The sequence below is a fragment of the Typopeltis vanoorti genome, chromosome 17 (assembly GCF_054136105.1).
Source record: "Typopeltis vanoorti isolate ZY-2024b chromosome 17, IOZ_Tvanoo_1.0, whole genome shotgun sequence".
Taxonomy (NCBI): domain Eukaryota; kingdom Metazoa; phylum Arthropoda; class Arachnida; order Uropygi; family Thelyphonidae; genus Typopeltis; species Typopeltis vanoorti.
In genome coordinates, this window is record NC_143565.1 from 16183342 (window position 1) to 16625620 (window position 442279).

At 35.7% G+C, this 442279-nt stretch overlaps 2 protein-coding genes and 2 non-coding genes across 5 annotated transcripts; 2 read left to right on the plus strand and 2 right to left on the minus strand.

Annotated features, from left to right (window-relative positions):
• Window positions 1–7379: 7379 nt before the first annotated feature.
• Window positions 7380–7463, plus strand: TRNAL-UAA (transfer RNA leucine (anticodon UAA)). The gene has a single exon. It is a non-coding gene; the product is annotated as a tRNA-Leu (tRNA).
• A 13327-nt stretch (window positions 7464–20790) lies between these two features.
• On the minus strand, window positions 20791–20909 carry LOC150097184 (5S ribosomal RNA). Its single transcript, XR_016549754.1, has one exon. It is a non-coding gene; the product is annotated as a 5S ribosomal RNA (ribosomal RNA).
• Window positions 20910–107900: 86991 nt separating this feature from the next.
• Window positions 107901–349838, minus strand: Pect (phosphoethanolamine cytidylyltransferase). Of its 2 annotated transcripts, XM_090407731.1 has the most exons (17): window positions 349618–349838; window positions 331648–331690; window positions 315165–315210; window positions 312848–312933; window positions 295791–295866; window positions 291639–291705; window positions 261764–261811; window positions 253173–253257; window positions 243559–243621; window positions 228368–228460; window positions 211487–211532; window positions 208440–208516; window positions 191365–191442; window positions 174354–174419; window positions 157142–157207; window positions 134114–134202; window positions 107901–116294 (listed from the first exon to the last, which is right to left on the minus strand). In XM_090407731.1, the coding sequence occupies exons 1-17, from the start codon at window positions 349731–349733 to the stop codon at window positions 116195–116197; spliced, it is 1245 nt and encodes a 414-aa protein (XP_090263857.1). In that variant the 5' UTR covers window positions 349734–349838; the 3' UTR covers window positions 107901–116194. The 2 variants fall into 2 exon arrangements, with proteins under 2 accessions (XP_090263857.1, XP_090263858.1); XM_090407732.1 differs by lacking the exon at window positions 243559–243621.
• A 2956-nt stretch (window positions 349839–352794) lies between these two features.
• On the plus strand, window positions 352795–353481 carry LOC150097186 (zinc finger MYM-type protein 1-like). The gene has a single exon (XM_090407605.1). The coding sequence runs from the start codon at window positions 352795–352797 to the stop codon at window positions 353479–353481; it is 687 nt and encodes a 228-aa protein (XP_090263731.1).
• The last annotated feature ends 88798 nt before the right edge of the window (window positions 353482–442279 follow it).

The window sequence follows — 442279 nt, forward strand, 5'->3', positions numbered from 1 at the left end:
ATATGCAGAAGGAAAACGGATTGCTACACATAAACATGTAACTGTGAAAGGCCCTTTTTTGGAACCCATTTCTAGAATCTGCAATTACAAAATCTATCCTATTTTCAGTATCACCTCTAACTCTGCTATACATGTATTTTGTCTGTGCATGAAAATGCTTTCTAATCATTGCAAACCATTACTATAAAAGTTAAACTATAATGTAATTATTATTCAGATGTCTGCTTCTTTTCATTAAGCCACAACATATATTATAATCAGTAATACATGCTACGAACATTTACTTTGTACTAAATAATTTATTTTATTTTTAATTTTACTCTGATAGAAGTCAGAAATATATATAAGAAAAGGTTAATGTCCTGCTAAAGTTCTCTCCAAATGGATTCCATCTGTGACTTTTTAGACTGTTGAAAGCATGTTCTTTTCATATCTGGGATCACTGGTTTCCACAACTTCCTGCCATTATGGTCCATTTACTATAGATTATTATGTAATTTACTGGTTACCTTAACATCTAAGTTTTTCATTGTACAGATAAAAATGGTTCTAGAATGTTCCGTATTGAAGTTATCTTTCAAGTATAATATTGTTTGCTCATCAGCTCTCCTATCTGTAATTGTCTTTATCAGGAGTGAATGCTAGTCTTGAAATTCACGCATGCTCTTGTGAGTGAGAGGTGTGATTGAAGTCTGATTAGCGGAATAATGAATTACTGGCCATTTAAAACTATATATTTAGAAATTTATGTACATTTAATCATACAAATACAACATTTATTTTACAAATGATATTCTATATTTTTCAATTTAGCTACTTGAATACAAATTCTACCCTGAGGTTCTTCTTTATGAACTGGTCGATAACATCGCCATAAAAAGTTGGTTGTAACTTCATTTTCCCAAGCAACACGCACACTTGGAAAGGCTGGCTGAAGCTCACTGGCTAGAGCTACTTTCATTGCATATGGTCTGTGTTTAAGACGACGTGAAGGGAGCGGAAATGGCTATGCGCATGCAAGAAATCACAGTGCTGTAGCGAGGATCCAGAAGCTCACACAACCGAATAAGCCAAGGTAGCTTTGACTAAACGAGCAAGCATCGGCCTTCGATACAATTATTGCCGTGCAAGCTTAAGACGTCTTCTGTCTACAAAAATAAAAGCCTAAATGGAATGCTTATAAATTCATGCATTTATTAACAAATAAATATTACTTTTTTTCTCAAGTAATGAGCTTGCGCAGCAAGCATGGAGAATTCGCCCCTGGTCTTTATTTTCCTACAGTTACAGTATGTTTTGAGAAGTACACCATCTATACAAAAATAATCTTTGAGCAACTAATTAGTGATACGTAAGATGTTATGCATCACTGTGTACCACTTAACATCTCCCTTCCTTAGTATTTTAAGAGATATATTCTAAGGCAGTGTTTTTCAAACATTTCTGGCTACAATCTGCAATAAAAAATACATTTTACATCATGACCCATTACATGCACACACACATCCAAAAATTATACAGTATACGCTAAATGAAACACATGTTTGCGGAACAATCATGCCATTACTATATATATATATATATATATATATAACAAGTTAAAACAAAAACCTAGCAGAGTTAATATGAAATATGATTTTTATTAATATTTATATACAACATAGGAAAAAAAACTCAAATTTGTATAAATAAAATAATTGCTAATATAATTACGAAATATTTTATGTAACGCAATAGGTGTACATTGTCATGAAACTTAAGGTTCATTTTTATTCGCCGAATACCTTGAAGAGGGGGGGGCATATACAGTGGCATACTAGTAGGGGGGAAAAATTCTTGTTTTAAATCTAAAAACTAATCAGTTTTAAAAATCCTTTAAATCTTCCATTAGATACAAACTCAAAACTTTTGACGTGTTTCAAAGACAGTAGGAAACAAACTGTGTCTGCGCGAGTGCAATGCACGTTTCGTGAAAAAAAAACCTTGTAAATAAACTAATCAGGCTCAGTCTAAAATAATACGTCCGTTCACATCAAAAGCCCGTCACCACTACCAATCTTAACCATCGTAATCTCCTTATAAAAAGGTGTAAATGTAAACATATAAAGATTATGAGGATATCTAAAGAAATAAATGGTGTGGGATTTAGTGATATTGCACAGTAGTTGGACTACGCTCTGGAGCAGTGATTTGCTAGAAGAAAAATAAAATATAATAAATTTGTTTTGTTTTTTTTTCATTTTCCTGAGGAAACTTCCCAGATGCGCGCTCATCTTTACTCATACGCGCTATTTTTGGAGCAATCTTTTTTATTTACAAATAGACTTTAGTTAGGATTGGATGAATGATTAAATAGAGGTATTTAATTAGGATCTGACACTCTCGCCACGTCATAAACTACCCATTTAACTAGTTAATGGTGGTCTGTTGCATGTTCTCCAGCTATTTTATTCTTATTATTTATTTATTATAATTTATTTTTGTTCTTTCAAACCACGCGAATTTTATTTTCATAACTAGGTGTGCTTATTTAAATATCATAATTCATGAAATATTTTCCACTCTCACGATATTTCTCATTTTAATAGAAAAAAAAAAAAAAATCATCTTACGTTTTCCCCCTTGAACATGACGTCATTCGTAGAACAGATAGTTTTAGTTTTAGAATTACATGGATATACGCGCCAGAAATCCTTTTGTGTCGCTTGATATCCGGAACAGATAAACATGACACTGCTACACGAACCTCGCTTAACGCGATTTCATTACTTGTAGAAATCTTAAAAGTTCAAAATGCATCATCTTGATGTTTTTTTTTCCCCAAGTTATCCAATATACGAGAAGTTGAAGAACCTACAGCATATCATTGCCTTACAAGTAACGAAGAAGAAAGAAGTTAGAAAGAAGAACTGTATTGACAATTATTGGAAATAATTGTCAATACAGAACAATATTGGCAATACTCATGACTTATTTTTCACGGTATTAACAACACCACAAACATTTTTATCAACAAAGATGTTTTATTAACGCTAATATTTCGCTGATTTTCAACTCAGCACCATCAGAGCACAACGCACATGTAAACGCGACAGTGAGTGAGTGAAACAATATAATTGCAAAAGACAAAAGATCTAAAGTCCTATTTTTGGCGCCCTCTAACGAAAAAAAAAAAAAAAAGAAACAGCAGTTATCCGGGAGTTTTTCTTAGGATAACCGTCTCCCAAATTTTTGGCAAATTAATGCAACCATATTTATTAAGGTTGGGAGAATTCTTCAAAGCCATTGCTGACTCAAAAAATAATCTTTCAGATCCTTAACGACTCCTAAATAGCAAATTCGTTTTCCTCCATCTAATCCTGTGTGAAGGAGTGTCCAAAGCGTGGTCTGCCAGTCCCGACTTGCCATAGTAATAGTAGCGAATGTATCTTTCATGTTCTTCCAGGCGGATGTTCACTGATCTTCCTGTTTGCCCATAATAGGCCAAGTCACAGTCACATGGAACTTCATACACTCCTGGGTGTGCTAAAGGGTGAACATATAAACTGGCCCGGCATTTAGCTAAGTCGCTTGCCCCTCTTACTGGCAACTCCTCTGCTTTTGTAAAAAATTCAATCCATTTCGAAACACTGGTTAAAAATCTAATCCTAAAAAATTCAGACATAATGGTTAGTTTCGATGTCACCTCCCTATTTACCAATGTACCACTTATAGACACTCTTGATTTAATCAAGTCTAAATTTCCCCCAGATATTTTTGAATTATTTCAATTTACCATGAATGCAGGTTACTTTACATGGGGGGGGATTCTACAAACAGATTAATGGTACTGCTATGGGTTCCCCCTCTCTCCCCCGTTAGCAAATTTTTACATGGAACACTTTGAAAACAAAGTACTTACCACAGCTACATACAAGCCACAAGTGTGGTTGCGCTATGTAGATGATGTGTTTGCCATCTGGCCCCATGGACAAGACACTTTGGATGCTTTTATCACCTACCTAAACAGCCAACACCCCAAAATTCACTTCACAGTAGAAAACGAATCAAATAACTGTTTACCATTTCTTGACACATTAGTCACCCGCCTTTCAGATGGATCACTATCTTTTTCTGTTTACAGAAAGCCTACACACACAGGAAGATACCTACATAAACAATCACATCCAGTCCAACAGTACGGCATTTTAAAAACACTTGCACACAGAGCCAGAGCCATTTGTTCTAACGATAGAGCTCTGACCACTGAACTCCAGTACCTGTGCCATACGTTCTTAGCCAACGGCTACAATCCCTACAACATAGATAAAATACTACATAGGCCCATTACTCTGCCCTCTCCTAATACACAAGAATACATGACCATTTCTATTCCCTATATCAGAGGTACATCGGAAAAGATAGCCAAAGTATTGTTGAAACATGGCCTTTGCACCACCTTCAAACCGCATGTCAAGCTGGCAACTCTGATCCGCTCGCCAAAGGATAAACTTCACCCTTTAGCACACCCAGGAGTGTATGAAGTTCCATGTGACTGTGACTTGGCCTATTATGGGCAAACAGGAAGATCAGTGAACATCTGCCTGGAAGAACATGAAAGATACATTCGCTACTATTACTATGGCAAGTCGGGACTGGCAGACCATGCTTTGGACACTCCTTCACACAGGATTAGATGGAGGAAAACGAATTTGCTATTTAGGAGTCGTTATAGATCTGAAAGATTATTTTTTGAGTCAGCAATGGCTTTGAAGAATTCTCCCAATTTGCCAAAAATTTGGGAGACGGTTATCCTAAGAAAAACTCCCAGATAACTGCTGTTTTTTTTTTCGTTAGAGGGCGCCAAAAATAGGACTTTAGATCTTTTGTCTTTTGCAATTATATTGTTTCACTCACTCACTGTCGCGTTTACATGTGTGTTGTGCTCTGATGATGCTGAGTTGAAAATCAGCGAAATATTAGCGTTAATAAAACATCTTTGTTGGTAAAAGTGTTTGTGGTGTTGTTAATACCGTGAAAAATAAGTCATGAATAACCATCAACGCCTAAGCTTATCTGTTAGAATATTGGCAATAATAATTAAATTCAGTCATCTTTGATATTTAGCCAACTTTCAATCATACAGAAACCAAAGCTTTGCACACTTACACATATTTTGCGATTTTTGTCGTTCTTCTACTTCTTTAACCTTCAGGTTCTGTCCACTTCTGGACGAAGGTTCACCCCATGATTTTCCAGACCACTCGGTTTTCTGCCTCTCCCAACCATCTCACTCCTGCAATTTCTTCCAATTCATCCCTCCACCTTCTTCTCGGTCTTCCTCTTTTTATCGTTATGAAGGTATATTTTTCAATGTAGGAGGAGAGAACTTAATTACGCTTTCACACCTCTCTCTCTCATCCTGATGCCACGACTGTTACTTCACCCAAAGATAAGGCTGACTTCCTAGCATTTTAAAACTCCTCCATAGAACCAAGGGAAACCACCTCCAACCATACAGGAATCAAATCACCGTATGCCTCTTGTAGTTTTTCAACAACAAGACATTAAAAAATTACTAAATAACTTGAATAAGAAAACGTCTTCTGGTCCTGATGGTATCTCTCCAATCGTTCTCAAACATTGTGTTCTAGAGCTAAAACCATCTTGCATCGTCTCAACAACCAATTATGTATATCTGGTACTTATCCCAATGCATGAAAGCAATCTCAGCCATCCTATTTCAATCCATCCTTTTGATTTTGTGTGGCCTGCTCAACAAATTGCCATCCTTTGGTCTCTCTACCATCCTCTGTAATTGGGTAGTCAGCTTTCTCTCTGTTCGTTCTCTTCGCGTCATGGGAGATGGCTCCATCACTTCAAGCTTCACCATCAATGTTGGAGGGCCTCAAGCCTATTATCTCCCACGTACCCTCTTTCTCCTGTTCATAAATGATCTACTGTCAATCACCATTAATCCTATCCCCAACTTTGCAGATGATAGTACTCTCTATTCAACCTACTCATTTGACAACCCATGTGGTACTCTGACATCCTAAGCTACCATGTCATCTACAACCAATGCCTTAAACATTAATCTGCTTACTGTCCTTCAACCGGGCGAGGATCACCTTGCCATGTTCAATGCCACCAAAACAGACTTAGCTTTTCTCTCACAAAAGAGATCCCAGCTGACCTGCCTGCTCCTGCTAATACACAAATCACAAGACAAAATTAAATGTCTCTGCTTTGACTAATGTTTACCTTCAATCTCTCCTGGCATAAACACATCGCATCGATAGCCTCCTTAGCATCCAAGAAACTTGGCATTCTTGTTCGTTCAAGAGGCTATTTTGTATCCAACCAACTTTTAACTATATAATGTATAAATCCCAAATTCCAAGGAGGGGAGCATTTAGGCTCATCGATGATCCCTCTCTTTCTTCTATCTTACAAGTGTCGTGTTTCAGCACTCAGGTTCTACAGGTACTTTCAGGGTCACTTGCACATCATCATCATTTCTTCACTTTCTGTTGCACTTGGCAATACAAGAGCTGTAACTGCCTAGCAACCCTTTACTGTACAACTGCAAACGCACCAAACCTCCTTCTCCTCTTCCTTTTTTGTTGTTTATTCCGTCCAGCTCTGTCCTCTGGAACAACTTTCCTCACCTACAACCTAAACCTCACCTAAAACACCTACAACCTTCAAAAATAATAATAAATAAATCAATAAAAATCATCCATAAACTTGTCTATCTTAATCTTTAACTACACCCCACAGATGGCACTGATGTGATGCAGATCTCTCGACCTCTCATGGGACCGATATAAAAAATGGTAAGTCGACCTCCCTTTGTACTCTTTCTCCATGCCCCACACTGTCAGGAGAGGGTTCCTTTTCAAGCATCTGTTAATATCTCTTGAAATAATCATGAAGTAGTATTCTTTCTTCCAGAAGTTCGTACTGAATATTTCGCAAAAAACAAGAAAGGGAAAAAACTCTTTTTGTTCAAAAATGGAATTGCCTAACATGTGCACATTCCATTTTTAATATGTGCTGTAATACAACACTGAATTGTGTACATATTTGTATCTTTTCTTGGGTATATTATTATTACTGAAACCCCTCCACGTTTTCGTTTGAACATTGAGAAAATGGCTTGACTGTTTTAATAATGGGATCGATAAACCTTATTTATGAGTTGTGTCTCCATTTGTCTCCACTGCTTCAATACCGAGATAAGTAAACCATAATTACTTTACATTAATCAAATATTGGAGCAGTGTTTTACTCTTTCAGGAATCAATTCGTACATAAAATTGTAGATTGGTATTAAAAGTACGTTTTCTTACAGAAATTATTCACTTGAGATTCATCACACAAAAATAAAACAACGAGTCAGGGTGGCCGAGTGGTCTAAGGCGCCAGACTTAAGATCTGGTCCTCAAAGGAGGGCGTGGGTTCGAATCCCGCTCCTGACAAAACGTGTTTTTTTTAGCGGCTTCGTGAAGTGTCAATTGCCCTTAACTTTCATATGCTGAAAATAAAATATAATGAATAAAACCGAATTTTAGATTTATTTATTATAAATTCCAGGTATAAATTATATGAATTTATGAAATATATGCGCGCAAACAATACAAATTAATATATAATATATTAAGTTTTTATTCTTGATATTATAAAAAAGATAGTAAAAATCACTCCAACACCTTTTTTAAATCAGAATAAATGTATAGATAATGACAAAAACAAGTTTAGATTTGAACTTGGAGATGCAGTGATTAATATACCCTTGGAGGGTAATGCTGTAGCCAATGAAGTTCTAACTGAGGCTCGGCTATTGCTATTACCCTCCTGCCATTATCAGAGCTTTAATAGCAATAACACCTTATCCCTACACTGTCCTTTACAGATACAGATAACGGGGAATATGAAAAGCATTCTCGCTTCGTCCCTTTTAGCCAGTCCTTATAAGAACTATAAGGACTAATAGATTTGAACTTAGGTGAGATGCTTGCTGAACTCAGACAAACCAACCCAACTCAAGAAGCCAAGGATATGATCTTAAGGCACACACAATCACCCCTTGTGGAAATTCTTAATGGATAAGTCTAAAAGAAAACCAAAATCGCTACAAATTGTTTTATGGAATGCTAATGGTTTATCTATCAAATTGCAGGAGTTTGCAGCAGAAACCCAAGCAGACATCATCCTCATAAATGAATCGTCCAAGTGACAAAATCAGAATTATGGTAGCACTTACCGTACAGACAGATGCTTTGACAGAGGTGGAGGCACTGCCATCTTTGTGAAAAGAAACATAAAATATTTAATTATGTTTTATGTAACCCCAAACAGAACACATGGAAACTGCAGGAATAGAAATACATATGGAAAACACAAGCAGCATTACGATATATGCAGCCTACAACTCCCCAAATAAAAAAACTCCTTGAATCTGACTTAGATGTGATACTAAATACAGGCAGAGCAGTGATTATAGCCGGAGATTTTAATGCCAAACATTCAGTCTGGAACAGCAGAAACTCAAATATTAACGGAAGAATACTCAACTATTACACCACTTCAAGAAATATAACAGTAATAGGACCTACTGAACCCACACATTAAGGAGCAACCGGACGTCCTGATGTACTATATATAGTATTAAAAAACATAGCGCACAGCTATCAGATACAAGCAATCAACGACTTAAGTTCTGATCATAACCCCATCATATTACAACTAGGCACCATACAAGATTTAACGGAAAACACCACCACATTTATAAATTGGGAAAAACTTTACTCAGCCTTCCAGGAAAATCTTGGTCCAATACCGCATATAACATCTGCCGAAGATATAGAAAAAGCTGTGAAAACTCTTGAAAAACAACTGCTGACAGCTATAATACAGGTAACAAATATAACCAAATGTGAACCATCAAATAAACTCCCAGAGGATATAAAACGTCTTATCCAAGAGAAAAACAGATTAAGAAGACAATATCAGAGAACTAAATTCACCAATTAAACACAGAGGATCAGTCAATATGGAAAATGAAGAAATCACTCCGTTCAAAGCGTTTTACACTTCCTCCAATCCAAGGTGAATCTGGTGTTGTCTACAACGAAGAGGAAAAAGCTGAAGCATTTGCTGACAGTTTAGAAAAACAATGCAGCCCCAATTGTATCAATACAGATATAAATTTCACAAGTAAAATCCACACCCAAGAGCGTAAAATAACTCAAAATGCCTCACACCAATCCAACAACAAATCCGTGTCACCAACAAAAATATATGAGATTTTAAGAAAACTAAATAACAAAAAGGCTCCGGGACCAGATGGAATAACAAACAAGGTGCCCAAGCTACTTCCCAGCAAATGGGTTATGCATCTGGTAGCCATTAACCATTTAACCGAAGAATGGCATCATTAATGCCATCCTTTGGTTAAATTATTTCCCAGAGCGATGGAAAATTTCCGATGTCTTCCTAATTCCTAAACCTGGAAAAAGTACACAGTTTCCTGAAAATTACAGACCAATCAGCCTTCTTTCATGCATAGGTAAGATAACCGAACGTGCTATTCTCATACGGGTTCAAGAGGCAACAGATATCAACCATGTCATTCAAGATGAACATGTTTGGCTTTAGGAAATATCACTCCACAACGCTACAAATTTACCGAGTTATCGAATATATAACCCAAGGGTATGAATGGCACCAACACTCTGGCGCAGTTTTCCTGGACATCACTCAGCATTTTATAGTGTGTGGCATCACGGACTAATTTTTAAACTACACGAAGCTGGTATTCCATTACCACCAGTTCTACTTATCAAATCATATCTAAATAACAGAAAATTTTAAATAAAACTCAACGGGATCAGATCCACAGAGAGGAGAATCACGGCCGGAGTCCCTCAAGGCTCTCTGCTACCTCCCCTACTCTTCTCCATATACATAGCAGATCTCCCCAAGTTGACCCCATCCATCACCGCTCTGTATGCCGACGACACAATCATTATAGCCAAATCCCTCCGTCCACACCTGGCCACAATCAAGATGCAGAGAGCAGTCAATGAATTGGAGGATTGGTACACCAAGTGGCATATCGCAATCAATGCAAACAAAAGCTCTGCAGTACTTTTCACCAGACGTAAAGCAGAACCGAATACAAGCATACAAATCTTTGGTAAAATTATCCCTTGGCACAATTCTACCAAATATCTTGGAGTTCATCTTGATAGGCGTCTAAACTTCAAGTCTCATATGGATAGTGTCGCCACTAAGGCAAGTCAGACAATAGCACAGCTATATCCACTTTTAAATAGGAACAGCTTCCTAAGCATAAGCAACAAAATCCTCCTTTACAAATCAATAATCAGACCGAAACTAACTTACGCCTCTCCAACCTGGGATCACACAACTAAAAGCAACATCAACAGACTTCATATAATACAGAATATATGCCTAAGAATGGCATTTAATGCCTCGTGGTTCATCAGAAACATCCAGTTACATCAAGAAGCCAATCTTCCAGATATTAAGACCTACATGACAGGCATTGCGGAGAAATTCTTCACAATCACGGATAATCCCCCAAATCAACTAGTTCGACAGACAGGGGACCACAAGCCCTCAGATCATTTCAAACATAAAAATCCGAAATCCTCCATCGCAAGAGAAAGCTGATACAGCCTCAATGCTCACAATGAGCGGGTAAATTACCCACAATAATCTCATCACCCACAAACTAAAATCCAGATGAAGGGATAAAGAGTCAAGGACTCACTCCATCAACCAATTAAGTTCTAAGTTCTAAGGTTTGATAGGGGAGAGTGAAAAGATGGCGGTATCGATCGAGTTTGGATTTTGATAGTTGATATAAAATGTGATTTAAGGAATTTTGATTAGTCAATTAACTAGTAGTAAATAGGTGTACTACTATAATCAATCGGTTTGTTTCTTAAAGAGGTCTTTTATATAGACCAAAGAAATCAGCTACGTAGGTAAGTCAACAAATTTCTAAACAAGGGAGTTACGCTAGGGCTACTGCCATCAGTATCGCCATTGCTTCTTTCACTTCATTAGAAACTGTCTACTTATTATTGTGGAAAGGAAAAGACATGTCCTGCTCTACAGAACAAGGCTTGGGTCTAACCATGGATGCACTTAATTTTAAACAGCTTCTGGCAATATTTAAACATGTAGGAAATCTGCTTCACACAAAATAGCCAGGAAAAGTTGTAGTTCATGAAATAAAAGAAGATGACACATATGACGCTCAACTCTTAGAACTTCTTCAAGACAACGCCAGCGAAATAGCAACAACTGCTGAGGATAATCCCCTTACGGACCATATCGATTATCAGTAGGGTCGCGCTTTCAAAAAACGCAAAACTGCAGCCTCTGGACCACCAAATGTGGATGAAATGGAAGACGATGGCCCTGTCCCGGACTCTCCTACCTCCTCAAAGGAAAAAATACCCCCGATTATTCTGCGTGAAAAGAATAAATGGATGTCGCTAAGGACTACGATGTACAACTTACAGATCTCATACAGCCAAGCGAAGAATGTCAGAGACGGCATTAAAATCCAACCCAGGACAGTGATGAATTATCGACGGTTAACCGCTGAATTGAATACCAGAGGTATTCAGTACCACACTTTTTCACTAAGATCAGAAATAAACCGCAAGTTAGTGATTAGAGTTGTATCTGAAGATGTTTCCACAGAAGAAATCACTGCAGATCTACACCAGCAAGATTTACCACCCATAAAGGTCGGCACAATGACCAGGAGATACAGGACTCTAATGCCACTGGTATTAGTAGAGATTAGTCACACCTGCAAGCACGTATATGATCTGACGTCCATCTGTGGACTGAAAATCACTATAGAACCAAGAAAAAGGGCTTCAACAGGGCAATGCCACAGATGTCAGAAGTTTGGTTACGCCCAGAAAATGTGCAAGGCTGAATTTAAATGCTTAAAATGTGGGGTCAGCCACCCAATAAATAAATGCTCTAAGCCAAAATCCACCTCGGCTAAATGTGCCAACTGTGGCGGGCCTCAGACTGCCAACTATAGAGGAGGCGTGCACAATCAAAGAAATAGAAAATCAGAAGAAGGAATGTACTCTTCCTCTCTTAGAACACCAACGTCAGAGACTATTTCTCAGCCTCCTGAAAATCAACATAAAGGGTCAGAAGCCCATCTGCTAAAGTCAGAGGCCCCTAAAAGAAAAATTCAGAAACAACAGTCTAGGACATATGTGGATGTAATTCGCCCTAAACAGACATCCCTGGAACAGCCAACGTCACATCCAAATTTGACAGCTATCGTTACCTCTTCCTTGGCAAATATGCTGCTGGACTTTAGTAGATCTAACCCCTCGCCTTCTTCTACCAAAAGCTTCCTAAAGGATACCCAAACCATCATCTCTGCACCGACTAATGAACAGTAACAAATTAAAACCAGAATCTCTAGAGATCATTGCGTGTAACGAGTACGGCCTGCGGAGTAAGATTTTAGAACTTCAAAATCTCATTCAAAGACATCAGCCAGATATCCTTTTACTAAACGAGACGCACCAAAGACCTTCAGACAACCCCAAAATTTGTGGATACCATCTGTATACAGCCGATAGACTGTCCCACAGAGGAGGAAGCACGGCCATTTTCATTAAAAATTTCATCTCTCATCACTCATAAACATCCCTCCTACCACCAACCGTGAGGTCACCGGAATTGAGATTCTCGCGATTTCTGCCGGCAAATTAAAAATCTTTGCAGCATATCATCCTCCACAAAAAATATTCTTGTTCTCGGCTGTGAACGCCTTATTCGATACCGGAGAGCCTATCATTGTGGCAGGTGATTTAAATGCCAAGCATTCACCTGGAATAGCCGTTCCACCAACAAAAATGGACAGATAGTACAAAACTATGCTGGTTTCAACAATCTTCTTGTGATAGGTCCCACTGATCCCACCCATCCCAATACTTATGGTCGAGCTGATGTGTTGGACATAGCCATAGTGCAGCACATCAGACTCCAATACAATTTAATGACAATTAATGATCTATCATCACACCACAACCCTATTCCGTTAAAATTGGGAAAGCTCGAAAAATTATTCCTCCCCCTCGCTCGTTCATTCCTTGGGAAAGGCTTTCCAAAGCACTTCCAAAATATATTCTTCCTGTTCCCATCATAAAATCAAAAGGAAAATTGAAACAGCCATTAAAAATCTAACAGAACAGATTAAAGCAGCCTGTGCAGCAGTTACTGCCCCTGCAACTACCTGCAAATCCAAGGACTTGCCAGAAGATATTATGAATGATTAGAGAAAAAAACAAGGCAAGAAAAAGATACCACAACCAGGGTGCCGCAAGACAAACGGATCTTGAACAGGTTCAACTCTGCAGTGAGAAATGCCCTTACAGCCCATAGAACTCAACTCTGGGAAGAAAAACTGACCTCCATCTCTTCTGATGACCACTCCATATGGAATCTCATCCGAAAGATTAAAAACAGAAATAAACCTCTTCCCCCCCACCCCTCCAAACTAATTCAGGTCTCATTCACACTGATGCTGATAATGCTGAAGCAATAGCAAATCATCTTGAAAAACAATGTAAACTTGCACACATCACCTCGATTTTAACCATATATACAAGATCCACTGTAACGTCAGATATTCACTCAATTCTGCTGTCACATATTTCACTCAAATTGCACCCACCTCACCTGCTGAAATCAGGTGAGGTGGGATCCTTACTTATCTTAATATGATATTATTAAGAACTTTAAGAACAAAAAGGCTCCTGGACCCGATGGTGTCTCTAACAAAGTAATAAAGCTTCTACCACGTAGAGCTATTGTCCATCTGACAAATATAATTAACTTCATACTTCACTACAAACATTTCCCTTCCTACTGGAAACTGGCGGACATAATACCAATCAATAAACCTGGAAAAGATCCCAGATTGCCTGAAAATTACAGACCAATCAGCCTGATCTCAAATCTTGGCAAAATTGCCGAGAAGGTAATTCTTACTAGACTCCAAGATTCAGTATTCCGACTAAACATCCTGCCTGAGGAGCAGTTTGGCTTCCGACAATCTCATAGCAACACGCATCAAATACACAGATTAGTGCAACACATCATCACGGACTTTAACTGGCGTCAATGCACTGGGGATGTTTTCCTTGATATAGCCAGTGCATTTGACAAGGTTTGGCATTATGGTTTGCTATACAAACTGATATCATATGGTGTACCAATGGGAATCATTCATCTTATAAAGGCATACCTCTACGATAGGCGTATGCAAGTCAGGATGTGTGGAGTAGTTTCAACACAAAAGCGCATCTTGGCTGGAGTTCCACAAGGATCCTTACTAGCACCAATCCTATTTTCATTATATTTGTATGATATATCGCACAACCCATTATCTTAAATTAAAGCTCTATATGCAGATGATACAGCGATACTGGCCAGATCTTTAAAGCCGCACCTAGCCATCAAGAAACTGCCAGAAAACTTACTGCTAATCGAACAATATTTCACCAAATAGCGAGTCCAAGTGAATCCCCTGAGGAGCATAGTCGTCCTATTCTCTTGAGGATCTTTGCTTCCTAAAGCAGATATCCTCCTTTTCAACAAAAAAATCCCATGGAAAACTGAGATCAAATATCTTGGAGTAATATTAGACAGAAAACTGACTTTCACCTCCCATATCAAGACTCTCTGTGCAAACATATCAAAAACCATAGCCCGGCTCTACCTGCTAATTAACAGAAACAGTAAGCTGAGCACCAGAATCAAACTTCTCATATATGGTTCGTCCAATACTCACCTAAGCTTCACCGGCCTGGAGTCAGTGCAAATACTAATATTCTGAAATTACAACGTATCCAGAATAAATGTCTCAGAATGATCCTAGGTGCCCCGTGGTTCATCCGAACTATCCAGCTACATCGGGACACAGATGTCCCCTATATTTACACTTTCATGCAGAATAAATGTCTCAGAATGATCCTAGGTGCCCCGTGGTTCATCTGAACTATCCAGCTACATCGGGACACAGATGTCCCCTATATTTACACTTTCATGCAGACTATAGCAATCAAATTCTTCTCAAAGCAGCTGTGCACCCTAACAAACTGATCCAACTGGCTGCAGATTATGACGGAATGGATTATTTCAAACATAAAAGACCTAAAGCTATCCTAAACTTCAACACTGAGGACTAATCTCCTAGCCCACTCAGGGCGAGCATCTAGCTCATAAACGTTTTCCACTCACAGTTTCTCTCAAGATAGCGAGGAATATGAAAAGCTTTTGCTTCACCCCTTATGTTAGTAAAGTGAGATCAAAGGCTGCTGATTTGAAAGGATTTTGGTTGAGTTTTCAAGAATGAAGATTGAGATTTTTGGTGAATTTGAGTAGTCGACTGAAGATCGATTATACTCAAAGATTGACTGGGTTCTATTATGGATTTTCAGATAAGCCTAATTTTTGCTTCCTTTACATATCGTCGTTAGAATCGCCATTATTGGCTTAAATAACAGATTGTAGTGCCATAATCACCATGAGGAAGGAGGAAGATGCCACTTATATTGAATCGCTCAACAAACTGCGGGCGTTCAGCATTCGCAAGAAGATAGTAAGAAAATTCGAACTCGAGTGGCCCGACATCGTTAATTTCTACTCCTTACCAGGACAAGTTGAGGAGGGCGAAGAAACTACCCAGATGGAGGAGAAGCTGGATTTGGTGATTTCCACTCCCCAGACTGAAGAAGTACGTGCGCGCGGTACAACAGCCACAGAGCCACCCATGGACAACGGAATGGATGAGGACGGCACCAACGCGGATTCCTCTGCTTCTCTCAAAGAGAAAGTACCCCCGATCATTCTCCGTGAAAAGCGGAGATGGACGTCCATAAGGTCAACCATGTCCAACTTGCAAATATCATACAAAACAGCCAAAAATGTGGATGATGGCATAAAGATCCAGCCCGTCAGAGTAATGGACTACAGAAGGTTGACCAGAGAGTTAGACTCAAATGGTGCACAATATCACACCTTCTCCCTCAGCTCGGAGAAAAACCTCAAGGTGGTTCTTCGAGGTGTTTCTGAGAACACATCTACAGATGAAATCGCTGCTGATCTCTGCTATTAAGACCTACCACCCTCCAAGGACCACAGCTGAACAAGACCGCAATGCCTTTGGCCTTGGTCGAAATCAATCAGGCCTTCAAAAACATCTATGACTTGACATCGATCTGTGGACTTAAGGTCCTGAACCTCTTAGGAAAAGGGCTTCAACAGGACAGTGCACGGATGCCAGAAATTTGCCCATGCTCAGAAACTGTGCCGAGCAGAGATCAGATGTCTTAAGTGCGGGAAAACCATCCCACCAACACCTTCACCGAGCCGAAAACCACCTCAGCTAAATGTGACAACTGCAGTGGCCCTCACCCAGCCAATTATAACATAAATAGTCAAAACCCGAAGACAAGGTTGGACACAATCAAACAGTCTTCCTCCTCTACTACACGAATACCAGAGGCCCCTGCGCCACAGCCAGAGGCTCAGAGGCCTTCAAGAAGAGAATACCAAAGGCAGACAAGAAGTTATGCAGATCTCGCTCATTCAAACGTCAACACCAGAACAGAATCAGCCAACAGCACCTAAAAACTTGACCGCTGTTATTATTGCCTCGCTAGCAAACATGCTACAAGATTTCAGCCTGTCAAACCCTTTAGCAACATCCACTAAAAGATTGTTACGCGAAACACAGGCCATCCTCACAGCACTTATGGATGAATAGAATCAAACTAATTCCAGTCTCCCTTCAGATCATTGCATGGAATGCAAATGGCTTCAGAAACCAAATTTTAGAGCTCCAAGACTTCACTCATCGACATCAGCCAGATGTTATTCTAATAAGCGAGACACATCTAAGACCCTCGGACAGCCTCAAAATAAGGGGATATCTCATATAGAGAACCGACAGGCTAAACTATAGAGGCGGTGGCACTGCCATTTACATTAAAAATTATATCAAACACCATTCTGTAAACAACCCTCCAACCACTAACCTTGAGGTCACAGGCGTGGAAGTATTCACTAGCTCGGCTGGCAGACTGAAAATCTATTCAGCTTACAACCCACTCTTAGAAACTCTACTGCACGCTGATCTAAATGCCATCTCAGGCGTTAGAGAGTCCATCATTATTACCGGAGACTTAAACTCCAATCACACTGCCTGGAATTGTAGAACCACCAACAAGAATGGCTGCATCCTTTCTAACTACATAAGATCAACTATGCTGTTGTGGCAGGCCTAACTCAACCGAACCAACTCCTCTTAATACGTTTGGCAATGCTAACATCCTGTATATAGCTATCCTGCAAGATATTAAACTTCAGTACAGCCTAAAATCATTGAACGAGTTGTCATCTGATCATAACCCAACTGTGCTACAGCCGGGAAAACAAGAATACCTGTCTCCTCCCTCTCACTCGTTTATATAGTGGGAAAGATTGTCAAAAGTACTCCGCGATTACATTGGACCTGTTCCTCATATAAGTTTAAAAGAAGATGTCGAAACCGCAGTCATAAACCTCACCCAACACATTAACTCCGTTATAATGGCAGCCACTTCCTACAAATCTGTCCCCAAGCCTGGTCATCTGCCCGAAGACATTATGAACTTGATCAGAGAAAAACCAGAGCAAAGAAAAGATTTCACAATACCACAAGACAAAACAGCTCTTAACAGAATAATTGGGGCAGTGAGAGATACACTCAAAGCTTACAGAGATCAACTATGGGAAGAAAAGTTAGCTTTTATCTTACCTACTGATCACTATATCTGGTGTCGACTGAGGAGTATCAGAAACAAAGGCAGATCCCTTCCCCCTATACTTTCTGACCAGGGCCTTATTCACACAGACGTAGAAAAGGCAGAAGCCATAACAAAATATTTAGAAGAGCAGTGCAAACTTTCATATGAAAACTTAGATTTCAATCACTTGTATAAAAATCACAGACAGGTTAGACACCACTCATTAAAACTCCCTAATACTGGTGCTGACCATATTGCACCCACATCACCTGCTGAAATATATGATATAAAAAAATTTAAAGAACAAAAAAGCTCCTGGTCCAGATGGCACACGAATAAGTGATCAAGCTGCCACCCCAAAAGCTGTAGTGCACCTGACCATAATCATAAATGCAATCTTGAGGTTTTACTATTTTCCTACCATTTGGAAACTGATTGATGTAATCTTTATACATAAGCCAGGCAAGGACCCACACCTGCTTCAAAATTATTGTCCAATCACCTTCATCTCCAACCTGCATAAGGTTCCAGAGAAAGTCATTCTCTCACGATTTCAAGCTTCAGTAAATTAACTAAACATCTTTCCTAAAGAACAATTTGGTTTTCGGCAATACCACAGTACTACCCAACAAATCCTGAGAATCGTTGAATATATTACCACCAGCTACGACTGGTCAATACACTGGAGCTGTTTTTCTTGATTTATTCAAAGCATTTGACAAAATATGGCACTTCGGATTGCTACATAAACTTATCTCATCCGGTATCTCACTGAAAATGATAAACCTAGTTAGATCATATCTACAGAATAGAAGCGTGCAAGTCAAAATAAATACTACTTCATCCCAGCGCCATATCTTGGCCGGAGTACCATAGGGATCGCTACTGGCTCCATTACTGTTCTGAATATACATGTCAGACATTCTGCACAACCCAATGTCATCCATCATGGCCCTATATGCGGACGATACAGTATTATTAGCCAGATCTCTTCGGCACAGCTTGTTACTGAAAAGTTTCAAGAAAACTTTCTAAAGTTAGAGAAATGTTTCACCAAATGGAGACTACAAGTTAATCCCCCAATAGAGCTCAGCCATTCTCATCATGAAAAGATCGACATCTCCAGCAGGAGACGTCTTACTATTCAATACTAAAACCCCTTGGCAGACAGAAACAAAATACCTTGGTGTCGTGCTCGACAAAAAATTAACTTTTAACCAGAACATCAAGACTGTGTGTGTGCAAAGGCATCTAAAGCCATTGCCGAGATCGATCCTCTAATCAACAGGAACAGCAAGCTAAACATCAGAATCAAATTTCTTTTATACCAGCTGACAATTCATCCCATAGTCATTTATGTTTCTCCTTCCTGCCTGGAGCCATATCTCCAACACTAATATCCTCAAACTGCATGTATACAAAATAAGTGCTTACGAATGATTTTAAACGCTCCATGGTTCGTCAGAACTAAGCAACTTCATCGAGATACAAATATGCCATATATTTTCTCTTTCCTACAATCTTTAGCAACAAAGTTTTTCCTAAAAACGTTGTTGCTAAAGACTGTAGCAACAACGATCTAGTTTAGCAAGCTGTAGACTACGATGCAAAGGATATATTTAAACATAAAGATCAAAAGCCATTTCAATTTCCTGTAGCGATGCATAATCTCCATGCCCATTCAGGACGAGCAAACTGCCTACAAAATTTTTTCATATCCCCTTTCATATAGGGAATATGAAAAGCATCTTGCTTTACCCCTAAAGCCATTAATATCAAATATCAAATGTCAGATTTTTCTGTAGATTAAAGATGAGATTTTTACTTTTTTTGTAATATTTTATTTATATAATGTAAAGTCCTAAACATTGGAAAGTACGTCTTAAATTCTTATTATATTTATCATGTTTAAAAAATTAAACATGGTATAATTCAAAATTACTTAAAAATAAAATATATTCTTCTTGTTTTGTTACATGAAAAAATATTATTTATTATTGATAAAATTATACAGTTTAGTATAATTCAAAATTATTTAAAAATAAAATCCATTATCATAACCCCAATAATGTTCTAAAATGTTATGTCTTTAATTGTAATGTCCAAATATTTAAAGAGACGGAGTAAACACGATAAACACTACGGACACTGTACTACTGGCACAAACTGCATATAAACAACAGTGGAACTGCGCGATGGACAGTGCCGCATTACGTTAATAGCTCGCATCTCATTATGATGTGCATATGCTTGCGCGCGTAACAATATGCCACTGTGGTAAACACAGTGCTGCTAGCGCCCTCCTAAGTGCTACAAGATGGATTTTTATTATTTTTTATACAAAATAAGAGAATTGTATAGGATTGTTGATGATAAAATTAAATATTACAAGCAAATATAAATAAATTAATAAATATATATTTATATATCAAGAAAAATTATGAGTGCTGCAGTTCCGCAGTGCCCATGCACGAGCCCCCCCCCCGGTTCTAAGTTCGACTCTAATTGCCGACTGGAGGAACACACACATCGAGGAGGAAGAACCCTGGAAATAATTCATGCGTTTGTTTTTGAATGTAGATTTCAAAGGGAGGGCGAAAGCTTCCATTGCGCAGACGCGAGGACGTCGTGGCATTTGATTTTCACTCGGACGCCTTCACGAGGTTCGTTATAACGATTTTGCAATTAATCTACTTTTCTGAAATCATACTGTGAGGACAGATGAGATTTATTGAAGCATACTTTAAACGAGTCTGTTAAATATAATAATCTTAATACAATCTGCATAGAGGTTTTTAAATCATTAGTCGGTATGTGTACAATATGATTTAACATCAGAAAACTAAGTATTTTCAGAGTTTTTCGTACTCTAATGGTGTGTTATGGAAAGAAAAATTAAGGCAAATTAAACAAGAACGGGAAAACAAAAATGAGAAGCCAGCAGCACCCGGTGTTCCCAGGTGGTCACCCTCCCAAGTACTGACCGAGCCCAACGTTGCTTAACTTCGGTGATCAGACGAGAACCGGTGTATTCATCGTAGTTTGGCCGCTGGCTTGTTTTTCAAATGCTGTTAAACGGATATATAAGCAGAATTAACATTATGATTCATTTACAGTTTCATTTTTATTTATTTGAATATGAAATTCAAATAAAAATAAATATTATTGATGAGATTTTAAGAGTCCTTTTACGATATTATGACCTTTAAGTATTTATATACAAATAATTCTTTCCATCTAAAGTGCAATTCAATAGAATATGTACAAAGGGAAGAGCAGCTGCAAAATGACATCTATAGCGTTTGTTGTGTAGGTAACTGTCAGGCAGGTATGTCAAAATAAAAAACACTTCTAACGTTATTTCTTTCAGATAAAAAAAAAAAAAAGAAACAGAAATTTTAGAGTTTTAAAATGTTGAGAAAATAAAAATCTGATGCATATTTGAGCAGACACATGTGTTATTTTTTTCTTTTTTTTTTTTTAAGAAAACGCCTAAACTATATGTATAAAAATGTTAATCCTTTTTACCTACTGTATTTTAAATTTAGCCTACAAATGACATGGATACATTACTAATTAAATTTTGTTATTAAACATAAAAAGCATACCTGAAAATTTATGCAGAAGACGATCAGCAATTTGATGCACTTTCAAAACTGTAATTTATACTTTCTTTTTTTTTAACTCTACCCGATAGCTTGTTATGAGTTGACCGTTAGCTCCCACTGCGTGCAACGTAAACAACAATATGGCGACATAATAAAATACTACAGTTACATACTGTATATTTTTAGAAACTACATGTCGATTTTATTTTAATTAAAAAAAGTGTTTATCTAATGTCATACTTAATTCGCAGTCATTCAAATTTGCTATTAAAGATTTATAATATAAAATGCAGACATTTTATATTATAAATGACCTTTTAATCATTATCATCGGTGTTCACAGCGTTGCTTCGCACTTCGATGCATGGAATTCAATTCGCGAGACTTAGGGTGGATACGCGACATCGAAAGGGATCAAAGTGATCTTTTTACTTGGATCTCCAAATCACCTCTTTGCAAGAACAAATAATTGAAGAAAACAAAAAATTCCAGGATGTGGTGCAGTCCACGTTGGACACCTACCGAAACTTGTCCCTGAAAGCCGTTGCCATGCTGAAGTGAGTCAGCATCTTCTGTCCTCAAGTACGTCATAATATGACACCTGTGTCATAACATTCATTTTCAAAATGACAGCAGTTTGGTATAATTGAAAATTACTTAAAAATAAAATATATTCTTGTTTTGTTTCATGAAAAAATATTGTTCATTATCGATAAAATTATACGATTTAGTATAATTCAAAATTACTTAAAAATAAAATCCACTATCATAACCCCAATAATGTTCTAAAATAAAAACTATAACAAATGTTGTCTTTAATTGTAATGTCCAAATATTTAAAGAGACGGAGTAAACACGATAAACACTACGGACACTCTACTACTGGCGCAAACTACATATAAACAACAGTGGAACTGCGCGACTGACAGTGCCGCATTATGCTAATAGTTCGTATCTCACTATGACGTGCATATGCTTGCGTGCGTAGCAATATGACACTGTGGTAAACAGAGTGCTGCTAGCGTCCTTTGTCCTCGTAAGTGCTACAAGATGGATTTTTATTATTTTTATACAAAATAAGAGAATTGTATAGGATTGTTGATGATAAAATTAAATATTACAAGCAAATATAAATAAATTAATAAATATATTTATATATCGAAAAAAATTGGGAATGCTGCAGTTCCACAGTGCCTATGCACGAGCCGCTCTGGTACCGAGAGATGCCCTTAAAGCACATTGAAGTCAACTTTCGGAAGAAAGATTGACTTCTATCTCTCCTGACAATCAGAAAGATCAAAAACAAAAACAAATTTCTTTCCCCTCTCCAAACAGCTCTAGGTTTCATCCACACTGATGCAGATAAAGCCGAAGCAATAGCAGAAAACTTAGAGAAGTAATCCAAACCCTCATATGAATATCTAGACTTCAATCACATCTACAAGATCCATCGATATGTCAGATGTTCATTAAAATCTTCTGTAACCTGTTTCAATCAAATTGCACCCACATCACCAGCATTAATATATGATATAATCAAGAAAATAAAAAACCAAAAGCTCCTGGACCTGATGGCATCACCAACAATGTGATAAAGCTTCTGCATCGTATAGCTATTGTACATCTGACCACCATAATTAATTCCATCCTCCGTTTGAAACATTTTCCCTCCTGTTGGAAGGTGGCGGATATAATTCCAATCCATAAGACCAGAAAAGACACGCTCCTGCCTTCAATTATCGGACAATCAGCCTCATCTCAAATTTGGGTAGAATTGCGGAGGAAGTTATTCTTACCAGACTCCAAGTCTCCGTACACAAGTTCCGTCAATTCCATAGTACCACACAACAGATACATAGACTAGTCGAATATATCTCAATTGGATACAATTAGCATCAATGCACTGGGGCCGTTTTCCTTGACATGGCCATGCATTTGATAAAATTTCGGATTACTGAATAAACTGATCTCAACTGGAAAATCATTGGAAATGGTTCACCTAATTAAATCATACCTTTTTTTTTTTTTTTTGAAAGGCGCATGCAAATCAAGTTCAATGGTGCAGTTTCAACACAGAAACGTATCTTGCTGGAGTCCGACAAGGATCCTTACTAGCACCGATTCTGTTTTCCATATACATGCGTGATATCCCTCACAATCCATTGTCATCTATCATGGTCCTCTACGCGGATGATACAGCAATATTAGCCAGATCTCAACAGTGGCATCTTGCCATCAAAAAACTACAAGAACATCTACTACTGATTGAAAAATGGTTCTCCAAATGGAGACGCAAGTGAGTCCCCAGAAAAGCGTAGCCACGCTATTCACCAGAAGACCGATGCTTCCTAAAGGGGCATCTTCCTCCTGCTTAACACAAAAATCCCGTGGCAAACAGAAGTCAAATACTTTAGTGTACTACTGGACAGAAGACTAACTTTCTGCTACCATATCAAGGCTCTCTGTGTAAAGGCATCAAAAACCATTGCCCAACTCTATCCTGTAATCAACAGGAACAGTAAGCTGAACACCAGAATCAAACTACTTATCTCCAAACTGATGGTTGGTCCTATACTCACTTACGCTTCTCTGGCTTGGAGCCATACCGCTGATACTGATATTCTCAAGTTACAACGAGTGCAAAATAAATGTCTACGTATGATCTTAAACGCTCCACGGTTCATAAGAAATGTGCAACTCCATCGAGACACAGATGTCCCCTATATTTACACTTTCCAGCATCTGTACACCCCACAAATTAGTTCATCTAGTTGCAAATTACGAAGCAACGGATTACTTCAAACATAAAAGACCAAAAGCCATCTTAAACTTCAATTCTGATGTCTAATCTTCAAGCCCGCTCAGGGCGACCAATTGGCTCATAAATGTTTCCACTCACTGTTTCCCTATCAGATAGCGGGGAGTATGAAAAGCATTTTACTTCACCCTTAATGGCAAAAATGTTAATCGTTAATCGCAATCCAACAACCAGGCGTTAATTGCCCTGTTATATCATCACTGGTCTCGGCAAATAGCAATTATGCTAATAAACATATGTGCTTTGTTCAGTGCAGTTATTTTTGTAGCAATTGCCGCTAATTGGTACGTCATTGCTTTATTAAAAGCAATAAATTTATATTTAATCTCCATTAACTTTGTAAACACGCCAATGTCTCTTGCCAGGTACGCTACTTTATTAATATTAGTCGAAGACTCGTGTATTTATTTACAAAATTTTTTAGACAGATTTTGAAGACAAGGCAAAGCGAAAGAATGCATGCAAAACCCCAAAATAACTGTAGAAAATTTTAAATCACTCGACAATGTTTATTCGTATGCTTACAATACCTTTTGAGTCAGTGGAGCTTACAAAGCATAAAATATCCGCTGTGTGTCTCTGTGCGTCTTTTTTAGTGCTGTTCATCATTCTTTGAGATTTTATTGCATTTTCCAATGTCCGATTACTGCCTACAGAGACGTTAAACGATCTCAGCTGTTCGTGCAGTGCCGTCTCGATCTCAGTAAGCGGTGCTATCATTAAGTGTAATTATAATGGATGGGCTGACTTGCATCGGACGCTTAGTTGAAAGGAGGTGTGTTTTATTCGAGCCACTTAAGGGGAAACAGTTCTTTAAGGGGTATAATGAATTAACTCTCGGAGGATTGCTTTTTTTGGTTTGTTCATTAAATCTCGCAATTAAAATTAATGTCTTCAGTAAATCGGCCATCACTGGCTTGAAACACAAACACTGTTACCTTAAAGAAATATACATTCTCTCTCTCTCTCTCTCTCATCTATTTTTATCAAAGTTTTGTCTCGGATTGTAGTTTCTTATTTTAATGTATTTTGTTGATTTACTGGTTAGTTTTCTTTTTCCATTTCCATCACATTTTCTTTCTTTTTATCTGTCTGTCTCTCTCTCTCTCTCTCTTTAAAGTAAATCTTGGTAACCCTAATATATATATATATATATGTGTGTGTGTGTGTGTGTGTGTGTGTGACAGAATGATCATTGACTCGGTTATTTATTTATTTAATATTTATATTAAATAAATATTAAATTTAAAAAATTAAATAAAATAAAATAAATATTATATTAATTTTTTTTTTCATTAAAAAAAAAATATATATATATATATATATTAGGGTTACCAAGTAATTTTATAAGCTTGGTTATTTAACTCCTAATTCCAAGTATGCAAACAATTAAGTTTGCGCCTGAAACAAAGTTCAAGTCTAAAGATGGTACAACACCAATATGTACAATGAGTTGTACCATCTTTAGACTTGAACTTTGTTTCAGGTGCAAACGTAATTGTTTGCATACTTGGGATTAGGAGTTAAATAACCAAGCTTATAAAATTACTTGGTAACCCTAATATACAGTATCCCCAAGTTAAAAAATTAAGTGGTTATTCATTTTTACTCGGTAGAAAATATTATAAATTATTTTAAATGACTGATACCGAGAAATAAAGAGATGGCATAGTTTATTTAAAAAGATACTACTAGTTTACTAGTTTCGTTGAATGAATCAACTTCTTCAGGTATCACAATCAAAGAAATATACAAAAATAACAGACTTTAAAATTGCATTAACAGTACTAGTCAAAAAAAAAAAAAAAAAAAAACAGTAGTACATTTTGAAAACAGCAATGCGAGCTTGAGTTCCAAATAAAAGTTGACTACGTGCTGTCACGAGTGCGCCAGAATTGAACAGAGGCAATGTGTGCGTCAGAAAGATTGAAACTTAGGGAGTTATTTATATGGGAAGAGTCTAAGGCAATCCTAAGTTTCAATCTTTCTGACGCACACATTGCCTCTGTTCAATTCTGGCGCACTCGTGACAGCACGTAGTCAACTTTTATTTGGAACTCAAGCTCGCATTGCTGTTTTCAAAATGTACTACTGTTTTTTTTTGTTTTTTTTTGACTAGTACTGTTAATGCAATTTTAAAGTCTCTGTTATTTTTGTATATTTCTTTGATTGTGATACCTCAAGAAGTTGATTTGTTCAACGAAACTAGTAAACTAGTAGTGTCTTTTTTAATAAACTATGTCATCTCTTTATCTCTCGGTATCAGTCATTTAAAATAATTTATAATATTTTCTACCGAGTAAAAATGAATAATCACAATATATATATATATATATATATATATATATATATATATATATATATATATATATATATATATATATATATATATATATATATATATATATATATATATATATATATATATATATTGTGATTATTCATGAAAATTAATTATTTATGAAAAATAATAATATATATATATATATATATATATATATATATAATTAATTTCTTAACTTGGGGATATTGTATATTAGGATAACCAAGTTATTTTATAAACTTGGTTATTTCAACTCCTAATCCCAAGTATGCAAACAATTAAGTTTGCGCCTGAAACATAGTTCAAGTCTAAAGATGGTACAACACCAGAGCAACTCATTGTAAAGGTGGGTAAAGCTCTTATCACTATTCTTAGTATTTACCGTTAATGCAAAGCACATCTCCTTGAGGAGATGTATGTTGCTATGCATTAAAGGCAAGGGGGCCACTACCCAGACCGGTTTCGACCTTTATTGAGGTCTCGTCAGTGGGAGCCAGGCTAAGAAATACTAAGTTTTAAGTAATACAGAGCTTATAAGTATTTTACCAAAACAAGTTGCCATAAGGTGCTTTGACCTTATTAAATAAAAATCTCAGGATGAGAGATAGATGTAGAAAGTTTGGTATCTTTAACATATATTATACCCAAGGTAAAAAACTTTCTACACACACACACACATATATATACACATATATACACACAGATACACACAGAGAATTTTTAACTTGGTGTATTATATGTTAAAGATAGATAGATAGATAGATACATTTTTTTAAATTAAACTTGATAAAATATACATCGGAAGATAGACAACGAAAATGGACTATTTATATATATATATACCAAGATGAAAAGCCAAAAGGCTATTTTTTTCTGGAGGTTGATAAGTTAAGGGGGATAAAAATCCCTTATTGTTTTTCAGCCAGTAAGCGAAACTAAGATCGAAAACTACGATCTGAACGTTTCATGCCGACGAACTGTCGGCGGATCCAAGCGTAAGTGACCACTTGGTAGTGCCACACCAGGGCAACTCGTTGCAAAGGTGGAGCAAGATCCCTCACTATTCTTAATATTTTCTCATAATGTAAAAACACACAGCTCCTAGGAGATGTAGTACTGTTTTACATTATGAGGAGAGGTCACTACCCAAAGCAGTTTCAAACCTTTTTTGAGGTCTCATCAGTGAGTAGCTAGACCTAGAATATCAGAGTTTAAGTGAAAAGAACTTACATACTTTCGCTATAGGATTGCCAGACAGGTGTGCCACTATATTATATTATAACATATTATAACTAAGATGAAAAGCCAAACGGCTATTTTTTTCTGGCGAGAGAAAAAAGGATTTTCTTTTTAGATATACAATTGAAATGAGGGGGGAAAGATACATTAGTGATAAAAAGGATTTATCTTTTCACTAAGAGTCAATATTACAGTTGAATATCACTTTTGGTTATTTTTCATCTGAAGTGTATTGTCGTCTTCGCTTTATTGTAGTCCGAAGCTTGTTTGATCAGAGGGTTTGGATGATTACTTGCCTTGATGAAGAACTTTTCTGCTAGATCGTGAAGAAAGGAGGAAATATAAAGAATGTTGACCTTCTTTGTGAATCTGGGAGTTTCTTATGAACCACGGGGCATCCAGAATCATACTCAAACATTTGTTCTATATTGTCTGCAGTTTTTGAATGTTTGTATTCGAGGTATGGCTCCAAGCAGGAGATGCGTAAGTGACGACCGGGCGTATTACCATCTTATATATAAGCAGTTTGTTACGTACATCCAGCTTGCTTCCTCTGTCGATGAAGGGGTAGAGTTGCGCGTTTGCTTTAGATGTCTAAAGCAAACGCGTACACATCTAAAACAAACAGGTAGACAAAAGGCGCTTGATCTTATTAATAAAAATCTCTGGATGAGAGAAAGATGTAGAATGTTTTTTACCTCTGGTTAATTATACGTTAAAGATACCACGAAATTTTATACTTGGTTTTAATCCTTTTCCCAAGTAAGTCAAACAAAGTTTTGTGAGTGAAATATATTCACGTCTGAGCTACTTAATAAGGCATGTAATGAGGTCCTAGATTATAAACTATTACACTTTTTTATAATGTTAGTCAAATGGCTTTTAATTTATCGTCCTACATGTCTCATAACAAATAAATCAGGTTCCCGAGATACGCGCATTGTCTCGCACAATACCAAATTTTGTATGAATTAGAACCATCAGTTATAACCTAGTCTGTTACCTTCATATAGCTTACTAGTTTGTATTCCCTGAAGATGCCGATAGAAAAATCGGCGAAACATGTAGGACGATAAATTAAAAGCCACTTGACTAACATTACAAAAAAGTGTAATAGTTTATATACATAATAGTCAAGAAAGAATACCACACACACGAAGTCCTAGATTGTTGTGGGTCAAATCAACTAAAATTCAGTAATCAAGTCCCGAACATTTCTGGTGGTGATATTCTTTCGGAAACGAATCTTCTTTTTCTCTGAAACAGACTAACCAGCCACTGACCACACAATTAACAAACAATACAGTTGCTGCACAATCGTGACATTAATTCTAAAGAAAGAGATCACTTATTTTCAGTGTATTTTTTTTTTTTAAATCCAACACACCACTTTAAAAGATGGTACACGGAATTCGGTAATAAGGGATCAACCATTTTTATTATTTATCACATTGTAGACGTTCTCAGAATAGTTTTACAATGACATTCTTTCTTTCTTTTCTTTTTTTTTTTTTTAATCTCACTACCATGCACGAAAAAGTATAAACCTGGACGGTAGGCAGATATCGAAAGAAAAAAAAAAAAAAAAAAAAACTACCTAATCATCATATATAAGTTTTTTTTTTATTTTATTTTATTTTTGTTTTTTTATTTACATACTGAGTATGCGATGAGAGCAGTTTGACAAGTCCCAGTCCAGTCTTTCGTGTGCAGGTGAATATCTCTGATTATTTAAACAACGTTCAGAAAGATGCAAATAAATATTCTATCTTCCAAAATCCAATAAGGAAATATTATTTTTTATATATATATAGATTTTCTAAACCCTTCCGGAGATACTCAATTTACTCAAGTATTGGTTTTCTCCACCTCGTCTACTTTTCACGACGTTCACTAATAATTCCGCTGATAAAAATGGGCCTTGGTCATTGATTTCTCTTACGACTTCGACTGGCCCAGCTGCGCACTGAGTGATTGTATTTTTTTTTTTTTTTTTTTTTTTTTTAAATAGCTGAATTCTCCACAAATAATTAATGACTATGGAATAAGTTGCTGTCCTACTAGAAATGATTTGTGAAATAAACTTACAAAAATTAAAATTCCGATGTGTTGGAAATTTGCCAAGAATGTTCGCTCCTGGTGAAGGAAACGTCACAGTCCAAGTTTTATCACTTTATCAACGCATGTTTCTTTCAGTAGTTTTTCACAGCGATTTTATAAGCGCCACCTGAAGTTTAAAACATTAAATAACAGGTAAAAAAAAAAAAATCTCACGGATATTTCTTTCTAATAAATAGAGTTTTTTCAAGTATTTTGCTTAGTGGAAGACATTCTTTCCACTAACGTTTGATTTACTTATGAAACTTTTACTAAACTGTGATTTATAAAAATAAAAATATGTTATGTAAAATGAAATATAAAATAAAATAAAATAAAATGTAGAATAAAAATATCAGTTTCAAACAATAGAAGTTAAATATCGACTACTCAATATGGAAATTGCATTGAAAACATCCAGGCTTTCTAGCCAGATTAAAAAAAAAAAAAAGTGATAAAGGCTTAACATGGTCACCCTCTTACTAGTTGTAGTTGACGCCTTGCCGTAGCAAGGCAGCGACACAGTTTTGTACTCCCAACTAATATTAAAAGACTAGCGGGAACAGTAAAAGTTACAGCTCTCGGACGCATGTACTTTCATAAAAGTCATAAAAACAATGAAAGTACAGTACTTGGCTATATCGTAGATGTGTACGATTCTTGGACTTTGCAATATCTTAGCAGGTTGTGCAAGTCGACAAAGCAGAGAGAGAAGTGGAAAGATATAAACGCTGGGAAATTCTATTATACGAGTGGAAGAAAATGCTTCTTGGGTAGTCAATATTTTTGTTCCGTTGCTTTTTTATCTGCGGACTTAAGCAAAGACAGGCAACTTCTATTTATGCATGCAGAAGCCAGACGAACCTGTATTTTATGCACCAGTCAATATTTATGCATCTCTTTTCTCAATAAGTATCGATCGCCTATTTCACTGGATCTACAGTGGCAACTTTAGAACGAAGGATTTATTCTGCATTCCATTGCTCTGTCTCTCTCTCTCTCTCTCTCTCTCTCTCTCTCTCTCTCTCTCTCTCTCTCTCTCTCTCTCTCTCTCTCTCTCTTAGCAATCTTAACGATTCTGTCTCATTTTTTCCCCCTGCTCTCTCTCGTGTGTGTGTCTAAACTACACGCTTTCAAAATATAAAAATGCTGATATTTATATAATAAAATATAATACATTTGAACTCACGATTCTATTTTAATTACATTAGCATATATTTTGTAGGCTGTTCAATAAGTAATAAGACTATTAGACATATGAAGAGCCAAAGGCTTCAATTCTGCGACATATAACTTGTTTAAGTTAAGGGATATATATCCCATATCGTTTCTTAGCCGAATAAGAAACTCAAAGAGTTTCATGCCGAATATAGTAGAAACTATATAAAGTTCGGCGATTCCAAGCGTAAGCAAATACCTGGATACTGCAGCAACTGACCCTTAAGGTAGTGCAAGCTGAGGCAACTGATGTCTAAGGTGGCGTAAGCTCCGATCACTATTCTTGATATTTACCCATAATGTGAACTTAGCTCCTAGGAGCTGTACTTCTGTTCAACATTATGAGAGGAGGTCACTACCCAGACCGGTTTCAACATTTATTGAGGTCTCATCAGTGAGTAGGTCGCCGAATTGAAGCCTTTGTCTCTTCATATGTCAAATAATTTATTAGGACACCTCTCGGCAATATACCCATAGAAGGGTTGTAAGTTCTGTTCGCTACAAACTTGGTATTAACTAGGTCTACCTACTCACTGATGAGACCCCAATGAGTGTGGAAACCGCTGCGGGGAGGATCTGGCTTTGAGAGGCCCCACTTGGAGGTAGGTTTTTGCCTGTCTCTGAGTGGGCCACCGCTGAGATTATGGCTCTGCTTGGTGGAGCCTGCCACTGGGTAGAGCCAATGCTGAGAAGTTCTTCTCGGTGACGGGGAGAGCCTGTCATCGAGTGGAACAACGCTGAGTTGGGCGATATTTCGGGATCGTCTTATTTTTAGAGCCCGCTTCACCTATACATAAGGTTGAAACCGGTCTGGGTAGTGACCTCCTCTCATAATGTTGAACAGTAATACAGCTCCTAGGAGCTAAGTTCACATTATGGGTAAATATCAAGAATAGTGATCGGAGCTTGCTCCACCTTAGACATGAGTTGCCTCAGCTTGCACTACCTTAAGGGTCAGTTGCTGCAGTATCCAGGTATTTGCTTACGCTTGGAATCGCTGAACTTTATATAGTTTCTACTATATTCGGCATGAAACTCTTTGAGTTTCTTATTCGGCTAAGAAACGATATGGGATATAATATCCCTTAACTTAAACAAGTAATAAGACTATATTTATACAGAAAACAGATTACCTTTACTCGTCATAATTTACATGGTCTTTTTCGAAGCAACTACAATGAGACGCGATGCATTTGTCCCAACGTTGCGTCCACTTCTTAAACACATGTGAAAGTCCGTTTTTTGAGAGTTCTTTCAAAACCGCCTCCGCAGCTTTTACACATGCTTTGTTGCTTTCGAAATGGCGGCCTCTTAGTGGTTTCTTGAGCTGAGGAAACAGCAAGAAATCGCACGGTGCGAGATCAGGACTGTATGGAGGGTGTGGTAGGATATCTGTGTTGTTCTTCTGCAAAACGTCCACTACACAACCAGCAATATTTGGCCTTGCATTATCGTGGTGCAATAAGAAGCCATTCTTCAGCAATGGACGCTTCCTTTTGACGTGCTTGATGATAATCGCTGCTGTGTTAATCATTGTCTCTGTGATGGACGTTGAAGGTCTTCCCTCACGTTCGAGATCTTCCACATTTTGCCTTCCTTCCTTAAAAGTTTTATGCCAGCGAAAAACACTTACCCTCGACATTGCTTCATCGTGGAAAGCTTCGCGTATCATGTTAAAAGTGTCCGATGCCGATTTTTGCAAACGCACACAAAATTTAATCGCATAACGCTGTTCCAAGGACGCTTCCATTTCGAAGACTGGTCGCGGTTCGAAGGCGCTCCGAAGCAAGCTTGCGTTTAGTCACGTGACACTCTGGCACATCAGCCCGTATACGCCATCTATCAACCTCTCTTGTTAATACAGACAGCAACATTTCTTTATTCCACAGAAATTAATATTGTGATGAGTGGTTTCGCCACAGTAAAATTAGTCTTATTACTTATTGAACAGCCCACGTATATTTATATAAAATATTCATGAATTCAAATGTATTGATGCATATCCACCCCGTTACGGTTTAAGTTTTTAAAATGCATAACGCATAACATTACTGACTGGATGGGTGAAGCAAATATGCTTTTCGTTTTCCCCTTTGTCTGTTAAAGGAGTAATTTGAGTGGATTGTTTAATGAGCTTTAAGCTCGCCACGTGATGGCTGTGAGTTTAGCTGTGCGTAGGCTTTATCTTTCCTCTTCGTTATATGCTGAAGCTTCCTTGATCAACGGGTTTGGGTGGTTGCTTGTTGTGGTGAAGAGCTTCTCAGCAAGAACTAGGAATAGGAAGGAGATGTAAGGGATGTTAATTTCTCTGTGGATTTGTGAATTTCTGATGTACCAAGGGGCGTCTAAGATCATCCTCAGGCATTCGTTCTGTATTCTCTGTAGTTTTTGGATGTTTGTGTTCGTGGTATGACTCCATGCGGGGGATGCGTATGTGATAACCGGGCGTATTACCATCTTGTAGATGAGAAGCTTGGCTTGTGTGTCCAGTTTGCTTTTCCTGTTGATCATAGGGTAGAGCTGGGCGATTACTTTCGATGTCTTTGAGGCAGTGTGCTTTATGTGATTGCTGAAGTTGTGTTTTTTTATCGAGTATTATTCCGAGATATTTGATGTCATTCTGCCATGGGATCTTATGCCTAAGAGGTGAATGTCTTCCATGTTGTGGATTCTCTTTGTGGAAAACAGTACGGCTGAACTTTTTTCGGGGTTTACTTGAATCTTTCTGTCTGGCAGCCATTTTTCTGTTATGTGAATGCTGCTTTGTAGTTTTCTAATTGCCAGATTTGGGCTCATAGATCTTGCCAGTATTGCAGTATCATCTGCCTATAATGCAGTGGTTATTGTTCTTGGGTTCCGAGGGATGTTCGCTATGCAGATTGAGAACAGGAGAAATGCCACAAGGGAGCCCTGAGGAACGCCTGCCGATACCTTTCGTCTGGATGATAGTGTTTCTTGATTTTCATTTGCATATATCTTTCTTTTAGGTACGAGCGGATGACTTAACTGGCAGGTTAAATTTTATGAATTTGTACAGAAGGCCTTGATGCCAAACTTTGTCGAATGCCTTCGCTGCATCGATGACGATGGCAGCCCTGTGTTGTTTCCAGTTGTAGTCTTTTGTGATGATCTCCACTAGCCAGTGTATTTGTTGGACAATGCTGTGGTCCTTGCGGAAGCCGAACTGCTCATTTGGTACAATTCCCATTTTGTCTGTTTCCGCTTGAAGCCTTGTGAGTATCACTCTCTCGGTCACCTTTCCGAGGCTGGGTAACATGCTGATTGGTCTGTAGCTTTCTGGGTGTTGGCGGTTCTTTCCCGGCTTATTCAGTGATATGATATTTGCGATCTTCCATGCTGTGGGGAAATGCTGGCATCTGAAGATAGCGTTGGTTATGTTGACGAGATGTACTATGGCCTTTCTTGGGAGTAGTTTTATTATTCCGTTAGTTATGCCATCTGGGCCTGGGGCCTTTTTGCTATTTAGATGGGTTATGATGTTTATTATTTCTGCCGGAGTGGCAGGAGTGATGGGTTCAGAGTTATCTTTCTGCTGTTGTAAGGTTTTCTTAACCTGAGGGTGTATCTTGTATATAAGGTTGATGTTTAGGTTTGTATAAGATGGATTGCACTGCGATTCAAATTTATCTGCTAGTGCTTCCGCTTTCTCTTTATCTGTGTGTACCATTCCTTTCTTAGTTTGTATGGGGGTATGATTTGCTTTTTGGTGCGGATGGCTCTTAAAAATGTCCAGACAGAGTGATCTTCAGCATTGATTGGCCCGTTTGTCTTCCCATTTTTGGTTTCTGTGTTTTTGAAGAGCCTCTCGGACCTATCTGTTTCGGTTGTTCAGTGCTCTTTTGTCTTGTGGTGCTCTTGTGTTATGGTATCGCTTTCTGGCTTTATTCTTTGCTCTTAATAGATCCATTATTTCCTCTGGGATGTGGCTGGCTGGATGGTAGACTGTGGTTTGTCTGACTGCTTCCATTGCTTTCTGGATTTGGCTGGTTAAACTGTTTACCGCTGTGTCTATCTCTTCCTTTTTGCAGATGATTGGAACTGGACCGATATGCTCTGGGAGGACCTTTGCTAGCTTGTCCCATGGTATGAATGTACGTGGAGGAGAGAGTGGATCTGATGATCCTGGCTGGAGCACTATGGGATTTTGGTCCGAAGAAAGTTCGTTTATTGTTTTCAGTTGGTATTGGTATTTAATATTTTTAAGAATGGCGATGTCTAGCACATCTGAGCTGCCTGTACGGCTGTAGTGGGAGGGTTCGGTGGGTCCAGCCACAACCATAGATTTGAGCATTGCATAGTTGAATAGCGCGGTGCCTTTGGTGTTGTTTGATGAGCTGAACCAAGATGTGTGTTTTGCATTGAGATCTCCTGCTATGATAATGGAGTCATTGAATTCTAGGATGGAATCCAGATCTGTTGTCAGTATAGGTATGCTTGTTGGGTTATAAGCGGCATAAATATTTAGGATGTGGCGTTGCTGGTATGTACTTCCACTCCGGTTACTTCCAGGTTCGTGGTTTGGGGGTTGGGTATTGTATTGTGATTTAGGTAGCTTTTGATGCATATAGCAGTGCCTCCTCCTCTTGCAGCAAGTCTGTCATTTCTGTATGTAGTGTAGCCACGTATTCTTGGGTTGTTTGCTGGCCTTAAGTGGGTTTCTCCAATTAAGATGATATCAGGACTGTGTCTGGTTGCAAATTCGTGCAGTTCCAGGAATTTTTTTGTCAATCCGTTTGTGTTCCATGCAACTATGTTGAGTGACTTTGGTTGGAATTTTTTGTTCATCGTGTATGGCTGTTATGGTGGTTTGAGTTCCATGTAGGGGTCTCTTTCTGGAAAGTGGTGAGATTCTGGATGATTGTTTTGCTAAGTTCTTGCATCATGTTGTACAGTGAAGCTGTTAAAGCTGTTGTTAAATCTGGGCTTGCTTGCTCATGGGTTGTGGAAATGCGATTTATTGCAGCCTCTGCATAAGTTTTGATCGTGGTTGTGGGTCTCGTGCCATCCTGTGTTGATGTATTTCGGACTGAAAGGTGACCTGTTTCGTTGCATTTGGTGTAATTTCGAAGGAGAGCTGGGTTAATTCTTGCTGATTCTCGATTTTTTGGGTGATAGAGGCATCCTTTGTAATTGGCTGTGTGAGGTCCTCCACAGTTTGCACATCGTGCAGGAGTTGTGTGTGGTCTGGTGTCCCTCGCCACATTTCAGACATCTGTATGCTGCTCTTCACAGTTTTTGTGCATGCCCGAACTTTTGGCATCTGTGGCATTGCCCTGCCGATGCCTTTTTTCTTGGCGGCTCAGTTGTTATTTTGAGCCTGCAGATATGTGTGATTTCATAAATCCTTTTTTGGGTATTGCTTATTTCTACCAGCACAAGTGGCATTGGCTTTTTGTCAGATCTTATCATTCTGCTTACTTTGACTGGTGTTAGGCCTTGATTGATTAGGTCAGCAGTGATCTCATCGATTGCAATGCCCTCAGCAACCACTCTGAGGACCACTTTAAGGTTTTCTCACTTGGCAGTGAGAAGGTGTGGAAGGGAAGCTTGTCGTTGTCCAACATCTTGGTCATTTTGCGATAATCGGTGACCGTGTCTTGCTAAATTTTTACACCATCGTCTGTGTTTCTGGCCGTGGGGAATTTTATGTTTCGTTCGCCTAATGATTTTGAAACTAAGGTCCACTTCTCTTTATCCCAGAGGATGACTGGTGGGATTTTCTGTTTTAACTTCTGTGGTCTGTGGTTTTATGTCTTCTTCCATGTGTTCTTGTTCTGTCTTCCATCTCTTGGGTGCCTGTTCATCTTGGGAGTATATCTGTCTATGGGTCGTGGGTGATGATATGTTTGTAAGTCCGCCCTCTGTTTCCTCTTCTCCTTCTTGATCATTGACATGTTTATAAATGTTTATGAATCCTGGGAATTCCGTGTGAAACCTTTTTAGAATTTTCTTGAAGAGGTCAAAGTAGCTGGTCTTTGCTAAAGGATTGAATTACATCGTCGGGTACCGTCCATATTCGGAAAAATAGTGTCCAGTTAAAGTGCGCGGGGGGGGTGTATTTGTTTCAGGACCTGCCTTGTCCCATCCTTCCACAGAGTGTACACCAGCAGTCGAAATCTCCTTCTGGAGGCAGAAGACTACTGACGGGCACTGGGCGGGGAACAGGAGAGCGCCTGAGCGAGTTGCACGATATCCAAAGGCTTACCTTGCGTTGTACTATTGATCTTGTGAGCTGCTGTTGAACTTTTGATCCACGTTAGCCGATCGAACACAATATCATTCTCCTCCTAGCATTGCTAAACAGATAAAAAATTATACGGGAAGTTTTACGACAAACAGCACTGTCGAAAACCTCATTTGATTGAAAACTACTCACTTTATCACTCACTAAGCGTAATTCAATCCGTAACATCAATCACTATCCTCGCAATTCAATTGTGTGACTCACGATCAAATGGCGGAGAAAGATCAGTTTTTAAAATGCTATAAGTTATATATGTATATATATACATGTACTGGGGGGTTCTTCCCCCCCCCCCCCCCTAGCGCCTACGGCGCCCAACTCCCCGAGTTCCGGGCTGTTGTCACGACAAAAAACGTGACATAAAAACGTTTTAAATTTCGGCTTATCTTTTTATATATAGAGAATAGATATATATACATGGGGGCCGTTCCCCCATGACTTCCCCCAGTTATGACATGCGCGTTATGCTAATTTCAGTAATGAATACTGACACGTACAGTTATTTTGATTGTTTAAAAGCCTACATCCGTTTCAAAGCTGACGTCACATCCGTTTCTAATTTCAGCTTATCTTTTTATATACAGAGTAGATATATATCTTTATTTATATATAAAATAATTATGTATAAAATTATCTTTAGAATACAATAGGATATATGATATATAATTTTAGCTTTGATTATAAAAGTTCTTTGAAAAAAAAAACAATATTGAATGTTTATTAAAGAAAATATATATAAGTTTATTTAAGAAAATATATACTTATATATATATATATATATATATCTATACAAAGTCGTATCGAATTAATGTTAATCTAGTACTAAGGCTCTAAATAGAGGGTACGCCTACACGCGCCATTTTTCTTCTTCTTCTTCTTCTTCTTCTTCTTCTTCTAGTTTTGTAAGTTAAAGCTTGTATAAGTAGCTGTATAACGTTCATAAGCATTCATTTTTCGTGGAATTCGTAAAGAAATGACCACCCGTGTCCTTTATTATTGGTTGTACCGTTATTTAAACAATTCTTGGCAAAATTGAAGTTATTTTTTATTTAACAGTATTAATAATTTCCTATTGCTGTCTTAATTTTCATCGATGGAAACTGAATCCTTTAGAATGCCTGTTTGTACAATTTGGAGCAGAACGACTTCACATTTCGCTATAAAGTCGAAAAAATCAAGAGCTCAAACGAGGTGCCACTCTTGGGCCAACATGGCGGAAAGTAGGCGTATATTCTATTTAGAGCCTTATCTAGTACAAAACAGACGCTGCTTTTCGCATAGCCAACTCTGCTAAATACATTCGATTATTGATTGAATACGAACATTTTAATTTGATTATGATTTCGAAATGAAATGTGGATGTTGATTTTTGATTACCTTACCGAAATAGAAATCAATGTGTTTTGAAATTTTAGAAGTCAAAAACTTCATGCATTCACATATATATATTTTTTATTTCTTTTAAAAATAAGAACGAGGCAAAAATCTTAAACTCTGTGTGGCATTTTATGGAAAGACGAGAAACTATATTCGAAACATCAGTGATATTGGTTATCTTTTATTTGATCACTGTATCTGTTCGTTGTCGAAAACGATACGAAATATTACACATAATTACAAAACATCAAGATTAACCATTTTGCACCAAAACTCAATTTTATTAATAACTATTAAATTAAATAATAAAAATCTAAATAGTAAATGCAAATTAAAGAATAATAAATCCAAATGCATTACCAAACTTCGCAGTTTTTACCAATTTACATATGTATTTATCCATAAAGATTCAAAATCTTATTTACAAATAAATCAATCTATCGTTTCGTTCACCTCCATTTGTATTTCACCAGCACGCGATTTCTTTTGCACGTGCCGCTCGTTGCTATGGTAGCAATCTAAATACGTTGTTTAATGTTAGGAAAAGGGCGCTATTTTGCAACCGCTTATTATCGTGAATTGGTAAAGTATTTCAGAAATAATTGGCTAACGTGAATCCCCTGAACACGCACATACAGTGAGGCAGGGTGGGGGGGGGGGGGGGGAATTCCAGGAGGTTCGGGAAAAACAGAACGTAACTACAGTAAATAAGCAATTGCTATGAATGGATTTTGCCAACTTGAACAAATAAAGAGAAAAGTCTGTTTCCTAACGGTGGTATGCGCAATTAAAATGAAAGCATTATAACCTCGAGAGAAATGCTCTGGAAACAAAATTTAATATACTTAAGTGTTGACATTATGTTTGCTAATTAAAAACCACCCAAACTTTCAATAAAATAAAATAAAATCAAGAAACGTTTAAAAAAAAGGTAATTTAGCATAAAAAATCTTACTAAATACAAAACAAAATATGAAATGAAAATAATCTTTATTTACAGCTTTTTTTTTTTCTAATTCTAAGAAAACTATTAGATGAAGCTTGAAAAAAAAATTAATTCCCTGTCATTTTTGACATTTGAAAAATGTTTCGTATCGATGGCAGTATTCATAGTTTTTCTAATTAAACTTATACTAATTAGGAAGAGTTTTTGGTGCTAAATTTCTTACAAAGATGTAAAAACCTGTTTTTCATAGCACTTAAAATGCTTCGGTTAGTTTCAAGATACTGCCAAAGGGAAGTGATAAAAAAAAAAAAAAGACTCACTAACCTCAGCTTCTTAGATGTTAATAGGAACGAAAGGTGAAAGGCACAAAAGACCCCCACAAAAGGATTTTTTCCCCTTCTCTTTTTTAGTGTGCGTGGCTTCGACAATAGCAAATGTAACGGAAGAACTGTGTTCTGAGAACGTGTTAGAGAAAAAAGGTCGTAAGCGTGGGGCTTCCATAATGGTCTGACCAGAGCACAATACATCAGCCACAATTACTTAATTTTCTTGCAGAAATCGCACAGCTTTCAACTCTATTCCCTGTCAATATTTATTCGATGTTATGTTTTCGTATATTACTGTATTCTTCCCCAAGAAATTATTTCTAAATAAAAATTGAAAACTGACTGAGGCATTCTTCAATTGACGTAGGAGATCAATAATAAAATTCAACTCCGTCGACATTACAAAAAAAAAAAAAAATCATAATTAAATTCCTAATTCGCAAATAAGATTCTGTTGCGTTAACATACACAGTGGAATGGCTCGTGCTTTTCTTCCATAGTGATGACGGAAAATGGACAGAAGAACCAACTCCAGCTACGTAAGTATCAGGTATGGGCACTCAGTATTCCCCTATAGGACACTATAGAATCTTGTCATGGCATTCACCTCAAACAACTGTCCCTAAAAGTCAAGTTTATTACCTTGGTGCATTGATTACGGTACGGATAACAGTACTGATTCAAGGGGTGAAGCTAACCGCTTTTTTACATTCCCCCGTTGTCTGATAGATGGGAAGCAATGGAAGAAAATATTTACGAGCATATAGCTCTCCATGGGAGGGCAGAAGGGTTAAATGGCATCATTGGATATTAAAATGACTTTAGGTCTTTTAGACTTGAAGAGGTCTTTTCCATTGTAATTTGCAGCTCGTAGTACCAGTGGATTAGGGTGTGTAGTCGTTTTCGAAAAGAACTTTGCTGCTAGAGAGAGTACGAATGAGGAGATATGTGTGTCCCGGTGAAGCTGAACATTTCTGACGAACCATGGAGCATTTAGTATCATTCGTAAACATTTGATTTGCACTCAAAGCTGGGGAGGCATAGGTAATTATAGGGCGAATTACCATCTGGTAGCGTAGCAGTGTGTTTCTTGTGTTTAATTTGTTATGTCTATTGATCAAGGGGTAGAGTTAAGCAACAGTTTTAGATACTTTTGATACTTTTTAGATAATTTTTTTGCTATGGTTTCTGCCTTTTCTACATCTGTGTGAACAAGGCCCTGGTCAGAAAGTATAGGGAGAAGGGATCTGCCATTGTTTCTGATATTTCTCAGTACTCCCCAGAGAGAGTGATCAGTAGGTGAGCTAAAAGCTAACTTTTTTCCCATAGTTGATCTCTGTAAGTTTTAGTGCATCTTCCACTGCCCAGTTATTCTGTTAAGAGCTGTTTTGTCTTGTGGTATTGTGAAATCTTTTCTTTGCTCTGGTTTTTCTCTGATCAAGTTCATAATGTCTTCGGGCAGACGACCAGGCTTGGGGACAGATTTGTAGGAGGTGGCTGCCATTATAACGAAGTTAATGTGTTGGGTGAGGTTTATGACTGCGGTTTCGACATCTTCTTTTCAACTTATATGAGGAACAGGTCCAGTGTAATCGCGGAGTACTTTTGACAATCTTTCCCACGAAATAAATGAGTGAGAGGGAGGAGGCAGGTATTCTTGTTTTCCCAGCTTTAGCACAGTTGGGTTGTGATCCGATGACAACTCGTTCAATGATTTTAGGCTGTACTGAAGTTTAATATTTTGCAAGATAGCTATATCCAGGATGTCAGCATTGCCAAACGTACTAAGATGAGTTGGTTCGGTTGAGTTAGGCCTGCCAAACAGTTTGGCAGGCCTAACTCATATATAGTTTGATCCTATGTAGTTGGAAAGGATGCAGCTATTCTTGCTAGTGGTTCTACAATTCCAGGGTGCTTGAAGTTTAAGTCTCCGGCAATAATGATGGCGTTTAGATCAGAATGCATAGAGTTTTTAAGGGCTGGTTGTGAGCTGACTAGATGTTCAGTCTGCCAGCCGATCTAGTGAATACTTCCACGCCTGTCACCTCAAGGTTAGTGGTTGGAGGGTTATTTACAGAATGGTGTTTGATATACTTTTTAATGAAGATCGCAGTGCTGCCGCCGCTATAGTTTCACCTGTCGGTTGTGTATAGGAGATAACCCCTTATTTTAGGGCTGTTCGAGGGTCTTAGATGTGTCTTGCTTATTAGAATAACGTCTGGTTGATATCTATGGATAAAATCTTAGAGCTCCAAAATTTTCTTCCTGAGGCCATTTGCATTCCATGCAACGATCTGAAGAGAGGCTGGAATTAATTTGTTTCTATTCATCTATAAGTGCTGTCAGGATGGCCTGTGTTTCGCGTAGGAATCTTTTAGTGGAGGTTGCCGAAGGGTTTGACAGGCTGAAATCTTGTAGCATGTTTGCTAGAGAGGCCGTAATAACAGCTGTCAGGTTTGTAGATGCCGTTGGCTGATTCTATTCTGGTGTTGACTTGTTTGTACGGGCCACACTGCATAACTTCTTGTTTGCCTTTGGCACCCTCTATCTTTGAAGGCCTCTGAGCCTCCGGCTTTGGTGCAGGGGACCTTTGGCATTCTTGTACTAGAGGAGAAGGACTGTTTAGCTGTCTCCAATCGTCTGTTCTTCGGGTGCTGAGTATAGTTGGCAGGATGAGGGCCACCGCAGTTGGCACATTTAGCCGAGGTGGTTTTCGACTTTGTACAGATATTGTTTGGGTGTCTATCCCCACATTTCAGACATTTAAACTCAGCTTTACATAGTTTCTGGGTGTGGCCAAACTTTTGACACCTGTGGCATTATATAGAAGATGCCCTTTTCCGGAGTAGGTTTGATGTGATGATGAGCCCGCAGATTGATTTTAAGTTTTAAATATTTTTGTGTATGTTGTGGATCTCTACAAGGACTAACGGCATAGGAGTTCTTGTCAGATCTCTGACGTCCATTTCCTTTGTTAATTTTCTGTAATCTGTCACCGTGATGGGTTGTATCTTAATACCCTCATCCACATTTTTGGCCTTTGTGTAATCAATTGGTAAACTGGACATAGTAGATCTTAGAGCTGACCATCAGTGTTTTTCTCTTAGTATGATCCGAGGCACCTTTTCTTTGGGAGAATCAGTGGAGTCCGAAACTGGACCGTCTTGTTCCATTCTTTATCTTTGGATGGTTGTACGGTTGTTTTGGGCTTCTTGCGTGCGCGGACCTCTTCAAAATCTTAGGGAGTAGAGATCACCGATTCCAACTGATCCTCCATTTTATCGGCGTCATCGCCTGTGACACTTGCGGGGGGGGGGGGGTTGACGTATCATAAAGTTTCACCTTTCCCGACCAGTTGTTGTTAAGCAGCTCGCCTACTCTGATGAATTCACGATATACTTCCTGAAATATTGTCTTATCTACTTGTTTTTCCATGTCTATCAATGTGATGTGTGAGAAAATGAGAGAGAGAGAGAGAGAGAGAAAAAAAAAAAAAACCACTTACCGTGCAGTTGTAGCCTAGCTGGCACTTGTGCAAAACACCGAATTTTTTGGATAAAAGCACTGGCATGAAATGGCGAGATCTTCAGAACTCATCTGCAACAAGTATCACTTACAAAAGTCCACAATTCATAATCCGACCACCATCAACCGACTACCAATTCAATTAATTCGCAATTCCTGTTCCTCATATCGGAAACATTTTTGCCATTCACTTGATTTTATAATATGAATATAAACAATTGTTACAATTGTTTATTATAAAAATTCAATAAATATTTTAATTTTACTAATTTATTTTAATTATATCAAATATGTTTAAAAATGCAATAACATATATTAATTATAATATTTATAACGAAAGATATTATTAAAATTTTTGAATATTATTAATATCCGTATTTATAAAATAAATAAAATCATATTTTATTCGTTTTAAAATCATAAATTAAATTCGTTTTAAAATCATATTTATTCGTTCCTAAGGAACGAATAAATATGATACTTTTCATTTTAACTATAAAAAATAAATAAATATCAAAATATCCTCTCTAAATCTTTGTAAGTTTTTTAATTACTTTCTGTTTTTATGCTTGGTCTTATTGGATATTCCTCGAGGATTGTTATGTTTCAGGTACAAAAATAATAAATATCATCATTCTTAGACATTATTTTAATATTTCTAAGGACTGCTTATCTCGGCTATCATAAGGGAATTAGATTGATCGATTTTCATTGGTTTTTACTCTTTGCGATGGTGCGCATGACTACACACTGTTATTTCGAAATCAGTGACGTTTTGCTGACGTTTATTTGCACAACTTAAATGATATTTTCAGAATTATTTACACCAAAATGCCAACATTCTTTCCTGTGGTCTAAAAATATTTATTTATTTTTTTCTATCTGTTTGGTATTTAACTAAGAATTAGAACACACACACACACTATAGGAATAAGAACTACAGGTGAATGTAGTTAACTTTTCAACATATACATAAAACGACATTCGCAAGCTAACAACAACAACGCAGTCAAATATGCCAATACGCAGATGATGTCGCATTACTAACAATCTGCACGTGCATCAACGGTTTCTCTCCAAAGCAAAACTGGAACAAAATGAATTAACAACCTACTTCTACCACGGTTCAGTGGCATTAAATTCAAACGAAACACTAATTGTAAAGAACTCATGTATAGCCATATACGATCAGTACCTTAGTGAAGATGATTCTTGGCTTCTCTACGAGTAGCATTTGATTTACAGCGATGTTTATTAGATAAATATATATCTAAATAAATTTAAGTAGCCTTTAAAGATTACACTAAATGGAATAAACATAAAGAATACTCACATAACTCCTCATCATGCTGAAAAATTCATCCAACAAACAAACAAAAAAAAAAAAAAAAAAAAAAAAACGGGATACCATCATCATGAATTTCCTGATATATAACCCCAAAGGGTTCTCAGACTACTATGACAGCACTACATAATTATGTTTACATTATTGTTAATCTCCTATCAACAATTTTCTTCCAAATTAGTCAATTACTCGTTAACACTCCAATATTGTCGTATCTAACATTTCGCGAAGAAGACCAAGATATAGGTGGGTTGATACAGTAAAAGGTGCCTTAGAAGCACCTTTTAGTGTATCAATCCACCTATATCTTGGTCTTCTTCTTGGTCTTCTTCCTCTGGCCCTTCTTTCTTCGTCCATTGCTACCGTTACTAATTGACCATTGTATAAATGAGAAAACGTGTCTTGAGTCAAATTAGATTTTAGAGTTTTTTGAAATTTTAAATTCAGTAGGAATCCATTGACGTTAATGGGAATCCATTTATTTCAGCAACAGTCGTGCACTACATTTGGTCTTCTGATTTTGGGCTCCTTATTGTCGAATTCTTCCGCTATAACTGCCACATTGATAGGTAAATTCTGAATTTACTTTTTTACTACGGGAAGTAAAAATTTCTGGTAAGAAGACAGTTCACGTCTTTCGAGAAATGAAAAGTGAAAATAATGCCATGATAAAAATTAAAATAAATAATAAAGAGGGTTGGTCGATTAGTAGAGCCTCTGCTATTAATTGCTCACGCAAAAAGTTAAGCAAGTTTGAGCGCGGTTAGTACTTGGAAGGGGTTAATCGTTCGATGCTGTGGGCATATTCTCCCTCGATGAGTCTTTGGACTCCCTGGAGTCCATAATAATAATAATAATACGAAATGATAAGTTACTACCCTAGTTGACACTATTTGTTCTTGGTCAAATCAGGATGACCATGCCAAAATTTGACTCTGTTGGCTAATCATTCTTACAGAAGTAACTGAAAATTGCATAAATCAGGGTCAAACAAATTATTTCAGGAGGTTAAATTTCGAGAACAAATCAGACAAATATGTTTCACCAAAATTTTGTGGTCATAAGTGGAGCAAATTTGAATAGGAGAAGCTATAGTTCCATCTTGGAACAATAACTTTTTTAAATTACCGAACAGGAATTTCAAACATATTTTGGTAGAGGCATTCGTCAATAGCTGTTTTATATTCTCAATTCATTTTTTTATTTTATGCCTTTTAACAGCTGGCAATGGTTTTCTATTGTCACAATATATACGACAATAAAGAAACATTGTCAGCTGTTTCAAATGTTTTTCAAATGCGATGAAATCATTTCAGAACGATGCGTAATTTATTGATGCACCAAAACAAAAAAAAAAAAAAAAAAAAGGAAAAAAATGTGAAAATTATCTTCCTTTTGACTATAGAAATGAACTCAAACCTTTCCCAGCACATGCGCAATGACAAGTTAAAATTATATTAAAACTTCTTGGAATTTCTTTGGGTGATGGACTCCTTGACTTTTCATCCCTTTATCTGAGTTCTTGATTGTGGGTGAGAGGTTTAGTGTGGGTATTTACCCGCTCTTTGTGAGCATTTTGTGCTGTATCAGCTTTCTCTTGAGATGAAGGATTTCGGTTTTCTATGCTTGAAGCGATCTAAGGGTTTGTAGTCAGCTGCCCGTCGAATTAGCTGATTTGGATATTATCTGGGATTGTGAAGAATTTTTCTGCAATGCCCATCATGTGGGTTTTTATATCTGGCAGGTTGGCTTCTCTGTGTAACTGAGGGTTTCTGATGAACCAAGGAACATTAAACGCCGTTCTTAGGCATTTGTTCTGGATCGTATCTAATCTGTGGTTGTTTCTTGTGGTCGTGTGTCCCCAAGCTGGTGAGGCGTAAATTAGTTGAAGTATTATCACTGATTTGTAGAGGAGAATTTTGTTGTTTATGTTTAGAAAGCTGTTCCTATTCAAGGGTGGGTAAAGCTGTACTATAGTCTAATTAGCTTTAGTGGAGACACTATTTATGTGTGTCTTGATGTTTAGGCATTTATCAGGCTGAACTTCTAGATATTTGGCTGAGATGTGACAAGGGATAATTTTTCCAAATATTTGTATGGTTTTGTTCGGTTCTTCTTTTCGTCTGGTGAATAGTACTGCGGAGCTTTTTTCTGGGTTGATTAGATACGCCATTTGCTGTACCAATTCTCTAATTCGTTCATTGCTATCTAAGTTTGTTTATGGCCAGTTGCAGTCTTACGGATCTGGCTATGATGATTATTTCATTAGCATAGAGGACGGTAATGGATGGGGAAAACTTGAGGAGCTCTGCTATGTATAATATGGAGAAGAGTAAAGGAGATAGTACAGAGTCAGTTGGGGGACTCCAGCAACGATTTTTCTTTCAGTGGATCTGATTCCATTGATTTTTATCCTAAATTTTCTGTTGTTCAGATATGAATTGATTACTAGAACTAGTGGTAATGGGATTCCTACTTGGTGTGGCTTGAAATTTAGTCCATAATGCCGAATTCCGTCGAATGCTCCAGGAAGACTGCGCCAGAGTGTTGGTGCCATTCATATCCTTGGGTGATATATTCAATGACTCTGTAGATTTGGAGAGTTGTGGAGTGCTATTCCTAAAGCCAAATTGTTCGTCTTGTATGAGGTGGTTGTGTTCTGCCGCATCTTGAATCCGTGTAAGAATAGTGCGTTCGGCTATCTTGCCTATGCATGATAGTAGGCTGATGTGTCGATAGTTCTGAGAAATTATGTATTTTTTCCAGCTTTTGGAATTAGGAAGACATCTGCAAGTTTCCACCGTTCTGGAAAGAAATTTAGCCGTGGGATGGCCATTAGATGCATAATGCCTTTACGTGGGAGCAGCTTGAGTGTCTTGTTCATGATTACATCCGGACCAGGTGCCTTTTTATTATTATTTTTCTTATGATTTGATATATTTCTACCGGTAATATGGATTTGCCATTGGATTGCGATTTTGCGTTCTGAGTTATATTACGCACTTGGGTGTGAATTTTTCTTATGAAGTTTAAGTCTACTTGATCATAATTGGGGCTGCATTGTCTTTCCAAGCTATCTGCAAATGCTTCTGCTTTTTAGACACACACACACACACACACAGTCACTGTTATTTGAAATCCTTAATGGATCAGACCAAAAGAAAACCCACTTCGCTACAGATCGTCATCTGGAACGCCAATGGACTAACCAACAAAACACAAGAGTTACACGAATTTGCAGAAGAGATCCAAGCAGACATCATTCTCATAAAATCCAAGTGACAAGATAAGAATCAACAACTACACTACATACCGCACGGACAGAACCTACGCAAGACGAGGAGGCACTGCCATCTTTATTAAAAGAAGCATAATACATAACATAATAGCCAAGCCTCGAACAGAACACATGGAAACAACAGGAATAGAAATACATATGGGAAACGCAAGCAGTATCATGATTTCCGCAGCCTACAACCCCCCCCGAATAAAGAAACTCTTAGAGTCAGATCTGGATGAGATAGTGAACACAGGTAGAGCAGTAATCATAGCTAGAGATCTTAATATCAAACATTCAATCTGGAACAGTAGAAACTCAAATATTCTTCCGTTGATATTTGAGTTTCTACTGTTCTCAATTCATATACATATGACCATTTGACCATATTCTGTGGGTCACGCTACGGAGCAACCAGCAGTCCAGATGTACTCGATATAGCAATACTAAAAAAACATAGCGCACGGCTATCAAATACAAGCAATTTACGACTTCAGTTCTGATCAAAACCCCATCATATTGCAACTAGGCACTATACAAGATCTAAGTGAAAACACAACCACTTTATTAACTGGAAACGACTCTTTTTAGCCTTCCAGGAAAACTTTGTCCCAATACCACATATAACAGCCACTGAAGAAATAGAAAAGGCAGTGACAACCTTTGAAAAACAACTATTCAGCAGTATCACATATAACAAATATAATCACAAGTGCACCGCCAAACAGACTCCCAGAGGACCAAAAACAACTTATCCGAGAGGAAAAACAGTTTACAAAGAAAATATCATAGAGGCAATGGTACTACAGATAAACAGGAAGTTAACAGAGCCACGAACCAGATTCGGTATGCACTAAAAGAAACCGAGACCAACTTTGCAACAACAAGATACATCACCTAAACACAGAAGATCAATCATTATGGAAAGTTATGAGATCACTTCGCTCGAAACACAACACACCCACCTCCAATCCAAGGTGAATATGGAATAGCCTATAAAGATATTTAAAACTTCGCAGAATGCAGAACGTTACTAGTTTGGTGGGAAAAGCATTTATGCTTTTCATATTCCCCTTTGTCTGAGAGGGAAGTTCTTTCAGTGGAGAGTTATTGAGCTTTAAGCTCGCCCTGGAAGGGCAGCGATATTAGCTGTGTTCAGCTGAGCATAGAATTGCCTTGGGTCTTTTGTATTTGTAGAATTTTGCTTCATTGGAGTCTGAAGCTTGTTTGATCAGTGGGTTTGGATGATTGCTTGCCTTGATGAAGATCTTTTCTGCTAGATCATAAAGGAGGGATGTGATGTAGGGAATGTTGACTTTTGTGAATCTGGAAGTTTTGTATGAACCATGGGGCATCCAGAATTATTTTTAGGCATTTATTCTATATCCTCTGCAGCATTTGAATGTTTGTATCCGAGGTATAGCTCCATGCAGGGGATGCATAAGTGATGACTGGGTGTATCACCATCCTTTATATGAGTAGTGTGTTCCGAGTATCCAGTTTGCTTCTTCTGTTGATCATGGGATAGAGTTGACGATTACTTTGGAAGTCGTCGAACTTATGTGTTTTTATGACCGTTGAATTGGAGTTTTTTTGTCCAGCATCACGCCGAGATATTTGACTTCAGTCTGCCATGGAATCTTGACTGGTAGCAGCTGTATGTCCTCCTTGGTCTGGACCCTCGTTTTGGAGAACAATATGACTGAACTCTTCTGGGGGTTTGATTGTATCCTCCTGTCCATCATCCACTTCTCCAATGTATGAATACTGCTTTGGAGTCTTCTGATAACCAGTTCGTGGCTGATAAATCTTGCTAATAAAGCAGTATCATCTGCATATAATGCAGTGATTGTTGAACTTGGGTTTTGAGAGATATCAGCTATATAGATAGAAAATAGCTGGTGGGCAGAAGTGAGCCCTGCGGCACACCTGCTAGGATCTTGAGTCTAGTTGATAGAGTTTCATTTACTTTGACCTGCATGTATATGTCTTTGAGGTATGTGTCAATTATTTTTATCAGATTAATTGGTATATTGAATTTGATGAGTTTGTAGAGAAGACCCTGATGCCACACCTTATCAAACGCTTTCGCAGCATCTATCGTGACCGCAACTGTGTGGAGAGTCCAGTTGAAACTTTTCGTGATATATTCGACCGGTCGGTGTATTTGTTGCACAGTGCTATGGTGTTTTCTGATCCGAACTGCTCATTTCGAATAATACCTAATCTATCCGTTGCTGTTTGAATCCTTGTAAGGACTACCATTTCCGCAACCTTTCTAAAGCTGGACAGAAGACTGATAGGTCTGTAGCTTTCGGGAGTTCAGAGTTCTTTCCAATCTTTTTGATTGGCGTGATATCAGCCGTCTTCCAAGTTATGGGGAAATATTTGAATCTGAGGATGTCATTGATTATGTTGACTAGATGCGCAATGGCTTTTCTGGAGAGTAGTTTGGTTATTCTGTTTGTGATTCCATCTAGACCTGGAGCCTTCTTGTTGTTCAAATGGGTTATGATATTTGTAATTTTTGCTGGAGAAGTGGGTGTGATAGGTTCTGAGTTATCCTTTTGTTGTCCTGAGACCTGCTGGACTCGGCAGTCAATCTTGTAGATAAGATTGATGTTCAGATTTTCATAAGAGGGGTTACATTGAGTTTCCAAGCTGTCAATTAGAGCTTTGGTTTTTTTTCTTTATCTGTGTGAGCAATTTCTTGGTCTGTATTGGGGTATATGTTGGCATTTAGTGCGGAGGGTTCTCAATAATTTCCAGATGGAGTTGTCCTCTGGGTTTAGATTAATCAGTTTGGTTTCCCAATCTTGGTTTCGATGTTTTTGCAGAGCTTCGCGGACTTACTATTTAAATTATTCATAGTTCTTCTATCTTGTGGGGGCTCTTCTATTATGTTACCTTTTTCTGACTTTATTTTTTAATCTGATTAGATCCATGATTTCCTCAGGGAACCGACTGCTAGGGTGGAAGACTGTGGTTTGGGTAACTGATGCTATTGCTTTTTTGATTTGGTTGGTAAGGTTGTTTACTGCTATGTCTATTTCTTCTTTGTTGTGGATAATAGGTACTGGTCCGATGTGATTTGAGAGAGTTCTGGAGAGCTTGTTCCAAGATATAAAGAAGTGCGGAGGAGAGAATTGCTCTTGTGCACCGAGCTTAAGCAGAATGGGGTTTTGATCAGAAGATAACTCGGTTAAAGTTTCCAGCCGATATTGGCATCCGATGTTGCTGAAAATCGCGATGTCGAGTACATCTGTGCTTCCAGCTGGGCTGTGATGGGTGGGCTCTGTGGGTCTGGCTATAACAATAGAGTTTCGCGTTGATTGTGGAGCTGAACCAAGCTGTATGCTTGGCATTAAAGTCTCCAGCCATGATGATGATGGCGTCTTTGGAGCTGATAATGGAGTCCAAGTCAGATACCAGTAATGGAATGCTGGGTGGGTTGTATACTGCATAGATTTTGATACTGCCAGCATTGTTTGTATGAACTTCAATAGCTGTTATCTCTAGGTTCGTGGTTTGCGGATTGGTCAGGACGTTGTGGCTTAGATAGTTTTTAATGTATACGGCTCTACCTTCTCCACTGGGTGAGTCTGTCTGTTTTGTACAGTATGTATCTCCCTAATTTAGGGTTATTAGCTGGCCTGAGATGTGTTTCATTTACTAAGATTATATCAGGATTGTATCTCTGAGTGAACTCTTGCAGTTCCGGGATTTTGTTGCTCAGTCCATTTGCGTTACACGCAGTGATGATGAGGGAGTTAGACTTATATTTCCTTTTATTCATGATTGAGGGCTGTCAGAATTGATGGGTACCTTGCAGGAATTTCTTCGTAGATGATGACATAGGATTTGTTTTGCTGCGCTCCTGAAGCACGGTAGCTAATGAGGCAGTTAGTAGTGATGTTAGGTTGGAACTTGCGAGTTCGTTGGAGGGAGTATCCTTGGCTCGTGCAGCCTCGGCGTATAATTTTTTTGGTCCTGGTTTCAGGTTGTTTTCCTTCTTGAGTGGAGGTTGTTTGGACTAGATGGCGATCAGCACGGTTGCCCGAAGTGTCACTGCTGGGCGGTAGATGAGCGGCTTTTGCTGACCCGCGGTTCTTTGGGTGTGCTACACACCCTTTATAGTTGGCAGGATGGGGACCTCCGCAATTTGCGCACTTAGCTGGTGTAGATCTTGGCTTGGTGCATGTGATGGTCTGGTGGCCTTCGCTGCATTTTAAGCACCTGAAAGAAACTTCAAAAGGATAAGATCGCTTATCAAGAAACCTATTCACTTTATATTATGGTGTCTGTCTAGATCTCATAAATTAGAAAGAAATTTTAAAAATACAATTTTATTTTTATGATAGAAAAATAACTTTATGAATTAAATCTTTAAATAAAAAACTCTGAAAAATAATTGATATAATAGTTATGTTATATCAAAAAAATGGCATAAACAACGTGTTTCTGTTATTACTGGAAAAGGGGTTAAAATTATGTTTTATTGTATCATGAATTACTCAATAAATGATACAATAAATTCAGAATTCCTTCAATTTGCTGTTTCGATCTGATTTGTGACTAAAATTTGAGCATTTCTTATTTTATATACGTATATATACTGATTTATATTGACGGATTAAAAAAAAAAAGTAATAATTGACTTTGTTGTGAATTTAGGATCATTTTCTCATGTTATATGGCGCCCTCTATTTCCACAGCATTTCTACACAGACAACAAATGAATTAATTATGACTAAAATAAGAGGCTAAAAGGCTTTTTTTTTTCATAATTGCGAGGTCTGAGTTATTAGGACCTTCTATTAAACAGGATTTTGGGGGGGGGGGGGGAAGGAATTAATTTAATTATAAAAACATTTCTTGGAAATATAAATTATTTAAATACGACAGAGGAGCGATGTTAGTAGCATGGAAAGCAGACTTTATAGAATAAACACATATCTGCTTGTTACGTTTACGCCTTCGGCATTTCTGAGCTTCGTATGCTCGGTATCAGATTATCCAGTTAGCAAAAGTGAATCAATACTGGAATAACATCTTTTTCCCGACACCCTCAAGTCATCATCAGGTCATCTTCGTTACGGAGATAACTCCTTCAATACTTCGATGAAAAGATAGATTCGTGTTGTCTTACGTCGAGTTAATTGATATCACTCTATGGGGTGCATTTCTTAATACAAAACGTCTACAACTAGAATTGTTTCGTGGTTGAAAAATGAAATTCAGTTTACTCCGTAGAATCCGAAGTCAACTTTCGAATTGCGAAACTATTCATCAAATTAATACAGCACAAAGAGAAATAATTAAATAGCGTGTTTAAGCGCTCCGATATTTCGTCTCTGTCACAGAGTCATCTTCAGGAATACAATATTAAAATTGTAACCACACACACACAAAAACAGTAGATTGAATTACTGGCTGCATTTCATCTATTATATAAAAATCCTACGCCTTTCACCACTTTAATCCAGCGTTAGTTTTGAACAATAGTGATATCGTGGTGAGCGTTAATATCACTTCTCTATTTACCCATATCCCTTTTCTTCTTCTTCTTCTTCTTCTTCTTCTTCAACCCTTTGGTTCTGTTCACTGCTGGACGAAGATCTTCCCCATGATTTTTCAGACCACTCGGTTTTCTGCCGCTCTCATCCATCTCACTCCTGCAACTCGTTCCAGTTCATCTCTCCACCTTCTTCTCGGTCTTCCTCTTTATTTTGCTCCATCCATTGGTCTCCATTCTGTTGTTTTTCTAGTCCATCTCCCATCACTGAATCTGGCAATATGGCCAGACCTTCTCCACTTAGCCTTTTTAACGTTTTTTTACAATATCCATGACACCTGTTTGAGTTATCCAGGTATTTGTCTTCCTATCTCTTAATGTTATTTTTAGCGTACTTTCCATACGATGTTGTGTTGTTCTCAGCTTTTTGTTTAGGGCTTCTGTTCAAGTCCATGTTTCTCCTCCACATGTTAGCACAGGAAGTATGCACTGTTCGAAAACTTTCCTTTTTAGACTCATAGGGATGTCACTTCTGAATATAAGCCATCCATCCAAGGTGAATTCTTCTTTCAATCTCTTTTCTTTGGCAATCCTCAAAGGATAACAATTGGCCCAAATATGCATATGAAGTACATATGCCCTTCTCTTGGAAGGACACCTTATTTAAAGACAGTACTTCCATGGACTCTCCTCTCCCCCCCCCCCCCCCCTCATAGGGCCAATTTCTACATGGAGCATTTCGAGAAACATGTTTTTGATACTGCCATTCTCAAATCTTCTATTCTGCTAAGATATGGCCGTAATATGTCTGAGTTATGGGTTCTCTTTATCTGGCCATATCGCTCAGACACATGAGACTCTTTCCTCCACTTCAATAGCTAGCATCCCAGAATTCAGTTCACTATAGAAAAAGAAAATAACAACAGCCTGCCTTTTATTTTTAGATATTCTAATCACACGTCTGCCTAATACCGCCCTTCCTTTTAATTTTACATAAAATCGACTCACACAGTTAGATACATATATAAACTTTCCCATTATTTTCCCTCGTAACAGTATGTTGTCATCACCCCGTTGTCAACGGAACCTCTATCTCTCCAAGCTTCCTCTTACAGCTGAACTTGCCTTTTATTCGCCAGGCCTTCCTGTCCAATGGTTACAACGCGAAAAAGATCTGCAAATTATCTTTAGAAAAAGATAAATCTATATTTCTTTAAAGAAATATAATCTTTGCATTGCTTTCAAGCCTCATTTGAATCTGGTTTACATTCTCCGATCTCCTAAGGATCTACTTCCTCCCCTCTCTGTTTCAGGTGTTTACAAGGTTCCTTTTGCTTGCAACTTATCATGTTATGATCAAACTGGGAGATCTACTAAATACTCGCTTAAAAGAACACAAAAAATACATTCTTAGCCACAACTTTTGTCAGTCAGGTCCAGTTGATCATGCCTTGGATACCTTGCACATAATTAGATTAAAAAAAAAAAAAAAAACTAGTATTCTTCACCACAGCAAATATAAACTGGAAAGAATTTTTTTTAGAATCATCAGCAGATTTTAAAAAAGCCTAATTTAAATAAATATGATTGTGTTAAATCCCAAGATTTGGTAAACTTTAATTCTTAGCTCTCCTCCCCCACCCCCCAACAGCCAAGGCTAGCCAACAGCACCCATAGAGACGCCGCTAATAAGACTTTAGGCGTTTCGTCCTTTACGTGTTATCCCTAATGGCCCGTTACGATTTGAAACCGGAAATCCCACGGAATAGGTCGGTCAATCCTTGTTCCCGGAATGTCTCATGTCTGTAGATGCGTGTGTGTTCACGGGATCGGTTTGCCTGTTCTGAGGGACAAAAACCCAATTTCCGGGTGAAAAAAAAAAAAGTCCACCTCCGTATGAGACCGGCTAATTCACCTTTCGTGGAAAGGTGAATTAGCCGGTCTCATACGTGTGTGTGTGTGTGTGTGTGTGTGTGTGTGTGTGTGTGTGTGTGTGTGTGTGTGTGTGTGTGTGTGTGTGTGTGTGTGTGTGTGTGTGTGTGTGTGTGCTCGCGCGCTATTATGGTTTGTTCATATGATGAATTCGCAGCAGACGATGTAGATTGGAAATCATTCTTCGTCTGCAGGAATTGTGTTGAAATTGCCATGGAAACCGCAGTCTCAGGTACATTTATGAGCAAAACAAACTAAGCAGTAAATAAGCGGAACAGTCACGTTGTTTACAAGGCGAGGGTGGGTCTGTTCACACACACACACACACACACACACACACACACACACACACACACACACACACACACACACACACACACACACACACACACACACACACACACACACACACACACACACACACGTTATATAAACTATTACAAGAACGAAAAATATGCTGCTTTTGTAAAAGAGAGAGCTATGTAATAGGAACTAAAAACCTTGACAAATTCTAGGCAAAATTTAATTGGCATTTTTTCCTCATTTAAATCTCCAAAATTCGTTCTATGTCAAGAAAAAAAAAAATATATATATATATATATATATATATATATTAGAATGGCGAATATGGTGTTGTTAGCGCCAACTTTTAACAGAGTTGAATTATCCATTGCTGCAAGAGGCGATACCTGGTGGGCTAATTTTCTACGACTCATAAATTACGCGTACAATAATAAACAGGGTGCTTTTTTGGGGGGGTGGGGGGGTTTGCAGATTATCAAGTGTTAAAACCAAAATCAAAAGCGGATCTTCATAGATCTGTGTACAATTAAAAGCAACTGAGTAGTGAAAAAAAAAAAACAGCATTCTGTAATATGCCATATTAGTCCACCGAAGTGTTTTGGAAAGAGCAAAACTAAATTTTGTTATTTTACTGTGTCAGAGTCCCGTATTTTATACTCGTACAATAAATAGATGAAAAGCAGGTGACATCGATAATCATTGTCAGTCTGGAGCACGTGCTGAACTTAAATCGCCATGGAAACAGTAGGCTAAGGAACCTTCCACAGCGAGAGAAAACCAAACTAAGCGCATAAAAGAGTGCAAGAATCGTTCTCTGTTAAGTAGATTTTTCAAGCTTAGTACTTTCTCTTTTTTTTTCCTCTTTCTTTTCTTTCTTTTTTTTTTGTTACTTTTTTTTTTCGTATTCTACGTGGAAACGATGTCTTATGTGTGCGGTTCGTGCCTAGAGGGCTTCATTGCAGTTAGAACTCATAAAAGGACGACAAGTCGCCGTATCCACGTCTGACAGGAAGCGACAAATCAGGGATTTTATTTTACGCTGAGCAAAAGTACCGCAGATGTCAATAAATGTTCTGCAAACAGCCGACACACTGCACGGTTTATGACACGTAACTGACTCGATTTGAATTGTTTTTCTTGGTTGTTATTGTTTAATTAAATATGTCATCTGGAGCTTTGCATCAGGGGAAATCGGATTGATTAAACGCAAATTCTTTTAATTGATCTAACAAACCGATGCATGAATTTTTGTTTTTCTTTCGTCTGCTACATTTTATTGTCGATTGTTAGAATTTGCTCAAAAGAAGAATTACATTTATTGTCGTCTGCTTATATTTGCCTGATAATTCTTTCCTGAATTCTTTATTATTATCTAACTAAACTTATAGAACTTAAGGATTATTTCACAGAATAGAAGAATAATTTAATTAGAAGGGAGTTTAATTAGAAGAACGATAATAATAAATATTCTAATATATATATATATATATATATATATATATATATATATATATATATATATTAGTGGACCGCGTGAGTATACAGGATTGCCTAAACAGGCATAACTGAACAAGAGGTATATCTACCAAGGCGCTCTTTATCCCAGTATGGACATCACGGACGATATTGTTCAAGCCTTTAGCAAACAGCAGCTGTTTGACCTGTTCAATAAGATATTAAAAAAGTTTGATACAGAATTCCCGGGATTTATAAACATATACGCAAAGGTTAATGATCAAGAAGGAGAGGATGAGGATACAGAGGTCGAATTCACAACGGACCCATCGCCCAAGAACCCTCGACAGATCGACTTCCAGGGTGCACAGGCAACCAGAAGACGGACCACATCTGAAGATCTTATGGAAGAAGATTTAATACCACAAGTTTCAGAAGACAAAAAGAAAAATGTCACACCAGTGATCCTCCTAGACAAAGAAAAGTGGATATCAGTTTCAAGAACCCTCGGTGAACAAAACATCAACTTCTCCACGGCCAGAAATACAGATGAGGGAGTTAAGATTCATCCCACTAAGATTATCCCGTTAAGATTCATCCCACTAAGATTATCCCGTTAAGATTCATCCCACTAAGATTATCCCGTTAAGATTCATGTCTCAAATTATCGCAAAATGATAAAAATGGTGGACAATTCCAAATCGCCCTTTCACACCATCGCACTAGCAAGCGAGAAAAATCTTAAAATGGCCCTCAGAGGGGTCACCGAGACCATCACAACAGATGAGGTCACTGAAGACCTCTTCAGTCAAGGAATTACCCCAATCAAAGTTAGCAGAATGCTGAGATCTGACCAATGCCTTTAGTACTAGAAGAAATCAGCAACACCCAGAACAGGATATACGAAGTGACAGATATTTACATGCTCAAAATTACTACTGAGCCTCTAAGGAAAAGGGCATCAGCAGGCCAATGCCAAAAGTTTGGGCATGCCCAAAATTTGTACAGAGCAGCCTACAGATGTCTAAAATGTGAAGGCCACCAGAACAGCTCCTGCACCAAGCCAAGAACTACACCAGCCTTTTTCCACCCAAAAAATCGTGGGTCAGTAAGAGTGAACCCTGCTCCTCCGCATAATGACACATAAGGAACCAAGCAGGTTGCCCTTCTGTTCGAAATACCTCACCTTCAGCAGCACAGGAAGGCAAGCGATCTTCATCCATGACCAAAACATACGCAGAGGTGGCACGAACAGATTCCTTCATCTCATGAGCAAGCAAGCTCCAACTTAACATCAGTTCTAACTGCATCTCTTGCCATCATGCTGCAGGAATTCAGCAAATCATGCTCCTCACCATCTTCCAGAAAGGCATTCTATCTAGAAATCCAATCCGTACTGACAGCTCTATACAATGTATAAAAAATTCAAACCAAACCCAATCATGATAATAACATGGAAATTTGGTCTGTTAAACAAATTCCTGGAACTGCAAGAGTTAACTCACAGTTGAAATCTTGATGTAGTCTTATTTAAAGAAACACATCTTAGACCAGCTAATACCCCTAAATTAGGAGGCTTCGTGATGTATAAAAACAGACAGACTTACCTCCGGTGGAGAAGGCACAGCCAGATACATCAAAACCTATTTAAGCCATAACGTCCTGACCAACCCACAAACCAAAAACTTTGAGATAACAGGTGTTGAAGTTCATACTAACAATACAAGCAGCATCAAAATATACACCGCATGCAACCCACCTAGCATCCCACTGTTGGTATCTGATTTGGATTCCATTCTTGGCTCTACTGACTCCATTATTATGGCTGGAGATTTCAATGCCAAACACAGAGCTTGGTTCAGCTCCACAATCAACAATAAAGGTCGTACACTAAACAATTACGCAACCCAAAACTCTACAGTTATAGCCGGACCTACAGAGCCCAGCTGGAAGCTCAGATGTACTTGACATAGTCATCTTCAGAAGCATTAGATACCTATATCTGCTGGAAACACTAAATGAACTTTCTTCCGACCGCAACCCCATCCTGCTTAAGCTCGGTTCGCTCGAGCAACTCGCTCTTCTGCACTCATTTATACCTTGGGACAAAGTTTCTGAATTCTCCCAGAACATATCGGCCCAGCCCCTGTTATTCACAATAAAGAGGAATTAGACTTTGCTGTAAACAACCTAATCAATCAAATCAAAAAAGCAATAAATTCAGTTACCCAAACTACATTCTTTCACCCGATTAATCGGATCCCCGAGGAAATCATGGATCTAATAAGAGCAAAAAACAAAGCTCGAAAAAGATACCACAACACAAGAGCCCCACAAGATAAAACAATACTGAACAGATTACATCGGCAAGTTCGTGAATCTCTTCGAAAGCACCGAAAGTATGATTGGGAAACCAAACTGACTAACCTAAACCCAAAGAACAACTCCATCTGGAAATTCTTGAGATCTGTTCTCACTAAAAGGTAACTTATATCCCCAATACAGACCAAGAAGGCAGTAGCCCACACAGACAAAGAAAAAGCAAAAGCTCTAATAGACAACTTGGAAACACAAAGTAACCCCTCTTATCAGTGGCGAGTTACCCATTAAGGCAATGAGGCACGTGCCTAGGGGCCTCAAGCTTTGGGCACCCCCCCAAGCCAAGACATTTTCCTATAGTGTTTTAAAATAGATTAATGTTTTCAGTAAACATCATAAAAATCTTGATTATTTTAAGCGAAAATTTTTTTCAAAACAATTATTACGTTTTAATACGCTTTTTGAACAGGGTGCACTATCTACATTTTAAATAATGCCGAAATACCAATGTCGGCGCTAGTTGACAAGCTTTGTATTTCGTATTTTTAACAGCGTGCGCTATCTACGCTTTAAATTAAACCGCATTGCCAATGTCAGCGCACGGCACTGTTGACAACTTCGAGGTCACGAAAACTGATTGCATTGCCGAGATAGAAAGTTTCGCCTGGTTGCGTCTTAACTTAATTTGTTATTGAGTCATGTAAGAGAGTGAGGTATTTGTTTCAAAAATAACTTTTAGTGTGACTTTTCGTGTTTTCATTATTTGAGTGTAATGCAAGTAAAAAAAAAACTTTCTAAGATTGTAAAAAAAAACTGATAAAAAATTTAAAAAATAATAAAATAATAATAAAAAGTTTTATTATTTATCATCCTTTAATCCTTTAACAGACAGAAAAATCATCCAGAAGTTCAAAAAATTCAAAAGTACAAAATTTCATTTATTTGCCACCTAACTTTTATTTTTTTTAAAATTGTTTTTTATTATTTTTTTTTGGGCCCCCAATATAATTTGCCTAAGGGCCCCAACTATCCTTAATCCGCCACTGCCTCTTATGAAAATTTAATCATCAACCTTACCTACAAAATTCACTGGTCAAGCAAGTCTTAAGACTACAAAAGGACAATATTGAATCTATCACACCTACTTCTCCAGCAGAAATAACGAATATTACAGCCCATCTGAACAACAAAAAGGCTCCAGGTCCAGATGGCATCACCAACAGAATAATCCAATTACTACCCAGAAAAGCTATAATTCATTTAGTCAACATAAACAACGCTACTCTCTGATTTCAGAACTTTCCCTCGATCTGGAAGACTGCCGACATCATCGCTACCATCACAGGGACCTGTGTTGGTAAGGTCCATGAAACGTTTACTCACAACGCTTCAATCTGAAACGGACAAAGAAATCATAAAGAAGTAAGCTGGATTTAGGTAACAAACTGCTTATATATAAGATGGTAATACGCCCAATCATCATTTACGCATTCCAAACGATCAATTTGCATTCCGTAAAGACCATAATACTGTACAACAGATACACAGACTGGTTGAGCAAATCACAAAAGGCTACGATTGGAACCTCCATACAGCTGCAGTCTTCATAGATGTTACAAAGGCTTTTGACAAGGTGTGGCATCAGGACCTGCTTCATAAACTCATGGAATTCAACCTACCAATTAAGCTAATAAAAATAATAGATGCATACCTCAAAGACAGATTTATGCAAGTCACAATAAATGAAATTGCATCAACTAGACGCAAAATCTTGGTTCCCCTTTTATTTTCACTTTACATAGCTGACATTCCCCCAAACCCTAGTACAACCATCACTGCATTATATGCAGCACTCACTGCTCTACTATCAAGATCACTCAGCCCCCGAATGGCAATCAGTAGACTCAAAAGCAGTATTCATATACCAGAAAAGTGGCTGATGGACTGGAGGATACAAGTAAACCCTCAAAAAATTTTCAGCTGTAATGTTTACCAAAAAGAATGTCCAGAGTAAGATGGACATACGCCATTGTAGATTGAAGTTAAATACCTAGGCGTGATACTTGACAAAAAACTTCAATTCAGCAAGCACATAAAACACATTGCCTCGAAGACATCTAAAGTAATCGCGCAACTCTACCTTATGATCAACAGCAGAAGCAAGCTGGATGTACGTAACAAACTGCTTATATATAAGATGGTAATACGCCCAGTCATCACTTTCGCATTTCCTACTTGGAGCCATACCTCGAATACAAATATTCAAAAACTGCAGACAATACAGAACAAATGCCTGAGGATGATTCTGGATACCACGTGGTTCATTAAAAACTCTCATATTCACGGAGAAGTCAATATTCCTTATATTTCCTCCTTTCTTCACGATCTAGCAGAAAAGTTCTTCATCAAGGCAAGTAATCATCCAAACCCGCTGATCAAACAAGCTTCGGACTACAATGAAGCGGAATACTGCAAATATAAAAGACCCAAATCAATCTTATGCTCAGCTGAATGTAGCTAATCTGAACGCCCTCACAGGGCGAGCCTAAAGCTCAATAACAATCCACTCTAAGAACCTCCCTCTCAGACAAAGGGAAATATGAAAAGCATTAGCGCTTCACCCATCAGACCAGCAATGTTCTGCGTTCATCGAACTTCCTTTATTAAACATACATCAAATATTTGAGCTCTAATTATTTATGGAATTCGACAAGCCTCCACCTGCGAATATAGTTACATGAATTTCTACGGATGTTCTGCTGAATTTCGGGGGGTTAAAATATCAATTTTTTTTTTTTTAGGTACTGGGAAATCCTAAATATCTGCAACAAAGTTCATCCAATATTGAAATAAAATGTATACTTTTTTCTCCATGATTATGTAGCATCATACAAGTTGCCATGATGCTAGTAGGGAGCTGTTTTTTTTATTTTCAATTATGAGTTAAAATTTTAATAAATGTTATTAAATTAAGAACTGTAGTAAATTATATTAATAAAAAAAATAAATCTTAATAAGTATTTTTCAACACCCGCTAAGATTTCATCATCATCCTACTCATTTGTATATAAATATATAAAAAACTCTCCAGATATTATTTGTTAGATATTAAATAATCTAGCAGTATTTAATATCAATTCATGTTTTCAAATAGTAACATTATATTATAAAATAACTTGCTTTCCTAAAAAACGTAAACGCGTTTATACTTATATTTAAATATTTACATATTTATACTGTATTTCAATTTTCATATGTAATGGGAATTGTACTCACTTTAAACATACATTAAATACGTTTACAGATTTACTACTACATAACGTAAAAATAAATTTTATTAATTTCGTCTGCTAATTGACCGATATGTATTAAAACAATTGATTCGCTTTTAGCGCCACCTCTACGATTTCTTCATTTTCTGTTGCCGTATGAAATTCGCAATATGTTTAAAAATAGAAACCAGAAAATCTTATTTTAATTAATCAAAAAGTGATTAATCACTCTTTTTCAAATAGATTAAGTTTAGTAACTAATTTAGCGGTTTTTTTAACATTAACTTAACATTTTGACAACAGTATTCAAATTAGCTAAGCTTAAAATGAACCATTAATGACGTCGCTTCGCCCACGTATCTAAATATAATTACCGTGTTACGACAACCACGTCTTTATCGGAGACAGCATACAATTCTAAGCGTTAGGCATGTCTTACATACGTTATTATCGAAAAGGAAAATGGTTTCTTCCATCATATTGGCCTTCGATATGTTTACTGCGAGTAAATAATGGCTGTGTTGTCTTTGTGATCAATATATTTTGGAAAGTTGCCATTGGTATGGATTACCCGAATGTCTTTCTTAATCTTCTTAATCCTCCAATAGCGTTCTTTTCATAAGCTGTTCAGCAGCCCTTAGAAGGTACAGTGAAAATATTCTTTATTTATTTGTAGCCGATTTTCTTCGAGAACATTTCTACAAAGACGGGTGTTAGAAAATGTCGCATTTCTCTTACTTCTCTGGTAGAAGTGAGGGAAGATTTTTTTTTGTACCAATGTGGACCTTCTTATCTCTGTCTCGCCAAGTTCGGGAATAACTTAGCAGCTCAAAGACTGTATTGTAGTCCATGAAGAAGAATGACACAGGTGTTAAGCTGTCGTGCTCTGGGAAATTGTTGCAGGAAGTAATGGATAAAGTAAGAATACTAAGAAAGTTATTGATCCGATGGAAACTAAGCCCACATTGACATTACGTGCACGACCTACAAATGTAATAGCCGGGGCTGTTTATCGCCGTATCCACGGTTCTTATAATGAGTGTTTGGTGAACACGGTGGACATGCTGTTAGCTTTGTCTTTGCGACTGCAGTCTTTCTAAATCAGGATAAATTGCCGCATGCGCCTGAGGCAACATCCAGAAAACAGAGAAATGCTGTTAGATTGATACCGGAGTTTATGACCTGCAGCATATCCTCAAGGACATGAACAGCTTGCCCTAAACAACTGCCAGCTATAAATGCATACTTTATACCATTTCCTCAAATGTGTAGGTTATTATGAACTCTCCTTGCAGCAATACAGCCTTCTTTCAATGACCATTCTAGACAAATCCAGTTGTTTGACAAAATATGAAACGAAACAGTTTTAGATATCAGAAAGACTTTCCCCTTTCTGTCTTGAAAGGGGAAAGTCTTGAATTCAGTCTTGAAGATTATTTTATTTTATTTTTTCGAATTTTTCTGTAACTGTGTATTTGATCTTACCTTGTCATGTGAAGTTTAGGGATTTTATCGGCATATACAATGCTCAACACGCTTGATGGAGTTTAATTATAATATATAATACCTCCATGAAATCTAAAGTATCGCCGCGGCAAGTCCCACTCTCACACACAGTTCCTCATACTGTGCTTTAACCATGCGGAGGTCGCGGTCGAAAAAATGACAGCTTGGGTCGTGCGTATCTGATAGATACATTCATTACTATTGTGCTAAAATGCGATAAAATTTAGGAAAAAAAAAACACTGCAAATATAATACATGATGGTTTATTTATTTTCAGTTACAATCTAGAAATTATTGAACAAAGAAAAAGAAACTACACCAATACTATCATCGGAGGTCGCGGTATCTCTCAGATACAATTTACTATCAAATATCACTTTTACTTTCGGACTCGAGTAACATTTGCTGAATCTCTTCAACATCTGATGGATTATTCTGTCGACATGTTTTTCCAGCCATTTTCAACGGTAAATAAATAAAAAAAAAACCTAAACCAATACTATACTGACATCGGAGGTCGCGGTATCTCTCAGATACAATTCACTATCAAATATCACAAATCTTTACATAACACGTGTAAACCAAAACTGACTGCATAAACTGTATGGAATATCACTCGTAATATATGAATGCACAGCTACTCATCACCTCCAAGCTATACACTGGATATGTGTAAGAATATTTATATAAACAATTTGCATATATCTGTCAGATCAGCTGCGACCTCCGCAGGGTTAAATACATTTACTGTCTCCGTACTCTCCTGCAAAGCATCCCAATCATCCACCACTCTCCATAAAAAACACCGCTCCTCACCCACCACCCATATATAGCTTTAGGGGATGCTTTCTTTCTCTGTTTCTCCATTAACATTAACCTGCTAATTACTCCTTCCACCCTATATGTCTCAGTCACACCCTCTTATCCATTATCTTTTATATTTACTCATATATATATTATTCTGAATCTTTACTCAGAGCCAACGTTATATCCGGAGACCAAATCCACTCTAGTTCTGTCTAGTCTAAGGAATTTGTAATTATTTAGTTGGCAGAATACCGTGATATGATGTATCCCCAAGGAAAGAAATGATTCTATGCCGATAAAGAATTTTGCTGCTTAAAATCAATCCTTGAAGATTGACAAATCTCTGATTGGTACTATGTACATTCCTTCCATTGTATTTTATTTTGTAATTTAAAACTGGATTTTCAAAACAGATCTCATGACTAGAAAGGTCAGGGTTTGAAGCATGAAACGGACAATTTATTATTATTATTATTATTATTATTATTATTATTATTATTATTATTATTATTATTATTATTATTATTATTACCAGGCCTCCATGGAGTCAAAAGACTCATCGTGAGAGGTCCTTCCTAAGATATAACAGTATCTGAAAACAACTATATTTACAGTATCTGAAAAATTTTAAATTATTTATTTAAAATTTAAAATCATTATTTCAAATTATATTTGAAAATGAATCAAATATCATAAAGAAAAGAACAGAGTTTGACGCAGCAAAAATAAATAAAATAAAAAAGATGCCTTACGTAACTGTCGACTCCATCAAATTAATAAATTCGCGAAGTTTGAAATTATTGTATACAATATTGTATACAATATTTTCAAACTTTGCAAATTTATTAATTTGTTTTATATATTTATTTATATTTATATGGCATGTACAATTTTACATTTATTTATATTTATTTGCAATATACAACATTTAAAAATTGGTTTAATTCAATGTAATTGCTTTAAAAATTAAGTTGGTCATTAAAAGAAAAAAATATTTATTTCTTCTATATATATATATATATATATATATATATTGATTTTTTTTTAATCATTTAACACGAAAGACAAGACGGCGCCAGTGTACAGTTGTGAGTGCAAAAATAAATAAAAAGAGTTCATAGGTTGAATGAATGACAACAATATCTAGAAGAGTATCCGTCCAACAGGCGGCGCTGCACAGAATGTTATTACAAAAAATAACTATAATAAATTTCTCCATTACCTCGTGCTTTTGGCATTTTATCACATGCAAAGAGAACAACGGATGCGTTGTTTGAAAGCGCGCTTTGGAAGATAACAATTTTATTTACTAGGCGATCTAACACTACATGAGTAATTGCGTACAGGTTTAAAGCCCGAAGTTAAATTTACAAATAAATCACCGGCACGTGCAAACTTTGCCATTGCGAGCTCGTTCGAGTTGATTGCTTTAAATTAGATTAATCACTAGGACAGAGGCCCACCCATAGTTATGTCACGTTCTGAGCATGCCATAGATCGAGGAATGCCCACATGGATGGCACTGTAAAATCCATTTTAAGACATCCTAATTATTTATTTGGGATTTACGAACGCCTTCTGATAATCTGAGTGGTAATGAAACTAGACGAACAGCTGTATAAACTGTCACCTATCTCTACGAGTGTGGAATAACAATATTGATGACAGTTTTTCGTTTATGAACCTGAGTATTGATCCGGAAACAGTCGAAACTTATCGAGTGCTATCGTTCTGTAGAAGCAAAACAAAAACGCAACAAGAAATAATTAATACAGCTCCTAGAAGCAGGAAACTAGATTATGTACAACGCGAGACCAGCACACGTCAAATGAGTGGATGTTGTTTTTCTTCTTTCTTAATCCATTCAGTGAATGTATTGGAAAAGGATGCTCATCATCCGGGTCTTCACCTAAATCCGATTAACATGGTTCGTGGTCGGTGATCTAATTAATTGTTTAATATAATGATAACAGTTGGAAAGCTGCGGCAGATCAAAGAATATGCTGAGAACCTCGCTTTGCAATTACGACTCGTATATAAACATAGCAAAGTGAGATCTTATCAGCAGGCCCAACGAATTACATTCGAGCAGTCGTCTGATAAGTACCTTCTTTTGCTGCGTTTTTTTTTTTTTTTTTAAGAAATAAAGATGCCTTGCAGAAGAGATAACGTGAAGTGAGAATTTTATATTTGTATTTGAGCAGCATAGAAATTCTTGTACAGAATAAATCTAATTATAAGTGTTATATTTTCATTATAACTGCTCTGTTTTTTGTTGATAATCATTTCAAAATAAGAAAAGATGTTTGCAAAGAGCCAAAGTGAAAATTCTAATATTGAAATAATAATTGAACCACCAATACTGAAGATAATAGATATATAATGATGACAAGCTATAATACTCCATTGAATAAAACAAAATTAATTTAATAACCTTAATAAATTTAAAGATTTATTGAAATTTAACAATACACCATTTCGGAAATATTTTATTGTTTCTACAATTGACAATAATAATCCTTTAAATTTCATAATGCCTCAAATGTGGACAAAACCACCCCACTGCAACCTGCTCAAAATCCAGAACCTCACCACCCAAATGCGCGAACTGAGGGGGTTCCCATCCAGCAAACCACAGAGGCTGAGTCACTACCCTAAGAACAAAACAGACAACAAAAGGAAACAGCTCTCTCAACCCTTCCCACAGGCACCACAGTCGACGGCTCCCCAGTTGCCTGACACCTAATAAAAGACAACAAAACACCAGCTCTCACAAATGGAAAATACCAACAGTGTGGAAAGCCACCGTCAAAGCAGGACATACGCCGAAGTAGCCCGACCATCCAAAGATATCCAGCAGGACCAAATTCTTCCAAACATGACAACAGTCATCACAGCCTCATTGGTAAACATGCTTCAAGACTTCGGTAAGTCAAACCCTTCACCAAACTCCATAAAAAGATTTCTAAAAGAAACTCAAACCATCTTATCAATGCTTGTTAATGAACAAAACTAGATTACTCCCATACTCACTACAGATCGCCGCTTGGAACGCCAATGGTCTAAAAACAAGACACTAGAGTTTCAAGAATTCTCTCACAGATACAAATCAGAGAACTCTTGAAGCCCGGACATCATCCTAATTAATAAAACTCATCTAAGACTGCAAACAATCCAAAACTGAGAGGCTACACACTGTGTAGAAATGACCGACTGGACCACAGAGGTGGTGGTACAGACATATTTATCAGGAACTGCATCAGGCACAATGGAATACCCAATCCCCCCCCCCCTAATTTCCAACACAGAACTCACCGCTGTCGAAGTCCACACAAACTCCACTGGAAGACTTAAAATTTACGCCGCCTACAACTCCCCTGCTAACACTCTGCTATTTTCTGACTTGGATGTTGTACTGGGCATAAATGAATCCATCATCGTCGGTGGGGACTTAAACTCCAAACGTCCCTCCTGGAATACACAAATAAAAATGGCCATATCCTCTTTAGCTACACAGGATTAAACAATGCTGTCGTAACAGGACCCAACCGAACCAACACACCACAGCCCAACTGGCACAGCCGACATCCTAGACTTCGCCATCCTACACAACATCAAATATCAGTACAGCATTCAAGCACTGAATGAATTATCATCAGATCACAACCCAATCCTACTTCATTTAGGGAACAAAGACCAGTCACCTCCCCCCAAAACCACTATTGTCTGGGAGAAACTTAGGAAAGTGCAACCAGAACAGATTGGTCCGGTTCTCCATATAAAAGCCAATGAAGAAATAGACACGGCAATAAAGAACCTCACCAATCAAATCAATAAAGCAATAACAGCAGCCACACTATCCCCGATTACCCACAAACAAAACTGTCTCCAGGAAGAAATCATGGATTTAATAAGGGAAAAAAACAGACAAAGAAAAATATACCACAATAAACGTGCTCCCCAGGACAAAACAGCCCTTAACAGACTAAACAAATCTGTCCGAAAAGCTCTCCAGAACCACAGGAGTCAACAATGCGACAACAAGCTCACCTTCATCTCCACAGCAGATCATCCCATATGGAAATTCCTAAACAACCTCAGGAACAAGTGCAAATCCCTCCACCCACTCCAAGCAGAGCAGCACCTTGCATACACAAATGCTGACAAAGCTAAAGCCATAGCAAGAAACCTAGAGAAAGAATGCAGTCCTGAATATGAGAACCTAACATCAGCCATGTATACAAGATCCATCGTAAAGTCAGGTTCACAGTAAATCGTCCCGATGACAATCCAAGCCCTATAATGCCTACCTCACCTACCGAAATAACCGGCATCATCAACCACCTCACGATCAAAAAAGCCCCAGGTCCCTACGGTATCATTAACAAAGTCATCAAGGCACTACCACGCAAAGCCATAGCACATCTGGCAAACATCATAAACTCCATCCTCAAATGGCAGCACTTCCCCCAGTCATGGAAAATAGCTGACATCATCCCAATTCACAAACCAGGCAAAAACCCACACCTACCTGAAAATTACCATCCCATCAGTCTGCTATCCAAACTTAGGAAAAATAGCAGAGATAATCATCTTCATCAGACTCCAAGATCATGTCAACCAACTAAATATCATTCCACAAGAACAATTTGGCTTCCGTCAAAATCACAGCACCACCAACAGATCCATAGACTGGTAGAATACATCACTATAGGATTTAATTGGAATCAGCACAGTTGGGCCGTCTTCCTAGACATCTCAAAGGCCTCCTCTACAAAAGTATCATCGCAAACCTTCCACTAAACATGATACACCTGATTATATCATACCTCTCAAACAGGAGGATGAAAATCAAAATCAATGAAACAGTCTCAACCCAACAGAAAATGCTCGCTGGAGTTCCTCAAGGATCACTGCTATCCCTGATCCTGTTCAACATCTACATGGCAAACATCCCTCAAAATCCTCTCACATCCACCATCGACCTTTATGCAGATGACACGGCTATACTAGCCAGATCTCGCCAACCTCATCTCGTAACCAAAAAACTACAAGACACCATCCTGAATCTAGAAAAATGGCTTACAGACTGGCGACTACATTGAACCCCCAGAAAAGCACAACGATGCTCTTCACAAGAAGACGAGCATCTCCCAATGGAGACATCACCCTGTTTAACTCTAAAATTCCCTGGAAAACTGAAACAAAATACCTTGGAATACTTCTCGACAAATGATTATACTTCTACAGTCACATCAAGAGCAACATGCTCCAAAGCTTCAAAAGTTATCGCCCAGCTGTACACCTTGATCATCAAACACAGCAAACTAAGCTCAAGAAACAAACTTCTACTTTACAATACAGTGATCCATTCCACAATTACATACACCTCCCCAGCCTGGAGCCATACCTCCAAGACAAACATCCTCAAACTACAAAGACTGCAAAACAAATGCCTGTGAATGATATTGGAAGCTCCGTGGTTCATCAGGAACGCCCAGATCCACTGGGACGTAAATATCCCCTACATCTCTCCACTACTACGCTCCCTAGCAGAAAAAATCTTTATGAAGACATGTATGCATCCAAACCAACTAATACAACCAGCTGGAAACCATGACGGAAATAACCACTGGAAACATTAAAGACCGAAAGCCATCCTAACACTCAACGACGTGTCACCACTTCTGCCCACTCAGGGCGAGCTAAAATAGCTCACAAATCTCTCCCATCACTGCTCACGAAAGAGACAAAAGGAATACAAAAAGTGTCAAGCTTCACCCTGTGTGCCATATATGTCCTGCGTCCTGCGTCCTTTAATTTCATAAGGGAAAGGGTTAGGATTTTGATGTGAACGGACGTATTATTTTAGACTGAGCCTGATTTTAGTTTGTTTACAAGGTTTTTTACGAAACGCGCATTGCACTGACACAGACACAGTTTGTTTCCTACTGTCTCCCCGTCTGCATGAAACATGGAGGTCTAATGGCCAGCAGGCCCAACCCACAATGAAAACCAGAGGTGGATTTATGGTTGTATTTAGGGAGGTAGGATTTCAATCTGTGGCCAAGTGATTTCGTGACACTCCTTTTCCCTATCATAGGACAGCTAATTGTATTTTATTACTGATAGACACCTAAGAGTGTCTATGGGATTTGTTAGTGAACCCTCAAATGTCCACAGGATTATCTGTAACCTGCTCAGGACACCTGAGCAATCTCTAGTCTTTCTCCATCTGTGTCTTAACACATTTCTAAATTATTGTCATGGCAAAACTTTTGAATGAGGCCAAATTCGAGGGTTTATACATGGAATTCCTCAGACTAGGAAAGCTGCTGAGGGATAATTGGCCAGGAAAAGTCAAACTCTTTGACACATTCCCCTCACAGCAGTCACAGAGGACAATATGGATGACATAAGTGAAGTGCCGATAACTCTGATGCAATCAGATTTTGCACACTCCCCAAGTATAGAATATGTTACATTCCAAGACAGCAGTTATCAGACCTTGGAAACAGATACTGAATTCCAAATGGTCAAAAAGAAGAGGAAAATCTCCACAAATGTGGAAGAACCCAAAATAACAGGGATAGAAGCACTCAATGGTCCTAAAGAAAAGATACCACCAGTCATATTAAGGGATAAGGGAAATGGATCCCTGTCTCATCAGCCCTCAGAGAACAAAATATCTCATTCCCATGGGCCAAAAACTCAGATGAGGGAGTTACAATACAACCCACTGCTGACATGGATTACAGAGAGACGACCAGATTTATGGACAATGCCAATGTCCCATATCACACCATCACTTTACCCAGCGAAAAGAACCTGAAGGTAGTTCTACGTGGGATAGCTGAAAGTATCACTCCTGAAGATGTGAGCACTGATCTTTCCAAACAGGGCCTGTCCCCATTAAAATTGAGCAGAATGCTCAGATCTGATAAACGACCAATGCCTTTAGTGCTGGTGGAAATAAGCAACACACAAAAGCAGATCTATGAACTGAGAGTAGTATGCGGACTCAAGATTTCAACTGAGCCTCTTAGGAAAAGAACATCTGCAGGTCAGTGTCATAGATGCCAAAGGTTTGGACATGCCTAAAATTATGTAAGGTAGCGTTCAGGTGCATGAAGTGCCGCGAGGGACATCAGACCAGCACATGCACCAAGCCATGCACAACTCCAGCATGCTGTGCAAACTGCAGAGGACCTCATCCCACCAACTACAAGGGATGCCTTTCCAATCCAAAAAATCCAGGATCAACAAAAGTCAATATTGTTCCTTCACATAACAACGTTTTCAGCAACCAAAAAGATCGTCCTCCAGTCCGAAACACCTCGCCTTCGACCTCACAGGAAGGAACAACTATGACCAAAACATATGCCGAGGCTTCAAGAACTAAGCCTCCTAGATCTCTCGAGTTACAAAGCTCCAACATAACATCCGTTTTAATAGCCTCACTTGCCACCACTGCAGGAATTCAGCAATACCTACCCCTCACCATCTTCCAGAAAGAGATTCCTGCAAGGCCTTCAAAACATTATAACAGCCACCTGTCATGAGTAATAAATTCAAACCAAAAGCTCTTAAGATGGAATGTAATGCAAATGGATTGATGAACAAGTTTTTGGAACTTCAAGAATTTGCAACTCGTCTCAGTGACCATATCATCTTGATTGGTGAAACACACCTAAGGCCAGCTAATAACCCAAAAATTCGTGGATACACTATGTACCGAAACGACAGAATTAACACAAGAGGTGGAGGCACAGCCATATATATTAAGAGTTATTTGAATCAAAATACAATAGACAAGCCCGGAACAGTAAACCTGGAGGTGACTGGTGTGGGGATACATACCTGCAATGCTGGGACTGTCAAGATCTATGCTGCTTATAACCCTCCAAGCATTCCTCTGCTGACAACAGATCTGGACTCCATACTTGGTCCAAATGATTCCATAATAATAGCAGGAGATCTCAACTCAAAACCCACAGTTTGGTACAGCTCATCAACTACCAAAGGCCACACACGTTTCAGCTTTGCAATGCTCAACTCTGTTGTTGTGGCCGGCCCTACCAAGCCCAACCAATTCAGTTAGCTCGGATGTACTAGACATTGTCATCTTTAAAAATATAAGGTACCAATTCAAATTGGAATCAGTTAACGAATTATCTTCTAACCACAGTCCCATAGTGCATAATCTCGGTTCATCAGATCAATTCTCTCCTCTGCACACATTCATACCATGGGACAAGTTAGCCAAGGTTCTTCCCGATCATATGGGTCCAGTGCCCAATATCAATAAAAAGGAAGAGATTGACACAGCAGTAAATAACTTAACCATAGAAATTTAGAAAGCAATACAATCAGTCAGACAATCCACTGTCTTCCATCCAACCAACCGTTTCCCTGAAGAAATCATGTAGCTAATCAGAGCACAAAATAGAGCCAGAAAGAGACACAATACCAGAGCCCCACAGGACAAAACTCTATTGAACAATCTAAACAGGCAGGTCCGGGAAGCTCTTCAAAAAACACAGAAACCATCAATGGGAAACCAAATTGGTTAACATTAATGCTGAAGATCGTTCTGTGTGGAAATTCGTAAGAACAATCCGCACCAAAAAGCAACGCAAACCCCCTATACAAACCAAGAAAGGGACAGTTCACAAAGATGAAGAGAAAGCAGAAGCACTAGTTGATAACCTAGATTCTCAGTGAACCCATCTTATACAAATTTAAATATCAACCTTGTGTACAAGATTCATCGTCATGTTAGGACAACAATAAGACAGAACACTGTTAACTCTGAATATATCACCCCTACAAATCCGGCAGCAATGATAAATATCATCTCCCATCTAAAAAGTAAAAAAACTCCAGGTCCAGATGGCATAACTAACAAAATAGTAAAACTACTTCCAAGAAAGGCCATAGTTCATCTCGTCAACATTACAAATGCCATCTTTAGATTCCAGAATTTCCCTGCTACAAGGAAAACATCCACCATTATGCCATTGAAGAAGCCAGGAAAAAATCCTCACTTTCCCGAAAGCTACAAACCCATAAGCCTATTGTCCAGCCTCGGAAAGGTGACAGAAAGTCACCTTTCCGAGGTGACTCAAGTCTTCTCAAGACTCCAAGCAGAAACAGATAAGTTAGAAATTTTGCCTAATGAACAGTTCGGCTTCCGTAAGGCCCATAGTACAGCTCAACAAGTGCACCGGCTGGTAGAAATCATTACTAAAGGTTATAGCTGGAAACTCAATACAGCTGCCATCTTCATCGATGCAGAGAAGGCGTTTGACAAAATATGGCATCAAGGCCTTCTTTACAAACTGATAAATTTAATTTGCCAATCAAGTTAATAAAAATAATACATTCTTACCTGAAAGACAGATATATGCAGGTCAGGGTCGGCGAAACGGTTTCGACCAGACGCAGGATCTCGACAGGCGTACCTCAGGGATCTCTTCTCACACCTCTCCTGTTCTCAATCAATGTAGCGGACATCCCTCTGAACCCAAGAACAACATTCACTGCATTATATGCAGATGACACTGCACTGATGTCAAGATCACTGAGCCCAAAACTGGCAACTAAAAGACTCCAAACCAGCATACACATTTTATAAAAGTGGATGGCAGACTGGAGGATCCAAGTTAACCCTCAGAAAAGCTCAGCTATATTGTTTACTAGAAAGAAAATCCATACCATGGAGGACATTTATTTATTGGGAGTAAAGAATCCATGGCAAACTGTAGTTAAATATCTTGGAGTGATTCTTGATAGTAAACTCCTATTCAGCAAACATGTTAGTTACATTTCCTCAAACACATCCAACGTCTTAGCACAGCTCTACCCTATGATCAACAGACAAAGTAAACTGGACATGCAAACAAAATTAACAATTTACAAGATGGTAATTAGACCGGTTATCACTTACGCATCCCCAGCGTGGAGCCACACCGCAAATTCAAACATTCTAAAACTTCAGAGATTACAGAATAAGTGCCTGAAGATGATTCTGGATTCCCCCTGGTTCATAAGAAACACCCAGATCCATAGAGAAGAGTTAATATCCCTTATATCTCTTCCTTTCTCATAAATCTAGCTGAGAAGTTCTTTACCAAGACAAGTAACCATCCAAACCTGTTAATCAAGGAAGCCTCGGAATATAATGAAGCAGAAAGTTACAAATATAAAAGACCAAAGTCTATCTTACGTTCAGCTGAACACAGCTAACTTCACTGTCCTCAATGGGCGAGCATATAGCTCACAAACACTCCATTCAAAGTTCTTCCATTACAAGACAAGGGGGAATATGAAAAGCAATTTTGCTTCAACCATCTAGCCAGAAATGTTAATGTTAATGTTTAATTTCATGTTCTCACTATCAAAAAGACTGGAAAGAACCCCCAACTCCCAGAAAGCTACAGACCTATCCGTCTTCTACCTTGTCTAGGTAAGGACTGAAAATGTTATTCTCACAAGGCTTCAATCTGAAACGGACAATTTAGGAATCATTCCATACGAGCAATTTGCATTCCGTAAAGACCATAATACTGTACAACAGATACATAGACTGATTGAGCATATCACAAAAGACTACAATTGGAACCTCCATACAGCTGCAGTCTTCATAGATGTTGCAAAGGCTTTTGACAAGGTGTGGCATAGGAACCAGTTTTATAAATTCACAGAATTAAACCTACCAATCAAGCTAATAAAAATGATTGATGCATATCTGAAAGACAGATATATGCAAGTCAAAATAAATGAAATTACATCAACTTGATGCAAAATTTTGGCTGGAGTTCCTCTTGGCCCCCTTTTATTTTCTATCTACATAGCTGACATCCTCAAAACCCTAGTACAACAATAACTGCATTATATGCAGATAATACCGCTCTGCTAGCAAGATCTCTCAGCCCCCAACTGGCAATGAGAAGACACCAAAGCAGTATTCATATATATTAGAAAAGTGACTGATGGACTAGAGCAGAGATGTTTAACCTTTTTCATAATATGGCACACCAACACTAATTATTAAAATTTTGCGGCAAACTAAAAATATATTATTTTAATTTTTTTGACGATCTGGCAAAAAATAGGCATACTTTTGATTGGGTTACACACAGATATTAATAATAGTAATTACTTATCCTTTTTGCTCCAAAAAGAAATAAATAAATGCCCAAATTATGACATTATTTCTTTAAATTAATTTGTCTTCACAAATCTGGCAGCACACCTGAAGACCTCTCGTGGCACACCCGTTGAAAATCGCTGGACTAGAGGATTCAAGTAAACTCCCCCAAAAGTTCAGCTATAATGTTTTCCAAAAAGGTCCAGAGCAAGAAGGACATACACCTATTAGGAGTCAAGATTCCATTGAAATTAAATACCTCTGCGTGCTTCTTGACAAAAACTTCAATTCAGCAATCACATAAAACACATTGGCTCGAAGACATCTAAAGCAATCGCACAACTCTACCCCATGATCAACAAATATATCCAGCAGAAGCAAGCTGGATATACATAACAATATATTACCATCTTATATATAAGAAGGTAATACACCCAGTTATCACTTACACATCTCCTGCATGGAGTCATACCTCGAATGCCAATGATAGAGAACATGAGGATGATTCTGGATGCCCATGGTTTATAAGAAATTCCCAGATTTACAGAGAAGTTAACATTTTTTATAGCAGAAAAGTTCATCATCAAGGCAAGTAATCATCCAAACCCGCTGATCAAACAAGCTTCGGACTACAATGAAGCGGAATACTATAAATGTAAAAGACCCAAATCAATCTTATGCTCAGCTGAACGTAGCTAATCTCAATGCCCTCACAGTACGAGCCTAGAGCTCAATAACTCTCGACTCAAAGAATTTCCCTCACAGGGAGAAAAAAAAATATTAGTGCTTCACCCATCAAACAAGTAATGTTTTTCGTTCTGCTTAATTTCATGTTCATTTAATTCTCAAAATATTTTGATATATGGTTGTAAATGCAAATATCAAAACATTTCAAATATATTTTATTCTGCCTTAAATGTACAGAATTATAATTATATATAGTGAAATGTCTTATATCGGAAAGGGCTTTTGGGAAACTGTCGGTGAGTGAGAACCATCGTTAGTCAGTTTTTAAAATTGTAACTGTATGAACCTAGAAATGACGGTAACACATACATATACATTTATCAATCGAGCATGCGCGAGTCAGAGTTGAACTTTAATGAGAGTGTGTTGAACTTTAATGCCTCCTACTTTTTTTTTTTCCTTTTAGAAAATATAATTTATTTAACATGGCTTTTACATGATTTATTCCCCATGTTTTCCAGAATTCTCTTATTTTTTTTTTAACAAAGTCTTCACCATTCTTCGTCCGCGAAATGTATGTGTATCCTTCAGAGGAATAAATAGGAGATAGTCATCATCAAATCTGGGCTACTGGCAAGGGTGAGAAGATCACTCTATCCAAATGCTGCAATTGCATTCACTGTGTGCAAACTGGTGTGATATCTGACGTTGTCATGAGGAAGGTCCTCATTCAGGATTCAGGTGGGTTGACCGTTGTGGTATTTTTTTCCCAATTTTTGTAGGGTCTCCACTTACAGTTTTGAGTGGATCCTGGTGCCTCTCCTCTAAATATCTACAAGCGCAACCCCGTGTTTGTCCTAGAAGATGGTTGCCATGAATTTGCCCACGTCATGGCAACCATCTATCTGAAAAGATGAATCTAATCTGAAAAGTGACTTTCAGATAGTATAAATCTATCTGAAAGTCACTCTGTTCATTGCATGCGTTCTTTTTGCGTTCTTCCTTCCTGTTTTTTTTTTCTTCTTTGCTAGTTTAAATCTTGAGTTTTCAGGAAGAACCCTTCGTCACTCGTGAAATCAACGAATCACTTTCGGCTGGAAATTCCTTATAAACGTTGTTTGTTTCCTGGACGGGACTCGAACCAGCGTGTCGGCGATACCGGAAGTATCTCTCCTTGATAAAGACAAATGTATAGGTATCATGTTACAATATACAATAGACCTGAATTACAAAATAAATAGTTTTTTTTTCCTCAAAAATCATAAAAAGTCCCAGAAATATTCTGTTGAAAGTATTTCGAACTTACGTTCAAATGTTAAAAAAAGAAAGCGCATAGTCGTTTGTGGGAGATTTGGACTCCCAAAAGAGTAACTGCTTTTATTTCTGGAGAAAAGCAGGATTTAACTTCCAACAATGTAGAAATAATACTCCAGTGGACAATAAATTTGGCACTCTGCGCATGAGCACTATGAGGTAAAGCTTCCATCTTTCTTGCCATTCTTGTTTACATGTTTCGATTTGGTCTGCTGCTGGAGTTCATGGCATGACTGATAGGTCCCAGACTATCAAAGAAGAAAAATACATGCTGAAAAGTCTCCAACATCTTATGAACTACATTAGTGTATATTTCATATCTTTCACTTTATTGGGTTTCAATATTAAAGTATACCTGTTGCAAGTTCTGTGCGCGCGAGTGTATATTTGCTAAAATAGCTATCTGCGCTCCTAAAAGAGCAAAAGTGTTCAATATTGCTTAGTGTTATTCAAGTGGTTATTTTGCAATCTGTCAGTTCTAGATTGGAAATCCGTCGAAATATTATGGGAGAGAGAGAGAAAGTGAGCGGAGATATCTTTGCTAACGTCAATAAAACGGTATTATCTTAAAAAAAATACTACTCACTTGTTTTGCTCTTTTCTCAACCTTCCAAGATGCAGATCAAATGCATCTGCGTTTCATTTCTGTAAGATATTCGAAACCTTTAGGTGAATATGTTTTTCAGCCAGGAAGAAGAAGAAGCGGAACAAAAGGAAGAAAAAAAGGTCATCGCATAAGATTGTGCTGTCTTCCACGCTGTGAGATTACAAAGTATGTTATTGGCAGAAACTTCTATTGAGGAGGATAACAAGAGATGCATGCTGTTTCGAAACTAGAAGAAAGCTTTGTGAAAAAAATTTGCTTCCGTGCGGATAAACCCCTATTTAATATGCATTTTCTTCGGAGGGTAGAAATTTAAATAACGTATTGCAAGGCTCATTTCACATCTCAGATTTTTTTTTCTGTTTTTCTCTAAGCAAGAAGGAAATCTTAACAACGTGGAAATGTTGACATTTTAAAAACGTAACTGTCGGAAACAGATCTGTTTTTTTTTTTTTATTTTATTTTAATGGTGGTAGATTTATCCATTTCATGGCAATCACAACTCTTGAAAGGAATTTCTTTTGAGTTAGCTTAATTTTTTGGTAAACTTTGGAACATTTACCAGACGATCATAATCTACCTTTGTTTTTTTTTTTTAAACTAATAGTCTCATGCTCATAATTTGCTATTTATGTAATTTCTTCAAGTTATGTTAATCAATATTTATTTATTTTTTTTATATTTGTTTGGGATGAATTACAGTTATGAAAAGCTGTGTATTAAAATATCATTAATTTTATGAATTTAATTCCTTTAATATAATGTTAGAAACTGTAATATATGTAATTTTCATGTATCCAGAAGATTCTTTGTGGTATCACTTGATTGGTTGCTATGAGAAATTATGTCATTTTTAGTTAGCGCATGTTTACTCTATACTATGCACAAGGCGAAGTTGATGTGAGCTAAACCGGTGAGAACCAGTTTTTGGCGGGAAAAAGGAAGGAGTACATACGAAAACGTAAGTAAAAGCAGAATTGAATAGGGGAGTATAGAGAACGGTAGCTGGAGACTGGAGGGGAATTTTGACATGCTGAAAACGGTATTTAAATAACCGGAAATCGCTTGGTATTTTAACTTACTTTTTTCTGAGTTGGAATTTTAACAAAACTTCCTATCGCTAGAAATAGGTTAATGTATAAGAAAAAGAAGAAATACGTGGATAATTTAAACCAAGTGCATAAAGGTTATATTCTCCCGAGTCTATAAATCAGTCGCGGAAATGGAAGATTCTTTTAAGTTTGTGCTACTACATAGTAAAAGTCAGTAAGGACTTAAAAATTGTTGTCCGATCTACTTATGATGTGTTGAATCTATATCCTGGTAAGATTACTTTTACTATACTTAGCGATACTTAAACTTAAACCGTTCCTAGTTGTAGTATTCAGTGAACCAAAATTTAATATGTGATGTGCTAAGACTTTTCCCTCTTCAAATGATAAATGCTGTGTTATTGAATTACGTGTTCATTAACTGAATGAGAATACTGTGAAGCCTATTCGTTGCCATTTAGGAATCTCGAACTTCCATGAACTAAAATTGATTAACTGAGCCTAGAAAATTACAAATTGAATGTTCATGAGTTGTATTCTTCTGAATATCTTGAACTGATTTGATATTTAAAATTGTTCTGAAATGTAACCTTAATCAGAGTAGAGTTATGATATAAACTCTTTGTAATAAGAAGGATAAGATCTGTATAATATAATCTTTAATTATAAAGTTTAAGCTCAGCTGAGTAGTATACTAGTGACTTAACGAGAGCTCTATATTCGTTCAATCATAATGTCCCTGTTGGAATATTATGTTATGATGTAATTTATGTGTCACTGCATTAAATAATTTTGTTTGAATTGAATCTTGAATTTGCTTGATTTTTTCATTGCACCGCTCATTAAAATAATACGAATCTTAGCGGGAACTCTATGTAGTAAGAATAAAACCCTTGGCCTAAAATCAACTTATGATAACCTGATACAGTTGAAGGTTGATTCATCTAAGTTGCTCATGCAATTTCTGAATATGGAGTGGCACAGTATAATATACATTTTTTTTTCATATTCGATTAATATATCAGCCTACAATCAATAAATACCAACGAGAGAGAGTTATAAGACGTGATTGAGAAGAAGTACGATCCAACAATATTATTATTATACATTTATTATAAACCTCTATAAAAGTTTGAACCTTTTAACACAAAAAATTCTTCCTTATCAAAAATAACGTCATGTAAGTTGACGTAACGTTATTTTTACCAATCCAAAGATCACCACAGTTATAATTACTCAAATTAACTAAATAAATCAATGATAACAAATTCGGCACCTCCAGAGAGTTTTCTGTGATTCATCGAGAGGGGGGAAGCACTTCAATGTGTAGTTCGTTGATACCTATCATATCCCTTTTTGTCTAATTTTGATACTCTAGATGTTTGCCCTGCATAAGCAATGGAATATTGTAAACTCCAGGATGTTTGTTGAAAGGGTTGTGGTCTTTAATAGAGTGTAACAGAGTTCGTACAGTCACAATGGATTTGAAGGCCACTCTCGTCACGAGATTTCGGAGATTGACGAGTCTACCAATATAAGGGATGGAAACCAAGGCTCTGTAGCGAATGTCAGCAATCTGTTGTGGAGCAGGAGTAGAGAATTGTGTTCTTTGTACAGTTTTTTAGAACATCCGTTGCTCACCAGCATGTATAATACCTAATTTTTGTGAAATATGGTGCATTGAGCAAAATGTAGATAACGACTTGAATGAGTGGGCTTACAGTATATGCTAAGAGAGATTCCTCCTTTTGCTTTCTTTTTAATTAAGTCACTTACGAAAGGTAATTTTCCTTCATTTTCAAGATCTAAAGTGAATTCAATTTTATGATGGAAGGAGTTAATAAAAGGAATTAATAGAAATTTGTAACTCAGCCACACTGTATTTCCAGATTATAAATATGTCATCTACGTATCCTCACCAAAGTGGCGGTTTAGGATTTGTACATCGCAAGAAATCTTTTTCAATGTTTTCCATAAAGAAATCAACACATGAAGGAGATAGAAGGCTTCCCATTACAAGGCCAGATAGTTGTTCAAACATGTCACAAATGTTTGAATTTGTGACATGAATAAATACGTGTATTTATTATTTGTATAGTCATTATTCTATATGTTAATGCAGTCTAACTATTAATACATTTTCTATAAATATATTACTGATATAAAAGTAGTGATTATCAAAACTCTCTGTATAAATTATACAATTTTGTAATAAGAGAAATGCTGTGTGTGTAGTATAGAAATTATCTAAACAAAAATAAGCAAAAATTATAGCTTTGGTATGCAAATATAGCATGGAGTTTCACAAGATGAGATATAATCACCTGATTTAGGAATTATCTTTACAAAAATGGATATATTTGATATATCCATTTTTGTAAAAATGGATATGTTTGATATTCAGACACAACATGGAGTTCCTTTCAATGCAATTTTATCATCAATCAAATTTAGAAAAATTGCACCGAAGAATTGATTCAACAGCACTTTTGAAGAGCCCTGATGTACTTCACTTAATCAAACCTTGTTAATTACACAGAACGTCCTCAGCATATAAATAAACTGACACTTTATGTAATATTATTTACAAATTACACCATTAACGTTTACTGTAAATGCAACAACAATTACAGTAAACGTTATTATGAGACACATATTATTACATAACCAAGCACTACACCTACTTATGCAGTTGCGCGAGAGCATCTCATACCCATACTGCTCAACAATCTACCACTCAATTTGCAGCCTACAACACAGACAAATAAAGAACACTGCAACACGAATTGTGGCAATTGTAGTAAGTAACACATTTAGTAAAGCAATAGCAGAGTATATCCACACTACACAAAACATAGAAACCACAACAAACACGTTAACATTGTATCTTGGGGAGGTACACAACATAAAATAGGCCATGTTAATCTCACTTCATAAAGGATTATTCTAACTTCGAAATCAGTCGTATTCCATAGTCTTGACATTATTTTATCTTCGTTTATTATTTGTCACTGTAAAAATTGCTAAATGTAGTAGTCAGTGTACTGTGCCACGCGCGCGCCCCCTCACACGATTTCACAGAAATCTTTCCCAAGATCTTGAACCGTTCTGTAAAAAATATTAAAAAAAAAACAAAAAACATTTCGATGTGACTATTTCCTTCCTATCAACACGCCAATTAGGTAAAGTGTTACCAACTTGACCCTAACGAGTTCAAGTCTTTAGCGGCTATTACTTTATTCGAAAAGATAATGTTGATAAAAACGATTTCGTTGTGTGCAACATTATACAATGAAAAAAAAAAAAAAAAGAATTCCTTGCCATCTAGTACAGACTCATTTTCAGAAGAAAGGAAAGAAAATCATGTTTACGAGACAAATAGTTCCGGAAATCTAAGCTATACCATTGGGAATGAGCGAGAGAGAGAGTCTTTCAGATAATAGGAAAACACACATTAGCTTCAGGCTTAATGCAAACGTTGCCACAATTCTCTAACAATAACTTACTTTCATGCATAATTTAAGGCACTCACAATCTTGTGTTCTAACGGGAGCGTCTCGCATGAAAATCATAAGAAAGAGAAGAAAATGGACCATTACACGTAATGCAAAGCACTACCGGATATAAAAAACAAACAGCGAATGCAGCAATTCGCATATGTTAGGCCTAAGCATTGCTCGGCTATGCTAATGACATTCTAAAGCAGCTCGGAAGTTCCAGAGTAATGTTTGGAAGTAAACGTAAACCAAAATCTGTGTTTGACAACTAATTTAACGCAGTAACCGACTTTACTTTGTGCGAATCTAAATTATATTAGTAATTTTAAGGCACGATACTGTAGCATGAGACTCTAGCTAAACAATAAAATACCGCAAGTTCGGTATTTTATTGTTTAGCACAAATCCGAATTTGATAACAAATATATGTAATCATTTATATAAGATTTAGTAATTGAAAATAATTCCAAAATTTTATTGTAAGGTTTGATATTTATTAATTTGTATCCCTTTTATCAAAATGTAATAGCTTTATGTGTAGTTTATATGCGAAAACCTTATTAAGTAATTTTAAATAATATTTGGAATAAAATAAAATGCAAACATTATAATTTATTCAGGTGGCGCTTCTAACAAAACAAAGCTTACAAACATTTCATTCTACAATATCAGAGAAACAAACAGTAAATTTAAAGTAAATTTTTCTATTCCCCACAGAAAACTATTCCAAGTATGCTAAACAAAGTTGTATGCTTTTATTTTAACAAAATTTATATATAGGTTTTTATATTTATTTTCTTTGTTAACTTTATGAAATAATTTTAAATGATTACTTGAAATAAATCGCAAAGTAGAATGCTCTTTTATATTACTGCAAGTTATTCATTTCCTCCTGTATGTCCTAGGTGGCGTTGCTAATAAAAATGCACAATGTTATTTCGTGCTATGGTAGCCAGAAAACATCAAGCTAATAGCAGTCGTTAAAAATATAATTACTTGAATAACTTCATATTTTGCTTTTTTTTTTCTCCGTTAAACGAAGAAAGACTGTAAAATTTTATGTGATGTCATTAAGAATAAATAGCATTCAAAATTATTATGTTAAGCTACTTTTTTATTGCCCTCCAGCAAAGAATAAATATAGCTTGTCACTCGAATTTTATGTGTCTTGAAATGCTGTATTATGTGGCCATGTTGAAGAAAATAAAAAAAGTGATATTTTGTAGAGGTAATGTTTGTAATTTCAAAGTGGCTTTGTTGTAATGAAAAATAATTTGGCAGCTGTGTTTTATTGACATTCCTGTAATAATTAAAATGCAGTGACCTGAAACCTAATATTGCTATAAGAATATGAAGGTTATGTGCTGTAGGATAGATGGCGCAATTTACAGTTTCTGCTAAACAAATCGTAATCGATTGGTCTTGACGTGGAGCACAAAATACAAAATTTTAGATTAAACACAATATTATTAGTTTCTCTAATTATTAACTCCTTCCGCAGTTTTTCTAATTATTAACCTTTTCATTTATTCGATGACTTTGTCATGTTTTTAATGTTTATCATTTCTACACATGAATGGTTTCCAGCCGTATAGCAAATCAATATCGGGCTTTGTGACAGGTGTAGAGAAAACAGATATTTGCATTAAATTGCAAAAAGCCAAATCACAATAAATGTTCGCATTAAATTGGAGTGCAGGTTTCATTAATTCAGACATTTTCATTAAATGCAACATATTAAATTTAGGGACGATATTTTTAGGGTAGTGGTTCCGAACTCTTCTTACCTTATAAATAAATATTTATATTTTATAACTATTTATTTTTTATTTTTATATTCATTTATTCATTCATTTTTGTATTTATTTATTTATTTATTTTTATATTTATATTTAAGAAGTACTGGGGGGGGGGGGGAAGTAACTCCTTCCGTTTCATACGGTCTCTTAGGGAGGTGGAAGGCGTTTTTTTTTAACCAAGTTTAACGTAAACTTTGTTTTTTAAATCCCGCATTTTTGCAAACCGGCCAGGAAGACATCACAATTTCCACACAAAGTATACTTAAAGGCATAAGGCTAACCATCTTCCGGGAATATTGGTTTCGAAATCCCAGGATACCTTGGATGGTTATGGACTTAAGGGTCCGTGAAGAACTGAAGAAGAGATGAAAATAATAGATAACAAATATAGATTACAGCAACCAACGCTAGATTAATAATTCGATAACTTTTATTATTAATAAAAATAATAATAATGATAATTATGTGCTTTATTCGATTTTATTTTTTTTAAAAAAGGTTGCATTGTATTTTGGCAGTAATTAATGATGTGGACGACAACAAAAGAGACAAAGAGAAAGAAGAAGAAAAGAAATCAATAAATAGATTGAATAATGAAAGAAAGAAAGAAAGAAATCGAAAGCACTTTTAGTAAATTTATTGGCTATTTCTCGGCTCCTCGACGAGCGCGTGCACCAGAATTTCAAGAATGTGACCACTCACGGATTAAGACACACGTCTCGAAACCTTCGTATCAGGTTGATTGGTAAATACAGGGGATAATCAAACGTCACTCGAAACACATTCCGCAGGCCGACGGAACACATCAGTTCTCCCCGCCAATGGTCCGTAATTCTCTGTCAACCGAATGACAGCGTCTCGAGAACATTATTACCGATGTTTAGTTGCGCGAGTGTAATTTGCACGGCTTCCACGACGATGCCAATTCTCCTTCCTCGTATACGACGAAATCTGGTTGCTTGCACTACATCGTAAAATCTTCGGTTATGAATTTAAAAAAAAAGAAAAAAAAAAGCAACCGAACAACATCATTGCCTCATTTGTTGTAGCTTTATTTATTTAAGATTTCGTATAAAAGTTAACCCCAACAGCGACCAACAATTCTTTCTTAAAAATTCTAGAAACTTCTCGAATATGGCTTTGTTCTGTTTACGTTTGTTTGTAAAGCGAAAGATCCCTAATTTAATTATTTTCTTGATTAATTGAAACTTTAATCAGTGAAACTGATCCGCTCCTGTATTGAAATCTTTAGTTCTGCCACAATAAAGCTTCCGTATTGATTTTTGTGCTCGCTTCTTCTTTCTGTCTATCACCAGCGACCTTTCAACTAATCTGAAATTCTACCCATCTTATCTCAGCCGTATATGTTGTTGTACTGCCAGTATAGAATGCAATTTTCTTTATTACAGACTTCATCTGTTGGAGTAGTTGTAATGGTACATTTATGACTTGGCATATCGACCCAAGGCTTAACAGACTTTAAATTTTCTCTTACAGTTTGTTATCTGAAGTGCATTTCGTTTCTGCGGTAGCATTTGCGAATAATAGAGCCAGGAATATAGAAACGGTGTTCATTTGAATAAAATCCCCTTTTATTTATTTATTTAGAGAGCATATGGGGTTCGCAATCATGGATTCGGAAAGCCTTTATTTTCCATGCCTTTAGTCGCCAGGAACGTTATATTTATCTGCATAATTTAAACGCAATCTCCATCGTATTAAATCTGGCACTGACAGTCTAACCATGCTGATGAAGGCATATATTCCTTTTAGTTTGTAATTCGGAGTTCGTCCCAATGCAAGCAAAGCAAAAAAAAAAAAAAAAAGACTTTAACTTGACGACAATCCCAGATTAAAATCGTCTGCTGTTTATGTATGATATGATATACTGTTCATTTCACTGACATGCTAGTGGCACCATCTACTGGCTATTGTTTAAAATAACAAATATGTTCTCTTAAATCACTTGATGCATTATGGTGTACAGTACTAGTATTGGACAACAAAGAGACTTTTTTTTTTAATTGAAATATACGGTCATTACAAATATTCAGATTATTTTGGACAGAGTTTTTAGTTGCTCTTAATCACAACTTAAGCGGAAAACAAATAAAATATAATATAAATAATAAATAAATAAAAGGTTGGTCGATTGGTAAAGCCTCTGCTACTAATGGCTGGCAAAAAGTTAAGTAAGTTTGAGCGCGGTTGGAAGGGAATCAATCGTTCGATGCTGCTGGCACACTCTCCCTCGATGAGTCTTTGGACTCCCTGGTGGTGTCACATAATAATAATAATAATAAAATAAAAATAATGAAATAAATACAATATAATAAACATAATAAATAAATAACATAGTAAGAATAATAAAATAAATAAAATATAATAAATAAATAACATAATAAAAATAATAAATAAATAACTAGAATAAAATAAACTAATTTTTAGGTACCTGAGACCTAACATTAATACAAAAATTAGTACAGATATTAATCCCTGAGAAAAGTAAAACCATTTTGTTTTTGTATAAACTGCAAACGATACATCTTCAAACGTTATTATCTGCCTATATAGAAGCTGATAACTTTTAAACCACTACTTCCTAATATAAATTATTATTATTATTATTGCCTTCACACTTCCGTGTAATTCTAGAACTCATCGAGGGAGAATGACGAATCAGTTTACTTTGCCTTTTTTTAGAAGAGTTCTTCCGTATATCGAATTTTTGTTGATGCTTAGGAAAATCAGATCCCTTAGACTCTCCTCATCCGTAGGAACTCCTGCACACGATTTACACCCAAGAGTTCTAACTCCGCTAAAGATGCGCCTTGAAAGTAGGTAGCAGAACGATAAGGTCCCTTCTTTAGAAATTTTTAGTTCTAATTTCTAAGTAATCTTGAACTAAAAGTGATTAATTAGCGTAATGTGTAGGTCGATGGGTCTTCATCCTGGAAACCAAGCTTTTTTTTTTTCCTTTGAAAGAGATACTTGGTTGTGGCACTCTCGAAGCCACGTTACGACAAGACACGACTCTCTTTCTATTCTCCTCTTCCTGTTGTTTGTACTCTGTTCCATTATTCTCAAATCACACCTCGAAAAGCACAAGCGATTATACAGTAGCGAATAAATTAATCTGAACCAGCCGTTTGGAACAAAATTTGAACAAAAAAAACTCAAGTTTTTGGTTTTTGTTCCGATTCTGGATTCGGTTTTTAGCTCACTATTTTGGTTGAGTGCTGCTGCTTGAGAAACACTGTCATAGATGAACTCAATGTAAAACCGCTAAATTAACACATGTACGACAAAAATGAAAAAAAAAAGTCAAAACTCACCTCACTGTAGTCGGTCATCTGAGTCCAAGAGCTGCATTTATCAAGCATAATAACAGAAGTCCTAATTGCAGAAGTCTTAGCACGTAACATGTATATTAATTTATCATATAATATTTTGTCTCATTCTAGTGTTTAAAATAATGTAACATTAAATTTTCAGTTATTTAATATGCTATTTACATATATACGGGGTTCCCACTCACAAGAAAAACACTGGAAGTATTTATTCATCATTTTTAGCAGATTTTGCTAAATTAATTAACTCTTCAGAAATTGTAAAATCTGTAGCTGATGAGTGTTTCAATTTTTCTTATGTCAAAAGGAGTCCATTCATCAAGGGAGTTTTTTGAGATTTCATTGAGTGAATCTACAGCCGAAGCATTTTTTATAAGATAGTTACATTAATGCGTCCACACTATTTTCTTAGCAATTTCACTATCAGTGACAATTGTTTTCAATAGAGTTGGAAGAGCATCCATAAACTTCAAAGGCAGATTGTGTTCTTCAACATGTGCACATAATCTTAATTGTGCTTCTTTAATTTGTTTTTCCGACTGGTATTTGGAACTGAATTTAAACGATGACATTATCCTGGTGTGACTCTTTTAGATTCTACATTCTGCTTGTGTTTTGGAGTGTTTGCATGACAAATCGTTAGACTTTTGCTACCATTAATGCTTTTATCACATAATTTACAATAAGAAGTTTATCCTCTACTTTTACCTGAACTAATCCAGGATTAAAGAATGGGATCCTCCAATCATTCGTCTTCGAATTTTTGCTTATATGACTTTTTCGTCTTTTTAGAAGAACCTTGTAAACCTGAATACACTACACTTTTTTTCCCCAGAGATTTACAATCAGATTTAAATTTAGACAGTTTTTTTGCCACTCGTCCATGTTTGAAAGGAAAATCTAAATAATAATTTTTTGATGAAGAACTGAACAAGTTTTTGTTAATAAAATTAAAACCCTTATAAACTTTGTGGCTGGATGGATCTCAATCTCTTGGATTATAATCCCTTCATCTCTATGAAAAATGGCTTAAATTAGTGAGAATTTATCGAGCACCTGGCTCACCCATTTTAGGGCAGTGTAAGAGCATTGAATATCATACGGAGACATTTGTTCTGGATGACCTGTAGTTTTTTGATGTTGCCGGGAGGGGTGTGACTCCAAGCCAGTGATCCATAACTTAATGTAGGTCAAGTGATTGTTTTGTAGATCTGTAGTTTGTTTTCAGTGCTGACACGACTTCTTCGGTTGAGAAGAGAGTAAAGTTGCATAATTGCGGAGTTTGTTTGCCTTGCTGCAGGCATAGTCGATGTGGGAGTTAAAGTTGAGGCAGTTGTCTAGTTGAACACCTAAATATTTGGTGCTGGATTTTCATGGAATAGTTTTGTTGAAAAGTTTGACTTCTCCGTAGTGGGATGCCTTCCGTCTTGTGAAGAGTATGGCAGTACTTTTGTCGGCATTCACAACTATTAATAAAATTAATAAAAACACTGGACTTCTTATAACGGGCGAGAAGTGTGTGAATAGCGAAGAATATAATTTTATTGGATTGCGTGAGTATGGGATCGGGGAGGGGGGGGGAAGGTTAGCGAACAGTGAGAAGGGAGAAGAAAAAAAGAGAAATCCTGCTTGTGTCACTTAATGTGACATATGGGGAGGTGAGAGAAGAGAAAAATATTAAACTTTTATGTCTAATTCGCATGTTGTTATTATTCTTATTATTATTCGAAAGGAAGAAAGTTTTTGTTTTTGAACGTACTAGAACACTAAAAATTTATAAAAAAAAGTACTAGATCTAGTACGAAAGTACTCGTAGTGATCACGCTGATTACAAAACCTTTCTTTAAATATTGCATCCTACAAATTTACTGAAAAACCAATAAAAATGGCGCACGTGAATTCATTGAATCGATTTTATAGTCTCTGCATTTTGTTCATTTCTGGTTCACCAGATGTCAGCACTATACTTCTGACATTTTCCACTTAAGGTGATATGGCGAACGATATATCACAGTATTAATCAAAGGATTTTATGGTTTCGTTTTTATAATCTCAAATCCTTCTTTTTTAAAGCATGTTAATAATGCACCACAATATGAAAATTTTTATGGCATACGGAACATAAATAAAGCCACAACCAGAAATTACAACCCTGCAATTCTTCTTTCTCAATCTATACTTTGAAGGCAAGCGAATAACTTGAGCCACCACTATTCATTTCAATTAAGGAATTCTAAATCGCATTCGAAAGAAAATATCAGAATATTATCAAACTATGGTGAGAAAATTAATGTTTAAAAGATTGGTTGTGACAGTAATTGAAGTCGTAACATTTCAATACTACAAGGTCTCTGGAATATGAACAGGATTTAAAATTAGAAAAGTCATTGAAGTATATATACGAGGACGTGTGTGATTGAGACAACAGAATCCTGGGATACTCTAGCATTGATAAATATCTGATGAGAGGAACCCGTCCATCCACTATGACAAACAATGAACGATGAGTGAAACTGGCAATCCAACCACAAAATAGCAGCGTGATTCGAAGACAACGATACCAAATATGATCAGATGTCTGGGAAATATTAAGGTTGAATAGATGAGTTGCATATCTTCATATGGCTGTCCAAAGGTAGGTAAGGTTGCGGAGAATTATTAATATCAAGATGACTGAGAATTCTGATATCCATTTGGCGAAAGATTAGAAGACGTATGCTGGTGAGCAGTTCATGGTATGTAAGTTAATACGCCTTGATCATCTAAACAAGCCTTGAAGAAAAAGACTAGTATGAAGAGTTCTTCAGGTGATAAGGCATGTTCCCATCAGGATGGGAAAGAAGCGTGAAAAAGAAAGGACAGGAGTTATGCCGAGAAGCCTAAACGAGGGTCCTTTAAGCATAATTGCCATGGTCGGAGTTGTCAAGAGGACACCAAATATATACAGTGTATTTGAAGAGAGAGAAAGAGACAGAGTTAAGAAAAGATCCAGATTGTTGGAAGAATTAATAGGGTTCTCTGGCGAATAATTTAGGTTAGGTCATGTCTAATGGCCAATGATTAGGCTCTCCCCTCTGCCTTGATCTGTGAAGTCAGAGAAGGAAGTTGTTTGAGTTGTAAATATTAAATCCTCCCATGAAGATCGCCTCACCGTTTAGGAAATTAGATTGCATGAAATTAACTTTTTTCAAATAAATATTCAGAGGATAAGGCTTGAGTCAGTAGCGATTATATAGCGATATGATATACGATAGCATTTATAATTAAGCAAGATCTGTTCTCACTCCCAATAATAAAGATGCTAACTCCTTTCTTGCAGCCTTTATCTTCTATCAGTTATAGTTAAGTTCCCATTACATGCTGGCAGGTCTTTGGACCTGCGGGATTTCTAATAGAGCTCATACGCAAATAAATCGATATGAGCGTGCCTGATCTAGATGTAATCACTGATTTGCTCGATAAAGAGATGCTCTTGTGCTTGTTAATAAACTCGAAAAGAAGTTCAAGCTGACATGGCCTACTAGTATGATCGACCCCGACATCATTATCGAGTCACTCGACAAAGGGCTAGCACTCACTTTCATTAAAAAGCTTCTCAAGAAATTTGAACGGGATTGGCCCGGCTACTTAAACTTATATTCTTCACCCGAAGTCAACGTTGAGGAAAATGAAGACTCTCATCAATTGGAGGAAAAAGTCAATCTAGTTGTCTCTACCTCTAATCCTTCTGATCAAGGAGAAATCCACCCTCGTAAGAAGAGAAAAACTCTCGATGCTGAGCCAACAAATGATGTTGGTATGGATGAGGACGTTCCCATTACAGATCCCTCTGCCTCCACCAATGAAAAGGTGCCACCGATTATACAAAGGGAAAAGCAGAGATGGACAACACTCAGAACCATCGTGGCTAACTTACAAATAAGTTATAGATCTGCTCAAAATGTAGACGAGGGCATAAAAATTCAGCCCGCCACGGTGGCTGATTATAGAAATCTTACAAAGGAGCTGTACGCAAGAGGATCACAATATCACACATTTTCACTTGCCTCTGAAAAAAATCTGAAAGTGGTCCTACGAGGAGTCTCCGAGGATATTGACACGGATGAAATAGTTACTGACCTCAACTTACAGGATCTACCTCCCATAAATGTCACTAGAATGTTTAGATCAAATAAGACACCTATGCCTTTATCTTAGTAGAAATTCATAATATTTACAAAGACATATACAATCTAAAATCAATCTGTGGACTCAAAATTACCCCAGAACCATTGAGAAAGAAAGCATCTTCTGGGCGGTGCCACAGATGCCAAACATTTGGTCATGCCCAGAAGCTATGCAAAGCTCATTTCAGATGCCTAAGATGTGGCGAGAATCACCCCACAAATACCTCTACCAAGCCAAAATCCACTCCGGCTAAGTGCGCTAATTGTGGGGGTCCTCACCCTGCTAATTGTAGAGGGTGTATACATCACCCCAAAAACAGATGGAACGATCCAAATAACCAATCTACCTCGTCATCTAGTGCGAGAGTTCCTGAAGCTCAGGCTCCTCAGTCCTCCAAGAGTGAGAACATGACAACAGGTGCTCGCCGATCATTAACTGAGCCCCTTAATAAAATGAATCTTCAATATCAAGCGAGAACATATGCTGATGTGACCCACTCCAAACAGATAGTACAAACCCAGAACCTGACTAATCCACATTCAACTCTATCAGCTATTATCATCTCTTCTCTTGCAAACATGCTGCAGGATTTCAGCAACTCAAATCCATCACTAAGTGTTACAAAAGATTCTTACAGCAAACCCAATCCATATTATTAGCACTCTCTGATGCATAGGAAAAGAATGGCCCCATATTCGCTTACGATTATCGCTTGGAATGCCAACAGTATCAAAAATAAACTGTTAGAAATCCAGGAATTCAATAATAGATACAACCCAGATATATTTCTAATCAATGAAACTCACCTGAGGCCTGCTGACACCCTAAAAATCAAGAGTGTATCAGATTTACAGAAACAACAGACTTGGGTAAAGAGGTGGAGGTACAGTCACCCTTATCAAAAACTATATCAACCATCATTCAATAATCAACCCTACAACCACCAACCTCGAAATCACAGGAATTAATGTTCTCACAAACTCAATTGGAAACCTTAAAATTTTTTCTGCTTACAACCCTCCATTAAAGACATTATTGACCTCAGATCTGGATGCCATCCATGGAGTAAAGGGACCGGTCGTCATCGCTGGAGACTTCAATGCAAAACATCCTGTTTGGAACAGTAAATCTACCAATAAAAATGGTCGCATCCTTTCCAGATACACAGGATCAAACTATGCTGTTGTGGCTGAACCTACCGTGCCAACTCATCTCAGTACGTCTGTCACTGCTGACATCCTGGATATAGCCATTCTGCATGATATTAAACTACAGTACAGCCTTATATCACTAAAAGTCGGATCGCAACCCAATTCTACTGCAATTGGGAGAACAAGAATGCCTGTCTCCTCCCTCCCATTCAGGCGTATTGTGGGAGAAATTGTCTAAAGCACTTAGGGATCAAATTGGACTTGTTCCTCACACATGCACACCAGAAGATGTGGAATCTGCAGTGATTAGCCTCACCCAACAGATTAAGTCTGCTATAACGGTTGCAACCTTCCACAAACCTGTTCCAAAGCCTGGTCGTTTGCCTGAGAATATTATGGACCTGATCAGAGAGAAGAACAGAGCTAGCAAAAGATTTCGTAACACTCGCGCTCCTCAAGACAAAACAGTGCTTAATAGATTGAATGGAGCAGTAAGAAAACTCATAGAAACCAAATTTGGGATAAAAAGTTAGCCTCTATCTCACCTATTGATCACTCTATCGGGGGGTTACTGAGAAACATCAAAAATAAAAACAGATCCATCCTCCCCATAATCTCAAACCAGGGCCTAGTCCACACAGATGCAGATAAGGCAGAAGCCATACTAAAGAATCTAGAGGAGCACTGCAAACCTTATAACAACTTGGATTTCAATCACTTGTACAAAATCCACAGACAGGTCAGGCATGCATTAAATCTCCCAGATACCAGTGCTGACCATATTGCACCTGCATCACCTGTTGAATTATATGATATTATTAAAAAACTTAAGAACAATAAAGCTCCTGGACCAGATGGCATCTCAAACAGGGTGATTAAGCTGTTGCTTCGAAAAGCTGCAGTGCACCTGATCATTATAATAAATGCAATCTTAAGACCACTATTTTCCTTCCACCTGGAAACTGGCTGATGTAATTCCTATACATAAGCCAGGCAAAGACCCACACCTACCGCAAAATTATCGTCCAATCAGTCTCATCTCCAATCTGGGTAAGGTCGCGGAGAAGGTCATCCTCTCACGTCTCCAAACTTCAGTAAATGACCTAACCATCCTCCCTAAAGAACAGTTTGGTTTTCTGCAACACCATAGTACTACCCAGCAAATCCACAGAATTGTCGAATACATCACCACCAGCTACAACTGGTGCCAGTGCACATGAGCTGTTTTCCTAGACCTATCCAAAGCATGTGATAAAATCTGGCATTTTGGACTCCTGCACAAACTTATCTCAGCCGGTAACTTACTAAAAATGGTTCATTTAATCCATTCATATCTTCCGAATAGATCAATACAAGTCAAAATCAACGGTTTTACATCGTCCCAGCACCATATGTTTGGCGGAGTGCCGCAAGGATCACTACAGGCTCCATTGCTGTTTTCTGTATACATGTCAGACATCCCGCACAAACCGATGTCTTCCATTTTGGCCCTGTATGCAGACGATACAGCAATACTAACCAGATCTCTCAGACCCCATTTCATTACCAGAAAGCTTCAAGAAAACCTTCTAAAGCTGGAGGGTTGGTTCTCCAAATGGAGATTGGAAGTCAACCCCCAGAAAAGCTCAGACGTTCTTTTCTCAAAAAGGCCAATGTCTCCTGCAGGAGATGTGTTACTATTCATTACTAAAATTCCCTGGCAGACAGAAACAAATTACCTAGGTGTGAATCTCGACAAAAAGCTATCTTTCAACCAACACATGAAGTCTATGTGTGCAAAGGCATCTAAAGCCATAGCACAGATCTATCCACTAATTAATAGAAATAGCAAGCTCAGCAACAGAATCAAATTGCAGCTATACTAGATGACGATTCGTCCTATAATCACCTATGCCTCTCCAGCCTGGAGCGACACCTCTAATACCAACATTATCAAGATACAACGAGTGTAGAACAAGTGCTTAAGAATGATTCTGAATGCCCCGTGGTATGTTAGAAACAATCAACTTCATAGAGATACGAATATTCCCTATATTTTCTCTTTTCTACAATCCTTAGCATCCGAGTTTTTCCTAGTCTACACACCCCAATGATTTGGTTCAGCAAGCTGCAGCATACGATCCAACGGACATATTCAAATATAGAAGACCAAAAGCTATATTAGCATCCCATCGCGATGCATAATCTCCATGCCCATTCAGGGTGAGCAAACTGCTCATCAAGTTTACCCTCACTGTAACCACAACAGATAGTGGGGAATATGAAAAGCATCTTGCTTCACCCCTAAAGACATAAATGTCAATTGTCTATACTAATTCGAATAATGAGTACGGAAGTTGGATATTTAAAAGGAGTTTTGATGTATAGACTGGCATGATGATTGTTGTTGTTGCGAAGAATGTTTTTGATTTCGGTGGTAATTAGTGAGTTTTAGATTTTTTGAATCTTCTTTGATAGCGGAATACAAGGTAAGACTTTGGCTTTTGATGCAATTTTCCGGCCCGTGCCCATTCTCTTCGTCATTATAAATATTTCTCAGGTCAGCATATTTGAATATTTTTAAACATGAACAGATTAAGTCTCAACGACTTTGTCCAATCTCTGGATAAGAAGCTGGCGCTCGACCTCCTCAAAGAACTGTGGAAGAAATTTGAGGTAGAGTGGCCAGGGTTTCTAAACCTATATTCAGCGACAGACGACTCCATAGAAGGGGACAACTCAACACCAGGGGAAGAAGGGAAGACGAAACCATCATTATTAGTAAGACACTTAAAAACTAAACATCCTGAACATGAACGCAAATCTTTACAATTCTTTGAACGATGTTTGAAGTCGTGTAATTTTCAATCCAACAACTTAAAAAAATTCACTAAAATTAACGATAAATATTTGGAGGCATCTCTTGAAGTTGCATTCTTAATTGCAAAAGAACAAAAGCCACACACCGTTAGGGAAACACTTGTACTCCCAACCGCCATAAAAATGGTAGAAATAATCCATGGAAAACAATATATGCAGATAAACTAAAATGTATTCCCTTATCAGAAAATACTATTGGTAGACGTATAGAAATCATTGCAGATAATTTAAAGAAGCAACTAATAAAACAAATGACTCAGTGTGGGAAATTTGCTTTACAACTTGATGAAAGCACAGATGTTGCCAACATGTCTCAGTTATTGGTATTTACTAAATATTATTTTAATAATGAATTACACGAAGAACTACTTTTTTGTGAGGCACTTCAGGAAAGATGTACAGGGGAAGATATGTTCTCAACAGTATCAAAAAAAAAAAAAAAAAATCAGCTAACGCCTTTTTATTCCCGTATACGGGAAGTAGGCGAGGCCATTCAGCCCTATCTAACTTTTGGAGACTGAGTTGGCAGTTCAATCTCCACTGGTACCAATCAGAGATAGATGGCCCAAGGCTATCACTAATTAAGCGGTACACAGTGAAGAGAGACGGTTCAAATGTGCCGCCATCTCGTGGTCCCTAATCCTAACACAATATATTTAATGTCTGAAATAATGTGGGTTCTACGGTCGATTTTCTTGAATTTACGGGACGAAAAACCAGCTTGCCCGTGCCAGAGATCGCCTAACTCGGGAACCGGTCGAAAAAAGCTTAGAAAAATTTCCTCTACTCGCCGACTAGACTCGAAACCAAGTCTTCCTTCGTGTGGTCGAGCGCCGTGGTGTGCAAACGCCACATCCACTGAGCTACACAGGCTATGTTTTCAACAGTAAATAACTTCTTTGTTAAAAACAATATTTTGTGGAAAAACTGTTCAAGCATAACTAGCGATGGAGCAGCTGCTTTAATTGGTACAAAGAGGGGATTGAAAGGAAAAGTAACCGAAATAGCACCACATGTTCAAATTCATTCATTGTATTATCCACAGGAAAGCTATTGGGGCAAAAAAAAAAAAAAAAAAAAAAAAAATGCAGCCTGATATACACAACATACTGCAGGATGTTATCAATATAGTCAATTTTATAAAAACGAGGCCTTTGAATAGTAAAATATTTACGGTACTATGTCAAGAGATGGCAGTATCCACGAAAATCTTCTATATCACACGGAGGTTCGGTGGTTATCTCGAGGAAAAGTGCTTAAGAGAGTTGTAGAACTAAAAGATGAGTTACGCATTTTCCTACTGGATAAAGATTGACGATAAGTGGTTATTAATACTATGCTACCTAGATATTTTTGAAAAAGCAAACATGCTTAATTTGTCTCTTCAAGGAAAAGGTAACATTTTAACAATGAATGAGAAAAGAACTGCATTTCGAAAGAAAATGGTGCTGTGGAGAGAGAAATTTGAAAAGGTGTGTTTAGAAATGTTTCCATCTTTATCTGATTTCGTTACAGAAAATACTGTCAATGTAAAACAAACAGGTCTAATATCTGCACATTTAAAAAGTTTAGAGACATATTTTTGTAACTTATTCACAGATCTTCCTGGCGAAGAATTTCAATGGATTTTATACCCATTTGCAGAAAATGTAAAAATTTACCACCTACCGATTATTTTTAAAGAGCAATTATTTGACATTAGATACAACACAACTTGGAAAAACGAATTTCAACAGCAATCTTTTTACAATTGGTGGATGGGACTGAAGTCCGAGCATAGCAATTTAGTAAATACAGCAAATGATGCACTCCTACCGTTTAGTTCTACTAATTTATGTGAGGTATCATTTTCTGCAATGACAGGTATTAAAACCAAATATCGAAATAAATTAAACTTGGAACCAGACCCTCGTATCGCAGTATCAGAAGCCATCGAACCAGAATTTCAAGAAATTATGAAAGAAATGCCAGGCTATTGGTCACATTAAACATTGTAATAAATAAATAATAAATATAGTAAGCTGTTAATAATAAAAATAATGCGTAAAAATATCTAGGTTTTTAATTATTATATGATGATATAAGGCATATTTCCTCTTTATAATACTTATTACAATAGATTTTTGCTCAATCAATTGGAGGTACGCGCTATTTATTTTTTATGTCTTGGGGGTACGCGATCAAAAAGGTTTGGAGACCATTGGTCTATAGGATGAAAAACGAAACTTTAGTCACTCAGGCCAGCTGTTTTGTAGAGAATTCTTAGTCATATTTAAAAAAAGAAAAATGAGCAGTCATTTCTGTGTTGGATCAGTGACTGGCTGTCAGATAGGTATCAGAAAATTGTATATGGGGTATCTCGAAAAAGAAAGGTCACCAGTGGTGTGTTGCAGGGGTCAGTTTTGGGGCCATGTTAATGATATTGGGTCGGGTTTAACTAGTGATATCCAGTTGTTTGCGGATGATGCAATACTGGGGAGAGCAATGCACAGTCAGGCTGATGTTAATGCCTTACAAGAGGACTTGAATAGATTGCACGAATGGGCAGGTAAGTGGAACAATCAGTTCAATGTTGCCTAGTGTAAGGTTTTGAGATTTGGTAAGCAACGATGGGATGCCAAGTATACACTTGGTGGGGAAACTTTAACAGAAGTAGAGGAGATGAGAGATCTAGGAGTGATGGTGGACAAGGACCTGAAATTCAGGGGCCAGATTGCACATGTTGTGAAGACATGATAATGTCTTCACAACATGTGCAATGTGGCCGAATAATGGCAATGATGTGGAGAACCCTGACATGCAGAAATAGAGGATATGATTCCATTGTATAAGGCGTTGATCAGGCCTCATATGGATTATTGTGTACAGATTTGGTCGCCGGGTTTTCATGGTAACGAGGATATGTTGGAAAAGGTACGGAGAAGATTCACAAAGGTTGTCAGTGGTCTTTGGAATGTGGAGTATGAGGACAGATTGAGGGAATGTAAGTTCCAGAGCCTCGTGAATAGGAGGAAGAGGGGGGGGACGGAATATGATTGAGACATATAAGCTGGTCAGGGGTTGTTATCAGGTAGACATGGAAGAGATTTTTCATAGAATGAGAGAGGGGAATAAAACAAGAGGCCATTGCTGGAAACTGTATAAGGAGGGTGTGAGGAAAGGAGTGAGAAGTAGGTTCTTTGCATGGAGGGTGGTTGGTGAGTGTGTTGTGGACGTGGATACACTGAATCACTTTAAGATGCAGTTGGATGAGCATTGTAAGTAATAGCGAGTACCTCCCATGACTGAGTCTCTGACACTATGGAAGTTAAATGTCGATAATTATCAATGGACAAATCTGAGAACCATGTCTTTTAGAAAGACTTGGATTCGAATTTAATATGGGACTAGACAGACATCTTAAAAACATTTCAGGTGGGTGAATATGAATTACTTGGTACGTTAAAAAGGTGTCATGTTTTATATTAGTTATTGGTGTGTTTTCTACATAAAGGAGTTTGTGATGAAAACACAGTAGATTGTTTCATATAATCCAGCTGAATAAATACAGGGTGGCCATAAAATAACTTTCCCTTTTTGGAGGTATCTGTAGCTAAAACCAGTAAACGGAATGAGACCAAATTTTATATTGAGACTTTTGAAGGCATGGGGAGATGATTTCCGCGAAAAAAGAATTAGTACCAAAAGTCGCCAATAGGGGAAATTTTTGCGCTGGCGGAGTTAAAAAAAAGCAGATAATTACTTTAAAGGCAGATAAAATGGAATAATAACATTTCGACGGTGTAAGTGATAGCATCATCACTCATTGCAGCTGGATATGCGGTGCGTTACAATGATAATAATAATAATAATAATTAAACTAAAACAACTTGCGAGAGACACAGAAATTAATGTAGTGATTGAACTCCCAGGATAATGAATATTTTATTCATCAGAATCAGGGTCCCCTGGACCACATACACGATTTTCAACGTACTGACCTTTCTTGTGTACAACAAATGGCATCCGGTGTGCGACATGCTCTACAGCTGAGCGTAATGAGTCGGATTGGATGTTCATAACAGCCCGTTTTATGTTCTCTTTCAAGACATGCAAGTTGGGAACGCCACCAACATACACAACGGATTTCAAATACTCCCACAGCCAAAAGTCACATGGAGTGATGTCCGGGAATTGAAGCGGTCATGCTTGGAAAGAACTGATAACCCTCTCATTACTGAAATGCTGGCATAAAAGGCGCTGTACTGAACGTTTAATGTGTGGCCATTCTCCATCGTATCGTGCATAAAAATTATGAAGTCTAAACATTGTCTTTGCATCAATGCAGGAATGACAAAATTTTCCAACATTCGTCGATAAATCTGTGCAGTAATGGAGCAGGTTACAGGACCTGTAGGGGTAATGCGCTCAAAAAAGTATGGTCCTATTATGAAATCGGCTGTGAAGCACACCACACGGTTACTTTTGGAGAATGCAGTGGTAATTGCTGGATCATTTGGGGATGTTCAGATGCCCAAATTCTGCAGTTGAGTGTTGACCGACCCATTCAGATAAAAATGAGCCTCATCACCCCACAATATTCTCTAAGGCCAGTCATTGTTGCCCTCCATTTGGGCAAGAAACGTTAGCGCGAAGGTCATGCGCTTATAATCGGCGGTAGTTAGTGCTTGCACAAGACAACTTATACGGATAGAAGTGAAGCATTTTCCGTAAGATTTTCCAGACTGTACCATAAGCCATACAAGTTTGCAAGCTATGGAATGAGCGCTTGGACCAGTACTGGTTCCTATGTCATCAAACACCGCAGTAGCATTGTCTGTTGCTGTCTCTTCTTGCACTGCTTTCCGTCCTCTGCCAGATCTAACTCCTAGTGATCCAGTTTCTTCAAACTTCTTAATCATAACTCTCAGTGCTACATCTGACATAGAACCTGTACGGAGGTTATGAAGCCTTCTAAATTCCCGAAGGGCCGCTACGGCATTGCACTGTTTAAGGTAAAACAACTTAACAAGTAAAGCATGCTGAGGCAAGGTAGGACACATATTGAGCACAATTCGTCAGTTATTCGAATAACTGTCTGAACGTTCCCAATCCGTTTTTAAGTGGAATTGGTGGCGCTGCTGTCACGTACGCACAGTAAAATTTGCATAATCCTTTTTAACTGCATTTACTGCAAATATAAACTGCTTTCGCTCTGCCAGCGCCAAAATTTCCCCTATCGGCGACTTTTGGTACGAAATCTTTTTTTTTTTTTTTTGTGGAATTCAACTCCCCATGCCTTCGAAAGTCTGGATATAAAATGTGGTCCCATTCCGTGTATTAGTTTTAGCTACATATACCTCCAAAGAGGGAAAGTTAATTTATGATCACCCTGTACAATTTAAATTCATGTTGCTCCCCAAATCGCATTTATTTTAAATTTCAGTAATTTTTGAATATCACAGGTAGCAGAAATAATAAACTAGAACTTTCCAGCTAACACAAATTCATTATCAGTAAAGCAGGTTTTCATTAAACATGTTGAAAACTTCATATTAAACACAAATAATGGCAAACCATTAATTTTTAAAACTTGTTTATTGTTTATCTTATCTTAATATAATTACAGCTATTACATACATGTAGTTTAGTGTAATTCTGATGTTTGGTTAGAAAATTTAAATTGTTCACAAGTAATTTATGCAAAGGGCCGATGTAGCCCTGCTAAAGTTGTGTTTGTACCCAAAGTACTAGACTCCCCAGAAGAAAACCATTCTCAGTTCAAATCTAGTCGCTAATACAGGAACTTTTTCCTAACTTGTTCTCCAACTGGTTCCTGAGTTAGCCGATCTCGGGTAAGAAAGAAACTCGAGCTTTTCGGAGTGGAAACTCAAAATCTACTCTGGAATCCACACTATTTCAGACAAATAATATACAAGTAACGCTCGTATAACGCAGATGTTAGGTTCTACAGAAATGCTGCGTTATGCGAGACTCACCTCACATAGAAAAAGTAGGGTAATATTCCGAAATTTTTATTATTATTTTTTAATTATATATAAACAATAATGACATATTGAACAAAAAATATTTTTAATTCAGGTAAGAAAACATAAACTGTGAAACAAATACATTGTATAAACTTATAAAAATACAAATTGTGTATAAACTTCATTGCACATAATGCATAAATGTTTTAGGCAAAATAAAATAAAGTGCATTAATCGTCATCACTGTCTTCAAAAATAACATTTCGTAGATGTTCTTTATTTACAAGTGGCGGATGTTGTCATCACTTGAAACCTCTTGGACGTGATTTGTATAATTCTCATTGCATCCTTCGGCTGGTTTAGTTATCAAGAAGTCAGTAATAAGACCTTGCTGCAATTTTTTTTTATTAAGTTCATAATATGGAGCTAAATAAATTTTCAATTGTCTCGTGAATTTTCCGGAGCACTTCATTCAGGAATCATTATCCATAAAATAACTTCCTAACTTTCTTGCCAAGTTCAATACTTCCTAATTTCTTTAAACTGAATTCTTTAACGGATTCATCACAATCAGAATCTTCTGCTGAACTTTCCCCATGATTTGGTTCGACGTCATCTATTAATTGTACCAGTTCCTCCTCATTTAAATCTATTTCCCCATCAATTAATTCACTAATTTCACTTTCAACCATATCACCAAAGCCCTCTAAGTGGCCATTACTATAAAAATAAAACTTTTACATAAAAAAAGTATTACATATTGTATGTAACTCACCAGAAAATAGTGTGCTCAGCTTGAGATTAGCACACTTGTGTGCTCAGCTTGAGATTAGCACACTTGTGATTTGTAAAGCAGAAACGAAGACAATTTTTAACAATAAACACTTTTATGATAAGCAATTGACATACATGCATGCTAAAGGTAATTTCCCCTAATATAAATTCGCTACTTGTGCGAATATGGGAAGATGCAAATTTAACGAAGATAAAATTTGATTTTTAAGTCGTGCAGTGAAAAATATATGAAAAGATACTACAATTTGTAGACCATGTTATATCGAAACAGCGTTGTATAAGTACTCCGTTATACTGTACTGTTTTAGGGTTAGGGATCATGAGATGGCAAAACTTGTCTGCCCATCTTCATCGAACTGTTTATAATTAGTGATAGTCATGAGCCAACTATTTCTGCTTGGCTACTGGTGGAGATTGCACCCTCAGTCTTGGAAACTTAAACAGAGCTCAAACAGTCTCTCTTACTCCCTATAGGGAATGAAAGGCGTTAACGAAGCACACAATTTATACATGTTTTAGGACAATTTTTTTGTTGTTCTTTTGGGTGTTTAAAATATGTACTGTGTTTACAACCAGTCTGTAAATACATACTTTAGGATCATTATTCTTTGTTCTATCCACCAGAAAACAATTCATATCATTTATAATTATCTCACACTATTTTGTAGCTTCATGTTTGTTTTGCTATGGCACAGGTTAGAGTTGCTTTTGTTTCTTTGAAAACTTTCCACTTGATGCATGTCTCTGCCTGAAATCTGAGAATTGAAAGGTTTTGAATGCTGTGAGGTTGTAGCAAATGCACAACTTGTTTCTTTGTTTTGACTTTTTCATTTTTTTTTTGTTGTTGATAACCACATGTATTTTCAGGCAAATTAATGGAGAGGGATTTGGTATACAAACTGGATTCCCTTGAACGATTAATAAAACTGATAACAGCAATGAAATTGGTGTTCAAGGCATTGATTGTTAAAGATCGTGAAGCCTGAATCACCTGAGCACTACGATGTTTTGTAAAAGAACAAAAATAGAGTGCTGTCATTAGTACAGCTATGATAGGATTGAATATCAGATGTATGGGAGGAAAAGTGTAGGTAAAAGAACAGTGCTGTGGGTTGCTCCAGCATGGATTGAAAAACCGGATGAAAGAAAGCTATTCACAACGAACTATTGGAAAGGAGCTGACAGTTCACGCATAAACAGGTAGGAGGAATTCCATAAGATGGTATTTGGTAAGAAGGTCTTAATGCTAGACTCGATCAAATGCCTTGGAAATATAGTTACTCACTTGAGTTTCTGATGGGGTTGCTCTTGATTTTATGTTTATTTTCAAACCATTATGAATTTTAGAAAGACCACAATATTCTGAAGAGATTGTGCTGCCATCCAACTTCAATAGTGAGGAAGAAGCTCTACAAGCTTCATTATCAAAGCTGTAATTTGGATTGTGACATTACAAAAGTTTATTAACTCGCAATGGTAATAAACTTAATAAATATACACTGTTTTAAAAAACAAGCTAAACGCATACTATATACTATACGCAAACTTAAAAAGGGCAACTCCTTTGGAAGAGATTCTAGATTTGGATAAGTGCGATTCTATGAAATAGCATTATTAATATACCTATCTATTTAAGAAATGGATATTTCTTAAATTTGTTTAAATTCATCTTGTTTCCTAAATATGATAATAATGATAACTGTTATCATCTTATAAATAATTTAATGATTAACACAAATCATCTAAATATTTTCATTATAAGTTCTTCATCTTCTCTCTTCTATGTATTAGCCCTATTAAACTGTTACAGGGCTAACTTGAGCCCTCCTAAGTCGCATCCACCCCGAGGATAAGGTGACGAGCCCTGTACCTCCCAGTATATCCTGTGACTGTAGCGTGTGTGTTCATGGGGCCAGTTTGCCTACTTGCAGGAGGAAAAACCCTGCTGTCCACCCAAGACCAGCTAACTTGGCTGTCTGAGAAAGATCTTTAAGCTCCTCACATTGGCGATGGGAATCAAACCCAGGATACCCCATTCCCAGGCATATGGTTGTGAAGCGCATAGCCACTAGGCTAACTGCACGGACTTTATTATAAGTGCTACTGCAATTAAATTAATTATTTCTGGCGAATCATGTCCCAAGCTCTCAAAATCCTGTTAAATTTGTATTAATTAACACTTAAATTATTGCAATTTTTTAAATTACATATCAATATTAAAGCAAATAATTTCCACCTTTTGTGATTGGATCTGTAAAGTTGTTTAGGTTTCCTATGGTTGAATATGACGTATGTATTTATTGCAGGTCTGGGGGGGAGGGGGGTAGCGTAATTTCCATGCTTGATCTGTAGAACACAATTTCTGGATTATGCAAAAATAAAATGAGTCAAAAATATTTTTATTATTACTATTCTGTTATCAAGAAAGTTACGAGTAGAGCAAATATTAAAACAATTTTATGGTATGTTGGTTTATTTATTGTCAGTAATTAAGGGGTTATTTTAAATATATATATATTCTCAAACATTTCACTTAACTATCCTGAATTTTTTAGATAATTATTTTGATAAAACATTGATAAAATAAAATAATACATACTTTAGGATCATTATTCTTTGTTCTATCCACCAGAAAACAATTCATATCATTTATAATTATATCAACTTTGGCATTGTCCCTTTTTGTAAGTATGCAAACTGAACTCGCTTGAAATAACAGCATAAGACTATTAAATAATTGAGAAAATATGCGCAAGCACACTGTAATATTGGTGACATTGTATCTTCTTTACAATCTATCTATCCTATTCCCTCAGCCATAAGACTGGTGGAGGTAGTTATATGCTGCCATACTATGACGGTGATTATGAGCAATGGTTTCTTGTTGCCTTCCTTGGTGTAGTATATTTTAAGACCGTAGCCGTGTGTGTTCATGGGACCACTTTGCCTGTTTGAGGGATGAAACACCAGAGTTACTGGGAGAAAAAAACCTCCACCTCCGTATGAGACCGGTTAACTCACCTTTAGTCAAAAGAAATCAAGTAAAGACGAATTATTCACAGCTAACTGGAAAGCCCTCTGCTTATGTTAATATCAAGTTTGGTCCTATGCACCATGTTCTAGCTGGCCTGTGGAAGTGAAAAGTCTGTAGCCCTATAGTGTATTTGGTGTGTTTTTGAAGAGTGTTGTATAGGAAAGGAAGGATGGGAGACAGAAAACAGAGCCCTTCTTCTTGAGACCACTTCAGGCCTCCAATAAAGCAAGATGACTGTTTCACTAAGCAATGAAAGTCATCTGCCATCTTGAAGTATAGCTGGGATTTTTTCCAACTAGAGAAGATATGCCTTGCCTTTGTGATAACAATATATCTGGATTTGAAACAAGTTATACCACAAAGAGATAACAAATTATGAATCATTAGCCCTTTTAGTGTTCAAAGTTGTTCAAATCTGCTGATGGTCATCTGAGATTCTTTCATTTTTAAATCAATGGAACCATGCAATAACCTGTGATGTTGCAAAGCAACAACTCTGTGTACTAATTTTGATAAATTACATTTCACTAAAGTTAAAGTACGTTTTGCCAATTTCAGAACAAAATTCAATAGCAATAGCTTTCTCATGGTAATATCAGAAAGCACCCCTCCTCCCCTATAACACTGATGTAATTTGGCAATGACCAACAACCAATGGCTTAACTTGAACAGATATGTTCTGCCTGGTGGACAGCATTTTATGACATTTATGTAATTTTATAACATACAATCTTTAAAAATATAATCATTAAAGATATAACTATCTAATTTGTCTTCAATGATGTGACATAGTATCGATTTGCAAAGGATCACGGATTCAATCAAATGATCTTTCTAGGTTTGTCATTGCTGTGACTCATTAACACACTCATCCTTGGCTGCATGTCAGACACTAATACAGCATGAAACACATCCCAGCATGAATGTGTTTAAGGAATCAATCTAGAGCAGGGTTTGCAAAATCAGTAAGCAAAACCCAAAACTACTGCCACATTTTTTTTTTTTTTTGCATTTCTTTTTTAACTTTTTCTAAATATCAGCCACAGAGGAAAACAGAAGTTATCAAATTTTGTAGTTCTCAACTGAAGTAAATTTGTGATATTTTAGCAATGTTGGAAAATGTGTAACAAAAAATAAATGCATTTTACAAATCAAGTGAAATTTTATTATTAAAACTTCATTGCATAACAAGGTTTTGATCATTCTGCAACATCCATACATATTTACACTTAAATCACTTTTCAGGATATCGTAGCTAATTCAAAAGGTGATCTGCCAGAAATTTCACCAGAATAAGTACAATGTTAAAATATCATTTTAAAGTTGCAAGAAAGAAACATCTCAATAACACAGTAGGCATGATAATGCCAGTATTTTAAAGAAACTATTTCAAATTTTTTAAGTACTCACAATTCTACATTAAAATGTCGAGTGAAAAATTCATTTTTTTAAAGTCTAAAATGATGTTTATAACAATTCTAGCTTAAGAATAAATCTGCTCAACAATTTTTTTATTATAACAATGGATATCCCTTTTATGCTATCAGTTATTTACAGATGAACAAATCTGGATTTCTACTGAGAACAGGTAAAACAGTGTGTTTCATAGAAGTACTTCATTAGGAGAAAGCTTATTTTAAAATTCAGCTAAGTTTTCCCAATTTAAAATACTTATAAGCATACATACAGCAAAATATTGAAACCAAAATATGTTATTTTCACATAATGTTTTTTAATTTTCTTCAATTAATTCAGTACATATACCTTTATTATCTTAATTTTAAAGCATCTATACAATGCCAAACCTCATAGCATTTGATGTATGAGAGAGAGAGAGAGCAAGACGTGGGAGATGACCTTCCTCTTCTCTCCTCTCTGGAAGAGGATAATCTATTTAAACTCAAACACTTAGTTGTTTTGAAATGCAACATGAACAGCATACATTAAGCAAATTTCTTATGTGACTTTATACGTCATGTTTTGTAATGTACAGTGTGAACATGCCTAATGAATGATGGGGATCATTTCCAACTCCTATGAAATATAAGTCAGTTTTGTAACTCGAGGTTTGATGTTAGGAACCTTGTTTGAACATAAATCATTTATGAATACATTAATCAAGAGTAAAATTTCTCTCTTTTCTTATGATATGAAGCTGTACAAAGTAGTCAACTGTTTAGATTACCCAAGTTATCTACAAGATGATCTTAAAAGATTGGAAGAGTGGACAGGGAAGTGTGGTTTAAAATTTGCTAAGAATAAATGCAAGTATAAGTGATTCAGTGAGAAGATATTAGATGTAAGTTGAATGGGTAGGATTTAGAAAAAGGTAACAAATACAAGGATTTGGGTATTTTCATTCTTAGAGAATTGAAATCCTGGAATCATATTTGTAAGAAAACTAGTAAAGCTCAGCAGATTATAGGCTTACTTAAAGAAGAAAATTATATTGTTATATAAAACTCTAGTCATACCAATACTGGATTATGGCTTCTAACTTTACTCACCAAGGATTTAGGTCAAGAAAGTCCAGGTTATTCAAAGACTAAGCACAGGCAGAGATTGTGGAGACTGTATTAGTTATGCAAATCTGTTGGATAGTTGTAATCTGATGACTGCAACTAACAAGCTAAACCAACTAAAGATATCTAATAGGAGACAAAGAGGAAATTTGAGATTTATAAGTAAGAAGAAGAGAATTGTGCAACAATGGGTTATGAAAGTAGCAACTTTCATAACCCATTGCTGTAAGCAAAGTAGTAAACCATCGAGGACATGTTAAAATTTTGTTTTATAATGACTATCTGATTTGGCAATGTTGAACATATTGGTATTGTTATATGTAATAAATATGTATAAAAAAAAATATATATATACACACACATACACATATATATGTATATGAGAGAACAGGAGAGGAAGAACATAAGCGCAATGAGGGAAAAAAATCATCTTTATTTTTATATGTTCTCTTAACCATTTTGTGCCTTGTGTAAAAGATATTTATCAACATCATATAAATGAAAAACTACTCAGTATCTGTATAAAGATCAACTTTGACACTGTAATAGTGTCTAAATGCCAGAGAATTTAATTAAGTATACCTTACTTTCAATCAATATTTCTTTGTTGCTATATTTCATTACCCTTTTTGTTAACAACCAAAAACAAATATGCAACAAGCCCATCCAATAGGCATACATATACTTATAAAGACTTGCTGGATGTGACTATTGCTAACAAGTATAGTAGCATATTTATAGTAATAAGCAGGGCTTGACAAATCATCCAACACCTTACTCGCAATGCAAAGCATTTACTTGCCCAAGATCTCTTACCCCCTGACTATTTTTTTAATTGTATGTTGAATAAGTCAATGAGAGTTCCAAAAAAAATGATCAATAGTGCTGTACCTTGGTTGGAGAAGTTAATTTTTTATATTACATAAAAATATATGTCCAGTCTACAGCTACTCACCATGGAATGTTTGTTGAGCACCCAGGTAATAAGCTAGTGCACTAATTTTCTTTAGAAATTAATAGTTAAATATTGAAATATTCTTTGCAACTAGCTTTGTATTAAATTTAATTGCTTATGTTCTGCCTGATATTTCAGTGATACACTAAAAAAGTACAGGTACACCACCGATTTTCTAGCACCTTTGGTTCCAGAGCCTTGCTGAATTAGTAATTTTGCCAGGCCAACAGAGGCCATGTAATAATAATTCCTCAGTACAGCTCTGACCCACTCATTATATCTCTTCCTTGTCTCTAAAACACCATGGACTACTAAAAACTTGTATATTTAATGTAAATTAAATGTGAATTAAATAATTAAATAAAATGCATTAGTATAAATGATACAGTGAGATAGATATGGACTTGTACTTACACTTGACACCACAAAGACCACTATGAGCTGGCTCTTGCTTAAAAACCTTGGATAGGGTTAAATACAAGCAAAATAAGCTAAGAATCACTCAAAATCAAGATATTACCATCAAGTACAGATGAAAGTAATTAAGTGAGCATGAGCACATGCAATCTGTGGCAGCCCAGTGAACTAGTCAGGTAGGCCCAAGAATTTCAAGCACTATTGTAATTTTTGTCCAGACTAAAGGAGGTGTTGGATCATCTGTTGCTGGAAAATCAGTGTACTGGTAATGGAATATCCCAGTCAAAGCACACATCATAATGTATGTAAGTATGAACACAATAGAAGATATGAACATGATGTGTATATAATGGGACATCCATATGCACCATGACCAGTTTGAACTAAAATGCATCTGGAGCAGATGTTAATGACTTCAGATATGGACAGATTGTCAAATGACATGTTAGAAGGCTAAGCAGAAGACAGATGTTGGGACATTAAACTTCTCTAGCACAATAATATAGAACATTATATAAAAATGGAGAATGAATAGAAATGACAAAGTGCAACCTAAGCTTCGAGGACTTTTTTTTCCTTTTTTAAACAGAAAGGGATATAAGGACTATAGCACATGTTGCCAAGCAGTCTCTCTTTCATTAAACATACAGACAAAAAAAAAGTAAACTACAAGACAATCACCTCCCAGAAGAAGCAAGCACATACAAGAGTTTGTGCACACCACTGGGCAAACTGCACAAACAGTGTTGTTTATGTAGAATTTAGATTGCATACACCATGAAAGGGATCTATTGATGTTCCTTATTTTGATACTGTTTCTCATAATTCAGAATGTAAAAAATCACACAAACATTAATTTTTTGGCTCAACAAGCTTTTCTATTTTGGAACTTCCAATACAAAGATAAAAGATTAAGCAACAGCAGAACCATATCACAGATTATGAATGATAGAATACAACAAATGAAAATTAAACAGCGAATGTGTAATGAGTATGATATTACTGCGTTTCCGCCACAAAATGTGTATCATAGCCCAGTTCTGTACATGTGAGGTTTTTGATGAACTGTAACCAGGCTTGATGCAGCATGATACACTGGCTTTTGTTGCACAGAGTAGAAATGCATAGCATTTCTAGAGCTTTTCTAAATTTCCTGACATTTCTTTTTTCAGCTAAGGACATGATGGCCTGCCTTCATTGGTTGTGTAATATGCCAAACTGCATGTTTTCTTATTTTACACATCTTTAAAATGTTCTGATATGCATATTTCTCTGGAGCATATGCAGCATGAACAGTGTATCATGTAGACGCCTCATTTCTTAATGAGAGGATGAGATTTTGGGGAATGTAAGAATTCTGAAATTTTGTATAGAGGAATGAATGACACTTTGATCAATTCTGTCCATTATTATGGCTATTAGGAAGACATAGTGACTTTATAATCGTCTTTATTTGAAGGGGGGTTGGGATAGTGGTAAAATCTTGTTAACTTTAAGGAGAAGAGTGTGGGCGAGGGCATGAGATGTTACTGGTTCTGTCCTTTAACATTTTGATTATTCCCGCCATCTGCAAAGAGTGGTAGTGTGAGGTAGCATGGAGGTATCTATCAGCCTTAGTAGGCTTCCTGTATACTAAATAAGTTATTTTTCAGTGGCCTCTAAGGGTACGGCAAGGAATGGTACTGTCCTATTGCTTTCAAATTTCAGAGTGAACTTCATACAAGGATATAGGCTGCTTAAATAATTCTTAAATTCTTCTAGTTGTTTTACCAAACCTGGCCAGATGATGGATATATCTACTTAGTGCAGCCAAATTTTAGGTTTTTGGATAGTAACCTTCTTTGGCTCTCTTTTCAAAAAAATTCTGTGAATAAATTAGCATTGACCAGAGATAGGAGAGCCCAATAGCAAGACCTTGTTTGTTTTCAGCACCTGACTTTGAATTAGAGGAAAGAATTTCTGTGTAGTAGTGCTTATACAGTATAGCATGATGATATCTGGAGGAAAATATTACAAACTAGCTCCATGGTCTCCCTTTGAAAAAATATTCATCCTGGCACCTAAGAACAATTTTTAATACTTTCGATTCAGAATATAGGCTGGATACTCTGAGATCAATCTTAGATAATTCAAATCTGGTCATAGCAATGTATTCTTTGAGAAGGGCTACTTCTGTATGCTTTAGTCACCAATTTTCAACTGGTGTGCCACGAGAGGTCTTCAGGTGTACCATGAGATCAATTAATTAACTGGTTTTAATTAATTAAAATCAATTAAAAGAAAGAAATAATGTTGTAATCTGTGCATTTATTTATTAGTGTCTGGTCTTTCCTCTTCTTGTGTGTGTAAATCAATCAAAATTGTCTATTTTTTGCCAGATCATCAAAAAAATTAAAAGAATATATTTTCAGTGTGCCACAGAATTTTAATAATTAGTCTAGATGTGCCGTATTATGGAAAAGGTTGAAAATCACTGCTTTAGTAGAATGAAATTTGCTTTTAAGACTTAAGAAATTTAGTATCTGCAAATGTTAAAATGCGTTCAGTGTTTAATTTTCACCCATTATATTCGGTCCTTGTAATATGTGATACAATTCTCTGTTTTTTTAACCTTTATTTTATGCAAATGAATCAAGCAAGAACCTAATACAAAAGAAAATTTAAAGAGAGATTTTCATAAAACAACCAAATTTAAACAAGAATGGTGGTCTCAAAACTTCCAAGTTTTGGTCAATGCATGTATAACCCTGACAACAATGCACATCTGCAGATTGCCTAGAGGAGTGTTTCCCAAACTTTCAGTACTCATATACCCCTTGTAAAACTGTAATAACACCATTGTACCTCCCCCATCTCTGGCAAAGGCAATTTGGGAGAAGTTTTATTTCATTCAAACCAGAAATTATAAAAGTATTTATTTTTTAACATTTCTGTTATAATAAATTACAAACATGTGAAACTTTTTTTAATTATTAAATACATTTAAGTTATACGAATCTAATATAAATACAGTAGAAACAAAAAATTATGAAATTTAAATTTTCAAAATAAAAATAAAATAAAATTTTCTAAATAAAAAAAATTAGCAGAATGTAATCATGCAGTTAACCAAATGCAGCTGTAATGAAGGTTAATCCATGCATGCCAAGAAATACATGTTGCTTAAAATTTCATTAGTTTTTTTTTGTAATTGAAAAATCAATTATAGAATAGACCTGGAATTATTTGCAACAATATGGCAACAAAAATATAAAAGTTAAAGGTGATCTTAAAAATAAAAATAAATAAATAAATAAAAAACGCATTGTCATGTACCACTGGGGGTGCCATGTGCATACTGCACTTTGGGAAACATAGTTCTAGAGTATCAAACTACACTTAGCACTATCTCCACAAACAAAAATAATGAAAATTACTTCTGCTGATGGCTACATGAAAGTAGGAGCAACTTCAATAAAGAGTTAACAGAATCAAGTGTTATGTAGGCTACACAGAATAACTGTAGGTCAACTGATGATTTTATACATACATTAATGTAATGTATTAAGACTAACTATGAGGATTAATAACTGATTGTCAAACATAGGAATTTTCTAATTGACTGATGTAATTAATTATCATGTATTTATTATTTATTAATTTTACTTTGACTTCTATTATATTTTTATAACTTTACTTTTTTTTCTTTTTAACCACAAGAGATGAGACCAGATTACTTAATTAGTTTTAGACATTATGTAGCTTACAATGGTGCTAGATGTGTTAAGTGTGTATATAGGTGTAATTCCTGAAGATGACCTTAATTGTAAAAGTCTAAAGATAAAAAAAAAAAAAATTATTAATATTAAAATCCTATCTCAAACAGCAGCTGAATCCATACATCTAATGTAATAATAATAATGGGTAATGCATGTTACCTGTTATGACTGCTCAACTGTTTAGCATACAGAACAGGCATCAATGCTTAGGTGGCAACATCTTCTAAATGTGTGAAGTTTTGCAAGAAGCTAAAGAGGATAAATATTTCTATGCAAAATGTTTTATTAGACATTGTATTCTCTCATCCTGGTCTAGGAATTCTATTTCAATCCAACAGGATATACAGTTTTCAAGAAATGCCTAGTGTGAAGTTGGTTTTAGCTTTGTGGAATTCTGCCCAAATGAATCAATGATGTGCTATATGTTTTGTAACCCTCTGTGTATGGATGGGGGGGGGGGTGAAATATATAAAATGTTTATTTTTTATGCCATTTTATTATAGAAGCTAGTAGTATGTTATCCAAGTTATAGCATTAATCTCAAGGTTACTTTTACTGATTTTAGATAGCTGCCAAAATTTGTATAATGTGAGTGATTTATCCAAATTTATCTAATTAAACTTACATTTACATGTGTTATTTGCAGTTCAATTTATGCATCATTAAATATGCTGAGAGATAAAGCAAATATTCAGAACAAGCAGGGTGGGGGTAGTTTAATTAATTATATCATAATTTGTTGGCAAATAACTTATTTTGTACAATGTAGTTGGATAATAAAGTGTATATATACTGTATATTATTATTATAAACTTTTTTTAGCTACATTAAAGTGAGCTGCGCATTACGAAACATATCACGTTTTTTTTTTCTTCATGCATAACTTTAACAATTAGCTTTTTGTTGTTACATTAAATGAATTATTTTTGTCTATTACTTTGAATATAAACTAAACTTCACATATAATTTAAAAGACAGTATAATGAAAATCAGCAATCATAGTTTTTCCCAATTCTCATTACAGCAGCAGCAGTAACAACAATATACACACAAGTACCATCTCTTTAATTTTTAAACCAGCAATACTACAAAAAAAAATCAACTTTTTAAAGGTAAATACTGAATTAATAAACATATTTATAAATTTGTGCTAATTCAAACACATAGTATAAGTGAATCAAAAAGCAGCTAATACCATGATTAGGAAAAAAATATCTTATTGAGCAAACAAACATTGATATCTATTACTATATAAAGAAAGCTTAGGGCATGTTTTGACTCAAGGACTGCCTTATGAAATTAGGCAAAAGGAGAAAAAATGTAAATATATATAGGTATATAAATCTTATTCATTTACAATAACAGGAACTTCAAATAAACAAAAATGGCTAGCAGCAAAGTCACATGCATTATCAAAATGCTAGGAGAGTAGTGAAATGCACTGCCACTCAAAATGACTGAACGGAATCCGAAATGAATGTATGACTAGACAACTGGTACATAAAATATGGAGTCTGAAACATGCCTTTATTTAAAAACAGAAATGGAAAGATAAATCAACGACGATAAAAGAATTTTTACTTAAAAGATTTATCACTATATAACAGAAATGGCATGAGCATATATATATATATTAAAACTATTTTCGAGGTTGTTAAGATTTACAAACAAGCTGTTCCAGCAGTAAAAATTATAATAGAGTATTCTTTATAAATACAGAGGAAAAAGTTACTAAATCATGAGTGGTTAACTGTACAATGATTAAAAAAAAATATATCTGGTGTTCACGAAGATGTAGTATGACAACTGGTCTGCTTCATTACTGCATTGAAGGCTGCAATTTCTTTTTTCTCTTTCTTTTTATTCCTATCTTCAAATTCTAACCTGAAAATTTTAATTAATAAAACTATGAACTTGTTATCTTGTGTGATAATTATTTCACAATTTATATAACTTGAGTAATCTTTTTGAAGAAATGGTATGCAGTCAATTTTTGCTGTTGCCTGAATGGAAAACTGGATACTAGCTATCATCTAGACAATTGTTATGAAAAAACAGCAAAAGTAATTTCGAAGATAGAGAATCATCTAATCTCACTCTCCTTAGTTTTTTTTTCTCCTTCATTTTCAGGGTGAATAATAATTAGTTTCTTTTGCCACTCACTAACTGGGACCATCAGCAGTCCCATATGTTCTTATTATCTATCAAATGCAATGTTCATGGAATTATTTTCCTATTTTGTGGAAGGCAAATCCTGAGTTACCAGGAAAAAAACCCTTCACCTCTCTGCTTAGAGCAGGCATGGGCAACCTTTCCTAGTTCGGGGGCCAAATTATCATTCTGTCTCCGAGTTAAAGGCCAGACCAAATTATTAAATAAAATAAATCAATATTAAATGAATTAAAACAAGTTGCTACTTCATATTTCATTTATTTATAATATAATGCTTTGGTATAAAGCTCTACATAAATTTTATAATATAATGAACAACATAACAATTTAACGTGAAGATTGGCCTTGTACTTCAACTACGAGACTATCAATATTGACGTTAATATTACTTAAGGATAATCGCATAGCATTTTCGAGGTTTTCGTCCGTTATTTTCGTCTGGATTTTTGATTTATTGTTCATCCTCGAAAAAAATTGTTCGCACATATATGTGCTGCTGAAAAGACAAATGATTTTTCTTGAAAAGGCACGTAAATTTGTATATTTTCCTTCCACCAAATAAAATTTATAAAAATACGTCAAAGCAATGTTGTTAAATTGTGATTTTAGCACTAAATCCGCCTGAAGCTCAATAAGTTCCATCTGTCTTACAGATGGAACTTATTGAGCTTCAGGCGGATTTGCTCAATATTTGTTCATCCGAACACATCGGACAAGCAAATATAGCTAATGTGGAGTCTTTGTTTTTGAAGTCGGCAAACCTTGTATCAAACTGCTCTATTAGTGCCTTCAGTTCATCTCCATAACAATTATAAGGGATATTTTTATGAGTTGCTAGAGTAGGAAAATAACAAATAACAATTTTTAGCTCTTATCTGATTTTCCAATAATCTTAGTTTATTACAAAAAGCTTTGACATGTCCATGAAGTTCATGAACCAATTGTCCTTGTTTTTGCAATTTAAGATTCAGTTCGTTTAGGTATCTGGTGACATCTACAAGGAATGCTAAATCACACACCCACTCATCATCTTTTACTTGGTTAATTGTGTTTACTTTTATGAAGATGTGTCTTTTATAAGACACATCTTCATAATCCGAAAATAGGTCTGCCAAATACTCCTTAAATTGGCAGTGATTAAGTGCACGTGACTTAATAAAGTTAATACTGGCTACTACAACTTCCATAACATTTGTGAATTTAATCGATTTAAATATAAGAACATAACATCAATGCAGGCACCGAACAAAGCACAACACCAAAGCAAGTACCGAACTGACACGTTATAACATGTTCACACATGCAGCTAGTCAAAATGAGAAAGAGACCTTGGTTGGAGAAAACATAGTGTGTTTTGTGCTAGTCATATGACGTCAGCTTAATGTGAGTAGTAGAACACACCATGTTTTCTCCCACCATGAATCAGACAAACTTCGCTGAAATAGATTAGGGCCGGATCTGGCCCGTGGGTTGCCCATATGTGGCTTAGAGGAAAAGAATAAATGGGGGGGGGGACAATAGCTACAAGCATTAGCAGGATTGTATAAGAAACACATGTTCTATCTTCCCTGGTGCAGAGCCAAGTAATTTAGTTTCTTAGAATTCTAATTATACTTATTACACTATGGTTAATCCAGTCTTGCAGGATTTAAAAAAAAAAAAAAAAAAAGAAAGAAAATAATGAATAAGAAAAAATTTAAAAACACCAGTTCTGGAAGGAAAAAACTTGGCTACCTCCAAATAGGATTTATTAACTCACCTTCAGTTGAAAAGACTAGTAAAGGTTCTTCACATTTGAGACAGAATCTGAACCCAGGTATTTCCAACAAAAGGTATATCCACTGAGCTGTGAGGCTCTTAAAAAAGTATAGGACACATATGTTAGGAAATACGTATTTCCCATAAATAGAGCAATTTGTGGCTAATTACTGTATCAGATTATAAAGGTCTAAAGCTGATTAATTCACATTTCTTTTCTTATGGTTAACCATTTTATGCTGTTTACTTCAGAAGATTAAGGAATGTTCTCTATTGAGAATCATATACTGATATTAACCCATCTACTATCATGGACACCTGTGCAATTTTGAAACTACTAAACCCATTTTTGTACTTTACTGGAGGGGCTTGTGATATACTTTAATTAGATGCATGGTTTTCATTACAGAAATGTGCTATTTATGCATATTTGAATACAGATTATCATCTCTTTATAAAGGTGTTTCAAAATGAATTGACCACTTTCAAATATTTATTGTTCAGCAAACAGGTTTCATATGAACATGTAGCCTAAGCCAGTTTATAAAGAATTATCAGTCATTGTTTCTTACAAGAACTCAATATACTACATGTTCATACAAAATCAAGTTATTGTTGAGTAACAAATATTTGAAAGTGTTCGATTCATTTTGAAACTCTAATTTTATGCTGTAATACAACAGAAAATTAATAAATACACAAAAATTAAGGAATGTGTAAAAAGATTGAATATTACAATATGAAACAAAAAAAATACACACACACAATAATGAAATGAATGTTAAGTAAGAAAAAATAATAATAAGATTGAAATAAAGATTTTATTTGTTTATTTTTAGTCCTTGTTTTCCTATATTTATTTCACTTATTTTGAAACTCAAATATTTTATTTTCAAATTTTATCGAGAAAACCAAGTTGAAGGGTGAAGAGAAGTGAGACTTTTATGCCTATCATAAGGGGACATAAGTTAAAACTGAGGAATGCTACTCCTAAATTACTACATGACAAGATTTTCTTGTATTCATAATCATGTGGTACTGTGGTACATGTATATGTTCCTCACACTGATGATGTCTTACACATCATAAGACATCATCAGTGTAAGGAGAACAACAATAAGGAAATTGTAAAAATAAAAGATTTGTAATTGAAAAAATAAAAGAAACAGTCGAGTGCATGCATTACATTGGAATCCTTATACAGGCAGCCCTTGGTTTATGACAGCTCAATTTATGCTGATTTACAATAATGGTGGATGCCTGTACGTGCTTTCTTACTGTAGTGTGATCTGAGAAACGATGCTAGCAGGCACATAAGTGTTTGAGTGTTTACCGAGCTACTATGATGTATATGTATCAAACCTAGTTTTACTGTTGAATCTACCTAATTGTTCTATTTAATTTTTTTTACATACATACGTATTTAAATTGATAAAGTATGTAATTACATACCATGTCTGATAAAAGCAGTGCAGAAATGTTAGCAGAACTTGGTGTTAAGAAGGCACAGAAATCAATCAGACTTGGAAAGAAGATGGAGGTGATTCGAAGAATGGAAGATGGGCAGACATGTGCTAATGTCCGAAGAAGTATGTACTTACCTCCATCAACTGTTACTACAATTATGAAAAATGCAGATAGAATAAAACAGTCAACGGTAGTACCAAATGCAAAACATGAAAGTTTTAGCAGGGGTAAACTTCATGTAAAAATTATTATCATTATGGGTGGATGACTTGAATCAGAAAAATATTCCTCTGATGCAGGCTGTTATAACTGAGAAAGCAAAAACAATTTTTGAGGATCTTAAAAAGACAGATGGAGGCAAAGAAACATTTTAGGAAGCAAAGGTTGGTTCATGAGATATAAGTCTCGAAATAAGTGCCATAGTGTCAAATTATGTGGTGATGCGGCAACAGTTGCTTTTCCTAAAGAATTTCAATACTGTGTAGAACAAGGAAGTTATCCTCCTGATCTCATTTTTAATGTTGATGAGACTGGGCTCGACTGAAAAAAATTGCTGTCACGCACCTTCATTTCCTGTGAAGAAGGTTCCGCTCCAGGTTTTAAAGCTGCAAAAGATAGACTTACGCTTTTGTTGGGTGCAAATGTCTCTGGAATTTTGAAGCTTAAACCAATGTTGATGTACCATTCACAGACACCATGCACCTTCAAGAGTCTAAAAGCCATGCTGCCAGTCTATTGGAAATGGAACAAGAAAGCTTGGGTTAGACAAGATGTTTTTATAGATTGGTACACAAATTATTTTTGTCCTACTGTGCTTCGCTTCTGTAAAGAAAATGATTTGCCAGCCAAGGCATTGCTTCTCTTGGATAATGCCCCTGTACATCCTCAAAACCTTGCTGAAGTAAGGACACCATTGGATGTCAAGGGTGTTTACATGCCCCAAACACATCGCTTTTGCAACCGATGGATCAGGGGATTATATCAATCTTCAAAGCCTATTACCTCCATATAACATTTATGGAAATGGTAAGAGTCTTGAACACTTCAAGAAAAACTATTAAAGTCCATTGGTGATCATTCGATATTTTGAGGGGCATTAACAATATCGAGGCAGCTTGGAACGAAGTGTCAGCAAAGTGTTTAAAAGGAGCATGGTGAAAACTTCTTCCAGCATTTATGCATGACTTAGAGGAAGATGAGAATGTTATTGAAGACATTACCAAGCTTGCGCAAGAGGTGGGATTGGGCGATATCATAGCTGAAGATGTGACAAGTCTTAGAGAGCCATGATAAATCGCTTTCCAATAAAGACTTCAAAGAACTAGCCGAACAATTAAGTCAACATCCAAAGGAGGAGAAAGAAAACGAAGAAGGTCCTCTGAGAGATATAAAAACGGCCAATTTACAGTGTATCCTTGCAAGCATAGAGACATTGACTGATGAACTCTGTGAAATGGACCATGATTGGGAATGGAGTGCGAACTTAAAAAGGAGTGTAATCGTATCTATTCAAGCTTACACTGAACTCCTTAAAGAAAGAAAAAGAAAATCTAAGCAGTTAATAGTGGATACTTTAAAAAAAAAAAATGCAGGTGATCCGAAACCAGGAACTTCAACATAGAAATATGTAATATCTTTCTGAAGTTTCATATTTTTTGTATATAATTTTGTTTTGTTTTCATTATTAATAATTTTATTTTAACAAATATATATGTATGTATATTTAAAGCTTTGATAATGCAATGTATTATCAAAGCTTTAAATATAATAATGTTACACATATTTCGTGTGCATCTTTTTGACTGCGCAGAACAACTTTGTACCGCCCATTAAAATTGGGTCCGTTTTACGTGGATTTTTCAGGAATGGAAGTCAGGTGTTAACCGAGGGCAACCTGTAGTATATGGTGTATGCAAAGTGCCATGTTTGTGCAACTTGTCTTACTACAGACAAACAGGAAAATCTGTCAAAAAATGCATCTCTGAACATCAAGACCACATTTCGATGATCAAACCCCATAAATGTGGCCTAGCACAACACTGGATTGAAAATGCTAGCCACAAGATTGATGGGAAAAGCCCAAACTGTTGCTTTCATGTGATGTCATTGCAAATTTGAATAATTCTCCTATGTCCTTTTGTCCTTTTGAAATTTTTGGTTAAAAATTCTAACATGTCTGTATCTGCTAATTTAATGTCTTTTATTTTTGTATGTCCACTTAGACCTATTATGGATTCTATAAGCAGTCCCATGTATGAAATTCTATGCAATTTTTTTATCGAAGAAACTGAGTAGCTAATGAGGGGGGACAAAGTTAGACAAAAATCTTGATATTTTATACATGGGACTGCTTATAGAATCCATAATAGGTCTAAGTGGACAGTTTCATTTTCAATTCTTCATACAAAATATATCCTACACGTTCTTTTGAAATGTATAGTCTCAGCAATTTCGCGCACTCTGACTTGCTGGTCATCCAATACCATATCATGCACTTGATCAATGATTTCTGGTGTTGTTACACTTTTTGGACGTCCTTCATGTGGATCATCCACATTAAAACTCAGCAGCCCATTTCTTAATTGTCGAAAACGAAGGAGAAGAGTGCCCATAAACTTTACAAAGAATTTTATAACTGCACAATACTGAATTTTACCAATTTCAAGGGATACAGACAACACTTTTGCTTCAGACAACTGTATAAAACAAACTACTTGATAGAATGACTTGCAATTTCACATGGATGCTTATGACAGATGTATCAACTTAAAAAAAAAAAATCTTGCCAATAGTGTTGCCATCAATGGTCAAGGCTGAGAGCTTTTCAGACCACCCTCGTAATCTAAATTAAAGATACCAAGAAATTATACTCTTGGTTGTGCTTCATAATAAAATAGGAGCAGAAACTGATTTTTTAACTAACTTCTCATATTCACCAGCTACATTACTGGAATAAACAGACACTGAATTAGATTTATATTATTCACAAACTTGCTCATGAAAAGTTAGAAACCTATAGCACATAGTGGACCGGGTTAGATAAATAGGGATTCGTGCCATTTTCAAATCCTTTTCAAAGTATTTCAATTTCAAATAAGGAGATGAAACCATCTGATGGCAAACAAAGTGGAGATACCATCTATTTGCCATCCAAGCCAAAAATATTTTGAAAATAATATCAAAATCCATTGTCCAACTCCAAATAATTTATCACTAGTCATTACTTACAGCAGTGAGACCACAACGTATGATTTTTTCCCCCCCTAAGTTGGTACATCTGTCATAAGCATCACAATGTCATGTGAAATTGCAAGTCATTCTATCAAGTAGTTTGTTTTATACAACTGTCTGAAGCAAAAATGTTGTCTGTGTCCCTTGAAATGGATAAAACTGAGTATCATGTGGTTATAAAATTATTTGTAAAAGAAGATTTAACGCCAAAAGAAATTCATTCAAAGTTTATAAAAGTTTATGGGCACTCTTCTCCTTTGTTTTCAACAATTAAGAAATGGTCTGCCGAGTTTAAATGTGGCCATACCAGCCTTGAAGATGATCCACGTGAAGGACGTCCAAAAAAGTGTAACACCACCAGAGATCATTGATCAAGTGCACGATATGGTATTGGATGACTGGTGAGTCAGAGTGCGTGAAATTGCTTTACTATAGGCATTTCAAAAGAACGTAGGATATATTTTGCATGAAGAATTGCAAATGAATAAGCTTTGCACGTTCCGTTAAAGTTGCTCACCATAACTCAGTGATTATGTGCTTGAAGTAATGACGTATATAATAATCAAGCACTTTGGTAAGCAATGCGTGTGCATGCTTACCAAAGTGCATTTCCACCACATTAACTAAATTATGTTTGTTTACTGTAATGGTAACTTTACTAATTGTAATACGAGTATCTGAGTCCTGTAATATGACAGAAAGAACACTGATTTTAATTGGATTTTGATATTATATATGATTATGTCAAATCATCTCTATAAGAGAGAGTATATCTTCCTATTAGTTGCTTGTGTTCTCCAGTTGGATTATAGTTTTGTACAAATAAATCTAGGAAAGACTATCTAGGAAGAAAACCCTGAAACTTCATAACTCAACCTCAGTTGAAAATCTATTGTAAAACATTCCTAGTGCCATAGATGAAACCAGAAATCCAGAATAATCATGTTTGTTGTAATGACTGTCAATTTAAAATAACTTAATATATAATTATGTGGTATTAATATTTTACTGTGCTTTGACACAAATGTATCATGTTATGCATAAGTGTGTGTGCTCCAAACAAGTTTAATTAGTTTACTTCCAGACACGATGCATTCACCTAACGTAGCCTTTCCCCACACATCACATGCAATGAGAAGAACCTTGACCACGTGTGCTTTTTAATCACACCCTTAATCAACATGCAGGGATGACCCAGAGTTCTACCCCACCTACCATAAATTGCAAAATATCATTTCTATCTGTACTGCATGTTTTTCTTACTGACATATCTTTCAATTATCACTCCTCTCATCTATTTATTCCTCAAAATTTGAAAATTACATTCCCGTATGTCCTTATATAAACAATTCCACAGGTAAGTTAACATCTTGATTACCTGCTACTGAATTTTCCAAACATCTCATCCCCTCTGAAGCCAGGTGATAATATCTGTGCATAGTAATCCAGACATGGTCTTATCAAAACCTTGTAAAGTAGGATAATCATTTATTTTTCTTATATGTTAATGTTCTTCTCAATACTGGTCCAATATGATGTCATACCTACCTTAGCAATATGGTCCCAAAACTAATTCTCAATTCACCATAACCCCAAGACTTAGTTTCATTGACTACATGCAAATTCTGATTAATATAATACTCTGATTGCAATGTTACAGTTCAAAATGAATAACCTTGTCCTCAGAAACATCACTCACTCACACGCACACACACTCTCTCTCTCTGACATTTACTGATGGAATCCATCTGTTCAAATTAGCCTGAAGAGATTATTATTATTATTATTTGACACCTCCAAGGAGTCCAAGGACTCATTGAGGGAGGGCACCTACTTTGCAACTCTGTATTCACCATTCAATCACCAACTGACCACAACTACAGCAACAACATCTACCGCTGACCACCACTCGTATTTCCACAGACAATCACAAACATCCACGGCAAGATTCTATATTAATATAACAAATACCTCTTTTCACTCTTCCCAACTCAGCACATCAGCATATAATTGAATATTACTCTCCAGATCATCCCTAACATCATTAATATATTAGGGTTCTATACTTAAGTACAGAAACCTATGGTATCACACTGGTCACCCTTCTCTTGGACTCATTATACACATTACTGTTTTGATATCTGTCAGTCAGCCACTCTCCTATCCATGTCATGGTGCTATGATGCATATCTATTCTGTAAGTTTTCAGAGCAACTGTGCATGTAAAATTCTGTCAAATGCCATGGCAAAATCTAGAAGTGTCATGGTATATCCATTTCCTCTTATCTAGCCCTTTGTTCACATTCTATAACAGTGACCTAAGGTGGGGATAGATAGCACCATCTATACAGAGGACATGAGCGTTATCTATCCATCTTTGGAACCAATTCCTAACCAGATTCTCCAATAGCTTGATGACCACACCAGAGATAATGACTTGCTGGTCTATAATTTGTTGCATCAGTGAGACACAACCTTGTATAATGGAATTATCTTGCTTTCTTTCTATTCATTAAGGATTGGACATGTGTGAAACTCAAATTGAAGAGCCAAGGTCAGGAACACTGCTAACTCTCTTGCACATTCTTTCCACACCCATGTTGACATTCCATCCAATCTCACTGCTGTGTCTGAATCAAGCACTTTTAATAAAATGGGGCTATCGTGCACACATATTCTTTGAGTTTGTAGAGCAACTGTGCATGTGATATTCTGTCAAATGCCATCCAGTTCCCATTGACATCCACAGAGCTATTAGATCTGCCTGGAAAGTGAACATATAAAACTCAGTTACCACCAGTTCATCCTGACACTTTCTTACCATTTGGATTGACTACGGTTATTCTTCCTTTTACTTGATGCATAGTGATAAAATTCTCTGATTTCCCTGGCATGTTTGGTTAACTTCTTTATCTTACCATCACTCACTCACTCACTCACACACACACACACACACACACACACACACACACACACACTCTCTCTCTCTCTCTCTCTGAGCCTCCCTTCATACTCTTCCTGAGCCTCATCATTACTTTTCTCATGAATGATATGGGATCTACAACTCCAGCAATAAAGTGTTATTCATCCATTTCACTGATGTGCAATTTATTCTCCTAATATGCAGTTTTTCACACATCAAGGCACTGTCTCAAGCTCTTCTCATTTTATTATAACCAACTGCCTTATATATATATATATATATTCCTTCTTAGTCACAAACAAATCAAGTCAAAACTTCATGTCACTCAAATTCTCACAACAGACAGATTCTGGACAAGTTCTTAGATGTTATTACTAGATCCAATGTTTTTGCACCAAGAGTCCCTTCCATCACATGGTTGTTATCTTCAGTAATTCTATAGATTCGCTTTCTCTCATCTTGCTTTCTCTTCTCTCCTATTTATATTCTTATGATTGAAATCATACATAATGATAGTCCTCCTTGTATCCATAAGATTTATTTATAATTGCAGTTCACAGGGTTCTTCAGGTGATCCTGTAGGAGCATCGAATAGTGTATTTTGTCCTATTAACCTCTATCTCACACCAAACAGCCTCGAAATCATTGCCTGTATTAATCAGACTATTGCCACCATCAAAGATTTCTACTCTGGTTGAATTTATTTCTTTGAAATCATTAGCAATAAATAGTAGCCCCCCCCGCCCTCCCAAACATCCTCTTTATCTTCCTTGAACATACTGAATCCAACATATTCTATTTCTGCATATCCTCTACTGTTAGCCAGGTCTCACTAATGCCAGTACTTTTCAAGTCAGTCCCACTACACCTACCAATGATAAGAATTTCCTGCATTTATTGCTAATGCTTTTAGCATTAGAGAATAGGCATGACAACCAACTACCAGACTAATAAGTATTCAGGCTATTCTTAAAACCTGACCAGTTTAAACAGGAAGCTGAAGTTGATTCCTCAATGAAATCTCTCAGATTATTTCCCCAGTTTTCACTTTTCTTCCAAACTCATATTATTATAAGAGTTTAACCCAATTAATATTGCAAGCCTGGTTTCAGATCAACTTTTTTTTTTTTCCCTAAAACTTTTATTTATTATCTCCCATTCAAACCATGATGTAGTTATGCCACATCATACCAGTCCCAAGCCTGAATAAATAGGTTAGGGTGAGCAAAGGGCTCAACGTCATTAAAAAAAGTACTTTGCTAAGGAAACCAGGATCAGAAAAATCAGTCGAGGCTCTATGCTCCCAATGCATTGAAGAGGAATAAGAAAGTAAATTTATCTCCCATTCTGCTTAGGTGACTATGTCAGATTAGATTAACTTTTTACGCATTCTTGAACATTAATAATGTTACGTTCTTTTCTGATATCTTTATTTTAATATGGTTTTACTACTAATACTGTTCACTCATCTCATTTTCCATATAAATGCCTCCCAGAAATACCCTCAGGGAAGCCTGGAACCTCTAGAGGGCACATCCCTGGATGGCAGATAGAGGGAATGCCTCTCAGATATGAGTGGTGTGTGTGTGTGGGGGGGATGCAAAGTGGGTAGCCACAAAGAGGATCTGTTCCCCCCATGTTTAGGGCAGTTGAAAGAACCATTAAGGTTGGCCAGAATGAATTTTGATACAATGACTGTAAAAACAAAATAATTGAAATCTGGCACAATATGGAAGTGCAAAGGAAAAGTACAACATGCCAGCTTGGACATCACCCAGATAAACAAGGTCGCCCAACTGAGGGATCAGAGTTGAATCAACAAATCAATACTGAAAAAAGAAGTGCAAGAAAATTAAAACCAGCAAGAGACAAGCTATCAGTAAGAGCATGGAATGTCTGTACTTTATAGACTCCTGGAAAGCTAGACTTACTTTGCAAGGAGATGGAGTGATACTGACATGACATCCTTGGACTAGTTGAGGTGTGCTGGGCAGAGTCAGGGAAGATGAGAGGTGGAAGACTCATCCATTCTGTCCATAGTATAAAACACAAGGCAGGAGTTGGATTTCTTCTCAGTAAATGGAAGAATAATAATGGCAAGATTTGCAGCAAGACCATTTAACATGACAGCAATTCAAATCTATTCATCCACACCTCAGAAAGTACTGAAGAAGAAATAGTTATTCCATAGCAATTTGGAAATAACCTTGAAATCAATACCAAAGTAAGATATTCTAATTATTGGAGAAGATTGGAAAGGAAAATGAAGGAAGGGAAAGAATCATAGGCAAATATGGATATGGAGAAAGCAATGAAAGAGGAGAAAGAATGCTTGTATTTGCCTTGAAGCATGACATGGTAATTTGCTACACACAATTCCAGCAAAAAGACTTTAGGAGTGGACATGGCAGTCACCAGATGGAAGACCTAAGACCATACTAGACATGATACTTATAAGCAAGAGATGGACCACATCAGTTCAGTAGTATGAAACATTTCAAGGAGCAGACATGGAATCAGATGATAGTTTAGTGATTGCCCATATCAAGTTAAAACTCAAGTCAAGGCACAGTTTCAGAGTCAGAGAGATATGAGGACACTGGACAAGGAAATTACAGGGGAAGCATATAGGAAAGTGCTCTGAAATCCATTACAAAAAAAGAACTGGAGGATGGAAACAACAAACTAGCATCAGCAACAAAATCAGCATCAAAAAAGTAGTGGAACAAATGGTTCCAGAGACAGAAAAGCCACAAAAAAAAAAAAAAAAAGTGGATCTCACAGAAGACATTAAAGATAATTCAAAGGGGAAAAAAAACATTGAAGATTAGGAGAGAAATATCAATAAATACTATGCGTGAATGTAAAATAAGAGAAGTATATAAGAGGATCAGAAACACGAACAAGAAATGAAGTCAAAAAGCAGAGATCCATAAAAATGAAAATGGTGAAATCATGATGAAACACAGAAGAAATGGGAGAGAGATGGACAAGATACTGCCCAGAGTTATATAAGACACAGAGAGAAACAGATATACTGAAAGATGAGGTTGTAAAGTCAGTAAAACGTGAAAAACCATAAAAGCCCTGGGAATGATGAGATCATTGGAAAGATGTTGAAACATGGTGGTGAGGTGATAATTGATGAACTGTGCCAGTTGAGTAACATGGCATGGCATGGGAAGCAAAATGGACTGCAGAACAACAGCTCTAACAAGCCATGTGGGAAAAGTACTTATGATATTAATGGAAAGAATAAGGGAACTAATGGAAGAAAATCTGGAAGATGAACAAGCAGAATTCAGGAGACAGAAGTACTATGCATCAAATATTAATGTTAAGATTAATTGCAGAGAAAGCTCTACTTAAAAATAAAAATGTTTATATCTGTTCTGTTGACTTTTAGAAAGCATTCGACATTATAGATCAGAGAGTGGCATGGACTGTACTCGAATCTTATGTGGTGGACAAGAGCCTGCAGCTTCTGCATTATCACTGATGTTCTGCAAGAGACATATAATGATAATGCAGAAGCTGCTGTGTTATATAAGACAAAACTGTTGAGAAATGGAAAGATGGTTCTGGGCAGAGGCATAGTGAGGCTATGGCCAATGTGGCTCTGGCCATAGGCGCAAAAATTGATATTTTTGCGCAATTTTCTTTCCTGGCCATAGGCGCCAAAATTCCTCACACCGTCTCTGGTTCTGGACAACAAGAGACCCAATATCCCTAAGCATCTTTATGATGCTTTTAGAAAGTACACTGGATCTCATAAAGGATAATATAAGGGGAATTTCAATTGAAGGTATAAAAATAAATAATTTGCATTTTGCAGATGACCATTATTATTGAAGGAGATGAAGAGGAACTAGAAAGAACAGTGCTGAAGTAAAGTAAAGAAGGAAAGAGATATGGGTTGATAATGAGCACTGATAAAACAAAAACAATGATTTCAGAAAGAAGAGGATGAAAATGCAAATAAAGATCAATGAACAAGAGCTGGAAGAGGTTAGGAGCTTTCCATACATACCTGGGGAGCAACATGACGCATGAATTTAGACTGTAAAAAAAAAGAGATAAGATCTCAGATAATTGACTTGGATAAGTGTGTGACTAATGGACAGGTATCAGAAAGGAATGTGGGAGTGTAAATCTGCTAGATTTAAAGTACCAGTAATGTGTCCCAGGGATCAGTCCTTGGACCACTGTTGTTAAATCTATACATTAATGAGTGGAGAAAACCTTATAGAAGATATGGAGGGGGGATGAAAATTTCTGATAAACACCTAGAATAAAAATGACATTAAAGCAACTGATATAACTACAAGAAAGAATATATCTTAAAATCCTTTAACCTCCATGTTTCATCAAATTGTAATAATTTGTTCTTTTTCTTTTAGCACAGCGCTTCCCAAATATTCTGAATAAGTGGATTCCCTTATTCAGGTAATATTCACTAATTTCATGTTATCAGTCTGTGGTGATATTATTTGATCTATTCTACATTAAAAAATTTAACCCTGAGATGGATAAGTGGCTGATAAAAAAAAAAAAAAAAAAATCCCGCAAACAATCAGAAGAAGCAGAAACAGACTCATAAAAAAGGACAGTATTTCATATTTTACCAGAACAGCCTGCATCATCTTCAGAACCAAATGGTAAGAGGCAAAAAATGTAATATTTGCATTTGATTTTTGCAATATTCGCTGTATATGTTTTGTATTGAATATAAATACAATAAATATTATAATAATATATCTCTCTATTACGATGTTTTTTCGAGGGGGGCCATGAAATATTTTAATTTTTGCAAAGGGGGCCCTGACATCCAGAAGTTTGGGAAGCACTGTTTTAGGATATATAGTAGATATGTCAGAGGTTATGAAGACACAGAGGTGCAGGTTGTCATTAAGTTTTTCGTGCTGCAAGAAAAATCCACAACTCAGATTCAGCAGATTTTGTGTGAGACTTTAGGGGACTGTGCCCCAGCATATCCAACAGTTGCCAGATGGGTGGCCAAATTTAAAACTCGGCATCCTGAGACAACAGATGCTCCCAGGACAGGAAGACCTTCCACAGCAATCACACCTAAAAACATCGATGCAGTGTATGCCATGAACCTTAATGATACATAAATACCAGCTAAAAAAATTGCAGACTCTAGGGATATCCAAAAACAAGATGGGATCATTATCTACCAAGATCTGAGCATGCAGAAACTATCAGCGAAGGTCCACAAATGTTTGAATGCTGACCAAAAGAGAGAATGTGTGCTGTCATCTCAAAGGATTTTGGGTCATTTAGAGAAATCAGGTGCAAATGTTTTGGATCATATTGTGACTGTTGATGAAACATGGCTTCATTACTAGATCCAAACAATAGTCAATGGAGTGAAGACACAAAGATTCTTCACAGCCAAAGAAGTTTTCCAAACTAAAAAAGTCAGCAGGGAAGGTTCTTGTCATTGTCTTTTGGGATATGAATGGTGTAATCCCTACCAAGCACCTCAAAAAAATGTGAAACTGTTACAGCAGCAGTTTATTCAACAGCTCTCAAGGAATTGAAGGAGGTACTGAAAGAAAAACACTGTGGGAAACTGAGAAGAGGCATGCTGGTTTTGCACCTGCTCACACTGCGCATAAAATCCAACAGACAATACACAACTTTGGATTTCAATGTCTGTCTCACCTACCCTATTCACCAGAGCTAGCCCCCATCTGACTATTTCCTATTCCTAAATTTAAAGAAACACTTGAAAGGATAAATTTATCATAGATGATAAAGTCATATCTGAAGCTGAGGACTGGTTTGTGCAACAAGGGAAAGACTTTTTTCCTCAGAGGATTGCAAATGATGCAGCAGGATTATAACAAGTGTATAACACTTTGTGGAAAATATGTAAAATAATGTAACAGTTATATGGTTCTACCTCAATTCCTTCATGGTGATTATCACAACTTTTTAACACACCCTCACATTCCATTGTTTGCAGGGAAATCAGGGATGCTGCAGTGCTCACAGAATGATTTAAATAGGCTTAAACTGTGGGCAAATGATAATGGTTGTCAATTCAATGTCAATAAACATAAAGTTAGATACTTTATAATGAGATTTCCAATTACTATATGGGATTATGCTTGGAAAAACTGATGAAGCTAAGGGTCTTGGAATTATGGCATACAGGACGTTGAAGTTCAAAGATGACAGCATAAATAGCAAATATAACTCAGAGGATAATCAGTGCTGAAATGAACAGCAACATGTAAGGATAAGGAAGCCATTTGTCTTTTTATAATATGGCTGCAACAGAAATAACATGCACAGAACTAGACACACTGGTGAACAGGAGAAAGCTAGGTGATATGAAAGAATCCTATAAGATTCTGAAAAAGCAAAGAGAGAATGAGAATATGGAATCAATGGAAATTCAGTCTGTGTGTGGTTAAGAAAGGTGTAAGAGCTACATTTTTCTCAGAGAGCAGTGGATGAGTAGAACAGGTTGCCTGTTGAAAAGATGAGTGCATCTAGTGCAAATGAGTTGAAGAAAAAGGTATGACAGCTGGCATAGGTATGAATATCCTCCATTCTCAATGAGTCCTTTACTTCCTAGAGGTTGCTGATAATAAAAATATTTCAGTAAAAGCCCGTGTAAATAGTAATTGTATCCACAGTTATGTACTTTATTTACAAGGATGATAAATACATTCAGCCCTGCCCATATCAGAAGAAAACTGAAGGTCTGTGCAATTTTTGTAGTCTCAAAATGTCACTACTAGATGTGACATTTTTAAGACTCCATTTGCAGGCAATGTTGATGTCATTTTGAAATGGCATAAATATCAATTTTGGCCCATTCCTTGCTCGTGGACTAAATTCTCAACGATGAATTATATCACGCTATGCTGCAAGATTTGCATATAAAAGAAACATTTACATTTCTTGTATAATGTTGGTCCATGACATTTTTACCCCCCCCCCCCAGCGTGCACGTACAGAGAGAGAGAGAGACTGCTAATCTGGTTAAACAATGCTCCTCAATTCACTGGGGATGGAGAGTGGGAAGGCTATTAGTTCTCTTTATACAAGCACCAACTGATGATAAATGTTCTGTGTGGCATCCTGTGATCAGACCATGACCATTTGTATGGAAATTAATAGGTAGCACATGTTCTGAATGCCAAAACAATCCAGCTAGTGCAGCATTACCATATACTGGAAAATGTTAAAAAGCATAATAACGATTTAGTTTGAAAATTAATGTTTTTCATATTTCAAAATGTTTTCATAACCTTTACAATATGTAAAATAAACCATATTTAAAAAAAAAAAAAAAAAACTAAAAAGCTAAAGAGATTTACCAAATGCATGTGCATATGGGATGAAATATACAAGTAAATTCCTTGTGGTTGGTATCAAGGTCTATTTTGCTGTGATCAAAAGCATTTTACTTTTGAGAAAATAGTTATTATTCAGATATTGGCACTGCATAAGTTTTACCTATAATAAATTTAGTTTAATCCTTTATCCAAGTGTAAGCAAACAAAGTTTGTGCCTGAAGTATCTTCAGGACTGAGGTAACTCGTGGTAAAGGCAGACCAAGCTCTCATCACCTTGTCTTAGTATCTCCCATAATGCAAAGCACATTTCCTTGCAGACATGTATAATGCTATGCATTAAAGGAAGGGCCACTACCCAGACCAGTTTCGACATTTATTGAGGTCTCGTCAGTGGGAGCCAGACCCAGAGGCGGAAGCAATGGATAAGTCATATTTACCTATACGAGTTGCCAAAAGGTGTCTCACCTTATTATTAAATTATTCTGGATTTAGAGAGAGATGTTCGAAGTTTTTTTTCCCACTTGGTTAGACCTATAATAAATTTAGTTTAATCCTTTATCCAAGTGTAAGCAAACAAAGTTTGTGCCTGAAGTAAAGTTTTATCTCTACAGACTAAACATCAACTATATCTGTCAGTTCAAACACTCCACCTAAAAATTAAGTTTTGCAAATATAGCATTCAATACAGAAAAAATTTTAAAACAAAAATGACAAAAAATTATAACTGTATACAACTGATACAAATAATCACAAAGTTTTGTCTACATACTATCTGAAGGGGAAGTTGCTGAATAAAATATAAACAAACAACTCACCTCTGTTTAATTATCATTTCTACTATCTTCTGTGTTGTCATATCACTCCCACTGTCTAAAGATTTAAACCTGTTTCGCCTCTTGGGTTCCTAGAAATTTAACGTGACAATTTAAATTTATTATATATTAAAAAATAACATTAAGAACGTTAGTAATAAATGAGCACTGAACTCTATTACACATCTAAACAGGTAAGAACACATCAGAAGCTTGGTATTCAGGTATCAAAATGTCTAAGTCACACCAGAAATGATGGCAGAATCAGAATTTTAATAGGATTATACAGTGCAACATTAATTAATTCTGATAATGTATCTCATCATCAAATTCCTGTGACTCTTCAATGGAAAATTTGCCACCATAAAATTCATTAATAATATCAGAAGCTACCAAAGCGATCATATCTCCCTAAAAACTTATGAACATTGGAATCAAAAATACAGACTTCACAGATCATCAAATTTACAATATGATGACACTATCAGGAAAGAGATAGGTCTTGATTATCTAAATGTCCACATAAGCAAAGAAACTATTTTCCAAACCTTTACCTTCAAATACTTCCATAAATCTAAACCGTACTGAATGGCATACAAAAAAAGAATCAAAAGAAACGCTCAAAGAAAAAGGCCTAAATACTATCAACCTTCTTTCATCCTTCAAACAGGTTACTTGTTATACCGATGGATTTTCAGACACCAATATGATTAATGGGGATGCTAGTGCTGTCCTTCTATTCCCAAAAGGCGAAAAACTTTCAATAAAAGTTGGAATGGAAGAATTGCTTAAAATTTTACCAGCGAACTATATGCAATAAATAAAGCACTCGAAGCCTACTTAAAATTATCATCATCTCAACAATCAGAGGAAATTATAATTTACAGTGACTCAAGATCAGCTATGGAGGCAATCAAAAATGGCAATACCAAGCTCACCCAAGATATCCATAAAAGGGTTTGGAGAAAAGTTGCATTCTACAATGGATTCCTGCTCATGTAGACATTGATTATAATGAAGAAGTTGATAAATTAGCAAAAGAGGCTGGAGAACTCAACCAAGAAACTGACATGATAACTTTTGCTGATGCTAACACACTAGCAAAATCAAGCAATAGCAATAACACTATCAACATGATATTGAAATTTTTAATATGATACTGCCCTAATACCATCACTAAAATCAGAGATACAACACCAAATTCACAAAACTAATGTTGAAAGAAAGATCTCCACCACGATAGCAAGACTCCAATTTTAGAGGAATAAAGATCAATATGGATGGTATGAGAACACACAGAAACTGCAACTGCCCTAATACTGAACTGACACAAACTCACATTTTTATCTATCCAGCAATTACAGCAGCCTCGCAAGCAATAGACCCAAATCCTGAACAACAACTCTATATGAAAAAAATCATCAACATAGCCAAAGCAGTTCAAAGAGCACATGGAAATATCTAAGACTCCTTAAAGGACAAGAGACAACAACAGCATCAAATTCCTGACATGTATCCTCGGGGGAGGGGGGGGGATTACATGATATTATGATAGTACTATATAAAAAAAGTTACACCATTACTACAGATCTACAATTTTCCTCCAAATTAGCCTGTTATCCTTCAAGACTTCAATATTATCAGAACTTATATTTCTCTCTCTCTCTCCTCCCTATGGTAATTTTTAGTATATCACTCCACCTAGATCTGGTTTATTCGGTCTTTTCCCTTCTGGGTCTTTTGGCAAATAACACTTGTTTTCCTAACCTTTTTCCTCTTGTATTCTGTACAAGTGACTATGCTACTTGAGATTAGCTCTGCTAATACATTCCTAAATGCTAACAATGTCAAGTACTTTTCTAATATACTCATTTTTAATATGATACTGAAATTGATGCCATCTGTTCACTCCCATAAACTTTCTCAGAACTCTCTCTCTCATATATGTGGTTTCCAGTCTTTGATCAAGTGTTTTATTTCTAGCCTAGCTCTCAGATCCATAAAATAAAATTGGTATGAACATCGTCTTGTACACAACTGGTTTAGTATTTTGATTAATTTCCCTCTTATTTCACATAAATTTATTTAGTTGATTTCCTATCATACCAGCATTGCTAATTTTTCTGTCTATTTTCATTTGCCTTCTTCACTAAAAATTGTGCTTAAATAGTTGAAAAGTTTTACTTGTGCTATAAGTTCTCCATTCAGAATGCAGTTGATATTTTCAGTGTCTTTGTATTGATTATTTTCATACCAAATAAATTTGGTATTGTCAAATAAATACCAAAAACCCAGCTGTTATTCAATTTAATCAGGGAATCCTACAGACTTCTACTGGATTTATTCAGAAGTATAACATCATCTGATAAAGTAAGGCACTAAGATTAACATCTCCAATTTTGATATCATACTTAATATCACTTTCTTTCATAATGTGATCCATATAGATGATGAACAACTGTGGAGATAATCTACACCCTTGGCTCACACTTGATTTAACATTAAACCATCTTCATGTTCTTCCTTAGATTCTAACTGCATAAATCTTACCAACTCAGTAGGGAGATTCTTCTGTAGTTTTCATTTCCTTTTTTTATAGATGGTTACTATGCAAGTTCTACTCCAGTCATTCTACTTATATCATCTACTCCAGCTGCCATTCCACATTTCAGGTTTTTGATGGCTTTTTCTACTTCAAGTATTGATATGTATCCCTGATTGCATTCCTATTGAGTGTTTTCTACCATCATGCTGTCATTGATTGTTTCATTTAGCAGTCTTTCAAAATAATTTCTCCAGACATCTAGAATATCTTTTGCTTCAGTTTCCATGTCGCATTTATTATCTCTGATTCCTTTCACAGTATTATTTCCTCCATTTCTAAGCTTTTTTATCAATAACCTCCAGAATATTTTATCACATTCCAGATATTTATTTTCTATGTTCTTACCAAAGTCTTCCCATGACTTTTTGTTTCGCTAACACAATACTTCACCTTCTTACATTATTCTCTGTATTCTGTAAGATCTTGACTTGCCAACTTTTTTGATGCACTTTCTTCTTTTCCTTGATTGTCTCTTTAACTTCCAGTCCACCATGGAGTTTTGAATTTTCTATCCTTGCAAACAACCTCACTACATGCCTCTCTCTGGTTGAATCAAGCAAGGTTTTCTTGAGGGTTTGGCTCGTTTTCAATGTCTTTTTTTATTTTTTCTTGAATAATATTTGTGCATTTGAGTCTACAGTTCATATAGTTGAGCAGCTTTCAAATCTGAAAGCTGCTCAACTTTTGATTTGTTTTAAAACTTCCTTTCACATTCAATTTTATCCTGCTCAAAACTAAATGGTGATCACTTCCAATTCTGTATTCTTTGTATACCCTTGTGTCCTGAACCATTGGAAAAATATTGCTATCAATGATAATGTAATCAGTGAGACTTTTCTTATTTCATGCATCTTCTTTCATGTGCACATTTTTATGTTGAAATATGGTGTTAATAATAACTAGTCCATTTCCTGAATGGAAATCCAACAGGTACTTACCATTGTCATTAGTTTTGCTCATTTCCCCAAATTTTCCAATAACATCTCTATATGTCTGTAATCATTTTCTATTCTGCTGTTTAAATAACCAACAAGGACCAACTTTCCCTTTTTCATTGTGCCAGCTGCCTTCTTTAATGCCTTAAAAATTTTTTCCATTTCTTCCTTAGTTGAACTTTCTGTGGGACCATAGGCATAAATAAGCCTCACTGTCCAGTTCTTCATTCTGATATTTGACCACATCACTCTACTTAATAATGCTTGCCATTCAAGATTATCCCTATATTTAATGTTGAGTACTATAGCTGCTTCTTTTTCCTGATTGTTCTTGCCCGAATATAACATGTTGTATTTGTTGGAAAGATCTACCCTGTTTTTGTCTTCTTTGCCTGCTTGATAATGAATTATTATTATTATCATGGGCAATTCCAAGGAGTCCCTAGGCTCATCGAGGGAGACCCTAAATATCATGTCAAGAACAACTATTCAACATCCACACAGTATCTATCATACTTTGCCTTGAACTCGTTCACAGTCATGGCACCCACAACAGACGCTGGCAACATATTCCACTCATTCACCACTCTCAAAGCAAAAAACTTAGTTCTAACACCCCCTGCTAACCACACCCTTGCCCAGTTTCCATTGATGGCCTCTAGTCCTCTCACCACCAGTCCTGTTCTGAAAAATATCCTCTGAATTAATCTTATGGAAACCGTTCAGTAATTTGAATGTCTCAATCATATCACCCCTTTTCCACCTATCAACCCACAAATCTTCAACCTGTTTTCATAAGGTTCATTCCATAGACCTGCTATCATCTTAGTCACTCGCCTCTGGATCCTCTCCACCTCCTCCCCATCAAGAAGGAACCTAGGTGACCAAATCTGGGCAGAGTAGTCGAGATGATGTCTTATCAAGGCTCGATACAGAGGAACAATAACTTGCTTGTCTCTGCTTGTCAAAGTATTCTTCAGTAACCAAGTGATCTGATAAGCTGATTTAGCTACTTTTGCAATGTGCCCCCTAAACTTCAACTCCCTATCCACCAACACTTCCAAATCCCTGGCCTCGTCAATCTCCTGGAGTACAGTTCCACCAATGTGGTATACTGCTGCTAATCTTTTAACCCCAAAATGCATAACCTTACACTTTGCCACATTAAATTGACATCAATTCTTCTTAGCCCAGTCCTCCAATCTATCCAAATCATCCTGCAAAATTTTGACATCATGTGCATTCACTATTGCTCTACCCAACTTTGTATCATCAGCAAACAAATGAACAGTTCCCCTCAGATCCTTTCCTATATCGTTAACGAACAAATTAAATAGTAGTGGTCCAAGAATAGAACCCTGTAGCACACCACTAGTCACAGGTTGTCTTTTGGACTCTACCCCTGAATAAACTACTCTCTGATATCTCTCCATCAACCACCCTCCTATCCATCTCACCAACCCTATATCCATCCCCATATGCTGCAGTTTACTGATTACAGTTCCATGTGGTATCCTGTCAAAGGCCTTAGCAAGGTCCAGCAGTATCACTGTATACCCATTACCCCTATCCAGTTCAGCTGTCACTGAACTGGATAAGGACCTTCACAAAACCATGCTGTCCCCCATACAGTATCTCATTTTCATTTATCCATTCCTGTATTTTTCTCTTGACTTGAGAATTAAATATCATACAGAATTTCATGATCAAATTAAATGAAAGACTAACATAGCTAGAGTCTATCTCTTCAGCATGACTCTGCTAGATGGTATCAGTGGAGGTAGCAATGGCAAGGAGTCAGAAAGAATGATAGTGAAGAATTATGGGATGGATAAGAGGATTTATGAGAGATATGTGTATTAAGGTGATAGGTTGGATGAAAAAGAGTGTAAGATAATATGGAAGGGATGATCCCCAAAACAGTATTATTATTAGACTAGTCTTATCACTTATCAGAGAGGAGGAAGCAACAGCCGAGGGAAGGGAATTTACATAAGAAATCAACTTGGGTTGCTTATTTGAGTGGATAAGGTTTTATTGCCAGTCTGGTTGGCCAAGTGGTTAGCATATCCACTCTCTAGCCAAAAGGCTGCAGGTTCAAATCCTGTCATGGATATGGATGTTTGTAATTGTCTGTGAAAATACTAGTGGTGGTGGTGGGCAATAGATAGCATTGGTGTAGGTGATGATAGCAGTGGCTGTAGTTGGTGGAGGCAGAGAGTTGTAGAGTGGGTGCCCTCCCTCGATGAGTTTTTTTTGACTCCTTGGAGGTGTCATGTAATAATAATAATAATAGTATTATTATTATTGTGAATATACTGCCCAGAAGTACAAGGACTCATCAAGGGAGGGCTGCATGAGGGCTCCACTTATTATTATTATTCTTACAGGTGACTCCAAGGAGCCCTTAGACTCATCGAAGGAGGCCATAAACATGTTCATCACAACTATTCACACAGTAACTATCATACTTTGCCTTGAACTCATTCACTGCCATAGCACCCACAACAGACTCTGGCAGCTTATTCCTCTCATTCACTACTCTAAAAGTAAAAACCCAGCTCTAACACCCTTACTAACCACACTCTTGCCCAGCTTCCATGGATGACCCCTAGACCTCCCACCACCAGTCCTGTTCTCAAAAATATCCACTGAATTAATCCAATAGAAACCCTTCAGCAATTTGAATGTCTCAATCATATCTCCCCCCCCATCAACCAATTTCTGCAACCCACAAATCTTCAATCTGTTTTCATAAGGTTCATTCCATAGACCTGCTATCATCTTGGTCACTCACCTCTGGATCCTCTCAACCTCCTCCCCATCAAGTAGAAACCTAGGTGACCAGATCTAGACACAGTAGTTGAGATGGAGTCTTATCAAGACTCGATACAGAGGAACAATAACTTGCTTATCTCTGCTCGTCCCGAAGGGACCAGAGAGTAGTTTACTCAGGAGTAGAGTCCAAAAGACGGCCTGTGACTAGCGGTGTGCCGCAGGGTTCTGTCTTGGACCACTGCTGTTTAATTTGTTCATTAACGATATAGGGAAGGAAGTGAGAGGAATGGTTCATTTGTTCACTGATAATAAAAGTTGGGTAGGGCAATAGTGAATGCAGAAGATGTCAAAATTCTGATAAAATTTTGCAAAATTATTCTAATGGATTATACTTAAATACCCATCACATCTCCACTTGAACACATTCACCAAAGACACACTCGCACACCTAACAATGAAAAACACCAACCATGAAAAAACGTCGACCTCACATGCATAACAATATCCCTAACAAAATATTCCATCATGAAAGATAGAAACAGTACTTTCAAGAATTATTGGAAGATGCAGGACATGGAAAAAATAAAACCCTAAGAGCAAGACACACAAGCAAAATAGAAGATCAGAGTGAAGAAATTTGTGCAAATGAACTGTTAGCAGCAATAAATAAAATAAAACTGGGCAAATCAGCAGGCCATGACCAGAAATGGTAAAGAATTTAGGAATGAAAGCAATAAAATTTCTTTTACACCTATTCAATGTTGTATGGAAAAAGAAAATTATTCCCAAAGACTGGGAAGTAGCTATAATAATCTCTATATTTAAGAAAGGAGACAACTGCAAATGTGAAAACCATAGAGGAATTTCGCTTTTAAGCATTCCAGGAAAATTAATATGCCCGTATTTTAGAAGCGAGGCTTAGGAATCTAATAGAGGATACACTGGATGAAATGCAATATGACTTTCGAAAAAACAGAAGCACGCAGGATCTTATCTTCAGTCTTGGACAAATATCAGAGAAAACATTGGGATACGGAAAAGAACTACATTCATGTTTTATAGATTTTGAAAAGGTCTTTGACCAAGTTCCCAAACACTTAATATGGCAAACATTAAAGAAAAACAAGATACAAGATAACTTAATAGCAGCCATACAAAGCCTCTACAAAAGTAACAGAAATTATGTAAGAACCTGTAATAATAGATAAAAAAAATTTGAAACAAATGTAGGAGTGAGGCAAGGCTGTATCCTCAGCCCTCTTCTCTTCATCATAGTAATGGATGAAATTTTAAAAGCATGCCAAACAAAAACAAAAAAGTTCCACCTAGGATACAGGAAACTGAAAGAAACCAGAATTTCACACATGGCTTTTGCAGATGATGTAGTGATTCTAGCAAATACAGCTGAAGATCTGCAGTACAATATCAACATTTGGTATGAAGAAACAAAGAAAAGGAATATGAACATAAATATAAATAAAACTAAAACAACGATCATATCTAGAAACCAACAAAAACACATAATAAAAATAGAGAATCATCAACTGGAACAAGTCCACTCCTTTAAATACTTGGGATCATATATACAAGAAGATGGTTGACTAGACACAGAAATTACCAACAGGATAAGATGGGGAACAAAGCAATTCTATGCAATGAAAGGCCCACTCCTAGATAAGAAAGAAGTCATCCAGAATACCAAAATGGCAGTGTACCGTTCAGTGTTTCTACCAACATTAACATACAGTTGTGAGTCTTGGTGTTTAACAACAGGAAACACAAATAAACTACAAACAATTGAAATGAAATATCTCAGGAATGTGGCACAAAAAACAACACTAGATTGAATAAAAAATCAATCCATAAGAGACAGCCTTCAAGTTGCACCTCTGAATCAATTTATAACACAAGCCCAAATGAGATGGTTTGGACATCTTAATGGAATGGAAGAAGGAAGAATAGCAAAAACTGTATACGAAAGCCAGAAAATAGGAAAAAGAAACATAGGCAGACCCAGGAAAGGTTGGCAAAAGGAAATTAAAGAAAAATTGGAAAAGAAGGGAATTAACTGGAAAGAAGCAAAACAACAAACCTTGGACAGGATGGCATGGAAATCTCTGGCAAAATCTCGACACTTAAAGCATAAGAGATCATAGACGCAGAAGCTTCCAGAAATGACCTCAAGTTCTGCCTCTACCATTTCTGAGCTGCAAAATCTTCTCACAAACTCAGATGTTTCTATCCTCCATTTATTCCTGAAACTATAAAGAAAACATTCCCCCCAATCTGTCCTCATGTGTAAAATTCCACAGTCCAGTTATAATTTCAGTTACTCACTTCTGAATCTTTCCAACTGTCTTCATATATCCTTGGAACACATATGACCATATGTGGTCTTATCAAAGCCTTGTAAAATGGGAGAATAACTTCCTTATTCCCAAACATTAGTCTTAAACAGTACTGTTATCCAATGCAATGACTTAACCACCTTATGGCATGGAAAATGCATGCTCTCTGTATGGGTAACATGTCTAAGAGTATCTCTTCCCACAGTATGTTCTTTGTTCTTTTACTCTTAACTTTGAAATATCAACATGACTGCAAACCTAAATGAAAACCTTACAAAAATTTTTCAAAAAAAAAAATTAAAAAAAACTCACAAATCCTCTAAAATTTTTTTTCCACATTCACTTTAATAATATTTGTAGTAAAAACACAAACTTAAATTATGTGAATCATCACTTGCAGGCAACCAAACAGTCTTCTGTTTCATTAAATCCCAAATCTCTGCCACAACAACCACAGCCTATCTTTACTGTCCAAACTATGTCATGTATGATTATTTGTTCTACCACAAGGGATTGGTGCTTTTCTGTGATATAATATTCCTTGACAAAAGATGCATAATCTTGAATCTTCCCTTTTTCTGAATCGATTTTCTGAAGCTTAATCATTCATCATTATGCACCATTCATCTGCTGTCTCTACAAATTTGCCAAAATTCTAAAGTTTGATTTTGAAACTGCAATCTAAATTCCCTAACAGTGAAGTCATTTTCCTTGGTAACTTGTCTAAAACTCTAACTGGCTTCCTTTCATCAACCTGACTAAACTGTAAGAAAAGCAGAGGTATTTGCTTTAAGCAAACACTTTGGATGTAATTCCTAACCAGCTTCTTCAATAGCTTGATGACCACACCAGAGGTAATGATTAGTCTATAATTTGTTGCATCAATTCGAAATACAACATTGTACAATTATCTTGCTTTTCTTCTATTCATTAAGAACTGTGCATGTGCTGAAACTCAAGTTAAACAACCAAAGTCAGAGGGACTGCTAACTCTCTTGTGCATTCCACCAGCACCAATGCTAACATCCCATCCAATTTCAATGCTGTGTTTCACTTGCAAGTACTTTAATACCTCAAGCACATTAATTTCTCTATCATCCACATTCCAAAATTTGCAGAATAAATGGTTATACTTGTATACCCATTTATTTTGGTATGTATACTTTTACTGAAGTGAACACTTGACAATTCAGCTATTTTTAGTGAATATGTCACTTCACTGTCATCCACATTTACTCAAATTATTTTTCTGTCATCATTCTTTGTACTTCTTACAAAGTAATAAAATTATTTTAGATTTCCTTTAGCCAGTTCAACTAACTTCTTTTCATAATATTGATTTTACATTCCTCACCATGGCCATCACTCTCCTAGCCTACTCTTCATAGCACTCTAGATTCATAACATCACTCTTCTCATAACATCAAATTTGCAATATCCTCAATTTTATGCAGCTCTTTTTATCCATCCATTTAACTTCAATATAATTACTTCTCCTAACTTTGGGGGATGCAGTCAGATATAGCTTCCTATAGGTACCTAGAAAAAAGAAGAAAAAACTTTCCATTTAGCATTTCTTTGAACATTGAAATAGATTGTCTATTTAATAACTACTTTTATTACTATTCACTTGATAAGATTCTTTTCAGAATCTTCTGTTAATATATTCTGACTGTCCAGTGTTTCAAAAACTTTCTAAAACTAAATTCTGTGGTCTGCATTATCAAACCTCCATTCTTTCTTGTTTCTTTTGTTGCCTCAGTACTGAACACTCTCTCTCTCTCTCAGCTGTCAATCTTCCAACAATCTCCTCAGTGAGCTTGTACACTTGTTCCACTAAGTTCCAAGTGAGAAATTAATAATGGCTGACACGTTGTTGTTAGCAAATGGAGAATGTCTTTATGATGAATGACAGATATCACTATACACTTAGCAATTGTGAGTTAGAATAAAGAACCATTGAAATTATTACAATTATCAGATATCCTGCAAGTACAATTTTATCTCAAACATTTTACATTTTTTTGTTAAACAAATATTAATTTCTAATTAAGCACATGGCAAGTAAAGATCATATTTGGTTATGAAACTGAAACTAATAAAAAATAATGTAGAGGAGCAATCGTAAAAAATTCATGGTAAATTATGATTATTTTTATACAGTGAAGCATGGTCTTTCTTGCAGGAAATGAGACAGGAATTTGGTGATATTAAAATTCACCAGGTTATTCTCACCTCACTTGATAATGGGAAGGAGATTAGTGTTTAAGGTATTGGTTATAGAATATCTTGAAGCCTGAATTACCTCACTATGAGGTTTTGTAAATGAAGAAAAGGAATGGAGAATACTGTCATCAGGCAAAGCTACGACTGGATGTTGAGAGAGAGAGAGAGGATTATTGATGTATAGGAGGAAGAGTGCATATCAAAGCACAACACCCTGAGGTGTACTCCAGCCCTGAACTGAAAAATATGTTGAAAGGAAACAAAACTTGCAATGAATGACCAGAAAGGAAGCTGGTGATCCACTAACAAAGGGTAGGAAGAATAAGATCATATGCCTTGGAAATATCAAGAGCAACCACTTGGATTTCTCCAAACTTTACCATGGCTTATATCCAATGGGGGATAAAGTCAGCTGGGAAATTTGCTGTGGAGTGAGAATGGAAGAATCTACATTGGTGATCACTAAATAATTGGCAAGTCTCCAAGTAGTAAAGTAGTGGTTGCTGATGATCTTTCCCATATTTTTGGGAGTATTGAAGTCAGAGTAATAGGTAGATAGTTTGATGGTTGCCTTTTATCTTGCTTTTTGGTAACAGGTCAGATGCATGTCAGATGAGTATAATGGCTGGCAGAGGCAATACAAGATAGGTGTCAGTTCTGGATCACAAGATTTTGGCACTAGACTAAGGTTGAAGGATGCACGTAGAATGACAGAAGACAGAGACAAATGGATGAGAACTAATACATCAGGTCACAAGTCCTCAGACATGGGGAGATTGACTAAATAATCAGTCACAGAGAATGCCAGATGAGGTTTAGTGATGAATAATATATCGGTATTGGATGTTTTAAGCGGTGGTGCATATTACTAACATTAAAAGTAAACCCCAAGATATTGGTAGTCAATCTGAAAGTTTTTTATTTAACAAGGAATTTTGTTGGGTTTTTTGAGTGCATTTTTGGTGTTATTTTTTCAATTTTTAGACATTTTAAATAAATAACTTTTCATACAAGAAGTGCTTAAGGGTCAAAGCTGTATAACTGAGAGGAGACCTCCACATAGCCTTTAAAGGAATGTGGAGAACCGACCAGGGCTTCTGACCTAATGTCCAATCCTCACCTTCTCATGGTGCACCCTGTTGGGTATCTATTTTGATACTGAACGAATGAGGATGGGCTGGCAATTCGGGATTTAGCCGACCAAATTGTATTCTTATTGGTTAAACCAAAATAAAAAATGATGGTACCACATGACAAAATTTCATGCCGGTTGGGGCATCGCCCGGTTAAACAAGGCCCCCATTGTTTTCGCCAGGGAACCAGGGCGAACAGCGAAAAGTCAGCTACTGGAACAAATCTGAAAACAAACCCCAACTCAACATCACCAGAGTTAAAGATCGGTACTATCAACGTAAGAAGCCTGAATGGCAAAGAAATGGAGCTAGCTGAGGAATTAGATAAGTACCAGATCGACATAATAGGGGGTGACTGAAACAAAAAAGAAAAAAATTGGTGAGATCTTTCTGAGCAATAAATACAAAATCTTATATATTCAGGCAATGACAATCAAGGAAAAGAAGGAGTAGCCATAGTATTCAACACAAAATACGAGGCTAATCTTCTTGAATGGCAGTCAGTCTCAAGTAGAGTAATGTGGGCAAATATGAGAATGGGGAACTGGATAATGAGACTTATTTGTGCCTATGGTTGCACAGAAGGTTCTACTAAGGTAGAAGTGGAGGAATTTTTGACGCTTTAGAAAAGCAACTGACACAATGAAAAAGGAAAAGTTGGTCCTTGTTGGGGATCTAAATAGCAGAGTAGGAAATGATTGTGAGACATACAAAAATATTTTGGGAAAATTTGGAGAAAAGAGCAAAGCTAATAATAATGGCAAATATCTGTTGGATTTCTGCTCAGGACATGAACTGGTTATTACTAACACCATGTTCTAACATAAAAATGTGCACAAATTCACATGGAGAGAAGAGGCTAGAAATAAGAAAAGTCTCATTGACTATGTTATTGTTGATAGTGATGTTTTCTCCCTGGCGCAGGACACCAGAGTGTACAGAGGATTTGAAATTGGAAGTGATCACTATTTAGTCTTGAGCAGGATAAAATTGAATTTCATATTGAAAAGAATAACATGTAAGAAAGTTTTAAAGCGAATAAAAGTTGAGCAGCTCTCAGATGTGAACTGTAGACTAAAATACAGAAAGATTATTGAAAATAAAATGAGAGTTTGAGAACAGGAATCAAACCTTGGAGATTCAGTGGCAAACTCTGAAGAAAACATTCACTGATTCTGCCAGAGAGGCATGTGGTGAGGTTGTGTGCAAGGATAGAAAATCAGAACTCCCTGGTGGACACAGGAAGTTAAAGAGACAGTGAAGGAAAAGAAGAAAGCATATCAAAAGTTCCTGGCAAATAAGTCAGCTTTTACTCTTACAGAATACAGAGACAAATGTAAGAATAAACAGTGTGTAAAACTAGCTAAAGAAAAGTCATGGGAGGACTTTGGCAAGAATATAGAAAATAAATATCAAGACGGTGGCAAAATATTCTGGAGGTTATTGAAGAAGCTTAGGAATGGAGGAAAGAGTGCTGTAAAAGGAGTTATAGATGATAAAAGTGACATGAAAACAGGAGAAAAAGATATCCTTGAAGTATGGAGTAATTACTTTGAAAAACCGCTAAATGAAACAAGCCGTGATGACAGCACAGTGATCAAAAACACTGACCAGGCATGCAGTCAGGAATATATATCCATACTTGAAGTAAAAAAAAAAAGCCATCAAAGGCTTGAAATGTGGAAAGGCAGCAGGAGTAGATGATATTCGACCAGAAATGCTGAAGTATGGTGGTATAAAAGTCTTACAGTGGCTGCACTGCATACTTCAGAAAGCCTACAGAGGGATGAATTCCCGATGACTGGAGTAGAGCTCTCATAGTACCCATATATAAAAAGGGAAATAAAACTGCATGTGAGAATTACAGAGGTATTTCCCTACTGAGTGTTCATAGCAAGATCTATGCAAGTATACTTGAGAAACGGTTGAGAAGAATTGTGGAAGAAAAGCTTGGTGAAGAACAAGCTGGATTCAGGCCAAATAGAGGCTGTCAGGATCAGATCTTCACTTTAAGACAAATAGTCGAGAAAGCATGGGAATATAACAAAGATCTGTATTTAAGTATTGTCCATTTGGAAAAGGCATATGACAAGGTGCCAAGAGAGAAGCTATTCAATACGCTGCAGTTACATGGTGTCAATCTGGCATTATATCAAGCAATACTTTGTCTTTATTTGAGTTGTAAGTCGGCAGTTAGAATTGAAGGAAGTACAGGAAGATGGTTTAATGTTAAATCTGGTGTGAGACAAGGATGTACATTATCCCCTCTGTTATTATCTATATGGATTACATTATGAAGGAAAGTGGTATTAAACCTGATATCAAAATTGGAGATGTTAATGTCAGCTCTTTGCTTTATGCAGATGATGTTATACTTCTAAATAAATCTACTATAAGTCTGCACGATTCTTTGAATAAATTCAATTGCTGTTGTAATAGATATGGTATGAAGGTCAGCAATAAAAAGACAAAGACAATGAAAATAGGCAGAAACATTGAAAATGTCAACTGTGTTGTGAATGGAGAACCTGTGGAACAAGTAAAACATTTCAGCTACTTAGGCACGATTTTTACTGAAGATGGTAAATTAAATATAGAAATAGACAACAGAATCAGCAAAGCTGGTATGGTGGGAAGTCAATTGAATAAATTCATATGGAATAAGAGAGAAATTAGTCGGAACACTAAATTAGCTGTATACAAGACAGTGTTCAAACCAGTTTTAACTTATGGATCTGAGAGAGCTTGGTCAGAAGTAAAAACACTTGACCAAAGACAAGAGACCGCAGATATGAGCGTCCTGAGAAAGATTATTGGCATGAACAGATGGCATCAATGGCAATATCATATTAAAAACGAGGATATTAGGAAAGAACTTGACATTGTCAGCATCCAGGAATTCGTTAGCAGAGCTAATCTCAGGTGGTATGGTCACTTAAATAGAATGGGAGAGGAAAGATTAGCAAAACAAGTGTTCTCTGCCAGGTTGGCAGGAAAATGACCCAGAGGAAGACCAAGATATAGATGGATTGATACGGTACAAAGTGCCTTAGACGATAGAAATATAAGATCTGATAATGTTGGAGTCTTGACAAGTAACAGAATGATTTGGAGGAAAATTATAGATAGGAAGTTAATAATGGTGTAATTTTTTCATGTAGTACTGTCATATCCTGTACACCCCTTGAGGGTGCATGGCAGGAGTTTGATGATGATGATGACTTTTCATACAACATTTTATAAATATTTGAGAAATAACTATATAATAAACAATCAGGTACACACAATTAAATACTCAGATTATCACAAAGATTGTGGCAGGTCTATAGAATCCTCTCTATGAGAATAGACTGAAGCTCTGCAGGTTCCAAAAACTAGAGGATAAGCATTAGAGAGAAGATATTATAGAAATATATAAGCTATTAAAGGATTTAAATATAGGATTGACACTGATGCTTTTCAGTACACTGCAGGAGACTAGAGACTGAGGGATTAATTCTGGAAATTTTGTAAGAGTATGATTAATAAGAGTGTTAGGACTAGATTTTTTGCTTGCAGGGTAGTGAATGGGTTGCCAGAGATGGTTGTGAGTGCTTTGTCAGTGAATACATGTAAGGAGATGTATGATAGGTATTGTGTGAACATTTTAACTTAAACGTAGAAGCAAAGCACATGGATTTTTTTTTTAAAAAGTGACATTATGTGGAACCATAAAGAAGGTGATTATCATTAATTGCAAAGGTAGCTTGCAGCTGTGCCATGATATAAGAAAGGTAGAGGAATCAGCAGTGCATGAGAAGTTATCAAGGGATGCCTGAAGGAAACTATAAACTGACTCATTTCCAAGAAATTTGAAATCAGACTGTGAATAGTTAGCTAATTGGGCAAAAGGAAATCAGAATTCTTTTGTTATATGCCAAGTAAAAATAATAATGACCACATAATAACCTGAGTGAATAAATATAGATAGGGTATAAATATAGAAGGAAATTATTAAGTAATCATCCTAGTAAAGTATATCTTCCAGACACACCTATTAATTCTTTGGAAGATGAGGTGGAATTAGACAAAAATATCAAGTTGGAAGGAGCAGAGATATTAAAGATATTGCAATATAAGCAAAGGAACGGGTTGAATGATATATCAACATGAATAATAAAGGAATGTGCAAGAGAAGGCATTGCCTGTAACCTCATTAATAATGATTCCCAATGAGCAGGAGGACAAGATAATTCCATTATAAAAGGGTGTAGCTAAGACTGATGCAGCCAATTATAGACCAATTTGAATCTCTTCTATCTTAATGAGTAGTCATTAAATTACTGAGGAGGACGGTCAGATGCTTCAGCCTGAGGTGAACAGATAGCACTTTGATCCTTTATAAAAAACATTGTTTTTGTTAAAGTATGTCTTGCTTTAGAATTCTGCTCACATTTTATAACAAAATGACAGTAAAGTTGGATATGCCATGATACTTTTGCGTTTTGCTATGGCATATTGATATGATTCCACATAAGAGGTTATTATACAAACTCCATGGAATGGGTATTCAAAAATAGGCTTGTGATACAGATAGAAGAATGGCTGACTGACAGATATAAAAAGGTGTATGGAGGAGCTGAGCCCAAAAAATGAGAGTGGATTGTGGATATTGGAGTACCATAAGGCTTTGTATTAAATGGACCGCTGCCATATTAATGACAATAGCTGGTATGAAAGGAAACATTCAATTATATGGTAATAATCCAAGACTTTTTCAGGTGATAAGTTACATATCTGATACAGAAGACTTCTAAGCAGAGCATTTTGGACTAGACACTAAAGACTGAATGTTATATTAATGAGAAGTTGCTGCAAGTGACTGATGAAGTTAGACTTACGTGTAACAGAAGATAGTGACTTAAAGTTTAGAGGCCATGTTGCTGAAGTGGTTAAGATATCACACTGGATAACTTCTATGTTTAAGAGACTGTGTATTGAGGCTTAAATGCTGTCAGGACATCATGTGGGAGACTTAATGGAATATATACAGCATTTGGAAAGGATTAAAATTGATTTTAATTCTTCCAATATTTCTTATCAGTAACTGAGACATCTTCAGGAATTACAAAAAAAAACTAATGTAACACATACTCAAATACAACACAATACTAAGTGAAATGCATGGGTGACTTTAAAGTCCTATCTACGTGGTGCACCCTCTATGGGTGTTTGTAGGTGGCCTAGGATGTAAGGTGAGATCTCTGATAATTAATGTTTCCCAAATTTTGATAAGTTTTATGCAGCCATATTTATTTAAATTAAGTTGATTACTGAGTGCTGCCACAGATTCTAAAAATAGTCTTTCTTTTTTGAATTTACTATAGTGGAGCATGGTGGTTTTTTCCCAGGAGATCCTGTGGGCTGTATCTAAAACATGGTCTGCAAAGCCAGATTTGTGATTTATGATTTGTGTTCTTCTAGGAGGGTGGGTACTGATCTACCGGTCTGTTCACAGAGTACTTTATAAACTCCAAGCTGAGAGAGGAGGGAGCTGATCTTTGGTACAATGGACATGGGTAGTAAGTTTGAGAGGGGCTGAGTCTTTAGACTCATCCCCTCTCAAACTTTCTATCTGGTTAAGATATGTAGATGATTTGACCTCATGGTCCAGACACATTAGGAATGATCTGAAAGAAATGCATCGGCAAATTAGTACGAGGGCAGGTTAAGTGATTATTATTGGGGACCTCAACTATGGAGATATAGACTGGAAGGAAATGGAATTTATACACCAACAAAGAGATAATTACTTGAGGGAGCATCTGATGGAAGAACATTGGTTATGTTCTTCTGATCCTCTGACCAGATCCTCGGACCTGGTCAGAGGATCAGAAGAACATAGCCAAGGTGGCCAGATTACCTCTCACTGGCAAAAGTGACCATGCCATCTTGACTTGGGAGATTGTAAAACATGAGGAATATTCTGTCAAGAAGGGACATTGTGGAACTACAAGGCAGGTGATTATGACAAACTTAGGAGGAAGCTTGAATTTGTGCCATGGCATTAAAACCCTGCAAGGGAAGGATGTTGGTAGTGAATGGGAGATAGTTAAGGGGACATCTAGAGGAAGCAATATTATATTGTATATCTAAGGTAAGGAGGGTTAATCAGATATGAGTTGATGGATGAGTAATATTATTAATCATGAGCTGCAGAAGAAGAAAATGCTGTGGAGGGTATGTAAACTTATGAATAGTACAAGGCTCAGGCAAGAAAGTTGACTAGCATTGTAAGAAAGGCAAAATTAGATTACAAGAAGAATTTAGCCAAGCAGGCCAAAGGAAATCCCAAAGAATTCTTTCATTATGTGGCAAGTAAGAGGGAAGAATAATTATGGAAGATTAACCTTAATGAGTGCTGATGGTGACAAGGTGAGAGAAGCAGATTAAACAATTGAGTTACTAAATGACCACTTTGCAAGGGTATATCATCCAAGTGAGGTTACTGCTGTGACAGAGACTGATACAGAAACAGAGGTGGATGAATTGGAGGTTATTAGGATATTGCAGAATCTCAATGTACGAGGGTTGTTCGATAAGTCCGTACAAAAATGAAGAAAACAATTTTTTTGGGACAAACATTTTTTATTTTTCAACATAGTTTCCTTTGAGGTCTATGCACTTAGTCCAATGATGCTCGAGTTTTTTGATCCCGTCCATATAGTATGATTTGTCCAACTCTTCAAAATAGGCAGTTGTTTTGGCAATCGCCTCATCGTTTGATGAAAATCTCTTTCCTGCCATGTTTGGAATCAAATAGTAGTCCGAGGGAGCAAAATCTTAGGGGAGATGCGAAAGGACTCCGTAGTGTAAATCAAAGAATTTTGAGGTCACAATTGCAGAAGAGTGAGCGGGTGCATTGTCGTGGTGAAAAAGAATCTCCTTTTTTCACCAAGTGTGGTTGTTTTTCCTTTATTTCATTATTTAGATGATCCAGCAAGGAAGCATCATATACTCCGGTAATTGTTTTGTTCTTTTCCAAGAAGTCTATAAAGATTGTGCAATGAGTATCCAAGAAGATGGTGGCCATAACCTTTCCTGCTGAAGGAACGGTTTTCACTTTCTTTGGTGCAAATTCTCCGCTTGCAACCCATTGTTTTGACTGTTCCTTGGTCTCAGGCTGGTAGTGATGAATCCATGTTTCGTCCACTGTTATAAACGATGCAAAAATTCCTCTGGATTCCTTTAAAACAGCTTCAAGCTTGAATAGTTCACACGTTGATGCTTTTGATCCAGTGTGAGCAAACGAGGCACCCATCCTGTGGATAATTTTCTCATATGCAAATATTCATGCAAAATATTATGTATATGGTCATTTGAGATGCCCACAGCCTTAGCAATCTCACACACCTTCACTCTTCTATCACCCATCACCATATCATGGATTTTTTCAATAATTTCTGGAGTAGTGACCTCAACAGGGCATACAGAATGTTCAGCATCACTTGTGCTCATATGGCCAATTAGAAAGTTACTAAACCACTTATAAACTGTTCTAATCGAAGGTGCAAACTCACCATAATGTTTATCAAGCTTAGTTTTGGTTTCCTAAGCCATTTTGTCTTCCAAAAAAGTAATGTTTAATCACTACACAAAATTCTTTCTCATCCATTTTTCACAAATCAGAGTGCTTGATCGATTCAGAATGCCAAACACAGAGAAATAGATCTATCTGCTGAAACTTAATGTGTGATCCTCAAACAGTTGCCAGCAACTAAATATAACCTTGATATATACTGGTGGCGCCATCTCTTCGAATTTGCACAGACTTATCAAACAGCCCTTGTAAATACAGCTGTGGGATTAGATGGTTTCAGCTTGGGTTTAGCGAGAATGTGCAGGGGAACTGGCAATGCTCCTGACTAGGCTCTTTAATTTAAGTCTCTGCTCTGGTAGAATTCCAGCAGAGGGGAAAGTATGCAAAATAATTCCCTTGCATAAGGAAAGTTCTAAGACTAGTAGCAAATTATAGACCAATCAGTATCTTAGGAGTGGTGGTAAAAGGACTTAAAAATTGGTGAAAGAGAGAATTCAAGAATGGGTGGATAAGAATATGATACTGCATGAGAACAACATGGCTTTGTTAAGGGTCAGTCATGCTTTAATAATTTTTACTAACTTTTTATAATAGCATCTTCTTTTAAAAACACAATACTAAATTTTAAGATAACTTGGTTTTTGATAAAATTTTATGACATCTGTAAATCAGCTATAATACTGATAGGGTTTTTATTAAAATTTAATATTCAGAATAAGAAATTTCATAAATCGAGACTGTTTATAATCTCTGAACCAAAGTTCTTGTGTAGAGGATTAAGTGCTGTGAGGACATTATGTTGGAGGTTTAATAGATTTTTTTACAACACTCAAAAAGAATTAAAATAGAATTTAATACTTCCTATATTTCGTCCTAGTCACTAGGACATCTACGGGGATTACAAAATCAATTAATGTAACATGCACACAAAAACTTACAATACTAAGCTCAACCACATGGGTGACACTAAAGTCCTATCTAGGTGGAGTGCCCTCTAAGGGCAGTAGTAGGTGGCCTGGAATGTAAGGTGGGACCTCTGGTGATGAGTGTTTCCCAAATCTTTGGAAGCTTAATGCAACCGTATTTATTAAGATTTGGTTGGTTTCTGAGAGCTGCTGCTGCTGCTTCAAAGAAAAGTCTCTCTTTCTTGAATTTGCTGTGGTGGAGCATGGTGGTTTTCTTCCATGATACTCTGTGGGTGGTGTCCAAAACACGGTCAGCCAAGCCTGAATGGCCATAGTTGTGTTTAACGATGTACGACTTGTGTTCCTCCAGGCAGATGGATGCTGATCTACCTGTCTGTCCAAAGTACGCAAGCTTACAGGAACAGGGTACTTTGTAAACTCCAGGCAGAGAGAGAGAGAGGAGGGAGCTGATCTTTCGTAGAACGGATAAGGGTAGCAAGTTTGCGGCAGGGATTATACGCTGTGTGTAGGTTATACTTTTTTAGTATCTTGGCTATTTTTTCCAGCGAATACAATCGTAAAATGAACATTATCCTCCGCGATCGTGCTACCTACATCCCGCTAGAACACGACCCCACAAAAACACAAGTTAAGAAATTAAAAATCTCACTTAAAAAAGTAACCTCCTGGCCCCCTGATGTCACAAAAAAACTTAAACCTTTCCGCTCCCCCCCCCCCCCCCCCGAATATACGGTTTACCAAAAATCCACAAACCCAATTCCCCACTCAGACCTATAGTAGATGCCACCAATGCACCTTGTTACAGACTGTCTAAACAGCTGGCCAACTCTCTGTCCCCCCTCACCGGAAATTCCACTTCCTATATAAAAAACTGGACCCACTTTAAAGCCCTCACAGAAAATTTAACCTTGAATAATACAGACATATTAGTAAGCTTTGATATCTCCTCTTTGTTTACCAATATTCCCTTAACTGACACTTTATCTCTCTTAGAAAACGTTTTTCCCTCTGACATCTTAGATCTCTTTTCCTTTGCCATCAACTCTGGGTATTTCTCTTGGAAGAACAAAATCTACAAGCAGATAGAGGGAACCGCCATGGGTTCCCCCCACCTCTCACCCCCCCTTGCCAATTTCTATATGGCAGATTTCGAAAAACGAGCCTTAGACTCAGCCCCACTCAAACCTTCTATCTGGCTAAGATATGTAGATAATGTGTTCTCTATTTGGCCTCATGGCCCAGACACGTCAGACTCCTTCCTCAATCATCTCAATAGCCTACATCCAAGAATCCAGTTTACTATGGAAAAGGAAAAGAACAATTGTTTACCCTTCCTAGACACCTTAGTCACACGCCTGCCTAATGATACACTTGCTTTCACTGTATACAGAAAACCCACACACACAGGCAGATACATTCACAAACTCTTCCACCACCACCCCTCGCAACAATATGGCATTATTAAAACCCTTACCAAGAGAGCCCACAATCTTTGTTCCAGTGGAACTGCCCTCACTACTGAGCTTAACCACATACACAGAACTTTCCTCTCCAATGGCTACAGCGAACACACTATCAAAAAAATAATCAATTCCTCCCCCATTCCCCGTCCCTCTCGTCAACAAGATTTTAAAAATGCCATCACCATACCCTACATCCGTGGTACTTCAGAAAAAAAATAGCCAAGATACTAAAAAAGTATAACCTACACACAGCGTATAAGCCCTACCGCAAACTTGCTACCCTTATCCGTTCTACGAAAGATCAGCTCCCTCCTCTCTCTCTGCCTGGAGTTTACAAAGTTCCTGTAAGCTTGTGTACTTTGGATAGACAGGCAGATCAGCATCCATCCGCCTGGAGGAACACAAGTCGTACATCGTTAAACACAACTATGGCCATTCAGGCTTGGCTGACCATGTTTTGGACACCACCCACAGAGTATCATGGAAGAAAACCACCATGCTCCACCACAGCAAATCCAAGAAAGAGAGACTTTTCTTAGAAGCAGCAGCGGCTCTCAGAAACCAACCAAATCTTAATAAATACGGTTGCATTAAGCTTCCGAAGATTTGGGAAACACTCATCACCAGAGGTCCCACCTTACATTCCAGGCCACCTACTACCGCCCTTAGAGGGTGCTCCACCTAGATAGGACTTTAGTGTCACCCACGTGGTTGGGCTTAGTATTGTAAGTTTTTGTGTGCATGTTACATTAATTGTTTTTGTAATCCCCGTAGATGTCCTAGTGACTAGGACGAAATATAGGAAGTATTAAATTCTATTTTAATTCTTTTTGAGTGTTGTAAAAAAATCCATTGAACCAAAGTTATAAAGAAAAGTCATTTCAGTATTTACTTATAAAATGAAAACCTAAGCAAAAATTAATGACAGTGCACACTATAATTTTTATAACTGGATCAAGAAATGTCTTATAAATGTTAATGTAACAATTATAAGTTTCTCGAACAATCTCTCCCCAATTAAAAATGAAAAATACATACTGCATAAGGATCACTTCCATCAATATCCTCCATTATTGGAGTTCGTCCATGGCACACAATGTTTACCTAGAAATAAGCAACAGATACATTAATCTTCGTATGACATTAATCATCATATTGTTTCAAACAGAAGTCATCTCACATAAATAATTATTATTTCATCTCTCCACAAGGAGACATTGATTTGTCAACAGTATGAACTTGATAGGGAAAACAGTATGAACTTGATAAATCAGTCAATTTTTATTGTGTAGTAGAGTAAGTGGAAATACTATTCATTCATACCATTGGCTGAGTGAATAGTATCTCCACTCTCTAACCTGCAGACTGTGGATTCAAATTCAAATGTAAAATCACCACAACTATTTACTGGATAACTGGGTTTGAATCTGTCTATAACGAGAGGAACCTTTATCAGGTGTTTTCAAACAAATGATGAGTTAGCTGGTCTAGGTGGAGGGCTTTCCTCCTGGAAACTCAGGCCTGAAAAATTACTGTTTGGATTCCAGAATAATAATAATAATAATTATTATTATTCATGATACCTCCAAGGAGTCCGAAGACTCATCGCAGGAGGACATCTACTGTACAACTCTCTGTCTCCACTACTACACAGAACCTCTACTACCAATTACCTACATCAATGCCATCTACTGCCCGCAACAACCACCATAGCTAGTATTTTTTGTCTATAAATTGCATGTGTTCTGAAGGGCCGATTTGTCTGTATGTGGGATATAAAATCCGAGTTTCTGGGAGGAAAAAACTCTGCGACCTCCATATGAGATTGGCTAATTCACCTTCAATTGAAAAAGTCCAGATAAAGATTCCTCCCGTCATGACGAGAATCGAACTTATGCCTTTTCTAATCGAAGAGCGCAAAGTACCATCGTTCTTCCAATTGCGCTACAGAGGTGTTTAACAAGGTAACACACCTAGCTTTGTATTAAATGGGCTATAAATCTCCAATTTATCACTGGCAGGATTGAAATTAAAAGAAGATAAAAAAAATTATTGTAATATTTATATTTTCATTTTCTAAAATTCTTATTTTTATATAATATGCAAAAACATAAGGTTGCCAGTGTAGTTCTGTAGAAATGGCTTTTACTTATATAGCATTATTAAGTAACAAGGAGAAAGTCCAGCTTCTAAGCTCAGTGGTACAGATGAGCCCATTGGTTGGAAAGACCTGGATTCAAATTTGTCTATGACAAGAGGGACCTTCATCAGTTCAAATAAAGGGTGAGTTCACTAGTCTGGGTGGAGGGTTTCCTCTTGGAAACTCGAGTTTTTTGTCCCTCAAAAGAGGCAAAGTAGCCTTACGAACACATATCTACAGGCATAAGATACAAACTGCAAGATGGAAGAGATTAGAGCATCATCATATCTTTCTGCTGCACATTACAGATCTCTAGTAGAGATCCATAACAGTTAAGATGGAGATGACACTTGACAGAACAGGACAGAAGAACCATAAATTTGATTCTAGTCACTGACTATAGGAACATTTTTCTAAACTATTTTTCAGTTGGTTCCTCAGTTACCCATTGTTTGGCACAGATAAATAGGGTTTCCCATCCCTGAAACTTAAGTTTTCAGTCCCACAACTCAATAAAATTAACCATCATAGCAATTACACAATTTCACAATAATATATAGTCAGGGCTTGAAAAATGCACTCGTCTGTTGATCAATGACTAGTTAGAATGTTAAGTTAATTAGTAAAAAGGATTGCCAAATGTGTGGCACATTTTATGCTGTAAATATATTCTACTTACATCTTTTCACAAAAGTGATTTCTGTACCTAATAGGACATGCCATTCATTACACACTTTTTATGTGGATTATGACTGATTTTGCCATAATGGAATATGATTAGACTTACCATAAAATTTTTTTTATCAAACAGGGACATTTTTGATTTTTTCTTTACTTTCTGTTTGCTCAAAACAGGCGTTACTTTCTGTTTGCTCAAAACAGAAAGTAACGCCTTCTATGCTAAGTACTTATGATTCAAAAGGCAAAATAACAGAGTGGTTAACAAAAAACAACATTTCGTAGTAATAATTTTTAATTACTCTTAACTGAACATAACTTATTATTAAAAAGTTATTAATATTTATCACTAGCATGAACTTTCTTTAAAAATTCTTTATTTTTAATTGCGTCGAAAAATTCACTACAATTTAGTTCACTATTAAGTTTGCAGCACAATACAGCTTTTACTGTTGATTCAGCCATTCTACCTCTTTCTTCAGACCATATGTTATTCATCACTGAGAATATCCTTTCAACAGATGAAGATGTATGTGCCTGGCAGGCTGAAAATGTATTCTATAATTTGGACAAGATTGGGCAATGAAATGTTCTTTTCTTTGAAATGACTGAATAGTTGTATCCATTTTTCTTCACAACTTGTATTTTTCAAAATGTCATAGTTAAAAAAAAAAAAAAAAAAAAAAAAACCAACGCCTTTTTATTCCCGTATATACAGGGAGTAGGTTAGGCCGTTTTCAGCCCTATCTAACTTTTTGGAGACTGAGTGGGCAGTTCAATCTCCACTGGTACCCAATCAGAGATAGCTGGCCCAAGACTATCACTAATTAAATGGCACGCAGTGAAGAGAGACGGCTCTACAGGTGCCACCATCTTGTGGTCCCTAACCCTAACACTCGTATTTAATGTCTGAAAATAATGTGGGTTCTATGGTTGATTTTCTTGAGTTTATGGGACAAAAAACCGGAGTTTCCGAAAGAAAAAACCCACTTGCCTGTGCCAGAGATCGACTAACTCGGGAACTGGTCGAAAAAAGGCTTAGAAAAATTTCCTCTAGTCGCCGACTAGACTCGAAACCAAGTCTTCCTTCATGCGGCCAAGCGCCGTGATGTGTAAACGCCACATCCACTGAGCTACACACTGTTTGCCGACCAAAAAGCTTTTGCAATCACCACTTCATCAAACAGTTCATCCATATTTATTGCATTATTTGAAAGAGTTTCATTAATTTTTTCACCTGAAGCTTCAATTTCCGACCAAGTTAATTCATTGTTGTTTATCCAAGTAAAAGATTCTGCTCCACCAAAACCAACATTTCCCAAAGCTCAGTGTAAGAAAGACATCGGTCATAAAATTTTGTAAATTCTTGTAGTATTGTATTAATATTAATACTTCCATTATTTTCCAGAATTCTAAAAAGCTTTTTTTGCTTCTTGAGGTATAAATTTATTATCACACCTTTCCTCAATTTGATTTTTTTTTTTTAATTCATTTGTTTTTAATTTTCTAAGTTCAATGACAATATCTGTTGCACTCGCTTTTGTACTTTCCATAATCAAGATAGATTTGTTAAACAATTTGAGTTGCCGTGCACAAACCACAATTACATTTCACCACAATCATTATCAAAGAACTGTTTTATCATCACTGGACAGTGTTCTTGTGAAATAAAATATGATTTCAGTCCCTCATAGATTTCAAGTATTCTGTCAATAGCTGGAAGTAGCGAAAGAAAACAGGTGTTGCCATGTTGAAGAACCTTTTTATACTCTAGATCTAGAAATTCACAGAATGAATGACTCGAATTGAGTGACTCGAACCGTATAAATGTGGAAATATTTAATTTTTTTGACTACTAAAGCTTCTATTTCAATAGGTAGAACACAGGGCTGCCACTCCTTGGAATTTTTCCCAAGATCTAGGGAATTTTTTCACTCCACTGGCACCTTCCCAGTACTGAGGCTTAAATCAAACAGCTTGGTCTGAGGGGTTGATAATTGCCTTGCATATTCTCATAATACACAGGTAGATACGAAATCTAATCCCATGGCTGTGTTCTCATGGAGATTTTACACTATTCTAAGCTCTCCATTTCTTCAACCTCTATTTTCCCATTAGTCAATGTGGCAGTGCAACAACACCTAGATTTTGCACTTTTGCTAAATGATCACTCAGTAATTCAACTATGTGGTTTGCTTCTGCTACCATCAAAACTTTTTAACGTCATCCTTCCATAGTTATTCGTCCTTTTACTTGCACATACAGAAAAAAGTGATCAGTATGACCATGGGCAGAACAAAGTAGAAGCAAGAAGGATGATATATATGTAAGAGAGGATAAAGCTAATTATGAGAGAAAGTAGCTGATGAATGTTTCTACTGATCATCTAGTTTTGTCTCATAATTAGCAATGGCTTTCCTTACCATATGAGTCACTCTTCTTGCCTGTACTATGTACTGCTCATGGACATGCTAAGCATCTTTTTCTTTATATTCCCTCAAAAACCTTTTCTTTGACTGCAACTTCTGCTTAATGAAGCTATTTATCCATCTAACTCCTACCTGACTTATTCTTCTTACTGGGTGTATACATTCTGATACTGCTTTTTTTTCAAACACACCTTGACCCTCTCCCCTCCATGCACCACCAATCTCTCCGCTCCAATTTCTTATGCCATGGCATTGCTGAAAGCTGACTCCTCGGCTTGTCCTTATCACCTGCTTTGTAATTCCATAGCAGGTGATAAGGTGATAAGGTTCCATAGATACCCTCTCATCTGACAACCTTCCTTACACCTTGTGTTGCTTAGTCCACTAAAGTTAAAAACATGGAGAGCTACATTCAACATCATGTGATCACTCTCTCATTCACTAACCTCTAGGTTGCCTGAATCATGCTCATTTACATCTCCTCTAAACATTCTGGTTTTGCACTTCTGAACTTTCACTGAACAACACTTTCTCAAGCTTACCAACCACAAATCCATTCCAGTGCAAGCCATCTTATATAAATCCTTCCATCAAACTCATGCCACACATAATCCATGAACTCCACACCATTCCTCTTGCAATCCGTGCACTGACTCATTCATGATCACAGCTCCATCTCAGTTCACCTTTATCATACCATGGGAACAGACTCAACTTTTATTTTCTGTTTGTTTTCACTAGCAACATGTACCTGCATACTGCACTTGCACCTGCTAAATCAGTTATACCAGCCAAAATAAACATTTCTCACCTTCACTCTCTGTATCCTTACAGCATCACTAATATACTTAATCTTGGCACCAGGAAAATATGATTTCATCATACTCTCCTTTTATCAATGTTCGATCTTTATTCTCATGCTTTCACTCTTTCATACTCTGCTTTCTCCCTTCTTTTGCTTCTGTGTTTCTCCAGAGAAACACAGAAGCGAAAGTGTTGGTGTTTTGGGAGAAACACCATCTGCAGGTGTTTCTCCAGCCACTTAATCTCACATTTCATTCTGCATAATGTGTGCTATCTTTTCCATTACTATATGGTCATTCTCTTCATTTTCTACCATTTCATTCTTGTGGTCACTCATATTGCTTGCAACATGAACCTCACAAATCGCATTTTCATGCATTTCATCTTTCAACTTACCACTATCATTCTTCTTATTTTCCTCACTCTCCCAGTATTCACTTTCAAAACACTTATGACAAACCTGCTTTCCAGTTTCATTCTCCTTCCATAAATCTCTTTTTTCATGATTCATTCACACATACACACTGCACAAACAAAATCATACACATCGAAATTGCCTGCCTCTGTTTAACATACTGGTGCTATGATATACAATTCACGCTGAAATATAAAAAGGACTGTTCTTACCGGGTTACACCTTTTACACATTGGATTCACTATAGGCACACTTAAAACTGTAGTTAACTATTACTTTGAAGTAACACTATTCAAAAGAAATCTTCGCTATAATACTGAATTTATAGACACAGAGTTATACAAGTCTTGACGCACTCGTTTTAAGTAATCTACTAATTCCTTATTTTCTTCTATGCATTAAATTCAGCTTTGCACTATTCTTCCTCAAAACATTTGGAATTCGTCGTAATATTAGAATTCCATAGAAATATTCCGAATTGCCGAATGGCCCTTTCTTAATCGATTTACGGCATTTCCAAATCCCCTTACTGCCACCAGTTACTTAACTCCTTGCTGTCCTGAATACTTCTTCCCTTTACTTTCGTTTTCCAATCAAATATGCTTATTCTTTCCCACCCAAAATCCGGTTCTAACCAGTTCAGCTTACATCCTACTGGCCTCTCTCCATATACATAGCCGTTCACGTTCTAAGCACGCACTAACTAAAAACAACTCAGTCTCAGTTCTCTGACTGTAACCAATCAAATCACATCAGCAGAATTCTACACATTTACATTTCTTTCAGAAATAACAAATTAAAAAAATAATCCGTAGTTCACATAAAATACATTTAAATATGATAGATACAAATTCTTATAATATATATACATAGCTTCTTATAATATTAACACAGGAATAAATAAAATAAATTGAATGACATTTTAACACAGAATCCTTTCATTACTAATACATATCCCAAAATTATATAATTAAACAGTAATAAACAAACTCAAAGTAATTATATGAATAATAATTTATAAGCAAGAGACTAACAACAAATGATATTTACAAGTCTTGCTTAAGTTATGGCAGATTATGTTAAATGTGAATGAAGTATTATAATTCCCAAATATCTTCATTCACAATTTAACTTATATAACTATATTAGTGCATTTCTGGATTCTGATTGGCTCCAAAATATTGTTGGATAGAGAGGGTAGTGATGTCAATAAGAACATGGCAGCAACTCAAAAATAATAATAAAAAAATATTTAGGCTAGAAATTTTTAATCATGACTCTTAAACAGAAATATTTAGGGAAAGCAAGTTCATTAGTTTATTTTTTACCCAGCATTCCATCACTGGGTAAAAAATAAACTAATTACCTCTTTCCACTGCATATATCTGTTTAAGAGTCATGATTAACTGGTTACCTTGCAGTATAACTGAACACACTCTAAAGACAAATGATACACATGTATTCTATCCTCTTATTGGTAGTATTCCATTATGACAAAAAACATATTTGCAATTATCAGCATTCTCCAAGGTAAGTAAGCATACAAAGAACAATTTATGATATTAATCATAAAACAGAATCTATTACATACATAAAACTGATGATTAAGCAAACTCCTCTTCTGATTTTTTTTTACTCATCAGCTAAAAATTGTCACTCATTATGGATGAGCAGATAAGTGTGTTTTTCAAGCCGTGTGTGTGTGTGCACACATACATACATACATATTTTGCTTTTGTTTTCTATAAATAAGGTGTTTCTTCATTCATTCTCTGTTATGAACAAGTGTAATCACATGGCTAGCCAAGTGGTTAGCATATCTGCTTCCCAACCAACAGGCTGTGGATTCAAATCCTGCCATACGGATGGATATTTGTGATTGTCATTAGGTGGTGGATGAACTTCATCAGTCAGTGTGAGACCACCTCCCTGCTTATTGGTGGCTTGGAAAAGTTCCATGTTTGGTCTCTAGAACAGATTTTCAGGCCTGGTAAAAATGAGTACAAAATACAAAAAAATTAATTTAAAAAAAAAAAATTGGAAAAATTAATTTAAAAAATACAAAAAAAAAAATCCTTAACCCTTCCATAGTACTAATGTATTATAGGTTTACAACCTTTTGTGGGAGGGAGTCACATATAAAAAAAAAAACATTCTGCAACCAAAAATTTGAAGTATGTTGTTAAAGTATTTTATTCAGATACTGTATGTGTCATCACAAAATTTCTACTTTGTTTTGTTTGTGTTGTCTATGCCATATAGTGTCAGTAGAAAAGGAGGTTTTCATAATACAGGGTCATTTTTCCTTCCACTCGTCTCTAATTATAATAATTACTTACTCTATCATAAATTATTTACATGTAAACATAAGAAGTAATATTTATTAAATATTTAATATTACTTCTTCTGTTTACATGTAAATAATTTATGATAAAATTATGGCACCCTCAAAGTTTCCTTCAAAGCTAGAATTACTTACTCTAACGTCAATAAATACAGTACATAGCCTCACAACTTGTCTCTACATATTTCGTGATACAATCAAAACTTTTACTTTGCTTTACTTGTATCTGTGCAGCAGATACAAGTAAAGCAAAGTTTTGCCACTTCCTTGTAAAGTAAAGTTTTGCCACTTCCTTGCTAAAATAAAATTAAGATTACCACCTAAATGGCTACAAATAACAAGAACAGAAAGAAAATTAAAACATTTGTTTATAAAACTATATTATTAAATGACATAAATATACAATGGATATAGAATTAACCAATATTTAGATAAAATAAAACAAACTAAAGAAATAGAAATAGAATGGCTTAATATAAAAATTATGCTAAATACAGGAGAAAATGAAAGCTTATGAAAGACCAAAAAATTCAAAAAACAACTGAAAATATGTGACAATACAATCAAAGAAATAATCAAAATGAAAAAAGAAGCATATCATAAATGGATAAGCAGTAAAAGATTAGAAGATGAAATAGAATATAAAAGAATAAAAGCCATAGCTAAAAGAGAAGTCAGAAAAAGACAGAGAATCATGGAACAAATTTGTTTCTATTTGGAACATGATTTATACAAAATAAGACCCAATGTATGTAAGATTTTGAAACATTTAAGTACAGATACCAAAGAAAGCATAAAATTAAAGAATTTAAATTAAATTTAAATAAGAGTTAAATTAAAGAAATTAGAATAATTTCTAAATTTCTATACAGAATTGTGGACAGATAAATATTTTAAAAAAAGATAACTGGCAAACACTTAATGAAAATGAAAAAGAAATAACTAAAGAATCAGAAATCAGCCTGAAAGAAACAAGAAATGGAAAATCATCTGGAGAAGATAAGTTAGATTCAGAATTATATAAGTATGCAGGAATAAGGTTCAAAGAAAGACTTATTATTTTTAAATAAAATCTATTCAACAAGTAACCCACTAATAGGAAAAAAGCAACAGTGATCCCTATCTTTAAAAAAGGTAGTAGAGATGACCCTAAAAATTATTGAGGTATTCCATTCATGTGTTGTCTCCTATCTAGGAGGTTGACTACCATGATGTGACTAATAGTTAACTATGGGCATAACAACATGTGGTGAGAACCATATCTCTTCCACATATTGTCATAAGTATTCATGACTGTAATCTGTGTGTTCACAGGGCTGGTTTGTCTGTTTTGAGAGACGAAAAATCCGAGTTTCCAGGTGAAAAACCTCTATCCGTATGAGACCAGCTAACTCACCTTTAGTCGAAAGAGACCAGATAAAGTTCCTCACGTCACCGACAGAAATCAAACCCAGGTCTTTCTGACCAAAGGGCTTCATCTAAACTGACTGAGCTATGGAGGCTCTTATAGAGGTATAAATATTCTAAATTCCTATTACAAAATATATAGCAGAATTTTAAATAACAAATTAATAAAATATTCAGAAAGCTATTATTTTTATGGCTATATAGTTTAGGGGTGCCCTTTTTTTACAATGTCATTGGTTTTTTACTCAAATCTTAGCATTACTGATGTATTATCAAAAACCAATATACGAAGAATAATATAGGAGGAAAATTTGGACATACCTTTTAGGATGTTGTTGGCTGTCTCCTTATCCCAGTGATATGCATTCATCTGCTCTAAAGTACAGATGCTGTTAAAAAGAAGGGGGGGGGGGTTTGGGAAAAGTGGGGATAAAGCGATGTGGGGGAATTTTTTGAAAAAACCCGGGTTTTTTTTTATATGTATAAAATTATTATTATTATTAAGGGTGGGTAGAGAGTGCTTTGGCAGAGGGGTTAGAGAAGGATCTGAAAATAGAAACTATTTTTTGGGGAAGAGGAAGGATTGATGAGAGTAACGGGGTGTGAGCCGTTTCGACAGTGCGTCTTCAGAACTCGTGGGGGAAGTCTAGGAATGGACAGCTAACAACATCCAAAAAAGGTATGTCCGAATTTTCCACCTATATTATTCTTCATATATTGGTTTCTATAACACATCAGTAGTGTCCTAAGATTTGAGTAAAAAAGCCAATGACATTGTAAAAAAGGAGCACTCCTAAACAAAACTAGGCTATATAGCCAAAAAAATAATAGTTTACTTAGAGGAATAACATGGGAATTTTCCGAGAAATAATACCTATTCAGAAAACTTTATTTTAGAAGTACAAAATGGGTTTAGAAAAGGATGATCATGTATAGACCCAGCCTTTTGCCTAAAATTAATAATAGAGAAAAGAAGACAATACAATTTAGAAACACATTACATTTATTAATTTCGAGAAACATTTGATAAAGTTAAAAGTATTTTATTTAACATTAAAAAAAAGACAAATGATATTTTAAAAGCTGTCATAAGTATATATGATATGAATATGAAAATCATCAAATACAAATAAGAGTGCATTATGAACTATCACATCCAAGACAGATAAACCAAGGAGTCCAACAGGGATGTCCCCTTTCAGCAACTCTTTTTAATATTTATCTAAATGAAATAATAATAAAATTAATTAAAAATTTATTGCTTTCCATCAAGGTATTAAACTTTCTCCTACTGTGAACTTAAACACTTTCCTTTTTGCTGATGATCAAATAATAATTAGGAATTCTGAAGATAACTTACAGAAAGATATTTTAAATTTAAATGAAACAGCCAAAGATTACAGAATGATAATATCAACAGAAAAATCAAAAACAATAGCCTTTAATTCAATAAGAACTAAAATAGTAATAGATAACAATAATAGATTTTAGAACAGGTTTATTTATTTATTTATTCGTATGGAGTTTCCTCCCTTTTTCTCCCCGTCCCTATTGGTGCGAGTTGAGCCCCCTCATGGGGGGGTTAAATATTTATGGCTGTAGATCCATGTGTGTTCACGGGGCTGGTTTGCCTGCTTGCGGGATGAAAAACGCCAGATAAACTGGCGGAAAAAACCCTACTGCCCATGCCCAAGACCGGCTAACTTGGCTATGGCTGAGGAAGATCCTTAAATTCCTCACGTTTTCGACGGGAATCGAACCTGGGACACTCCTTCCCCAGTCATATGGTCGCGAAGCACACAGCCACTAGGCTAACAGTGCAGACTTAGAACAGGTGAATTCATTTAACTACCTAGGATGTATGATTACATACGAAAATGAAAAAAAAAAAAAAAAAACCTAAAAATTGCAAAATATTTAAAAATAACAGGTGTAATTAACTCTATATTTAAACCTAACCTAGTTCAAAAATAAACTAGATTAAAAGTATACATTAGCCCTACCAGTCCTATTGTATGGAAGTGAAATCTGGACAATAAAATAAAAAGGCAAACAAAGATTAATAACAGCTGAAACGAAGTTTATGAGGAAAAACTGTAAAGTATACTCTATTCAATCACAAAAGATATAAAGAAATTAAGAAAGAATTAAACCAGGAATCAGTAATAGAAAAAATTAAAAAATATAAACATAAATAGATGGAACGCATTGCAAGAAAGAAACCAGAAAGATTACCAAAACAAGCTTTAAATTACAAACCATTATGAAAAAGAAAACTAGGACGTGTTCTAAGAGATTCAACGATGACTTCTAAGGCTGGAACAGGCCACTCAAGGGCTAAATCCTTGAAAAGTATGATGATGGTGTCTATGGGGAAAGATTGGAGGAATGGTTTTCACTATATAGAAACATTTTCATTGCAATCTTTGGAAACAATAGACATAAAGTGAGAAAAATCCATTCATTCCTGTGAATAAAAATGAATCCTATGTTTTACAAGAAAAGGACTGCACCTGGTGATCTCTAACAAATATTAGCATATCCAGAATTAATCAGTATGTAAAAAAAGGGTGTGCACTCATTATAAAAATCATTGCTGAATAAAAAAAAATAGCAAATTACAAAGAAACAGAAATAAATATACACATAACAAGTAAAATAAACTGTACAGGATAATTCACTCACTTAGTGCTTCAATGCACAAAATTTGATCCAGGCCTGATGAATCATCTGATTAACATTATTAATTTAATGGATATACCCCTCCCTATAGATATTTACTAATTGCTTTTTATTTTTAACTGATTATTTATTTATATTTCACAAACAAATTCCTTTCCTTCTCTTCATAATTTTTTTTAAAATTATTCCTGCTATAACTGCGAACATGCATGTCTAAAGATTATCCGACATGTAATTCATTCTGCCCATATCAATTGCTGGACATACACATTATACCATAACCAGTGGTGTATTTAGGTATTTCCTGTCCCTAGGCCAGCAGAAAGTGCCACCCCTCATATTTAATGAACATGTTGATTTACATTTACATGCATAACCTATTTATATTGTTATATATATATATATATATATATATATATATATATATATATATATATATATATATATACGTTCATTACGACTCACCCAAAATGTCCTAGAATATTCTACGTCTTGCTGCTCGCTCGCCGAAGGTATTTATCATGTCCTTGTAGTCCAGTGCCCTTGTAATATCACTCTCAATTCGTAGAACTGCCAAGTTGCTGAGCCTTTCTTCTGTCATAGTTGTTCTATGGTAGTCTTTCAACCTTTTGAGGGTGGAAAACGATCGTTCAGCTGAGCAATTTGTTGCCATCTTACACAGAAAAATCGTAACAGCAGTGTCCAGATTGGGATATATACACTGTAGGGCTTCCTGTCGAATTTTCTGTGAAAGTTGTAGGAATGCATTTATTTCTAGGCCACTTGATTTCAGGTGTGCTCTGAAGTGCAGATATTCGCTTACAAATTCAGATTCAATATCAGTCGAAAAGTGTTCTTGAAGTTTTTTTGCCTATTTTATGACGTCCTTTTCACATCACATGCATTGTTGCGAGAAACTGGAACTCCTTCGAGAGGTTTTCATACGGCACTTTTCTTCGATTCATTTCAAATGAGAGACTGTGCAAAATTGTGTCATAAGTATCAATTTTGAAACTGACTGATGGATTGTACTCGTCTTCATTTTTGTTACTTTCATCTGCGCTGTCGTCAAAAAGCCTAGTGGGCTTTTTCTTCCTCTTTTTCTCTTCCTCATAGTCAACTCCACTAAGTTTCTTGCCCTGTTCTTATAGGATTCATATAGTAATTCTAGTTCTTTGAACTATTCTTCAAGGTACCCGTACAGTTCACACACAGTTCCTATATCAATGTTTACACTTTGTAATTTCTTGCTTGTGGCATTCATTCTTGCGAGAATATCACCCCATAGGCAGGTCATGATCCCAACCTCCAGTGACTGAAGTTGACGTAGAATCCCACTTGCTTCACATCGCGTAACTTTCTTCTGGGTGGTGTCATTTTCAATTTCGGACAAAGTGGAAATTGTTTTCTTCCATCTCTCACGAAGACTCCAACAGGCATCATCATGAGCTGACCAACGAGTAGGCGAAGGATGTTTGATTACTTTTGCAGAAGCTTCCAGGGGCTTTCTTAGAACACTCCACCGATGTGTTGAAGATGTGAAAAATACGTACAGTTTCTGTAGGACATCAAAAAAATGAGGAAGAGTACCGACATGATTCGGCAGCGCAAGTACCAATTAGAGACAGAGAATGTCCAGCGCAAGGTGTGAATTCAGCCAATGAATTTATTTCAAGAATTCTTGCTTGCAGTCCTCTGTACTTGCCTGACATGTTACTAGCATTATCATATGCCTGTCCTCTGCAATTTGTTACATCGATTCCAAGCTCGTTTAGTGAAGTCAAAACCACCTCTTGTAACTATGGAGATTTGTTATTCTAGTGGAAAGGCTTAGACATTGGTTATGCATTATTACTAAATAGTTTAGGGAAATAACAACATAGACTAGGATATTCATTAAAATAACTTTTTCATACAAATCCAATATTTTGGCAACGTCATGTTGCCATTTTCAACAGAAACTTGTGAGCAAGACACGTGCATGCAGGCACAGCAAACAGCTGTGCCTGTGTGCAGTAAATGAGGACGAAGCAGGAAGCTATTCTTTCTCCTAAAATCCTACTGGTGCCCCCTAGCGGGGCGATGTTGGTATTCTTGGGTGATTGGGCTGAAGTCTTCTGATGTAGGTTTCTCAAATTTTAGGCAGCCTCATGCAGCAAAATTTGTTGAGGTTTGGATTGTTTCTTAGGGCTGATTCCATGAAAAGCCTTTCGTACTTGTATTTACTACGGTGAATGATCGTGGCTTTCTTCCACCGTATTCTATGGCGGGTATCCAGAGCATGGTCTGCAAGACCAGAGTGGCTGTATTGGTGGAATCGGATGTAGTCCTTGTGTTCTGTAATTCTGATATTGGCTGTCCTGCCTGTTTGGCCAAAGTAGGACAGCATACAGCTGCAAGGAACCTGGTATACACCAGGTAGGTCTGGGGGGGGGGGGAGGTTGGTCTTTAGTGGAGCGGATAAGGGATGCCGATTTCTTATATGGTCTGTAACAAGAAGTTAAGCTGTGTTTTTTTAGGATTTTTGTAATTTTTTCCGAGGTGCCTCTGATATAGGGTATGGTGATGGATTTAGAGTAATCCTTGTTGTGAGGGGGGGGTTGTGGTTTATTGGTTTCAATATTTTTTGGATTGTTTTGGGAGGGTAGCCATTGGCTGAGAAAGTGTTGAGAATGTGGTTTAGTTCTGTGGTTAAGACATTGTCATTTGAACAGATAAGTTTAGCCCTGTTGTGTAGTGTCTTAATGACACCATATTGTTGCGAGAAAGGGTGGTGGGATTGTTGGTGAATGTATCTGCCTGTATGGGTGGGTTTTCTATAGACTGAGAAAACCAAGGTTCCATCAGGCTGGCGGGTGACTAGTGTGTCTAAGAAAGGAAGGCAGTTGTTTTTTTCTTCTTCCAAGGTGAATTTGATTCTGGGGTGTTGGTTGTTTAAGTGTGTTAGGAAGGAGAGGAGTGCATCGGAGCCTTGTGGCCAAATAGCGAACATATCATCTACATATCGAAGCCAAATGGTTGGTTTTTGTGGGGCAGAGTTTAAGGCTTTCTCTTCAAAAGTCTCCATATAAAAGTTGGCCAAGGGTGGGGAGAGTGGAGAACCCATGGCTTCCCCTCTATTTGTTTGTAGAATTTGGGAAACCTACATCAGAAGACCTCAGCCCAATCGCCCAAGAATACCAACATTGCCTGCTAGGGGGCACCAGTATGACTTTAAGAGAAAGAATAGCTTCCTGCTTCGTCCTCATTTACTGTTTGCTATGCCTGCGTGCACTTGAGATTTGTGACTTACGTTAGGAATGAAATCCAAGAAACGCTCCACAGGAGTTCCATGTTCTTTCACATATCGTACAATGAAGGACAGCTGATCAACATGAGAGAAGTCTGGTGTTGAGTCAATACCAGACTTGTTCTTCCAATCAATAAATATGATTACTTTCTCGCCCATTATTTTAATAAATTCCTCATATGTGGCAAAGGAAAGATAGGAAATGAAACCTTTTCCTTTTTTCCCGCTTTTGGTGGGAAAAAAAGAAAAGGAAATTTGATCTCTTTCATGCTCAGCAAGAAAGGGCATCAAATTCACTAATTAATTCTAGACACATCATTACATTTCCATTATGCACAAAATATGTCATCCTTTCCTCTTAAAGCAAGTCCTCTACTAGCCAATGTTTTTACAACTGCAACTACTAGTTTTAACACCACCTTCCAGTACTTCATTTCTTCTTCCAGTTGCTGAGTTATTTGCAAGTCAATTCTCCCTGCAAGATTTGCTCTTTGTTTCAGAGCTATCAGACAGTTTACATGACTAGTTGCTTTCTCATGCTTCTGCATTTTTCCAGTCATTAAATCCACTGACAAAGTGACTATCATCAGCTCCCCCTCCACCAAAAAGGTGACAAGGCGCACAGAAGATCTTTCCGATAATAGGAGAGTAAACAAGAAAATCTCTTATTTTTTTTGCCATTAATCAGATTCCTCTCAATGAGTTTCTTAGAAACATGTCTTACTTTGTCAGGATAAGCTCTTTGTGATGATTTTGAAAGATCACTGTCTAAATTTTGTGGAAACCCATTAACTACGATATACTCACATGTTACATCATTTAGAATCCACTCAGCTGGGCCTTTACTCACTATCACCAGTGCTGCCAAATTGTTGGGATTTGAAACAGATTCAATTTCCATCTCCTCAACCACTGTTTGTTCTTTTTCAAAATCACAATTACTATTAGCAGATACTGAAACAAAAAAAAACTGTCCAATTTTTTTCTTGTCTTTGATACTACTAAGTTGCTTTCTACCATCACTCATGTTTTAAAATTTAAATAGTAATTTAAAGCATGCAGGAAGTATCAGAATGATTTACACAATTTATAACTTTTTAAAAGCAAAACAATAAAACAGTATTACCTCCACTCTGATGACAAAACATATGACAAGGGCACTGAAAACTCTAAAAATAATTTCAGATTTAGCACATCTTAACTCCACAAAGATATCAGGATACTGAACTAAAGAGTTGAAGAAAGGGCAACGATTAACAATCTTAATTTGAATTCGAAATAATAGAAGGAAAAGTTGTTACAGTTAGTAAGAATAATATAGACACAAAATTAATTAGCATCAATCTCTCCCAACCGCGATCCCTATTGCCTTTGTGTTAAGTTACTGACAACAATACAGTAGCTTTCCGTGCACGTGTCTTGGTCAGTATAGTTATGCAGAATCTGATTACATGCCAATATGCTTGCAGACTAAACTTACGAGGAAAAGAAAAATATTTCTCTACTTGTGAGTAGATGCGGCATATAAGGAACATGTTATAATTACAAAAATGAGTGCCTGGAAATTTCCACCCCCTCAAAATTTACCGCTCTAGGCCTGGACCCATACCTAAATACACCACTGACCATAACTGCAAATTATTAGTAACTTATCTGTGTCTAATGCGGAGTATTTCCATTCACAAGTATTTTTTATTTCCTTTGAATGTACAAATCATTCTCACATAGTTAATGTTGGTTTCCATATTTACATCTTATAGCAATTTAAATATACCAACTAACAAACATGAGATTCCCCTCAATTACTGGTTTCTAATATATCCTAAAGCAACACATTATTTTCCCTAACTCTATGCAGTTTTGGAAGCCTGCACCACAATTTTCACCATGCCCACTGATAAACAAACAGGAGGTGCAAGACAAATTCTTGTGCCATGCTCCAAATACAGAACAAGATAATTCACCTAGCTTGGTGTAAACATGTTAAATGTGTTTATATTTTTAAAATCATGAAGGTTTTTCTTTTTTATTATTAAAGAATATTTATCTAATATTGAATTACCTTGAAGTGATCCATGAGGTCAGCTGTTGCTGCATAAGGAGCACCAATAACTACTTCATTGACATACTGAAACATAAAAAATATTAGGATAAATAAATATCAAATTTCTAAAACATACAAGATAGGGCCACAAGATTCAACCAGGATGCATTTCTTGAAAGGTAGTCAAAGCCTGGAGATTGTTTTATCAATGGGTTACATGTTATAATGGAAAGATGTGTTTTAAACCAACCTAAAAAATATTACTAACGTCTATTTTGTGTTACACAATCAAAAGATAACTTGATCACAGTGTATATCAGATAAATATATTATAATTATATACTTTAAAAAAAAAAAGAACATTAAAAAGTAAATAAACATAGCTCTTAGTTAGAAATAATCCAATGCCAAATGTCTTAGGAAAATATGGAGATCTTTACATGAATAATAATGGTTAAGAACTATTAGACTTCTATATTTTCAATAATTTTCAGAAATACTAACAAAATGGAGAAAGGAAGTAAATAATAAGAATCAACATCAAAATAAAAAATCAAAGATACATTATCACCTTTATCCTTGCTTAGTGTTTATCAAATCAAGAACATCAAGATTATAAAAGATTTTTGGTTTCTGAAGGTTCAGGTCTTGCTTCTCATGCCATCAGACACAGAATTCACTGAAACCATATCAAGATGCTACACTACTACAGTAGTGTCCAAATTTGATAATCTATTTTTTGAATTGTGTGAAGCCCTATACTACTGTCCTAATCTTAATCAGACAGACTGTATGAATATTTCTAAGCTTTGTGAAGTGACTGCTGTTAATTGTTTATAATTTTTTATATTTTTATTTATTATTTTTCAATTAATTAATGATACATAATTCGATCAGGTTTGGCACAGGGACCTACTTAAACTACCATCCTATGGTCTGCCATCCACACTCTACAACTGGATCACCAACTTTCTCCCTGATTGCTCACTACATGTCATGGTAGATGGTTTGCTCTCCTCAGATTTCCTACTCCTGCATTGGTGGGGAAATCTGAGGAGAGGAAACCCCCAGAGTTCTGTTCTTTTACCCACTCTCTACCATGTAGTGGTCAAGCATCAGAATCCTCAAGATCTACCATGACCAGTGACTTGAACTCAGATCTCCTAATTATATCTCAGTTGGACAAGGTAAACCTTATAAACTTCAATGACAACAATACTGCTTCCATATTTGGAAGCAGTATTCTATGGCTGGGTGCACCAAAATCCTCTCTCTCTAAGATTGCTCGATTCTATCCAGAAGAAGGGCAATCAGGCTAATTAATGATACCTCTCTTGCATGCCCACTTCCATCCCTCTCTTACAGACATTCAGTTTCTTTCTTGTGCCTCTTCTATAGATACTTTAATGGACAGTGCTCTGCTGAATTGGCCACTATTATTCCTCCACTCTCCTCCAAAATTATTAAAACAAGAGCCACTACAAACCAACAACCTTTTGCAGTCCATTTTGAAACTTACCGAACCAACTTCACTGTCTCCTCTTTCATTCTATTTCTGTTCTTTGGAACAGTTCCCCCCCCCCCCCCCAAAACACACACACACACACACACACATTCTGTCTACCACAAAGATTACAACTCTCAGCTGTTCAAGCAAAATGTGAACAGATTTCTCCTTTCTTCTATTCCTCTTGCCTACACATGGTGCTAATGTGTGTATAATGTGTGGATCAGATTTAAAAAAAAAAAAAAAAAAATCCCCATGTCTCTTAACTCTAATAGTGTTTCCTCCTACTGGATAGTGCTGCGATCGAGAGAAGTGATATTATATGTATGACTCGTTCTTGTATTCAGAATTTAAATGTTATTACCAGTTTTTGTCTTTTCCCTGAAAGAAATGCATGACATATTGAGCAAAATATATATATTATTATTATTATTATTGTTGTTGTTCCGGGAAACTCCAAGGAGTCGACAGACTCATCGAGGGAGGCCCTAACATCATGTCTGGAACAACTATTCAACATTTACACAGTATCTTTGGCTTGAACTCATTCACGGTCGTAGCACCCACAACAGACTCTGGAAGCTTATTCCACTCATTCACCACTCTCCAAGTAAAAAACCTAGCTCTAACACCCTTGTCAACCACGATCTTGTCCAGCTTCCATGCATGGCCCCTAGTCCTCCCACCACCAGTCATATTTTCAAAAATATCTTCTGGATCAATCTTATAAAAACCCTTCAGTAATTTGAATGTCTCAATCATATCACCCCTCCTTCGCCTATCGTACAATTTCTGCAACCCACAAATCCTCAACCTATTCTCATAAGGTTCATTCCACAGACCTGCTATCATCTTGGTCACTCGTCTCTGGACCCTCTCCACTTCCTCCCCATCACGAAGAAACCCTGGTGCCCATAACTGGGCACAGAAGTCCAGATGGGGTCTTATCCAGGCTCGATACAGAGGAACAACAACTTGCTTCTCTCTGCATGTTAAAGTATTTTTCATAAGCCAAGTGATTTGGTGAGCTGTTTTAGTTACTTTTGCAATGTGCCCCCTAAACTTCAACTCCCTATCCACCAGTACTCCCAAATCCCTGGCCTCATCAATCTCCTGGAGTATGGTTCCACCTATGCGATATACTGCTGCTATTCTTTTCACCCCAAAGTGCATAACCTTACACTTTGCCACATTAAACTGACATCCATTTTTCCTAGCCCAGTCCTCCAAACTATCCAAATCATCCTGTAAAGTTTTGACATCCTGTGCACTAACAATTGCTCTACCCAACTTTGCATCATCAGCAAACAAGTGAACACTTCCTCTCAAATCCTTTCCAATATCATTGATGAACAAATTGAAAAGCAGTGGTCCAAGAACAGAGCCCTGCGGCACTCCACTAGTCACAAGACGTCTTTTTGACTCCACTCCTAAATAAACCACTCTCTGGTATCTCTCCTTCAACCACCCTCCTATCCATCTTACCAACCCTATATCTATCCCCATCTGCTCCAGTTTACTGATTAGGGTTCCATGTGGTATCCTGTCAAAGTCCTTGGCAAGGTCCAGTAGTAAACCCATTACCCCTATCCAGTTCAGCCGTCACTGTGTTATAAAACGTGAGCAAGTGACTGAGGCATGATCTACCCTTCACAAAACCATGTTATGACCCATACAATATCCCATTTTCATTTATCCAATCTTGTATTCTTTTCTTGACTAATTTCTCTAAGACTTTGACAATGATTCCTGATATGCTAATCGGTCGGTAATTTACAACAGCGGTCTTGGAACCACCTTTATGCAGTGGAACTATTTTCCCTTCCTTCCACCCGCTCGGGACTAACCCAGACCTGAGACTCAAATTAAACAAAATGGTCAAGGGTACTGACAATTCTTTAGCTGCTTCTCGTACTACACGAGCTGGTATACCATCCAATCCCACAGATGTATTGACAGTGAGGTTATGCAATAGACTACTCACTTCCACTTCATTCACCACAATTCCCGTATAATCTACTGGTTTATTCGTTTCTGCAATGTCACCACCTGGATGATATATTCTTGCAAAGTGCTCACTCAGTAACTCAGCTATCTCAACTGATTCAGTTACCTCCCTACCATCGGCATTCTTTAAAATCATTCTGCCATGTACATTTTTCCTTTTACTTGCTACATATCTAAAAAACTGTTTAGGATTCTCTTTAGCCTGCATGGCCAATGTTCTTTCGTAATCCTTTTTTGCTTTTCTTACCACACTCGTCACCCTTCTGGCCTGCGCTTTATACCGTTCATGTGCCTGCTGGTCACCTTTCTCCTTAAATTCCCTCCATAGTTGTTTCTTTTTTTGCAGCTCAAGCTTAATGGTGTTATTCATCCATTTAACCCCTACTTGATTTATTATTCGGACTCTAGGTATACAGTCAGCCATTGCTTCATGCAAGCACTTCTTAACTACCTCCCATGCACTATCAACTTCTAGTCCTTGCAGTTGTACGTGCCATGGCACTGAACCAATCAATCTCCTAAGCTTGTCATACTTTCCAGCCCGATAATTCCACATGTACCCTGTCTTAATTGAAAATTCTACACCTTTAGCCACCTCCCAAGTCAAGACCCTATGATCACTCTCACCAATTGGTGGCAATGTGGTCATATTCATTACAGTCAAATCCTCAGATGCAGTTACTAGGTCAAGCACTCTCTGACCCCTAGTGTTTTCCATTACATGCTGTCGCAGATAGTTATCCCTTAATAACCGCATAAAATCCAATTCCTTCCTCCCGTGTGTCCTCTCCTCACTCCAATCAATGCGACCATAGTTGAAATCTCCCATAATAATCACCCTCCTTCCACTCATTTCTTCTATTTGCTTGTGCATATTGTCACCACCATCTTTTCCATCACCTGGTCTATAGCAGCACCCAATTGTATATTTAGTTCTGCTAGCCACAATCTCACACCAAATGGCCTCAAATGTGCTCTTTTCTCTATCCTGTAATTCAACTTCTATTCTCCTTGGCTGTAGCTCATCAGCTATCATCAACAATACTCCTCCCCCCATTTTATTCTCTCTGTCATTCCTGAACACACTATACCCATCACATTCAATCCCACTAGCTATATCATCTACAGTCAGCCATGTTTCACTAATACCAATAACCTGTGGTCTGGAAGTGCCAACCATGGCCAAAAACTCTTCCTTCTTGTTCCTAATACTCCTAGTATTAGTGTACACGAATGTAAGACCTCCATTAGCCCCAACCCTACCTTGATGCCTTATATTAACTATCCCACTCTGGTTTGTTGCCCTTATTTGCTCTAGCATATTACATTCAACTGCCTCCCTAAGGACTGTATATCTACTCCCCCCCCCTAACAAATCTAGTTTCCCTGAATTTGCACATCCACTACATTCAGCAACATTTTCTCAAGTCTTCTTACACCATAACCATTCAAATGCAAGCCATCCATCTTATATAGATCCTTTCGCCCATCAAACTCACTCCACACGTCCACAAATTCCACACCACTCGTCATACATAACCCAGGCATAAAGTCATTCGCAATTATGGCCCTCCTTTTAAACATTTCACTGTCATACCGTGGCAAAAGACTAATCATTCTAACTCTCTCACTCTTTTCTTTTGCTACCTCAAACAATTCATTCAGGTCTTCTATCATTTCCATTTTATCTCCTTTCAAATCATTCGTACCTGCCACAACAATCATTTCTTTCATCCTTTCCTTTTGCTCTCTAATAGACTCAGTTACATCCTTTATGGTCACACCATGTTGGTACGATTTTGTCAAATCCTCTACTAACACACCTCGTACTAACGAGTCTCCATACAGCACTCTATCCTTCATTTTGTTCATGTTCACATTCATACGCTTATTTTTCCTGTCATACCTTTTATTATTGGTTGGTTCATTCAGTCGACTTTTGTTCATGCACTCTAGCTGCTGTTTTGCCCTTTCTATCACACCATTCAACAACGCGATCTCATTCAATGCATCTATCTCATCTTTTTTATTCTCTGAGAAACCATTTATACTATCATTCACACTTTCTACATTCCCACTCTCATATAAAAATAAATTGTATTTAGTTTTCTCTTATGTGTGTGAAGCTGTTATTCAAAAAATATAGTATTACTATTAAAGAAGTAACAATTAAGAAATCAATACTGATATAGAGCTAATACTATTAGAAGAACTAAAGGTATCAAAAAATAGAAAATCAACCAGATTAGGTGGCATAATACAAAGCTTTGGAAATATGTTGGAGAATATTTACATCACAAATTAATAAATAACTGTTAAAGGAAATGTGAGATTCCATCAAACTGGTTAAAAGCTAAAGTTATCTCTATATTTAAGAAGTTGACAGAGATGATTGTGGAAATTACAGAGGAATCAGTCTATAAAATACAGGTTACAAAATTTACAGTAAAATCTTGAATAAAAGATTTAGAAATATTGCGAACCATCTGCTCTCAGAAAAACAAAATGATTTCAGACAAGGAAGATCATGTATAGACAATATTTATGTGTTAAAACTTATTGAAAAAATACAAGAATTTCATTTAACGACCCATCTGGCCTTTATAGATTATGAGAAAGCTTTTGATAAAATACAGAGAGAAAAATTATGGAATATAATGAAAAAACAAGGATATCCATTATGTTTGGTACAAGGTATACAAAGTTTATAAAAAGATACAAAAATACAGTTGCAGTTAAGTAACAAATTAATAGAAGAGATTGAAATTCATCAAGGTGTTAGACAGGGATGTAGATTATCACCAACTCTATTCAATATATATATATATCATCATCATCATCAAATTCCTGCCATGTACCCTCAAGGGGTGTACAGGATATGATAGTACTACATGAAAAAATTACATCATTACTAACTTCCTATCTACAATTTTCCTCCAAATCAGTCTGTTACTTGTCAAGACGCCAACATTATCAGTTCTTATATTTCTATCGTCTAACGCACTTTGTACCGTATCAATCCACCTATATCTTGGTCTTCCTCTGGGTCGTTTTCCTGCCAACCAGGCAGAGAACACTTGTTTTGCTAATCTTTCCTCTCCCATTCTATTTAAGTGACCATACCACATGAGATTAGCTCTGCTAACGCATTCCTGGATGCTGACAATGTCAAGTTCTTTCCTAATATCCTCATTTTTAATATGATATTGCCCATTATTGCCATCTGTTCACGCCTCTAATCTTTCTCAGGACTCTCATATCTGCGGTCTCTAGTCTTTGGTCAAGTGTTTACTTCTGACCAAGCTCTCAGATCCATAAGTTAAAACTGGTTTGAACACTGTCTTGTATACAGCTAATTTAGTGTTCTGACTAATTTCTCTCTTATTCCATATGAATTTATTCAAATGACTTCCCACCATACCAGCTTTTCTGATTCTGTTATCTATTTCTATATTTAATTTACCATCTTCAGTAAAAATCATGCCTAAGTAGGTGAAATGTTTTACTTGTTCCACAGGTTCTCCATTCACAACACAGTTGACATTTTCAATGATTCTGCCTATTTTCATTGTCTTTGTCTTTTTATTGCTGACCTTCATACCATATCTATTACAACAGCAATTGAATTTAGTCAGAGAATCTTGCAGACTTGTAGTAGATTTATTTAGAAGTATAACATCATCCGCATAAAGCAAAGAGCTGACATTAACATCTCCAATTTTGATATCAGGTTTAAAAACACTTTCCTTCATAATGTGATCCATATAGATAATGAATAACACAGTGGATAATGTACATCCTTGTCTCACACCAGATTTAACATTAAACCATCTTCCTGTACTTCCTTCAATTCTAACTGCTGACTTACAACTCAAATAAAGACTAAGTATTGCTTGATATAATGCCCCATTGTCACCATATAACTGCAGCGTATTGAATAGCTTCTCTCTTGGCACCTTGTCATATGCCTTTTTCCAAATCGACAAAACTTAAATACAGATCTTTGTTATGTTCCCATGTTTTCTCGACTATTTGTCATAAAGTGAAGATCTGATCCTGACAGCCTCTATTTGGCCTGAATCGAGCTTGTTCTTCACCAAGCTTTTCTTCCACAATTCTTCTCAACCGTTGCTCAAGTACACTTGCATAGATCTTGCCAGGAACACTCAGTAGGGAAATACCTCTGTAATTCTCACATTCAGTTTTATTTACCTTTTTATATATGGGTACTATGAGAGCTCTACTCCAATCATCGGGAATTCGTCCCTCTGTCCAGGCTTTCTGAACTATGCAGTGCAGCCACTGTAAGACTTATACCACCATACTTCAGCATTTCTGGTCGAATATCATCAACTCCTGCTGCCTTTCCACATTTCAAGCCTTTGATGGCTTTTTCTACTTCAAGTATGGATATGTATTCCTGACTGCATGCCTGGACAGTGTTTTTTATCACTATGCTGTCATCACTGCTTGTTTCATTTAGCGGTTTTTCAAAGTAATTACTCCATACTTCAAGGATATCTTTTTCTCCTGTTTTCATGTCACTTTTATCATCTCTAACTCCTTTTACAGCACTCTTTCCTCCATTCCTAAGCTTCTTCAACAACCTCCAGAATATTTTGCCACCTTCTTGATATTTATTTTCTATATTCTTGCCAAAGTCCTCCCATGACTTTTGTTTAGCTAGTTTTACACACTGTTTAGCTTTCTTACATTTGTCTCTGTATTCTGTAAGAGTAAAAGCTGACCTATTTGCCAGGAACTTTTGATATGCTTTCTTCTTTTCGTTCACTGCCTCTTTAACTTCCTGTGTCCACCAGGGAGTTCTGATTTTTTTTTATCCTTGCACACAACCTCAGAACATGCCTCTCTGGCAGAATCAATCAATGTTTTCTTCAGAGTTTGCCAATGAATCTCCAAGGTTTGATTCCTGTTCTCAAACTCTTTCATTTTCTTTTCAATAATCTTTCTGTATTTTAGTCTACAGTTCACATCTGAGAGCTGCTCAACTTTTATTCGCTTTAAAACTTTCTTACATGTTACCTCGTAAGTTTATAAACTTTTTATAAACTTTTCAGTATGAAATTCAATTTTATCCTGCTCAAGACTAAATAGTGATCACTTCCAATTTCAAATCCTCTGTACACTCTGGTGTCCTGCACCAGGGAGAAAACATCACTATCAACAATAACAGTCAATGAGACTTTTCTTATTCCTAGCCTCTTCTCTCCATGTGAATTTGTGCACATTTTTATGTTGGAACATGGTGTTAGTAATAACCAGTCCATGTCCTGAGCAGAAATCCAACAGATATTTGCCATTAATATTAGCTTTGCTCTTTTCTCCAAATTTTCCCAAAATATTTTTGTATGTCTCACAATCATTTCCTACTCTGCTCTTTAGATTCCCAACAAGGACCAACTTTTCCTTTTTCATTGTGTCAGTTGCTTTTTCTAAAGCGTCAAAAAATTCCTCCACTTCTCCCTTAGTAGAACCTTCTGTGGGGCCATAGGCACAAATAAGTCTCATTGTCCAGTTCCCCATTCTCATATTTGCCCACATTACTCTACTTGAGACTGACTGCCATTCAAGAAGATTAGCCTCGTATTTTGTGTTGAATACTATGGCTACTCCTTCTTTTCCTTGAATGTCATTGCCTGAATATAACATTTTGTATTTATTGCTCAGAAAGATCTCACCAGTTTTGGTCTTTTTTGTTTCAGTCACCCCTATTATGTCGATCTGGCACTTATCTAATTCCTCAGCTAGCTCCATTTCTTTGCCATTCAGGCTTCTTACGTTGATAGTACCGATCTTTAACTCTGGCGATGTTGAGTTGGGGTTTGTTTTGAGATTTGTTCCAGTAGCTGACTCTTCGCTGTTCGCCCTGGTTCCCTGGTGAAAACAACGGGGGGCCTTGTTTAACCGGGCGACGCCCCAGCCGGCATGAAATTTTATCATGTTGTACCATCATTTTTTATTTTGGTTTAACCAATAAGAATACAATTTGGTCTGCTAAATCCCAAATTGCCAGCCCATCCTCGTTCGTTCAGTATCCAAGTAGATACCCAACAGGGTGCACCACGAGAAGGTGAGGATTGGACATTAGGTCAGAAGCCTTGGTCGGTTCTCCGCATTCCTTTAAAGGCTATGTGGAGGTCTCCTCTCAGTTATACAGCTTTGACCCTAAAGCACCCCATATATATATATATATATGTGTAATAAATTTTTTAACTTGGGGATATTGTATATTAGGATAACGAAGTAATTTTATAAACTTGGTTATTTTAACTCCTAATCCCAAGTATGCAAACAATTAAGTTTGCACCTGAAACAAAGTTCAAGTCTAAAGATGTTACTTCACCAGGGCAACTTATTGTAAAGGTGGGTAAAGCTCTGATCACTATTCTTAGTATTTTTCCATAATGTAAATCACATCTCACTAGAAGATGTATACTGCAATGCATTATGGGTGAGGTCACTACCCAGACCGGTTTCAACCTTTTTGAGGTCTCCTCAGTGAGTAGCTAGACCCTAAATACCAAGGTTTTAGTAATACTTTATTTTGCTTGTACAACAGTACAAGCAAAATAGTTACCACTTTAAGAACTAGAATTTTCATAAAAGAAAAGAAAATTTTCTGACATATAATAATAAACACTCATCCCACGAAATGCATTGATTACCCGAATATCGGAATGGTTTCTCCTTCTTTTGACATGCACAGAAATATCGAAGGGTCTCGCATCTGTGGGCTAATACATATTCTTTATATAACCAAAATGTTTTGTTTCCTTGCGTGATTCTTCTACTTATTTCATTATCTTTTTTTTTCCTTCTTAAATGACAAAGGTAAATCTAATCCTCCACAATTTCAATATGATTATATGTTAATTTTAGTTCACTTTGATCTGAATTTGTTATCAGTGTGTTTTTTTAGGTAACCTTTTTCTTCCAATTTTTTTTGTGTCTAAGGTCATTTAATTATTTTCCTGAGCTTCTTTATGTTTTTCTAAAATGAATAATGTCATCTGCAAAACATGAGTGATCACGAATTTTTACCTCCATGGAGTCTGAAGACTTGTTGTGGGAGACCCAATCTATCATTCCTCACCTTGATCCCATTAACAGACGAAACACTCATAACTGACTCTGTCAACCCATTCCACTCATTCACAACTCTCCAAGAAAAAAGTCTAGTTCTCACACCCCTACTAACCACACCTTTATTCAACTTCCAGGGATGACCCCTGTTCTGGTTCTTTTAGCCAAGTACTGAAACGTTTCTCCTGAATCTATCCTATAAAACTCTTGACGCAAATTAAATGTTCCTATCGTATCCCCTCTTTTTCTTCTATCAACCAACTTCTGCAATCCGCACACCTTCAATCTATTCTCATAAGGTAACATTCAACAGGCCACTCACCACCTTCGTCATTTGACTCTGAATCCCCTCCACCACTTCTTCATTCCCAAGAAACCCAGGAGACCAGACTTGAGCACAGTAATCCAGATGTGGGTGTATCAAGGTCTTCTAAAGAGGAATGACAACTTCTTTATCTGTACTTGTTAAGAAGTTTTTCAATAGCCAAGTAATCTTATGGACTACCTTAGCAATATGTCCTCTAAACTTTAACTCTCTGTCTATCACCATCCCTAAATCTCTAGCTTCATCTTTTTCCAGGAGTACAGTGTCATCTATGTGATACATGGCTTGTAATCTATTTATCTCAAAATGCATAACTTTAAGCTTCTCAAAATTAAACTGACACCCATTAACGTTTGTCCATACTGACAGCTTATTTAAATCCTGCAAGTTCTTTACATTGCCTTGAATAAATATTACTTTATCTAATTTTGCATCATCGGCAAACAACTGAATATTTCCTTTCAGGTTATTTCCTATATCATTTATGTACAAATTAAACAGCAATAGTCCCAACACTGAACCTTGGGGCACACTACTAGTTACCTGTTTTCATCTCAATTCCACTCCTCCATATACCAATTTTTGATATCTGTCCAGCAGCCATCCTCTTATTCACTTAACCATTGTCATATCCATCCCTATTTGTTCTAATCTGCAAAAGTTCCATGTGGTAATCTGTCAAATTCCTTTGTAAAATCCAGCAAAATCATCATGTAGCCATTTCCTTTATCCAACTCAGCTGTTACTCTATTATAAAAAGTTAGTAAATTACTAAGGCAATAACCAACCCTTCACAAAGTGTTGACCCTCATACAGTATTATATTTTTATCTACCCATTCTTGAATTCTCTTTTTTATGCCTGAGATACTGATTGGTCTATAATTTGCTACTGTAGTCTTAGAACCTCCATTATGCAAAGGAATAATTTTGCTCTCTTTCCACTCCCTTGGAAGTCTACCTGAGCTGAGACTTAAATTAAACAGCTTAGTCAAAGGCATTGCCAGTTCCCTTGCACATCCTCACAAAACCATAGCTGATACTCCATCTAATCACCAGGCTGTATTTACATTTGAGATTCTGCAATATCATAAGGACCTCCAATTCATCCATCTCAGTTCCCACATTAGTTAGTGTCTGACATAGGTTAAAGCAGTAACCTCACCAGGATGATTTATTCTTGAAAAGTGGTCACTCAGTAACTCTACTATTTTATTGACCACTCATTAAAGTTAATCTTCCATAGTCATTCTTCTTCTTATTTGCCACATAATGAAAGAACTCTTTGGGATTTCCTTTGGCCTGTTTGGCTAGATTCTTCTTCATAATCTGATTTTACCTTCTTTGCCTGAGCCTTGTACTGTTCATGAGTTTGCTGGTCATCTTTTTTTTTTTTTATATACTCTCCACAGCATTTTCTTTTTCTGGCTCGTGCTTAATATTACTCATCCATCTAACTCCTACCTGATTAACCCTCTTTATCCTAGGTATACAATTTAGTACTGCTTCCTCTAGATGACTCTAACTATCTCCCATGCACTACCAACATCCTTCCCTTGCAGGGTTTTATGACATGGTACAGATTTAAGCTTCTTCCTAAGCATGTCATAATCACTGCCTTGTAATTCCACAAATACCCATTCTTGATAGAATATTCCTCATGTTTTGCATGAGGAATAATCCAAGTCAAGACCGAATGGTCACTTATACCAATTGGAGGAAATTTTGTTACCGTGGTTATGGATGGCTCTTCTAATCCTATGACCAGGTTCAATACTCTTCTACCCCTGGTCCACCTCCACCATATACTGCTTTAAGTAATTATCTCTTAGCAGGTGTATAAATTCTATTTCCTTACTGCAATACAATCGTCCTTTCTTCCAGTCTATATCTCCATAGTTGAAGTCTTCTATAATAATCATCCAACCTGTACTCATTGTACTAATTTGGCAACGCATATCTTCCAGATCATCTGTGGAGCTCCCTGACCTATAGCAATATTCAGCTGTGTATTTTGTCTTGCCTAAATCTCACACCAGATTGCTTCAAATGAACAGCCACCCTCTTGCCTGTCTCCTATTCTCTTTGGTTGCACTTCATCTGCTATCATCAGCAGTACTTCTTCCCCCATCTTATCATCTCTAGCTTCCTTGAAAATACTAAACCCTTCACATCCAATCTGTGTAACTACATCATCTGCTGTTAGGCAAGTCTCGCCTATAACTTTTGGCACGGTTGCATTAACCAATACCAAAAACTCCTCCCTCTTGTTCCTGATACTTCTGGCATTAGTATACAGAAACTACAGCATCCCTTTAAGTCCCCCACCCACCTTTACTTTCTGACTACCCTATTCAATATTTTTGCTTGAGAAACTAGATTCTTCACTTGGTTATTCTCACACTCACTCGCTTCATGGGTGCTTTCACACAAACTCATCTGCTTCAACCCAATTGCTTAAGTTTCCCTGAATTTGCACTTCAGCATACTTGGGTGAACAAAAGCTCTCTCCAGGCACCTAATATCAAAACCATTTAGATGTAGTCCATCAGCATTGTAAAAATCGTTCTTTCTGTCAAACAGAGACCACAGATCCACAAATTCTACATCGTTCCTTTTGAACAATCTATGTACAGACTCATTGGCTATCAATGCCCTCCTCCTCAGTTTGCCTCTATCATGGTGTGGTAGGAGACTTACAATCTTCACCTTCTCGCTCTTCGGCTTTGCCTCTTCTAACAACTCCTTTACATCTTCCCTCACAGAATACTTTTCGTCTCTCAAATTATTTGTACCAACCAAGACAATGATTTCCTTCGACTTACCTTTTTGCATCTGGATGGCATGGCTAATATCGTTAATTTTTTCAAACCAGGAAATACAATTTTGTCACTTTCATTAAGTACTCCCCTGATCATTGAGTCTCCAGACATAATTTTCTCCTTAACTTGTTTTTCTTGTTTGTTCAGTCAGTCTTTATTATTCCTTCAGATCACCTGTTTCTTTCTTTTTTCAGCCCTGCTAAACTCTTGCTGCGTCTGCAATTTTTCAATTTTGTGCTTTGTTCTATGAAGGATAACATTTAAAAGCGTAATTTCTTTATTAATATCCAATTCTTTCTCCTCTATTTTCACAGCTGCACATTTGACATTAATAACACAATTTTCCATCTTAACACCGGTATTTGTTGCGTTCTCATCACCTAAAATCCAACATATTCAAATCACTAGACAATGTCTTCTTTGCTGCCATTGTTCGTCGCATTTGAACCATGCCAACAATATCACAATAAAAATGTAATAAAAGCACTAATTTTACAGAAGCGCTAAATTACACAACTACTCACAATACAACTTCGAACCAATAAACAAAAGATATTCTTAAAGACATTAGAAGTCACAGCATACTACATACATATAAATCTAAATTCAACACAGAACGTGTATTAAAGAGGCCTTGATTTTTGAATGCCTTCTGGAGAATTGTGACTCTTGCATTTTACTACACTATATTTGGAAATACACTTTTTTTTTTTTTTACTAGATAGACACTACTAAAGCTAGTCTTAGACCAGACAAATAATGGTTCCAACTTTTAACAAGAAGGGGAAACTTAAGCAAATATGTCATAAAGCATGGCCTCACAAGCCATGTACTATTACAGTGTCCTCAACTAGTTTATTTATCAAAATCTTGCTTATTTTAGACTTAATAATATTTGTGTCAATGAAAACGCCAATATGTCATGGTATTTTAAAGCATAACATTCTTTAACACATCTGCAGTGTGCTAATTGTTGGCAATACTCATCTATAACTCCTCATTCTGACTTTTGTCACAACTTTATGTTTACTTTGACTCAATATTACTACATTTCAGCATTGCTATAGAGGCCTCATGCTGTTGTGAGTCTAAATTCCAACAACTTTTATATCCATGTTTTTTAGTCTGTCTAGCTTTTCTTGTAAAAGATGTTGGAAGTTTTTTCACTTGGTTAGACTATAAATTATATATTTAGTTTAATCCTTTATCCAAGTGTAAGCAAACAAAGTTTGCACCTGAAGTATCTTCAGGACTGGGGCAATTTGTGGTGAAGGTGGTATAAGTTCTCATCACTTGCCTTAGTATCTCCCATAATGCAAAGCACATCTCCTTGCAGACATGTATAATGATATGCACTGATGAGACCTCAATAAAGGCCGAAACCGGTCTGGGTAGTGACCCTTTCCTTAATGCATAGCATTATACATCTCCTCTGCAAGGAGATGTGCTTTGCATTATGGGAGATACTAAGACAAGTGATAAGAACACCATTACCATGAGTTGCCCCAGTCCTGAAGATACTTTAGGCACAAACTTTGTTTGCTTACACTTGGATAAAGGATTAAACTAAATATATAATTTTAAATGGCTAAAGAGTTTTAACATATATACTCATTTCATAATTATTATATTCCAGCAGTTTCACTGACATCACCATTATGCCCATGTTTTCATTAATTTAATTTTTTTTTTTAAACATCAACTTCTACAGGAAAGGTTACAAAAACATACAGCACATTCATGCTATGGGGGGTAGAGGAAGGACAATGAGTAGTTAAGGAGAGACAACAGAAAATTGTAGTCCTTGACAGTTTGAGGAAGACTATTCCAAGGAATAGAGATAAATAGAATGAAAGAAGGGGATGACAAATTGGTTTGGTAGTTTTCAAATTGGATTGTGAATAGATTTTGTCTGATTTAGGTGTTATTATTGATTTTAGAAAGTAAAAGAATGACAGTTCGGTAGAACAACACCCATAAAAATATCTATAGAAGAAGAATATGAAAAAAAAAAAAAAAGAGGATGTTTATCAGACAGTGACTGAGGTGAATATGTGAGTGAGTAAGAAAGTGAGGTCATCAATCAACCACAGGCTATTTCTTGGCAAAATTATTTTGCCAAGAAATAGCCTGTGAAATACATTACTGACATAACCATTTGTTTATCATGCTTTTCTTGTAACAAGACAACTAATTGACAAAACTCTTACATTATATTATATGCCAATATTTCCAATAATATAATACACAATACACAAATACTTTACTTTAGATCACAACTATTCACTAGCAAGCAATGTAATACAGCAAACAGTTGATATAATACATGAAGCAGATGATTCTTCCATGCTCATCCTGTTTGCCCAAAGTATAGGATATCACTTAGGCAATATTATTTCATATGAATCTGGATATTTATATCAAGAATGTGGAAGTTCTGCAAATCCAAAGATATTTGTTTTTATTTGGTTAAAAGAATAAATGCCATTTTTCTACTTCTTAAAATTTTATAACATTTGTAATATCAGGAGAGGTCCTAGAGGAAATGACAAAAATTTTTCTGCGTGCATTTACAACATTTAGTTCTTGTTCTAATTATATTAGATCCTTGACTATCACCATGATTTTTTTTTGTTTTGGAGTTCCAACTTCATTTTAAACCCCAAGATGGTTTAACATTCAGAGATTTCTATGTGTTAACTTCAGAACATTGAGAATATGAAGCATTCGCCATTCTTTATGTTCAAGATGTCTGGAAGTACCTCTGGAATATAGTTAGAAGAATAAAAATATTTCATCCCCCCCTCCCCGAACTGGAAAGAACTGAGTGTAAATCCTGCCTAGGATGTAAAAAAGAATTAGATAGTAGTCACTTCTTTACTGTTTATAATAAACCTAAAATACATACCAGTCAGCTATTTCATACAAAAGATAGCATCAAGGCTCCTGTCTGCAGAACATATTTATAAATTACTAACCTAAAAATTCTATTCCCTGCAGACTGGCTGATAATGTTTCCACAACAAAAGCCTGTATGTCAAAGGAACCTTCAAAAGAAGTGCCAAAATTCAGTGCATATATGTGTGCTAGAGTAATTCCTCAAAGATGTCATCATCTATGTTGCTGAAATGCAGGGTATCTCTTTTATTTTTATCATTATATGAATACTGCAGCTCTTATGTTAAACTGTCATAGAAAAAAAAAAATATATATATTACTGCAGGATATGTAAAATATATCTAAATATAAAACAAGATTTTTCTTACCTTACATGCTAACACACTAAGAACACGTTCATGTAGGTTCATAATTGGATAATTGCTTCCTTTGTAACGATTTACTATCTTAAAAAAAAAAAAAGAAAAAAAAAAGAAAAAAGGAAAGAAAGAAAAATACAATCCCATTAATAATCTTCATAATTATTTAAATATACACTTGAAATATAGCTATTGGATATTAACTCTTTTTTTTTAATGTGAATTCTACTCACAAAAGGCTGTTAATCTACAACAGATCACAGTGCTAATAAGCACTGTGAGTGGGTTAAGAATTAAATAATCTAGAAGCCTTGCTCCAGAGTCTAATAAAGAGGAGTGATGGTCTCAAACTAAACAATGAAATTCATTTACAACCAAAAAATATTTTCAGTTGTAGATGAATCCAGGGGCTCACATTGGTGAGTGCAGGTATAGCAACTGCGAGCTAGACAAGATCTTACTTCCTACTATATAATATACCAAGTATATATACGAGGGTGGTCTGAAAAGTTCTCGGCCTCAACCATAGATGGCAACACTATCGGCAAGATTTTTTTTTTCTAAGTTGGTACATCTATCATAAGCATCCATGTGAAATTGCAAGTCATTCTATCAAGGTAGTTTTTTTTTATACAGCTGTCTGAAGCAAAAGTGTTGTCTTTGTTAAATGGATAAAATTCGGTTATAAAATTCTTTGTAAAAGAAGGTTTAACACCAAAAGAAATTCATCCGAAGTTCATAAACGTTTCTGGGCACTCTTCTACTTCATTTTCGAACATCCAAAAAGTGTAACAATACCAGAAATCATTGATCAAGTGCATGATATGGTATCGGATGACTGGCGAGTCAAAGTGCGCGAAATTGCTGAGACTATAGGTCAAAAGAACGTGTAGGATATATTTTGCATGAAGAATTGCAAATGAAAAGCTTTGTGCAAGATGGGTGCTGCGCTTGTTCACATCAATTTATTACTATGGATGAGACTTGGATTCACCATTACATGCCAGAATCCAACCAGCAGTCAAAACAGTGGACAGAAGCTGGTTGTTTAGCGTCAAAGAAGATAGAGTCGATTCCATCAGGAGGAAACGTCATGGCATTGGTGTTTTGGAATGCTAAAGGTATTTTGTTTATTAATTATCTTGAAAAGGGTAAAACAATAACTAGTGAATATTATTCCGACCTTTTAACTAGACTAGACAAAAAAATTCATGAGAAAAGACCCGGTTTGGAGAAGAAAAAAATCGTCATTCATCAGGACAATGCACCTGCCCACAAAGGTGTTTTGGTAATGGGAAAATTAAAGATCTGCACTATGAATTGTTGGAACATCCACCCTATTCTCCAGATTTGGCTCCCTCTGACTTCTACTTCTCCCCAAAAATAAAACTCTTCCTCGCTGGTCAGTGTTTTTCTTCGAATCAAGAGGTGATTGCAGATGTAGAGGGGTATTTTGCAGATCTTACTGAGAATTACAGGGACAGGATAATGGTGCTAGAGAATCACTGGAATAAATGTATTAGTCTTAAGGGAGATTATGTTGAAAAATAAAATAATTTTGAAATAATAAATTCGTTTTTTCATTGTTAGGCTGAGAACTTTTCAGACCACCCTTGTAGTAGGCTATCTTCTACTTCTACTTTTCTCTACTTTCTTCTAATTTTTATTCTTAAAAGATACACATTGTTTGATACATTACAAAGAATAAATATGGCCAGCATTTTATTACAGGGAATAGTGAATGTATATATACAAAGATAATGAAATAGAAATAAATGAAAAAATGACTGGAAAACAATCTAAAAACTGAAGTGTATAACATAGATGTCTGTCTCCAACACCTTTTAATATTTACATTAATGAAATAATAATACAGCGGAACACTTTAAATAACACAGGTAGAGTAATTTCCCAGAATAATAAAATAAATGTATTATTATTTGCAGATGATCAGATAATAATATCAGATAAGGAAGACAATTTACAAAGAGCCATGTATAATTTAAACATTATAATAGAACAGTTTGAATGAAAATATCTATAGATAAAACTAAAACAATGGTATTGGGAGGGACAAACTCTAGTCAGAAGTAAAACAGATATTAATAATGAAATAAAATAGCAGATAAATTCTTTTAATTATCTATCATTCATCCAGCCATTTATTCATTGGACATCATCAGATGACGTATGGTCACTCAGATACTCAGTGATGCGCTACACCAGTCCTCGCCAGGTGGCCCTGCTGTATGCTTTTCTGGAAGCTTCAACTATCTGAAGATCAGTCACATCACATACACCATCCATCCATCTCATTGATGGTCAACCCCTTCCATCCTTTCAGTGTGTCCAAAATATTTAAACTTTCTTCTGTCAATATCCTCAAGGAGCCTTAAAGTTCTACCGAATCTTTCTAACACCAATCCGTTTGCCTTTCAGTATATGATATCCTCAACAGCATTCTGTAAAACTACATCTTAAAAGCAGCTATCCTTTTCCTATCAGACTCCTTTAGGTTGCAAGTCTCATATCCATGTCACTGTTGGAAAAACAGCTGCATCCAAAATCCTCAACTTTGTTCCTGTGGAGAAAGATCTATCCTTCCAGATTTTAGACAAGTCACTGACTGTTGTTTTAGTTATTCCTAATCTTCTTCCGAGTTCTACTGAACAGTAAATGTTCACCTTAATAATGTATCCCAAGTACTCAAACTGGCTGACTTTCTAAATTCTTTCTCAATTAAGGTACACTTGTTTCTCAGGAGCTTCCTTGTCAGTATTTCCTTTGAGAACCATAATCTTTGTCTTGCTCGGATTGGGCTGAAATCCTCCGTTCCTACTGATCTCATTAACTTCATCAAGGATTTGTCTGGTTCTTCCTTGTCATTACACAGGAGTACTGTATCATCAGGATACTTCAGATTACTGATCAATCTACCACCTATCTTAATTCCTGTCTTAAGTGCATCCACTGCTACATGCATGATGTCCTTCACCTGTTTAATGACTAAACAGGTGAAGAGAAAGTAGGCATCCTTGTCTAACTCCCTTTCCAACTTGAAGCCAATCGGTTAATCCAACGCCTGTTCTTACCATGGCTTCTTGCTCACTGTACAAGTTAGCTATCAACCTGATTGTGTATTGAGAAAAAATCATTATTTTCATTACTTCCCACAGCTTCACACATTCAAAAGCTTCAGGGTAATCTATGAATGTAATCAATGATTTGTCTAAGGCAAAGGATCTAATGTCTGGTACCCTTACCTTTCCTAAAACCTGCTTGTTTCTCAGGTATATCTGCCTCAACTTGGGCCTCAATCCTATTTAGAATTATCTTTAATAAAATCTTGCTTGCATGAGAGATTAAACTAATAGTTCTATAGTTCTTGCAATCATTCATATTTCCCTCCTTATGTAGTATGAAAACTGACTTCTTCCAGTCTCTAGACCATGATCTTGCCTCCCACATCCTTGTAATCAATCTATGAAACACTCTTATCATTCCATCCCCCGTGGCCTTAATTAACTCTACTGGAATTCCATCTGTGCCCAGGAACTTATTGTTGTCAAGATGTTCAACTGCTCTTGCAAACTCATGCCTAAGTGGAGGAAGTTCCAAATTAAAAACTTCAAATATTTTAATAGGTTACAGCCTAATAACCAGAACTGTCAATCTGAATCTTGTACAGAAAGAAACACAATTAAAAATATACAATACTTTAGCAGCAGTGGTGAGCTATAAGTGGCAAGTCCTTTGTTAAATTTTTCTCAAATTTGCGAGCCCCTTGGTCTTGTTTAATAATCTTATAGAACTAGAAAATACCACCGTGGAATGTATACATGCTACTTTTAAATTCATATGGATTTTCTGATAACTATATAAAAAATAATTTCATTGCATTTTGTTCTGATGGAGCTAGTGTAATGTTAGGAAACAAATCAGGTGTTGCAATCAAACTTCTACAAAAATTTCCCAACATTGTGATTTGGCATTGCGCTCATCATTTACACTTAGCATTAGACGCTTCGATAAATAACATTAAAGAAATAAATCATTTTGAAATATTTATTAATATATTATATGCTTTTTATCATCAATCACCAAGAGATCAACGAGAATTAAATACGATTGAAAAAAATACCTTGGTATTGAAATTTTAAAGATCGGCTGTGTGTTTGGACCACGATGGGCAGCTTGCAGTTTACGAACAGCTCTTGCATTGTGGAGAAATTACCAGCTTTATGCAAGCATTTTGCATCAAACGATAAATATGAGGGCTTTTTAAACCGACTTCTCAATTTGGAATTTTTAAAAGATCTAGCATTAATGATTGATTTCCTACAGGAATTATCATATCTGTCAGAAGCTCTATAAAGTCGCAATATAAGTATTATAAGGGCTAAGTTAGGCCTTTTTTGTTTTTTTTTTTTGCTCGATGATGCGAACCCTTTGTTAAAATTTCCATAGCTCACGACTATTTAGCAGTAATTACATTATATGGCAGCATAATCTGGACAATAAATAAACAAGATAAACAAGGAATAAAAACAATACATTCATGAGATCTGCAAAATATATATTAGGCAGAAAATCAAAGATGTTTTAAAAGAACTAAAAATAAAATCAAGGCAATATTGATTTTATTTTTAGACAAAACAAAATCGAATAGAAAACAAACTGAATAACCAACACCCAATATCCTAAACAATTAATAAAACCAACTAACCAAAAAGAGATGGTCAAGTAGACTTTAAAAGAGGCTATTGGATGCTATTAGATTAAAAATGAGACCAGATCATAAGGTATACAGGGGGTCCTCGACCTACGTCGTCCCCAACATGAGTTGTTTCGACTTTATGGCAGTAATCCCATAAATAATTTAAAAAATAAATTTTGACTTGAAGACGTGCGACGTAAAATTCAAATGTCGCAGGCGAAGTTGTTTGTGAGTGCGGTGGAAGAATATGCCGTTACACGCCATTTGTTTGGGAGAGGTGGTGTCACTTGGGTCCCAACATACCTTTGGGTACCGTGTGCTTTGTTTACATCCACTCTCTCACTTTTGTATTTGTTTTTTTGTGACTTTTTACCCTTCAATGTAGCTCTCAAACGTAAGGCAGACTCTTCCGATGGCAGTGTGTCAAAGAAAAGGAAAGCCATTACATTAGAAGTGAAATTAGACATTATTAAAAGGGCAAAAAAGGGAGAAACGCCAACGAACATCGGCCGCGCGTTGAACTTAAGTCGTACCACAGTCGGGACTATTATCAAGGATAAAGTTCGCATCCTTGAACACATGAAAGGATTGGCACCAATGAAATTGACTGTGATTACGAAAAAACATAGTAGGCTCATGATTGGAAAGGCTTCTTGTTCTTTGGCTGGAAGACCAGCATCAACGGCGTATCCCAATCAGCCTCATGTTAATTCAAGAAAAGGCGAAAAGATTGTTTGAGGCACTGAAAAGTGAAAGGGGGTAAACGAGTGCAGGTGAAGAGTTTAATGTTAGTAAAAGTTGGTTTATGGCTCGGGGCAATTTACATAACCTTAAGGTGCAAGGTGAAGCTGCTAGTGGTGTGATGATAAAGCAACTGGTGAGTTTCCTGAGGGGTTGGCTGAGATAATAAGGGGGGGGGGGGCTACAGTGCTCAACAAGTGTTTAATGTGGATGAGACAGGCCTATTTTGGAAACGTATGCCTAATCGTACTTATATAGCCAACAAGGAGAAGGCAGCACCAGGCCATAAAGCTGGTAAGGAGAGACTGACTTTGCTTCTTGGGGCTAATGATGCTGGTGACTTAAAACTGAAGCCCTCCAGATGACAGGCAGTTGACCCTTCCGAATGCCCTTTAGTGCCCTTGGATTTTCAAGGAGGCATGGGTGACACTTCAAATCTTCGAGGACTGGTTTACCAACCATTTTGTGCCAGAAGTTCAGAGGTACTGTACAGCCAAGAGTCTGCCCTTTAACGCATTGTTAGTGCAAAACAATGCCCCTGGTCACTCTGCCCACTTGGATGACTTTCACCCTAATGTTAAGGTGGTTTATCTTCCACCAAACACCACAGCCCTTTTGCAGCCTATGGACCAGGGTGTTATTGCTTCCTTTAAGGCCTACTACCTCCACAGGACATTTGCTATGGCTTTCAGGGCAACTGAAAAAGACAGGAACTTAACCCTCAAAGACTTTTGGAAATCGTATAGCATTCATAATGCCATACATTGAGCATGCTTGGGATGAAGTGAAGTAGACAAATTTGAATGGTGTGTGGAAAAAACTGTGTCCCCAGTTTGTGAATGATTTCTGATATGTACCCTCAAGAGGTATATAGGATACTATGTTTTATGTTTATATAATATGTTTGGTTTATATGTTTATATTCTTAATGACTTCCTATCCATAATTCTTCTCCAAATTAGCATGTTATCTATCAGGACTTCCAACATCATCAGATTTTATATTTCAGTCTTCTATGGAACTTTTAACTGCATCAATCCACCTAGATCTTGGTCTTCTTGTGGTTTTTTTTCCTACCATCCTGCATCAAGCACCTGTTTTGCTAATCTTTTCTCTCCCATTCTGTTTCTAAATGCTAAGGTCAAGCTCCTCTCTGATATCTTCATTTTCAATATGATTCTGCCATCTGTTTATTTTGCTAATTTTTCCCTGAACTCTCATTTCTGTAATCTCTGTTCTTATTTGTTTTATAGCTTTGGTTTTCTTCATTCAGGATGAAGATGTTTTTCTGTTAATCAGCTATTTCCTTAATGCAGACGATATAAAGTAAACAGCTGAGAATAACATCTCCAATTTTGATGTCAGTTTTAATGCCACTTTCTTACATAATGTGATTCATATAGATGGCAAACAGGAGTGAAGACAGAAAGATAGAATGAATCCTTAACTTATACCTCATTTCACATCAAATCATTTTCCTGTACCTCCTTCAAATCTAACTACTGACTTACAGATTAAATATATAAATATGTATTGCTCTGCATAATGTGCCATTTATAACATATAATTGAAGCATTTTGAACAGCTTTTCTCTTGGCAACTTATCATAAGCCTCTTCCACATATACAAAATTGATATTCAGACTTCTGCTATATTCCCATGATTTCTCAAATGTCTATCTTAAAGTCAAAATATAAACCCTATTTGGACTGAACTAAGTTTATTCTTCACCAAGTTTCTCTTCTACAATTTTCCTTAGTCTCAAATATGCTTGCAAAAATCTTACCTGGAACCCTCAGTACAGAAATTTGTTTGTAATGCTCAGTTTTATTTCTCAACCTGGATGATACCCCTTGCAAAACAATCCCTTAGTAACTCACTATTTCTTCTGTTTCTGTCACTTTACCACCATCAGCATTGATTAAAGTTATCATTCTATGATCAAGCTTCCTCTTACTCGCTACATAATGGGAAAAAAGAAAACTCTTAAGGATTTTCTTTGACTAGCTTAACTAATTTCTTCTCATAATCTGATTTAACCCTCTTTACCATAGTAGTCATCCTTCTCACCTACTTTGTATTGCTCAAGAGCATGTTAATTACCTTTTTGTCTATATTCTCTCCATTTAACACCAAATTGGTTTATGCTCCCGAGAGTATGCACAGTCTAATAATGCTTCCCTTGCACAATCCCAGACCACTTCCCATACAATGCTGACATTCTTTTCTTGTAGTTTCTTTTCATGGTACTGGTTCAACTTGCCCTCCAAGTTTATGTCATAATTACCATCTTTATAGTTACACTTTGTAGTTTTGTGACTAAGAATTCCAAACGGTTACTTTCTCTGACTGAAGGCAGGGCTACATTGGTTATGGACATTTCTTCTGATGCCATTAACAGATCCAGCACTTTCATACCCCTTGCTGCTTCCATCACATTTTGGATGCGTATCCCTTAGAAACCGTATAAATTCCATTGTGCTCTCACCCCCATCCACAGCAACAACTAATAATAGATTGTGTATTGTTAGTTTCCATCTAACACCAGACAGCCTCGAATGAACCATCTTCCTCAAATGAATCTAAAAGCTTCCTTAACTTCTGTTTATGTTGGTTGAAGTTCATCATCATCATCAAATTCCTGCCATGTACCCTCAAGGGGGTGTACAGGATATGATAGTACTACATGAAAAAAATTACATCATTACTAACTTCCTATCTACAATTTTCCTCCAAATCAGTCTGTTACTTGTCAAGGCTTCAACATTATCAGATCTTATATTTCTATCATCTAAGGCACTTTGTACCGTATCAATCCACCTATATCTTAGTCTTCCTCTGGGTCGTTTTGTTGCCAACCTGGCAGAGAACACTTGTTTTGCTATTTCGCCCATTCTGTTTAAGTGACCATACCACCTGAGATTAGCTCTGCTAACGCATTCCTGGATGCTGACAATGTCAAGTTCTTTCCTAATATCCTCGTTTTTAATATGATATTGCCATTAATGCCATCTGTTCACGCCTCTAATCTTTCTCAGGACTCTCATATCTGCGGTCTCTAGTCTTTGGTCAAGTGTTTTACTTCTGACCCAGCTCTCAGATCCATAAGTTAAAACTGGTTTGAACACTGTCTTGTATACAGCTAATTTAGTGTTCTGACTAATTTCTCTCTTATTCCATATGAATTTATTCAATTGACTTCCCACCATACCAGCTTTGCTGATTCTGTTGTCTATTTCTATATTTAATTTACCATCTTCACTAAAAATTGTGCCTAAGTAGCTGAAATGTTTCACTTGTTCCACAGGTTCTCCATTCACAACACAGTTGACATTTTCAATGATTCTGCCTATTTTCATTGCCTTTGTCTTTTTATTGCTGACCTTCATACCATATCTATTACAACAGCAATTGAATTTAGTCAGAGAATCTTGCAGACTTGTAGCAGATTTATTTAGAAGTATAACATCATCCACATAAAGCAAAGAGCTGACATTAACATCTCCAATTTTGATATCAGGTTTAATACCACTTTCTTTCATAATGTGATCCATATAGATAATGAATAACAGAGGAGATAATGTACATCCTTGTCTCACACCAGATTTAACATTAAACCATCTTCCTGTACTTCCTTCAATTCTAACTGCTGACTTACAACTCAAATAAAGATTACGTATTGCTTGATATAATGTCCCATTGACACCATATAACTGTAGCATATTGAATAGCTTCTCTCTTGGCACCTTGTCATATGCCTTTTCCAAATTGACAAAACTTAAATACAGATCTTTGTTATGTTCCCATGTTTTCTCGACTATTTGTCATAAAGTGAAGATCTGATCCTGACAGCCTCTATTTGGCCTGAATCCAGCTTGTTCTTCACCAAGCTTTTCTTCCACAATTCTTCTCAACCGTTTCTCAAGTATACTTGCATAGATCTTGCCAGGAACACTCAGTAGGGAAATACCTCTGTAATTCTCACATTCAGTTTTATTTCCCTTTTTATATTGGTTGAAGGTTTTCAGTTATTATCAGCAAAACCTCTCCTCCTGTCCTATTCCCTCTAATCTCTCCAAAATCTAAATATTCCTTATATTCCATTCCTGTAATTATATCATCATCTATCAACCAAGTTTTGTTGATGTTGATAATTATTGGCCAAATCAAAGTGATCAATGCCAAAAACTCCTCTGCTTTATTTCTGATGCTTCTGGCATTTGTATCCATGCACTTTAACATCCCATTAGACCAACAATTATGATTGTGTGATGTAATTATCAAATCATTTAGATTCAAAACTTGTGAAACGGTATTTGTATTTGCATGATCCTCCAGTTTCCCTGATTTTGCATTTCCATTTTGTCACTGAACAACACTTTCTCTAAACATCCAACTCCAAAAATCTTCAAATGCAGGTGATCACACATATACAAATCCTTTTGCACACCAAATTCACTCTATGCATCTATAAACTGCACGCCATTCCTCCTACACAATCTTCTCATCGATTCATTAGCAATCATGGCCCTTCTTTCAAATCAGTGTGGCAGCACACTCACAATCTTTATTTTCAACTTTTCTTTTCTTGCAGCGATTCTTACATACCTTCTCTCATTACATATTTCTACCTTTACTAACATCCAAACTTAAATACCAATTGACAATTTTCCTCAAATTAATCTTTTATCAGTCAAGTCTCTGTTATTATCAAATCTTATATTTCTCTCTCTCTCGTTTCAAGGTATCAATCCACCTTGGTCTTCCTCTAGATCTTTTTCCTGCCATCCTAGCAAAGAACACTTATTTGCCTAACATTTCCTCTCATATTCCATTTAAGTGACCATGCCACCTGAGATTAACTCTGCTAACAATACTGCCACTCATCTGTTCACCCACATACTCTTTTTCAGAACTCTTATATCTGTGATCTCCAGTATCCAATCAAGTGTTTTATTTCTATCCCAGATCTCAGATCCATAAGTTAAAATTGGTTTCAACACTATTTTGTATACAGCATGTTTAGTGTTTTGACTAATTTCTCGTTTATTACATAAAAATTTATTCAGCTGAGTTCCTACCAATACCAACTTTGCCAATTGTGTTGCCGAATCTCGTATTTGCTGTCTTTACTAAAAACCGTGCTTTAAGTAGCTGAAATATTTTACATGTTCTATACTTTTCCATTTAGGATGCAGTTGATGTTTTCAATGTTTCTTGCTTATTTTCATTGTCTGTCTTTTTACTGATGATTTTCATACTGAATTTATTATAGCTGTTATTCAATTTAGTCAGAGAATCCTGCAAACTTGTACTGGATTTATTCAGATTTATTCAGAAGTATAACATCATTTGCATAAAGTAAAAAGCTAAGATTAACATATCCAATTTTGATATCAGGTTTAATACCACTTTCCTTCATAATGTAATCCATACAGATGAAGAATAACAGTGGAAATAATGTACACCCTTGTCTCACATTTGATTTTGTATCAAACCATCTTCTTGTATTTAATTCAATTCCAAATGCTGACTCAAAACTCAAATATAGACTAAGTATTGCTTGATATATTTTCCCATTTACACCATATAACTGTAGTGTTCTGAAGTATTTGTCTTAAGGTGAAAAGCTGATCCTGACAACCTCGATGTAGCATGAATCAAACTGTTCTTCCCCAAGCTTCCCTTAAACACTATTTCTCAAGTATACTTGCATAATAAAGAACAATCGGTAGGGAAATTCTTCTGTAATTCCCATATTCAGTTTTAGTTCCCTTTTTATAGATGGCTATAAGAGTTTTCCTCCAATTATCTGGAATTTGACCCTCTGATCAGGCCTTCTGAATTATACAGTGTTGCCACTGAAAACTTTTATACCCTCATTTTTGAGCACTTTTGGTTGAATATCATCAACTCCAGCTGTCTTCCCACATTTCAAGTTCTTAATGGCTTTTTCTAATTCAAGTACTGTTATGCATTCCTGCTGAGTGTTTTCTACTACCATTCTGTCACTGCTTGTTTCATTTGGCAATCTTTCAAGATAATTATGCTAGACATCTAGAATATCTTCAGGCTTCACATCATCATCATCTGATTCCTTTTACAGTATTCTTTCTTCCATTTCTAAAATTTTTCCAATAGCCTCCAGAATATTTTGCCACCTTCCTGATATATATTTTCTATGTTCTTTATCTAAGTCTTTCCACAACATTTTTTAGCTAGTTTTACACAATGCTTCACCTTCTTACATTATTCTCTGTATTCTCTAAGATCATGACTTACCTGCCAAAAACTTTTGATACATTTTCTTCCTGAGTCCACCACAGAGTTTTTTTATCCTTGCAAGCAACCTCACCATATGCCTCTCTGGTTGAATCAATCAATGTTTTCTTGAGGGTTTGGTTTTTGTTTTCAATCTCTTTCATTTTTTCTTGAATAATGTTTGTGCATTTGAGTCTACAGTTCACTTCTGAAAGCTGGTCAACTGATTTGTTTTAAAACTTCCTTATCAATATCAATAAACATTTTTGTTTTCATATGAAATTCAATTTTATCCTGCTCAATACCAAATGGTGGTCACTTACAATTTCAAATCCTCCATATACTCTTGTGTCCTGAACCAGATGAAAGACATCAGTATCAACAATAATACAGACATGTTAGAAGGCATCTGACATGTTGACTCATGTCAAAAGCCTTCCTCTATGACTCGAAAAACCCCTCCACTTCTTTCTTAGTAGAACCTTCTGTGAGACCACAGGCACAAATTAGTCTCCTTTTCCACCTGCCCATTTTCATATTTGTAAACATCACTCTACCGAAATTGTCTGCTATTCAAGAATAGCATCTTTATGTTTAACGTTGAATAGTATAGCTGCTCCTTTCTTTCCCTGTTCATTATTGCCTGAATATAACATCTTTGTAGTTGCTATTTAGAAGAATTTCACTCATTTCTATCTTTTTAGTAATATCAATATGTCAGCATAGTACTTTCTTCTGCCAGTTCTACTTCTATTCTGTTGATAATTCTTACATTTGAAGAGTGAGAAAGTGAAAATAGTAAGTATATTACCTCGATATGATAAAAATGAATTAAGAAGTTTTATGATAGCAAATGATTTGATGCATAGGCTGTGTAGAAAGAATGGATATGTGGAGTGAGTTTGAGGGAAGATTGGATTTGTATAAGAAGAATGGCCTACACTTGAATGCATTTGGCATCAGGAGTCTTGAAAAATTATTAACTGATATAAGACCTAAAACACAGATTTCCTTGAATTCCTTCCACCAGAATTCAGGGTAACTGAATTCTCGTGGGAGGAATCACAAGGATCTATTTGTAAGAGCAACAATATTAGGTAACTGTGTAAATGATGGGAATGGTTGTTGTTATTATTATGAAGAAAAAACAATTCTGTGTTCAGACCTATCAAATATGTGTAATGATGTCTGCAAGTTGTCGAACTGTGTCATGCAGAACACAGACAAGCATATGCAAAACAGAATGAAGGTAATTTATTATGTCGTACACAAATGCTAGGAGTATCAGAAACAAAAGCGTACAGTTTGTTGCCTTGGTTAATATATTGGGACTTCATATTGTAGGCATTAGTGAGATTTGGCTATCAGAAGCAGGCATACTAACTGGTATCATGTGCAAAGAGTACAGTAATTTTAATAAGGATAGACAGGATAGGAGAGGAGGGGGGTGCTGCTAATGATATCACATGTTTTGAATCCAGTTAGAGTTGAGACCTAGGACTGCAATACTAGTAATATGAAATTTTTCATATGGCAGTGAATTTGAAGCCATCTGGTGTGAGGTGAAGTCTAACAAGATTAAATACGCAGCGGAGTGATTTTTCAACCTGATGGATTGGTTGTTATTGATGAAGAAATGCATCATCAACAAATAAATAAGAGTAATCATAATGGGGGACTTTAATTATCTGAACATTGTTGGGCAGCTATGAAATCATATGAAAAGAATGAAACTGAATTGATTGAGCTATTGGGAGACAACTTCCTCAAACAGCATGTGACAGAAAGAACTCGATGTCAAAGAGTGTTAGATCTGACTATAGTTACGTCTTCATTAATGACATAACTATTCTGCCTCCAGTTAGTGATAGTGATCATGCAGTACTCACTTTGGAAGTGACTAAGTTTATGAATGTTCCATTCAAAAAAGGTTACATGCTGAATTACAAAGCAGGAAATTATGACCAACCAAGGAATATAATGAATTCATCGATATGGTATTGGCTGCTGGATGGGAAGAATATCGACAGTATATGGGAAGCATTTAAAAAATACTTCAATGATGCAATATCAAAATGTGTTCCAAGAGTTCAAAGAATAAATAGAATAGGAATCAAATAGATGTGTAATCTTATTAAGCAAGAGATTCATAAGAAAGATGATGTGGAAGGAATACCGTGAGCATAAGGATGATGTTTGTTGTGAAAATTATAAGCAGCAGGCTAGAAGAGTCACAAGTGTTGTACGGAAAGCTAAGTAAAGAGTATGAAAAGAAACTGGCTCTGCAAGTTACAGACAACCCAAACCCAAAAGAATTCTATCATTATGCTGCAAGTAAATGAAATAATAAATTTGAAAGAATAACTCTACTGAATGCAGATAGTATGTGGGTGCAGAAGTGATTATTCAACTAATGAGCAGCCATTTTGCTGAAAGCTATCAACCTGGTATGTGCAAAATTAAACTCACTGCTACCTCTTCACCTTATGAGGAAACTAATGTGGATGAGGAGGGAGTACTAGAGCTATTGCACAAACTGAATAAGAATTCTGCAATAAGAACTGATGGGATATCGGCATGGAAGATAAAAGAGTGTTCAGCTGAACTGGGTATTCCCCTGATCAGGCAATATGATTTGAGTCACAGAACAGGGAAAATTCCATAGGAGTGGAAAGACTGTATGGTAATTCTATTATACAAGGGTAGTCCAAAGACTGATGTATCCAACTATCGATCAATCAGTATCTCAGGAGTGGTGGTGAAGATTTTGGAAAAGTTGGTAAGGGCTTGCATTCAGAAATGGGTTGAAAGAATGTAAAATCATGCTCTTTGGTGTAATTAAATATCCAATCTCATATTATATTGGTGGGATTATGCTTGAAGAAACTGATGAGGCTAGGGATCTTGGAGTTTTAGCAGACAGGAAGTTGAAGTTCAAGGATCATATAGTAAAAATTGTAAACACAACTCAAAGAATAATTGCAATGATGAAATGAATCTTGACATGTAAAGATAAGGAAGTCATTTTGCTGCTTTACAAGGCCTTGATAAGACCTCACTTGGACTGTTGCAAGAAGGTTTGATCTCCTGGTTTTCCATGGTGATTCTCATACAATGGAGAGAGAGTGCAAGTCAAAAATGATATCAGGATTGTAGAATACAGATTATGAAGATATATTGAGAATTTGTAGGCTGCAGACACTAGCAAACAGGAGAAAGAGGGGGGTTATATGATTGAGACTTAAAACTTTTGAAAGGATTATACAGAATTTAAGTAGATGGAATTTTTCATTTTATGGGAGGTGGAGAAAGGACACGAGGGCATCCATGGAAGTTGAGAATGAATGCTGTCAAGAAGGGGGGGGAAGGGGTTAGGGCTAGATTTTTCTCTCAAAGAGTAGTGCATGAGTGGAATAGATTCACGTTGGATGGTGTGTGTGTGTGTGCAAGTAGCATAAATGAATTCAAGAACAGGTATGACAGCTGGTGTGAACAGTATGACCTCTCTTGATGGGTTCCTGACTCCTTCGAGGTGTCTCTTAATAGTAATAATAATTTATTGTGCCTACTCTCAATTTTGCTGATGGCGAGTTTGAGTTTATTCCAATAGCTAAATTTTCACTGTTCACCCTAGTTCCCTAATAAAAACAGCAGAGGCCTTATTTATCTCAGTGGCACTTCCAGCTGGCATGATCTAAGAAACCATTTCTTACTCATTTCTACATGAAATTATGCAGCAATCAACCTTCAACTTCAAGCCATTCAAAAAATTTCAGCACTTCACAGGCCTCTAATAAATGGGGTGATGGTCTCACATTGGGTAATGAAATTTGTCTTACACTTAAAAACAATCATATGCGTCCATGCCCATGGCAGGATTCACACCCACATCCAGATGGTTAGATAGCAGGCATGCTAACCACTCGGCCAAACAGGCTGGCATGAAGTGAAATAGATGTTGCCAGTGTCAGTGTGCATCATCAGTGAGTGAGTTCAAAGTACTATATGAGTATTATTTAAATTAAAGATGGCAACAAATTATATTCTTGGTTTAATCCTTTATCCAAGCGTAAGCAAAAAAGTTTGCATGTGAAGTCACTTCATGACTGGGCTACTTGTATATAGAGGCTAATGACTTCACATCACTTGCTTTAGTATCCCATAATGCAAAGCACATATCTTTATGGACATGTATAATGCTAAACATTATTGGAAGGGACACTACCCAGGCCGGTTTTGACCTCTATTGGGGTCTCATCAGTGGGAGCCAGACCCAGAAGTGATACCAAAGTTGAAGTAATGCAAACGTCATATTTCCATATACAAGTAATCAAAAAGGCATCACATCTTATTACTAAAATACTCTCGATTAGAGATAAATGTTGAAAGTTATTTCACTTGGTTATACCATAAAGATGCCAAGAAAAAAAACTTTCAATATCTCTAATCATTACTGGATAATGATTAGAGATAGTATCGTTAATCCAGAGTATTTTAGTATTATTATTCATGTGGGGTTCCCCCTTTCTTCCACCATTCCTTAGGACTGGTTGAGCCTTCCAAATGAGGGATTAAGTATGTATTTTATGACTGTAAATCCATGTGTTCACAGGCTGGTTTGCCTGTTCTGAGGACGAAAAAACAGTTCCGGGGTGAAAAAACCCTCTACCTCTGCATGAGACCAGCTAACTCACCTTTAGTTGAAAAAGACCAAATAAAGGTTCTTCAGATCATGGACAGGAATCGAACCCAGGTCTATCCGACCAAAGGACTTCGCCTATACCAACTGAGCTACAGAGGCTCTATAGTATTTTAGTAATAAGGTGCAACACCTTTTGACTACTTGTATATGGAAATATGACTTCTGCATTACTTCAGCCTTGGTATCACTTTTAGATCTGGTTCACACTGATGGCCTAACAATAAAGGCCGAACCCGGTCTGGGTAGGGACCCTTCCCATAATGCATAGTATTATACATGTCCATAAGGATATGTGCTTTGCATTATGGAATAGGCAAGTGATGTGAAGTCATTAGCCTCTATATTCAAGTAGCCTAGTCATGAAGTGACTTTACATGCAAATTTTGTTTGCTTACACTTGGATAAAGGATGAAACCAAGAATATAATTTCTTGGCATGTTTAATTTATAGTATAATCAAGTGAAAAAAACTTTCAATATAAATAATATTTAATATAGACTTCCTGCAATAGGAACAGTAAAAACGCTTGAAGCACGCCATGATAGTGAGATTGTAGTGCAGCAAAATTTAATTGTAACAACAACTTTTTTTAAAATCTTTTTCATCTCATGTTATTAATTCCATATAAAGAAAATAATTTTTTTTTTTTTAAAAGTGACTTACAGGATCCGTGTGGAGGCCTACAATGAGGTAGTCACCTTCGTTTTTGGCTTTCTCAAGAAAATCCAAATGGCCCACATCTAATTTTTTTTTTATCAAGGAAACAAAATCAAGAATTCAAAACAGATTACAATTATGTTAAGTAATTAAAAGTCATGAAGTGATAACAAATAATATAATTTTAAATTAAAAAAACAAACAAACAAAAAGAACCATGAGTTCACACTTTTATTTTTGTATTTTATTACTTTTTTCAAAAAAAGATTACTCCCACATATGAAAGACTGCAGAACCTATCAGTACAATGTGAGCTAGAGTTTGAGAACCTCTAGCTCACATTGATTGTTTGAAGTTTGTGCTTTTCATAAACTTAGAGAAAAGTGGAAGAACAAAGGATACTTAACAGTTTTCATGCAGATATAATTTTATAGACACTACCAATTATGTAGGTCAGTTTTCAGTAACAACTTTACTGCTATTATTATATGACACTTCCATGGAGTCTGAGAATTTATTATGGGAGACCATGCTACCTTATGCAACATGACACAAGCCACCATCTGCATTACACTATCTACCCAAAACGGCTTCAGAAACCCAGTTATCAGAGATAAGTGAATTTTCAGATGTATTCAAAATGTATTATTTTCTTTGCATAATTTATACTTTTTTCTTTGTTTCATTTTAGAACATCTCATCTCATTGATCATTTTATTTTACAGAGAGTTGAAATAAAACTTGATAAATAATGCATGGTGTAATTGTTTATTGGCTGATTTCTCTTGTTTCATATAAATTTATTCAACTATTTTCCTCCCATACCAACCTTACCTTGCTAAATTAAACATGGGAATAAGTAACAGATTATCTTCACTATCATGCATAAATAGCTGAAATATTTTACCTGTTCTACAAGTTTAACATTAAGAATGCAGTAAAGGTTCTTATTTTCAGTTTGAATTTTATTGATGATTTTCACACCAAATTTGTAAAAGCAAATATTTAATTTTAGTACAGATCCTCTAAGTCTTGTAGCAGATTTATTTAAGAGGATAACATCATCTGCATAAAGTAAAGAACTATGCTTAAGATCCCCCATTTAAACAGCAAGTTTAATATAAATTTCCTTAATTAATAATGCTGTCTACATAGATGATAAATAACACTGGAGATATATTTTTTTATTATTATTATTATTATTATTTCACACCTCCAGGGAGTCCAAAGACTCATCGAGGGAGGGCACCTACAACTCTTCGTCTCCACCACTTAACCTCATCATCTACCCCAATGCCATCTACTGTCCACCACCACTAGTATTTTTACAGACAATCACAAACATCCATGCCTACGGCGGGATTCGAACCTGCAGCCTTTTGGCTGGAGAGCAGAAATGCTAACCACTTGGCCAGCCAGGCCGGCATAGAACATACTTTAAACTTATTGCAGTATAGTTTAACTGGAACATTTCTAATATAGAGATGGAAATTAATTAAAAAAACATGTTAAAAAAATGAGTTGAAATTATCAATTTACCCTTAAACAATTGCATACAGCATACAATTTAACATCATATACTACTTCAATTCGAACTGCAACGAATTCTATTATCAAACCTCGGTTAACCAAATTACAAATTTCAGAGCTGCCTATTCTACATTTAGTACTAGAGGTGTGATGTTCCCGATATCAGTTGCAATTCATTAGTTTTGTGTATGAACATTGTTTAAGGGTAAATTGATAATTTCAACTCATTTTTAACATGATTTTTTTTTTTTATTAATTTCCATCCCTATATTAGAAATGTTCCAGTTAAACTATACTGCAATAAGTTTAAAGCCACAAAGACCAATGTGAAATATATTTTTTTTATTTTGTTTATGCTTTTTATGTTAAATGTAATAATATTCAAAGTCAAATCAGATTTTGATTTATAAATGAAAATGGAACATCAACAAATTTTAATGATGCTACTTTTTGTGTATAAATTATGTTCTCATCCTTTGAAAAAAAAACAACCAGTGATGTGAGTTATGTCACACTGGAAATGTGGTTATGCCTTTTAGCTAGCTGTAAAAGAAAATATGTTTATTTAGAGAGGAATGAAATATGATTTTCAGTTGGGTGTTACTTTGTGTGTGTGTGGGGGGGGGGAGGATATGTTGCCTACTGTTCTCTTTCATTATTTATTTACATTATTGATGTAAAGATTTTGATATGAATCTAAATCTTTTATGACATTAAAAAAAAAAAAACTGACAATGCTAGCAAGTGCATATATACCTAAAAGAATAAGGTTTATGTAATAAACATGCACAACATCGTGAATATTTATATAATTTTCAAAAGCATTTTTCATACCGAACGAATATAATTTCATTTCAGTTTTTGGGACTTTTCAATTTGTATTTTCTCTCATTTAGTTTATAAATGCATCTCTTTTGCTATCAAAGCATGATTTCTATGTTCTTTTTTTCTTTTTATTTATTTATTTTTAATTACATTTATTTACTGGAAATAGTTGCAAAAAATCATTCATATGGAACTGAATATATTCCAGAACACATAGGAAGAAAGAATTTTTTTAAAATATATTAATTCATTTGCTTAATTGTACTAGTATTTGTTGAATCTTTATATACTTTTTTTTCAGGCAAAATGTCATAATACCAATAGAGTACTTTGTGTCTATTTTTATTACTCTTTTTTAACAGCACTTTCATTATATATATATATATAATCCAATGGGCCAAACTACTCTAAGCAGATACCCAATAATGTCTTGATAAGCTATGCCAATTTTGCTGGGTTGTGGGCTTACACATATATCAAATGAAACTAATGAGAATTGTCTGTTTTTAAGCATATAAAATTAAAGGAAAAGAATGTTTAACTGCATGTTTTAAAAATATGCTTTCTTGGTAAAGCTTTTTAACTGAGAAATTTTTAAAACAACTGCTATTCAGAGAGTACTTTCAAGAAGCACACAATAGAATTATGGCCATTTTCTTTTTAGGAGTTAGATTTTATGTTAACTGCTTAAAGGATACGAAACAGATCAAAAGCTCCAGCAACATAAACAATACGATCTCCAGGCTGAAAAAAGGAACAGTAAAATATTCAGAGTTTCTCAAATACTGTTCTATTATGTTATATATAAATATAAATTAGTAAATTTAGCATTTTAACATGTCTCCCTCTCTCGTATATTACAAATGAATACAGTAACCCTTAAATTGATGCAAGTCCAGTTTTGTGTATATATGCAAGTTAATGCTTAGGATTCTTTCAAAATATAGGATGTGATTCAAGTTTAAACCATCTTCAGTAAATGTGTAAAATGTGTAAAGCTTCTCAATGTGTGGAAAACTATAATTATTAGACCTCCTTCCCAGAAGGTTGCCTACAAGTGCCCAAAGAAAGGTCTGATTAAATGTCTAGAAGCCAAGCTAATACTATCCCCCCCCCAACACATGCACAATAAACAAACTGGAGTATTGACTGTTGTATCCCAGCACAACAGCCAGAATCCAGCTTGTTTGTGTTCCATGACTGTGCCTGTTCTGCAAGAGGTGAGGCCTGCTGCCACCATATCAGACCGGCTAACTCACCTTAACTTGAAAATGTCCACATAAAGATTTCTCTAGTGATGACAAGAATTGAACCCAGGTTGTATCAAATCAAAGAGCACATGTTCCATCATTCTTCCAAATGTGCTGTGAGGGTGCAATATGTTTTTTTTTTTTTTTTTTATTAAATTAAAGATGCCAAGAAATTATATTCTTGTTTAATCCTTTATCCATGCATGAAGTTGTCAGCCTCTATATACGAGTAGCCTAGTCATGAAGATACTTCACACAAACCGTGTTTAAGTCGAATGGGAGGATATCATGTTGGAGGTTTAATAGAATATTTACAGCACTAGGAAATAAGTAAAAACTAATTTTAATGCTTCCAACATTTCATCTCAGTCACTCAGACGAAATATTGGAAGCATTAAAATGAGTTTTTAATCCTTTCCTAGTGCTGTAAATATTCCATTAAACCTCCAACATGACTTCATGCAAACCTTGTTTTCTTATGCTTGATAAAGGATTAAACAAGAGTATAATTTCTTAGCATCTTTAATTTAATTTATAACCAAGTGAAAAAACTTTCAACAGTTTTTTTTTATATATATAAATTTTTAAAATGAAAATAATCTTATGTACATTTTGCTAGCTAAAATAGTTAATTAGAAATTTATGTTCATTGTTTATTTTTCTATTCTAGCCCATTTTATATACAAAAATTCTATTTTTTACTCCCACACTCTTAAATTTTTCTTAGCATAATGTGCTAGTTACCAAAATAAACTGTAATGATGCCCCTGCTCAGAAGAGATGATTATTTTACTTCCAATGTTAATAGAATAAGTCACATTTTGTTTGAAGGCTCCAAGCAGATGGTCAGTCACCTCTCTCTCTCTCTCAGTGAAGGTGTAATGCTGTCTGTTCTAGAATGCTGGAGGTGAAAGTTGTAAAAGATGTATATTACTACTTTCACAGTAATGAAGGTAACATTTAAAATGTATAATTGTGCACAGACAAGGTTGAAATTTTCTGAGTGCAAACAGTTGCAGAGATTCTGAGATGAATGTATCACTTTGTCTCATTAATAACAAAGTGAATATATCACTCTAAAGCAGGGATCTTCAATGCATGGCCTGGGGCCACCTGTGGCCCTCGCAGCTCTTTGCCTGTGGCCCGTCGGCCATTTTGAAAAAACAACTACTTAACATTAAAATGCAATTAAATAAAAATTAATTTCAATGAAGCCCGAGGGCCACTATGCTATACTGTGGTATTTAGAATTGTAAGATGATTTTCAGATTCACAAGGAATGCTGTGCATTTGATACTTGACATTAAATCCTATAAAAAATAAATATTAAATAGACATGCTTCTTCAGCCATCTACCAACACCAAGGGGTACTTAAGTACTAGTACTAACGTCGTAGGTAGATGGCTGAAGCAGTAATTCGTTCGAGTGCTGCTGTCTAGTGCCTTCCAGATATATCTAGAAGGTTCTCGATACTTCGTTATATCTTGTATTTATATTTTCACATAAATACAAGAGGATCTCATCCACAGTCAGTCAGTCGTGAACAGTGTGATATTTGTGTATAAGCGCACGCAGATTCATCGTGTCAGCCATAGCCTATTGTGGTTTTATATTGCCAGACTTTTTTCATTAGTGTGAGACATATTCAGTGGATAATAACTAACCGTTACAGCCATTTTGGATAATTTTTTGGGTTCAGCGTCTACGAGTAAAAAGCGTAAATCAAGTGATTCTTGTTGGGGTTTTAATGAAAAGTGGACCAATTTGTACTTTTTTGTTGCCAATCGCCGATAAGCCAGTGTGTTTAATTTGTCGTGAGTTAGTGTCAGTATCAAAAGAATACAATATAAAACGACACTATGAGACAAAGCATGCGTCCAATTTCGATCACCTTCAAGGGCAGCTTCGTGTGGACAAAGTGAACCATCTCCAATTTGATTTAAAACGCAAGCAGGGTACATTTAAAAGGCAGAGGAAAGAGAGTGAAGCGTGCATCAAAGAGTTATGTAATAGCTGAAAAAATTGCTAAAAAATCAAAAGCCTTCTTGGATGGTAAGTTTGTGAAAGAGTGTCTCATTGCTACTGGGATATTCTCTGCCCAAATAATAAGGAGGTCTTTAAAAAACTGAGTTTGTCTGGGGTAAGTATAGCACGACGTGTCGAAGAACTTGCCAATGACATTGAAAGAACTTTAAAAAAACGGTCGTCCGAATTTACGTCATATTCACTTGCTTTAGATGAGAGCATAGGTGTGAAGGACAGCACAACTGGCTATCTTTGTCCGTAGCATTGATCAACAATTCAACGTGACAGAAGAACTGATAGCTCTCGTATCTATGAAGGGAATGACAAAAGGCGCTGATATTCTTGAAGTCGCCAAGAAAACGCTCCAGCGTTTTTACCCCAGCTTAACCAACCTCGAGGGTGTGGTAACTGATAGTGCCCCTGCTATGGTGGGAAAGAACGAAGGGTTTGTTGTGCTGCTAAGGAAAGAACCGGAACTAGAAGGAAAAGATTTTGTCCATTACCACTGTTTAATCCACCAGGAGAATTTGTGCACAAAAACTATGAGATTTGAGAATGTCATGAAAGTTATTGTGACTGTCGTCAACATTATTAGGGCAAAAGGATTGAATCATTATCAATTCCAAGAGTTTTTGACCTAAAAGTGCGAAGTGGATCACGGTGATGTGGTTTATTATAGTGATGTGCGTTGGTTGAGCAAGGTTCTTAAAAGAGTCTTTGACTTAAGGAGCGAAATACAGCAGTTCATGCAAACCAAGGTGAATCCGATTGCGGAATTTAATGATCCAAAGTGGATGACAGACTTTGCCTTTGTGACTGACATCTCGTTGTATATGAATGACCTAAATACGCAGCTACAATCCAAAGATCAACTGGTGCACACTCTGTTTGATCACATGAAAGCTTTTGTAGCCAAGCTCAAACTTTGGGAGACACAACTCGCAAAAAAAAGACTTAACTCATTTTCAGCTTCTCGCTCAGTCCAACTGTTTGATGAATACGCTACAAAATTAGCCATGTTGCGAAGTGAGTTCGAAGAGAGATTTAGTGATTTTCGTAACCAACAACCTTCTTTAGATTTATTTTCAATGCCATTCAGTGTCAATGCTGTTGAAATGCCATGCTCAGTACAAATCGAGCTGCTTGAACTCCAAAACAACTCTTCTTGAGAGAAAAATTATTCAATGTGCCTTTGCTTACATTTTACAAAGACTACATTTCTGAGGATGCATTCCCTAATCTTTGCCAGCATGCTTTGATGATGTGAGCTTTGTTAGGAAGCACATACTTATGTGAGCAGTTCTTCTCCAGAATGAAGCATGTGAAGTCCAAGACAAGAACCCAGATTACGGACCAACATCTCGAGAATACTCTGCGCATAGTAACCTCCAACATTGATGCCAACATAGACATGCTGGTCAAGGAAAAACATTGTCAAGTTTCCCATTGACATTGTAAAAAATGAATGTTTTCTTCATTAAATTATCTTTTTCAAGTACTGATTGTATTTACTTATCATGAACCTGACTCTTACCTATGCTCTTAAAGCTGAGTTTGTTTATTTTTATAGGATTTTATATAAAGTATCCAATGCACAGCATTCCTTGTGAATATGGAAAGCATCTTACAATTCTAAATACCGCAGTATAGCTTAGTGGCCAGCAAGCTTCATTGAAATTTTAATGCAGCCTGCACTGTTTGAAAGGTTGAAGACCCCTGCTCTAAAGAAATGTGCTAGATGTTTCTCGTTCAGTCACAGAAGAAGCAATTCTCTGATAAGTCTGGATAAAATTTATCTGGTATGGCAAGAGTAGGGAGAGCACTATGCTACACTCCCCTGTACATTGGCACCAGGCTTAACAGCCTGACTCTGGTAAGGTAGATCCCAGTTAAGGAGTGTTTGCTGAAATGACAAAGGATTTCATGAAGCTGCTTTCTCTGTCTGCTGGATTAGTAATGCCTTATACCTTACATATGTTGAAGGAAGAGTTGAATGCAACTGAGGCATTACAGAATTACAAGAAACATATAGGCATTCTGCTGAAGGTTTGCCTCAGATGTGATTTCTGATATGGTCATCTGAAGTGTAGATATGATAATGCCTTATCTGTTCAGCTTCTCCCAGTCCTTAGCAATCTTGGAATATGAGAACCATCCCCACTGTGCCAACTCCAAGAAGGAAAGATATGCTGTCTGTGGTGGAGCTTCTTATCATATTTATCTTATCTTATCTTACATATCTTATCTTAGATTTTTTGTTTTTATTAAAATTGATAAACATATGCATTTGAATAACTGAAACAAAATGCTATTTAAGCTTTATAAAATACATATTAGAAAAATAAAAAATATAAAAAGCATTATGAAAACATAAAATAGAACATAGGCCAAAGATTCAACTCTCTCAGTTAGAATTTGTGGAGCTTAGCTAGAGTAGGCAAAATGTTGTGCTACACATAGATGACTTCTACTGTATGTTTGTATCTGGTCCAGTAAAGATTCCATTGAAAGCTGAGTGGCAGGTGAAAGTACACAGAGAAGTTGGATGCAAATATGGATGTTTATACAGAAGGTGAGGTTGGGTGTCCTCACCTTCTTAAGTAGTGGTAAGGGTAAGTGGTATTTTTTTAAGAAAAAGTGGCAGAAAGATCTCAGAAAACATAATCTGAAAAGTGGGCTCATGAGAATATTCAGTAGCAATCTTGATTCCTTCAGCAGTAGTTATATTTGGAAAGGATTTTATGATGGCTGTTTGTACCTGCCTGGTACCAAAGTTGTTCCACTTCAGGTTGAGGGTTAGAAAGACACCTATGATTCTTATTTTCCAACTCAGCTCCATGTAGGGAAAAGGTGTTAGCCAGTTGCAGAACTTACATTTCCATTTGAAATCAATGGTTTTGTAAGCACAGAGGCTCTATATATTTTTCAGCATTATGGAACATCTCAATAGAAAGAGTACGGTTTGGAAGATGAAAATACATCAATCATTCATGGTGGGTTCTTTTGGAATACGTTCAAGAGCAGTTGCACATATTTGTTCATCTGAAGAATTTGAGGGAAAAAGGCAAAGATGTGAAGGAAGCAATTTCATTTTCAAGGAAGACTATGCCTGGCTTCATTTGTTGAGTGGTGTAATAATTGTGCTAAATAAGTTGATAAGTTCCTACTCTCCTACAAAAATAGGAAATGTGCAACTGCCTTTTGTTATCCTGGTGGAAGTCTTTGAGGTGTATGTGTGTGTGTGGGGTGGGGATTAGCACTCTGGAAGTATGCAAGAACACACTAGCAGCTATACAGCCATTAAGAGAAGAAATAGTTCATCTGCCTAGCAATGAAATTGTTCTTCAGCTGTATCCAGTTGAGGATATTATAAGTTTTTTTCAGTATTGCCAAGGTGAATGCTTAAATCATTTTGTCCAAACTAGTTACATTTGCAGAGGCAGTTTTTTATTGTCTGTCAATAAGCAAGTGGCTTTTCCAGTATCATTTAATTTCCGACTAGAGGCTTGTGCATATAAATAGATGTGTGGATAAATAAAACAAGTATATGGAGTAATTACTTTAAAAATTGAAGCTAATGAAGTCAAAACAAATCCTAGCAAGTTCTTTCAATATGTAGCCATCAGAAAAAAGAATGATTAAGGTAAGATGGCACTGATTGGAGGAAATGGTATAAGGATAATTGCTGTTGAGATTTATTCAAATAAAGACCAAAAGGCTTCATTTCGGCGATGCAAAATTATATAAATCAAGTAGATATTAAATCCAGCATTATTTCAAATCCGAATACAGAAACTATAAAAGTTTCATACAAAATTTGACCAGAGAGCTTACAGGAATACACTCACCAGCATTTACAAGTTGTTCTAGCCGGACCTTATAAGAGACATGATCACTTTGCCCAAGCATCCATATATTCACCTCCTATTGGTCTGTTTTGATAAGGTTTAATTGGCCTGACAGCTGTTTCAAACTGATTGGTTCTCCTTAGAGACCAGGCAGAAACCTTAACAGAGCAAAAGCTCTCGTTCAGTACTAAGGAACTTGAAGTGTCAAAGAGGTATATTTTTCATAAGCGAACTCTCGGTCGGTGTGTAAAGTATTTACTAAAAATAAAGAACCAAAAGGCTTCAATTTGGTGATGAAAAATTATATAAATCAAGTGGGTATTAAATCCAGCATTATTTCAAAGCCGAATACAGAAACTATAAAAGTTTCGTACAAAATTTGACCAGAGAGCTTACGGAAATACAGAGCCTGTAAGCTCTCTGGTCAAATTTTGTATGAAACTTTTATAGTTTTTGCATTCGCCTTTGAAACAATGCTGGATTTAATACCCACTTGATTTATATAATTTTTCATCATCACATTAATATCCACTTGATTTATATAATATAGTTGAGATATTTAATAAGCAGATCATAAAGGTCTTTCATCCTTGTGAATGTGACAGCATGGAGAGATTGAGAGCAGTGTATGATGAGGAGAGACTGACTATGAGTGAATAAGAGGTAAGTGAAGAATTCAACACTCTTAATGTTAATAAGGCTGTGGGACCTGATCATATATCACCATGTATTTTGAAGGAATGTGCCAGGGAGTTGACATATGCCTTGACATAGTTGTTTAATATGAGTCGTACATTGAATCAAGTTTCAAAGGAGTAGAAGGAAAGCAAGATTGTACTGCTTTATAAAGGAGGTGACAGAACTCAAGCATCAAATTATAGGTCAATCTGCATATCTGATGTTGTGATTAAAGTGTTGGAGAGGCTGATGAGAATCAGGATCCAGAAAGGGATTAAAAACTATGGTATCATCTGCGATGCATAGCATGAATTTGCTAAAGGGAGGTCATGTTTTAGTAATCTACTTACTTATTACAATAAAGTGACAGCAGCATTAGACAAGGGAGATGGATAGAGTAGTATACTTAGACTTTGCAAAGGCTTTGACAGATTACTGCATGATAAGTTGATAGTTAAACTAGTGCATTGGATTGGAGACTGGTTGTCTGACAGGTGTCAGCAAGTTGTGTATAGGGAACAATATCCCAGAGGAGGAAAGTCACCAGGGGTGTGCCTCTGGGGCCTGTTTTAGGGATATTGCTGTTTAACCTGTATGTTAATGATACTGGAGAAGATTTAGATGGGGATATTCAGTTGTTTGCAGATGATACAAAGTTGGGATGTACTATGAGGAGTGGAGCAGATGTTGTGGCCTTAGGACTTGAATAGACTGAGTGAATGGGCACGGGAATGAAAATACCAGTTCAATGATTGCAAAACATAAGACTTTAAAATTTGGAAAACAAAGATGGAATGTAGAATTTACTCTTGGCAGGAATATATTGTTGGTGGTGGAGGAAATAAGAGATCTTTGGATGATGATGGATACGGATCTAAAATTTAGAGGATATATTGCCAAAATTGTAAGGACAACACAATGGATTCTGGAAATGATGCAGAAGACTCTGACTTGTAGATATAAAGAGATTCTGGTTCCATTGTATAAGGTTCTGATTAAGCCACATACACTAGTGTAGATTAGTCACCTGATTTTCAAAAGGATGAAGAGATGTTGGAGAGGGTTCAGAGACAATTAACTAAAACAGTTTTTGATCTCTGTAATGTTGATTATGAGGAAAAGTTGAGACGATGCAATTTGCAGAGTCTAGTGGATAGGAGGAAGAGGGATGATATGATAGAGACGTACAAGTTGGTAAGGTGTTGTTATAGGATTAAAATTGAACAGGTTTTTCATAAAATGGTGAGAAAACCATTGATGGAGAACAAGAAGTTATCCCTGGAAGCTATATAAGGACAGTGTAAGGAAGGGACTAAGAAGCAGATTTATTTTTTTTGCATGGAAAGTTGTGAATAATCGAAATACATTACTTGAGAGCATGGTGTGTTTAAGGCATGATGAGCTGTGTGTATGACAAAAGGGACCTCCTAGATGAATCTGTGACTCCATGTAGTCTTAGGATAATAATAATAATATTATTATTAAATAACAATAAGACAATAGCAAAAAGTTCTCTTAAAGAAAGCAATAAGGAATATTTTTCAATAATGGGAGTACAAAGAACTGTTAAAAATCTGAAATATAGAGCAGTCGCAGGAATACTTAAAAATAAAAAGTACTTAAAATCTTAAGACTGTCACACTGAATAATTCAGAAGGCTTCATCAGAAGGTCAAATCATAGATTACTGAAGAAGAATTTTTATTGTACTTATCTACAAAAAGGAACAAAAGAATTATAGAGGAATTTTCCTACTAAGAGTCTCCTAAGCAAACGTTTATGCAAACATACTTGAAAACATAGTAAGAAAAACTGTCAGAGACAAATTAATGTGAAGAACAAGATTCAGACTGGTTATGGTTGTTTATTATGTCATAAAAACTACACTGGTATCCAAAAGCTAAGGACGAACTACATTTTTACCTGTATATGAAAACATTTTCATGACTACAGCCAAAGGTGTACATAAATTTATAGTCAACATATACTAATAAATTATATTACACAAACAATGTCTTATCAATTTCATACAAATTAAATTGCAATACATTTTTGACAAAAGTTATAAATTTCCTAAGGACGTAGTTAAGGAATTATGTTGTGTCCCCTTTCAATATTATTCCTTGAATCATTATATCAGGCCGCTATAAGTGAGGTGTCTTCTACATGGGTCACGTGGTATCTCTATCACACAAAGAAATAGCCTCAGGGTAGAGCCAAATTTCATTTGTGACAGAGTTCTCAAATCTTACCTCTCTTAAAATCCCAAGTAATTTATATTTTTAGACTGCACCACTTAGAATTATTAGATTAAAGATAATAACTCAATCAAGAAGTAAGTTAGAAGATATACTCATGAGACTTAGGGTTGCAGTCGTGTCCTCAACCTTATTCAATTAAACTCCCACTCAGATCCGTAATCAGTTTCACAAGTGGTGCATTGAATTCTATACAGACTCATATATTTAGTTAAAGCCAAGCAAGGTTTATTTGTTTCTAAATTTATAGTTTAATATACAAGAATATTCATCATTCTAAATAAGACACATTCTAATTAAATCAATTAATTAGCTTTACTTCATCAGATATGATCTCTGAACAAATTTTTCTCAAATAATTCACACAAAAGTAAATGAATCTATATCATCTAGATTACTACTAAATTCCATTATTTAATTTCTACACTAACAACTGGTAACATTAACCAGTCTCCAACATATATAGATTCAAATTGTTAGTAACCATTCACTCATGACCTCCTATAAAGCACACGTGCTATAGTCCTGACCTTAAATTGTATCTGAGTCCTTCACAAATAAATCTTCACATATCAGTACACATTCAGATTGCATTCATATAAATCACAAATTTTACTTATCTCTACTTGATGGTACCTCTATCCAACTGCATCTGCTTTAGTCTGTCTTCTGCTTCGTTAAGACATTTCCTTGGTTCCCTCAATCTACCTCGGGTCAAGACTTTATAGTGATTATCAGCTTAGACTTCAGGATACATGCTTCTGCTGACCTTTCAATGGCATGGTTTGCCGCTACTTTCCAGGAATCTAGGACAGGATTACCCGCTGTAACATCGTCCTAGTCTTTAGGTATCATTCGGCCATCCCCAAACCAGCACCAAGTTAAACCTTCACTACTCGAGGAAATGTGAGAACTTCCACACAACAAAAGACCAAGAGAGCCTTGGGGGAGTTCCTAACCCTTCTATACGTTCACCCTATCGGTAAATACCGCAACTCTGCTGTTCACCCTGCACCTTGATTTACTATGTCATATGACCTCATGATGCCCGTTCTCTCCCTGCTTGTTCACTCCACGCGCCAAGCACGTGACCACCGGGGGCAATCGTCAGTGTGTCCTTGAACCTTGGACTATCTTTCACACAATACATTCTAGTGTTTCTTCTACAAATTATCTTTACATCGAATTTAACATTAACACAAAACCATAACTCTCTTAATTCACACTTTGTCTCTGGCAACTTTCCTTTATACATATTTATCTAATTCCCCTCTATTTTTATTTTACATTAAATTTTTCTATTGAGCTAATTAATTATTTCTTTCTCCTTAAATCAATGTATTCAATATTTTCTAAAGTTTACAATGATACCTACTTAGAAACAAGCATGTTTACTTAATTATTCTACTGGGTTTCTACTTCTTTGCTCGTTAAATCATGATAAGTGGAATTTTAACATTCTTAACTTATCAGGGTATAACAATTAATATCCAGTGCCTACAGAAAATTATGCAGCATGGAATATGTCCACCCCAAACTGTGATGCAGCTCTCACATGTCATACCATGCATAGCCCCAAGGAGTTCTTGACACAAACTGGCCACTCCTCCTTCAGAGCAGCAATGCATCTTCTTACTGTATCTCAAACATGTTCTATGGGGCTGAGATCTGGGGGGAGTGTGCTTGCCACTTGATTTCATTAATATCCTCGGTCTCCAGAAGTATCTCCACTTCTTTGCATACAGCAGCATGGAACAATCAAACATGACATTGAAGAACTTCGTTGCAATGTTGTTCACCAGTCCTAGTCCCTTTTTCCAGCACTTGTAGTTCGGTGCATCCATTACGCATAATGCCTCTCTCCCACATCATGACCTGAGCACTGCAATATCTATCCCTTTCAAGAACATTCTCATGATGGCAAGCAGTAACACTTTCATGCCAGATCAAGTGTCATCTAGAATCTGAGGAAAGACTAAAATGACTCTCATCTGTAAAGAGTACATTAGCCATTGATGTCTTGTCTAATTTTCATGGATACAACACCACTGAAAATGTGCTCTATGATAAGCTGTGAATAAAGGGATGCAGACTACAGTCCTTTGGATGTATAGGCCTGCTTGTCAGAGACATCTTTCCATAGTTTGTTGAGATATCTGCATACCTGTGCTAGAATGGAGCTGATTTGCAAGCTGACCTGTCGTGGTGCATTGATTACATTTTGCTGTTATAACCAAAAATCTGTCTTCATGCTCTGTGGTAGAGTGAGGGTGACTTCTTAGCAAACATCTGGAACACATTCCATTTGTTCTAAATGCTGCCCAGAGCCAGGATACAATGCTATGTGAGATTCCAAACTGGTAGTATCAGTAATTCTGCAATCTTCTTCTTCTTTTTGTGTTTCTTTATTATTTAGTCTTCTTCAAGCTTTCCAATAATTCTTCCCATTGTGAAATCATTTAGATGATGTATTTGAGATATTACAAGACATCCAAGTTGGTAACTTTATTCCTTCATGAAAAGCGTTTCCTTCAAATACAATTCACTTAGCACAGCCTTTTATCATGTTGAGTGCTACCACATGACCCCTTTGCACAGAATTCAAAAATTTGAATGTGTACCCGCTTTCTACTCAAAATCATCAGTTATACGAATTGCCACAAGCTGATTAATTTGCAATTGTAATCTTCAGAAATAATGTCCGTCCTTAGGTTTTGGACAACAGTGTAAAATCCCATGATCTGTATATATTATATCTGTTAGTTGTGCACATTCTCATGTCAGTGGGAGAGGAAAAAATCCCAAATTCTTGAAAGGAAAAGACCCTACTACTACTACTACTACTACTGTCAGTGAAAATCCATCATAAAAGTCCTCAATGTTCAAACAATATTTGAACCTAGGTCTCTCCAATTTAGAACCATTATAAATAAACAGCGAAAACATAACCATGTATAGAGATATATATAGTTTTCTTATATAGTGAAACCTGTGGAGTATCCATAGCTATAGAATAACATGTATACCACATTAAATAACTTTCTATTATGTAAATATTTTGTTTTATGTATCATAAGACATCATCAGTACAATTTTCAAACAACATTAGGAAATGAATTAAAAAACAGTAATGCGCATGCTTAAATTGGAATCCCTCTACATATACAGTTGCATGTTAATGTAAAACTAATGGGCTGAAATTAAAACTAAATTAAATTAATATATAATAGATAAATTTATTTAATACAATTGAGGATAACAATTTTCCAAACCTCACCTTTATCACCTAACCTAGCCAACCTTTTTCTTGAACATCTTGAAGAAAGAATTTTCACTCTTGACCCAAGATCAACAATGTGGCTACAGTACATTGATGACGTTTTTGCAGTTTGGAGCCACACAGAACCGGAACTTTACACATTTCTACAAAAAAATCAATACCCTACATCCTCGTATCAAGTTCACACTGGAAAAAGAATAATCAAACGGTATTTCCTTTCTTGATGTACCCATCCAACATAAGCAAGATGGATCTGTTTTCACTTCTGTCTACCAAAAATCAACTTTTTCAGGTCATTCTATCCACAATACAACAGCTCACCATCCATCTCAAAAATATGGCATCATAAAATCATTAGTATCCAGAGCATGCAAGATTTGTTCTTCAGAAGAATCTCTAAAACAGGAATTGGAAATTGTCAAAGAAACAGCCATACTAAATGGATATAATCCAATAGTAACCCAAAAAATAATCCAGGCAAGAAGAAGCCTGCAGGACTCCTACACCATATATTAAAGCCATCTCTGAATGTGTGGCAAAAATTATGAAAAAATATCAACTCACTGCTGCCTATAAACTCATCAGCCAAATTCAGAACTAGCTACCTTCTCCAAAAGACAAACTCTCACCAATGATGCTACCAGGTGTATACGAAGTACCATTTTTATGTAACTTGTCTTACTATGGACAAACAGGAAGATCTATAAATAAACATATTTCTGAACATCAAGACCACATCCGTCTCATCAAACATCGCAAATCTGGCCTTGCATAACATGGCATTGAAAATGCTAACCACAAGATCCAATGGCAAAATGCTAAGCTACTACACACGGATCCATATATAAACACGAACATCCATATAAAGAAAGTGCTGAAGCTTTAATTCATAGACCTAATCTTAATCAGAATGACTGTCTTGCTATTTCAAAGTTTGGGAAATTGTTATTCTCAATTGTATTAAATAAATTTATCTGTTATATTTTAATTTAATTTAGTTTTAATTTCAGCCCATTAGATTTAATTCATTAACAATCAACTGCATATGTAGAGGGATTCCAATTTAAGCATACGAACTACTGTTTTTTTTAAATTCATTTCTTATTGTTGTTCGATAATTGTACTGATGATGTCTTATGATACATAAGACGAAAAATTCACATAATAAAAAGTTATTTACTGTGGCATATGCAGTGGCATCTTAATAAGTTTGTGCACCCATGGGCTAAAAAAATTTGGTGACTTAATCACATTGGATTGAGTAATAATTAAATAATATATATATGAATCAATGGCACCCCTGGGCTATAGCCCATTTAGCCCAATGGATAAGGAAGCCCTGGGCATATGTGTTATTCTATAGCTAGATACAAAGCTTGTACTTTAATGCAAGTTAACAGATGAATTGAAGAAATGAGGAGGAAGGTGTAAGAATATTATAAAAATATATATCAGATATATATATATATATAATCTTTATGAAGCACATAATTTACCTTTCATAATAAGTATACAAAAAATTAATTATTCACTGAATTTGGATGATGATATTCAAATTGAATAATTGTTCTGAGAAATTTCATATAATGTAAACAACTAAAAGATCAAAAGTGAAAAAACAGAGAAAAAAAAAGAAAAGTGATGATCTGCATTTTCATTTATAAATTCAAAGAACAAATAATGCATTTGGGCTATTTATGTGCAATTTTTAAAAGCAAATTAAATAGGAAAAACCATAATATAATAATATGAAAGCTGATAAAAGTGAGAAACTAGCTGAATAAACTTATAACAAGAAAAGGAATTAGGCAAAACACTTATGGTGTATACAAGAGAAGGTTTAAACCAATTTTAATATGGATTGAAAACTTGGACTAGAAATAAAACTTTTATAATCGATTAAAACCACTAATATGAAAACTATCAATAGTAGATTCATAATCAAAATGAAGATATTAGAGAGTAACTTGACATTACTGATATTCAAGGTATAAGCAGAACTAATCTATGATGGAAGTGGAGTGAAATATTACAGCGTAAGTAAAATTGGCAGGAAAACAGCTTATAAAAAATAAAAAAAATCACATTAGGTCTTTGGTTAACAACAGCAACTAATGCATTCTGGCATGCCTCAGAAGACAGTAATATAACAGCTGACTATATTGGAAAAGACCTAACAAATAATAGCCAAATTGGGTTAGCCTCCATAGTGCAATTGGAAGAACAGCAGAACATTGCGCCCTTCGATTGGAAAAGATTTGACTTCAATTCTCATCGTGATGAGGGGAATCCTTATATGGGCTTTTTCAATTGAAGGTGAGTTAGCCAATCTCATATGGAGGGAGCAGGGTTTTTTCTTCCAGAAATTTGGGTTTTTCATCCCACGTACAAATCAGCCTTCAGAACATGCAATTTACGGGCAAAAAATAGATGGCATTGATGGTAGATTCTCCTACTACATTTATGTTGTAGTAGGAGAATTAAGTAGTAGTGGAGAGGGTGAGATGTATTTAGTGAAGTAGAGTGCCCTCCTGCGATGAATCCTTGGACTCCCTGGAGGCGCCATATAATAATAATAATAATTGAAAGAAAAGTATTAATGAGTTGCAAAGAGTTATCACTTGGTTACAAAGGAAATTATAATAAACAAGAAATTATGGTTGATGCTAATCTTTCATATACCCTTTGATTTTAAAAGTACTATCTTTATATGGTGGTTCTTTTGAGAATTTTTTGATGTTGTTTAATCCCTCCCCCCCAATGAATACCTATGAAACAGGTGAAAATTCTACAAATAATAAGTTTAAACATGACTTTTCCTACATTTATATTTTGCTATTTCTATGCATCTTCTCATGCTGCTACTATCAATAATAGACCTTCATCCCTATCAGAAGGTTATGGTTGGTAATAAATAATTAATTATTTTTTATGTGGCTCTCACCCAAGAAAGGCTTTTAAATAAACCTAATATCTCAATGGAGTAGCGTGTGAATCCATAGTGCTCATCTACCTAAAAAAAAAGAGCACTCTTAAGATCAATTCAAGTACCAACTAGAGGAACTTTTTCTAAGAATTTCTTCAACTGGTTCTCAAGTTAGTTGATTTCTGGCATGGGCAAGAGGAATTTTTTCTCCTGGAATTTCATTTTTTTCATTCTGTAAACTGACAAGTGGTGGTTGACATGTGACACCACGAAATGGTGTCACTTGTCAGCCATCTCTCTCTCTCTCTCTTCACCGGATGCTGTGTATAATTAGTGCTAGTCTTGGGCAAGCTCTCTCTGATTAACTACCGGTGAAAGTGAACTAACCCCCCCCCCCCTCAGTCTCCAAAAGTTAGATAGGGCTAAAACGGCCTAACCTACTTCCTGTTAGGGAATAAAAAGCATTACAGGTCTATAGTACATTTGTGCTAGGATGGACTACAGATTTTTTTAATTAATTTTTTAAATATAATTTTATGTATTTTTACATAGTCCAGAAATCCCGCTCTAGAGACCAAACATGAAATTTTTCAAGCTATTTCAGACATCTAATAAGTGTGATGGTGGTCGTACACTGGGTGCTGAAATTGATCTCTCACCTCAAGACAATCACAAACATCTATGTACAAGGATTCGAACCCATAGCCTGTAAATAGAAAAGTAGATATGCTAACCACTCAGCCAACCAGGCTGGTGAATTCATTCATTCATTTCATATAGTGATTCAACGGCTGTGAGCCCCCTTTACGGGGAGGTATGGCACCACCTCAATCCCCCTATTTTTATCTGGGCTTAATAGACCGGATAAAAATAGGGGGATTGTGTGTGTTCAAGGGGCCAGTTTGCCTGCTTGTGGGATGAAAAACCCTGCTGTCCACGCCCAAGACCGGCTAACTTGGCTATGGCTGAGGAAGATCCTTAAGCTCCTCACGTTGTTGATGGAAATCAAACCTAGGACACTCCTTCCCCAGGCATATGGTTGCGAAGCGCATAGCCACCAGGCTAACCGCACAGATGCTGGTGAATTAAAATGCCTACATAAAGTAGGCATTCTAGTGCAATTCTTTTTCTAGATGTAGAAATTTTGATTTCATCATATACTACTTTGAAAAGGAAGTAGTATTTATTTTTTGAAACCACAAGTGGCACAACATACACTGTAAGCTATACAAATGAGTTATATCTATCTTCTTTGTGAATGAAAAGTGGAGTATAAAGGATTTAAAAATATTAAAAAACATATATTATTCAAACCTTTGGTTCTTTGCCTTCAGCAAACTGTATAATTTTCTGTGTTGTGGGCAAAAATTGAGATATACCCGTCCAGGGACTATGAGCTGAAGAATCCTGTAACAAATTAAAAATGATGTACAGAAGATGTCATATAATAATAAAAAAATGCAATATAAATTATATTATAGGATTATTATTATATAATTATATCTATATTAATTTTCTTCCCAATAAAAGTTTATCTATTTTTAGGATGCGTTTTTATTATGTTGAGCCCATACACGAGAGGTTGGTTAATCAACCTATAATAGTTAACCTGTATGTCACACACACACACACACACAGTTGTCCAAGGGCATATAAATCATAAATCCTGTTGCAAATATTTTTTTTTTTCTAATGGAAAAAATGTTTTTATTTGTTAAGGTGTTAGTTGATTGATTGAATATCAGGAATATCTGTGAATATACTGCCAAAGTGAAAAAAAGACTATGTATAAAATAAAGGTTACTGATTAGTTGATCTTGAGTAATTTTTACTGCATTATGAAAAACAATCTTTTCAAATGGAGGGAGAGGGAAAAATCTCTGTACAGTATCAGCATAAGCTAGCATGCACACAGAGTGAAATATAGCAACCAATTTTTATTTATTGATATAAATTTACACGTTAATTTTAACTTTACATGTTAATATTCTGCTGGTAGTGGTCTTCAATAGCCATAAGTAAATTTCTTCTTTCAGGCAACTGACACCCATATTATTATATGGAAGTGAATTTTATGACTAGAGTACCATCATAAAATTCACTTCCATGTCTAAAGACACCTTTTCCCCCACACAAACTAATTTTACTCTCCTTATGCACCTTTGCTCAATGAAATTATTCTTGCCTAATTTTAAAATTGTGTTTATAACAAAATATTAAAGTGATTTGCACAATCAAGCCATTTCATATACTTTCTAAAATAAATTCAACAGTTTCGGACTTGTGTGAATTTTGAAATGAAATGCATCCACAAAAAGCCTGGTGCTTCATATTCAACTATTATCAGCCAAAACTAATCAATGAAAATGAATTAAAAATAAGCTTTTAATTCATTATAAGTGTCACTTCATTTTTATTAAGTATATTCAGTGAGAACTGAATATAATTAATATATACTATTAGTACATACAAATCTGTAGAATAGCATATCATATTTTCCATTTCACTAACTAATCATATTGTTTTATGCACCAAACAGCCTGACCATAATCTAGAATATGAATCTGTAACCTTAGCACCTCCATAGTGCAGTTGGAGGAATGATGGGACTCTTCAAATGGAAAATTCCTCTCATCGTAACGAGAATCATCATGATATGAGGAATCTTTATTATTATTATTATTATATGACACCTCCAGGGAGTCCAAAGACTCATTGAGGGAGGGCACCTACTCTACAACTTTCTGTCTCCACTAACTACAACGAACCACCAAACACCACCACTAGTATTTTCACAGACAATCACAAACATCCATGCCCATGGCAGGATTAGAACCTGCAGCCTCTTCACTGGAGAGCTGACATGCTAACCACTCGGCCAGTCAAGCTGGCTTTATGTTGACTTTTTCTATTGAAAGTGAATATGCCAATTTCAGATGGAGGTTTCCCCTCCAGAAAACAAGGTTTTTTTTTTTTCACACTGCAAAACATGAAAATTGCCCAAAGAACACTCACAATTAACAGACAAAAATTACTATGCATTGGGAGTGGGGTTATCTGTCAGTTTCTGTTGGGACAATTGTTGATAATGAATAGATAACAGATGGCACAGTTGATGGTGGATTATACATCACAGAGTGGCTTCCTGCAATACCACCGGGATAAATAACATTATCCCAATGGTACTGCAGGGCACTGTAAGAAAAGGACCTAAAATTGAAAAAGCATGTGGTGAAAAGTGTTTGCCACATGCTTTTCAAAGAGTATTGCTACAAATGTGGATGTATAAATTTGTTTCCAATTACTATATTTTTGTTTTACTTCAGTTGCATTCCATGAAAGAAAAGAAATCCAGGTTAAAAATAGGGGATCAGAAGAAGTGTATATAGTAGAGGTTTCTTGCTATCAAAGAAATATTGTTTCTATAAATTGAAAATTTCAAAACTTTTAAAAATAATTCTTTAACATTAATCTTTAAACTCAGTAAAAGTGGTGTGCTTCCCTGAGTTCAAAGTTAAAAATATATTAGTAAATAAATCTATTTTGACATAAGATTGGTTTAGAATTAAAATTTGTCAGACAGAAAACTCAAGAAAAATTATTTAGTATAGTTAACTATATACGAGGTGGTATCAAAACGTTTCGACACTAGCTCTGTTTATGAGAAATTACTTTATTTATCTACGTTTACACACTATCACCTTCAAAATAGTCCCCTTGCATATCAATACAGCGCTCCCAGCGTTCTTGCCACTTCTGGAATGTGTCCTGGAAGTCTTCTTTTCGAAGCATGTCAAGCACCTTCTGCGATTCGTGCTGGATCTCTGCAATGGTGTCAAAACGGTGACCTTTGAGTTGGATCTTCATTTTTGGGAAGAGGGTGAAGTCTGCAGGAGCCAAATCTGGCAAGTAGGGTAGGTTGAGAAGTGAGATCATGTTGTTTCTGGCGAGAAACTCACATGTGAGGAAAGCTCAGTGATAGGGTGCATTGTTGTCGTGGAGCATCCAGTTTTTTGCACGCCACAGATCTGATCGCTTTTGCCGAACATCCTCCCTCAGACGCCTTAAAACCTGTAGAACTCGCTATTGATGTCTGGCCCATGAGGATGAATTCTTAATGCACAATGCTGCGAATGTCGAAAAAGACGATGAGCATGCACTTGGTCGCGCAACGGACCTGCCTCGCCTTTTTCGGTCGTGGAGATGATGGGCTCTTCCACTGTGAAGACTGTTGCTTCGTCTCAGGGTCGTACCCATACACCCAAGTTTCGTCACCAGTAATGATCCTTGAAAAGAGTAAACATGAATTTCACGTTTGCTCTTTGTTCTAACTTGCTGTCCATGATAAAATCGCAGATGTGGTCAGAATAGCATCAGTTGCACATCTCCCGATGTACACAGGACGATGTCTTTTGGCACACTGACTTATGAAGGTAGGTGCTCCCTGTGACTGCAGCTTTGTGCTGCCATCTGTTGGCGTGTTACAAACCTAGTCTCGAAACTTTTTGATACTACCTCGTAACTACAATGAATATTATTTGTACACGTGAGAATGCATTTGTACATATAATGTATCAATATTTTCTGAAGAGAAATTTAATAACAGGAAAAAGTCAACTATCTTCTTCAACAATGTGCTGATATCTGGAGGGGGGGGGGAGCTTCAATATACTTCTTGTAGGTTGATCCCTAATATCCCATTTGAGGCTGGAAAGGCTCAAATTTTTTTGCTACAGACCTGCTATAGTAAATGTTTATTACATTTATATTAATTCATATTCATTTCAAGATATTGCAGATGTTCATGTCAAGAAGAAGAAGTTGAAATTATTGTTAATTCTTGTTCTATGGCAAATAGAACATTTGTTGAGTTGAGCTTGTTGAGATCACCTGGAAATTAACTGAATACGAACTCCCAACCCTATGACAAGCAAGGTTGGAAGTCTATGTTCTCATTCAAATGGTCATATTTGATATGAAAATAAATATAATAGCAGCTGCAATTCCTTATCATGATTAATAACTTAGAAGTGTTTACTATGGAAATGAGATTAATTCCATAAGGTTAAAACCTAAAGTTATCAATAAGTAATAAATTAATATTACCAACTGAAACACTATTTTATCTCCATCATTCATGTTACTTTTGTCTTTTTCATTTATGTATATTTGCCTAATGGTCTGCTATATCCATGTAACTTATTGTTCTGATGGTTTACAACAACATAACAGGTAAAAAAAGTAAGTACTTTATTATTATTTTGTCACCAGTTAGAACAATCATGATGCAATCACAATAAGCACACGAGATAAATGAGTAAGGTATAAAACATTCAATCTATTATGTCTAGTTCCCTGAATGAACCCTTTGAATCTCAAGTGTGCTGAGCATGTAGTTTGATATGCAGATTTTCTGTTTGTATTTCTAACTACAAAGTTTTGGTGGTTCACTCACTGAGTCTAAAGATCCACTAAAAGAAGACCTTTTCTATGCCACTCAGTATCTACATACCTATCAAATCTTGCCTTGACCACATTCACAACATCCAATGGTAGCCCCTTTCCACACTCACCATGAACAAAACCTGGAATTAATTTGCTAATCCTTAATCAACTTCCACAGATAAACCCTGAGTTCTCCATCTACTGCCATGAGTTGAAAAACATTACTTTTATATAAACTGTAAGCTCTCCTAACTAGTTTATAAGTTTTTATTATATTTTTCATCAGTCTTCTCAAACTTTGTAGAATAGTTTCTCTTTAATCTGCCTTTATATGCAAAATTCTACAGAACAGACATCGTTTTGGTCACTCTGCTGAATCTTTGAGTTTCTCCATCTCCATGGAACACAGACAACTATATCTAAACATAATAATCCAGAGCTGTTATCAAAGTCTTGCAAAGTGAAAATTACTTCCTTATTCCTACAAGTCAGTGTTGTCTTAGAGAGCTTTTGGTACATCACTCCAAATGGAAGCAATATTCCATGGTTTGGCAGATTTAGGCTTTATATAGAGTTAGCAGCTGTGAAGGTGTGAAGTAGCGTCTTGTGCAAAAAAGTATATGAAGTTTTTTTGTTGGCTGTAGAAGCTATAGTTGAAATGTGGTTGTGCCAGGAAAAAAGTGGAGGTGCAGGTCAGTGAAAAAAGAGAAATCTGATTGTGTTTGGATATCTCAGTATTACTGAAGGTAAGGGGGAGATGATGCCAGCTCGTTCTTGCGAGAGATCAGACAGAACTGAGTTTTGGTGGCATTGAAGTTTACAAGGTTGTCCTTGTCGCACTGGGATATAGCTAGGAGGGGTCCATGGTCATGGTAGATCTTGAGGATTCTAATACTTGAGCATTACAAGGTTTGTTGAAAGAAAAGGATGAATGGAGTGTACTGTCATCAGCAAAATTATGGACAGGACTGGAAGTCTGTGAGAGCGGGTCATTTATATACAAGAGGAAGAGAGTGGGTGAAAGAACAAAAGCCTGGGGTACTCCTGCACTGGTGGGGAAATCTGAGGAGAGTAAGCGTCAACCATGACATGTAGTAAGCAAGCAGTGAGAAAGTTGCCAATCCAGTTGCAGAGTGGGGAAGGCAGACCATTGGATGACAATTTGTTGAATAGGTCCCTGAGTCAAACCCGATCAAATGCATTTTAAACTGTTGAGGGCAATCATGAGTTTTCGAAATTTCTCCATGGCTGAGTACAAAGATGGGTGGTGAAAGCAAGATCAGCTGTAGATCGCGAATAGTGGAATCCACACTGCGTCACTGATTAGTTGGTATGACTCTAGGTGGTTTAAGAGTTGGTTGTTCATGACCTACATAATTTTGAAGAGAACAGAAGTGAAAACAATTAGATAGTAGTTTGTTGGTTGACTTTTATCACCTTTCTTTGGGATGGGATAGATGTGGACCTGTTTCCATGTTGTTGGGTAGATGCCAGTTGAACAGGATAGAGTGAAGAGGCGATACAGGACAGGTGTTAGTTCTGGGGCATAATTTTTTAATACAATTGGTGGAATACCATCAGGACAAGATACCTTGTTTGTGTTCAGATTATTAAGGATTCTTTGGATTTCTTTTTGTCGGAAGATTATGGGAGGCATGAAGGGGCTGTTCTTGGTGGAGTGGAGGGAACTTCGCCCAGGTCATCAATGCAGGAACTGGAAGAGAAGAGAAGAGTGATGCAAATAAGTTGACTTGGTCTTTAGGTGAGGTAACTACAGTACCATCTAGATGTGCAAATGGTGGAAACATGGGTGGGCAGAAGCTGCACCCAATGACCTTGGAAAGGGACCAGAAGGAGCAACCGCCATTTGGGCAGGAGGCAAGTTTGCAGCATTTGGCGCTTTCGAAGTCTGACTTGGACTTGGTGATGATTCTTTTGCAACTGTTGTGAGCTGCAGTATAGGCAGAGTGGACAGCTGGAGTTTTAGTCATAAGCCATTTGTGGTAAGCAGAGGTAAAAGTTTTTTCTTTTACAGTATTGGCATACTTTTTTGAGAACCAGTGGCTAAGAATTTGGAGTCAAATAAGGGATGAAAGCCTTCATTCCTGTGAGGTTGATTTCTGTTATTCAGTCTGAGCAAGTGTTTGGATCAGAATAACTGAAGCAGTAGTTGGACCATGGGAAGGAGAAATAGAAGTCACAGAGGTTCGTCCAGTTAGCAACCTTGTAGTACCAAAGGACATGAGGCTGTGAACTGGTGGGGGAAGGTTATTTTGTGGCAAAAGAAACTTGTAGGAGGTTGTGTCCGATTACCAAGAGGAGAATCAACAACCGCAGTATACCTGGAAGGAGTTATTCTGGTAGTAATTCCTACCAGAATAACTAAAGGAATAGCCATAAGGCTTCATTTTGGTGATGTAAAATTACAGGAAAAGTGGATACCGGAAACCTTAAGAGAGCAAAAAATCTTGTTTGGTACTAAGGAAATTGAAATGTCAGCAAAATGTATTTTTCATAAGTGAACTCTTGGTCATTACATAAGAGTAATTACTAAAGGAAGAGCCATAAGGTTTCATTTCAGCAATGTAAAATTACGTAGGCAAAGTGGATACTAGACCCAACATTATTTTAAAGCCGAAGGTTTGTAGAAACTATGAAAGTTTGATAAGGTGACCTGAGAGCTTAATTGACCTAGTCTCTGAAGAGAACCAAACAGTTCGAAAGAGCTGTCAGGTCAGTGAAACCTTTATCAAATGCACTAATAAAAGGCAAATATATGGATGCTTAGGCAGCACTCATGTCTTTTAAAGACTGCAAGCTAAAACAACTCGGGGGATGTCGAGGATTGTATTCCCATAAACTCTCAGGTCAACTTACAAAACTTTCATAGTTTCTACAAACATTTGGCTTTGAAATAATGTTGGATCTAGTATCCACTTTGCCTATGTAATTCTGGTAGGAAGATTGATGATCTGAGATAGATCATGGCTGATGGCAAATGTCCCAACATCCCTGCCTACTTGATCGGGGAAACTGGAGAAGGGAAGCTAATATGAGTTGCGTACATTGAATAAGGATGACTCACTATTGGAGTATTTCGACTGCAGAAAATCGAGCTTTAGAGAGAGACAGTTGAAGAGATCAGAGTGGTTCATGGAGTTTGAAGAACAGAGGGGAGCATACGAAACAGGCAAGTTGATTTGATATCAACCTGACATTTTCGTATTTTGAGAAATTTTGAGCGAAAGCAGATCAAACAGTGGAATTCAGTCTATGTCGGTTCTGACAAAGATAGCTGAAAAATGTGAATAAAACCATTAACATACAATGAATTAAGCTTGTTAGACAATTAAGAAAACTGTTCATTTAAAAGAACTGAAAATAAATACAAGGGTGGTCTGAAAAGTTCTCAGCCTCGACCATAGATGGTAACACCATCGGCAAGATTTTTTTTCCCTAAATTGGTACAACTGTCATAAGCATCCATGTGGAATTGAAAGTCATTCTATTAAGTAGTTAATAGAGTGACTTTATACAGTTCTGAAGCAAAAGTGTTGTCTGTATCCCTTGAAATGGATAAAATTGAGTACTGTGCAGTTATAAAATTCTTGGTAAAAGAAGGTTTAACGCCAAAAGAAATTCATAAAAGTTTATGGGCACTCTTCTCCTTTGTTTTTGACAATTAAGAAATGGGCTGCAGAGTTTAAACATGGCCGTACCAGCCTTGAAGATGATCCACATGAAGGACGTCCAAAAAGTGTAACAACACCAGAAATTATTGATCAAGTGCACGATATGGTATTGGATGATTGATGAGTCAAAGTGCGTGAAACTGCTGAGACTATAGGCATTTCAAAAGAATGTGTAGGATATTTTGCATGAAGAATTGCAAATGAAAAAGCTTTGCGCAAGATGGGTGTCGCACTTGCTAACAGCAGATCAAAAAGCACTCATATAAAAATCTCTGAACAGTGCTTGGAGTGTTTTAACAAGAATAAAACTGATTTTGTGCATTGATTTATTACTATGGATGAGACTTGGATTCACAATTATACACCAGAATCCAAACAGTGGACAGAAGCCGGTTGTTCAGTGCCAAAGAAGACAAAGTCGGTTCCATCAGCAGGAAAGGTCATGGCATCAGTTTTAGGATGCTAAATGCATTTCATTTATTAATTATAATTAATTATTAACTTATTAAATATTTTGAAAATAATTATTTTCAAAAAGGATAAAACAATAGCCAGGGAATATTATTCTGATCTTTTAACCAGACTAAACGAAAAAATTTGTGAGAAAAGACCCGGTTTGAAGAACCAAAAAAATCATCTTTCATCAGGACAGAGCACCTGCCTACAAAGGTGTTTTGGCAATGGAAAAATTAAGGGATCTGCACTATGAATTGTTGGAACATCCACCCTATTCCCCATATTTGGCTCCCTCTGACTTCTATCTCTTTACAAAACTAAAACTCTTCCTCGCTGGTCAGCATTTTTCTTCGAATCAAGAGGTGACTGCAACTGTAGAGGGCTATTTTGCAGATCTTACTGAGAATTACTATAGGGACGGGATAATGGTGCTGGAGCATCGCTGGAATAAATGTATTAGTCTTAAGGGAGATTATGTTGAAAAATAAAATAATATTGAAATTATAAATTTGTTTTTTCATTGTTAGGCCGAGAACTTTTCCAACCAACCTCGTAATAAAAGAAACAAAAGAACCTGTTATATATAACAAGTATACTTGGTAAGCCAGCAACATGATGGTGTACTGGCTGTTTCATTTAATGTTGTCAGATGTAGGACAGAGAAAACTACCAGTGTGCTTGCCTACATGGTTTTAATAAACAATGTGTTAAAAGGAACTTGGTTGGTTTTTGAGAGTAGTGAGGTACTAATTCATTTTGTTTAATAGCCACAATGGTCAATGTAGATAGGGTCTTTTTGTGTTTATGGCATATTGGATGATTGTTATCGTGCGATTCAGAGCAACGTAATTTGATTTTGTTTTTTCATGGAAAACGATAATGTGACCTGAATTTCAAGGTGTTTGGAGTATATTTCATGCAACAATATCTTAGTGGAACAACAACAACAACAACAAAAATCCCACTACTATAAGATTTTTGTTGCTGGCATATTGGATGCTTCTTATTGCTAGATATTCAGAGCAATGTAATGTGGTTTTGCTTTTTCACGGAAAACGATAATATGACTTCCATTTCAAAGGTGCGTTTGGATTATATTTCCTGCAATGATATCTCATCGAATATCAACAAAAACAGAAATCCTGCTACTGAGATATCCTTACATGTAATATAATCCAAACACACCTTTGAATTTGAGGTCACCATTATAGATTTTCAAGATAACTGAACCAAAGTACGTTATTCTCTAATGATAAGAACCATCAAATATGCCATAAACACAAAAAAGAACCTCTGTTTTCACTGTCATCGCAATTAAACAAAACAAATTACTCATTACTCTCAAAAAAACCAACAAAGCTTCTCTTACTACACCATTTCATAAAAACCATGTGGCAAGCACACAGGTAGCTTTCTCAGTCCAACATCTGACAACATTAATTGAAAAGGCCATCACATTGCTGGCTTGCCAAGTATAATAACAGTTTTTTTTTTTTTTGTTCCTTTTATTTATTTTCAGTTCTTTTAAATTAACAGTTTGTTCAATTCATTTTTTGTTATTGGTTTTTATTCACATTTTTCTGCACTTTGATAAGTATTTCTGCACTCAGTTATCAATTCTTCATGTTCAACACTTCTAATTATATACTGTCTCAGCTCTGATCAAGTCCTGTACCAAGTGCTATGTCATCTTTACCTTCAAAAAATGCACACAGGTATATCAAATTAATATTTTGATATAAAATAAATCTCATTTAATTAATATCTTTTTTTTAGCCTAGTTGTCATAGAGAGGCTGCTCCATTCAAAAATAGCTTTACTTTTCTAATGTAATATACAATTTTAAAAACAATTTTTGCAAACTTCTTAAGCATAAAAAGTAGAAATGGTTACTCAATCATTCCTCCCTTTTATAAGAGATTTATGGTGGGAAGGTACAAATCATCCTATGTTGTGCTTTCATGCAGTGGAAATAATGAATTCTCTTGTGTATTCTGTTTGTCATGAGTGCAGAATAAATTATCTTGTACTTTCTGTTTGCCTTAGGGAAGATATGTCACAAGCTTTCCATTGAAACCAAAAGAATATTATTATTATTATGTGAGACGTCCAGGGAGTCAAAGACTCATTGAGAGAGGCTGTAAATTACCTAACCCAGCTATCATACCTTCCCCTAAATTCATTTACACTAGATTCACTCACTACCCCTAAGGGTAAATTATTCCACTCACTCACTCATTGCTCTCTGGGAGAAAAACCTAGTTCTTACCCCTTTCTTAACTGAGAACAACCTTAACTTCCATGGATGCCCCTATGTTCTCTTCCCGCCTTCCATATAACGAAAAATTTCATCATTTGAAATGCTATAGCACCCATTCAAAAGTTTATAGACCTTTATCATATCACCCCTCTTTTTTCTGTTAACCAGAGTCTGCAATCCACATACTCGCAATCTGTCCTCATAATCTAAATCCCATAATCTGGATATAATCTTTGTAACACTTCTTTGCACCCTTTCCACAGCTTCTTTATCCCCTTGGAACCTGGGAGACCAAATCTGCGCACAGTAATCCAGCTGTGGTCTTATCAAAGCCTTATAAAGAGGCAAAATTACTTCCTTATCCTTACATGTCAAGGTTCGCTTCACATAGCAATTATCCTCTGAGTTGTATTTGCAACTTTTGCTATGTGACCTTTGAACTTTAAATTCTTATCCACCAATACACCAAGATCCTTTGCCTCTTCAGTTTCTCGTAGCATAACCCTGCTAATATAATATGCTGCTGGAACCTAATCACATCAAAGTGCATAATTTTACACTTACTAACATTAAACTGACAGCCATTTTCATTACATATACAGGAAAAATAATCTTTTGGTTTAAGAATATATAAATAATCAATAATTAAAATAATTTATATGTTTGTATGATTACATTACATTACATTTGAATGAAGTGAATTAATGTGATACTGTAGTATACAAACATGCATTATTGCACATTTATGGAAGTGGAAAAGGAAAGGTATAAAGAGATCTGTTCATAAAAAGAAAAAAACTAATAATTTAAGAGAATTTATATATGTAATTGGTACAACAAATTGCACATTCTCATAATTGATCATCATCATCATTTGAAGGGACAGAGTCCTTGTTGCAATAGCAAGTCCAGTCCATCAGGCCTATCTTCACTTTTTCCCTTTTCCTTAATAAACTTTTAATAAACTGAAAGAAGTTATTTAAAAAAAAAAAAATAAAAAATAAAATATTTTTCCCCTGTTATATTCCCTTCTGCTATATTTACTACCATTTACCTATGTCTCCATATGTCTTTAGGAATTTCATTTTCTTTCATATAATTATTTTCTTCAATACTTGGCTCTTTTATTTCATGCAAGATTTCTTTATTTATTTTTCCTCTTCACTTTACTCCTAGTGTAATACTCGCCAATAGCACATTTCAAATGCTTCAATTTTTTTCCAGTCTTCTGCTGTAACAGTTCAAATCTCACAACCATATAAGAATACACTCCACACAAATAATTTCCTTATATCTGTACTAATCAATGCATACTTTCTTTAATATTTCTTTCTACCATAGCAATTCTTTATATTTCTAACTTACACCTTATATCTTTGGTTCTGATCTTTTCACAATTATTTTGATTTATGCTGCAATTCATACTGAGTCCATATTCAAGTAATACATTTTTCATCCACAGTATTACCTGTTTTCATCCTACTCATTCTCAGCTAATAAAGCTATATCACCAGCAAAATGTATTATACATATAATAATAATATACATAATAAATAAATATACATATCATATGTATATGTACTCAACATACATTTACTCCCTCTTTTTTTTTTTTTTTACTTCCATTCTCTATCTACAGACAAAAACAGAAAGAATGATAAAACAGAAAGAATGATAGTGTACAGCCGTGTTTTAACACCTTCCTTTATTTCTGCAGGTGCTTCATTTTTTTTTGTATTCTTATTTTCATTTTCTGATTGGCATACAATTTATTTATTAGTTTTCTCTACCTACAGTTAATTATATTATTTTTTCAGTAATGAAAAAAGCTTGTTTCATTATATGTTATCAAATGCCTTTTTTCTCCAAAATTATAAAGACAATGTATGTAGATTTATTTACTTCCCTTCCGTCTATTATAGTTCTTAAGGCTAGCACTGCTTCTCAAGTTTTCTTCCAACCCTGAAAGAAGTCAGTTTAGATGGTATCTAAACTGACATTCATCTAAATAACATTCAGTTTTTTATTTGGTTCTATGCTTCACTATATTTAGCATAATCTTTGAATCATGATTGAATAAGATTAGTTTTTAATCATTCTTAAACAGTTTTGCATCCCCCTTTTGGATACACTGTTACTGCCAGATTCTTGTAGAAATCATTCGCTTCCTTCCCTCCTCATTCATAGATGAGTTAAGTGGACAGAGTCTCTATTATCCAACTAATAGGCTATGGTTTAAATTTCAATGTGGCATGATTGTCTGTGAATATTTTTAGGTGGTTGGTCTTTATGGCAGGATTTCCAGGTTATCTAACCCAGTTTACCCATGGTACTTAATGAATAATAGTTTCACATTTCATTTGTGGGATGCACAAATTCTTTTGTAGAATGATTCAGGATTATGGATCATTGAAAATTGTTCTGAGACAATCTTGCATTCCATAATACTTCTATTCCTTTTGTCCAGGAATGAAAGAAGAATCCTTTATTTTGACAGTATTGTTCTAAGAAATCCAAAATTGGTGGGAATTCTAGCCAAGGCAACAAAGACCATGATGCCAGTAATTATGCCTGTTAATTATAATTAACAGTGTATCAATAAACATTTTAAGCATTACAAATAATCTAAGCCAAACATCATGACACTATACTTTGAAAGGAACTTGAACAATATAACTTGTTCATATATTATTTAAAAGCTAGCGACAACATCTAAATTTTTTTTGGTTTCCACAGATAAAGATAAACAACAATAATATCTATTAAGAAATAGAACTGAAGTAAAGATATCAATTTATTTATACAAAAAAAAAAAAAAAAACGTAAAATCTAAATAGATATAAAACTTTATTAGAGGATTATTTGCAAAAGGAAAAAATTAAACAGAAATTGACAGCTGGTCCCCACATTAACAGCATATCCAATTACTGATGCTGTATCATAAAAATGTTAACCAGAAATGTAAATTAAAGATAACATGACTTAGAAGAAAAAGCAAGAGAAAAAGTATTTCATATTTGTACATGTATTTATTTTCAAACTGATGCCACTTGTAAGCAAGGGTTAAGAGAGAAAGAGGCAGATGAAATAAGAGAGAAGTGGAAGGTTACTGTCTTAGAAACAATGGAAGAGGAGAGGGATAAGGGATGACTGATGCCAATTCTGCGGAACAGCAGTACCTGTGCGGAAAAGGCACAAGCAGACCTTCTGTGAGCCTGCGAACAGAGTGATTCACAAGATGGGGATCATTGATTAGCTGAACTACCCTTCTGGATAGCAACAAGGAATTTTTGTACACTACCCCAAATGTGAGAATAACATTCTAAAGTGAATGGATTTGGGATTTGCATAAAACTAGCAGCAACAGGCAGAAACTAAAATGAACAGAAAATGATAGCCTTAGCCTTCCTCAGCCTCCAAAATAACTTTTGGAGGCTGAGGAAGCTAGAGATTTGATGTGTTTGTGACAAGAAATGCTAAAAAACAAAAACTGGTCTTGTTTAGTAAGGTGGGTGTTATCAAATGTTCAATATATTATTATTAAGGGTGGGTAGAGAGTGTTTGGGAGGGGGGGAAGAGAAGGGATTGATGGGAAATCCCTCTCCTGACTTTTTCCCACCAATCCCTCCTCTTCCCCCAAAAAATAATGTCTATTTTCAGATCTATCTCTCACACCCCCTCCCTCCCCCTCCCTCCCAAACACTCTCTACCCACCCTTAATAATAATAATATTATACATAAAATGTATATCGCCAGGATAAGGAGACAGAAAACAACATCCCAAAAAGGTATGTCTGAATTTTCTTCCTATATTATTTTTCATATATTAGTTTTATAACACTTCAGCAATGCCCTAAGATTTGAGTAAAGAGCCAATGACATTGTAAAAAAAAGCGGCACTGCTAAAAGAAAGTTGGCTATATCAGCCATTAAAATAATAGTTAATTTTAGAGGAGTAACATGGGAATTTTCCCAGAAATAATACCTATAAGAACTAAGAATTGTTTTGAAAGAAAAAGAACAAGACTAAGTTTTGGTGGCATAGAAGGTGAATAGATCATTGCCCTGCAGATGGATATTAAATGGAAATTAGTGTTTAGGGCAATGCAAAATATCTTCAAGTTTGGAATGTTTGGGCTCTGTCAGGTTTCTCAAATAAGTAGGAGGAATGGAGTGCAATCATCAGCCAAAAAAGAGAGAATATTATGAAGTGCAATGTTATCACTAGATTCAAGGAAATTCATTCAAGAGAAGATCCAGAATATAATGAACCTTTGTGCTCTAACAGATATTTCTACTAATTAAATGAATACATAAAAAGTAATCCTTTACTATATAAAATTAAATGTGAAGAAAATTGTTTAATTTTTTCTTTAAAGTTTCATTTTGTTACATTTGTAGTGAGAAGTTAAAAATATTTTGTAAAAAAGAATTACACTAAATACTAGAATAGAATTTTACTGCTACAATTCATGTTTCTATAATTTTGGGAGTGCATTTACTAAAATTAAAACAACAAAAGCATCATAAAATTACATATCTTTTTGGCTGAATTTGCTAATTTTCTTATCTCTTTCAAAAAGCTTTGTGGATAAAAGGTTATTGCAGTACTGATGTGTTAGAAAAATAATAGATCAACTAAATAACTTTACTTGGTCAATGTATTGTTTTTTGCTACTTCCATATCCATTTTGAAAGAAGAATGGTTTTGTCAGCTGAAAAGAATAAAAACTAAGCATGAAATAAATGACAATATTCACTAAACCTTAAACACTATTATAAATCGTATGAACAAAACCTCTGGATTTTTTTTTCTTGATAAGAACATAATATAAATTGATTTTCACATATTTTGCATATGAAAATCAGTTTATAATAGTATAGCTGACATAAAAAAAAAAAGTATCTTTCCATGCTGAAGTAATTGTAATATACAACTACTAAGATTATGTTGAATCTGATGGATGTGTACAACAGGCTACAGAAAACACCATCCCACAGTTATCAGCAATATTAGTTATGATGAAGATTTCTAAACCAAAATACCCTGGTACAGTGAGTTCTCACTATAGTGGATTTCCTTTTACTAGCATTGACATATGGCAATATTACCCAAACTTTCAGTACTCACATATCCCTTTTAAGATTTTAGTAATATCAGTGTACCCCTCTTAGATAAAAGCAGTTTGGGAAACATGATAATATTTCATTCAAACATAAATAATTATAAAGTTATTGATTTTTTATTATTTGTGTTATAATAACTTACAAACATGAGAAATATTTTAAATACATTTTTGTTACACAACTTCAATATAAAGTGGAAGCAAAAATTATAAAATTTAAATTTCAATAATAAAATAAAAAGTTTAAGGAAATGAATGAAATTGTTTATGTTGGGAAAAAAGTCAGTTTCGTGAAATCTGGTTTCTATATTTGTTATTTTTAGCTATAGATGAGGGAAGGGAAGGAAAGCACCATGTCAAAAAGGACAGTTTCATTTTTGCTTTTGTTTTGAGGTTCACATGCACAGAAAATGCATGCACAGTAGTGAAACGATCTCTCTCTCTTAGGATTGTTATAATTGAGGTACAAATAGTCCTGAAATTTAGCAGTGAGTTCTGACCATGTGGTTCCAAATAAATGGATAATTTAACATTTTAGTGCAAACAGTTCAAACAATGCTGTTGAAACATGATGGTGTCATCAAGCTAAATCCAGCTTTAACAGAGGTCAGTCAATACATGCCAAGAAATACATTTTGTTTTAAAATTCCTTTAGTTATCAAAAAATTAATTATAGAATTGACCTGCATTTCTTTACAACATGTTGACCATAATATAAAAGAGGAAGAAGTAATCAAAATTAAAAAAAGAATGTGCCCTATATCTCCTAAAGACCTTTTTGCATATCCCCAGGGGTATGTGTACCAAACTTTGAGAAACAGTGACATATGGGATGTTGGCTGGGACTTTGCAGAAGTTTGTTATACTTAGTGAACTGACTGTAATGGTGTTTGCTACAGTCTACTCTTATGATGGCAATAATTATAAATAAACTGATTTATTATAATAAACCAACAAAAAGGAACAATGAAAACTTTAAGAATAATGATCTTCTAAAAGACATTCACTATAAAATAACAAATTAGTCATACAGTCCCTATAGGTTTACTGTAGTGAGAATTGACTGTACAAAGATAATCCACTGTATATACAGTATGTTGTATATACAACATGCATATACATTGTATATACACTGTTGTATATACAATGTTGTATATACACTGTATATACAACATTGTATATAAACTGTATATACAACATTGTATATACAGTGTATAAGCATGTTGTATATACACTGTATATACAACATGCTTTCTTTTATGTCAATCCCACCCATGAAATGTTGCAAATGTATAGACATTTTAATACTATCCATGGGCCCCAAGAGACATACTCAAGCTGCTCTAGAGACCAAATATGATACTTATTTTAAGACACTTCAGGCATCCAGTAAGGAGGATAATGGACTTACACTTGGCATAGAAAATCATCTACCGCCTAAATACATTCACACGTACACCCAGCCTATTTCAAAAAAAAAAAAGGAGATAAAAAGTTTACTGTCAAACGACCAACCAATGGTTATCGCCTCAGTCCTTTCCAAAATAATAGAGAAAGTCATCAATAGTCAACTTCTCCACAATCTACAAGTCCACTACTTAATCAGCAACCACAAATGGCAAAATATAGATTTTACCATTCAAGATCTATGACTGACTCTTAGCATGCATCATCTGCCACTAGATATATGCCATGGAAAGGTCAAGAAATGTGTACTGTCACTCTTGAGATTTTGTTTGCATTTGGCATTCAGGCCTGATAAGCAAATCGCCATCCTTTGGTCTACCTGCTGCCCTCTCTAACTTGGTAGTTAGCCTTCTCCACACTCACTCACCGTGTGTCAATAATGGAATGCTCTGTCTCTTTAAGCTTGGCCAACAATGCAGAAAGTGCCTTATAAATGCAGAAAGTGGTGATAGAATAGAAAGGTCTCTGTTCTATCACCTACCCCCTCTTTCTGCTACACATAAATGACCCACTCTCCACCACCAATCCTATTCACAGCTTTGCTGATGATAAGATTACTTTCATTCTTCTTACATATTTGACAAACCATACAGTGCTCAAACATCTTGCTCAAGCTTCAAGATCATTTTCAATCAGCACCTTAAACATTGATCTTTATGTATCCTTCAATGGGGCAAGAACGATCTGGTCACCTTCAATGCTGCCAAAATACCATTGTGCCTTTTCTCTCACAAAAGTGATCTCAGCTCACTTATCCTTACTCTCAGTAATATACAAATCACCAGCTACTGGCATAAACATCACTTCCTCAGAATCAAAAAAACTTGGCACTCTCTTCCACTTAATATGCTGCAGTAAACTACTATTTATTGACCTTCAAAACAACGATCCTTAAATTAACCAATCTGTGTAAGTCAACTGGCTTAGCTTATGACAGAGCACCATGTAATTGTAATTCACTTATCTGATGCTTCAATTCTTAGAACAGCAAATTACTTTAATAATTTACTTTAACTGCAGTTAGATAAACAGTAGATTATTATATTTTAACCCACCCAGCTACTAACTTCATATAAATCCCAAATCCTCCCTAAAATTCTCAATGTTGTTCAGAGTAAAGCAAGTTTGAGCATCATCTTGAGTAGCAGAGGTAGTAAATGTGTTTTGCTCAGCTATTATTTTTTTAGCAGATATTAGTTAAATCATTATATATATTTGATGGTATTTTGTTTATTTTTGACAGTGTAGTTAAGTCATTTTGTTTAGTTATCTATTATTAAGTAATATTCTTTTCAAAATCATTTTTTGTTATGGCACCAATATGCACAAGAAAAATGGTGATGAAGACATTGGTGTTGGCTGATATCAATGTGAGTGATTTAGTTCAATATATTCGTTGCTAAGAATGAATGGTTTGTGGTATGAAGACAAGAATGGAGAGAATATCTGTTCATAAATGTTTTGTAAATGAATATAAGAAATGCAAGTCATGAAAGAATGAAGTGACTGATAATAAGGATAAAAGGCAGGACTGTAAAGGTGTCGTGCAGAATACAGTAGTGGAAGCAACGAGTGACAGTGCACAAAACATGGTTAAGAGTGTGAATGAAGTGATTGAAAGTTATGTGGATGATGAGATACTAGCACAGAAAGAAATTGCATGCTTACGTGAACTCCTTTACTGGAAAAACAAAATGTGAGCTCAAGCAACTGAAGAAATAACTGGCGAGTAGTATGGAAGGACAGAGCACGAAAGAAAGCGTGAATGGGAAAAGCATAAAAGTGCAAGAAATTGAAAAAAAAAAGAGATAGTATTGTATGGGGATTTGATGATAAGAGGTGTAATTAATGAGAAAGTGACGATAGCATGTTTTCCAGGTGCAAAGATAAAGGATGTTATTGATCAGAAGAAATTCAACTAGCTTGGACACCAACAAATCTTCTGATCCTAATAATGGTATCCCCACAACTGTGTTTAAAACATGTTCTCCAAAATATACAATTTTCATACTTATCCCACCCTCATTTTTCCTATAGCAAGAAAACAAGCCTATATTCAACCTTGCTTCTCCCAAAAGAAGGATACTAAATGTTGGTCCTTACCCTAACCTAACTTCTCTTGAAAATAATGAGACAAGTAGTCGACTTGTTTACCACCTAGAGGCACACCACACCGATTTATCAGGCAACACCAATATAAATTTTGCCACTCTCAATTCACAGAAGATATCCTTGAGAACATCATCCACATCTGGACATAAGCCATGGAAAGGTCCAGAGAAACTTAATGTGGTTTCTCTTGATAATATTTTGAAGGTATTTCATTGGGACTAGCACAAATATCCACTCATTATCACCTGCACCTTGCGATAGGAATGCTAATGTCCCCTACATATCATGATGAAGGGTTTTCTTTTTTCAGATGATGATGATTTAATGGCACAAGGATAGCAAAGGTCATACTGCATCATATCAAAGGTTATAGTAGTACACAAGGTAAGACAATCATAAACATTCATGTCCACTGCAGGATTCGAAGCCGTGACCTATTGACTGAAGAGTGGGTACACTAATCACTCAGCCAACCAAGCTGGCCTTTCTTTTTCAGATCTTCCCACCAATGATAATAGTAGTGCATTCCATGTTCTTAATTTTTCAAACATTGTAATATACTCAAGCATTACCAAGTTTTGGGATCTTCCATAACCAGTGCCTTAAAAAACTCATCTTATTGGCATTCTTTAGTGAGACAAGAGAATATCACACTGGAAACACAAGAAAGATTACACATCACTTCCTCTTATCTTTTATATTACTCAGATCTCTTTGTGTGCTGACTTATACTAGTAACTACTGCTGGCATAAGTCCATCACATCCATAGCCTCCTCTATCTCCAAAAAATTAGGTGTCCTATCTACTCAAGATAATACTTCTCATCTGTACAACTTCTAAGACTGTATAAATCACAAATCCACCCTACATTAGTAGGGTGGATTTGTGATTTATACATCAGAGTAAGACATCCATGAGAACAATATCCACTTCTGGACACAAACCATGGAAAATGAAGAAACTCGTGATTTCTCAGAGACTTACTCCAATCTCTTCTATATATGTTTTCATGGACACTCTTCCACAACTGGCTAGCATCATTCGTTCATTGTGCTTTTAAGCCTGTAAACACACAAGCAATTGCTGGTCAACATTTTGCTGTCTGGCTTCAAACCAACTTCTAGTTCTCATCTTCCATTCCATCTATCTCTGTTCTTTGAAACAGATTTTCTCCTCCCACTTTCCCTAAGACAACCTCCAGCTGTTCAAAAAACATATCAACAGGTTTCTTCTTTCTTCTCAACTAGTTTCCTACACAGAACTGATATATTATATCTTTTGCAGCCTCTCATTTGTATGGGATTCATATATATATATATATATATGGCTGGCAATCCACACACACACACACACACACACACACACACACACACACACACACACACACACACACACAGTCTAGCTGTAAATGCTGTTACAACTTGAACAGCACATAAATATTTAATCTATCAAAAAATCATTTACAGCTTTCAGCACATACAAACAACCACATGTATAATGTGCATATAGCAGAACTAATGTTTAAAATGCCCTTTTGCTTTCATGCATACCAAAGTCTGTGAGGCCAAACACACACATCAATTGTGATATGCACAACATCCAACAGAAATGCTGCCACTGCTCACCTCAAATCCACCTTCAACCGGGCAATTCTGAGGTATAATTTCCTGTAGGCTACTCTCTCAGGTTCTGACCACAATTTGAAGTCCAACAGATTCAGATCGGAACTTCCAGATGGCAATATGTGGTTGGGCACATTTGCCTCCAATCACTGTTGTGTGGTTCTCAACTGCATGTAAAGGGGCTAAGTCTGCTGGTAGATCTACTACCTGCCATCAAACAAGGTGTTATACAGGGACTGTACCACAGGTTCCAGCATGATGTCTTGATACACTTTGATGGAAATTTTGACCCCTTTCTCAGAGAAAGGCAACTTAGATACCCCTGATACATCACCCCACACTAAGCCATCAATAATGCAGGGTGACCTCTCTGAATCCTGGATGCTATGACAAGTGCTGTGCGACCATCTGGAGCATATACCTGATCGTTTTGGCAGTTAAATGACTCTTCAATGGTGAAAATCTTCTCATCCACAAAGAGGATGAGAAGATTTTCACCATTGAATATCGTTGTGTCTGTTGTTCACTTACCACCAGAGAAGTACCTTTGATTTTTATCACTCTCTGCCACATAAATTCTGTTGTTAGGAGGTGTGCAGAACAACAATAGGCTCTCACCCCAGGTCATCATTAGTTAGTACATGTGACACTGTTCTCAGCGAAACGTTTATCTCTCGTGACATTACTTTGTGTTTTCACAGGATTACAGTGGAAGCGTGCTTTCATAGCCCTCACAAGATGTTGCGTCTTGCAGTCTGGTCAACTTGTTCTTTGGCAGTCAGATAAGTCTTCTGTATCGTTATGATGGATAATAGTCCAATACACAAACATCCAACTGATCCCGAATGATTATAGTATGCTGAAAATAACAAGTGGCTGCATTCCAGCCTTGTGAAGTGCTATTACAGCTACATAGTTCTCATAATCTCCCCACTGCATGTTAACCCATACAGCTAGACAACTCTCTCTCTCTACTGATCAACACACAAATGTTGACTGTCCACTAATGGAACTGGGCTCACACAATTCTGAGGCAGCATGGTGTATGCAGAAGTTGTAATAAGTATTTATGGCAAGACTAGGTGTGTATGTGTATATAAATGAAAATAAAATTACAGGTTTAATCATATTCCCCACATTTATTTGTGCTTATGCAAGATTCCCTTCAGAGTGCAAACTGTTTTCTATTAACTGACCACTTGTACTACTGTTGTATAAATTCCATATGCATGTGGTACATATATGTAATTGCTAGTTAGCATTATTATTATTTTTTTTAAACAAGCCATTCAAAAATAGCCCACATCTTCATTTATATAAGTTTTGTTTAGCAAAACTCACATTGTAATGATGAAGTATATAGGGAATCTGCACTCTGTGATCTCATAATCAGCACCAGTCCTAAGTTTTCTGGATGATGGAAGTGTACAATCCTGTATTTCTCCAGTCTTGTACCCAGGGATAGTTTTGACTTCCCGAGTACAATATTATGAAACAGCATAATATTTGCTATTGTTTATATATTAATCCCACACAACAGAGGTTGCAGAATTAATGAGACATCAGTTCTGTGCATGTGGGCCAGCAGTTAAAAAGAGAAGCAGCATACTGATGCTATATGAAAAGTTGTAGGCTATAGTTCTTAGAGAGGAAAAACTCTTTCAAAAAACAATTTAACAAAAGAGGAGGTCGGTTTGGAGTTGGATTGAAAATGGGGTCTGATTAGCAACTTTTCAAGCTTTTAAGACCTAGAGAAAAGCAGAGGAATGATGGAAGCTTGATCAGGATAACAGCAACCTTGAAGGTACCTACAGAAAAGGCAAAGAGCAGAAATAGAAAGTCTGTAAGCAAGACTACTATTCAAAAAGTTTTAGATATTTTTGATGCATCACCTCAAATATGAAAAGTAAGTGAGAGCAAGTATCCTAAATTTGTCGAAATGAGAACAGCTGGGTAAATTTCAGATTTGTTAGCAGTTGCACAAGCTAGAAGTAGTATCTTGAGTGGAAAAGGACACCAAGTACACACACACACATGAATGAATGAGCATGCATAGTTTTTGAGTGAAACTGATATTTGTTTTTATATAACAGTATTGGTACAATTCTTCCAATGTTATGATCATGTAACACATTCACCACATACAATGATGTGGCATAAAAAGACTAAAATTTCTCTGAATTGTTTAGTGGTTCTGTCTAATATTTTATCTGTTTCTCAAGACCAGCATTCCACTATAGCTAATTAAGAATAAGGTGTCCTCATTTTTTTGTTAAATCTAGTTTCTGAAACTTTTTGACTTAAATGATTCAGTTCTTTTCTTTAGCGCAAAAGTGATGCAACTCTGCATGTTAAAAGTTTTTCCACTTGGTTTAATCCTTTATCCAAGTGTAAGCAAACAAAATTTGAGCATGAACTTCTCTAGGTAACTCGTATATAGAGGCTAATGACTCAATTGCCTTAGTATCCCATAATGCAAATCACATATCCTTACAGACATGTAAGACCAGTTTTGACCTTTATTGAGGTCTCATCAGTGGGAGCCAGATCCAGAAGTGATACTGAGGTTGAAGTAATGCAGAAGTCATATTTCCATAAACAAGTAGCCAAAAGGTGTTACATCTTATTACTAAAATACTCTGAATTAGAGATAGATGTTGAAAGTTTTTTCCACTTAAACTATAAATTAAAGATGCCAAGAAATTATATTCTTGGCATCTTTAAATTATAAATATTAAAACCAGTCTTACATGTCTATAAGAATATGTGCTTTACATTACGGGATACTAAGATAAGTAATGTGAAGTCATCAGTCTCTATATATGAGTAGTTGCCCAGTCTTGAAGTTACTTCCCATGAAAACTTTGTTTGCTTACACTTGGATAAAGGATTAAACCAAGAATATAATTTCTTGCCATCTTTAATTTATAACTCTGCATGTTCGTTCCTCCCCAGCTGCACTCCAGGGCCCTCAGTAATTTGTGAAATTAAGGACATCAAGACAGAGTAACAATATTTTTGATTTCCAATTGTACTATATTTAGAATATAAATATTAAAATGGGCCATAATTCTTGTGTTTAGTCTTAAGTTGTCATATTATGACATTTACGTAATTTCTATATCTCTATCTTCTGGATAAGGTGGTCAGGACATTTTCTTCAAATGTTCCACAAACCCAAGTGGCAGAATGAAGCGTGTTCACTTTGTTACCAATCCCACCTTGGCATTAATGTCTGTGAAAGTCTTTGGTTGGTAACAGATCATTTTCATTATCCAGTGTGATGCCACTAACCTACTTATTGGAGGCCTGAAGTTAAGAAATGAAGAGGGAGAATATGGTTGGCTCTAGAGCAGCTTTTTTTTTTTTTTTTTTTTTAATTATTGCAGAATCTGCTCAAGAAAGGTTTCTAACTTTCATTGAGTAGATTGTCATTACAATACAGAACCAGCACTGAGTGACCATGAATGATCATGAAGCATATGTGAAGAAGAAGTACCTGAGTGCAATTATTATATTTTCATGCCAAATGTAACTAGACAAAGGTTTTGATGAAACTTCTACTATCAGTAAAGAAATCCTGAATTGCAAATGCTACACAGTATACAATATTTGGAGAACAATAAGATTACATACCATCGGCATATTGAAAAACAGAACAATAAATAAGCTCAGATGAAATGTAGGGAATATGATTAATCCACAAGGCAATGTACAGTTTAATATACAGTGGTATCCAGAAACTAATATCTTAATACAACAGTACAACAAAAGAACTTACAAGTATATTAGAAAGTGCATTTATTTTGTATGTCATTTAACAGTTGCCTCCTCCCCACACACACCGAACACTACATCCACCATGAAAAATAATAATGAAAAAAAAAAAGAAATAAAACAAATACACAACAGCAGCAATAATCTGTGCATATACTTACTCTTCCAATGTTGCCAGCCTGTTCTCTGTCAATACCATATTCTCTTTCACCTCTGTTATGGTGATGTTTTGTTAACAATAACATTCTGTGAATAAGCAGATTAAAATTTAAAAATTAAATTCTTAACTAATTAAAAATCACTTATTTTAATTAATATTACAAATAAACAATTTACTATTTTAAACACAAGATTTATTGTTGGCAATCAGTTGAGATGAAATAAAAATTTATGTAATAAAAGTACACTGTAAACTGTAGAAATGTGATAAGAAGGCAAGTTTTTTTAAACACACAGTCAACTCTTAAAATTAAACTTACCAAGAAATTATATTCTTGTTTAATTCTTTATCCAAGTGTAAGTAAATAAAGTCTACATGCTAAGTATCTTTATAACCAGGTTACTTTTATATAGAAGCCAATGACTCCCATCAATTGCCTTAGCGTTCCATAATGCAAAGTAAATGTCCTTTCATAGGTGTATATTGCTGTGCATTATGGGAAGAGTCATTACCCAGACTAGTTTTGACCATTATTGAGGTCTCATCAGTGGGAGCTACACCCAGAAGAGATATGAAGGTTGAATTAATACAGAAGTCACGTATAGAAGTGGAAATAAAGGTCAAAGATTGTAATTGATCTGGGTAAGTGAACTTTAATCAGAATAAAAACATACCCAGTGAATGTTGTTATACTCATACAGGTGTAAGCACCCACTACAGATTCAAGTGTAGATGAGGTAGAAGAATTTTACAGCAGCTTGCAACACGTAGTATACAGTACTGATAAAACAGATTTTCGTTTGATATTAGGTGATTGGAATACAAAAGTGGGTGAAAAAGAAGAACGAGGCATCACTAAAATTTCGTTTAGGAGTGAGGAATGAAGCAAAAGAAAGGATGTTGGATGTTGTGCTGAGAACAGTTGCTTTATTGCAAACACTTGCTTCCAACAAAATAAAAGAAGATTGTACACATGGACTTCATCTAATGGAGAATACAGAAATCAGATAGATTATATTGTCACCTGTGGAGGAATGCTATCCAAGAAGCATAAACACTACCTGGTGCAGACTGTGGAACAGATTATGAATTATTGATAGCTGAAGTTAAATTGAAATTAAGGACTAAAGAGGAAAAAATGAACAATATCAGATTTGATCCTATAAAGGAAACATTTAAAGTAGAAGTTGGAAAGAAATTAAAAACTTTAGAGAAGACAGGAAGAAAATTAGAACTGTGGGAAGAAACAAAAAGTACAATCATAGAAGCAGTAAAGAAGACTGTTAATGAATCAACAAGAAGACAGGCTAGGAAAGATAAGGAAAAACATCTAAACAAAAGGTGCAAGGAAATTGAAGAAAGCAATATTATGGGTAGACCAAGAGATCTGTTTAGAAAAATAAATGATGTTACAGGGAAGTTTATCCCTAGATTATGAGTTGTAAAAAGTAATTCAGGTAAATATATTAACGCCTCCGTAGCGCAATTGGAAGAACGACGGTACATTGCGCCCTTCGATTGGAATAGGCCTAAGTTCGATTCTCGTCGCGACGGGAGGAATCTTTATCTGGTCGATTTCAATCGATGGTGAGTTAGCCGATCTCATACGGAGGTAGCAGGGTTTTTTCTCCCGGAAACTCGGGTTTTTCATCCCGCATACATACAAATCGGCCCTTCAGAACACACGCAATTTACAGACAAAAATTACTAGTTGTGGTGGTGTTGGAGGTGGGTGGTAGATGGCGTTGATTCGTAGTAGAGGTAAGGTGTAGAGATAGTTGAAGATGTCCTCCCGCGATGAGTCTTCGGACTCCTTGGAGGTATCAGGAATAATAATAATAATAATAATATCTGATGGAAGAAGCAGCACTGAAAAAAAGATGGAAAGAGCATGTAGAGCATTATACAAGAAAGATAATAATAGTGAAGGAGAATTTGTTGAGAAACCCAAGATAATGAAAAATGAAGTGATATCAGCAATGGAACAGCTGCCAAAAGGAAAAGCTGATGGTGTGTCCGTGGAATTATTGAGGGTAGCTGGGGATGAAGTAGTGAATATATTGATTGAAATTTGTCAATAGGTTTGGAAGAAAATATACTGGCCTAGAGATTGGAGAATTACAGAACCATTGCTTTAATTTCAATGCAAATAAAATTATCCATTATGCTGAAAGTGATCCAACAAAGGTTGGATCACTTTCAGCATAATGCCACAAGAACATGCAGGAGAGGTAGAGGAACTAGAGACCAAATAGCAAATATGAGATGGATTATGGAAAGAATAAGAGAATTTCAGAAGGAAGTATTCATCTGTTTTATTGATTATAAGAAAGCTTTTGATTGTGTGGATCACAACAGACTGTGGATTGTAATGAGATCAATGGGAATACCTAAACATCTAATTCTCTTGATGAGAGAGGTATAACAACCAAGAAGCTTCAGTAAAAACAGTCTTCGGAGAAACAGTGTTTGAGTGGGAAAAGGGGTGCAGCAGGGTTGTACTATTATCCTACCTTTTTAATATTTATAGAGAATATGTTATGACCTTCATATGGCCTTCATATGACAACCTGAACTTCAATCATATTTATAAAATCCACCGCCATGTCAGATATGTACAAAAACAGTGTGATACCTGTACCAGCCAACCCACACCTACTTCTCCAGCTGAAATTTACGACATCATACAAAATTTAAAAAATAAAAAAGCTCCTGGACCTGACGGTATCCCTAATAAAGTTATTAAATTGCTATCCCGTAAGGCCACCATACATCTTACAACAATAATAAATGCCATGCTTAGATTCAAATACTTTCCCTATGCTTGGAAGTTGGCAGATGTGGTCCCTATTTATAAGCCTGGTAAGGACCCACAGCTGCCACAAAGTTATTCCCATCAGTCTGATTTCCAATTTGGTCAAAATCACTGAAAAAGTCATCCTCACCAAAATTCAAGTTTCTGTAAACAAGCTAAATATCCTACCTTTAGAGCGGTTTGGTTTTCGCAAACTCCACAGCACTACTCAACAGATCCATAGACTAGTTGAATATATTACCAACAACTTCAACTGGCATCAATACACCGGAGCAGTCTTTCTTGACTTAGAAAAGGCCTTCAACAAATTATAGCACTTTGGACTCTATACAAGCTGATTTTAGCCAGCATTCCATTGGATCTGATTCACCTCATTAAGTCCTTTCTTTCTGGAAGACGCATGCAAGTTAAACTAAATGGGGCGGTATCTACCTAGCGGCAGATCTTGGCTGGAGTGCCTCAAGGTTCCCTCCTGGTGCCAATACTTTTCCCGATTTACATGGCGAACATCCCATATAACCCGATGTCATCTATCATGCCGACGATACAGCAATACTGGTCAGATATCTTAAACCGCATCTTGTTACAAAGAAACTACAAGATAACCTGCTGAAACTGAAACACTGGTTCTCTATTTGGAGACTGCAAGTAAACCCTCAAAAAAGCAGTGCTCTTCTGCTCACAAAAAATTCAACATCTCCCAAAGAAGACATCTTTCTATTTAACATCAGGATTCCCTGGAAAACAGAAGCCAAATATCTCGGCGTACTGCTAGACAGAAAACTTACTTTCAGCCTGCATACAGAATCCTTATGTGCAAAGGCATCAAAAGACAGCATTACCCTCTTATCAATAAGAACAGCAAACTAGATATTAAAATCAAATTGCTCCTCTATCAGTTGATGATTCATCCCATTATCACTTATGCATCCCCTGCCTGGAGACATGCTTCAAGCTCAAATATCCTTAAACTGCAAAGACTGCAAAACAAATGCTTATGCATGATTTTAAATGCACCATGGTACATCAGAAATGTTCAACTTCATCGAGACACAAATGTCCCTTATATCTACTCTTTCCTGCAATCTTTCGCAGTAAAGTACTTCTCAAAATCGTCCTCACATCCAAATGAATTAGTCCAACAAACAGCAAATTATGATGAATCGAATTATGCAAATATAGACTACCTAAGGCCATTCTAGTTCCCTTTCAAGATCTATAACTTGCCCAACTCGGGTTGAGCATGTAGCTCATAAATTTTTCCCTATACAGTAACCTTATCAGATAGCAGGGATTAAAAGCATTATGCTTCACCCTTATAGACAGTAACGTTCTGCAAATGGCTGATTTAGACAAAGATCCAGCTAGAATTAAGATTGGTGGCAGAAAAATAAAGAATTTAAGATATGCAGTTGATACAACCCTCATATCAGAAACTAAGGAAGATCTGGAGCAGTTGATTCTATTGGTTAAGACAAAAAGTAACCAAGCCAGGCTTAATTTAAACATCAGCAAAACGAAGTGATGGCTTCTGGAAAAAAATTACTTTATAATAGAGGGAGATAAAATAGAAATTGTTCAAAGTTATGATTTACTGGGGACCAGAATCAGAAATGATGGTAAATGAGAAGATGAAATTAAAAGAAGGATAGTCATGGGGAAAAAAGCTACATTAAACCTGGAAAAAAATTATGAAAAACAGAAGTGTGAGCAAGTCCACGAAAATTAGAATTGTCAAAGCAATGGTATTTCCAATAGTGATAATAAATGTGAAAGCTGAATTATTTAAGAAGAAAGATAGAAAGTGAATTGATTCATTTGAATTATGGGTGTGGAGGAGACTATTAAGAATCTAATGGACTAAAAGAACGACCAATAAGAAGGTTTTAGCGAATATAAAGACAATGTTCCTTGGAGGCAATGATCGCTAAACAGAAGTTGATGTTTGGACATTATGCAAGCTGATGAATCATTAAAAAAGGCAGTTATGTTGGGAAAGATTAAGGGAACGAGAAGAAGAGGAAGACCACAAAAAAGTTGGATGGGCAACATAAAAGAACTTACCAACTTGAACTTACAATTACTGAAAGAATTGACAAGAAGCTGAGTGGGATGGAGAGCCTTTTTTCACAGGATCACCAAAAGTCGGAAATGACTGGATGGAACATAACAAACAAGTGAACTTTCCCAAAATCATCCTGGTATCTACAATATCCCTTGCTCCTGCAAAATGACTTATTTTGGACAAACCGAAATGACAGCAAAAATATATCTGGAAGAACACAGAAACTTCATCCAGTATCTGCACTACAGCCTTCTGGAATAACAAACCATACCATGAATACAGATCACTGGATTCAATGAAAAAAAAAAAAAAAAACTCCCTTTATATAAATTCAGATATAAATTCAGGAGATTATTTCTAGAATCTGAAATAGCACTACAACATTCTCCAAATCTTAACAAATTAAGCTGTCTCACATTACCAAAAATCTGGAAGACCATTATTATTGTGATCACCAGCAAAACTCCACCACCACATCCATAGAGTGTGCCAGTTAATACTGTAGGAGCGCATCTTTTACACACACACACCCTGTGCTTCCCTTCCTGTTGGTGTGCCATACCCATGAAGATGCCTTAGTGACTAAGGTGAAATATTGGCATATAATCTAATTCGCTAAATAAATTTAGTTAGTTAATTGATGTCATTTTCTCCATTGAACATGAGAATCTATTATGTAAATTTCATGATCCCAATTAAACAACAAGAATGAAAAGTAAAACATTGTGAGAAAGATTACAAGTAAATAAAGGCAAACTTTCTAAAGTCTTGCAGATTCACTTCACAATTGTGTGGCCTTAGTTTCAACCTCAGTGATACTCATTTCCATCTCCAGTGAAAACCAAACATTTTCTTTTCCTAAGAGAAACTCAAATATCAGCATCAAGCAATACTCTTAGTTTTTCCAATTAAACATTAATTGACTTGTTTTGTCTCAAAGATGGCATTTGTGAATATGCCTACTCTGATATATACCATATCAGAGAGTCAGAGAATCTCCTTTTTTCATCTTCTGTGACCCATTCTATCACCTTCACATGTTGAATTTAATAGAACAGGACACAGATTGATAATGGAACACATTCTGAACTCCTATAATTATCTTCCAACTTTTCTAATCTATCCTATCCTAATTTACACTCACACATACACCTACACATTTTACCATGTAGGTATTCGAAACCGAAATCCTATGGAATAGGTTGGTTACTCCTTATTCCTGGGGATATCCTATGTCTGTAGAAGCATGTGTTCACGTAGCTGGTTTGCCTGTTCTGGGGGACAAAAAAACCCGAGTTTCCAGGTTAAAAAAAAAAAAACCTACCTCAATATGAGATCAGCTAACACTCACCTTTAGTTGAAAGAACCAGATAAAGGTTCCTCACGTCATTGATGGGAATAAAACCCAGGTCTTTCCGGCCAAAGGGCTTCCTTCGTCTATACTGACTGAGCTACAGTGGCTCTGGTCTCCTAATAGAATTCTTTTAGAATTCTCACAGTCAGTTTTATTTCATTTTTTATAGATGGGAATTCCAATCATCTCTTAGGAGCTGGGTTTTACATTATGAGAGAATATTAAAGTTAGTGACGGAGCTTGTTCCACCTTTGCATGGAGTTGCCCTGGTGTTGTACTACCCAAGTGATCATTTACACTTGGGCCCGCCGATAGTTTTTTCGGCATGAAACTCTATGGATTTCAATCTGAGTTTCGGACCCGGCTATAAAATAAAACGGGATTTTACCATCTCCCTTTCAATGCAGTAATTCTTCTTTGCACAGTCATCCTGTTTAACTGAATTTTCTCAACATTTTTAGCTGATTCAGGACAAATTTTTTCAGGGCAATCTTTAACGAAATCTCCGTCTGTAAATGGTCGGCACCTTTTTGCTATAAGGCAAGATATTTCAAAACTTATTTCTGTTGCGATTTTCGAATCTTGAATAGGTTTTGTAAACATCACTTGCTGACCAATTCTCGTTTCAAAAATGAAATCTTTTGTTTACGTAGTTCTTTGGGTAGATTTCAAAATGTAGAATGCAGACTTTCATAGTGTTTCCTTATATTGTATTCTTTTGGTATGGCTACAGCACTTTTGCAAATCAAGCACACAATATTATTAAACGAGTGCACAAAACCATATTTTTCAGTCCAGCTATCTTGAAACTGCCGTTTTTCATCCTGTAGTTTGCATTTCCTACTTGGCCCTGCTTTATCCATTATAGAATTTATTTTTTACCATTTCCTAGGGGTGATAATTAATTGCAGCAACCGCACCTACGAAAATAAAATACTCATATGACAAATAGATGAATTATAAAATTTGTTAACATTATTACTAACTGATTATCGTAAGTAGACAGGCAATCGTGACATCACAGCTACTTTGCTTTGCGCATATACCATTTTTAAAAATTACCTATTGTGTAACTTTTTCAAGTTAAAATAATACACGATGAGGCGGGCTGCCAGCAAATCAACGGAGGGATGCATACAGCCCGCGATCTGTGCATCCCTAGCTTAGAGTATGCATGATTAAATGCTATGTATAGTCTGTACTGCTGTACGGTGCAGAAACTTGGACCTTGAAGACAACATCAATAAAAAGACTTGAAGCCTTTGAGATGTGGTTATGCAGATGAATGTTAAAAATCCCATGGACAGCAAAAATGTCCAATCAGGAAGTACTGGAACAAATGGGGAAATCACATGAACTTTTAAATAGCATAAAAAGAAGGAAAACTGCATATCTTGGTCACCTACTTCGTAATGAAAAATATAAGATATTTCAATTGATTATAAAAGGGAAGATAAATGGAAGAGGACAAGGAAGACAAAGAAAATCTTGGCTGGCAGACATCAGACAGTGGACTGGCATGAACTCTGAGAGACTGCTCAGATTAGCTGAGAATCGCTCAAAATTTGCCAAGGTGGTCGCCGACCTCCGATAGGAGATGGCACTTGAAGAAGAATTTATCTGCTATAAACAAACTGCTTCCAAAGTAATGATGAAAGAAATAAGGTGAAAACTAAAAAAATAAAAATATAATTTACTGAGCAGTAAAAAATAATAATAAATCAGTAAATATAATTTATTTTATTTTCCAAAAGTTTTGCATTTTTTCCATGAATGAAGTCATAAGTAAGCTGCACAAACTATAAGGAAATGTAAACAAATATACAGGGTGATTCAAAAAGATGGGCTCAACCTGAACTATACATAGTATGTGGATGATATACATAACATTTGAAAGAGGAGTCACTAGTTCCATGTTTGATATATAGACTTACAAAATTGAGTCCGTCTTTTTGAATCACCCTGTATATTTTGAACTAAAATATGTATAACTGCTTAATTATACACAGTTCAATTACCACATAAAGGTATAATATGATTAATTATAAAAATACATCTTAGAGTCTCTTTATGGACAAATTTGAGTTAATGACAAAGATTCTGAAATTCCAACTTCAATCCCATTCAATTTTTGCAATTTTTAAATCAATACAGCCACATCTGTAAAGTGTGCATTGTCCCTCTCTCTCTCTCTCTCTGCGAATCATATTTTTGTCAGTTACCTATTGCAGCCTTTATCTTTTCGTTTCCATATCTTTTGATGACATGTAGTTATTGTTATTATTAACAATAAATCTAAAAACATCACTTTTTCTTTTATATTATTTACATGACTACAAATTTTACAACAAATCTTACCTGCCCACTAGATCTGTAGTGGAAACACCTGCAGTTCTTTTACATTCTCTGAAATAATAATAATAATAATAATAAAAAATTACAGTATAAATGAAAATTCAAAATCATCTACACTACAGAAAAAAAATTATTTGGAAAAATTAATGTTAAGTTACGATTTACCATCTGAAAAGAATATATATATATATATATATATAAATATATATATTTTTATTCTTCAATTCATCATCATCAAATTCCTGCCATGTACCCTCAAGTACAAGATATGATAATACTACATGAAAAAAATAACATCATTACTACCTTCCTATCTACAATTTACCTCCAAATCGGTCCGTTACTTGTCAAGATTCCGACATTATCAGATCTTATATTTCTATCATCTAAGGCACTTTGTACCGTATCAATTCACCTATATCTTGGTCTTCCTCTGGGTCGTTTTGCTGCCAACCTGGCAGAGAACACTTGTTTTGCTAATCTTTCTTCATCCATTCTGTTTAAGTGACCATACCACCTGAGATTAGCTCTGCTAACACATTCCTGGATGCTTACAATATCAAGTTTTTTTAATATGATATTACCATCGATGCCATCTGATCATGCCTATAATCTTTCTCAGGACTCTCATATCTACAGTCTCTAGTCTTTGGTCAAGTGTTTTACTTCTGACCCAGCTCTCAGATCCATAAATTAAAACTGGTTTGAACACTATCTTGTATACAACTAATTTAGTGTTCTGACTAATTTCTCTCTTATTCAATATGAATTTATTGAATTGACTTCCCACCATACTAGCTTTGCTGATTCTGTTGTCTATTTCTATATTGAATTTACCATCCTCACTAAAAATCATGCCAAAGTAACTGAAATGTTTTACTTGTTTCACAGGTTCTCCATTCACAACACAGTCGACATTTTCAATGATTCTGCCTATTTTCATTGTCTTTGTCTTTTTATTGCTGACCTTCATACCATATCTATAACAACAGTTATTCAATTTAGTCAGAGAATATTGCAGACTTGTAGCGGCTATATTTAGAAGTATAACATCATCCGCATAAAGCAAAGAACTGACATTAACATCTCCAATTTGATATCATGTTTAATACCACTTTCCTTCATAATGTGATCCATATAGATAATGTACATCCTTGTCTCACACCAGATTTAACATTAAACCATCTTTCTGTACTTCCTTCAATTCTAACTGCTGACTTACAACTCAAATAAAGACTAAGTATTGCTTGATATAATGCCCCATTGACACCATATAACTGTAGCGTATTGAATAGCTTCTCTCTTGGCACCTTGTCATATGCCTTTTCCAAATGAACAAAACTTAAATACAGATCTTTGTTATATTCCCATGCTTTCTCGACTATTTGTAGTAAAGTGAAGATCTGATCCTGACAGCCTCTATTTGGCCTGAATCCAGCTTGTCTTCACCAAGCTTTTCTTCCACAATTCTTCTCAACTGTTTCTCAAGTATATTTGCATAAATCTTACCAGGAACACTCAGTAGAGAAATACCTCTGTAATTCTCACATTCAGTTTTATTTACCTTTTTATATATGGATACTATGAGAGCTCTACTCCAATCATCGGGAATTTGTCCCTCTGTCCAGGCTTTCTGAACCATGCAGTGCAGACACTGTAAGACTCTTATAACACCATACTTCAGCATTTCTGGTCGAATATCATCTGCTCCTGCTGCCTTTCCACATTTCAAGCTTGATGGCTTTATCTACTTCAAGTATGGATATATATTCCTGACTGCATGCCTGGTCAGTGTTTTTGATCACTGTGCTGTCATCACTGCTTGTTTCCTTTAGCAGTTTTTCAAAGTAATTACTCCATACTTCAAGGATATCTTTTTCTCCCATGTTCATCATCTCTCACTCCTTATACAACACTTTCCTCCATTCCTAAGCTTCTTCAACAACCTCCAGAATATTTTGCCACCTTCTTAATATTTATTTTCTATATTCTTGCCAAAGTCCTCCCATGACTTTTGTTTAGCTAGTTTTACTCAGTGTTTAGCATTCTTGCATTTGTCTCTATATTCTCTACAGATTTGTTTTAATGGTGACTTATTTGCCAGGAACTTTTGATATGCTTTCTTCTTTTCCTTCACTGCCTCTTTAACTTCCTGTGTCCACCATAGAGTGCTAATTTTTCTATCTTTGCAGACAACTTCGCCATATGCCTCTCTAGCTGAATCAATCATGGCTTTCTTCAAGGCTTGCCACTGAATCTCCAAGGTTTGAATACTGTTCTCAAACTCTTTCATTTTTTCTTCAATAATCTTTGTGTATTTTAATCTACAGTTCACATCCGAGAGCTGCTCAATTTTTATTCGCTTTAAAACTTTCTTACATGTTCTTACATCTTCAATTCTTTTACATATAAAATTATCAACTCCATTTGCTGAAAACTCCAAATTATAGTGTCAATCTCTTACATTCACCCTATCAGTGTGTATATATATATATTTTTTTTTTAAAAATAGATATTTAATGACTTTAAACTGAAATAAAAAATAAATTTTAATGAAAATGATACAACTAGTTTCAGCCTTTTACAGCCTTCAATAGGTATCCACTAAAGGTAGAACACAATAATAAAAATTGAAGTTACAAAAAACTGAGAATTATAGGCAAAAATGCAATACATAATTGACACAAAAATGTTGTATTTTTCAAGTTGTTCTATCCAACGTTCATTGTTTGTTGCATGCGTGCTTGCAAGATCTCGTGAACGCCAGTATTGAACAACTGCAGCATGGCTATCAGGGATGTTGTAACTCAAATTGCTGTTCAAATGTTCAGGATTAAGGAGGATTTCCGTGGACTCCACAATTTTCCTTTCAAACTCATCACTGCAGCAAAAAATGTTTTCGGATTTATCCCAGCAAACTGACCGACTCTGTAGATCATCATGAGGATTGTTTGAGACAAGAACATGACTGGATAGCACAGATGCATGTGATCTTTTATAGATGTCTCTCTTATGCTCCACTATACGTAGTTCAATAGATTTGTTAGTCTGTTCAAAATAAGGAATATTACAATCGCACCATAACTTGTATACACCTGGATCTCATGTTGGAGCCTTAATGGATTTTTTACAACACTCAAAAAGAATTAAAATAGAATTTAATACTTCCTATATTTCGTCCTAGTCACTAGGACATCTATGGGGATTACAAAAACAATTAATGTAACATATACACAAATAACAAACAATACTAAGCACAACCACGTGGGTGACACTAAAGTCCTATCTAGGTAGAGTGCCCTCTAAGGGCAGTAGTAGGTGGCCTGGAATGTAAGGTGGGAACTCTGGTGATGAGTGTTTCCCAAATCTTCGGAAGCTTAATGCAACCGTATTTATTGCGATTTGGTTGGTTTTTGAGAGCTGATGCTGCTGCTTCTAAGAAAAGTCTCTCTTTCTTGAATTTGCTGTGGTGGAGCATGGTAGTTTTCTTCCATGATACCCTGTGGGTGGTGTCCAAAACATGGTCAGCCAAGCCTGAATGGCCATAGTTGTGTTTGAAGATGTACGACTTGTGTTCCTCTAGACGGATGAATGCTGATCTGCCTGTCTGTCCAAAGTACGCCAGCTTACAGGACCAGGGTACTTTGTAAACTCCAGGCAGAGAGAGAGGAGGGAGCTGATCTTTCGTAGAACGGATAAGGGTAGCAAGTTTGCGGTGGGGCTTATATGCTGTGTGTAGGTTGTACTTTTTTAGTATCTTGGCTATTTCTTAGGATGTGCCACGGATGAATGGTATGTTGATGGCATTTTTAAAATCTTGTTGACGAGAAGGATGGGGAATGGGGGAGGAGTTGATTCTTTTTTTGATACTGTGATCGCTGTAGCCATTGGCGAGGAAAGTGCTGTGTATGTGGTTAAGCTCAGTAATGAGGGCGGTTCCACTGGAACAGAGATTGTGGGCTCTCTTGGTAAGGGTTTTAATAATGCTATATTGTTGAGAGGGGTGGTGGTGGGAGAGTTTGTGAATGTATCTGCCAGTGTGTGTGGGTTTTCTGTATACGGTGAAGGTAAGTGAATTATTAGGCAGGCGTGTGACTAAGGTGTCTAGGAAGGGTAAACAATTGTTCTTTTCCTTTTCCATAGTGAACTGGATTCTTGGATGTAGACTATTGAGATGACTGAGGAAGGAGTCTAATGTGTCTGGGCCATGAGGCCAAATAGAGAACACATCATCTACATATCTTAGCCAGATAGAAGGTTTGAGTGGGGCTGAGTCTATGGCTCATTTTTCGAAATCTTCATATAGAAATTGGCAAGGGGGAGTGAGAGGGGGGAACCCATGGCAGTTCCCTCTATCTGCTTGTAGATTTTGTTGTTCCAAGAGAAATACCCAGAGTTAATGGCAAAGGAAAAGAGATCTAAGATGTCAGAGGGAAAAACGTTTTCTAAGAGAGATAAGGTGTCAATTAAGGGAATATTGGTAAACAAAGAGGAGATATCAAAGCTTACCAATATGACTGTCTTATTCAAGGTTAAATTTTCTGTGAGGGCTTTCAAGTGGGTCGAGTTTTTTATATAGGAAGGGGACCTTCCGGTGAGGGGGATCAGAGAGTTGGCCAGCTGTTTAGATAGTCTATAGCAAGGTGCATTGGTGGCATCTACTATAGGCCTGAGTGGGGAATTGGGTTTGTGGATTTTTGGTAAACCGTAGATTCGGGGGGGGGGGGGGGGGACGGAAGCGGAAAGGTTTAAGTTTTTTTTTGACGTCAGGGAGCCAGGAAGATACTTTTTTGAGTAAGATTTTTAGTTTCTTAGCTTGTGTTTTTGTGGGGTCGTGTTCTAGCGGGATGTAGGTAGCGCGATCGCGGAGGATAATGTTCATTTTACGATTGTATTCTCTGGTATTAAGAACGACTGTGGCATTACCATTATCCGCTCTGGTGATGACGATACTTTTTTTCTTTACGTAGTTTCAGGAGAGCTGTACGTTGGGCATATGATAAATTACTTTTTGGCGGCGAAGAATGCGCGAGGATGTTGGCTACGTCAAATCTGATGTTGTTAGCTATCTCCGACAGTAAGCGACCGATTCCCCGTTCGATGTTCACCATTACGTCAAGCACCGGCACTTCCTTCGGAGCGACGGCAAAATTACGGCCGAGGCAAAGGGCACTGACGGCATCGTCGTTGAGCCTTTTGGAAGAGAGGTTTATTACTGTCTGGAGCGGTTGAATTTGTGGTTGTGGTTTGTTTTTCACAAGGTTGCTATATTTCTTGATGTGTTTATTTTTTATTTTTTGGAATTCTCTCTGTGCGGAAGTTTCCGAAATGGCAGAGAGAATCGACCAAAGTTCAGGGTTAAGAATGGTGGAGAGCTCCGAATGCTCCCAACATGATGTCCTCACAGCACTTAAGCCTCTACACACGTATTCTAATCATAAATGGAGAAGAATTAGCACACAAATCCAAGCAATATGGTAAGTCAAAACTACGACTATCTAGGCAACTAAATAGGCTGGCCTTTTTAAAACGATGTCGGGATACAAGAGTGACACCAAACTGCGTTAAAATGAAGATCAATTTCCATTCCAAAAAAGCACTTCGTATATATAACGCGGAGTAATGCCAGCCGAGCATTACTCCGCGAGCAAATCGCCTCACTACACGTGTTACCCTGGCAGTGATGAACGCCGCCATTGGCTCCTTACATTCGGAGCTCTCCACCGTTCTTAACCCTGAACTTTGGTCGATTCTCTCTGGCATTTCGGAAACTTCCGCACAGAGAGAATTCCAAAAAATAAAAAATAAACACATCAAGAAATATAGCAACCTTGTGAAAAACAAACCACAACCACAAATTCAACCGCTCCAGACAGTAATAAAACCTCTCTTCCAAAAGGCTCAACGACGATGCCGTCAGCGCCCTTTGCCTCGGCCGTAATTTTGCCGTCGCTCCGAAGGAAGTACCGGTGCTTGACGTAATGGTGAACATCGAACGGGGAATCGGTCGCTTACCGTCGGAGATAGCTAACAACATCAGATCAGACGTAGCCAACATCCTCGCGCATTCTTCGCCGCCAAAAAGTAATTTATCATATGCCCAACGTACAGCTCTCCTGAAACTACGTAAAGAAAAAAGTATCGTCATCACCATTGCGGATAATGGTAATGCCACAGTCGTTCTTAATACCAGAGAATACAATCGTAAAATGAACATTATCCTCCGCGATCGCGCTACCTACATCCCGCTAGAACACGACCCCACAAAAACACAAGCTAAGAAACTAAAAATCTTACTCAAAAAAGTATCTTCCTGGCCCCCTGACGTCACGAAAAAACTTAAACCTTTCCGCTTCCGTCCCCCCCCCCCCCCCCCCCGAATCTATGGTTTACCAAAAATCCACAAACTCAATTCCTCACTCAGGCCTATAGTAGATGCCACCAATGCACCTTGCTATAGACTATCTAAACAGCTGGCCAACTCTCTGATCCCCCTCACCGGAAGGTCCCCTTCCTATATAAAAAACTCGACCCACTTTAAAGCCCTCACAGAAAATTTAACCTTGAATAAGACAGTCATATTGGTTAGCTTTGATATCTCCTCTTTGTTTACCAATATTCCCTTAATTGACACCTTATCTCTCTTAGAAAACGTTTTTCCCTCTGACATCTTAGATCTCTTTTCCTTTGCCATTAACTCTGGGTATTTCTCTTGGAACAACAAAATCTACAAGCAGATAGAGGGAACTGCCATGGGTTCCCCCCTCTCACCCCCCCCCTGCCAATTTCTATATGAAGATTTCGAAAAACGAGCCATAGACTCAGCCCCACTCAAACCTTCTATCTGGCTAAGATATGTAGATGATGTGTTCTCTATTTGGCCTCATGGCCCAGACACATTAGACTCCTTCCTCAGTCATCTCAATAGTCTACATCCAAGAATCCAGTTCACTATGGAAAAGGAAAAGAACAATTGTTTACCCTTCCTAGACACCTTGGTCACACGCCTGCCTAATGATACCCTTACCTTCACCATATACAGAAAACCCACACACACTGGCTGATACATTCACAAACTCTCCCACCACCACCCCTCTCAACAATATAGCATTATTAAAACCCTTACCAAGAGAGCCCACAATCTCTGTTCCAGTGGAACCGCCCTCATTACTGAGCTTAACCACATACACAGCACTTTCCTCGCCAATGGCTACAGCGATCACAGTATCAAAAAAATAATCAACTCCTCCCCCATTCCCCGTCCTTCTTGTCAACAAGATTTTAAAAATGCCATCACCATACCCTACATCCGTGGCACATCCGAAAAAATAGCCAAGATACTAAAAAAGTACAACCTACACACAGCATATAAGCCCCACCGCAAACTTGCTACCCTTATCCGTTCTACGAAAGATCAGCTCCCTCCTCTCTCTCTGCCTGGAGTTTACAAAGTACCCTGTTCCTGTAAGCTGGCGTACTTTGGACAGACAGGCAGATCAGCATCCATCCTTCTAGAGTAACACAAGTCGTACATCTGCAAACACAACTATGGCCATTCAGGCTTGGCTGACCATGTTTTGGACACCACCCACAGGGTATCATGGAAGAAAACCACCATGTTCCACCACAGCAAATTCAAGAAAGAGAGACTTTTCTTAGAAGCAGCAGCAGCTGCTCTCAAAAACCAACCAAATCTCAATAAATACGGTTGCATTAAGCTTCCGAAGATTTGGGAAACACTCATCACCAGAGTTCCCACCTTACATTCCAGGCCACCTACTACTGCCCTTAGAGGGCACTCTACCTAGATGGGACTTTAGTGTCACCCACGTGGTTGGGCTTAGTATTGTTTGTTATTTGTGTATATGTTACATTAATTGTTTTTGTAATCCCCGTCCTAGTGACTAGGACGAAATATAGGAAGTATTAAATTCTATTTTAATTCTTTTTGAGTGTTGTAAAAAATCCATTAAGCCTCCAACATGATGTCCTCACAGCACTTGAGCCTCTACACACGTATACACCTGGATATTTCAGGTTGTGATGAATAGGCTTCAGATGGCTTATAGAGAACGGACTTTAGGAAGTGTAGTAAAAAACGTCCTGATGTTGTATTTTTTAAGGACTTTAGCCAATGCTTCCTTTAAAATTAGTAGTTTCCGTAGTACACTGCCTAGGAGGATCCAGAAGAAATTTCTTAATCGTTTTTTCAGAATATCCATTTTGTTTAAAGATAAGAGAAAGGTGATTAATTTCTTTTTGGAGCTCATCTGGTTCATTTAAAATGATGAGTGTGCTCTGTGTCCTAAGGTAGAAATAGTTCTGAGCTTTTGTGGTGGAAAGTAATGAGATTAGTGCAAATATCTGTTAGTATGAGTGGGTTTTCTGTATATAGAGATTTTAAATTTATCTAAGCATTGTGTAAGAATTACATCCAGGAATGGAAGGCAGTTATTTCGTTCTAGTTCAGCAGTGATTTTTATATTAGAATGCTGGTTGTTAAGATGATGAAGAAAATCCATGAGAGATGTGTGACCATGACTCCATATGATAAAAATGTCATCAACATAACGCCTCCAAAGTTGCGGCTTAAGTGAGAAGGACGATATGGATTTCGTTTCTAAATCTTCTAGGAAAATGTTTGCTAGAACCGGGGATAACGGGTTGCCCATTGCTAGGCCTTGGTTTTGTTTGTAAATGGAGTCCCTATATCTGAAGTAGCCAAATTGAATACAATGCTTTAATAAAGCAAATATCTTTTTAGACAATTTGTCCTTTAGTAATGTTAACACCTCCTCAGTAGGGATGTTAGTAAATAATGAGATAATGTCAAAACTTGATATGATATCATTTTTGCTGATGGAAATATTTTTGATATGAGAAACGAAATCTGTGGTGTTTTTGATGAACGATGAAGATTTATTGGAGAAACACTTGAGGTATTCTGCAAGATGTTTTGAAATATATATATATATATATATATATATATATATATATATATATATAATGCTATGGAAAAGCATCTAATATGTTCTACACAAGCTAAGTATACGAAAAAAGTCACTACTACTTAGGAGAAATGTACAATAATCAATCTGAGATTATTTTTTACAAAAATTAATGTTTCAAGAGAAGATGAAAAGATGATAATAGTTCACCAACTTTTCTGAAATTGTTATCCTCGATTATATTCAATAATTTGTCTGCTATGTTTTAATTTAAGTAATTTTAATTTCAGTCCAGTAGTTTTTAATCCATGAAAACGTGACTGCGTATGTAGAGGGATTCCAATTTAAGCATACACACTACTCTTTTTTGAATTCAATTCCTATTGTTGCTTGTTAGTTGTACTGATGATGTCTTAAAGTATTTACATAATAAAATATTATGAAAATATTTACATAATAAAAAAGTTATTTACTGTGGCATACATATTATTCTATAGTTATGGATACCCCACAGGTTTCACTATATAAAAAAGTATCACAGTCAATAACACTTTTCTCATTTCTTTTCTCTCTCCACATGAATGCATGCAGAACTTTATGCTGAAACAGGGTGTTAATAATGAGTACTACACATCTTCATGCCATGCAGATAAGAACTCATCTTATTTTTCATCAGTTAGTATCTTCTCAAGTATATTTGTATAAATCTTACTTGGAACACTCAATGGTAAAATTCCTTTGCAATTTGCATACTGTTTTAGTTCTTTTTTTTTTTTTTTTTTTTTTTTTTTGTGCATGGGTACTACAAGACCCCACTCCAATCACCAGAATTCAGCCTTCTGGATTATGCACTACAGCAGTGTTTCTTAATCTGTGGTCTGCGGACCACAGGTGGCCCACGACGATTGGACAAGTGGTCCTCAGGCAGACTTCAATTAAATTAATAAATATATATTTTTTTAATTATCTGAACAAAACAAATTAAAATTAAATAAGTAAAAATTATTGAAATAAAATGGATACATAAAAAAACAAATATTGGCAGAATGTTTTCATTCCATGAACATTCTGCTGCTGTTTGGTTTAGAACTTAGTTCTAAGTGTCTTAAAACTAGGACCTTTAAAAGAAAAGCTAATGAAACAGGTGATGCTAATCCTAATTTTGATACACGTGTTGTAACAGCAAATAAATCTGATCCTATTAAAGTAGAATAAACAAGTTCAAAGAAAAAATACAGTAGGAAATAAAAGTTCATATTTGGAATTCAGGTTTACTTGGTGTGGAGATGAAAGTGAACAGAAACCTCATTGTGTTTTGTGTTATGAAGTGTTGTTGAACGAGTGCATGAAACCTGCAAAACTCCAACGACATTTAGAAACCAAACATTGTGGTGTGAAAAATAAGTCAATTTAATTTTTTCAGCGAAGCTTAGGGACATTAAATCACGGGAAAGATATAGTTTTGGCCATCGGTTCAATTAATACCAAGGCACTGGAAGCATCCTATCTCTTAAGTTTGTGCACAGAGAAAACAGGGAAACTTGTTTTCCCCTGTTCTTCATAATTGGATTAATTCATAATTAATCCAATGGATTAATTATGTAAAAGACAGACAAAAGATATGATAAAAACTATGTTTGGCAACAAGTTACTAAAAGATGTTGATTTGATTCCTCTTTCAATTGACACTGTTGGTCGCAGAATTAATGATATGGCAGATGACGTAGACCTCAGTTAATCGAAAGAGTTAAGAAGAGCCCTTATTATGCGTTACAAATAGACGAGACTACTGATGTTACAAATGATGCGCAGTTAATATGCTATGTCAGATATGCACAGGATAACAACATTCATGACGATATTCTGTTTTTTAGAACTTTGTCATCCCGAACAACTGGAGAAGAAATATTTCACACTCTCAATAATTACATAATACACAAAGGGATCCAGTGGGAAAAACATATGGCTTCTGTTCGGAAGGAGCACGCAGCCTTACAGGCATAGTGGGTTGTTTCTAAGGTCAAGGAAGTAGTCCGAATATGAATTGGGCATTGTTTCATATATATAGGGAAGTGTTAGCCCCAAAGGAATGCCACTAGAATTTACAAATGTGCTATACAATCTGTAAAGATAGAATTTTATTAAGTCTCAATCGTTAAATAACAGGTTATGTTCATTGCTCTGCGATGAAATGGGCAGTGAATATATACAACTTTTCCTTCATTCCGAAATTCGCTGGCTTTCGGGGCAAAGTACTGACAAGGTTATTTCAATTAAAGCACAAAGTTTTATTATTTGTAAATGAAAGTAATTCTAATTTTGCATCACGTCTTGTTGATGAAGCATGGTTATCAACACTATCCTATCTTTCAGATATTTTTTCAAAATTAAATGAACTAAATCTCTTCCTTCAGGGAAATTCTTTAACTCTTCTTGTTGCCTATGACAAAATAAAGGCATTCGAGAAAAAACTGGTGTTATAGATTAATTATGTAAAAGACAGACAATTTGCACCTTTTCCAACATTGGAATGCTTTTTAGTATTAAATGATATTTTTGTTGATTCTGAGTTTCTAAAAAGGGTTTGTGACTGCCTCAAAATTCAGAAAGAGAATTTAGAAACATTTTACGAATAACTTTTATAAGAAATTTCTGCGAGTTCGCGATCCATTTCAGGCTTACAGCCAAGAGAATGACCTTTCGTTATCGAAAACAGAACATTTAATTGAGCTTCCAAGTGGGCTTAAAATCCAATTTCGAGATTTTGGTTTGGCTCGATTCTGGATCTCGCCTTCAGTGAGAAGTGAATTTCCCGAATTATCTGAAGAAGCATTGAAAATCATCATGCAGTTTTCTACAACTTATCTTTGTGAGAAAGGGTTTTCATTGCTCCTTCAAATAAAAACAAAACACAGAAATTGACTTAGGGTGTGTGTATAGTGAGAAGTGAATTTCCCGAATTATCTGAAGAAGCATTGAAAATCGTCATGCAGTTTTCTACAACTTATCTTTGTGAGAAAGGGTTTTCATTGCTCCTTCAAATAAAAACAAAACACAGAAATTGACTTAGGGTGTGTGTATATGTGTGCCAGTCTTCGACTGAAGTTGACCAATATTGAGCCAGAATCCCAGCAACTCTGTAAGGGTCGAGAAGCTCAATCATCTCATTAAAAGTAGCTAGTAACATAATTATATCACATTATTTATTTGTTTAATAAAAATTAAAAGTTTTTTCAATGATGATACGCTTTTAATCGTCTACTTCCAATTTAATTCTGTTTCCATATGTATTCAAACATGCTTTTAGATTTATTATGTTTATAAATGGCAAACTTTTTCCCAGAAGTTGGTAATCCCTACATAGGCTTTTTTTTAAAAAATTACATAACTTAGTGGTCTGTAGACTTGTTTTAGGCATTTTACTGGTCCTTGGGCTTAGAAAGGTTTGAAACACTGCACTAGAGCCACCATGAAATTTGGAGTCTGGTTAGATGATAATAGTAGAGTGAATGTGTGCAGAAAATGTAAGAAAAATGAGGAATTAAAGTGTGTTTCAGGAGTGATGATATAGCTAGTGGGATTGAATGTGAGGGGTATAGTGTGTTCAGGAGTGACAGGGAGAATAAAATGGGGGGGAGGAGTATTATTGATGATAGCTGATGAGCTGCAGCCAGGAGAATAGAAGTTGAATTGCAGGATAGAGGTGTTCCTCTATCCTGCAATTTATAGAGGTGGCCTCAAATGTGCTCTTTTGAGGCCATTTGGCCTCAAAAGAGCATTTGAGGCCATTTGGTGTGAGATTGAAGCTAACAAAACAAAATATACAATTGGGTGCTGCAATAGACCAGATGATGGAATAGATGGTGGAGATGGTATGCATAAGCAAATAGAAGAAATGAGTGGAAGGAGGGTAATTATTATGGGAGATTTCAACTGTGGTAACATTGATTGGAAGGAGGAGAGGACACGTGGGAGGAAGGAATTGGATTTTATGTGGTTATTAAGGGATAACTATCAGTGACAGCATGTAATGGAAAACACTAGGGGTCAGAGAGTGCTTGACCTAGTAACTGCATCTGAGGATTTGACTGTAATGAATATGACCACATTGCCACCAATTGGTGAGAGTGATCATAGGGTCTTGACTTGGGAGGTGGCTAAAGGTGTGGAATTTATAATTAAGACAGGATACACGTGGAATTATTGGGCTAGTAAGTATGACAAGCTTAGGAGTTTGATTGGTTCAGTGCCATGGCATGTAAAACTGCAAGGGATGGATGTTGATAGTGCATGGGAGGCGGTTAAGAAGTGTTTGCAGGAGGCAATGGCTGACTGTATATCTAGAGTCCAAATAATAATCAAGTTGGGGTTAAATGGATGAATAACACCATTAAGCTTGAGCTGCAAAAAAAGAAACAACTGTGGAGGGAATTTAAGGAGAAAGGTGACCTGCAGGCACATGAACAGTATAAAGCCCAGAAGGGTAACAAGTGTGATAAGAAAAGCGAAAGCAGATTATGAAAGAACTTTAGCCATGCAGGCTAAAGAGAATCCCAAACAGTTTTTTTGATATGTTGCAAGTAAAATAAAAAATGTATACGGCAGATTGATTTTAAAGAATGCCGATGGTAGGGAGGTAACCGAATCAGTTGATATAGTAGAATTACTGAGTGAGCACTTTGCAAGCGTATATCATTCAGGTGGTGACATTGCAGAAATGGAAGAACCAACAGCTTATACGAGAATTGTGGTGAATGAAGTGGAGCTGAATACTCTATTACAAAACCTCAATATCAATTCATCTGCAGGATTGGATGGTATACCAGCTTGTGTCGTACGAGAAGTGGCTAAAGAATTGTCAGTGCCTTTGACCATTTTGTTTAATTTGAGTCTCGGGTCTGAGTTAGTCCCAAGGGGATGGAAAGAGGGGAAAATAGTTCCACTGCATAAAGGAGGTTCCAAGACTGCTGTTGAAAATTACTGGCCGATCAGCATATCAAGAATTGTTGTCAAGGTCTTGGAGAAAATAGTCAAGAGGAAAATACAAGATTGGATAGATGAAAATGGGATACTGTATGGGGGACAGCATAGTTTTGTGAAGGGTAGATCATGCCTCAGTAACTGACCGTGCGGTTAGCCTAGTGGCTTTGCGCTTCGCAACCATATGACTGGGGAAGGAGTGTCCCAAGTTCGATTCCCGTTGTAGACGTGAGGAATTTGAGGATCTTCCTCAGGCATAGCCAAGTTAGCCGGTCTTGGGCGCGGTCAGTAGGGTTTTTTCCGCCAGTTTATCTGGCGTTTTTCATCCCGCAAACAGGCAAACCGGCCCCGTGAACATACACCTCTACAGTCAAAAATATATCCACCCAGCGGCAGACCAGGCGACGGGTCGGTTGGGAGTAGTACTAACAAGTAGTCGCATCTAAGTAACATGCGGACCCTGCATAGGAAGCGGGAATAACGCGAAGAAGAAGAAGAAGATCATGCCTCAGTAACTTGCTCACGTTCTATAACACAGTGACGGCTGAACTGGATAAGGGTAACAGGTTTACAGTGATTCAACTGGACCTTGCTAAAGCCTTTGATAGGATACCACATGGAATTCTAATCAGTAAACTGCAGCATATGAGAATGGATATAGGGATGGTGAGATGGATAGAAGGGTGGTTGATGGAGAGATATCAGAGAGTGGTTTATTCAGGAGTAGAGTCTAAAAGATGGCATGTGACTAGCAGGGTTCTGTTCTTGGACCACTACTGTTTAATTTGTTCATTAATGATATAGGAAAGGATCTGAGAGGAACTGTTCATCTGTTTGCGGATGATGCAAAGTTGGGTAGAGCAATAGTGAATGCTCAGGATGTCAAAATTTTGCAGGATGATTTGGATAGTTTGGAGGACTGGGCTAAGGAGAATGGATGTCAATTTAATGTGGAAAAATGTAAGGTTTTGCATTTTGGGGTGAAAAGATTAGCAGCAGTATATCACATTGGTGGAACTGTACTCCAGGAGATTGACGAGACCAGGGATTTGGGAGTGTCGGTGGATAGGGAGTTGAAGTTTAGCGGACACATCAGCTCACCAAATCACTTGGTTGCTGAAAAACACTTTAACAAGCAAAGACAAACAGGTTATTGTTCCTCTGTATCAAGCCTTGATAAGACCCCATCTGGACTAATTTGTCCAGATATGGGTGCCAGGGTTTCTTCTTGATGGGGAGGTGGGGAGGATTGACCAAGATAACAGCAGGACTATGGAATGAACCTTATGAGAACAGGTTGAAGATTTGTGGGCTGCAGAAATTGGTTGATAGGCGGAAGAGGGATGATATGATTGAGACATTCAAATTACTGAAGGGTTTCTATAAGATTAATTCAAAAGATATTTTTGAGAATAGGACTGGTAGTGGGAGGACTAGGGGCCATCCATGGAAGCTTGGTAAGAGTGTGGTTAGTAAGGATGTTAGAACTAGGTTTTTTACTTGGAGAGTGGTAAACGAGTGGAATAAGCTCCAGAGTCTGTTGTGGGTGCCATGACTGTAAATGAGTTCAAGGTGAAGTATGATAGATACTGTGTGAATGTTGAATAGTTGTTCTTGACATGATATTGGGCCTCCCTCGATGAGTCTAAGGACTCCTCGGAGCTGCCTGTAATAATAATAATAATAAATAAAATTTATACATCTAATTATTCTGTGTAAAAGTCGCTAAATAAAAGTCACAGGAAGACTTTAGTAAGAGTATGGAAAATAAATATTAAGAAGGTGCAAAATGTTCTGGAGGCTATTGAAGACGCTTAGAAATGGAAGGAATCAAAGATGATAAAGGCGACATGAAAACTAAAGATAAGGATATCCTAGATGTCTTGAATAATTACATTGAAAGACTGTTAAATGAACCAAGCAGTGACAGAACCATACTAGAAAATTTTCAAGAGGAATGCAAAGAGGTGCACATATCAATACTTGAGGAAGAAAAAGTCGTTTGAAATGTGGAAAGGCAGCTGGAGTAGATGATATTTGACCTGAAATGCTGAAGTATGGAGATATAAAAGTTATGCAGTGGTTATACAGCATAATTCAGAGGGCCTGGACAGAAATTTCCAATGATTGGAGTAGAGATCGTACGCATCTATAAAAAAAGGGAATAAAGCTGAATGTAAGAATTACAGAGAAATTTCTCTACTGAGTGTTTCGGGTAAGATTTATGCAAGCATGGGTTGAGAAAGATTGTGGAAGAGAAAACTTTGAGAAGAACAAAGGATTCAGGCCAAATAGAGGTTGTCAAAATCAGATTTTCACTTTAAGACAAATAGTTAGAAATCATGGGAATATGACTATTTAAGTTTTGTAGATCTGGAAAAGGCACATGACAAGGTGCCCAGAGAAAAGCTTTTCAAAACACTACAATTATATGGGGAATCAATGAAACATTATACAGAGAAATCCATAGTCTGCATTTAAGTTGTCAGAAGTTAGAATTGAAGGAAAATACAGGAAGATGGTTTGATGTAAAATCAGGGGTAAGACAAGGTTGCACATTATCTCCACTCTTGTTCATCATCTATATGGATCACAATATGAAAGAAAGTGGCATTAGGCTTGATATTAGAATTGGAGATATCAAACATCTCTTTGCTTAATGCAGATGATACATACACTAATTTAATTGAATAACAGCTGTAGCAAATTTAGCATGAAAATTGGCAATAAAAAGACCAAAATTATGAAAATAGGCAGGAACATAGAAAACTTCAGCTGCATTCTGAATGGTGATCCTATATAACAAGTAAAATATTTCAGCTATTTAGGCACAGTTTTTAGTGAAGATGGTAGGTTAAATCTGGAAAGAAACAACAGAATAAGCAAAGTTGGTATGGTGGGTAGCCAGCTGAATAAATTAATAAGATATAGAATAAGAGCGAAATTAGCCAAAACACCAAACTAGCAGTATACAAGACCATGTTCAAACCAGTTTTAATTATGGATCTGAGAGTTGGGTTAGAAATAAAGCACTTGATCAAAGACTAGAGACCACAGATATGAGGGTTCTGAGAAAAATTAGGAGAGTGAACCAATGGCATCAATGCCAGATCATATTAAATATTAGAAAGAAACTTGACATTATTAGAATTCAAGAATGTGTCAGCAGAGCTAATCTAGGGTGGTATGGCCACTTAAATAGAATGGGTGAGGAAAAGTTAGCAAAATAGGTGTTGTTTCCAAGATAGCAGGAAAGAGACCCAGAGGAAGATCAAGGTCTAGGTGGATTGATTCAGTCAGGAGTGACTCAGAAGCACAAAATATTAGATATGTTGGATAAGAGATTGTTGTTCAACTAATGAGTGCCTATTTTTCTAAGAGCTATTAACCTAATGCACACTGCATCAAGCACAATGCTACCTCTTTAATGGGCGAAGAATAAAAAGTATATGAAAAAGGAGGTACTACAGCTGTTGTATAAACTGAATAAGAATTTGGCTGATGGAATATTAGCATATATGCTAAAAGTGTTCAGCTGAACTGAAGTTATAAAGATATAATTATATAATTTAAATCTCAGCATAGAGAAGAATCCCCACAGGAATGGAAAGAATGTATATTAATCCCAATGTGCAAAAGTGGTACAAGCACTGATGTTTAACTATTATCTATCAATATATCTGGAGTGGTGGTGGTGAAGATTTCATAAAAATTGGCAAGAGCTTGCATATAGAAATTCAATGACAGCAAATCCATACTTTGCAAGGAACAGCTTGCTCACTGTAAAGTGAGCTATCAGCTGAAAAAATTTCAGCCTTGCATGCTGTATCCTGTCAAAAGACTTACCAAAGTCACCAAGTATCAAAGTGTATCCATTCCCCTGGTTTAACTCAGCTGTAATTTTATAGATGATAGCCCACCTGACAGTGAGCAGGACTGGAGTTTTAACTATTAGCTTGGATAAGAGGATGGTTGACTGAATGATATCAAAAAATGGTAATGGGGGGGGGGGTCTTCAAGATTTACTTGGCTCAATGTTATTAAATATAGCTGTTTGCTAATGATGTAAAGATGGGCAACATAATCAGAAATTCAACTAACATGTAGCACCTTAAGAAAGTTTTGAATAGGCTGAAATTGTGGGCATGGAAAAATGGTTATCAGCTCAATGCTATGGAGTAAAATTATGCACTTTGGTGTAATGAGATATCCATTGTCATATTATAATAGTGGCTTATACTAGCAGAAACTGATCAGGCTAAAATCTTGGAATTTTAGTAGGTAGGAAGTTGAAATTCAAGGGGACCACATATCAAAGATTGCAAATACAACTCAGAGAATAATTATAATGTTGAAACGAAAACATGCAAAGATAAGGATGTCATTTTGCCTCTGTACAAGGCTTTGAAACGACTTCATCTGGACTACTGATCTAGTCTCTGTTTCTGAGGTGATGCAGAGTGCAAAGGAGAATGTTAAAGATAATAGATATCAGTACTGTGGAGTGTAGATTAGGATTATCAGATGGCAAATTTGTGTTGTGAACTGCAGACACCAGCAAACAGAAAAGAGATGTTATGATAGAGAAACCTATAAACTTCTGAAAGGATCATATAGTAAACCAGTAGATGAAATTTTTAATTTTATAGAGGATGGGGAGTGGACAAGAGGGCATCCATGGACATTGAGAATCAATACAGTCAAGAAAGGGGTCAGAGCTAGATTTTTTCTTTCATAAAATAGTGCATGACTAGAATTGATTACCTTTGGAGGTTGTGAGAGCAGGTAGTGTGAATGAATTCAAGAAGAGGTATGAAAGAGGGTCTGGATGATATAGGCCTCCCTCAATAAGTCCCTGGTAATAATAATATTTGAGCATGCCTGGTCAAATATCATTTCCTCCAGTATGATTTCAACATTTCAGTTTTTTGATTGTTTTTTTATATCTGAAGTATTCATATGTACTCCTGATTGCATTCCTCTTCAATATTTTGAGAGAAAAAGTGACAGAACTGATGTCTTGTACTCCTCTGAAAAACAAGATTTCATTGTAATTATTTCAACACCCACAATATCTTCAGTTTTTGTCACCTTTAAAATAATTTGATTTTACAGTATGCTCTTTCTGCGATATAAACGAACAAATTCACACACCAGTGGCCTAAGGCAAGGACAATACTGATTGCCATCCAAATTCATGTTTGCTTTATTATCCTTGTTTCAATTCTTGAAAAATATAAAAAAAAAAAAAAAAAAAAATCAGCTAACGCCTTTTTATTCCCGTATATACGGGAGTAGGCGAGGCCATTTAGCCCTATCTAACTTTTGGAGACTGAGTGGGCAGTTCAATCTCCACTGGTACCCAATCAGAGACAGATGGCCCAAGGCTATCACTAATTAAGCGGTACGCAGTGAAGAGAGACGGCTCAAATGTGCCGCCATCTCGTGGTCTCTAACCCTAACACAATATATTTAATGTCTGAAATAATGTGGGGTTCTACGGTCGATTTTCTTGAGTTTACAGGACGAAAAACCCGAGTTTCCGGGAGGAAAAACCTGCTTGCCCGTGCCAGAGATCGACTAACTCGGGAACCGGTCGAAAAAAGGCTTAGAAAAATTTCCTCTAGTCGCCGACTAGACTCGAAACCAAGACTTCCTTCGTGCGGCCTAGCGTGGTGGTGTGCAAACGCCACATCCACTGAGCTACACAGGCTCTTTGAAAAATATAACTTACTGAAATTCTGAAGTGACTTTTTCCTTTTCACAATCTGATCATTATTAACCTTTCTTGTATACATCACTTTTTGATGTAATACAAGTGGAAAACAGCTTACCTTTGATTCACTTAAGTTATATGGCGTAAATATTTATATAAAAATATTTGTTGAATATTTTTCCCCATCAAGATGAAAGACAGTATTTATTACAAAATTAAAGCAATATTAATTCCATATATATTTCCCTCATATGACCAAAAAGTAAAAATATAAATGACCAAGTAAAAATATACAATGACCGTTCTAACACAAAGTCCAAGCACATCATCATAATCATCAAATTCCTGCCACGTACCCTTAAGGGTATGATAGTACTACATGAAAAATTTACATCATTACTAACTTCCTATCTACAATTTTCCTCCAAATCAGTCTGTTACTTGTCAAGACTCCAACATTATCAGATCTTATATTTCTATCTTCTAAGACACATTGTACCGTATCAATCCACCTATATCTTGGTCTCCCTCTGGGTCGTTTTCCTGCCAACCTGGCAGAGAACACTTGTTTTGCTAATCTTTCCTCGCCCATTCTTTTAAGTGACCATAACACCTGAGATTAGCTCTGCTAACGAATTCCTGGATGCTGACAATGTCAAGTTCTTTCCTAATATCCTCGTTTTTAACATGATACTGCCACTGATGCCATCTGTTCACACTTCTAATCTTTCTCAGGACTCTCATATCTGCGGTCTCTACTCTTTGGTCAAGTGTTTTACTTCACCCAATGCTCAGATCCATAAGTTAAAACTGGTTTGAACGCTGTCTTGTATACAACTAATTTAGTGTTCCGACTAATTTCTCTCTTATTCCATATGAATTTATTCAACTGACTGCCTACCATACCAGCTTTGTCGATTCTGTTGTCTATTTCCATATTTAATTTACCATCTTCACTAAAAATTGTGCCTAAATAGCTGAAATGTTTTACTTGTTCCACAGGTTCTCCGTTCACAATGCAGTTGACATTTTCAACGATTCTACCTATTTTCATTGTCTTTGTCTTTTTATTGCTGACCTTCATACCATATCTATTATGACAACAGTTATTCAATTTGGTCAGAGAATCTTGCAGACTTGTAGCGGATTTATTTAGAAGTATAACATCTTCTGCATAAAGCAGAGAGCTGACATTAACATCTCCAATTTTGATATCATGTTTAATACCTCTTCATAATGTACATCCTTGTCTCACTCCAGATTTAACATTAAATGATCTTCCTGTACTTCCTTCAATTCTAAACTGCTGACTTACAACTCAAATACAGACTAAGTATTCCTTGATATAATGCCCAATCGACATATAACTGTAGCATAGTTCTAGTGGAAAGGCTTAGACGTTGGTTATGCATTATTACTAAATAGTTTAGGGAAATAACAACATAGACTAGGATATACATTAAAATAACTTTTTAATACAAATCCAATATTTTGGCAACGTCATGTTGCCATTTTCAACAGGAACTTGTGAGCAAGACACTTGCACGCAGGCACAGCAAACAGTAAATGAGGACGAAGCAGGAAGTTATTTTTTCTCCTAAAGTCCTATTGGTGCCCCCTAGCATTTCTTCGGTGATTGGGCTGAGGTCTTCTGATGTAGGTTTCCCAAATTTGAGGCAGTCTCGTGCAGCCAAATTTGTTGAGGTTTGGATTGTTTCTTAGGGCTGAGGCTGATTCCATGAAAAGCCTTTCGTACTTGTATTTACTATGGTGAATGATCGTGGCTACTGAAATGTGGTCTATTTTGCACGACATCTCGTGCATTGCAGCGGAGAAAGAGTTTAAAAAAGTACGAGATCAACACATCAAAAAAATTGAAAATTTAATAAAGAAGAACGCGATCTCGAAACCGCAACTTCCTACCGAAACAGTAATCAACCTTTCGTCGTTTATTGTGAAACCTGAAGCACTCGATGCCCTCTCACGTGGCCACAACTTCGCCATTGCGCCCAGAAGAATACCTGCAGAGGATATTATGATACAAGTTGAATGCGGGATACGACACCTTCCTAACCACGTCGCCAATGATATCAGACTGGATGTGGCTAGTGTTCTGACCAAAGCAAAACCACCTAAAGCCAACATGCCCAATAAAGAAATTAAATCTCTACTGGAATTAAAGAAAAACAAGGAAATAATAATCACCAAAGCGGATAAAGGGAACGCCACAGTATTGTTTAACCAAAAGGATTATACAGGTGAGCTAAAAGCTCTATTGTTAGATCGGGCTACTTACCTCCCTATCGAGTACAATCCCACCAACTCACAAATTAGAAAACTCCACAGGATCCTTAAGAAGGTCACATCTTGGCTTGTGGAAGTCACTAACAAATTAAAACCATTTAACTCCATACCGCCCCCCACTCCTGTATTTATGGACTCCCAAAAATACATAAGGAAAATGTGCCATTACGTCCCATAGTGGATGGCATTGATTCCCCCACATACAAACTAGCTAAACATTTGGCCAAAGCTCTCACACACACTATACTGGCAACACACCTTCATACATAAAAAACTCATTACACTTCAAAGTCAGCATAGAAAACCTTACACTCAAACACACTGATGTAATGGTCAGCTTTGATGTCTCCTCCTTATTCACAAATGTCCCACTCAAAGAATCCTTAGAGCTAATCCAAGCTAAATTTCCTCCTGATATCACAGCCCTATTTCAGTTCACAATCAACTCAGGCTATTTTGTTTGGCAAGGAAAATTCTACAAACAAATAGGGGGAGCAACCATGGGTTCTCCACTCTCCCCACCCTTGGCCAACTTTTATATGGAGACTTTTGAAGAGAAAGCCTTAAACTCTGCCCCACAAAAACCAACCATTTGGCTTTGATATGTAGATGATGTGTTCGCTATTTGGCCACAAGGCTCCGATGCACTCCTCTCCTTCCTAACACACTTAAACAACCAACACCCCAGAATCAAATTCACCTTGGAAGAAGAAAAAAACAACTGCCTTCCTTTCTTAGACACACTAGTCACCTGCCAGCCTGATGGAACCTTGGTTTTCTCAGTCTATAGAAAACCCACCCATACAGGCAGATACATTCACCAACAATCCCACCACCCTTCCTCACAACAATATGGTGTCATTAAGACACTACACAACAGGGCTAAACTTATCTGTTCAAATGACAATGCCCTAACCACAGAACTAAACCACATTCTCAACACTTTCTCAGCCAATGGTTACCCTCCCAAAACAATCCAAAAAAGATTGAAACCAATAAACCACAACCCCCCCTCCCCCCACCTCACAACAAGGATTACTTTAAATCCATCACCATACCCTATATCAGAGGCACCTCTGAAAAAATTACAAAAATCCTAAAAAAACACGGCTTAACTTCTTGTTACAGACCCTATAAGAAATTGGCATCCCATATCTGCTCCACTAAAGACCAACCTCCCCCCCCCCTAGACCTACTTGGTGTATACCAGGTCCCTTGCAGCTGTAAGCTGGCCTACTTTGGCCAAACAGGCAGGACAGCCAATATCAGAATTACAGAACACAAGGACTACTCCACCAATACAGCCACTCTGGTCTTGCAGACCATGCTCTGGATACCCGCCATAGAATACAGTGGAAGAAAGCCACGATCATTCACCGTAGTAAATACAAGTACGAAAGGCTTTTCATGGAATCAGCCTTAGCCCTAAGAAACAATCCAAACCTCAACAAATTTGGCTGCATGAGACTGCCTCAAATTTGGGAAACCTACATCAGAAGACCTCAGCCCAATCGCCCAAGAATACCAACCTTGCCTGCTAGGGGGAAGCAATAGGACTTTAGAAGAAAGAATAGCTTCCTGCTTCGTCCTCATTTACTGTTTGCTGTGCCTGTGTGCAAGTGTCTTGCTCACAAGTTCCTGTTGAAAATGGCAACGTGACATTGCCAAAATATTAGATTTGTATTAAAAAGTTATTTTAATGTATATCCTAGTCTACATTGTTATTTCCCTAAACTATTTGGTAATAAAACTGTAGCATAGTGAATAGCTTCTCTCTTGGCACCTTGTCATATGCCTTTTCCAGATCAACAAAACTTAAATACAGATTTTTGTTATATTCCCGTGATTTCTATACGTCATAAAGTGAAAATCTGATCCTGACAGCCTCTATTTGGCCTGAATCCAGCTTGTTCTTCACTAAGCTTTTCTTCCACAATTCTTCTCAACTATTTCTCAAGTATACTGGCATAAATCTTACCAGGAACACTCAGTAGGGAAATACCTCTGTAATTCTCATTCCGTTTTATTTCCCTTTTTATATATGGGTACTATGAGGCTCTACTCCAATCATCAGGAATTTGTCCCTCTGTCCAAGCCTTCTGAACTATGCAGTGCAGCCACTGTAAGACTTTTATACCACCATACTTCAGCATTTCTGGTCAAATCTCATCTACTCCTGCTGCCTTTCCACATTTAAGCCTTTGATGGCTTTTTCTACTTCAAGTATGGATATGTATTCCTGACTGTATGCCTGTTGAGTGTTTTTTACCACTGTACTCTAACTGCTTGTTTCATTTAGCAATTTTTCGAAGCACATATATATATATTTGTTGAAAACTACAGTATTTTTTGTACGATAAATAACCAAGACTTCTTTATTTTATGTTTATATGATATGTATCTCTGACTTAGAAGGTGTAAACTTCAAAGAAAATTTAAGCCCAATGTCCATAAATTTCATGTACGATATTTTTCTGTGTATAAGATCCCCCATGTATAAGACGAACCCTACTTTTTCGAACCCAAAATTAAGAAATCAATATTTTAAACATCTCCACTGTCTAATCATACACTCAGTGAGAGGAGATTCAAATCTCTCTGATGCTTTATTTCCATATTCTTACCATTTAATTGATGACTTTTAACTTGAATTTTGAAGAATATGACAATCGTTTTTTTATTTTCAGACTTTTCGTGGGCTAGTGCTCAAAATATTGTTGATGCATTAACTTACCCCGCTAATGAGTTGCAGACATATGAATGCTTTCAGAGTTCTGATTGGTTTATTCAAAATCAGCCATTAATGACAATCGACAGAGTTTAACAAAGGCTAGTGATTGGCAGAAGCCTGTTCACGGAGACAAGGTACCAATAGTTTCGCCGCAGCAACTGCAGGTCTCTCAACCAGTTAATCTCCGTGTATAAGACAACCCCCAATTTTTTGTCTAAAATTTCCGAAAAAAGTATCGTCTTATACACAGAAAAATACAGTAATTAGCAAACACATATGCAGCCAACAAATGATCAACATAATCCCTTGTTGTTAATATCAGATTTGATTTTTTTTTCTTTATGATAATCAGATATTGAACTTATCTTACTAGTATTGTAGGTAGGTTAAAGATTAAATAATTCAGAAATTCTGCTTCTTGAACTTTTAAAAGATACTTCCAATAAACAATGACGATATCATATCATGAGATGAAATTTATCTAAAGCCTAAAACCATTACAAACATCTATGTGCCATAGTGGGATTTAAATCCATGGATTACTGATTGGACACCAAAACTATTCACTCAATCAATCTGGTCAACAAATCTGAATACTTGCAGATTTGTGAGGAGATCCAAAGGACAGAAGCAAAAAATGTTACCATGAAAGTTTTAAATTAGTGAACAACTTTCCGGATACCATTCACTTAATTGCTATTGAATTAAAGAATGTAACCCTACACAGAGGGAGTTTTCAGCTGGTGCAAATAAGTTACATGCTTAGTTTTTTTTTAGAAAGGGAGGAGGCAATAAAATAAAATATTAATTAGGCAGAGGGACCAATTTAATTAAATTATTTTTCTAGCTATTCAAGACCATGATTGGCTCTAAGTATGGTCCTAAAAGAAACGTAACGAAGAAAGACTATTATTCATCACTCTGCCAAAGTCAAAAGTCAATGTTAGCAGCATTCTTAGAGAGAAGTACTTTTTTTTCTAACAGATTTTTAGAATATGCTATTTTTCAAGATAGTTTTCGCTTGACAATAAGAAAAAAACCCATTAAAATATCTCCCCCCTGGCCCTGAAGCATAGATTTTTAAGGCAGGAAAGTAGAAGACATGTATGTATTGAAGAAAGCAGAGTAATATAAATTCTCTTTAATTCATTTTAAACAGTAAGTAACTTTCATTTATTTGAAAATAAGGGCTATGTGAAAATTTACAATTCTTAAATTGAACCATAACTAATATTACTGCTATAAAATTTATCACAAACCTACAAACTTCAGTAATTACTTACATTTTTATTCTTCCTATTATTTTCCATATGGTTATAATAAAAATATGTAGCGAATGCATACATACTAGAGGCAGAGGAATAATTTATTACAGTGATCTGATACTGTTACAGCTTTGGTGTTTGATAATTGTTTTGGTGTTTTTGATAATCTGTAATTGAAACTAAGTTCAATACAACAATGTTTACTATATTGAGAATGTACTGTAGACCTGAAACTTCATTTTCAAAATCATGTCAATATAATTTTTAATTATGCTGTTAAAAATGCAGTTTCATGCACATAGCAAAACATTACTAAGTAAATATGTATTACTCTAATTAAGTTGCCAAATGAAAGTAATATTCACAATGATACTAGCATACTTTTAAGAATATGAAATACCGCATCAGAGTGTTTATTTCACAATGGGAAATTCACTAAGATATTATTATTATTACGTGACACCTCCAGGGAGTCCAAAGACTCATCGAGGGAGGGTACTCTACAACTCTCTGTCTCCACGAACTATAACTAACTGCAACTACAACCAACGCCATGTGCTGTCTGTCACCACCACTATTTTCACAGACAATCACAAACATCCATGCCCATGGCGGGATTCAAACCCACAGCTGTTTGGCTGGATAGCAGATACACTAACTGCTTGGCCAATCAGTTCAGCAATATATAGCTAGCAGAGCATGGTTACGATCTATGGGCCCAGCAAGCTTCCACTGCGCAACTCTGCTATAAAAATATAATGAACTTCTAAGCTTACTTTATAATTCAAAACCAGAGTTGACTCACAAAAGTAACTGCTGTTATAACAAACCACCAAAGCACAGAGGTATACTCCCTGGAGTGGTTGGTTCTTTATTCTAAAAGAAATTCTAAGCAAACAACATAAACTGTTCTTCTCGTTCCCTATACTAAAAGTCAACAATACTGTAATGCTGTCTCAACAGATGGATTTAGTATCAGCTTAATTGTCTAGTCTACAAAAAATAGCCTTTGTGTACAGCCCTTCTACACAAGTCTTTACCCTATGAAAACAGGAAGTGAATATCTCGAAATCTACATTTTCTATTCTTTGAAAGGCTAGATAAATTTATTATTAAAATATAAAAGTGTAATTTTTTATTTTGTATTCAAAGTTATCATTGTTTAAGGTCATGTATAACTCATAGTACCAAACATGCTTTCAAAATTTTTTGTAATCAAAAGGTTCTTTTGGAGGGGGGGGAGAATTCAATATTTCTCTTTCTGGTATATTTGCTTAAATATGCCTCTCAGCATTTCATCCCATCCGTCTTAAGTAATAAATTTTATTTAAAAACATGCTGAAATTTAAATTAACATTGAAACAGAGAAAGAGAAAAGAGAGAAAGATATTAATGATATAAGTTTTTGAATGAATGAAATTGCTTCTTGAACCACTATCAGAAAGTCCCACATTGTTTTAAAACCGAATAAGAAACTCAAAGATCGGAATCAAAGAGTTTCATGCCGAATATAGTAACTATAAAAGTATCGGCGACTACTAGCGTAAGCTAAAGCACGTAGTTCAAGTACATAGTACAAACTAGGGCAACTCGCAGCAAAGGTGGAGAAAGTTCTGATCGCTATTCTTAGTATTTCACATAATGTAAAACCCATCTCCTAGGATATGTATGATGTTATACATTATGTTATGGTGGGAGGTCACACACAACCCAGACCGGTTTTGATCTTTACTGAGATCTCATCAGTGAGTAGCTAGACGAAATATAATATATAATACTAAGGGTATAGTGAAAAGAACTTATATACTCTGCTATACGAGTTGTCAAAAAGGTGCACCCATAAATTATTTAAAATAAAGAGCCAATAGGCTTCATTTCGGTGATGTAAACATTATTTAAATTAAGGGGATATTAAATCCCACATTGTTTTAAAACCGAATAAGAAACTCAAAGATCGGAATGAAAGAGTTTCATGCCGAATATAGTAACTATAAAAGTATCGGCAACTACTAGCATAAGCTAAAGCACGTAGTACAAACTAGGGCAACTCACAGAAAAAATGGAGAAAGTTCTGATTGCTATTCTTAGTATTTCGCACATTACATTATGTGAAATACTAAGAATAGTGATCAGAACTTTCTCCACCTTTGCTGCGAGTTGCATACATTGTGTGAAATACTAAGAATAGCGATCAGAACTTTTTTCACCCTTTGCTGCGAGTTGCCCTAGTTTGTACTACGTACTTGAACTACGTGCTTTAGCTTACGCTAGTAGTCGCCAATACTTTTATAGTTACTATATTCGGCATGAAACTCTTTCAATCCGATCTTTGAGTTTTTTATTCGGTTTTAAAACAATGTGGGATTTAATATCCCATTCATTTAAATAATGTTTACATTGCCGAAATGAAGCCTATTGGCTCTTTATTTTAAATAACTATCAGAAAGTTTTGATGTAATGTTGTTGTGAGAGGATTTGAATAGGTTGGTGCTTTGGGCTGAAGAATGGGGATATGACTTCAATGCTAGTAAGTGTCAAGTACACTTTGGCCAGAGAAGATGGAATGAGGTTTATTATACTGAAGGAACTTTGCTTCAGGAAACAGAGGAGGCAAGGAATCTGGGGATCTTGGTAGATAGGCAACTGAAGTTCAGGGGGCATGTTGCAAAAGTTGTAAAAGTCACCCAAAAAGTTGCTGCTATAATGCAGAGAAAACACTTGTCACCTCCTTACAGATAAGGAGGTGATAGTTCCACTGTATAAGGCACTAATCAGGTAACATTTGGATTTTTGTGCAGAGATCTGGTTATATTGATAATAATAAAACATTGAAGTGTGTGTGTGTGCGTGTGCGTGCGTGCGTGCAGAGACAAATAACAAGGACTGTCTCAAGACTGGAATGTTGAGTATGAGGACAGATTGATGGAATGTGGCCTGCAAAATTTAGTAGAAGGAGAGGTGTTATGATTGAGACATAAATTCTGAGAGACCTATCATGCCAGATAACAAGGAAATTGTTGCATAAGGTAATGAATGATAAGAGAACAAGGTCATCCCTGGAAACTTTACAAAAATTATCTAATTGACTACATTGCTATCGGGTTGAAAAATGAAATATTAACTAACAAGTAAACAAAATACAGGCAATCCCCATCTTACACCAATCAGATGTACTTGAATCATCCTGAAAAGGGTATTTTATTTTTATTTATTTTATATGTGCATTATTTTCATACTACCTAACTACCTATGTAAGGAGATGAAAAGGAGATTCTATACATAGCAAGTAGTGAATGACTGGAATACATTGCCAAAGTGGGTGGTGAGTACTCCAACACTGAATGTTTTCAAGGCAAGGCAAGGTACGATTAGTTACTGTGGCCTGTGAGTATTTGAAGTAATACTAATACGAAATGTACACAGTGTAATGTTGGATATGCTTACAGTATTGTTTGAGGTGAAAATAACCGTTTGATATCTAAATTAGCAACGATAAGCATTTTTTAGTATCCTGAAAATACTTTAAAATTTTTCTTATATATGTGTTTACATGTTGAATCCTCAAAGAAATTAATTAACAAAGTAACCACAACTTGAATTGGCATTTTTTAAGGCTAGACCAATGTTTTATTCTCATTATAACAAGACATACTTTTATATAGACTTTTTTTTTTTCAGTCTCCAAGGTGAAAAATTATTAGTTGGTGAATCAGATAGCATAGATAGACAGTGATTTGTGGTGTAGTGTGCTCTCCAGTGATGAGGCCTTGACTCCATGGAGGTGTTGTGTAATAATAATAATAATATCTGAGAAAGAGAATAATAATTATTATAACTGGTAATGTAATTAAGTTAAACAATATTACTTCTTCGACTATATATAGAGATATACTATAATCTGAATAATTTTACATTAAAACAGAAGAAAGCTTACTTGTATCTACCTGCAGCCTTAACATAACGGTAAGTATCTTGTCCATCTGCATCTAGCGTAATGTCATCTAAAATTCATATCAAACTTTAAAATAATTGCATAGTAACTAAGAGTATGTTATATATATCTGTTAATGAAATTCATTTATTTTGGTGCCTTTAAAGAAATCAAAAATTTATCACTGAAAACGATATAAGTATAAACCCAGGACACAAATTTGTAAGAAATCTTCCAACAATATATGTAGGAAACAAAGCTTTCTGGGCTTTTCTAATCCTGCTGATCACAACTTTTATTCAACTTTGCTTCCACTTCTAAATCCAGACAGGTTTACTACAACACTTTCCAAAGTCAAAGCTGACCAACTAGCATCTAACATTTTTCCTTGAACTCTTACAGTGGCAATATATTGAAGATAATCATCATCATTTTCCTAATAATGTTCAAATTACTATGACAGCATGACATGATTAAGTTTACATTATTATTAATCTCCTATCAGCAATTTTCTTCCAAATTATTTTATTACTTATGAGCACACCCAATATTATCATATGTAACATTTTGTTTTTCTAAGTCACTTCTAACTGAATCAATCCAACTAGTTCTTGCTCTTCCTTTTGATCTCTTTCCTGTCATCTTGGCATCAAACACCTGTTTTGCTTTCCTCACCCATTCTATTTAAGTCCATGTCAGCTTAGATTAGCTCTGCTGACACATTCTTGAATGCTAATAATGTCAAGGTTTTTTCTAATATCTTCATTTTTAATATGATTCTGCCATTGATGCCATCAGTTCACTCCCCTAATTTTTCTCAGAACCATAACTTAAAACTGGATTTGAAGATCACCATCACCACTATAACAAGTATTATACTCAATACTTTCAGTAATTTTTAACCAAAAATAAATTAAAAGAATCTGGATCAATCTGAATACCAGAAAAACACTTCTGCTTCTGTCTCAAATTTTCTTCAAACCTCTGCTACAAAATTTTATTTTCTACAAACTTTTCATACTCTCCTACTTCATATTTGTCTGGTAGCTTCGATATTATCAAGAGACCACTTACCTACTAACAACTATCAGTAGACTCTAATGTATTGTCTATGAAGAAATCGTCTAACTTCTACAAATCATGCAATAAGATACTCAGTTAATTGCAACATTTCCAAGATGCTTAATCAGGTTCAGCAAAAAATGTCATCCATATAAACTCCAGTCCAGTAGATCAATAGATTCTGACCTACACAATGTAGGACACTGCATATTTATACAAAACATTAAGAACAGTTATCTCAAAAAAAAAAAAAAAATCAGCTAACGCCTTTTTATTCCCGTATATACGGGAGTAGGCGAGGCCATTTAGCCCTATCTAACTTTTGGAGACTGAGTGGGCAGTTCAATCTCCACTGGTACCCAATCAGAGACAGATGGCCCAAGGCTATCACTAATTAAGCGGTACGCAGTGAAGAGAGACGGCTCAAATGTGCCGCCATCTCGTGGTCTCTAACCCTAACACAATATATTTAATGTCTGAAATAATGTGGGTTCTACGGTCGATTTTCTTGAATTTACAGGACGAAAAACCCGAGTTTCCGGGAGGAAAAACCTGCTTGCCCGTGCCAGAGATCGACTAACTCGGGAACCGGTCGAAAAAAGGCTTAGAAAAATTTCCTCTAGTCGCCGACTAGACTCGAAACTAAGACTTCCTTCGTGCGGCCTAGCGCGGTGGTGTGCAAACGCCACATCCACTGAGCTACACAGGCTCGAACAGTTATCTTCAGTACTTTAATGTCATTCTTTCAGAAGAGACACAAAACAACTAATTTGACTTTAGTTGCATTAAAGCTGAATCCTTATATCGTTCTTCTTTTTTAACTGATACTTCTTCAAAACAACAACAACAACAGATTTTTTTTTCTCTTTTCTCTCTCTTTTTTAATGCTACCTCAGCATATAAAACACTTAAGCCTTCTCAGGAAAGTGTATATGCATATATACATAAATTGTATATGGTTCTTTCCTAAAGAACCACACATATAGTTGATTTTCAAAACAATATACACTACTATATAAAACTCACTCACTAAAATAAACTACCAAAAAAAGTCCTGACAAAAGTCCCATAGGTACAATACTGTTCTAAAGAAAATTCACAATAGCAAATTATATCAAATTAATCCTATTCTTATGAGTATGATCAAGCATATCTGCAGAGTATCTCACCCTCACATTAGTACTCACAGGGAGTACTAATGTGAGAATTACTAAACCTTTAGTACTAATGCACTAAAGGTTTAGTAATTCTTGTGAACAAGATGCTTATTTAAAAAATAAAATAAAAAAAACGCCAGTGTGATATCTGATTATGTTGCACCATCAAATATATATATACATGTACATAGTTCAAGCCAACATGGAATATTATTTGGTTGTAACAAGGCACGTGCATGCACACGCACACACACACACCAAAAAGATAAGATATACATCAGAAGTCCTAGTTGGTTCTCTGCATGCCTTATGTGAAAGTATCTTTCCATTTATCCAACCTCAAACTTTCATTTTTAAATTTAATAATTCAAATAAGAAAGATTATTTGAGATTTCAGATTACTTTCCCAAGAATGACATGAAATGTTTACTTCAAAAATGCAATCATGAAGTAAAGAGCATTGTGATGATGATGTGTGATACTCTTGTTTCTTGATGTTAGTATTTTCTCAGGCATCTCCATGGAATCAAACACTCATTGGGGAGGGGGGGGCTTTCAGTAACTTATTCACACAATACCTATCATACTTCTCCTTGAACAAATTTACAATCAACCAATTCTGGTAACTAATTCACTACCCTCCAAGAAAAAACTAGTCTCACTTGCTAACCACACTCTTACACAATTTCCAGGGATGATCCCTGGAAAATTCTTGTGTCAATCCTATAAAACTCCTTTAGCAACTTAATGTTTTTATCACATACCCTCTTTTCTGTCTATCAACTAGCCTTTGTAATACATGATATCCTCATAAGGGGTCAGAGTCTGGACACAATCTTGGTCACTTTGCTATGGATCCTCTCCATCCTTCAGCCCCAGGGAATCTAAGTGACCAGTGTGAATAGCCCACACATAGCCTTATAAAACTTATAAAGAGGAATAATAATCACCTATACTGCTTATCAGCATGTTCATCAAAATTCAGGTAATCTGCTGAGCTATTTAGGCAACAATTGCAATATGTCCTCTAAACTTAACTCTCTGTTCACAATTCATAATAAAATGTTACAATCTGTAATCACAGAGTATCTTAAATGTACAGGATACAGAGACACAAGAAAAGGAATGTAAAGTTGAGATGGCTGGTCATAACTTTCACCACAATATAAGTTCAACAGTTAGTACAACAAGCCTGCCACTAAATAAAAATTGCAGGTGTTACACATTTTAAAATAAAACTACTTTTCTCGCTATCCCTTGTATATCTTTTTTCTGAATAAATACAGACAGAGTATCACAAAATATTCTTGACTTTGTATCAAAAGTCTTTATTGCATAATCAACTAAATAATGAATCCTATCCTATCCTTCTCATCCGTCTAGGAGGGGGTTGAGTCCCCTCCTAATGAGGGGTTACTGGCGTATTAATGCAGCCGGTTCACCACTCCTCTGCTGCATCCCCCAAAGAGAGATATTCCTGACTGTATCCATGTGTTATGAAAGCAAAAATTTATATGAAGCATTTAATTATAACATTAAAAATATTGTTATTACAGTTTCTGTAAATAACAATATTTTTAATGTTATTTGGGATTATGCCCAAATAATTCTAAAAATTATTTGGGCGTAATCCCAAATAATTTTTAACACTAACCACTTGGCCGGCCGTATCCGCTCTCCAGCCAAAAGACTGCGGGTTCGAATCCTACCGTGGGCATGGATGTTGTGATTGTCTGTGAAAATAGTGGTGGTCAGCAGTAGATGCCGTTGGTGTAGATGAAGGTAGTTGCGGCTAGTGGAGTGGTAGAGATGGAGAGTTGTCAAATAGGTGCCCTCCCTCGATGAGTCTTTCAACTCCCTGGAGGTGTTACATAATAACAATAATAATAATAATAATAATAATAAAATAATAATAATCAACATAAATGAAACTTACCACCATGGACACAAAAGTCACAATTATATCTGTCTAAGGTGTCCACTGTAGTGATGTATGGTGCACCCTCTATTACCTGTTAAAACAATTAAGTCAATAAACAGCAATGAAACATTCCCCAGTAATGAAAGCCATCCATTTCCCACTCATGTAAATACATCAAACGGGAAGTAAAATACATAAATCAATTTATCTCAAGCTGAGTTAGTTTTTGTCAAATATAAAACTGAGACTGAACAAAGACCTAAAGAGTTTCTAATAACAGTTAGAATAAGGGTAAAATTATTCAAATTATGTAAAATTACTCTAACGGATGAGTGTTTTTGTTGAGCCCTGGCTATATCCTTAATCATAGGGTGGTGCGTGATTGGAATGGATTGCCACTGGATGTTATGAGTGTAAGTAGTATGAATGAATTCAAGAATAAGTATGATAGCTGGTGTGTGTGTGTAGTATGTGGCCTCCTCAGACGAGTCTCTCTTAATAATAATAATAATACCCCCCCTAAATAAATAAAATACTAAATGCCCCCATTCTGTAATACACAAGACCACAGCAAAACTGTTACTATTCTCTATATGCAGGGCACATCTGAAAAGATATCTAGAATGCTTAATAAATATAAGCTGCACACCACATTTAAACTATATATATCAAACTAGCAATCCTCATCCATTCACCTAAGAACAGAGTTTTTCCTTTATGACATCAGGAGTATGTGACCTGGCATACTATGGAAAGAAAGGAAGATGTATATTTTAGAATCCAAAAATATATACAGCACAAATTAGAAGTTTAGTTCTTTGTTGTCTATTACAATTAAACTATTCTCACTATTAAATAATTACTGCTGTTTGAATACTGTGACAAACTGTTTTATTATTATTTATTATTTTCCTGACTCCTATGGCATCACAAGACTCATTGCGGTAAGTCAATACTAATGAACACAAAGTCTATCATACCACTCCTTGAAATTATCCACAGCTGCACATTCGTCACCCTCTCAGGCAATGCATTCCATGCTCCTTCTCTTACTACTCTCCTACCAAAAAACTTACCTCTTACCCTTTTACTCACCATCTCCTTTTTGCAACTTCCAGGGATGGCTTCGTGTCCTTGTTCCTTTCCCTTGTTCTACCATATGAAAAATCTCCTTGTTTTAATACAATAACCCTTCAACAGCTTAAATGTCTTGATCATACCCTCCCTCTTTTGCCTTCTATCCACCAAACTATAGCGCAATGGTATTTCTACAATGATAACACTAACAATAATAACATTTATAATTTTTAGTTGTTTTTTTTCAAATTAATCCCATACACAAGAGAAAGAAGAACCTATAGCACATTAGCGGTATGTAGGAGTGCAGGTAAGATTTGAGAAAGAAATCTGCTCACATTTTTCTTGAAAAGCTAGACATTGAAGCTGGAGAAACACTTCATGTGGAAGTGTTCTGCCAACTGGAAGGTTGTTGAGGACAAAGGTAGACAGAATAAATGAGGAAAAAGGAGAAAGACCTTTGGAGTGTTTTCATTTGGATTGAAATGCGATGTTAGGCACTGCTGCTCTTGTTTTTAAAAGTATAGGAATGATGGGTGGCAGCTTAGTGAAGCAGTGACCATAGAAGTACCTCTAAAAAGACAGCTAAAACAGTGCATCTTTGAAATAGTGAATGAAGTGATTCATCTACTGGTGGAACTTTTAGGGATGTCTTGGATGCACCATCCCAGCCATGTAAACAGTATTATAAGGATGGGTAGATTTGGGATTAGTAGAGATTTAGCAGCCAGAGGGGTGAAAAGTAGTATTGTCTTGAGCAAAAAAAGTTTACCTAGCTTTTTAGAGACTGAGGAGGCTCTTTATGCCAGGAGAGGGAGAATATAAATGTCAGTCCAAGGAGTGAGATCTGATTGTATATGGAGCTTTGTGTATTATTGAGATAAGGGTAGGTGAGCTGAGATCCCTTTTGCAAAAAAAGCAAGACTGCAGTACTGAAGAAAGAAAAACAACGATATCATTATGTACACAGGAGAAAGAGTTAACTGAACAGAGACCAGAAAACCTGAAATACTCCTACATTAGTACCATCTGCCATGACACCCAGTAAATAACTAAAGAAAGCTGGTGAGAAAAGCTTGCTAACCAATTACAGAGGATCGTAGGTAAACCCATCATTTTAAGCTGTAAGGAACTGTATGTTAAGGATTGATGTTTTAAATTAAAGATGGCAAGAAATTACATTCTTTGTTTCATTCTTTATCCAAGTGTAAGCAAACAAAGTTTGTATGTGAAGTAACTTCATGGACTGGACTACTTGTATATAGAGGCTAATAACTTCACATCAATTGCCTTAGTATCCCATAATGCAAAGCACATATCCTTACATACATACATTGTAAGATGTCAGTGAGAGCAAGACCCAGAAGTTATACCAAGGTTGAAGTAATGCAGAAGTCATATTTCCATATACAAGTAGTCATATACTGATGAGATCTTAATAAAGCCCAAAACTGGTCTGGATAGTAATACCAAGTCTAACCAAGTGAAAAAATTACTTCTAACATCTTTCTCTAAATCCAGAGTAATTTAATAATAAGGTGGTACAACTTTTGGCAACTCGTATAGGTAAATATGACTTCTCCATTGCTTCTGCCTTAGTATCACTACTCTGGGTATTGCTCCCACTGACGAGACCTCAATAAAGGTCGAAACCGGTCTTGGTAGTGCCTTTCCCTTAATACATAGCATTATACATGTCTGCAAGGAGATGTGCTTTGCATTATGGGAGATACTGAGACAAGGAGTGATGAGTGCTTGGTCCACCTTTACCACGAGTTGCCTCAGTCCTGAAGATACTTCAGGTGCAAACTTTGTTTGCTTACACTTGGATAAAGGATTAAACTAAATTTATTATAGTCTAACCAAGTGAAAAAAATACTTCTATGGGCTGGACAGTGGCCCTTCCCATAATGCATAGAATTATATTTGTCCATAATATGTGCTGCGATGAAACCCAGAATATATTTCTTGGCATCTTTAATTTATAGTATAACCAAGTGAAAAAAAACATTCAAGGATCAATGTTTCCATAACTTTGGGAAGTTTTACAAATCCATGTTTATTCAGATTAGGATAGTTTTTAAGGGCAACTGCAGATTCTGCAATTTCCCTCAAAGTCTTTAACTTCTAAACTTGCTGCCATGGTGCAAAGTAGTTTTTTCCAATTGATTCTATGCATAATATCTAAAGCATGGTCTGTCAGATCTGACTGACCAAAGTAACAACTGCAGATATATTTTTTATGTTCTTTTATGTAGATGTCACTGTTCTTCCTGTTTATCCATAGTATGCCATCTTGCAAGAACAGGAACTATACACATCAGGAACTGAGAGAGAAAGAGTTAGTCCTCAGGGAAATGGCTAAAGGGTAGACAGTTTCAAAGAATGCTTGAAGGCTGTGTAGAAGTTGCATTTTTTTAAAAATTCCAGCTGTTTTTTGGATGTGCCTCAGATACAGGGAATGGTGATATTAAATTTCTTCTGAAGATAAGGTCATAAATTAGGGGAAGATACTTCCAGAAACATTTTCGTTATGGCACCTGTGTATGAGAAAAATTGTGACCAAGACTGATGTTGAATGATATCAACATGCGTCATTTAGTGAGATGAATAACATATGTTTAATGCATTCATTGTCAAGAGAGAATTTGTGGCAGGAGAACAAGAATGAAGTGACTAATTTTATGGATATAAGGCAGGATTGTCAAAGTGTTGAGCATGTAGTGGAAGTAGTGAATATGGAAATGACGTCAACTGGGATTTATTGATCAAATATATTTTGGAAACAAATATGTTATACCAACTAGTTTCACCAACTGAGGCTGTTGGCATCTTCAGAGTACATAACTGATATAAGGCACTTAAAGCTAAAAACTGTTACAAACTATAAATCAACCGACTGCAATTATATTTGACAAAACAGAATGCATACAATACATGCAAAGGGTGTGCATGATCTCACTTATTGTTATTTAGGAATGTTCTATAACTGGCACTATAATTTAGTTCTTGTATGTTTAGAGATCTAATAAGGATCTTTCAGATTTCGGGCAAGATTAATCCTTGGTTCCTGTTAAGGTTTTGTACAGAACAGGCAATTGTTGTGGCTTCTTTAATAATTCGGGAGTGAAAATCCTCCTCTATGTAAGGAATGGAGCTTTATTCCCATTCTATGATATGGTTAGTACTTGAGAAATGAAAAGATAGACCCAGTTTTTCTTCTCTGTTATTGTTCATGTCTCCAACGTGTTCCCTTTGTCTAATCTCAAGGCTTCTTGAAGTCTGGCCGATATAATTTAAACCGCACAAGCAGGGTATGTTGTAAACTCCATCATATTTGAAGAAAGGATGGCTGTCTTTTGGAAATCTTAAGAGTTGCCTAATCATTTCTGTAGGTTTAAAAGTCACTCTTATTCTATGGGGTTTGAGTAGTCTTGCAACCTTATTAGAAACTGTCTCTACATATGGAATGACAATTGTACTAATATACTGTATGTCGTCTCGTTGTCTTTGAGGGGGTCAGAGAAAAATATCTTGTAGACGAGTCTCCGAGGGTAGCCATTCATGGTGAGGTTGTTAGATATCAGTGATAATTCATCTTGGAGATCTTGCTGATCTGTCGTAATGCAGAAGGCTCACTTTTTTAGCATGTGTACAATGCTAAGTTTCTGAGAAATGTGGTGAGAAGAGCTAAAGTGCAAATGACGTCCAGTATTTGTGGGTTTTCGGTAAACTAAGAGGCTTACCGAAAACCACCCACAAATACAGGACGTCATTTGCACTTTAGCTCTTCTCACCACATTTCTCAGAAACTTAGCATTGTACACATGCTAAAAAAGCGAGCCTTCTGCATTACGACAGATCAACAAATCTCCGAGATGAATTATCACTGATATCTAACAACCTCACCATGAATGGCTACCCTCGGAGACTCGTCTACAAGATATTTTTCTCTGACCCCCCCCACAAAGACAACGAGATGACATACAGTATATTAGTACAATCATCATTCCATACGTGGAGACAGTTTCTAATAAGGTTGCAAGACTACTCAAACCCCATAGAATAAGAGTGACTTTTAAACCTACAGAAACGATTAGGCAACTCTTAAGATCTCCAAAAGATAGCCATCCTTTCTTCAAATATGCTGGAGTTTACAACATACCTTGCTCGTACGGTTTAAATTATATCAGCCAGACTTCAAGAAGCCTTGAGATTAGATAAAGGGATTAGACATCGAAGACATCAACAATAACAGAAGAAAAATCGGCTCTATCTTTTCATTTCTCAAGAACTCACCATATCATAGAATGGGAAAAAAGCTCCATTCCTTACATAGAGGAGGATTTCCGCTCCCGGATTATTAAAGAAGCCACAATACTTGCCCGTTCTGTACAAAACCTTAATAGGAACCAAGGATTTATCTTGCCCGAGATCTGGAATACCCTTATTACATCTCTAAACATACAAGAACTAAATTATAGTGCCAATTATAGAACGTTCCTAAATAGCAACAAGTGAGATGATGCACGTGCTTTGCATGTATTGTACGCGTTCTGTTTTGTCAAATATAATTGGAATTGGTTGATTTATAATTTGTAACAATTTTTAGCTTTAAGTGCCTTATATCAGTTATGTACCCTGAAGATGCCAACAGCCTCAGTTGGTGAAACTAGTTGGTATAACATATTTGTTTCCAAAATATACTTGACCAATAAATCCCAATAGAAGTCATTTGCATAGTTTTCGTGGTCAAGAAAATACATTTTAACAGGAAGTAGTAAATGATAGTGCACAAAATATGAATGAGAGTTTGAAGGAAGTGGTTGAAAGTCATAATGTGGATGACGAGATGCTAGCTAAGAAAGAAATTGCACGCTTATGCAAACTTCTTCACAGGATAAAATGTGAACTTGAGAAACTGGAGAAACAATTGGCATGTGGTATGGAAGGATGAAGAATGAAAGAAAGCGTGAATGGGAAAAGCATAAAAGTGAAAGCAAATGGGAGAAAAGAGATAGTATTGTATGGAGATTTAATGATAAGAGGAATGCTTAATGAGGAAGTTATGAAAGCATGTTTTCCAGATGTAAAGATAAAGAATGTTAGTGAATCTTTAAGTTTGCTGAAGAAAGAAGCTAACGGATTAATTGTTTTGGCAGGCACAAATAATTTGAAAGGTGAGAAATATGCAATGAGAGAACATATGAAAGAGTTGTTAGAAGAAGGAAAAATGAAGAGTAAGAAAGGTAAGCTTGTGAGTCTGCTGCCTCAGTATGAGAGGACAGAAATGAAAAGAAGGGGCCATGAATGCCAATGAGAAGATTGTGCAGGAGGAATGATGTGAAGTTTATGTGTGTGTAAAGTGAATTTGATGGACATAAGGGCTTGTATATGCCTGATGGACTGCACTTAAATGGTTTTGGAGTTAGGTGGTTAGAGAAAGTGTTGGTCAGTTAGAGAGTTTGGAAGCGCAAAACCAAGGAAACTAAAACTATTAGGGGAGAAGTAATCAAGCATGGAAAAAAAAAAAAAAAATTAAAGTTGGTGAAACTAGTTGGTATAACATATTTGTTTCCAAAATATACTTGATCAATAAATCCCAATAGAAGTCATTTCCATAGTTTTCGTGGTCAAGCTAAAAAAAATTAAAATTAAAACTTTTACAGGTAAATTGCAGACTCAACTATGTAAACATTACTGAAGACAATTTGCAGCAGTTTGAAAATAAGAACCAAACCTTGGAGTCTCATTGACAAACTCTGAAGAAGAGATTTATTGATTCCGATAGGGAGGTATGTAATGAAGATTTGTCTGTAAGGATAGAAAAATTAAAACACCATGGTGGACAGAAGAAGTTAAAGAAGCAGTCCTGGAAAAGAAGAAAGCATACTAAAAGTTCACAAATAAGTTGGCAGATGCACTAAAAGAATACAGAGAAAAATGTAAGAGAGCTAAGAAATGTGTAAAAGTAGCTAAAGAAAAGTCGCTGGAAGACTTTGGTAAGAGTATGGAAAATAAATATTAAGAAACTGCAAAATGTTCTGGAGGCTATTGAAAAAACTTTAAAATGGAGGAAAGAATACTATAAAAGATGATAAAGCTAACATAAAAACTGAAGATAAGGATATCCTAGATGTCTGGAGTAATTACTTTGAAAGACTGTTAAACAAACCAAGCAGTGACAGAACCATACTAGAAAATTTTCAAGAGGAATGCAAAGAGGAACATATACCAATACTAGAGGTAGAAAAAGCAGTCAAAAAACTTGAAATGTGGAAAGACAGCTGGAGTAGATGATATTCAATCAGAAATGCTTAAGTATAGAGGTATAAATGTTTTGCAGTGGCTACACTGCATAATTCAGAGGGCCTTTAGAGATGGTTGAATGCCCAATGATTGCAGCAAAATTCTCATAGCACCCATCTATAAAAAAGGGAATAAAGCTGAATGTGAGAATTAGGGGAATTTTTCTACTGAGTGTTCAAAGTAAGATTTATGCAGGTATACTTGAAAAGAGGTGAAAAAGATTGTGGAAGAGAAACTTGGAGAAGAACATGTTGGGTTCAGGCCAAATAGAGTTTATCAAAATCTGATTTTCACTTTAAGACAAATAGTTGAGAAATCATGGGAATGTGACAAAGATCTGTACTCAAATTTTGTAAATCTGGAAAAGCATATGACAAGGTGCACAGAGCAAAGCTTTTCGAAATACTACAGTTATATAGGGTAAATGGAACATTACACAGAGCAATACATAGTCTATATTTAAGTTGTCAGTCAGGAGTTTGAATTGAAGGAAATACATGAAGATGGTGTAAAATCAGAGGTTTGATGTAAAATCAGAGGTAAGACAAGGATGCATATTATCTTCATTATTCATCATCTATATGGATCTCATTATGAAAGAAAGTGGCATTAGGCCTCATATTAAAACTTAGCTCTTTGCTAAGTTTTAATATTGCACTAGATGTTGTACTCGTAAACATCTAGTGCAATTCTCCAGGATTTTCTAATTTAATTGAATAACAGCTGTAACAAATTTGGCATGAAAATCAGAAATAAAAAAACAAAACTATGAAAATAGGCAGGAACATAGAAAACTTCAGCTGCATTCTGAATGGAGAACTTATAGAATAAGCAAATTATTTCAGCTATTTAGGCACAGTTTTTTAGTGAAGATGGCAGCTGAATCTGGAAATCGACAATAAGTAAAGCTGTTATGCCAGCCGAATAAATTTATATGGAATAAGAAAGAGATTAGCCAAAACACCAATCTAGCGGTATACAAGACAGTGTTCAAACCAATTTTGTTATGCATCTGAGAGTTGGGTTAGAAATAAAGCATTTGATCAAAGACTAGAGACCACAGATATGAGGGTTCTGAGAAAAATTAGAGGAGTGAACTGATGGCATCAATGCCAGAATCATATTACAAATGAAGATATTAGAAAGAAACTTGACACTATTAGTATTCGACATGTAAGAAGGGCTAATCTAAGTGGTATTGGCCATTTAAATAGAATGGGTGAGGAAAGGTTAGCAAAACAGGTGTTGTTTCCAAGATGGCAGGAAAGAGACCCAGAGGAAGACCAAGGTCTAGGTGGATTGATTCAGTCAGAAGTGCCTTAGAAGCATGAAATGTTAGAAATGACAATACTGGAGTGCTTACAATTAACAGACTAATTTGGAGACAAATTGTTGATAGGAGATTAATAATAATGTAAACTTAATCATGTAGTGCTGTTATAGTAACCTGAACACCTTTTGGGGGTACATATCAGGAAATTGATGATGATGATGCAATGAAGCATGTATCTAGGATAGAAAAGTACAGGAATGATTATGAAGAGCTGAGTGTAGTTTTCCAGGCTTCAAATCATCTGAATGGGTAGATAATGACATTATGTAAAGGTAACTGTAGGTGCAAGGGAATGTTGAAATGCATGTACATGAATACCCAAAGTATCAGAAATAAACCAGAACAGTTTTTAGTATTGTCAGCTCAACTTGGCCAAAAATTATTGGTATCAGCAAGACCTGCTTGTCTGAGAATGACATAGTTACAGAGATGTATTTCAGAGATGATAGAAGAAATAGGGCAGGAGGAGGGGTATTATTAATGATAGCTGAACAACTTCAACTAACAAAAATAGAAGTTAAGGAAAATTGTAGATCTAATGGAAATGGTTCATTTGAGGCTATCTGGTGTGAGATAGAGACCAATAGGCCAAAATATATTGTTGGTTGCTGCTATAGACTTGGGGGGGGGGTGCAGAAAAAAATGTGGATTACATGTATCAGCAGATTAGCAGAATGAATGTAGGCTAAACAATTAACATGGAAGACTTCAACTATGGTGATATAGATTGGATGGAGGAAAGGCACATGGCAATATGGAAATTAAATTTGTAGTTACCATGGGATAATTACCTGAAACAGCATGTGATGGAAGGGACTATGGGTTTGAAAGTGTTGGATCTAGTATAGTATCAGAAGATCTATCTATAACTAAAATAGTATTTCTATCTCTGATCAAGGAAAGTGTGGGAGGTGTCAAGAAAAGTTTTATGCAGAACTACAAAGCTGGCAATTATGACTGAACTTAAGAGGCAATTTGGAGCAGTGCCATGGCATAAGAAACTATACGGATTGAATGTCATCAGTGCATGGGAAAGTGGTCAAGGATTGTTTGAGCGAGATGGTATCAGAGTGCATAAACTGAATAGGGATTAAGTGAATGACTGAGCAATATAAAGCAGGAGATGGAAAAAAAAAAAGCATTGTGAAAGGTATTATTATTATTACATGACACCTTCAGGGAGTCCAAAGACTCATCGAGGAAGAGCACCTACTCTACAGCTCTCTGTCTCCACCACTCAATCCAGCTACACCAACGGCATCTACTACCCACTACTAATACTAGTATTTCCACAGACAACCACAAACATTCATGCTCACAGTGGGATTCAAACCCGCGGCCTTTTGGCAGGAGAGCGGACATGCTAACCATTGGCCGACTAGTCTGGCAAAAATTCCCATGCTGGGAATCGAACCCGGGCCTCCTGGGTAAAAGCCAGGTATCCTAACCACTAGATCATGTTGGATCTGAATATAAGCAACATAATATATAAGCAACTTATATAAGTATATAAGTAACAAAGTGATCAGCATGTCCATGAGTAATATAAAGCACAAGCAAGAAAGGTAACTAGTACGGTAAGGAAGACTAAATCAGATTTCAAGAGAAAATTAACTAAACAGGCCAAAGTAAATCAAAAAAAGGGTTTTTTTCACTATATTGCAAGTAAAAGAAAGAATAATTATGGAAGGATAAAAGGATAACTTCACTCAATGCTGATGGCAGGACAGCAACAGAAGCAGAAGAAATAGTTCAGTTAATAAGTGATCACTTTACAAGGGTATATCATCCAGGTGGAGACTTTGTAGTTAATGAGGTAGCAGAGACTGTTGTGAGCATTGAGATAGATGAACTGGAGGTACTCAGTACATTGAAAATATCAATGTGAATATAGCAGTGGGCCTGCATAGTATGTCAGCTTGTGTGCTACAAGGATGTGCAAGTGAACTGGCAGTGCCTCCAATGGAGTTGTTTAATCTAAGTCTCAGCTCTGGCAAGGTTCCAAAGTAGTGAAAAGAGGATAAGATACTTCCATTACATAAAGATGGCCCTAAGCAAATTACAGACCAGTTAGTAGCAGTGTGGTTAAAGTATTGGAAAAGTTGGTCAAAAGTAAAATTCACAAATGGGTGGATAGGAATATGACACTTTATAGAGCAGCATGGCTTTGTAAAAGGTAGGTCCTGCCTCAGTAATTTATTCACATTTTATAATAAGGTAACAGCAGAACTGGATAAAGGAAATGGATATGCCATGGTACTGCTGGACTTTGCACAGGCATTTGACAGCATACCACATGGAAAACTATTACATAAGCTAGAGCAAATGGGAATGAATATGAGTGCCCCAGGGCTCTGTACTAGGACCACTATTCAATATGCTGATGATACAGCAGAAAATTTGAGGGTGGGGGGGGGTATTCAATTGTTTATTGATGATGCAAACTGGAGAGGACAATAGTTAATAAATGTGATGTAGATATCTTACAAGATTATGTAAATAAATTGGCAGCATGGGCAAAGGACAATATTTATTAATTCGATGTAAAATGTAAGGTAATTTTGAAATGAAAAGATTAACACTTTGTATAAGACTGATGGTACTAGTTTAGAGGAAATTGATGAGGCTTGGGATCTGAGGATGATGGTGGATAGAGAGATTTGAAATTCAGAAGACTTACTGCAAGGGTTGTGCAAAACAGCTCAGAGGATTACTTGGATGTTGAAGAGCACACTGACAAGTAAAGATAGGGAGGTTATTTTCCTTCTTTATAAGGCTAGGATTAGGTCACATGTTGACTACTATGCAAAGATTTGGTCACCTGCATTTCTTGAGGATCGGGAGGCAGTGGATTCAGAGACAAGTGACCAACCTGGTGACAGGTCTAGAATGTTTCCTATGAGGACAGATTGAGAGTATGTGGGTTGCAGAGTTTAGCTGACAGACAGAGGAGAGGGGATGTGATAGAAACTTATAAGTTACTGAAGAGATACTATAAGATTGACACAGAAGAAATTTTTCAATATGGGGAATAGAGGGAAAACAAGGGGTAATACTTGGAAGCTGTCTAAGAGTGTGGTTAGTAAGCTATGTGGACTAGGCTCTTTTCTTGGAGAATGGTGAATGAGTGGAATAGGTTGCCACAGGTAGTTGTGAGCACCCCAACAGTGAACAGGTTTAAGAGGATGTATGATAAGTATTGTGTTAATGAACAGAGTGTGTCTCCTGCAATGAACCTTTTGACTTCATGGGGTGCCCATGTAAATAATAATAATTCTATAAGAATTATAGCCATTAAACAGAAAGGGTGGCATACATAGTTGAGTTCTGCTGCAAGAGAGGCCTCATTAAAACAAAGATTAGAGGCTCTATTAGAGATTTATGATATCATATTGCTGGGGTGGGGGGGGTTGAAAGTTTGTGGATGTAGCTGTCCAAAATCTACTTACATGAGAGAGTACATATCAGGAATTTGTCTATCTAGATATATCATGATTGTCATTAGAAAAAAGTCAGTCAAATATTTTTTAACCTTTTCACTTTAATGTATATTTTCCATTTTTATTCAAATATTCCTTGCAGGTATTTATTTTTTCCATTAATGAAGAACATTTTGCATTCAAAATGTTTTAATTCTCTGGTTTATCTCAACAATTTGCTTTCCAGAGTTTTAATTTTTCAAAGAAACGGAGTTATCTAGTTTTCCTATGATCAAGACAAATCATAAGAGTCCAGTGTATTAGGAAGAATGCAAACCGACAGTAAAGGATGGCTGACTATGAATACGAGGTAATTACTATTATTTTTTGAACTATGAAAAGAAACTATATATATATATATATATATATATATATGTGTGTGTGAAGAAAGGCTTAGGTATTGGCAATTATTCATACTAACTTTTTATGGTACTGACTCACATCATAAGAGCAACAATAAATATAATAAATAAGAGTCTATAAAGAGTCTTGCATTTCCAACTTAGCTGGCTACAAAGACAGGAAATAATGTCAATATCAGTCTTGAAGAACCTAACAAATGCACATGCTACCATCATTTTGGTAGGTCAGGATTAGCAGTCCATCCACTCCTTTACACAGGATTAAATGGAAGTTTCTGCAAACCTCAGACTATTTTTATAATCTTCATCAGCTATAAAGCACTCCTCTAACATCAATATATATATATATGGATGCATTAACAAAAGCTTTGGAAATTATTATTTTATAACTACCTTTAACATAGTGGCTGTAGATTAATTTAAATTCAATCACTGAGGACACAATGACAGGGTATTAGTTCTTTTGCCCATTATAATTTTGAAATGGTTCACAGTTGCTTGATTGCGAGCCTTGAAACCCAGCAAAATATTTGCAGCTTACACATCATTATATTACTGATATGTAGCCTCAGGGGGTGTTCAGCATAATTATGATAATACTATATGAAAAAGTTACACCATTACTAACTTCTGATCAAAAATTTTCCTCCAAATTAATCTGTTATCTGTCAAGATTCCAATATTATCAGATCTTATATTTCTGTTTTTTAAGGCACTTTTTACTGTATCAATCCATCTTGGTCTTCCTGTGGGTCTTTTCCCTGCCATCCTGACAAAGAACACTTGTTTTAATAATCTTTCCTCTTCCATTCTGTTTAATTGACCATACCACCTAAGATTAGCTTTACTAACACATTCCTGAACTAACAATGGCAAGTTCTTTCCTAATATCCTCATTTTTAATATGATACTGCCATTGATGCCATCTGTTCACTTCACTAATCTTATCAGAACTCTCATATCAGTCTCCAGTTTATGATCAAGTGTTTATTCCTAACCCAGCTCTCAGATCAATAAATAAAAACTGGTTTGAACACCGTCTTATATACAGCTCATTTAGTTTGATTAATTTCTTTCTTATTCCATATAAATTTATTCAGCTGACTTCATACCATACCAGCTTTACTAATTCTTTATCTATTTCCATATTTAATTTACCATCTTCAAACAGACATATTAATTTCAATTCTTATAATGTTGTGAGTTATACTATCAAAAGCTAATATGAATGAATTATGAGCATTAGTAACACTAACAACAGCCAATTTAGCTGTTAAATAGCATTAGCTTAGAGAGAACATGAACTGATTACTAATGCTCATAATTCATTCATATTAGCAAGACGATGGGATAGCAACTAGAAGTAAAGAAGAAAATTAATTTCGAGTTTTTGAGGGATAACTACCTCAGGCAATATGGAACAGGTAGCATGCAAGGAATGAGGGTCTTGGATTTGATCACCTCATCACAGGATGTCATTATAAATGTGGTGTTAAATCTCCCTCCAGTTGGTGGGAATGACCATGAAGCAATTATGGGTGACTGCCAGCCATATGAGGACTTCTTCAAAGAAAGGCTATATGTGGAATGACAAGGCTGGTGATTATGAGAAGCTCAAGAGACAGCTTGCAAGTGTAGTAGCATGGAATGAAGTGTTGAGTGGAAAGGAGATCAATGTTTGGGTGCTATTTCAGAACTATCTAGTAGAAGCAATGTCTGAATGTATTCCAAGGGTCAAGAGGTTAAATAAGGTAGGTGTGAAATCAATGAATGAAGAAATTAAGCATGCAATACAGAGACAAAAGGCATTATGGAAACAACATGAAGGGTGGTAATAATCAATTCCATGAGGAATACAAAGAATAGGAAAGAAGGGTGAATAAAATTTAGCTAATGAATCCAAAAAAGCATCCTAGAGAGTTGTTTCGATATATAGCTAGCCAAAAAAAAAAAAAAAAGATTATAGTATGAGGACATTGATTGAATAGAATGGTATAAGAATAACTGCTGGGGAGGATATAGTTAAGATATTCAATAAGCAGTTCATAAAGGGTTTTCACCCTTGTGAATGTGACATCATGGAAAGTTCAGAGCAGTGGATGAGGAGGAGGAAAGACAGCCTGTGAGTGAGCAAGAGATATATGTGGAATTGAGTAAACTAGATATTAATAAGGCTGTGGGACTTAATGATATATCACCACTTATTTTGAAGGAATGTGTCAGGGAGATGACATTTGCCTTTGCATGTTTGCTTAATATGAGTCTTACAATGGATCACGTTTCAGAGGAGTGGAAGAAAAGCAAGATTGTACTGTTTCATAAGGGGAGGTGAACAGAACTCAAGCATCAAATTAGAGGCCAATCTATGTCAAGTGTTGTGGTTAAAGTGCTGGAGAGGCTAGTTAGAACCAGGATCCAAAATTGGGTTGAAAAGAGTGGTGTTATCTTTGATGAACAGCATGGAATTGCTAAAGAGAAGCCATGTTTTAATAATCGACCTTTTTTTCAATAAGGTGACAACTACAATGGATGAGAGAGAGATGGATACACAGCAGTGTACTTAGATTTTGCAAAGACTTTTGATTAAGTTGAACTAGAGTATATGGGATTGAATATTAGATTAGTGCAATGGATTGGAAATTGGCCATTTGATAGATATCAGCAAGTTGTTTATGGGGGAGCAATATCCCAGAAGAGAAAAGTCATTAGTGGGGTGCCTGAGGGGGGGGTCTGTTTTAGGGCCATTGCTGTTTAGCATGTATATTAATGATATTGGATTATACTGTTGGAAAGAACTATGAGGAGTAGACCAAATATTGTGGCCTTACAAGAAGACTTGAATAGACTGAGTGAACAGGCAGAAGAGTGGGGCTACCAGTTTTCAATGTGGCAAACTGTATGGTTTTAAAATTTGGAAAACAAAGATGGGATGTAGAGTTTACACTTAGTGGGTGATGGTGAGTAAGGATCTAAAATTCAGAGGACACAGACTTGTATTAATAAAGAGATTCTGGTTCCATTGTATAAGGTCTTGATTAGGCCACATATGGACCACTGTTTACAGATTTGGCCACACAGTTTTCAAAAGGATAAAGAGATGTTAGAGAGGATCCAGAGGCAACTGATTAAGGTAGTTTCTGTCTCTGGAATGTTGAATATGAGAAATGGTTGAGAAAATGTAATTACAGAGTCTAGTGGATGGGCGGAAGAAGGGTGATATGATAGAGATGTACAAGGTGGTAAGGGGTTGTTATAGGATTATTGTTGAAGAGGGGTTTTTCATAACATAGTGAGAGATGGGGGGTGAGAACAAGAAGTCATCCCTAGAAGCTGTATAAGGAGAGTGTAAGCAAGGGAGAAGCAGGTTTTCTACATGGAGAATTGTGAATGATTGGAATGAATTGTCTAAGAGTGTGGTGTCTGCAGACTATGTATTTAAAGCATGGGATGATGAGTTGTGGATAAGACAAAGGCACCTCCAGCAATGAATCTTTGACTCCATGGTGGTCTTAGGATGATGATAATAATAATAATAACAGTGCTGATCAAATTACCATGATATTAAAAGAAGTAACAAAAGTGATATTGTGTACAGAACCTACTACTTGATATTTCATTTATTTGCCATACTATCTTACATTTTACTATTTTAACTGATAAAATTATTAAATTATGAACAGTTACATATGGTGATAACTCGCAATACCATAAGAACAGAAATAAATTTGTTAGCTTGGTTAGCCAAGTGGTCAACATACCCACTCTCCAACCAACAAGCTATGGGTTCAAATCTCACCATGGGAATGGATGTTTGTGATTGTCTTTCAGGTGGGAGAAGAATTTCATTGACTGGTGTGAGATCACTGAACCTCCACTTGCTGAAGACCTCAAGTGGCTTGAAAACATTCCATGTTTGGTCTCTATGGCAAGATTTTCAGATTATGGAAAACAAAATAATGAAAATAGAAAAAAAATCCTTAGTTCACCCATGCACTAATGAACTATGGGTTTACAATCTTTTTTGGGTAGGAGTCACATAAAAATACAGATAAATAATTTATTAAGTTGCTGATATTTGCTGAATTTTAAGCCACTGTAATCAAATAATTGTGGAAACAATTGAAAAACTGTAATGGAAAAGATTAATTAACTGACTGATTAATTTAGATAGCACAAAAAGAAGAAGTCTTACTAATAACATTTCTGCTAATACAATTAACTCTTACTACAGCAAACTCATAAGGACTTCATAATACTTTGTTATAGTGAACAGTTTGCTACAGTGAATTTCCTTTAGGATAACAATGTGCTTATCAGGCTTTGGTATATACACTTTTTGGTGATCTGTTATAGTGAGACAGTTTGTAATAACAGTGTGTTAACTATAGTGAGTCATTTATATTACCATGATATTAAAATGAGCAACATAAACTATATTATGAATAAAAATGACAACTTGATACTTCATATTCTCCATATGAATTTTACAATTTATATTATCTTAAGTCCTACCTCATCAACCCATTTAATAGCTCGGACCATTTTATATCTATCATTTTCAGTGAAAACAGGAGGGCCTTTATGCTTTGTAATTTCTTCTGAAAATAAAGAAACAAATTTATAAATCAGAAATTATAATCCTAACTTTTCTCCTTATTATAATTTTATAAAGAATGAGAATTTTTATTACATCAAAATGCCCTTTCTACTTCTATTTCTGTTGTATTGGGCAGTAGATACATCACATTTATATTTTCAATCAAATTGCCGATGTGAAGAGGATGTCCTGGAGCATTGTCAAGAAGCAATAGAATTTTAAAAGGAATGTTTTTTCAAGACAGTAGACACGTACTTCTGGAATAAAACAATTTAAGAACCTGTCTTCAAATAAAACAATTGTCATCCAAGCCTTAGGATTACTCCTGTAGTAAACCGGCAATTTATTCCTGTCAATATTTTTCAAAGTCTGGGGTTTTGTGAATGGTAAACAAGAAATAGTTTTAATTTAAAACCAGCAGCATTTCCTCCAAGAAGAAGCATAATCCTATCTTTAAATGCATTAAAATCAGGCAGCGATATAGTTTCTCTGTGAATGTAAGTTCGTTCTGGCGTCCTTTTCCAGAACAGTCCTGTTTCATCTACGTTAAAAATCTGCTCTAGCAAATGGCCTTCATCTTTTATCATCTCTTTCAGATTTTTCTTGAAAATTTCGGCACTTTCAAAATCGGAACTATTAGCTTCTCCCATCATTCATATTGTATCTAAGTTCAAATCGGCTTTTGAATCGATAAAGCCAACCTTTACAAGCATTAAATGTATGCTCGCCGTATTTATCTTCTTCTTGTTTCTTTAAATTGTCAAATAGGCTGCGTGCTTTTGTTTGAATCATAAACAAACTGAGAGGAATATTCTTGTTGATTTGATCATCTATCCATATCACTAAAAGCTTCTCCATTTCATGAATTGGCCCTTCTCATTTTTTCGTTAAAATTGTACATTTCATATTAATTGCCCCTTTAGTTGCCTCCATTATTCTTGATTTATCTTTTATGATCGTCGAAACAGTTGCAATAGTTTCTCATGCTATTTCACCGACTTTCTTTTCTTTGCCATATGCTTTAATGACCTTCATTTTGACATCTAAACTTAAAGCTTTCCTCGCCTTCTTTTTGATGTTGGAATTTTCATCAGTAGTTTTACTTCTCTTACTGGACATGATACGGTTATAGGCTTTGCTTGTCAACTAATGGCGACACTGCAATGCGTATGCAAAAGCATGTGATATATGTATGTATATGCTGGCGGCAAAGTTAAATTAGAGAATTTTTAATAATAATAATTTCGACCGTCATAAGTACGAAGCGTCGTAAGTCAAGGACTATCTGTATACTGAAAACAATTCAAATCGTAACAAAGATTTAACAGAAGATTTAAGTCCTAATTTGGCACCCTCTAAGGTTGTATAGAGGTTTTTATAGTTCTTGGATTAAAGATGATCTTAAAATGAGTCTCCCAAATTTTTGGCAGATTAAAGCATTACTTGTTGAGATTAGGAGAGTGTTTCATAACTACGGCTGACTCTAAAAATTGTTTCTCCAACTTCTATACAGCACACTGGTTTTCTTACATGTAATCCTATGTGAAAGGGCATCCAAAGCATGACCTGCAGTCCTGACTTGCCATAATGATAGCAGCAAATGTATTTTTTGTGTTCTCTGAAGAAGATGTTAAAAAAAGATCTGTCTTTCTATAGCCATGTAACAATCACAGGGTACATCATACACCCAAAGATGTGACAGAGAATGAGCAGATCAAGGTTGCTAATTTGAAGTGTGGTTTGAAAGTATATCTTTTCCATTATATCCATGATATAACAGATAGAAATGGTGCAAGTACTTAGGTTTTGGTACTTAAATTACTTAAACAAGAAGATTCTATACTGTTGGGCTGGATAATAATGTAATTGTTTATGCAAGTATCTTCAAGTGTATTAGCTTTCTATAAATAGAAACAGATAATGAACCACCTGAAAAACAAATGACAAATGCAGTTATTTGATTCAAGAAATGGAAGTTATTTGATTCTTTTTCCATCATGAATTGTGATAAAGCTTTTTTCATGAAAAATACTATTTTATATAAACTGCACTGCACTGTACTTTAAGCATTCATGTCTGAAAATGGACATGTGAATATATCCATCTTTGTATCAGCAGAGATATTTCATTTACATTTCCCAGATATTTATATTTTCAATTCTATAGGTTATGGCATATTATAAATAAATAAATAAATAAATAAATAAATATAAGCTGTACTGATTTACTTACCATCTGTGTGAACACCAACAATTAGATAATCACCCATTGCTTTAGCCTGTAAGGTAACATAGGAAAGTTTTATTACCCTTAGTTTGATCAACAATTCCTGAAATAACACAGACATACATTTCTTATTTACAATAAACTGTTACAAATATTCTTGATTCACTTGTGTGATTTTATTAGTCACATAACCCACATATTATATAAACAATATTAGTTTTAGACCAGAAAGAATATCTAAAAACATAAATTTTTCAAGGCTAATCCTTAGTTCTGTTACCATTTTAAGTCTAAATGGGAGGCATCTCAAGTAGAGATTAACTATTCTGTTAAGTGGGATTATTTTCTAATGATTGCTCTTTGATAAACCAGCCAAATAAAAGAGCTAATGGAGAATCCACTTGTTACATATTTTCTGAAAACAATGTAGTTTAATGCAGCAAAATGTAAGGTCTTGAGGTTTGTGACACATCGATGCATACTCTATGGGAGGAGTTAAACTGGAGGAAGTAGGAGAGACAAGAGATCTGGGTTTGATGATTGATAGAAACCTGAAATTTAGGGGAGATATTGCAAAGGTAGTGAAGGTAACACTGCAATAATGAGAAGGACACTGACCTGCAGAGATAAAATGGTTATCATTCCGTTGTATAAGACTCTGATCAGACCGCGCTTAGACTATTCTTCTCAGATCTGGTCCCCAGGATTTGAAGGGGATAAATTAACTGTGGAAAGGGTACAAAGGTGGATAACAAAGATGGTGTCGGGACTGTACAATGTTAGTTATGAGGATCAGCTGAGGGAGTGTGGACTGCAGAGTTTGGTGGATAGAAGAAGGAGGGGTGATATGATTGAGACTTTTAAACTGTTGAGAGGTGGTTACAGGGTTGACACTGGGGAGTTCTTTCGCTTGGTTGAACAGTGGGAAGAATTCATTACAAGGGGCCATCCCTGGAAGTTACAAAAGGAAACTGTGAGAAAGAGGGTGAGGAGTGGTTTCCTAGGAGGGACCTCCCGCGATGAATCTTGATAGACTTGTGTTTCTTAGAAAGAACCTCCCACGATGAGTCTTTTGACTCCATGGAGGCCTAAATAATAATAATAATGTCATGACAGCTGTCACCCAAGACAGCTTAGTTGACAGCATCGCTATTCTCTAGTCAACAGGACAGGGATTCAAATCCTATTGGGACATAAAGCAAACACTGATATAACAAACTAGCTCACTACAGCAAATTACTGAAAAGTACCACCAAAGATCCACAGGTAATAATGCCATATCATAAAAAAAAAAAAAAATTAGTATAGCAAATGGTCAGCCATATCCACTATTTTCTGTGGTTTTCTATGCTGCTTTATGTATCTATAACCTTTATGTTTAATCATCATCATCATTATTAGCCAATGTCGATCCACTGCTGGATGAAGGCCTTTCCAAGATTACACCAAAACTGTCTGTCCATGGCTCTCCTTTTCCATGTCACTCCTGCAAATCTGATGATATCATCAATCCACCGTGATTTAGGTCGGCGTCATGGCCGTTTTTTCTGTCGTGGAATCCAATCCAGTACTTCTTTTATCCATCGTTGATCATGTCTTCGAGCAACATGCCCAGCCCATTGCCACTTCAGATGTTTCACTCTTCCTATGATGTCAGAGACTTTCGTTTGATTTCTTATCCATGTATTCCTTTTGTGATCCCATCTTGTAATACCAAGCATACTTCTTTCCATACTAAATTGTGTTGTTCTTAATTTTTGAATTTCCTTTGCATTCAGTGTCCATGGTTCACAGCCATATGTCAGTATAGGAAGAATACATTGGTTAAAAACCTTTCTCTTCAGGAAAAATGGTAGTTGGCTTTTGAATAGTGAATGTAATTTTCCAAATGTTTTCCACCCAAGCATCATGTGCCTTTTAATTTCATCCGTAATATTTCATTCCATTGATATCTGTTTCCTAAGTATATATAATGACCTACTTGTTTAATTTCCTCATTATTGATTTTTATTATTTCTGGTTGGACATAGCTATTGAACATAACTTGAGTCTTTAGGCCTGCTGTTTTGCTAGCAATTTGGAGTTCATGAATACGAGTCTGTAATTCATGTGCAGTTGAAGTAAAGATCACTATGTCATCTGCAAAGCGTAAATGGCTTAAATATCTTCCATTTACCTTCAGACCCTTCCCAATCAAGAAGTTTGAATATTTCTTCTAGGCATGCTGTGAATAATTTTGGAGATATTGTGCCACCCTGTCTTATACTTCTCTGTATTCCCACAGTAGAGATATTTCCATTGAAATGAATTGCTGCTGTGACATTGGTGTATGCTGATTTGATGGTCCTGATGTCCTCCACTTGTTGGTTTCGTAATGCTTCAAGTATTGCACAAGTTTTAAGTGAATCAAAGGCGTTCTTATAGTCAATAAAACCAAGACATAGTGGTAATTGATATTCATCACACCGTTCAATAATCTGCTGTACAACTTGAATATGGTCCATTGTACTAAAGCCTCTTCGAAAGTCTGCCTGTTTTTTTGGTTGTGCTAGGTCTAGAGTAGCACAAAGCCTATGAGCTAAGACTTTTGTAAACACTTTGTAAACTACTGATAGTAGACTGACAGGTCAGTAGTTCGTCAAGTCTTCTATTTCACCTTTTTTATGTATCTGAATTAGGGTAGCCTTCTTCCATGTTGTTGATACATAATTTTTCTTCAGGCATAAAGTAAATAGTTTCGCTAAGAGTTTGTAGATGATTTCTCCACCTGTTTTTAGAAGTTCAGCTATAACTCCATCCTTCACCTGCAGCCTGATAGGTATCCATTTTGCAAGCTTTGGATGCTCCACATAACTTCTTCTGGTAGAATCTGTGGTACTTGATATCACATCGTTCAATAATCTGCTGTACAACTTGAATATGGTCCATTGTACTAAAGCCCTTCGAAAGCCTGCCTGTTTTTTTGGTTGTGTTAGGACTAGAGTAGCACAAAGCCTATGAGCTAAGACTTTTGTAAACCAGTAGACTGATAGATCAGTAGTTGTCTTCTTCTTCATTTAATTCATGTTCCTGAAGTATTGAGTAAAATTCTTCAACTCTTTTTGCTATAGCATATCTATCTCTGGTGATGGTCCTGTCCTGTGGTTTGACTGCAACCATCTGTTTGTTGCTGTTCATTAATTATTGTTTGGTTTTTTTGAGACTATGGTTGTTTTCAATTGTTTATTGTATGAATTTACAATTGAATTTTCTTATTTCTTCCGTGATATGTTTTCTGATCATTTTGCACAATTCAGTGTATTCAATTTTATTCTGTAGATTAATTGATAGCTTCATTTTTCTTCATAAGCTGTTTTGTTTCTTCAGAGATTTTGTCATGTTTCTGTTCTGTGGTACCAGCTATTTCAAGTGAGCATAATAAAAGTTTTGGGTAATAATGTTATTACTTTCTGATAGATCAGCATTGTCATCTATAATAAGATGTTTAAATCGTTGGAATATATCTTTTTTTAATGTTGAGTTTATGTGCAGTTGAGTCTATGTTTTGCTTTGATCTCCGAAACATTTTTCTTCTTTCATTTTTGGCAGTTTATTTGGATTTTACTGCATACCATATGATGGTCACTTCCAATGTTGAAAGTATTTATAACAGAGCAGTCTTGAAAGATGTTTTTCTTATTGCTGAGGATAAAGTCAATTTCACTAGTTTTTCCATTTGGACTTTTCCATGTCCACTTTCTATGTTTTTTTTTCTTGAAAAAGGAATTCATGATATACAGGTTTTCTTTTTCTGCAAATTCATTAACCTTGCTTCTCTGTCGTCTCTCATGCCATATCCAAAACTTCCCACTGAGCTTTCATCTGAATGTTGTATAATTTTAGCATTAAAGTCTCCCATTACAATTCTGAAATTATGTTTTCCTTTATTGTAAAGTTGGGATATATCATGATAGAAGGCTTCAATTTCTTTATCAGTATGACTTATTGTTGGTGCATAGACTTGGATGATCTTAAGAGTGTAGCTTTTTGAGATGTGAACAACAATACTTGCTATTCGATTGGATCGGATACACTTCAAATTCTATTAGTTGTTTTTCAGTTTTTGTTGATCAAGAATCCAACTCCACTGATTCTTTCTTTACCTTGGCCTCTATAATAGAGTATGTCTCCATTTTTTAATTGAAGAATTTCTTCGCCATTATGTCTAACTTCGCACAGTCCAAGAATGTCCCATTTTAGTCGCTTCAGCTCTTCAGTTAGCCATGCTTCACTGCTCAGAGTCCTACAGTTTAATGTTCCAAGGTCTAGTTTCCAATGGCAGCATGATCTAGTTAACCGGGGATTCTTAACACCCTCTGCCTTTATGCTTAACTGCCTGCTGCCATAGGTGGTAACAATCCGGCCTCTGGAAATGAGGGCCATTTTATTTCTGTCGGATTCATCTTGGAAGGTTAGGCCACAAATTCACCATGCTGGCCAAGTGCGGGTTGGTGAATTACAATTCACATGGGATCGCCAGTCCCAAAACCACTGGTCCACAGCTCTTTATTCAATATATTCAGAGCTGCCCTGATATACAAAGGATGGTAGTCAGCGTTTCCCCCATCTGCCACCTAGGGGACATGCTTGGTAGCCCTGAGTTATGTTTAATATAGCATATAAATTTATAAGGTCCAAATTTTTTTCAAGCAAAAGACTTAATATAAGATAATTTACACTAAATATTTCAGAATCACTTAAACAAGATTGCTGAATCTGGCTAATCATATTCCTGATATGTATACCCTCGGGGGGGGGGGGGGGGGGGATAGGATACTATAATAGTACCACATGAAAAGTTTATATTATTACTAACTTCTTATCAACAATTTTTCACAAAATTAGTCTTCTCTCTCAGAACTCCATTCCTATCAGTTCTTATATTTTGGTCTTCTAAAGCACTTCTAATCGCACCAGTCCATCTAGTGCAGTGCTCTTCAACCTGGGTAGTACCGCCCACTAGTAGGCGATTTAAGCTTTCAGGTGGGTGGCAGAATAATTACATGTTGTATTAAAAACATCCAAAATATAGAAACTTAATTTCTGAGAAAATGTATGTGAAAAGAAAAAAGTTAAATATCATAATTAATTTGAGTTTATCATCATAATTAAAAATTTTTAAAAATATTTATGAGATATGGCAAATAATATAGTACAAGATTGTTCCAAAACAATTTTGTCATGCCATGATATTGGTTGAATGCTTAGAGTACATACGGCTGTATGGGTATTGAACATACATAAAATAAGAATGTGCCAAAAACATTTTCATTCAATGTACCACGATATTGGTTCACCAGTGTACACAGTCTCTGTGACTCAGTCTGTGTGGTATTGCCATTGATGAGATTTCCGATTTTTTTTTTCATATTATTATTAATATTATATTTATGGCTATTTTGCCTGCTTCTGTTTAAGAGTGCCCCTGTTTAAATGTCATTGGCTTTTTACTCACAGATTCTTAAGGTATTGTAGATGTATATTTACCAATAAATATATGTAGCATAAAGGAAGAGAAATTTACACATACCTTTTTCTGGGTGTTGTGGCTCTTCTTCTTTCTGTGATGTGCAAACTACTGCAGTTAGGGTGTTTTGGAAGGAAGTGTGTGTGTGGGGGGGGGGGGGTATGCAATGTTGGAGAATTGAAATAGAAAATGGAAAAAACCCTTTTTTTTTTTTTTTTTTGTATAATATATATATACACATATATATTATATTATTAGGGATGGGCAGAGTGTTTTTTTGTATAGGATGGGAAAGGGTGACAGGGGTTGAAAACAGCAACTGATTTTTAGAGGGGGGTTGTGGGAAAAGGGGGTTGATGGGGTGCGGTCCGTTTCAACTATGCTTGGTTGTCGTCTGAACACATGGAGGAAGTGGATGCTATGTCCGGTCGGTTAGGTGCTTCTGCTTTTTAAGTTTTTGTGTTATCGTCTATTGATCGGGGTTGTGACCTCAATTTTATGTTGTGAAGCTTCCAAACCTTGGAGATTATGTAGGGCCTGTGGAAGTTGATAGAGTTCACGTCACATTTTATGGCTATTGTTTCCGATATTCTAAGCATTGTTTCATTGTCTTGTCTATCTACTATGATGGCCTTGTCGATCTGTGGGGTATGTTTTTGTTCAAGGGCGTGAACAGCTACTTCCGTTTTTTCCAATTGTGCTTTGTATTCGATTTTTTCTTTTTGATGTTCATTTTTTTAGTGTTTAAATGTTCTGGAATAGGGATGTTACAATCGCAGAAGTGTTCTTGTAGTCTTGTCCATAAAGACCTGATGGTGGAACCTGTGTAGGTGATATTACAGTCTTTTTGGCAGGGAAATTTATAGACTACGTTGTGGTGTTCAAATCTTTCTTTTTGTGTGTGAGATTTAGTGGGTTTTAGGAGATTTGCCAATTTTTGGTTTGTGGTGAATACCAGTTTGTAGTTAGTATGCTTGAAGATGTATTTATAGGCTTTGTATGTGTTTTGGGTGTATGGTAGTTTGATAATTTTTTGTGTTGGGAAGTTTGTTTTGGTACTTGGGTTGTTTTGGCCGTCCTGTTTGCGTGACTTATTAGTTGTGTACGATAGTTGCGATTTTTGAAGATCTGTGTTAGTTTTTTAATTTCTGCATTTAGATTACTATGATTGGTTGAAAATTTGTAAGCATTTATGAATTGTGATAAGATGACCGATTTTTTAACGGAATATGGATGGTATGAGTGGAAATGGAGGTAGTTTCCGATATGCGAGGGTTTGTGGTATATTTTCGTGGCTATTTTGTTGTATGTTCTGATTAATGTCAAGTTTAAGAAATTGATGGATTTGTTCTGTTCGGTTTCGATGGTGAATTTTAGTCTGTTGCTGTAACTGTTTAGGGATGCTTTTAAGGTGGTGATGTGTGTAGGATTTCCAATGCACAGAATATCGTCCACGTATCTGCCATAAAAGGCAATACCGGGAGGGAGGGAAGGGTGGAGTAGGAGTAATTCTATGTGTGCTAGGAATAATTCTGCTAATGTTTTGGCTCATAGGGAGTCCAAAGATTTGAATACACATGTTGTTGTTGAACTTGAAGAAGTTTGCCGAGATTATTAGTTTTATTGAGTTAATAATGTCACTGGGCGTTAGTCTAGTAAGAGAGTGTAGCGTGTGGTCTTCTGTGAGTAGTGTGTGTATGATGTCTAAAGTTCTGGGGATATCCACGTTGGTGTATAAAGAGGCCGCATCCAATGAAGTGAGGATGTCTTCCTGGGATAGGGTTAAGTTTTGTATTTTTTGAAAATGTCGTCCGTGTTTTTTATCATGAAGTCAGACGTTGTAATTAATGGTTTGAGAGATTTCGCTACAAATTTTGATAAAGGTGGTGTGGTGGTGTTTTTGTAGAAGACTAGTGGCCTCATCGGGTACCTGTCTTTGTTGGTTTTTATTTGTCCGAACATACAAGGGGTGCGTGTGGTGCGTTTTTCATTGTGGTTTTGTCTATTTTGGTTTCATTTTTTAGGGTGTGTAGGGTACTGTTGATTTGTTTAATGAGGTCAGCGCGGGATCAATTTGGATTTTTTGGTAGGTGTGTTGGTCGTTTAAGATAGCTGTTATTTTGTTGTGGTAATCAGTTTGGTTTGTGATGACTACTGTATCCCCTTTCTCAGCTTTATTGTTCATAATGTTCAGGTTCCTTTTTAGGGATAATAGGGCTTTTTGTAAGTTGGGGGTGATGTTTGGTTTTATTATTATTTTACTATTTATGATGTTGTTAATTTTGTGGAATATTGTTTCTTTGTTAGGGTCATTCTCTAATTTTGCTTGGATTTCGATAATGATATCTCTGTTTTGTATGTATTTTGGGGATACGCCAAAGTTTAGTCCTTTGCTCAGGATGGTGATTTCATCGGGTGTGAGGTTGTGATGCGATAGACTGATGATGGAATTGTTTTTTGTGGGTTTTAAGGCGGTAATATCCGAAGGGTTGGAAGCAGTGCGATTGTTGTATTCGGTGTTTGTTAGTGTGTACCATTTCTTCGCGTGTCGAGCTTCTATTAATAACGTGTAGTCGTTGATGTGAGATTGGGTATTATCCCAAAAGACTGCCCATTCGTTTGGGGTCAGAAGCATTTTCAATCTGTTTTTGTTTTATGAATGCATGAATATGCTTGTCGCTTCTTTTTAAATCTGTTGTTTATGGCTTGTTTTATGAGAGCACGGGATGCCCGGTAGGAAATTTTTTGTTTCCACGAATTGTGCTGTTGCCGCGTACTCAATTATTAATATTATTGTGTTGTGATCTGAATAATTTGTGCAACAAATAATGAAGCCATGTCTCAAAAAAAAAGAAATATGCTTGTGGCTATTTACTAGAGTATCTGATAATAGGTTTCATTAAATCTATTACAAACAAACAGCTTCCAATGCATTTACTGTGCCACAAGACATTTTCTAACAAAACAATGAAACCAAGTCGATTGTGAGGACATCTTGCTAGAAAGCATCCAAAAAGATAAAGATAACCCCAATGAATATTTTCAAGAACTGTATGAAAGATTTCAAAATCATTCTACAATAACTGCATCATTCAAGAAACAAAATGCAAAGAATGAAGATGAATTAATTGCAGCTTATCATATATCACAATTAATTACAAAAAGTGATAAAAGCAATAACATTGAAAAAACTTTGATAATATCCTCTATCAAAGAATTTATCTCAACAGTAATGCATCAGGATCCAACTGAAGTTATAAAAACATTGCCCCTTAGCAATACAACAGTAAGGCAATGCATTGACAAAATGGATTAATGATGAAAATAAACTCATAGCTATTCTCCAAAGCTCATCATTTTCCATGTAGTAGGATGAGTCTACCATTGTAGATAATAATGCTTTACTGATGGCATATGTACAGTACCTAAATGAAAACAGTACACACACATACATTGGAAGAAGAATGTTATTCATTTTAAATCATATTTTAGATACAAAAGGATTATCAATATTTACTGCTAGGAAATCATACTTTGCAAAAAATAATATACCCTTGAACAATATTGTTGCATGCACTATTGATGGAGCACCATCAATGATAGGTCACTATTTGGTTTTGTTGCTTATTTAAAGGAGGAAGTACCAAACGTTTTGTGCACTCATTGTGTGGTACATAGGCAACGCCTTGTAGGCAAACATTTCAATACAAGCCTTCAATCTTCATTAAGTATAATACTTAGGACTATAAATAAGATAAAAATCGAATGCCAAAAATGATAGAATGTTTTGGCAGCTGTGCCAGGACAATATTGAGAAATTTATTAGGTTAATGTAACACACAGAAGTTCATTGGCTCTCAAAAGGTGCACACTTGACTTGTTTTGTTGAATTATATGAGAGTGTCATACAGTTTTCTGAAAGTGAAAATGAGACATCTCTGTCAACAATTAAAAATAATAAAGCATAATGCGTTTTATTTGGCAGGCATTTTTAAGAAATTTAATGAAATTTTATAGCTTCAAGGAGCCAATATATAATTTATCAATTGCAAAAATGTTGTGTCATTATTTATCAAAAACTTGATATTTTCTGTCATCATAATATTTTGAATATGGAATTTCATCAGTTTCTGGAATTGCCATCAATAAAAGATGATGTAACTCCAGAGGAGATTGAAAGGTTCAGTAGTCATCTCAATGAACTTAAATTGGATATGGAAGAATGATTAAGTGATATTTGAATCATATTTGAATCATTTTAATGCAAATGCTGCTGAGGCTGATATAACATGTCAAGAAGAAGAACTATTAGAACTTAAATATGATGGAGAGAATAAACTGAATTTCAATAGTGGTGAATAGCAAAAACTCTGGCAAAATAAAGAAATGCCTGCCTTATATGCAAATATGTGGAAAATTATATTTAATTTACTGATACCTACCTTTCCCTACCTCATATCTAGTGGAATCAGTCTTTAGTGCTGTGAATCATATTGTCACCAAACACAGAAACTGTCTGAAAATCACTGAAAGAGGAGAACTCTGCTTGTTCTTACAAAAATCGAACCAAATACCTAACATTTAGTTTCTCAGTATCAGGTTCAAGGATCTTAAATTAAAAGTGATTTCAATTAAATTTATTGTCATACGTAAGGTATGTAACTTTTACCCTCATGAAAGTTACAAAAAGGTGCTAAGTATTAAAAGGCTGAAAAGCACTGATCTAGTGCCTAGATCAGTGCTTTTAATATTTTATCTATCCTATGGGGATTATAGCCACTGGCTAAGAAAGTGTGAGCAAGTGAGTGACTTCAGCAATAAGAGCATTGTCTTTGGAACAGATAGCTTTAGCTCTGTGAATTAGTGCTTTTAGGATACCATACTGTTGAGCTGGAAGATGGTTTGACTGTAAACAGTCAAACCATCTTCTATAAACAGACAAAGATATGGAACCATCTGGAAACTGTGTCATTAGTTTATCCAAGAAAGGCAGACAGTCATTAGTTTTCTGTTACATTGTGAAGTGGATTTTAGGGTGTTGGCTATTTAAATGCATTAAAAATTAATCCAATGTGTCTGGACCATGTGGTCAAATAGCAAACACATTTTGTGTGTTTATGAAGTGCCCTGTTCTTATGACCTGGCTTACTATGGACAGACAGGAAGAACTATTGATATCCACCTTGGTGAACACAAAAAATACATCTGGCACTATTGTTATGGCAAGTCAGGTCTAGAAGACCATGCCTTGGATACACTTTCACACAGGATCAAACGGAAGACAACAAAAGTGCTATAAAGAAGTCATTATAAGTCAGAGATTGTTTTTGAAATCAACAGCAGCTTTAAAACATACTCCAAACCTCAACAAGTATGGCTGTATAAATATATCAAAAATCTGACAGACAGTCATTTTAAGATCTAATTAATACTTGTTTTCTCTCTTTTTCCAACATAGATGGCATTCAATTATTATTATTATTCCTCAGATAAGCTTCATAAAAAGCTTTCAGGAAGCAAGCTAAGTTATATCTCAAATGAGATCAACACAAAGAAAATAAAAATAAAATCCATATATTACATTAAGTGAAGTAGTTACAGCACTTAACTACATTAAAGCCAAAATTGTGAATTTATATAATTTATTGTCATTGTATAAATACTGAAAAAATTTAATCCTATCCAACTGCAACTATAAATTACCAATTACAGTAACTATTATTAATACATTACACAGAAAAAAAAGGAAAATTTGTATGAATTTCATTGTTAAAAAAAACAGAACAATATGTGGTGTAAACACATAATATATAATCATAATTTTAATAATAAAAATTATTGATTTAAATTTTTTTTTTTTTTTATATAGAACTGTAATATGGAAAATGAACCATAATCTGCAGGACTTAATTGCTGTACTTCGTAAAATAACATGTTGGAATATCACATAAGGTGATTATGGTATAGATGTAAATATTTTTGAGAGCAATAAAAAAAAATTATTAAATATAGTTGTAATATAGTTGTAATATAATTAAAAATATATATTACAACTATATATGGGCACCTCCAATTAGTGTGAAGCCTATTCACAGGAGACCAAATCTATCATACTGCTCCTTGAACCCATTCCACTCATTCACCACTCTCCAAGCAAAAAATCTAGTCCTCACACCACCAATGACCACACTTTTATTCAATTTCCAGAGATAACTACTTGTTCTGGTCCCTCTAGCTAGGTGCTGACACATTTTCCCTACATCTATCCTATAAAATCGTTTAACAACTTAAATGTTTCTATCACATCTCCTCTTTATTCTCCTATCAACCAATTTCTGCAATCCATACAGCCACAATCTATCCTCATAGGGAACATTCCACAGGCCACTCACCATCTTGGTCACTAGCATCTGAATCCGCTACACTGCTTCCTCATCCCCAAAAAACCCAGGGGACCAGACTTCAGCACAGTAATCCAGATGTGGATGTATCAAGGCCTTATAAAGAGGAATGACAACTTCTTATCTTTACTTGTTAATGTGTTCTTCAATAGCCAAGTAATCTTATGGACTACTTTAGCAATATGTCCTCTAAACTTTAACCCCCTGTCTACCACCACCCCTAAATCTCTAGCTTCATCTATTTCCTGGAACATTTACAGTGCCACCAATATGATACACAGCTTGTAATCTATTTATCCCAAAATGCATAACTTTACATGTCTCGAAATTAAACTGACACCCATTAACTTTTAACAATACTAACAGCTTCTTTAAATCATCCTACAAGCTCTCCACATTGCCTTGATTAACTATTACTCTGTAACTAATTTCACATCATCAGCAAAACAACTGAATATTTCCTTTCAGGTTATTTCCTATATTTCCAAATTAAACAGCAATCTGTTTAATTTGTACATAAATTAATTAGAACAAATTGGAACGATTAAAAAAATTAAACAGCAATGACAACAGCACTGAACCTTGTAGCACACCACTAGTCACCTGTTTTTGCCTTGATTCTGCCTCTCCATATGCAACTTTTTGATATCTGTCCAACAACCACCCCCTCTTATCCACTTAACCAGTGTCGCATCCATCCCCATTTCTTCTAATCTGTGTAACAGAGTTCCATGTGGTATTATGTTAAGTGCCTTTGCAAAATCCAGCAAAATCATCGTGTAACCTTTTACTTTATCCAACTCAGCTGTTTATTATAAAAAGTTAGTAAAAGACATGGTCATTTCCCTTGCACATTCTCACAAAACCCTAGCTGATATCTCATCTAATCCAAACAGCTGTATTGACATTGAGATTCTGCAATATCCTAAGAACCTCCAATTCATCCACATCTTCAACCTATGTAACAGACACTAATGTGGGAACATTAGTGTCTGTTACATAAGTTAAAGCAGTAATCTCACTAGGAAGATATATGCTTGCAAAGTGGTCACTCAGTAACTCGACTATTTTATCTGCTTCGTCTCCTTGCGATCATCATCACTCATTAAGGTTAATCTTTCATAGTGATTCTTCCTCTTACTTGCCACATAATGAAAGAACTCTGGGATTTCCTTTGGCCTGCTCAGTTAGATTCTATTTTACCTTTCTTGCCATGCTGGTCACCTTTCTTGCCTGAGCCTTGCACTGTTTGTGAGTTTGCTTGTCACCTTTCTCTTTATATACCCTCCACAGCATTTTCTTCTTCTGCAGCTCATGTTTAATGATATTACTCATCCATCTAACTTCTACCTGATTAACCCTCCTTACTCTAGGTATACAATTTAATACTGCTTTCTCTAGATGACCCTTAACTATATCCCATGCACTGCTAACATCCTTACCCAGCAGTGTTTTATGCCATGGTACAGATTTAAGCTTCTTCATAAGCATGTCATAATCACCTGCTTTGTCATTCCACAGATACCCCTTCCTGATAGAATATTCCTCATGTTTTACAATTTCCCAAGTCAAGACCACATGGTCACTTTTACCAATTGGAGGCAATGTTGTACCTTAGTTATGGATAGCACTTCTGATCCTATGACCAGGTCCAATACTCTCCCACTGCTAGTCTCTTCATCACATGATGCCTTAAATAATTATCTCTCAGCAGGTATAAATTCTATTTCCTTTCTGTCATGTGATCTTTCTTCTTTCCCGTCTATATCTCCATAGTTGAAGTCCCCCATAATAATAACTCAACCTGCACTCATTATACTAATTTGGCAATGCATGTCTTCCAGATCATCTGTGGAACTTCCTGGCCTACAGCAACAACCACCTGTATATTTTGTCTTACTAGTCTTAATCTCACATCAGATTGTTTCAAATGAACACCCACTCTCCTGCCTGTCTCCTATTCCCTTTGGTTGCAATTTATCTGCTATTATCAGCAGTACCACCCCCCATCCTATCATTTCTATCTTCCCTGAAAACACCAAACTCTTCACATTCCATCCCTGTAACTACATCATCAAGTCTCACTAACCAATGCCAAAAACTTCTCTCTCTTGTTCCTGATACTTCATCATCATCATCATAACGCTAATTAATTACTAGGGTATAGACTATAACTGGTCTGTTCCAGTCTCATTATCCATCCAACATCCTTTTTTGATACCCTGCCTTTTCTTTCCAACTGGCTTATATTTTAGTATTTATTTAGGATATTGGGTGGGCCATTCGGTTTACATGTTCTACCCATTTTTGTTTATAATTGTTTAGTTGTTCTTCTATTGATTTTGTTTTTAGTTCTTTTAAAATGTCTTCATTCCTTTTTTGATCTAATAATGTGTATTTTGCAGTTCTCATAAATCTCATTTCACTTGTTTTTATTCTTTGTTTATTGCCCAAATTTCACTGCCATAATAATGTGGGCACTACTAAAGTATTGTATATTTTCAAGCGTGTTTCTTTTTGTAATATATTTGGATTGAGCGTTCTATTTATCAGGCCTATAATCTGTAAAAATTTTGAAGTTTTTAATTTTATGTCTTTTTCTCTTTCATATGATATTTCACATCCAAGATAACTGAAAGTATTTATCTGTTCTATTATTGTATTATTTTATTTCTAACTGGAGTTTGTTCACAAAATGCCATTGTTTTAGTTTTATCTATGGAAATTTTCATTCCAAACTGTTCTGCCATAAGTTTAAATTATACATTGCTCTTTGTAAATTGTCTTTCTTACCTGATCACCAGCAAATAACAGCATATTAATTTTGTTATTCCAGGAAATTTCCATATTGGATTGTTTAAGGTGTTCCACTGTATTAATGTAAATATTGAAAAGTGTTGGAGACAGGGCATTCCTGTCTTACTCCTTGGTTTATAGATTGTTTTTCAGACTTTTTTTTTCATTTACAGTAGACTCTCGACTATCTGGCCTCCGTACTGTCCAGAGCCCGGATTTTATCATGGAGAATTATAATAATACAGTAATTCTCCGTGATAAAATGAGGAATACGTACTGTAATTTACTTTGCCAAGGTTGCAAGGGGCATCTGCTACAATCCTCCTACATGCCATGTGCATAACACAAGTTGAGACATGCAAAGTGCGGATTTCCCCGCTTCGTCAGTTGTGTATCGGATTTCCACAAGTGCAGAATATTTGCCACCGTTCCTGGTTACGTTAGTAAAGAGATTCGAAACATATCACTTGTAAAGTCTTGGAAAATTCTTTTGGACCATGAAGGTGGACATTTCAGCCTTTAAACCATGTGTGAAACCGAAGTGGAAGATGAAAACGATAAACTTGTTTCATTGCTCAAAAATGTACCGAGCTGTGACGATGTCAATGCAGAGGACATTACAGAACGGATGTCAAACGACGAAGTTGATGAAATAACTGACAACGATATTGTGGAAATGGTGACACAGGGGGAAGAAGAAGAGGAGGAGAAGGCATCCTTAGATGACAGGAAAAATCTCATCTCACATTCAAAAGGGTTCAAGACGATTGAGGCAGCGCTGCAATACATTAGTGAGCAGGAGGAAGTGATGCCAACTGATATCATCTGCTTGCGTAAGTGGAGGGACATTGAGTCGCGGAAGAGGGCTAAAAGGGTGAAGCAGTTATCTATCAAGGACTTTTTCAAAAACTAAAAACTGTAAGTTTTGACTCTTTCATCTTAGGCCTACCTTTTCACATTTGTGTGAAAAGGTAGGCCTAGAACTCCGGCCTATCTGGCTTTTGTGTTATCCGGCCTGCCCTTCCGCCACATTAGGCCGGATAGTCGAGAGTCTACTGTATTTTTATTTAATTATTTTTCATTATATATTAATATTGCATGTAGCAGAATATTAGGTATATTTATTCTTTGTAATATATCAAACAGTATATATCTTTTTTACTTTGTCAAATGCTTTTTTGTAGTCTATAAACAAAAGATGAGTTTCTAAATTAAATTCTCTTCTTTTTTCTATAAGTAGTTTTAAACAGAAAACTGCATCCATTGTAGACCATCCTTTTCTAAATCCATTTTGACATTCTAATAATATTTTTTCGCTGATACTTTCATGATACTACTGGCATTAGTATATAGAAACAGCAATGTCTCTTTAGTCCCCAACTCACCTTTACTTTCTGAATTGCCTACCCAATTCAATATTTTTGCTTGAGAAACCAGATTCCTCACTTGGTCATTCTCACTCTTGTTCGGTTCATGGGTGCTATCAATGCCCTCCTCAGCTTGCCTCTATCATAGGAGACTTACAATTTTCACCTTCTTACTCAATTTTTGTCTCTTCTAACAAATCACTGATATCCTCCCTCATAGAATACTTCTCTCCTCTTGAAATCATTTGTACCAACCAAGACAATCATTTCCTTTGGCATACCTTTTTGCATCAGATTAATCAGGACTTCATACTTTATAAAGTATGAAAAAAAAAAAAAACGCTTTTTACTTACATCATGTGTAGATATACAGTTTCAAAATAAGAAAAGAAATTAACTCATAAAATATACAGTCTTACCTGCCTAAGCTGGTTAGCATGACCAAAATGAACCATATCATAGCTGAAATAAATAAAAAATACAAACTTATATTTTTTTTCTTATTCAGTAATTATCATTCAGTCAATATATTTCATAAATAATACTATATAAGCATATTTAATTGGGCTTTCCAACAGCTAAAAAAATAAGTACATAAAAACATTTTCATGACTACCCCATTGACAAAATCTATAAACCTATAACACATTATTTTAGTCATGGAAAATAGGTTAGATAATGGCTCTCTTAAGCAGATTTCCTGTTCAAGAGAAACTAAAGATGATTTTTTTTTTTTTTTTCAAGGCAGTTCAGATATCCAATAAGTGGCTTTGCATTGAATGATGAACATCATCTGCTACCAACAAAGATATTCACAAACATCTGTGACATGATGGATTGGAATCTACAGACTGAAAGCAGAAAATGCTATCACTAAAATGCTCAAATCAATATAAAATTTTGAATACCATGCTTTGGCTAATTTCTCTCTTGGTCCATATTTGGCTGGTTCCCTAGCAAAGATTAAGCCACTGAATGTCACCTACGTGATTACATTCAAAATTTTAACATGTGAATCTAAGAGTTTCGTAAATAAAATAGCTGATCCATGATGGAAGACTACAAACAAATATAAGAGTTCTGAGGAAAATTAAAACAGTGAATAGTCATAACATGCATAAAGATAGTAATTCCAAACCTTTTTTTTTCCTCATGTAAGAATCCATAAAATAATTTTTCACATTTTGAGGAAACTTGTCAATGAAAATGCTCATAAGCCAGAAAAATCTAATAGCTAGGAGTGCTTGTTTGTTTACAATTACAGCAGAAGCAACTAAGGCTGTGATGCTAATGTAATAATGTGTGATAATGTACTGTCTGTAAATTGCATTTACTCATTGCCAGTTTACTGTTTTCCAGGAGGAAATACTCACCATTTCTATTCAGCATGACTAGGTGAAGTGGAGAATGCAATTCAATCATTACTAATCAGTCAGCTCACATTGCAAGGAAAAAAAAAAAAAAACTGAAGCATTCTCTCTGTTTTTTTTTTTTTTTTTCATTACAATTTTTTTTTTTCTGAGATACAAGATACTCAGAACTTGACCTACAGATGCGAATAATGCTTCATATCTGTAGGTCAAGTTCTGAGTTCAGGAAAAGTGTTTGCCACACTCTTTCTTAGTAGTACAGGTTTGCCTATCAGTCACCACTGGATACGACGATAATAAGAAACAAACAGACATGATCCAACTAAATAAAAGTTGGATCATGTCTGTTTGTTTAAATACACAGTAATCTACCATTTATCTGACCTTTAAAACATTGATAGTTCAATTAACCAACTTACAGTAGAGCACTGTTAACTGTACTTCACTTATCTAAATGGTAGATTACTGTGAGTGACAAATTCCAGTAATGCCAAGTCATCATCATCAGTTTCCCTGGGTCCCATGTCCATTGGTTTTTGATGTTGCCATTTTCTTTTCTATTTCTCTCTGTCCATTGCCAGATGACTTAAATCCCGCAAACTCTTTCCACACCACTCCTTCACATCATCTACCCACTCTCACCTTGCCCACTCTATTCTGTTTATACTCCATTGTACAAAGCATCAAGGATTTAATTTTTCTACTGTCATCTATGCTTCAAAATGTTCATTAATTAAACCTGTTTTTGACCTCAATATCTCCCTGTCGTATATAATTCTGAGTAGTATCTTGTCCATCTCTCTCTTCTATTTCTTCTGTGTTCATCAAGATTTCAACATTTTCATCTTTAATGGTCATCTGTTTTGGGCTCCATTTCTCACTAATGCTTCTGATCACCTTATATATTTCTCTTCTGTATTTACCACAGTATTTATTGATATCCTCGCACTGTTCCTCTGGCCATTATGATTTGTCTCTTCTAACCACCTTCTTCTTCACTCCATTGCATTTCACTCTATACAGTTCTTTCATTTCCACAGATATCTCTCTCCTAATCTGTAATGCTCTTTTTTTCTCAAATTATCTTTAATGTCTCATGTGACATCCACCTCTTCATTGGTTTCTCTATCTCTGGGACTGTTTGTTTCACTGGTATAATTGAGAAAATAATTCCTTCAAATTATTTTATGTATTAGATTCTCTTTGCAGGTTACTTAACTGTATAGTTCATTTATTACCTTTTGCACCTATTCAATTCATAGACTATTTCTATAACATGTTTTTTGGATAGCCAATATTAGTCTGACAGAGTCTTGGACCATTACCCATGTCTCATAACCACAGAGAGCACTTTATGCATGTTACCAGCAGTCTCAGTTTTATGGAAAGGCTCAATGAATTACTCTTCATATATTGTCCATTGCCTGTAGGTTTCCTGAATTATCTTTAATGTCTCCTGTGTGATCCACTTCTTCTTTGGCTTCTTTGATATATCTCTGAAACACTAATATAGATGGATAAAGTAACAAAATAAATTAACAGGTATTATATAATTTTCAAACTGCATCTAATGAAGATAACAGAGAAGAATTTCACAGAGGTAATCTAAGAAGGTACAATTACCTTAAACAGAATGAGAAGTTTTCTTAAATAATAAGGAAAACAGTAGTTCTTAGCAAATATGGTAAGAAAGAGACAGAGAAAAAAACTCACTTATGGCTGATTCAATGAGAACTTCTTTACAGATTGAAAAGTAAGAGCTAGTCAAATTAAAGGATGTACATAATAAAGCAGGCTGAAACACAGTTGATGAACTGATCAGTAAGAAAATTAAATTTTAGTGGATATCCTAATAAACAATATTAAAATTTTAGCAGTTAATATTTTAATACCATTTATTAAAAATTTAGTGCTATTTACAAATAAAATTAATGTCAATTACTGCATATAAAATTTTAAAGTATTTATATATAATGATTACTTAAAGAATCTTAAAAACAATCAAAAATAAGGTGAATTAAGATGTTTCATTATACCATAACATACTCAGGTAATTTAAATAGGCCTCCATGGGCAGTGAAATAGCAAAAAATTCTGCTCAAGAATTTCATTATCATTAGTGGTTCTAGCAGGCTCTTAAAGCACCCATGATCTTCAAAGCATCCTTGGATTTTGTAACCATAACTTAGAATAAGGTAGTATGTTCTCTGGCTAGTTTGCTTGATTGCAAGATGAAAAACCTCCTGTGAAAAAAAACGAAAACTTCCATCTCCATATGAGACTAGCTAACTAAACTTCAACTAAAAAGCCTCTGATAAAGGCTCTTCACATCCTAGATGGGATTCAAACCAATCTTTCGACTGAATGGTACTGTCAAACCAACTGTTCTATGGGCTCAGTAATTTCCCTGAAATAAACTTCAAAGGACAGATGGAATAAGTCAAAAGAAGCGGTGACCATACCAGTTAGGTCATCAAGATATCTGATTAAAAGGTTCTTTTTTCACACATATATTATTTTAAATTAAGGGGATAAAAATCCCTTATTATTTTACAGCCAGTATATTATATTTATCCCCTTAATTTAATTAACTTTGCCAGAAAAAATAGCCGTTTGGCTTTTTTACATATATTATTTATTCAAAAAAAAGATGAGTTTGAAAATTCAAAAAATGAAGAGTCCATACTGGTAACAAATAATAAATTATCTTCCTGACTTGGAAGAATTTAGTGACATTTGGTATTTTAGATCACTAATAAAATATTAACAATTTCAACTGGATAACATGTAGAAGACATTTTCATGTTTTTAGTACACATGATAAATGGCTGTTGTGAAAATGATCAATGTTGGTATACAAGATTGTTATTATAAAATGCATCTTTTTTTCTTTTTTTTTTAAATTGTTACATCATTATCTTACTTTTAGAAATAGGGTGAATTTGTGGAACATCTAGGCTATGAGACAGATGACAGAACATGAGAACACATAGAGAAATATGTTAAAATGGTATTAATTCTGATTCATATTTTGTATATGATTGGGAATTTTTTATTATTATTATTATGTGACACCTCTAGAGAGTCTAATTCATCGATGGGAGGACATCCACTTCATATCTCTCCACTTCCACCAATCCACCAACTACAATGAATCGTAACTTCACCAACGTCATCTACTGCCCACCACCACCACTAGTATTTTCACAGACAATTACAACCATCCATGCCCACGGCAGGATTCAAACCCACAGCCTTTTGGCTGGAGAGCGGATATGTTAACGACTCGCCCAACCAGGCTGGCAATATACCCCAATATACTCCAACAACCTGAAGATTTCTCAGTAGACACTCAAAATTACAGCTTTCTAGCAAAAAATCAAGGGGGCATAGAGAGCACTTTGGGTATGAAAGAAAGCAATCAGTCCATAACATTGATGCAGAATTTGGAAGAGAAAAATAATGTCAGGAATAACATAACCTAAATAATCAAATCAGTTTTATCCTTAGATAATGTTATGTACATCAATATTTAACGTGAGCTGGGTAGGGGTAAAATTACAACTGAAGTAACCAGCGTATTAGGTCAGATAATATGCAGATCATGAAGGATTAGCTACTTATCTGGAATAGTAATCCTCCTTTACCAGCTAAATTGTCCAGCTTAATGGACAATTTAGGTCTCATGCTGCCATCACTAGGTTTCTCCATGTGACTGTCATAGGCTGCATCATGTAACGTGTTCATCCAATTGCTATAGGTCTTTCATTATCACATCTGTCCATTGTGCTTGAGGGCAGTAACAGCAAAACAAAATTAATTGGGGATGGATTGGAGACTGGTTTGCTGAAAAAAACAAGCAAGCTATATATTTTTTTATATGAATCTCATTGATGAAAGGTTGCAGAACTATAGTACATTAGTACCATGGTGGGGGGGGGGAATTTTTTAATAATTTTTGTATATTTATTTATTTATTTTTTACATAGTTCAGAAACCCTGCTCCAGAGACTAAACATGGAACTTTTTCAAACTACTTCAAGCCTCCAAGAAGGAAGGGAAGTGAGCAATGAAATTCATCTTGCACCTAAAGACAATCACAAAAGTAGTTGGTTAGTAGTTGGATGGGGGCCAATCGTTCGATGCTGTTGGTACACTCTCCCTCGATGAGTCTTTGGATTCCCTGGAGGTGTCAAATAATAATAATAATAATAATAACAACAAAACCCCATATGCAAGGTGGGATTCGAATCTGCAGCCTTCTGGTTGGACAGAAAGTGTATTAACACCTCCGCCAACCAGGCAGCAGTATTATGAAGTATCTCGAAAAATAAAAATAAAAAAAAAAGGAAGGAAACCAATGGCATTCCCACTGAGGAATCTGTTCATGCCCTGCTGTTTAACTTATTTTTTAATGATATTTCATGTGGACTGACTGGGGATGTTCCACTGTTTGCTGATGATGTAGACTGGGAAAATTATAAGGAGTATTTTATATTATTATTTTTAATGTTAATTTTCTTCAGGAAGATTTGAACAGACTTTCATTATTATTATCATTAATATCTGATCTCCATGGGGTCAGAGATTCATCGTGGGAGGTACACACTATTACACACAATGCTCATTGAATCACATCATAAACACATTTAATGTGTCCACATTCACGATACACTCAGGAAATGCATTCCACTCACCAACCACTCTCCATGCAAAGAACCTTCTCCTCACACCTTCCTTATATAGTTTTCAACGATGGCCTCTTTTTCTACCCTCCCTCCTCTTATTCTAAGAAAAATTTCTTCCATGTTTACCTGATAACAATTCCTGTCTAGCTTATGTCTCAATCATATCTGCCCCTCTTCCTCCTATTCATGAGATTTTGCAACTTACATTCTCTCAATCTGTCCTTGTATTTCACATTCCAAAGACCACTGATCACCTTTGTGAATCTTCTCTGGTCCCTTTCCAACATATCCTCATCACCATGAAAACCTGGTGACCAAATCTGTGCACGATAATCCATGTAAGGCGTTATACAATGGCATCATAACCTATCTATTTCTGCATGTCAGGGTCCTCCTAATTTGGTTTCTTGCTCTGGAGACCAAACATAATATTTTTTTAGCACTTCAGACTTCCAATAAACAAGCCAGTGATCTACAGGTGATAAAATTGTCACCTGAAAAGACATTCACAAAAGTCCTTGTCCACATGGACAATTTAAGTGCAATTTAAATTGTCCATGAAAGCCTCTTTGGCTGAAGAGTAGGTACATTATTCAACAATGCTAGTAAATATCTATCAATTACATATCTCACGCCAATATGTGATGTTCTATAGGATGAAAACTGCATTTCCAGCAGGGAAAAAGCCACCAAATTCGATATTTGGTGGACTGGGGGGGGGGGGGGGGTGACATGACAGACATATATTGTTGAGAAATTCTCAATCAATGGATACTGAGAGAGAGAGAGGGGAAGAGAAAGGACAAGGGACCATATCAACTAGAAGCTGTATAAGGAAGGAAGTAGGTTTTTAAGCATGAAGAGTAATGGGTACATGGAATACCTTGCCTGCCTGTTCAGGATGAACATACACAAAGTGAATGATTTTTAAGGTGTGATATCATTGACTTCGTTAGACTCAGAGTGAACTCTCCCAATAATCTCTTGCTTGCCATGGAGATCTAATCACAATATTAATAACAATATTTCTGTAATGGATGATGTGCTGAGTTTTCTGCAAATGTGAGAAGTAGGAATGTAGTATACTGATAAGGTAAGTGTCATCTATTTCTTAAGCAAGAATATCTAGGAAGCTAACCAGCAGGGAAAAAGCCGCCAAATTTGATATTTGGTGGACTGGGTGAGGGGGGGGGTGACATGACAGACATATATTGTTGAGAAGTTCTCAGCAAGATAGTATAAACAGTCCTACATATAAACTAGCTAAACATTTAGCCAAATTACAAACAATTCTCCCTCTTTTGTTAAAAATTTTACCCACCTAAAAAGTATTTTAGAAAATCACACCTTAAATAGTTCAGACCTAATGGTGAGTTTGATATCACCTCATTATTTACTAATGTACCACTGATTGAAATACTTAACTTACTAAATTCACAATTTTCCCCAGATATATTTCAGCTATTCAAATTCACAGTACAGGCAGGTTATTTTACATGGAAAGGGAAAATATACAAACAATTAGATGGGACAGCTATGGGTCCCCCCCTTCTCCCTCCTTAGCTAACTTCTACATAGAAGTTGGCTAAGGGGGGGGGGGGAAGCTATCAACACAGCCACTCTCAAACCTAGTCTCTGGCTATGCTATGTTGATGATGTGTTTGCTATTTGACCACATGGCCCAGACACATTGAATACATTTTTAGTGCATTTAAATAGCCAGCACCCTAAAATCCACTTTACAATGGAACTAGAAGCCAATGACTGCCTGCCCTTCCTGGACACACTGATCACACGTCTTCCAGAAGGTTCCTTATCATTTTCAGTTTATAGAAAACACAAACATAGAGGGAGATACTAACACAAACAATCACACCATCACCCTTCTCAACAATATGGTATCTTAAAAACACTAACCCATAGAGCTAGAGCAATCTGTTCCAATGACATTGCTCTCACTGCTGAACTTTCTCACCTACGTCACACCTTCTTAACCAATGATTATAATCCCCATAAGATAGATAACATACTAAATGCTACCCAGAAATCCCCTCTATTTACCACAGAAGACTACAACAAAACTATCACCATCCCATATATTAAAGGCACATCTGAAAAGATATCTAGGGTGCTTAACAAACACCAACTACGCACAGTATTCAAACCTTATGTAAAATTAGCAACTCTCATCCGTTCACCTAAGGACAAATGCACTCCTTTATCACATTCAGGAGTCTATGAAGTGCCCTGTTCTTGCCATCAAGCCTACTATGGACAGACAGGAAGAACTGTGGACATCTGCCTCAGTGAACACAAAAAATATATCCGACACTTTCACTATGGCAAGTCGGGTCTGGCAGACCATGCTTTGGATATCCCTGCATACAGGATCAATTGGAAAGAAACAAAAGTAATGCACAGAAGCTTCTACAAGTCAGAGAGGTTGTTCCTGGAATCAACAGAAGCCTTAAAACATACTCCAAACCTTAACAAGTATGGCTGTATAAATCTACCAAAGATTTGGGAGACAGTTATCCTAAGACCAAATTAATATTTATTACTTTTATTTTATTTTTTAAACTTTTTAAGACTATCATTTGGATTACTATGTCAAAACATTGAATTTTTATTTTATTTTATTTTATTTTTTTTTATAAACCTAGATGGTGCCATGTTAGGACTTTAGTCTTGTGTTGCAGGCTGCAATTACTTATACTAGCCCCACTGTTACACCGGATTGTGGTTGTCTTGCTTTTGTAACAAACTTTGTGTTGTGTGCTCTGAAGATGCTGGATATAATACCAGCGAAGTATTAGCTTCTAAGTTAATAAATAGTTATTTTCTTATCCATCTGTGTTCATATCATACCGTGAAATCTATTACAACAATATCTAGGAAGGCTAATCAATTATCTTTTTCTTCCTCCAATGTACATTTTATCTGAGGATGGAGATTATTATTCTTCTGAAACAAACTTTTCAATTTCAGTTCATAGTAAGACCAAATGAAAATTCATTTCATGTGGCTCAAAAACACAAAAGGTCAACCTTTTGATTTTTTTTTTTTTTGTGGGACATTTTCACTGCACTTCAGACATGCAATTACTTGCATTCTGACAGATAGCATTCTCAGAATGCAAATAAGTTTTCATTTCCGATTTTTATCAGCAAGATTTCAAGAGTTTGATCATTTTTTTTTATTTTTTACTTCTACTAATTTTAAATTTTTAAAAATTTATTTTATCTTTTTTTTTTATTTTTTCACATAATAGTATTCATCTCCCCCATAAAGATATTCACATACATTCATACCCATGGTAAGATTAGTAAGAAAACATACAGTGAATGGGCTACTGCAGTTTTTTGCATTGCTTTGTTCCACCTGCACAGCATTCTTTGGAGGGGGAAAAAAGTTTCTAACCACAAACATCTCAATCAAACAACCTCCTAAATGCCTCCATAGTGCAATTGAAGGAATGATGGTACGTTGCACCTTTCAATTGGAAAAGGCCCAAGTTCAATTCTTGTTGTGATGGGAGTAGGGGTGCGCCAGTACTGTCCAGCGCCTGTGTGCAAAACTTTAGTTGGCGCCCCTATACCCATTAGCACGCCACTATCACCTCTTTCAATAAAAAAAATCACTTTAAAAAACATTTTTTTAAAGTATTTCCTCCTCTTTGGAGCCTTTACTATCCTGGTGCCTGTGTGCATCGCACACATTGCACATATGGCCGACGCAGTTTTATATATTTGGTTCAGTGGTGCACCCAGGGAGGGGACCGATGGGACTACCCCCCCCCCAAAAAAAAAAAAGAAAAAGTCAAAAAAACACTAGAAAATTTTCCAAAATACTTTTCCTAATTAAAATTCATTTTTTATTTATGTTGTGTCATGTCTTCTATTTCTATACTACTTATGAATTAGGGGTTACATAAGGTGAGAGAACCCTATAGCAGTGTTTCTCAACCTACGGTCTGCAGACTACAGGTGGTCCATGATGATGGGACAGGTTGGCCACAGGCTTAAATTAACCAAATAAATCTATATATTTTAATTATCCAAACAAAACAAATTAAAATTAAATAAGTAAAAATTATTGAAATAAAATGAATACTTAAAAAAAAAAAAAAAAATAGCAGCATAATGATCATTCCATGAACATTCTGCCACTATTTTAATTTGTAACGGCAAAATAACAAGTAATAAAAGAGGGGTGAAGTGAACAACAATATGGTTTTATTGCTTCCACCTTCCCTTGCTGTTTTGTCAGATTTGAAGTGAACATGTGTTATCCACATGACCACATTTTAACCAATTACTTGTTGTTTATTGATTTTTATTGTTGAAGGTTTTCCTCCTTCAACCAAGGCTCAATATATCTTCAGAAGTGCTAAGTAATACTTGGACAAAATGTGTTGTTAGTTAACCCCAGTATTTATATATTTTTCGGAAATCACACGACGAAAAGATAAAAAAAGCAAGCTGACAATTGAGTTGAAATGATAACTCTCTTCAACTGAATTCCAATAATACGTGAAACTGCCATAACAGCATTCACTATATATATATATATTATTATTATTATTATTATTATTCCTGATACCTCCAAGGAGTCCGAAGACTCATCGCGGGAGGACATCTTCAACTGTCTCTACACCTTACCTCTACTACGAATCAACGCCATCTACCGCCCACTTCCAACACCACCACAACTAGTAATTTTTGTCTGTAAATTGCGTGTGTTCTGAGGGGCCGATTTGTATGTATGCGGGATGAAAAACCCGAGTTTCCGGGAGAAAAAACCCTGTTACCTCCGTATGAGATCGGCTAACTCACCATCGATTGAAATCGACCAGATAAAGATCCCTCCCGTCGCGACGAGAATCGAACTTAGGCCTATTCCAATCGAAGGGCGCAATGTACCGTCGTTCTTCCAATTGCGCTACGGAGGCGCTTATATATATATATATTATGTATATATATATATATGTATATATATATATATATACATATATATATATACATATATATATCTTAGTATTAACACGTTTACGAATTTCAACACTTTCGGTGGAATTTTATTGCTGCCAAGCGAACTCGCACAATCTAATTAATAGCAATACTTTTTTAGTTAGATACTGTGTTTGCCGGTGCAACATATGGTTTTGCTTGAGTCTATACAACATAGTTTCTGTATGAGGGGACATGTGATTCATTAATTAGTGTCGTTTTTATCCCAGTTGTCTCTAATTGCACTATCTGTTGAGAAATATATTACACAGACTGCTTATACCTTATTCATTGACATAATAAAAGTACTTATTTTCTTTGCCTCTGCAATATAGTGGCAATTGGGGAGCGTGTGTTGTTTACTACGGGAGCAAGTTACTATCGCCCCGCTCTGAACGTGTTTCAGCTATTTTTCATTTGCAAAGTATATGCAAAACTTTTTAATTTCTTTTTTCGAAAAGTAAAATGGGGTGCAAGTTATATGTGAATAAGTAGGGTATTTCAATTATGGATAAATACATTGGTACCTTCTTTAAACAGAAAAATAGCTTGGATGACAGTGATAATACAAAACGAGTTTGTAATGAGTTTGTGTGTATTTCTGAAGAGAAAGAGGTCTGTAACGAATCCACAGAAAACAGAATTCTCATCAGTTGCAATGCGATAATATTAGTACGCTGAACGAAAGGAAAGATTTGCTGACTTGCTGGACACTCGACAAGTGGATCGCATTCAAAGGTAAATACAATTGGTTATTTTGTAGGAACATTTTTCTGTTTTGTGACTTTTCTTTATTTATGGTAATTATGCCTACATTATTGTGTTATTATTCAACAATTGTTTTCAGTTTTGAATGTTTATATAAAGTCAATATCAACAGTAGCCTGATCATGAACACGTGATGAAAGGGACGGGGAGGTTTGGAGCTTCCCCAGATGGGATTCAAAAGATAAATACAATTGGTTATTTTGTATAGGGCCCCCAAAACTTATTAGCTTAGAATTTAACCACTGGGAAAGGGTTTGTGTCCATCTCAAAACTCTGAAACAGAATTTGGAAATATATTTTCCGAATAACTTTTATAAGAAATTTCTGTGGGTTCAAGATCCATTTCAGGCTTGCAGTCACGAGAACGACCTTTCATTATCGAAAAAAGAGCAGCTAATTGAGGCTGGTTGGCTTTCAAGGGACAGTGGGCTTAAAATGAAAATTCCGTGATTGTGGTTTGGCTCACTTCTGGTTCTCGCCTTCAGTGAGAAGTGAATTTCCCGAATTATGTGAAGAAGCATTGAAAATCGTCATGCAGTTTTCTACAACCTATCTCTGTGAGAAAGGATTTTCATCGCTCTTTCAAATAAAAACAAAATACAGAATTCGTCTTGGTGTATGCGTGCCGATCTTCAACTGCAGTTGACCAACATTAAGCCAGATATCCAGCAACTCTGCAAGGCCGAGAAGCTCATCCATCTCATTAAAAGTAAATAGTAACAAAATTATATCATATTATTTATTGTTATCCAGAAAATTTAATTTTTTATCTATATATCCGGCTGGTTGGGCGAGTGGTTAGATATCTGCTCTCCAGCCAAAAGGCTGTGGGTTCAAATCCCGCCATGGGCAAATGCAAAGCACATCTCCTTGCGGACATGTATAATGCTATGCATTAAGGGAAGGGCCACTACCTAGACCGGTTTCAACCTTTATTGAGATCTCATCAGTGCATAGCATGATATACCTTTTGGCAACTCGTATAGGTAAATATGACTTCTCCATTGCTTCTGCCTTAGTATCACCACTTCTGAGTCTGGCTCCCACCAACGAGACCGCAATAAAAGTCGAAACCAGTCTGGGTAGTGGCCCTTCCCTTAATGCATAGCATTACACATCTGCAAGGAGATGTGCTTTGCATTATGAGACAAGGAGTGATGAGAGCTTGGTTCACCTTTACCACGAGTTGCCTCAGTCCTGAAGATACTTCAGGTGCAAACTTTGTTTGCTTACACTTGGATAAAGGATCTCATCTCATCTTCTTTATACCCTCTTTTACCTTGCAGTGTCGAGGGTTTATTAATCATTGGACCGCAAACTGTTCACAGGATAAGGTAGTCAGCCCTATGCTCCGGTGCATCCTATGTCCTGTAGTGTTGAGTTCTCAAGGCCAGTTTGCCTGCTTTGCGGGATGAAAAACCCCAGGATAAACTGGGGGAAAACCCTACTACCCACACACAAGACCGGCTAACTTGGCCATGGCCGAGGAAGATCCTTAAGCTCGTCACGTCACCAACGGGAATCCAACCTAGGACACTCCTTTCCCATGCATATAGTTGCAAAGCACATAGCCACTGAGCTAACCGCACGGACTGGATAAAGGATTAAACTAAATTTATTAAGGTCTCGTCAGTATATGACTACTGGTATATGGAAATATGACTTCGGCATTACTTCAACCTTGGTATCACTTTGTGTCTGGCTCCCACTGAAAAGACCTCAATAAAGGTTGAAACAGATCTGGGCTTTTCCATAATGCATGCAATTATATATGTGTGTAAAGATATGTGCATTTCATTATGCCAATTGATGTGAAGTCATTAGCCTCTTGTTACCAGATGCACTGTATCCCACAATGCATCTGGTAACTCTATATACAATGAGCAACTTTGTTTGCTCACACTTGGATAAAGGATGAAACCAAGAATATAATTTCTTGGCATCCTTATAACCAAGTGGAAGAACTTTCAATACCTATGGCAATATCAGATGTAGTCCTAAAGTTCAGAATGTTTAAATCATGAAATCATGTAGGAGCTGCTGAAAAAAAAACATAATGGAAGAGATATAAAGAACACTATACCCCCCCCCTCTGTCAGATGGATTTCTGAGGTATCCCTCAGAAAAGAGAGTGACTGAAGCAGTAAAGCAGAACTGCAGAGAATTCTACAGTTATGTTGCTAGTAGAAGAATGGATGAATATGGAAGACTGACTTTAGTTGCTGGAACGTAAGTCACATCTGCTGAAGATATAGTCAAAATGTTCAATGAGTATTTCATGTATGGAAGTTAAAGAGTGATGTTGAACAGCAATAGGAAGGAGGACAGATGACTAACAGTTAAAGAATGAAAGTATTTAGAATATTAATGACATTCATAATCATAAGGCTGTGGAATATCACCAGGTATGCTACACAAATATACCAAACAGTTGACAGTGCATCTGGTAACAAGAAAAATCCCAGAAGGTGGAAAGAAGGAAAAATAGTTCCACTGCATTAGGGACAATCGAAGTCAGTAGTGTCAAACTACAAGCCAGTATACATATATTGGGTGTAGGGGTAAAGATGTTAGAGACAGAATACAAACGTGGATTGATGAGAAAGAAAATCTTTTGAGAGAGAGGCAGCATGGGTTTGTTAGACCCCACCCTACTTCTTAGTACAACTAGCTAGTAACCAAACTACTCTCCTTCTTCTGCAGCTTGTCCCACTTAAGTAGGGTCACTGTTTTAGGTGAATCTCCTCCACATCCTCCTGTCTTGGGCTGTAACCACATCCAAGTTGCTGATAAAGTATTAAAACGAATTCCTTCAAGCAGTTCATCTCACATGAGGTATATAAAGGGGGGGGGGGATATTCACCTGAATATCTCTTAGAACAGCAATTTGCAACCTTTTTTTTTGTTGGCGGAGGACTGGATTTCACTGAAAAGTGATAGAAGCAAGGTCATCTTTGATCAAAATTGGTGGGGCAGTGAATGTTCATACTCATTCAAAATTTAATGATATAGTAAGAACTTATTGGCATCATGAAATAAAAAATTACATCAAACTTTATGCTAGGGTTCCACAGATAATATATTGATATGCAATAAACAATGAAGATAACTATTAATTATGTTTAATTATAGATTCAATTCAATTTAATTAGATTTGTTCATTTTCATATGGGGAAATGCTTGCTCCCAAACATATGTCACTGATCCAACAAAAATTAGAACAGGACTGACCTCCTGTGTTAAGCAATGAGATGTTGCTGCAATTTATAACCAGAACCAGTCCAATAGGTGCCACACTAAAGAGTACATTTTTGAGAGAAGACTTTTACATTTAATGGTAATATATATATATATATATATATATGCAATCATAGATTTCTACTCGGTTGTTGTGATACATTTTTAAAAATAGATTTAATGACTTAAACCGAGATAACTATAAAGTTTTAATGAGAATAATACAACTAGTTTCAGCTTATAACAGCCTTCATCAGGTATTCATTAAAGGAAGAGTATAGTAATAAGCATTGAAGTATCTAAAAGACTGGGAATTACAGGTAAAAATTGCCACACATAATTGAAACAAAAACATTGTATTTTTAAGTTGTTCTAACTGCCGCGCTATTGTTTATTGCGTGTAAGCATGCAGGTTTCTCATGAATGCCAATATTGAATAACTGCAGTATGGCTATCTGGGATGTTATAACTCAAATTGCTATTTAAGTGTTCAGGATTCAGGATGATTTCCCTTGATTGTACAATTTTTCTCTCAAACTCATCACCACAGCAAAAAATATTTTCTGATTTATCCCACCAAACGGAGTGACTTTGGAGATCATCATTAGGATTGTTTGAATAAAGAACATGACTGGACAACGCAGTTGCACGTAATCTTTTGTAGGAGATGTCGCTCTCCTCTATATATTGTTCAATAGATTTTAGATTTTTACCTGTAATTCCCAGTCTTTTAGATACTTCAATGTTTATTACTATACTCTTCCTTTAATGAATAACTGATGAAGGCTGTTATAAGCCGAAACTAGTTGTATTATTCTCACTAAAACTTTATAGTTATCTCGGTTTAAGTCATTAAATCTATTTTTTAAAAAAAAAAGATATGTATATATATATATTTGTATAAAGAGAATTTAATGGTATCCCCATATATATATATGGAGATACCATTCTTTATTTTTTGTCTGTTTGTTTGTGATTATGGGTACTTAATGCATGGAAAAAATGAATGTGTCTTGAGCATGTGCCCAAGTTTTTGCCTTAGCCTATCCATATGCCTATGGATAGGCTGAGGTTTTGACAATCCTGAAATACTGCTTTTGAGAGCACACATCATTTTTTAAAGTTGCTTCACTTCCAATAAACAGGGCAGTGATTGTACACTGAATGGCAAAAAAACATTACCACCTACCTAATGACAATCATTAATGGCAGATGATTTTAATCTGCCACCAACAAATGCCATTAAGAAGAAATTGAACAACTGAGAAAACACAATTATCCCTGTCACAGTGGAATTTAAGTTGTAGCCTGTAATTCCAAGAGTCTGTTAACTGCATAGCCAGTTTGTCTGTTTTGAATGGATAAAACATAAATTTCTGGGAGGAGAAAGTATGAAATCTCCATTTGAGACTAGACAACTTGCACTGAATATTATTCAAGAATACCAATAAGTAAGTAACCATACATTAGTATCACAGAACTAATCTAAGGCATAGTTGCTTTAAATGAATAAATAAAGTATTAGCAATATAAGTGTTGAAAGCAAAAAAATGGCAGGAAAAAGCCCACGAAAATGACTTCATGGTGCATGGCTGCAGTTAGAAGTGGCTTAGAAGAGAGAATATAAGCTGATTATTATTATTCGTGACACCTCCAAGGAGTCCAAAGCCTCATCGTGGGAGGACACCTATTGTACAACTCTCCATCTCCACCACTACACCGAACCTCTACTACCAATCATCTGCATCAGCGCCATCCACCACAGCTAGTATTTTTTGTCTGTAAATTGCGTGTGTTCTGAAGGGCCGATTTGTCTGTATGCAGGATGAAAAACCCGAGTTTCTGGGAGAAAAAACCCTGCTATCTCCATATTATGAGATCGGCTAACTCACCTTCAACTGAAAAAGCCCATATAAAGATTCCTCCCATCATGACAAGACTCAAACTTAGGCCTTTTCCAATTGAAGGGTGCAACGTACCATCGTTCTTCCAATTGCACTATGGAGGCAGTTGAGTTAACTGTATCATACTATCAGGGTATCCTAGAAATGCACTTATGAGCCAAAACATGAACACTAGATTGCATGGTTGAACTCTTCCAGTAAGATAATGCCTCATGTCATAAGGCTTACATTATGCAAACATTCCATGTGTTCTCCTGGCTGTCTAATCCTCCCAATTTGAATCCCATCAAACATTTGTGGTATCATGCGGAACATGGCATCTGCTTGTCAACACCAATGCTTCATTCAGTTCTTGGCCACAGGACATTATTCTATCTAGTTAGTCCAGAATACCTCAGGACATCTACAGTCTAATGGAGTCAATACCAAGAAGGGTGCAAGCAATTATCTCAACCAAAGGAAGTCCAACACACACACTACTAAGTATGTGGTCATAATGTTTTAGTTCATGAACGTATACCAAAAAATTATGATGATTACTAAGTTACCTGTACAATATAAATATATATGTTCTATTTCATGGAAAATGCCATCCTGCATAGCCCACTTTTAAATTTAAACATGAATACACTGCTAGAGAAATGATGGAGAAAGTAGAAATTACAAGCATGAAATGTTAATTCTTTGATCACGATAAATTTCTCCTTTCATATCACAAAAAAAAAAAAAAGTATGCATGAATCAAGTGGATTTTCGTTTCTTGATTCTAGTAAAGTTCATCACAATTCTCCGTTGCCTGGACCTCAGGTGAATTTGTTACAATCGGTGTAAAATAAATTCCATTTTCAAAATAATCTCCGAGTGAACCATAAATAAACCCTGCCATATTCATTTGTATAACAGGATATCATGAATTGCACGGAACTACCAGTACCAAAGAACAGCACAATGCTGGAAGACTCACTGATGAATGCATTCATGAATCCAACGAGTGGATATTGCTGAGGGAGTTATGAGTCGCTGACAATTGCAGTTATGCCACTTAACCGTATATCTCCCGGCTGAGTTCTCCAAGTACCATCACAATCGACTATCTTGCATTTTGAATTGTTACTCGAAATATCTTCAACGTAATTTCATTCGAAAACACAATCACAAACACTTTCATCATTATTGTGCATTACAAATTAAAGAAATTACAGTGTAATCAAGCAAGAATTAATGGATCTGCGTGTACGTGGATATGATGTAACCATCTATTTTTCATATGAAAAATGATACACATGTAGCTTAGTTTTGATCAAATCAATTTAAGCTACCGCCGTTCATAGAGGTTTGGCTGGCATCGATGCTAGCATCTTAAATATATTTAGCGATTAGAAATTTATAAACGGAAATGCACAGTTTACTTACCATCCATCGCACCATACACGCACAAGTCGTGCCTTTTTATCAAAGCTATTTTCATGTTCTCCATTGCTACATATTTTTCTTTTCTCGGTACCATTCACATTTGTATTCCCTGCCATGATGTCAACTTTGGTTACTACGGTGTTTAAAAAAGAAACAAGGTGATAGTATATTCTCGTATTTGCTTTATTTTGATTTTATATGCCTTTCATTGCACTACTAGAATACAGTTAAAAAATTTTAAACAGTGCAACGATCACACTAAAAGTAAAACGTTCGCGCGATAAACCTCTTAGAAAAAGGCGTGACGATACGTCACTCCAAAATAGTGACGTCAGTTACAGATCGCGTGTGCCTGTATGGATGTGAGCTATGCAGTCATCACTTTCACGTGCTAGCTATCTCTGGAATAAACCGTGCCAGGACTTGCTTTGCGTCCTTTAAAAGCACGTTTCAATAAGTCGTTAAAACGTCATTTGTTGATCTTTTTGAGAAATAAAGGTTCAAGAAATAAATTTTCTTGTATAATTCCGTTATTTGTCTAATAAATAACGGAACGAAATGGCAACAAAAAAAGAGAGATTGTGATTAATAAATAATATTCTATCTATGTTATTTAACTTCAATCATATTTATTATTAATGGATTTCATTTTCCTTTCTGAATCCGTTCTCAGTTTGCTGAGGTAGTCTGAAAAACGGCCGAAGCTGCTGATGATACACCTGTTATGCTTGTAATTGCGAGTTTTCTTCTGTTCGGTATGCGGAATGAAAATCTGCCATTTCCGTTTGACACTAGCTAAGTCAAGTTCAGATGAAGGAGAGAGAGAGAGAGAGGGGGGGGGGAGATTATAAAGTCTATTTACGTCCAACACCGAATCGAACCTGGGCCTTTCTAACGAAAGATCATTGTCAACACCAACTGTGTTACAGAGGCTGTCCTCCAGAGGTTGGGCGGGGAGAAACAAATTTTACCAGAAAATAAATGTCATAGAACACGAAACCCTAGAAATTTCACAGGAAATAATTCCTTTAAAACTTTATTTTTTTTATTTATTTTTCTTTTCAGAATAACAAGATATGTAGTGTTGTGTAGTTAAGTACAATTATTGGATCCAAGATCGAAGAAAAAAAACAGCTCGAAACGTTTTTTTTTTTTCCCCCCAATATGCAATACTTGTATTTAAAAAAAATGAAAAACTAAAATAAATAATAATTTCTTCGTTTGTAGCAGAACACAGAACGTTACTGGTTTGATGGATGAAGCATGTATGCTTTTCATATTCCCCTTTGTCTGAGAGGGAAGTTCTTTGAGTGGAGAGTTATTGAGCTTTAAGTTCGCCCTGGAAGAGCAGTGAGATTAGCTGTGTTCAGTTGAGCATAGAATTGCCTTGGGTCTTTTGTATTTGTAGAATTCTGTTTCATTGAAGTCTGAAGCATGCTTGATCAGCAGGTTTGGATGATTGCTTGTCTTGGTGAAGAAATTTTCTGCTAGATCATGAAGTAGCGATGTGATGTAGGGAATGTTGACTTCTCCATGAATTTGGGAGTTTCTAATGAACCATGGGGTGTCCGGAATCGTTCTCAGGCATTTATTCTGTATCCTCTGCAGTTTTTGAATATTTGTATCCGATGTATGGCTCCATGCAGGAGATGCATAAGTGATGACTGGGAGTATTACCATCCTATATATGAGTAGTTTGTTCCGAATATCCAGTTTGCTTCTTCTGTTGATCACGGGGTAGAGTTGCGCGATTATTTTGGATGTTTTCGAGCTTATGTGTTTTATATGACTAGTGAATTGAAGTTTTTTTTTTTTTTTTGTCTAGCATCACGCCGAGATATTTGACTTCAGTCTGCCATGGAATCTTGACTCCTAGCAGGTGTATGTCCTCCTTGGTCTGGACTTTCTTTTTGGAGAACAGTATGGCTGAGCTCTTCTGGGGGTTTGCTTGGATTCCTCCAGTGTATGAATACTGCTTTGGAGTCTTCTGATTTGTGGCTGAGAGATCTTGCCAATAAAGCAGTATCTGCATATAATGCAGTGATTGTAAAACTTGGGTTTTGAGGGATATCAGTTATGTAGATAGAAAATAGCAGAGGGGCCAGAAGTGAGCCCTGCTGCACACCTGCTAGGATCTTGCATCTGGTTGACACAGTTTCATTTATTTTGACCTGAATGTATCTGTCTTTGAGGTATGTGTCAATTATTTTTACTAGATTAATTGGTATCAGAGCCGGGACAAGGATGAGGCAAACGAAGTACTTGCCTCAGGTGAACAATGGGAAAGGGCAGCAAATTGGTGAAAAATGAAAATTAATAACTTGCAAAATAAAAATAAAAAATAAAATGCCAGATGTATCTTGCAATGCTCGTCATATACTTTATGCAAACTAACGATTTGCGTCGGACGCTCTCGCTAGATACACTCGTTTCGTCGTATGATATCGCCCTAGTAAGAGGTATGGTACGCGCGTTTGGGCATGTTCGTTCTACATTAATGTGCATTATTTGTGCAGTGTGCTAGTATGACAGCGAGCAGAAGGTATTATTTTAAATACGTTAAACTTAATGTAAGTTTTCTATTATATAAATTTGTAAAAATATTTCACTGTATGTTACATTATATTACGACTGCAATATTATTTTCCATTTTTATTTGCAATGTAATCAAAAGTGATTGCATTACAAATATATAATTTTTCTTTTTCAGATGAACTAATGGCGTCAAGCAAACCCAGTGGTGCTGAATATAGGAAAAGAAGAAAATTGAGAAATGAAACCAATCAACATAATGTAATAGAGTCGCAAAATTGGCTAGAAAAAAAAACGAGTACTTCAAATACAAGCAGTTCACTCGAGACAATACCGGTGGAGTCTCAAGAAAAGACGATTCAATTTGAAGAAAACACTACCATTGAAGATCAAGAAAAAGGAAGGGAAGTTGAAGAAGAAGAAATTGAAATACGAGAAAATTTCGACAGAACAAGAAAAATAGGTATTTAAATCTATTAATTTCAACGATCCTCCTTCATGGCCGCCTATTACGGATAAGATCAGATGTGTTCTAATTGAACATGGACCAGAACAAAGAGAAGACGCAGATTTTAGGGAATCTGCTTCAGAGGATGGCCGGAGATTTTCAAAGGAATGTTTTTTTTTTTTTTTTAATGTTTTCCAATGGAGAGCGAGTCCATCGTAACTGGCTCAGTTTTTCAAAAATCTCTGTCGATATTTTGTTTTCCATGTATACCTTTTGGTAAAGGAGGTAAAACGGTTTCTGCCATCTGCAATCAAAGCCGAGGATTTAAAGATTGGAAAAATCTAAATCGAATTTCCGATCATGAAATTTCTGTAATTCATCGCGACGCGTATCTCCATTGGAAATGCTTTGAAAAGAAACTTAAATCTGGTGGTTTTATAGACAATTTGTTGCAAAAAGCAATACAGACAGAAAAGGGAAAATGGCGAAATATTTCACGTGTTGTGTTGGATGTAATTTTATTTTGTGCAAAGAATAATTTACCTCTTAGAGGTACGCAAGAAATTATTGGTAATCCGAATGCAGGAATTTTTCTAAACTTGATTGAATTACTAAGCCGATACAATATGACCATCGCAGAACATGTTGCTAATCATAAGAAGGAGTCTGTTTCATACTTATCTAATAAGATTCAAGATGTATTTCTTTCACTCTTAGGGAACCATGTTCGAACTGAAATTCTTTCTAGAATTAAAGAATCGGAATACTTTTCCTTGATGTTTGACTGTACACCTGATGTATCACATCAACAAATGTGCCAAATTATTCGATATGTAGTTATTAGGAACGATTCTATTACGATTAAATTGAAGAAAACTTTATAGATTTTATAGCGATAAAAGAAAAATCAGGTAGCGGTTTAGTCTATGAAAGTATCAATAAATTAGAAAAAGATGGACTCGATATTCTAAACGTTAGAGGTCAAAGATATGACAATGGGGCAAACATGGCTAATGTTTATAATGGAGTACAAGCCATAATTTCTCAAAAAAAAAAAAAAATGAACTAGCTATGTAAATTCCTTGTGCGGCTCACAGCCTTAATTTGGTTTGTAAAAATGCTGCTTCTTCGAATGCTAACATGATCACATTTTTCGGAATCGTTCAGCGACTTTGTACATTTTTTGTGAATTCGACGACTAGATGGGATAATATAGACTGAAGATGTTTTTAATATAGACTAATGTCTATATTAAAAACAACTTTAAAAGGTCATACAGACACACGATGTGCCTCAAGAGCAAATGCCATCAAGGAATCGCACCAACAAATACCCCAAGTGTATAAGATATTAATTGATTTGAAAAATGAGCAATCATTGCAATGCGCTGAAATTAAAAGCATATTGATGCCTGTGTAGCTCAGTGGATGTGGCGTTTGCACACCACGGCACTTAACCGCACGAAGGAAGACTTCTTGGTTTCGAATCTACCCGGCGACTAGAAGAAAATTTTCTGTCTTTTTTCGACTGGTTCCCGAGTTAGTCGATCAATGGCACGGACAAGCGGGTTTTTTCTCCCGGAAAGTCGGGTTTTTCGTCCCGTAAACTCAAGAAAATCGACCGTAGAACCCACATTATATCAGACATTAAATACGAGTGCTAGGGTTAGGGACTACGTGAGGGCGGCACTTGTTGAGCCGTTTCTCTTCACTGCGTGCCTGTTAATTAGTGATAGCCTTGAGCCAGCTATCTCTGATTGGGTGCCAGTGGAGATTGAACTGCCCATTCAGTCTCCAAAATTTAGACAGGACTAAACGGCCTCGCCTACTCCTTATATACGGGAATAAAAAGGCGTTAGCTGATTTTTTTTTTTAATGTACGTTATCTACATGGAATTCAATATTGCAAGAAGTTGATAAAATAAACAAAGCTTTGCAATCAAAAACGATAACTATAATTAAAGCTTCACATTTAATAGAAGGATTATCTAATTCCTTGCAGCAAATTAGAGACACCATATGGGAAAATATTTTTTCTAAGAGTGAAAAGTTGGCTTCAGAAATTGAATTGTCTACAAATTTTGAAAACAGACGAAGCTAAATTATTAAATTAGAGGATCAATCTCAGCAATCAGTTCCTTATAATGATAAATATTTATTTAGAGTAGAAATGAAAGGAGTAATAGATATTTTAATAACAAAACTTAGATGGAGATATGAAAAACTACATGGGATTTTGTCTGACTTCGAATTTTTAATAGGTGAAAAATTAAAGTCGATGGATACGGAAAATTTTAAAAAAGCAGCTTGTGATTTATCCCCTAAATATCCAAACGATATAAATTCCGTAGAATTATTATCAGAAATAATCAGTTTCAAAAATCAGGCAATGACATTAACTCCAGACCTTAGCTACAAGTTTAGATCTTTAAAAAACGATTCATGAATATAGTTTAGTTCAGTCCTATCCAAATTTAGAAGTCGCATTGAGAATAGTCCTAATACTACCTGTTACTGTAGCTTCTGGTGAAAGAGGATTCAGTAAACTGAAAATTATCAAAACATATTTAAGATCGTCACTTGCTCAGGAAAAATTGTCAAATATGGCAATTTTATCAATCGAACAGGAATTTACAAAACAAATTAATTTTGATAAAATAATTGATGAATTGACTTCAATAAAAGCAAGAAAGTAAAACTTTAAAAAAATATTTTATATTGGGCATTTATTTATATAATTATTATTAATATTATTTTGTCTTTATTATTAAATTAAATTACTGAAAAATTTGTAATATTCTAATTCATCTCATGTGTAATACTTATTTTGTTTTTCTTTTGTTAAGGTTGGTGTGATATTATTTTTAATATGTGTAATTTTATGTTCCTACTACTATTGTACTATTACTGCATTCTGTGAAACTATATACATAGGGACGAAAATTTATCCTCCTGCCTCAGGTGAAAATATCTCTAGGACCGGCTCTGATTGATATATTGAATTTCATGAGTTTGTAGAAAAGACCCTGAAGCCACACCTTATCAAAAGCCTTCACAGCATCTATAAAGACTGCAGCTGTGGAGATTCCAGTTGAAACCTTTAGTGATATATTCGACCAGTCGATATATTTGTTGTACAAAGCTATGACTTTTTTCTGAATCCGAACTGCTCATTTGGAATAATACCTAATTTATACGTTGCTGTTTGAAGCCTTGTAAGGATGACTTTTTCTGCAACCTTTTCAAGGTGCTGGATAGAAGACTGATAGGTCTATAACTTTCGGGGAGTTGAGAGTTCTTTCCAATCTTTTTGATTGGCGTGATATCCGCCGTCTTCTAAGTTATGGGCGCTTGAATCTGAGAATGTCATTTATGTTGACTAGATGCACAATGGCTTTTCTGGGGAGTAGTTTGATTATTCTGTTTGTGATTCCATCTGGACCTGGAGCCTTGCTGTTGTTCAAATGGGTTATGATATTTGTAACTTCTGCTGGAGAAGGGCGTGTAATATGTTCTGAGTTGTCCTTTTGTTGTCTTAAGACCTGGTTGACTCAGCAGTGAGTCTTGTAGATAAGATTAATGTTCAGATTTTCATAAGGGGTTACATTGAGTTTCTAAACTGTCAACTAGAGCTTCTGCTTTTTCTTTATCAGTGCTACTCCCTTCATGGTCTGAATTGGAGGTTATAAGTTGCCTTTTAGTGAGAAGGGTTCTCAAGAATTTCCAGATGGAGCCATCCTCTGGGTTTAGGTTAGTCAGTTTGGTTTCCCAATCTTTGCTTTCGATGTTTTTGCAGAGGTTCGCGGACTTGTATACTTAAATTATTCAGAGTTGTTTTATCTTGTGGGGCTCTTGTATTATGATATCTCTTCCTAGCTTTGTTTTTTAATCTGATTAGATCCATGGCTTCCTCGGGGATCCTACTGATCGGGTGAAAGACTGTAGTTTAGGTGACTGACTTTATTGCTTTGACTGGTTAGGTTGTTTACAGCAAAGTCTATCTCCTCTTTATTGTGAATAACAGGGACTGGGCCTATGTGCTCTGGGAGAATTCTAGAGAGTTTGTCCCAAGGTATAAATGAGTGCAGTGGAGTGAGTTTCTCGAGCATACCAAGCTTAAGCAGGATGAGGTTGTGGTCAGAAGAAAGTTCATTTAATGTTTCCAGCTGTTACTCGTATCTAATGTTTCTGAGGATGATTAAGTCCAGTACATCTGAGCTTCCAGCTGGGGTGTGATGAGTGGGCTCTGTAGGTCCGGCTATAAATATTGAGTTTGGGGTGAGTATAGATTTTGATGCTGCTGGTATTGTTAGTATGAATGAACTTCAATACCTGTTATCTCAAGGTTCTTAGTTTGTGGGTTGGTCAGGACGTTGTGGCTTAAATAATTTTTGATGTATACGGCTGTGCCTCCTCCGCCAGCGGTAAGTCTGTCTGTTTTATACATCGTAAAGCCCCGTAATTTTGGACAATTAGCTGGCCTAAGGTGCGTTTCGTTAACTAAGGCTATATCAGGATTGTATCTGTTTTTGTTTAGCAGATCATTAGCATTTCATGCTATTATCGTTAGTGAGTTTAGTTTGACTTTTTCATATATTGTATAGTGCTGTCAGTATGGATTGGGTTTCTAGGTAAAATCTCTCTGGAAGATGGTGAGGAGCTTGCTTTCATCCTGCAAGCAGGCAAGCCGGTCCCGTGAACGCACACGGATTACAGTTAGGAATACTGACCCAGCCATAGGCCTGATTCGTTAGTTATGCAATGCCAGTTCGGAGCCCGGATAAAATTTGGGGCATATGAGTTGGTGCCGTACCTCCCCGTAAAGGGGACTCACGGCCAGTACAGTAATGAGGGTATGAAGCACCTGTGGCAAGTGTCTAACTTGCGCCCCCAACCCAAAAATGACAAAATGAAAAATTTAAATGTAACAAGTTAAATTTTACTAAATGCAATATGTTATACACTTACTATTAACTGCATTATAATGATTTTCCGTGTGTTGCAGAATTTGTGTGTCTAAAGCGGCGTGTTGCCGAAATTTAAAAATTCAATATAAAATAGCGGACTTTTATATCTATTTATTTATTTTTATTTTTTATGTTTTTGCACCCCAAACCTAGTTGCGCCCGTGGCGGACGCCTCTTTCTCCACGCCCTCGTTACTGCACTGCTCACGGCAGTTGTATCACCATATGATAATAAAATATAAATGAAAAGAAACATAAGTCCGCAACTGTTTAGGAAATTAAGAAAAATTCCCCAGCATAATAATAATAATAATAATAATAATAATAAATTTAATAATTTAAAGTGTGTAAAGTTAATCACTGATATAAACGCTCAAACCACAGAATTAGTGAGATCCAAAGCTTCCAGTAGTGACTGAGTGTGTGGGGGGGAGACAGCAAAAGCCTAAGGGGGGGTAAAACCCAGCTGGAATGTATGATCTACGTACAAATCAAAACAAAAAGCGGTAATGTACACTTGTAAGAGAGAGAGAGATGAGTAGGGCTAATTCTTTTTTATATTGACAAAAAAAAATCATTTTACAGTTATAAATTTATCTGAATTGATGCACCGTACAAAATTAGAAATGTTTAAAAACATAACCTTTGGGAGTGGTAGGATTCGAATCCACGCCTCCGAAGAGACTGGTGCCTTAGACCAGCGCCACCCTACCTAGGCGTTGCATGATATCTGAAATCTCAATGTTATGTCATTTATACAAATGCTGAATTTTGGATGTAATTGAAGTAAGACAAGTCTAATTTTTTAGGGAGTTAAAGACTTAAGTAGAAGCTAATTCTCCAATATTGAGGAAATTCCACAAAATAAATAAATAAACAGAGAAAAGTAATTATTAATTACCACCTTATAATAAGATTTCAAAAAAGCTTATGATGACCAATGGATAGGTACTAACAAAAGAATTAAATGAGTAAAGAGGGATTATCATGAGAATAATTAAATCAATGTATGATTCAAAACGTGAATGAATCATACTAATTCATGGAATTAGCATGATTCAATACTAATTTCCATGACCATTCCGCATACGAAATGGACTAAGGGACAGATAATCTGATGGCTTTTCTTTCAAGCCACTTGACGCACTTTCTTTCCAGGCCTATAAGCATGGCAGTGGTCGCATTTACCATTTAATTTTACTTTCGTTTTGCCCTCTTGGAATAAATGTTTAAACGCACACGCACAAACACATACACACAAATATTCTTTCAAATAATGGGATTCCTATCCTTCATTTCACCAAATGAATGTTTGATGTTTTTGTGGTACAAGGTTTGCTTATCGCCTTAGTACAAGGGATCATGTAGCAATCATGTCTTCATTATGTACTTTACTTATATTTCATTGATCGCGTCATTTTATGGACACTTTAATTACCCTTACGTAAAATTAAAACGAATGAATGAAGAAATTTTTGTTGTTGTTGTTGTTGTTGTTGTTAGTTATCAGTTTGGAACGAGAATACAACGGGTAGTTGCTACCATTTCGTAATCATCCCCATAGCATGATTTCTACAGTCAATTTTTTCCGAGGTAACGAATTTAAAATTCGGGGTTTCTGTGTTGGGGGTTGGGGAGAATCTGCATCAAAGATCGACTAATTAGGAGTTGGTCATCTGCAACAATATTCGTATGAAATTGTGAAACGTGTATTACACAAACATTAAACCGTGAAACGTGGCTATTGAAACGTGAGCTGCTAATATGCAAATCATTTCAAAAGGGTTTATTGGTCAATTTTAAGATCAGCTTAGAGTTGACATACACATTCCAACGTCGAACAGATGGACCGTAGCATGTTCCAGCAACAAAATGAACCCATTTGCTGGTAAAGCACATCCTGATTCAACTAAATGCTTCGACAACATATCTCTCAGAAATAGCAGTCTGTTCAAGCTCAATGGTTTTCCCATGACGCGAAATAGAGAGAAGAAGCAAATTATAACAGCCACTAGAAGTAGACAAAGGCTGAAGACAAATCCAACATATGAAACAGTTTTCACTGATCAAAGCAGTATTAGAGTAGCCACATCCAATTTTGCTTCCCGAATGAACAAAGAGCTATTTCGCTAAAGGCATCCATCTCTTAACACCAGTTTATATATACATGTCTATGTCTATATATATGTATATATGTCTTTCAAAAAGTCTGATAAAAAAAAATCCATATAACAGCATCAGCAGCCATTTTCTGTCTACATCGCTGCCGACGACTTCCCTGAAAGGCCTCCATTCACTTCTATCTTGAGCTTTTCTATGCCACTAAATTGCAGCCATCGTTTTATTTTCATCTTACCACCCCCTCTTTGGTCTTCCTATAGCTCTCTTTCCATCTCAGGGATATCATTCTGATATCAGCTTTGTCTATTTTTGAGTGTTACTTCTAGCAATATGACTCACCCAGTGGCGCACCCAGGTAGGGGGCCAAGGGGCCCTGGCCCATCAAAAGAAAAAGTTAAAAAACACTAGAAAGGTTTCCAAAATACTTTTCCTAATTAAAATTCATTTTTTATTTATGTTGTGTCATGTCTTCTATTTCTATACTACTTATGAATTAGGGGTCACATAAAGTGAGAGAACCCTATAGCAGTGTTTCTCAAACTGTGGTCCGCGACGATGGGACAGGTGGTCCACAGGCTTAAATTAACCAAATAAATCTATATATTTTAATTATCCAAACAAAACAAATTAAAATTTATAAGTAAAAATTATTATAATAAAATGAATACTTAAAAAAAATAGCGGCAGAATGACGAGTAATAAAAGAGGGGTGAAGTGAAAAACACTATGGTTTTATTACTTCCACCTTCCCTTGCTGTGTTTGTCAGATTTGAAGTGCACATGTGTTGTCCACATGACCACATTTTAACCAATTGCTTGTTGTTTATTGATTTTTATTGTTGAAGGTTTTCCTCCTTCAACCAAGGCCCAGTATATCTTCAGAAGTGCTAATTAATAATTGAACAAAATGTGTTGTGAGTTAACTCCAGTATTTATATATTTTTCGGAAATCGCGCGAAAAGCAAGCTGACAATTGAGTTGAAATGTTAACTCTCTTCAACCGAATTCTAATAATATGTGAAACTGCCATAACAGCATTCATTATTTGCGAGGTGTATGCGAAACTTTTTAATTTCTTTTTTGCAAAAAGTAAAATCAGGGGTGAGAGTTATATGCGAGTAAGTAGGGTATTTCAATTATGGATAAGTACATTGGTACCTTCTTTAAACGGAAAAATATCTCGGATGACAGTGATAATACAAAACGAGTTTGTAATGACAGTTTGTGTGTAGTTTCTGAAGAGAAAGAGGTCTGCAACGAATCCACAGAAACACAGAATTCCCATCAGTTGCAATGCGATAATATTAATACGCTTAACGAAAGGAAAGATTTGCTGACTTGCTGGACACTCGACGAGGGGATCGCATTCAAAGGTAAATACAATTGGTTATTTTGTAGGAACATTTTTGTGACTTTTCTCCCTTTACAGTAATTATGCCTACATCATTGTGTTATTATTAAACAACTGTTTACAGTTTTGAATGTGTATATAAATCAATATCAAGAGTAGCCTGATTACGAACGCGTGATGAAACGGACAGGGAGGTTTGGAACTTCCCAGGATAGTATTCAAAAGGTAAATACAATTGGTTATTTCGTATAGGGCCCTGAAACTTATTAGTTTAGAATTTAACCACTGGAAAAGGGTTTGTGTCCACCTTAAAACTCTGAAACAGAATTTAGAAATATTTTCCGAATAACTTTTTATAAGAAATTTCTGTGATTTCACGATCCATTTCAGGCTTGCGGTCACGAGAAGGACCTTTCGTTATCGAAAAAAGAGCAACTAATTGAGCTTTAAAGTGACAGTGGGCTTAAAATGCAATTCTGTGATCGTGGTTTGGCTCGATTCTGGATCTCGCCTTCAGTGAGTGAATTTCCCGAATTATTTGAAGAAGTCGAAAATCGTCATGCAGTTTTCTACAACCTATCTTTCTGAGAAAGGACTTTCATCGCTCCTTCAAATAAAAACAAAATACAGAAATCGTCTTCGTGTGTGTGTGTGCCGATCTTCAACTGAAGTTGAACAATATTGAGCCAGATATCCAGCAACTCTGCAAGGTCGAGAAGCTCAACCATCTCATTAAAAGTAAATAGTAACACAATTATATCATTTTATTTAACAGTTTAATAAAAATTAAAACTTTGTTTTAATTTTTATCCACAAAATTTAATTTTTTATCTATATATCCGGCCTGGTTGGTTAACTCTCCAGCCAAAAAGGCTGCGAGTTCGAATCCTGATGTGGGCATGGATGTTTGTGATTGTCTGTGAAAATACTAGTGGTCGGCGGTAGACAGCGTTGGTGTAGATGCTGCTGATGATGATGATTGTAGTTGTGGTTGGTGAAGACGGAGAGTTGTAGAGTAGGTGCCCTACCTCGATATGTATTTGGACTACCTGGAATTATGTAATAATAATAATATCCACAAGCTTTATTATATGTTCATCGTGCATCACATAGCTTGATTTGGCACTTGGAAATGCTGTATCTGTGACAAATAAGAAATTGCATTGGCATAATTGAAAAGGTACACAATTTCTTCAATAGCCCTAAAAGACAGGACGTCCTTGTTGTTTATAATATTATAATATTAATATCTTTTAAGATTTATAATATCTTTATTTAGCTTGCAAAAATATTTGCGTGCACCTTACCATTGTCTAAAATAATGCAAAAATCTGACTGTGTCCTCTTAATTGCCCTAAATTTTGTTGATGATGTTGTAGCTCAATTAAATACCGTTCGTGAAACACCAGATTCTTCATTTAAAGATATTTACAATGAAGCATGTATAAAAGCCAATAATTTTAATATTGACATTAAAAAGCCAAGGACTACATCAAAACAAACATTAAGGTCCAATGTTCCAGCTGATTCTGTAGAAGAGTATTTCAGGAGAACTATTTTATTCCATTTATGACCAAATATTGACTCAACTTCATGAACGTTTCACTCGGCACCGTAACATTTTGAAATATATTTTTTTTCTCTTCTACCAAATAGAAAAGATGCTCCAACAGCAAGTGCAATGGAAGATTTTCGTCAGTCGTGTGAATTTTATGCCGGTGATTTGCCTTATACAAATCCAGCAATTTTGAACACCAAATTCAAATTGTGGTATAAGAAATTTGAAAAACCGTTTGCAATAGCTCCATGCAAAAATGCCGTTCATGCAGTTTCAAAGTATGACTAAATGATATATCCTAACATCTAGAACTTATTAAAAATATTTGCAACGCTTCCAGTAACAACACGAGTCAGTGAAAGGTCATTTTCTAACTTACGCCTTTTAACAATCTATTTAAGATCTATCATGACAAAATCACGATTGAACGGACTTGCTTTGCTATATATATACACACAGAGAGAGAGATTAATGTAACCAAGACTGAAATAATTCAAGAGCTTTGTAAACAGAAAAGAAAACTGGATTTTATTCTTTAAATAAATTTTATAATCACTTAATGAATTGTATCGAATTAATGAAATTTAACGAATTTTAGTTGAAAGGATAAAAATATTTTTAATGCAAATTCATTGTATTAAAAAATTTTATCCGTTTAACTACCCCCCCCCTCAAGATTAAATCCTTGGTGCGCCGCTGGACCCACCCATTACCACTTAGATCTTTTAATGACTATTATAATGTTTTCCACTCTAGTCAGAGAATGATAATACAGAGTATTGATCTTTCCATTTTCCTCTGTGTAATTCTCAAATTGCTGGTCAAGTTTTTAGTCCAAGTCCACGTTTCACTTCCGTATGTCAAAATAGGAAGTATACAATTTTCAAATATATTTTCGTTTCTTTTTCTTTTAATTATCCCTGCTAATTACTTGCAAATGTTGAAGTAAACAATGTTTTGACTTTGTTCTACGTATAAAGGAGGCCACAGAGCGCATATATTATATTTTATTTACTTATAAAAAAAATAAATAAATCAGGTAACTCATTATTATTTTTTACGTTTACCCAGACGACTTTTTTAAAGCAACAAAACATTGTTTAATTCAACATTTGCAAATAATTAGCAGTGATAAACCAACTGTTTTTCAGTGCGAACTAAATATTTTATCTATGTCAATTATATTTAGAGTTTATTCTGATTGAACAGTGACAGTCGCTGGTCATCTCCTGATACCAGAGATGGTATGACTAGACTATGATAAGTTACTATCAGCTTTACTTACACTTTGCCTTAAGTTACTTTGGACTTTGGCGGGTCGAGATGATATTTAACTCTCGTGAGGCTCTTATGGGAAAAATATTGATTAATAAGGAAAAAATTTTCCATGGAAACTTTCGCTGATATTAGACTGTTGAAATCGATGAGCCATACGCGTGACATATGGTATGTGTAAATCAGTCATTGACATTACCTTCAAAGTCCGTTTTATGCTGTAGTTACATTCTAATAACAAATATGACAATAATAATAATAATAATCTTGGGTTAGATTTTGAGTTTCCTTTTCATCCAGATGCTCTTAATGTCTTTCTTATTACTTACATTCCATACAGGTATGTGTGCATGCGATCATTTTCTGGGTAGTTGGTGGAGACGGAGAGTTGTAGAATAGATGCCTTCCCTCGATGAGTCTTTGGACTCCTTGGAGGTGTCTTATAATAATAATAATAATAAATCGCGTGTCTATACAAGAATATTATTGCGAAATGCATTCCCCCACCATAACCTTCTGACCTACGTAAAAGGTGAGTAAACCTGAATAAAAGAGAGAGAGAGAGAGAGAGAGAGAGAGAAGATTATCTCAGAGTTAATCTTAGAGTATGGTGATCCGCTGCCAATGTATGCCAGGAGATAGCCGTTGATATTAAGCCTCTTATCAATTTTCTAGACGTAAATAGCAACAACTACCCTTTTTAGTGCGCAGAACTAAGTGGAAATCGGTTCCAAAAGGGAAAATGCAGTACATGCAAATTTAGCAGACAACGAAGCATTATATAGTATGCACTCCCCTGTCTCAAAAGTGGTCAATATTCCAGTGCTGATCAACATTCGAAAGCAAATGAGTCACTCAATACGGACTACTACTAATCTGCGAGTTAAAGAGAAGGAAGCTGACTTTTATAATACCATTTAGAAGGTTTGAAAATATTACCAGTGTCGGGATATTGCAACAGAACTAGGGGATTAAGATTAATGGTGTTTGTTCGAGGATATTTAACAGTTAATCATGTTAGGAACACAGAGAATGTCAACAAGTACAATTAAATGGCTATTGATAGATTCCATTCTTACACGCCTTATGCTTTCGCACAAGAACTAGACTGCATTTTACTTGACATTATGATAATGGTATCTTAATTGTTGGCATAAACATTGATTTGCTAGACAGCCTTTATTTTCTTGATTACATTCAATTATTAGCTATATCCGCGGCGTTAGCCTAGTGGCTGTGAGCTTCGCAATCATATGACTTGGGAAGGAGTGTCCCAGGTCCGATTCCCGTCGAAGACGTGAGGAATTTGAGGATCTTCCTCAGTCATAGCCAAGGCTGGTCTAGGGCGCGCGCAGTAGGGTTTTTTCAGCCAGTTTATCTGGCGTTTTTCATCCCGCAAGCAGGCAAACTGGCCCCATGAACACACACGGATCTACAGCCATAAATACTTAACCCCCCATGAGGGGGCTCAACTCGCCCCACTAGGGACGGGGGAGAAAAAGGGAGGAAACTGCATACGAATAAATAAATAAAAACTTATTAGCTATGTATGGTCTTGAGCAATATGTGAATATTCTCACGAAAGAATTCGATGGCTGGGCATCGTGTTTAGATCATGCATTCGTTAGCACACAAAATAAAAATAACATCCAGGCAGCAAGCAGTGTTAAATCAAGCAATAACAGATCACTTTCCAATAGACGTCAATTATATTTATTAGCTACTTCAGTTCCTATGTTAAACCATCACAGATACATTACGAAAAGAAGCTGTGATAATACCAGTTTATAAAAAGAGATTCACAAAATGATCTTAAAGATTATACACCGACCTGCCTTCTCAAAGTTTTCTGTAAAATATTCGAGAAATTAGTAAATAAAATAAATGATTTTATTTATTTATTTTATTTTATTTTTTTGAAAATAACTTCTCCAAGAACCAATTTGGATCTGAACAGAAACTAAGTACAGTACGCATCTCTAAATTTCGCAAATTTATTTTATTTAATTCAATAAAATTAACTTTAGCAATTCTCTAGACTTATAGAAAGCTTTTGACCTATGAAAGAAAAAGAAAAACAAACAAAAAAAAAAACCATCTTGGAAACTGAATTAGAGGTTGTTTAGAGGTTATGCTTGTGACTGGTTTAAAAGCTACTTAGCGTCCAGATCACAAACAGTAAACATGAAGAACATCTATTTCCTTCAGATGAATTTCAATGTTCCGCAAGGTTATGGTCCAGTATTATTTATAATTTATATCAACATCTGTGACCTATAGTTATCAAGTAAAACACTCCTGCAAACGACACTCGTTGATCTTCATCGCAAATACTCAAGGCCATATTCATGGGTGTGCGAACTGTGCGGTGGCACAGGGCCCCGCAAAGCGCAAAAAATTGAAAAAAGAAAATCAATTAATTTTTTTGAATTATTATATAAATTAATATTGTAATTATTATATAGAAAATATATGTACATAATTTTACAACCAACTATTGTTGTTATAGTAAGCGAAATAAGATCGTAGCGCTAGAGCGGTAGTATTTGAAACTACTCTAAGATAAATAACAATATCGTACAACATAGTGTTAAAGAGGGAAAAGTGCATTTTAAAACAGGTGTTTTTAATAATTTTAAGGAGTTTTTTTTATTTTAGTTTATGATTTTGTGAACAAGTAAGTATATACACGTACTGTCATGGGAATTTTTTGTGACATTACTTGCAAAACATCTTAAAAAATATATTTTGTAAACTGGTTTAGGTTATCCGACATCAGAATTTTTCTTCAATAGCCGTTTTCAATCTATATTAGATTTATTTATTTTCTAATATTATCTATTTTAGATATATTTTATTTATCAGGTAAATAATTTTGTTTTAATTTATTAACTTATTTTATAATTAAATCTATCGTATTTAATTCTAGAGTATGACTAGTCGTGAGAGAGATTATTATGGAAGAAAATACCCCACTGGGCATGAAAAACGAAAGCGAAAACAAAAAAAAAAAAAAAAAAAGAGGAACGTCAAAGAAATTCACTGTTTAAATTTATGAAGTTGAACTCATATAGTTGTTCAGCTATATCAGTTGATAACGGGAGTTCTGAAATAACTACAAACAGTTCTTTGGCTTCAACATTAATTAATAATGAGAGTTCTGAAATACTCAAAGGAAGCGGAGAACATGACGCGTTGGTCAAACAATGAGTATTGAAGATCCTAAAACTGAGACACCAGAGGAAGGTGAACTATTTACTATTGATGATCCAGCAACATGGCCAAAATTTTGAAGAACGCAACACTAACACAAATTGTACCATGTGGTCCACCGTCTCCCCCCGACTGAAAATGATTTTCCAAAAGATGACAACAAGAGGTGTTTTTCCACAGCCCACTATGTCAGGACAATTGCAAACGGAGAGAAGCAAAACAGAAGATGGCTTGTATATTCAAACTCTTCCAACTCTATTTTTTGTTTTTGTTGCAAATTATTTTCTTCTGATGATAATTTTTTATTTAATAATGGCTTTTCTGACTGGCGACATTAAGTGAAAGATTAAAGTCGCACGAACGAAATCCAGTGCGCATGAAATGCATGTATTCATGGACACAAATGGAATGTAATTTAAAAAATCACAATACAATTGATCAGGCAAATCAAAATGTCATAAAATTTGAAGCAGAACGGTTAACAAATGTTTTAAGACGAATAGTAGAAGCAATTCTTTATTTATCCGAACATAATTTGGCTTTTAGAGGTAATTTTGATACTTGTACACAGCCCATAATGGTAATTTTTTAGAAATCATAGAATTAATTGCAGAATTTGATCCACTTTTAAAAGATCATTTAATGCGATGTTCGGGGAAAAAATTATAGGTAAGAAAAAAATTCGTATCTATCACCCATTGTGCAAAATGAATTAATTGTTGATATGGGAACCAAAATTCAACAAAATATTGTAAATATGATACGACAGGCAAAGTACTATTCAATAATTCTCGATTGTGCTCCTGATGGTAGTCACCAGGAGCAAATTTCAGTAATTTTTAGATTTTTACATATATTTGAAGCAGATATTAAAATTCGTGAACACTTTTTTACGTTTTTAACAACTAATGACACTATTGGTGAAGGTATATTTCAAAATATAAAATCACTTTTGAATAAATTATATCTTAAGTTGTGAGATTGTAGAGGGCAAGGGTATGATAACAGAGCGAATATGAAAGGAGTATATAAGAGAGTCCGTGCTTACATTTTAAATGAAAACGAAAAGTCATTTTATACTCCTTGCGCCTGTCATTATTTAAATTTGACATTAGGGGATGTCGCAAAATCATCAATTATAGCAATATTTTTTTTTAATGTTATACAAAAAATATATACATTATTTGCTGCCTCAACTTCACGTTGGGACATATTAAAGAAATTTGTTAAACAATTAACTCCAAAACCGTTATGGGATGCAAGATGGGAATGTAGAATAGAATCAGTTAGAGCTGTACGTTTTCAAATTCCAGAATTTTTAAACGCACTAAAAGAATTATCTAAAACTGCATCAGATAATACTATCAAAGTAGAAGTGGTTTCAATATATGAACAAATAGATTCATTTCAGTTTATACTAAGCCTTGTAATTTGGTATGAGCTTTTGTCAAAAGTTAATTTAGTAAGTAAAGTATTACAAAATGCAAAAATTCCCATAGACGTAGCAACTAAGCATAATAAAGAGTTAGTGCAGTACTTTGAAGAGCAGAGAATATCAGGATTTGATAGCTGTTTTGAGATTGCTAGAGAACTGTCAAATCTATTAGAAATAGAAATTAAATTTAAAGATAGTCGATTACTTCGAAGAAAAGTATTTTTTGATTATGAAATGCCTGATGAATTACACACAGGTGATAAGAAAGATAATTTTAGGAAAAATTTCTTTTTTGTAATTTTAGATACTGCTCTACAATATGTCATAAAAAAGATTTCAGTTGTATGAAATTCACAAAAAATCATTTAGATTTCTTTATAATATGAAATTAATAAGAAAAATGACAGAAAATGAATTAAAATTTTGCTGCAAACAGCAAAAATTAAATACAGATATTGATGAATCTGAATTTTACAATCAATTAATTATTTTTAGAAATATTGTTCCAGAAGATGCACCCATTAATATTTTAAAATTCATAATTGCAAATAATTTGTCGGATATTTATCCAAATATTACTGGGACATTTAAAATATTATTGACCAGTCCAGTTACGGTCGCATCAGCAGAAAGGTCATTTTCCAAATTAAAATTAATAAAAACCTATTTGCGATCTTCTATGTCTCAAGAACGTTTGTCGTCCCTGGCAATAATATCTATTATTATTATTCATTATTATTATTATTCCTGATACCTCCAAGGAGTCCGAAGACTCATCGCGGGAGGACATCTTCAACTCTCTCTACACCTTACCTCTACTACGAATCAACGCCATCTACCGCCCACCTCCAACACCACCACAACTAGTAATTTTTGTCTGTAAATTGCGTGTGTTCTGAAGGGCCGATTTGTATGTATGCGGGATGAAAAACCCGAGTTTCCGGGAGAAAAAACCCTGCTACCTCCGTATGAGATCGGCTAACTCACCATCTATAGAGCATGAAATTGCGAAAAATTTGAATTTTGATAGCGTTATAAATGATTTTATTGATAAGCGCATTAGGTTAAATAAAATTTAATATATTAAGATTTCTTTTAAATCTTATAAGTTGTTATATATATATTTCATTCTTTATAGTAAAAATGGATATTTTTTTCATATTTTTATATTATTATTTATATTATTAAATAAATTATTATTCTGGCGTATTCATATGATAATGTGTACTTACATAATAAAATAATATATCATGTACAAAAAAAAACACATTTATTTTTTAACTAATTTTTTCCCTTTACTTAAATTGATGCTAAAGAGCATACTTGTTTATTTCTGTGCATAAATATTTTTCATGTTTGATTTAATTAATTAATTAACAAGATATCCTTCCATTTCAAATTTCCATAAATGTTACTTACTTTCAGGGGCCTTGCTTTTCCATTTGGTACAGGGCCCCACAAAATGTAGAAACGGCCCTGCAAATACTGTTAACGAAAGCATAGTATATGGTAAACACAAACCTGAAAAAAAAAAATATAGTGACAGTTTCAGACACTGATAAACTTATCAATTTTATCATCCATATATATCTAAATAACTGGAATTGCAAAAGTAATTTAGACTGTAATTTAATGGAAATAGAAAACGTGAATACTTTGACATATTGAAGATTACAGCAACCTAAGCTGTAATCCATCGAGAGTCTTACTAAGACTCTCGATGAATTTTCAAAAACAAGAGCCGAAATCTGACGACCATGCTCGTGCAGTTAAAGAAGCTACGTTTCTTTTCACACAGTTGTACATGATCAAAGTTTTAAATCATGTGACTGCCAGTCGAAATTTATTTCAAAACTTTACGCCCCAAAACTATTCCAATGCCAGAACAAAAACAGAGGCCATAGCTAATAACGTAATTGCAGCTTTTGTAATGGATAATGTACAAAATGAATTAAATAGTGCCAATTTTGTTACTATATCTGTAAATGCCTCCAACAGACTAGATATGAAACTTATATCCGCCTTAACTACAATAATTGTTCCTCACTTAAAGTACGACTGATAGAATTTGTTGATTTAACAGGAGAGACAGCAGATATTTTAACCCAACACGTGACTAAAATTCTTAAAAAGTTTGGTATAGAAAATAAAATTGTATTGTACTGTGCAGATAACACTATATATATATATATATATATATATATATATTATACAGGGTGGTTCAACATTCCACGTACAAACTTTGAGTGGAGGTAGTAGAGAACATCAAAATCAACCATATTCACACATAGGAAAGCATGACCGGAAACGCCACCCGAAACTGATAGGTGGCGCTGTTCGCCAGCACTCCAGGTGAGCAATTGGGGCTTCCTCATTCAAGCTTCCAACATCTTACGAAGAACATGCGTCGTTTTACGAATGCTGAGATGGCAGACATGCACCTCGTTTACGGGTTAGTTGAAGGTAATGGACAAGCCGCTGTATGAATGTATCGCGAAAGGTACCCAAACAGACGTGTACCGCATCACCAAATGTTTGCGCATTTGCATTAGAATTTGCGTGACTATGGATCATTCAGGGATCGCAGGCATGATAGTGGGCGACCACGATCAACGCGAAATCCCGCCATGGAAGAGGAGGTGTTACATGCGATGGACAATAATCCAGAAACAAGCACACCTACCGTTGCCTCTGCTATAGGAGTATCTCGATCCAGTGCATTGTGCGTTTTGCACTCTGAGTCCTTACATCCATTTCATCTGCAACAAGTTCAGTTACTGATGGCCGAAGATTATTCTTGACGTATGGAATTCGCGCAGTGGTTTCTGCAGAAAAGTGCCGTAAAACCCGATTTTCCAACTTGCGTTTTGTTCACTGATGAAGCTTCATTTACCCGCGAAGGGGTCTTCAATCACCACAATGCTCGTGTGTAGGCTCATGAGAACCCACGCGCTGTGCGATCACATGCTGCACAACAACGCTTCGCCATTAATGTATGGGCAGGTATCATCGCTCACTGTTTAGTCAGCGACGATACCTTCCTGGACTCCCAGAAGCATCGGACCTTTCTGGAAGAACTTCTGCTGGATTTACTGAACAATGTTCCAATGACTGTGCGTCGGCAGATGTGGTTCCAACACGACGGGGCTTCAGCCCATTTTGGCATTAATGTGCTCAGTATTTGGACAGGTCCTTTGGGGCTCGATGGATTGGGCGTGGTGGACACGTTGCATGTCCCCCACACTCACCTGATTTATCGAGCATTGATTTCTTTCTGTGGGGAACCCTTAAAGCCATGGTGTACGAAACGCCTGTTGCCTCTGACATGGACCTCTTGGCAGGAGTCGCCATCACCGCTGCTGATATCCGGGAAACTCCAGGTATTTTTGAAAATGTACGGCAATCAATGCGTCGTCGGTGTCAGGCATACATCACTGTTAATGATCGTAACTTTGGCACCTGATGTGAAACTATATTATCTATCCAACTACTATTGAACTGTTCAGTTACACATAATAAAGTTTTTTACACTACTTATTGCCTTCTGTTATTTCTGTATCTTTGTGTCCCTGTTAGTATCTTCCGGTGGCATTTCCGGTCATGCTTTCCTATGTGAATATGGTTGATTTTGATATTCTCTACCTCCCCTCAAAGTTTGTACGTGGAATTTTGAACCACCCTGTATATGTTTGTTCGACCAACCGACCAAGCTTTGCTAGCAAAGGTTGGTCGATTGGTGGAGAGGATAATCAATCGTATTGTGGGATGAGTGTTTATTATTACAGTGTTTATTATTAAATTCTCTTTTATGATCATTGTAGTTTTTAAAGTGGTGACTATTTTGCTTGTATAACAGTTGGAAACTTTTATGTATAAAACACGTGATTTCGCGTGTTGGTGACAGATTCGTACATCGCCTTATTTCTTTCTCCCCGTTCAACATGAATTCACTTTTCTTGGCAGTCTGCCAACGAGAGCTCTCGCTTCTGTGATCGGACTATACTAATAGCTCAGGCAAAAAGTTAAGCGAGTTTGAGCGCGTTAAGTAGTTGGAAGGGAATGAATCGTTCGATGCTGTTGGTACACTCTCCCTCGATGAATCTTTGGACTCCCTGAAGGTATCACATAATAATAATATATTGAGACTTCTGACTTTCAACCTTCACCGACTGAATCAGGTATATTGATAAGAATTCGTAATATATATGCACATCTAGGTTTTTATTTTGAATAACATTTAAGTGGGACAGAATCGTAACTGCATTTTTTAAGGCAATCGACTGATTTACTTGGACTGCGTGTGTCAGATATCAGTGCCAAGTGACACAGTTAATTTAACTAGGTGAGTAGGTAATTAGTACGCAGAACTAATATCTGAAAATAAAAAAAAAAACATGAACTAGCAGTAAATCTTCGAGTTATCAAACAACTTTCAAATTCATTATGATTTATGAAGAGTGAATATGTTTATGACGATCTGAAGAATGTGGATAATTTTACATAAAAAAAAAGCAATCACGAAAAGACTTGGGTTAATCCGCTATGTCATTTTCCCAACAACTGAATCACGGTAGCTGTACAAGGCTGAACAAATGCCTTAACAGAAATTAGGGCATTATTCAGCTACCTACAGCTGAGATAGGAGATATAAGACGCATCCACAGAACCGCCAGTACGAAGGTAAAGCACTACTCGTGTTCCCCATTTTCAAATAAGAATGATTCAGGATAAAACATTTTTTGTTACATACAATTCAATTATATCTTCTGCTACGTTCCTGTTTGTTAGGTGACAGAATTTGTAACAAGTTTAACTTCTCGTTAGACAAGAGTGAAGATATTCTTGTTTACACTGGCTCTTGAAATGTACTTTTACAGGCGTATAACCTCATAGTTGCTTTGGCGTCTTAGCAACCATACGAACAAACAGTCTTTCTTTCATTGTCAATTTTTTCAATAACCGTCAGACTTGGAAATTTTATTCAAAATAAATAAAACACAGTAAGTATCGGGACAACGCTGAATAGTTTTAATTATTTTCATGTGAAAAGAGGAAAGTCGACTGCTGTATCCCTTTCCTTGCATACAAGTTAAAGTAAACATTTCGATCAGTAGTTCATTCCTAATGTAATCAACTCAAGAATAATAATAATATATAAATGCAACAGTCATTACAAAAATGTACAATTAATTATGGATTTGAAAAACAGTCTCGTTGTGTATATTATATGTGTATTAGTGGTCTACGAAAAAACGATAATAAAAATAAACATAAAAAAAAAAAGAAAAAATAAGAGAAAACCTCCGTGCATTTCTTCCGTTTGACGGAAAACCTCAGCTCAAAGGATTACGGAAGGAAGGATGTAAAAAAATCAGGCAACTGGTGTTATGAAGAGACACAGGTCACTACTAGTGTCATTGTACTCCAAGCGGCAGAGTTACGTATCTTCCAATTCTTCCCCAAAATAATTTCATGCTTATTATCTTCTAAGAGCAGCAGCCTTAATGTAAAAAAAAAGTTGATATGGTCTGATAGCCTCGTTGGCTGAGTGGTTAGCGTATCCGCTCTCCAGTCGCGAGTTCGAATCCAGCCATGGGCATGGATGCTTGTTACTGTCCTACTAACTCTTTGTAGAAAGGGCATCTTCGACTCTACCACTTCTTTCAACCACTCCCAAACCCCAATGAGGTACGAAAGTGACCATACAGCGTCATAATGACGTCACATATGAATAATTAATTAAAGCTGTGATATAATAGCTACGCTAACGGCTATTTACAAATATGATCAGTCTACATTCCAAAAAAAAAAAAAAAAAAAACAGCGCAATCTATTTATGAAGCAAAAAACTACCATACTCTCACTTTTGTCTACTGTAGCTTCAATAGTAATGATAATCAGTCATATTTTATAGGCCCTTAAGACCCATGACCTAAGCAGATTGGCTTCTTGACGGTGTACTTAAATATATATTTCTAATGAAAATTACGTGTGTTCTCTGTTCCCTGGGGGTGAAAAATCCTTTGCATGAGATAACGGAAAGTTCAACTGAAAGTTCTGACAAATGTCCTACAATTAACAAAGGTCTTTTCATCCAAAGGAGGCTCTTTCTTTCAATAACAGTAAAATCAGTGGCGGCTCGTGGCTTGAAATCGTAGGGGTGCTGCAACTTTCGAAATATACATACACACTGTAAGTACAGTGTATACGTGTTTGGATAAAATATCAAAATTATGGTAAAAATTAAAAAAATTAAACATAAAAAATTATTGTTTATTATCGATAAAATTATACAGTTAGTATAATTCAAAATTACTTAAAAATAAAATTCATTCCTTTAATTGTGATTAAAGGAATGGATTTACAATTTTTGGACATTACAATTAAATCCTTTAATAAGAGATGGAGTAAACACGATAAGCACTACGAACACTCTACTACTGGCGCAAACTGCATATAAACAACAGTGGAACTGCGCGATGGACAGTGCCGCATTACGCTAATAGCTCGCATCTCACTATGACGTGCATATGCTTGCGCGCGTAGCAATATGGCACTGTAGTAAACAGTGCTGCTAGAGTCCTTGGCCCTCCTAAGTGCTACAAGCTGGATTTTCATTATTTTTTATACAAAATAAGAGATTTGTGACTTTGTCGCCTACAAAATATTCTTGGTGAGATTTTTACAGGGTAGTTCACCATTGCTTTCCCCAACCCCCAATTGTATCCGGGCTCGGGACAGGCTGGAATGTATTCATGAGTGTAATCCATGTGTGCTCACGGGAACGGTTTGCCTGTTCTAGGGGGACGACAGACCAGAGTTTCCGGGTGAAAAAGCCCCCTACTTGATAAGTTAGCGGGTATGAGACCGTCTAACTTACCTTTAGGCGAAAGAGAACAGGTAAAGGTTCCTCACGTCACTGACGGGAATCGAACTCAGGTTTTTCCGACCAAAGAGCTTCGTCTATGTACTGACAGGGCTACGGAGGTTCTATCTATTGATCAAGGTAATTTAATTTTTATGTGAATGCCACACAGATGTATACCTATCGTACATTAGTACCATGAATGGCTAGGGATTAGATTAGGAAACCCTTCTCTAGGAACTAAACATGGAACATTTTTCAAGCTGCTTCAGATCTCCAATAAAAAGGGTAGTGGTCTCACACTGAGTGATGAAATTCGTCTAATGCGTAAATACATTCATAAACATAAATACTCGCAGTGAGGTTATAACCCAAACTCATAGGTTGCAAAGTGGAAGCGCCATCCACTTGACTAACCAGGCCAAGTGAAAAAATAATCAGATATTTGCTACTTATCTATCTATTTAAATGAATACAAAAATGTAAACTGCTTTACATTGAAAAAAAAGATAAAAAATAGTAATATATCCACCGCATAAAGCAAAGTTACTTGTATATCATACTCATTCTTTATATTTTCGCAAGAAGACTCTGGAGGTTTTCATCAAACTAATGAACATATTCAAACCCATCAAAACTGAATTTAATAAATGCGTTTCCACATTTTGTTGTGAGGTATTTGTTGGCCTGGTAATTACTTTCTAGGTTGTAACAATATTACACTACCAAATTCGCATTAGGGTTGTTGAATGTGGAGACCTAAAGTCCTGAAATTTCTGTGTCGCTATCTCATTAATTACGTGTATCTTTTGAAAAAGTGGTTCTCCCCATCCCGCTGCCTTTCAAAACTGGAAATATTACTGATTTATCTTCGTGTGATTTATTACTCAACTACATGATAATAAGAGCTGTATTTATTTACCTATTTAGCGCGTATCGTCAGTTTTTTTCCCCTCCTCATTTCCTAACTACTTTGCTATTGTAGTAATTGATGACATTGACTGCTCAGAGCTGTAACTGGACTTTATGAGAGATAGTTTTATGGATTTTCAGACTAAACTTTTAGTAAGTGTTGAATGCACTTTGGTGCTTTATATTTCTGTTATCGATAACAGAAAATTATAAGAACTGCTCAACTAATCCAGTAAAAGATGCAAACGGACTTGAAAAACACACGCAATTTACAGACAATAAATGCCCGCCTTCTATCTCAGAAGCTTTGGATTAATCTAAAATAGCCAAATCCATTTTGACTTCATTGCTACTGAATCGTAGTCATACATGGATGGCAGCCATGATGAAACTGGGATCAATGAATTGGAAGCGGACGCTTACGATCTGTAATCTCTACAGATGAACCTATTGAGTGTATATGTCGTTTGTGATTCAGATAAATATTACGCATTAATCTGTTCTCGTTATATCGATAAGCACCTGCAAAAGAGTCTCTTCGATTCAAGGAATCGAAGAGACTTTTTTAAGTAACATTTTTCCCTGTAAAAATGCAATAGTAAAATAAAATAATAAAATAAGCCCATATGAAGTAAAATTCAAAAAACAAAAATTGAATAACTGAAGATTTATTGACAGACTTATTCGCGAATTTATGTCAAACAAAACTCAATACAAAGCAGAACTATGCTTATTGATGTTTGCTGACAAAATGGCAATAACGATAAACTGTTTTAACATAAACATACCTAAATGCAGTGTAATGAAAAACAGAAATTCCTCTTCTTGGAATTTGTTCGATCAATCAAACAGAGCTTCTCTTTGTTGAAATATGCGTTGTCTCAGGATTCAAAAATCCGAACACTTTCTCATTGGATTTATATATGCGCTCATGAGCCAAAACATTACGACAACCTACCTAATAGTGTGTTTGGGCCTTCGATATAACCGCTTTCACCCTCTTTGGATTGACTCTACTTCCACGGAGGGTATCCTGAGGTATTCTGGACCAGCCAGACATAATCTAGTTGGAGTCATCCGTCGTATGCTGCTTTATACATTCCATTGCTATTAAGTGACACCTCCAAGGATTCCATAAACTCACGGAGGTGGGGGAACTGCTCTATGGCTCTTAGACTCATCAAGGGAAGTCCCATATCAAGAAATGTTCTATATTTGCGCAGTATCTAGCATACTTTGCTTTGAACTCATTCACATTTATGACACCCACAACAGACTCTACCAACCTATTCCACTCAGTCACTACTTTCCAAGCAAAAAAGTTTAGTTCTAAAATTTAGTTCCCTAGGCTAACTACACTCCTACCCAGTTTCCAAGGATGGCCCTAGTTCTCCCAACACCACACCTGTTCTAAAAACTGAATTAATCGTGTATATATCCCCCCCCCGCCAGTAAGTTGTATGTCTCATTCATATCACCTCTTTTCCGCCTATCCTGTAACCCACAAATCTTCAACCTGTTCTCATAAGATTCATTCCATAGACCTGCTACCATCTTGGTCACTCGCCTCTGAATCATCTTCACCTCCTCATCATCGCTAAGAAACCCTGGCGCCCAGATCTGGGCACAGTAGTCAAGATGGGGTCTTATCAAGACTCCATAAAGAAGGACAATAACATGCTTGTCTCTGCTCGTCAAAGTATTCTTCAGTAACCAAGTAATCTGATGAGCTGCTTTAGACACTTTTGTTATGTGTCCCCTTAAATTTAACTCCCTAACCGCTAACACTCCCAAGTCTCTGACTTTGTCAATTTCCTGGAGTACAGTTTCATCAATGTGGTATACAGCTTGTAATCTTTTCACCCCAAAATGCATAACTTTACACTTTGCCACATTAAATTGGCATCCATTCTCCTTAGCCCAGCCTGCCAATCTATCCAAATCATCCTGCAAAATTTTGACATCATCTGTATTCACTATTGCTCTACCCAAATTTGCATCATCGGTAAAAAACTCAACATTTCCTCTCAGATCCTTTCCTATATCGTGAATATACAAATTAAACAGTAGGATCCAAGAACTGGACCATGCACCACTCCACGAGCCACAGGCCTTCTTTTGAACTCTACTCCTGAATAAACTACTATCTAATATATCTCCATCAACCACCCTCCTATTCATCTCATCAACCCTATATCCATCCCCATATGCAGTAGCTTACTGATTAGAATTCCATGTGGTATCCTGTCAAAGGCCTTAGCAAAGTCCAGCAGTATCACTGTAAACCCATTACCCTTATCCAGTTCAGCCGTCACTGTATTATAAAACGTGAGCAAATTACTGAGGCATGACATACCCTTCACAATACCATCCTGGCCTCGATACAGTGTCCCATTTCTATCTATTCGTTCCTGTATTTTGCTCTTGACAAACTTCTTCAGTACCTTGAGTATGAATCTTGATAATCTGATCGGTGGGTAATTTTGCTACATCAGTCTTGGAGCCTCCTTTATGCAATGGAACTATTTTTCCATTCTTTTAAATCTCTCGGGACTAACCCAGAATTCAGACTTAGATTAAACAATCCCTCGCAGCTTCACATAAAACTCGAGCTGGTATACCATCCAACCCACAGGTGTATTCACAATAAGGTTGTGTAATATGCTAGTCACCTACATTGCATTTACCTCAGTTCCTGTATTAGCCTTTCGTTCTCTCATTCCTACAATATCGCCACAGGATGATATATTCTTGAAAAATCACTTAGTAATTCTACTATTTCGACTGATTCAGTTACCTCCTTACCATTGGCATTCCTTAAAATCATTCTGTCATATACATTCTTTCTATTACATGAAACATATCGAAAGAACTGTTTGGGATTCTCTTTAGCCTGCATTGCTAACTTCCTTTCATAATCTGCTTTTGCCTCTAGTTACCCTTCTGGCCTGTGCCTTGTACTGTTCATGTGCCTGCAGATCACCTTTCTCCTTAAATTCCGTCCACAATTGTTTCTTTCTTTCTTTTTTTTTGCAGCTCAAGCTTAATCATGATATTCATCCATTTAACATCCATTTGAATTTCTCTCTTGACTCTAGGTATGCAGTCAGCCATTACTTCCCTCGAACACCCCTCTACCACTTCCCATCCAACTCTTGCAGTTTCACTTACCAGCCCTGTAATTCAAAAAAAAAAAAAAAAAAAAAAAAAAAAACACGTATTGACTGAAAATTTATGAATATCCATGAGAACAATTCAGATGCCAGGATACCGCCATCATCTTCCTGTTTCCGGCCAACTGTGCAGCTGATTGGTGACCGGAAACAGGCAAGATGGTCATTATATATATGAGAGGTTGCAAGATCTATAATACAAGAGTTCCTCTTTTTTTGGGGGGGGGGGACAAGTAATTATTAGTGCTTAAGAATTTTTCCATTTAAAAGGCCTTCATTATTCATTTATTATGCGTTATGTTATGTTAGCTATTACTATTTATTATTTTAATGAATATCTTCGTATTCATTAAAATAATGTTCGCCAACATTTTTGCGAAATGTTCGTCTCATATTTCCCAATGTGGTAAACATAGCAGTGTGATTAATAATACAATAAATGTATTAAAATTTATACAAGAAATTTCCCAATTATCATGATGCAATATTCATTCTAACATTTACGTGAGGAAATAGTCGTAACAATAGCTTGTATTTCCATAATTGAAAAAGAAAATAAAGTAGTAATACTCGTAAGTGAGCTACATAATACATACAGGTTACCGTGGTGATATTTGCATGCTGTTCTGCCAAAAGTTAGTTGTATTTGTGGTACATGCACGAACAACGCAGAGTTATTAGTATAATGTAAACTTTCATTCTACAAATGCACAACTGTAACCATGGCAATGGAGTGCGAGGAATTTATTTCTGTGTGCGAAATCAAACCATATCTATGAAAATTACACCATAAACCAAACTGCTGCTGTTATAATATTTTAAGGGGAAAAAAATCTATGCTACATTTTGTCATTTCGAAGTCCATGTTCTGAAAAATCGTGAAATTATTTTTGCCTCTTTGTAGCCTCACCAAATCACCATGCTGTCACAAAAATCTTGTAATCACGTTTTAAGCTGCAACCTGATCTTAAAATGTAATATGAATAACATGCTATCAGAGATTATCTTAGCGCGGTATTTTATAAATTTGAGTGTCAGTGTGATATTTCAACAGAATCTAAAATTCGGTATCAAAAATCAGACTACGTTCTAAATTTAGGAAAAGTGGTATAGGGATGTTGTGCGCGTGTCTTAGAAAGAGAAACTGAACACGGGTCTATTTTTCGAATGAATAGCACGGAGATAAATTATTCTTCTTTCCCATATCTCAAGGTGTTGTACGTCACAGGCATTGATCTGCAATTCTGCCTCTCGTATGGGATCCAATAAATAAATAAATAAATAAATAAATAATAAAAGAGCATGTGTAGCTCACTGGTTGTGGCGTTTGCACACCACGGCGCTTGACCGCACGAAGGAAGACTTCTTGGTTTCGAATCTAGTCGGCGACTAGAAGAAATTCTAAGCCTTTTTCGACCAGTTTCCGAGTTAGTCGATCTCTAGCACGGGCAATCAGTTTTTTCGTCCCGTAAACTCAAGAAAATCGACCGCAGAACTCACATTATTACAGACATTAAATACGAGTGTTAGGGGTAGGGACGAAGCGATGACAGCACTTGTTGAGCCGTCTCTCTCCACTGTGTGCCGCTTAATTAGTGATAGTCTTGGGCCAGCTATCTCTGATTGGGTACCGGTGGAGATTGAATTACCCACTCAGTCTCCATAAGTTAGACAGGGCTAAAACGGCCTCGCCTACTCCCTATATACGGGAATAAAAAGGCGTTAGCTGATTTTTTTTTAAATTCTGAATTTTTAATAATAATAATAATAATAATAATAATAATAATAATAATAATAATAATAATATACAACCCACAAATAAACGAGAATCTACAAGAATTCTATCGAAATGCTGCAAGTAAAAGAAAGAATGAAATTGAAAGAACAACTCTACTGAATGCAGATGGTGTGAAGGTGACAGATCCAGAAGAGGTTGTCCAACTAATGGCTACCCATTTTGCTGAAAGCTATCAACCTGGTATATACAACATTGAACACACTGCTACCTCTTCACTGGATTGAGAAACTCGGGTGTATGAGGATGAGGTATTAGAGCTGGTGCAGACATTGAATGAGAATTCAGCAATAGAGGCTGATGAGCTATCAGCTAGTGTGCTAAAAGAGTATTCAGCTGAACTGGTTATTCCATTGAACAGGCTATATAATTTGACTCTCAGAACAAGGAAGATTCCCCAGGAGTGGAAAGAATGTATGGTAATCCCATTGCACAAGGATGATGCAAAGACCGATGTATCCAACTATTGGCTAACCAGTATCTCGGGAGTGGTGGTGAAGATTTTGGAATAATTGATTAGAGCACGCATATAGAATGGGTCGACAATGAATCTCTACTTTGCGATGAACAGCATGCGTTTACTAAGGGAAGGTCATGTTTTAGCAAGTTGTTCACATTCTATAATAATATTACCATTGAACTAGACAAGGGGAATGGATACATCATGATACTTTTGGATTTTGCTAAGGCTTTTGATACAGCATGGAAGACTGTTGCATAAATTAGAGAATATGGGTTTGGATTATAAAATATTAGCATGGCTGACTGACAGTTATCAAAAAGTGGTTTTTGGAGGATGAGAATCTGCAAAATTTGAGGTGACTAGTGGTTTTTCACAAGGATCAGTCCTTAGTCCTTGTTATTCAATCTGTACATTACTGAAATTGGAAATGATCTGATAGGCGACATACGGCTATTTGCTGATGATGCAAAGATAGGTAGGGTAATCAGTAATACTCCTGGTATGCAGTATTTTGCAGAATGATTTAAATAGGCTGGAATTGTGGGCATGGGAAAATGGATGTCAGTTCAATGTCAGTAAATGTAAAGTCATGCACTTTATCGTGATTAGATATCAAATGTGATATTATTATTATTATGGTGGGATTATGCTAGAAGAAATTGATCAGGCTAGAGATCTTGGAGTGTTAGTAGATAGCAAGGTGAAGTTCAGGGGGCCATATAGCAAAGATTGCAAATACAAACTCAAAAGATAATTGCAATGCTGAAACGAACTTTCACATGTAAAGATAAGAATGTCGTTTGCCTATATACAAGACCTTGATAAAACCTCACTTAGACTATTGTGCGCAGTTCTGGTCTCCTGATTTCCGTTGTGATTCTGATACAGTGGAAAGAGTGCAAAGGTCAGTGTTAAAAATTATATCAGGATTATGGAATACTGATTATTATTATTATTATTATTATTATTATTATTATTATTATTATTATTATTATTATTATTATTATTCCTGATACCTCCAAGGAGTCCGAAAACTCATCGCGGGAGGACATCTTCAACTGTCTCTACACCTTACCTCTACTACGAATCAACGCCATCTACCGCCCACCTCCAACACCACCACAACTAGTAATTTTTGTCTGTAAATTGCGTGTGTTCTGAAGGGCCGATTTGTATGTATGCGGGATGAAAAACCCGAGTTTCCGGGAGAAAAAACCCTGCTACCTCCGTATGAGATCGGCCAGATAAAGATTCCTCCCGTAGCGACGAGAATCGAACTTAGGCCTATTCCAATCGATTATGAACACAAATTGAGAATTTGTACGCTGCAGACACTAGCAAACAGAAGAAAGAAGGGTGATATGATTGAGATTTACAAATTTCTGAAAGGGTTATACAGGATTTCGATTGATAGAATTTTTCAATTTATGGAGGGTGAGAAAAGGACAAGTGGGCATCCTTGGAAGCTGAGAATGAAGGCTGCTAAGAAGGTGGTTAAGGCTAGATTTTTCTCTCAGAGGGTGGTGCGTGATTGGAATGGATTGCCATTGAATGTTGTGAGTGCAAGTAATGCGAATGAATTCAAGAACAGGTATGATAGTTGGTACATGTAATATGTGGCCTCCCTCGTTGAGTCCCTGACTCCCTGGAGGTCTCTCTTAATAATAATAATTATACTACTACTACTATTACTACTACTAATAATAATGATAATAACAATAATAACTACGAAGACGTCTATAGAATAAACCGATAGAAATGTATATATTTAAAATTTATAAATTAAAATGATAAATTTAAATACTACAGAAATAAAAAGACGTCAGCTGATTTTTTTTTTTTGAATAATATTTTAAACCGAATTTGAAATTTCTGAATTTAAATAAATTTATAAATTTACTTATGATGGATATTTAGTTATAGTAATAAAAACTAAAATTAAATAAATTAAATATATTTACAAATATATATTTTTTAATTTATTTATTTACTAAATTTACAAATTTATGAATTTTATTTATAAAATGTGAAAAATTACAAACGATTTGCTGTCAGAGTCAACCGTTTATTATGACTCTTACTGAGATAATAATAATAATAATAATAATAATAATAATAATCACGCTACCAGTCAAGACGTCTATAGACAAGGTTATCATGGATGCGAAGTGCATATTAAAATTGTAATATCATTGATATTACATTGAAATACTGTATATGATAGATACGAAGCGTATGAGGATGCGTATTTGATCCATAATGGCCGGTAAGGTGGTTAATAATGTTACGTTACACTTCCAAGGAGTCCAAGGACATCGCGAAGGGAAATCAACAACCTACGTATACACTACTTAATTTTCCATCTGCACTACACATTATATCAGTAAGCACTGTCTACATACTACTCTACTATTGACCATCTAAACACTCCGCCATCTTCTTCAGTCTCTTTTCAGCCACTGCTGAATATATGTCTCTCCATTTAACTTTCAAGTTCTTTCTGTCTTTAGCCAATGTTCACCATCTCATGTAGAATACTCCTCCGTTTTGTGCTTTACCGACTTTTGCTTCTTTCCTTCTGTTGGTATCCACTCAATGCTTAATTTTGTCCAACTTTCGATCTGTCAGTCTATATTTTATATGGCCAGCCCATTTCCATTTACACGTTTGAAGAATTTGAAAATATCCTCTACTCCTGTAATCTAATTCTATTCCTCTCCCCACTTTTTTTTTTTTTTTTACGTGGAGCATTCTTCTCTCCACGCTCTCTGGGCCACACAACCTGTCGCCCTGTTTTACAGTCGTACTTCGTCTCACTTGCATACGTAAAAGCTGGAATGATGCACATATTAAATAGCTTTCCTTTTAAGCAAGATAAATCTGTGCAAAGACTGTCTTTGTACAGATAAAATGTTTTGTTTCCTTGTGTGATTCTTCGATTTATTTATTTTTCTTGTTTTATTTTAAAATTTAAAACTTTGTTCCTGCTTTCCCTATCAAAGTCATTTAGCATTTTCCGAGCTTCTTTTTATTTAATTAAATTTATTTATTTATTTTCTAATAGTATTTTCAGGAATAGTATAATTGCATGTATTCTCTGGCGATTTAAAGTAAAATGTGACATGAAAACTTCTTCCTCAATGAGTCTTAGACTCCGAGAGAATTATTATTAAATAATTTAATTTAATTTTTTAATTTAATAATTTAATTTAAATTAATTCAAATATTTTAAATTAATTTAAATTTAATAATTTACGTGTTAATTAAATATTAAATAATTAACAAATTATTTAATAATAATAATAAAGAAATAATAAAATAATAAAGACAAGTTTACGTAAATATACGAATGAATTCTTACTCTAAAATTTCCAGATTATTATTTTTTTAAAATAATAAACCATAATAATAGATCATCCACACAATCATAATTTGAAATCAGTAAGGTAAATCAAATAATTGGAAACTATCCGTCGAGCTTCGAATACTAAGTTGATTTAACTGGACAATAGACAACTGAACACGTGTTCCATGTTTTTCCTATATTTTTTTAATGTTACTCACACTCACGAAACGTTGTGTGTGTGTGTGTGCATAATATTTGTATTTTTAATTTATTTACTGAAATTTAATTTTTTTTTAAATTGTTTGAAATTTTTAAATTTATTTACGGAAACCCTACTCCAGAAACCATGAAAAAAAAACAAAATTAATAACAAAATAATAATGAAAATGGAGTGTTTTCACAAAAACACTGCGCAGTTGTACATCGTTCGGTCAAACATATAAGCCATTTACACGAAAGGCATTTTCGTGTAAATGGCTTATTTTCAAGTGTTCACACAAAATCGCTACTCATCTTTCGTCAACTTACATCATAGGGAAAAAATATGGATTTAAGGAAATGCAAGTATTTTCATATTCTTTTAATCATGACATCGTATACCTTTATATCATATGTTGGGTAATGTATTATCGGTTTGAGGTCTGAAGATATGACACTCCAACTCATTTATCATTATGTATTATTTAGACAGCAAAGTTAGGGCGTTATTAGGGAAAGTCATAGTGTGTTTGCTTTAGATGTCAATATTTTTCCTTATTTGTTGACCACAGAGTTTGCATTTCGGACGTTAGATGGCAGCACTGATTTCGAACGTTATAACAGACTCTCCTCCATTTCTTTCTTTCTTTTCTTTTATTATTATTTCGTTGTTGTCATTGTTGAATAAGTTACCAACTTGGGAAGTGTTTGAGATGCTTGTTTTAAATTCTTATCCACAAGCTAAGAAGCATTTCAAACTCGTGTACTATTTCTTGAGTACCATTCATTTATTTGTCTTTTTCATTATATTCAACCAAAAGACATGAAGGAATTTAATTAACAAGTTGCGAAAATGGTAAGAGGACTTCCTCACATCCTGCGCTATTTTACCAATAAGTAGTTAGTTTCTTCACCATCTAAAGAATAACAAATCATAATAATCAGCCATTGATGCTAAATTTATTTTAGTTTAATAAGTGAGAGATGTTCCAACATCAATGAGTTTTTATTTCTTCCTTTCTTATTTCTCTTCGATATCTTATCTGAGAAAAAAATACTTTCATTTTATTTTATCTATTATTTCTTTTACTTAAATTCATATGTGTTTTATTTCTTTATTATTATTATTATTATTATTATTATTATTATGACAGTTCCAGTATGATTACTCGAATCAGTATACTTACTCGTATATGAATACGTTGAAAATCGGAAAGAAGGAAAGAAAAATAAAAACCCTCCTCCCTACAGGAATAGAACTGTCTAATAGTAGATTTCTTTTCGAATATTATGCTTCATCACCGAAGTTTCCATCCTTTGAAAAAGATGGATCTATATACAAGCACAATAACCATAATGTAAGGTTGAAAACTTAAAATATAGAACGTCTATGGCAGAGGAGATAACTCATTCCCTCTCTCCAAACGATAGCCATTTTCATGTCCACAATTCTAGCTTATTGAAATCACTCTGCAAGTGCCACACTCCGGTCACGTTCCTGATTACTCTGCCTATCTTGGCATCGTCAACAAACAACTGAACATATCCTGTTAGGTCCTTTCCAATATCATCGATGTATGTATTGAACAATAATGTTCAAAGGACTGATCCCTTTGGGTACACCACTGGTATCAGGGATATATACTTTGAATGAACTTTAAATCTGACGGACTCACCTCTTTCCCCATATACCACTTTCTGAGTGTATCCATTTTCTTTATCCTACTCGGGCGGCCTATAAGTCATGAAGGAGTTTAAACATTAATAACTTTTTTATTTAATTATTTTAATTCTGTTTTTGTTATAATAAAATACAGAACATGGAAATTTTTTATTAGTTATGAAAATCACATCGCGTAAATGCCTTCCATTTTCGGCTTCACAGGGACGAATCTTTTCTACGGCAGAGTTCATGACAGCTGTTCATGTTTCTGGATGAAGCGTCCTAATTTCTGCACGAATGTTCTCCTTCAGCTGTTGGATTGTCTGGGGCTTGTTCACATACACCTTTTCCTTCAGGTAACCCACAGATCTGAAGTCGGAAGCCATCAGATCTGAAGATCTGCAATTAATTGAAGATCTTAGCGAAATTATTCGCTCCCAAAATTGTGCCTTAGGAGTTCCAATGTGCTTTTAGTGTGGGCTCTCCAAAATGAAATTAAAAAAAAAATCTCTAGGTTCTGTATTTCATTATAAGAAAAAAATAATAAAAATAATTAATAAATAAAAAAGTTAATAAATGTTTAAACTACTTCTTAACTTATGGGCCACCTTGTATTATTATTATTATAAAATACCAGCAAATTGCTCACATATGATCCATTCACATATGAATGGATTCTTAGAAACATTGTTCCCAACGTAGTGGAACAACCCACGGCATACGGTATTGCATTCCGCAAAACCCAATGTCATCTATTATGGCCCTATATGCGGATGATTACAGCACTATTAGCCAGATCTCTCCGACCACACTTCATTACTAGAAAGCTTCAAGAAAACCTTCTAAAGTTAGAGAAACGTTCTCCAAATAGAGACTAGAAGTAAATCCCCAAAAACGTTCAGTCATTCTCTTCACGAAAAGATCGATATCTCCTGCAGGAGATGTCTTACTATTCAATACTAAAATTCCCTGCCAGACAGAAACAAAATACCTTCGTGTCGTCCTCGACAAAAAAAAATAACTTTTAACCAACACATCAAGACTACGTGTGCAAAGGCATCTAAAGCCATCGCCCAGATCTACCCCCTAATCAACAGGAACATCATGCTAAACATCAGAATCAAATTCCTTTTATACCAGCTGATGATTCGTCCCATAGTCACTTATTCTTCTGTAACCTGGAGCCATACCTCCAACAGTAATATCCTCAAACTGCAACATGTACAAAACAGGTGCCTGCGAATGATTCTGAACGCTCCATGGTTCGTCAGAAACAATCAACTTCATCGAGATACAAATATTCCTTATATCTTCTCTTTCCTACAATCTTTTGCAACAAAGTTTTTCCTAAAAACGTCCATACACCCCTAACGATCTAGTTCAGCGAGCTGTAGCCTACTATTCAAATATAAAAGACCAAAAGCCATTTTAGCTTCCTGTAGCGATGCAGAATCTCCATACCCATCCAGGGCGAGCGAAGTGCTCGTAAAATTTTACCCTCACTGTAGCCGCAACAAATAGCGGGGAATGTGAAAAGCATCCAGCTTCAGCCCCTAATGCCATTAATGTCAGTTGTCGTTGAAAAAGTATAACTTATCCTTCAACGCATTTCTGTTTGCAAGTTCTTACCAAGTGCTCTAAAAATCTTCATCCACTCCAGACGATGCCTAAAGAGACTTCGCACCGGGCTTTGAATTTCATGTCCCATCTAAAGATTTTACAAACATTCATGTGCCTAACATTGGATTCGTACCGCAGTCTGTTGGTTAGAGAGCGGATGTGGTAATCACTCGGCCAATCGGATCAAATCAAGTCTATCTGAGTAACCTTTCTGTAATAAGTTCTCAAAATCTTTGCCCTGCATTCCACGCCCTTCCACTATACCAGCGTCCAGGATTATGCTTTTAATGCGTATTTAATTAATTTAACTTCATACTGCATTTATAATGCGGAAATTCACTTTCACCGCGCCAACATCAAAATGATAAGCCTAATCTCTTTGCATCGACCTTCTCCTGTAACTCTTCTTTGGAAAACAAGAAAAATCATCACATATCCCCCCCCCCACCGTTTTTTTTTTTTTTTTCAGTGACCATAAATAAAAAAAATCAAAATAAATAAATAAAAAGAAGTGAGGAGTACAGTCCATCGGTACAGGCAGTACCCCTTGCATTGGAGTTTTAAAATAATTACATAAACTCTGAAACAAAACTACACATCGTCCAACGAGAATAGATAAATCGATGTTCGTTACTTTTACTAAAAGTTATTACCTCATTACCAAATGTCAATTGTTTTTCCATGGTCAACAAAAAAAGAAGACAGACTGTTCTAACAAAAGTGCTTTATTGAGAGGATTTTTTCCCTCAGAAAACTTGAACATGTTTCTGGGATGTCTACAAGAGTTAATTAACACAAAATTCAACAAAAATAAGATACAGATGAAAAAAAAATATAAAATAAAAAAAAATATATATATATATATATATCCACGAAGGTATCATTTGACAAAGCAAAACTGGGAATTCGATGGTATACAGCACAAGCAAATCAGATTCAAAACACATGAATAACATCAAGATATATTATTACCATACAGAATTATGTAATAACGTCAGTTTACGTCGTAAGTGTATTCATAATACAGGCATTTTTATATAAAAAAAGCACACTAAAAGTCCAAATTAACTTTTGACATTTTTGAAATTAAACGAAGATATCTGTATATCCTCGTTTAATTTCCATAATAAAAAATCCATAATACATTAACTGCATATTAGCATGCGTCATAATTTTTGCTGAATGGTAGAATTTGTATTTATGAAATTCATTTAATATATCCCAATTTTAAAACAATTTCTTATTGAAAAATTCAGATTTTTCGATAAGAAATATAATTCACTAAAACGAAAAGAGCTTGTCCCGAAAAACGTATTTTAAAAATCAAAAGATTATGATTCGTTTTAATCAATAATGGTAACTACGAGACTGAACATTTGAAAATTTTTCTTTAAAAAGTTATTTAAAATGGCGGCGTGCCTGAGCCGATTAACTTGTTCAAATATTACAATATTTAACTTTAATATGCAGTACTGGAATTTAATGTGTTAAAATGAACAAAATTTTAAAATATCTTCTTTACTGCTGTGGAATCATCGTGTGGTAAAATACGCGGATACATTTCATACCAAAGATCAAAGCTAACATAAGGCACCCCCAGTTCACACCGATCGGTAGGCCAGAATTTGACGAATGGTAGCATGTGAGGAACTTGAATATAAGCATCAAAATATGCATATAATACACAACTATCACAAACGGCAACAGAAATTAGAACGTGCCACATACTATGCAAGTAAGGAAAGTTAAGATATTCGCAAATTTCACAGCAAAATCTATCCAACATCCAACAAATAATTGCAAAAAAGCATAAGACAAGGCTCCGTTTTCCTAATCGTTTTATTCTTTTAATTTTGCATTCTGAAACATCTCGGAATATTATCATTATTATAGGTATGCCACTCACCATTAAGAAATAAGCATTTAAAATCGGATAAAAAACAGAAAGGACTGTTCCAAGTATACTCGCAATTAGCATCACACGCTGGAAGATTTGTCTGTTCTTATTCAAGAACGATGGAATCCATTTCACAGGAAGCCATAATCCAAGGGTCATCGTCATCAACCACAGAATTGCTAGCTCATCAAATAACTGTCCTAGAAGACTAAGAGTAGCATGGAAATAAATAGAACATATTCCAATGTTGAGATATAATGCCCAAATTACGTACACATTTCTTTTGAAGATCCGAGCATATTGTTCGAAAAGAAAAAACTCTAGTAAGGCCAAAACCAAAAACAGAACATTACTCACTGTATTTACGAACTCGGCAATTACTGGTGAAACTACATAATTTGGTTCGCACCAATCTACCGAGGAAGTACCACTTCGAAGAAACCGGTCATACACATTCATGCTGATAATATCTGTATAAAATAGTTTTACTCAAAGGAAAACATACGCACATATTCTAGACGACCATTTTCGCTAAACACGGCAATCGTAAAGTTTATAGGTAAATAATTGCAAATTATAATAACACCAGAGTTTTCAAACAATATTACTGGAAGTTGTTTTCGAATATTTATTTACGGTACATAAAGAATTCATTTCAAATAACATAAAAACAAGCATCTAGCGTATATCATTTTACCTGAAGTAAATAACGTTTTACTGAATTATTTTCATGTTATTTTCATTTTCGTGATGCGCCCTCTTTCCATTAACAGTCTTTCTGAAACATACTAATAAATAATATAAATATAAGTTATAGCATTATATTCCCATTTTATGTTTATTCTTTTCTTTTCTTGCAAAACTCATTGGGAAAAAAATGTGGTTTTATAAATATGTTTCCATACGCTTTAATGTTTAGTTTTATTTAAAAATGAATGGAATGCACAAAGACAAAACATAGCTGCTTGTTGCTATCTATAGGGGATTGTGAGCTGCATAGTTTCATAAATTTTACGGATACAGGAAGAAATCATTATGCGTAATTTTAACTGGGGAGTATTGACTGTGGAGAGGAGAAAGCATGTAAGAGAAGGGAAAGGGAATTTATACAGAATTTATCAGAGAATCTGTATATAAATGAGGTGGTTCTTTTCCCTCGGAGTGGAGAAAAAAAAATCAATCAAAACAACAACAAACTGTATTAAAATATGTTTAGTACACACATGTTGGGAGTTGGCACATGACGTGCCAATTCCCAAATTAAAACTACATCACTATTCTCCACTCCGAGGGAAAAGAACTACGTCATTTATATACATATTCTCAGATAAATTCTCTATAAATTCCCTTTTCATCCGCTTGCATGCTTTTACTCCTCTCTCTACAGTCAATATCTTCCCAGTTAAAATTACGTACAGTAAAATCGTAACTATGAATAATAAAATTTTAAATAAGTAACTTAAATTGCAATAAACCATGCATATGTAAATAATGTAAATACTGTAAACCAAAGAGTGGAAAAAAGAAAATTAAAAACTATAAACAGTTGTTGATATATTGACTTAGAAGTTTTCAACGGTTTAATATAAACTATCTAGTGAAGATGACTTAATATTAGCTAGACCTCCTTGGTTTATTAATTTTACTACGTATTCAAGAGGAAAAGGCGGTTAATATAGTAAGGGGAAATAAAGTATGAGAGGAGAATAGCACTTCGTGCAATGGAAAATCCCAAGTATTCAAGATAAAATCCCAACGAGTAGTGGTTTTCGATTAAACAGTTGGTTTGAAGAGAATAATATAGTAGCGATGTTTAATGTATACTTTACTACAGCCTTTCATTTTTGCGAAACAAGTTTTATTCCAAAGGTGATGAAGAATATTGAAGAATTAGAAGTGAGTCAAATGGATGTATTTAGAATACTATTTACTCTGAATGTCAGCAAGGCAAGCTGGATAAAATTTTCACGTGATTGAATAAATGTGCTAAATAATTAACAGCTCCATTGGCTTGGTTGTTTAATGAAAGTCTTTCAACTAGAAAAATCTATATGCACAGGATGATGCAACTATAGATCAGTTTGTATTCCTTCTGTGGATTTGATATTAGAGAAATTAATGCGAAAAATATTATATGTGAAGGTCACCACAGATTTGTTAAAGAGCGTTCTTGTTTCACTTTTTAATATTTATAATAAAGTAACAAACGTGATTGATATGGAAATGCATATACTGTATTTTTGCTTATTTTGTTTTGGACTTTGCAAAAGCATTAGACAGGGTGCCTCATGATAAGTTGATATTTAAGCTGCAACGGGTTTCGATATTAGAACCGATTTGCAATTAGCTGTCTAATAGATAGCGAAGGGTTATGTATGAGGTAGATATATCAAGGGAAAGGAAAGTTACCAGTGGAGTTCTACAGGGCTCTGTACTAGAACCATTACTATTCAACCATTCTAATCGATGATATTGTCAAGGGATTCAGGGAGATATTTAGTCGTTTTCAGATGACATGAAGCTGGGGAAGGCTATTAAGTGTAGTGATGATGTGTTCTTTTCAGGAGGATCTGAATAAGCTGGAAACGTAGGCACAAGAATGGAGTACCAGCTTAACGTTGCTAACTTTAAGGTTTTGAAATTTTGGATCGAAAAATGGGAGACTGCTTATTCTTTATGTGGTATACTGCAGGAAATGGAGAAAGCACAAATTTTGTGGTGATGATGGATTGAAATTTTCAAGGGACATATTGCAAAGATTGTAAAGACAATTCAATGCATTGCTTCAATTGAAGAATATCAATAAACAGAGAAGAAATGGTAGTGATTCCATTGTACAAGGTCCCTGAACAGACAAAATGTGGTCTGATGAGGGGTTTATAATTCTGACCTACTGTGTTGAAAACTGGTCACCGGGATTTGAAAGGGATGAAGACTTTAGAGAGGAAAGATGTTGACAAAAATAATTCGCAATTTTGAAATGTTTGTAATGACGATATAATTCAAAATAAGGATACAGCACTAAAGCATCACATATACACCAATGGATATGAAAATATGCTATCCACAATGCAATAAAAGAAAGTTTATACATATTTGCAGATTTTAGTGTATATCAGTTGGATCAAGCATCCAACTGATGACCCTGCAAAGAAAATAAGCCGCCATTATTCTAATTCTTTGGCTTCTTTAAACGTTACCTTACCCAGTGAAACGTCTCAGTAGATTTTCATTGATTTAAACTTGCCAAACATCATTAAGAAATAAGCGTTCAAGACAGTGCAAATAAAACAAAGAACATTTCCAAGTACAAGCACGCACGCACGCGCGCCTTACACCCACCCATCCATCCACTCACACCCACCCACCCACCCCCACACACACACACACAAACACACACATACACACACACAGATCGTTAACAACATCATTCTTTGGAAGATCTGTCTTCACTGAAAATGGACTGAATCCATAATGTATGCAACAGAAGTAGTCACCTGTCTTAGATTTGCTAATGGATCAAGTAACTGTCCCAGAAGACTAAGAGTTTCATAGAAATAAATCGAATGTGAATCAATGATGAGAAAACTATAGCAATTCTACAAACAAAAATGGATCACTCATTCTATTTAAGAACTCTGCAATTGCTAGTAATACTGGATGATTTCATTCATACCTGTATTCGGGTGAAGTCTCAAGCCAAAATATTAGCTGATGTAAATTCATTTCGTCAATTAAATCCTATCCCAAATGTAAACAGGTACTGCTTTCTCAAGTTCAAATTAATAAGTTCCGAATTACAACTCTATCAGGTGCGAAATATATTGACATGAAAATAACACTGGGTGCAGACGGAATCCCAACAGAGTTAATTAAGGCTACAGGGGATGGAAGGATAAGAGTGTTTCAGACTTGACTGCAAGTATATGGGAGACAGGATCATAGCCTAGAGACTGGAAGAATCGGTTCATACTACTACATAAAAAGGGAGATATGAAGGATTGCAAGAATTGTAGAACTTTCATTTAATATCTCATGCAAGCAAGATTTTATTAAAGATCATTCTAAATAGGATTGAGGCCAAAGCTAGGCAGAGATACCCGCGGAACAATCGGATTTAAGAAAGGTAAGGGTACCAGAGATAAGATCATAGATTTGCCTTAGACAGATCATAGAAAAGTATAAAGAATTTAGACTTCCTATGGTAATGTGTTTCATAGACTACTCTAAAGTTTTTGACTGTGTTCAGCATGTGAAACCGGAGGAAAGTAATGAAAAGAATGGATTTTCTTCGACACATTATCAGGTTGATAGTTAACTTGTACAGTGAACAAGAAGCCACGGTAAGAACAGGTGTTGGATTAACTGATTGGCTTCAGCATGGAAAGGGAGTTGGAAAGGATGTATTCTTTCTTTTCGCTTCTTTAATATCTACGCTGAGGACATTATGCATGTAGCATTGGATGAGCTCAAGACAGGAATTAGGATAGCTGGTAGATTGATCAGTAATCTGAGGTATGTCGATGATACAGTACTTCTCTGTAATGACATGGAAGAACTAGGACAAATTCTTGAAAAGTCAATGAGATCAGCAAGGACAGAGGACTTCAGCTTAATCCTAGCAAGAAAAAAAATTATGTTTGACAAAGGAAATACAAACAGGAAAGCTCCTGAGAAACAAGTGTACCTTAATTGAGAAAGAATTGCGAAAGTCAGCAAGTTCGAGTAACTGGGAGCCATTATTAATGTGAAGAACAGCTGTTCAGAAGACGTCAGAAGAAGATTAGGAATGGCTAAAACAACAGTTACAGACTTGTGTAAAATCTGGAAGGATGGGTCTATCTCCACGGGAACAAAGTTGAGGATTTTGGATGCAGTTATTTTTCCAACAGCGGCTCATGGATGTGAGACTTGAAACCTAAAGAAGTCTGATAGGAAAAGGATAGCTACTTTTGAGATGTGGTGTTACAGAAGGTTGTTGAGGATATTATATACTGAAAGGCAGACAAATGAATGGATGCTAGAAAGTTTCAGAACTTTAACGCTCCTTAAGAATATTGACAGAAGAAAGTTGAAATACTTTCGACACATTGAAAGGATGGAAGGAGGACTTCTGGTAATAGAAGGTAAGGTTCCTGAAAAAAGAGATAGGGTAGACCTGCAATGCGATGGATGGACTGAATATTCTTCAGAGAGTTGAAGCCTCCAGAAAAATATACAACAGGACTACAGGAGCAGCTGAGTGACCATACGTCATCTGTTGATGTCCAGTGAACAGATAGTTGGACATAATAATATCAAATCTATTACGTCTGTAGAGCAAGTGGGTGAGACAGAGATGCCACTTTTAGACTGGAAAAGAGCAGTGAGTGAATTTCTTATCATCACAGGAGGAATGCATATCTCAGGTTTTATTTTTGTTCTTTTCAAGCGAAGGTGAATTTGACGATCTCACTGGGATGTAAAAGGATTTTTTTTTATCCAAAACACCTGGCTTTTCTTCGTGCATAACTGGAAAAAGAGAACATACGCAATTAAAACAGCAAAGTTTAGTTTACCAGCTTGTAGTTAAACCTAATAAAGTATTAGTACCTTTTACTAGTATATGAAAACATTTTCATGCCTACAACCAAATATCATACTAATAAATCATATTACAGAAAAATGTGTTATAAATTTCACACAAATTAAATTGCAATACGTTTTGGGAAAACGTTACAAATTTCCTAATGATGTAGTTAGGGAATTCATCCAGAAAACTATGCGGAGAGACATTTTAGTATGGAATATGTCCACCCAGAACTGCGATGCAGCTCTCATCACGTGATTCGGGAAATCGTGAGGCCAATTGACCCATTCCTCTTTCAGAGCAAGGATAAGGCCTCGTTTGTTTTCTCCAGGGAATTTAGAGAAGCAATGCATCTCCTTATTGTGTCTCAAACGTGTTCTATGGGGTTGAGATCTGGGAACCCTGCTGGCCACTCGATTCAATTAACATCCTCGGTGTCCAGAAGTTCCACTGTTCGTTTACAATGCGTTGTGGCATAGTCATCCATTAAAATGAATTCTTCGCCTATAGCACTACGGAACAATCGAATATGGCGTTGAACTTCGTTGCAATATCGTTAACTATTCATAGTTCCTTTTTCCAGCACTTGTAGCTCGGTGGTTTATTAAGCATAATGCCTCTCCATACCATGACCTCAGAACCACAGTACCACCTTTTGAAGAACATTATCGCGATGGTAAGCAGTACTAATTTCACGCCAGTTCAATTGTTGTTTAGAATCAGAGGAAAGACTAATATCTTACTTGTAAAGAGAACATTAGCCCATTGGTGTCTTGTCAAATTTTTATGGACACGACACCACTGAAAACGGGCTTTGCGATGAGCTATGGATGAAGGGATGCAGACTACAGTCTTTCCGCGAATAGGCCACCTTGTCACAGACGTCTTGCCTCAGTTTATCAAGATATCTGCGTACCTGTGCTTGAATTATTCCGACTTGGAAGCTAACCTGCGTTTTGCTGTTATAACTATAAATCTATTCATGCTCTGTGGTAGAACAAGGGCGACTTAGCAAATGTCTGGAACGCACTCGTTTGGTTGAAAATGCTGCACAGAGTCTGGATACAAGGCTGTGTGAGATTCCAAACTCTCCAGTAATATCAATAATTCCGTGGCCTTCTCCGAGCTTTCCAATAATTCTTACGCAAGTGTAATCATCTAGATGATGTCTTTGAGACATCACAAGACATCCAAGTTTGCAACTTTATTCCTTCACGAAAAGAGCTTCCTTAACACAATTTTCTCAGCGTACCCTCTTGACTTTTATTCCACTGAGTGCTACCATGTGATCCTTTCGCGCGCGATTCGAAAATTTTAATGTGTGTACCCTCTTTCTACTCGAAATCGTCAATTATACAAATTGCTACAAGCTCATTCGTCTGAATTTGCGGTGGCAATCTTCAGAAATGGTCCTTATGCTTTGGACCCCAGTGTATGTGTCGTTAGATAGTTTCCTTAGTTTTCATTTTATTCGTCCAGCCTTTTTATCCCTTTCACCAATGTAATCCTACTGTGTGCCCTAACAGTTTTCAGGATTGTTATACTCTGGTATTATATGTCGTTCTCTCTCTTTTTCTCTGAAACCATTTGAAATGTATTTTTCCCATATTTTTTTAACTTATTCTGTTTAGTATAATATTTTATCATCATTACTTTTGATTGTAGAGTTCTTGAATATTTCCTTCTCTTCTTTTATTTTTCGATGCGCCTCTCCATTTTTCTTCGCTTTATTTCGGTCTTCCAGTTCCTTGCACTTGTATTTAAGCTGTTTTTTTTACCTCTCTCCATGCTTTCCTTATTAATTTGTTTAAAGAGTTATATTCTAGTATGTTTTTGCTTGTTGTCTAAACAGATTTAATATAACATTCATGTTTTTCTTCTATTTTGAATCTATCTTCGGGATACACTCACAGATATCCTTTCTTATTCTATCTTCAAGTTGTTATAAGTTCCATTTAATTTTCTAAATGAATCCTTCGGATCTATTCAAAACGACTATTAATTTCTGTTGCATACTATTTTTAGTTAAGTCATTCTTTCTGTAACTGAAATCCCGACGAGATTCTTTGTATCTTAAGACTTTTTTTTAGTTTTATTTTTAATTTTGAAACAAGTGGAACTTGTTCTGAAACTATATCCGCTCCCGCATACCTTTTTCTTTGCACAATACCACTTCTCTTCTTCTACTAATTATACAATTAATGTAGTTTTTGATTTACTTTCCGGGCTTTCCTGGGTATATAGGTGTGCTTTTTATTTTATCTAATTTATTTTTTGATAAAAGAAGGGATATTTGTTATGATGAGGTCATTTTTACTCCTTTTGTCATTGATATCGTTAAACTAAAAGTTACCAATTACTGTTTCACTTCTTTTCCTGTGGATTCAACTTTTGTATTTTATAACGATGAAATTTTCATCTTTGTTTATTTGTTTTATACCGTTTTGTATCCCCAAAAGAACACACACACTCGTTAGAACTTGATTATCGCAGTAATTGTTAGCAGACATATATATCTAAAGAATACGAATGTCAAAAGATTTTCCATCAACCTGCATTAGTATCATTTTGTCACTTATAGGCAAATATTTAAATTTCCATCAACCTGGAAATTCTTTTTCCAGGTTGATGGAAAATCTTTTGGCATCCGAGTGTTCCAGTTTGGTATAACATTCTGTTATTCCATTTAGCTATTAGCAAGATCCTTTTTCATGGTTTTCAGATGCTTGGTTTCATGGTTTTAATTGTAGATTGAATGTATTCAGAGATAAATTCTCTAAGGCCTCATTTTCTAAAGAGAGTAAGCAGAATTCTTTAACTATAACAATAATTAAATCTTTGGAAATCACTAGATAGTCGGTTACAACTTTAATCGTTGCCCGTACGCTGTCATGGGTTAAAGAATTGGCTATCGTCATCATCTTCAAGAAAGGTAGTTAGGGATAAAAAAAGGCTTCAACTACTTTTCTCTAGTAATAAAAATGTAAGAGATTATGTATTTATTTACGTGTTAAAATTAATAAAACGATAATTTATGCAATTTCTTTGTGCTTAGTTATTACGTTAATGCATCATTTATAATCATTACAAAGAACTTGTTGAGATTTTTTCTGTTGATAAGGTATATTTCACATATATTTACTGAATACACCTCATTTACTGTGTTGTAATTCTGGTAATGCAATACGTGGATTGTTATTTTCATTTTAGTTAGTTTGCTGAAATTCTTTGAGGCCTGTGTAGCACAATGGAAGTAGCGTTTGTATCCTCTGCCCTAGGCCGCCCGAAAACAGACTTAATTTCAAGTTTAGTTGCGACCTAATTGGAAGAATTTTTCTAAGCCTTTCTACGACTAGTTCCCCGAGTTAATCGATCTCTGACACTGTAAGCCCGTTTTTTCTCCCGGAAACTCGGGTTTTTCATTCTCCCTTAAACTCAAGAAAATCGAGTAGAATCCACACGATTTCAGAAAAGAGTAAATCCCGTTAGGGTTAAGTACCAAGAGATGCCAGCACTTGTTTGCCAGTCTCTTCATCGGTTGTCGCTTATAATTAGCGATATTCTTAGGTCAGCTATCTCTGGTCGGCTAAGGAAAGTTTACATATTTACAGAACAGGTAACTAAATTTATCAAACATCCAACAGACGGTCCTTGTTAAGCAAACCACCGTTCTCGTATTTGTACTCCCTCAAATTCTTTTACACTTTCCCATATTGCTAACTTTCAACTTTTTAACTTTACACATATGAAATATCTCTGTTAACTTTTATTAGTATAAAGAAGCTTCATATCATTAAGAAATAGGCATTCAATACCGTGTGAATAAAACAAAGATCTGCTCCAAGTATATATACACACACAGATACAATTAACATCGTACGTTGGAAGGTCTCTCTCTGTCTTTTATTAAATATGGAACGAAAGCCGTGGTATATGCAACCACAATCCAACAGAAGCGGGCATCAACCACAGAACTGCCAGCTCATCAGGTAAGTGCATTAGAAGACAATAGATGTTTGGAAATATATTCCAGTCATGACCCAGATTATGTACACATTTCCATTGAAGATCTGAATATATTGCTTAAAAGAAAAGCTGTAGGATTGCTAGGATTTCGCACTGTTCTCCAGTGCGAAATCCTACTCCCTCATATATATTTTCCAGCAAAAATATATTTTGCTGGAAAAAAAAAAAAAAAAACCATGAAATTTAGCAGCTTCGTAGCGGGATTTAGCTATATGCATTCTTCTAACAAAATAAGGGAGAGAGAGGGGGGGGGGGGGAAAAAACAATTTATTTTTTGTCAGGACCAGAGGAATCTTTGTCTTTTCAGTTAAGATGAATAATCCGGGCTCACGTTTTTTTTTTTTTTTTTTTTCAAAACGCGCAAACCAGCTACAGAAAACAAACAATTAATTGACAAAGAGGACAAAGTTACTGTGGCGGATGGTTCCTAAAGTGACAATAAATTAGCAATAATTTTAGTTAAATATATTTTAGCTACAAAAAAAAAGTAGTATTGTATAAAGCGAAATGATATTGAATATAATGCAACTGTCTTACTTACAGTTAGCTGATGCTTTTGTACTGGCGCCCAATATTTTGCTTTCTGTAATCATGTTTTTGCCATTCGTATTGTTTTTTAACAGTAAAAATACGAAAATAGTCCCATTGTAAAAATATATATATATATTTAAACTAATTTCATGTTTAAAAAATATAGAAACTAATTTTATGTTTCAATGTTGCACTTTTTTACTAATTGAACATGTTAATGCATCTAACTGAAGTAGTAATACAACATTGGATTTTTAAAAAGTAGCTAAATAATAACACATGAATCGTATAATTCAATATACAGTATTATATACCCACGGTGGCCAAACTGCGGCTCGCCATTCGCATGTGGCTCTTCTTAAGTTTTATTGCGGCTCAACTAACAAATAAAAAATATTTATAATTTTTCTTAATTTTCTAGCAGACAGGAGGAAATCACCTAATAAAGTTTTTCTGAATGATGATAATAATTTTCAAAAAACTCGAGGCAAAGAAAAAAGGAAAACAAAATCGATATTTTTCTCTAAAAATCATCGATGTTTGTTTGCCATCCCTGATAAGCTGTATTTTGTTGCTCGATTGGTCAATGTTTTTGAGTGGCTTGATGAGATTTGCTGTTCGTCAATGTAGTTATATTTATATTAGCTTGTCAGAAAATTTAAAAAGATACATTAGTGAATTTCGTACTTCTTATATTAATAAAAAGTTAATAATTTAAATTCCAAATGATTTAAATATTAATATTTGATTTTTAAAATTTTATTATAGAATGTTTTGCAGCATGACTCTTGAAAATAAACAGAAGCGGAAGTATCTCGACGAACATAGAAATTTTAAGGAAGAAGACTATGCTTTTATTGAGAAAAACTGGTAAAACTTTTTGCCTCATTTGTAGTTCAACAGTGAACAATTTCAAAGTAGGGAATTTAAAACGTCATTATGAAATATTGCATCGGAAGTTTTGGTATCAATATCCAGAAAAATCTGAAATACGAATTAAAAAGCTTAAATCGTTGAAATCTTCAGTTAATAACCAAATTAACTTCATGACAAAATTTACTGAAGAATCTAAAACTGTAATAGAAGCTAGTTTTAAAATATCATGGAACATCGTACGTGCAAAACAGCCTTATACCGAAGGAAAATTTATTAAGCAAAACATTTTGATACAATTGAGTCACCAGACCCTAATAATTCAAAACTTTTAAAGTTAATTATCAACATTTCTACCTCACGACATACAATTGAACGTCGAATTTCAGAAATAAAAGTGGATTTATTACCAAATTAGAAAACGACATAAAAGATTGTGTAGCATTTAGTTTGGCGCTTGACGAATCAACTGACATTACAGACAAACCACAATTAGCAATTTTTATTCGTTTCGTTCTTGAGGACGGAGTGACGCGAGAAGAATTATTAGATTTAATAGCATTAAAAGATAGTACTCGTGGCGTTGATATTAAGGAAGCTTTTGATTTCATTTTTAAGGAAGCCTTTAAAAATGTTCCAAAAAGTAAATTAGTAAGTGTGGCTACTGATGGAGCAGCAGCAATGGTGGGTAAGAATGTAGGATTAATTGGACTTTTAAAAAAAGATGAAAGCATTCCCGATTTCATTCCAATTCATTGTATTTTGCATCGAGAACATCTTGTTGCAAAACACTTTAATTTTGAACATGTGTTTACACCACTCATAAAAATCGTAAATTTCATTCGGACCAATGCAAAAAACCACCGTCAGTTTCGAAATTTTATTGATGAACTTGATTTGAATGAACAAATAAATGATTTATCGTTGTACTACTGCAAAGTGAGATGGTTATCTACGTACGATGTATTGAACAAATTTGTAGCTTTATTGGAACTTATTATCGAATTCCTAGATATAAAAAAGCAATCATATCCGCAATTAAAAAACAATGAATGGATCCAGGACTTAATGTTTTTTTTTTTTACCTATATAATGGAACATTTACAAATTTTCAATGTGTCGCTGCAAGGCAAGGGCAAGAATATTTCACAATTGAGTCAGAGCATTTTTAGTTTTAAAAAAAATTACAACTTTTTCAAAAACATATAAGTGAAAAGACATTCAATCAATCACTTTCAACGTTTGAAAAAAGCGACTTCAGGATGCGATATTCTTCCTACAGCCATCAGTAACTATCGAGCAAAATTAAACAACCTGTTGGATGATTTTGAAGAACGATTTGTAGAATTACAAGAATTAAAACTATCTATCGCATTTCTATTAAATCCATTTGAAATTTATGTAGTTAACAACGGTTTCCCGCTTTTAAAAAGCTTACTTCCTGGAACGCCACCAGGAGAAACGGAGTTAATAGAAATGCAAGAAGACGAAGGTCTTAAAATGTTGCATAAATCAGTAAATTCAATCAATGAATTTTGGAAATGTATACCTACCATAAAGTACTGATATCAAAATTGGAGATGTTAATGTCAGCTCTTTGCTTTATGCGGATGATGTTATACTTCTAAATAAATCCGCTACAAGTCTGCAAGATTCTCTGACTAAATTGAATAGCTGTTGTAATAGATATGGTATGAAGGTCAGCAATAAAAAGACAAAGACAATGAAAATAGGCAGAATCATTGAATATGTCAACTGTGTTGTGAATGGAGAACCTGTGGAACAAGTAAAACATTTCAGCTACAGGGTGTTCGGGATAAATTTGACAGTTTCGTAAGGAAAAAGAAAATCTTCTTTGTATCTATTAAATTTAATGAATTGACAAAAAAACATTACAGGCAGAGTTAATTACAATACTATCAACAAGATTTACTCAAAATAACCACCATTAGCATCGATCACAGCTTCAATTCTGCTTCGGAACCTCGAACAAGCTGATGCTACAGTCTCCCTGGGAAGAGCCGCAAAAACTGTTTTAATTTTATCCATTAACTGGGCTTTTGTATTACTGGAAGTGCGATTGGTGTCTTTTTCAACTGCGCCCCATACAAAATAATCCATGGGGTTAAGGTCTGGGGAGTTTGGAGGCCAAACATTTGGACTGATGAAGTCGTAGAAATTTTCAGACAACCATTTTTGACTTTTCCCAGAGGTGTGGCAAGGGGCCGAATCCTGCTGCCATACATACGGCCTACCATTGGCTACCCTTGTTATCCAGGGCTTGACTACAGTTAGCAACTCCACGAACAAAGCCCGAATTCCAATGCCAGGGTTCTTCAACACCTGTTCCTGCAGATTTGCGAGAAATTCTGCTGTACGAACGCAATCAGATCTGCTAGGGATCTTTCTTCTTGCTACATCCTCGTAGTCACCATTGCAAGTCTCTAGTTCATGCCTGATTGTTTTTACTGTATTCAGGGAGCATTGGGCAGCAGTCGTAATATCCTTATTTTGATGGCGGGCACGAATCATCATGATACAAGTTATTCTCTTCCATGATTCAGGTGGGTTCCAGCTATCCATCCTTTCTGACATCTTGTATATGAATGAAGAAGGGTCCAAACTTTTAAATGAAGAGAAGTGTGTGTTAATACATGTAACTTACGGAAAAATATAATTAATTATAAATATGTCAAATTTATCCCGAACACCCTGTACTTAGGCACAATTTTTACTGAAGATGGTAAACTAAATATAGAAATAGACAACAGAATCAGCAAAGCTGGTATCGTGGGAAGTCAATTGAATAAATTCATATGGAATAAGAAAGAAATTAGTCGGAACACTAAATTAGCTGTATACAAGACTGTGTTCAAACCAATTTTAACTTATGGATCTGAGAGCTGGGTCAGAAGTAAAACACTTGACCAAAGACTAGAGACCGCAGATATGAGAATCCTGAGAAAGATTAGAGGCGTGAACAGATGACATCAATGGCAATATCATATTAAAAATGAGGATATTAGGAAAGAACTTGACATTGTCAGCATCCAGGAATGCGTTAGCAGAGCTAATCTCAGATGGTATGGTCACTTAAATAGAATGGGAGAGGAAAGATTAGCAAAACAAGTGTTCTCTGCCAGGTTGGCAGGAAAACGACCCAGAGGAAGACCAAGATATAGGTGGATTGATACGGTACAAAGTGCCTTAGACGATAGAAATATAAGATCTGATAATGTTGGAGTCTTGACAAGTAACAGACTGATTTGGAGGAAAATTGTAGATAGGAAGTTAGTAATGATGTAATTTTTTCATGTAGTACTGTCATATCCTGTACACCCCTTGAGGGTACATGGCAGGAATTTGATGATGACGATGATGACCATAAAGTACAGCCATTTAAAAAATGCAGCATATCGTTTATTATCAATTTTTGGATCGACGTATGATGTTGAATCACTGTGCACAACGATGAAATTTGTAAAATCCAAGTATCGTTCTCAATTAACAAACCAACATTTGAAAGAATTAATAAGTTCAATTACTAATTACAAACCAAATTATCAAAAATTAGTTGCTAACTTATAAATCCATAAACCTTCTACTAATAAAGAGTAAATAAAAAAATGTAAATACATGTAAAAAAAATGTAATAATAAATATAATGTTTCAAAAACTTTTTTTCCTTACTCCTTATAAATGATATTGTATTTATATGTGTATACGTATATAACTGACATAGACCTTTGGGATGTGTTCTTAACAATTTCTGGCAGGTAACTAGAGCTCTTGCTGCAAAAACTCTGGCTACCCCTGTTATATACAATATACTGTATATATAAATTTATAATATGTACTTACAGTATATGTACTTATTTATAATATGTAATTATTATAAACATATTATAATATAATATGTTTATAATAATTTATAATATTGGTCGGAAAGACCTTGTTCGATTCACGTCTAAGACGCGAGGAACTTTTATCTGGTCTCTTTTGACCAAAGGTGAGTTAGCCGGTCCCATATGGAGATAGCTGTTTTTTTTTTCACCCGGAAACTCAGGTTTTTCATCCCCCCCCCAAATCGTAATAGGCCATGCCTAATACGTGAAAGGAGGAGAGAGTGCTATACAATGTGGAGTATTCTCCAGCGATGAGTTCTAGCACTACGTGAAGCTACATGCAGTGTTGCCAATTTAGCTCTTTTGGAGCTAGATCTAGCTCTTATTTTTCTTCCCTAGCTACAAAAATTTTAATCTAGCACCTAGATCCAAATCTAGCTCCTTCAGAACTAGTTTCAGCTCTTTTTAGTTATTTTTATAACTTACTGTTAAAGAAATTGTTTTAAACGTTTTCCAGATGTTATCATTTCATAAGGAATTGTATTGTACGTTTGGTGCGAGCATCGTACACGTTTCAAACGCATGATGACGTCAGTCAGTCACGTGGTCCAACAGTCTGCCATTTTGTCGCTTTAAAGTTGATAGCACCGCTAAAAGTTAGTCTTTGCACAGTGTTCTGGTTGGTAGTTACGATAGCGAGTAGGAAGGTTTCAAAGACTGATCGTAATTCGTTGCAGTAAAGAGTATACCCTTCAAAAATGAGCAACGAGAAGAATAAAGCTTACAAGCAAAAATTTAGGAGGGAGCGGCTGCAAATGAGAATGTTTAGTAAATGGTTGTGTGACGTTTCTGGTGACGCTATAAAAGGCCACTGTAAGTTTTGCAGATGTGATATAGCTGCTAAATATTGTCAGCTTGTAAAGCATAGCGAAACTAAGAAACATCTTGCTGCAGTTCCATATAAGGCTGTTCCTATTACAAATATGCTTGTGAAAAAGTCTGATGAGACCACGAACTTTGAAGGTAGGTTAGAATTATTTCTTTGTTGTCACTCATCATTCAACAGTTGCGATCATCTAGTAGATCTTTGCCAAAATATCATCCCAGGCAGTCAAATTATGCCAAAGGTAAAAATGCACCGAACTAAGTGCTCTGCAATTGTAAAGAATATTCTAAGTGAGCATTTTGAAGATCTAATTGCGGACATTGGAGATGAAAATTTCAGCTTGCTAATAGACGAATCGAATGATATCACAGTGAATAAGATTTTAGGAATGGCCGTCATTTATTATAGCAGGAAATTCAACAAAATTATGCATACATTTCTGAGCATGGTGGCTCTAGAAAAGTGTGACGCTAGTGGTATTGTGGCTGCACTGAAAAAAGAGCTCTTGACCCAGAAACTGGACATTAAAAATCTCATTGCAATTGATACAGACAATGCCAGTGTCATGATTGGTGTCAATAATGACGTTTATGAACAACTGAAGGCATATATTCCCTCCTTAATTTCAATTAGATGTGTATGCCATTCATTACAACTGGCAATGTCTCACACTTGTGCAGAATCTCTCCCCAAAAAATTAGAATTTGTAGTTGCCGAACGGTTTTCACATTCTTCTTCAAGATAAGCATCATACAAAGAGCTGTATCAAACTATTAACGAAAATGACGCTCCTCTGAAAATTGTAAGCAATTGTGCAACAAGATGGCTCTCCATTGAACCTGCAGTGGACAGAATTCTCAGTCAGTGGTTTGAATTAACTCACTTCGAAGTCGTGAGTGTGACCGAGAAATGTTACAAAGCTCAAATTTTGTGGGAGATGTACAAAGATGAAAGGAATCTGCTGTACCTTTTATTTTCGCATCCTGTTCTAGTTCAAGTTCAGCAAGTTAACAAAATTTTCGAATCCAACAGTGCGGATAAGATGAGATTATTTGAAGACCTTTCACGTTTGATTCGCTCTATTGCTAATATGTTAGTACTACCATCATCCACAGTCGACCCTCTAGGATCAGAGATTGATGACTATTTGGATCACAATCCAAATCTTGGTTACAGATTTGAAAGAAAAATTTAATTTCAGAGTTGATGATACAAAAGAAAATAACGTCAAAACGAATGAGCGAAATCTTAGAAGTAAAGCAAGATAGTTTCTTCTTGGTCTCTTCAAACAGCTTAAGCAAAGGTTGCCTGAAAACTTGAATATTTTAAGAATGATTTCTTCTTTTTCTGTTGAAAATACCCTAAAACATATAAAAGAATCTGTTACTCCAATCTTAGAAATAATACTGAAAATAGAAAAAGATGTTGCTGCTGCTGAATACCAGTACAATACTATCCACTTAAATAAATGGACAAATATAGAAAACACTGAGCTATTCTAGACTGAAGTACGAGAATATAAAGATGCATCTGGAATGAATCGATTTAAAGAAAATGCTCAGTGTGCAATAAATTTATTAACACTGCCAAATTCTAATGCGTAAATTCAAGTATAAATTAAGTATAAACTAAATTAAGAAACAAGATGGAATTGCCATTGCTGACAGCTATTCTGTCAGTCAAGTATGGCCTCAGGCGTAACAAGTGCTGTACAGACTGTCATTTACTAGCATCTACACTGAATAATATTGGAACGATGGCCACATATATAATAAAGCTGAAAATCTAAGTGAAAACGTGGGTGAATTAAGCATTAAGCAATTTCAGGTGGGTGAAGAAGACCACATGAAAGATGTATTTAGCCACTTATATGCAAGTATCACTTCAACTTCAATAAAGTAAGTAACTTAAAAGTATCAGCTACTACTTTTAAAATTGTAGCTTCAAAGTTTTATTTTTAACTCTTTTTAGCTCTTTTTCTTTTAAGATTTAGCTGTTTTAAGCAATTTTCATTTGGCAACACTACTACCATGTACAGCAATAATGATAACAGTAATAACCAAAATGTTCCTATTTAAAATTGTTACATGGCTGCATAAAAACGTATTAAAATACTAATAAAATGGAATGTTTGTTTAAAGGTTATAATCCTTATACTGGACTTGTATTGTGATTATATAAACATTTAACAGAAAGTAAGGATGCAATGTCATCCTTAAACAGTGTAGATAATTCGTTTTTATTTTCTTGATTATGGAACAAATGATTCACCCGGTTAACAAGAAAGAAAGACATACTGTGATCTAACAAACACGCTTTATTAAGAGGATTATAATATAAAATATATAAACTTTACAATGTAATGAGAAGTCTACTATATTGAACACAAAATTCAACAAAAATACAGATTAAAAACATGAAATGGTGCATATTAAATAAATACGAAACACTGCATTACTTTACAGTCATCAGTTTTTAAAAGCAAAAACTTGGGTTCAGTGGTATATATTATAAACAAATTGGTTGCAAATTGCAGAGAATATACATATATATATTATATCTAAACTAAAATCAAGATATACATTGCGATTAGCATAGAGAAATCACATAATATTTAGTCATAAGTACATGCCAAACGTATATGCTAAATACAGATATCCATGTTTTTTTAAAAATAGAACTTTATGATCATTTATAATCAATAATAGTAACTAAGGAATGTCGAATATTTGAGCACTTTTTTTTAAATAACGCCTAAAATGATTAGCTAATGCAAATATTACAATATTCGACTTAACAGACGGAGTTAAAGGCTTAATGTGTCAAACAAAGTTCAAAATATTTTCTTTACTGCTTTTGAATTGCTATGTCAAAGAAAAAGAGGATAAATACTTTATATGTTGGCTTCTATCGTAGGAAGACAACATAAGGCACTCCTAGTTCAATGTTATTGGTGGGCCAATATCTGACTGTTGGTAACATGTCAGGAACGCGAACACAAGCATCAAAAAATGCATATATTACTAAACAGTCAGAGGTAGCAATAGCTATTAGAACGTGCCACACACCATGCAAGTAAGTAACGTGAAAATATTCGCAACTTTCACAATACAATCTATCTAAATACCAACAAATAATTGAAATAAAGCATAACAGAAGGCATCGTATTCCTAATCGTGTTACGTTTTTAATCGTGCACTCTGAAATGTCCCGGTAGATTATTCTCATTATGAGAATGCCGCTTACAAATAAGAAACATCCATTTAAATCCGGATAAATACAAGAAAGGACTGGTCCAAGTATACACGCCATTAACATCACACATTGGAAGATTTTCCTGTTCTTACTGAAGAAGGATGGAACCCTCCTCTCAGGAAGCCACATTCCAAGGGCCACCATCATCAGCAATAGAATTGCAATATGATCAAGTAACTGTCCTAAAAGACTAAGAGTAGCATGGAAATAAATAGAACATATTCCAACATTAAGATATAATGTCCAAATTACATACACCTTTCGATCGAACTCCTGTGCATATTGTTTGAAAAGATAAAACTCTAGTAAAGCCAAAATCAAAAACGGAACATTACTCACTGTATTTACGAACTCAGCAATTCTTGGTGTTACTGCATAATTTGATTCGCACCAGTCTATCGAAGAAGTTGCAGGTCGAGAAAAACCGTCACATATACTCATGCTGATAGCGATAGATGTAAAATGGCTTTACTCACATATTCTAGACGACCATTTTTGCTCAACACCGAAATCGTAAAATTAATATACAAGAATAACTTCAAGCAATAATAATAGCGAGGTTTCAAACAATACTACTGTAAGTTGTGGTCAAATTTATAGTTTATGGTACATAAATAAATCATTACTAATAATAAATACCATTCACCTCATCTCGAATAACTAATCGCTCCACCTGAAGAATATAACCCTAAACGGAAGTCTATTTTCGTCATTTTCATGTTCGTTCTTGAAGCGCCCTCTTTTCTATATAATACTGTGAGCTGTTTTAAATTAATTTAAGAAATTATATAAATACAAGTTATCGCAATGTATACGTATTTTTGTTTTTTCGTTTCCTGAAAAAAAAAAAAAGCCCATAGAGGAACTTGAATAGTATTAAAATACAGTAATATATCAGTGATCATAGCAGTTCATCTTTATTCTTTTTAGATTTTTTAAATAATTAAAAATGCTGTTTAATATTTCAGGAGAGTTGCGGAAATGGTAAGCGATTTTAAAAATTACAGTTCGATATTTGAAATGATTACAGTTGGATATTAATGCACATTTTCCATAAATAAATAAATAAATAAAAATGTAAAAGAAAAGGCACCGAATGAATCTTTGACTGAAATTTCATTGCCTTTAATCCCTTTGGAATAAAAAAAAAGTGTTCGAGGATTGATATATTTATTTGCTTGTTAAACGCTTTAAAATGATAATTTATTAAATTCTGTTCTTCTTTATTACTTATGCATATAATAATTTATAATTATGAATTATTTATAATTATTTATAATCATAAATCATTTAAAATTATTTACAGTTTACAAATATATTTATAATTACTTAAAAAAACTTGAATTTTTTAGAATTTTTTAGATATCTTCCGGTTAAGGTGTATTTCACCGATTTTTAATAAATGCACTTAATATATTGCAACCTAAAAAAAGGTAATGCGATTGCACCCGATTTTAATTTCAATTAAAATCGGGCGATATCGCTCCTCCACAAGACAGCCAATCCCTTATCCAATGTACTCACCTATTACTTAAACCAAGGTTATAAGTAATTTTATAACCTTGGTTTTAATCCCCTTTCCCAAGTAAGCAAACAGACAAGTAAGTCAAGTTTGCGCCTGAACGTGGTTCAAAACTTATGGTGGTGGTGCAACACCAAGGCAACTCGTGGTAAAGATGGATTAAGTTCTGATCACTTTCCTTAGTATTTCTCATAAATGTAAAACACATCTCCTAGGAGATGTATGATGTTATACATTATGGGTGGGGGTCACTACCCAGACCGGTTTCAACCTTTATTGAGGTCTCATCAGTGAGTAGGCAGACCCTGAAATGCCAAGATTTAAGTAATACACAGCTTATCAATTTTACCTATGCAAGTTGCCACAAGGTGCTTTGACCTTATTAAGAATCTTAATAAGGTCAAAGGACCTTATTAAGATTCTTACAAGGTGAAAGATGTCACATGACACAGTTCTGAGTGTAATTGGTTACTCTGATCCTAACAACTGAAGACTGTTTCGTGCGTTGACTTCTAAACTAATAGATCGTTTAAAGGTATTATTTTTAATGTGTAAAAATTTAACAATATTGGAAGAAAAGATTTCAAGTTACTTTCCATCCTTAAATACATACAGTTATGACTGGATAGGAAATAAATTTAGCACAGTTAATACATCGAGTTGTGAATTTTCATTAGAAGAAGAACAATTCGTTACCTTGTCAACGGATCGTACTCTAAAAATGAAATTCTCTGAAATAACTCTTAAGGAATTTTGAATTTTTGTCCAAGCCGATTACCCATCTCTTTCCACAAGGGCACTGAAAATTTTGTTAGTTTTTCAACATCATATTTGCGTGAGCTCGGTTTCTCAATATTTACATATAAAAACTAAAAAGCGTCAAAGTCTTACTAATATAGACAAAGAGATGAGGGTAGCTATATCACATATTAGACCTGATATTGCTGAAATCTGCAAAAGCCGACAAGCTCAAATATTGCATTAAAATAAGTTCCATTTTTATAAAAAGCAAATCCATACATATTTTTATTGTTAGCTTTATGACACTAATACTTTTGGTGTTCCCCAAATTTTTCTTATAATCAAAAGTGTTCTGTGACTTCGAAAAGGTCAAGAATCACTGGTCCATGCTTTCCAGTTTAATCACCAGCTTATCATGTCGCAATCTATCAAAAGTCTTTGCAAAATCTAAACATACGATTGTGTATGCATCACCTTTATTCAATACATTGGTCACCTTGTCATAATAAGGTGTATAATAATAACAGCAGCATATTCTTTGATCTCATGCTGAGATCAAAGAGTATGCTGCTGTTATCAACTCAGTTCTGAATCTTGGCCTTGATTAACTTCTCCAAATCTTTAACCACAAATCCAGACATACACACAAATATAATGTTAAAAAGTTATGTTAAAGGTGTTATTAACTCTTTGGGATATTCCCTCCAGCCTTATTAAACGTTTACTTAATTCCTCATATACCTCCTGTTCACTTACCATAAATACCTCTTCCTTCCTTTCCGCTGCATTCATCTCCATGTTGTCACATTCGCAAGAATTAATTACCTTTATGACATTCTCATTAAACATATCGACTTTAATCTCTGCAGTTGTTATCATTCTACCATTTTCACCAACTAGTATTATCTTTCCATAATCATTCTTTGTACTATTGGCTATGAATTGTAAAAACTCCTTAGAATTCTTTTCTAGCCTTGTGAGAAAACCATTGTTCGTATTGCCCTTTTGTTATACTCACCAAGCGAGTGACCTCTCTTGCCATCTTATGCTGTTTCATTAGTTTATCGTTAAATTAATCCTGAATACTTAAAGGTTGTATAATTATTGGAAATTTTTTAGAAATATTTTGTTTTAAATAGGCTATGTTTAAACGTAAATGCCGTTTTTTTTTTTTTTTCTTGTGTATTTATGGATAGACTGCCCAGATGGAGCTACCGTACTCAATGCATACGTAACCTGGGCACCTGCTTATTACCACCAACAGTGAAGTGTTAATAACCTGTTTTTGAAAAGTATGTACTTTTAGAAAACATAAATTAATACAATATTAATTAATATAATTATTTCAAATATATAATAAATTTAAACTTATTTAAGTTAAGGGATATTTTATCCCATATTGTTTCTTAGCTGAATAAGAAACTCAAAGCGTTTCATGCCGAATATAGAAACTATATAAAGTTCGGCGATTCCAAGCGTAAGCAAATACCTGGATAGTGCAACACCTGATCCATTTGATTGTGCAAGCTGAGGCAACTCATAGCAAGGGTGGAGAAAGCTCCGATCACTATTCTTGGTATTTACCCATAATGTGAACTTAGCTCCTAGGAGCTGTATTACTGTTCTACATTATGAGAGAAGGTCACTACCCAAACCGGTTTCAACCTTTATGTATAGGTGAAGAGGGCTCTAAAAATAAGACGATCCCGAAAGATCGCCCAACTCAGCATTGTTCCACTCAGTGACAGGCTCACCCTATCACCGAAAAGAACTTCTCAGCATTGGCTGTACCCAGTGGCAGGCTCACCCCACCACCAAGCAGAGCCATAATCTCAGAGGTGGTCCCATTCAGAGACAGGCAAAAAGCTACCTCCAAGCGGAGCCTCTCAAAGCCAGATCCGCCCCGCACCGGTTTCCACCTACATTGGGATCTCATCAGTGAGTTGGTAGACCTAGTTAATACCAAGTTTGTAGCGAACAGAACTTATATCTCTTCTATGAAAATTGCCAAAAAGGTGTCCTAATAAGTTACTAATTACATGAAGAGCCAAAGGCTTCAATTCGGCGACATGAACTTATTTAAGTTAAGGGATATTACATCCTATATTGTTTCTTAGCCGAATAAGAAACTCAAAGAGTTTCATGCCGAATATAGAAACTATATAAAGTTCGGCGATTCCAAGCGTAAGCAAATACCTGGATAGTGCAACACCTATCTTAACTTAAATAAGTTCATGTCGCCAAATTGAAGCCTTTGGCTCTTCATATAATTAGTAAAATAAATTTATACTTTTTTTATAATAATAATTCCTAGACGTCTATATACATAGGCGATTATATATACAATGTAAGTTCAACACGAATAAGTTTATCAATTTTAGAATTCTTTGGCATGGAATTTTTTGCTTCCTTAGCGCAGTCCTGAAGAACTGCGCAAAATTCAATGAAACATTGTATTTTGCATATATTAAAAAATCTGAGTTCGATTTTCGTCATGACGAGAAATATTTACTTTTTATATTCTAATATATATTTATTCATTTTAAACATCAGCACTTCAGCTTCGAATAAGAGAGTGGGTGATATCATACCGATTGATGAAATTCATCTGACACTGAAGACAATCAAAAAGATTGATACCCAAAGGCGAACCTGCAAATTGTTCGTTGGAGAGTGGATACAGTGACTACTCGCAAATCACGTTGACATAGAACACTATTCAAAATAGTAGGCTAATAGCTTGTTAGCTGACTACAGTAAAAAATTCCACAGATTAGTTTATGGTTATTTTAAATGAAACAATATCCTGTCACGCCATTATTCTAAATTACAACTTGGATGATGAAAACCTGTAAAAAATTTCCACTTTAAAAAATTTTTGCTTTCAAAGTTAAATGGCGATACAGTCGCTATTATAAAAAGTATATCACTGTGAAGAGTAGAAATAACATCAGAATGGTCCAAAACGTACTTGTTTCATTGAATGTATTGTAACTGATATCTAAATATATCCTAATTAATAGACATATTATATATTATATATTAAGAGGGTGGTCTGACAATTTCTCGGCTTCGACCATAGATGGAAACACTATCGGCAAGATTAATTATTTTTTCTAAATTGGTACATCTGTCATAAGCATTAATGTGAAATTGCAAGTCATTTTATCAAATGGTTTGTTTTATACAGCTGGCTGAAAGAAAAGTGTTGAAATGGATAAAATTGAGTATCGTGCAGTTATAAAATTCTTTGTAAAAGAAGATTTTAATGCCAAAATATATTCATTCGAAGTTCTTAAAGTTTATGGGCAATCTTCTTCTTCATTTTCGACAAATAGAAAATGGTCTGCCGAGTTTAAACGTGGCCTTACCAGCCTTGAATATGATCCACGTGAAGGATTTCCAAAAAGTGTAACAACACCAGAAATCATTGATCAAGTACGATATGATATTGGATGACTGGCAAGTCAAAGTGCTTGAAATTGCTGAGACTATAGGCATTTCAAAAGAACATGTAGGATATATTTTGCATGGAGAATTGCAAATGAAAACGTTTCGTGCAAGATGGGTGCCGCGCTTGCTCACAGCAAATCAAAAACGTACTCGCGTGAAAATCTCTAAACAGTGCTTCAAGCGTTTTAGCCAGAATAAAACTGATTTGTGCGTTGATTTATTACTATGGATGAGACTTGGATTCAACATTACACACCAGAATCCAAACAACAGTGAAAACAGTGGACAGAAGCCGGTTGTTCAGCGCAAAAGAAAACAAAGTCGGTTCCATCAGCAGGAAAGGTCATGGCATCGGTGTTTTGGGATGCTAAGGGCATTTTGTTTATTAATTATCTTGAAAAGAGTAAAACAATAACCGGGGAATGTTATTCCGATCTTTTAACCAGACTAGACGAAAAAATTCGTGAGAAAAGACCCAGTTTGCAGAAGAAAAAACTCATCTTTCATCAGGACGTTGCACCTGCCCACAAAGGTGTTTTGGCAGTGGGAAAATTAAGGGATCTACACTATGAATTGTTGGAACATCCACCATATTTCCCAGATTTGACTCCCTCTGACTTCTATCTCTTCCCAAAACTAAAACTCTACCTCGCTGGTCAACGTTTTTCTTCGAATCAAGAGGTGATTGCAGCTGTAGAAGGGTATTTTGCAGGTCGTACTGCGAGCCACTACAGGGACGGGACTAATAGCCCTGGAGCATCTCTGCAATAAATGTATTAGTCTTAAGGGAGATTATGTTGAAATATAAAAAATTTTTTTGAAATTATAAATTCGTTTTTTCATTGTTAGGCCGTGAACTTTTCAGACCACCCTCGTACATATCTGATACATATGATTACATATTACACATTAGACACACACACACACACACACACACACACACACACACACACACACACACACACACACACACACACACACACACACACACACACACACACACACACACACACACACACAAAAGTCACCAATATTACGCAACTTTTTTGAGAACTCGTTAAAACAATATTAATTGTTTGCAATCACTAATTGGCTGCGCAGAAATGAAACGTAAATCAGATGTAATAACATTTATATAAAAGACGAAATAAAATTTCACAAAACAAATTAAGAACATTGACGATATTTATTCATCACTTTAGAGAAATAGAAATAACCTTTAATTGGTAGGAATTATAACACCTTTTGATTTTAAATACAAGAATTTTTAACCAGATTTATTTTGTGATAAAGGTTTTGGAGGAACAAATGGTCGCAGCGAAGGCAAACACAATGCATCGTCTTGCTAGACGTTTAACCAATTTTTAACTTTATCCAGTGAAATATCTCACCCGAGCATTATTTGGACTAAATTTTGGACTAAGCAGAAAATGTAATATATATATTACATTTTCTGTATATATATATATATATATATATATATATATATATATATATATATATATATATATATATATATATATATATATATATATATATATATATATATATATATACAGTAAAACCCCTTTTTTACACTTTTCAGGGAACTGATGGAAAAAAGTGCAAATAGCAGGAAATGTAAGAAAACATTAAAAAATGACTAAAAGATGACTTACTGCTAGTATGTGAGTCTACATACTAGATTACAAAATTTAATAACTGAAAATAAATGAATTTACAATGTACTTACATTTATCTATTTAAAAAAATCTTTAATTGTTGATTGTTTTTGGTTTTCGTTTTTTTTTTTTTTTTTTTTTTTTGACTTAGCGCCAGATTGCTTGCATTGAGTTCAATGCTTGACCTGTTTTTTTTACTATCGTGTTTAAAGTGGACACGGAGAGTCCAAGATCTTATGCTGAATGCACACGTGTTCCGGCATGCCAATCTACACGTCGCAGAATTGCCATCTTTTCTTCTACCGAAATACATTTTCTGTCTTTTCATTCGATGTTACTAACATGGATAATCTACCACCGCAACTTGAAAGCAACTTTCACACGCTAATTTATGATGCAGAAATTCTGCAATATTAATTCGTACTGTGATTGAAAATCACGGTATCGCTAATCACTACAGTACTGCTACATGCGCGCAAGTCAGAGTGATGGCGGAAACGAAACTACAGCCGAAAGCAACGTCACCTGAGAACAGAAATGCGCAGATTTCCGCTGAAATCGATTCGAAAATCGGTATTGCCACCGAGAAAAAAACGCAAATCACGGGAAATAACGTCCACATCAAGTTGTTAATAGCGGGTTAGTTTCGGCTTGTAACAGTCTGCATCAGGTGAAGACATTTGCAGACAGACAAATCTGTCGAATTGCGTATAGAAGAACACATGAGGGACATTGCTTACAAGAGACGGCGAGCCAGTGCATTATCAAGTCATATCCTTTTCTCGGCTAATCCTAATGATGAAAGCCAAAGTCACACAGTCTGCTGGGAAAAATCTACCAACATCTTCCGTTGCAATGATGATCTAGAGAGAAAATTCGTATAAAATCATCCTCAATCCTGTTCACCTAAATAATAACTTGAGCTACAACCTTCCAGATAGTTATTCAGCTGTAATCATGTACTGGCGTTCACGAGATGCTACTAGCAGGCACTTTCCCAACAATACAACAAACGAAAAAACAGCTTTAAATACAACCACAATGTTTTAATGTCAATTATGTATAGAGACTCTCTATGTTGTTCATAGTTTATTTAAGCTTCAGTGTTTTAGTGTTTTTTTTTTTTCTTTTTTCTTTTTTTTATAATGTCACCTGATGAAGGCTGTTACAAGCCGAAACTAGTCGTGATTTAATATTAAAACCGTTTTACTTAAATCTCGGTTTTTAGTTATTCAATTCTTTTTACAAAAATATGTATGTTAACCGAGTCAATGATCATTCTTTCATATATATTATACATACACTCTGTATGATAATAATAAAAATATCATTATTCAAAAAATTATTATTATTAAGAGAGATAGAGAGAGAGAGAGAAATTATCTCATTCGAAAAATATACATTAATGTTGATAGTTTGCTGATGCTAAAACGTTACCTAAACCACATGTCGTTATTTTAACACATTCTCTTTTACCTAACAGAACAAACAACTACAGGGGGCGCTTACCGTCATTTTAACATACGTGTTTGTCGTGCAGATGCTATTGGACATTGCTGCTTTGTTGTACAGTTCAAAATTATCTTTTCTTTATAAGTATTTTTATAAGTAAAAGTTTTCTTTTCTTTATAAGTATTTTACTTATTTATATTTGTGAGGTTTAATATCTATTAATTTTAATTTCAGAAGCATGCCATACAATGTGACTGCTCATATCAGAAGCTGATATGAATTAAACAGAAATCGTAATCAGTAGTTTCTGAAATTTATGCCTAAACGTACATTTCATTATGATTTTAAACAAATGTATTTTTAGTATGAGGTGACCTGTTTCTTTGTCTTTGTTCTGGTTTTGCAAATTTATTTTTTAAAAAAACGGGAGAAAATGCGATAGATAATTACAGTTTACAGTTAACTAGAAAAACAAACTCTAATGGCGGAGAACGATCAATTGATTGCCTAAAATTAAAATAAAATATAATAATAAATAAATAAAATAAAATAAAATATAAATTCCAAATAAAATAAATAAATAAAAGAATAAAAAATAAAATAAATAAATAAAAGAATAAAAAATAAAATAAATAAATAAAAGAATAAAAAATAAAATAAATAAATAAAAGATTAAAATATAAAATTAAACAAATTAAAAAATAAGTAAAAATAAATAAAATGGTCTGATAAACTACGTTTAACAGTGGGACCTCCCTCGATGAGTCTTTTTGGGTGATATTGTTTGTGAAGGCGTGGTTGAATGAGGCTAGTCCTTGGTTTATATCCTGACCGACTTTTTGCAGTAAAATCTTGTGCTGAAGTTTTCTTTTTTCAAGTTAGTAATTCGTTAAGTATAGTCCATGTTTGCTTCATATTGTGATTATATTCTGTAAATTTTTGGAAGTAGTAGTGTCTTTTTTGCCCTACGAATTTTTGTTGTTAGTTGATTTCTTGTATTTTTATATAATCTTCTGTAGTTGAGTATTACTGGGTGACTCTTTTAGACTTTTTCATATGTTTTCCTTTACAGTAATACTTTTTAGAATGTCATCATTTATCCATGGATTATCGTCTGTTTGTCGCCTTGTTTGTGTAGGGTTTGCTGCTTTTTTTTTTTGTGTGTGTGTGTGTGTGTATATATTTCTGTGAACATTAGTTAGAAGTTCTTATATAAAGTTACAAGATCATCTATTTTAAGTAGGCAATAATAATAATAATAATAATAATAATAATAATAATGTACATAAAAATGAATATCCAGAAAAATTGCAAACGATGTAACTAGAAAGCATAAATTTACTTTCAGTGTTTTTTGCAAGGAGTCAGGGATATCTACACTGCACAACTGCTCAACTAGTAAAAATGTTCTTTATAAATTAACTTTATTTTCCATCAATTTCTGTTACTTGTATAACTTTAGCCATCAGAGCCGGCGCTAGGGTCTTTGCCGCCCGCATAAAAATTTAAATTATTAAATTTAAATAATAAAAATTTAAATTATTTGAAATTTCTTAAATAAATATTGACAGAACAGCCACACGTTGGTTCGCTAAATGTAACGAACCGGGGGTGTTGACTAGGCAGGATAATCGTTAAAAACCCGAATATTAAAAAAATTCTCAAAAGTTAAAGCAAATTTTGATGAAGCCACTTCACTTTAATCGTTGAATATAATGATACAGAGATTATAACCTTCTCACCGACCCGAATCGCTAACAAAATTAAAATGAATTTTAATTAAAGTTAAAATTTATTTGAGCTAAAGTTTAAAAAATTCTTGCATTTTACAAGTTACTAAATTCTTAGTACCTTGTAAACATTTTTTAATAATTTTTATAGGTGGAACTATCTTTTAGGAAAATAAAAGAAACTCAAGATAGATGAGAAAATAAGAAAAGAATTCAGAAATAATTAGAACATTTAATATAAGTATTCAAAAAAATAACATCTTTACAGAATAACAGAAAATAAATTAAATTACATAAATATACTTGAAATTTTTTTAATCAAAACTTTAAGGTTTTTGATTTCATATTCACAGAATTAGAAATAATGGTCTTAACATCTAATTCCGCACATACAGTATATCATTTTCAGTAGCTATTAACGCCAAACTAACAAGCCTTTTTTGTGACATACTTGTTCTTAAGTAGGTTTTAATCAATTTTCAACTTGGAAAAGGAACGTTCACCGCTCGCTACACTAACAGTTAAGGTTAATAGTATTCTTAAAGCAATTGAAAAGTTAGGGAAAGATAAGTTATTGGACACAATAAAATTAAGAATATCGAAAGGGCTCTTGAATATTTAAATTATCCTTCCGAAAAATATCCCGGAAAGCACATAACTCGTCATATAGTTCTATTGCATTTACGTCTTTATTGTCGCAGTCCTTCAAGAGAATCTCTAAATCGTCACAATTTCTTCATAAATCTTCGTTATTAATTTGTAGTAATCTATACAAGAAATTGAAATTATCATAATATGTTTTTAGTTGTTCAAAACGTTCTATTAACGAACACATTGCAACGGCTAGAAGTGTATAAAACACATTCACTCTAAATTTATCTTCTGGCGATTGTGGCGTTTCGTCATGATGCTCGTAATCAAATTGTCGTGTCTTCTTTCGTCGTCGAACTTCCGTACCAGTTTTAAATTCTTGTTCTCCATCCACCTCTTCACTCAGTTATTTTCCCGTTTTTAGAATTTCGTTAAAATTTGTATCTGATCGATACTCTTGTAAGAATATTTTTAAGTTTTCGATAAATTCTAAAGCAAGTGTAATGTTCAGATTTTTGTCTTGAAGCATTTTACTCACAGGGTTTATCCTGTTAAGTAAATCATGCCACAAATAAATTTGTAGTCCTTTATTTTAGCATATAATGTTTGTGCTTCATGCTGAGTTTCTTTATTAAAATTTTCATTATTTAAAATTTCAAAAAGTGCATCATAAATTTCTCCTAACTGATATTGTAGAGGGCGGAGTGCATTAATTTTACTTTCCCATCGCGTTTCTGATGACTGTTTCAATGTTAAATTTTTTACGAACTTTGAAAGGATTGCATAACGTTTGTAAGAGAATGAAAAGAAATTTTATATTTCTTGAATAATTGCAAAGAAACTAATTGTATCTGCATTCACTTTGGCTACATCGTTAATGATTAAATTTAGAATATGAAAAGCACATGGCGCGTAAAAAGCTCGAGGATTTTTGTTTGAAAGCAAGTTTTGGAACCCATATTTTTTTCTTTTTCATATTTTCCCCATTGTCATGCCCTTGACCTCGCATGTCTTCAATGGGAATGTTCCATTTTTCCAGTTGTTCCATTATTGTTGCACATAAACCACGTCCTGTGGAATCTCATGTATCTGCAAAACCTAAAAAGTTTTCTCTGATCTTGACGATTCCATTGTCACAGGAAACAAAGCGAATATAATGACCATTTGTTCTATTTTACTTGCATCAGGTGTGCAGTCTAAAATTATGGAATAATATTTAGATTTTCGAATTGATAATAAAATTGTATCCCTGATTGCGTTACTTACAGTTTCCAATATTTCATTTTGACTGGCTTTACTCAAATACTGTACTCTATTGTTTCGTTGTAGGGCCCTTTCAACATGATTATCCATAACAGGATCAAACATAGCAAACAGCGACTAATTTTAAAAAATTGCCGTTATTCCTTTCATATAATTTATCAGATGATCCGCGAAAAGCTAAATTTCGACTACCAAGGAATTTTATATTTTCAATCAAGCGTTCTAAAACACTCGGCCGTTGTTTCTTTTCCATTTCATACATGCTTTGAGTCTGGAAATCAATAGTAGTTTTTTTTTTTAATTTTTATCACGTTCCTTCCATTTTAAGAAATTTTTCATGTGAGTTAAACTAGTCTCATGTCTATGGAAAGTTGTACTTACATTTCTCCAATCGTTATAACCTTCTACAAGACTCAGTAGGTGATTCAGTTGATTCAGTAGGTGCGACAAGTTTGCAACAAAAGCAAAAAACAGAATTTAAAGTTTCGGAATAAATGAGCCATGTTCTTGGCAAGAGCTCCCGTTTTCCATTTTTCTATTATAATACGTGTCGCCAAATTTACGACCATATGTATCTCTGGGATATATTATATTTTTATTCTGAACATGCCCCATTTCAATTAAAACAACTCGTAAATTTTCATCAATATTTCCCCATTCACCTGGATCTTCTAAATTTACAGAGACTAACAATGTGCTAGTTTCTTGGTCAACTTCAATAAATCTTGTTGTAGTTGACTAAATCCTAACTATTTTTCACTTAAATCATGTTCAATTATCTTGTTCAATAGTTGCAATAGTACTTTCATGAAAACTGGATGATGTGCACGGTTCTTCGACTCTGATTTCTGATGTATCGAGTTGGTTACAATCTGCATCAGAATATTTTAATATTTTAACAAATTTATTAAGAGCCCCAGTTTGTTTCTTAATATCTGCTTCTTTCACAGCATAACGCTTACGATTTTGTGCACCGAATAACTTTTTTTTAAATTTTTGATTCCATTTCTATTTTATACCCACAAGAAATTATTACACAACACGACACAGAGACGAAATAATAGTCGGCACAGCGCTACTGTCAGTAGCCTACTGAGATGTCTACCATATGACTGGTTAACTAGCAACAAATGTTTTGTACGATAATTCGTATCTGCGCATGAAAACCGTTCACCGTTTCACTTTAAATAGACTGCAGTAGACACAACATTCTGCAGGCAAGCATTTAGCCTGCTCTAGCTGCAAAATTGTAAACAGCTGGCTGATCAAAGAGGCGGCAATATACTTTTTTTTTAATTTTTATTCGGTGTATCCGGCCTTATTTATTTTAATATTGATCATTCTAAGAATTTTTTGTTTTTATGATAAAAATTTTGTTTCTTAAAAATGAACGTATGAACCGTTTCCTGGCGGCGGCGCCCCATCTTAGAGGCGCCCGCATGCACCGCATGCTCTGCATGCCCGCTTCCGTCGGCCCTGTTAGCCATCATACTATATATTAAAATCTTCGGCCTGGTCGACACTGAATGAGTTCCAAGGGTTTCTAGTTATCAAGGAGAAACTTCTCAGAATCAAAATTTACAGGAATGGACGATGTTGTTTGGGTAGAAAGACCTATGCTCGAATCCACTTCTAGGGATTCAAAGAACCTTTATAACTTTTTCAACTGAGGGTGAATTATCCGTTATGTTTCGAGTTGGAAGGTAAGTGATTTATCAGGTCAGTTACACGTTTTCTTCCCTGAAACTCGAGCTTTTCTACCAGCGAAACAAATAAACCTACCAGACAAAAAAAAAAAAGCGATTAATATGCAGTGCAGGGACATTATATTCTTAGTTGCTTCTGCCATAATTCCCCAAAAGCAACAATAACTTAGTAATTGATTGCTCTCGGATCACGATGTTTTCTATCGTGTATGCTAAACACAGTTGTGCATTCTGTAAAATCCACAGCTTTGAGAAAGCATAGACGGATCCAGTGACTATCGAGAGTTTCAACAAGGACTGTTGTTGGACCCCTCCTCCAAACCACGATCGAAATACTTTTTGGTTGGCAAGCGTGTTGTGAGTAAAACCACAAAATTGTTGTGATGTCATTGCATATATCAATTATATTACCAACATAAATTTTGAGAGCCATTCTAGCTCAAGCTTCGTGTCCTATCATCCAATCAAATGACATTTCCATCCAGAAGGTTGACTGTTATGGATCTTCATATATTCGTATCATGGACAATTCTGCGTAGTTCTGACCTTTTATGTTTTTTAACAATGCATGTTTGTCTTTATTATTATTAATACGCGACACCTCTAGGGATTCCAGACTCATCGAGCAAGGGCACCTACTCTACAACTCTCCGTCTACACCACTCAATCCAGCAACTAGAACGAACTGCAACTACACCAACACTGTCTACCGCCCAATCACAGACAATCACAAACATAATTTTAATTCTTCCCTCTGGTTTCACAGTAACATATATATGATATGCTATTTTTCTTTTTTGTATGTTTCTCAGTCTGTAGGTCCACATTCTTCTACCATCTTTCTTTTTTATTAACCGTGCTTTTTCTTCCAGAAAAAGGTGGACTAAATAAAGCGTTTAACTATTTTTAATATTTTTTCTTATTTCATTGAGGTGAGTATGTTTTTCATTCATTTCTGGAAGGTCATATAATCACGATATTAATATATTATTAAGGTCAGGGACCACGTGATGGTAGATATTGTTTGCTGTGCTGTCCTACCCTGACGCCTTTGTAATCATTGACAGTCTTAGTCAGTTTATAATGGCAGCTAAGAGTGGAAATTTCCCCTTAGGTCTTCAAAATGTTAGAAAGAGCTAAAACAACCTCGCTTACTTCCTTTGAGAATAAAAAAAAAGTGCTACAGGATTTATTTATTTACTTATTAAAATAAAAAATGATAATCATATAGAAAGAGAGGATATTAAAGATTCACTCTTATTTCATAACTGAAGAAATAACGATGGATATTTAATACTCCATATTTCTATCTATTTAACTTCACTGATATGAAGCCATTGGCGCTTCTTTTTATTATTCCAATTACGTATCGACGAGTATTCACTTATGAAAATAAAATTCTCTGCCATTGGATTGTTTTAGTGTTGAATAAGGGTTCTTCCTAGGCTGACGATATTTCATTGAGACAAAAAAAGAGGACATTGGGAGGACAAAAACGGGACGTGGGTTATGTAATATTCTGTATTCATGAAAAAAAAGACGATAAAAAAGTTTTATTACATAAACATATTGAGACAAACATATTGAGCTTACCATTATTCTTCAGTAACTGAATCCATACAAAAATTTAGGTAGACGTAAAGGGGGACTGTATTTCACCACGATTGTACCATGAATATTTCTCCGATGACCTTACGCAGCAAATTTCGGTCTTTCAATACCTTATCATAAAACTTTTCACACTCAATGACACAATTTTGTCTAACAACTACCATTGCCCTCATTGTCTCAACGCTTAATCTAGATTTCTCCTTTGACCACGTACTGTTCATAACAGAAAATATTCTCTCAACAGGTGCTGTACTTCCTGGAAGACAAAGAATAAACTCTAGAATATTGCAAGTCTTGAAAGTGTAGGCGTTTTTTGCTCATTTCAGAAAAAAATCTGTGCCCATCTATCATATAAAGGAATGTTTTCTTTATTCCATGTATCCAAATGCCTCACAATTAAAGATTTTATGAGGGTTCACTGATCGAATACACGAGTTTCTTCTGTTTCAGTACATCTGATGAGAACCTCGTTCAGGCTGTCCTGTGTTTCTTTCCATTCAGGTGCCTTCCTTAGTAGCATCCACTTGAACTTCTAAGTGTTTCTTAAACTGCACTTCCACTTGTTGACATATTCTTAGCTGGTTTCATAGAAATTCTCAACTACCACAAAAAGACTTAGCCTCATTAATTTCTCCTGAATCTACTAACATTTTCAGTGGGTTTTTTTACATCAGGAGTTAGAAATACTTCACTGTTTCTGAACTCTAAATTGTTTACATGATTTTCAATGTTCATGGCTACCTCTGTAGTTGAAATATTATCTTTTTCAATTAAGCTAATGTATGTTTCGAACGTAGAGGCTCTATCTCTTGTAAATGACAACCACAATTTCAAACAGGAATCTTCAAACAATTTTCGCAACATAATGGGACATTTTTCTTGAGAAAGAAAATAAGAACCAAGCCCATCAAACATGCTTAAAATTCTTTCAATTGATGTACCCAAGGACAAAAATCTTCTATTTCCATGCTCTAACAATTTAACATAATTGTTTCCTGCAAAAAGTTTTAAAAGAGGTAAACCGTGAGTAGACATAACTATACAAATAAATAATGGGACATTTTTCTTGAGAAAGAAAAATGTCCCATTATTTTTTTTTTATATTTTTTATATTTTTTTCCCATTATATTTTTCCGTTATTTATTTGTATAGTTGTTTCCTGCAAAGTCACCAAAGTTTTTCAGTTCTTCAACTCTGACTGTGTATATATTGAAGTATTTGACTTCAATTTTTGTTTTTATACTTTCACTGCAAAATGATCAATATCAATTAGGAAACAGTCGATAGCACACTGGAGACAATTGTGTATAATGTTGTGTGCCCCACAATCAACACCGATAATCTTCCTCTTTGGTTTAGTTTCAAGTTTTTGCCACACATTATTTTGCCAAGTCTTTTGCAACCACCAAAACTGGTGTTCGTGTTATCTACACACAAAGCAACAATTTTGTTTTGTAAGGTAAATTTGTCACTTACTTCTTTCAACATAGCACACTGTTGGTTGGATTTTTCACCAGGTAAGGAAATAAAGTCTATAATTTTTGTCTTGAACACCACAATTTGCCAAAAAGTACCGCACAACGATTGGGAAAAGTTTGATTCCTTTTTTGTTTGATGCATCCAAACTGAACTCTAATTTTATTTATCAATGTTGACAAGATGACCGTAACGCACAGTATGATAAGCAACAAGAGCTTCACTTCCTTCATTTTTTTCGCTTTCACTATCACCATCACGTCTCACCATAAACGAGCTGATGTTTTCAACTGAAGCCAGTCTTTAGCATCCTTATGTTTGTGGCTACGTAGATGTTGGTTGATGACGCATTTGCCTCCATGAGCAACGGAAAAATGGACATTATAGTGTTGTCATACCACTTTTGTTCCATCACTACACAGCTTGACCACTTTAATAAATTTGAATTCTTTCTGGAGATCGACATTAAAACTGCAGTTTCGCCTCTTTGACATTGCAAAGATAGACTTAAAACTTCAAAAAAATAAGACTTAAAACTTTAAAAAAAAAAAGACTTAAAACTTTAAAAAAATAAGACTTAAAACTTTAAAAAAATAAGACTTAAAACTTTAAAAAAATATAAAATTTAAATCACCGGCATTGAATAACAAAGCCACCGGTTTGCATACAGGCAAAACAAAAACTAAAGCCACAGCAGAACAGGCGCCACGTCTGAGACGCGCAAGTGTTGCCAACATGCATTTTATATTTTCTCTGAATAAATCACTGCAGATATCGATATTTAGTATGGAACAATGAGACTCCATGGTTATACAAATTACTGGTATCCATGATATTGATATGATATTATAGGTTTATGAATAATAATTTATGATTGACCAATATTAAAGTATATTTATAGTTTTTATTAAAAACGGGACTGTAAGGATTTTTGTCACGAAGACTTGCGAATTCTTTTTAAACTGGGTACTGGTGGCGAGGAGGCGCGGCAGTCGTAACAACGGAAGCAGACGACGCTTAGGATTTTTTTTAGCAAAGTTTCCGCGAGTGGTATCCATTTTTTTTTTTAAATGTGCCCGAAGTGAGAGACCAAGTACAACATTAATGTTTGAAAGCAAATATAATTTTCTAGTTAGATCATATACTACAGTATAATAGGTCATCGGCATTGTAAAAAAGAGCTATGAGTTAATTTCAGCGAGCATTCATTCTGCGTAATGATCAAGACTTTCACCAGCTTTACCATTCATCACGAGTCCGAGTTTTACTGGCGCAGTCGATAGGACCTACAAGGTGAGAGCAATTCGTTATGTAAATGCATGCTCCCATGTTTTAGAGTTCTATTTTGATTATTTGGGCGAAAGTCTGTTTTAATACAAAAAAAAAAAAAAAAATGGCGTTCGGAGTTTGTTCCATGCTGAAACAGTAGTAGTTTTGATTTCTCGCCAGAGAAAGAATACATCAGTATTCAAATTTTGTTCCATCCTGGAACAGTAGTACAATAGTTTGGATAAAAGAAAAACACGCCAGTGTTCAAGCTATATTTTCGTACCAGATAAATCAGAATAGTTGTTTTTTTTTTCATTTTAAATTTATTTTGTTCTGTTCTGCATTTACCGATTTGTCCTGTTTTGCATGTTTGTTCCATCTTGGAACAGTCAGTACTTGTGATTTCTCGCCAGAGAAAGAACACGACAGTGTTATCATAGTTCATTTTTGCATACTGTTTTGATAGTTCTGTTTCGAGATTTAAGTTATTATATAGTAGTGGTGTAAAATCGAAACTATTTCTTTTTTGTTTTGGTTTTGTTTTTATATATCCACACACACACACACACACACACACACACACACACACACACACACACACACACACACACACACACACACACACACACACACACACACACACACACACACATATATATATATATATATTTGTGTATTTGAAAGTGTAGTAAATTGTGTAGTTGAAGTTTTTTTTTTTATCTGATAATATTGTAAGATTTATCTATGTTTACAAATGATATGTTGAATTTAGTTATGAGTCTTATAATCGCCAAATATATACATCTCTTTCTGGGCATTTAAAAAAAAAAAAATTGCAATTGATTCCTTTTTAACACTTTCATTGCCAAGCTGAAAATTGGAATTTCGTGTGGTGGCCAAGTTTTTTTTTATTTTTTATTTAGTTAGCGACATCCACGCGATAACGCATGATCGGCCGTTTGGTGAGAACTCGCATCACGCGTATCGTTCATTGCCAAGCTGAATATTGGAATTTCGTGTGGTGGCCAAATTTTTTTATTTTTTTATTTAGTTAGCGACGTCAACGCGATAACGCGTGATCGGCCGTTTGGTGAGAACTCGCATCGCACGATATCGCGTGATCGGCAATGAACATGTTAAGGGTGATTTTTTTTTTATCAGTAAAGAGAGTTATTGTTACGCACCATGGCTTATTTAACCAAAGGTAGAAAGGAAGATTTACGTAAATTGGCTGAAGAATTGGGAGAGAAGCCAACTGTTGAAATGAAAGTGATAGATCTTAAAATGATTATTACGGGAAGTAAATTTTATGAAGAAAAATTTGTTAAAGGGATGTTGGAGACGATTATTAGTACCAGACTCGAGGAAGAACTGATGAAGAAAGAAGAATTAGAAGCTCAACGGCGGAAGGAAGAACTAGAAGCCCAATGCCGGAAAGATGAATTGGGAGCCCAACAGAAAAGAGAACAAATGGAGTTCGAGTTGAAGAAACTGGAAATTGAAGCGCGTGTTCAACCAACTTCAACTCCAGTATCCAGTGACAATAAACCATATTGTCTTGAACTAATTAAGCTAATGCCTAGGTTTAGATTACAAGAGGATGACATTGTGATATACCTATCCCTGTTTGAAAGACAAGCTAAGAGAACCAAAATAGATGTTAAAGACTGGATATCATGTCTCTTGACTTTGTTACCATTTGAGATTGTCCAATTAATTGGTAGAGTCAGAAGAAAATTGCGAAGATTATGAATATATTAAAACAATTCTACTAAAGAGATTTAGACTGAATCCTGAAAGTTTCAGAAAAAAGTTTTGTGATGTCACCAAAAGGTTGCTGAAAAATCTTGGAGGGATTTCTGTTATGAAATAACTAATTATTTCGAAGAGTGGATTGGTGGCCTTGATATCAAGGATTTTGAAGGGTTAAAATATCTAATTATTACGGATCAACTGAAGAAGAAAGTACCACATGAAGTGAGAGAACATCTCTTAGACGACTGGGCAAAATTCGTTTCTCCAACCAAGTTAGCTGACAGATTGGACGAATACGACAGTGTTCGTAGTACATCAAGGAAGCCCATTGGAGCTATTCCGAAGGACAAGGTTACTGAAATGTTTAGACCTTATACTCTACCTGCTGAGCGAACATTCAAGAATAAGTTATTATCTCCCTCTCAAAGTCCACCGAGATGGTACCAGCCGCAGTGAATTGATGATTCATACAAGCCTCACTACAAACCAACTTGTTTTACTTGTAGAAAGGAAGGTCATGTCGCCAAGTTTTGTATGAAGAATAGTCAGCCAAAAGGTACTCCTGCTACAGCACACAGTAACCTAGTTCAAACGTCTACCACTGGGGATGACAATAAATCAGGTGTGTTGACTGCCAAAATTTCCATTCCAGTATCCAAATCAGTGGACATTGGTCGAAACGTAGATGATTTGAAAGTCGTCAAAATAAAATGCGGAAGTAGGGTTTTAAATGGAATAATAGATACGGGAGCGCAAATATCGGTAGTGCGCGAAGATAGAAATATCTTCTGCTTTCGGAGAAAATGAAATAACACCCGTGAGAATTTTTGCAATGAAAATTGATGATAATTTACATGGTAATGTTCCAGTCACATGTGCCGTCTCAAGAAGACTGGTTACCGATCTGCTACTGAGCTCCTCTGCCTATGAAATACTGGTTGAAAGCGTCGAGCTACATGAGAGTAGTCATCATTGGGAGACACCAGTTCTGAAATCAAAAGATTTAAGTGATAAACGGTCAGAAGATGATGAAGACGAAGACATGCCTTCGAAAATAACCAGTACATCATTGGCAGTCAGTACGATAGAGTCCCCACCAGGTGCAGAAAATGAGTGTATACCAGAAAAAACAAAATTCAAATTCGGCAAACTTCATGATGAGACGCTCCGAAGGTGTTTTGAATTGACAAAAAGGCAGAAAAATGCCTATGCGTTTGACAATGGGGTTCTGCTTCATAACGAACATATTTGTGGCGAGAATATTAGACAAGTAGTGCTACCGTGTGTGAAACGAGAAAATGTCTTAAAGATGGCACATGAAATCCCTCTTGCTGGCCATCTCGGCGAAAAGAAAACCTGTCAGCGAATCAAGTACTCATTCTTTTGGCCTACCATTAAACAAGATGTGAAAAAATATTGCGAAAGCTGCAAGGAATGTCAAATGAGAAGGACTGCTACATATAGAGATAGAATCCCCATACGACCTATCGTCAGACCAGAAACTCCGTTTGAGGTATGGAGTGTGGATTGTGTCGGGCCGTTAGAACCTCCATCGGGAAGAGGACATCGATTCATAATATATGCTGTTGATTTATGCACTAGATGGGCCGAAGCCATACCTGTCAAGGAAATAAGCGCTAAAACTACATGTATTGTTCTGATGAGGATTTTTACTCAGACGGGATTTCCTAAAATGGTCTGTACAGACCAAGGTACGAATTTCACATCTAAACTCACTCAAGCTTTTGAAGATCTGCTAGACATAGCTCCACGTTTTTCCACTCCAAGACATCCTGAGAGTATGGGCGCTGTCGAACGTTGGAACAGAACTTTAAAAGAGATGATGAATAAGAATATACAGGAGCATGGAAGAAACTGGGATTTACATCTTCCCTATCTTCTATTCGCATACCGAGAAGTACCACATAACACTACTGGGTTATCACCTTTCCAGATGGTATATGGAAGATTACCTCCAGGCCCCTTATCTTTGTTAAAGGAAATTTGGACTGGTGGACGAGGCATCCCAACCACTGCCTCTCGCTCGATTGAAAATTATTTACAAGAGCTTCTTGAAAATCTAAGAAAAGCTCATGAAATTGCATCCGAGAACGCCAAAGGGTCTCAAAAACAATACTCCTCCAGATATAATCTTCGTTCCAAAGAAAAATCCTTCATTGTTCGTGAAAAGGTTTTAGTATTGTTACCTTCATCCTCTCATAAGCTTCTAAATACTTGGACAGGACCTGCTACAGTCGTCCAACTTACTAGACCACTTTCTGCGAAGGTTGAGATGAAGGATGGAAGTATCAGGGAGCTCCACATAAATAAGCTTCGACCATATATTCAAAGAATTAATCATGTCGGTCTAGTTTTCGAGCTAGATGAAGATTTCGGAACACTCCACTATGCACCCGCTGACGATGAATAAATCAGTCGAAGATATTAGGAAACACCTTGAGGATATGAAAGCTCTCTTGATGGGAGAACAAAAACAAGAACTTTTTGACATCCTCCGGAAATATGCAGATATTTTTAGTTCCAAACCTGGTCATGCCAAAGTTGACAGACACTCCATCAAAATTACAGAGAACTGTTCCCCTAAGAGACTCAAACCCTATAGGGTGCCAATCACTCTACAAAAGGAAGTAGATCGACAAGTCAAAGAACTGTTAGATATGGGTCTCATTGAGCCAAGTGTCAGTGAATGGGCTCATCCCATGGTTTGTGTGGCTAAGAAAAATGGAAGTGTCAGACTATGCATTGACTTTAGATTGCTAAATAGTTTTACTATTCCAGATGCTTATCCAATGAAAATAGCTAGAAATTTATTATTTGAAGTAGGACAAGCAAGATTTATCACTGTAGTTGACCTCACTAAGGTATATTGGCAAATCCCTATGGAAAAGGAAGCAAAGCCCTTCACTGCATTCGTGACACATTCTGGTCACTATCAATGGAACGTCTTACCGTTTGGAATGAAGAACGCTGGAAGTACATTCCAGAAATCATTGGATAAAGCACTAGCTCCTCATAAGGCATACTGCCGATCTTATATCGACGATTCGGCTATATTTTCTAAAACATGGTCTGAACATCTCACCCATATAGATGAAATCTTCAAAACATTAAGAGAGGTGGGTTTAACAGTAAACCTAGAAAAATGCGAATTCGGGAAAAATCAAGTGAAGTTCCTAGGTCATTTGATTGGATCCGGTCAACATTCCCCGGACCCAGAGAAGGTCGAGGTTATAAAAGGTTTAGTGACACCAGCGACAAGGAAGGAAGGAAGAAGTCTACTTGGGCTGGCTAGCTACTACCGTGACTACATACCACGATTCTCCCAAATTGTATTACCACTGACAAATCTGACTAAGAAAAGTGTCCCAAACAACATTCCTTGGACTACTGATGCTGATGAAGCTTTTACGAAACTCAAAGAAGAGCTTATAAAAATGCCTTCTTTGCATACTCCAGATCTCGACAAGCCGTTCCAGTTGTATACGGATGCATCAGTAACAGCAATTGGCGCATGCTTAGCTCAAAACAACGAACAAGGAAAAGAATTGCCCATTGCTTTCTTCAGTAAGAAACTAAATTCCTGTCAAATGAAATGGTCAACCATTGAAAGGGAAGCTTTTTGCCTCTTGGAGGCGTTGAAAAAGTTTGACACATGGGTATTTGGTGCTGAAATACAGGTAATTTCAGATCATAACCCTCTGACCTATCTAACTAAAAGTGCCCCTCATGGTGCCAAGTTGTCCCGATGGGCTTTAGCCCTACAACGTTATAATATGACCTTTACATATAGAAAGGGTAGTCGTCATGGTAACGCCGATGCCCTTTCCAGATTAAAAACTGATATAATTAATTAATGTTATTGGCTTGTTTCTTAATAATGATTATATATTTTCTCGATGTTTAGTTAATGATGATTATATAGTTTTTTTTTGTTTTGTTTGTTTGTGGCTGCATCGCACCATAAAGCTCTCACCTCATTTCTTGTATTTTAGAGTCAATTACTCGCCTGAGTTTTTTTTTTTTAGATACAACATCGACACTCCTGTGACGGATGTGCTTCCCCCAAAGGGAGTTGTAAGGATTTTTGTCACAAAGACTTGCGAATTCTCTTTAAACTGTGTACTGGTGGCGAGGAGGCGCGGCAGTCGTAACAACGGAAGCAGACGACGCTTAGGATTTTTTTTAGCAAAGTTTCCGCGGAGTGGTATCCATTTTTTTTTTTTAAATGTGCCCGAAGTGAGAGAACAAGTACAACATTAGTGTTTGAAAGCAAATATAATTTTCTAGTTAGATCATATACTACAGTATAATAGGTCATCGGCATTGCAAAAAAGAGCTATGAGTTAATTTCAGCGAACATTCATTCTGCGTAATGATCAAGACTTTCACCAGCTTTACCATTCATCACGAGTCCGAGTTTTACTGGGACAAAATTGACATTTTTATTAAAACGACAGGGCGGCCGGAAAATATGAAAAACATGGTACTGTCCCTTTCAAAACGGTACGTATGGTCAGCCTAGGTCTTGCTTAAGGTTTCCGCCTTGTCTCTGATGAAAACCAACAGTTCGAAAATGGCAGTTTAATAAGCTTTCCATCTGGTTGCCGAAGAGAATGGTAGACCCGTGCACTCTAGAGGTTTGTTTGCCTCCTCGTCTGGCTCGGTTGCAATACTCGCTTCCGTTTGTGATTAATCGTTTTTTAATCAAGATTTTGCTTTGAAGAAGCGATGCCTTTTTTTTTTGCAATTTGAGAAAGTTGTTTCCTATGATTTGCTATTGTGGATAGACTTCCAGATGAAGCTGCTATGTATAATACCATACTGTATTTTAATGTAATGAATAAACCACAAAGAGAAATAATTAAATAGCAAGTTGAATCGTTTCAGTATTTCGTCTCTGTCGCAGAGACATCTTCAGGAATACAAGATTAAAACTGCAATAACACCGTAGTGTTTGCAACTTACTTCCTAATGTTGACAATAACATCAGGTTCGACGTTGCTAAGATCTTATCATAAGCATCGCCGCCTAAACAAATCTCTTCAACTACGTAATCATTACAAAGAGAACATGTTTATTGCTACAGCTGACAAACGTCACGCTGCTTTTGCCCTCAATGGCAGTGATTATAATCGAAAAAATGAATGTGCTGCTCAGAAAACGCACTACTTATAAATCTCTTATTTTTTGTCCCACCCAGTCTTAGAAGAAAACGACACATAGACTTCTAAAATGTCACATTTAGTCACCTGAAGTTATTAGTCACCCGCAATACATAAAAGTCATGATACTCTGCATCCTATAGTAGCTACTGATTTCCAGTCCTTTAAATTACCCAAACAGTTAGCAAATTCTTTAATTCCACTTATTGGCTACACTTCATCTTATATTAAAAAATTCCACTCATTTCCAATCTTTAATCTAAAATTTAGTTTTAGATAATAATGATATCGTGGTAAGTTTTGTGACGGGGGGGGGCTGAAAAGTTTTGATAAACACGTAGAACAGAAATTATATTACAGCAACTGACCCACAAGAAATAATACATCTTAAAACGCTTTAACTGCCATGTTTCATCAAATGGTAATAATGTGTCCTTTTTCTTTGAGGATATATAAAAAGACGTCGATTGCTTAATGGTGAGGATCACAACTTTTCAACCCATCCTCCTACCTCCTTATTTATTAATATCCCGTTTTCGGACACTTTAATTTTCACTGAAAAGTTTTTCCTGCTAACGGAATTGATCTCTTTAATTCTTCCTTCCAAACTGGTTACTTCTCTTGCAAAGACATTTTATTTAAACAAATGAGAAGTACTTCCATGGACTCTCCCTTTTTCTGGTCTATTTCTATATGAAACAGTTTGAAAAACATGCTCTTACTGCCAGTATCAAACCTATATATGGCTAAGATATATCGATGATGTGTTCTCTGTTTGGCCACATTAAATTCCTCCTTCACTTCAACAGCCAGCACTCCAGAATCCTTCTCACTGTAGAAAAATAAAATAACAAATGTCTGCTTTTTTAGATAATCTGATCATACGTATGCCAATGGCACTCTCTCTCAGTTTACAGGAAACCAACCCACACAGGTAGATACATACATAAACTTTCTAATCATCCCCCCCCCCTCTCAACAATATGGTGTCATCCTTCTCAACAGAGTTTCAAAGGTCTGTTCGACCTAGGCTTCGCTTAGAGCCCAACTCGACTTTGTTTCCCAGACCTTGCTGTCCAATGGTTACAATGCGGAAAACTCTACAAATGATCTGTCTCTTTCCACTTCTCACATCCCTCTAAATACGAGAGGGATGTGAGGCTCGTATAGAGACTACAGTAATGCCATTTCTATTCCGTATATTGGGGAAACTTCAAAATATACCCAGAACTTTAAAGAAATATAATCTGTGCATTGTTTACAAGCCTCATTTGAAGATGGCTTCCCTTCTCTACTCTCCAAAGATCCACTTCCTTTCCTATCTGTTCCAGGTGTTTATAATTTTCCTTGTTCTTGTAACCTATCACATAATCGTCAGACTATGAGATCTACTAATATCTGCCTAGAGAAACACAAAAAATACATCATCCGCCACAACTGTGATCATTCAGGTCTTGATGACCATGGCTTGGATACCTTGCACAGGACAGATGTAGTTGGTGAGTGGTGGCGATGGAGTTGCCCTCCCTCGATGAGTCTTGGACTCCATGGAGGTGTCGCGTAATAATAATAATAATAATAATAATAATAATAATAATAATAATAATAATAATAATAATAATAATAATAATAATAATAATAATAATAATAAATCATGTTAAATTTCACAAGATTTGGAAAACTTTAATTTTTAGGCTTCCTACTTAACAGCTAAGCCTGGTCAACCGTACATATAGAGGAGCCCCCCCATAAGATTTTAGGTTTAGAGTAGTCTCTTTCCTTCCGCTTAGTATTGTTGTGTCAGAGTCTGTATGGCTCAGTGAAAGTGGCGTTTGCAATCCACAGCTCTAGGCAACTCAAAGAAAGACCAAGATACAATTCCTGTAGCCTATTAGAGAAACGTTTCCTAAACCACTCTTCGACGGGTTCACGAGTTAGTCGATTTATGGCATGAGCAAGAGGCATGAGCATAACAATAAAATAGCGTTAGGTTCGGGTATCACGAGATGGTGCCACGTATCAGCTATCTTTTCACTGAATGCCATTTATAATTAATGATAGATTTGGGAAGAGATTGAACTGTCCACTTAGTTTCCAAAAGTTAGATAGAGCTAAAACGTCCTCGCATTGAACTGTCCTCAGATTGAACTGTCCACTTAGTCTCCAAAAGTTAGATAGAGCTGAAACGGCCTCGCATACTTAGAGGGCGCCCTCATAGGACTTTACACATCTCATCAATGGCATTCCTTTCTTTCTCAGTTAACCGAAACCCACCCACAAATAGATGTGGCTTGATTTTCGGTTTTATATATATATAAATCCTTAGCCCACCACAGTATGTCTTGGGTCCTTATGGGTAGTATCCATTATGGGTCCTTATTCGCGAGATAAAATCTCCTTAAAGGGTTTTTTATCGTGCGTGGTGCTTCAGTATAGGCTTGCTACACAATATTGTTTTCATTGAAATAGGTTACAAATTTCTTTCCAATAATAACAGCCACTATTGAAGGAATACTGATGAATATCAATGATTGACAAGGTTCAGGTTCACTTTAACAACATTGTAAAAAATAAAATTCCTTTGTTGTTGTCGATAGACGTATAAATCATCATTCTCCATGATAGCTGTTATCATGTGTTTAAGTCGTAGACAGTTGAACTAATTCCTGTTTAAGATTTAAATGGATGATCATGGAATTTTTATTTTTAACACATTAATTTACTAGAATATTTGATTTTAAGTTCGAAATTAGCAAAAAAAAAAAAAAAAAAAATCCGATAACGCCTTTTATTCCCCTATAGGGAGTAGGAGAGGACGATTTAATCCTATGCAGCTTTTTGGAGACTGAGTGGGCAGTTAAATCTTCACCAGTAGCCAATCACATATAGTTAGTTCAAGACTATCACTAATTATAAACTTTATCCACTGAAGAGACTTCTAACAAGTGCTACCATTTCCTGGTGCCTAAACCTAACACTATTTTATTGTCTTACAATGTGGATTCTGTGGTCGATTTTCTTGAGTTTACATAACGAAAAACCCGAGTTTCCAGGATACAAAAAATCTGTTTGTGCATGCCACAGATCGACTAACTCGGAAACCGGTCGAAGAAAGGCTTAGAAAAAGTTCATTTAGTCGACACTAGAATCGAACTTAGGTCTTTCTTCCAGCGGACTAGTGTTGTGGAGCAAAAATTCCACTTCAACAGAGCTACACGGGCTCAAAACAAATAAATAAATAAATAATAATAAAGATTAAGGATGCATTTATAATGGTTGTAAATACTGTAAATAGCTTTATGGTGAACGAAAAAAAAAGCAAAAGTGAAAGAATAATGGTATAGTGAGGTATATCTATAAAATCCTTTTTAGATAAAGTATATAATTTTTAAAAGCAAAACAACAACAAAAACAATTAAAATTCGACTGAACTATGTATATGGAATAGTTTCAAGCTACACTGCATGTATAATATTTTAATAATATAGAAAAATAAGATAACAACAAAAGAGCATAAAACATAATTGTATATAATTATGTGTTATGCTCTTTTGTTGTTTATCTTATAACGCATAAAAGCCAACAGATATTCATCTGTTGGCTTTTATGCTTTCATCAAATATAATCTAAAATAACAGCAATGATGATGACTTGATACTAGCTGAAACGCATTTGTTTTTTATTTCTGGTATGTATGACATTGATAAGTCAACAACTATTGAAAGAAAAAATATTTGGAAATCTAAACATCAATGTTGTGTTTAAGGTATCTAAAATACAGAGATATTTTTGTTTAATCCTTTATCCAAGTGTAAGCAGACAAAGTTTGCCTGAAGTATCTTCACGACTAGGCTACTTGTACATAGAAGCAACCAGTTGACATCAATTGCCTTTATATCCCATAACCTATGCCATATCCTTTTTTTGCTTATATTTGCATACAGAATTAAACAAGAATATAAGTTTTGGCGAGTAAAATTTAACTGATAACCAAATTGCAAGCTGGACAAATAATCATCTTTCAATAAAATTGTATTTGTCCAGCTATCCTCTATGATTCAGTTCAGTGCTTTCCGCTTACACACGTTTGCAGCAATCACAAAAAAACGAACGACAGAAAGAAACACGTTTATCACTTTATGATAAGCAGCTTTCACACTTTCGACTGAAATATGTGCTATATGAGATTCGAATCCAAGTGTGATTAAAAGCACGTTTTATACTCTTCCTCCACGTGTAGTATGATCAGTCTTAGTTATGAGCATTTCAGAGTTGTCCATTAATAATAAATGTGGATTATTTTTATTTTTATTTTATTTTTAAGTGCAACTATAAATTCTTTGGGAAAGAGCAGATACCACATGATCAGAAGGACAGTACAGTTAAGCCTACAGTTCAACCACTATCTCCGATTCTCCACCATCCTTCACAGTTTACTGTGGGCTTAATTGTAGTTAAGCCTATAGTACAGTACAGTTAAAGTTAATCTTACAGTAGAGTTAAGATTACAGTACTGTTGGAATCGTGTTCAGTATCCAGAGCAAGGATCTCAGTTATCTAACTTTGAGGACCGTCACCCATGATATTAACGGTGTTGTAAAATTAAACGCTTGTTGAGGGAGATTTCATAAAAGATATATCTGTGTGAAGGGATTTGAGAAATAACATTCGAAGGGTCCAAAATATACCTGCTTTATTGAAATTAACGTAACTGATATCTAAATATACCCTAATTATCAGACATACAGCTGTCATATTAGATACAAATATACATAAAAATTATACAAATTTTACAGAATTTTTTAAAATATTAATTATAGGAAAGCATGAAATAAGCTTCGTAGGAATAAAATATGAATTTATACGAAAGAAGAAATAATAACCTAAGAGTATTTACGATCTTCATTCGACATTTTACAGAAGTACAATTAACGCCTTCATTGGTACGAATAAAAACGTCTCTTGGTTTTAAAGACAAGGATTTTAATCAGATTTTTCTTGCGATGAAGATATTGGATCAACAGTAGCATAAGCGATTACAATTTCAACTAGATCCGATGGCCAGAATCTAACCAATGATAATTTTCCCGACTCTGTTATATGCATCAAAATAAGCATATAGGACTAATGCATCCCACACGCCAATTGATATCAAAACATGCCATACACCGTGCAAGTAAGGAAAATTTATATAATTACAGAATTGGCAAGTAAATTTATCAACCATCCAAAAGATAATCGCGGTGAAGGAAAACACAACGCATCGTATTGCTAATCTTTTAACCCGTTTTACTTTACACAGTGAAATATCTCCGTAGATTTTCATTAGTAGAACACAACCAAACATCATTAAAAAATGGGCATTTAAAACTGGATAAATGAAACAAAGAACTGTTCCCACTACACTCACAATGAACATCGTGCGATGGAAAGTCTTTCTGTCTTTATTTAAGATAGACGGAATCCATGGTATATGCAACCACATTCCAATGGAATCCGTCATCAGCCATAAAATTGCTAGCTCATCAAGTAACTGCCCCAGAAGACTAAATGTGGCATGAAAATAAGGCCAACATATTCCGATGATGAGGTATAAGATCCAAATTACCTACACATATTGATTGAACCCTAGAACCGAAAACAAAATATTACTCACTGTATTTACGAACTCAGCAATTACTGGAGATACTGCATAATTTGGTTCGCACCAGTCTACTGGTGAAGTTCCAGGCCAAAAAATCTGCCGCAGATTCATTTTGCTCGTAAATGCAAGCAACAAAAAAATACTGTTTTGACAAGTTAAGTAAATTATTTCATTATTAAAAGAAACACACGTATAAACCACAGTGAAAATTATTTAATCGTAAATATTTCATCCTAAGTATCTTAGAACATCATCAGTACAGTATTTAAACAAAAATTAGGAATAACATACAGTTAGGGCGCATGATTACAATAGAATCTCATGAAAACGTGCATAACGTGCTAAAGTAGTACAACAAAAAAAAAAAAAAAAAAAAAACGTTAATTAATTTAACACAATTTTGTATGATAATTTCCCATACTTTAGGAATAGTAAGAACGTTGTTGCGGTTTAGGTTTGGTCTGTGTAGTAGGGCTTCAGCACTTTCTTTGTATAAACGTTCATGTTTAAAATTATTTAAAATTTAAAATTTTTAAAATTATTTCAGAATAGCTACGTTGTCACATTTGAAAAATATTTGTTTCTTTAACCATGTCGATAGTTTGCTGACATATAAACATTAACCAAACGTTTTCAACGAAAACATTATCTAAACTACTGCTCTGTCGTTAGTATAAACATTTTCTTTTCCGTAACAGAACACATTTACAGGTGGCGCTGACGTGATACCGTTTATCGTACAAGTCAACAGATGTGATATCGTCTGTCATACAGGTGTTATTTGGAAGTTATTAGAGCTTGGTTTTACAGATAAAAGTTCTTTAAATGTTTGATTTGTAATCGTGTTCTTTACCGTTCATAAGTATTGTAATTACTTTTATTATATGTTTTAAAATTGACTCATATTTAATTCGAAAGCATATTGCACAAATGTGATTCATCGCATGAAAATATTTGAATTACATGGAAACGTAATCAGTAGGTAGTTTCTGAAATGTGTACCTTTCTGCGTATTCTATCACGATTTCCAACAAATGTCTTTTTAATTATCATGGAGTGATTTATTTAAAGTAAAGAGCCAGTAGGCTTCATTTCGGCAATGTAAAACATTATTTAAATTAAGGGGATATTAAATCCTACATTGTTTTAAAATTCCGATGATTTTAATGATTCCGATCTTTGAGTTTCTTATTCGATTTTAAAAGAATGTGGGATTTAATATCCCCTTAATTTAAATAATGAAGTGATTTGTTTTCATTTCACTGGTTGTCAGCTTATTTTTAAAATACAAAGGTTGGGGGAATGCCATCAATAATTATAATTACACTTAATTTTACAAGGAGTTAAGAATATCCACACTTCAGAACCCAAATATAAGTTTAAAAAAATAGATAAAAATGCTATTACAAACTGCGAAGTAATTTTCGCATTTTTACAAAGCGATTTGGATCAATCTCTGAAGGTATGTTACTAACATTTACGTGTTACATTTTGCTGGAAAAAAAATTAACATGCAAACGGCGACAAGTATATTAAGATATACTGCACTAGAGATGGTTAAAGTGAATCTTGTCTGTTCTGCGATAAGCAATTAATTATAGAGAAACTATCGTAACGAATACGGCAGTAGTACGGAGCTGTCATTCAGTGAAGAAAGAGAATGGGAGATAAAGAAGCACACCGAAGTTGGAGTTATTTCTTATCGCATATCTCTGTAATAGATGAATGTGACGTGTCACATTATTTTTACAATGTACTCCAAATTTCGTTGGCCGCACGAAGGAAGCCTT

Bases quoted from the DNA above. Each gene is read 5' to 3' on its own strand.
- Pect (XM_090407731.1), bottom strand. From the start codon at position 349,733: ATGGCAGGGAATACAAATGTGAATGGTACCGAGAAAAGAAAAATATGT. The intron at 295,867-312,847 runs GTAGGACTTAAG...TTGTTTTAACAG, and splicing joins CTATTAAATGGGTTGATGAG to GTAATAGAGGGTGCACCATA. The intron at 291,706-295,790 runs GTAAGTTTCATT...TATGAATTTTAG, and splicing joins TGACTTTTGTGTCCATGGTG to ATGACATTACGCTAGATGCA.
- LOC150097186 (XM_090407605.1), top strand. From the start codon at position 352,795: ATGGAGAGCGAGTCCATCGTAACTGGCTCAGTTTTTCAAAAATCTCTG.